This window comes from Pomacea canaliculata, linkage group LG8 (assembly GCF_003073045.1).
Source record: "Pomacea canaliculata isolate SZHN2017 linkage group LG8, ASM307304v1, whole genome shotgun sequence".
Lineage (NCBI taxonomy): Eukaryota > Metazoa > Mollusca > Gastropoda > Architaenioglossa > Ampullariidae > Pomacea > Pomacea canaliculata.
Genome location: NC_037597.1, coordinates 7,180,330 through 7,684,551, shown reverse-complemented (window position 1 = coordinate 7,684,551; position 504,222 = coordinate 7,180,330). Strand labels below are relative to the sequence as shown.

Below are 504,222 nucleotides of genomic sequence, written 5' to 3'. Positions count from 1 at the left end.
TGAAAATTTGCCAGTATCTGTACTTGGAAGTTACAAACAATTCAGTACACATAAAAACGTTCATTGATGAGGCTGCTGAGATATCTATAGGAATTTTATTATGCGTCTGAGGTCTTCGATTCACGACAGTCGGGTAGCCTGCAAGGGAAATCGGGTGGACAGCTGGGTGGTCAGGAACGTACAGTCCTAGTGTAGGTGGCGCCAGTGTTTCTATGGGCTACGTTCTGACTGCGTGTGACTCGAAGTTAAACTCGTCAGAAAAACGTTCAAAACGTTCCTTCTCGGATAGTTCTCTTTTCGGGGAATGGCGAAAACGTGGGATCACACTCACCAATTAATTCTGTTTTTGCTTGGAATGTTACAGATTTAAATAGAGTAATTACAAGGCTGTCAGTATGATTCTTTACAAAGCGGACACAAACATACCTTAGTGAACTGATTATCTGTCGCATTTAGTCTTCCGATCCATATAGGACACATAGGTGTAACAAACATGCTTGTACATTTATTGTGCAGATTTCGTGACTGGACAGGAATTGGGTTAAGTTGTGGTTAGCTGGAGAAGATATTGTTTATATTTTGACGAGTGCTTGTTTATTTTCGTTTAAAAACAGAACACGTTTTTATGTTTCTCACATTTAATCTGCAAGTAAACTTCATCCAGCTTGAAGTTTCGGCTAGAAAACATTTTTTTCTCACTTTAAAGCTGCAATAAAATTTTATCCTAACAAACATCGTTTTAAGACGAAAATATATTCTTTATATTTTCCCAATGAAGGGAAGGGCATCTTTGGTTAACAAAGCTCTGGCATCCACCATACAAATTTTTACTCGCTTCACTGGTCATCCGCAGCATGGGATAGGAATCCTAGGACGTCAAGTGGGGGAGTTGGGGAGACAAGGGTGAGATGGGTTGGGGTGGGGGACTTCCCAAGGCTGGTTCCTGCGCACCTGTGGACCTGTTCGGGACAGTCTGGGAAGAGAGGGTCAGCGAGACACAGTGGGTCGGGGCCGGCTGGGTGGATGGGAAGATGGGAAGAGTTCGCGCGCACGCCCAGCACGTGCAACGGTCACAGCCGCTCGCACTGCGCTTGACGGTGAACTATGATGCTTCGACGGAATGGCAACATAGGAACTCAGCAGAAGAACTCCGGCGTAGCTAAGAACTTTGAACAGCGTGAAACTGATAAATTGCTCCGATACTTTGCAATTTCTTCTTTTTCATCATCATCGTCATCGTCGTCGTTGTCGTGTTTTGCTATTGAGTTATCAGTATAAACGCTTGGAGATGGAACTATAGTGAAAGATTGGAAATGTTCAATATATTTCTGAATGGTAGAGTAACATAGGAATTATTTACGACGTTATGACTGCATTGATGTTTGCAAATATGTATATTATTATAGATTATAGATTATATATTTATTTATATTGTCACAAAAGCGACAAGTTTACCTGAGATGCTTTCACATTTCTTAAACTGAGTGCTAGGAGACCAGAGTGAAATTCGTACATGTGTACCTTAATACAGCTTAATACAGCCAAATACAGTTGTTCCGAAAAGCTCGATAATAATCTTCTGTTGCTGTATTCCCCAAATTCCTGCTACAACCCTCTGACACATCCACAGTCCAACCTCTCAGCTAACATTCTAATCTTTACGCTTTTTCCAGATCCTCCTTTCGTCCTTCCTTCCAATTTTACTGCTTTCCTTCCATTTGTCTACCAATTTTTGTTAACGCATGTTCAGTTTTCACTCTTGTAATCTGTCCTCGCTGGGCAAGTTCCTGTAGATATGTCCTCAGCCATCCCTCCATAGTTCTATACGCTCCCTTTCGAGGCTGCACTGCATAAACATTCGGATATCTTTTGTTTTTCAACACATACAATTATCCATGGGATCCGTTTGCTCATGGAGCTTGTTGACACTTATTTACGCACAAGAGACACGATCCCTCTCATAGACAGCCCCTCCACTACTCATACGCATACCAGCGCTCGCGCCTGCGCAGTCTGTGGGTGATTAAAATCCTCCAGGGTATTGAGAAGAACAAATTGAAGGAATGTTTTCAAGAAATGTGATTAATAATTAATTAGTCCTTCGCTTCATTAGGCGTCCACGGAAGGAGAAAGGCGGTGATGGGTCCCCGGCTCGACCTGCGGCATGAAACGCCGTCTGTCGCCGACAGGCCGTGGTATGGGCGAGTGGGAGGGTGGGGGATGATGTGGGCGGTAGGGGGGAGGAGGTCGGGACAGTGAATTAAGCGATGTTTGATGATAGCTGTAAGTCGCAGCATGCATCCTCATCCCCAGACGTCGAATTAGGTGTTGTTGGAAAATCCTCCTGCTCTTCTGAACCCTCAGTGTTATGAGACGACACTTATGCAGCACGTTTTATTGCACTGAATTTTTTGTATTTTGAAATATTGTTGCTTTATTTCAAAAGCATATAAGGCTATTTACAGATATATGTCTTTAGGTTTGCCATTTAATTTGTCTTTTAATGAATATTCTGAAAACGGTTGTATGATACTTGGAATGTTTTGTGTTAAAACTTATTCTTGTCTTATATAAACACATATCAAGTAGATCTAGGGGCATATTTACTTCGACAGTAGAGAGAAGACGCCAGCAAGGACGAAGCAGCACTTGTGGTGGTTGTGCCTGTATGTGGCTCTTGTTCACAGACCCAGCTCCTTACCGTGAAGTAGCCCTCGTGTAAGCTCACCACTCTCCCAGCTACCACCAGCTGCTTATCGGAAGTATTGCCCTCTGTCATGTCCCAGTCGGCCAAAGACTAAGAAACTAAGAATCAGTTTGGACGGCTTGTGTGTCCCTGTTAATGTCCAGCTAGATGTCTTGTTAGTGTAGATGCACTGTTTGGGTGTTTCGATACCCTGCTGGGCAGATGCCACGTCTTGAGTGTCTCGATATCCAGTTTGTTTAGGTGCCATGTGTGCGTGTCTTGATACCCCTGTTTGTGCAAATGTCGTGTTTGAGTGTCTCGACGCCCTGTTTGTCGACGTGAACGTTCTCCGTCGTTGGTAATTACGTCGATCGCTTGTGCAGAGCGGACAGTGAGGACGAACAACAGAGCTCCTGGGTCTCGTTAGTTGTTTTGTGTGTGTGTAGAGGTTCTATAAATTCACTTGTGATAATCGTAGTTGAGGAAAAGCTAGTTTGGGCGTTTACTTATCCTTTGTGCTTTTTGAGACGCGAATATATATATATTTTTTCAATCTATGTGATTGTGTCCGCATGGGATGTGTCTGTGTGCGTGAGAAAGAATGTGAGGAAAGAGGAAGAAAAGGAGGAAACAGACGATAAAAGAAAAAGAAAAGGAAAGAAGGGAGGTCAAAAGAGAGTGGATGGGTGTATGTAGGGATAACAGAGTTCCAATACATTGCTTCACGATGGAGTCTAGACGGTACAAATGGCGTGCAGTGTTTTGTGCGGGTCCCTGCAGGCCCCAGTTGACGCAAGCTTGTGTCAACAGAAGGAAACTCTTAGACCCCGTGACGACTGTTTAATTATTCAAGAACATTCATCCTGGACAAGATATAGCTTCTCTCTTGCTATCGACTGCGCATGCGGACTGTTCAAAAATGTATTTGTTTTGTTCGCTGGCGCACTTTTCGTCGCTTGAAGAGACCAACCTGCTAGACGCGCCTGCTCGAATCTTTAATTTAAACAGGAAATTCATCGTTGTTCTTGTCCATCTAGCGGAAAGCACCGCAAAGAATGAATCGAGTGAAATTTTCATAATATCCGTTCACTCCATAAACATTTATTGGGAGGAAGTCTGGGAGTACAAGGCACAGACTAGTCGTCTGGTCGAGAGGAAGAACGGGCCCGGAGTTCAGGTCTTGCGGGCTGCAGGAGCGAAGGCTGCCAGTTGTCTGCTCATTCATTCGTTAATAACTGGTTCTTCTAATCCTGTTTCCTTGTCTGAATGTTTGGGTGCGAGTTTGTCCGTCCATCTGCTTGTTTGTCTGTCTGCTTTTTGTTTGTTGAGTGGGCGGATATAAAGGAAAAGCCAGGGACGACATTCAACGTTTTTCTCCTTTTGTTTTTTGTTAGGGTTTTTTGGGGAGAAAAAAAAAGAGACTAACTGGATGAGAAAGGAGGGTGGTGTTTTCAACGAGTATATAGGAGGTACAGTAGGAAGACTGAAGAAATATGAACAGACAAGTAGCCCTTACACTGCTAGTTACAAGCAATCGCCCCATTAGATTTTCTCCAAACTCTATTCTCGTATTCGTTTTCTGCCACATATGCATTGCTCAAGGAAAAACTAAAGCTGTCTACGTCCCTCTCCCCTACACCCTGCCACCACTACCACCCTTTTATCTCATTCGAGGTCGTCATGTGATTGGGTTTGCTGACACTGTAAACAAAAGTCTGACAGGCAAAACACAGATGCTTTCGTCTGTGTTATTAGAATATCGAAGCACTCTCTGTCGCTGATATTAAAAATAGTATTTAAAAACTGATTCTACAATAACAACATTGTTATTTGTACACGTCCTTTTCATGAGATCTTACTGCGCGACTGCGATCGCTAACGGTCCCACGGGTGGGTAACGGAAGCCTGGGAGTGCCCGTCCTACCCGGAACACAGCAATCCCCTGCCTGTCTGCACGAAAACAGATGAAAGCCCGCAGGTCCATGTTGTTACTAGTACGTTCACCTGTCTGACGCTTTAGAAGGCCATTTCATACATGATTTTAAACATAGGATTTTTATATCGTTGCTTTTTGTGGTACGGAGGGTGTACTGGGGCCTTTTCTTCTAGCTTCCCCTTTTTTGACTTATGGTTCTAAAAATGTTTTGCTATGAGTTTCTTTTCTTTTCTTTTTTTTTTTTTCTTTTCTTAATCTTATTCTCGTTCTTGTTGCTTGGCCTCCTTTCCGTACTGCTTTACTCAAGTGATCGTGTCCGATGGCTGTTGTGTTGTTTTCAACAATCTGGCTTTTGTCGTTACTGTTGTTGCTTTTTCTGATGCTTCTACTGCCGCTGACAATGATGACCTTTTCTTTCTCCTCATGTTTTTTCCTCGTTAGCAACAAAGCTAGATTCTTCCACACTCCAGGCCAGTCTCTAGTTGACTTCCCCGTTTCCTATAACATCGTATGTCTCATTAATAACAAACTTAATTAAGACTTTGTGTGAGTTTGGGTTTTTTTTTCTAAAACTTGAGTTGAGGTATTAATTGTGTCAAACGTGTTGTTGCTAATTTTGCCAAAACAAAAACTGCTTGTCAGAAAATAGATCACAGTGACTTTTGAATCATGCATATTCAATCAATTTATTTATTTTATGTGAAGGGGAGAAGAGGAGGTATGTGGCCCACATGTTGTACCACGTGTTTGTGATGTTTCTAACACTCTTTGATTTACCCTATGGATCTGCCATCCTGGTTTGCGAACCTCAAGCGTGAGACGATAAAATACTTTATTTATCCCAGATGGCAATTAGTAGCAGCTGAATAGGAAAGCAAGAGCTAGAACCACACAACACAACAACAACAATGGACAATGCCATAACACACTCGTACCCACTGCACCAGACAGACCTGCATACAATCATGATTGAGACTCGCATATTATCTATATTCATTCGCACACACCAGCGTTTACAAGTCGCACGGTCGAAACAACGAAGAACAACACAAATCTGTTGGTCCTGCATGCGACCGAATTTGATGGAACACTCCCGACAGGACATGCCTCTCATCACGCAGAATCGCAGATACTTTCGAAAATGTTTTCCGGTTATACAGAGTATGAAGGTGAGTCTGGCCCGTCCCTCTAACTTTAGAGCACGTGTATATATAACGCAGTTCAATCTGCTCTTGCCCTTGGCTGGTATATTAAAAGAAAGAAAAAAAAAAAACAGATGAACGAGAAGGACATCACATTCTCTATATGAAATTTATGACTTTATATTATATGACAGTAGGCTTCCGAGCACTCTGGTTTCCTCCCCTTCCCTCTCTTGTAGTGTGAAATCACCTCTCGGTTGAAGCACTTTCCCGACAAAGCAAACAAGCAACCAGCCAGACAGTCCCATCAAAACGCCGCCCAGCTAAAATAGTCCTACGCTAGGCAGTGGGGATCGAACTTTGAACTCGAATCACTTGGAGGGGGAGAGTTGGGTGGAGGAGGGAAAGCGGGAAGAAGATGGAATCGAAGACGCCGATGTTTGCAAGCTTTTACGTCTTTGCGTGTGAACATCGAATTCCTGCCCCTGTAACGGAATTAAACCAATTTGTTTGTGAATTTGCATGTGGGGTTGTTCCCTCTTTCGTGTTGACTCGGCAGAATTAAAAATTAACGTCATCGAGCCGGGTCCAACCTCTTATGAACCTCAGCGACAAGAGGCAACCCTGTCATAACATGCCGGGTGACAAGTAAGAGGTGAACGAGGCGAGGGGTGGAGGGCTGCAGGGGGAAGTAGGGGAGGAGAAAGAGGTACAGAGGAGACGACCTTTGCCGACCAATTGCCTGAGATCGATGACCGGGCAGTCCACCAGTGGTGGGTCGGGTACTCCGTTTCACGTTTCAAGTTTCGTCTTTGTTGCCTGTTCCCTCCATCCTCCATCACTCGACCCCTGCTTTCATTTCCCACCCCTGGGGTTTTTTGTTTTTTTTTTCCTCTGATGCCAGTTTTTTTCCCGCTTGGACTTGGGACATATACAACATCTAGACGTTTTCACATTGATTAGGGCGGTCCGGTGGCGTAACGGTTAACGTCCTGTCACCAATACAGTGTAGGTTCGCTGTCCTGGGTTCAGCTCTCGTCTCGGGCATGTTGTTCTTTCTCTGCAAGTGGACATTTGTTTACAGGGCTGGCTGCCTTGCCATGATATAGCCTTCGTTGCTGGTTCGGTGTAAAACACCAATTCCCCCTTCCCATTGATTTATTCTTTCAATACTCCTATGCTCACACTGAGGACAAATCCGATCATATGCTGTAGTTTCCGGCTGGACTGTTGTTAACAGTTTTGTGGACGTTTATTTGTTTTTCTTGCTGATTGTTATTATCGAGGCTTCTTTTTGTTCTGCCAGTTCTTCCTTTTTTTTTTTTCTTCTTTTTTTTGGTCACACTTTATATGTGCGAGCTGGTTGATTTATTATATAACAAACTCCTTCCACCTGGGGATAATTTCGCATCAGGAGAATATATGAATGGAGAAGAGGTGAAGTAGGCTGGGGGGAAAGAAACCGGAGTACCCTGAACTCCCCCTACCTCACACTAACGTTTTTATGATTTGAGTTCATCGGTGACAAGCGCTGGCAGGCCACCCCCTAGGTGCATGCGTCATCTCCCACTTACATGTATCTACTACCTCCGTCTTAACATACCCTTCTTGCCTCCTCCTCTCCCCCACCCCCACTCATTATCTCACCCATTCTTTCATTCATCTTCTTTTTCTCCCCCTTACACTCCTTCCTGCCTCGGGCTCGCAGCTCAGTCTCATCACATACATCGAAGCCTGAAAGTCTTAAAAGCTAATGCGTGAATAACATCAGTTTCTGACAAGAAAAGTTGCCTGCAAATTACACAGAAATCTGACCGCAAAAGTATCTTAATCCCCTCGATTTTTCCCTCTGAAAGCAAGCCAGCCATCCCCCCTCCGACACAAAAGAAACGAGTAGAAGCAAATAAGAGCCTCAGAACCGACTTAGGCTGATGTGTTTTCTGCAGCCAGGAACAGTTCCCAGCTGCTTTGTGGAAAACAATGTGTTTATCGCCAAAGAGGCATTTTCCTCCATGCTTCTATCGAGATGCAGAACTGGGACTTGGGTAAAGGGGCTCGAAAATGTCTGAAGACTGGAAGATTCTGCTAATGATGAATTGTGTCTTGGCATTAAGCTGCTCTCCGAAGACTCTTGGAGGAATCTGGTGTCAGCGGGAAAGGTCTCTGCACAAGATGGATGCGAACTTATCCCCTCCATATAAAGATCCCCAGGCGAAATAGATCGTAATATCCGGCTAACGGCTTTCCCAACATGCTAAGATTAAGAAATAAATAAACCTCTTAAAACGTTCGATATACAGCATTACTTCCACGTGGACAATAAGGCATAAGGCAAAATAAAGTTATGTATTTATTGATTACAATTAATATCCGTTTTTAATTGTTGGGGGGTGGGGGGTCATGTTGTTGCAAGTGTATATTAACATTCCTTGCGTCGGTGTGTGTGGAGGAGGAGGGGATGATGGGAGTCATGCTTGCTTTCACAATGTCACATTCATTGTGTAGGTCTGAAGAGGGGAATTACGTTTTCAAAGCGGTTACATATGAAGTGAATACCTTCTATATAATTCATTTAAGTCTGTTGGTAAATTATTCACTGGCCAAGCATATATTTCATTTTCACACACACACATTTTCAATCCTTCTGTCACTCTCTTTGTCTGTCCATCTGTGTCTCAGTCTGTACGTCACCACCTCCTCATAGTACAGCTTCTGCTCACAGCATCACCTCATCACCTTTCTACACGACCTGAGAGATACACTCATCCCCATGTATTTCACCGGCTCCAAGTAGCGGAACAGGAATTTCCCGCCAGTGAGAACCGAGCAAGCTGTGCACACACTTCCATCTTTTGTCGTCTTGTTTGTAGCGGTTTCTGGAGGGCGGATCCGCGCAGAGATATCGGACAAATCGACTTCCTGTCCAGGAGTCTAGAAACAAAAGCAGCAGCCCCCTGCGCGCGTGCGCCTGCACGTATGTCTGGCGGGTGGCCTGGTCGCTGTGTTTTGACACGAGCCACCCTGGCTTTGTTGGCGGACAAGAACTCCCTCAAGAGAAAGGCTCAGCAGCGTTTTGAAGCTTGAAGCTCCTTGTTTCTTCTGTTGTTTGTCGCTAAACATCTGATATGCAGCAGTCTGGGATCATTGGAGAATTAATACAGTTTCTCAAGGGGATAGCGATAACTGTTGGAAGGTCGTCAGCCCTTATCTTTCTTTCCTCCTCTTCTTTTCTTTTACCCTCGGCTCTGTTTGTGTGTGTGTGTGAGAGAGAAGCAGACAGGCAGTCACATTAAAGGAGATGCAAAACGAAATAATAAAAAAAAATCCAGCATCGTATTTCGGTGTTAAGAGCGAAGAAGACAGAGGAGAGAGAGGGAGAAAAATCAATCATAAACTATAAACAACACACATTCCTTACAACTACTAAATAAAACATGGTTACTTAAACAGATCTTTGAGATTCAGGTATTTAAACGGCTTTTGAAAAATCATAGTGCATGCTTTTTATAAATGCTATAAGCAGTTAATTGCTACTTATAGTGAGGGATTTAAACTAGTCAGCTTTTTAATCCGTTCCGACATCCCAGTGCGAGTATAGAAATACCCATTGGAGGAATAAGGGTTATAAAATAAAAAAAATGATGTCCCAGGATCACATGTTAAGGTCAGATGGAGTCACTAACGCGCTAGAGACAGAAGCACACAGTACTCTCTAACCAGGGGTGGGAAACCTTTTCCTCATTAAAGCACCATTTTAATAGTTATGTCATTCTCGGGCCACAAACTTATTTACCTAAAATTAGTCTGCCCTGTTTGGTCAAGCTGTAATTTCTCTGTGTGTTGACACTTTTGTAACGTGTGCAGTCCCACTCTGCCTGGTACTGCTGTCCTGTGAATCCCCACAATCCACCTTTGTGTAGCTATGTGGGCGAGAAATATGTTCTGCTCCTATGAAAAGCATAGCGAAATAATACGTCCTGATGGATAAATACATGGCATTTACAAACTGTCGAAACAGACATTCTTTACATGCAGAAATAAATTTATAAACCAAACGAATTTTTACCAGCCAAAGCTCATTCTTTGAAAATCCATGATAGGATTAATTTCTACACTTGTAGGCCTGAACTGTATACTAAGGTGCACAGCAATGCTGGCATTTTTATTATTATTGTTGTTGTTGTTATTGTTGTTGTTGTTGTGTGAGCCGACGAGGTCGAAGAACGCTGCACGCCTTCTGGAAGTGGTCTACCATCGGCTTGAGGTCATATCCGTGCATAATTTTCCAAAATCGTCCAAACTTGGCCGCGGACAGCTGACGAGAAGCATGCGCGTCTGCCCGTCATGTACTCATAGGTAGGAAAGCTAAAAGATTTACTGAAATCTGCGGTTGCCCTGACAGTCCGGATCAAATGGCGGACCTCGAGCCGGTCGTTTCTCACCCCTGCTCTAGACTGACGACAGCGCGGATCCACTTGCTGGACAGACGATGTCACAGAATTACACTCTAGAGACAGACGATGTCACAGAATTACACCTAGAGAATGACGATGTCTCAGAATTACACTCTAGAGACAAACGATGTCACAGAATTACACTCTAGAGAATGACGATGTCACAGAATTACACTCTAGAAACAGACGGAGTCACAGAATTACACCTAGAGACAGACGATGTCACAGAATTACACTCTAGAGACAGACGCTGTCACAGAATTACACTCTAGAGACAGACGATGTCACAGAATTACACTCTAGAGACAGACGATGTCACAGAATTACACTCTAGAGACAGACGATGTCACAGAATTACACTCTAGAGACAGACGATGTCACAGAATTACACTCTAGAGACAGACGATGTCACAGAATTACATCCTAGAGACAGACGATGTCACAGAATTACACTCTAGAGACAGACGATGTCAAAGAATTACACTCTGGAGCAGGGTGGGCTTTTATTATTTCCCAAGGGGATCTGCATGACAGAAATTGGGGATGGTACTTTTAGAGGTGGACTAATATAGTTTAACTCAGTTTCGACTTACGTACTGTTATATAGTATATATATACTGGCGGGCGGGCCGCCTGCAGAGACAGACGATGTCTCAGAATTACACTATAGAGACAGACGATGTCCCAGAATTACACCCTAGAGACAGACGATGTCCCAGAATTACATTCTAGAGACAGAAGGAGTCACAGAATTACACCCTAGATAGAGGATGTCGCTGAATTACACAAGACAGGGCCGCCATCACATGTTCACAGGAGCTTCACAGCTACATGATAATTTGCGATCAACGCTTGGGCTGATACAGCAGCAGCGAAACAGTAGGATTCCGCTAGGTACAGCGCAGATACCATCCCTCCCGCTTCCTCCTCTTTTTCTTCTCCTACCTCATCCAGCGGACGAGCAAAATTAAAAAAAAAAAAAAGAAAAGGGACGACCACAAGTTTAATCAAGCGATGCAGCCTGTTCCAGCTCCCCGATCAATCGTGGACACATCTTGGCCACAGCGGACGCAATCAGGCAAGGAGTTATTGCGGCATTTGATGCAGTGGTATCAATTAAACACGACCGACCGACCGCGCCTAGCGCCATATTTTGGCAGTTGTTCGACATTTAGACTTCTCATCGCTTGTTTTTGTGGAGAGGAGTTAGGGATTGCAGGACGAGATTGCGAAAAGAGATGTTCCTGTTGTCCCCTGGTTTAGTTTTGAAGTTTAGTTTACAAGCTTCTGTGATTCGTAGGAGTTTGTGGAGCGTTTGAAGAACTCGCAGGACCGCTGTACATTTCTTCTTCGTGAAGAGTTTTCTGACAGGTTTCCTGATCACATTATTGAAATTCATCATGTCTTGTCAGAACTAGAAATTACTGTCAATATTTTGTTGCCTGTAATATTCCATCAAAAAAAATAACCCAACAACTTTTACCTCTTTGATCCGTTCTAATACTGGACCTGTGATGTGCAAAGGAGAATTTGCAGCCTGGATCGCAGCTTCTTGCTACATATTTGGTTGGTTTATTTAGTAGGAAAATGCTTCCACCTTGCGGCGATTTCGCACTATGAGGGAAGAGGGAGGGGAGGAAACAGGAGTACGCATAGAAAAACCCCGAGGTCCAGCCCTGTGGACAGGTGTCACATAGTATCCCGAGAGAGATCTGAACCTTGAACTGCATTGCAGTAGTGACAAGCTGTCATGTTAAAAAAAAAAGACTCACGAGTTAAAAAATATGTGTAGCTAAATAAGTGTTTAAATACTGAGCTATTAATGGTTAGTGTATGCGTTGAAAATATCAGTATTTTAACTAATTTCTTCCTATCCCTAAATTAACATCATTGCCTAACCTCAGCAGAAGTTTTGGGTTTTTCTCCAACATATAAACTGCACAGTTACAGCCAGCAGAGAAAAGTGACTATAAGGCTCAAACAAAGTGTTTTTATCGCTTAGGAGGTTTGTTAGAGAGGATTAACTTGAAATATAGAGCGACTATACACTTGCTCACAGCATAAACTGCCATGAACAGTTTTCAAGCAAAAACTTTTTGGTGATCCTGATAGAAGACAGTACCCTGGTGTGAGACAGGTGTATTGTGATTTTTGTGTAGAACATAGCTGTCAGCAGCGACAAAGCATTTCTGCACACGACAGAAGCTTCACATCAGAATTTTCAGCCAGTGAATACATCCGGCGAAGGAAGACATCATGGAAGAAGGAGACAAAAGTGCGAGGGACCGTTTGGAAGATTCTGGAGCTTCGAGGGATAGAGAGCAATATCCAGGAAAAGGAGATTGGCAGAAAATATGATTAGTTCCGTTGGCCAAGAACAAATCTGGGGCCAGATCTTCATCAAGCTAAATGCCTTAATTTCATTTTTTGATATCACGACTTCGCAGCTTTTCATCCTAGGACCGGCGGCAAGGGCCCGCGAGCAAGGGCGCGCCTAACACGCCCGGATGCCAACGGGAGCAGGGAGGGAAAATATTGGACTTGATGACACGCCAGGTCTGTGCAAACGGTGCGGCGATTAGATTGCCCAGCGCCTGGCTCCGCACCCTGATCACGTGCACGGTTCGGATGGCGTCGCTTCCATAGGGGCGTCTCTACACCACGGTCCTACCGGACATTCCTGCAAGACAACCGTACAGGACAGTCCTAAAGAACCCTATGAACCTGCACACGAGCTCCGTTGATGGCATTTTGCTCCTTCTTTTTCTTCTGCGTATCCATTGTCACCCAATCATACTGCCAGGTCGGTTGAAGCTATAAACTCCTTTGTCACTTTCAGATTTTAATCTTCATCTATGCTTGCAGAAAGATTCTGTTAGTATATTATTTTGAGCTATGTCGGGATACGACCCTGTTACCGATTCAATTCTGATAAACTCTTTGTCTGAAAGGGGGGCAATGTCCAAGACAATATAACCCATACAATTCTGAATTTCTTCCCACTTATTCCTTGGGTCCTAATAGGCAGCTTTCTCACACGTTTCTTTTTCTGCGCGAACATCAAGCCAGCAAGGGATGCCGGGCTAATCTCCATGGAAATGACAAGCGAGATAGTCCATCGTTCGCGAAGTTGTGCTGCTGTCATCTTCAATTGGACGACACGCAGCGCAAAACAGTTCTGTCGTCGGAGGAAGAACATGGGATGTCACAAATACTCTAACACTCTGTCCTTCTCCTCCGCACGCCTCCACAACCCACCCACCTTCCGACCCACAGAGGGACAGCGATGCCGCGATTACGGGTTGTGGAATTGGCCCGTTTCGGTTCCTGGAGGTAACCTAATCCTATCTGACACGCCTCATCTTTCTCTTGCCGCCTGTCATCCCAGGTTGCCCTCCTTCAAATCATGAGCGCCAGTTGCAGGCGCGGTTACACCTTATTATTGTTTTGCGCTGACAGTGAGCAAGACTCATGTTTTACTTGTCCGGCATGCTCCTGGGTTTTAATCACGTCTGATAAGGTTTTATAACAGCATTTCTGACCAGTTTTGACTGGATGTCACTAAATCTTTGAAGATCATTACTGTGATTAAAATGTTGAAGGAAACCTTACAGCACTGTACTTTGCTTTCTCCTTAAAATTTGGTATCAGTTCTGTCTCAATCTTTCTCTCTCTCTCTTTTCTAAACTACTGAGGAACTGTGTCTCACCCAAGGATTAAAGGAAAAAGCCAGTTAAATGATAAGTTGAACTTAAATGGTAAATACGGATGTTTTGAATCATGCCCAAGTGCAATAAAGGAAAGATAGTTAAAATCGCGTCTAAAACACAAGGCTGGGGCGGTTATATTTATTTATATATGAGTAGACACGTGTTGTTGAGTGACGCCACTGAACTGTCGCGCGCGAGAGCTGTCAGTCTCGAGAGTGGGGCTCATCAAGACGATGGCACCTGAATTTGGAGATCGTGCACTGATGATGACAGGAGCACAGTGATGAAAAGCTGAGCGAACTTGGCAATACTGGCGTGACAGAGGATAATAATACGAACAGTAACATAGCGTTTCACCGACTCAAATGTACGCCTCACTATCACAATCACTGAAGAAATTGTTGGACCAACCATATCTGTCTGTTAAAATAGAAAAATGTCTTTTTGAAAAACTAATCAACCACCTTCAGCTGCACTAGCGTTGAGACCGGATGTATTGGCAACAAGCGTTTCGCAGCGAACTTCCCTTTCCCCTGTCGACCTAATGGATGTGAAAGGGGGGAAAATCGGTCAAATTAGCAACTAAGGCTACATCATGGCAAGGCACCCTGCCCTGTAAACAGATGCCCCATGGAAAGACCTAATGGGTACCTGACCTTGTAGCTTGTAGGGGGCTTGGGAATGTAAAGCAGCGAGGGAGGGGTGTGAGATGGGCACCCTTCTCACAAAAAAAAGCTGGCGCCAAAATAAGTGGGGTCTCTAACACCAACAGACCTTAAAAGGGTTAGCGGACGACGTTTACATTCTATATCTCTTAATCAAGGTCCCGTTGGTCAGCCGGCAAAACTGCTAATAGTGTCGCAGCATCGCTCATCACGTTTCTTGACACGTGGGTCCGCAGCAAAGCTGTTGACGCTACCCCAGCATCGCCCGACATTTTTCTTGCCCCATGGGTCTGCCTACATCACGGATTAGAATCAGTTTTCTTTCGCAAAATAGTACGCAAACATATTGTCCCTCATGAACCAGCCTGAAGCTGTGTTTTCGACACGATTGTAAGTAAGCGATAGTTTTTCAACACGAAACTTTGGTTGGACAGGATCAGCATCAGTAACTATTAAGGCCCGCTTACCCTTTGACTTTCTTTTCCCTTTAAACATATTTTACGAGTTCCTATAAGCTTCTGGGAACTTTTCATAATCCTGCACCATTCATGTATTATTTTATTGAGAAAATGAGAAGTCATTTACTTCACCCCCTTCCCTAAGAACAACAATGCCATGTTGATGTCTTCACGAGTATTCACAGACCTAAGGCAGTTGAGCCATCTTTTCCCAGCCCGTCTGGTCCAGGGAACAAAGTCCGTCCTATCGGCCTTCGTGTCAACTCCGTTATTAGCAACGCTCCAAGTCTGATGACGGGTCAGCGGCCATCATAAACTAGACGCAGGCGCCCCGAACGTCGTTGCCATGGAAACCGAGACATTTTATACACCTCCTTGTCAATTTCTCTCGCTATCGTGAACCAATAAACATGCTGGTTACATGGCTCGGAACAGATAGCCAATTAAAATTAGTCGTTGTGTGGGCTTAGGACGATCGGTGGGCAATCGCGTCGCTAGAGTGAAGCTTCTCATCCCTTATATTGTCTGTCCACTGTCGTGTTCAGGCTACTATCTTCATATTTCACTGTGTGTCTGTGTGTGTGCGTGCATGCGCGCGCTCGTACTTGTGTGTATGTTTTGGAGACTGCGTGTGTGTGTGTGTGTGGAGGCGGGGGAAATAACGTTGCTTGGGCTGCATGTGAAAAAAAGAGAGTGTGTGTATATATATATATGGAGGGGGGACGTTTGTAAACAAGTGCACTTACTTTTTATATATGTGCGTTTGTGAGTGTGTATGTGGGGGAAGGGGTGGATATGTTTATATATATATGCACATGTGTTATAGTTGTTTGTGTGAGAGAGAAAGATTGTAGAAGCGGAATATATGTGCAAAAAAACTCGGAGGTCGTGTCTCTTGAAATGCTTTTTTAAAATATTTTTAAAAGATCGCACGATACTTCCGCAGTTCATTCTAAGTGCGCGTATAATGGATACGTGTGTGTGTGTGTACTCGTGCACTCACGCGCATGTTTTCTCTTCCCGTCGTCTCCAAAAGCCGTATATCAGCTTCGTCCCCGCGGCCTGCTAAACACGCGCATTAGCCCATCATTGACAGGATAAAGAAGTGCTAGGAAGCTACTTTATGTTCTGTAGCGCTGGCGTCTTTAAATCCGATTACGTTCGTAAGACAGCTCGGGAAGCCTTGTTTAAGTACACCATGAGCGCGGAACTTGGACAGAAGCCGAAGAAGCTTGAAAAAGCGAGACCTGGTTGCCATTCTTTGAAGGGCACTCGTGGTGTAGTCAAAAGCTCTACGGATGGCTGCGAAGGGGGAAAGCAGAGAAGAACGGAAGGGAGGAGAATAAAGCTAGGACGCCTGTCGTATGTTATGACATTCTAACGACAGGGTGCATAAGTTGTAATGTTTGAAAACATCATGGCAAAAAAGTTTATTTCTGTTTTGTCTTTACGAACCTTTGAGCATAGCAGCTCTCGCATGGGTTTCGGAAAGCGACCATGGGCTCAATTCCCGCCACAACACGAAGTAGGCTGCTGAATGAACACCTGTTCACTAGCGAGTGGTAAACCGCATTGGTTGCAGCCTTCGGTGATATCGGAAGTCAGAATTTAGGCTCCAATCCACAATTTTATGTTGGAGTCCACCAGTGTGTTTTCTTTTGCGAGAAACATTAACCTTATTATTTATCCTTTGTTTCTGTTGTTTTTTTTGTTATTAGTTTGTTATTGACCACCATGGAGTGAACGAAAGCTGCACATCATTATAGTAACGAGTTTAAGATGTGAAGTCCTTCAACGACTAAGGCCTGTCGACAATGAGATTTGTATCGAATTTGAAGACTGATGTCTGTCTGCAATGAAAGTATACGCGATGAAGGTTCTCACGATCTGAAGACCTGAAGGGCTCTTCACTGAGACTGTACATGAGTGTTCATGTCTTATCTATTGTCGTGGATCACTTGTTGCATGCCACAGAAACTCTTATAAGAGTCAACGGTCATAAGTTTCTATTCCCACCCTAATCACATACGGAAGCTGGCCTTAATACTCGGAGACGACGGGTGCAACAACACCAGCAGCCTGCAGATGGCGCTGTTCCAAGCCCAAGGTCCCTCGCTGCAGCCGTGTCGGAGAGGCTGATAAGGGAGGGTGTTCCTGGACACCAATGTTTCCCAACCCGTTCGCAAGGGCTGACTCAAGACAAGGTCAAACAAACGGGTGTATCACAAACTTGCTGACCGCCTCCTTGTCCACGAGGCTTAAACGCGCAGAATCGATCCGGGACACGGCGGCATCTTCAAAAAGCTGGTGGTGGACACTTCTAGCACTCAACGTCGGCCATTTTTAGGAAGGAGGGCACCGAGTTTGTTTTCAGAGTCAGATGTCAGGTTTCAGCTTTGGTGAACATGAAAGGTCATTTTATTTTCTTTGTCTTTGCTCGGTCTTCCTTTTTAAGCTTTCCTACATTTTTGTTCAGCATTCAGCCGGTTAACTGGTTGATCTGTTGGAGTGACAGGTTGGCTGGATATTTTCTGTATCTGAATAATTCATTCTGTCTGTCTCTCTCTCTCTTTACGTTAGATAAAAGCGGATTTATGTGAAACGGCAAGAAGTATTAAAAGGAGAAATTAGGTGTACACAATACTGGTATCTAATATGAACAACAAATGCTTTTCCAGAAGCTAAACAAAACAAAGTATTAGGTGTAGTTTAACTCTTTGGCAACTAACAAAACAGTAGCATGCAATACTGGTGGAGGCGAAGAATAGATAAAGAAAATTAGGATTTTATTTTCTCTGAATCAAACCTGCTGCCGACGGAATATATTTCCTTTCAACCTTTCATTGACACTGCACGTGTCAGGCGTAATAACATTTACCGACAAAACATGTTATTAATCACATTTGTTCATTTCAACTGCACACCTGTGATGTGCAGCAGTTACTACTTTTATTTATTTAGAAAGTGAACACCATTTAGGAAAGTAAGAGAAAAACATAGGAAACATTCATTGCACGGTGCCCAACGCCCAGACGCAAAAGGAACTGTTCAAACGGTTATTTTTTTTTTCAGGGAAAAAACCAGAGCAGACTGCTGTTCTCTGGGGTGCAGGCAGCTGTGAGCTAATCGCACGGACATAAAATATGCGCTCGCACGTTCATGGCCACAGAAACCTTTAAATATTAACGCTAGCATCTGCGAACTGCAGCTCAAATCAGCTAGTATTTTGAAATAATTAATGAAGTGGATATTCTGAGGGGTCTGGTAAAGGGGAGGGTATGCTTACGTGTTGGCTGTGTTTCACATGTTGGAATGTACGTTTGTGTGTGTGAACGCACTTTTGTGTGTATGTTTGTCTATTTTATTTGAGTGACTGCACGCGCTTGTGTTTGTGTCTATGTTGCTCGTGTTTTTTCGCACATGTGTTCTTGAATCCATGTGTGTGTGTGCGTGTTAGTGTCAGATGTATACACGTTTGCTCGTAACTCTGTGAATGTTCGCAAGTGCGTGCGTGCGCGGGCGCGTTCGTTCCCAAGCTATCTGTGTGTGCGCGTTGTTACTAATTTAGCTTCCATGCTCAAACATTAAGTCCATCCACACAGTTTTGAATGTGTGTGCGTGTGTGAAAGAGAGAGTGATGTTTATCGCGATGAGAGTATCGTTGTTTCCATGGCAACTTTACAATTGAAGTTATCTGATCCTCTGTTGTATCTGCCCTGATGTCATCATACGACACCATAAGCTGTCATCCCTGCTTGATTTACCATAGTGACTCACGACTCTTTTGGACACTGAATTATATCAAATAAAAGTTTAAAACAGACTTGCATAATACGGCAGCCTTCTTGCCAGCTGGATTACTGGTTAACTGAACACTCAATCATATTTGGAAAGAATCTGTCAAACTGCCTAACTGTCCTCTGTTGTACTGCTAAACCTGTTGTCCTCTGTACTTCAGAAGGAAAGAAAGAAAGATAAAAAGGAAGAAAGAAAGAAAGAAAGAAACAAACAAACAAACAAATAAATAAATAAAAAAAGAAAGAAACAAACAAAAAAAAAAACAAAGAAAAATAATAAATGAAGAAAGATAGAAGAAAATATCAGTATTCTTCTGGCTGTTTAACGTCTTTCGATTCAATGCGTTATCTCCAGACGGCATTTTTCTTAAGCGTTTTCTTGCGGTTTCTTCTCTAAATCTGAAGGACGCACAGCCTGATATTATGTTCCAAGGAAAAGAGCATTTCATGACAATGGGTGCCGCACATTGATTTCTTAACTTTCTCTCCCTCGCAGGCCCGGCGGCGAATTTAACGAGCTCGCGGGCGCGGCTCCTGGAAGTGCCATGGCGGTAACTAGATTCCATCGCAGGCAGTCAGCTGGGACGGTGCGCGACGCCAGAACCAATCAGTGCGTACTCGATCGTGTGGGTCCTTTGAGATTTGCCAACGGAAGGATACAGCTGCGACGGAAGTGATGGGGCTGGCTGTTTTGAGAATGTCTGTTCATTGCTCTAATCTGGAAACTAGCGCCATTTGGCAGATGAGTGCCGTCCTAAACACTTCGGCGCTTGACAGCGTGCATGGCAACGGCCGTCGACGAGCATGATAGAATGATAGATGCGAAGAAGTGATTGATTGATTGATTACCCTTCTCGTGATGTTCATTTTTATTTACACCAATCAGTTTTTATTACAGTATAAGTGTGTGGGGTTTTTTTTTCTCTCTCTCTCTCTCTGTTCGTGTTTAAAGAGATAGGAAGGGAAGGTGAACACCTACTGGCGGAGACACTTTTTATTTCCTGCACGACATCCAAGAACGGTGACGCCATCTGCTTCACGCAACCATTCCGCTGACGGAGAGGAAGCCGGAAGTCGGGGGCTGTGCATGTGTGCTTGTTTACTTGCTGGCGTGCACGCTAACGATTGACTCAAAGTTCGTACAAAAGTCTGGAAACCGGAGATGAAGCCAACACAACGCCACCACTCTTTTTCCTCCTGTTTGCCTTGAAGATGTCAAAGATGTCCCACTGACAATGACGTTCGCTAATGAAGCGAATGTCCTTTCCAGGTTCATGCTGAAAGGGGAGGAAAAAAATCTCCTGATGTCGCTTGCGTTTCTTCGGCCTCCAGCAGACTCAACATGGAAGAGGAGGAGGAAATAGGCTCCATCGACCCACCATGTCTGGACTCTAATTAGCTGTGTGCATCGCAGACATAATCTCCTGACGAAAGATTGAACATTTTTTCTCAGTGTCCTTCATTTTTAATGACGTTGGCGCTGTGGACCAATTTACAGATGAGATAGACAGGTGTGCCAGTCTTTGACAGGCCTTGTTTATAGTTCTTTTAGACAACTCTGAAAGAAAACATAATTCAAACAGCATCTCACTACAATATCGGTACAAGGTTTAGACAAGAAACACAAGAATGCTGAACTGCGTGACCACATTAGCCTGATGGTCAGGTAGCCACATCTAGAAAAAAAAACTCGACAAAAACAAAAACTAAACGGGAAAGACAAGGCTAAGCTGCACGAAGACAGGGAAAAGCAATTATCGAGTGTGATTTGAAGGACATTATTTATGCATGGACAGAACAAAATCACTTTCCACGTCCCGGTGCGTATAATCGGGCCTATTTGTTGAGCAGATTGAAAGCTTCCCTCCCCTGTTTTCGGCCTTCCTCTGCACAGATAATTCGGTCTTAAGGAAGTGGAAAAGCTTTTTACAAGGAGACAAATCCTCCTCAATACCGCAGGCTTTAACTTGTTATATTTCCTTATACTCGTCGGTTCGTTTACATAATGTTGTTTTAATAGTCCAGCTCCAACGCTACCAGGTTGTCAACAGAATGGCGACGTGAGAATGGGAGATAACTCAGACTTTAGGTTCCAGAACACGAAAGTGACAGAATAGCTGTGGGTTTTAATGGTCTAAAAACATTGAACGAATTCGATTGGAGGAGAGAGAGAAAGAAGAAGCAATGGTTAGAGGGGAAGGTTGAGGAGGAAGAGTAGACAATTTATATGGCATTCAACAACACTGTGCCATTACTGTTCGTGTAACGTGTAATAAGGTCATTCAGGAAAATGGAATTCAAGCGGCGCAAGATGCGGATGACATTTCAGTAGTTTAGTCCTATGAAAATTTCCTATGAATATACATGACTGATCTGAGGATTATTTGTACTATGCGGGTAATTTTGCAGAATGGGTGTGAGGGGGAGGAAACCGGAACACCTGAAGAAAACCCAGACTCCCAGCCCTGTCAATAAGTGTCACATGCAGAGAGGGTCCCGAGTCGAGATATGAACCCAGAGCCACTCTCTGAAGTGGTGACAAGCGAAGTGTTTGAACCACTTCACTACCGGCGCCTCCAACTCGGTGACTGCGGCAGTAGAGCTTTATTACAGTTGACTGCGCGCCTGTCGATCAATGCGCATGTCCAGCTTTCAGGAACTAATATCGCAAATAATCTGTCTCGTCGCTCAGCAAGCGGCCACAGCAAGACACAAGGCACGTGATTGAAATCGACACTGGCTGGCCCTCCACCCCATAGTCGCAAAACTTCGCGGAGCAGGCAGGCGACAGGAAGTGCGTCACCGCAGCTACAGCGACTGAGCACGTGATCGGCGCACGCACCGCCGGATGAGAGGTACGGAGAGGTTGAAGCAGATGACGGGAGTGCGATCACACGTCATCCAAAATCTTCCACACCCTACCCTTCCGCCTCTCACCCACCCGCCCGCCATGATCGTGTCGTTGCTAGCGACTTCCGGCTTACAAGCTTACGTGTCTCGTCAGTCTTCTGTAGTGGACGTTGCGAAGACTAGTTCTCTCAGTCGTGAGCTTCTATCACGTAGCTTGTGTTTAAAGACTTGACCTTACGTGGTTCTGAAGTATTAATGGTCTAGTGGGGAAGCAGTCTTTATTAATGACTGTGTATAGTTCAGTGCAAGTTACAATTTTCCAGAATATGTTCTCGAGTTACATGCTTACATGCAAAATTGTGTCCATCAAAAAAAAACCCCTCAAAATATCACTTTTCTACACAGATATGCCTCTTTAGCATATCGTCCCACCCTTCCTATTGGCTGGAGTCATCCCAATGTATTTGCATGCATATGCAATGCTGACGTGTAGTGTTGAATCGTGAGTTAGACTGCCTGTGGGATGAACAGCCTGTCCCTATTAATGTTGCTATTTCTGTCTTATAATAATGTGGCGTCTTTGTGAAGGACGCTGGGAGATCACTTTTGTTGACAAAGATGTAATTATGCTGTTTGTGCAATGTGCCTCATTATGCTGCTGTCAACTTTTTCACCTCTTTGTTGTTGTTTTACTTTACTTCGTGTTGACTGCTTTGTAATAGTCGTGTTGGAGATCTTCCTTTTGAGGGCTTGAGGCAGCACTCACAGCAGTGATCGGATGCAAATCTGCATATAACGAAGCAAATTATTGTCGATTGAGAGCGAATCGACAGCACTTGAAACGGCCGAAACGTTTTCTCTCTGTCTCTGGATGAAACAACCATCCATCAAGCCTTCTGTGAAGACTGTCTCCGTCGCCTCTTTGTCTGCTGACTGTAGCTGGAGGTGCTGAATGGTTGAAGACAGGAGGGACGAAGCATGGACGCTAGTTTGAGTGGTCTACAAAAGGCTCGCACTTGTTTGAAGGACGGTGTGTAGGGATTTTCTTAAACGGACCTGCCAAAATACAGCAATCACCTGGTTTCAGGGTTTCTTTTAAACGTATGAATGTGACAAACCAAGCGAAAATAGCAACGTTTCCATTTTGAGGAATAAGAGAAATTGGCCGACTCAAAGTACGAAACAAACATGCTGGATGTAAGCGAAATTGTGAACTTGTCTTTCTGCCTCTCACCTTACGACACCTTACCCAACAGCTCCCCTTCCCTCGTCGACACAGCATGACGGGAACAGGCAGTCGGTCACGTGACAGAGGAACATGGTTGAGGGAGGCGGCCACATACTCTTGGTTTCCTGTTCTCGCTCCTGATGAGCACTATTCACTTGTCAGCAACATCGAGTTTCCATTCACCAATATTTCTCCATTGTGTTCGTCAGTCTGTTATTAATTTACTTACAGGTTATCACAAACAAGAAACATCCAACGAAATAAGGGAAGCGCTATTTTTTATTTTGGAGAGGGAGGGATGTTTGGTTTTCCCCAAAATACGCAAACCCTGGGCTCTCGTCCTCGTCCGCCTCTATTATTGTCTTGTATGCTTTGACACAAGTTTATGGTAACACCAAATAGCCCTCGCGAACATCCAATCTAAATAAAAAGTGTGGCAATGTAAGTCTGAGAATCAGAGCGCGGCCTTCAGCCAGTAAAAGTTTCTTCACCTGCCAAATCCTGTTCTCACCAAAATAGCTCTGGTGCTTGTGGTGGTCGGGTTGGGGGAGTTCGGGAACAGGTGGTGCCCCGCGTACGGGCTGCGTAGCATCACACCCAGGAGCAGTCGTCCGCAGGGGGAGGGAGGTGGCTGCCCCTCCTGCTGACTTTTCAAGGTCACCGTACAATTCTAGCCGCGTGGTACAACAGCTTGCGCCGGGTGTCTGTGTAGGAACCCCGGGAGGAGGAGAGTCCGGGGGTGGGTTACCCAGCAGCGCGCGCTCAGCTTTCGCACCTGCGCGAGCCCCAAGGACGCTATCAGGGCCCGAACGGTAGCATTATAGAAAGGATTCCTCCCTTTCAATCCACCCCCTCTTTCTCTTCTCTCTCACCCCCACGCGACGCAGCACGTGTGCACAGGTGTTGCACCCGTGCGATGAAGAGGCGTGTGGTCACAGCTTGTGGGCCGATTTATGAGGTAAATGCACGGCACAAAATGCTTTAAGTTCCAAACGGACCTGCTGCAGTAAATTGTTGTTTATGCGCAGAGAGATGGCGATGTAGAATAAGATGACCCGGAAGTGTTAGCTAGCGCCACCTTTATGGAGCACAGGTGTTTGCCATGATGATACCTGGACGATGACGCGTAAGTCTGCTGTCAGGTGAATTCATCCTCGCGCTATCAGCACGAGGCTGTAGCGGCACGCCGCGCGGCAGTCTGCTGTTTCCAGCTTCGCCGCAGTCGCCACCACCAACCATGTGAACCACTGGACTCTATGGACTCTATGGACTCGGACGTGTAATACTAGTGCGTGCACAGACGGCGCGCCATGTTTGTGTTATGATCCTACCTCTATCTCTTGAAATTTTATTGAAACTTAATGTTGACATATCAGTAAGGGATCAGAGTTCTTTAAGATCATGTATTTTGCTTTGATTTTTAATGTTATGTGTTGCTGCGGGTAAATTTAGCCTGTTCACTTTGGCCAGTCGTATGACGATTGTAAAGATGAGAAAAAACACACAGCAATGTGTTTTTTTTTTAGATAATCTTTTTATGATTGAGGGTGGATAGGAGCATTTGTAAAACGCCTTAAGCTTGCTCATCAGGGCTAGGACATAGCGGCATCTAAGTGTACTTAATTACTGTTGCTTAATTAGTAATAAACGGGTATTTCGGTAGCCAAGCTCACAAACATTTGAACAAGACCCACAATGGCATTGACTGGTGTGGGGAATGATGTTCCTCCGACATGTACACCATCAGTCCTGACAAGCCACCCTGCTGATCAGACCTCCTGTCGCCCTAATGATGACGGCGGATGACAACCCATGGCTGTGTCGTGACCAGTCGTCGTCGAGGACGAATTAATCGCCCCATCGACGTTGAGGAGGTGTGTGTGGTGTGTGGGGGGAAGGGAGGAGTAAGCTGATGTGACAGTGAATGCCTGGTCCGCGCGTGCGCCTGATTTCTCATCTTTTGCCGCCGAGAGCTGGACGCGCCGTCCGTGCGACATGGCGGAGGTGATCGCAGGCCCGCCGCCTTGTTTGTTGACCGAGCGCCACCAGCGGGTCTCCGCAAACACCATGCACGTGCGGCCCGACTCTCAGGTGACGTCGGCGCGTGCACGGCTCGTGCAGGGCACGGACACTTGGAAAGGGCGACTATCTTTGACAAGAAAAGAATAATAGGGAAGAGCTTAAGCGTCTGTCTATAAGAGTATGGCATTATTCTCTGGAGGGGGGAGAAGAGGGAAGGGGAAGACAAGTGGAGATATGGACATGAGTTCTCTTTTGAGATGGGGGCGTGGCCTGGCGGCTGCTGTGATGTCACGTGGTTAGGGCTCCTGGGGATAGTCCGCGGGGTCAGCTCTGTTACCATGCCGCGTGCCATTGTGGTGGCGGTTGAAGATCGTCCCTGTCTGTACTGTGCTTTGAAGCCATGTGTATAATAACGCATTGTACTTATAATGATGATGAAAGGTTCATGGACCCTCTGGAAAGAGTTGCTATGATCCTCCGCACTCCAGTCTAGTGGTAAAGGCAATCTTTACCATGACCTTTACGTGAGATAGGCTGAGTCAACACCTCAACTTCTCAGTTATTCTGAAATATTCACATAAGTTTTTGTTTAATTTCCAAGTTATTTAATAGTGCAGAATGTATAATGTTGACTTCATTTTTATCACAAGACTTTGGCTATAGCAAGGACCGAGTGTAGTTTCAGATGTAAGGTAGAGAGTGAGTGAGAGAGAGAGAACTGCTTCTAACACGTGTTCTGACTAAAGAGGAAGACGCAGCAGCAACAGAGCATCATATGTATACATGTTCCCTGGTGCATTTTGCTTTATTTCTACCCTGCGTTTCTACCCTGATCATGTTCTCTTTATTGACTGATCTTTTTTCACTTAGAAAACACATCGAACATTTAGCTTCAGGAACAAATTGATGAGCTTGTCACACGGAGGTGTCTCCAGTTTGACATGATTGAGGTGGAAGGCTGTTTGTCTGTTCGCTTTCGAATTTGTTTTATTCAGCAACGCGAACTTCGTGTTCTGAATGTGTGTAGGAAACCGAAGTGTTTTGTAATAACAACACTCGAATAATTGTTTAGAATGTAGCGCCCATCATGCAAAGAAGGTAGTGGAAGTAACTGTCATGCTGAAAACACCGAGCTGAAGCTTTTCATTGTGCCACAACAGCTAATGTATTACATTGTCATAATAACTGAAGTACTGTATTACATCACAACTAAAAACTATTGAGTGATAATAACAAAAAAAACATTGCACAGGTACAATAATTGAAGGACTGCACCCAATCACAATAAGAAAAGTACTGCATTGTGTCATGATAACAAAATCACTGTATGGTGTCACTGGTGTCATAATAACAAAAGTACCGCACTATGTCACAATAGCAAAAGAGTAGTGCATTCTGTCACACCCACAAAAGGGAATCAGTAAAGAGTACAATTAGTGGGAAGTGCCGACACGCCTGCTGAGATCAGTGACTCATAACAAGTGGCCCATTCTCTTCAAGTTGTCTTCCCGTTTAATCTAATCACGCCTTCAGTCTGCTTCGTGCTCCCTCGGTCGTCCCTCCCTCAGGGAGCGCTCTGGAAACCCTGCAAGGTCCCGCTCTCCCCTGGTCGCCGGTCGGAAAAACGTGTCAAGACCAGCTTCCCCGCTTCTGTTGGCGAGACTCCCCGAGGGTGATTATCGCCTCTCTTGTTAATCAGTGGGCAGGCAAATGACACTCGTTAGAGCCAATTTGCGCCACCAGTTTTTTTGTTCTTGCCTGGGGTTGTGCTTTCGAGACTCTCTGCTAGTCTTGGCACTGCGATAGGTCTACTCCCTCTCCCCCCGACCGCACCACAGCCCTTTCCCCTCCTAGTCCGCTGTTTCAATAATTCAAAGACTGCATTGCGGATTGCATTTTTTTTTTTTTTTCTGTGGCTTTGAACGTAAGAATAGTGCCATGTTTTCTCTGAACGTTTCTGCGGTAGTTGTTGTAGCTAGCCATGGTGACTGCTGTGCAGGTTGTAGCAGTAACAGACTAAATCATAAAAACAACAACAACAACAACAACAACAACAACAACAACAACAATAAAAATGTTTATTTATAGAGCGCCATGTCTTGCCAACAGTGGCAGAGTCGCGCTTACATACATGATGTCGCACGAGAACTCATCAGTAGACATCAGATGCATCTTATCAATTCATTCATCATCATTCAACCACCCTTTCTGTTTCTCTCTCCCTCTTCCTCTCTCTCTCCCCCCCTCTCTCTCTCTCTCCCCTCTCTCTCTCTCACACGAAGGTGAAGGAAACCGAAATAACCGAATAAAATCACCGGCGGTCAGCCCTATAAACAAGTGTCACATTCAGAGGTATGTCGGAGCCGAGATTGGAACTCACGACATCTGATTCTCACTGTCATGATGATGCTTCATCACTATTAACAATGGTTTGCCATTCATTATAGAGATGTTTCCCTGGAAAATATCAATTTTTAAATTGCTTATTCTTCCATTACTATTCAAACATTTAAAAATTGGCTTGGTTTGAATTTCTAAGCTGCAGGATGCACGAACCTCCAAAAATTCTTGATAAAAACAAAAAGAGAAACTTGCCAGAGCATTAAATATTTTTGTCACAGTTTGAAGTAGGACAGAGTTTAGGTAACCGATCATACTTTTTAAAATATATGTTTTAAAACATTTGCCTCGCTAGTTTGCTCAGTTTCAACGTCCTCCTGCCGACCATCCACATTGTTCCAAAATTTTCCTTTTTTATGCGATATTCCATGTGATGATAGAAATATTTTTGTAAGTCTAAGCGCTAAAATATCGGATACAACCACTGTTTGTTCACTTCTCTTTCCTCTGACCTCCCTCCCGCTAATTTTTTAAATGCTGGGTTGGTAAAGAAAATCGAAGTCTGGGTGGTTTGGTGAAAGTGGTGAAGGCTCTGTATGGGACACCTGTTCATAGGACTGGTCGTCGGGGCTTTCTTCCGGTGCCTAAGGATGATGACCGTCAACTTCGCTCTTTTGACATCTTGTTCAGTTAACGAGCCACCATGCGCGTCGCCGATGGCGTTTATAAGGTCAAGGTGGGCATAAGGGAGGACACACGTGACTCTTGGCTGTGGCTTTAGTGAAGATACAGACTGAGAACACAGTATGCATTGGTAATCACAACAATAAGTGTTTTACAAAATTAATACTGGAAGGGAAGTGTACAAAGCATCATCTTTCCTTACTAACGCTTGGTCTTAAATGCTGTCTAAAGCTCCTTTCACATTCTGCGACATATTCGGTTGGAAGCTGCGATCAACAACCAGAAAGTTTTGACAACATTAAATCTTATTTTATTGTCGTAGATGATTAAAAGAACAACTTTTCTTTTTTAACTACGTCGTTCTTTTAAGTTAAACCGTCCAAGTGTGGCTTTAAACTGGTCTAGTCTGGCGCACATCACCTATCTCAGATTGCAATCCTCCTTCGCGATAGCTATCCTGCATGAGATAGTTATCCTGTTTTTTGAGATTTCCGTCGTGCATACGAAAACACACATAAAGAAAAAGCGGACGCGTCCCTCCCGATCCCCCGGCCACCTCAATTAACACGTTTTGACTCCCGCCTCTCGTCCAAAGACCCCCATCTCGTGTCTCGCGGGGAGAGATAAGACTGGCCAAGGAGGACATGCCAGCGAGCCGGCACAGCAGCTGAAGCAGCGTGAAATCAGATGCGAAACTGTCCTGATTGCCATCATGGAGTCAAAGGTCAAGCTCGTCGTACGGAAAGTACGAGATTTTGTATCACGAAGGGATAAATAATAATAAATGCAAAATTCGTAAAGCGCATGCTCACACTCCTAAGGAGCATGCTCTTTGAACTTAAGAACAAGAACATGACATGGACAGCATACAAGGGACAAAAAAACAAACAAAATATGAACTATTAAAGAATAAACAGCATTACTAATGAATATGGAAAGGGAGAGAGTTCCATTGTTTCGCTGCACAATAACTAAAACTCCTGTGGCCATATGTTGTTTTTGTGACAGGAAAAGTAAGAAAACGATCATCAGACGAGGAGCGGAGTTCTCTTGCTTGGACGTAAGGGAAGAACAGTTCACAGAAATAATCAGGGCAGATGCCATGATACATGTAGAGAGTATTGTTATTAGCCGTAATCGATACGTATCGGGATTTGAGCGGGCTCCAACACTAATGTGTGACAATTTAAAACGTTTTCAGTTACATAGTGAAACGTTTAAAAACTGTACAGATGTAAGCGACAGCTGCGATTAAAGCTCAGTACGAAAGAGTGTTGACACTGTACGACTAAAAAAAAAATAATAATGATAATAAAGCACTTTGGCCACAGATTTTCTAGCTTAGCCGCGAACTCAATATGCTTAAACAAATAACAACTCGAGAAGCAAATCAGTAGGGCAGTTGCAAACTACAAAAATTAATAGCGAGAGCAAAGGAGAAGGAGGGGAAGATAACAGGAAAAGGAGGTACAAGCAGCTAGTGGAGTTTTGCTCATGTAACGCGCTGTCTGTGTCATCATGGACGTGTATTGATGGACTGATGTCTGTATGCCGAGACTCAATCTTGTCCTCTTGCGAAGTGATCCGCTATTAGTCTCGGCGAGCCGTAATAAAGAATGTGAATAAACCGGATGCTATGTCGTCTAATGCCTCGTTTTAGTAGTTAATCCGAAATGTGAATAAACCGGAAGCTATGTCGTCTCATGCCTCGTTTTAGCAGTTAACTGGAAAAATCGTCTGCCAACAGTCCAGGGATATTAATTAGTTCGTGGTGTCGTCAAGCACAGCTCGTGACCTTTCACGCCAAGTGCACGTATTCAAGAGATTTAGACACGTGATTTCCGTCGGACCGCCTGCTTTAACAAGTAAGGAAGCGATATGTTGCCAGCTAATCTCCCCAGGAGCAAAAGTTACCATTGCCGACTGGTTGGTGCCGTATTACATACTTAACTGGAAAAAAACAGACATTATTTGTTTATTTTTTGGTTGTTGTTGGTTTTTTTATTGCACAATTTTCCCACTAATTGTTATGTATAAATTATAATTAAAGTTTATTTTTGATCTGTCCAGTCTGCTTCGCTATCATTTTTTGTGATTATCCTAACAACAAATGCGCTAGAAGTTTCAAACAGCCACCGATTATCTGCCCATCGCGCCATCTTGTCTTCTACTCCCGATTCCTGTATTCCCCCCTACCCCTCCAACCTTCCTTCTGCCTGCATTCCAAGGCCCTTGCCTTCGTCCGTCTCCCCTCCCCCCTCAACCCCCACACAAAGATTGTAAAAAATGGTAGGGGGCTGAGAGTAGGGGTGTCGAGAACTAATCTCGTTGAGGAGCGTCTGTGGACAGTGGAAAATGAAAAGGCGGCGCCGTTTGGAAACCATTGACCCCCGCGACGGGCACTGGTCATCTATTATTCATGGCAGTGATAAGATGCAGCACCTCTGCGCTGCGTCAAATTAGAGTGGGCTTAACGTGGGTGTCTGACGGCTGAAAAGACCTAATGATGCCTTAAATCTCATTTACCGGACTAATTGTTGCAGCTCGAAACAGCACCAGCCACGCTTTTGTGGCTTCTTTCCAGCCAGACTTCTTTCGTACTACTGCACTGAGTACAGTTCACTTGTCATCCAGCAGCTGCAGCCAAGCAGTTTAGCCAGTAGAGACGAGTAATTAAAGGCGCAGTACTCCGACAGTGGTGACGTCGCCGGTCAGTAACAGTAATCACACATTAGATAGTAACAGTAACTAGGGAGTCACGTGGTAATCACACTGCTGCACAGTAACATTGATTAGACAGAGAAACCAGACCGTGACAGTCGCATGGTAGCCAGACAGTCGCACATGTAGCAACCAGACCGTGACACAATAGCCAGCAGTCTCGCAGGACACGGGAGGAAAATGTTCTGTAGAAACAGAGGTAACTGGAGTGCACTGCTGGGTACTGTCACCGAGTTAAAGGGTTTTGTGAAGTTCTTTCCACATTATTTTTTCATGCCACTCGTCCTGGCTCAAATGGTCTTCTTTTGTGCACCCCCTGAATTAGTCAAACCCTGCCTACAGCAGGGTGGTTGCACCGTTGACGCCAACTTCCATTCCTTCTCCCCACCTCCCCACAGCTGCCAATGGCATAGCCAAGTGTTTGAACTGAGGTGATTCTCCCTGAAGCTGGGTACGTGAAATTTTAAAGTTACGTAAATAGCGTTCAGCTGCCGACATTGTGATATCCATGGCAACCCACTGCTGGATGGAAGAAGCTGGTAGCATTGTTGTTTGTGACTGTAACAAAGCTTGACCGCTTCAGTTATAACGACCATCCCATGTCATAGATTTTACCAGTCTAGCAGATGTTACGTAATGATATTACTATTTTGTTTTCACTTGAAAAGGTCGTGCCCTAACTTTACTTTTGTTAGGTCGTGAAAGACCTCCCTTTTCTTGGTGTCAGGTTTTGTATAACATAAACAACTGTGAAACAAAATGAAAAGAATATTTTGATTCTAGAAAGAAATATAAAAAAATTGAATTAAGCAAAAGAAAAGTTAATATAAACATAGTATCATAGAAAATCTTCATGCTCCTAAAAATTATGCGAATTATTTTAGGCCACTATTAAGTCTTTAACATCAGATCGTTCTTTGAAAAACAGTAAAGCAAAGAAATGTTGGTATTAACATTTTCAGCAGGTCTTTAATGACTTCAGTGATAGCAACATTAGTGTTACTGAGAATGATAACTTAGATAATAATACAATTGGGGTCAGATTTTAGGAGGGCGGTGCCCATCTCCTCTATCTCGCTACCTTACTTTCCCTTTAGACCTTTATGGGAGTCAGGTACCCAGCTAAGACGACTGGGGAAGGTTACTGCGCAACTCGGGAATCGAACCAACTTGTATCCGGATTTATACGCCAGAGCTCTAACCACTCGGGTATCCGCTTTCCTACATATGTTTGACTAATGAGGTTATGCACGCTAGAAAACTTATGGAAAAAGGTAATCATGTAAATTATTTAATAATTTACTGATTCGATTTTACCTTAAGGTGCTAAGTAGACAGTGCTGCACCCCAACAAACAAACAAACAAACAAACAAACAAAACAAATAACAAAAAAAATTTGTTTACTGTGATGACATGGAAAGAACAGTAAGAAAAAGGACATCGTGGAGCATGTAGAGTCTTGGCTGTAAGTAGGATTGTGCGCAAAGAAGTCAAGATGTTCAACAAAACCTGCTGTCCCATACAGGAATTTTTAAATATCACCCCACATTTCCCAGACACAACGCCCGATGATGTTCACAAAAAAGGCAAATTTAATTAAAATGATTATAGTTCAAGAGTATGGCCACATGGCTTCTCCTTCAAGTTTTTCGGTATGGATTTATTCCTTTGCGATTGCGATCATTACGTTTTTTGTTTTGTTTGTTTTTGTTTGGTTTTTAAAAAAAAAATCTGAGCCATTGAGGTGTGTGTGTGGAAGGTTGGTAAAGCTTTTCTCGATTCCTCTTCAACCTGAAAGGTGTGATGCCATGAAATGAGGTGCACACTTGGTGGAGAATATTTCGACATTGATGGTTTTAGTGTCAAGACCTTTCGCATTCAGTTGTCTTAGAAGCTCTGAGGGCAATTTCATCATCCCCTTGTTCACACCCACTTCATTAACTATAAAAGCATTGATAACTTTTCGTAATTTAACAAAATGAAAGACATCTGTGTTTACGTCTCAAACCAACAGCACAGAAAGTAACGGCCACTAAAGAAGTGGTTTTAATAAACATTAACAAATGCAGAATGGGGCTCAGCAAGAGCCTCTGCTCTCTACGACATTTGTCGCTAAAGATTAGATACAGAAAACTCAAGTGCATGCGCCAAACAACTTTATCTCTGTGATGTGTAAATAAACATGCCTCTTGCTGCAGATCCTTAAACCATTCATTTCAGCAATAATACGAAATGCGAAAGATGTAATTTGTATATACCTGTAGATACTAGTCGATTCAAAGCTACAGACAACCTTTTAAAAAATCTAAACGGTTTTCTACCTTTCGTCATGCCTAAAGATGAAATCGCGAGGGTTATTGACGTGTCTCTGTCAAGGATTTCAGATACAATTACCAACTATGTCCATCTGACTAGTCCTTCACCTGTGGACTTTGTGCTCTCGGCGATAGCAGTAATAAAATATTCAAAGTAAAATTCAATGAGGACCTATGACTTATGTGAATCTGTTATAGTATAAAGAGTTATACTTATTTTAATTTTTTCATAACTTTCCTTCATATTATCCCATTTTAAGTGTTGCGTGTCCATCACTTTTGTGCCATTTCTGTTGCGATTTTTTGCCAAATTTCCATCTTTTATGCAACGTGTGGAGTTTCTCTAAAGGAGTCGAGCAGCAGTAGAAGTTGCTTCATGCGGCCTGATTACCTGTTTAACACAATTTTCGAAGCATTTCAAAGAGGAGGCGTAAATACAATAAACTCTACTTAGTTTGGAGGTTGACATGATTCAGGTTATTTCTGACTTGTCAAGCTTTGTAAGGTGGAAGCCGTATAAAGCTTATGTCGTAAATCCAGTCCCGCATCATCAGCACGTGAGGTTTAAAATTGCTCTTCTTTTCTCATTCAAAAATACTGTAGCTAACATCCAAGTAACTTTCACTAAATTATAAGGAAAATGTTGGTGGGAAAAATGTTATTAATTTCAAGTAGTATAAAGATTAAATAATAATATGTAAACGGTAAAAAAAAAAAAAAACAACAAAAAAAAAACAACATATGAAGATCTATCACGTAGCTAATTGCACTGGACAGCACCGCGAGCTAGCAGTATAAACGTCCTTCGCGCTCGTCGGATAATATAAGGGAAACAATTCAAAACCTGTATTAGGGAAGGTTGCAAGAGTTTTTTCCCATTTCAGCCCGGCTTATAGTAGATAAGGTGGCAAAATGGACTGTAAGTCAACAATTTTGTATAACCTACAGAAAATAGCTGTGTACAGTGTGAAACATTTAAATTATGGACACCTTGATACATAACTCTAAACATTCAACCAAATGCATTCACGACAGGAGTATTACTTTCTAAACTCATCTAAGTCTTTCTCTAAAACATGGACCTTTTCAGTGACCATTCTGATTTTTAAAATATAATCAACATCGTCTAAAGCGAACTTAAATCTTTGAGATCAATTTTTTTTAAATCAACTTTTGTACATAACAAAATGCGTTTCAATTTAAGTTCTGGGTACGAAATACAAAACCGAAACACCGCAAAAATTTTACGAGAATGGTCGCAGACACGTGCATTTTTTGACCATTTTCGTCATAAAACAGTTTTGACCTTTTATTTCAGGTTTTTACCAGCTGTCACTTACACGTAAACATTTCTATATTCTGTGATGTTCGCGAAAACGCGGCCAATACATTTTAGTACCTTGTATATTTTCTGTGACTAGTTTCAAAATAATTGCTTTTTACTTGCCAAGATAGTAGATGTGGTTTTCGGTGAACATGAAGCCAACATTTGCACAAGGTTTAAAGTCAAGCCTCAGTCCAGTGCGCTGATATCCTGACAGTCCCTTGAAAATACAGCAACGCACTGCAACCGAAGGTGACACAGAGATTTCATACAAGCGAGATGCCTCAGACAGATTAAGAGATCTGCTTCAGGCATGAGAAAAATTTACTAACCTCGATATGAAGGTATTCGTGATATCAGAGTCCGGGCCTGAGGAGTGAGAATACAGAAGTTGTGTTGGTTAATGCTGTTCTCGTTAATGGGTGGACAAGAGCATGAAGAATGTCTTCACGATGACGCAATCCATAACGAGTAGAATGACTTGATGCCTCAACGATCACAAACTGTAACACATACAAACATATGCACGCACACACAGACAGGAGAAAAAGCATTCATAAGTAGGAAGAGAAAAAGTTCGCATGGAGAAAAGAAAAGGCTGCATTGATTTGTCCATCAGTTGTTTTCTTAGCAAAATACATAGAAGGAACAAAAGCCAGTTTCTAAGCTCTTTGTCTTTGCATGCCACGAAAAAAAAAAACTTTGAAAAACATCCGCGAAAAAGAAGCGAGAAAAAAGCGCGAAATAAAGATCTACCCTGTGCACTAGATTTGTTTGTTTGTTTTGTTTTTTTATAAAGTCATGTAGATAAACAAAGTCATGATATTTCCAAAACAAGAGACGTTGGCTGCGGAAGGAATGTCACGTGATCCGGTCGCCGACACCCACCACCCCTCCCCCTCACCACTCTGTTCCACCCGGGTTCTGTAGGTTCTGGCAGCGTGCCCAGATTTGTCACAGTCACCAGCCATTTCGTTGTTGATAACTAAAGCTCCCCCCACTCACCCTGGTCAGGTCGGGTACAAGAAGGTTGGAGCAGTCGAGTGTTACTCTGTATGTGTGTGTGAGACGGGGTGGTGGGGGAATACCGTGGTAGCAGGTAAGCAAAATCGGCCCTGATCAGGGTGAAGGGTGGCAGGTCGCCTGCCAGACGATCGGGTGCCTAGCCTCCAGCGTGTAAGAAGCGATCAATCGAAGGCACCCGAGGTAGCTCGCGTCGCGCTGTGTTGGCAAGCCGAGGCAGAAACCTAGCAGACACAGTAAACGAACTTTCATAGTTCACAGCACCACAGTTCAAGTACGGGGAGTACGAGATTTCACAGCCGCTTCTTTGTCTCCTCCCAGGTAGGAAAACAGTGGCTTTAAAAAAAAGTAATTGTTGAACTATGGTCTTATTGATTTAAGCCAAACATGCAGGTGTTCATTATTCAGTGACTACTTAAACATACCCGTAGAATATGACAGCTTGCATTACGGGTACAACCCGATCGATAAGCTATGGCACTAGTTATCGATTATGTTCACTATAGTTCACGAATGCGCGTGCACACACACACACACACACATGGATCAGTTATATAGCAATGTAAGAGGTATTTTTCGTGTTATTTCTGCTAGGCAGTAATACTGGAACTATTTCCGTTGTTGACCTTACCAGTGTCTTGACTTACACGATATGATACTTATCTTTCGGTTTATTTGTTGGACTTTTTTTTTCCAGAGGCGAAAACAAAATAGTTCTGATGTCAGTGACATTGTCATCTGTACTGTCATTGTCGTTAGCCATAATTCACTTAAATAAATACTGCCACTTCACCGTGAGAAGAATGGTCTTCATATGACACTTATCAGGTCATGACAGCGCAACTCATAAACATCGATCATATTGATCACCTGCTAGGAGCCTTTTTTTAAAAAAAATGTTATTGAAGGTGAAATTCCCCACGTGTTAGTTCTAGCCTTCAGCTTTTAAAATAAACTTCTTGAAAACAATTGACACCGACTGGGCTTTAAAAAAAAAACTTCTTTGTATTAGGTGATTTACAATAATGCAGCCCCCACAGATCCGTGTAAACACTTTCTTTTTAATTCCGCGCTACCACGCCTGTGTTTAAACAGCACTCAGGCAGTGAGTGTGCTACAAGAACCAAATGTCTTGAAAGCCGAGGGCTTTGACTGTGATAGGTTGTCCCGCAACACGTGGCACCCATTGGCTATCGAGAACTGAGACCGTACTTTAGCGATGCCACAACCTTGTATTTACACTCAAATAATATTCACGTATAAACGTACATATTTTTTCCAGACTAACCACTCGCCACAACATACATGTAATAACAGAGAATCGCACATGTTCTAGGCGCGTTTTCAGCAACATTATTTCATTCCTTTCAGTGTTGTTCCTAGTGAAAACAGAAACGGAAAGGCAGGTGCTGGTCAGTTATAGATAAGTGATATTTTACACTGACCTACGTTATCAACATATCCCGAAATATTGCTTTAGTTTCATCTAAACTCACGAGCGATCCTACTTAACATGCCACCGTTCTCTAACGACAGGCGGTTAGTAACCAAAGCCTCCTGTGTTGCAAATGACCCTAAAGCACACATAAATTTGATCCAGGGTAATCCTCAGTAACCACCCGGATATAAAGCTTCTGTTATAAATTATAAACCAAGCTGATGACAAACCGCCTTTAATGTTAAGGCGCATAATAGTTAATAAGAAGACATGATACAATATCTAATAACAAGCATAGCTTATTTTGTTTCTTTCATCTTTCCATAATTTTCTCAAACTTTGTAAAAACCAAGGACTATGCTACTTAACCATACATCCATTTTTAAATAATCCAAAAAGTCTGAATAAAGTGCATGTGAACGTTGAATTTAAGAAAGTCTTTTACTTGGGATAGAAACAGCTACGCCAATTTAAGATATTACTAAACGTTTTGGAGATTCATTTTTTTATTATTTACCCTGTCTTTCCATCGTCCACATACGACTTTTATTATATTGATAATTGTACAAGCTAATAATCCAGCAAATCATGTTTGATTTCTATCAAGTGCCAAACTAAACAAAAGCAAACAAAATCCTCCCAAAAGATAAACACATCTTCGCCATAGTATAAGTGTTTTATATTATTTATTGTTTTTTTAATCTACTGGAAAAGTGCACCTTTGCCAATAACAGACATGTCATGAAACGACGACACACGGCGCGAGATAATACGAGAATGAGCGCTCCGCACGTCGACACAGAACAGGAATTGAACTCCCGCTGAGGGCAGTGTCTCCAAACCTTGCTAAACATCGCAAAGCTTAATCCAGCGGTCGCTGATCCAGTGATTCGAGCTCCGAACCCTTTCTCTCTTTCATGCTATTCATGCTGTGCATTCGCACTGTACCTGCCACTTCATGGAGCTGCCATTGATTTCTCGTTGACGTTGTGAGGTCTGCCGCCATGTGGCCGGCTGCTCGAAGGGTTAGACCGACGTAGTTAAGTCGACGTACGACAATGCAAGCTACTCGTGCGCTGCGGGGAAATCTGATGCTCGTGCTGCGATGGTCGTAACGCTTTAATGACGGGATAGAAAAATCCCGCAGATATCTTTCATGTCAAATCACCCTAAACCTCATCATGAAAGAAATAAAAAAAAAAAGCAGAATAAGAAGTTTATGGAAGTTTATTTTCATTGTTTATTTTAATTGTATTTTATTAAGCTTTTTTTTTTTGCCAAAATGCAAATTTATAACTACAGTACAAAATGTGTACAGAAAAATCATCTAATGTATCTGCCATAATAATCATCATTTCCTATGTTTTATATAATAATCATTATCTCATATAGCTGACATAACGATCATTATGATTATTATTGCGCCGGACACAGCCGCCCACTCACGCGCCGATCGAGACGACCATTCCGTGCGAAGACCAAAACAAAAACGAAATAATCGGCACGAAAAACACATTTATTATCACAACACAGATACAGCATGGAAACAAATAAGACGGCGAAAGAAAATAAAATACACCCCACACCCCACACCCCACACCCCACACGGATCAGAACACTACAGACACTGAAGGACAAACTGCACCTTCAGACTCATGGTTGGCCTTAATTGCTCGGAAAAGCAAGAAAAATGTCTGACACGCGACATCTCATGGATCTGACATAATAATCATCATCACATGGTACTGACATAGTGATCATTTTTTCGTGGTTTTTGATATAGTAATTGTTATCTCATGTGTCTGACATAATTATGGAATGGACCTGACATAATGATCATTATTTCATGTGTCTGATATTATCTCATGGGCATACATGATATCTCATATTTCTGACATTATATTATCTAGTGGGTTTGACTCGTATCTCATGTTTACGACAAATAGTATCTCGTGGGTCTGACATAACGGTCATTATCTCATGGGTCTGACACTTCAGTCGTGTTGTATTACCAAAGAAAGTGGATTTTCTTACGGACGGTCGCTTTCCTTGGCCTACAAAAGACATCAGCTTACACCTCATACACGTACCAGCCTGCACAAGGACTCATTATGTATTCTGCTATGTAACCTTTCTATTGGACTAATGTCAACAAAAGCCGGATAGACGAAAATCTTTTCTTCCGAGGTTATTTATTACTGGCAGGGCATGGGAAATGACCAGGTAGCTTTCTGGCCTAGTTCTGTGCTCCTTGGCGCAACCTCAAAGACCAAGGGACTGACGAAGCTGTTGTTGGCTGATTAAGACTGAAATACTTATGTTTCATGTTTCACTGCCTAATGCTATCCACTCAGGTAGCGAACAGCACCGACCACAGACCTCTCTCCCTCACCCCTTCTCACACAAACACACATTTCTCTTGGTAGTACTGACTTTAACAGCAGTGAACTTTCTTTAACGCTGTCATCAGTCATTATTATGCATTTAATTTTACATCCTTTTTTTTTTTTTGACAGGTATTTCTCATCAAGCCAGAGCTTTAGGGTACGTTCCAAAAAACAAAAAAAATTCAGAGACAACTTGGAATTAAAAAAGTCAAGTTTAAGGGAAAATTCTTGACTGAGTAGAAAAAGGACCCAAGTAACTATAGGGTCTCCAGCCAATGAGCCACGATGAAGTCAAGGCAGCGAAGACACTGCCTGATGCTGTTGGACGAGTGACGTCATACTGCCTGATGTGTAACCGTCGACATCACAAGGAGAGGAGGAGACCGCGCCCAGTGATATAACATGCCGATCAGGCCCCCACCAAGCCGCTAGAATGTAGTCTGCAATTAAAGCGGCGCCTGGATATCCAAGTCAGGGTGTATCGTGTTCACCTTGACCATGACCCGCCCACCCTCATTTACTTACGACTGCTACAACCCAGGATGAAGTGTTGGCACTCGTTAAGCTGTTTGTGTGACTTTTAAGTCAAGCTGTGTCACTTCTCGCACTACTGTTTCTGTTTCTCTACGCCGAAGCCATTTTTAAGCTTCTGCTAATTTTCCTGTTAGGTCGATCATTAATGAAAGCAAATTTACAATCGCCGGAAGTTTACCCAACATTTAGCCGCAAGGTAAAAAAATAAACATTGAACTGTGGGAGCAAAATCTGACAAGAAGGGTAGGGGGTGGGAAAGAAAGGTCGTTCTTGATTGGCCGACAAAAACAGACGACGCGGGCGAACCATGACGTCGAACGCCACTGCCGCCATCTTGGCGGAGCACGGAAGTGACGTGGAGCGCGCAGTGTTGGTGCTGACAGCGCTGGGCACGTGCGGCAGCCTGATGCTCCTCTTCACGCGCCTCCGGGTCAAGTACGTCATCCCGGAGTCGTGGCGTCTGACGCTGGCCCTTCACGACACTTCCGTCCTGCTGCTGGCGCTTGGTCTGGCCTTCTTCCTGGCCTACCTGGCTTCGGCCATCTCCGGGCTGTGCTCCGCCGCCGGCTTCTTCTTCCTCTTTGGGCTGATGGACTCGGCCGCCATGTTGTCCCTCGTGGCGGTGGCCTTGCTTTTCCTGCAGAATCCTGGCAAGCCTGGGCAGCTCTCGAGCTTCCGCAAATCATGGATCCTCGTCTTCGTGCTGCCCGAGAAGGTGGTGCTGTTCGTGCTCGTCCTCATGCCGACCACGCCCATTGACTACTTCGAGGCTGCTTCCGACGTTCCTGTCGCCTGCTTTCCTGTCCGCCAGGACGGCGAAAAAGGCGCCGCCTACGGTGCCATCTTGTTCTTCATCCTGTGGGTGCTCCTGGTGCTGGGCCTGGTCCTCAGCGGCCTGTGCGCCTTCCACCTGTGGAAGAGCAACAACAGCCGCATCCACGCCAGCTCGCCCAACCTCTGGCAGATCGAGAAGATCGGTCAAGGCCGCGCCATGCAGAAGATGTTGCTGATGGAGCAGCTGTTGTTGCTGATGGTGTGTTTTGTCGTCACGGTGGTGGTGTACACCCAGAAGGGCCACACCGTGCCACCGCAGTGGGTCGTCGTCGTGTCGCTGACGGTGCTCCCAGTGGTCCACGTTGGAGTGGGCGGCGTGCAGGTGGTTTTGTGGACCAGCCTGTGCTGCTGTCGGAGGAAAGAGACGGCAAAGGAACCGCACCAGAAACTAAAGAAGCTGGAACTCATCAGAGTGGAGGTCAGTACACCTTTCTTTCCTTTACTTCACCTGGATTAGTGTGTTCTATTGTATGCTTTAAAGAGAGAATGTGTGTGGCTATTCGGGTGTGTAAGTGTTTGTTCGTATGAGTATCGTGCGTGCGTTCGTGTGCACACACGTGTTCGCCAGCCATACATAAAAACTCTACAGCCGCCTGGTGTTACTGGATCCATACTATGTTTGTTGTGTATGGCGGTCTCCTGGAGCTGATGTCTTAGAGTTCCTGTAACCTTCTAATTGTCTCACCTGGTGATGACCTGTTCGAGCACGTGGGTAGCTGTACGAACATGTAACTACAGCCACAATTTCACGCCTGTAGCACTTTATGGCCTTATCACCGAACAACTGTGCGCTGGGAACCTTCGCAAGAATCAACAGGCGAGAGTCGAGACGCATACCTTCATTTTATCCGCCAAAGAGCGGGTCAGCAGGTCAACCTGGCGCACTCTTTCATGTCTGGCAGCATGCATGCTGGTCTCACTGGGTCGACAATTGTAGGCGGCCACCCCTACCCGATCACTAGTTATCGTCTCTACCAGTTTTTGGTCAGCTCTTTCGGGTGTGCAGCTATTTTTAGCTTCAGGTATCTCCCACCCTCTCCCGTGCCCAGTCTGATATACGAGATGCTTTATAATGTCACGTGCCTTTTCCTTTCCAATTGTTTCCTCTCATTGTCCCACCAATCTGCCGATCTTGTGCTGAGAGTCTGTGCACACTTTCTATAAATCTCCCACTGACGGTTGTTTGCCCATGTCTGACCCTCTCTTTGAACGCTTTCGAGGTTCGAGATCCAAGATAAATAGATATCGCAGTTTGTCTTTTATCTTCGGGAATCACAATACAAACCGGACGTGTTGAAACAGACATGTACTCCATACAGCTCAACACTCATCACAACCCAAGGCACACACCCACATACAAGCATACGCGCGCACACACACACTTGCGTATACCATGTGCGTAATTTTTTTCCTCCTCCTCCTCCTCCTTAAAAAGGAGAGAAAAAGAGAGCATAACTAAACATACATTCTAAAGATATATTATTTCTCCCACAATCACTTCCCCGTATTGTTAAAAAGAGGGAGGGAGACAGGAAGACCAGCTACATTACGGTCGCATTACAGGCTAATGAGGTGATCTCTCTTAATGACAGTCGTCGGGGGGAGACATGATGAGACGCAGCAGTGGCGAAGGCAGGACAGTAGGGCCTATCCTGCACTCCGTTTAGTAGGTCTCCCATCTGGAATTCTGTCCACTCCTCAGTATTGTTTAGCCATCACTTCTTCTGCTTACCCCGTCACGTTCTCTTTCTACCCATCCCTGGATGACTGTCAGGTAGTGTGTCTCGGCGAGTGACATAACCGAACCAATAAGGCGACAGAGCCGGCTTTTAGAGAAGGAGGTGCCTGTCTTCTCTTCCTCTCTGCCTTATATTTGACAAGCCTCGAAAGAGTCAGGTACCATCGGTCAGATGGGTCAGCTGTTTGCAGGGCGTTGTCACACGAATAACGGGAAGACCAGTATGCAATACTCATTAGTGTCCTATAATCTTTAGTGTCTCTGCTCTGATCACGAGGCTGTCCGCTCCCTGGGTATCGAGTACGTACACTTCCTGATGCTGTAGTAATGAAGCGAGAGTGTCCTTTCCCCAGGGCAAAATAGGGAACTCAAGGAAAAGCATCTTTATGACTTAATCACCAACAAAGTTTCAATAAAACGATGTCCAGACCCTGCGGGCACTACTTCATGTTTCTTTACCCCAAGGTACATTTGCCATCACTTTATAAGTAGGATCCAGGGATAAAGCATAATTGCGGGGTTTGGACATCGCATTATAATTTTGGAAACAAGATACTTTTCCTTGACTTCCCAATGCTGCCCCAGGGCAAAGGCTTACCCTTGTTTCATAGCTACCGTATACTACCATAGTCCATTTGATATGAATGACAACCTTCAAAACAAATCCCTCGCTAAAACTGTTGTTGCCACATACTCTGACAAAAGAGACATCATAAAGGGTTTAGACAGCAATCCTCTGTCCTCTGTAGGAGATGTTAATTACTGAACCACCACCCAATCCCTCCCCCTCCCACCCCGTCATTGTCTTTCCAGTTCCAACAGCAATGGCGTGTCTAATGTTTCGCCGAAAGCATTATAAACTTCTCATTCTTTAAACCACTGGGGAATCCGACCAGCTACATGCCGTGGGTTTACCAAAGGCTCAATACCCCGGCGTTGACAACAAGACGGGAGCAGGTCATATCGAATGTCTAATGCACCTCTCGGTTCCACCCACACCCTGTCTACCATCTCCTGTCTAGTCAAGCCAGGTATTTAACATACCTGAGTCAACCTGGGTCACGTGGGGCACTGGCTCGACGCGCTTCCCCCTCCCCAACTCTTTCGTTTTTTATCGCCTGCCTGATCAATGTCGACACAAACAGAAAAAAAAGTAAATAATAAACCTGCAAAGTTAGTTTTAGCAGATGACAGAACCACACTAAAGTTTGAGCGTCGCACCGACAAAACCCAGGTCAGCCATTAAATGATCTTGACGGAAGATAAAACCGTACAACACGTGGGCAGGACAGTTCGTGGGGGGTAGAAGGTGGTGGGTGGCAAGCTGCGTACACAGACCATCGCAGGTTTTGTTAGCTGGTGGCTTGTCAATCTGTCAAAATTACTTCTTAGTCAGTTCAGTACCATCTACCTGTTGTCGGGGTTCATGGACTCACAGGTTTCTAGAATATTCTTGAGCTCGTCTTTATACTTGTTTAGGTGAAAAATATTCTTTGCTGTTCCATCACCACCGACAAAAATTTTGTTCATTTGTAAACTCAGAGAAAAAAAAGCGCTGCTGTTGTCAAGATTTCTTTGAGGGCGTTTCTTTTCTGCAAGCTAATATATATTAAATGGCATTGACACCGGTAGACTCATAATGTGTGTGTGTGTTGGCATTGCGGTCTACAGCTAGTTGTGGAAAACATGTTTTATAACACCCAGTGGGAACTGCCTCAAGGTTCATTAGGCACCCACGGTGTGCACTGTAAACCACACAAAGAACCCCTTCCACCCTTCCTCTCTTTTTTCTGAAGGTGTAACAATACAAACAATGCGGTGATTTCTCGGAGAAGGCGAGAAGATTGACTATCGGTGAAGTATTCTATGCAGTTTTTTTTTATCCGGGCTGGTTTTGTCCCTTTGCAAGAGGAGGTGGCCAGAGAACGGAGGAAGCAGAGCATGTTGACAGTGATGCACGCCACAAAACAGCACGCAATCAAACACAGATATATACTACTCGCGTTCAGGAGTCACGCAGACAAACACGTGAGCACACAAGCAAGTTACACGAGTGCACGCAACGGCTAAGCTCTTCTCACCAATACGAGGTGGTGTGGCTCGGTTTTCTTGGGTTCGAATCCCATCTCAGGCACACTTTTTATTTATTTATTTTTTAATAGTGTACACTGATTTTATGTGATACAGCTTTGAGTGTAAAAATACCACAAGAACCCCTACCCCGACTCACACTTTAAAAATAAGAAACGTCTTGAACCTCAGTTGTCCTCGTCTCTCAGGGACCCGGCAAGCTGCGGCTGCGCGCCATGTGGTCGGCGGGCGGGAAGGGGTCGAGCCGGCGGGGGCTGGTGAAGGTGTACGGCCCCAACCACCTCAAGGGCTGGGCCCAGGAAATCGTGGTGCTTGGGATGTTGCGCAAGAGTCAGAATGCCAGTCTGCTGCAGTGCCTGTGGACCAGCAACGTCAACCCTTACTTCGAGGCCATGACGACGCTCAGCGGGCAGATAATCACCAGCGATGCCCGGTGAGTAGCCTCCCTTGCAGGGAGACATGATGTAGTTCACTTGAGCCTTTATTTTATGCGTTTGTCTCATAGGTATGTAGACAAAATATATTTAGCTTCAGGGTTAAAAATCCTCAAAAATATCACTTTAATCCATTTTTAATCATTTATGGAATGATACATAATAATTTTTGCATTGGTTTAACATTTAATACAATTACTTATTTATTTATCTCAACCGATTCCAAAGTGTGTTTTATTTGATGTCATACAGTTCTTAGTTTGTAATTTTCTTATTTCAAGCAGCTCTGATAAGTTTGTATCCAAAAAGGTGACTCCCATATTGTTTTTTTTAAATTCTTTATTAAAAAATACAAAGCTGTATTTCTTTCGGACCAAACAGCGATGAATATGGAAATATCTGCGATATTTGTTTAAACTCGCTTTCTAGCTCCCTCTCAACTCGCGATTTAATACCGATACAATAGAGATTTTGTTTGTACACCTACGTGTACTAAATACAAACCGCCAACTGTGTTGTGACCGCACTTAATGTAGTAAGGCTATCTCTTCCCATGCTGTTGAGAAAGCCGCCAGTGCAGGTGTGAAACATGCCGTTTCTTGCAAGACAAAAATTACCTTGAATAAAATTCCCATAAAATCGAAGCTGATTACCCATGCAAGCAACCTCTGCTTTTCTGGCCCAGATTACAGAAGAATAAAAACATTGTTACAATCTGCTGCAGAAATAAACTCTGTTTGCACGGCACTGACGATCAAGAAAGTCCGGTGAATGGCTTGTATATGGTCCCTGTGTTTATAACCAACGAAAGCCTGCGAATATTGTCCAAATATCTTGAAGTATGTGCTGTTGCTGTATTGCTGTCCTGATCTCACTAAACATCAAAAGGAACTCTTAGATTTTATGCTCGTTATATCGCCTGCTATTTTTTTTTTAATTGGGAAAAAAAATCATGACGGGGAACACGAAAAACACATTTGATTGGCGATGTCATAGAGTTGTAATCACCAAGCAAGTTCATTTCTGCGACTGGCTTTTATGCTTTCCACGCTCTACAGCAGTCAATCAGTCACATGCCCTGAATTCAATTCAGGGTGGTGGGCACTGAACATAGTGTTTGCTGTGTTTAGTTGCTGAAGGAGGCGTGCGGATATAACATGGAAAGCTCTAGCGTGTGCTACTTTTTCCTTGAGTGTAAAAATTTAGTTTTCCTTCTACCAGGTTCATTTCTGCTCTGTCGCAGACGGCTGTGTTCAAGGCCACTTTCATCCAGTGATGCTGTCCGTGAGATACGACTGGTTACAATTGAAAGGGAACTAACGCACGTTACAGCTGATAGAGCATTCAAACCACGTGACACACCCTGATCACACCTCACTAACTTGTTTGGGTGGGCGGGTGGGTGGGTTGGTTGGTTGGTTGGTTGGTTGGTTGGTTGGTTGGTTGGTTGGTTTGTTTGGTGGATGGGTGGGTGGGATGAGTCCTGTATCATCCGCTCCCCACACCTAGTGGCCAACACCAAAAGCTTGTATTATAATAGGTATGTCGATAATATGACTGTCAACACACAATAGGCGACATTCTCAGTTCGATCTCGTTACAGGTCTACGATTTCAGAAAACATGTCTCGGCCTGTCAAGTCTGCTGTCGCCTTTGCTTTGGTGTCCAAAATGTCATCCAGGAGTGCCTAGCGGTATTTTAATTTAAAACAAGTCCAAACAAATGGGCCTTACAATCTTCGACCGCAAGACAGATATATTGACATCCCGGACCGAAAAGGCCTGCTGAGATTTAAAGTTGTTTGTCTCTACCATCCCCACCAAACGATGATTGTTTGCCACAGAACTCGCATGCCATAAGTATTTTGTGTGTTGTGATACGCGTCCTTCGAATCCTTCTACACACGTGCGGCCTCTGTCTCGCCAAGACTTGTTATTCTGAAACTTCGTAAAAATGAATTTTTTTTTAATTCATTATTTTAATGTCACTTTAACCAGTCCAAGGAACACTCAGGAAGCATGCAAGTACTTAGGTACTTACATACAAGGTACTTACAAGCGCGTATTTATTCCAGAAACTTCGGTTCTCCGCCGCTATATCAATCCACATGGCAGTAATGGGAGCGAAAGTATCGGATTACAAGAGCGTAGATACTTGTTTGCCCAACCATAATAATAAATCAGATACCTCGCTTACCACAGACATAACGGCCTGGCACGTTCAAACCCCGTGGATTGAAGGCTGTGAATGCAAATTAATAATTTCAAATACTCACGACCGACTGCTCTTTGCTGCGACACTTTCTCTGCGCTGTGTCAGCCCAGCTTTTCATAAATCTCACGCTGCTTGTCTTCAAATGTGTTAAATGTTTGAAGAGAATGTAGACATTTATTTTCTCAAGATCAAAACCTGGTGTTTATTCGCAGTTTATGTGGTACGTGGCAAACACGACACTTGAGTGCAACGGGATCGTCTGCGATGTCCGATAAATCAAGTGTCACTGTCGCCATTAGTATCCTCACAGAGTGAACTTATGTCTACGCATCCTTCACCTTTACTGCTGTACACATGCTGCAGACTAAATATAGAGAGCATAAATATTCCCCCTGTTGTAGGGTGGGGTTGGGGAAACTATTTGGCTGCATGCCTAGCATGTGGTGTCATCTTTTGAATAATTAAATCTTTTTCACTTTATCGGCATCTTTATCTTGCTTCGTGATGTGGGTGGAACTCAGGATGTTGCTCACTGTCTCTCCTCTCAGACTTATTTGCCTGGAGCTAACCAGCAGCGGCACTCTCCACGACTTCCTGCAGACGCTGGAGGTCCCATTGCCGGAGCCGTGCACGCGCACCATTCTGCACGACCTGGCGGAGGGGCTGGCCTGTCTGCACCAACAGAGCATTCTTCACCGCAACCTCACTTCCGCCGCCGTCTACCTCAAGGGCTCCGTGCAGGTGAGTCCTTCTTTCATCTTCAACCTTTCTTCTCCCTAAGCTCGCAATGTGTCAGAAAAAAAAGTGGAAAAAAAACACATCACAGTTTTCTGGATTTTGTCCGCTCAATGTTCGTTCTTGTTCACCACCCGGATGTCACCCAGTGTCAATGCATTGTGCATGTTCTTTTCCAATCCTCTTTTCTTTTTTCAGAGGCTCGTTCTGCGTGCGTCTCTAGGGGATTTTGAGGAAGCCCAGATATATGGATCGCTTCAGAATGGAGGCATCACCACTACTGTCAGCAAGAAACAGTTCTTCTTCCGGATATTCGGGCCTACGCCCTCGTTGCCTTGGAGATCCTGGGGCACGTCTGCCAGCACAGACAGAAGGAAAAACAGCCACATCGCCTGGTTGCTTCCCTTCCGGACGAAAAGGCTTCAGGCTGGGAAGGCAGTAAAAGCGGTTCGGAGTGCGGTCACGTGGAAGGAATTGCCGCGCGCAGCGGTTCGTTCTTCCATCATCCAATTCTGTGCCCCCGGAGCTCCCGACGACTTCAAAGAACGAAGCACACGAGCTGTCGCTAACTCCACGTTAGTGATGGTGGGAAGTGCCAAGACAGACGACGACGACGCGCGTCTCGTTTCCAAATCTCGCGCGCATAGACGAGACAAGCAGAGTCAGGGCTGGGGAGAGATGCACGGTTCTCGCTCTCCGAACGTCCCACCCTACGACGGTGACCTTGGGCAGGCCACGTTCTCACCGGAAGACAGTGCGAAACTTCCGGAAATCACGCACGTGAAGGAAGCGTACCACTTCGAGTTTCCTAACCAATCCGTGTTCCACTCACGCGGGGCGTCAGAAAACGATTATGAAGAGATTCAGAACATCGAGGAGAAGTTAGAGCGAGGGGCCCTGTACTACGCCATCGCCAGGAAGCGAGAACCGGCCCGGACTGGCGGTTACGTCGTCACTCGCTCGCCCAGCGGCCGGGAATCTTCCTGCCCGCCAGCAACAACAACGGCAACCACAACCACAGCAGGAGTAGCCTGGTTACCAGCGACTCTGGCTACGTCGGCACAACCTCCAGCACCTCCTCTCAACAACACCACGCGACCGCGGGGCCACACGACGAGATCGATGACTTGTCGGAATTTTCGTCAGCGCCCAAGGCAGCTCATCGCACTACCTCTGCCAACACCATCAGCTCCTTCGGCGATGACATACTTGAAGTGCTACCAGGCATGGCTGACGACGACGACGACCTTAGAAGAGGCGACCGCACGCGTCGTGAGATAATTCGCGAACGGGGTGAAGCCAGGATAGAGCAGATCCTCGACAGCTACCAGGAGAGAGTGCGGAGAGGAGGGCTGGATGGAGGTGGTAAGGACTGGCCAAAACTGAAGTTTTCACGCATCATGAATGGGCAGACGGCCAGCGCCGGGAACCCTCGCACACAACGAACCATGACTACGCCCACTACCACGTCAACGTCACCACGCTATCAGCAGCAGGCGACTGTCAGTCCTCGGCCCAAAACAGCGGTGACACCAGGGGTCAAACGTATCGACAAAGTGCGGCCTTTGAGCGCATCGTCCCTGACTCCTGCTTCGTGGAACGCGAGGAACTCTTTCCGGAAGAAGAAGGCACGGACCGAGCTTTCCCGTGCTCTGTCCAAGAGCAGGACCTTTGCCAAGCCGAGCAAGGACAGGGGCGAAAGGCGGGGGGAGGGAGCCAAGCAGGTTGAGAGAAAGTACGCTTCGCATAACTCGGCTTATGTACACGATGAGGTCAGAGACCTCGTGACCATAGAGGATGCTGCAGGCGCTGCAAATTCTGCCCAAACTCGTCACAACTGAACGCAACACATCTAATGGCGAGCATTCAGGGCAAAGTCGGCAGCCCTCGAAGACCGAAGAAAATGTTTCCAGCCCTCAGGAGAGTTTTAATCGGGAACTCGAAGCTCGAGAGCAGGAACAACCGTCCTTCGCAACCCCTGCGACACCACCCGCAGGTTAAACATGTGAGGGCAGAACGGGTCGAGCTTCAGCAGCGACGACAGTTTCAGCAGCTACTGTCAGGTAAGTGGGAACAGCCGAGACGTGTCCTTGACTAGCGGCGAGCTCACGTCAGCCTCTTCTCAGGCAGGCTCTCCTGTGCACCGCGGCCACGACAGCAACGGTGGGCCGCCCGGTGATCGCAACGAGGACATGAACGGGAGCGTGACGGCACATACACAGGAAGTGATTCTGGTACCCGGCATGAAGTTCGTGGACAGTGGCTTTGACGAGGACAGTGTGTCCGTGGCGAGCGACGAGGACGAAGAGGAGCCTCTAGCCGATGACCTTTCTGCGGAGGCCTGCACATGCTCCTGCGGGTCAGAGGTCACGACGGGCTCAGACGCCTGCACCTGCACGTGTTCTCGCTGCCGCGGCAGCACTCGGGGTAGCCACCCGCCCTGGAGCGAGACGCAGTCCTCGGGTTCGTGGAGCAACAGTAACTCTTTCTCCTCCTACGACGTGCAGATGCACCGCCGCAAGCTGTCTTCAAGACGCACGTGCCACGAGGAGCACGTGCTGGGTCCAGATGAACAATACCCGGCAGACGCCAAGTCCCAAACCCACTCACAGACAACAGTCCCACCTGCGCACAGTCGTCACCATCATTATCAACACCACCACCACCATCACCACTTCCACCATCACACTCACCACAACAGTAACAACGACACACACAGTCAGTCCGGCAGTGGGTGCAGTAAAGGTAGCAGTATCAGCAGCAGTGCCGCGTTGCGACGGTACCGGGAACTTACCCGGAAGGGCGTGCCTTTGCGAGTGTCGGTGGTGGATGAAGGGGCCAGTAAAGTTGGCGGTGGTCGTCAGGGCAAGCCTCCGTCTGCTTGTTGCGAGCAGCGCGAGGCAGGATCCGAGAAGGGGGAGGAAGATGGAGGTCGCGTCCTCGGACGCCAGTTTGTACCAGGACCTAGAATCGCAGGGCTTCTTCGACAGCACCGACTCCGCTTCCAGCAAGAACAGCCCCACACACTCCCGCACCCTACGAAGGCACCCAAGGATGCACGAAGCGACGAGCGCCAAGAGACTGGAAGTCGTGCAGGGGGTCACGTTCCTTACACCCGGTACTCCGATCTGCCTTCGCTTCCTTTGTTGGAAGACATCATCCGTGAGATACCCGACGAGACTTCTTGCAGCGGCGACGAAAGCAAAACTTTTATAAGCCGTCCGGCCTCGGACTTGTGCCTCAAGATCCTGCGGGGCTCCACTGAAGACGCTTTAGCTGGAGAGCCTCGGGTGCATGAAACGGAACTCGTCATCGACAAACTCTTTTCCAGAGCACAACCCCTCGGCGCGAAAGGCACAGACATTTTCGTCCATCCTATATTAGGATTGGACGAGAATGCCCTCAGGGAGCTTGCGGCGTCTGCTTCCGAGGTCCAGATTTCCGACGAAGGGCCAGAGAAGGACTTGCACTTAGCTTTGCTTCAGGGCACGGATCTGCGGCACGTGCGTTACGCCAAGGCCCTGGCGGAGAAGGTGGACTTGCTGACAGTGCACGATCTGTTTCCGGCAGACCCAAGAACATTCGATACGTTGAGGTGGCGGCTGCAGCACACTGGTGGTTTCGGCAGCATCGGACTGAAGGTGAGGAATTAGGTTAGAAAAGAGGCGAGCAACGAAGGAAATTTTTAAGATATGTCTATAGTGATGGAGCAGCATGAAATGGGAAAATTGTCGTTTGTCGAAAGTGTGTAGAGAGTTTTAGAGTCACCTTTACTATTCCGAGGTAAGAATTCTGCCGTGTGCTCGGGTTGGAAGGGTGTGTGGTGTGTAGAAGAGAGATATCTCCTAGTGATGTCAGTTTTCATGTCTATGACAGTCACTTCCATTTGCCTGTTTGTTGCTTATACTGCCCTCTCGTTTGTTTTTTTACAGCTTTTAGATATTGCACGTGCGTGCTGGGTGCAAGAGTCCCCACCAACGACAGCCGATATCGTTGATCAGCTGACTGATCATGTGACAGAAACTGAACTGTAGGTCCACGGACGTGTATAGGTGGACTGCTGTCTGTCTGCCGAGACCAACGTTTAGCCTCTTTCGAAGTTCTCTGCTGTTAGTCTCAGCGAGCCTGAAACAATGTGACTAAACCGGAAGCTTTGTACACACCTGGACAAAATCGTCTGTCAGCAGGCCAGTAATGCAAGTTCGTGGTAGGTCTGTGCGTGGATAGCGCTGTTGAGCGGCTATGTGTGTGTCGACTGTTGAGGTGTAAATTATAGAGAACATACAGTCCGCCAATCCAAAACTTCGACAGCTGGAATACTGTTTAACAAGGATCCAGAAAAGGTTTGCCAACCAACATTGCCATGATGCAACTTTCTCTTGTTGTAAATTTTTGCCTAGTTTTGCTTGTCCAAACAGTGTTAGTGCTGTGTGCATGATGTCTGTACTCAAAATGTTCAAAGGGTGACCTGTAGAGCAAATAGGGAACTCACAGTAGTACGACTGACTAGACTTCACTGTCCTGCGAGACTCCTCGTTTTCGCCTTTTATTTATATTTATAATTACCAATGCAGCATGAGTGATCAGTTCAAGTTATATTTATATACTCATATTCTGTTATAAAAATATAATCCATTTAACTTTACCTCGGCTAGGTCAGTTAATTATTCCATTTATGATGAACGTACCCTTTGTGAGTGTCTGTGTGCGCGGCCTACATTCAATCACATCATTTGGTGCACAAAAAATTCATTGGTTGGCCTTGTAAAGCTAAAGCTGCAATGAACATCTAATGTTAATCTTTGAACATTTTCCCTTTCCTTCCCAAGCATTGAAATGAATATCTGCTAGTTTGTACCAGCTCTCTTCTTTGCACCAGTTGTATAACCCAGCATTGTAAATAATGAGACTGTGATACAAGTTAAATTGCTTTTTCCATGTGTCCATTTTTCATGTACCTCAGCTTTTAAATTTCAAACCTTCCATCACAATTCCCCAGGCCTGACGAGAGGGGGGTCTGGTGACTGTCAATTGGTCAGTGGATTTTTTTCTTTTTTCTTTTATTAGTTGAGTTTGAGTGTAGATGAGACTCGAATTGTAAACATACATATAACTGGGAAAATAATTTACGATTACAAGTACAAGAGAGGTCGTCAAAGCTCATGAAACATTTGGTTTACTATTAAGTGCAGAGCCTTCTCTAACACCACTACTTTTTTTTAGGCCAGTTGTGAAAGAGAATTGTTTGACATGAACCGAAGGAAACAAATATTTGTCTTGTTAGTATGATTTGTCATTTTTATCAAAGATGTGTTTAGAATATATAAATAATTTTTTAATTGATGTTGGGAAATGCATGTTTGGACTTGATATATGTATCATCATGTGCATGCACACATGCAGATTGCTATTGGAAGCTTCTGGATGAGGCCCTTACAAAAAAGAAGTATTTCTGATTTAATTTCAGTATCAGCATTCATCCACTTAATTTGTACTTTAAAAAAAAAAGGCTATCTTTTTTATTCTCATTGAATTTTATTTTTACTATTTGAAACCATGGAATCAGTTTAACAAAAATGACACTTACTTTCCCCTCCAACTGAAGTCATATTTGAGATTCTCTAATGATATAAAAGTGATGGTGCATATGTATGCACACACAAAGGTATTTTCACACTATGCGGCTTGTAGTTCTCCTGCAAATGACTCTACAACTTCATCAGTAAAAATTACATGCCTTCAATGACATGTGACATCAAATCTCTATTGGAGGTTTTAGACATTCTGGATAAAATGTTTGTATTAATCTAAATCCATTTTTTTTTTTAATTAAGTGAAGGACGGAGAAACTGGATATAACAAGAATTTAAGTCAAGAATGTTTCTTACAATCAAGGTAAAAAATCACTCCAGCAAAGTAATGAGAGCAACTCCAGCAAAATATAAACAACATTTTTACAAGCAAATACTGTATCTGAAAGTTAAGCAAATAAAAACAGCTTTAAGAAGTTTTTCCTCCCTATCAAATGAACTTTTAGGAAAGCAAATGATTTTACAGTGAAGTAAGGATCAAGTAGGAACAGTGAAAGTAGTTGGAAAGAGTGCAAGGGACTCTGCAACAGAGTGTACACAAAATAGAAAGTAGTATAAAACAAAAATTAAATCAATTAAAACACTTAACAGCTGTCCTATTATTTTATCTGCAAAAACCATGATTTGAGAGAAAATGTTCATGCATCAAAACAAACTACAGTAAAAATGAGCAAAACAATAACACAATAACAATAAATTATCAACCAGGTCCCTACATACAAAATATTTTGATTAAATAGTGCTAATGCATTGAAATCTTGTGACAGCTTAGCACCATAATATCTTGTAAAAGCATGCAGCAGAAAAACAAATTCAGATACTGCAAACAAAAAGATTTTATCAACAACCAATGAAATTAAATAACCAGAGCAAAACATCAAAATGTTTCCTTCTTTCTGCATCAAAATTTAAATAAAAACTTTACCAGAAAACTATCTTCAAGCAAGTTTCTTCAAAATCATTTAACTAAAACTGGCATGCACACAACCATACTGCTAAACAAATGATGGAATCAAAGCACTACAAAGATGACAACATGCATAATTTAACTTCGTTAAGAAAACCTTTAGACTAGTTATTTAGATCTTGCTTACTGCTCAAGCAGCATGTGATCTATTAAGGCATTTTCAATATGAAACATTATCCCTCTCACAACACTTGCACATGATGCTAGTTTAACAAAAACTTCAAGATATTGTGGGAAACAGCCACAATTACTAACACATGACTGCCAATGATGAGATTGTCAAAAACAAGGCCTGTATGTGGGTAAAAGTGAAATATAGACAAGTAGAATCTCTTTTTGGCATAGTACTTGGACCCTGTCACCAGAGGTCTCTTCAAACCCCAAAAGCAAAGCATCTTGTGCTATGGCTACTCATCAGATGTCAAGCAAAGATTGATTAAAAAACAAGCAGTGTTAGCATAATTGTAATGAAGGCCTACCCTTCCTGGGCCACCTCCCTGCAATCTCTCCATTGCATGATGAAGGAAGCTGCTGTCAGGCTTGCTTCAGTCAGCAGCATAGGGCACAAGAGACATTTAATCATTGCAGAATGCAACTGATTAGATACACACCAAGAATCAGTCACAAAGAGAAGATCTATAATAATCTGCTCAATCATCATGGATTGCAGCCAGATACTGACAAGGGAAAAAGTGACTTGTTAACACTAGCTCTATCAACTAGAGCTGTCATGCAACTTTTAATTATCCAGAAATAACTCCAAAATCAGTCCAGGTGCTGTTAATACCATAACTAGTAAAACTTAAAAACTTCAGTAATGCTATGACTTGACCATAAACATAAATTATTATTCTTCTGAAACACAGAAATTCCATGTTCGTTGCTATTCTCTGTAGACAGAGGACATGGATGTATTTGCTAAATTAAGGGTAGGTGGCTTTTGCTTCCCACAATAGCTGTTTAATGCTGGCCAAAGTTAGACATAAATTATACATATTCGAAGAATACTACTTCAGTGATCAATAGTCAAAGAAACTTTTGAAATATGAGACACATCTAAAATGTAAAAGATTAATCACATCTCAACAACAAAAATATGGCAAAAACACTATAGTTATGAGCAGTCACCCTCATTAGAATCATCAAACATGTCTCAGTAATGCAGGCTCATACCTACCCACTTTAGGATATTTCCTGAGTGCTGCATTATATCTGCGAGGAGTCCCTCACACTTATACATTTTTACCAAGAACATTTACTATTCTTTTATGAGATTGAGATTCTTTTGCTTGTCTTCTTTACTACAAAAATCTTTTCTTGTATACTGCACTGCTTCTGCTCTAGAAAAAGGAGAATATGCACATACCCAAATGCATCATAAAACAATAAAATTGATTAAAAAACAAAAAATCAATCTTTTTTCCCCAACACTATCTTCAGTCTTTAATACAGTTAGCAATAAGAAGTTGCACTATCTCATGCATTAATTGTTTACCAAATAAACTAAGATCTCCTGAGACAAACGAAAATTAATGAAGTAAACATGATTCTCAAATTTTGCTTTTTTTATTTTTTTTTTAACAAAGTACTTTCATACACCTTTTTAAACATGCATACATTTAAGAGATCATAAAGCATCCCAACACTGACTGAAAAATAAGTGCAACCGAAAAAGTGATGCATAAAAAATAGTTTAAAAAACTGACTGAGAAAATTTCTACATTTTTTGTTTTATTTTTACACTAATATCACATCCATAAATTATTCAGTGAAGATAACTTTGATAAGAGATCATTTCACTCTTTATAAAATTTTATAAATGCTGTTGAACAACATGATACTTGTATCCTTAAGTTATAAATGGTAATAAACAGTTCTAAAACCTAATTTACGCTACTATGGTTGATGTGCTTTGGGATCTATTGCATCCATTGTCACAGTCATTTAAAATGATACGGAAATCATGCATATATATTATTGTGAAGGTGACTGCTTGCCTCAAATAAAGACGGATGATGTTAAAGCAGCATGAACACTATCAAAATGAAACTGTTGGAAAAGAAACTTTCCACCAAGGATAGACCAATCACAGTATGGACAGAGCATGTCTAGTGGCTCTTCAATATGATTTTTTTTTAAAATTCCCATAATGATATAGAAGTTTACATTGGTTCATCTGTTTCTAATTGCAAGATTCTTGTATGCATCCCTATTTTTATCTCTATTTCATGTCATCATACTAAAGCAGCAGCTGTCCAGAGCCAAGAGACAAATCCTTCAGCAGTACCCACAAATGCTACATCCTGAGGACAGTCACTCATCCCAAGTCCTCACTGCGTGTCTATGCGGTCTGCCTCTGGCACATCTTGTTGTGACTCTGGTCGTGCGTACATGTCCATATTCATCAAACGAGGTGACGGCAGCTCAAGGTTGTTGCTGCTGCTACTGGCATGACTGCTAGTACTGGAGTGGCGATGGTGCGTGTGAAGCAGTTCAGCCATCGCCCCTGCACCTCCAGCTGTTTGAGCCCCAGCACCCATCATTCCTAGCCCGTTTCCCCCTCCTGTGCAGCGCTGCAGGGACTGCTCCTCATGACAGAACATAGGAAGAGGGGTTCCCAAGCTGGCACGATCAGCTGCAGAAGTGGAGCGGTTGAGGCCGGGACTGTGGAGTGGTCCTGATGTAATGCTGCCGCTGACTCCAGAGCTGGATGCGCTGGACACACTCTGCAGGAGGTTTCCTGTTGAGCTGTCTGCTGGACACTCAAAATGTACACAATGGAATACCTGGAGACACAATACAGACACTACAGAAAACAACCTATAAATATCAAAATAAGGTTATAACTGTATACATTCTCAATTTTTTTAATATTAAAACAGCTAATAAAAATAACACTCATAACCTCATTTGCAGTGTTGTGTGTTCCAACAATCCTGATAAATATTACTGGTCTTGGTTCAAATGTCAGTGTTTGCCAGGATCTGCAAGTTAAAAAAAAAAGGAAACTCAAAATCTGACTTGAAATGCAGTGTTTGGAGACTGTTCAAAACTGTAAAGAAAAGGAGAAGACAGTGACAAGAAAATTCACTCACGCAGGATATCAAGCCCTGAAGTTCATTTAGTGTTATAAACATTCCACAAAAATTACACAGAAACAAAAATAGTTTAATTGGCACCTTATAGCCGCTCTAATAAAAATAAAACACTTATCAAATTATATAAAAAAATTAGCACCACTCCAACAAGACTGGCAAGCAAACTGACATACTTGCAAGCTTCTTTACTACGGTCTGCAACACGATGCCACTTTTGTTGGTCGGTGGACACTTCCACAAAGTAACTGTAGCTGCGGTCATCACAGTCCCATAAGAGCAGTCTGTACAAAAAGTGATGTTTTTACCTCAAACCTAAGCTTAAATGACACAGCTGTTCTTACTGTACTGTTAATACTGTGTACGAATGAGCTAATGATCTTGCAGCTGCATAGAATCTGGAGCCCAAAGATGTTATAAAAGCAAGTATCAAAATCTGCAATCTTTTCACAAAGAAGAACTATAAATACAAGATTGTTCCTTCTCTAATAAGAATGTTTTACTATTTCAAAAAAAATTTAACTTGAAGAAAAAAGCACAGAGTACAAGTACACAGTTAACAATAGTTTGAGTACCCACCTCATGCTGGAAACCATGTATGGCTGTGCAAGCTGTACAGCAATGGCACCACTACCCAGCTGATGGCATGTGTACCCTGAGTCCCAGTCATAATGGCGAGTTTCCCCATTTATCAGTGCATTGCGACTGCGACTCACTCCTTCTGTCACACAGGCACTGTGCTTGATTGAGGCCACATTTGTAGATGGTACTTTAGAGAAGGAAACGATTGAAGAAAATGCCTTCAATATGCCTTGTATTGAGTATTATTTAACAATCAAAAAAAGGAGGGTAATTAAACAAAAGCTAAAAGCTAACATCCGTGAAAGTTAAAATCTGATCAATTGATATCTATTAAACAGGTTTATTAAGCTGCTTTTGGTACAAGAACTTATATAATGCACATACCAATGAGACCCTGATCAAGCTGGAAAGGTTTATTTGTGTAAAATGCCTCCAAAGACACCAGATGGAATACACGGTTTACTGTATTATGTGTGCCCACTACTCTGATATATCTGAAAAAAATAAAATGCTTTAAAAAGTTTCAAATGACATGGAGAAAGTTCATCTGTCAGAAAGCATACGATAAAATATTATTTACAAATGTGAGTGGCTACACAACAGAACAAAGAAAGATTATACTGGATGCACACAAATCAACGAAAAGAGATTGCAAATTTCCAAATATATGTGCCCTCCACCACCCATGCACATAAACACACAAGTCCATGCACACACACGAGCAAGAAACCAAGCCCCTCACCTCTATCCAAACCCATCCCAACACCCCCAAAAAGTGAGATTATTTGTCTAAGGAGAAAACCATGTGTCATGAAAAGATAATTGTTCAAACTACCTGACAACTCTAGGAGGAAAATGAAGCTTCTGCCATGATCGACAAAGATATATTGTGTGATCAATAATTCGATCATAATCTTTGTCATCCATTGACACCTCAATATAATAAGAGTACGACCTGAAAAAAATAGAACGGAAAAAAACCGAATCAATAATAAACGGAATAATTACATAAGACACATTCTCGGTGTGAGAGATAAGCATGATCAATTTAAAGCTTTCAAAATTACACAAGCCAAAATTTTACCGCTATTTGTTTCTTTAAATTTAGTTAAATATAAGGCTCACCGCATATCTTTGTCCCACAAAAGCAATTTGATAGTATTTATGATGTATGGGTGGCCTAGCTTGACTGCTATACCCTGGCCATTGTTATCATCAATAGGGTGACGAGTGAAGCCTCGATCAAGGTCATAGTTCTGAATATCTCCATCCAAGAGAGCTGCTTTCATCTCTCCTCTGATGACTTGAGCTCCATGCCGAGTAGTGGCAATGTTTTCTTCAGGTACTAGTCCACAACAAACAGAATTTATTAGTATAGTTCTATCCGATTATCTGTTATAACAGAGCGAAAAAAACAAAATGTAGAATGAAAAGACATCCTAAAGACCATTTCTCACAAAAGACTAAAATTTCATTCATTTTGTAGAAATTCTCCTTTATTAACAGAATAGCACTTACTGTTTATGCAAGGATAGTTAAATTTTCATACTTAACTCTTTTATTCCTGTCTTAAATAAATATTTTTTATGACATTTATTCAACAAATGTGAGTAGTTTTGCTATCTTGTACAAATTAATGTAATCTTCTGCAAAACTTTTTAACTTTTTATTTATTAATTTTTGATGTGGTGGCAAAGGCTATTTCACACCATTCTAGTATTATCTGACCTCGGGTTATGTAAAGCTATGCCATGTTTGATACTTAAGGAAGCAGTAGGCTCAAAGGTTATATAAAACTGTTCAGTCTGCAATAGTTTCAAAATATTCAATGATGTATTCCACTTGTACATCATTTTTAACTATTCATTTATATATCACTAATTTCATGATGGAAACGAGACATTTCGGCTCTATGCTCCACTTGGGGTAAACAGGACCAAGAAGATGAATAATACAAATGTAAAATCTGCTGTAATGTGTTACAAGGAGGAGGTCAATTAACTGCATAGTATGCATCCTTTAGAAGGATTTATTTTAAAGGACAGTGCTAAAGGACATGCATTCTTGCTGTTACAGAGCATTTGGAGAGGAGTGGGGATGAACAGGGCATGGAACTGTATACTGTAAATGAACTGCCTTTAATCAGGTGATAGAGATTGTTTTGTTTTTTTAGCATTGGTTAAAATTAGGCCAGGGCATTGTAACTGAATTTGCAAATCCACCCACTATAGAACATCAATTTCTGGCCGAAGGTAAGACAAATCTGTTCCAAAATATTTCGTTCATAGACACACACACACACACACAAAAACATACAAATCTAACTGTACTAACAGTACTACAGGTGTGACACTTATCAGTCAAAATTTCAATTTATTTTCCTGCTAGAAAATGTCTTAGTCATTTCAACTCTTATACACACCCCTGTAAAACACAAGATCTTACTCTATAAGAAGTATAGATAATCTCTCTTGTAAAGACAATATTCTATCAAGTTCTGATTGATTCTTGCAATGGTGTATTCCACACAGATATGTATAGTAAATTACTTACATAGAAAGCCTCTATACTTCAGGTCCATGTCTCTGCTTTCAAGCTGGAGCTTGATAGCATCCAGAATGGCATCCGATGAAACCAATCCAGTGTTTCGGACATCATTCAACAAGTCTTCCATAGACATTAGAGGAAGACGTACAACATCCAAAATGGGTGTGGGGTCTATTCCTTGATTTGCTTTTGCCCATTCACAAACAGCCCGGAAAATGTCTATTTCTGCTGCACAAAATGAATCTCTTGCCAGCAAGTCACGGACAGAATTCTGAAACAAAGAAGAAATGAAATCATGAAAAAAGGATGATGAAAAACAAGCTGCAGCAAATTGCCATGTCTGTTATGTACATTTATTTATAGCTTTCTTTAAAAGACTTGTGGCACCTGACATAGAATCAGTAAGGCTACATGAATGATGACGTAAACAAAGTGCCAAAGCCAAGATCAGAGATAAGATATGGAGCTGATCTAATACTTAGTAGAAACCCCCAACTATATTTAGTCATGCAAAATAAAAACACTACAGCTACTCACCAAAGAAAGTGACAAAAAAGGTTCAAAAGTAAGGATTTCACTGGCATGTCTGTCCATGAAGTCTTTGCAGAAATTACAGAGCGAAGTCAGGGAGTACATGTTAGCTAAATCATAGATACAGCACACATTCTGCAAGCGAAGAATTGCTTTCAGGTAGTCAGAGATGGCTGTCTCCAACTCAACAAAGACAAATCTGTGTGAAAGGCCCAGTATGTCCAGAAGATTCTCTTCCTGTAAATAATCAAGAAAGTCGGACATAAACAACAGACATCGCTAATGTCACACCATGTTGCACTGCTACCAAGCTATTTTTAATGTGGATGATCTACAGATGGTTTCACTAGCATGTTTTGTCATTTGTTAAACAATAACTGTGTACAATACGTAACAAAGAAACCCACAAACATGCACATCGTTTACAAGTCCTACTAAACTACAAGACTCAATAAATCATTCTGTAAAATGAACAGATTTTCAGAGCAAAGATAATACCTTCATTTCTAGCAAATTCATGCGTCCTGTGTACATGTATTTTAGAAGGGCACCAAAGGCTTGGGCAGGTGTATCAGGCAGTTCTACTTCAGTTGTTCCTGGCTGAGACTCTTTCATTCCTCCATAAAGCAGTGCTCTATAAAAGTCAACAGAAAACAACACTCATTTTCATCGCATAAAAATAAATAAAAGGTGAAAGTCAACTTAACTTGAAACTGTTCTCCTCACCCGATCCCCTCCATTAAGGAAGCTATAATGTGGTAATGTTTTAACACAAATTAAGCAAAACACAAGATGACGTGAATTGCTGGGGACTAAAGAGGTGTGGACAGGAATTGGTATTGTTATGTATCTAGCTTTTTATCTGTGCTTTATGAAATGCTGTGCCCTGAATAGCCTTCCTTCCTCCACCTCCTGCCTTAATTGAAAAAAAAGGGAAATGTGGAGAGTAAATAAACCCAAGAAAACATAGAATATATTTTTCTGTTTAATGCTTGTAAATATGGCCTCACCTGAAATATTCAGATCTTGCAGCAAGAATCACTTTGTGGCTCTTGAAACATGTGTTCTCCACAATCAATGTAATGTCTGCATAGTCTTCACTTTCTACCAGCTCCCCAAAGTCATCAGACAGTGAGCTAATATGGTCTACAATGCCAACTTGAGCTGGTGAGCGCAGATGGTGATGGTCACACATCTTTATTTTGTTATTGCCTGTTTGGATCCAGTCTTTACCTAAATAATCTTTCACGTTTTAAATAATCTTTTATACCCCTTCACCTTTCAATACAGCCTCTAGATGTTTGTATAAGAGTATCCTCACTCAGTATCTGAAAAATGAAATAGTCTGATGATTGTCTATGAAAATTTTATGCGATAATTAGAAAGCAGAAAATTATTTTAGGAAAAAAGAATGAAAAATAAAATTTTTTATCCTGCAGCATACCTCAATTTTATCATCATTCATTCATCACATGAAATTAAAAACCCTGCCAAAATAAATACTGACATTTCACATTCATTAGAAAAACAGCTCCAACCAATTAAAACCTCAACAACTTTAATAACTGTTGTTTTAAGGATGTACACAAAAGACTGAACATTTCTGCTATATTTTAATTCTATCTTCTGGTCAAGCACAATACTCTGGTTGGCACTCAGTATTTTTAGGCGTTAGGGGCACAGGACCCATTAAATGTCAAAAAACTGCAAATAACTCTAAGCTATCCCTTAACTCTTGATGTTGTTGACCATATTACAATACAAAAAAAGTTAATACATATTATGTATGATACACAGTATACTGCAACTGCATTTTTCATAAATTTAAAATTATGCCATCTGCTATTTCTTTTTTAGCAAGTTACAAAACTTCAAACAAAAATCTCATTTAATGATGGCAAACCCATGCATAGTCAAAGCTGTGAATGTGAAATTCCCAAATACTAAGGGATGACAAAATGTGGTTTTTTTTCTGTGCAGAAATAATAACCAAAGTTTTTACAACAATTGTAATTAAAACACTGAATGTGTGCAATTATTTGCATGCTGAAGTGGCAACAAAATGGTGCAAAATATGACCCTGAAACTCTTTCAGTTGCTTCTTAGACTCTAGTATTTCTCAAAATTATTCCAAATTCAACACTACTATTATGAATACTATTACGATGACCAAACACTTCTTAAAATATGTGCTGCACTACAGTCTTACCACTGGCAACTGATTCTGCTAGCGCATCTCTATTCCTCAAGAACATTTACCTCGCTTTTTCCAAGAAACCCAACATTTGTTTATATTGTTGCGGTTGATTAGTTCTACTTTTCTGATTCAGTCTAATCTCATTGAGATTATCAGTTACGCTTTCGGAAGCAGCTACATCTCGGCAATATCAAATTTCAAATCTAATTTTTATTTGAGAGATGCTGTAATTAATAGCAACGCCTTGATCATTAATTACTATCATCCGGACGATAAATTGTAACAAAAAATAATATCTGAACTGAAGACTCTTTCAAAATGCCTCATCCTAGCAAAGACAAAATGTCTTGGACGCTCTTGAAAAAGTGCTAACTTTATATGCAAATACATTTTTAAAACACGAAAGAAAAAAAAAGTGAGAAATATTCTTATTTATAAAAATGGAAGCAGCAGACAACTTTACCGACTCAATCTAGACGCCATGTTGTTGCGGTGCTGCCGATGACCCCCTCACATAATTTAAAATGACATTTTCCTTCAGAATATCAAATAACAAAATGGCAAGTATCTTAATAAAACTGAACAAAATGAAAAAGTTTTTAATTTTTATTTTGGATGATTCATTTCTGGCTAAAGAGTTGGCTGCAGCTCATCCGGGGAACAATGGTTGCATATTGTTGGATGCAGTCGTGGATTTGACTCAGCCGTGTTGCACCCAAATCTTCAACCTGGTTTTTCGGTGTTGCCCTAAGAAAAAGACTTTCGGATCTGTCAAAGTCTCCCCACCCCGAATCTCTATCTCTCTCTAAATATATCTATCCACCAGCTACCTAGTATATTTCTTTTTAGCATTTCCTACCTACCCTCTCTCTCTCACACACACACACTTTGGGAGAGGAATTATGTAAAGAGGCTATAATTATATATATACTTATAAGCGGTAAGTTTTTACCCGGTTGTCATATACACAACCTCGGCAAATGTGGATGCATTTTTTTCAACGGTGTGAACAACTAAAGAAAGCTGTGTTAGTGATCTTTGCAGAGCGGTGACGATGGATATATAAAATAGTTTCTAAAACTGTTATTAGAGAAGAAAAAAATTATTACTTTTTTTTTAATCGCACCTTTGCCATTTAGATACGTTGGAAGCCATGCAAATATTAAAACATGTGCTGATGAAACCGATAATCTGGCTTAAACAGTTTTGTCTGATTTAAAAAAAAATTAATTTTTAAAACTTATCATATAAAGTTAAATGTGTTTTTATCTAAAAAGATTAATTAAGGGCTTTAAAGTGTGTAAAATAAGAAATACAGTGATACCTCGGTTCTCGAACATAATTCGTTCCGGGAGGACGGTCGAGAACCAAATTGTTCGAGAACCGAAGCAATGAAACCCAAAGGAAATAATGGAAACTGGATTAATTCGTTCCAAGCCCCAGAAAATGCCTATTTACTGGCCTAATTTGTATATAATATGTAGAAAAACATGAGTCTCAACAAGAAATAAGAAATAAAAGTGTATTTATTAAAACAAAAACAAAAAAAAAAAAAAAAAAAAATGAACAGTACAGTACAGTAAATTGTGTTTCATTTACTGTACCTGTACCAAACTTTATGGCAGGAGGGAATGAATGTGGAGGGAGGAGGGAAGGGGGATGGTTATTGTCACTGATGACGCAAGCAAGGCGCGCTGGGCCGAATGAACGCCATTCGGCTCATCTCGGACGTTCGGATGTTCGAGTTCCAAATATTTGTTCGAATTCCAAGACAAAATTTTCTCGAATTTCCTGGTCGAATACCGATTTGGTCGAAAGTCAAGGCGTTCGAAAACCGAGGTATCACTGTATGTTGTTCAAGTGGTCCCTGGGCCAGCCTGTTACCCTACCCGAGGTAGCGGCTACCCGCAGGTATTCTCACTCTGCAATATCCGGCACTAAGCGGGGTTAGCACCACCTACAAGGGGTTGGCCTACGTATAGGCTGGGACCAAACCTTTTCAGTGGATAATTGATGGCCCTGTCATACCTGATGGGTATGAGGCCCTGTCATGTACATAGATCATGTGGCAAGAATGAGATAACTGATGAGTCGTGGCCCTGCTACGTAGATATAGATCATGTGGTAAGAATGATATCATGTTTGATCAGATGAAAGAGAGGCCAATAGAATTTTCGGACCTTACATTCTAGAAAAAAGCAATTCTAGGTAAACCGTTGATTTGCATTGTGTTATATTTTACACATATTTTAAAAGGAGGTATGTTTAACGATTACTCAAAATAATTACATTAAAAGACGAAATATACATGATTAAATTTAATTTCATCGATCTCCCTAACCACCTTTAAGACAAACTGTAAAAGGGCTCAGAATAATGTCGCTCGGATTATCTTTCGTATGCGAAAATCGGAACCATGCTTCACTAGTTGCCGGTCTGAACTCACACTGATTACATGATCGTCACACCATTGCCCCAGCAAACCTGTCTGACCTCTCATCACCAGAGTGGGTCTCGTCAGTAGTTCCTTGCCGAGAAGAACATCCCAAGCTCGAGGGGATCATCGAGGGGGCACGTATTGAAGGGTTGGAGACCATCAGGAGGAGCTGAGAGGCATCCCAAAAGAATCGTTCCAGCAAAACTTACAAGCATGGATGGAAAAGTGCATTATGCCCGAGCGGGGTTACTTTGAATGGGAAACCATGTAACTGGTTGTTTGAAATTAAAATAAATTGTTTGTGTCACCTGTTCCGTTACTTTTCAGACACACCTCGTATTTCATCCGTTACAACATTGTGCAAATTCACCACATCATTTATTCTATCAATTCAAAAACTCTTTTCCCATATCAGGCAGTGTAATTAGTTTTTATAAAGTAAAATTGGATCTATCCTTTCCCTCAAAAATATTATTCTGTCTTTATTTTTTATTTTGTATTCCCACCTCACCTCACCGCACCATCGCTCGAGGCATTGCTGTCGGCAATATCTTTTTTTCGTTGGGAGGCAGGCTGCTACAACTGTGTTCTGGTTGGTGGGTATGGCGCCTATAAATTACTGACACTCCTCGTGCTGTCTTCACTCTGGCCGTCAGAGGAACTTCAAAGCAGTTGTGGGCAGTGAGGTAGCTCCGTGTCTGTCTCTGTGTGCGTGTGTGGCTCCACCCGACAGTTTTGCTCACATTTCCAGCAGACGAGCATCTTTATTCTTCTCAACTGCGAGCTTTTCTCTTCTCCACGGCTAGACATGGCTGCAATGGCCCTTGTCTTGCAGGCCCTGTCAGTCAGGTATGGACATTTATCTTTTTCATCGCTACAGTAAATGTTGACATCATCGCAATTATCATCATATTTATAAAAGTGTTGCCTCTATTGTTTGCACTCTTTGTTGTCTGTATACTTGTTTATTTACTGACTTGTCTTTTAGGAACAATTGTGAAAAATTTATATACTTTATACCATGCCTTTAATATCATAATCAGTCTGCCAACCGATTACTTGTATTAATCATATTAGAATATACTTAATAATGATTTAATCCGAAACAGACCTACCTAAATATATAAGTACAGCTGTGTAAATGTTTTAGTTTTTATAATTGTACATTTTCCATTCTTCGAGTGTTAATGAACTTTTTATGTTCATCGACTCATAATATCTAATTCATATAATTATTTGTTCCTGTTAAGAAATAGATGTATAAGAGGCTGTGCATTTGTCAAAGAAAATAACTTGGGTGAAACTTAAAGTTTGCATTGCTGATATTCTCATTGCCAAGTTTTTATTTTTGTCGCGAAAACTGCCGACGACACGCGTCGTTGGCTCTGGACATGTCTTTGTCCGTGTACACATTAATAACTGCACGTGCATACATAATTCAGACATGTAATGCCTCACTTCAGAACAACTCTGTGGAGACAGACTCCGAGAGTTTTCATCTTGATGTAAGTTATTTGCTGCGTCATCAATTACACATTGAGTTCCCTCTATTCCAAGGCTGACACATGACACAAGTAGGTGTTGTTCATACTTTGAGCTCTCGTTATTTCCACTAAAAGTTTGAAGCATTACTACTTTTAAATTTTGTAAATCTCTGAGAGAGAGAGAGAGGGGAGAGAGAGAGAGACGTGACACCTGAAACAGGTAAGCAGGTAGACACAGGTAGACACATGCATAGCAAAGAAAGACAAGACAAGAAGATTGAGAATGCCCGGAAGGAGGAGGGCTGAGAGAGACAAACAGTCGAGGGTTTGTAAAAGTGGGGGAAAGGTGAAAAACATGATGTCCGTGGTTATTTTTAAACATTCTACATACAAGGAACGACTATTTTGGGGTTCCTTTAACACAAACATGCCTAGACCACAATAAACAAAAAGGGCGGGATTAACTTGCGATGCATCGTCAACAACCAATCAGCGCCTTGCATTCAAATCCCCACGTCAAGTCACGTCACGTCACGCTCGATGACGTCACAGCGAGACTTTTTTTTGTGCAATGTATAATTTATTTTGTTTTTATTTGTTTTCATACCTGTCCTGAACAGACGTTCTCGTCGTTTGGCCTAATTACTTCTTTCGTCTCGATCCCCCGACAACTCTAACTTTTAATGTTTATAACTTTTCGCTTCGTATTTGCATTGAGGTTATTTTTCCAAAAAGAATATTTTAGTAACTGCTTATTTATATATTAAACACGCTACACACATTGCACCTGTCCCACACTACAAAACTATTCTTTGTTTAGTCAGCACTGTGTTAGACCTAGCGATCCAGATCCTTTAGTAAAGAAAAAGAAAGTTGTTTAAGATTTGATATTCATAAAATGTTGTGAAGCAACTAACTGAATAGTAAAATAAAAAATAGGAAATTTCATAGCTGTTTAAAAGACGACTGCTATTCAAAACATAAAAAGCATAATTAAATAGTGTAAACAGTCCACGTGATCATGGTAATCACGTGAAAGTGTTCCTATTAAATGAAAGTAATTTTGTTTAGGGAATCGAAGATGGTAAATAATTTGACGTCAGTGTGTGTGTGTGTGTGTTTGTGTGTGTGTGTGTGTGTGGTGGGGTGGGGGGGAAGGTGCGGGGGTGTCTAAGACCTTTTAGGTCAAAGGTCACATCGCATCAGACATTTTGTAATAAACCGACGATGAATCCTTACTTCTAAAAATTCAGTGACATACTTTGATACACACATAACACTGCAGCAGGGATAAATATGACGATAATACACTGCAACAATACAATGCAAAACATCTTTATTAATCCTTTTCAGGAAATTATTATTTATCTGCCATCTTCGTCATATCCTCGTTATCGCCATATCATCATCGTCATCATCGTATTATCATCGTTCATCGATAACACCTAAAAACTTTAATAATTTTAAGAGATGGCTGAAAAACCCTTAGCGTCATGTGGATGTAAGTCCCTGCACATGATTATTCGCCGCTGCTGAACCTTTTTCTTTTTTTTTTTCTTTTTTTTTTTTTTGCTTTTGAGAACAAGACGGGAATGAATGAGAATACTTGTATTATATTTCAACCGGCGACCATTTTCCTGTAAAATAAAAGCCGACATTTGCGGCTAGCGTGCGGAATATCCCCAGGGAAACAAAGGAATGACAGGTGGAGGTTGGGAGGCATAAGGGGGAGGGGTAGAAAGGGCAATGCTAGCTGTCTTTCCATTTCCCTTGACCTTGGTTTTTCTGTGATTAAATATTGTTGGTTTTTGAGAGCAGATTTGTTTTTAAAATTAATTTATGTCATAACTCTCGTGTTGTAGTTTTTAAGTTTGCACATTTTGAAACTTGTTAGGAATATTTACAAGAAAAAAAAGGAGTGACCTCGCCAGATGATAATATAAAGCTCTTTGCAAGCTTTCTAATTAACAGAATGTTACTCTTGTGAAAATAACAAATGAGGTGTTCCCTTTATGTTGTTAGGGAATTTTTTTATGCTTCCATAACATCCCGTGACAGTTAGGGGTGACAACTAGAGGGTTAAACATAGCCGCTTTAATTTGCCTAACGACAAACTGAATCTCTTCTTTGTGTAAACAGTGCATACCAACACAGTTATAGTGATTGAATTTCATTTTACCGTTTAAGAACATCTTCCAAGGATGTCCAACAAAATTCTTGGAATAAAGGGTCACCAAAGTTTAAAAAAAAACTGTCATCAGACGTCCATGACATTTGTAAATGTTATGACATGACATTTGTAAATGTTGTGCTTGAACCTTGCAGCTGGGATTCAACATTGAAGACTAGTCCTTTCAGGAAGAACTACAAGGCCTTGCTTCGAGCCATTAATTTGTAACTTCGCTTACGGAGACTTGGCTTAAAATAAAACAGACAAAATGTATGTGAATGTCACCAACCTGAATGCGAAATCTTGTTGTAACTTCTTCCAGCGCAGGAGAATGCAAAACGGGAGGAGACGGACGAGAAAGGGGGATGAATGTATTTGTCTGTTTCTCCTGTGACAACAATAACTGTCACTCTCATCTCCCCAATGAAAAGGCCCTACATTAAGTGGGAAACAATTTCTGTAAAGTTTTCTTCAAAGTCCCTGTTGTTCTCATTGTCACCTCTCATCATATACATTACGGTTGGTGAGGCTCGACAAAAAAATTGGGCAAAGCTTCCGCCAGCGGATCTGTGTTTCTGCTTTTCTGTGCGGATATGTGTCTGTAGCTGGGGGCTCAAGAAAATCTTTCTTTCTCTCTCTTTTTGTCAGTCTTTGTTCTAGCTTGCATTCGTTCTTTCCTTCTCTTGTTCGAGGATATTTTTTTTTTTTCTTTGTTACTTTTTTCCTTCATTCGTTCGTTAGTTCATTCATTTTTTTTTTTTTTTTTTTTTTTTTTTTTTTTGTTTTGTTTTGTTTTGTTTTACTTCTTCGTTCATTACACCTTTCATTTCGCCCTCTGTTCCGATTAATTATAGGTTAGTTTCATCCAGTACTTGCGACATAATCTTGGAATGAAAATCTGATTTTTGTAAATAGAGAAACTGAGCGATGCTATACGCTTGTTTGTTGATAAATGTCGGGTTTTTTTTTTCTAAAGAAGGTAAAAGATTAAACTGTGTTATTATTTAAAAAGTGCCAGGAGTGAATAGAGAGGGTTTAACATTATTAAACTTTTCTTCGTCTTCATATTATGTTAATACAAGTTATAAATGCTTCTCCGGAAAATATATCTGAATAAGATACGAGTACTGATAATGATGAAATCATTGGTCTTTCCTTCATAATTTTTGTTTTCGAGAATCGCGTTCATTCGACTGTAAGTTAGAAGTTACTCTTTCTGAATTTAGAAAAAAATTAAGTCGTCATCAAGGAAGCAAGTCCAAGGATGTTATTTTGGACGGATGTTAATAATTTACAAGTATGTCAGCTGTACTGTTGAGTCTGTAAATACACGCATTTCGTACCCAGGATCGTGACAGCATCCTACACGCCTTGTTGACAAATCAGGGTTAGGTTGTTTTTATAAGGACTTCCCTGTAGAATGGGACTTTAGTGCTGCCATCAACATCCACATTGTGTTGGACTGGAGGGAACTCTAAGTGACATTGTTTGGGATCACAGTCTTTATCTCTCTCTCTCCCTACCCACACACACGTAGACACGCACACACTCATGCACATCTTTCTCGCTCTGATTTTGTTTGTGTGTGTGTAACTTTGTTTCTCTTTGTGCTTGTATGAAATACCTTCTTATCTGGTAGGTCAGTTGTAGAACCTACCTGCAACATTACTCTTCCATTTACCTTTCCTTAGCTGCCTTCGTCGTCCTCTTGGGGTTGGTTTCATGTAAGGTCTTTAATAGGACTTGATGTTAAGCCCGAGTTTTATTATTTATCTTCCAAAAATCTTGACAAAATGTGGTTTGAACAGTCGACTTGCCACAAAAGATCGACGACTTAAGAGGATTTTTTTTTTTTTTTTTTGAGACCTTACATATTCATACAATACATACGGAGATTTGTGGATTCATGGCTGTTTACATGAGTGCTGCTTCGGTGGGCTTCTTTCTTTTTTTTTTTTTTTCCCCTTCTTTCTTTCAAATGTTTAACAACGATGCTGGTAGCATTGTTAAGTGTGGCGCGTCTTATACCACAATCTCTAACTTTTTGTACTCGAACATCGAAACAAACAATTTTGCGACATACTATACACTTCAAGTAGAATAAACTATAAAACACTAAATATAGACATGTCCATATGTAACATATGTAATACCAAAGTATAAACTCAGTATAAACACATAAACTTCGCATAGTTAAGTATAAACACGTGCAGTTAGGTATCGACACGTGCAACACGTGTAGCAGTTAAAATAAACGTGTAGCTAGTTAAGTATAAGCAGGTGCAGGTAAGTCTAACCATGTGTAGTTAGGTTAAACTCGTGTAATTAAGTATAGAGACAATCAAAGTGCGTAGTAGAAAGTCTAAACACGTGCAGTTAAGTATAAACACATGCAGATAAGTACAACCTCTGTAGTTAAGTATAAACACGTTCAACAGGTGGTTAAGTGTAAACACGTGTAGTTTCTACACCAGTCAACACTCTCGCGTGCTGACGATCGAAACAGAAGAAAAACGTTTCGAGCGTGAGAGATACGTGGACGTAAATTGAGGATGACAAGAAGGACAAGAAGGATGAATGTATCAATGTCATCATCCTGGGATAAATAAAGACCTGTAACCCATTCATGTTTGTGATTTATAGTAGCCTCTGACACCGTGCTTTTTGCATCTGATAGCTTTAACTGACATTAACGGTGGCTTTAAATACTTCATCACATTCGAGAGGATGGAGAGAGAGACAGACAGAGAATTTTTTTTTATTATTTATTCATTGGCTATGAAAAAATTCATGACAGACCTTGAATTTAGTGAAGAAACTTTTGCAAAGTTAAGCAACTTTATTATTGGTGTCCATTTTCTCATTATTGTCAATAATTTTCACACACACACACACACACACACGGAAACATCGAATTTCGCGTCCGATTTTTTCTTCTTGAAACACATGCCATTTTCATTCGTTCATTGTTTCGTTCGTTTCTGTATTCCACTTATGTATTCCCGCTGAATATAAAAGCTTTGCGGGTATCAAACAATATAAACACAGTAAATAAAAGTAAAAATAAAATGACAACATGACGTGGTGCTGCTGCAGGTTGCCTCCTCCTCCGCCTCTAATTGGACCTCTCATCCGTAACGACTTCCTCGCACGAGCCACGATATACGCGCAGAGTCGAGTCAACGCCCCGGAATCCATGATCATTGTTGACAGTATGTTGTTTACTTACGTTTTTGTTCTTTTTGTTCATAGTTTGTTGGTTATTTTTGCTCCCCTTTTTCTTCCCCCGTGCTTCTTTGCCCCTTTCACTGTCTTTGATTTTCTTCGTCGGTCGGTCGGTTGTTTGGTTTTTCCAGACCTAATGATCCTCTCCTTCAGCGACTCTTTCTCCCCTCTCAAAAAAAAAAAAAAAAATATATATATCAGATACCTTTGTGTTGACGGCGGGAAAGTGAGAAAGAAAGTAAACGTAAGCTGCAATTGAACCACCTGCCTTAGTGAGGGGGTCTTGGCAGGAAACACAAGAGGGCATTGGAGGCTTACTAACCTGTCTTTCTTGCTTTTTGCAGACTACGTGTATGCAGGCAATAGAGACGGCACCATCGTCGAGATTGAGCCTGGCACACAGCAGTCCCGCCTGATACACCCGAGTCCCGCCATTCTTCGAGCCTGCGGTTCGAGAGTTTGTCCTTTCATATGAACCACTCAGCCAATGCCATTAATTAACCTGGTCATCGACATAGATGTAGATGATGTAGAGGTAGTCGATGGCTGGGCTACATATAGCTTCACACACTCGCGCACACACACGACCCACACACACACACTCTCTCACACACACACGACCCACACACACACACTCTCTCACACACACACCACACACACACTCTCTCACACACACACTCTCTCTCTCTCACACACACACACACTCTCACACACGCACACACCGTTAGCGAGACACAAGTACGACAGAGACAGATGTAAACGCTTGATGTCAAAGGTCAGCGCACGAGAAAGACTGCCGCTGAAGCTTACATACAAACACCATAGTGACGACAATCAAGTCGTTAGTCTGCCTCCAGCAGACGAATATAACAGTGGCGTAGGAACCAGGGGGGCAGCGGGGGCAGCCGCCCCCCCCAAGGAAAATACAGGGGGGGCAGGAATATCCTTTTGCCCCCCCCCAATATTTGAGACGTAATTCCTCACAAAGAGCAGAGAACCAAAGAAAGGTAGGGGAACGTAGAGAGGAGACGGTCATCACCGTCACAAAAGCGGGCCCTGAGGCAAGTGGAGGCTCTAGCACCTCTGACGATCAGATCGGGGACAGTCCGTTGGTATTGTTTGCCATGCTAATTGCAGGCTGTGTTGAAGCCTGAGCGAAGAAAGCAGCCGGACAGTACATCGGTACATCGAGTGTGGTCTCCCTCCTCCCTGCCCCATAATGCGACGCCTTTTCTTTGGCGGTTTTCGTTTGACCAACATAAAACATCCCCCACCCACTCGCTGTCACCCTAAAATTCTCTGCTATCGCTTACAACCGAAGGGGCCGCACTGGCCATCGGGAACACAGAAAGCCAGTAACGAATTAGTTGCATACCAATACCCCAGTGAGTCTTGCCAATCAGACAGGAACATTTACACTTTGTGAAAAGCTAGCGAAGCATGAGGAAGGCAAAGACTCTGAGTCCCTATATTGGTAGTTTTCTTTAGAGACAGAGAGACTGGTATTATTGCTATCTACGACTCAGGGGAAGTGCATAAGTAACATTTCTAAAACTACACAAGGGCACTCTTTTATCATCAACGACTGTGGCTGGTACTCAACATAAGTTATCTGTGTTATACTGTTTGGTTTGTATATATGTGTCCGTGTTTTGGTAGATGGCCATAGAACGTGTCGCATCGCTGGCTCAGCACCGTCGGGTAGCGAGGAAGGGGTGGCCCTGAGGCCATTCCCACCCTAGTTTCGTCCCCTGGCCACGGTGGTCTGGCCAGTTTATGGCCCTTAATTATACGGTAGCCTTGCGTCCCTTCCTCTCTGGTCTCTTTGGTTCTCTTTGGGGTGGATGGAGCTATTTTCCCACGGTGTGCGGACACCGAGTTCAGGTATGGGGCTGTGCCTCTTTGTAACGTGTATTATCTCGCGGACGCTGGGCCCTGTGGGTAGGGAAAGGTTCTGGAGGTTTCTTGAAGCCTATAGAAACCTGCCACACAGGTATATGTGGACTGGGAAGACGGCGGGGCGGAGAGACCTGTGCCCGTCTCTGGGAGTAGTCGGGGGTTTGCCACGTGCTGTGTGTACTGTCGCTGGAACTGGCGTGGTGTCTAGAAGAGGGTTCCAGCAACCAGCGTATTTTCCCCGCGTTTGTTTTGAGATAGAACAACGCGTGTCACGAGCCGTTGGGTGAGTAGGCTTAATTAATCTTTACCTTTGTTTTTCCACCCGATGGCCATTACCCTGCCCAGTATGCAGACGTGTACGGTGTGTGACCGAGTGTGACTGCGCGGCCTGTGCATGCGCGCATGTGTGCATAGGTGTGTGCGCGCTGGTGTATATGTGCAGAGCTGGAATGTTGATCGTTGCTGTCACGGGGGTTTGGTGTTTTCTTTTTTAGGTATAATGTTTGGTAGCCGGGGAGTCATTCTTTAATTTGTTTTTTTCTTATTTAATGCTGCTTTGCCTTTTAACAATAAAGCAGCGTGTTGTGATGCTACCACTGTGTACGTACGTGCGTGCAGTACCCCCCCCCCCTCATCCTTTTTTACGTAATGCGCGATTGCGAACGCCGTTCACTGTCAGCAGGGAGTTTGCCCCCCCAACGCCGAACATCTTCCTACGCCACTGTATAAGGCTACTAGGCTGTTGTTTTTGTTTCTTCTGTCCTGTATCTTCACCGTCTACCACCGCTAGTTACTGAAGATGCTGACAAATGTATTTGCTGAATGTGTTGTGTAGGTTGGCCCAACTCTCCGGTAGGAACCTGCGGAAGACCCTTAGGGATGAGAAGGACACGTGACGACCACCTTCTCGTCGCTGACCCCTACCGGGGCATTTTGAAAGTGAGACCTCCAAACCGGCGCACCTGGGTTCAACGAGGATTTTTTGACGGTAAGAAAAAAAAAAATGGAACTGGAGGCAGCGGTGAGAAAAAACAAAGAGAAACGCTGTGACGGTTTACTCCACCTGTTGACAGTATCATCAGAAACAGTTGCAGTGTCATTAGTAACAATAACAGTCGTAGTATACTACTGCGCAGTATTGTTTACGTGTCTCTTGAGAATCGGCCGACATGCCAGAGTGACAGGCATCCTACTTGCCTCTGAAGTGATCACGTGACCGCATTCACAAACAAACAATTCTTCTGCAGACATTCCTGAGCTATCATATTTCACAATGTTTATTGCGGAAAGCGTGACATCAACTTGTTGTTTTCCAGGTAATTATCGGGTTCTGGTGTCCAACAACACCCTCGTCAACGGGAAGCCTCTAGGCTACCTGAATGACGTCGTGCAGTCACAAAATGGCGTCGTCTTCTTCACGTCCTCGTCCTCCAGGTGGAGAGACCCCAACGACTTCATGAACATCACCTTGGAAGGAGAGACCAGCGGAAGGTAGGTACACGGGACCGAGAGAAGAGCAAAATTATGGTATACGCCTGACAGAAGCATGATAGATTACAACTCCAAATCGCCTGGAATATAAGTCTTAACCCTTCTGAACCACACAGCTCGTAAATACCAGACGCACAATCAAGAGGATCTCCCTTGACAACCTGGGAGTGTGGGCCTTGACAATTTTATGGTAATAAGTCATCTAGAATAAAAGCTGAGCAGAATTAATTATACAGTGTAGTGGATGAGGCTGACTCTGAGAAAATTTGTTTGTTCGCTTTACCCATTGTCTGTTGTATACCGAATCGACAAAGTTTATGTACCTCACCTGAGAATATTTTGATGTCATGTGAGCGTTTTTGCAGCATTGACACTAAATCATCACAAGAAAGGTGAAGGACAGGGAAGGTGTTGTAAATTATATTTTGTTGTGTACAAATGTGTGCGAATTACTCGTATAGATATGTTGCTATCTCTTTGTGATTGACAAGATGGCGAGCATAGTAATTTAAACACAAGGCTGCTCGAGGATAGTGCGACAAACATATCATTTGGTAAATATCAACAACAACATTTTTTTTTTTACTTGCAGAGTCCTTGTCTACGATCCAAACAAAGGCTACCCGCAAGAGCTGGTGACCAACCTTCACTTTCCCAACGGCGTAGAACTGTCGCCCAACGAGGATTTTCTGCTGATAGCCGAGGGTGGTCGAAGTAGGATTCACAGGTATGACGTCTGGACATCTGGACATCAGGTGTTAATGTCCTTGTATAGTATGTCAACGGTCCGTTAATAATATTCACGGTCTGCACGGCGCTTTGAGGATTTTAATGTTATATTTGTAAGATCCCTTTCTCTCTCTTTCTCTTCCTCCACTCTCTCCCTCTTTTCACACACACACACAAATAATAAAAAAAATCATTTAAACATAGCGTTTGCATTGTTACCTGACTTGCATATCCTTGGTTTAATATATATATATCTTCTCCGAAGGAGACAACTGATCTTAATGTTAATGGTGTACTGTAAATATAATTCCCCGTAAATAAATGTTTGGGGACGAGCAGATGAGCACAGATAGTATTAATTAACGACGTGGAATGCGACATAACAGAAGTAGTCTTCGATGCAGCGTTAAGAACTGTCTCTGCCGTCATCCGGAACCTGCATGAAGCTAACCCTTCACATCGCAGTTGGTGACTGATGACTTCCTCTACCGCCAGACCGGCGACGTTAGGTTGCGAACAAATGATAAACGGCTATTTTCATCGCAAAGGGCAGTTACAACTGGGAAAAAAGTGTACGCAGTTAACAAAATAAATACTCAGTCACAAGACGAGCAGGAGGTGGACGTGACTGCAGACAGAGGTCGCTTACTAATGGTATGTTTGCTTTGCTCAGGGCCTGGATCGGCCGCAACTCGCCCAGGCGTGGAACAATAGATGTGTTCGCCGAGAATCTTCCTGGCTTCGTGGACAACATTCGCAGAACAAACAGAGGGACTTACTGGGTGGCATTTTCTCGTGCACGACATGCCAACCTGCCGTCTGTCCTTGATACCTACGGTACCCAGCCAGCTATTCGCGAGCATATCATGCAGGTCGAGTTATTTAATGAACAGCTGTTTGAAAAAAAACCAAATATATTTATATTACAAACAAGTGCACACACACATAAAATGTACACATACGTTAATACAGTTCCAATCATTATCTTGGTAAGTCCAAACGATCTGTTTCCTTTTTTTTTTTTTTTTTTCCCGCCCTCCAGGTACTTGGCCATCTATAAAAATTTTCACCCTTTCCGTCCGAACCATATGTGTGTGTTATAACTATTCTCGCTTACTTTCACCACTTTCCCAAAAGAGCTCCAGGTCCATAATACCTCATGAAGTGTTAATTAAGTTGGTGTTTCCAGAAGTCATTGTTAATTAGATGAGTAGTTCCTACGTCTGAGTTCATATATTTATGTTTATGTTAATAAACTCTGTAATTCTCAAGTTACCGTTGCAGATGCCTCGAGAAGATGTGATGATGCAGTCTCCTAAATTTGGCATCATCGTAGAACTAGATGCCAATGGAAAAATTATCAGAAGTCTTCAAGATCCAAGTGGTCACGTTTACAGGTCAGTTCCTTCTCTTACTTTACTTGTTCCTCCCTCCCTATCTGCTCATCACACACACAGAGCGAGAGAGAGCACAGCGCAGTACAGTGAGACAAAAATCCATATACCCACAATCACACATTTATGCGATTATATAGAATAATGTTATTAAATACGCCTATCAAATACATTTGCACGTGTACCCATTAATAGCACTGTCAAAGAGTACAACCCGCTAGCTAACCTATGTTCAAAGTTCTAGTGGGAAACAATATTTGTTTGTAAATGACTGGGTTGAGCTGCGTACAAATAGCATTTTAAACTCATGACATAATCTGAGTGAATAACATCCTTCCTTTGAGGAGACAGGACTACAAACACTGTCATGCGCAGAGAGATGTCGATTCTGTCACCTTACAAATACTATATCGAGTGATAGAATGTCATTGTTAGATGGAGTGCTAGGATATATATATAATTGGAACTACTCTGCTGTAAATTTCTAATAATATAGTAGTAGTAGAAGTAGTAGAAGTAGTAGTAGTAGTAATATTGAACAACTGTAATTCAGATTGCAGATGTTCCTTTCCCCACAAGTCCAGTCATAGAACGTATCTACTAGGTAGAAGTCTTTTCTTTTGGTGGGGGAGGGTTGGGCAGGCTGCTCATTGCATTGCCCTGCAGAATACCTATTGAAAAACCAAAGTTCACAAGCCGTCTGTATGTTTTACAGTTTTCTGTGAAGGTTTTGTGTTTTGTTTTTGTTGTGTATGAAGAAAACGGGATTGAGGGTGGGGTGCTCTTTCCTCAATCTTCAGTATTCTGTGCAAAGTTCAGCCTAGTCAATTGAAATAATAGGTTCATCCTTCTAGAAGTTTAAAACAAAAACATGAAAATAAACACGTGAGCTGCTAGTATTCTTTCTTCCTTTCATCCTGTTTACACGCTCGTTATCAACATACCTTATAGTGGCGTCAGCGAGGTGAACGAAGTCAACAACGTCCTGTATCTGGGTTCCTTCGAGAAGAACTTCATCGGTCGTATCGACCTCAGCACCTTGCCGCAACTTCCGCTCCAACCCGCCGGCACTGGCACGTCTCCAGGCTCAGGCTCCACGTCTGGAACAGGAGGGACTGCCCCCGGAACAGGCGCAGGAACAAGTAAGGCATATTCTGATTCCAGTTGTCAAGTACTGTCTTCAGAATTTTATCAACATCATTGTAAATAAACGCTCTGGTGTCTGGTGTCTGTCTTATTAGTGTGCAACAAACCTAATTTGTTTCACATATAACATCCTCAAACTGGTTAAAGACGATGAGAATAAAATTAATAAGGGTAAAAGTAAAAGCTTTTCTTGGAGCCAGTTTTGTGTAAGGGGGATGTCCATCTCCTCGATGCCCCACCTTCTCCAAACTGTCTGTGGAGTCAGGTACCCTTTCCTGACAGCTAGAAAGCTCTCTACGCCACACGGGTATCGAACCTGAGCATCTTCGGGTCGGACACCAGTTCTTGAACGATATTTTCACTTTTACCTTGTTCATTGTTATGTTTTCCATTATTCATAGCTTATTATTATCTTTTTCGTTATCTTGTACTTCCCATGTTTTTAAACTTCTTTTTCTCACTAGTTCTCTGCTGGCTACTACATTTCCAATAGACCTTAGCTCCGATCTATTTTCCCTGTTAGCTAAATCCCTCAGTATTTTGATTTGCATTTATCTGTACATAAAATCCGTAATATAACAACAGCAAACAAAAATAGTAAGACGTGTATCATCATCATCGTCGTCGTCATCTTTTTTCTTCTTGAACCACCAGTAAACGGGAAACAAGTACAAAAGTTCAAGTCACTTTTTTTGTATCTTTTCCACTGCAGGTCCGACGCAGGCTACTCCAATGACCCAGCTGCTGGACACGGTGCGCCAGAACGTTGCCAGTCTGGACGCGGAGAGGCTGCGCACCATGGTGCTGCAGCTGGTCAGCAAGCTGGTGGAGACGGTCTTACAGCGCCGGAAGGAGGCGCAGGAGATGGCCATCCTCATGGCTCGCATACGACAGATGCAGGACCAGATCACATTGCTGCGGCAGCAACTGGTCACCACCGCGCCGCCCATCTTCGACATGACCTCCAGCGCGATCGACACCACGACGGCGACAGTAACAATAGAGACGACGACGAGTATTGTGGATGTCGTCACACCGACGATCCAACAGCTAAACGACACTACTGCTGCCCCTACAACAACCATAATCGCAACCACAACCTCTGCCGCTAATATTGCACCATCACAAACTGACCCCGTGCAGCCGGATGCGGGGGCTAACTCTGGCCCCACCGGAAACATTGAGGGCGGGGGTGGACCCGCGGCAACGACACCAACGCCCACCAACGCCGCACCCTTTCCAACAGCTCGAGCAAAATGAACTAGTGCCAGCTTCACCATGTAGATTAGCTCAGGTGTGGTCTTAGAGCCATATTCGTCATGCGTAGCAGACAAATCCGAGAAATATCTCGGAAAAGGGTATTTGGAATAATAGAATTTAAAACAAAAAGGAAATACATAATAAAGCCGTTGCTGACCGTTTTCAAGACTGAACCGAGTGCAAACTTATCTTCAGATTAGTAGGTTTCATTCATTATAAGGTCCTAATTCCTAAGATCTGAAGGGAAAACTCTTCTTTGGCTAATGTTTTCAGACTAATATGGAAACATTCAGCATATAGATAGAATAAAAGCATTTCGGAATCTTTGTATTTATTTTTTGTGTAGTCGCTGAATAGTGTAATGGTACAAAGTACATATCCTCCAAAAGAGTAAGCCAGTTACATAACTCATCGCGAAGTGGCAACTTAACTGTATTCAAACCCCTCCAGAAATCAGTCCTGAAAATTATAAATGGTTAGAAAAGATGTCATTTCGGTGAAATTATTGCTATTTATCCATACAAATATTTTCCCTCTTACAGCTGATTACAATATCAATATAAGAAGTATTTCTTATTTCTGGACTTTTTTATCGGAGGTTTTTTTTTTCTTCTTCCTATTTCTTCAGTCTTTTTCTAATGTCTGTATCCATCCCAGGGATTAAAATGTGATAGAGGTGTTTGTAAACCACTTGCATGACCCAAACAAGTGTCTGTACATAGCATTTGATAGTTGTAACTCTTACCTTCAATTTTTCAATTTATCCCTAAACATACAGTCCGATTTTTATTTCCTTGTGACACTGTTACTTATTGTTTGGCTAGTTGGCTTCCTATGTGTGGATAAAATGCTTTTCTGTTGAACATTTGCATTGTAACTTTATAAATAAACGTTGAATTGTGAGGTAATTCGTGAAACAGTGTCAAACAAGGTTTTTAAAAAATAAATTGTTTTCTGCTTTTCAACATTCCCAAATGATCTGCAAATCGGTTATTTCGATTTGACAAATAATTCGACTATTTACAAAGGTTGGGGGTAGTGTTATATGGAGAAATAAAATTATACAGATATGTGTACTCATTTCTCGTTTGAGCAAAGTGTGTGTCTTTGCAAGCACTGCGATGTGTTTAGAAGCCACGTGTGCACAACCACGCCATCACCTTATAGTGTCCTTTTCTTTATAATAATGTACAGCTGACCTGCAGAAGAAAAACATGCACATCCACATGGACACAAAATGTATCTGCTTGCTAGTGCACAGGTACATACACGCATGCACACAGTACACATGTAGATGGACACGTGTGTCCACACACACACACACACGCGTGCGTATAGGAACGCATAGTGGTGTCGAAAGCAAGGGCGGTGGCAAACTTCTGTCTCAGCAAGTGTCCGTCTCGTGACAGACCGCGTGCACGTAGTACTTTGACGTGACGCACAGCAAACCGTGACGGGGACATGCAAAGACCTGGATGTGCCGCGACTCGCAAAGTTTGGCGTCAACTTTTGAGCGACTGGTGAGGTCACGCGTGCTGGTACTCGCCAGGCCAGGCCCATCTCCACCCCAGACCGAATTATGCGACCTGTCTAAACCCTCGTCCATCACAGTGATGCATGAGACAACCGGTGAAGGAGGGGCGCTCCTGTAGCGCGTTTTGGTAAAACACTCCCTTGTCAGCGCTCTAGCGAGGATCATAGAGGTCCTGGATTCAGATCTTGTCTCAGGGTTGAGGGGGCGGTGCCGGATGGAGGTGAGGTAGGTTAATAGCACAATGGGTTTTACACCTGTTCTGCTACAGGGCTTGCCGCCGGGAGTTTTCTACTATCATGTTAGAAGACTTCGATTTTGTCCCTATAATTTATCATCCCTCCACACCCCTCTCATATAGAAAATCCAGTCACACCATGCAGGCAGCGAGAGGATGTTGCGTTGAGAATACTTTTCAAACATGAAAAAAGCAATACATGTATAGTTATCCCTCAAATATTACCAAGAGTAAGACTACTTAATTCACATCTGCGTTTACACCCACTTTAAGTGTATGATACAAACGCTCGTGCACACGTACCCACCACACCACTGATTCTGACTGTTCGTATGTTTGAGCAATGATTAATAAGCTATACTACTGACTCCCGGTGGTTCGAATGTGACATCAGAGCCAGGGGCAGTAACTGTGACGAGCCCAGCTGCAGACAGTCGATCGCTTTTCTCCCTTGAGCAAAATGGAGTTTGAGGTTAGACGACGGCGGGGAGATGGGGATGCTACTTTACTGGATCGTATAAGAGAAGACGAGAGGGACGAAGAACTCGCTTCTCGTGCATCTCAAGGGTTTGTTCATATACACTGCGCACTCATTTCCAATTGAGATTGTTTGCTATAGCGCTAGGTGGTTGGTTGTTTTTCTTCCTCACTCTCTTTTTGAGAGGGCGGGTATATATTCCTCACGGTTTCTCTCTTATCTGCTTGCGGCGCGGTGTATGTTGTAGTTTTGTTAGTACTGCTGCTGCAAATAGTTCTAATAGACAGATTGGGGTTATAAGCTTAATGATCTGTAAGCACGACAACCCACTGTACCAATATATACACTTTCGTATCTCATACTTCACAATCGTGTTGCAACGGCGTAGTAGGTTGTTGCTACACGAATTGCGGGCTTCATTTCTTACTAAGAGACAAAAAACCCTGTTCGAGCACCCTCCATGGGCAGCCACATCGAGAGAATTTTTTTTTTAATCTGAGACGAGATCAGAGCCCATGAAACTTGATTCTTTTTCATCAAATCCGGTAACATCTACAACTGTTCTGCCGTTCTTAAGAACATTTAGTTTTAAAACATTTGAAAATGTGCATCAGGATGTGCTTAATAAATGTGTTTGAAATGGTCATTTACATTGTAACAAAACTTTTCAGACATGCCTTTCAAGAGCTTATGGAAAAAAATGTTATTGGAAATGACTTTTTAAAAAAATAGAGGTTAAGTTCTTTGCTAATGGCAGGCACAAATTAATAGATTATTAACAAAAGGATTCCATTAAATTAAAAACAATGTCTTTTCATCATTAAACTTTCTGTTTTGATACACTATCATCTTTCATTTCCCAGATGGAGTACCTTTTTCATAGCATTCATTGTGGCTGTGACTTTACTGGGAATTCTAGTAGCATTTTTACCATCACCAATTGAGCCTATAGCTTTCAGGTGAGTCTAGGCTGTATGGGGGAAAAACTCTACAGAATATAAATGAGGGTAAAAAGCCTCAATGAATGATAGAGTGCTGTAAGTTTTGTTGGAAACATGGGGAAGACTAGATGCCAAAAAGATTGCAAGGATTTCAGAAAGATAGTTTAACGGTCAGGGGTTACCCAGAGATTTTTCTTCCAAAAAAGCCTGTTTCTACTATCTGGCTTAGGTTTTTCATTGGTTTTGTTTTAGCAAAAAAAAAAACGTTAAAAAATTATGGGATTGGATGGGACAAACTGATGTAAGTTTTTTCTGTGGTTTTTATCAGTGGGGTTTTTTTTTTCAATGCTATAAAACAGTGGTTCTCAAAGTGTGGTCCGCGGGCATAAGTCAGGTGGTTCGCGGCTGACAGTCGTCATATGTCAGCGAAGTGATGTTTAAAGTGATGCATTCCTCGCATTAACATTTTAATTACAAAGAACGAGGTACGTAGTTTTATGTCAACTTATTACTATACTACAGTCACAAAAGGACATTTAGTTTTGAATGGTAATGAAACAAATGCGGCAATTTAAATTTGAAATTCATAGTACAGAGTGATTTTTAGGCCTTGGTGGTCCGCCATATTTTTTACTTAAGGAAAGTGGTCCGCAGTCCGAAATACTTTGAGAACCACTGCTATAAAATATGAGAAGGTGTCGTCACAAATTACACATGTCTGTGATTGCCCATTTCAGATAGCTATTTTCTGTCTTTTAAAATATGGCTGTATTGACATTCAAGCAGTTTTTCGAGAACTGACAAAACAACTTAGGAAATGTGGCCTGAATTTAAAATCAGTGCTTAATTCCTTTGCCAATCAAATTGGAATTTTCAATCTGTGTAGTCTTCCGGAACCACCAGAGTGGACAGGGCCACTTACACCAAATGATAAGCTGACACATGCAGAACACATCTATGAGAATAAGGTGAAAGGACCAGAGTCAATTGTATACAATGAAGGTATGTGTATATACCTGAGTTCTGTTTTAGCATGCTGCAACCAGGGCATATACCATTTAATATTGTCCACTCTTGTGTCAACAGGGAGAAGCAAAGGTTGCATGACAATGATCATAGTCAAAGCCTGCATGTTAATTGTTTCCTCAAGCATTATGAAATATGCTCTTGACATCCTCAGTGTTCACAAAATGTATATACCAGTTTTAAGTGCAGTGTTCTGAAGCTCATTAAATCTGTATTTTACTGCTCATTGCCTTTATTTTTGTGTGAAAGAAAAGCACCTGCTTCCCAGCATGTTTTCAGAGAGAGCCTAAAACTTCTAATTACAGGTTGACAGTGGCTTATTTCCCCTGTTGACACATTCAGTCTTATCAAGAATGTTTTGGTTTTGTGAGATTAATCTGTCATTAACTGCTCTACTATGACATTCCCATTAGGTTATATTTATACTGGAACATCTGATGGTCGTGTGGTCAGCATCTTCTCTGGGGAGGTCAGAACACTTGCCCGACTAGGCACAGGGGAAAACTGTGGTATGTGGTAATGATGTTTGTATAAGAGACTAAGCATGTCCTTTAGGAATATCTATCATCAACTTTAGAGTGAGACTAAACCCATTCTGCAAAAGTGCAGCATATTTTGATCATATTTGGTCGTTGATAAAGAATGCTGTAAAATAACATGGCTTTGTGACTTAATGGTCATTTCATTGAACTTTGTTTTGTGACCCGACACCTCTACCATAACTTTTATGCATGCTAAGCTTTCTAATAAAATTATAACAAATCTCTCTATAAATGTCAATCCCTATCTGAAAGTTATCCTTAATGATGGTCCTTCCTGACTGAATAATGAAAACTTTCATTTATCTTCTTAATTATTATTTTTTCAATGCTGCTGGATACATAAACTGTGAGTGTACAGTGGAACCTCAGATTATGAGGTTGTTCCTGGAACGTACTCATAATCCAGATCACTTGTATATCGGAGCAAATTTTCCCGTAACAAATAATTGGAACACAGACAATTCATTCTCAACCCAAAAATATTTATACATCTTCTATGCCTCACAACACTAGATGCCACTTCTCTTCTTAAAGTTATCAAACCATTCCCTGCTTGCCTTAAAACTTATGAGGTCGGTGTACAAGACACACTTCTTTGCCTTCTCGAAGATTGCATTGTTGGTCACAGTATCACCTGCTAGATGCTTTTCTTTATCCACAAGAGAAGGAAATTTTCTTCTTCTAGAATACGTGGCCATTGCTTTGATACTCTTGTGACTCTTTTTGCAGCATCTAGCCTCTTTATTCTTTCTTCTTCACTATTGTGCAAATCATTGACTTTATACCATTTCATGATAACGGACACTCGCATACCTCGTTCGTGCTTTTCTGTCATTTCCTCCTTAACTTCCATCATAATACCCTCCTAATTCTTACTGGTTTCATTTTCAGCCTTTTTCTTGATGGGGCCCATTGTTTCAGTACAGACACATGTGGTTACAGAACACTCTAATGATCTAATGTTGACTGGGCTAGTGAGGCATGCCAACTGAAATCCAGCATGAGAGAATTACCCACAATCCCGCAGCAAGAGGAAGGTAGAGGGGTGAGGAAGAGGGGCTCACATGATGCTTGTATTAAGAAATCTTGCTTGTTTACCGAGTTACAATTTTTTAACAATTTTGCAATTTAGGAAATACTTCAAATGCAAGTCTTTATTATTATGTTTTTATATGTTAAAGGTAGCTTTGATGATGAGCCCATCTGTGGACGCCCCCTTGGGATGCGGATGGATAATGAAGGATACCTTGTGGTAGCAGATGCATACTTGGGAATATTTAAAATCAATGTAGCGACTGGTGGGCACAGTTCATATTTGGATTACTTACTATCTGAATAAGACAAAATTATATTTTGTGCCCTATATTTTCTTGTTCGCTTAGAATAACTAAATTCAGAAAGTGCAAAACAATTATTTGATGAAATCTTTCAAAACAATAGCATATGGCTTGTTTGTGGTTTAGATATCAGTGGTGAGATTTTTATAAATATCAGGAAAGACTGAAAACTTCGTGCTCCTGAAAACTCAAGAACTTAAATGTATTGTTATAGGCAGTGTCCACAAGCTGTTGTCTGCTGAAACACCACTTGCAGGCAAGGTCGCTAAATTTTTTAATGATGTAGAAATTGGTGAAGATGGACTGATATACTTCACTGACTCAAGCACACGCTGGGACCGTCGACACAATCGGTATCTTATTTTGGAAGGGGACATGACAGGCAGGTCTGCATAGTCTAGGAATGTATGTGCATGTTGAAGTTGGCATTGTTTTAAAACAAAAACACTAAAGCTTAAAAGGAAATAGTAAATAACATAAAAAAATTAAAGAAGATTTTGCTCAAAAAGGAGGTACTGTGCATTGTCACAATATAAAATACATATTAGTGCCATTTGCATGATAGACAGTTGTCATCATAATAATATTAAACATGAGGCTGTCGCTTGGCATTTTCTATATCCACTTTTTTTATCATACTCCATAAACTTTACTTTTTTGACACTGTGGGCAGGTAATTCTTACTTCCTTTCTTAGGTTGCTGTCATTTGATCCTGCAACAGGGTCTGTTCAAGAACTAGTGACTGGCCTTGCTTTTGCGAACGGGATTCAGTTATCACCTGACAAATCACACATCCTCATTGCAGAAACCACAAAAACGAGAATACTTCGGTGAGGTGACGTTCATAGCTGCTCCCAAAACCATGCATTTTTGACTAAATTTTTAATAAGATGAAAAGACTTAAATTGCTTAGCTGTACCTTTATGATCTTCTTGCTCTCTAGATGTCATATTACCAGACAGTATTGCTTACGATAATGCCTTAAAAATATTGGAGCCTTTTTTTGTGTGCAAAATAAATGGCGCTAAATGCATCAACAAATTCAAGAGCTCAGATTATGTGCTTCATGTGTTTTTAAGTATGTTTTTGTTTATAAAGCACTTTTTTTTCTAAAACACAGCTGGCAAACGCTATCTTTGACTTCTTTGTATACTTCTTTCACTCTATGTTCAGCACGATGACTTATCTTTGTTCTTTGATTTCATGAAAGGTTTAAAATCTTAGCCCTTTCTTTTAATTTCTTCTGCCAGGTACCACATTAAAGGTCCAAAAAAGGGGACAGTGGATGTGTTTTCTGACAATCTGCCTGGCATGCCAGATAATATAAGAAAGTCGGGTCGAGGAACATATTGGATTGGTCTTGCAAGTATTAGGCGAGCACACAAGTTTTCATTGCTTGACTGGGCTGCACCACGTCCTTGGGTCAGATCTCTTATTACTAAGGTAAGAAAGGACTGTAGAAGAAAGGATTAGCATAAAAAGAGAAAAATGTAAATGCTGGTTTTATGATAATTAAGTTTTATTTGGGTGAGCAGACTTTGTGCTTGTACTCAGTTCATTGTTCAGATAAAATTACACTTAATAACAACATCTAGCACATATTACAGATCTTCCATTCTCAAAAATGATCACCAGCCATTTGATAAAGGGTTTCCACCTTCCTGTGCCTTTGAGCAAACAAGCAAAATGATGATAATAAATTAAGGCCACTTTAAAACTGCTTTGCATAACAGTTTTGCAGTCATGCTGTTAAAGCAGAGGAAAATATTAAAAAGCTGTCTATTAAGGGTGTGTGAAGTAGTTGAGTGGAGACATACAAATCTGATGATCAGTAGGCAGTTTGATTGGTGTTGCTGTCACCTGTAATCAGCTGAAAGAATGTTATTGCTGTTCTCATAGACAGAGACTTTAGGGCCAGCTAATGCACAGGAGGGACAGCAGACATCCTTGTATTATTATGATTAAATGTTGAGATTTACTTGTAAATGGAATTTACAGCCATAGCAATTGCTTAAATTCAAATGAGACCACAAACATAAGGCATATAAATGAGTCCTGCTTATGACAGATATGCTTATAAGAATGCCTCGATTCAGATAGTTTAGAAAATATTGGGGACAAGCTTTAGATGTCCCCAGCTGTGTGTAAAGAAATACAGTTCACAGGCGAAAATTTTTTAAACTTCTGCTTCATAAACCTGAATGATTATAAATTAATGGATGGATTTTTATTTAAAAACATTTCTCGTTCTTGTGGCAGTTCCTTTCACAGAATTTGATGATGTCTCTGCTACCTAAGTATGGGCTGCTTCTGGAAGTGGACAAGGAAGGCAGGATAATTAAATCATTTCATGATCCTACAGGCGAAACTGTACCAAGTGTCAGTGAAGCTGAAGAACATAATGGTGTATTATACCTAGGATCGTACTACCTACCTTTCCTAAGCAGATTCTACCTGTATAAGTGATATAAAAGATAAGACTGGCAATTTTATCACGGATCTGTTCTTGGATTTTACAAATATTCATAGTGCATTGAAAAAGCTTCTGCAGTTCATTTTTCCTGTACAATTTTCTGTTTCTAGAGAGGATGTGGGAACTGTGAATCATTTTCTTGGACTTGACATCTGGATTTCAGTTCATGTTCTCATCATGAGGATTACTTTCTGAAAGCTAAAAGCTGCAGAATTTATTCCAGGATGAAATTTCCATTGTGCTACCTCTTGGTTTTTTAAGCTGATTGCTAAGTATGACTGTATTATCTGAAGTATATTTAGGTAGGGAGGAGGGGTATTAAAGGGTAATGACTGGAGTGTGAAGTTATGGACAATCACATTATTTGCAAATTTGATTGAATCATACTTGATACATGCCTGTGTTCTTGCTGTTTTAGAAATCTGTTGAAAGTGCAGGAAATGCACTTTTCAGCACATAAGTTCGGTTCCGTTCGTCTGATGACTTCATTCCTTGGGTTATTTTGAACAAGTTGTGAGCAAATGAATGAAATGTATCATCGATGAACTCTTGGGAGCCATACAGCATGATTAGATTTATAGAGCCTGAGTTTGGTGAAAATGCTAATGCTTTTGCTGTCCCAAATCCTATTAAGTCTGGCCATTGTTGCTGCTGTAATTCTTTGATGAACATCCTCTACACAGCTACCGTCATTGGTAATGGTCGTGTCCAAGTACTTAAATGACTGCACCTCCTCCAGCTGTACGCAGTTCAACCAGTTCTCTGCCTTTGCTCATTTCCAATGGTGCACCATAACTTTGTTCTTTCTTGTGCTGATCTCCATCCCATATGTGTCTGGAGAAGAGCAAGGTTATGGTACACATAACAGTGTATATAAGTAATGGTGTACAAATATCTTACCATTATTACATGTACTTGTAAAAATATATTCAAATTTCAAGTTTCTTTTGCAGATAATAGTTTACTGGCCCACCGCATACCTAGAATTTTGAGAAGAGAACTTGGCCCACACTTGTTCTAGATGAAGTATATTACATGGTCTGATCGAAAGTTCATATTTGTTCAAACGCGAACTGCTTACCTGAAATAAATACAACAAAAATTCTGGAATTAAAGGGTAGCTCTTCTGATGTTTTCACATAATTATTTTTCTGTTTTCTTGGAATCAGGTTGAAAGAGCATAGCTCCTACATCTGTTGTCATGTTTAAAACAACAAAAAAGCCTCATGCAGGATGAAATTTATCTTTAAAAAGATAAACGCTGGGAACAAATGAAATACAATTTTTTACAAGAAAAAAAAAATTCAAATAGTACCAATCTGCCATTTTTATAATACATTGTTTTACTTCCAAATAAAAGTTGGATGCTTAATTGATAGAAGCGGGGAAAAAATTCCTGGCAATTTAATCCTTTAAGGATACTGTGGTTGCTTTTATTCCACTTTCTTCCATGGTAAGAGCTTTCTAGTAACTCAACCCTAGGAAGTCAAGAAAAATGCTCAGCGTGAAAAGTACTGTAGTTTCTTCACGACTGCTCTCACCATTAAAGCAGCCCAAGCATTTCATCCATGTACTAAACAGATATACTACATATTTCTTCATGTATTGAATATCGGTTTATTACCATCTGCTGCTAATCATGTGTTGCTGTGCAGGTTGTCAGAAATTGTATTCTGGTTGCTCAAATGTAGTGGAAGCTCAAACTTTAAATAGAACATAAATCCACAAGTATTTTTTAATAATCACATGAAGAAAGGTGTAAACTTCCACAGTTTTTAAAATGCAAACATCTTCCCCCATTCACTTACCTCATCTGTACCCAAAAAGCCCAGACACAACAAAAAAAAACACCTAGATGTGTACAAGTTTATTTTCTTTGTGACATATATAAACTGACTGTACAAATGATGATTTTTTAATGTTAAGAAGTTGATACTATACAAAAAAATCACATCAACTGTAGGCTGTTCCTGTTCAACAAGGAAAGTAATGTACGACAGGCTACACAAACACATCTAGCACACCAACACTGCCAATTCACCCAACATTCAACTTTATGGGGAAAAATGGGGGGGTGGGGAGGATGATGCCTACACACCAATCATAAATGCAGAGCAGGAAAATAGTAGAGGCAGGAACTAGGGAAAAGTCTTACAATATCATACACAATTTATACATGTCTGCTATTATTCCCATATTCAGATATGACCAAATAAATACAGTAATGCATTTTACACTGCTAACATAATCATTGCACAGTCTTAGTTAAAAGGTTTAAAGATTACACTGAAGTACAAGGCTTATGCAGTTCTGAGGAGCCACAGGATTCCCTTTTCTTCAGACATGTTCACAGAATCAGAACAGAGGCTTTGCCAAAGCCAAATCAGATAGACTATAGCAATAACAAACAAACAAAAAAAATAAATAAAAAACAGAACAAAAAAACCTTGGAGAAGCTCTTTCTGCAAGCATCTTGATGTTTGCAGTCACTCTTTATCCTGCAGAAAGCTTCTAAACTCTATCTCTATTAGCATCTTCTCTTTCAGAATATTCTGGGTGGGATGGTTATTAAAGGTTATGCATAAATTTTAGCACAAAATGTAGTAGGTTTGATTCTCACTTTCAGTTTTTAGCAGGCAGTGACATGATCATCTAGCATGACTTCTGAGGTGCAAGGTCACTACCAATGTGGCTAAACATAGACAATAAATGGAAATGTGCTTTGGAAGCTTCAAAACCAAATGTACCTATGTAGAAAAATGAGTTAAATAACAACACAAAAAGCTAAGTGCAGTGGAAGGTTGGTTAAGCTTCCCTAAGAAGTTAGCTGTTGTTGCTCCATCACCACTAACCTTGACACACATCTTGAACAGTAGGTTAACACTAATAATCATAATATTAACTCGCTACACTGGCAATGTCACTGGATGCCCATGGCCTCAAGCAAAAGTTTTCGTCTTAAAAAAAAGTTTTGTGTGTCTTGCAAGCAACACCATCAATTGGAAGTATGTTTACACACACACACAAACACAATTTGCCAGGACAAAATCTGAATACATCCCAAAATCAAATGTATCACTACATATCTTTCAATCTAACCTTAATGACATCATTTTAAATGAATAAAACAAAAGGAAAAAAAGCAACTGAGTAAATCCACTGTAAGAACCCAGTCTACAAAAAGTGAAAAAGATACCAACTGCCCTTCATGTTTTTAAAGGTCCACCAAAGACGTCAAGGTTGCAAATAGCTAAATTCAGTATATAACTTCAACAGGGAAACATTATAAAGAATCTTTAAAAGTTTCACTGTTTCAAAATAGCTTGATACATTAGTATGTGTACACAAATATATGAACAAACGCTTTAATGTGGTTTTAAAACATGACAATGCTTCTTACAAACCCCTGAAAGGCTCCAGTAAAAGTTTACGCTGTTTTTAATGTACACATATACCATTTTTCAAAAGTCCCCCAATTTTTCTTCTGCAAAGAATTCCAAAGTGAACAGTACCAGACTCTCTGAGAATGTGCACTGAGAACTGATTAAACACAGGGCCACTCAGGCCTAGCTTTTTCAACTTTACTAAATTTGCCAATAATGTGGTCTGACACTACTTGTAAATAGGTCATTAGTTAGAAGGTTGTTGGATGTGCTTTGACAAGTACTGGCTGCAGTTTACTATCTTGTTCTTTAACGTACCAAGCATATTCAATCCAGAAGGTTAATGGCTAGTGTCCGACATCCTACTACCCACACATCTTCATAAATTCATCAGTCAGGATCTAGTAACTGTGAAAGCCAGGTATTGTCTGTCACACATTTCCACCCCTGTTCCCTGTAGCCCTGATGGTCCCTGTCATGTCATGTGCCTTGCAGCTGAATCCTCCCACCGAACAATCCAATGTCATCAAATTACATGCATGAGATTGGAACTAAAGCTGGCTGGATGATATCCTTCATGTAAATAAACTGCAAAAGCTGTATCAATGTAGAATGAAACAATGTCTCTTTCTCTCTATATATGTATGAAACCTCAAAAATTGAACTTAATCAAGCACAAAATTGTAGGTAAACTTGCCATAACACTATGTAATCAATAATAAACAGCATATATTTTCACAATCAAAACCATTATTACTGGAAAAAACCTAAAATTGACATGAGATGCCTTCTGCATATTTCAAGAAAATGTAAATCTATTATGTCTCCTAAAATTATACTTGATTCTATTGCTTCTATCAAAAATATTTAACTGCTCTATATTATTTGATAAACTAGTAAAAGGATTAATTTTACGGTCAGTTCACCCAAGCCAGTGAGCCTAAGACAGAAAAAAATGTATCCAATATTAACTCATAAATAAAAATCTAAATGTAAGTATAAATAAGAGATAGGAGTCATCTGAACAACCTCAAGTAGGTCTTTTGATATATTCCTCCATACAGGTAATTGCCCTTTATAAATTCAATTATTATTCAATCATGTCCTCCTCAGAATTTTAAAATGTTTTCACCTATATTACTTATGTAAGGCACTACCTCAAACATCCTGAGCTGTTAGCAGAAGTCCATCTTTCATTAAAAAAAAAAAATCTGTTTAATGGAAGTTGATTGTGGCACTAGCTAGTGCATGGGGTATCATCGACAAGCAACAAATAATCCCAGAAATAATTTTACACAGCGTGCCAGCGTATCACTTTCTGGATCAGGGTGTCACAATAAAAATCTTGGGAGGGTGCAGGTGCAAGGAGTGTCGATTACTACAATGCTATAAGTAATCCATTTAAATAGGTGCTTAAGAGGCATATGTTGAGAAAAAAGCAACTTCATTCTACTCCCCATCAATCTGAGCTGTTGTAAGCAAATTTTCTAGGCTTCTTATCTACATTTATTGAATGTAAATGTACTGTTTTTGCACATCAGTGTTCTGCATCCCATTCCACCATTTACAATTACAAAATCTAGTCTTCTTAAATGTGGATGCTATAGACAAAGGCATCCATTAACATTTAAGACAATCATGACATATAAAGTGAAGCAAACAAAACTGTTCATGTAGCTCAAACTCTAATGATCAATGAAGCATACACCACACCAATTTTGCACTGCAGATTTAGAAACATACTTTATGCCGCTTTGTTTACCAAGCTTAGAAAATCACAATTTTACAGTGGCTTTTTCAAAAACCCTGGTACAAGATCAGCTAGCACCCCTGAAAAAGAAATGCTAAGCCGATGAAAATCAAGTAATTTTTCTATTTCACTTGTGAAGATTACAATAGCAGATGCAGTATAAGAAACAAAAAGCAATAAAATAAAATGTTGGGCAGGTTGAAGAAAGAAGTTACTTTTTTTTGATATTCATGTCTTTTGTTCAAGGAGACTATTTTAAAAAAGGGGAGCTGAGTTGTCAGTATATACATGCATTTTGAAGCATATGAGGTTTTTTTTGGCAACTGATAAACATTATACAAATGGGATTTATCAACATGCAAAAGGAAATCCAAGTGCACTACACAATCATATGCACCAACACAAATTTGTGTTTACCTAAGATCTTGGAATGTGCATTTTGTACTACTGTGTTCCTTTTATGTTTTCACTGCTACTTGCACAGGACTACAATCCTTCTGCTTTAACCATCTTTTCTATGACAAAAATCTATGGAACTGTTTCCAACCCTTTACATTCCTCACATGAATCACAAAAGGATTAGGTACGGTGGATAATGACTTTTGAGGTCATTGGTGGTGGAAAGATGAAGTTATTCTTTAAACCAGCATTAGCCTTTGTTTACTGCCTTCCCCACCCTATATAACATCTCATGCTTACTTGCTCCGACAAGCACATACGCACATATGCACCCAGACATGCATGTTCACATATTCAGAGCCTATCCTCAAATCTGCTCATTATCTCTTATTAATATATTATTATATATTTGAAATGTTATACAACACAGCCATATGCAATAGAGCAAAGTTCCAGCCACACAGGCAGCTTTTGGCACGGTGTGCAACAGAAGCACCTTAGTTCAATATGTGACAACTACAAATGACCACCAACTTTTGACATTATTCCTATATTAACTTGGCATACAAGGTCTCAATATGGCCCTACCCCTAAATGATAAATTTAGAGGACTGAATCCCAGTAGGCTCCTGATGCAATAAAGCACATTAAATATGACCAAGGAACAAGATACATGCAAGTCCTAGTATAAAATCTAAAGCACACATTTTTTTGAGCCCTTTATAAACACATGCCAAACCATCCTGTTTGATTCATTTATTTGGTTAAAAATATGAAAAACAGACAAACATGAATCTCAGCCTAATTTGTAACCCATGCCCTGCTCTAAGTTTTGAAACAGTGCAAGGCGCACACAGATTGGCAAACCTGACAATGGCATGCTAGTATGTATAGCTCTGTAAACACTACAAGCAGTCATGGCTTTAGCATTTTTTTCATACTTCTGTGATTACCCAATATAGTGATACTGTACAAATGTATAAAAACCAAGACAAAGGGAGAAGGGGTAGGGCCTGAGAGAACATGGAGTATATGGTATATACAATGAGATGGCTTGCATTACTGAAGTATGTGACTGTCTGGATTACCTTACCTCTAAGGAGTCAGGGAAAAAACTAATCAACTTGCAGAAAATAAATGAGACTGGATTGAACCGATTGCTCATGGATCAAATTCAATCATAACCTGTTCTCCACTTACCACATATGGAGGCCACAGTCATAATTATATAGAACCTGTTTAAACAGCAAGTTTACCAATACAACAGTCTGTGCAATGAATAGCACACAATGTGGAGATGGCGGCATATTTGTGCTGGGTGAACACTGCTAATATTTAGCAAGTCTCAATACTTCCTCAAGAGAAGGGATGACAAAGTGGATAATGTGAATAATTTTTTTTAAATAATGCTGCTACCTATATGATTAAACTTCACTTGTTTCCACTTATGTTCGGATACCCTTAGCCACCCCCATTCATTCATTCACCAACATACACAAATACATCTGCAAGACCAGGTACATCAACTGCATTCTGTAAATGCAGCTTTCGACAGCAACAGTCTACAGTATAACACAGGCAAAGAAAAATAACCGTTTTGAAAACAGCCATACTGTTTTGTGCTAAAGTACAGATACTGGTTTGACATAACCACTGCACTGAAAAACTAAATTCTGTCAATCTTGTGTGACTTCTTTCACTCTCTCCCTAAAATCTTTATAAATATATACAAAGTGCTAAGAATCAATGATAGCAAATGGGACCAACATAAGATAATAAACCTGTTATATTTTACATAATGTTTGATAAGAAACCTCATTTCCAAAATTAAATGCAAATAGGCTTAGAAATTACCATTACTTTGAACTGCAGATCTCAAAGTACCAGAAATAAAATCAACATTAAAAGTCACCAGGAGTAGTGTATGCTTAGATTTTGGACACATTACCTGCAATGTAATATCAATGTCATCAACAAGAAACCTGTCTTTATCAATGGAAAATGATTTGTCTCCCCCACCCCCAACTACTTATTTCAGACATTATAACATAAAAGGCTTTCACTTTTGCCTGGTTCTATAAATTAGTTTCCTGATATGATTTTTAACATGACACTGAATTTTAACAAACTTCACAAGTCATCTGCTGACAGGATGGGCAAGCCACGACTTTGAACATCAAAACCATCAACCAATCTGTGTTCCGAGTTTCAAAGCTGGATCATCAAATGTAAATATTTCAGACATAAACAGCAGGACTGAGACAGTGTGAATAGACTTAGTATCTACATCACATTACAATGGTCTAGCTCAAGAGAACAAAAACAAGAAGCTGCAAAGATCTCCAGGAATTTCTTCCATTTACCAATTGCCTTTCATGGTAAGAGAACCATGACAACTTCTAGTTACGTCTAGCCTATAACTTGATAGCTGGTTAGGCTGGTAAGATCAAATGCTGATCAATCATCAACATTTCACATCAAGTGACTGATAGTTCAATCCTTCACATTGTGAGGACTTCTGATAAGACAAAAATGAAAACATGTTTGAGGAAGGCCATTCTTATCTGAGCAAATTGTTGGAAAAGTCAAACCTATAAAGTGGCCAGAAGTCCTATTATATTAGCAAATCTATTGGAAAACAAGTCTGGATGCTACATGTTGATAAAAATTCCAGTGTTCCAAACATTAACCTCAAAACCATTGGTTTCCTCTGAACCTTCACACAAAGTTAAATGTTCCACATAATTTTCCTGGTTAAGAGCCTTTAATCCCTTAGCCTACTGATTTTGCCAGTCCTAGTTCTTCCATGACCACTCTGACTGTCCAATACTTTACAACTGCTTATCTAACATGATTATCTCTATGCACAGTAAAAATCTGTCTAAATTCTTGGTACATTTCTGGTAAAATGCAACTTCAGGAGCATTTACTGCAGAAAACAATGGATTTGCTTATTTAACAGTTTTCATGTTGTCAATATTCAAACTCTTACATTATTTAAGGGTTTATATGTATTGTAATGCACCTAACATTTAATGAGCAGCTGCATGTGATTCACCCAAATATTAGAGCAATATGTGACAGCATTAACTAACACCACAAGCATCAATATTTATTTTTAGTACAGCAATACACAGTACACATGACATGAGCTCATGCTCATAGCTTCCATTCTCAGTGTTGTGAACAGATGAGGTGGGACTAAAATAACTTAAGACTGCCTTCATTTTCTATTTCAGTGCAATAGTCATGCCACTCCAGTATCAGTTAAATATTTCTAGACAACTACTTTCAGATTATTCCACCAAGGTCAGGACTTGATATTCTGTCATATCTGTATATGGTTTCAGGACATCATGAAAATATTCTAACACACCGTGATGTCACTAGTTTCTGTAAACAGTACATAGTCCTGCTCAAGATTTTACCATAGAAACCCAGTAGTTCAACATATATACAGTAAAAGAAACATCAGCCATACTTAAGTTTACAAATTAAAATGTCCACATGCACACTCAACATACAAAATCTACGTTGCTTTGTTCGCTGATCTTCTAAGAAGCATCTCTGATGTTGCAAATGTGAGGCAGGACCCTTGGGTTTGTTTTTTTTTCTGTAAATTCAATTTTATGTAAGCTATGAACTGAGTGAGAAAACTGGGATGTACTGGGTTGAAAGTCACCTACTAAACCAGGGAATTAGACAGCAAATCACAGATTCCAGCACTTTCAACATTCCAAGGCAACAGGACAAAGAAACCTGTCATCCTTTTGATACTATCCACCAATGGCTGCTCTGAACTACACCTAAAAATTTGTTAAAACTCAAACAAGTAGCTTTCCCTCCCTGTCACACACACAGATTTGCTGCAATGGGATTGATCTACAATTGTTTCAAACAAGCAAAACCCAAAACAAGAACCACAAGCTTCACAGCACCTCAGGTTCACAGAGCTTATCATTGAAAAGTGTCATATCCTAACAATATGAATGGATGAAAAGAATTGGGACCCCCATGCCTAGTCTCATGAAGGTTTGTCAAGCCCTTCAGCTATAGGTTTATTCCCATCACTGCAGGCAAAGGCCTCAAACAGGAATGATTCTACATTTGCCGAAGATCAACTCTCTCTCCCTTCTCCATGCACTACATCTGCACAAATACTTTTAAAGGACGAACACAAAGGTCATGACTCCCTGGCAAAATATCAGTGAGTAGATACCATGGAGAGAATAGTGCCAGGCCACAACCAGGAAGGGTGTGCCATGGTTATTAATGTTATCATCTTTTCAATAATGCTCTCCTCTCAGATTATGGTCTTCACTGGTGTGCCTAGAAGCAGTCTACAAAATCACAGCCAAACCTGATATGACCAAATGTAATGTGGTTGTGTGGTTGTGCTGGTGAAGTACTGGCAGTTCCTCCATTCCGTTGCCTGTAACAAGCGATGATCTTGTTATTTCTTTACCCTCACCCCTAAGCCAAGAGAACACTTCATGACATGTGGTGGTTACTGGTGAACATATCAACACTCCAATGCCCCGTGTAAGCATTAAAGTCCTGATGAACAGGTGAATCTTGTGTCGTCACTGCTCAAATGGTTACTGCTGGAACAGGGCAAATGCCAGTTATCAACAATTGGATGCATTTTCTGAATAGTCTGTAACATGCTGACGGTCATCACCAATGCTGTCACGGTTAGATGCTGGTGGGGTGCTGCTGGCATTGGAGCCCAGGGAAAGGCGCCAGTTGGGAGGGTCAGGACTGTCCTGTATAGACCAAAACAGAGTATTTACACATCAGCAAGGGCAAAAATTTCACTATTATATAATTTTAAAAACTGTTAAAACCTTTGGGGCAAGTCTTTATTTTTGTTTAAGTTGTATTTGTTGAGATATCTTACCATCATTAATAAAACATTATTTGTTCCCTTCTACTAAAGGTCATATAATGCAAAGTATTTTGTACATTTCTGAAAATCATGCCCAACATTATGAACCTGCCTCGTGTGCATTACAAAAGACAAATCCTATTTTGAATATTTTTCCTTCAAACTCATCATCATCATGGACTCGACACTTGTTTCTTCTCTCAATACTGATCATTATTCAGTAAAGAAACATGCTTTGTTTCCTGAAAATGCCTCAAGCCTTTTATGTACTGCAATCAATGTGTCGCTGAAAAGACTGCATGCCAAAAGCTGAATTATGCAAGCCTAAATACAATGGCAAGCCTTTTGACTCAAGCAAATATACAAGTGTGTGTTTGCACATGTAGATAATTGTATATAGTACACAGGCACAGACTGAGGGCCTGCAGCAGCCAAATGGAACAGCAGCAAGCCTGTCCTGAGCCATCTATCCCTAGCCATACTTAACACAGACATGACTCAAATTAGCATCCTGCACCAAACACAACACAAAAAAAAACCCATAGAAAATACCACTAAAACACAATTAGCAAACAGCTCTAAGACTTCTAAACAAGCTTAACTAAGAAATAACTCATGATTTTTCAAATTGCTTGCAAAATGAATCTGCCTTCAGACACAAAAAAATTTTGAGAAATATAGCTTTATGATAAGACAGTTCTAACAACAAAATGACAACACCTATCAAGTAAAACATGATGGTCTATATTAGGTGACAAAGTTCATCATCTTAGTATTAGTGCTGTACAAAAATATTTAAATACCAAAATAAAGCAATTTCAGACACTGATGCAGTATTGTTTCAACCAGATCTCCTATTCCAACAAATGTGATAAAACTTGCTGCAGATAATGAAAATATTATCAAAGTATTATTTTGATGAATCTGATTTCACTTTTAAGACACTCTCAATATTTGTTTGTTGCAAATTAGAAGAAGTGATGGAATTAGTGAAGAAAATGATTAGGGAAATCAAATAGCAAAAAAGTGTAATGTTGCAGAAGTGATGGCAAAACATTCCACACTGGTCCCTTTAAAGGACTGTGAATGTATGACCTACATCTGAATCCTTTTCTTTTCTTTCTATAGCAATGACCTTATACCCCACATAATGATTACATGCAAGAATTAGCTCTCTGAATTTCAACTGGCTATCTGCAGGTGTGGGATCTGGGAAAATAAAGCACAGTGCAAATACACACATGAACACTTAACAATACCGATCCATCATTACAAAGGCAAACAGCCGTGCAGCTGGCATGGGGTGGCAAACAAAAAGGGGTATAATTGTGAAAGACCGACTTACATGCAAAAAACCAAAAAAAAAAAAAAAAAAAATTACACAACACACGGAGAAAAAGACCAAGAGTTATTCATTTTTTTAAAAAAAAAAGTAGGGTCGACCAGTACCCTAGCTATCTTTTAGATCCATCAAAATTTGGTAGGGACCATGAGCTGCCGCTAGAATTGTACGCTCCTTGCGAGGAACTAACAATCTGTGGATGGAATAATACATCTTGTTGATAACACAGATCTTCATCTCTGAAGCACACCTAGCTTACATTAAGAACAATGTGTTAGTGATAATAATGGCATATAGTTAACCATCCGAATAATTTATTATTTAAAAAAATAACTTATCCAGCACATGTGAACTTTATCTTAGTACATTATCTTACTGAACTACTGAAAATAGAAACACATAACAGACCAAAAAAAGAATTTCTCAAGCAGTCAAAAAATATTGGAAATCTCATTGGTAACCACAGGTGGTCAACAACCAAAATCATAGTATCTTTCCTTGATCTATTGATAAATAATACACCAAAGCTATTAATGAAAAAAAAAAAAATTAACGGCAAAAACATCAATGAAATTTCTATTTGCAAATACATATTGATGTGACTGTAAGACTTCTAAAATGCAGCTGAAAAACGTTAATTCAACATGAAAACAAAAATGAAAAAACAAAATGAGAGAACTGTTGTCTACGTATTCTGTCATGATACCCTCAAACATGTTGTCCCTTTGAGGTCTTTACAACCTACCTCAAATATCTGAGAAGACATGTCCTTTTCATAGCTGTCTTGTTGTCTGTCAAAATTAGCTCCACCTCCAGGTTGCACAGACCCTGATGGAAGAGATCTTGCCATTCCACGGCCCATTCCTGGACGAGAAGCACCTTCCCCACGACTGCTAGCGTTACCTTAAGAGGAACAGACATTTATTATTTCACAATGTAAATTCATGAACATTAGGGAAAGGGCAATGCCAGGGTAATGAAGTCAACAAAAACATGCCTAATATTTTTTTCTTTGTAAGCTGCTTCAGTGTCTCTAGCAATGTGTAGAAAAAAAACTTTAAATCTCTGTTTGCTGCTTTCAACAAGGTTTGTCACGTAGATAAAAGAACTGTAGGGGCAGCAAATGTAATACTTCTAGGGTCTGGTCGAAAGATAAAATCTCAGAAACATATCTGGACACAACCTTACTATCTAACATAATAATTTCCATCCAATGGCGTGGCAATAATTGACAGAAACTGCAACTTTATCTCCTCTTTACTGCTGTTGATTATCTCCGTTCACTGGCTAACAGCATGAGCAATTACTTCGCTATAGTTGGCATGGTGGTATCTAAACTCAAAGGTATGCAGGTCTGATACTTGCAAAAAAGTTGTCCTTGTCAACCTAGCTGTTGAGAACGAGTACTTCACTTCACTTCACAGAGAGTTTGGGAAAAATAAAGCAGTGACAGGGAGAAGAGATGGGTACTGCCCTGAATCCCCCATCCCCACACCAAAAAAAGTGGTCTCTAAAACCTCCCTCCCCAAACGACAATAACAAAACAAAAATTTAGCGGATGATCTTTACCTTTTCTCTTTTCTTTTTAAGCTATATCTCTACTTTCCATTAAGGTATTCCTAGCACCCATTCACCACTAAAATTCATTGGCATGTTTAAAACAATGTAAGAAGACATTCAGATTTTGGAAACAACACCCAACAACAATTGGTTGCACAGCAGTAGGTTCCAAAAATTAATAAGAGAAATGAGTGACCCCTTAAGAGCTCTAGGTATTACCTTAATCACTCCATGATCTTATCAAATACAAGAATTTTCCATAATCTATATTTTATAAAAAGTATTTAAAATGTTATATCTTTTCACCGGTGCAATTTTAGTTCTACTTTCATAAAAAAAATCTTAAATATTTAATATTTTGGTGGTGTTTTAAAAACTAGTTATGTCAGTTGTTCATCCTGTACATTCCCACTTGTATGATGAAAATAGTAATCCCATATCTCAAAAACAATGGTCTAATTATTTTACCATTAAAGTGTGAGCTAGTAGGTCGGGCTCCTCCTCCACCACCTCCACGCATGTGTGTTTCATGTATGGACCGCAGCTGAGGCTGGAACATACTCTTCACTCTGTCTGTCTGACCTCCTTCCGTCTAAAAATAAATGCATCAAAAGCAATTCTAACAATGCCAAACTGACAGCTAAAAGATGAAAAATGACCAGAGCCCATAAGGATTTACCAACAAATCATCTCAGATTGTCTTGATCTATTTACACATGCACACATGTATGCAAGCTTTGATGTGCACATGCACACACAAACATAGTGAGGAAGGTAAGCAAAAAAAGATTCCCCCCACCAAAAGAGGAAAGTCTAGGATCCTGGTGCAAATCACCAATGGAGGAGTCACAATGACAACACCATCTTTAAAGTCTATGCATGTGCCAGCAAAACATTATTAATGACTTGACAAACATGAACAAAGGCAATGGCTACATTAATTTTTCAATTAGCCTTTATTATTGCACCGATCTTTTACTATTTCTACAAAGCAGAAATGCAATCTTAACTGGGTCTCACATACCTTTGGCAGGTCAATGAGGACCTGCATACCTTGGTCAGGTCCCATGTGGGCAATGTGACTGAAATTTGATGGTGCAGAGATGATGCGGGATCGTCGGTCACTCCTGAACATATTATGTCAATAAAAAGAAAAAGCTAAAACTATCAATAAAATATAGCTGTGAAATCTATCACAATCAATGACAGCAAAGACACTTGAAATAACTGCTACATATTTTCCACAAATAGAATGTTTGGCAATGTGTGAATGTGCACTTCTAACAGCAATATTAGAATGCTAAATACAAATAATAAGCCTTAACAGTGCTATTAGTCTTTTATAAAATTCATGTAGATTATTGTTTTAATACAATCAAGCATCTATAAACAGACACAGGAATACTGCATCTAGGACCATAAAATATGATGTCACAAAAATGTTAATGTGCCCCTTATGACCAGAATACTAAACACCATTATCAATACCACACAAGCCAAAGCACTACTCTGTCAGGCAGCTTTTAAGCTTGGAAATAATTTTTCTCTAATGACATTCCACTTAATGCAAAATGCACAAGTCTTTTACAACTGATAAATCAATGGAAGCACATCATGCAACCCCTTTCTTCCTATGAATAATATTGGAAAAAATATGTCTAAGTGCAACACAAGAAATCAAGTCAATGGCAAATAAACAGTAGAAACATTTACAAATACGCTGTCCAATTATTCTATGTCAAAATTTTGCATAATGCAAAGCAAATTGTTAGTTGTTTTTTTTTTAAGAAATAATCTGTGTAGATATATGCATGCAAACATGCAATTTCACATACACACAAATGAACAAGCTCACATACAGCCCTTCCAGATTGTCATCTCCCTTTTCTCTAAACTTAAAAAGTATTCTTTAAGTCTGCAAATGGGAACTTCCTATTTTGTTTTACATCTTATTTTTTTCTCTTGAGAAATGCTATAAGATATTTCTGCTACATTTCTGGCTTTTTCAGGTAACACCCTTATTCAATGATCTAACCATCTTAATGATAAACTGAGAAGTAAACGCTCACTTTGAAACATATTCTGTGTGAAAGCTAGATGCTTGCATGTTAGGGTGTTCTTAATAATTTACAAAAACTGTGATAAGGAGTGGAACAGGGAAAAAAACAATGGTTTTCTTGACACAATGACAATATTGCATAAGCACCTTTCTTCCCTTTATTACTACTATGTGTATATACTATCATGTAACTGTTATTCTTTTTAAAAGATAAGTTCGATCAATGCAAAAAAGCAGATATCACAGAGTTTTAGCCGAAAAATGTTTGGAAGGAGCTGCATCCTTAAAAACTGCATGAAAGCATATGGTAAAAATTTTAATACTCATAGGAAATTTAGGAGAACATAATGATACTACATTTTGTGTAGCCCAATGTAAAATGCGTTTTGGAAATTGGCTTTGCCTAGCTTCTTTTGGTTTTATGTATAAAGTCTTGCATCAGGATCAACTTAAGATGATTTCTGCAATGTTAAACTAAGAAATATTCTCCTACTTTTGATAGTTTATATAGTTTATGTTTTATGATTTCTTTTCTAAAATAGTCATAATCGCAGCTTCTGTGCAAAAAAAAAAATAATAATAAAAAACACATACACGAGCTCAACAAGGTGAACATAAAAAAGACAATCGGCATTTTTTTCAGGGAGACAGGAGGGTGATGCTGCTGGCGGTTGTGTTATAATTATCTGGTACAAAGTACACCATGACACCTCCAACACATTTTTTTTTAATAGCCCATGCACAGACATGGAAAAGAAATCCACAAAACACCTACATATAAACAAACAAAGCCAACTACCTAAAGGCTCTTGCTATACACTTGCACACTGCTCTTTTAATAATTTATAAAGTACTTCAAGTTAAAAATTATTAGGATTAACACTGGTAAACTCTAAACTATCCTGGAATCATAAAAGTAGGTGGGAACAGGCTATAAAAACTTAATTCTACTTGAATACTAAGTTGTTCATTAAAAGTATGAGCCTGATCAATTCTTCATAAAAGAACTTTAGTGCATCAGCCAGCAAGAGACTCTAGGATATAGCAGACCACCACTGAGAAAGCTGCAGGCTGTATCAAAGCAAACGACTGCATCAGAGGGAGAATGGTAAAACAAAAATCGCTAAAAGCACTACATCAAATAGGCCTTACGCTGGGCCAGGGGCCATAGTGATGGGTATTTGATCAGGCCCAACATGGGCCACATGGCTGAATGTTAATGGTCCTGAAATATCTCCCTTCCGTCTTTCTGGCCTGGGCAACATAACAGTCCATTCAACACAGACATTCTCAACACAAACATGACATACAACTGAAAACAGCTGCCTACAGAACAGTCAAGTTACACTGGTATATACATTTCTTTCTACAGAGAAACAGAAAATTTGCTTGTGAATTACATTCACTTGTGACTGTGTGTGTGTGTGCTTGTTATAATGTCCACTCATACACGGCTGAAGCAAAACATTATGAGAAAGGATTATCCACAATGCAACAAAGAAGAGTGCAAAAGAAAGTTTTGTTGAAAAGCAACATTCAAGAAATAAGAAACCTACCTATTAAAAAAGCATGGTAAGATGTAACTAATGACCCACCAAGACCCCCACCTCTCCCCCTCACGCTCCTAAAGCAAAGCGCAATATTCCATTTTGATTTATGACTTGTGAGGAAAATGCAAAGAAACTGTTCAAAAAATAGTTATACCGACAGCTTAACATTGGGATCAGTTCATAATACTGATAATAATGCCAAAAATCCTAAAATTCAGGCAATATGTATTTCTCTGCTCAGCAACTTGTGAAACATTGTTATTTCTTTAAGTCTATCGCTCATTATTATGTTTGGGTGAATAATTTTAAATAAAGACTAACAAAGAAACCGCATGCTGAAAGCGCGATTTACTGAAAAAACTGTTCAACTATGGATGCAATAAAGAATACAAAGTATTGCATTCCACTAAGTATTCTACAAAAGGTTAGACTAGTTCATCCTGTTAAAAAAAATTCAAAAACAGTCATTTCAGGTGAGAAAGAAATTGCAAGGCAATAAAATTATCCTCCACTCACACTTTGCTGGAGCGTTCTTCTTCTCGACTCTTAAAAGAAAATCTTCTTTTGTTGCGACTGCTTCTAGATTTAAAAAGCTCAGCTACTGACAGCCTGTCGTCTTCTGCAAGAAACAAAGCAATGTACATAAGAGCACACACAGCGCAGTAAACACAGTGTTGTACTAGTCCTCTACTTGCACCTCCAACAGAGGTTGCATCACAACCAAATGTGATTATTTTAATCTACCATGTGATGACATCAAACTAATACACAAATACACATCTCTTTATTCTACCTCATTTTACAAAAAAAAACCAAACCAACAAAACCTGAGTACAAAGCACAAGTTTTACGAATGAAATCTATATCTGATAATCAATCCAACACACTAGGTCACACTAGAAATCAATCCAATCAATGACAAAAGGACAAAACAGTTGCAGCACTAAACTCTGATTCACAAAGTCTCTAGCTGTAGAGACAATTATATAGTTTCTCTGTTGTCTTGAGAGAACCCTTGAGAAAGATCATACCACTGTAGTTATTTTTTAAGAAGATGATATGCTGGGAATCAAAAGTGTTGAGCAGACAGAGGGATCCATCCCTACACAGAGGCCTTGTCTGAAATTTAAAAAAAAAAGTGAAATCATTTTCAAAACAATAAGTACTCACATATCATATAAATTTAAAAAAAAAGTACTGCAACACTAGATCTCCAAAACATCTATGCAAAGTTTGAGCTGTTTGTGTGATGCCTGCAAGACCTGAAAGATCTATAATAGAATAAAAAAAACACAGCATATTACCTTTTTCAAACACATGGTTTGTACCCATTCTGCTGTGTTCACATTGAAAACAAAGACTGAGTTTTCAGCATAGCAGACCAGATATGGGGGATAGTAACCTGCAAAATCAGCAAATTTATTATTTTTTAAAAGTCTAATAATAAATATAAATAACTAACTAAAACAGTTAGAGGTTTTTTCTTTTTACAATAGTAATCATATTAAGATGGTGACATGAGGTACATGAAACAACTGAAAGTTTGATCCAGCTTTAATTTCCATTTGTAACGTGGTCTACATCTGGCACAGAAATTTCACCAAAAAAATTTATATACTCACTGACAGCCTCTGGTGATGATGGCCACATAATCTCCTGAGATCTACTTCGCTCTCCAGAACTTTTTACATACACACCACATGCTAAAATCCAAGATGAGAAACTTATTAAAGCCATTACAAACTTTCACAATATAAACACTTTCTATACATCAAGCATCCATTGTGCACATTATTTCAAGATACTTTCACATATCTTGGTCATCATTTTGTTACTATTAGTTCCACACTTAAGGGTAGACACCGGTCGAAAAAAAAGTTTTTTGTTTCACGGGATAGCGCGGATTTTTTTTTACCAGCTGTTTAGCCTTTGGAATGAAGTTTCAAAAATTGTTTTACTGCACTCGTCGCGCGATTCGGTTGCCATGGAAACAATCCAAAATGGCGCCCAAACAAACATTTTTAAAAAAGCTTATAACTTTGCCAATTTTGTGAAGTAGACTCAAAATTCTGTTTGAAATATTTACCTAAAAGTAAGATCTACAAACGTAGGAGGGGGATTTTGCAGAAATCGGCTAGTTTTTTTTTTTATGAATTTTTTGTTAAAACACTGTGTAAATTTTAAGAAATTTTTGATTTAAAACGTTTATGTATAACTACCAAAATACTAAATATTTCTTGAAAAAGCTCTCCTACAAATGTTTAAATTTATATTGAAGAAAAGCTCAACCAAATTGCAGATCTATATCTCTTCACAAAAGAAGGAGTTGCTTTTTGAAGTAAACAGTCTCTAACCCAAAAACAAGAAACTGAGAAATCGCGGAAAGAAAAACTGAAAGCTTAGAACTTCTAAAACTACTCAATATTTTTTTAAAAGCTCGGCTCATAGAATTGTTTAATATATGAATACAAGAAAACTTCAAGCCCAATTTTAGGCCTGTATCACATGCCAATATAAAGTTATAAGCTTTGAACTAAAACAAGCTTACTTAAAAAACAAGAACTGAAGCAGGGTCGAAGGAAAACAAAAGTGAAAGCTTAGTAACTACTAAACCACTAAATATTTTTTTAAAAGCTCTCACTGAAATGTTTATATATGTATGTAGAGAAACTTCATTCAAATTTTAGGCCATGTATCACGATGTCAATATAAAGTTATAGGGATTTTAAGTAACTAAGCTGTAACAAAAAACACATGAATGGAAAAAAGCGCGACAGCAGAAATATCAAGCTTAGTAACTTTGTTTATCTAAGCCTTTCATGTAATTTACCTGCTGAATGAAAAATATAACCATCTTTCAATGTGTTACTACATATAACTTTAACATTACTAATAAAATTAATTATTTGATTCACTTTAGAAAAGTCAACATGGTTGTGTTGGCTGTACCCAACTGCTGACCAGGCTTTCAGAGAAGTACACAGTAATAAAAAAATGTGTTTGCAAAGCATTGAGCAACACAGTTATAGGTTTAGTTAGTTATATAGAAGTTCAGTTCCACTAGCTTCATGGTTTTTGCCATCTTTGGTCTTTTGCTATCTAACATTTAGTGATGCGCTGATGTTAATAATATATTGCTTCCAATTTTTGCGAGCATCTACTGAAGGTAGCAGCATTAGTAGGGGAAACACTCTCATCTTTCTTAGCCTTCAGTGTTGCAGGGTGATGGATGAACATCAATTAAAGAAATTATTTCAAAAGCTTATAGGGGAGTATAACCAATTCTTGCAGCCCTATGCTCCACTGGGGGGCAAATAGGAATAAGAATAACCTATTCATGAAATCTAGAGATACATCACTGGTGCACCAGAATTTAAGCAGCTGCTCATGTTCTGTCTCTGTATGCTAGGATTATTTTATGAGATTACCTCTGTAGTCACATGGATTTAAAGATGGTTTTGATTTTTGTGGCTAGGGGGTATCTTATTTTCTGTCAAAGATTTCTGGGAAAAGCACTATAGCTGTCTGGCCTTTTAGGGGGCTGACATGATGTGCTCTCTAGACATTGAATGGCTTCAAACTTGACTAGATAGCAGTTTCATTGTTTGTTAGGAATGCTATACATAATTGTCTTCACATTCTGTTTGTTACATTTGGTTGGGAGTAAGACCATCCAACCCCCACCCAACCTTTGTTTTCTGGTGCAAATGATGTAAGCTCTGTTTTCCCTACATTCCTGACAAAGTACATAAATAAGCTAGCATTGCAAGTTGACTCAAATGTGTAAATGTTCGCATCTAGTCCTGATTACTACGAGATTTGCAGCAGAAATGAAAACTTCGCTTTATTTTCAGCTCGCTTACCACATGTACTGATGCTGATTTCGACAGCCGAATTCGTTTCACTAAGTTAGCTTTAGCTGCTACGACGGTCTAATAGAATGTCCACGTGGTTTTTATTTTTTGCACGTGGTATTGTGAGAAGAAATGAGCGTTCTGACAGGCACAGTGAAATTTAATATCAACGTAATGTCTAGAAAAGAAAATATCCCACAGAATAGCTTTGACTGCTGTCCGCCATTTGGCCATTTGTTTATACATCCGGAGGCCATGACAGTTGCCTTGTGGGATACCGAGCACAGCCGAAGCGTGTTCGTGTGCCTATGACCCCGTCTTAGGTCGGCATTAGTGAATTCTGATTGGCTATATGCAAAGTATGTTACGCATGCGTCCATATAAGGAAGTTTCCGACCCTTTGTGTCGTCTAGAAAAGAGCTTGTATCATAGCTTGGGCCTTCTAAGGGTTTTGACTCAGCCTTTGTTTGAAAATTCATGTCCTGACCTTTCGACCCGATATACGATGTGAAACAGTTGCCACGTGGCGAGTGTGTTTGCTATGTCTCAAACATTCTCTATTTCGCTAATTCTGCGCTCGGGAAAAGTAAATAGGATAGAAGTAGATGTTTTCATTGACAAAATAGACATATTTCTAGATTATTCTATGAAAAACCACTTGGCGAGTGAATAGAACAAAATATGAACTTTGACAGTATGAAGTAATCTGAAAATGGCCAAAATGAAAAATTTTTGACAATTTTTCGACCGGTGTCTGGCCTTAAACAATCCAGAGCAGGTATTCTCAAATCTATAACAAGCACAAAGACAGGCACAATCACCTGAGAACAGAAGAAGAAACTCATCCGTTGAAAGTTCAATGGCCATCAGTGCATCTACTTGGTTCTGGACCAAAAACTTCAAACTTACATCATCAGTGTTAATGAGAACTGCAACAAAGATAACATTTTAAACAAAACCTGTGATGATTCATAACAGAAGTTTTTAATATACAGTAATTCTAACGAAACCAAGCATATCCCTGTTTGTGGTATGAAGAACAAGTAATGCAAACCCATAAACAAGAAAATCATCCAACTTACACATGGGTGCTGCATCACCCTGCACACTATAAAGTGCAAAACATGAAGGATAGCCAACACACAAGCGATCACTCATTATCTCCACACACTGAACTTGCCCAGGCACCTGGATGTCCTTCATCTGCAGATACAACCATGATCACAATCAATAAAAAGAATGCTATCTTATGTCAGACTCCTTGTTTCATTTATCATATAAATATTTGCCTCTGCGTTTAGGGGATGATTTGCGACCAGACACCAAACAGCTGCAAGTGCAAGCTAAGATACCTCCATTTACCAATCAAATGAAACATCAGATGGCTAAAACAATTGGGGGAGGGAGAGGAGGGTAAGAGAAGCACTCTTCTACTAGTACAAAAGCCTTGCCTTCAATTCAATGCACTTTTTTTTAATGTTCTCTTTGATTGGTGCAGTGCACTTTTAGTTTTATTTTCTTCCTCTGGTAGAACAAACACCCTCCCTTGCTGTAAATACAGGTAAGGTCATTACTGTAAATAAAAGTAGCAACTTACCTTTCTGTACCTTTGACGTGTTTTGAGAACTTCATAGACCTGAACAGTACGTTTGATGGCTACACACAAGCAGGTTATGATTGTGCTACCCCCAGCAACACCAACCACACTACTTCCTGCATGCTTGACTGCACCAAGACACATGGTGCTGCACCCTTTGCTCTCACTGATTTTGATAAGCTCTGGCTCAGAACTCTCAAGAGCAGAGACATGTAGCATTTTAATGAACCTTTGTTTTGCTGAAAAGATATAAAAAAAAACCACATATATACATATATAATCAACATTTCATTCTTAGGATTTGATGTGCTGATCAAGTCAATTCGACCCACCCAAACCATACTAATCACCTTAATGAACCATATCCCAATGAGTACAACAATATACATCATAACCTTTAAACCTTCTAGAAATGTTCTTTGTATCTGACAATGTCTGCCCATGAAGTGATCACAATTTTTTAACAGCCTTTTTTCCCTTAAATTGCACAAATTTACTATAACATGATAGCAAACATTACAAATACTAAGTAACATAAAGGCTACTGCTATCCATGGGACAACTCAAACCACTTCCAAAGAAAAGCAATCCATAGGATAATATGGTGTAGCATGTTTTATTATTTGGCTCATGCAGACAACTCACTGGTTTCCCTTACCCATCCTTAGTGTACCTCAAAATAAAAAACATTCTAAACATGCATTCTGAAAATATAGTGATACTCACTGCTAATAAAAACAAGCAGTTGTTGATCTAGTGACAGCTCTAGTTGATACACTGGCTTTCGCTCGCTTCGATCACCAATACGAATTAGTTCTGTGCAATCAAAATTAATGTTTAATCAAGCCACTACACAAAGACACTAATGTCATTATGCAGAAACACAATCCAACAGTGCTATCATAAAGTTCTGCCTATGTGTTCATGTATGTGTTCTTATTCAATGCAAACAATGGAGTTCTTGTGTAATACACAAAGGACCTTTATCTTCATTGCAGATTTCCTGGTCAAAATCTTGGGCATGTACATTTATTCCTGGGGGTGGAGGGGGAGATCCCAAACAAAATTAATGCAAAGCTATCATTTCCCAGATTTTTATTGTAAAAAATTATGTCAATCTAGTCTTATCAAACTTTAACTTTACTGGAGTCAAAATAAATAAAGAATTGCACCTTGTCTTTTAAGGAAATGCTTTGAAAACAAACATCAATATTTTCTTTTACTTTCCAACTCAGCCATTTCAATAGCACACATCATCTCGTTTCAAGAACAAGAAATCAGGCAACTTACGGTCTTTGCTCAGATCTACCACAAACAGACCATCTTCACTTCCCAGCACTATTTTGGTAGAATCTGTAATAAAGATAATCAAAAAGCTGTCAATAAAGATAACGCATTCCATGTTTTTCATGCAATTGTATCTCTTGCCTAATAGTATCCATAAATGGACAGATCAAAGAGACTGAAACAAAAATTATGGTCTATCGTCCTCCTCTGGCAGTCACATACTATCACCACCACCACCATACATCTTTAGGTCGTTTACTTTTAAAAACTATCCCTTAGTGCAACACTAGTATGGTCTAGGTAAAGATGCTACATACACAAGACATCTTCAATTCTAGTTGAGTTAGACATGTTGTCTTTTTTTTTTTCAATCAAAGAGCGTCATCTTAAAAAGAACACTTGGGTTTACAAGAGCATGAGATGTTTTTACTGTTTTAATTTACTTCAACAGGCTCTCACATAAAGACTGCAGAAGAAGTGATTAAACTTATGCAAAACATACCAAGAATCACTGCAGCATGAGTACTTTTCACCAGAGCAAGAGAATTATCACACACTTCTTGTGCAATATATGTCTGGAGATTTAAAAAAAAAGCAAACAATAACAAAACAGGTCAGGCTTAAGTATTAGTAAATTCTAAAAAGCTGAACAGGATAGTGTCTCACCAAAAAATCAAAATAAGCAGCTTAGATCTAGAACTCATAGAACAGATCAAGAATGTCCATATCCATACATTGTATACAATGATAAGTTCAGGAGTGGGGTGAATCCATAAATATGTGTCTGCATATTTACTTGGCCTCAAAGTATCTAAGCTTTAGCTAACCCAAGTGCAACTTTGTTTTGCCTTCTTTTATTTGAACTGGGTTTTAGTTTATTACAGGCTTTGTAATCAGGTAAGTAGTGTGCTCAGCAATGAGCAGGTATCTGCTTTAAATTACAACCTGAAAGGTTCGCGTTTTTTTCATATATTAACAGATACCTCTGATGTGTTTCAGAATAGAGAAACCTTGGGCTCGAACACGGTATAGTTTTATTTCTGCAGTTTCCTTAAGTTCTAGAAAGCTGCTACTTATGCACAATAAATGCAGACTTTCAGCGTCCAAATAATCCAAAATGTCACTCATTCTCTATTTGGTGTTGATTTCTGGCAATGCTGTGATTGGTGTACTAACATGACATAGTACACTGGTCGTGGTGATCATTGATCACAGGTGCAAAATCACATCCTTTGTTACCAGATAATTAATGGATAAGTTTTAGAGGTCGAAATTTACAGGTTAGTTTTACATGGCTTAGATCTACTGACATCTGAATTAAGTTTGTCTTTAAGGCCTGGTTTGGACCTCTGACAAGGATGACTCCCCATTTCCATCCAGAAATAATGATTTATAACGGAAGGCAAAGGCAGTGGAGAGAAGGAGCTGAGCCACGCTCTTCGCATAATAAACAAATTTATGTTCATTACCCCTGCCTTTTCAGCTTATTCAAGCTACTAAAACTTGACGTCTCATCAAACAACTTCACTCTATTTCTAAAATACTAGCCTTTAAACCTCACAATTTTAAGGTGTATTTTGAAAAGAGGTCAACAACTCATTTCCTATGACAACAGAAGGCAAGGTTTGCCGCAGCAGCTATACCTAATTAGCATAAGCTCTAAGCACTTAAACTGGCTGTGCTCTTTGATGGCTTTAAAAAGTTAGAATAAGTCAATAAACCTCTGCTTTAAAAATAAAACTATAAAAAACCATGGCACATTTTTTGGTGACAAGTAAGGATCACACTATACTCTATCCTAAGCAAACAGAAAAAACAGAATTACAGGTTTGCTTGAGGGAGATTTCACTAGTAATATTTTGTGAAGCTCTTTCAGGAGGTGCAGCCACCTGTCCTTCTCTTTTTCATTGTCTGCCAGAAGCAATATTTGGTGCTGTGTACCAGGAGGATTCATTTCGGATGCTGTCACCTAAAAACAGTCGACATCAACATCAATCTTTTGACACAGAATAAATTGCTTATAGATTTATTTTTTATTTTTATTTTTTGTAACACGAACTTTCGAATGTTTTTTCCAAGTCTTCTATGGAATTTTCATAGTACAGTGGTTTGAGAATGCCATTTCCTATTGATATTATCTCAACTAAAATTCAATTTGTGAAACAGCTAGTAAACAGCCAAATCATTTTTTGGTTTCTTTGTGTGTCCAAAGCTTAAGCAACACTGCTTTCATCATGTGATGTTATGCAGAATTTTATCTTATGATCAATGTTATATTCTTTTGACAATGCAACCAAATAAGTTTTATTAACAAAATAACTCACCCTAAATATACATGGTATATCTTTCTTGTTAGCATGAATGACATCACTTGGAGATACTGACGAAACAGAGAAGTCTTCATCCCTAAAAGCATAAAATAAATTAAAAAATTGTAGCGTTTACGTTTTCCATGATGTAAACTTCTAAAGTATTGTCTGAGTAATTCACACAAAAAAGACATTAATGGAATCAAAAAAGAGAGGACTCAAAAAACAATAAATGTTTACTTTCTGTCAGTTACATTTACTGTAGATGATTCCAATAATAAATGGAGAGTGAGAGTGATGCATGAGATGTGAAAGTATTTTTAAGGTACAGATGCTTTCCTCTATTACACTGGTTAGAACATGTGCAGCTGCTAGTGGATGGAGAGATGGCTTCTGTTAAAAGCTTACTAGCATTAATGGTGTGGCCATGAAAGGTAAAATCCGAACAATGGCATATGCCAACAGATGTTTTAGCTAGAACTGGAAAATATGACTTTCCAGTCTGGAAGTCAAAAATTTAGTAGGATTCAGCAACTGATAGATTCCTGCCAACTTTGTGTATAGATAATATCTGACCCCAAACTACTCAGAAATGACCTTCGACAAATTTCATCTGAAGGGCATGCTGGGGAGAGGTGCAGGGCTGGGTGGGCAGAAGGGGTGAGAATAAAAAAAATGAGAGCTCACCTCATGTCAATCACCTGTTGGATGTATTGACTAGGGTAATTTTTGTTTTCAGGAACTTCAAACAAATACAACTTGAAATCACAGATGTACATATACTCCCGGACCCAGCCTTTCTTGATTCCTCCCTGTCTTGGCACCTAGAAATAAAGGACACACACTAGTAAAACTACAGATATTTGTCTCTGCTGCATTGTCAATAAATGAATGAATCTACCAAATACTGTCCATGGCAATGTTGATCAACATCACTGTTCGTAAAAGTGAGCCAACCGATGTCCATAGCTCAAGAGAACACATGCGTTAGGGCTTCCATGTATACACACACAAAATGATCAACACATATTTAAAAAGCTATTAATGTCATGTTTACATAAATGGATTCTGAAGATTTTAACAATTATTTTTATCCCATGCTATCAACAAACATTTACTAAAGCCAGACATCAAATGACAACATGTACAAAAGTCTTTAATGCATATATTTAAACAAGAAACACAAGCTTACTCTGACAAATCCTTCAATCACACCCTTGGTCATGTCACTACCAATAGGCCTTTTAGCTGCAAAACAAACAGAAACACCTTGCAACATCAGTAAAACTATAAAACAATAACAATTACAAAGATAATAAAAGCATGACACTTGATCTTGAAAACAAATTAATAATAATAATAGGATTTGTACAGCACATTTCCCAACACGGAGGCAAGCTCAATGTGCTTCACAAGAGACCAGGAGCAGTAAAGAACAAGGCCGTGTGATATAGCTGTCATAATCGAGTACAAACAAGCACAACATATATAAAAAAGGGGGTGGTGGGGAATTTAGTGTTTTACACCAACGCCTAAGGCTATACCATGGCAAGGCAGCCAGCTCTGTAAATAGATGCTAAATGCAGAGAAAGAACAGAGTACCCATAATGCCAGCTGAACCCAGGACAGCCAACCCTCACTGTATTGGTGACAGGTGCACTGGACTGCCCTACATAAATGAACATGCACCAGTTAGCAATACAAGTACATGAAAGAATACAGAGACAGGAACGTGAAGGAGAAAGGACAACAGGATGGACTTAGTTATAGTAGGTATTTCCAAAAGTGATCTATTTTAAGTCCAGATTGGAAGGTATGTACCGACAGGCCATTCCAAATATTGAGGCCAGAGGAGGAGAAAGAGCAACCCTCAAACATCTCCAGTCTGATACGTGAAACAGAGAGAAATCTAGCATGGGCCAGTGAACTGACCTGCGAGGCTGGTATGGTAACACAAGCTCAGATTGGGGCAAAGGCTATGAACAACACGCGCAAACATGGCGATCTTGAACTGGATGCAAAGCTGAAATGCAGCCAACAGTGATCACACTGACAAAGATGTTTTGTAGCACTTGCTTGATTCATCTTTTGAACAGAGAAGCGGGACATGAATGGTTTACATCGGAAAAGTTTAGGTGAAGAAGGCTCATAATCCTGTTACTCTAAAATCCAAAACAAGTTGGCAAAGCAACAAAGAAGCCATTAATGGATGAAAGTGTTGACTGGAGGAAACAACGTAGCACAAGCAAAATGTAGCACAGTTTGAACTCTTAGAAGTACATGTTGCTAAGGAAAAACCTGTGGGATTCTTGCAAAAACTTTGAGCCTGCTTTTATCAAAATGGCTGCTACATTACTTGCACAGTTCTAACCTGCATAGCTTGCTTAAGTTTGGGACGAGGAGGACTATTTTGGTATGAAAAGAAAAATCAAAAACCTGTAAAATGTTTCATACAAATCTGAAAAATCTCATATTTTCCATTTTGTGGTTGTGGGTCACACAGAAAAGGGAATGCTTACAGAGATCTGGAGGAGCTGGACAAGACTGTGGAACTTTCTCCATACAGGTCACATGACAGGAACAGCCACAATCTGAAAGTTTCAACAAACAATTATTACTGATAAAATAAAATAAATATATAACAATAAAAATGCTCTTTGGAAAGTTTTTCACATACAGTAAAAAGCTGCTTATTTCAGCTTTAGAAATAAAAAGTGTTCCTCCTAGTAGGTGCCACATTAGACTTTCTAAAACCCAGAAAAGGCCATGAAACAAACTGTCACTTATAATTTACTGATTAACCCTGCTATCACCTCTTTATATGTAATCTGATTAATTTTTTTCTTCCTAGAGTTGCTTACAATGAAAATTCCTGATGTTTATTCCTAAATACACATACTCACGTTCACATTGGACTCCCTGTCGTTGGAGACCAACCAGCAAGAAATTGCAGACGGTGCACTGAAATGGAGACGTGAAACTCTTGATAATGAAGTTATGTGATCTAGCTGATGCCTGTGGAGAATGAGGGGAATGTGGAGGCAAATGCCTCACAGGGCTGGGACTAGCACTGCCCCAAGGTTTTTCATACACAGGTTCTTGTGCTCCAGTGAAGGAAGGATGAAAGTCTCTTGTTTCTGGAGCATCTCCTCTGAGATCTGTGCGTGAGTCTGTATGGGAGTCAGTCCTAGAAGTAGTGTCTTCACTGTCTTCTTCCCTTTCACTGTCATTGGACAACTGCTAGAAAACAACAAACAGGAAAATCTATCAGTAACTGCTGGCAATCTGCTGCATTAATTTTTTTTAAGTCTTCCTCTTTCTGTAGACGGTGATGTTTGCTGGCATGTATCTCAAAAAAAAAAAAAAATACAAAAAAAAAAAAAAAGAGTGGTATTCACTCAAATCTGGGTAAATATTATCTTAACTGACATTTACCAAATTGAAAACCAAATTCTGCACTCCCTTAGTTTTAGTAAAATATCTATAATATTTACAAAACAAACAGCTTAAAACAGAGATGACCTACTCTGACAAAAATTATAGGTCAAGTGTCTTCTTTTTCATAATATTCAACTTTATAGTCATAATCAAAAAAGAAATTGAGAGGGGAAAAGGTCACAGCAAATTGTGCTAATTTATGAAAATTGTTGGATATGCACAAGGTCACAAGCCACACAAGTATATCAGCATAATAAACTTTCTAGCGATTTAAATGTATTTCTTGATTTAACAGCACTATAAAATTTGTATAAACTAGAATCATACCCTATGTATGTACCCATCACTGCAAATGTCACAGTACACCAGTATTAACAAAAATATAGGAAACAATCACTGTGCTAAACACTGATGGAACAATATTTATTCATCACCAAACAGAATTAAAATACTGTCTTACTATTTTCTCTAGACTTACCTCTGGAAGTATTGAAAACCTTTCATTGAAGTACTTCAGTAAAGATGGCTCTCCATAATGCCGACTAACTGTTGAAAATGAACAGATTTTTACTATTATGGTCTTACAGTTACGCATCTTCAATATCACAATCAAGTTTACATGTATATATTAAGATCATACAGACTATTTAGAAACTCTTATTGAAGAGTGTTTTTTATTTGGGGGGGAAGGGGTGAGAAGAAAATTTTTTGCAATGCTGATTCAAGCTAATGATAGATGGCATTGGGTCGCATATATCACAAGAAAATATCACTGCTTAAAAGTTTTCTTCACTGCATGAAAACAAACAGCTGATTTCTAATTTAGCTCATAAATATCATTTACTTTACACCATTTGTTGTCAACATACATTCATCCTGCTTGGCCTGATCCTGAAGTTTGTTGCACTTTTCCCTTAGCTCTTCATTTTCTGTCCTCAATTTTTCAATGATAGCTTCTTTTTCTGAAAGCTTACTGAAAACAATTGAAAAGAATATATGAACAGCCAATGTTACTTTGAGAGGAGATTTATTTACAGGAAAACTAAACTACAATTGTAAAAGGATAAAGTCTTATTGTTCTCCCAGCATGCAATTCAGTCCACCAAAGAAAACTGTCAACGACCTGAAGCAAACTGTGTGGAACAAATCACACAATGAAGACAGTGATGGTTAATAGTAAATCAAAATCTCACGTCTGTGACCATACTGCGTTACTGTAAGGATGTTTTTTGTTTGCCTGTGTTGTGCTAGATGGACATATGTGGCAGTTTATCCCCATCCTAGGCATTTCACATGCTTATAACATGCAGCTATTGATCAATGATCTTGTTTTGGAGTGGTGTAGATAATCTATAATCTATTGCTTGCCATAACACTACCCAACTGTCCCCCAAGTGATTATCCCCCATCTCATTTACATCCAAACCTCTTCTTAACAGTAAGAGTATGGGTATCTGATCACCAGCCTTCATGTTCACTAACTGGTAAAAGAAACACCTTCTCCTTATAGCTAAACCATGAAAACAAATTATTTTCATAGCCAAAACAATAAACCACTTTCATGACAGTGATAATGGCAATGGCATTATGACAGGTTATTTTTGACACTTTGATTTTTAAAAAAGTCTTTAAACATGAAAAAAAGAAACTTACGACTCTGCTGCAACACACTCTTGTTTGACCTTGGACAGCTCATTAGTGACATGCTGCTTGGCCTGTATCTCGCTCTGTAAGCTTGATTGTAGAGTCAACAGCTCCATCTTGTCCAGCCTCTGAGACCGTCTATTCCTCCATCGTGGCCGAGTCTGGAATATAAATAAAAACAATCCATCTACCAAATTTTGTCAGCATATTATTCTGCTAAGACGCAACCCATGTAGCAATAAACTGCACTTTACAGTTTGCAAGCTTTGTGCAAGGGGTCTTGATGCAAGAATTGCTAGGACAGGCTATTGTTCTATTCCACATAAAGGCTTGTTTTGCATGATCTAGATTTCACTGGCTTTAGCCTATCAGAACGCTGGAATAGTGCAGGCTTTCTTTTACCTCAATTTACCCAAAATGGCATTATTCAACTGTTATCTTAGGAGTCTTTGGATGATATTTCTTGCAAAAGACATACACTGACACCTTGTTCTTTTCTTTTTCTGCATCTTCTTGTTCCTATTCACCCCCCGTGGAGCACAGGGCCACAACTACACCACATCATCGGATACAGTTCTGGGTGTCCCTCTCCAGCTGGAACCATGTCATGTCAGTTGTCTCTGCCTCGCTGTGGACTGATCTCCTTCATGTCTGTCTGGGTCTCCCAACCCTGCGCCTCCCCTGTGGGTTCCAGCCTAGAGATTATTTTGTTAAATTGTTGGCCGGCTTTCATAAGGTGTGACTGAACCAGCCCCACTTCCGCTTCTTGATGTCTTGGCTGGCAGGTTTTTGGTTGATTTTCTGCCACAGGTCTGCATTGGAGATCTCGGGACATCTGATGTTGAGGATGTGTTGACAAATGTCTGAATCTTGTTGGTGATGGTGTTTATCACACATCATGTCTCAGATCCATATAAAGGGAATGACTTTATATTTGTGTTGAAGATGCGGACCTCAGTGTGTAGAGATAATGCCTTGAAGTTCCAGACAGGTCGCAGGATGTGGAATGCAAGCCTGGCTTTATTTATTAGGCTTATACATCTTCATCTGCACCTCCATCTTTGCTGACTATGCTGCCATGTAGTTGGAGTGGGGCTTCTTGCTTGTTGTTGACCCGCATTACTTCAGTCTTCTTGATGTTGACTGTCAGGCCAGTCATCGCTGCTTCTTCTGACAGCTGAGTGAGCTTTGTCTTTGTGCCTGTTGCTGCTTGTGGGACAGCAGGCTGATGTCATCTGCAAAGTCAAGGTCCTCAAGTTGCCTGGCAAAGGTCCTCTGAACGCCTGTGTTGCTGATAGAGGTTGCTTTTCTCATGATCCAGTCTATGACGATCAGGAAGATTGTTGGTGAGAGCATACAACCTTGCCTCACTCCAGTCCTCACTGCGAAGGGGTCAGTCAGCTTCCTGTTGTGGATCACCTGGCATTTCAAAATTCTCGATCCTATTCATCCCCAAGGGCTCCGCATCTGTTTGGGTGCCTTTCGCACCACTCCTGTACAAAGTTTGTATGCAGAAGCTGGTGAGCCCCCACTTTCTCTCTGTCGTCTGAAACTCATGCTATCCTATGTCTGTCGTTTAAAAGCTCACCCTGCGTACCAAATTTGGTGGAATGTTAGTGAGGGCAGACAATTTTCCTGTTGCTGTTCAAGCACATAAAGCACACCTACCCCTGGCTCCTCTCCAGGTACACCGATCACTTTCAAGTTCTCCAGCTCCTCGGTCATCTTTGTAGCTAATGCCTGAAGGTAACCACGGGCATCCTTTTCATCACTGACCCTGTAAGATATTACTTTGCTTTAAATTAACACACAAGGGTTTTAATTAGGTATCTCAAACTGAGGCTTATCAATGGTAAGTCTATGGGAGCCATAACCTAGATTTTGGTCCAACTTCACACACTTATGCTATGGCTGAATTTTGTCAATAAAATAAAACTGTATAAAACAGATTATTTTTATCTTTTATTATATTTTTGTTCACATTATAATGAAAGGCAGGTTACTTATTAATCACCGAATGGTCCTTTTCATAGTCATAGTCTTGGTAATATTGGCAAAAAATGTCATGATATGAATGCAAAAAGGTTTTGTGCAGGTGTGCACTTCAGACATATAATAAAACCACAAGAAAAAATAGCGCAACTTCATTTTTGTCTGCAAACAGAAGGTTTTTCTCTGCCAAAAAATATCAGATTTTAAACTAACTGAATGGATTTACAAAGAAATAGTAAACAGAAGCCAAGAGCTGAAATTTTTTTATCCAATATATATTTACCACAAGCAATTTGTCAGTTTGGAAATATTTTAAAAGCCCCCAAACTTGAAGAACATTGAAAAGAATTATTTTAAGAGCACCCAAACTTTCACTTCTGTTCAATTTTAGTGCCATAAAAATACCATGATAATTGGGATTATTAGCAAATGCTTAATCTCTTTGAGAAGATGGTGGGTGCATGTCTCACTTAACATGAACATTATCAATTTGTAAATATTTTTGAAAATATATGTAAAAATATAGTTCAAAGAGCCTTGATAATTTTTAGTGAAAAATTTACATTTTGCTGAATGAGTTTTTTGTGTGTTTAGGTTTTTCTTTTTTCGTTTTGGTTAGGAAAATGAGGTCAAATAACCCATCTATTGTGATGAGAGCTGTGAAAAACTGTCCTCAACAGCATTGGACTTAAAAACATAAACTGTGCGTTAATCTTTTAAAGATATGAAAACAAGAGTCTAACTTGAAAGTTTATTGACTTCATTGTAAAGTTTGATCTCTTTTATTAATAGACTGGTAGTCATTATCTGACAGAGAAAACTTTAAAAAAAAAAAATTTTTGATGGTGTGCAAGTTTGTGCACACTGTTCAATAACTCTTCAATAACTTTCACCGTCCTCTTTCCTCTAGTACTAAAACCATGCATGCAGAACAATTACAAGTTATTGAAATCTGCCTTATGTTGTCTTCTTAAAAATAGGTTGATGTTTAAATGCAATGGAAGCTTGCAAAGATGAACATTTTGTATTCTGTTTCCCCTTTGTTTAGCATAATTTCTGAATGCCAGGCGTGGCTGGAGAAATGTGGCTAAATTCTTTTATACAGAGATCCTGCCATGTTGAATATTTAACGCAACAAGCATTTCAGCTATAATGCACTGAAATTTGACGAATATACAAATTTGAAAATGTTCAAGGAAAATTGCATTGAAAGTTAATTTTTTAAAAATTATAGCTTCATTTCTAATTAATTTAGACACTTCATTATGTGTCATTCAAAAATAGAGATCTTTAACACATAAATTTTAGTATGGGTTACCAAACCTTACATAACTGTTCTGGCAGGGTATTTATAAACATATACATAATAATAATTAGCGCCTGTTCATGCTACTCTAATTTGTAGTACGTACATAAAAGAACATAAACACAGATGAACACATTAATTACACAAACACAAACACTGCATGAAAAAATATTTAAAAAGGAGTAAGTTTCTGGCAAATATGTAGCAGTTCATTCCAGGAAAGAGGACCAGAGTCAGAAAAATTACATTTAATTAATATATATGTATAGGAGAACTCAAATTGTAATAATAAGGATAAAAAGTGAAAAACAAAAAGAACAAAAAGAAAAATATTTACAAATAACATGGCAATTAAAATGAAATTACCATTTGATAATCTCAGAAATCTGCGCTTCCCACTGTGCCACTGATTCTCGCTTGTCATATATATCTCTGATTTCTTCCTCCATTTGGGTTCTTTCTCTCATGAGACTGTCAATACGATCTTGTTGCTGCAAAACAATTTTTTACACTTTTAATGATGGTAGCAAAGTATTCCGGACACTGGGGGCAAAGAAAGAAAAAGGGTTAAATATTCTGTCTGATCTAGAGGTTGGCACATGTTGGAGGTCTGCATGAGCAAATCAGAGATACATAATGGGCTGATAACATGTTAATAACTATTAACAGTGCTATTCTTAAACTTCTGTATGCAGATGACATGCCCCTGGTGGCCTGCCTCAAAGACGAGCAGTCCCTGTCACAGTACCTGGACTGCGAGGGGAAACTAGAGGACTGGTTTGACCGCAGCTTCCTAGAGCCGAATGTTGAGAAAACAGAGGAGACGGCCTTTGGGAAAGCACATGATGGAAGAGATGCCAGTACTCCTCTCTTCCGACCAATCCAAATCAAAGGACAGCAGGTACAGAGGGCTGCCAGTTTTAAGTACCTTGGTACAGTGATTGACAGAAGCGATCACGTGAACCAAGTGTCCAAAAGGCCCAACAAAGACTACCTTTTGAGAAAACTCTGCAGCTTCAATGTCAGCTCTGGGGTACTGGAGACTGTTTACAGGTCTCTTGTTGAGAGCATCCTGACATTTAACATTGCTGTTTAAAGGTCACCTCCTTGTCAAAGACAAGGCATGGCTGGCCAGAGTCATCCACCAGGCAAATAAAATGACTGGTACAACACAGCTGCCACTTTCTGACTTGTGTCTTCATGCAGTCAGAAAGATGGTACATATATCATCCTTTCAGACCAAAAAAAGTGAGGCAAACTTGTAGGTAATGCAGGCATGGAGAGACAGACAACCAGTGCAACTCTTAAACAGCGATCATATGTGGTGCAGTGAAGGAATCAATGTTTCCTAATCTGCTAGACTACATGAAATACTGTTTATTGTAATAACACAGTAAAGAAAAGACAACAGATTTTACAAGTATTTAACAAGCACAACAATAATAAAAAACATTATGACTTCCAAAACATTTCTGCAAACATATTATGCTTACCGATTGGTTCTCTTGCTGGAGTTTATTATTATCCTCTTTCAAATCTCTAAGCCGTCGCCCAGATGCGTCAACTTTTGCCTGCAGCTGTGACACCTGATCACGGAGCTCCTGGGCAGCTGACTGCTCTGCCAGTTGCAACCGCACACGTTCTATCTCTGCAGTAGCATCAGCAACTTTCCTTCCACCTCCTGCAATTGAAACTTCAGCTCTCCGATCTCTTGTGAATGTTTTGAAATAAGGCGATCAGTCTCGAAGTCCTTCTTCTCAAGTTCTGCCTTCAACCTAAAATTTTAAGAAAACTCAGTTAAATTTCATTACTACATCAAAAAACTTCCCCGTAAGAGTTTTTATCTCTTTTTTTTTTTTTTTTTGCTTTTTCTTTGAGACTTATATAATTGTGCAGTTTTATATTAAGTAGGTAAAAGAGCATCACCAGTCCATCACAGAATCTTAACTTTCCTCCTTTCCAGGGTTAATAGCTTGGTAACCTTCATGTGCTATGTTGTTGAAGGAAAGTCACTGAAAACAACCCTCCTTTGTTAACTAACCTGTTTACTTCTTGAGTGAGTTCAAGTTTGGCTGTTGTGCCTGACCGACCCATATCCAGCTTGGATTTGAGTTCTTCAGCATACTGCTCTGCTCGTTCTCTCAGTCGCTTTTCTTTTGCAACCTCTGACCCCACTTCATCCAGCTGATTTTGTAGCTAAACAAGCAACAGATGAGTGTCTCATAAGAAATCTTTTTAAAAAAAACAAATGTACTGAATTAAGCAAAATGATAATCATAGGCAAGCACTATTATAATGTATTTCACCTCTTCCCAGCATGCTCAATGTGGATAACTAAATGAGCAACATGAGAAACAAATACAACAGCACTGTTATCAATTACAAAAACAAAGAGAGCAAGAAAGACGATGGGAGGACTACATAAAAAAAAAAAACACTGGATTTTTGTTTTAGCAAATATTTGTAAAACTTAAGAAACATATAACAAGAAACAAATGCTGCAAATTTTCTCATTACTTAAGTGTGTTTGAAAAAAAAATGTGTCAATGCATGTTTCTACAAACTCAAGATTTTCATAGGGTGTGTGAAAAGACACTTGCCTCAGTCACAGTTTTATCTGCTTTTCTCTTTTCTGCTTTGAGAGAGTCAAGTTTGCGCCGACTATCTTCTATTTCATCATCCTTATTCCTGTTCTCTCTTGTCAGTTCTTTTACCTTTGACTGGCTCTTCAGAAGCCTGTTTTGGGAAATAAAACATGATAAATAATCTATTAACCAACTACAGTTACATTTAAATAGCAGTTTATGCCCAGCACAAAAGCCAGGCTCAAAGTACTTTTTGTACAGGCACAGAAGCTCACACCTTTCTGGAAGGCATCAAGTGCACTTTCATGTGAAAATGAACAAACACACTGAGTACAACACACATACAGGATGGAAGAAACCAGAGGACCAAGAAAGAACCTTCAACAGTCTGGCCTGTAAATAGGTGTCAAATCCCTGTAATGTGTCTTTGTTCCATCTCATCTTGTTTGGCTGGATATATACTACTGCTATTCATATCGCCATTGTAGGTTTTTGGTAGTGTTTTCTGAATAGTGTACACGACTGAATGACTGTACCTAGTACCAGCCTTAAAAAATGATGATGACTGAAGGAAAAAGGTAAAATTAATAATAATAATATGTTGATTTATATAGCTCTTTTCCCCACCATTAAAGGTGGGCTAAAAGCGCTCTACTAAAAAGAAAATACACTGTTAAAGGCATACTCAAAGTGCTCTACTAAAAAAGAACACAAACATAATAATAATGGATACTGGTCTCAATAACAGTTGTAGAATCAAATTCAAAGCACAGAGAAAATGGAACACTCACATATCATTAGCTTCTGTGTACTGTTCCATGGTTACTTTCTGTTTATTGATTGCTTCCTTCAGATCACGGGCTTGATTTTTATATTTGTCCCGCCAGTCTTGTAGTTCCTATAAAACATAATCTTTTTTCTTATGTCCTCACTGATCATGTTTATAATACCACCAATAAATCAATTCAATAAATGGAAACTCTGTAAAATACTTTTAAGGATTAAACAATTTCCAAGAGCATTTCTAACCTTTTCGAAAGCTTGTTTCTCTTCATCACCCATACGCAGCTTTCTCTCCAGCTCTTGTTTTTGTTCAGTCACTTTCTTCAGCTCATGCTCCAGAGTACTAACTTCTGATTGAGACTCTACAATAACCAATATTCATAGCTTGTATCACATTCTTTTGGCTTCCACCACATCCATTCATTCACAAACTGTGCCAGCCACCAATGACGTGCAACAAAAACTGAATTATAAAAGGTAAAAACAGGCATAATTATATATAGTACCCTATGTTGCCTCTTATCTCCATGGTTTCTATATGCTTTATAAGATGGCAAAATGTCTTCCATCCAAAAGAACTAAACCATTAAATGTTTACAAAGGATATGTGACACTTATCTTTTTTTCCCTGCAGTTTGGATACTTCAACTAAGTTTAAATATTCATATGCACATTAATTAGACAGAAATATATTCAATACTCCCATCAATATCAAAAGGCTCACCTGCTACTACTCTGTGCAAAACAGCAACCTCCTCCTTCAGCTGCCGGAGATCTGATACATCATCTCCTGAAACTGAAGGCTGGGTGATCTTTGCTGAAGATTCCTGGAGTTTCCTGTTCAAGTCACGATTTTCTCTCTCCAAAAACTTTATCTTTTTCTCAAGTTTTTCTGTGGATAGGTTGTCAATTTTATCATTGTCGAAGTCTTCTGATATGTCTAACAAACACTCTGCATCTGACAGTTTGCTGTTAAAAAAAAAAAAAACAGAAAGGGATTGCTGAAGCAATTAACTGAATGAGGACAATTCAATGATGACCATTCAAAATAAGAATGAACCACCTGATATTCTAAATGAGTTAACACACTATATGCTGCAATGTCTTTCGTGGCCATTGAATATTAATAATTCAAGATTTGCTACTTTTATGAAATGCAGCAAGAATATTTTTGGACTTTCAATTATAATTCTGATTTTCAAATAAAATTTTATGCACGCCTAATCGATTATAAATTTTGAATAAGGAGACACATGTAACGATGTTTTTAAAAAAACCTCTGAAAATAGGTAGCAAGACTGTAAATGATAATACCAGTTTTTTGTAAATGTGAATCCAATGAATGGCAGATGATGACCCTTGAACGCTGAATGGGATGTTGGAGGAACAGTATCCTGTAAACATAACAACAAATAGTGGATTCAAATGATATTCCTGGAAGACTGATGAAAGACAGCTGGACAATAATGCAAATTTTTTTTAAAATCCATTTAACTCAATCGACACAATTTGTTCCACATGGAACTCCTGACCACCTAGAGGATGAAAATGTGCACTTTTCAACATAGTACTTCATGACTGCCTGGTCACATTGAAGAGATAGTGGAATGATCAGGACCTCATACTAATATGTCTTTTAGGCGTGTGCGGACGTTTTGCCGACGGACGTTTCGGAGCCGGACGTTTTGCCGACCGGCGTTTCGCCACCGGATGTTTCGCCGCATTATGTCAGAGAGAGAGAGCTTACTTACTTCTCAAAGAATGAAAGTAACTACTAGATTACACAATAATTCTTTATTTCAAACAAATTTTACACACAGACTTCACAGACAGTTCACTTTGTCACAGATTATGCGCAACTGCTTTGAGAAAAAACATTGATACAATGGCGAGAGAAATGTGTGAGCTAACGGTTCACATGAGGAGGGATAGTGAGAGAGAGTTCACTGATACATTGATACAATGGCGAGAGAAATGTGTGAGCTAAGGGGCGTCACACACTTGACTTCAGCTACAGGTCCCGCCTGAAATGCCGAAATGAAGTGCCCCGCGCCCAAACGTCTGGCGGCGAAACGCCGGTCGGCAAAACGTCCGGCGGCGAAATGTCCGGTCGGCAAAACGTCCGGCTCCGAAACGTCTGGCGGCGAAAAGTCCGTGTACCCTTTTAGGATCACATTTTACACTGCAGAGCTGTCTTTCCACAATTGTGGATAATAATTCTGCTGGATGATCCAAGTATTAAATACTGTCATGTCACATCTCAATGGCTTTTTAAACATTACTTTAGATACTTCTTCTTCAAATTATTATGTTAGAGAAATGTGTCTCTGCATTCAACTAGAGGAATCTTCCTGACCATGACCCTGTTGTGGTTTCTGTAACAACTGGTGTTTTACATGAATGGGTTGTTAACCCAAAGCAAAACCCCCAACCTGGAGGAAACTTTATATAACTTTTAAGGATTTTGAAAAGGCATTAGACAGTGTAGACAGGGATGTCATCTGGAGGCTGCTGAACCACTATGGTATTCCACCTAAGCTCATAAACATTATCCAAAGGTAGTACAAAGACTCATCCTGCCAAGTTATCCACAACAGCAAACTCACTAAACCTTTTGTAATGAAGACTGGTATAAGACAGGGTTGCATATTATTGTGGACAATTTAACTGATGGTTAGAGACTGGATCATGCGTAAGACAACTCAAGACAACCCAACACCAGTATCCTGTTGACCTTCGCCAAACAGCTAGAGGATCTGGACTTTGCAGATAACATTAGCCTTCCTATCTTATCGGCAACAGCATACACACACACAAAAAATGAACAGGCTATCAGAGGAAGCGGAGAAGACTGGCTTCAAAGTCAACAGACAGAAGACAGAAGTGATGAGAATAAACAACAACCAGGAACTCCCGATCCAACTTCAAGGAGAGAACATCCTGGAAACAGACTGCTTCACATATTTTGATAGCACCATCAACAGGATGGTGAAGGGGACGACAATATCAAAAGCCACATCAACAAGGTCAGCCTACCCCTCCATCCAGAACTCCCGAGCAATATCCCTCTGCAGCAAGACCCTAATCTTCAATACCAATGTGAAGGCAGTCCTACCATACAATTCTCAAATCTGGAGAGTGACGAACTGCATCAACAACAAAATGGTCCAGACCTTTCTCAACCGCCTATGATGTCTGGGCATTAGATGGCCCAAAATGATCTTTAATATCTCCAAAAACCAACTAAAATACCAAAAGCTAAGATACCAAGAAGCACGAACCAGCTGACACCAGGCAGGACACAACGATAAAGTCTCCAAAGTTCTTTGAAAAAAAAACCTACAAAACCAGATAGGCAAATTTAAAAATGATTATATTGAGATGAAGTCCCATTACAATAAACCATCTATTACATCACAAATTTTATCCAGACAGAAGTTTTGATTATCTTTTGTCTATAACAGACATGCATTAAATGAAAGTCTGTCACTCACAGTATGCTTTACTTCAGCATCATCAACATCAAAATTAGATGTATCTGTAGCTCCTGTAACTTCTGGCTTATACGGGGCATTCACTGAAACATAACTTTGGTATTAGATTTATTTTTACACAGTTTTTGCCTGCAGTTTTAGTTAAAATATGACACTATGTAAATATGCTTGTTCCTTTTTGTCAAGCAAGATGAAAACACTTTATCTTATACATCTTTGACCCAGTTTCATTCATTATGTTTAAAAAATGCAAGTTACATGTAATTAAAGCAAAAAAAAATGGAAATTGAAAAAAGTGCTGCTAGCCTGTTTCAGGAAATTAAGTATTTTTATAGTATTTTTTAATGTCCAAGAACATATTAGATCTTGTTTTATTTTTGATAGGTGTTTACACTTGTAGATGCCTTTTCCAAAGCTCACAATCAGGTAAGATAACTGGCCATTAAAAATTTTTAGTTTTCTAAAAATTGGCTGATATGGCTGAAACTTAGGAGTCATGCTCTATCAATGCATTAAACTAATATACCACTATTATGATTAGGTTTCAAGAAAATACAAAAAGGCTTATTTTTATATAAACTGCACCTTAAAAGTTTCAGAACAGGAGACAGATGCACACCCAGAAAGGAAAACATAGTGCTGATGCTTCAACACAGTCATGTAACATTACGATGAACTTTGTGTCATATTTAATATCTGCATGCACACAAAAAGTGTTATTTCAGTGATTTGGGTGGTTATTTGTAGTTTTCTTTTGGTGGGATTGATTTTTTTAATTTGAAGAATTGGAAAAAATCCTTGACTGCTGACTGTAGTTCAAAAACAAATATAAAATGTTCCAAATGCAGTTCTACATAGCATGTACTAAATGATGGATGGGAACAGCCTTTCTTGGGACTGGTTTAGGACAGAAAGTTAAAGGCAATAACCTGAAACAAATTCTTAAGAAACAATCTTAAGGCTATAAACTACACAAATACAATATGATCTCAAATAAAACACAAAATAAATATCGCCAATTAAAATTTTTAAAAAAAGGTGTGTATGTGTATGTTTGAAGTGGGGAGGGGGATGGGAGTAGGTGGAAATCTCATGTTCTATACCTAAAAACTTATGGATGTTGCTGCAACCCAAGTTAACACTGAACCCAAGTTAACACTGTTACATTAAAATCACCATAATAAAATTTGGAAACATTACATTTTTTTAATAATCGCAGCGATTTTATTTTCCTACTCTTATTCTGTAAAAAAACACTCTTGCCTTAATGCATTAGCTCAGAGCCATAATTTATTGCGAAAGGAAAAAGAAAGAAACCCTTACTGTCTCTTATGTTGTCCCAATCAATTCCAGCAAACCATGGATGACTCTTGAAACTGTCCAGACCATTTCTGCCTAATCTTTTTTCAGCACTACATATCAATCTTTGCATGAGATCTTTTGCCTCTGGTGAAACATCATCAACATCAGTAGGAAACTCAAAACGAGTCTGTAAAAATAAAAATTGGGGAAGTGAAAAGAAACATGAGTAAATTTTGGAAAGTCTGCAAGCATCTTCCACTAAAGATTGCTATCTCAGCAAAATAGACGTCTCTTTGAGAATTACAGTAAAGAAAGTTACCAACTGATATTTGCAAGTGTCTGAATACTACAGAGAACATACAGATTTTTCTGTAACCCTCGTGCCTGCTGTACATGCTAACTGTCACAGTGAAATAGATTCTGTAATATAACATTATTAGTAGCTTTACTCATGTGCAGATTTGAATCATGTGGATTTTCTTATCTAGGCTGTTTGGATTTTGTGTGATTTGTATCAGGTGTACCTATTGCTACTTTATGACAATGGGAGATGACCTCACATTCAAAGTTTTTCTTAAATATAGATTAGACTTAATGCAATGCCTTCTATGCAGAAATTCTGAATGAGGGAATAAAATCCTTTTCGGTGAAATGACCTGCATAATGAAAGTCTGAATGAGACAGTAAAATTAGGTGAACTGATCTTCATATTAACTTATGCTACATTCCACACTGTGTAAGCTTACAACCCCTTAGACAAGATGAGACTTGCCTTGAAAGCAAAGAAAAATACTGTGTCGAATAGTCTACACCTTATTCTTCAGATTTAGTTGATGAAAATAATGAAAATTTGGCAGAAATTGTGTGTAAGCAGCATATAAATAATGGAAGGAAATCTTTTTTAAAATATCACTGGAAATATGATGGACAGTAAAGACAGTTATTTTGCTTATTTTGCACATTCCTTTTGCGTCCTTTTCTTTCCTTTTGTTGTTTTTTTTTTTGGGGGGGGGTGTCAATTAAGTAATTAAGGGTATTTTCGTGCATTCCAAAGTAAGGTTTATATCATACTAGGATTGCAAAAGAGTTAAGGCAATTAAAACTGGTTATGGGTATTCACCTTTATACCAGCTATGCAATTTTAGCAAGGACAGCGTTCGGCTACAATTTTGAATGTCCCTTTGCCTTATTGGCTTGAGGGCACTAACTCTTTTTCTTTTGTTCCTTGTAATGCCTTTGGGTTTTAGTCGAGTCTGGTGTCTGCTGACTACTGTTAATCTGTGCCCTTCATTGTATTTTTCCTGCCACTGTTCTGGACTGTTTCCTAAGCCTGTGCCATATTTCTGTTTTCTTCATCATCTAACAGGTCTCAAACGCCATATCTACATCATTTCGGCTCCTGGATTTCCGTTTGCTGATTTAAATCATCGGTACCCTGCATACGTAACGATTTCTGCTCTACATACTGTCTACTTTCCTTGTAACATTCTTTCCGATGCTTTAGATTCTGGATCTAAGCAAGTCAACAAATATGGACTTGATTCTCTGATCTCATCTACAATCCTGCCTCCTGCTTCATCTATTTTCTTCACAGCCACTGTGTTGATGTGACCTCTGCGACAATAATATGTGCACCAACAATGAACAACTTTTTGTTATTGGTGCCACCAACTCCACTACTACTCTTCTATTGATACAACAACTACAAATCACAGTTGCAGCTGGTAGTATAACTGAGCTATAGTGAATGCATCTATGCTGACAGCATTCATCTTAAAAACAATGAACTTGTTTTGAGACCATTATTATTCTATGTGTTTATATTTTAAGCATCTTGAGTCTGGAAAAAGGCGCTACACAAATGTGCTATTTATTATTTTTCAATGTTTTTTTTCAAAAGTTTAATTAAATGGAAAATAATTACATACAAAACTGGCCAACAACCAATTAAAAATCTTTTAGTTCCACTTTGCTTCAGTAATATTTCAATAATAATTTATCACGGCTTCACAGATGAAATATTTCTTTCTTGTGTTCAATGAATTAAATGTCTTTTGGGCAATTCATCTTGGTCTGCGCCTGTTTAGGCAATCAAAAAGTTTGTTTTAAATCAAAAGCTGATCAACCAAGTAACTTTTCTTTTAAAAACTAAAAGTTTTTTTTTCATTTTAGTAAGAAGACTTCATCTATCCCTGTCTTCTGGGCCGACAGTAATAAATTTAAAAGCGTGTGGTAAAACACGTTATTTGTTTACAAAGCATTTACAAAATTTTTATATCAAATTTACCTTAAAATATAAGCAAAGAGTTTAGCATCTTCAAAAACTTTGATAACACAACATATGAAGGTTCTAGGCACTTTCCAAAGAGTTTTCTTCTGCGAACCTGTTGGAACTCTGTAATTTCAATGCAGATTCAGACACTTTGGAAGTGTGCTTCACACTCATCATTTCTTCAAAAATACTACGAAAGTACTTGCAACAAGGTCCTATGCAGTACAATTTCATGATTGTAGCTTTAGGAACACAAAATAAATAAAATGAAATAAAAAATAAAAAACAAAAAAATCCCAGTCTACAATCATCTTATTATAGACCTGGATGTATGAAAAAGAGCATAAAAAAATGTCATGATTATCATCCTCTATCACATTATTTCGTTTGACAAAGTGTTGTACAGAACCTTAACTTACTTGATGGTTCATGATCTTTCCATATGTCTCTACCAATGACTCTGCATAAAATGGGGTTTCGCCATATAACATTTCAAACATGCATACACCCAGTGACCACCAGTCACATTCTGGTCCGTATCTACCATGACCATCCTCCATGGCCTGTCAGATATATAAAAACTGTTTAAACACACTAAGCTGAACCAAAAGCAAATAAAACTAAGTTGAAAGAAACATTTTTAGACCTTTTACATCTAAACAGGATAACTCTGTTCTGAAAATACTGTCACAGTATTATATTAATAGAAATGCTATGCAAGGAACTAAACATTTTTCAAACTTTAAATTAATTAGAAACACATACCATGCTATCTGCTTTAAAAATGTAAACAAATGAGTTCATTTACTTTAAGTACCATTTTCTTTTCACTATAAAAACATACTTTGAAATTGATGTTTTTGAAGCCTCATTCCTTACCCTAAGAATCTCAGGAGAAATATAGTCAGGTGTTCCCACAGCAACAGAAGATTGCACCTGCACATAAAAAAATTACTTATTACTCTTTGTACATAGTTTCCCTGCATAAAATCTGTGCAAAAAAAAAAAATAAAAAGTGGTTGTGAGATTAACACACTATGAGGTACGGCTACTAAAATCATGAGAATGGGCTTCTGTGGATCAAATTATATCATGCAGACCTGAACTAGAGAAGAGAGGAGGAACGTTGAGCTTGGACAAGCATGCATAAGTCCTTTCAAATTTCAATATTACACACTGTGTAAAGTTGACATGCTTTCCTTATGTACCAGAAAAAAAAATGATTGGTTTAAAAATGACGCAACACATCAAGTTGAATTGTTAGCGAACTTCAGCAAACACTTTTTTTTTTGCATCTTTTTAAATGCTAACTGCATATGATGACCCTTAGCCTTACCAGCTTGAGGGGACTAGCTCTCCAGATTTCTTCGGATTTTGTTATTTTTCTAAGTTAATTTTGATTTTGGTGTCCACTGTTTGACCTGTTGTGATCCTAGTGATGTGTTGGACTGTGTTTCTCGATTGTGACATTTTGGCTTCAGCTGATCCGTTGACTAACAGTTCTTTCTTCTATGATGTCATTTTCACCTCTGTCAAGGATGGAAACCAGATGGGGCCTCTTCCCTAGAGCTATCCTCTTTACACAAAATCTTCTTCACCTTGTTGGACAACCCAAGAAAGAATTGTGCACTGCCATGAAGAAAATGGAGTTCTTTATCAGTCTGCAACGGTGTGATCTGGACTTCCTGCAGCTGCCTTCCAAAGAACTTCATCACAGCAGACAGTTTTCTTTGGGCATCTCTTGGATACCGGTAAGATTTTTTTTTCCAGAACACTGATTATAATATCCACCAGCCTCATGATGTCTTCTGTTGCCAATGGACTGAAACCATGTGACAAAGTTCCCTTAGCAGTGGCAACTGCCTGTACCAAAAATTACCGCCCACCCCTGCTGGTTCCATTAACATGAAAGTCATGAAAATCACCATGGTTCAAAACTTCAAGCACATGCATTAGACACATGTTCCTGGTCACAAAAGCGCAGCAAGGATCTCTGAAGGAAAGTCCTTTTCAGGCACTTGGGCTTTCATTTCTTGCCTCAGTACAGCTTGGATTACTGTTGTGTGCTGGTACTTCACACTGTCCAACCAATGAAATGATGCATACTTTCACATCCTGTATGAAATACCCAATCTTAAGCTTGTCTCCTGGCAGTTCCACAAATGACTTGTGGACCATATCTGTGAATGCTTGATTGGTGCAACCTTACTTTCTTAAGCATCAGTTTCCTTGCTCTGACAGATGGAGTTGCTTCACCTGGCTGGTGGCTTCACGCAGTGGCATCACACAATCCAGAGGAATGTACTTCAGAAACTGCCACTTTCTTCTTCAAACTTAGTTCAAGCCTTTCTGAGCACTTGTAACAGTTTAATGCCTTTATTTCTATTATTCTTGACTTGGTTTGTTGAAGATGCATTCATTTCTACCACAGTTTTTTTTCTGTTTCTGTTGCACTTCAAGTTGCCCTTCACTAACTTTATCCTGCAAACACTGAATGAGAGCAGACATTCTTTAATGAACTAATAAGCATTTCACTTTCTTCTTGAGTACTGTACAGTTGTTTCTCTGCTTCTTGAAGTTTTCTTTTCAAGCAGGCAACTGTTTTCTTTGCAGCAGCAAGTGCAAAATGCTCAGCTACTGCAGCAGGGATGAATGGTGCTGCAACTTTCTTGGAGGTCAACTCTCTTCAAGAAACAGATCCATTTTCTTCACACCATTCTTGTAATGTAAATTCTTATGCAGAGCATGGTGCCTATCCATAATCTGACAAGGACTGCCAGACAAATCAGAAACATCAGCTTCCAAGATTCTGAAGTACAATTCTGGTTCTTTTATTCTTTGAGAAATTCACATAATTTGCATCTTAGTGCTGTAATATGCTGCTTGCTATTTGTTTATACGGTGGAACCTCTATTATCTAGTCTTCAATTAACCATGCATTTGGTTGTCTGGGATCGCCTTGAAAAACAAAATGCCAGACATCACAAGACTGCCAAGATTTCCAACTTATAGGAATGTACACTACCTTTGTTACAGCTTAAGTTTTCTTTCTTGAGCAGGAAGCGGATTCAAATTTTAGTGACATCCTAACACTTTGCAAACTCTGTACGTCAATAAAATTGGAATACTGTAAAAACACAAAGTAGCATCTCCTGTCTGATTTCTTTGAAAGAGAACTTCATAAACAATGCAAGAAAGGTAAGAATTTCTTTGTAAACTATATATTCTAGCATTTGCTGGATAATTGATGTTCCACTGTATATGCATTTGTGCAAGAAAGAACAAATTTTTTTTTTTGCAGTGCACACAGCTATAGATTAGTGTTTGCTTTAAATGTCATCATCTACTTTTGCATGTTTGAACTTGTAAAGTGCTTTCAGCCACCTTTGATGGTAGGTAAAATGATTTATGAATAACCATTATTATTATGAATACCATAAATTTTGGACCATAAGTCGTGACTTTTTTCCCCAGCTTTAAAACCTACAGTAAGCCGTGTTTACTGCAATGCAGATTGTTTGTGGATTTTTCAATGAGCTCCATGTTACAGTCTTAGTTGTTAATGTTGTACAGTGCTAACTGTTCACATTTTAAAATCAAAACCGCATCCAAGTGAAGCATTCTGAACCACACACACTTATGACAAAAACGAGACAAAGTGCTTATGATGCAGTTTTCAAGCTGTATATATATATGCTGCTTATAAACCAGTGCAGCTTATTTGTGAAAAAAAAAAAGATTAAAAAAAAAATTATCTTCTATACATGTGCGCTCCATAAATAAAAATTTACAGTATTACTATTCTTGTATGTAAATGACTTTGAGCCTGGCTTTGGTCCCAGGCTAAGGCACTATATAAAAGTGCTGTATTAAAATAATTATTTAAATGTTTTTTCAAGACCACATCATGCACCTAAATTCACTAGAAATTACAAAACAGAACAAGTTCAGACTGGATTCAGGTAAAAATTATTTACTTTTTAAAATAATAAACTCATTAGGTGAATATGGATGGATTGTAACAATTACTTTGAATTCTAGTCGGGTTAATATGTTTAAAAGAATAAAATTAATCTCTCTCTTGTGAAAGACAAACTGAAAACATTTAACTGCAAATATGCAGAACTGTGTAAAATGCCATGATATACACACACATGTTCACAACCACACTTCTGCAGACATTAATCATCAAAGAGGGACAAACAGCTTCCCTACCGTCCCATCTGGCATAAGCTTGAGGCAGGATCCAAAATCAGCTAAGACTATGTGACCACTTCTGTCCAGCAGCACATTGTCCGGTTTGATATCACGATGAACATAGTTGAGGCGATGAAGCGAACTGATTGCAAGTACCATCTCAGCAATATAGAATTTAGCCATATCCTCAGGAAGTCGGTCCTCGAACTTGCTTAGCAGTGTCAGCAGGTCACCACCACAATAATAGTCCATCACAAGATACTGTAACAGCCACAAAAACTTGGTCATTGACAATCAGCTCCTGGTCCCACATCATTTTTTCTTAACAAAAACTTCTTTTGAAAGTTTAAAATGAATCAAGTTTTGTGCAGTTTTTTTTAATTCACCAAACTCTTCATACTGGAAAACTGGCTTGCCAGAGAGGTCTAAAGCCAGCAATACCCTATGTGGTAATACAAAAGAAAAAGTGAAAGCAAGTGGGTATATGTGCTTGAACATCACACAAATCCTTAGCTTTTGTCCAATCCCAACAAAAATTTCAAAAGCATTTCTTTTGCCTACTGGAAGGCTGCAGACTATGTTTGTTCACACATCGTTATTTCCAGAGCAATTTAATTTTAATGATTATATAATTAATGACCAATTATACAGTATTATCAGTGGCCCCAAGAAAGCTAGAGACATGTTTCATCAAAAACAGTACTCACACAAGTGCATCACATTATTGGAACAAGTGTTTCACAGTTTTAATACAGTGACACCATGCATATAAACTGGTGAACTAAATGAGCTTGACAATCAAAGTAGTAGATCCAAAGTTGATAAAATCACAGTGTGAATAATCTGCTAGAAAGATCAATCTCATAAGACTATTTGTGCTAAGAATCTCCAGGCAACTCCATGTATCCTCGCCAACCACATGCTCAAAGATGCTACATAATTATTCCTGAGGTTACCTGAGGATAATAGATTTTTCATTTAAAAAATGATGATCTTTAGCCTTCTTGTATATATCAAGAGAAAACAAGAGTAGTTCTAAAGTTTGAAGTTTGAAATCAAATGAAATGTACCTGTGCAATGAAAAACGCTTTGAGGCATATTATTTGGTTACTAAGTTTAATTCTGATGATAAATTACTGATAACATAACAGTAATGATGGCACATGATTAACATTTTGAACTTGTACAGAAATTTAGAACAATGCAGTAATTAAATCAGGTGTCCTTTTTAGACTTCAACTCAACAGAATTTTTTTTTAAAGCTTGAAACTTAAAAAGTTTTTAAAAATAATTAAAACTTAAGGTATAATATAGAATTCATGTTGACACAGACAGAAAATGTTAATATCAGTGTTTCAAGTCTTAATCGGCACATAACAATGCACTAGTTAAATCATTAAGCTGTTACATAAGATCTCTTAGGATGCTACTCTTTTTTTGTCACACAAACTCACCAAATAAGTATCATCCTGAAATGCATAATGCAGGTTGGTAATCCACCGCCTGTCTCCATGTACCAGTACATCTCTTTCCTCTTTGAAACAAGCGGTCTGAAGCACAAAGCATTAACTTTTACATATCAAATACAATACAATGAAACTAAAGGATCTCTTTAAGTTCTGCTATTTCCATTACATAAAACTCAAAATTAAACAAATACATTAGGAGCCCTCAAATATTTACAATGGTACTTTTTATAGATTTTCTGGTCACCACAAATGGCAAAACTCACCTCTGCTCTTTTCAGCATCTCCCATTTATTCAGAATCTTCATTGCATACACATTATCTGTTGATTTCTCCTTGACAACTGCCACCTTTGATGACGCAAAATTATGATGAATACATGCACATCAAACACACAGTCTAGGTAAATTACATCAACTTCTGCACACATTTACATATACTGTGCTGTAAAAAACATTCAATTACTTGCACAAGCACAAAAAAATTAGTAAATAAAAGTTAACTAAAAATTAAAGAAACAGTTTATAAAACTGTTAAAAATAAACTTGGGACTAAATAATTCTACATAATTTAAATTAAGTTTTTGTTAATGCTCACCTCTCCAAAAGCACCTCTGCCAATGACTTTGAGTGTCTCAAAGTCATCTCTCTGCAACCTCAAGTGCTTGACGCTATTTGCTACAGGTCTTGCTGGAAAGGGCAATTATGGATTATGCTTTTTAAAACCAGCTTGAAACTTAAATATGACATGCGAATAACTCACAACAACAGTGACAACCAAACATGAAAAGGTTCATAAAAAATAAAACAATAATGCCTTTTTTTAAACCTTCATACTAACAAAGTGGAAAGAAAAAAAATTGTACAATGCAACATCAGAGCTCAGAGTCCTAAAATCTCATATGCCATATCTACACTTTTAGATTATAGTAATTTATCTGAGATGTCAAATCAAACATTACTAGCGAATAACATTCACACAACTTATATAAACCTATACTAATCTGCCATGTTGGACATTTTGCCCGATAGTAACTGGAATTGCAATCCACTGCAAACCAATATTCTATGACTGTGTGTGTGCTGAGGGCTATATATCTATATCTTAAAAAAGATTGTTACAGGAAACCTCTATAGGCAATAATAGGAAAACTGGTCTCTAAAGTAATAAATAACAAAAAATTCACCACATTTTACTCAACATATAGAACCAGGTCAAAAGTATGCTTAAAACCTGGCAGTGTGCTGTAGTTTCATGCATTTAACTCTATACAGAACATAGAATTATAAAGAAGCCTACAAATGTTAGCAGCTCATACCAAAATGCTTATGCATATTACAAACTACAAAACACTTAAACAGATCACTAAAACAAAGAGAACAGAACAAAAACAATAAACCTCTGTATAAGCTCCTATGAAATTAAGACCAAAAAGAACTGATCTCTTATCTGGCTAGTTTCAAAATGGATTATGTGAATAAATGAAAAGAAAATCAAGAGAAAACCCTGTTAAATTATCATTGTAATAAATGCTTACCTGGTTACTTAAGGAAAAGCGAGTGAGAGAGAATGTGAGCGTGCGCGAGTGCATGCCAATCACATGCCCCTCCCCCGCCAACAACAAAACACTGTCCAGGATAGTTAAAACTCGAGTGTCGTCTACAAAAACAATTTTCAAACTAGCTGTAAGTTTCTGTCTGTAACCTGTCTACACAATTATGTTTAAAAGGAATATTATTATGTGAATGTGCGTGCTATCCATTTCACTAATAATTAAAATGAGTCATACTGCTTGCTATGCCACTTCCGTTTTCTGATCGAGATGCAGTCAACGTGATGGAAAACTTACCAAACTCGACATATTCCGAGATGTTTTTCTCTCTCCTCAGCGTAGAGCTGCTGCACTCATCATATAAAACAAGGAAAACGTCCAAAAGTGTTTCGACGCTGAGAGCGAGACCATTGCTCTTTTTAACTCCGTTCAGGAACAGCTGTTCTAGTTTCTTTAGCCTTTCCTCAACCGACATGGTCATTCCACAGAATGATTATTTTATGCCACTTCTGCAAATATAGTGATGTCCATCACATTTTATGCTTATTAGAACTGTGTTGCAAATGATATTTTCTGCTTGCACGTAGCTACCTGAAATGTTACCATTACGCTAACCTGCAAGTCAACAGTCACATCCTCGAACAAACATCTAACACCTTCAAAGAAATCATGCCTATCACTTCCTCTCTCCTAATGTGTCACTGCATTTACCACGATCACGCAGCACTGAGGTAAACCACACACGTGAAATAGTTACCCGTGTTTTGATTTTTTAAAACGCATGTTTGCGGTGGAGCTGAATATGCGATGGGCCGATCATAGTACTAGAAACAAGGTTAGTTATATCTTCTGCAGTTTCCATCAATACTATCAGCCACAAACATGGCGACTCGGTGGTCTCAGGAATTGTGGGAATTCAGCTACGCAGACGATAGGCATGACGTCATCCTACATTATGCTAATCGGTGGAACGGAATGTCCTTTGAGAGAATGCCGTCGAGCCCAGGTTCTTTGGACACTCATTATTTATTATTATAGCATATTATTACTCTGTAATGAAAATTTCAATCAAATGTTATATGAAGTGTTAATGATTGCACCGTGCACTCAGTTATGTTTGGCCTTCTTGTACACAGACGCGGTGCAGCAAAGTCTTTCATGCGATATGGCAGACGCAATGATAAACCTCCGGAATGAGTCACTCGAGCCGCGAGTTCTTCGTTTCACCCACCGATCAAAACCTGAAGAGATCGGACTTTGCCACGTTCTTAACACGTCCCACATGATTCTAAAGATAAAAATCCTGCACTGCCAAAAATTAAGTGACCGACGTTTATCAGCAATAACGATAACTTATATATGCAGCATGCAGCGGGTACGTCTCTCACCCCAGCTAACACTTTGCAAACCTCAATTACATTAACGATTTCCCACAATTTAATATTACTCCTGTTGAGGTATAACCACCTAAAATACTTTTTAAAAGCGTAAAGCTCGATCTTGGAGTTTCTATTGTGAAAGGCAGATGCATTAATTATTGTATCATACGTAGCATCTGGCACAACCCATAACAATTAAATGAATCAAAACTATAGTTTCAGCTAGTCGAGGCCTACTCGTCGACCATCACTTAGGTGCATGAATATATATATACGTTAACAACCGTAATATAGTGGTAATAAACGGTGTGAGCATAAATTTCCATCAAACAATTCACAGTCGGATGCCAGCCAAGAACCTGAATGCGGTTAATAGAAAGTAATCATAATGAGATAAATATTGGGGGGGGGGGGACATTCTGTCGCCAATCTCGAGTTACCTGTTACCCGAAGTATCCGATTTCCCAGCGACATTGCATGTATATGAGCCACATTTTTAAAGCTGTCATTTAAGGAATTTTAAGCCATCAATGATCATGCAGTAGGGGCTAAAAAAGAAATCTACAACTGCGATAACAGCTATATGATCGAAGTACTGGAAATACTCGGACAGATTAATCATTATAACGGTTGTATCCACCACCCTATATTCCCCTCTTGATCCATTTAAATAGTAACTGCAATTTACCATCACATTAATTAGCCCTTGATCTAATGAAAGGAAAAAGAAACACGTACTCCTTTACTACAAAGCAAAGACATTAATCAAAGAAGACAGAGGTTTTGTGGCACTCTTAATTACTTGAAAACCTTAAATGTGATTCAAATGACTATAAAGTTTATCTTATTCTGAATATTGGATAATTTCTTGTGGCTGTGACAACCGGGTGAGTCATTCTTCAGTAAGTTTTGTTTCTTGTTAATTTATTTATTTATTTATTATTTTTTTGTCGTTTAACACTGAAAACAGCATATATTGTGATGTTACCACCGTGTATGGGCGCTTGTGTGCATGGCTGCACTCACGCACCTTCTCCTTTTTTACATAATGCACCAGTGCGAACGTCGTTCTCTGTCAGCATGGAGTTTGCACCTACACACACAAAGCCGATCGAGCATCTTCCTACACCGCTGACATATCTGCGAAGGTTTCAAGAATTTCCGAGCAATTTATGGTGGTAGCGTACATTGTGGCGATGGGGATCAGTAATAGTGGTGTGGTAGCTGCAGGGTCAAAATTATCACGATTATGAACAGTATACACCTCGATCCCTTGCCATCCGGAAGCTCTCTTAAAGCTCTCAAATTTTGAGTGCAGTGAAAACAAACACGAACTGCGCAGCTTAATTAATACAAAAGACACATATTCGGCTAAAGAAAACCTTTTTATACAGCTGTCATTTTGGCTGTTGACGAAGTATATGGAACACTAATCAGAACGAGAAAAAAAGGAAGTTTAACGAGGAGTCGTCAACTGTGGAACGGAAGAGGTGCGTTCTCAGAGACCATTTGAAGGGCCCTGGAGAATATACGTGACGAAATGAGGAAGCCAGATTGTCAAGTTGCAGTGCCCATTTTGCCAGGGAGAAGTCTGACACTGAAGGTTCCTGTTACATTTATGGATTATGTTTGTTGGGCAGTAGATGTGTACTCATCCTCAGAGAGATGGACATCCAGGGGCAGCTTTTCAACGGAGTCCGTAGGATGACTGTTTCAATAGTGAAGCAAAGGCTGTGCTTTTAATGACCACGGTGTTTTGATGGTTCATCGACGGAAGTTTATCAACTCGAGTAAACATTTCAAGTGAGCGTATCTTACGCTCGATGCCCACTCATGCCAGTACAAATGTCAAGTTGTACACTTGTCTAGCGCGGTGAACCAGTATTCTATGTTGCTCAATTTATCCCTGAAGAGAAAATATAACGAATTCGGAAAATGACAGGTTTATAGACGGATAGTTTGATTAGTTCACATTTTTCTGTGTTTTCAGTACAGTGAGGGCAAGTTGTTTTCATAACTCACTATAGCGTAAGATTTCGATGTTGCCACTGCATAGTAGATGCCAGCGAAAGACGATGACTACCACTCGACAGAATGAGCACTACACAAACGTGACAAAAAATAAGAAGAAAATGCGTTCTTGATATATGGCACGCGACTTCTCAGATGCGCCATGGGCCTATTTATAGTCAATGTTTGTGTGTGTGTGTGCAGTCTTTCTTGACATACCAACAGCAAAAATCTCACAACGGAAAAAAAATTTCTTGGCAGAAATCCACAAAGCTTACTATATGAACTGTTACCTTTTATAATAATAATGTAATGATCGAGGAAAATATAAGAAGCAGTGATCTTGAACTAGTCTGCCAATTTATCAGGAAAGCGAGTCTTTCATCCTGAAAAGATTTCGACCTCTGTAGGGTTGGAGCGGCGGGGGGCGGGGGCGGGTGGGGAGTGAACGTAATGGGAGTTTAGGGTTTAAAAAAAGAGAGTAGAAATAGGAAGTATAGAAAGAAACGAGCAGGTAATGTCAGACATTGCGATCCTAAAAATTTGCTTCTGACACTGCCTTTCTCTTTTGAATAATAGTGATCATAGGGGAGCTCGATCTTCCTAACTTTGTTCGCCGGTGTGACGAACACTTTCTTGTTTTGAAAGACTAAGAAAATGATTTTCGACTTTTGGACGAACAGGCCTGAGGCAGTCATCAGTATTAACCATGATGTTGCAATCGAGGTCGATTCTTACAAATATTTAGGTACTATATCTTTGATAACAAGCTTAAATGGGACATCAGCACTGACATGATCTTCCGTAAGAGCCAACAACGTCTGTACCTCCTACGGAAACTCAGATCTTTCTGTTATCTCTGTCATCCTCACTCTGTTCTAGTAGTCCTTCATTGAAAGTCTCGGATCATCACTTTTTTTTTTTTTCATCTCTTTGTTCCACAGCCTCTCCCTAGGGAACAGGAACAGTCTTGTCTCCCTTGTTGAATATCTGCTCTAAGATCACCGGAACCAGGCAGAGGGACTTGGCAGCCTTTTGTCATCAGCAAATCCTCAGGAAGGCATCCATCATCCTCTGTATTCCTATATGTGTTAGCGTATGAGTTTTCACTCTTGCTGTCTGGCTGTAGGTACGCGATGCCTGTACGCAGAACCGATCGTCACCGCAACTCATTCATTCCGCGTACTATTCACTTAATCTACTCTGCTGGCCATGATCTTGTACCCTGAGGTGGCCTGGGTCATCAACTGCATCTGCTGTTGTTGGGAACGTGTGTTGGGGAAGGGGAGAGATAGAAGTGTGCGGGTGTGAGACACTATTTCAACATGTTCATTTATATTATATCTTTTATATCATGTAAGCGCGCACCGCAACTGATCAATCCACTGACAAAAAATTATAATCTGATGAAACGCCGTATAAAGGGCTGGAACGCAATTTTTTCTAATAATTGGTTAAAGCACAGTTCAAGATATTATATACTCTTCTTTCAGCCTAGAGAAACAGAAAGAGGTGAATCCTATTAGCTGAGGCCTTCACAATGTATATAAAAGGTAAAGGTCGTGTAGGGGGAGGATGGGGGGTAAATTGATATTTTACGCCTACATCCTGTAAGCAGATACTATATACTGTAGTATAGAACAGTTTGCCCTAGGCGAGATCTGAACCGCAGTGGGGAATGAGGTGTTACAGGCCTCAGTTTTCTCGGGCAGCTTTATGCGGGGATAGTCCTCATGTACTCGCCATCACTGTCTTACCCTCTCCAATACTCGAAGGAGTCAGGTCCCCATTCCCGAGAGCTGGGTCACCTGGGGTATGTTTCTTGCACCACACCGAGTGGAGGGCCGGTTCGATACCGGTGTTCTAACCACTCGGAGGTCCTCTTCTCTGATGTAAGTGTATCTATCCCCTATTCTGATATCTATGTTGATCAGTGCATGGTGATGTTTGTCGGGGTCTGTTTCAAGAACGTACATGGGCTACTGAGGGACACCTCACTATTTCTTTAAGGCTAGCGTCAACTTTGCTTGCAACATTTTGTGTGGTCATGTTCCAGGTTTTTGCGATTTTCTTTGTGTCCATAAAGTATAAAATATACAATTAGACCTCTGATCTCCACCTTCAAAGCATATACAGAGTGCACGCAGGACCTGTATATACTAGTGCACTGTGTTGATGACATCTCACGAGAAAAGATGCTGAGAATCGGAGAGTCGACCCTTCATGAAAAAATCAAAATAAGTTGCTAGCACCAACATTACTGATGGTGACTTATGCTCCACCACACTTCCTGCCTAGCTCATTTTGTCACTATATGACAGTCGATCGTTTCCCTTGATTTCCTATATTAAGTTTCGGAAATGTCCGGCATCGATCAGTCTCTAGGGAGTAAGATAAGATCTAGTGGTGTGCACATTTTTTTCTTATGACCGTATTACATTCAGTGCAAGATACTGCTTCTCCATATCTGGGTGAATAGCTACAGTCTCTTCTCGAGACACGCCTTGCATGCAAAGATCTCGGTTTCGTGGCATCACGTTGTTCTACATATTCGCCTAATTAAGACATGGATACAACTCTTTCACTGGCTATACAGCCTACACAACGTATTTATGCACGACCCTCACCTTAATGTTTCATGACATCTTTCTACCCCTGGTGATGTTTATAGGCGTGCATCTCGATAACGTTAAGGTGTGTATGGGGAGGGTTTATCACAATAAGGCAATCAGCCCTGTAAGCAGATATCACATACAGAAGAAAAGAACAGCGTGTCCGAGACGAGAGCTGAATCCAGGACAGCCAACCTTCACTGTATTGGTGACAGGCGCTAACCGTTGCATCAATAGGCTGCCCAGGTTAACTGCAGAATTAAGTTCACTGCACCACATGGCATCGAACCGGATAGTCTTTGTGCTTCCGGCTTTAGACGCCAGAGTGTTCCAAACACTACAAATCTAATGAATAGATGCCCCGATCAACCTGGTAGTTAATTATTTTTGTTGTTTTGTTTTGGTTTGGAGATAACATTCTTAAACAAGACTTCTTTGATTTTTGCTTTTACATTCAAGACAAAATTAGTAGCAGAGAAAACTGAAAGTGACAATAATTATTTTATGTTATTTTTAATTTAGTTAAAATATATTAGAACATTAATAGGATATTAATATGATAGAATAGGATAGAAGACTTCTCAAATATAAACTCTGTGATGAAATCATGGCCAAGGAAACAAACAATATGAACACTACAAATATCTGGCTGGAATGTACACATCCAGTAATACACAAGGAATATCATGCCTTACTAGAGTTTTAAAAAAAGACTCAGAAAGAACACACTGTTTTACTTAAAGCAGGGCTTCTGCTAAGGCTAAATTCTTTGGGGTCCCAGGGACCCCTTCTTCAGATTTTTAAGGGGTCCCTGTTCTTTGCCCAAATTTGAATGGGACCCCATTGACAAAAATTGAAGGGGTCCTCCGAACTTTTAATGCGTACTGTACGCAATTTTTTGCGTAAGCAGAAGCCCTGGACTTAATCTCAAGATCTCTTCCCATTTATATCTCATGATCTAATCCCTTGTCTGATCATATTCTAAGAATCAGACCTTACAGAAGTTGTGAAGATATTAAAACTGATAGTACACAAAACTGGTTTTATTTTTATCAAAGACCACAAAGGGCACTCAGTTAAACAAACCAAAAACTTGGTGGCATGGGAAACTGAAAGCTTAATACAGTCATGTCAAAAATCAAACTCCTGACAGACATACAGTGAAGAACTGGTATGCATTTGAAAGTATGTCCACATTCAGGAAGTTTACCTGAGCACAAAACAGTAGGACCAGATAAACACACACACACAAAATGAATGCTAATTTTAAAACTGTGCATTATCAATTGTCTTAGATGGCATCTGAAAAACTCTCATAACAGTGGAAGAAAAAGTGGTGTATCCTGCATATATGAGTGAAGACTTCAGTGTTTTATAGAATCAATCTTTGTGCTAGCTATCTTACATAATCTGTTTCTCTTTCATCTTTTGATAAATGCTAAGTTCAACATCTAAAAGTCACTAATCCCATAAAGATCAGGCCATAAGTTGGTGACCAGAAAACACATAATGCATACATGCATAGCTTTAGGTTTGTTGCAGACATCCAGTTGTTATGCAAAGAGCTCATGTGAAAACACATGCTGATCCTCCCATCAAAACAAGAGCAGGTGACTTGCCCATGTCCTGTCTAGGCAAATCACATAATTCCTCTTTTTTTGAGTTATTCTTCTTTTAGGAAACAGTAGATGGAGGAATCAGAAGAGCATTTATTCATTATTACCTGAGAAACGAAGAAAAAAACTAAGTATCAGATAAATATACAAGAAATAAAAACTGAATGAAGAAGAATAAGAAACCATTAAAAAAAAATTTTTTGCATTTTAAATTAAGAAAACAAAAGTTAATAAATATGGAAATACCCTACTCACTTCAGCAGCATAACAGTGACAAGATAATATAATTAGGCTGAGAAATACCAAAAAATCTAAAAATCTGTGTGGCTTATTGTATGTTCTTAAAGGTACTTGACTGAAATGAAAATGATAAACCATGAATGCATATTGTTTAAGCATATAAACTAAATATTTACTGTATTTATTATGTGCAGTTCATCAGCTCCTAGGATACATCTGCAGAACACAATTTATAAGAGTGCCCATGTAGCGTTCCCAAACAGTCTGAAGATGAGAAACTCTGTAAAAAGAAGATATATTTATATACACACACCCATACATATAAAATGAGGATAAATAATCTCACTATAGGATTATAGCTATTGATATCCTTAACAATATCCTGAAAAAATGCTGATGGTCAAACTTTTGTGAACAATTGTTTAGACTTTGTGTTCATTATCATAAAAATGTAATAAAAGATACTTTGAACAGTCCCTTTTGCGCTGGAGCAGAATGTAGAATAGTCATTTAAATAAAAAACCTGCATGTTTTATAAGAGAAAACAGAGTTTAATTGCTTCATTATGATTGCTATAATTTTGGCACACAGCTTAATGTTTTACTTAACATCTACTTGAACTGAAAATAAACCCATAATTTAACATGAACATGATTTATTCTTAAAATCAAAAGGTGGCATGTAGTGGCCAAAAGGCTTGCTAATTTTCAACTCATTTCTCCCTTTCCCCTAAATTTGTTCTCTTCTTGTAGATAATTTTTTTTCAAATTTGTCATGTCTCTATTCATTTCTCGATATTTTTTACCTAAGGAAACAATCCATTTGCAGTGCTGTATCTTTGTAGGCAGTCAAAACCATTTGCAAGTCTGAGAAACTCCACTGATTTTGCAGACATGGCTCAATTAACTGAAAAAATGCCAATTAAAAAAATCTTTTTAAATCCAAGCTTTATGCATATAAATCATGTTTTCTTTATGTTTACTTTGCAAAATACTTTCTACTTTGCTCTTACATTTAACTGTCACTTCTCAGGAAACATTATCTGGTTTCTAAGCAGTTTACTAAAACTTGACTTCTAGAAAAAGCTATCAGACTCTTCAGCAGTATTTTCACATATTTAAAAAAAATTGGCCATAAATGTTTGTGCATAAATTATGTGTATTCATTTCAGTTGTGGCCCTATGCTCCACTGGGGGTGATTATGAACAAGAAGAATGTATATTCATTGAGCAATTATTAGTAATATTATTACTATCTTTCTTAAATGCTCATGGAATACTATCTTGAATCAATTAAAACCGTCTTCTTGTCTGAAAATTTTTCTTCTGAAGCAAAAAGACATTTTAATGTGAAGATTTTACATTTACCTTTTCATACAGGTCAATGAATATATCCCGTGACTCTCGACTGTGATTTAATCCATTTGCTATGCCAATGATTGTTTTGGACAAAGTCTAAAACAAGAACCATTTCATTAGATGAGATCCATCCAATTTCAATAAATTTTACAAAAGAAAAACTGGTGATGCTATAGTTTATACATAACATCATTACATTTTGAAGCATTGAAACAAAACCTTAAGACAACTCACTGTCTGCTTGGTTATTCTGCTTCAGAAAGGAGAAGTTACCTTTCAAAAACAATAGCTACTTTTGTGGTTTATGCTCTCTTACACCAAAGCATGAAGTATGAAACTCTGTCAGTTATAACTTTACAACAGACACTACTACAAGTCGATGACAGAAGTGCCTTTAACTTTAAGCTGTGTCAAAATAATGTATACTTCATGTCCATGTTCACTATTCACAGTGAAGGGCCAGAACCACTCAACTCTAAAATTGCTGTCAATGTGCATATAAACTCTCTCAGGTAAGCCTTGGGCTGCCTTGAGCATGAGGGCACGATGCTCCTCCAAGCAATCTTTTTCTATTAGCACTTTGAGTTCACGAAGCAGCTGCAAGAAGTTGCGATCTAGATCAACATCCATGTCTTCATGGTTTGTGCACACTGTAAAACCCAGGAAACAAAAAGCTATTCAGATCGAATGAGTGGAAGTGAAATATCACTAACTGCCTCTCACATGTGCAAATGTGCTTGCCACTATATCTAATCACATTGAAAATATGCGTAACCAAACATTGCTGCAGCCCACAACAATGATGCACAGTCTGTGTAAGCATTTTAGATGGTTTTCACATGTTAGCTAGTTTTGTCTATTTCACCTTGCTGGCAAGTTAAGCAGCACCAAGGACTTCTCAGATGTTCCCCTGGTATGTTTCAGGATGTTCCTCAAGTATGGTAGTATAAAACATTCAAAATCTTTTCCAGACAATGTATGCTCAAATTAAGATGTAAGACATAACAAATTTTCCAAACATAAAACTGTTAAACATTACGCAACTTACAAATGGAGTATTAGCAACATTTCAAGAGTATCAGATATTCAGAAAAATTACCAACAGAACTGTAAGACCAGTTGGTAATCATGTGAGTAGCACAGGCAACAAAGTCCCTGAAGTGAAGGTAGTTTAATTTTTTCTTTCCTGTTTCAAATCTGTTGTTTGCAATAAATACCACAGCTGCATAGTCTCTGAAAAGAAAGCCTTGCATGTTTACATGATTAACAAGCAAAACGTTAGAAAAACTAGCAGAGTTATTTAAAAGTGCAAATCTGATTTCCTACATGCTTGCCCATTCTGAACATTTCAAAACTGCATGAACTTAAGAGTAAATTTACATTACACCAAAAACTTATGCATGTACATTTTTTCTGGCAGCTTAAAACATACAGAATTTTTAAATGCCATCCAATATCAAAGCACTAGCTGCCTCCAAATTAGTCTAAATGACTGTTGACAGAATTTTGTTGCTTAACTTTAAGAGTTAAATGTTTGCACTTGTCCCTATGCATGAACATTTTTTTTCTCCCTCAAATATTGTAGCACAAAGCAATGCTGTCACTGACACAAATAGAAATGGTTTGAAGTAAGCCTTTTCTGATACTAAACATTTGTGTATTGTGTTGGGTGGGTAATTAGTGAAGGAAAGAGCATAAGACAGCAACAGAAAGACATAGGAGAAAGTATTTCACAGTCTTTGCCGTATGTAATTACCAAAGCTATACTCCATTTATTATCAGTATAAAGCTTACCGTGCCAATGCCTCTGGCATTCTGAAGTGAGTGCAAATATTGTCCACAAGATACCCTTTCAGTTCTTCAACAGTCTTGAATACTCGCTTCACATTGTCAAACTTATGAACAGAAAAGAATTACAAAATGAACACAAGCAAATACAACTAGTAAAAAAAGAAAGACATCAACAGTTTATCATTCAATGAATTTAATTATTACTCTCTTCTTACTTGCCTGTCTTCTACAGCTTCTCAAAGGAATGCATGTGAGTTCACTAATATCATCAAGATCTTTCCGACTTCGAGATGTTAGCTTTCTGCCCAAAACCTCTCTGATCACAGATGCATCAAAACTATAATACCTGAAAATGATCCATGCAAGAAAAGTTGAATAACAATTCCAAAAACAGGATAATCTTAGTATAAAAAAAATGTTACTGTAGGGTAAAATTCCCTCAAAAGTCAATGTCTATAAACAGTAAAATTATTATCTTACATTTAAATATCAGAAACCTTAACTATTATCAGTTTTGAAGATTTGTGATTAGCACATATTCCCAATATTGAGTGTAGCCATAACAGCTGCAAAAATACGGATAATGTAAGCTATATTAATAATTGGTAATGATTATTCTATTGGAAATAAGACATATACATTTTTGTACTTCCATTAAAAATATTAATTGTCTTTGAAGCTATTAAGAAAACAAATTTAGATACATAACCATGGTAAAGCTGTGATATATACAAACTACTAAGAAAATTTAGATCCAGAACACATAATATTAGGTAATAAGGTGAGCACTCCATATTTTACATACTAGATTGGTTTGCTGTAAAATACCAACTGCTTACAAGTTTGACATTTGCAAATTCACATCAAGCATGCTTATGGACAAACCAGAGCTCTTGGGTAAAACATGCCAAACTTGTTGGACTATATCATTCACTTTAATCAATATTTAAAAAAAAAAAATGCAATATGCAAATGTATCCTAGCTTTTCAATCAGCATTGCTTGTGTGGCTTCATCAATTTGGTACACTTGTTGGTTCTGCAGTCTTGGTGGTGATTTCAGCATATTTTCAAGGCCATTGAAGAGGTGAAAGTGATCTTGTACATCACTAAGCAGATCCTCTAAAGTTGCCTGAAATGGCTGCAATGACTCCTGTTTTTGAAGAATACCAGCAGCTTCATTGGCTGTAAACAGGTGCAAATATTTCAATAAAGTTAAGTGATAAAACAAGCAACCACAAGTAGCAAGTATTAAAAAAATATGTATTTAGATAAATGTGCAGTGGTCTTTGTCAAGTGAATAACAATTCCAGCTGTCCCCACTATAGACTCTTGCCATTTTGCCACATCTAACAACAATAAATTTCATAACAATTTGGAGCATCATATCATTTCATGTGTACATTTTGCCTACTGTATAAAAAGAAAAGAAAAGAAAAACCGACGATGCTGGAACGGTGGTTTGCATGAACCTTTTAAAAGGAGCTATCAAAATTGCATCCCCAAATTTGAATCAAACCAAAACAAACCACAAAATCTGTTCTACAACGAAACAAGAAATGTATCATAGGTACATACACAGATATTTACAGAACTAGAAATCACAATCCTTTAATACAGTGTCTATTTCGAGATTCACTGACTCAATTTCATCAGTCTTTCGAGGAGACCGTGAAACCAAACTGTCGAAATCTTAAATCAGTGACTCGAAATTTGCTTTTAAAAATGCTTTCAAACTCGTCGATCGAGACTGCTCACATCAATAACTTCAGTAAACCAGTGACAGAACCTATAGGTCTACGTATGATAATCATGTTATAGACCAGTTAAATCTTACTACGTGAAATCTTACCAGAATATCCTTTCAACCATAATTCATATATTTCTGGGTCTATCGTTGTGTGGTTTCCAACGAAAACTTCGACTTCGTTCATTTTTTTGCCTAGGATTCGCAATACAAACTATTGTTAACTATAAACTTGAAAAAGCTACGGGCTAAATCATTCAGATGCGTGTAGAAACAAAATCACTACTTGAACAAGTAATTTGATTGTGTTGAAAATACATGGAACTGAAAATAATTGTCTTAATGCCGTGAACTAAGTAAAGCAACTTCTTGCAACATTTTCAAGAAAGATAATCCAACAATGTCTTAGTCACTGGGTTGTTGCCTTCACGTTCTTGTTACTCCCCTTTTTCACTTCAACTTCTGGGAAATAAAGTAATGAATAAAGTTTTCACCATTCTTCATTACAATTGTAATATTTTCACACTATAATCTTCAAAGTTTTAGATACGCGTTTTTGCTCATGGAATTAAATTGATTTTAATCGTAATTAAGTAGCAAGGTGGCTCTAACAATTTGAAACGCAATAACCCTTAGCTTTCTAAACGCCAAGAGCAAGCACTCGGCTGAGAAAGACATTTTATTGCTCGGGTTATTGTCTGGCATCTCCACCCTGCCTTAGGGTCAGAGTTGCAATAAGGGACAACTGACCGCTTGTAAAAGCCAGCACCGTGTACTCACTCCTATCTTCCCTCGCACGGACGAAACCATTTTTACAACAGTCCACAGGAAGTTCCGCCTCTAGAGAGTGCTCCCCCATGCGAAAGACGCCATCATTTACAGTGTGGCAGCCATGGCAGGTACATCGTCAAGACGAGTTATGCAAGAGGATCTTCGTGCAGTGGAGTTTGAAACTAGTGAAGATGTGGACGTTACGCCAACATTTGATAATATGGGACTTCGAGAAGAACTTCTTGCGTGGAATCTACGCATATGGTGGGTGTTATATTAATTATTTTTTTTTAGCGCGATTTGCATGCACATGTTCTGCGACTTAATTAACTGAAGTCGCTGGCGAAACATTCAGGGTTAGGTTTTGTGCAACCAAGGAGACTGGTCTTTTAATAGTACGACATTGTTTTTACTTTTATATTAATTTTATGCTTTCGCTTATATAGATAATCCAAACTATTTCTTTTTTTCAGGTTTTGAAAAACCCTCTGCAATCCAACAAAGAGCCATCAAACAAATAGTAAAAGGGAGAGATGTCATTGCACAGTATGTTGAATTTTTATTTTCGTTTGTTACTTATGAGAGGCATCTTCGTGGATAAAATAATTCTTGTTTTCATTGTCTGGTTTTATGTGGACATTAATGAAGTAGTTTAAGCATATTTATTTACTTTTTTGCTTGTAGCTTTGTAAATGGATCTTCAGGCGTTTGATTTAACTCGTTGATTTCAGGGCCCAGTCTGGTACAGGTAAAACTGCTACATTTGCTATATCAGTCCTTCAGTGCCTTGACATCCAGGTTCGAGAAACACAAGCTTTAGTCCTTTCCCCAACACGTGAGCTGGCTGTCCAAATCCAAAAGGTGAACAAAAACATATTCATTTTTACTATTGATGTAAGTGTGCATTTTAAAAAAGATGAGAGAGTGATTATGGAAATATGTATGGCTTGCTTATATTAATTATTGTTATTTGACATTAACAACAGAAATCAGTATTATTTACATCATTACTGTAGATGACACAAATGGGTTGACGCCACAGAGTCTATTTAGTCTGATAGTCTTGCGTAACATTTGGAGGGATGACTCAGATTTTGATATGGGGGTTAATGAGACCCAACAACCTAGCGAGAATCAATGACTCCTCTTGGTCTGTGCATGCGCATAATTTAACAGATCATGCAATTTTTTAACTGATCATGTCCTGTAAGGTTTGATGTCCAGGGACTATAAAAGAAGCCTACATACACTTTGCTCATTACAAAATGTTGTTTCAACGTTCTCTTTGAAGACACGTGCAAACAGATCTGAATAGGTGCTATCTTTGTTTGATACCACTGTGTGTACACGTGAAATCTAAATACATTAATCCCTCGTTTATCACGGGAGATGTGTTCCAGAACCACCCATGATAACAGAAAATCTGCGAAATAGAAAAGAGACGCTGGTTCTCGTTTCAGAGTAAATACATGCACTGTTTAGTGTAATTCATATTAATTTTATTTATAATATCTCTTTATTGTTAGAATTGATATTAGTAATATTTTTTAATACACTTTCGGCTTTTTTTCCCCCATCTAAAAATTCATAAAATATTTTTTCCACTGATCAAATTTCCCTGAAAATCTGCGAAGAAAAGTAGATCCATGGATCACTTTTCCCATTAATTTCTTATAAAAACCCACCAACGGTGAGGCGCAAAGTGGCGTGGATAACTGTAAAGATAACATGACAAAGAAAAACACATACAATTCACGCTTTATTATGAACAGGTTTCAACAAATAATGCACAAATATCTGCTAATCCATTCAGCAGCATCACAACACCCAGTGTCTGCATGTGGACAGACTATAAGAAGACATTGGATCGTGCGCAGACTTCAAGAAGGATTTAAGATAAAAATGTGACAAGACCATCTATTATAAATTGTGCTTTGGTTAAAATTAGGTCCTTGCCTTGTCAAGTCTTGCAGAATTTGAAATTCTAGTTTTACTTTAGGACATTGATTAAGTTCAGCATTGACCTATGCTTTCCTCCCCCACCCCCATATTTATTCCAGTCATTACTTGTCTAATAAAGGTTGAGGTGGATGCAAGATGTGTAGGGATATTAAAGAGATTGTGTTTCGTATCAAGTGAAATATTTTTATGATAATGTTAACAGGTTTTGCTTGCTTTGGGAGATTACATGAATGTACAGTGCCATGCTTGCATCGGAGGTACTAACATTGGGGAAGATATTCGCAAACTTGATTATGGGCAACATATTGTGTCAGGAACCCCTGGACGTGTCTTTGGTAAGTGGATTCTTTTTTATGGTATGTAATGTATTTTGATCATTTACAAAGCATCAGAGATTTTATGTCTAGTGGTAGATTTATGAATACAAGGTTTGCCAAAGGAAAGAGACAAATGCTAGTCTGTAGACCAGGGGTGTCAAACACACAGCCTGCGGGCCATATCCGACCCATCATCAAATTTTACCTGGCCCGCAAAAGAATTTTAGTTTATCATTTTGAATGGCCCGGTGACAAGAAGTGCCAACAACAGATAAGTTATCCTCGAACCCAGAAAGCAATGTGATGATTGTAGAAAACGTGTTTTCTACTTTTAGTGAAGTTTGTATAGACCACCAACAATATGCTATCATTGACCACCACTTCTGAAAGGATGTTCAAGATGGGGGCCCATAAATCGGACCTGGGACACGGGACACGCTAGCCTGAGCATGGCATTGGGTCAAAGATATTGAGTACCTGTTAACTTCCTTTAATCTGCCCGAGATCAAAAGGTGACTAGGGACACCCCACTTAGGAAGAGGCAAATCATCCTCGGACTAATAGAAACCGTGAACTTATATCCCTGGACTGCTGGCAGACGATTTTTTCCAGTTAACTGATAAAACGAGGCAAGAAAGCTTCTGGTTCATTCACATTTCAGATTAACTACTAAAATCCACGAAAGCTTCCAGTTTAGTCTCATTCTTTGTTTAGGATCACTGAGACTAACAGCGGAGAACTTCGCAAAAGGCTTAGAATTGGTCTTGGCAGAACGACAGCTATCCACCTATACACTTTCTAAATCTGCAGGCTGACGAGTGGAAGTCTGTCTCGAGGAGATGTAAAGTTGTGGGAAGCAAACTTGTGTTAAGTTGGTGGGGGTGCTTCCCAAAGGACAGTGGATTATATACACACACACGAATACAAACTGGAATTATATATGGGAACTGTGCACGGTACATGTGGTCTGTGAATTATACACGCAGACTGTGGATGATAAGTGTGAACTGTGGAATATTGACTGTCGAGTTCCTGTGGCACTTTAGTGTCATCAAGTCTTTCAAAGCCAATGGGAGGCTGAATTAGTGTTTACTGATATCAGCGGTAAACCAGTGTGTCTTCTTTGTGGATATAATCTGAGATAGCACTATGAGACTAAACATCAAGACAAGCTGAAAAGTCTGAATGCAGAACAAAAGCTAAAGAAAGTAGATCACAGCAGACATTTTTCCCTTTAGCAATATCACAAAGTGAAGCTGCTGTGAGAGCAATCAACCTAGCCATTTAATGAGGGAGAGTTTGTGAAGAGTTGCATTAAGTCTTGTGTCCAAACAGAAAGCAAATGTTTACAAATGTAAGCCTCAGCAGAAACACAGTTGCTGATCAGATTCGTGAGATAGCCACTGATGTGAAAACGCAGCTGATCGTAAAATGCAAAGAATTTGTTGCATACTCTCTTGCAGTCGATGAAAGTACTGACACAGCACAACTCACCATCTTCATCCATTTAGTTTTCTACTGTTCAATAAAAAGTTATTGGACTTAAATAACGTTTGGCCCACAACCTTGGTGTGAGATTTGCCGCCGCCCCCCCCCCCCCCCTCTCCCCGTGTAATTGAGTTTGACAACCCTGCTGTAGACAATATTGCATCATTATGTAAATCAATAGGTCATTTCTGGTTGCCCTGCGATGTTTGTAGGGTTGCATTAGAACATTACCAGTTGCCTTTAATCTCGGTTTATAATTTTTTAATTAATTATAATTTTTATAATTTTAAATATTTCAATCTCTGCTTTTTTTTTAAAGACATGATAAGACGCAGAAATTTGAGGACAAGGGCGATCAAAATGTTGATTCTTGATGAAGCAGATGAAATGCTCAATAAAGGTATGCATATCTTTCCTCTGTTATTTTTCTGTTAAATGTTTGATTTTTTTTTTTTTTTTTTTTTAATTTAACAGTAGGTTAGAAACTTGGAACTTTGTTAGTGTCATGCAATGAGGAAGAATAATTTGCCATGAACAATCTGTGTATGCAGAAATATACGCTATTCTGAGCTGACACTTGGGTACAAAGATAATTGAGATAGCTATGATGCAATGTGCATTTATTTTGAATGTCTTTTACAAAGTATTTAGTTTAACAGTTTTGGAGTATTTGTCTTCCTGGAAGCTAAGGTGTATAATGTATGTTTTTACTATCATTTGTTATGTGACGACCTAAAATCTAACAAAGTAATCTAATTAAAGAGGAGAAAAATCTTTGTTTATAATTTTTATAATAGCTGTGTTTTGATTTTGTCAGATTTATAAAAAATTTATGGAGTATTCCTATCTGAATACTTTGTTGCTTGCTTATTCTCACCTGTCACTTTGTTTATTTACCTTTTAAAAATAGGTTTCAAGGAGCAGATCTATGATGTTTATCGCTACCTTCCCCCAGCAACACAGGTCATGTTAATCTCAGCCACATTACCACATGAAATATTGGAAATGACAAACAAGTTTATGACAGATCCCATACGAATCTTGGTCAAACGGTAGGATTTGTATTTTGTTTTATTGCAACATTTAAACTCTCTCATACATTGATGCAGGTTTATGTATATTGTGCATTTGCACGTAATTTGAAAACCATTGCTGGCTATGGGGATTATTATTCTTAGGTTGTGGAAGAACTTGTGCAGTCTAAATGTAGCAAATAGACACTTCTGTTGTATGCATAGTTGCCATAAATTGTACACTTTTTTCCCTAGAATGATAAGTTATCCAGTGTTGTAGATGCAGTGCCATGCTATGAGGAGAAATACTGCCATGAAAACAGCTGTGTGTGCACAAATATACGCTATTCTGAGCTGGCACAAAATTATTAAGCTGTTCACAAGAAGTGTGTGGACTGCATTTATGCATCCGCATTCTTGGGTTCAAAGAGCTTTCTTGCACTTTTGTTTTAAGTAGGTATGCACCTAGGTATACCACCCTGTGAAAATTTTTACTGTAGGTCTGAAATCTTCAGATCTGAAAGGCTTTTAATAGAATCAGAAAATTGCCACTGTGAAGTCCATCATTAATAGTCATAATGTACAACCTGACATCCTGAGTGAGCTAGCCCTTGATTTATATATTTACACATACACTATAACTTTTTAAAACCATAGACTTTAAGTGCTTGTTTAATTTATGGTTTTTAACAAAAGAGTAGTTTGCTTGGGTTGTTTGTAAGTAGAAGTACAAATGAGCAAATGTGGTAAACTGTGTTGGTCTGTAGGGTTATGGTTATGTTCAAGTTGTTTGACACTTAAAATTTTTCTCATATTCCTAGTTGTTGGCTCTTTCCCTTACATTAAGCACTGCCCAATCATTTATTTAGTAATGCTACTCAAGCAATGATGACTAATTTCAGACATGAAAATGAAGTGTGTGCAAGTATACGCTATTCAGAGCTTGATTTTATGATTTGTTAATTTCTTGATTAATGAAAAATGTGTTGGTCTGTAGCTGAAAAGTGGTGTTATCTTCAGGTTATTTGACACTTAAAAGTTTTCTCATATTCCTAGATGTTGGCTCTTTCCCTTACATTAAGCACTGCCCAATCATTTATTTAGTAATGCTACTCAAGCAATGATGACAAACTTCAGACATGAAAATGAAGTGTGTGCAAGTATACGCTATTCAGAGCTTGATTTTATGATTTGTTTATTTCTTGATTATTGAAAAATGTGTCGGTCTGTAGCTGATACGTGGTGTTATCTCATATTCCTAGATGTTGGCTCTTTCCCTTACATTAAGCACTGCCCAATCATTTATTTAGTAATGCTACTCAAGCAATGATGACAAACTTCAGACATGAAAATGAAGTGTGTGCAAGTATACGCTATTCAGAGCTTGATTTTATGATTTGTTAATTTCTTGATTAATGAAAAATGTGTCGGTCTGTAGCTGATACGTGGTGTTATCTCATATTCCTAGATGTTGGCTCTTTCCCTTACATTAAGCACTGCCCAATCATTTATTTAGTAATGCTACTCAAGCAATGATGACAGATTTCAAGCATGAAAATGAAGTGTGTGCAAGTATACGCTATTCAGAGCTTGATTATATGATTTGTTTATTTCTTGATTAATGAGAAATGTGTTGGTCTGTAGCTGTTAAGTGGTGTTATCTTCAGGTTGTTTGACACTTAACTCAAGCAATAATGACAAACCCAGAGCTTGATTTTAAAGTTTGTATGACTAAAAACATTTCTGGTACTGATGAATTGTGTCATCTTGCAGTGACGAATTGACATTGGAGGGAATCAAGCAGTTCTTTGTGGCAGTTGAGCGTGAAGAGTGGAAGTTTGACACTCTGTGTGACCTCTATGATACCTTAACCATCACACAAGCTGTAATATTCTGCAACACCAAAAGAAAAGTAAGTAATAATATAAGATCATTAGATCATTTTTGTTTGCTTCATGTGGATACTTTTAGCAAATAATTTGCTCACTGCTATTGAATGTGCTAGATCATGCTTAATGTTTTATTTTCACAGGTTGATTGGCTTACAGAAAAGATGAGGGAGGCGAACTTTACAGTATCATCCATGCATGGGGACATGCCACAAAAAGAGCGTGATGCCATCATGAAAGTGTTTAGAGCTGGTGACAGGTACAGAAAGATTATATTTAAATCCTATAACTTACAGTAAAAGGGATTCACCACATTAAACTTTTGTCTGATATGGAGCTTGTTGGAGAGGATGTCAATTTTTTGCAGGGACATTTATTGCATTTTTTTTTTACACATTGTTTTGAATGCTTTTTTTTTTTTAACAGTCGTGTACTCATTACCACTGATGTTTGGGCTCGGGGTATTGATGTGCAGCAAGTATCATTGGTCATCAACTATGACTTGCCTAACAACCGTGAGTTGTACATCCACAGGTAAAAATGATTTATTTTTTTTTTTTTTTAAGTCTAGGATGCCACTTCCTTTTGTCAACAAATTTTCATAGACACAACTATATGTGCACATTGTGCCATCGATATTTTTTTTATTTCTGTTGTCATTCTTGTTTTATTATCCAATCTGACATTGTTTCAGAATCGGTCGTTCAGGTCGTTTTGGCAGAAAGGGTGTTGCCATAAACTTTGTGAAGAATGATGACATCAGAATTCTTCGTGATATTGAGCAGTACTACTCAACACAAATAGATGAAATGCCAATGAATGGTATGACAGCATTTTCTATTTATCATTGACAAATCAAGTAATTGAGATTAGTCTCAAGTTTGTTGATTTACACATCTAGTGATATTGGGGGGCTATGCTCATCTGCTGGTATCTGAGTTTTTTTTTTTATTTTATTGCAGTTGCTGATCTGATCTGAAAACTCAAATTCAACCTGTTGGATTTAAGACGTTGCACTGGAATGGGCTTCTGTGCTGTTTGGAACATCATTTCCTGTTTGTATAATGCAGCTGGTGAATGCATGACTTAGCTAAATATGCTGATAGCCCATGACTTTAAAATGATTGTGACATGGACTACTCTTCACCTGGGGTTCCTTCAAGTTTGGCTGTTTACCGTGGTTGGAAATTCCTATGGATTTCTCACAAAAATCCAAAATTGGTACTGTTGAATTAACAGGGCTTCAATATTTTACCATGTTGAAAAATTCCTTGTTCTTACTATTGATGGTGTAAAGCCCTTATGTCCTAATATGTGTAGCTGTAGTTTAAAACAGTCGTCAAAGATGATGGTGCATAGGTTTAATGTTTGTCTAGAATTATTTGCTACCTGAAGTGATTGTCATTATAATAATCTGTTATGTCTCCTTTTAAAAACTAGCAGCCTTAACATGTAAGCTTTCTTTAGGTGGGACCCCTACTCCAATGAGAAAAATGTTTGGTTTAAATTTTAACAGTTTTATACCAAAGGGTGTTAAAATACCATATTTGTAGCACATGGGAAAGTTTTTGAGTACCTACAATGAAAATTTTGATTTTAATCGTTTTTCATTAAAAACATACACGCATTTCAAAAACGCATACACACATACAATACAAACTTTGGGTTTTTTTTTAATAAACTAGAGACAGTGATCTAAAGGATATCATAAGAACTTTCTGTTATCTCAAGAGATCTAGGAGATATAACCAGTCAAACATGGTACCCACCTGTAGACTCGGCAATTGGATTTTTTCTTCAGATTTCAGCCAAATTAATGTTCCTACCAGAATATCCTTTGGTTATCTTTAGTTTATACATTTCTAAATAAAACTGAAAAGTTTTAATGTAGCACAAACCTATCTTAGTACAGCATTTTGTATTTAAACAAATAGTTCATGCTTGATCAGTAGGTGAGATACTTATTCAAAGGGTGGAAGTGAGCACTGACATTGACCATAGGCAGCAAACTTGTGAAGGATATGACTGTGCAATTTGTGTGAATGTGATGACAGAAATACTTAAAATATTCAGTTCATTATGCACTGTCTTTGAGAATGTTACGGTTAAACTAGGATTATTACATAGGGATGACTGCCAAATGTATTTTTGAAAAAAATTCAAATTAAAGTCATTGCTTTTGATGTTGGTCATTAAGTTTTTGAATGATGCCTGTAAGCTTTTCATGTTACTTATTCAATACGGACAATTGAGGCAAATACACATTATATGTTAATGGCTGTAAATAACACAATTGACAACAAACATTACACCTGAAAGAAAAGACACTTCTCTTTTGCATGTTTTTATAACTAAAAAAATATAAAAAGAGCATTTGCTTAATTCAGATACAGTGCATTCACCTGCTTTACAATTGGAAAATTGTTACTTATTAACTTTATACAGCCACACTGTGTCAACACCTGTTCCATAAATAGCTAATGGTTCCATGATGGCAATGGAAAACGACAGGCAATCACATGGCATGAAGGAGAGGATTCAGCCTTAAGTTTGTCTTGAAACTGCTGCATCTGAAGAAGACAAACAGACAAAACTGAAAGAGGAGGGAAAGTGAGAGAGCAAGAGGAATAAAGGTGCCACTAAACTTACCATGTAAATTTTTTTATGATGATTAGAATATTCATCTTGTCTTCATCGTTCACCCTATCCCCCAATAAAAACTGAATCATGGACACCAAGAAAAGATTACTATATATATATGGAGAAATGTTCTTTCAAGAGGAAAGCACAAAGTATTTATCACCATCTGTTCCACGCCAAATATGACAATGTTGTCAAATGAGGACAGCTCCATCTGCAACACATAAAAATAAATTATTAAAATATGGCACTGCATGATATGAACTGGAAGGATTTGGTTCTGTTTTCAGCAAAAATCAAAATAAAACGCACCTTCCACAGATCTTTTCGAATGAAAGTTGATGAATGACTTAGTCCTTGTCTCCACGCTGAAAGGCGTGAATACAGAATCAGCCAAATGTTCAGTTCCACACCATAAGCTCTGAATCCTCGTTTTGCTGCTTCAAGAGTCTGTCAAAATGTAAAACAGACAACATGAGGAAGACAAATTATATTAACAGAGTATGACGAGCAGCAGCGGATCCACACTTTGTCCAACCCCTAATAAATCTGGCAGATATATTCATTTTGATTATGACTTGTTCATGTTTAGTAGATGCACCTTGATTCTGAGCATGCTTATTTTCTCCATGTTACCAGTAAAAATGTAGAAAACATATTTTCTATTTTAGGTCAAGTTTTGATAGAGTTTAGACCACCAACAGTGCACTGGTCAATTTACTACCACTCCTGTTAATGACCTGAAACGATGGTCAAGGCGGAGCCCATAAATCTAACCCATAACACAGGATGGAAAGTTTGATATCAAAGAGTGACCAGGGACAGTCCACATGCAGGGAGAGGTAACAGCCTAGAACAAATAGAAACTCGATACTTTTCTAAATCTGCATCCTGGCAATCAGAGGTCCGTATGGAGGATACCTTAAGTTGTGAGAAGCAAACTTGTGTAGATCAAGTTGGTGGAAGTATAGCTTATATGATTTATGTCTTCCTTTTGCTTAATTATATCTTATTTTTATATTTACATTTACCTATCTACTTTACTGATTGTGTGAATGCACAGGTGTGCTGTAACGAAGTGGTTGAGTGTTGTAATTCAGTGCAGTTGAATACTGGTCAGACTAAGAATCCATTGCGCGACAGAAAAACCAACATTTACAATTAAAAAACCACCCAAAAAATTGTGATAAATCTTGAACATACAAAGCAAGCCTAGATAACATTGTATTTTCAGACAAGACCATATGGCACCAATAACAGAAAGGAGGTGATGGGGGGGGGGGGGGAGATGGGGCAAACAAGTGAAGGAGAGTTAGCTGTGTAGCAGACATCACTCAAAAATTTGCCGAAAATGACCTAGAGCAGTGGTTCTCAAAGTGTGGTCCGCGGACATAGGCCAGGTGGTCCGCGGCTGACAGTCGTCATATGTCAGCAAAGTGATGTTTAAAGTGATGCATTCCTCGCATTAACATTTTAATGACAAATTATGAGGTACGTAGTTGTATGTCAACTTATTACTATACTACTGTCACAGAAGTACATTTAGTTTTGAATTGTAATGAAACAAATGCGGCAATTTAAATTTGAAATTCATAGTACAGAGTAATTTTTAGGCCTTGGTGGTCCGCCATATTTTTTATTTAAGTAAAGTGGTCCGCAGTCCGAAATACTTTGAAAACCACTGACCTAGAGTATCAAGAGCAAAAAAAATCATCATTTTGCTAAAGGAATGCTGCACATATAAAATAGCACTCAAAAATAAATTAACAATTCAAAAGCTGACAATAAAATTACAACTGTAAGAATCAGCAGCAGAAATCAGTGTGCACCTTAGCTAGTGGCACAAAAACTCTTATACTGCCACATGTAGATGTGTTAGCTAGTGCTGATAAGCTATTAGCTATTCATTCAGCTTGGTCGGCTGCTTATAGTAGAATTATGTTTGTACAATCCAAATCATGACTAAAACTTCTAATTATTCTAACATACATATAATTTTAATGCACACACCAGAAAATTACTAACATTGAGTTAATTTGTCACTGCTTGCTTATATTTTGAGAAAGTACCATTTTCAACTTTTTACACAAATTTTCTTTTAAAATGGTGATTTGAAGACATTTTGAGCCTGATTCTCTTCAAGTTTAACTCTTAACTTGTTAAAATGTCTGCAGTACCACATAATTGTGTAAATGTTTTCTCGTCTCACTGTTAAGAACTTGTCTGCAGACTTTCTCGTTGATAAGTAAAAATAACACATTTAGTATGAGATTATAAATATTTCGTGGTAAACAATATTCCTGAGACGCACAACCGATACGTACAATTCTTCCATCCCCGCTTCCAATATCAATAAAGGTTCCTGTTCGTCCTGCTAATGCTGAAAAAACGTTTTCCACCTGTGCTGGTGTTGCTGGCACAAATGGCAGACATATTCGACGGAGGGCCGGCAAAATAAAAGGTGCAGTCAGTGCATAAATACCGAAAAAGAACACACCAGAAACTCCGAGAATCAGGACGCCAGTATTTGTTAGTTTTGACCTTCTTGGGTTCCAGAAATACTACTAGCTTTTTCCACTTCTTGACAGAACTCGCATTTTTCTGACATATTTACTTCCCCTGAGGCCATAAGTACAATTTACAACATCGTTCAACATGAAATATTTAAAATATTTAATAGTTAAAAGCAACTCTCCATTAACTGTTAATCGTGTGCGTATTTTCGAGATTACTGAACAAATCGACAGATTGTCATGGCCAAGGGCGCAGCCATATTTGAATTAAGGGAAGCTACTAACAAGGATCGCATTTGCTTTTAGGTGGTTATCCTTCTCTGCTTTGTGGAACGAAGGGATATTTGGCTGGTTCTTTAATGGGTGCTACAACGGACGTGTAATACAAGTTCGTGATGCTACCGCTACAATCATAATTATTACTTTTGTTGTATTTTTTAAGCTTAGACACTGAAGTGACAGAGAAATGTGGGTTTATCATTTATCACGACCTTATTTGGTGTACTTGTACACAGAATAAAAAGTATAGTCGATTCAATGCCTGATCATCTGTTGCTAGTTTGACGCTTGAAAACACCTCTAAATTAAGGTGACCAGAGGTTTCGGGGGCCAAAGCGGGACACGTGCCGATGATGGTGTCGCCACCGTCAAAGAACGCCGAAAAAAGTGATTTTTAAAGACAACCGGGACATCTGATGGACTTGCCAGAAAGCAAGAAAGCGGGACATTGGGCGTCCCGCCCGATGAGCAGGCGGGACACGAGGTCAAAAGCGGGACTGTCCCGCCTAAAGCGGGACGTCTGGTCACCTTATCTAAATTTAATTAAAATTTAATGGAAAACAGCATTTAGTTACACTGCTGGAAAACAAACTGCATTTAATTTTTTCAGGGATGTTTTTGTCGGCATTTTGACTTGCTTACTGACTCAGCATATGCAGTTTAATATAATTGTTGGTGTACCTAATACACACCCCACTATCTGTGATTTCAAGTCTGTGCATGAATGTCTAATACAAGTTCGTTGTGCTTACACAACCACCTCTGTGGTGTCTTGGCGGAAATGATCCGTTTTATTGTTTCGTTTCTATGCTCATATTCTGACCAGATCGAATCTGTGGCTGCAGCCACGGATCGAGCCACCTGCTGGTAGGCAACTATATATTATATGTGCCCTAACACGATAGGGTCCGCCTCACCCAAGTCTCCTCTACATCAAGGACGAATTCCTTCGGGGAGCAGATACTAAAGACCCTTGATCCTATCCAGAACACATTCAAGACCCAACAACAGTATTTAGCAACCTGGCGCTTTGTTCTGTACTAACATTATGCTGGGGAACATCAACCAAAAAGTCAGCGCAGTGGACTATGTCCCCCTTCTACCCTCAATATCCCTATTATAACGGCCAAATTCCCTCAAGCCTACGGCAGTCGACCATCGACCTAAGTCTACCCATCAGCCACAAGGAAATCAGGAAGACAGTGCTAAAAATCAATGTCTATTACCCAATGTGTACTCTCCCATCCGGTTCGCATCATATACTGAGTATACAGGTGGCGAACCGGGCCCGGTGCACCTGCAAGCAAATTGGAATTGACAAATTGGCTGCCTTCAAAGGAAAGGCTTTAGCTTAAAGTTTTATTGTGAGCGAATTCAAACAGCTTCAATTCACTTTACACAATAAATTCGGCAAGTGAAGGCCATTATGTACACATTTGTTGTCCATTCCATTATCACAAGGTTTTTGTTCTGTAGTCACCAGCTGGCGTGGGGTTAGGATAGGGAGGAAAGTTAATGCCATTGGGAAGTGGTGGAACTCGGACAACCTTAACCAAAGAAGCTGACACCTTAAGTCTATGGCATTCAGATTGTGATAAATCTGTTCATTCAAGCTTCCAGTCACACTGGCGAAAATATTATCAAATGTCTTTGACTGCATTCTGCATGCTTTTCTTGTCCCGCATATATAGGGTCTTGTACTTGTAACTATATTCTAGCTGCACATAGATTTTCGTCGTTTCATCTGTGAAAATAAAAACAGCGCGAAAACATCAAAATATATTATCATTTATGTAGAGTTGGTATTGTGATATTTATTGCTATAATCAACCTTGCAACAATGATGATGATGAAATATATCTCATTTACCCCAAATGCCAATTAATAAACCTGGAATAGGGGATATAGAGAGATAGAGATAGCCTTCTTTATTTGCTTTGATGAAGCTTCAAAAGTAAGGTGACCAGACGTTTCGGGGGCGAAAGCGGGACACGTGCCGATGATGGTGTCGTCACCGTCAAAGAACGCCGAAAAAAGTGATTTTTAAAGACAACCGGGACATTTGATGGACTTGCCAGAAAGCCAGAAAGCGGGACATTGGGCGTCTCGCCCGATGAGCAGGCGGGACACGAGGTCAAAAGCGGGACGTCTGGTCACCTTATTCAAAAGTCACATTAGCACCAAAGATAAACACTCAAATTTTCTGTAAATTCGCTGATGCTCGTGACCTGCCGGGCAGTGAGCTGGCAAGTTGCCAGATCCGTTTCGCTTCAGGCAGCGTGGTTCAATCAAGGATATTGCAGTGGTCGACGCGTTGACGGTTGTCCTCAAAAATAGCAGTTCGTCGACGTCACAGGTCGCCTACTTCCTGTAATGGTAGGCTTTCCCGAAGCTAAAAATAGATTGCAAGTGGAAAATCCAATCGTTGCGTTGGCACGAACAACTTTGGTTCGTGCACGGAGGTGTGATACAAGTTCGTGGTTCGTGGTGTCGGCTTTATTTGTACAGTGGGCCAAACGACGAAACGGTCTTGCTATCTTTCAAGGCAGCCGCGCTGACTGAATGGGCTTTCCGCTTGATGGTAAGTTCAGCTTTTCTTTCGCACATTTTCACTGGTTCGATCTCGATCTGTATGACCTGTTATGTTTTTGATAGGAAAATATTCTCATGATAGGGTCTTATCACGATTCAATGAGAGCAAGAAACCACGTACTAGTGTTACTGAGACTATAAGATCTTTCACGTATAGCATATATAGCTTCAATATTGTCATCGAGTATTTTTCTGTTGAATTAATTATAGCTGAATCTCTTAAACTATAATTATATATATAGTTGGATCTTTAAGCCACGTGGTATCACAATTATCTTTTCTTGATGGGAAATAATGTTTGAAAAGTTAAATGTCCCATGCAGTGGTAGCAGTGACATGTGAGTGGTCCACCGTGTTTAGAGCGTCGATCGATTTCATGGGCATGGGACTCGGTATATAATTCTTGAAACAAACTTTTTTAGTCATCATCCTTTTTCTCCTGAAACGAAGAAACCAAAACGAACCGAATCCAGTGGTTTATTGTTAGTAACTCACAAAACGAGTCTATACTGAACATCTACCTATGGTCAGCAAATCTTAGTTTTGAACAGCAAATTAACCTGTTAGCTTTACACTGCAGATCGAGCGCTCACTGAGTATAGGTGAGTATAAAATAAAATTAACATCAATTACAACGCAACAGGACTCGATCGTCTCCTCTACCACTTTGTACACACATTTCCCAACAAGCCATGAACAAATTATGGCTGTGCCGTACATGCCGACCTAATTAGGGGAGATTAATTTTTGTTTAAATCGATTGTGAGAATGCATCGTCAGGTTTTGTGTGGGGTTGACATAATAACATATTGTTTTTATTACGCATTTTATTTGCAATATGGCATTTACTAGGGACGTAAATCAAAAGCGCCAAGACCTATACCCAGCCACTCCATGCAGTCTCCTATTGCACACTTTCCCATCCACCACCACGTACTGAGAGTCCCTGACGCAACAATTAAATTGACTCTTTTAGGTGTTATTTAGAAAACATGCATTAGCATTACAGACATTTTGAAATAAGCATTTAAGAAGAATTTTAAAAATTGCATCCTGGTGACTGCAGCAGTTGGACACATGATATACACTGATGATGCCCACATCAAATCAACATAACGGAAATTTGCTCGATCTAGAGTGCCTGTTGGTTGGTGAGTGGGTAATCGGGTTGGAAACGGAATTATGGTTCGGTGGCCGTAAACCGTCTCAATGATAGTCTGTTGTATTATCTGTTGTATCAAGTTTAACAAGAATGTATAAAATAACCTGTTCATTCCGTGTGCTAACCTATATTGTTCCTTCAGAACAATAGTTTACCGTACTTCTTTTGATGTATGAGATTTCTTCGTGGTATTTAATTACTGACCAGCATGAACTGCATGGTTATCGGATATTCCCTTCCTACCCCTGGCTACCCAAAACCATGCGCACGTTAGCACGAATTTACAGCTCAATGTTGAAGCTGATTTTCCCTATCATCCTTCTTCCGAACATCGGCGCTTTCATCTCACATAAGTTTTCTTTGGTGATCTTTATAACGCAGTTCACCTTTCCGAATAAATTTATCAAAATGAAGTGCAGCTAGACATCTCTAAGCCCGAAATGTCCTTGTAAGCGTCTCCGGAAATGGGTGTATCCTATCGCGGAGAGGATCGTGGCGTGTTGTGATTGCAAAACTGGGCCACTAGCGAGCAATATGGCGACAGTGTTGTGCTAGCAGCACTCTGTCAGAGGCAGCAAACGTCAGGATCTTTTACTGTTTGATGTTTCAGACATGGCAACTCCAAAAATGAGAGCGAGAGGCAAGACGATAGCTTCGAAACATGGCAGTAAGTTAAACCAGATCAGTCTTTACCCTATACACCGAACCTCATTCGGGAAAATGCCAAGTCCGGTCTCTTAGTTTCCCGTTTAGCTGAAACAGTTTGGGCAGTTTTAGTTTTTAAGATAATTAGTAACATGTATTTTCTTTTATTCATCAATACTAGATTGTGCGAAACACATAAAGAATCGTTATTGCCTATATTTGTTTTATAACGTCGTCAATAACGTATTTTCGGTAACTAGGAAATTCCCGTAGATTCTAAATATAGAATATGAGCTCATAGGACTTTTACGGAGAACGCTGCGAAGATCGCCTAGCAGTGGAAGAAGGAAGACGTGAAAACCCAGAACGAAACAGTAGAAAGCCCAGCAGAGAAAAAAGAAACCATCCGATTGTTTGAATTCTGCCCCAAAGCAAGCATCATTATTAATGTTTATCCTGTGAATCTCCACGTACATTAATTACATTCATATAACAAAACTGTTAGAAAGAAGATATGATGAACTCAGTACATTCTCGCATTAAGTTTGATTATACTAAGACATATACAAAATGATGATAGAACGTTAAGCCTTTCATCTCACCAATGTAAGGTTACATTTCAGACATTTTGTGCATGATGAGGAACCAAAACTTTCAATATAATATTGTAATAAAAAAAATCCCGCAGTACCGTACGTAGGGCTGTGAGTCACACACAAACAATACTCGCAGAAAAGCTTATTTCCTTCCTTTTCACAAAGCAGTTTGCTTGAATATATAACATGAAATGATAGATACAAGTGTAATGCATTGACTTGTCACATTGTATAGTTAAAATCTCTGCTTGTTTTGAATCTTGAAACCTGGAATCTGAATAGTAATTTAATGTTTCAGAATTGACCAGCTATGATGCTAATCACAAGCCATCCATCCAAATCATCAAATGCATTGGATTTCAGAAGTTTCGATACTGTGGAGAGGACAGACCAGGCAAAAAATATCAGGAAAAAGACTTTTTGCAACTGTCGGTATGTTCAGAAACATTTGTAGACCATATATGTTACAATGGCGTGGTTTTACGCTGATCGAGACCTGTAACTTTTAAGCATTTTCATGTTATTCTTGCTCAGCTTAAAGAAGGACCAACTTAATTTCTGTAGTAGACAAAAAAAAAAAAAAAAAACCCAACCCACAATGTTGCCTACAAAACTTATGGTACACATCTTTATGGCTTTTTTTTTTTTTTGGTGTGTGGATAAATGATATTACATTTGCTTCTATGTCACATTTGCTTTAATTGTGGGTTTATCTTGTATATACAAACTGAAATGTATTTATCTTTGATGTTTTTTGGCAAGTTATGTTAAATTTACAATTCATAGAGAGTGATGCCAAATTAGCATCTGCTCCGGGTGTTTAAGTTATATTACAGTGACTAAACACGATATGAACTTCATTTTAGCTTAATCATGACAAGTGATTTCTCTTGTGTGAATGTGTGCATGATTTGTTTCATTCTGTCTTTAACAGCTTCATAACTTGAGCGGCAAGAATGTTACCATCCAGATTCTGTGCTTTGACGCAGACAATCCAGAGAACATTCATCCAAATGGATTGGTTGGACGGGATTGTAATCATGGTATCTATCGAAAAACCATACCTGTCAGCAAGGCTACTCAGATTATAAGGTGTTTGTGTGTGAATGAGCATGATTTTTTAAAATTGAAAATTGCAATAATCTTTTATTCATTTTGTTTGAAATTTTACAGTTATTGTTGCCTTGTTAATACAGCAATGTGCAGATTAATATATGGAGCTGTTTTTATTAATACAGTCAAAAGAAGAATAAAAAGTAGCTAAATGTTCTATAATACAAAACAGATCTTTTGAAAAAAATAGCACAAATAGAAAAATGAGGGAACATTTAACAGGCTTACTCTAATTCTTATGTTTTATTTGCAGCTGACACTAGAAGCCTTTCAGTTATATGTCAGATGGAAAAAATTATGGTGCATTTTATTCTAGTACTCTACTCTTTACTCAGGTTGCCACTATTTACTCTAGTGCATTCAGCTTATTACACTTCTGCCTGGCAGGAACTGTTGGAAATTTAAAAAAAAAACGTCTATAGCACCCAGGCCAATAGTGTTAGTGAAAGTCTTGAAGTGAAAGTGATCGAGAAAAGTGTTTTATTGGTGGCTGGAAAACAAGAAAGTTTATGATGTACCAGGCTTATTTTAAATTTGTTTTTTATCAAAAAATGTTATGTTTTCAAAACTAAGGTAGAATCTTAATGAATTTAGTTCAAAGAAACTGAAACAATATGTGCAGGGAATAGCATTGTGTGTCTCTTTTCAGAATCCCATATTTGCGGACTGAGCGAATTCGTACCAAGAAAAATGAATCTGACAACCTGAAAAAAACATTGTTAGAGAGAGCATTACAACTTCCAAGTCCATTCAAAGGTAAGTAAATGTAGTCTGTATATTGGTTAAAAAAAAAAATCACTGAAACTTTTGGAAGATACAATTTACATTTGCTTAAAACAAAATAACCAATTTAGTGTATGTTGATATTAGTCTGAACAGAATAAGCACATTACATTATCTCATGTATTTTTGTAACGCACAGAAAAGACAGCTCGGAAGACTATTCACAGCTATAGCACCCATCTTGATTGCAGAAACAGTCTTGGCAATTAAATATAATATATCCATGGCCTTGGCAAAGAGAATTGTGGCTAAAAGACAGTCCTTGGACACCTGCTGTTTCTTAATATGGCTGCATCAAGAAATATGTACTGAGACTGACAAATGTGGTTTCTTCTTGGCATTTATTATGTTTCTGTTAATCACAAGAATGCTTGTTAATGATTGATATCTGCTGAATTTTTTCCCCTCTAGGTTTTATTTTACATTGGAGTACATTTACATTTTACACATGCCACAAAATCTGTGATCAGTGATCATTTTTTTTCAGAAAAGTTTACAAAGCAGTGTGAAGGCAATTTAAAGTTTGACACTACAAAAGTCTGTTTTGGTGTCATTGCCACTCTTGAAGGTGTAAAGATGGACCCTCTTTTTGTTGTCAGCAATGTTGTTCAAAATGCCAGTAAGTGTGGGTCATTTTCATAGGCTTTCATGCTGATAGCTTGGCACTATTTCTCTTTTATTTATTATGTAGAAGCTTATAGATTTGCTTTAAACTCTTGACTGAACCTAGATTTTAGCAGAAGTATCATGTCTTTTGTTGCAATTACTGTTGAAAAAAAAGTTATTACTTTTAAACTCTGTTTTGCAAATGTAATTGTTTCCTTTTCTTTTTAAATAGTGTATTTCAGTCCCAAAATTTATTGACATGCATTTTACTGTTCCCTGTTCTTCTTGTTCTTCTTGTTCCTAATCGCCCCCAGTGGAGCATAGGGGCACAAACTGTTCCTTATTACTATTATTTAAAAAATTGGTATTTGGCTGTTTTGACAGGTGAAAAGACTAAACTGGAAATAAAGAAACTGAGTGTAAAATCTGTGAATGCTCAAGAAGGGGGAGAAATAGATATTTTTACAATTGAAGATGGTCCTCCTATTATGGATGGTGAGTATTAAAGTGCCATGTTTCATTTTGTGTTCCTTTTTATGTTATTGAAAACTGTTGAAATTTGCCTTTTACATACAGACGAAGGCACATATATGCAGGCAACCAAACTAGCATCAACCACTATTCTCATTCTGTTCTACAAAACAAGTCTCTTAATTTACCACCCATGTGAAGCAGGACTGAAAGACAATGGAAAAAATGGAACTAATTAATATCCATACATTTAAATATCAGGTGAACAAATTTTATTTTAAGAAAGATTTGTTAGTAATTTTACCTTTGCTTAAATTACAGGCAAATGTTCAGTAAAAGTGATAGTTCATCAACATGGCTGGGAGTCTGAGGAAACAAAACCAAAGAGAGAACAGATCATGTATAAGGTAATGAATACCAAAGAGAGAATAGATCATATATAAATAATGAATACCAAATTTTTTTTTTAAAAGTGAAAAAAAAAGGTAAAAGTAAATGTTGTCCTTTAACTTTTTGGCAGCTATGGATCAAGATAATGTATGCTGCATTTTTGGGTTGAGTGGGACACAGCATTTTTGTAAAGGCAGTACCCATCTTCCCTCCCTTCCCTGGTTGATTCTTGGAAAAACAGTTATCACAGACTGTCCTTGACAAGTCACTAATCACTATGCATGCTGTCACTATTATAGTGTAATGTTGTTGCAAACATATTCATATTAATTATAAGACATATCTTTGTTTACTTTGATGCACAGAATTGAACAGGCTTCACAATTCAGAATTATAATTCTGTAAGTACATTTTTTTCATGCAGCGTGTGGTAACCTACCATGTACCACCATTTAAGCCGAACCCATCAACTACTTCCCCTATCAATGCAGAGCTAAAGCTCTCATGTCTTCAGAGTGGGCAGTCTTGCACATTTTCATTCATGTATGGTATGTAAGGAGTTGTTCAGTTATCTTCCAAAACATTTAGTTTCCTTTTTCTCTTTAATCTTTTTTTAAAAAATGAAATGTACTCAAATTTTAAAACCTTTGAGAAGAGAAACTTGACACTTATACCACTTCTTTTTGCATTCAGATATTTGAGCATAAATTAGTGATTTTTGTTTCAAAGAGCAGTTACAGCTGTTGAAGCTTTTTCAGTGGTTCATTCAGTTTTATGGTCATTAGTGATTAAAAGGAATGGTACTTTGTTCACATACCCCATGTTAAAAGTGTTTTAACAGCAGGCGTTGTGGCAGCAGTTGCTCAATTGACAAGTAATAAATATAAATACCCTATAAATTGTTTTTAGCAATTATATATTTGTCAGTAAGATATTTATAAACAGTTTTCACTTATTTCAGAACCTTCTGTCAGTCAGAGAGATTCTGACATGCTATGGAGCAAACCTCCACGAAAACGACCCTATATTGTTGATGGTATGTAATAATGTCCTGACATTGTAATAAAACCAACTGATACAATACATCTTCTTGTTTGAGTAAAGTTCTAAAATTAGCTGGAATTTGGTATCTATTAAAGAAGTTATCTGCAATTTGCAACAGCATGTAAAATCTGTTGAATCCTCACAGAAGAACCATCACCATTTTTGCAATAATATTTCTTTTGTTAAAAATGTTTCATTTTATTAAATAATAATGTTTTTTTTTCTTGTACCAGCAGATGATGACATTCAAAGGCTTAATGGTGCTGACAACATAAAACTGCGTGTAAAAGAAAAGCTTCAGAGCAGGCAGTCACAAGGTAGAGTGGTTGCAGACATTCTTCATGTATTCATTCAAGTTTATATGCATTCATTGGTCAATTCTCTTTTCATTACTTATTAATTGCTCTATTATTTAGCAGCATAAAGGTAGCTTGTTGAAATTTCTAGCAGTGATATTTATTTTCTTTTTTGACTATGAAGAAACATACTGCTTATGGGACAAATGTTAGAGTTTAATGGAGTGTTTTTTCATTTAATTAAAGCAAATGAATTTATTTTCCTAATAATTTAATCTGAGATCTTCTAATGCCATTTTCTTTGTTACGTTTTTAGAGATATTAATATGAGTACAGAAAATTTTGGATTTAATTAGTTGTAGTTTTATTTACATTTATAAGATTTTTTTGATTTTTTGTTGTTGGGCAAAGCAGATATTGACCAAATGCATGACCTGCATCAGCGAGACACAAGAAGTGTACCAGGTACCAAAGGTGTCATTCCTGTCACTGTCAGCCAAGTTTTGACTAAAGAACACATTCAAACAGTTTCTGGTTCAAAAGAAAACCAGCCTCAGCTCCAGAATGACATAATTTGGGCTACTGATGCAATTACTGGAGAACTTGTATACCTTCGCACCACTACTGGTGGATCAGTTGAGAATGTTGTTGTATATGTTGAGGAAGGGGAGAAGAACATTGAGGGTGTTGGCAGTTTGGTGGGGTTGCCTGGTGTACCAGAGCTTTCTGCTCCTAAAGCAGTGGCAGTTCCAGATTCAGAGTGGAGCACTTCAGTTAGTCAGTCGTCTGGTACACTGAGAACACTGGCACCACTTAACACAGCCAGGTCAGTAATGGATGTTCGTATGCATGAGTCTAGCCCAGGAGTGGCATCCAAGGCAAGACGAAAGTCCATTTTGTCTCCCTGGCTGGTCGGTGAACCAGAAGTATCTCCGCTCATGCATGGTGATGTTGCCTTGAATCCACTGCCTGACAGACATCCAGCAGGAAATTTTGTTGTGCCTTCCACAGTAGCTGCCGCCCTCAAGCAAGAAAGTGTAGAGTTTGGCACCTTGTCAGGTGGAGTTCGCAATATTGATCCAGTAAATTCAGTGATACTCATCAGCAATGAGACAGTTCCAGATGTGGGCAACAGCCTGCCATCTCTCCCACTTAGCAGTTTTCTGACAAGTGGTGGTTTGGAAAGCAATCTCAAAGGCATGAAATTTGATGATTCTGGAACTTTGCTGAGCTCAAGTGTCTTTGAAATGGTGGAGCCATATCTAAATAAATAAAGGAATGAAACATGTTGCATTTATATTTGCAAAGACAAAAACTGAAGCAAAACCTGATAGCTTTGTTAGAAACATGCAGAGATGAGCCATGATTACACTCCCACCATTGGGTTCAGTAAGTGGCTGGTAACTCTCATCATTTTAAAGCAGGTTTCTACTGTAATTCAGGAGATATTTAGTATGCCTTTCCTTTTTAAAGAGTTTGGAAAACAGTTTTTAAGACTTGTCACACAAATAACAAAAGCATGAAAGTCTGGATTTGCTTAGTTAGCATGTGGCACATTTATCATGACTGGATGCTGACAATGACAGGCAAGTATCATTTTTCACAGTATCGACATGAAGTAATACATCAGGATTGATTTAAGTTGGCTTGGGTTCAGATCTTATTTCAAGAACACTTTTCTTTCTATGTACATAGGACCTGTTTACAGGACCAGCTGCTTTGCTTTGACAGAGCCTTAGTTGCTGGCTTAGCATGAAACAACAATAAGCCAAAAATGTGAGGTGTGCAGATATGGTCATTGGTAAACATCCCATTAATGTATATATTCCTATGTTACTTTTTTTTTCAACACAGTGCCATATCCTTGTCTGTCATGCACAAAGCATGTTAAAGCCCCTTTTGAGTATTATATTATGAAATATGGGACAGTGATTGAAGAATATAAAAAGCTTTTTATTGACTGCAGTAGCATTCCACCACTTGGCCATTATCAGAATGCCTCATCGTAAATATGAGAAGGCGAAAACATCCTACCGAACATGAAAAAATTCCATAATTTCACAAAATGTTATTAGATGTGCATAATAAAAGAAAGCAGCATTTCACTGAAGCTGTTTTCAAAAACTTTTAAATCTTCATCAATGGATGTAGTTGGTTCAGAAATTCAAAGATTCATGTACTAACGTATCTAACTATCACAGAAATTATGTGCCCTATGAAAGCAATCAAAAGTGGTTGAAATCTTCCTGTTAAGATGTGATGTATAGGTAATGTGTTTGTTAGAAAAAAATGACAGGAGGGTTTGAGAAAAATAAGGTATACAATATTAAACTCAGATTTAACAGGCAATGTTTTCTTTTTCTTCATGGAGCATCTTGGTGTAGAGTATCCTTTTTACCTTCATTTGATTGAGGCAGCTGTATCATTTACTAAAAGATAAAATTTGTCAGTGTTCTTAGTCTTTACACTGAATCAAAAACTTACTAATAATGTTCACTAAACCACGACAGATAGTGAGCTGTGGTCACTGTTCACTGTGGTGGACTGGTGGAGCTAGTTTGTTAACCATGCTTATAAAATCGTGGCAGCATTCTTGATTTAACCATCCACATTTTCACAGCTTTTAGGCTTGAGTGTTTGTTGTGTGCTTTCTTTTAACTTTATGAAATTGTTTACACCAATATGTGTACAGTATTGGTGACACAAATGTATATTTTAAAGATACAAATTTGGGGAAGACATGTTTAGGATAATTAATTGAATATAAGGAAGTTAGTGAACAGTTTATTTCACTGCCAACAGAAGTAATCTATGTCAACTGAAAAGCCAGCATCTTGTAGGCACATATGTTTTTAAATCATTTTTGGAAATGCGGACTTATTATTCAGACACAGGATAATGCTTATAAATTGGGGAGGGGGGAGGGAAGAAATCTTACAACTAATCTGTTTATTGACTCAGTTATAGGTGAACAGCATGAAACTTTCAGCGTATTGTTTTTTCCCAACTTATCTCCTCTGTTTCCGCATCTGCATATAGTGCAAACATGTGTTTGCACGGACATTTGGGACTTGACAATTCTTGTATTTTTTTATGTTGCGTGCATTCAGACTCATGAAATAAGTTACATGTAGTTACATGTAGGGGTGCAAGTGTATGTAGACTTGTGTGAGTGTATGTATGCTGATGATAATCTTGAATTGTATATAATTTTATAAAACCCATGGACTCAGAACATACTGAGATGGACCTGATAAGGAAGAAAAGATGTTTAAAATTTTCATTAGCTTCCTGTACCCTTAATTTTCATTTTATCATAAATTCTTTACATTAAAATTAGAAAACTAATAATAAAAAAGAATAAGTACCCTTTTAAATTTGTTTGTTCTTTGTCAGTAGCATTTTAAAATACTTTTCTGGTATTGGTGGTTCTCATTTATGTTCAGAGCTATGATAGATTTTATGAAATCGATCTATTTTCCTATATTTTTATCAATTTTCAGTGTTCAATAAATGGTTGGCGCCGGGGAATAAATGGTTCACTCTAAATCTCAATGGTCACCCAAACTTTGGTGTTCACCCTGGTTCTGCTGGCCACAGCTTCTAGCTCATCTATTCTTGGATCTAGCGCTTTTGTGTGTCTGTGTGTTTGTTTTTGTTTAAACCTTAGCGCACAGCTTTCTAGCACTCAGCACGTGACCAAGGATATTGGATTCAATGTCATATTTATGTTTTTTTTTTTTTGCTTTTGCCGCCATGTGTCGGATCTGATAAGAACTTACCTCACAATCGAAGCAACTAAAACCATTTAGTGAGAGACTCGTTCTAAGGATTAAAAAGCATGACAATGCCACATCGCTACCGACGACACTGGACTGGCTGCCCGTGCATGCACGGAATGAGTACTAAGTCTTGATCCGTCACTTTTTTCTCTAAACTCCGACATTCTGAAAGTCTAAAGACCTCGCTAAACAAATTCGCTCTTCCTTTGACTTTCCCATCCCAAAGATAGATACTACTTGCTTTGGAGAGTGGGGCCTTTCCCTACACTGTCCAAAAACTGTGGAATTCACTTCCCTACGCAGTAATCTCTTTCACGATGATTCTAGTCAAAATTTCCAAAGAGTACTGAAGATTGTAATTATTTTAGAAATATTTTCGCAAGCTTATATAGAAAATATATTTTAAAAAAAATCACGGCACAAGTGCACACAGTTTTTTCCTTCTTCTGTCTAGAGTTTTCATTGTTGGTGTTTCAATTGACTTCTTCGTGGATGCGTACGTGTGGATTAGTTGTGCAGACCTACCAATTCTACCGGACGAGGTCGAAAGAGCGGTATGCAGTCTGAGGGAAGGAAGGAACCTTGACAACATCCCAGCTGAGCTGCTCAAGCAGAGTGGGGATGAGGTAACAATTAAAGAGCTTCACTGGTCTGTGTTAAAGAGTCTGAGAACGTACAGAATGGGCACAGTCAGAAGCTATACCCTTCAAAAGAAAGGAAACCGAAAACAGTGTCAAACTACAGAACCATAAACCAAAGCAAAGTCATGCTGAAAGTAATCCAGAAACGCATTAACATCACTGCCGAGGAACTGCCAGCAGGCCAGGCTGGCTGCAGAGGACAGTTGAGCAGATCTTCAGCTGGTACATCCTGATAGCACAGACCTACATGAAGGTCCGTGCCTGATAGACATCTTCAACATCAGCGGGACCTCAATCACAACTTCTTCGATTTAAAAGAAGCTTTTGACAGAGTCTGGCAGTCATGTGAAAATTCAACATAGGGTCTTGTCAAAATCAAACCGTATAAGAGCTCAATGAGCGCAATACTGCTGGAAAGTCAAATAGAAGTTTTCTTTCACACGACCATTACACTTCCAAAGCCGATATGCACCCTACGCTTTGCAGATGACATCGGTCTGATAGCAGACAAGATCTTACCAACAGACTGACAGTTCGGACCTATATGGATTGGAAATCATCACTGATTAGAAAAATGTCACAATCATGGGCAACGTCAAAGCAGGCTCGAAGAGGTACATAAAACTTGAAGTACTTGAGAGCCACGCTAAAGATGGTAGTTCCATAACAGATATCCGCAGCAGGATCATGACAGCAGCGGCGGCAATGGGTAGGCTGGACAATGTCGATCGGGAGCAGTCACAATATCGGGTTTATTACAAAGTATAATGTGTCCAAATCCCTCTTGGTGCCATCCTGCTTTACGAAGGTGAAAAGTGAACTCTGCTTACAATAATTAAAGGAGAACCCATGCAGGAATTCGAGAACAATTAATTAGGAGGATGGTCTTGATCTCGTACAGAGAACATCAAATCAATGACTTTGACACATTCGTAGGACACAGTCAAGTGGCGTAAACTGGACTGGTTCGGCCACGTGACTCGGCATGACACTGTCGAAGAATGTCCTTCAAGGTCCCTAGGTGATCGAATGCACAGCGGCCAGAGGAAGAAATTATGGTTTACGAACGTGAAGAAGTGGACTGTTGTCTGCGATTTTCTGCAGTAAGCCTTAAAAGCTCCAAAGTCTTATTTTATGGCTGCATAATGGCAAACCCGCGAATAATCAATTAAAACCGCTAAAGTGAAGCACGCAAATGCTGTCTGTGTGTAGTGTGTGTGTGTGCGCGCGCGCTCGTTAGCATTGAATATTTTATAATTATTTACTTTCACCCAGTTTTCAATTTATCTTTTTTTTGTAAAAAGTGGTAAGCCTGGTATTGGCTGGGGTATTGCTCTCAGTAAATGACATATGATGATGACGATGATAATGATAATGATGAATGTTATATTCACAGGACATAAAATGATCTGAAACTCGATTTTATATTTGCAAAGCTGTTGATAAGAAATTTTATTTTGAGTGTTTTATTTTAATTGCAAGTTACCAATGGACATCGATCTTTTCGCAGGCAGCTTCATCCACTCCGGTGTTCTTCCTTGACGGCTCGGATCTCTGACCACTACAGTATATAAACCCAAACACGCCCAATTAATGCACTATGCTGCATTTGCGTAAATTAAGCTAAGCAAGGAATGTACGTATTTTTTTTATCACTCAAACACAGGTATCCACGTGCCACATTACTTCAAACAACGCCTATTTTTCATTTGATAGTAGTGGCGGCTGACCTACGATATATCATATGATTTGTGTTGACGAAAATCGTTTTGGTTTTTTCACATAAAACGAGCCAAAAAAAAAGTCAAAAGGAAATGACTGGTAAACTGTGTTTGGTGATCGAATCGACTGAAGCCAGTGGCCGAATCTATTTGATCAGGGTACGTTGTGTGGTCAATCGTGTGTGGTCGAATCGACCGAAGCCTACGGGTTTTAGTCGTGATCGGCTCGTCCGTGGTCGAATCAACTTTGGGCTATGGTCGAATCGACTCGTGCCGTAGACGGAACCTTATCTGATGACGTCATAATACAGCTTCCGTGTATCCCAGTGATCACTGCCAGAACATGGCGGAATGCAGAGATTATGCAGCGCAAAGGACCTGGGCCCGGCAAAGGCTCTGGCAGGAAAAGAGACGGGAAGAGTAAATCTCCACCCATTCGAAACTACCGGAGTTTTCATGGACGAAATATCAGAATATTTGCAGGGCCATTGTTATTTATTTTTGCTCTATTGCGTACGATTGCCTATCAACTGTGGCTAGCACTAGTTCTCATTGGATGCAGAAGCAGACGAGCTTTAACTCAAGAATCAGCTGCAAAATCAGATGAAGAGGCACCTTGTCTGTCAGCCGCGATGGCATCAAATGACAAAAGCAGGGCAGGGGTCGGTCCAGGAGAGCCAGCTCTTGCTTCCCAGAAGCATCACCATAGAAAAGCTTTCGAGCATATCTCCCGCGCACTGAAAATCGATGAAGAAGATTCAGGTTTGTTTACACTTGTTCACGGATTTTCTGAAGTGCTAAGAAACTCATTTTCAGAGTTGTATATGGGATTTCCCATTCACAGCACGCAAACTAATTAGGTTTTATCTATAAATAAAGCAGAGTGTGGCAATTTGTGTTGTTCTGGTAGAGGATTATACAAATCCTCACCAAACTTGTCAGGAATATTCCTTTCATCTACGGGAAGGTCGTAGATCATGTTTGGTTGGTGTCTCTTGATTCTGAATTGATTTATTTTATGTGTGCTAGTAAGATGTTACTAGAGGTCCCTATGAAGAAAAAAAAATTACTGTGTAGAACCAGGTACCACATATTTCATCTACACAACATATTTTGACATCATGGTAATTTGAGACAGTACTGATGAGAGAAGATAATGGTCTACCATTTTCCCTCTTTGATCTGCTCTGTGAAAATGTGCACAGTCATTTAAGCAACCCCTCATTTTGCATACACATGCTTTCTTCCTCTCTCTTTTTGGCATATCACATACACATAGTATATGGTCATGCAGGCACACATACACCAGAGACTTACCCAATTCCTCATTCTTTACTTTAATAGTTTCTCATTTGGAACACTGTCAAACTGTTTATCTCATGACAGCACTACATATATGTTTAATTTAAACAAATTACAAATTTTGTAAAATTAATTGGAACATTAGTTGTTGTCTGGCATGTGATGGAATTACAAAAAGTTGCATATATATTTGCAGCTCGAAAGGATGTAGCTGTGGATATGTACAAAAAAGGTATCCTGGAACTTGAGAAAGGAATTGCAGTTGATGTCAGTGGAGAAGGTAAAGCTATAAGCATGGCCAATTTTTCTCAAAGTATGATTTGGGTTTATCTCTTCATAAAAGTTATTCAGAGTAGTTATAACTTGGAGTAGTTTTTGTTAAAAACCTTCAGGACAGCATAAGAATTTCTTTGACAGTGTTGTGCAACACAAAAGTAAATTAAACATTCTTACCTTCATTTAAGTGCTATTTTGTGAATTGTGATGTTGCACTTGCAGTTTTTGAATACACAGTGCTTCTTGCTTTTCCCATGACAGACGAGAATGGTGAATTTTAAGTAAATTGTGATTATTTTGATTTAGCATTTTGACCAAAGCCACATACATCTGCCATCATTTTAGCTCAAAGTTTGTAAACTCATTTTAAAAACAACTTTGAGTGCTTAGACAATGACTCCAGATGACATAGCATAGTCTGCTATATGATATAAGACATTGCAGGGATCCAAAGATCTTTTCTATCAATGGTGATTCAGCAAGCTGTCTCTGCTCTTAGCTTTTGATGGGTTGGACAATTCTGCAGGAAGTGGACGGCTTGGGGTTGTGCCGCAGGAGAACTCCAGGGACTCTCCAGTGTGTCTTCGAGATACCCTTCGTGTTTCACAACAGCACAGCCAGTGGTCTTAGCCTTTGCTTCTGCATTTTTGTCATATTTTTGATGAGTTGGACAGTCCTGCAGGAAGTGGGCCACAGTTGTTGGGGTTGTACTGCAGGAAAGCTCTGGGGACTCTCCAGTGTGAGTCTTGGAGACTGTTACACCACATGTTCCATGCACATGCATTCACAACACAATGAAAACATCATTTTTCTCCTGCCCAGTGTGAAAACAACCTATTTTTAACAAAAGGAGAATTTGTAAGTTTTCAACACAAAGCAATGAAATTTAATACAGGTATGACACAATTTACAAAATATCTTCAAAGGTCAAAGGCTCTTCACCTCTAGTCATCAAGGTATAAATTGTTCATGACAGCAAAACAACAATAACCAAGACCATTGGTCTAGGTATCAGTCTTCTACAATAGTCCATTCAGTGGCTGGGATAGACCTTTCCTCTCCATCTATTTTTATCACTTAAAGTGGAAATGTTCTTAGTTTGCCCAGTTTTCCATAGATTGGCGGAGTCTCTTGCTGGAAATAAAGGCTTTACTGTTGGTTCAGGTGTTAGTCGGAGTCCTGCTGATGAAACTTCTCATGGTGAGTTGGCACGACTGCCCCAAGGTGGCAGTCCTGTATTTTGTCTGCAATTCAGTGCATCTTTACTGGGTCCGGCAGCAGCATGGTGTTAGCCTCACATATTATGCCTTGCAATGACTGCTTCAAGGCAGTAGTGTGGTGTTACCCTCATGTGTTCTTCCGTGCAAATATAGCTTTAGTTGCTGGCATGGTGTAGAACACAATCAACCAATCAACATGTCACTTAGCGCTGATGCATTGTGCTCTGCTTTGCACCTGTAGCAGGCCTTGCAAATCTGACTTTGGTGTGTACCAGAATGGGCATTCTCCTAGACATATTGATTTTTACAGATCTGGCAAGCCTCATCTACTTGACTAGTTTACCATTATTGATGCCTTTATTTGCCTTCACAGCCATTGGGAAAAGGGGGTCCTTTCTGATCAGCTGTTTGGATCAGCTAGAGTTTTTATGCTCTTGTTTGCCTGATGATTCTATCATAGGACACTAGGGGTATTTTGTAGAGATAACAGTGCTGCTGGGTATTTTGCCCCTTCCTGTTAGGATCACCACTAGTTGGTCTGCGATGGCTTATTTGTCCAGCCCAACACAGCTAATTGCCAATATCTGGAGGTTGGCCTCCTATCTGCCACCTAGACATGTGCTGGGTTTGTTAAAAAGACTAGCATCCTTCCTCTACTCAGTGGCTGAGAATTCAAGTTTTTGTGATTTTAAAATTTTACTTGAAACTGACAAATTTTTAGATTGTAAATTTATATTGACTATTGGTGAAATTTCCCCTTTTTCTCTACAGATGCTTTGATCAAATTATGAAAGGGACAAAACATCCACATATGCTTTAGTTCTCTTTCACGTGATGATTAAGTGTCTTTTAATCAGTACTTTCTCTTGATAGCTAAATCAATCAGTTGTACACTTGTCTGTTCCTGGCAGTTTCATAAAACGTCGTTTATGTCCTTATTATGTATGTAAGCATTCATAAGCATATGCAAAAGAATAGATGAAAAACATTATGGTTTATAAGAATCTGTATAAGTTTTGAACACTGTTTACAAAATATATGAAACCTTTGCATTTTAATGTTCTGCATCTGCAGGAAAGTTGATTGCAACCTGTAAGATAGTATTGGTGTTAGGTGTCAAATATAAATAGTTTAAATAATAAAATTCTGTTGATGATTTGCAGTTTTCACAGTTACAGCTCATTCCACATCTAAATGCATCTGTGAAAGACATACTATGCATCCTTTAATGTTTGAGTTGATATTAATGCAGCATAAGCACACAGTTCAACTAAATGCAGCTTAAATTTTGATTTGGAGAGCATGCTGCACTGTAAGTGATGGGCAAAGTAAGTTAGGCTACTTTTTTTGTTATAAATGTTTTGTTCATTTGTTATTAATCTGTTTTTCTTTCTAGGAGAGACATTTGAGAGAGCTCGAAGACTTCGTGAGAAGATGATAACAAATCTGGCAATGGCAAAAGACAGGCTGGAAGTCTTAGGTACTTGCTTCTAGATCCTTTTTCTGTTTTTAAATCTGTTTTATGGGTGTTGTAACTCTTGAAGTGTAGAGCAGCTATTCCACCTTCTTTCACGTTTTATTAAAACTGAAAAAAAAACCAAGAGAACAGAATGAATCTTCAGACAGTAATTAGTCTTGAACATTTGTTTTTTTAATTTTAAATAAGCACTTTTTCAGTTGCTTCTTTACATATTGTAGAATCCATATTTTTATTTGTGTGATTATTTTTCAGATAAAATTTTGTATGTGATGCTTTTTTGTTTGATGTGATACACTATGTCTGTTTGGTGTTGTGTTTACCCCAACCTTGCAGAAAAACTTCTGCTAGAAATGAAATTGGATAAACAGAAAAAAGAAGAAATGGATGAGAAATGGACTTTTAGAAATCCTAATCCTGCTGGTGCCACTCCTAAAATTACAGGGCAACAGAGGAATAGACCTGAGTCAGCAGGTACTTGTGACTTATGCAAGATACCTCAAAGTAATAGATGTTACAGCGATACGTTATGTTTTTTCTTTCATATCAGTCGTATTTGTGTGGCTGAAATATGCAAGTGGCAGATATCAGATGATTATGTGAGTACCATGGCTTACTTTCACTTGATATTATGCTTGTTTTGAAGTTTCTCTTGTTTATTTTTGTTGTTTCTGTTGCTATGTTATCAAACTCTCAGGTTATGTTGCATGCTTTATAATGATTTTATTTTTAGGGTCTTTCTGTGTTTTTTTATGTGAATGCTGGCCACATTGATTTTGTCTTGTTAGTTTTGAAATACATAACCTTTAAAACTAAAATTAAAAGTTTACTGATAGATTTTTCTGCTTTATGCAATTCTTTGTTGTGAAGTGACCTATAGGTCATAATCATATGTTTTGATTCCTGTATTTACTATGGTAAACAAATTATCACATGCATACCTGGATTCTCCTCTGTGTATCAGCTAACAGTGTTCACATTTGACACCCTTAAAGCAAGATTGGTACTATGAGGAACTTGTACAGATTGTATTTTTAAGTAAGCCTGATGCTATTGCTGTACTAGATCCTGTCCAGCCTGGAAAAATGAAGAACATGGATTAGAACTTTAGATAGAAATAGACTTTTGTTTTAAATATGCATCTAGAGTCTAGGATGAGGGATTGTGGCCTGTGTGCGAAAATTCAACATGGAAGTGGGCTTCAAATCATCGAGGAAATGTACAAAAGCTCATTTTTGTGACCTTTTTGGATAATTATATCTTTTGTTGCATGTCTATAAAGACTTATTTAATTATGCAGAATATATCAAAATAGTCAATTTCTAAGACTGTTGTGAAAAAGTTTATTTTTCTTTATTCACTTAACATTTCACCTTATAAAGCAACAGTTTAGGAAGATAAAACTACTTATGAAAGGAAATCAGTAATGAGTTTGCAACTCGAAATATATGCTTCGTTTCAGGCTCTAGTTGACAGTGAATATGATATAGAGTGTGCTAACCTTACAGGTCTAATTTTGAATAGAAATGCAAATTACAGCATATCACTAGCAGTGTTGTGAATATTTAACTTGTCTTCCATTTGCCATTTTTTTTCTTTTGTGCAGTGTCAAGCAAACCTATGAAGCTGTCTCGGCAAGCTATGACAGTTCATAAGAGTAATACACTTCCACGTAACTCTGCAAACAGGGAGAGAACACGTTCCTCATCCACATTATCTCCTTTGACACAGCGGAAACCCACTCATACTAGACAGTCTTCACAGCCAGAGGTTGTGATTATTTCCCATTCTTTGTATTGTGTTATTATGGTGATGCTTTGTGTACTGAAAGAATTGATGTTCATTTCTTACAATCCACTTTTAATTATTTTTTCAATTATATTTAGAGTGTTTAATATGCAAATATGTTTATGTAACTTTTTAATTTTTTAATTTTTTTATACATATAAATTTATTTAATACTCCAGAATGTTTTACAAAATATATCATAATATTTTCATGTTTAGTAGGATTGGACTTAGGTTTGTACATGAATGCTTTAGACTTTTTTCTTCAATATTGTTGTATTTTATTGTTTGTGTTTGGGGTAGATAGTTCTGAGATTGGGGGTGGGGCTTTCATCCAAACAATAAAATATAAATCAATATTATAAATAGTGGACTTACATAAATGGCCTTTGATCTGATCTATCGTAAACCAGTCTGTTCTAAAATCCTAAAATTTGTTAGTAGGCTAAAGCCCTGAAGTTAATAACTGCTTACCTTTTACAGGCACTTAAGAACAATGATGGAAAGAGAGATATAACTTCAGCCAAGTTGAAAAATGTTGATAAGAAACTGGCTGACCTCATTTTGAGTGAAGTAGTAGACCAAGGACCATGTGTTTCTTTCAAGGATATTGGTTAGTAAGAGGCATTTTGGTTATTTTATATGATAGTTTTAGGCTCATTTCTCTGTGTTAGTTTTTTCTTTAATGTGAGAGGGAGGATGATAAGTAATAAAGGGATGAGAATCATGGCTTCTCATTATTCAAGATTCAAGAACATTTTTCAGTGATTCTGTTCTGTTTCTGAATGCCATAGTAACAGCAACAGTCCGAGTAAAAGCAAGACTCACTAATATTAAGTGTGCAAATGATGTTCAGTTATTAAAAGTTACAGGAAGAATCGTTCATTGATATATAGTGTGCAAACAATGTTCAGCTGTCAGAACAACTTATCATCTATCTAGCATGCAAACTACGTTTAGCTGCAAAAGAAGTATGGCATAACAAATACACACAATTGCTGAAAATTTTGGTCTGATTTGCAGGTGGACAGGAAATGGCCAAACAAGCCTTAGAGGAAATTGTCATTTTACCTTCACTCAGACCAGAGGTACAGTTTTCTATACATACATTTGGTGCACTATTTGTCTTATATGGGTAGAAACTGAAGTAAGCTGATTCTAATTTTTTAAAATTTATAAGACCACATCAGATTTAGAATGATTGTCCATTTAAGGCATGTTTGTTTGTCTGCAGGTGTTGTCCTGCAACTACCATATTCATGATTTAAATAAAAACATTTTATTCAGACATAGGGGAATAGTTTAAAAGCATTTTGGAAACATTCCCAAGCTTCACAGTTTATGACCATTATATACTGACCTTCACCAGTGGGAATTACTGAAAAACAGCTCTCAGATATGCTAAGGAGTGAGAACTGAATCAAATTCAGTATTTTGCTGGTTTATTTTAAGTGACCTCTACATTCTCATTCAGCCATTATTTGGGAAGATGGAGGAGAAAATCTGTGTGCTGGCTGCATCCTGGGAACCTGATAATCATAAGGAATAAGTCAATGTGTCAGTGACAAATGCTGGATCAAAATCCAGAAAACAGATGGAATCTGTTTTTGAATCCTGACTTTACTGAAAATTGAAATTCATGATTTGTTCCTGAAATTTAGGAAAACATTAGTTGTGCTTGATCTTTGTATGTTTAACAGCTTTCACCATCACAATTCCATCTATATGTTTTTGTGTAATTAATACCAAGAAGAAATACAACATATAGTTACTAATAAGTTGTGACATTAATTCTAGGCTACAGGCAATATTTTTGCCTTGAGATCAGACATAGGCATATTCTCCATGCTCATGTGTATCCACAAAATGTCTATGATCTGTTATCTTGCATTTAGTACTTGATCTACTTGAGGCTTCAGATAACAGATCAAGAGAGCTTGTGAGTCATCTGTCAGTGTGCATTTGTGGATATTAAATGGAGGGCTTAGAAATTTATTTTCGATATACAGATTGTTTTGATTAAAAAATTTGATTTGGTGACCAGAGAAGGGATAAATGAAATTGTGAATTTCTGATTGAAAGACCTGTGTTTAATGATGTAGCTTTTCACGGGTCTGAGAGCACCTGCTCGAGGTTTGCTGCTGTTTGGACCGCCAGGAAATGGCAAGACATTACTGGTGAGTATAGCTCATAAAGTTCTCAATTCATGCATTGGAGGTAGACAGTTTGTACTGATGTTAAAGCTTATTAAAGACCTGTGATGTTAAAGCTTATTAAAGACCTGTTTTGATGTAATATCTTTGACAGTGACCTAGGTATTGTATCCTGTTGGTTAGTATTCTTAACTTTTAGTCAAAGGGTCACTGATTCAAGGCTTTCCTGGGCCCACGACTAGAAGACTATCCTGCCAATCCGCAGATGACTACCCCATGTATAAGAGAAGGAAAGAGAAGAGGGTTGGATTCTTCCTTCACATTCCATAACCCAGACACAGTGAACCATGCTTAGTATTAGTCAATTTACAAACTGTATTCACAAATGTAGCTATAAATAGTAATTGAAATTCATGTCTTCCTTGAGCACCCTATATAATTACATCTGAACTTGTGTTTGTATTGCTTCAGGCCAAGGCTGTTGCAAGTGAATCGAAATCGGTGTTTTTCAACATTAGTGCTTCCAGCTTGACTTCAAAATGGGTAACTGCCATTAAAAATAGCACTAGTTTGCCTAGTACCTGCCAAAGTCACAAGATGATCATCAAAATTTGCATGTGTCCTAAAGATAAAACTTTAGATAAACTCACTATGTGCAGAGCATTTTTGCATATGGAGGGCACAAAACAGTCTCCTCTCTCTTTTTGCAACAGGTGGGAGAAGGGGAGAAATTGGTACGCACACTTTTCACTGCTGCTCGTCAACTACAACCAGCAATCATTTTTATAGGTATTGTCAACATTTGTGAACATTTTTGCTATATATTCAAGGGCAAATAGAGAAAAAGTCATAAAGCATATGAAACTCGTATCTTCTGCAACAGAAGCTTGTACGTTTAATTGAGAATTATATTTAAAAGTTAATGCAAGTCTTTACATGAAATTCTAAATATGTTTTTGTCTGCATAAATGAATAATGAAATGGTTTTGCAGATGAAATTGACTCTCTGCTCTGTGAACGTCGGGAGGGAGAAAATGATGCAAGTCGTCGTCTAAAAACAGAATTTTTGGTGCAGTTTGATGGGGTAGGTCTTGTTATTGTTTTACTTGGCTTACTTTGAGGTCAGTTAAATCTTTCATTTGAACCTCAGCCACACCAGCCTTTTAGCAAGCACTATCATAACCTTGGAAAATTAAAAAAATTTGAAATACCCACAAGACCTCCAAAATCTGATTTGGTGCTTAATTTGGCATTTGTAACAAATCATTTTCCAAGTTGCATCTCTGGCAAGCTGGTTTTATAAGTCTAGAAGGTTAGGGTTTGTTACTTTTGTGTAAATAAAAGTGTATTTTCACAGTTTTTTGCATTAAACATTTTCCCAGGTTTCATCTAGCCCAGAGGACCGCATTCTGGTCATGGGAGCAACTAATCGACCTCAGGAGTTGGATGATGCAGTTTTGAGGTCTGGATACTTGGCTAAATCAGAGAAAACTGAAGTTATGGAGTAAAGTTTAGCTTTGTTTTAAAGAGGATGAAAAGGAGTGAAATTATTTTAAAGAGATTATGTGATATGTATTACATGTATGTGAAGCCTATGACTCAATATGTAATACAAAATTTTCATAATAGAAGGTAAACAAATTTTTGTGGGTCCCTCTTTTTCCAGGATTAGTGTACCACATGACAGAAAATAGTTTTAATATTAGAGAAAATGTTCATCTGAAATCTTTATGATGAATGATATATTTCACATTTTAAGAAATGCTCTCTAAACAATTGTTATGAACTATATTGTTTGTATTTTAGGTTTGTAGGCATAGGTGTTTAAGGAAAATGTATTGCGCTAACCACACTGTGTTGAGTCCTGGGTACTATAAGATTGAATCCTGAATGCCCTGTATTTATACAACATAGAGCTAACCTGTAGATCAATCTTTTTATTCTTGCAGACGATTTCCCAAGAGGATTTATGTTGCAATGCCTGACCACAAAACACGTGTATCTATGCTGAATCACTTGCTGACCCAACAGGGTTGTCATTTTTCAGAACGTGAGCTTGCCCACTTAGCCACGTATGTATTTTCCTGTATTTATTCTACACTCCTCCTGTCCTCTCACCTCTGCACTTTTTTTCCCCTTTACGTCTTTGATGATAATACTTAAGAAACATTTAATGAGATTCTATACCAAGCCATAGACAGTAAAATTTATTTTTCAAATGAACTCTGCAAATACAAAACTGGATTAAAACATTTTTATTGCAAAAAATATTTGTGGTTTGGGTTTTTTGGAGTTTGTTTCATTCATTCAGACTTTCATCTTTAGAAATTCATTTAAGTTTGACAAACAAGTATTCATAAAATCCCCCAAGGTTGAGACAAAGCTTTATATTTCCTGACTGCTTAATATTTGCTTGTCAATTTTCATCATTTCAGACTGACAGAAGGATATTCTGGCAGTGACCTAACTGCGCTTGCTAAAGATGCAGCGCTTGGGCCAATCAGAGGTTAGTTCCAAAATTTGGTTGGCATTTAGTCAGGGATTGGGGAGGGGAGGTAGTCGGGAGAAAGTAATGTAAGTCGTGTTTTTTAAAAGAACTGAAAGATATAGATATACAGGTAGTCCTCGGGTTACGACGGTCTCGAGTTACGTCGTTTCATGGTATTCCGACTTACGAGGTTTAGCGAAAGTAGACTCATCTGATAACAGTGCATCAAAGAAAAGGAAGGCCATCACCATGGAGGTGAAAGTGGATATCATAAGGCAATCTGAGAAGGGGGAAACAGCAACAGAAATTGGCAGGTCATTAGGACTTAGTCGTTCGACCAGGCCCGTTCTTAGCCCCCGCGGGGCCCGAGGCAAAGGGCATGTGCGGGGCCCTCACGCCACGATCACACGGTTTTAGTTGGGATCTAAAGTCACTTCTTTCCTCAGGGATATCTCGTCTTTTATCATTGACAGCATGCTGCATACACATTACAACATAAGCCTACGATTAATTTATTTGTAACGTTCGTCAATAGGTTACAATCAAAAGCGCGGGGCCCTAGGCAGATGCCTCGTCCGCCTGCCCCTAAGCACGGCCCTGCGTTCGACTGTCGCTACGATTATCAAGGATAAAGATCGCATCCTTGAACATGTGAAGGATCTGCTCCTATGAAAGCGACAGTGATAACAAAGCGTACTGTACTGTACAATATTTTACTGTACTTATGTTTATTGATAATTATGTAGGGTACTGTGTTAGGATAGGTGTTTGGATAGGCTAAGTGTTTGCAGTACTGTACTGTTATTATGGTACAGTACTGTATGAACGTATGATCCGACTTACGTCGAAATTCGGTTTACGACGACGCGTTAAGAACGGATCCCCATCGTAAGTCGAGGACTACCTGTATATAAAATAGGTTAATCTCTTTTTTGTGTCTAGTTTATGCTTAGGCATGCGTGCACTCATTTATCCGTACACTACTATTTTACATGAAGATTTTCATTTATGAATTTATCATTGTTGTGAAGACTTTCTTTACCAGTTAGTGCATGGATGATATTTGGTGCCTAAACCTTTTTTCACATTTTGTTCCAGAACTTAGTGTCAGTGAAGTGAAAGTCATGGATGCAAATAAGGTCAGTTTATTTTTAGCTGATTGCTTTTATATATTCCAGTCAAAAGTTGGTTCCTTATCACAGAAGGTGGAAAAAGAGAGTTTGATATCCCCTTTATCTCTTATTTCAGGCATGATGATCCATTTACACTTCACTGACTTAAAGGTTCTTCTTAAAATATATTTTAGGGGCAGAACATTGGAGAATAAGCAGGCTTGATACCTGAAAAAATTCTATAAATTCTGTTTCAATTAGTAAAAATAAAATAGTTGTATTTCAAGTATAAACGTTTGTGCAGAGTTGGAAAGTTTCATAACATATAGAATAACCATAACATAAGTAAAGTAAGAAAATAAAGTATACAATTGAAAAAAAACTGTTTTGAGTTACTGAGCATTTTTTTTTTTTTTAGAAACAACCATGTCTTTGTTCTGTATATGTAAAATGTTACGTGCAGTGTCAGCAGCCATTTGACTAGGTTTGCAAAACATTTTCATATAAGAAACAACTGAGATAGTCATTCTAGATGAAAATGTAATGCAATCTGAGATTGTGCTTTGAAAATGTAAAAATTGTCAGATTAAAAACAGCCTTTTTTTTTTTTTTTTTTTTTTTTAAATAAAATTTCACCTTTAATCAGAAAGTGACAGTATGAAAAATGTATTGATTATAAAGGTCAGATGCTGATCTCTTATGAAATGAAATATGCATTCAATTGAAAGATGAAGGCAGCAAATGAATCTTTAGTTTCAGGTTTAATTGTATATTAAACCAGATAAAAGAAAGATGAAGATGTACTCAAATATGATATGTATTTTAACAGGTTCGAGAGATTCAAATGTCTGATTTTCTGGACTCTGTAAAGAGAATTCGTCGGAGTGTGCCCTTGGAAACGCTTGGTCGATACGAAGACTGGAACAGGGAGTATGGTGATATCACTGTATGATCACAGTATTTGGCTATTAGCAAAGCCCTCCAAAATGAACAGTCTTCTTTGAGTGGTCTGAGTATAATGATCTGACTGTGCAATATTTTATTGTGTAACTTTAAGTAATACTTTCTTTCATTTTATAAGCATCTTTGAAGATAGCTATAACTAGTCTTAAAAAAAATAAAGTTTATTCAAGATGTGACACAGCATTTGCTGCTAGTGGTAACAATTGAGCATAGAAACTTCAATCTATATTACAATAGTGCTAGAAAAGGTGATAATTGTTATAGAGGCTACAGCAAACTTTGTGAAAATCGATTAATATATGTAGCTTGCTAAGCACACCAATGCTCATACTGTCTTGAACTTGCATTTTGCTTATAGTTCTTTTCAAAGGTTGTGCATGAACTGCAGGTATTAGCACAAACTTCTTCTTTTGTGCATTGGTAGAACAGTGCTGCTTTTGGGGCTCAGCAAGATGACATACAGTTGTACAGCAGTACATGCATGCCAAGCAAGATGTGCGAACAATAAGCCAAACACATGTAAACATACACACGACTGTAGAAGATTTTGCTGTGCATGCTGTCTCACCTTATCTTGCCTTACATGGTCCTGTACTGTACATCAATATATGAGCATCTAGTGATAGAAGATAAGCACTTTAAGAAAAACGAAGGCCCCTGAAAAATAAACAAGGGAACAATTGTGTTACTGGAATGGCATATGATGCCAAGAGCCTTATTTACCGGGTCTAATATTAACCAGTGCAGAAAAACTAAAATATCTCCATATCACTTAGCGATTAACATTTTTATTAATGGCACATAGCTCCACAATTGACTTCCCCATGTTCAGTTTACTGACCTCCATTTTGCTCTGTTCCTTAATACCTCTTTTCAAACACTTTAGCATGCCACCTGAGTACATTTGTACCTGAACAATCAAGGCAGCAGGCTGAGTGCCAAGTCAGGATTACATCAAAATACAATGTACACAACAAATAAAGTGTACAAAATCTGCTACTTTTTTGTGGAAAGTAAATTTTTTGCCTTTATAGAGCTTGTTAGCATTCCATTAACTTTTTTCCATGTGAAGTGAGACTTTTTAAATGAAAAACCTGAATGCTTCTGTTGCCCCAGTATAGGGAGATAAGGTACACAAGACTTAGTGATAAATGGATGATAATGAGGTTTGTTTGTGTAACTCATTTGACAAGCATCAGTCAGTTTTGAAAGTGAAGCCCCACCTCTTGTGAATATTCATAAGTTGCATAATATCATACTGTACATTCTAAAATCAATGACTGTTTTGCAAACCCCAGTAGATGATGGAAAAATAGCTGCAAAATGGTTTCCTAAAGTCAAACTTGTTGAGAGTTCTCTGACATTTTCAAAAAATTACAAAGTTGCCCCATGCACTGCTGTTCAAGAACTAAATGACAAACTGTGGCTTGAGGGAAAATAAACGGGTTTGAAATGTATTATAAAAAGTGGATATGTTGCCCCAAATAATGTGATTATGTTTAGAGAATAAACTTCCAAATGGTGTTAAGAAAATTCATTCACATTCTCTCATTAAAATTTATCAGACTTTCCAATCTCCACTTGGCTTCATAATGCATACATTTATATATCCTTTTTATTTTTGTGCTGCACTGCATTCCGCTTTTTCTTAAATTCTTCTATTTAAGCAGTTATTTTATTAAGTTATTCTCCTTTTATGCAGGTAGTTTGTCAAAGAATGTACTTTTTTAAAAATTGGGTTCTTTGAATCTGTTTTCATGTGTTTTAACAACTACAGGCATTTGATTATAGCATTTGGCATTTTGTAGTTTATCACATTTCTACTACATCACCACAGTTAGAGGAATAGCAAAATGCCTCCGCACTTACACAATTTTGAAATAAGGCATGATGCTCTTCAAAATAAACATCTTTTTTACAAACAACCCATTTCAATAACATTAACTGTTGTCCAGAAGCTAGTTGTATCATATGTCTAATATTTAAAACTATTCTACAGATGCAAATTATATTCACTTATAAAACACTGCCAGAAATGTTGCATTGTATAGCTTTCGCTGAAATGATTTATTTAGCTTCTAAGTGCAAAAACACATTCATTTCCCATGTTTTGAAATGAAATAGCTGGAGATGTCAGAGAAGCTAATGAGTGAATTGTGAGCATCATTCCAAGGACACGATTAGTTTTTTTGTTTAAAGATGACAATGTTTTTCTTAGATAGTAGTGTAAGATTCATCTTGATTTCATTTTCAGTACAGAGTGCCTCACTATGATGTTACTGGAGAAAATGATTTCCACATCTTCTCCATTTATTTCTCTCTTAATGCATTCCGTTTAGCTATGACGTGAGCCTTCAAGAATGTGGCTTACGAAAACTGCATATCATAAATTTTTGTATGTGTTCAGAAATGACAGTAGGACTTCGTTGAATGAAGACAATTTTGTTTGAATTATGCTTGCTTGTCTGTTCAGATGTAAGCATACTGTTAACATATTACATTATTATTATTTTTTGTCAACAATTTCTATTTTCTTTTTGTTCATGGTAATGTTTGTAGGTATTTTCTGTTCAATACAGTTGTGAAACGTAAATGCATTTTGCCTATTGTATTCACCTGGGAATGATGGTCTCATTAGGTTGGAAACTTCATGATGGAGCTGTTGTGTAGTATTACTGTTGTTAAAGCATTAACATATTGGTACACCATACCATACAAAGGCAGACCATGAGTTTGAATGTGAATGTTTTTGTGGTTAATTGAAACACTTTAAGAAATACAGTAAGCATTAGGCAATGAATTGGAGCAATGAATTATAAAATCAAAGTTATAATTTGTGACTTTCTCATAAAAGAGAAATACCAAAGTAATTGAAAGTCATAATTATTTTCAAGTTTAAAGAGTTACATGTTGTGCTATGGCAGATGTGTTTTAACTCACAATATCATTCAGATTATGGAGTGATCTAGCTGTTGTAGATTCTGGGAAATTTTGTTGTAGAAGAAAGTTAAATATTACTACAATCTGTTTGCTTACTTTTCTTCTATGTCTCTTGTGAATGTGTGTAGCATATTTACTTCCTAAAGCCCAGTCACTTTACTCCTTTGTAAAGAGATTTTTACTAGTTTATTATTTGTGCATATAAGCACAGATATGTAAGTGTCACTATGTGATCGTTCTTATATTTTCAGCATTTATTTTGCATACATGATTATTGTAGATTAATGTGCTGGTCATTATTATGTTGTCTCCTTGTCTTAATACCTTTTCTTCATCTATAAAATTGATATACAACTGTTTGACATAATTTGAGAACATTTTTTGTGTAAGTAGTGTTGAGCTTAAGATTTTGAAAAGTCAAATGTTTCCCTTATTTTTCATTGATTTGGCAAAGTTTTAGATTTTGGTTACCTGAAATACTTGAACTATTTAAATTAATTGCAAAAATCTGTAAGTTACTAAAAAAATATTTTTATTTTGCTTTAGTTTGAGGGTGGGGAATGGCTGAAGGAGGCATGTGTATGATGAAAAACTTTTTAGCCAGTAAAATATAAGGACATCAGATAATCTGTAACTTACCGTAGACCACCTGACTTGTGTTTGCCCTGCAAACAATGATGATACATATATTGATAAGGAAAAAAATTAGCATTCATTGTAATCGAAGTGGAAGTCCAGAATGTCATATTTTTTAAGTATGGATAAGATAATTCTGCCATTGGGAAAACAGTTTTTCTCAAATTAATGTTTCACACCCAAGAACAAAAAATTAAGAAATGAAAGGGCATGCCATGAGCAACATCTGTAAACGAAGTGGACAGGTGGATGGGAGTTCGCTGGGGAAGGAGGTTGGTAGGTCATATGCCCCCCTTTTATAGAAAAAGCAAAATTCAGGCTTACATCTGAGATAGCCAGGATGTCTCATAGCAGCAGGTCAGACAGTTAAAGAAAACACAAAGAGGGATGAATCTAGAAAGGAACAATACAGGCACAATGCAGAGTGCATTAATCAATTTAATGAAGTTTAACATTTTGATGAGGGTAATTACAATTATCTAGATTAGTAAAGGAACAGATAATACAATGTCAAAAGATTCACAAACATAACAGGAGAGGAGGAAACCTGTCATACATCATCTGCACAGCAGCAACAATTTCAGAGTGAATTTTAGAAATGGGTTAGTTAGGCAAAGAAGAGTGGAATGAGATGGGAGCAAAACTTAATAGGCTGGAAAATTTACCTTCATATTCCAAGTTAAAGACTCCTGGTAAAGGATGGTACTAAAGAAAGAAAATGCCATTTCAGTAATAGGAAGAATCTGTCAATCTGATCAATCTACGTATTCAATTTCTTTCAGATTATCTAATGATGTCACCCATCTGATATCATTTTGCAGCTGTATTGGTTAAGTGCAGGGTGCCTGTATATGTTCTGAAGTTCATGATCATTGATTCAATTTTGCTGTCGGTATGTGTTTTCTAATTCTGAGTTCTGTATGTTTTAATAATAGTAATAATAAATTTGATTTGTATTGCGCTTTTCCCCACCATCAAAGCACTGCAGAAAAAGAGAACACACAGCTGGTCTCAAAAGCAAAGAGTTGATTGTGAGCCCTGTTAGTGTAGCTACTTATCTTGAAAATAGTAGTACGAATGCCATTAGCATATATGAAGTCCACAGCCCTGTTGAACCATTGTTGCACGAACTTCTATACACGTCTGCGGTTGTAGCTGACAGTACAGTCACAGATTATAGAGGTCAAAAGTGACACCTTGGAGAATGAAGCCCTGTCTTGGAAGTTTGCTCTAGGTTCACAGATGCTCTAGACACAAGAATTAGGAACTATGTACTTGGTCACAGAAACATGTATGCTGTACACTTTACAGGCATCCACAGCCCCAAGGTTGTAAGCAGCATGACCTGAATAATTCTTAATATTTATGCTTACTTTCTTTCCATCAACACTGGCATTTCCTGTGAAGTTGAACTTCACAAAGCAAGGATCGGTGTAAGCAATGTCTTGAATTTCCAATTTTTTCCCTGAGCAATTTTGAATTTGTGGATGTCTGACCTTTGCTGATCAGATTTTCTTCTTTTTAAGCTGGACTATTACAAGGTCGGTTTTTGTTTTAGTCTCTTATAGACTCTCATAGACTAGTTTTACTGTCAAAGTGCTGCATCATGTCAATCGAAGAAAAGTACAGCTTCATAAACCTGTCAAACTTGAGGAAACCTGTCAGATTCACCTTTTTTTTTTTTTTTTTTTTTTAGAACGGTCCACTTTATGGCTAACACGTTGTCTGTGAAGAGTTTACTGATGAGGTCATGTGTTTTTATGAGTTGATCCTTTTAATTTCATTGATATTATCAGCCATCGTCTTACACAGCATTGAAAAATGCCTCCAAACAGCCATCAGGCAATTTCATGATCTATACTACTTCTTAAAGCAAATTTGATGCACAGCATAGCTGTTCATGTAAAATATTAAGTCATTTAACGAAATTCTTTCTTAAATGCATGCAACATTCTTGATGGGCATTGAACCATTTGACAGAAGAAAGTAGTTTGTGTAAATACTTATTGTTAATGGACGTGCTGTTTATCTTCAGCATATAATTCTCCACACAAATGCTTTTGCAGTTATCTTGATGCCTTTAACAGACATAACAGCAGCATTCAGGTGACAATTGGACAAGATGAAGACCAGAGTTGTTTTGTTTTTTTTTATAAAAAAAAAAGACTTTTGTTACTTTTGTCAGTACAACCATTCAGTATATAATGAGCATGCATTAAAAGTTCCCAAATGGCTTACATTATCATAAAAGTGTCACATGCTTGGACTGTACAAAGTACACTATTCAGAACCTATGTCTTTAGACTTGCTTTAGCAAGGCAGGGTATTATAGAAGGTTTTTTAAGATGTCGTGGAATTTGATCATTTTTGAATCTACATTTCATTTTGTAGCTTCAGACTTTAACAGCTGTTAACAGTTATAGGTGTATTTTCATATCCTTCAAAAGTTGCACATTTGATGTTTTAAGATGTAACTGTTTTCTGTTAGATCAAATTTTGTTCACTGTAAATACTCATTTCATAAATTGCTCTATGGCCTTCTTGAAAGAATTCAACCTTACTCTGTCCGATCTCTCAGGATCTCACGGATGTATACTGAGTGGTGGGTAAATTTCAAGCTTTATCACTCAGCGAATTGTGGCAGACAAGATGCCTTTACACAAATCAAAATTCAAATTATAATGGTTGGAAAAGGATGCATAACTGTAAACCTGTATGGGAATATCGCAGGTTTATTGTGACTCGGCTAATAAAGATCTAAAGTATATTGGTTACAAAAATTAGGTTTGAATGTGGTTAATTTATCATTCAGAATCAGAATAACAATCTCACTTGATAGCATATGGAAATATTTGCTTTATATTTGATCTGCTGCAGATGAAAGCTTGGCAGCTTACTAAATTTTTGTTTGTCTTGTGAAAATTATAGACTTTCAAGTTCATTGCTCAGTTCTTGCACAGATATAAGCTTGCATCAATAAAGTGCTTGTGTGCCAGCGAAAATGTAATAATTTGTACCATTTATGCAATCAGGAATCTTTTTCATGCCAAAGCCAGTGCAAACGTCTGCTGTATTTAACTGTATTGGCACACGACACATATAGTAGTATAGAAGTATCAGGACTAATCTCTAGAGGCAAAAGCCAGTTGTGAGCAAAATGGCGATCTGTGAAGCCTCAGTGTGGAACAGCCGCAGTTATTGCAAAAGATTTCATTTCATTAATTTTCATATTGATTTGATGATGTGTCCAACAAGCTTGATTTTTTTTTGTCACAAAAACAATTGGTTACAATAAATCAAAAGTATGATTCAAAATGAACAGATGTATCATTGGTTGGCAGTTGTGTAGAATTAGAAAGTGTCTGGATGAGCAATAGAATTGTGCAATTTTATTTTTGGTAGAAGTAAGCATCGCTCTGTTAAATCAATAAAAAGAAACATGCGCCCACACACACACACAAACCCACAGCCTGCTTTCAATGTACTTAGTTTATTAATTACAGTTAAAATCTCATGATAATATTTGCCGTAAAACGCCTGCTGCCTGAAGAGTAGAAAAGTTGGACCTGGATTTTATGTCTGTACAGGTACCGATTTCTTAGCGATTGTTTAGTCTCTACGTCAAAGCCACATTTGTCTTCTTGATTTGATGAATAAAAGTGTATTCTAGCTGCAAGTTATAGTTAAGAAAACAGTAACTCACAATTACCACCCTGAAGTGGATAAGATCTACCCCTCCCGTACTGTAATAATTCCAAGCAAACAAAAACCGAAGTATCATTATATTTTACGTTAACCCAGATTGTAAATTCAGCAGTATCAAATGAAGTGGGCCTGGAAATTAGAAAAGTGTATGATAGAAATTGTTAAGATCCCATTCATCATGCTTCAAATGATATGTCTCAATGAAACTTACAAAGTTATATTTGTCACAAAAACTAAATGACAACAAATGTTTTATATACAGTGAAGTTTTTCTGCTTAAAGATAAGGGATGTAGAAAATCACACCATCATCATCATTGCAGCACCAGCCAAACACAAACGTTCAATCGCGCGCGCACACACACACACACACAAACATGCCTATATAAAATCAGTTTCATACGTCACTTGAAACTTTTGAGTTTTCATCAAAAGAGACATCCTACAGCAGGTCTTCTTTCCTTCTAAACTTTAAAACCCGTTTTTACCAAAAACTTCTTTCTCGTTTCTCGCACATAACTTGTTACTAAGCCAATTGTTCCAAAATGTCACACAACTTGTTATCAAGCCATGGCCATGGAAGCCCATTAGGTCCAAAATGGTTTGCATTGGTTAAAGCTTAGAGTGTTCTTGATTTATGTCTTGAACAAACGGCTGGCTTTTCTCTTTCTGTGTTTCTTCATGTTCAGGGTCTTCTGCTGGTGGGTCATCTGATGGAAGCTTATTGGAGAGGAACCGGAATAGTCTATGAACAGAACAGTGCAAAAGAAAAAGTGATTCAGTAGGCTAGGTGAATGACATTGTAAGTTAAACACGATTAATGTTACTTCCGTTTAACGCAGCAATATCCAACACCACAAATCTGAAAACTCCTGAATATTTTTTTCAACTGGATTTTATAATCAAACAAAAACTTTCAAGGAGTGAATTTATTAAGACCGGAAAGAGACTGAACGGCTCAACATACGCCAAAGGTAAAGTTTATCCTACGTTTTGAAATATTTACATAAAGTGCAAAACAAGGCCATTGCAGTAAAATGATGACTGCCGTCAGCTTCAGAACTCGCATGATGACCATAACAATAGAACAATATGCTTTGCGTTCATTCACTACTTAAGAATTCAGGTTTATTAATTGGGTAACTAGTGATAAAAGCTAAAACAACTAGCACTAGGAAGAATTAATTAATTGGGTAACTAGTGATAAAAGTAAAACAACTAGCACTACGAAGAATAAATTGGGTAACTAGTGATAAAAAGTAAAACAACTAGTACCAGGATGAAAAAACAAGAAAACTCACAGAAGAAGGAGCATACTGATGATACAAAATCCCCCTACAAGCAGGAAGACAGCGCCAGAGAATGTTTTCAGTGTCCGCGTGTAGATGGCGTTGTACATAGTTGAGGACGTCAGATGACAGATGGTGTCCATGACGGCCATACTTGAAAAGACGGCGCCTGTAAAACGACCAACATTAGTGAGTTACATTAGAAGTGTTTCAGGACATCCCTACCATGCAATCTCCGAAGTCACATTATTAGGCACAAGCATCACAAGCAGATGAGATCCGCAGAAATATTCAGCTGCTATTTCACAGACTCCGACCACTTTTATCCCTTAATTGTGCCGCCATAATTTCCACATCACCATTCTCCCCACTGCCTTCTCGAGATGTAAAATTCCTAAGGTGTTTTCCCGTGAAACAACACAGTGAAGTGTTAGACAAATGATTTTTAAACGATGAGCTGCGTTTATAATTTTCGGCTACCCGGTTCTACGATGTGTTGTCTAGAGTGTAGACAAACATTGATTTCAAAGAGTTCTGACACGAGTGATGCCGAAAAAGTGAAAATTTAAAACATTTGACGGCATTTGAGCAAACGTACAACAAATTCAAAGCACAGATAACTTCTGTTGCATAAATGTTGCTCTCTCCTAAGCTCTCCGTTACCTCGGACGCACGCACACACAAATAAAAGTACACACGACCCAAGCATGCGCACTCCTGAACAAACTGAAAAAACATTTACGTTAGATGCACCCAGAATCAAAGACATGCCTCACCCTGTTTGTTAGATGGAGCCAGATTGGACATGAGTAGCTTTATGATGGGATAGGAACACATGAAAGCAATTCCCAAGATAGGCACTGCGCATGAATGAACAAAACAGAAAAAATGTCATAAAAACTCATGATAAAAAATAATTTATCACTTTCTGTATCAGACGGGTATCTCAGACGGAGAATTTCTAAAATCGTTAAGGGGAAATCGTTACAATTGAATCTTTCATTTTTCAGGAAGAAGATATTTTTATCGCTAAAAATATTGGCAATAATCTTTTTTAAATCATCGCTAATTTTTAAAGACATTGACATTAGTCTTTTAAAGACAGTGGCAAATAGTGATAACGCCACTTCATGTTGCTACTGATTCTTTCATCGCTTGTTGAACTTTTTCTGCTGCTTGGCAGACTTACCCAAGTACATCATCCAGTCAGTCGTAGCGAAAGCTTCCAGAAAGAACGACGCTGCTGCGGACGCCATGGCGATAAGACCAACAGTCACGTGACTGACGTAGTTCTGGATCACCTGTGTGCACACAGAATCCCAGGGGATTGCCATGGTAACGTCTATTTTTGATTTTTGTTGAGAGTTAGTCATTCCAATCTGTTTCTTGCAAATATGATTTTCTTCTAAGAAATCCCTGTTCTATATTTTTAATTGTTTGCATCCTCCTCCTTCTGTCCGTTTATACAAAATAAATATAAACATTTGAAAGTAGAGTTCGACATGGCTGTAACTACCATGCAAAAGCCGGTTCTACACTGTCCAACTCACGGGAATGATAGTTAGGAGGCCAAAAACTGGTTTGACCATCTACAGTCAAGATTTCAATTAATATCGAGGAACTGTAGCGAAAAACTGCGTCTGCACAGAAGATTTAACTGAGCTTCGACGAGACGAAATCACCTTTAGGTTGGCCTGGTTTCTCGCCAGTAGTGTTTCACTCAATTTTGTCGTACGGACTATTTCTGTAACTGCGATTTTTGCAACTTGAACACCTTTCTCACAAAAATTAGTTTTTAGATAATTATATTAAGCGCAGTATCTCACCCCCTCCATCCAGCTACAGAAAGCTTACAGGATTTCCTCTACCTGCATTTTGACCTATGTTGAGATACACCTGTGAAGAACAAACGTGTTCACTTACTTTCAATATCACAATTCCACCGACGACAGTGACGACCTGGCGAATTCCTCCATACACACCGATTTTTAAAGAATGCCAGCAGAGCGGAGCATTCAGCATGTATAAGGTTTCCACCATCATTCGGCCCATTTGACAGAAGGAGACGAAGACGGAGGCCATAAGCAAGCACCAGAACACAGACTTCCGCAGCAACGACCCCTCCAGGATGTAAAAGCCGAACACCTGACAGAATACCATCAGTTATTGCTTAACACACTTCTTAATACCATTTATTGTCATTAAAATAATATGACATAATGCCATTAAATATCACCAAAACATATTAACCTTCCTCTTCCTCACTTTATTATTACATTTTATTATTATTTATTGAACTCTTTCAATGTTTCCAATAGTGCCACTAACACTTTTATATGTTAAGTTATATGTATTTAAGAAAATACTAAGACTTACTGAAAAATTACCCTTTTTAGTACAGTTCAAATAAAAGTTAAAAAATTTTTGTACTTCTTTTATTTTGATATTTCTTGAACGCATGAATGCAGAGTATTTCGTAATAATATTAGCTTATATATGTATAGAGCTGATCCTTTTTATACTTTTGAATGGGTAAGATTGTTATACTTCTTCATCCAACGATTAACTTATTCCCTCACCTTGCGCAGGTGAACAAGAGGGTTGAGGATAACTTTCTCAGGTCGTTGGAGAGTCTCTGGCATGAAGAAGAACACAAGGAGTGTCGCAAAGAAGATTAAGGATACACACAGGATTGCTGGGCCGACATATCCCACAGTCTGGATGAGGGCCCCAGTGGTCACCTACAATATCATACATTACGTATATTTCTCCTTTCAACCACAAAAACTTGATTTACTGCCTGAAGAGTATAAGGACAGCAAAGATTGTTTGCTATTTATTTTTAAAGATCGACAAGTAAAATCGAGTAGAAGAGTATAGATACAGAAACTATTCAGTCTATTTCCGGCTTCGTCCACGATGTCAGATGCAAGCAAAGTAATGCATGAATTAATTGTTTTAACTGGGACAAATAGATTACCCTACCTTCCGCGCTCTTCCCTAACCCCTGTCCTTGGATAGGAGATTTTGACATGTAAAATGATTTGATTGATGCTAGACGGACTATTCATTGTAAATGGTTGACAGCTTATTTTCTACTCTTTAGTTTCGTATATGAGAGGGGTATTAGCAGTTCCCTTTCCGTTTTCTTGCCGCAGCTTTGGCATTCTCGCTTGATTTTTCTTTCTTTTTTTTCACATAAATGTGCTCTTAGTTCACCAGTCATCCTCACCTGCGCCAACGCCCCGGCAATGGCCAAGGTAGCTTCTAGAAAAGCGAAGGACATGGCCCGTTCTTTCATTGTGCCCGTGACATCAGAAGTAGCAGCTACGATTCCCAGCTGAAGGCCGTAGACAGAACCAAACAGTCCTTCCGAACAGGTAACCCAGGAAAAGGACGTTCAAATCTAGCTCTAGGCTGACAACTATCAGAAAAATCGTTGTTTTCGCAAGGCATCCACACAAGGCCATCATGAGGAGAATGCTGAAAAAAGATAGTAGAGTATTGTAATTTAATCGTCCAGAGTTACGAAGTAACGCCCCCTCTTGCACATAATCCAGTTAATGACCATTAGGAAGATTAATCTTCAATTGTCAGTGATAATATTCAGCCCTGTCTTACGCCAGTCTTCATTACGAAAGGTTTAGTAAGTTTTCCATCGTGGATAATTTAGCAGAACGAGTCTTCGTACAACCCATGGATAATGTTTATGAGCTTAGACGGAATACCGTAGTGGATCCATACGGCGTCCCTGTCTTCACCGTCAAAGGCCTTCGCAAGGTCCACAAAAGTTATATAAAGGGAGGACTGCCACTCAATAACATGCTCGATGATAATACGGAGGGTGGCAATGTGGTCAGTGCATGACATATCCTGGCGAAACCCTGCTTGTTCTGGTCTCAGTCTCTTGTATAGTGCCTTCTTCATTGTCTCTAGTATTACCCTTGTCAGGACTTTGCTGGGAATGGACAGCAGCATGATTCCAAGCCAATTGATTCCTAGCCAAGCCAAATGTTGTTGTGTCTCCTTTCTTTGGTAACTTGACCAGGTGGCCTAGTTTCCAATCTTCCAAATGCTTTTGAGTGTTGACCCGTGTTCTTCCACTGCTTCTTCTGTCACCGTCATTTGTTAAATATCCCTTGATACAGTTTCCGTAGATGAGATTTCGAAACTGCATGTCAACGCTGTCGACTGACTTTACTGATGGTAAGTGTGTTTTGTGTCATTTTGCGTGTCGAGGCTATCGACTTCACTGATGGTGTGCTCTGAATATTTGTGTGTTTCGCTGTGCTTCTGTATAGCTTGGTAAAAGGGAAAATGTGCTCTAAAATAATAACAACAATAATAATAAACAAAATTGAGTTTTTGTTTCCCAACTCTAACTGCATTACCGTATGTTTGTGTTGCGTTGTCTCTTGCTCTCTCATACCCTCAAGGAGGAGCAGAAAGGGAATGTGTCTGTGTGTGCGAGAGAAAGAGAGAGAGAAGAGAAGAAGAGAAAGAGAAGGAGAGACTGAGAGAATGATAGAAGAAAAGTAGGGAAAAAACTCACCGGCGTCCTACGTAATCAGAGTAGGAACCTATGAACAAGCAAATGAAGAGAGTAGGGATGTTGGTCGTGTAGTCTAGGTAGACAGAAAAGTTGGATGCTTCCGCCTGCGCGCGTCTTCTTGCTTCAGAGCTTGTGCTGTTGTCGCCAGTGTTGCCATGTGAGCAGAAAGACTGCAAACGAACGTTTTGTTAAACTTCTGTCTGATTGGCTACATGTTTCTATGTTTCTGTTTGCATCTCCCCTCTTCCTCAAAACGTTTCTACAAACACAAAGTAGTCCAGAGATATGGACCGTCATAGTGTGGTCGTCGGACAAGTGTACGCACCACCACGACTACAGTCAAGAAACATTGAGGGTCCTCTGCACCTCAAGAGATTATTGAAAGTAGCATCTCAGCTCTAACATAATGTATAATTGTGTTCGGTAACTTGTGCGCTTGATAAGGACAAACATTGTTGACTCCATTCTGTTACTTGTATTAACATCAGGAACGAGTGACGGGGCGTCCCGACGACAAGCTAATAGTTTAATGATATGAATGATTTTCCTGTAAATATCTTCAGCCGCGATGATAATTAATTAACAAATGAAATTTGATCCACTTAATTGCATTGTTTATTAGGAAGGTAAGAGTAGAGTTTTGGGGTTCAAAGGATAATCTCCGTAAGTCAGTAATTGCTACTGTTGAGGGTCTAAACTGGTGGCGTAGTGGCTATAGCACCTGTGACAACGACACCGAGAATCAGTTGTCCTGGGTTCGGATCTCGGCTTCGATACTCCTTTGACAACCCCCACATCCCCCTTCAGTTGTAAGGATGGAGGGGAAGGGGTCATTTATATTTCACCATGAAATGGTCACACGATTACAGCACGATCTCCCATTTCACGCGCCTCTCCCCAAGGTCTGCTACACATAAGAAAAACAAGACGGGTTTGTTGTCTCAGGCTAGCATTAACTGTGTTTTTGAATATAGAGTTTGAGAAGAAAGTTTTTCTCACGGCCACTAATTTTCTCTCACCCCCTGGACACAAGCACACCCGCACGCACGCACGCACGCACGCACGCACGCACGCACGCACGCACGCACGCACGTGTACATCCACAAAAGCATGAAAAACGGTTGTGTTACCGAGCTTTGTGTTCCATTGCTGGCATTGAAGTGGTTTTTAGAAATGCGATGATATAAGTACTGTGACGACGTGGAGCCCAAGGAATAAGCCACACAGATGTAGCACAGAAGCGTTGTGAATGCCACCCCCAGCAGGCGCCTTTTAAGCGGGTGGACAGGTTTTTCACTTTCCTCGCTGACTGAAGACTTCTCGGCGTCATCATGCTCCTTAGTCTTGACCAAGACAGTCGGCCTGTCATCAGGTCCTTCTAGCGTGACCGCGTGGTCATATGACAACATCTCGTGATCAGCAAAGCCATTTCTCTTCTGAAGACTGCCGTAGGTCACCGGAGAGTATTGCTTTTGTTGCTAGAATCGGAATGGTTGCTAAGAGAATCCATCCCTATCAGAAAAAAAATATCGATATAGGAATGCAAATAGCTGCCACCAATACACAATAGGCACAACAGCAATTTTTAAAACATGACTTTTACGTTTCTCGGTATCAGCTAACACTGTTCAATAATAAATTTGTTAACTATTATTATTAATAATAATACAAAAACGTGTGATTTATATAACACACAATCACGTTCACGAAGGAGCATGCTCTCAGCTCCTAAGACAAGTTGGAGACATGGACAGAATAATAAGAAATGAAGGAGCAAACAACTATGCAGACAAGTAATAAAGAACAAATATAGAAGATACAAAGATGAATCAGGGAACATAAGAATGAAGAGTGCTATAAAGTTGTAGAGGAAGACAAGCAGGCGTACTAGTCAATTGACTATAATCACAACTATTGACAAAAAATGTTGATTGGTATAAGGAGCAACGGAAAGGGACGCCCAGAACCGGGTCTGATGGCGTGGTGTAGTTGGGGCCCTATGCTTAACTGGGGGTGATTAGGAACAAGAAGAAAAAGTTTAAGTTTATAAATTATCTCTTAAGGTTCCCTGCATTATACATGTATTTCACACATGCTTTTATACTACCTTCGCTACTCTGTATTCAAGTTCTCAAAAATATTGATTAAAATGTTGAATAGTATGCTTGATCTTTTGTACTCATCGTGTTACAATTATACATTAACACAATTCAATTCTACACAATATTTATTTTTATATGTATTTGTTACTCTTATTGTCCCCCGCCGTGCATTCTTTAACCTGTGATTCGGTAGCTAAATGTGTTGGATGTCAGCATGTTCTACAGTGTTTTGATGTCACCTTCTTTATTATCGATGGTCAGCTCAGAGAAAGCGACTTCCTTTGATTGTGATGTTGTGCGATACAAAGGTATTACCACTACTACTAATAAATTATGGATAACTACCCCATTTACGATATACCATGCTGCTGGGAGCTCTGGATGTGACATTCAAAAAATGTTCAGTGCAAAACATGTAGACTTACAGCACCATACAGAAGAATCAATCAGTTGTATGTGTCGAGTAATTTGAACAGGATCGAGAGTTGGATTAAGATCTTCTAGTCTCTAAAGACCTTTTAAAACGATAATTATCCCTCTCCGCACTTTATTGGATGGATCCATTAGGACATGCGAAAATACCCACGCTGACAAGAAATTTCCAAGATATTTTTAAGCATTAACTATTTCCAGATGGGAAAGAATGGTGGCGAAAAATGGCCACAGTTACAAACAGAACCGGCAGGCGGCTTAGCATTCAAATCTTGGGGCCACAAAAATAAGATTGTTCTGTGCTGAAGCATCCCTACATGTGTTGCCTCCAAGTCAAGTGAACACCTGTGCGTGTATGTGACATTCTCTCACGACAGTGAGACAGTGTGCTATACCTGTATTCTACATCTGTATTCATATACATCTGTATAGGTGGAAATTATTATACATCTGTATAATTTCGAAGATAGTTGAGTTAACGAGGGCCTGCAAGGAGAGCTTTTTAAATTACTCTACATTTGTATTGGTATCCGATAAGACGACATGGATTTTAATTAGCCTAACATAACGAAAGTAGTAAAATGATTTTTTGTATTCATTTATAGTTTATTTGCTTATGATTTTTTTTAAAGGACCCAGTCTCCGACTTCTTAGTAACTGTAACAAAAGCTAACGTTCTGAAAAAAAAGTCGTTTTTCCTCACCTTTTCCTGTCGCTTGATCACCTGAAAGCTGCCTTCCCTTACTGACTTGAAAGTCTTACAGCCAAGGCCGAGCACCTCGACAGCAAATTCAGTGGTAAATTGTTGTTGTTGTCGAAGTAGCTTTGAATGGTGGAGCGTGTTTTAAACGCGCTGGCAGAAATGACACATCTTGATCGAACCTTTCCAGTTAATATAGCCTACGTCGGAAAGATTGAAAAGCCTCGTGATCGACAGTTTGGGTGCAACAGATTCTGACCCCTACAGCAAGCTCAATTTCTCGCCCAGCCAGTGTCGTCTGCTCGCCATACTGCAAACCAACCAATCAACGGACATGAGAAAGCTGCGCGCGGCGTGCGGTGACGTCACAAAACAGTTTGTGTTATGTTTTTTGCGGTGACCTCAGAGCGTTGTGAGTACAACCACCTGATTGCGAAATCGCGATGACTGGTGCACCCATGCACAATCACGAAGGGCGCTTTGTTGATGTACCCATAACCGGTGATTTCATTGGCTTGAGGTATATTTTGCTAATTACATATTGTTTGTATGGTCACCGGTCATTTCGCCCCACAGAAAAAGTCAACTCGTCCCAGGTATGTCCATTTCGTCCCAAGACCGAAAAGTCAAATCGTTCCAAGCCCAAGAGACGAATCGATCACCGATGAAACAAATAGCTATTAACATCAAATATTACTAAGAGAGCCATACGTTGTTTGAACAATTTATACACACATATATATAGCTCAGCGACCCATTTCAAACAGAGCAATGCTAATAAATTAAGTTTAGCCACCATTTTACTAAACAAAAAATGGCCTCTTGGCAACATGCGAATGCAGAGAACGTATCTTACAATGGCAAATCAATGTGATTTTTATCTTTAAACTTTCTTTTAAATTCAAAAGATTTTGTCATAATTTGATTTTGAACTTGTATTTTGACTTATTATTATCATCTGCAGAGACTTCGCTGATCGGGTATTCATAATGTAAGATACGAAATGATGCATATATATGAGATCTTAAAACGCTAATCCCATATCACTCAGCATACAACGAAAGACAAAAATCTTAAATGTTCCGTCTGATGACTACGACATCATCTTTAAACTCACCCCATTCAGTGGTTTTCTTTTTTAAATAATGCAAAAATTGTCAGGCTTCCCCCCGCTTCCTCCAAAAAAAAAAAAAAAAAAAAAAACACAAAAAAACAAACCCAAAAAACAAACATTATTTCTATGAGATCCCGCATAGCCTGTCATTGGAATAATAATAATTAAAAAAAATCCCGCCGAAATATACGAAAGCTGGACAATGTTAACCATAGACGTGTATTTATAGTTCGTGATGTTGACAGCCAAGTGGGACAGGCTGGCATATCGGTACCATGCGAACCCATGTGTAGCGGTACGCACCCTTGCGCTGGGCGGCCTTGGCAAAGGCAAGCCGGATAGCCTAGGAGCAAAGAGATGATGATAATGATCACTGATAGACAAAGTTGTGAACTCTGCCATTAGGATGAGGATAAAATGAATTAATCCTGTAAGTGCTGTTTTCAAATATCTCCAGTACACTTCATTACCATTTACATCGCTACCCGAGGCACTGTTGGACGCACCATGCAAGGAAATACTGAATGACCAGAATTCTATATATTCGTGGAGAGAAAAAAAGTTCTAAGGAAGGAGTTGATAAAGGAGTCAGTGAATCAAGAAGGCTGGAGGTTGTCAACAGAGCTTCAGGTAGGGTCAACAACTCGCTGGGGTTATTTTATTTTTAATCGTTTTAACACTTGTCTTGTAAATAAAAAAATATTTTCTGCTATAAAATAGATTAAGCGTTCACGTGGAAAAACAAACGAACGCAGCATACCCTTCGTTGGCATGAGGCATGAAAATTGGATGTGCACTCCTTATGATGCAACAAAAGGTCAATATCTAATTTTGTACCGATGTAAGCATCATGGGAGAAAACTTGCGGCAGTCCCGACCTCGTGAAAGTAGTTCAGGAGGTAAATAAGCATTTTGGGGTCAGGACATTTCAGTATGTAGTTCTTTTGCCTCCTATAAATAATGTCTTTCGTAAGGTGTTCAAAACTCAACTCTTTAAGAGCTAAACTGTCAGTTCCCCAGAGTTTAAGAAGTTAACAATACGTGTTATATTTACGATTGCTGCGATAAGCTCTTGTCTCCTAAATGTTCTCAGTATCTGGGGACTTGATTTATGTGAGAATCAGCTAATACAAGGCCGACCACTTGACCGAGTTTTAATAAGCTTGGTAAACGTGGCTATCTCTCAGCGAAAGAATGTTTGAGGTCGTATATTAGCTAATTATGGCCTTTATATGTTACACTGGTCCATACAAGAGTATAATCAGATTATCATGCAATTGTTGTTAGGATATGTAGATTTGCTGTTTGATACTGTTCTGCCCATGTAATTATTTTTTCCTGATGACTTACTCTTTGAACTTATAGTTCTAGTAACATACATTTTATCTTTACATTTGTTGTTGTCAGTTTAGCCTTGTGGTGTTTGCTGAAATATAACACCCCAAAAATCAGACAAAGAGGCGACGGGAAAAAAAACACACAATCAGGAACACTTTGCTGAGGAGGTAAAAATTTATTAATCAAATAGCATGGAAAAAGTATCCAGCAATATGCTTGATATTTTTACAATTATTACACAAAATCATCTCCATAGTCCACTCCAGTCGGCTTATAGAAAAGGCTCGGTACTGAATCTGCACTTCTATAAGTTCTGAATGATCTGCTCCTCAGTGATGACGATGACAAAGTGTTATCTCTGGCATTGTTAGACTTGTCAGCTGCATTTGAGACTGTGGTTCTGTAAACGACAAGTATAGTTTGCTATTGTTCAAGAATGAAAGAATGTCAGGACGGTTGCGAAAGTGCTGGGCTCTCACTGAGGTTCTGGTATGGTGTTTATTTTGCTCACTTAAAAAAGTGATAGCACGACAGCTTTTCAACATTACTCCATCTGCACATCTTTTTTCATTTTCTACGACTTGGAGATGAGTGACTAAAATTTTTGCAGCTGAGGCTGGCAAAAATTTTTAACAATCATCTACTCATCTTTTATTCATATCTGCCTCACTCTTGTCTTTCTGCGGTTTTGATTCCAATAGGCATACACATTGTTCCGAAATTCTTAAGACAGCTTGGATAGCAAGTCTTTGTTTATGCTCAAGGCTGCAGGATCCTGTTTCTTTATGAGTCTTGATAGTTGTTTTCATTGTATATTGCCATTTCTCTACGCAACAATAAAATCAGAATACTATTCCATACTAGTGATGTGTCTAGTGACTGTACATGTAGTACATAATATTTATTCGGTTGCTTTTATTGCTGTTTCTGAAATTGCTGCATGTGTGTCACACCTTTTAAAAAACTGTTTATCAACAATTTTTTTATCAACAAAAATGCACCTTGGCTAGTCTGGACTTGCCGTCTTTACGCAATACATGGAGATAATAACTTCCTCCAGAAGGGGTTATGACCTTCACTTGCATATCACGTGATACGCAGTTTGAAAGAGCTCAATAGCCAGCGGCAATCACTGACAACGTGATTCATGGTATATAAAGGAGTCTAGGGTACATGCAGGTCTGGGGCAAAAGTTGAACTCTTTTGTCGGGTGCTAGGCTGCGTTGAGTGCTAGACGAAAGACGAGTGCGGAGGCTCGGCCTACCTTCGCCATCCACCCACACCACCCCAGTTTCCCCGCCAAAATGTAAAGCAATTATAACATTCATCAAATTTTGTGTTTTGGTCATCAAATTGAAGATTAAAATTTATTCTTTCCGATATAGTCAAGCTCTCAAGTCATGCTCAGTGGAAATTGCGACCAACCAAAGCCATGTTTCTTGTAGCATTGCTTGACATCAAATAATATTTTAGTTTCCACTGACTACAAAAACTGGCAGTCAATAAAATTTGGAGTTACACTGTAAAAGTGGTAATTTATCGAATAATTTATGTTGAACAACGAAGATTAGAACTTCTTTTGGGATTTATTTTAGGCTTGAGAAGCTTTCTTCTGTTGCGTATGCGTTCGGAAATCAAACCACGACAATACTTACTGGTATGATGTAAGCCTAAATAAGTTATTTAAATTCTCATTTGAGAAAAGATAGCTAAGCATTAATATATCATTATTTCAATATTTGTTGATTAATGGATATGTAATTGATAAGAGTAATAATTTCCTTAATATTTTATGGTGTGAGAAATTTATTTTTTTATCGCAGATTAATAGTAATGTGTGGTTGAACCCAAGGTGTAAATGATTGAACAGCGCAACCGTTTCACTTTGTTTGAAAGGCTGTCTCAATAATCTTAATGACACTAGAGACAAGAAGGGGGAAACCAACAACAGACTTTATGCATCTGTAATTTACTTGATCAGAAGAAATTATGTATACAATATCCTAACATCATTCTTCGCTTAAACAAACAACACTTCTCTCAGTGCGATCGCCTTGGCAGCTGCCTAATGATAGAGCTAAATCCGGGTACATGAACTTGGAGCGTCCTTGAGCTGTTCAGTACCCAAATACTGCCATGCGCTGGGCGTTCTAGTTCGTGGGGAGCTACTCCTCTCCATGAGCAGTGTCAAGCCCTCCCTGGTGTTTACAGAAGGTCTATCCTATGTTGACTTGCTCGCATCTCGCTTACACTGCATGGAACTAGGATGCCTGCACACATTGTCAAGCTTTGGGCAAAATGATTTACATGTGCAACACAAATTAGTGGGCTTGGTGCAATAGCAATATTTTGTGCATTATCTATGACAGGTGCTTGGGCATTACTTTGAAGTGGGGAGGAGGGCGCCGAGGAGTAGATTGAAGTTTTACGAGTCTTAACATCATCATTAGAACAACTGTCTGGACGATCAGTAAGCACAGGTGTGCGTCCTTAGTGGACGGTGATTGTTATCTGTCTGCCTTCAAATAAATAAATAATAAATAAATAAATAAATAAATAAATTGTTGTTTAGTCATACTTTTGAGGTTCGATTTGCTGTTGTCCACCTTCGCACAGTCATCATTAACAGCAGTCGATCTCTTCGGTGTGCTCACACATGAGATGAAATTCGTCAGGTGTTCCTTCTCCTTCTATGCACAGTTTGGAATTCTCTGCCCCTTTGTTTCCAAACTGTGCCTACTCACTGATTTTAAGAAATATCTTTCATGATCAAACGCTCTTTGGTTTTTTTCTCGGTTCTTCTTCTTCGTTAATTCACTTCGTTAATGTTTGCCACGGTGTTATCTGCGTGCTGCAGCTTGGGTGTCTTTGTTGTATTTTTGATTGTAGGTTTGTTTGTTTGTTCCCACGAACTCGTTGAACTTCTGCAAATGACTAATAAATAAACTGATTAATAAAAATAAATCCACATTATAAAGTTATAAATAATACGTGCATTCACTCAATATCGTCAGAAAAGTACAAAAAATAATTAATTAAATATTGACATATTTGACTGTGAGCGTGAGAGTTGCATGTAAGAGTCACTTCAATTGAGTCATCCATGCAACATACATCAAACAGTTGACAGTAATACACTTTACTCGAGTAAAGAGATGAAATGTGCATTGCATTTCTCAAGTACTAGCACAAAGGAAGGGTTGTTTGTGAATGTGTTGGAGACGGTTATGGAGTTTTCGCATTTAAATGAAAAGGGGTGGACTAACTTTATAAGGTCCATAGATTAGGTTAGAAAAAAGTTATTCTTCAAATCAAGGAGTTCAAGCCAGTCTTCCCAGCTGCAAATACACTAAAACCGTCTGTTTGTGTGAAAGATTTTCATTCGATGGCAATTGACATTTCTGGTTGAGTAAATTCTGCAGTACTTTGCAGCGGCTAAACATTGCTGTCCTCGTTTTGATAAAGCAAATGCGGGTTCTCTTGCTTCAAAAGCCAGCCGTCTCTTCTTCCTCTTTTGAAAAGCTGTTGGAGATGACATCAAACGAAAATCTCAATTTTTTTCCTAAGGTAAACAGTTTTGCCTGGCTCATACAATCCTTTGGTAGGTAGACACTTAAGCAAGGATCAGGTTATGCCAGAGTCTGAAGTCGACTGTCTTTCCCATGATGTACTCCCCAGTAACAGCCATTGGGTTCAAGAGCTCGGGTCTATCATTTTACATTCTTCCTTCTCCTCCCCATGCCACCCTTCTGTCTAATTATGAGTGTGTATTTATACATAAGTGTAGTGCATATGCTATATAACAAAGCAGGAGGCTTTCCACATAACTTTTTCAAGACCGTGTATACTTGTACGTTTCGTGCAGTCGTAAAGTTTTGTCAACAAATAGAAGAGTTTGATGTGTGATTTCCAGTAACTGTTTTCCTTTGCATTAAACTCATTTAAGATTTTACTTGTTTTAGTGAATGTGGGATGTAAATAGAAGAAATAAGCACAAAGTGTAGATTTGTGACAGATATGATTACATACATGGACGTGCTTGGGTGTTTAAAATGTTCCTTCAGTCGACATACATCAAGAACGTACATCTCTAGAAGCATTGAAATCTTCATACTATGAAATAGTAGTAGAAAACATCAGTGTTCCCTAATACTGCTGGGAGTGACAAAAAACTTAAATAACTGTCACTCGTATTCTCTCCATCTTTCGTTTTTGTTCTTACGCGCTAAGAGCTTTGTTCCTTAGGAGTGTGGATATGCGCTTCACAAATTTTGCCTTATTATTTTGTTATTGTTTTCTTATTATTTATAATAAGAATAACAACTCTCTCTCTTTATATATATATATACGCCTCTGACGCTGCCACTCTGAAGTCGTCTTTAAAAAAACAACACAAAGCAAAAGTAAGAGTTCAGAAAGCTTAGTGGTCTTGCTACTTTTCAGGAAATGATCTTGCCATCAGCCAATGAGCAATGTCGACATCTAAAGACCTTTCTTAACATGGACAAACATTTGACATGGTTTGGGCATTTTTTATATATTTATAAATCTAAAGAACTGTTTCAGGCACAGTAGTGCCAGACTTTGACGCCTGTGAATGCTGGAGAGCAAACCTGTTAGGAACATGACTTCTATCACTAGACATTGTAGGGGAGGCGATCAAAGAGGCTTTGCACAGGTTGCGTCCCTTAATTCTCTTTCTCCGTCAGCTGCCGAAAACTGACAGCAGCAGCGGAACGTACTATAAGCCGTTGGGATTTTTTTTTAACCGAAGTGCCTGTTGGTGCAGCAAATATCTGCCATGAGGGGTCTACTATCAACACATTAGATATTTCTAACATTAATCTTAACCAACACCCTCGATCACTCTCACTTCCTAACATTACCTAACCCGGTTTCGAACTGCATGCCATGGCGTCCACAAGCATCTATGTTATTGCGTCTTCAGCACGCCAAAACAGAAAGTTGTTGCAAATCCTACCCCTCCCAATAGGAAACAATCAGGGTATCATTTATAATGTCAGCTTTTTGCGTCTTGATAATGCATGTAAACATTCCAAAAGAAAAAAAATCGATGTCCGTCACATTTTTAAGGGATTTCAAACTGACAAAAAGGTTCCAAAGCTGTTACTTTTAACTCAGTCACACGAAGCAGATAATCTCGGCATGACTTAAAGACTTAGGTGTGATATGTGTTACAGAAGTTTCAATTAACGACGCACCGCAAATAGGACAGTGATTCCAAAAAATGCTAAAGCTGATGTAAGCAAATCGTTTTAAATGATAAGGGTGTTTATGTACAGCACATAATACTTGATAATAAGAATGAGCAATTATGCCAATGGAAGTTCAATCTGTGATGTTCACGTAACGGCAAAATCACTAACGACGCATTTCTCATCAAGCATCTTTGTTGATAGGTGAAAGCATAAGTAGTTATTTGATTTTTAAAATTTTTTAATACTCATATGTAGATGTTTAAGAAATACTTCCATAAAATATTTCTTACTGTAGTGGCAGACCAGAATAAGGGAAGGATCACGATAGATGGCAGTGTGAAACGAAAACTGCAAGTCATTCAGAACATTTAAATGAGCAAATGGCATTAAACGTCTCCCTCCCATTTGAATGTCACCAAGTCTTCAATAATCACATCAGAAGTTGTCGTTCCTACTGCTGGATGGGTATAGAAGGCTCTTTTCATCACAGGCAGGGGGAGCTTTAAGTTGATCTCTGAACTCTCGCGCGCTGACGACTTTGAACACCCTGTTACAAAAGTATTGCAACGAGTCCAAACTGAGTTGGAGATCGTGAATGTTGAGAACCCATTTGTACCGTGAAACTTAGTTTAGTTTACTTTCAGTCCCACATCTTGAGCTGGTGTTTATCTCGACTTTGTAACCCCATAACCTAATGAACGTTCAGCTGATAACCTCTAACCGGCATAGTGCAAGATAAACTATTTTTACAACTGCAAATAAAGCAGGAAAATTGCAGCTAATCAAAGTGGGCTACAATATACTAAACCATTCACGGCTTAGAAAATAAAAATAAATAAATAAAATGAACGCCTTACAAAAGTTACACTATTGAAAACTAAGTGTTATCTGTCTACGTTTCGATTAATTCCGGTTGGCTGAACTTATTCTGCCTTATTCATAGTGGGAGAAATAATTCCGCATACAGCAACACGTGTGGCCTCAGGGGCAGATAACAGGGTCCATGACAGACGCGCGCGTTACGATGCACAGCACAAGACAGGGAGATAATGCTGAATGCAATTATTCAAATAATTAAATAAGCAAACAAAATGGATACAAAATCAGCATCAACTAATCAAATGCATGATGAAGATGACTATGAAAGCTTGTTAATTATTTTAAAAAGAAAACTGAAAATCACTGGTGTTTTTCTATCTCACATCTATATATATTTGTCCTTGACCTTTTTCTTTCATTCGCTATTCAAAATTTTAATATCTCGAGGAGGAATCTCGATCCAAGGTGTTTAAGGTGTGGAATATGAAAAGCAACTCACAACAGCAGACCCATATTGACGATGCAGAAAGCGGCCATGAGCAGAAAGACTGCTCCAGGGAAGGTGCCCAGTGAAGAGATATACAAACTGTTGAATATGGCCGTTGACGTCAGATAACAAATACTGGTTACAGCAGCCATGCTTGAAAAGAGGGCACCTGCGAAATGTCCTAACAGCATTAGATAAAAGAGAAAGAAAGAAAAGCAGTTCAGTTTCCGGTAGTTAGACTAGATTGGTGTAGGAAGAACTGGTACCTCTTATGATTCACATTGTGTAGAGACCATTTAGTCCTATTCTACATTTCTATACATGTGGATTATGTATATTTAGAGATGTATAAATCTAAACAGAACAAACTTTACAGAACGGAGTAATTTTTCACTGTTGACATAAGCTACGCACGTGTTTGTCTCTTGCAGGAAGCCGATGGATACACATAGTTTATTTTCATTGCTGATAACAGAATGTAACTTTAAATCTGAAAAGACTAAAAGTTCTTAACAAGATTGAAGATTAGCATATACGTTTTTTCTTACATTAGCGATAAAGGCAAATTAAAGCCAAACCAAAGAGGGGATGTTACTATTAATCGCATTAACCCTAAATGCAGCACCACGCATGTGAACATAATACCCGCTGACCTTGTCTGTCGGCAGTCGTCATACTGGACATCAGTGTCTTGATAACAGGTGTGGTACACATGTAGGCAAGGCCCAGGACAGGAGCTGCAGACATCCAGAAAGGGTCGGCTGGTTTCAACATTGTGAGTGATTCTAGTCAGTCAGTCCAGTCAGTCCAGTCAGTCCAGTCAGTCCAGTCAGTCCAGTCCAGACCAGGTCAGTCAGTCAGTCAGTCAGTCAGTCAGTCAGTCAGTCAGTCAGTCAGTCAGTCAGTCAACGTATGTATCCAAATACTAGGTGCAGTCATGGACACTTACTGAGGTACATCATCCAGTCAGCAGATGCAAAGGCTTCCAGAGCAAAGGCAGCTGCTCCGGAAAACATGGCGAGGATCCCAATCGTCACGTGACTTGTGTAGCGCTGGAGAACCTGTGTGAACGCGCAGCTTATGCACTCGTCTGGATTATTTACAAATGGGTTATTTGAAAATGTAACTAAATGTGTGGCTTTTCTACAAATTGGCCTAAGTAAAAACTGATTCGACTGACTTTTAAAAATTCACCATGGCAAAAACGGTACGGTTAGTCTTTGTTGTAAATTTACCGATGCAAGTCCTGTTTTACTTGCTTATTACCAAATCAAAATCCCATTGACTAGCTTATTTACTAACATACCAAGGCAAAAACTGTTCTTTTCATCAGAGAATTGTAAATATTCTTGCTTTACGTGTATTTATTGATAAGAAAACCGCTTGATATGAAATCTGTGCCACATGATTAACTGACTAAAGAGGTTAGCAAGAACAAAGAATCTTATAAGCAGATTAGTATATGCGTGAACCAGAACACTCACTTTCAGGGTAACAATGCTAGTAATGACGATGGAAAACTGGCGCACGCCTGTAAACACGCCGAGTTTTACCGAATCCCAGCAAAGTGGGGCATTCAGCATGTATAATATTTCAATCATAACTTGTCCGGATTGGCAGAAGGATAGCAAAGCGGAGACCAACAGGCCGCACCAGAAGAGACCTTTATGAACCGAAGACCCCTCCAGAATGTAGAATCCAAAAACCTGCCACCGTTATAGTTTGTACTTTACAACTCATCAAAATGAAGAGCGATATAAATGGGTGTAATTTCTATTATTATTGAAGCTACTGACTTCTGTTACTGCTGCATACAACAACAATAATAATAAAAACAGCACTAACAAAAATGAGCATATATCGTAAAATGAACGTGAGCAGTGACATTCACGTGCTCTTGTTAGTCATGGGTGATGATCGGCTTAGGTAAACCCACCTTGCGTAGGTGAACCAGAGGGTTGAGGGTCACCTGGACGGGCCGTTTGAGGGTCTCGGGCATGACACAGAAGATGATGACACAGGCGATGGCGCTGACGACGCAGCACAGGATCGCCGGACCAATGAAGCCGACCGATCTGATAAGAAAGCCGACAGATATCTGCAACAAGACAATCACTGTTTTCAGCGAACTTGGATAGAACTGTAAGTTGAAACGAAAGAAGAAAGAAAAAGATGGTGGATGGAAGAGGGGTGGGATAGTGAGGTAGGGAGGGGAAGCAAGTCACATTGGTGTTGGCGCCACCGAAACTATCTCCCCTTCACGAGAAGCAGTGGTGTCAGGTCCCCTCTTTCTTTCATCAGCTTTCAACAGGCCTTCTTTTTTATGTTTTAAAAACTATTACTTATAGGAGAACCTCTCACCTGTGAGAGAGCTCCGGAGATCGCAATAGAACCTTCCAGAACAACACTTGTCAAGGCAAACTCTGTCATGGTGATGGTGACGTCAGCCATGGCTGCTTGGATACCCGTCAGCAGGCCGAAAACGGTTCCACACAGTCCATCCAACAGGTTAGCCAGGTACAGATAATTCAAGTTTATATTCAGCCAGACGATTAGCAGGTTCGTCAGTGCTTTTAGGAAACTCCCAGACAACGACATCAGCACGAGAAAGCTGAAACAATGAAACTAATTAAATTACAAGTAACCATGGGTACTGAAGAAAAGTTGGAGCGTTTGTGAACCCCTTTACAGACAGTCATCGCCACACAGGCACACGTGTCTGCTTTTGGACCATTATTTAGGATCAGAGCAGAGTTATCTCGTTATTTTCATCTCAACATTCTTTTATTTCATCTTTCAATCATGCTCTCTGTCTTGTACCACTTTCAAGTCAATACATTTTTAGGGTTGTTTGTTCCATTTCACAACACTAGCTGTAAGTGCATGTTTCAATGTAAACGAATCTGCAAATAATCATACATGTCTAACCGTTTGCATAGTAGACCTTTATCCAGCTTTGAGGTCATCATTATTATGTGTGCTGAACTTAGCATAAACTTCAAAAGGAAGTCCATGTTTTAAATCCAGAACCAAATCTTTTCAAAATACAGCTCTACCTAAAAAATAATTAAAATTAAAAAATAAGAGCATGATGATGATGATGATGATGTCTATTTGTAATGCGCAGGTATCCATTCAGAAGAATGCTCATTGCGCAGCAAAAAAAAAATAAATAAATAAAAATAAAAAAATAAAAAAAGAAGAAAAAGATAAAGTGAACAAATATATAATACAAAATATATGAGAAAGATCATAAAAACACATTCAAATTAATCCCAAAACACACATACAAATTTGCATGCATAAAACCACATACACAGTCATACACACGGTATTAGTTTAAAGGTTAGAATGGTTAGTCTTTAGTAAAGATACAAACACATTTCATTTTGTCTTCCTTTAATGATATTCTCTTCTATCAAATGATGTTGTCCTCTATTGTCACGGATCTGGGTCTTCTCAGAACTTGTGCAACATCAATTAAAGAAAGATTCTAAAAAAAAATAGTCCCTAAAATAGGTACAGGTGCATAAGCATACAATCATAAATAGATAGAGAACACAAAAAATAGAAAAGCTAATAAAAAGAAATGCATCCCACCTCTCATTCCTTCCCTGTGTCACATCAATTAAAAATAGACTCTGAAAACTAGCCCCCAAAATAGGTACAGGTGCATAAGAACACAATCATAACTACATGCAGAACACAAAAAGCATGCAAAAATAGAAAAGGTAACAACAGGCAAAAGTCTCTTAGTGCTTATTTGTGTAAGGGAGAAGAAATCCAATAGAAGAAATGTTATTATTTTGTAAAGAAATTAATTTACTTTTACATCCTAAGTAAATGACTGACAAAAATAAGCAAGTCAAAATGCGGCGAACAGATCTGTTTAATTTTCGAGGATAAATAAACCTCAAAACTGGTTTAGGGGTGACATCATTCAACCTACAAAATAAGAACCCTCTTCATTTCCTTAACTTCAGTCAAAGCTTCCAAATAAAGTTCAAATATGTTGGGGTGTGGAACTCTCCAGTATAGGAGAGTAAGTTTCTTCTGCTTTTCTAATGGCAGGTGAGAATGGCGATGTTTGAAGGTTTGTATCTTGAAAATTAAGATACCAACATTCTATTGGTATGCATAAAAAAATGTGTTGAATCTGAAACATACCGCCGCCCAAGGTAGTCGGAATAAGAGCCCATGAAGAGACAAAGGAAGAGAGCAGGGATGAAGGTGGTGAAGACCAAGAAGATTGACATTTGAGAGGTGTCGGCCTGGATGCGGTCTCTCTTGTCGGCCATTGTGTCGTTGACGTCGTCGGGAGAACATGAGATCTACACGTAGCCATGTCTGGTTTTAATACTTTACTTCAATGCAGTTTCTTTTGTAGCATTACCCAACATATTAGGAACCAATATTTATCTCTTACCTCCCTCGATGTATATTTTTTAAATGTAACTTTGTTTGAAAAAATGAATCGTCATTATCATTCCGTGTACAATTCAAAAGTATAAAAATATGAACTTGAGTAAATATTTATATTTAGAAATACAGTGGTACCTCGACATACGAGTGCCCTGACATACGAGTGTTTTGAGATACGAGCCGCCGAGCGAGCGATATTTTGCTTCGAGATGAGAGCAAGATTTGAGATACGAGGAATCGCACACTACACCGCTGCACACGACCCCAACATGTGGGGCGGATATTAGGGTCGTGTGCAGCGTCTAACAGTTTCTCACACCTCAGACTAGACCTCAGTCTGTGTGCTTGTTTCCTCGTTTCGAAGCATTTTGATAAGTTGGGTTCGCGTTTTTGCTTTTTGTACATTACAAAACATTATCCCATTTATTTTTATAACCATGGGTCCGAAGAAGAAGATGATTCTATTGAATTAAAGCGCGAAATCGTAGAAAAACATGAGCAAGGTGTGCGAGTAATTGACTTGGCGAGGATGTACGGGTGTAGCACATCAATGATATGTTCTGAGCTTAAACAGGAGTTGATAAAGGGTACAACGCCAGCTAGGGCCGTTACAATAATTTCTAAGCTCCGGACTTCTCTCCATGAAAAGATGGAGAAACTATTGACTGTGTGGGTGACAGAGAAGCAGCTTCAAGGTGGAACCTTAACACAAAGCATCATGTGTGAGAAGGCACGAGCGATTTACGGGGATTTGCTGAAGCAGATCCCACACACTTCACAAACGAAGAATTTAATATGTTTTTATAGAATATGTATTTGTTATTCATAAATAAATGTTTCTTCTTGTAAATACACTTTTCCTTATTCAAAAACACTTAACAAAAACAACTGAGGTGTGTTTTGGGAGCTGGAACGGATTCATTTCAATGAATTTCAATGGGGAAAATTGCTTTGAGATACGAGCAATTTGACATACGAGCAAGGTTACGGAACGAATTAAACTCGTATGTCGAGGTACCACTGTGTATATATATATATAGGTAGATGGGGAGACAACTTACCGTTGTTCTCGTGTCGTTAGTAACATTATAGTAGTCGTGAGCGATACGCTGGTATACATACTGTGACCTTAAAGAAAGTGTGGCCTCGAATTCAAACACATAACACAGAAGAGCAGTAAATGCTGTAACTATCCAGCGTGTTTTGTGTTTCTGGACTTCTCTTTTATCAGCTTTGTCATCGCTCTGCTCATCGCCCTGCGATGTCTTGTAATCCTCATCTGCCTGGTACCGCTTTTCCTTGTCGGTCACGGCAGGTACCCGAACTGATTCCGTCTCCATGGAAATCTTTCTGATATCTAAAGATGTTATAGAGCGTCTGCGCAGTCAGTCATCTGCCAGCCTCCTGGTTCGAAGTGCTTGACTGCTTGGTGTTTTAAGCCGATCCAGCAAAGAAGAGTATATTATGAAGAAGGTTCTCACCCTGAATAAAGCATGAACAGAGAAGAAGTAAAAAAACTTGTCTAATTGCTTAAAGATATAGCCATAAAAGATAAACAAATAAACAACAACAACAAAAATTAACAAAACAACAAAAACAAAATAAAAACCAAACGAACGAACGAGCAAAAATCAAGAGCTATTTTTCGTCGTATGATTTTGCATATCATATAAACTTTTGAAAAACACATGAAATGGCCGTCGAATAAGGAGGCAAACGCTAAACAAGAATCTCCGGATTTCACCATTATTCTCAGAATGCTGAGGGGCAATCTTGTGAACTCTTTCTTCCGACATTATCGTGCAAACCTAGTTTTGCTCGCCACTGAAACTAATTTTTACAGGTTGGAGTCGGTGAGATTTGTATTATTTACTATCTTTCGCACATAGTTTTGATCTTTGCAGCATTATCTTTTGTGCCATTTTGTTATTTGTTACAGTTCTCATGTCAACCGACCGATTTTTGTTCTGAGGATATAGAAGGATGGTATACATCAAATGTTGAAGAAAATATATTATACTATAACAAGGCATGCCGGCTATAAAGTCTCAAAGTCCTGTTTTGGTCAAAGCACTAACGTAGAAATAACTTTTGTAATAAAGAATAAAGAATTAAATCATCAATGGAACACTCCATGACATCCAAGGTTCATACAATAAGCGATAGTTTAGTACGTTGGTAAGTTGGTTAGTGATGGTCAATATTCAATTTTCACATGTAGAAAGAAGAATAGAAATTACTCGACGTATTAGTGTATTGATTAAAGTGGACAGACAAATGTTAATTTAAAAATATTATTGCTCTACATTTAAAAATTAAGTTTTAAATGTCTTTGTGTTATCTATCTAGAGTGCCAAGCAAACTGGGATAATTTTTATCATGGTTGTGATCTCAGTTATTGAAGTCATGGTCTTACCTTCATGTAGTGTTGATGTTACAAGTCTTAGGAGTAGAAAGATGGCTGGAGTTCTGAGGAACTCTTACGTTCAATGGCTTATATTCGGCCTCGTCACAGTCGATCAGACAGCAAACAGCTTACCCCGAACTAGCTTTTGCTGTCGCGACTACACATGTCCACAGTCCGAATGAAAAAAAAAAATCATACAGTATTTTTAAAATTCAGGATGACCGAAGGGTTGACAAGCTGTTACATTTAATGCGGGAAACCTTTTCATGACCCACAGTAAAGCTCAGTAGGCGAATGTTTGTGGGCGGGTGTGATGCACTTCTGAGAGTTGTACTTATGGTGCGTGTGTATGTAATCTGAATGGCAGAGTTGTCTAGAAATGCTTAGTTAACTAGAAACTATTTATTTCCAAGTCAAGGAATTTAGTAGATCTTAACATTTGTTTTTTTCCAGATTGTGTTTACTCGACGTTTTTAAGAAATATCTTTCATGGTCAAACGCTCTTCAGTTTCTTCTCACTTTTTCTTCTTCATTCTTCATTCATTCACTTCGTCCCGAGTGTCGTCTGCGTGCTGCCGCTTGTGTGTCTTTCCTGTATCATGAACTAATAACCCTGGACTGCTTGCAGACGATTTCTTTCACTCAACTGCTAGAACGAGGCTTCAGACGCCAACGCTTCCGGTTAAGCCTACCGTGTTTTAGCGAATAACTTCAATGGCTAAGTCAGAAACGTCTGCAAGAGTATAAACAATAACGACACACAAAAGGTGGTTTATACTGCTGCAAGGTAGAATGCAGCTGTGCAACTATCTGATCTTTCGGTGTAAGTTTTTTTTTTTTTTTTGCATCCGTGGGCAGGTATATCGACAGAGCAAGAAGACAAGAGGCGACCGGCTGGTCAGAGTTTCGTCTGTATCTGTCACGCACGTGCACAGTTGCCTGGTGCCAACGTCTTGCAGTTGCAAGAAAAACTGACTCACCATACTCATCATACTCAGATATACGGATCACCATAATAAAATGATCACGAGGACAGATGGTACTGTGATTGCGAGAGAGCTAAAACTGCACACAGCAAGATGTTCGAACATTGTTCAGATATCCGGGTATGTATAATACGCTTTTAATACCACAACCGTAAGGACAAAACCTCACGGATACATTAAAGAGCGCGCTTTGAACAGACACAGTGGAGTCTGAAAACCTCAGTTTCCCATAGAAATTTAATAATACTGGAATTTAAGAGGGCAGTAAAGAGTTTCCTGCCACCGAATCTGCACCAGAAGTAGTCGTTCCTACGGTCTGGAATGCTTTTTTGGTAGAACCATAGTCAGCGCCTGTAGAGACAAGGTGACCTCTGACCTCTCGCATGCTGATGACTTGGAACACCCTGTGACAAAGTGTTGCAACGAGTCGTGAGCTGGAGGTCCTAGATAATAAGCCTCTATATCCGTGCATCAAACATAGGTCTCATTACTTAAACTACAATGTCTTGAGCTGGAACATGTACTTATATCGAGCCTATAACCAATTTATACTCATGTCAACAACTTTGATTCTGAAAAACAAAAGGAGATCGTGGAAGTCAAAATTTAAAGGATTAAAAAAAAATTGAAGTTACTAGCCGATCACGTAGATGAAATTGAAACTGAAAAGTTTTGAGATAAAACTTTTAAAATGTTATATTTTGTATTTCTTTGTATGTTCACATCTAAACATAATTGTAGTCTCGTCTTTGACCTCTTATTTGGTTCGTTGTTCACAGTCTTGATTGCTACCACAGCTACTAAGTCACTTCACGCCTGAAGTCTAAGAAATGAACTCACAAGAGCAGCGCCACACAGATGATGCTGAGAGCGGCCAGGAGTAGAAAAACAGCTCCAGGAAAGGTGCTCAGTGTAGAGGTGTAGAGAGTATTGTGGATGGCTGTTGACGACATGCGACTCACAATCTCTACAGCAGCCATGCTTGAAAAGATGGCTCCTGTGAAGCAAAGGTCAGCAACTGACAGACGGACAGACTGTGGATGCCCGGTAATTTCACCACATTTACATTTTAATGCATTCGTCTGTCTTCTCAGACATGCGTAGATATTTAACTGTTGCACGACCAGCATTTTAGTTCTATTCTACATTTCTACACATGTGTTTTTATGCAAATTTAGTGTTTTGTCAATCCAAACAGAACAACATTTACAAAAAATTTTAGACATAAGCTTTGTGTGTGTTTGTCTCATTGCAGGAGGTCGACGGACAGGCATAATTTATTTTCATTTGTGATAATAGAATTTGTCTGGGACTCGCGAGTAAGATGGAGGAAGGACTTTACAATTGAGGACTAACGAAGACACCATTTTACGTTAGCATATTAGCGTGTGAGAAGGGATGTTACTCTTAATGCTAAAGTAGCATGATGCACGCGCTCGCATGTAATTATTCACATCTGACCTTGTCTGTCGGAGGTGTTATTTGGGACATCAGCGTCTTGACGACAGGTCTGGCAGACGAGGAAAACACGCCAAGGGCAGGAGCTGTAGACATCGAGAAAACGGTCAGTTGCATTTTTCGTTGCGTGAATAATTTAATAGAACACGGGTATTTTCTTTTGCACGTACTTTTGACAGTTTAACGACAGCAATTCAGCGGAAATATGTCATGGTATTGAAAAATAGGTAGTCGATGTTCCAACAGATGACACCCAAATGACAGTCGCCAGATTTTAACTACGCATTGAAAGAAGTCACGAAGGAGAATATTAAAAGCAGTAAAAGAGAGCGGGTATCCTTAAAACATGGCAAACGGAGGAAAGAAGTAACACAAAGAGTACTTGACATGGGATTTTTTTCTAAACCTCAATGCTCTTTTAAGGTGACCACAAAATAAAATATATTGAATCTTTTGTGTATGTTCTTATTTATGCATGGATACATAAGGAACTTGAGCAATGTGATGCTCGTAGACTTACTGAGGTACATCATCCAGTCAGCAGATGCAAAGGCTTCCAGAGCAAAGGAGGCTGCTTCGGAAAGCATGGCGAGGTTCCCAATCGTCACGTGACTTGCACAACGCTGGAGAACCTGTGTGAACGCGCAGTTCAGGCATCTGTCAAACTGTGTGTGGATTGTTTACAAATGTGCCTGGACAAACAAGATCTATGTGCGTATATACAACCTTTCGCAGTCAAAACAGGTTCGACTAGCTTATTTTCAAATATTTTATAACAGAACTACTTTGGTTACACTTTCATAGAAACTTGTAAGACTGGCTTCTATACAAATTTACCAAGACCAGAACTATTTTATTTCGCTATAGAAGTATAACATGTCTCTGAATATGGCCTACGCGTTTCTAGGTTTTATTATATTAAAGAAAGAAAACTACTTGATTTGGAATTTGTCCATTTGACTAAAATTCTAACTAGAAAAGGTTAGGAAGATCAAGGGAGATTGTGAGCAGAATATAAATGTATGAACCAGTAGGTCACTTACTTTCATGGTAACAATACCGGTCACGACGATGAAGAAATTTCGTGTTCCCAAAAAGATGCCAATTTTTACGGAATCCCAGCAAAGTGGGGCATTGAGCACGTATAGTATTTCTATTGCTTCCAATTTGCAGAATGAGAGTAAAATGTAGATAAAAAGGCCGCACCAAAACAGACATTTTCTGAGCCATAGACCCTTCCAGAATGTACAAGCCAAAAACCTGCCATCGTAACATTTTTAGTTAATAACTTATTTCAACGAAGAGCGATCTAAATGGAAGCAATTTATACTACAATGTAATCTACAGACATTCATTACAACGACCTACAATAACAGTAGCATCATCATCAACAACCACAAAGATGAGAAGGTGGAGGGGAAAAAGAGGAGAAAAAGAACTATGACGACGACATCAAGAACGACGACTGCGATGACAAGGAGAGTCCTGGCCATCGATGTTATATCCTTCCTTCATTAACTAATTAACAGGGTTAAATAGCTTTGTCGACGACATCAGCGACAGCGAAATGCGATGTTCTGTGTTTACGGCACGTCGTTCACCTTAGTCGGGAAAACTCACCTTGCGCAGGTGAACCAGAGGGTTGAGGGGCGTCTGGGCGGGACGTTGGAGGGTCTCGGGCATCAAGAAGAAGACGAGGATACAGGCGATGACGCTGACGGCACAGCACAGGATCGCCGGGACGACAAAGCCGACAGACGTGATGAGAAAGCCGACGGATATCTACAAGACGTCAATCTTTCTTTTCAACGACACGAAATCGATGAGATCGCTTATTACTAGAACAATTTTATGCCTTTATTTGTGTGTGTGTGTGTGCGCGCGCGCGCGCGCGTGAGTTTGTTAGTATGTGTTTGTGTGCGTGCGTTATCATTTAAAACTTGTCCATATGTTGTTGTTTTGGTGACAGAAACTTGTGACATTCCTCACAATGAGCTGTTGATTTTTTCGTTTCGATTTCCCAACCCATGTCATTACGTACAGGATTCTTCTCACCTGCGAGGAAACTCCGGAGATCGCGAAAGAACCTCTCAGAAAAGCAAATATCAGAGCCCGTTCTTTGATGTCGACCGTAGTGTCAGACGTGGCTGCATGCAGTCCCATCTCCAGGCCGTTGAATGAGCCAAACAGTCCGTCCAGCAGGTAGGCCAGGTACAGGTAATGCAAGTTTATATTCAGACATACTACTACCAGAAACACCAGAGCTTTTAAACAATTCCCAGACATCGATAGCAGCACAAGAATTCTGAAAAAAAAGAGTCTAATTTTTTAAATGAATATTTGTAGCAACCATCTGTGATGAAAAGGTTATAATGACAAGAAAGATGGAAGTATCAGTGAGAGTTTTTTGGACAGTCATCGCCACGCAGACACGAGTGTCTGTTAGTGGATATTTATTAACGACCAGAACAAGGTTACGTCGTCGTTTTCATCTCAACTTTCTTTCATTTCACGATTTTAACCAATCTCCTTGTCCTGTCTTATACCGTTTTAAAGTCAATGCATTTTACTATTACCAAATACCGTTTAACAAATATATAAGTATATATATATAGATACCAGTGGTAGGTACTCATGGTTCTTGTAACATCGTGTTTACATCAGTTTAAACGAATTGGCTTATATAAATGCAAGCATTCATCATCCATCTGTCCACTAGAGCTTTGTTATATGAATATCTGTGGTTCCTACTGAGTTAAATCTACAACACTAAATAATTTACATCAGGAGTAAACGGCTGAGAGAAATCACCCCTTGGTAAGATAATAGTAGTGAAAACCTTTATAATAGCTAAGATAGTTCACCTGTTGACTCTCTTACCTGGGGGAGATGCTAACCGTGAACGACGTTCCCATTCTTGCCTCCTCAGTATCTTTTTTTTTTGAGGGGCGGCTGCATCCATTGTTCTTAAGCCACTGTGTGAGTGCGTGCGTGCGCGCGTGCGCGCGCCAAAATGTGCATATGTTTAAGAGAGAATAGCTTTAGAACTGAACATACCGCCGCCCAAGGTAGTCGGAGTAGGAACCCATGAAGAAGCTAAGGAAGAGAGTAGGAATGAAGGTTGCGTAGCCCAAGAGAAATATCAGTCTAGAGGTGTCGGCCACGATGCGGTTTTTCGTGTCGGCCATTGTGTCGTTGACGTTGTCGTGAGAACATAGGACCTGAATGTTGGCATGCTTTGTTACTACTGCTTCAAGGCTTCGTAGCGTTACCTCTCCCTGTCTCCCCACCCCGCTGTATTGTATGTCGTAAACGTATTCTATAATTAAAAAAAAAGGAGATGGTATTGTAATGTTTTGTGTTCGCGTTTTCTGTAAACAATAAGCCATGCCGACGACGACAATGACTGTTTAGCGGAAGATCTCAGCATGTGGTCAGACTTTTCACGCTTGATATCATCAAGCTGTGCATAACGAATACAAAAATAGAAGTTGATGTGGGGAGACATTTTAAGTTTTAGTACTCTCTCTCAACACACACAAAAAAACACAGGCTCGCATTCACACACTAACTCCCTACACACCTTAACCATTTAGAACTTTGGTCAGTGTGAATTAAGAGACGAAAAATAAGCACGCATACTAATGTGTCTAGGCTACAGAGAGAGAGAGAGAGAGTGGGGGAATAACTTACCGTTGTTTTTGTGTTGTCAGTAACATTATAGTAGTCATAAACAATACGCTGGTATAAATACTGTGACATCACGCTCCCTATGGCCTTTGACACAAACGTGTAACACCCAAAAGCAGTGAATGCTGTAACTATCAAACGTGTTTTGTGTTTCTGGACTTCTTTTGTATCTGCTTTGTCATCGCTCTGCACATCTCCCTGAGATGCCTTGTAATTCTCATCTGCCTGGTACAGCTTTTCTTCCTTGTCGGTCACGGCAGGTACCCGAACTGATTCCGTCTCCATGGACTTTGTAAAATTTTTCTGATATCTGAAGATGTTATAGAGCGTCTACGCAGTCAGTCATCTGCCAGTCTCTATGTTCGAAGTGCTTGACTGCTTGGTGTTTTAAGCTGATCCAGCAAAGAAGAGTATATAATGGACAAGGTTCTCACCCTGAATAAAGCACGAACAGAAGAGAAGAGAAGTAAAAAAAAAAAAATAGAACAAATAAAACTTGTCTAAAACGTCAGGAAAGAGAAACAAACAAAACACAACAACACAAAATAAAAAGCAACCAACCAAACGAAGGAATGAACTAGCCAGCGAGCGAAAATCAGAGCTATTCGTATGAGTTTGTGTATCATATCATTTTTTTTAAACACATGAAATGGCCGTCGAATAAGGAGGCAAACGTTAAACAAGAATCTCAGGATTAAACCATTATTCTGAGACTGATGAAGTGCAATCTTGTGAACTTTTTCTTTCTTCCTTCCTTATCTTGCAAACCATTTTTTCTCGCGACTGAAACTAATTTTTACAGGTCAAAGTCGGTGCGATTTGTGACGAGTATTAAAGTAAAAATATTATTTCTCTACATTTAAAAATTAATTTTAAAATATCTTTGTGTTATCCATCCAGAGTGCCAAGCAACGTGGGATTTTTTTTTATTATGGTTGTGATATCAGTTATTGAAGTCATGATCTTACCTTCATGTAGTGTTGATGTTACAAGCCTTAGGAGTAGAAAGATGGCTGGAGTTCTGACAAACTCTGACACTGAATGACTTATATTCGACCTCGTCACAGTCGATCAGACACCAACAGCTTAACCCGAACAAGCTTTTTTTGTCGAGACTAAACATGTATACAGTAGTACAGTATTACTAAATTCCCAAGCTGTTACATTTATGCGGGCAATCTTTTCATGACCCACAGAGTACAGTAGGCGAATGTTTGCGGGCATCTAAACGCAGATAAGTAATTCTCTTAACATTTTTTTGTAGTTCACAGTGTCAATCTTAGTTCTGGAAATAAAGCTGGCAGTCATCTGTAGAGCGTCCACAACTTCGTGCAGCTTGACAAAAGTCTGACTTCCGCCATCAGTTCGTAGAGGAGCCCATGGTCCTGTAGGATGTACCGCATCTATATCTGTCACGCACGTGCACAGTTGCCTGGTGCCAACGTCTTGTGGTTGCAAGAAAAACTGACTCACCATACGCAGATATACGGATCAACATAATAAAATGATCACGAGGACAGATGGTACTGTAATTGTAAGAAAACCAAAACTGCACACAACAAGATATTCCGAACATTGCGCAGACCTCCGGGTATGTATAATACGCTTTTCATACCACAACCGTAAGGACACAACCTCTCGGGTACATTAAAGAGCGCGCGCTTGGAACAGAGACAGTGGAGTCTGAAAACCTCAGTTTTCAATAAAAATTTAATAAATACTGGAATTTAAGTGGTCAATTAAGAATTTTCTGCTATCGAGTCTTCAAAATCTGCGCCAGACGTCGTCGTTCCTACGGTCTGGAAGTGAGCTTGTCACGAAGAAGGCTGACTTTAAAATAAAGAAAAGAAAGGATTTGCATACAAAACCCTTGTAACACATTATACTCTATAAAATGTTCCACCCTACTCGATCTCATCTTAAAATAAGTTGTCTTTAATACATTCTGTTAAACCCAACAGCAACTATATCATATATATATATCTGAGTCACATAGTCTGGATGTGGATGATCACCCAATAAATTTATGCTCGCATTTTATCTGGTATTTTAACATTTTTAATTGACATTTCACAGTTTGTATGTAATCGTATATTACATATAAGTTTTATTTATGCAGATGTCTTACCTATGGAGCTCATTGATTGGATACGTGTCAGAAACTATATATAAGCCCTGCAAACAGATGTCATACGCAAAGAAAGAACACCGTGCCCGACACGAGAGTTGAACCCAGGTCAGACTACTAGCCCAGATTTGAGCCCATTATAAATAAATACGCCGTACGTGTTCGCGCTAATGGCACGTCGGTCGTCGCGGTTGGTGCATCGTGTTGATAAGGGGGCGCTAGTACGAGCACTATCTGGAATTGCCTTTGTGGATAAATGAAATTGTATTAACCTCACATAACATCCACTGAAAACACTGACTAGTCCAGTGCCTCATGGTACGCCATAAGGGCTATTTGCATATCACGTGATATGCAGGTGCGCTTTCCCCGCTCCACATCTAATCCCATGTATTTTACAGTGTTTATATTCCTTTTTCGGTCTTTTCTTCGAAACGAATAATCAGTGCAGGTAGTGGAAAGGTACTTGTCTGCTGAACGTTTGGATAAATAAAATACAAGTACAGTTTTGTTAACGAAATTTCCGGGTGTCGAAGAAACAATAATCTATGGCTCGTGCACTGCGACTTGGCTACATTCGTGCGACTCTGTTACTTGTTTGTGTTTGAGACATCCCAGGATTTCGCATGACGTCATAAGATCCGCCATCTTACTGGAAGCAGTTGTGCGTATTTGCGTGAACCGTGTCTTTATTCTTTGCCAGAATTTGTAAGTGCATTAACGTTTTATAGTTTCATTAAAGTAAATTAATCACAATATAAACTTTACACTAATACAATTTTGAGCACTGTAACAATGTAGTTACTTTGAAGTAGTAACTCTTGGTATAGTGACTCAGGTCACGGAATGTAATCTACAATTCTACACTTTCAGTCCTTGCGGTAGAACTAACGTACGCCCGTGAACTGATTTGACTCATTAACATGAAGTGCATTAACTGTTCTTATTGATGTATTGCCATATTTTAACTATTCAGTTAGCGCATACTTAGGTCTCAAAGGTTAGGTTTGTTTAAAAGAAAAACTTGCTTCGTAAATGTGCTGGATAGCATGACGAATCACTGAGCATGACCATTCGATGAAGATAAGAATATCATCATGAATGATCCATCCTTAACCCTGATTGCCAAATGAATATTTATATTACTGTGTGTTTTTAATATTTTCAGACTATAATGTCTTTCCCTCCACGTCCACCTTACGGAATGCCGGGTATGATGCCTCAGGGATATACATTTGCACCAATGGGTAAGTGATGAAAGTAATAGGGTGGTTGAATATTGAGAGAGAAAAAATAATTGCTAGGCGAAACCGCGGTTCAGGAGAAGCAAGTAAGAGTCGGATTATATATCAGCAGTTATATTGATGCAGATAGATTATACACTACGTGTGTGCAGTATTTGTAGCATACACATTGTTCCATTCCAGCTTAGATATAAAAATTAATAATGATTTGTTTTTTTTAGCATATTTAGCATATAGCGTTGCGTCAAGTTTATGTTTGCAAAAGATTCATAAGCGTTAACACTGCCATGAGTGATAAAACCAAAAAAGTTCTTTTTTCAGGGGTAGATCATATTCAAGACAGTCATTTTAATAAAGCACTCCCCATCTAAATAATTATGAAAGTCCTTTCCAAAGAAATACCTGAAAATATTTTGTTAAGAAGCATGACCTGCTTTGGCAGTAGTAGGTGGAGGGAAGATGATGGTGCAAGTAAAGTTTATCATATAAATTTTATTAGCTATTTAGATTCATAAAATGGTTTTCACTGCTTACTCATTCTGGACTGCAGGATGGCTGTTTGCCACACTTGCTGATTTTGAGTATTTGCCTCAGTTTGATGTGAGCAAGAAAATACAAATAGTATTTATATTATATGACTAATAGTAATTTAGAAAAAAGCTTTTAAAATATAAGTTCTTTGTGAATTATATATCTATGAGATTTTCTGGGTAAGTTGATTCCAGTGAGTTGATAAATGCTTGGGAAGTAGTGGACTGAAGTAGTTTACCAGACAATTTAAAACAAAATTCTTGTAACTCAATAATAATCTATCCTTTTGGAAACCCTACTATGGTATGTCTCATTGTAAACAATATCTATTGACTAGAACAGGGTTGAAGAATCTTAGAAACTTTGTTATTGTGATGACCAGTTTAAAAAAAACAGCTTAAAGCTGTAGTGTGCCTTTATTAAAATTAACATTGAATACTAAACTTTTTACTTTTAGTGTTGCTTCTACCATTTCAGAAAATCTTTAGTACCCATTTGCATGTTGGATATCCGTACTTTGTGTTTCAGGTATGAACATGATGCCCATGCCTATGATGTCAGCTCCGGTGAGCATTAGTTACTATGAACGACTTAACCTACAGTTCTAGTTAGCATTTTACAATTACCCTGTATCTAAAAGTTTGATTTTTTTATTTTCATGTGCTTAGACAAAAGCATGGCTTTAACCTTCATAAGATATAGAAATTTCCTACTGCTGTCATTTTGTGTGTAGTTTATCATTAAGAAGAATATTTTATTGGTAACATAGTTAGGAAAAATAAAAAACCTTTTGTTGATGTCAGATTGGCATTTGTGCATTTTTTAATTAGCTACATTTAAGTTGCCGATAGCATTTCAACACTGATGGGTTGATTGTTTGTTAATAGATGATGCGACCTATGGGTTTGGCACCAACAGTAATGCCTACTCATCAGAAACAGGTGAAAAAGCTCATTCCTCAAGACATTCCAAAGGTAATATCATTAGATTTGTTAATCAGCATAGTTGTGAAGAACGAGGATGATGTTTATAAATGGCCCCGAATTTGAGGTTATTTTAGTGGCTAATATTTTTTAAAACATTTTATTTGAAGATTTTTGCAGTTAACTGAAGCAATTTTTTTATTTTTGTAACGATTTTATAGCATACTTCAAAAATTTCCAAAAGATAAAGGCCATAACATATTTTGAAATGAATAATTTTGAAGTTACAACTACATATGGATAGTTTTGTCAAATAATATCAGTAAGAGAATGTGCATGATCCTCTCCATTATTTGCAATTTATTTGAGCACATATAGTTCATAAACCACATCAGCTTAGGAGTTGAGCAAGAAGCTGTAACAGGCTTTATAATTTTAATAGGAGCTAAGGAGAAGTGCAAATTGACATGATAAACCGCCAGAAAAAATACTAGTATTTCTTTCAAGTTATAGTTTGATGTCCATTTATTCCTGTTGACTGGAACCAACACCACTACCACACCAAAAAAAAAAATTTTTTATCAGTGCATGGGGATTTTGCAAACTGTTGAACAGCATGGAAGTATCATATCACACTTGATTCCTAACTAACTTGTTGATTAAACAAAATTACTTTTTTCGTCTTATTGAATGATCTTGATGTATCACAGGACAAGAACGAGGAGAAGCCACCTGTGACCACAGTGTTTGTAGGCAACATTAGTGAGCGAGCTCCAGATATGATGATTAAACAGATGTTGCAGGTGATTATCTTTTAGTATGTTCAAAGCAGCAGACCTTTTCACACTATAGCAATGATGTACAATACTTATGTTGTATGTGTAGTGAGTTTTTTGTCCCAAGAGTAAATCCTTAGCTTAGAAATCCTCTAGAAGATTTTTTGATTTTTGACAGCCATTCAACCATATTTAAAAGAGCAGTTGCATGTAGCTGTAGCTAGTTTGGTTGGAGTGTGCTGTAAATTGTCATATATTGCATTTTTTGGTTTAATTTGGTTTTATCATGTGTGCTGTTCTCTATGTAAAGTAGGTAAGAGTTAAGTCTTGGCTATAAGAATTTCAGAAGCATTTTCACATTGTATAGTTTATCATGACTAGATGGAGGAGGTAGTTGGAGAGGAGTTAAGATCCCATTTATTTCCAATTAAAGAATGATCATGAGTATTTAAACATAATATATTTGTATGAATATAATTATACAAATTTGGTATTCTTGAATAGTGTATATACATGCATTTTTTTAAAATATAAATTATTTTATTCAGCGCTGTGGCAATGTCCTCAGTTGGAAGAGAGTTCAGGGAGCATCTGGAAAATTGCAAGGTAACTATGCTAAATGAGTTTTTATATTTATTTCTCAAGTGAACAAATCAAAAGCTATTATACTAAGTCATAAAGCAATTCATTTATTGCTGCAGTTCAACATTATTTATTATATCCCATTGGTTAGTTATATGGGAGTATTCTAAGTTACAAAAATAAGGCAGAACAAGAAGCAGCTACAGATAAGGATAAAGCAAGTGGTGCATTAGGAATAAAAAAGTGCAATCTTACATCTAGACTATTCTTAAGGCATCCTGTAATATACACTTACCTTGCATATGCACGATGTATTACAACACAATGCTCGACGAACCCCCTTCAGATGAGGATGAAGAAATTTATAGGTGAATAGAATCAAAGAGGCACAAATTCTGAGAAAGTCGCAAAGAAGATGGCAGAGAAGACCGTTATGTTTGCCCTTGGCGATTTTTTCCAGTTGGGCATTTTTAGAGCAACTGCTTTTCTCTTATATGTGATGTCTTTTTTTCCTGCTCCAAGTGACGTGTAACAAATGACATACACAAGATGCCATTTGTACTCGAAACAATACAAGACCTACCACAACTCACTACCCATCCCACAACATCATGCACTCAGTTCCTTGTCTGCATGTGACACCTGTTTACAGGCCCAGCTGCTTTTTTTTTTTTTGTAGCCTTAGTTGCTGGCTGGTCTAAAACACTGCTTATAAATATGTGCATTAATGGGATTTTTTTTTCTCCATTTCCAAGCTTTTGGTTTTTGTGAGTACGAGTGTCCAGAGGCAACCCTGCGATGTATACGTCTTCTGAATGAGTGGCAGATTGCAGACAAGAGGCTCGTGGTAAGTAAATTCAGAATAAGGTTGCATTTTATTAAGTGAGTATTCAGATCAGATGTTGCATTTAGGCTCTTCCATTTTACAGGACACTATGAAACCCTCGTATCTCTTGCTTATGAGATTCTGTCATAAGGACCTGTTGAAATGGCTGTTCTGTTTTAATGAATCTTGATGCTATATATTGACCCAGAGTGGACAGAAATAATAGGTTTTGTGCATTGAAGATTTGCAAAATTTGAACTCAGGTGATGTGGAACACTTGACCATTTCCCCCCCCCCCCCTTTTTTTTTTTTTTTTTCTTTGGCTAAGTAATGTACATCTAGCAGCTGGTGTAATTTTCATGAATTGCTCTGAACAGTTGTTTCTTGCATTTGAATGTGTTCTTTGGTTTTAGGTTAAAGTTGATGCAAAAACCAAAACTTTATTGGATGAATACCGCAAAAAGAAGAAAACAAAGGAAGATGGCACACACTTCAGGCACTAGCTCTCTGGAAAAGGACCAAAATAAAGAGAAGGATACTGACAAGGACAAGGAAACAGTTGATGCAAAAGAAAATGGAGAGAAGGGTGACAAGTCTGAGAAGGAAGAAGGGGAAGAAAGTGGAGCTGAAGGTGCAGAGGAGCTAGATGAGAACAGCAAACGAGAAGATCGAGTGGCCCAGGCTGGTCTGGAAGCAATCATGCGCGAATATGCCTTTGAACTAGCAAAAGAACCACCTGCATCTAAAAATGGTAAATTTCTTGTAGTCTAAAGCACATGTCTGTTGTCTTGTGGTAATGGGATAAGCCTACAATATGCACTATTCTTAAAGGCTTGTGGAGGAGAGGGAAATGAAGTATCCAAGGAGAAATTTAGTACAAATAATGTAACAGTGCATGTATTATGTACATTTATCCAGCATTTGATGAGAAGATCGTGAGACAAAATTGCATCAAGAGACAGCATAATGTTAGGTTTATGATTCATGGCAGAAATATCTATTACATCAACTACTGTTTGCAGGGGAGGAAAGAAGTAATTAGTTCTTTTGGGAATTAGCTTTGCAAAGTTTATTTGTCCTTACTTTTTTAAAATCTTGGTGATTAATGTTTCATTTTTATTAAAAGTTTTAGCTTGATTGCTTACTTTTACTTCTTTTTATGAATGAAATTCATTAACTTATTGTTGGTTCTGTTGAAATTATAATTAAATTTGTTTAGCAGGAGACAAAGAGGGGAAAACCACTGTTAAGAAAAAAGATGACAGAGAACCAAAGGATATTGTAAGTTCCTTGTTATATTACCTTATCTGGGAGATCACAATTGTTTGTTATGCCAGCATTCAGTGGAGCATGATTATTACTATTCTAAAAATAAAATTAAATATTCTGAAAAAAATTTATCAGATCCATTATTATGTCTTTGTTTTGTTTGTTTTTAGTAAAGCGCTTTGATTCCACCTTTAATTGTGGGGAAAAAAACTGCTATATAAATAAACTTATTATGATTCAATAAAATACCTTTGCCTGATGTACATAATAAATCATTTTATTGGATCTGGGTTACAGTTTAAAGTTATATTGCCTGTAGAGGTAGATAATACCATAAAAACTGGTGATGACTTGCAAAGAAAAGACAGATACATCTGTTTTATTCTGCTTGTATTTTTTTTTTTTGTTTTTTGCCCTTCGCACCTCCAGGTGCATAGGCCATCGACGACAGTTTACTGTTGTCGATGTTTTTAGTAGCAAGGATTTGTTTTTACGCCACGCCAACCGGCCGGGCTTGGGACCGTCCTTGGCGGAGAGCAGCAGCCCTTAAACAGATGCCCACGTGCAGAGAAAGAACGCGTGCCCGAGACGAGAAATACTTCACTGTATTGGTGATAACAGCGCTAACCGTTTTATTCTGCTTGTATAGTGTTTGTTAATTTTAAAATTTTGTCCTAGAAAGATGGTAAGCAAATCTAACAAATGGCATGGAGATTAAAGTGTAATTTTTGTTGACAGGGCTTTGAAGACATGGATTTAGAGGAAGAGAAGCGTGACATTATCAACAGAGAAATTCGCATGTTTCGAGATCTACACAAGGTGAGGCTATGAGTAATGTTATGTTCAGTATTTAGTAGCTTTTAAAAAAAAATGTTAGAGGCTTTTCAGACTGTTGTTGATTTTTGCAGAGACAAGTGGAACAACCATTATATCTGTCCCGAGATGATTACAGCATTGCGATGGCTTTTTAAAAAATTATATATATAAATGAAGACATTTTTGTGGTGTCCAGTTTGACATTTTAAATCAAAACCAAACTCGCAAGAATAAGACATTTTTGCTGCAGATGTTTTTCCTTTTTAAACAACAGTTATTACTACTGCGAGAATCAAAGGAGCACAACATTTTAGTCATTGATAAAGTTAGTTTTCCTTGAGTCTTTTGTTTGCATGATTACACAAAAAGTCTTTGATAAAAAAGAATTTTAAAACGAAGTTATGTTTCTTTGCTCTTCGTAGCTTTAAAAGCACTTAAGGTTTTTTTTTTTTACCTCCTTTTTATTCTGTCCTCAGTGCAAAAATATTAAGATGTATATTGAAACATAAAAGATTTTTAAAAGAGTGACATCGGATATGTGAGCAACGTAAACACAACAGTTAAAATTTCTTTGAGCTATGCTTCTGTTTCAGACTTTTTCTTTTAATTCATGTAGAAATTTTTTTCTTAAAATTTCTTAAGAAGCCTCATCATAATGAGAAATGAATTTGTTTAACAAATTTATCTTTTTCTTTAAAAGACCCTTAAAATTTACATTGAGGTACAACTTAAGCTGTAATCAAAGCCTTCAAACTTAAGTAATATAACAGCTTTCTTAAAGGGAGTGTTTTTGTTTTTCTTCTTGGTTAAAAGCAGAATTTTGTACATACTTGTCTCTGACATGAAATTAATAGGTTTCATTTCGTTGCTTGTAAAATTACTAGATGCCTCTAAGTGCAAGTGACCTGTGCATCATGAAATCAAGTTAAATAAATGCTCTTCCTGGGTAAGTGTTTGATAAATCACTGTATATTCAATATTGCTCACTTTGAATTCTTCATTACAACAGAGAGCTAATGGTGAGTACTAATATGTCCATAAAATGAGACAACCTGGATGAAAAAATACGGCTTTGTTATGCAGTATGCAAAAGGAAGTAAATTACAGCATATTAGCAGCATTGTGATTCTTATTTGATCAGTGGCACAAACTATTTGCTTTATTGACTGGGAAGTGAATTGCAGAAGGTAACCAAAACCTTCAGAATGGTGGGTATCCTAAATTCTGTTATTTGTAGGCATTTGCATAGACATTTAAGAAGACCACTATGACTGGTGAAGATTAGGTGTTTAGGTAATTTATTACATTTAAAGCAAGAAGAAAAAAGAAGCCAAGAAATAAACAGGTTAGTGCCTCTACAATTACTTTTGCTGCTCTTTAGTCCATGTTACAGATTGTGTTTCCAGAGGTGGGTGCCTTGACTTTTGGATATAGGTGTCTGATGTGATTGTATTGGCTTTCTTGTATTTTCTTTTAATTCTTGCTTGAATAGCATTGCACAGCTACCTTCAGATGTTAAATTGCCTTGCAGGCTAATATTTTACTTTGAAATGAGCCGGAAATGGCGAAATTGCTTAGTACCTTTACTTCAGTCTACAAATGCATTTTTCGGTGAGTCTTGTGCAGTGTTGACATAACCATCCCCTCCGTCCTGTCCTCTCTGTCACCTTTTGCCATGCAAATTTAAGAATTGTGATGAGCACAGATCTACAGTTTTACTTAGATTTCTACCACAATGTCCAGTTTACTGCTACCAGCTCAAGCTCCCTTTTCTTAGTCACTGCAGTACTCCAGCACAGCATGGTAAGAGCATTAGGGAGCCAGCATTTTCAGCATCAAGGGCAAACACAATTTTGGGTGATATTTTAGATAGGGAAAAGATTAGCTTGTTCTAGTGTTTGACGTGGAATGATGAATTCCATATACATGTATATTAAAGCAAATAGGACAGATATTAGCAGTATGTGTGTTGATTTGCACGTACCCTCAGCATAAGAATCTAATGTAAACATGATTTGCATATTCTACACTTCCCTAAGCCTTTGATATATTTGAAGCATGTGAAGACTTCAGTTGATGAACAGGTGCTGCTACTTTTTTTTTTTTTTTGTGAAGGAAGGTTTTGTTTGCTTTTTTACAGAAATTTTTGTCTGTGTTCCCCACCTCTTTCCGGGGGAAATCCCTTTCTAAAGTGTTGTGTTATTTGGAGCCATTGTTGATCATTGATAACATGAAGCACTTCACTGTGGATGTTGATCTTATGTGCACAGCAGTGAAGGAAATGATGATGCTAGTGTAGAGAGGGTGGGTGGGGTCCAGGAGAGCATAACTTTGCTTTTGTGTCATAAGCAGCGACCTGTATCGAGGAAAATGTCATTCGATTACGTAGAGCCAAAATGGAGGAACATCTAATGGCGGACGCCAACCACCAGGCATGGAGGCGGGGAGGACCTGTGGTGATGTACACCAATGTGTAGACTCGGCTTTGGTTTTGTGGTTAAGATTGATGCCAAAGGTCATGCCCAAGAATGACTTTCAGTCTTTGCTATTTGTATCTCAGTCAAAGCTTTTCATGATTAACTTTCTTAGGATAAACATATTGTTTGCAAATTCAAATCTAGGAACATTGAAAAGTTTATGAATTCTGTGGTAAATTGGTATGCAAACTCTTTAACCAGCAGCCAAATCTTATGTCTGTAGAGATGATTATGTGGCGCTTTTCTCTTTTTAAATTAAATCTAAAAATTAAAATACATCTTGCAGAAATACTGTGCTTGAGCAGCTGTTGTCAGTTTCTTTTCTTTGCCAACAAGTAGTAGGATTCGAAACACTTTGGGTGTTTGTACCTGCAAGGGATTTTTGAATACATTAGCACGGAGGCAGGGTGCCTTTGTCCTCGCTCTCAGGAAGTCTCATCTTTATTGCTTGCTTGTGTTAAATTGTTAAAATATTGTACAAGCATCCAGCTAAAACACAACCAAGCAGTTCAGCTGGCGTTAATGGACTCAAAAGATTATATCCTGAGAACAAAAATTCTTGCTCATTATGAGATTAGCATATTGACAGTCAGTGTGAAAAAATTTGGTATTGTTATTGAAATAAAAAATATTAAATGAATGAGCATGCTGTCATCACTTAAGTAGGAGGTAGAATACAAAGAGAGCAGAAATATTTATGCATACAGGTAATAAAAGACAAACATAGAAGACAAAGAGTAATCAGAACAACCAATAAGGATGGAGAGTGTCGTAAATCTGAAGGGAAAGATGAGCATGCAAACTTATTAATTGACTATAGTCACAACTATTGACAGCTTTGTCGACTGATATAAGGAGTAATGCTCATGTGCTAATTAATATTGCTTATTAGACTGTTTTTGATTAACACAAATATTAAAATTATGCACGGTCATTTTGGAATGCATTATTTATGTAAATTTGACTTGTGCCTTGCAGTGATTAAGGAGCAAAGTCCTTACCACAATTGTAAATGTTGACAGCATGTGAATAATGAGTCTTAATTATTAAGAGATAATAGGGAGTGGTACAAAAGAGCTTTATGGATACTTTTACTGGTTTAATGTGCTGCCATTTTTTTATTATTAAAAGTTGTGATTGGATGATTGTTAGTGTGTGTTAGTATACAAGGTTACCTACACTAACAGCATGTGCAGATGTGTGGGCATGTTATAGGCAGATATCAGTTATTTTGTTTTAATAGCACATGTAACAGTCCAGCGTTTATTGGTTTTCTTTAATGCTATTAATGTTGCAAGCTTGGCTGTGGAAGGGTTAAGCATTCTCTTTTTCCCAGTTTAGTAATCTTTGCTAATGATCTGATATGTTTTTGATTTAGAGCTTTGGCTGAGAGACATAGCAATGGGTAAATAAATCATAACAAGATATTCCAACTGTCTCTATGTATATTTCTTGTAGCTCAACTAAAAATAAATTGGTTGCAGTTAAATTTTCGTTATTATAGAAGAAAGCCATGTAGGCTGACTTGTGCAGTCCTGAATTCCCCCAGATATGTCAGTTGGAATAATCTTGTAGATGGCTGTGTATTATTGCATAAACTGAAATTTTGTAAAAGATTTTACTAAAAGTTTGTTCCCTTTTCTTTTTTATTGTTTAAAGGATGATGAAGAAGAAGACAAAGAAAAGGAAAGACGAGAACGAGATATGCGCATGGAAGAAGTTAGGCGTAGACGAGACCGGGAAAAAGAAAGGGAAAAGGAAAGAGAGAGGGAGAGGGAACGTGAAAGAGAGCGGGAACGGGAACGAGAGCGAGAGGAAAGAGAGCGTAAAAGAGAATTAGAACGAGAACGTGAGAGGACGCGCTCTCGCTCTAGGTCCAGTTCACGTGGTCGCTCAAGAAGACGCCAGAGGTCACCTTCAAGAGAGAGATCGAGGGATAGTTCTCGAGACAAGTTAGTTTTCTTTCTTCCTGTTTGCTGGAAACATTAACTTTTGGAGTGTTCTTTTTTAATAATTTATATCAATATATTCACTTAAGAGCTTTGTGAACATGACTTTTATTAGAAATTTATTTAGGATATACCCAATTAAATGTATATTTTTATTTTTAGTAAGCAAATCACCTTCTACTGAAAATAAGTTCCCTTTGTGACAGTCACTCTGTAGGCACAATGCAAGTATAGATATATGTTGTTTGAAGCATGTAAACCAGACAGCAAGAGATGTGTATGTTGTTTTGGGTACTTGTGTGGTTTCCAGTTAACGTGTTGAAATAAGTCTGAAGCAAAATGTATTATTTTATGTAAATGTTTCTAGAAGGAAAGAACGAGAAATTGAGGAGGAAGAGGAAGCCTATGAACGACGAAAACTTGAAAAAAAGCTGAGAGAGAAGGAGGCTGCTTACCAGGAGGTTGGAAGCTTGATATGCGTAGCAATAAAGGGAAATGTACACTATGTCTCACCCCGTTATGAATCTAGAAATGCATGATTGTGGAGTTGTTGGGAGTGATTGGGTGTCAGGTAAGAAATTGTCATTAATCTGAAAGTGATTACAACAAAGTAAATGCAAAAAAAAAAAAAAAAAAAAAAAAACTTGTTTTGTATCTAGATAATCTAACATGAAATACATAAATTTTAATGGAAAAGAATTGTCCCCACAGAACAGCAGCAATAAATATTTAAGGTATATCCACCATTGTAATGTATAGTAACAAGTTTTTTTTATTATTTCAGCGCCTAAAGAACTGGGAACAGCGTGAACGGAAAAAGGCCAGAGAATATGAAAAGGAAAAGGAGAGGGAGGAAGAGCGAAAAGCTGAAGAGGTAAGGAGCAGTCTTAGTCTTTGTCAAAAGTTAAGGTCAGGTGCAGCTCAAGAAAATAGATTTGGAGTGACTTGGTCTAATTTGAGATAATGTCAGATTTTGATATGCATAACGTTAGCGTGGGTTTTTATTACAAAGTATGCGTTTTAATGTTAAATTTATTTTTCACACCTATCCTTAACTACTTTCTGTCACTGATACCAAAAATTTATTTTCTTTAACCTTGGTTACGCACGCTGATTGTGCTAAGCCTGATGTGTTGTCTACTGTTGGAATAGGCATTCTCTCCCCTAACTCCACTACACAAGTGAAAGGCCTATGTTAGAAATAGTTTCAAAGCCACTTTCAGCATTTTACTGGGTCACCCTTTTCTGAATTGTTCATGGCTATTGGCTTGCAATTTAAAACAATGTGATCCGTTTGGTTTTTTAACCCTAACAGGGAGCACTTCCGTCATCAAAATGGCTTACATTTGTTGATACATTCCAACTCAGTTGTGATTGACGCATAATTTGTTGTATATCTTTTGATTTATGAATGAAAAGAATAAATCTTGGAGTGAGAAACATTTTCAGAAGTTGTAAAATCGAAATGTATTGACCATTCAAAGAATTAAAACAACTACTGGGAAATACCATGTTCCGAAAAAATGTTGGAATATTTGAGATAAGACTATTTATCCCAATTTAGGGCAGCTCGATATTAAAAGATAAAACAGTACCACAATATATCGTTATTTGCCAAACGGACTTATGCATTTATGGTTCAGAAAACTGCATTCATTCGTACACAGTAATATTGAGAAGTTGCACGATCGAAACAACAAAGGACAGCTTTAATCTGCTGGTCCTGCATGCAGGTACACAGAATTGGCAGCCCAATAACAGGTGGAAAAATTCTCCCAACAAGACATTAAAAATTATAAATTGATAGTCTCTTGTGTTGCATCATTCTGCGCCTTCCTTTATTATTACCTCAGATGGATGAATGTTGCAGTCACGAGAGGCAAGGCGCTTGAAGGAATTCCTAGAAGACTATGATGACTTGCGAGATGACCCAAAGTTTTACAAGTAAGAGCGCAACAATTTCTACTATTGAATCCCGTAATTTGACCAGTTGTAATTAACAAACCTGAATGATCTAGTTTTCTTAAACTTTTCATAGAACAGGTTTTTACTCTTTTTTAGGAATGTTCTTATAAAGACTTGTTGGTACTGATGCTGCTGATTATACTGAAAGTTGTTACAGATCATCATAGTTATGGAAAAGTGATTACTTTAAGACAGAAATATTTGATCTGAAGTGATTTAAAATTTTGAACAAATATGAATTGGAAGTGGATGAAAGTTTTTTTTTAATTATCTAAAGAAGGGCTGAACACGATAACTTTTGTTGTCAATGACATTTTTTAAAAAATCTAAAATCAAACCCCCCACTGGCATTTAGTGTTGTTTGACGGTGACTATTTTCGATCATCAGGGGCAGCCCGCTATTACGACGCCAGAAAGAAAGAGAGAAAGAAAAAGAAGCAGATGCCCGTGACAGACAAAGAGAAAAAGAGGAACTGGAAGAAATTAAAAGAAAGTTGCTTGACCAGGGACATCCTGACCCAGAAGCAGAACTTGCCCGGGTAACTGTTCTTTATACATTGTGAATGTTGAGCATTGTTACATTGTAGGTTGAGAAGTGAACGGTGGAAGGAAAAAAAGGAGTGAAAAAATCTGTTAGAACTTTCATATTACATCATGGCAAAGTAAGGCTTAACTGAGAGGAGGCTACCAATCTGATTTCATAAACCACTAGAAATTCAGTTGCAAATAATCACAATTCAGCACAAATGATCAGTCACAAGCAATATCTTTTTAAAGAAAATCTTTTAACTTCTTTTAAGGTGGGAAAAAAATGTGAATGGTCGTTTTAGTTACACCACATCTTTATACATTTTCACAAAATGTTGTATACAGTTTGGGCAGTTCGCTTACAAGTGAAAGGGGAATATGTTTTGTTTAGAGGTCACTCTGTTATTGTCTGCTATTGAGTGCAAAATATGCATGAACACTTTTCAAAATAAACTGGGGCATTGGGGGGGCTTGCAGACCTTCTTTCTTAAAAAGCAAGAAATCATTGGTTTACATTGCACTTAAGTATTCACATGTGTTAATGACAATAACATATTCTTGAATTTTGTTAATGATACTAATTTCAGCTGTTTAAGGTGTATGGTGATGAAGTGATGCCAATGAGTCCTAGAAACTAGTCATATAAATTCACATGCATGCTTACACTCTACAGATTGAGAGAGAGCGGGAAGAACATCTCAGGCCAAGGTTACAGCTAGTTGAGGTGGCTGAACGTGCTTCATCTGAAGTTTCTGATCGAGCTCAGGTGAAGGAGGAGTCTGAAGATGAGAAGCCAGTCAAGCCCAAACTGACTCCAAGCACTTTGCGTGAAACTCGGCCAATAGATTCTGCTCCTAAGACTTTTTCAGAAACCAACACGCCAGTCACAGATGATGATGCATCACGATTAAGTGCTCCAGGTCACTTTATGGAAGAGGATTCATCATCACAGTCAGCTTTTGCGCCTTCTCTAAAAGAAGAACCTATGAAATTGGGTTTTGGCTCCCTTAAACTGGGTAAGCAACGCTGCGCACTGACTGCTTTTATAATTGAGGTTTAATATTTATGATTTCAGACGACCCCACTTATTGAGATTGGCATTAATGTTAAGGAGATTTTGCATTCAGCAGGAAGAGTACTTTTAACATGAAGTCTGCTTATCACATTGCAAAGAGTGAGCAAATCTGTGGTGCGCATTAATGAGCAGTTAAGAAAGGAACAAAATGAGAAAAAGTTTTCTTCTGTGCTGTTCACTCATGAATCGTTATATTAATGAAGTTTAATTTAAATTGGCAACAAGCAAAGAAAGGAGAAGTAACGACTGCTGACCCACAAACATTCAAAACTACAGCCAGTTAACCACTTTGCTGGTAATCTTTTGTAGTAAACTTGTGCTGAGAGATGGTGTAGGATTTGTAGGTGTTTGCATTTCCAGATTCATATTCTGTGTCTTAATTTCAAGAATAAATGTGCTTTTCACAGGGGTAGGGGTAGCAAGTTTGGATAAAGCCATTTTAAAGGACCACACAAGTGCAACATTTTTTCTTTATATTTGGTTTTTTCTTTATGTTTAGGTTCTCTTTAGGTTAAATTCATTTCAAAATTATAATTCCCAACATACGAGTACGTAATTATTACTTAATTTTCAAGATATAACACATCAGCACTCTTACCTGCCAAGACAAAGACTGACGATGTGTTTGATCATCAGCCTCCAGATGACGTCCCTGTCTACACTAGTTTAAGAGAAAAGCATTATTATTTCTCATGCCTCTTTGTCATAAAATACCTCCGGGATGTGTTTTTGTGATACTTTACCCTCTATTTCCAGTGAATTTTGCTGAGCACTTGTGTTCTTTAATAAAATTTGAAAAAATTATTGAAGCTATGTTATTTGATACATTATCTAAATCCAAGAGCAGAGGTAGTGATCTATTGTTAAGTATATTACAGCATGTATGTATATATTGGCAAAAAAATTATTCGTTTTGCTGTTATAGGTGCAGTGAGCAGCCCAAGTGAAAGTGGAAGCATTGGTCATACGCCAGCCCCCTCAAGTGGTAGCGGTATGTCCTTAGGAGCAGCACCGATCGTTATGGGTGGGGCAAATGCCAAACGCAAGAAGTTGACAGTTGGAGATGTTTTCAACCAAGATGATGATGAACAGCCATCAGAAGGAAAACGTCGTAAACTTATTCCTCTGGACTATGACGATGACAAAGCTGGTGTAGGGGAAGAAAAGAAGCCAACGACAGCAGAAGAGAAACGCCAGCGCATCAAGGGCTTGATTGAGAGTATACCTACAGCCAAGGAAGAGTTGTTCAACTTTCCACTAGATTGGAGCATTGTGGACCAGGTCTGATTGTCTTATGCATCTTTCATTCTTGACATTTCATAAACTCCAAACACTTCACAGCACTACTTTACCAGTTCAACCCCCCTTTTTGTCAGATTACTACACCTTGGCTCAGAACTTATCTGGCATGAAAGATGTGAGGAAGAGTCAGGTTATTAGAGGTGCGATATACCAGACATGCTTATGAGTAAAAGGAAAAGCTGTTTTAATCTTTCTTCAGGCTCTGATGGACAAACGCATCAAGCCTTGGGTGACAAAAAAGATTGTTGAATACATTGGAGAGGAAGAGCCGACATTGACGGACTTCATTTGCCAGAAGGTTGTTGCTCATAGTTCCCCTCAGAGTATACAGAATGATGTGGCAATGGTAAGTCTACAAACATTTCCTCTGTGCGAATATAATAGCTAACTCCACTGAAATCGCTGCATTTTATATGTGCTTTTAGCACCAAAGTTTTAAAACACATCCTCCCACCTATGCTATTCTAATTAACATTTTTTAAAAACTGTGATCTGCAAGAAATTCTTTGTAAACCTAAAAGAAATAATGTATGCAAAAGAAGCAGCGGTAGGGTCCATCATGAAGAACAAATTAAAAGAATTCCCAATTTTATTTAAAATATGCATATTAATCAAAACAAACAGTTGATTTAAAGCTTAAAATTTTTAAGTGTGATCAAATACAACAAAACACCCAATTGTAAAATATTAAATTGGTATGTTAACAACAAAAGTATATACATGATCATGATGAAAATGCTTTGTTAAATTCTGATCAGAACAGATATGTACATTTTTTTCAAATTTTAAGCAAAAATAGGTTTTGGATTTTTCATCAAAATCAGATGAGCATAATTATAGATTAAAAATTCATGTATCACTTTTTGGTGAAATTATGTTGATATTTGATTGTAGTGTACCTGACAGTTGACACTTTTAAAAATCTCACTCAAATGACTGTCCAGTTTTTACTGGTAGTAGACAGCACGATGCAGGCCAGATTGTGCTGCAATAAGTTGTTGTAGTCATGCTTCCTGGTAAAAAGATTTTATCACTCATGAATTTTTCCCTCCACAGGTGCTGGATGAGGAAGCAGAAGTATTTGTTGTCAAAATGTGGAGACTTTTAGTTTATGAGACTGAAGCCAAAAAGCTTGGACTGGTGAAATAATAGTTTCCGAGGAAAACAGACTGAAAGTGTGAAAGGATGTATGTTTTTATTCTTGTTGAATAAAGAAGTTAACAAAACATGACTTGTCTGTTATCCAACGCATGCTTCGAGTCCAGCTCTATATCAGAAGTCCCAGCTTAAATCTTATCACTTCAGTCAGTTTACAGAATGGATTCAGACTTGAGTAGGGGCTCTAGAGATGAGTCGGATAATGCACGATGAACAGGGGAGTCTTCTCTGAGTGCTGGAACAGGGTGGTTGAGAAGTTTTATGCCTTTCCCACCGCAAAGAGGAGGTATTTGCACAAGAGGTGGATGTTGTAACATTGTGGCTGTATCCTGAAAAGAAGAAAAAAAAAGGTTTTTATAGATTTCCCACCACCCCATTTTTCTATTCCTCCCCTATTTTTTCAAATTTATAAGAAAATAAAAAGCCACTGCCCAAGGAGACATCAAGTGAAAAACTTCCCACGTTTCACTTTAAAAATGATGGCTACCTTATATGAGCCAAACAAGTCACAGGTTGCACCCATTAAAATTCAGTAGGATCTCATCATATATATTTCACAAGGGACGTGGGGAAAGAGGCCTTGTGATTGTAATTGAGTACAAACAAGCACAACATACACTGCTTAGCAATACAAGAACATGAAGAAATGCAGAGATGGGAGTGTGGAAGAGAAATGACAACAAGATGGACTTTTAGTCCAGTTTGGAAGGCATGTGTAGACGGGAAGCAGGCCATTCCAAATACTGGGGGCTGGAGAAGGAGAAAAAGCAAGACATCTCAAGTCTAAAACGTAGAATAGGGAGAAATTTGGCATGGGCCAAACAAACTGACCTGCAGGGCTGTGATGGCAACAAAAGCTCAGGCCATGAACAACACAATAGCACGGCAAGCTTGAATTAAATTCGATGCAAGCCCTAACTGGCAGCTAGTGGAGATCGCAAACGAGCCTTTTGATTCTGCTTATGGAATGCAATGCAAGCAGCATTGTTCTGAGCTTGTCAAGCAGATCTATGAACAGAGAGTAGTCCAGTCTGGACAACACAAATGCCGACAAGCTGCTTGGTGGAGACAATAGAGATGTCCGATGCAGCTAATCCTGCGCAGTTTGAGAAAGGTGGATTTGCAAACTGAGTTTACATGATTCTCGAATACAATGTGTTGAAAAGAACTCGGAAATTTCTGACAGACTGGGAGAAAGTGAGTGACGGAGACAGATGTTTAAGTGTGTGTGCAGAAGATATCTGGATGACTTCAGTTTTCTCCCCATCGAGCTTTGTCCGCCAATATCCAGTGTTTTCTGAGTACTGGTGAACAGGCTGTGGAATTGGCAACCTGGGCCAGGAGCTATCATCGGCATACATGTGTTTCTGCAATCCAAAGAGGCAGATCACAGGGCCAAGTGGCTGGATATAGTAAACAAAAGAGGACTGAACCCTGAGGTATTCCATGAAGCACAGCAGCAGGTTCTGATGCGGAGGCATGCACACTAACAGACTGGGTAGGATCAGGCAAGTAGGAGTGAAACCAACGTAGAAGAAAGTTATAGGACAGCAAAAATCATCAAAAGATGCAGTATACTTAGTATGATGAAGAGCCCGACTTGAAATTTACCTGAGAAATAGTGTTTAGTGTTTGAAGAATGTAGTCAAAGTCTGGCCGTTCTTCAGCTCTGTGCATCCAACAGGACAGCATCAGTTCATACCTGTAATGACCCAGCACTCTTCTAATGGTACACTCAACCCGACTACTTCAGGATGCAAGCATTTGAGGCTAAAATTTTCTTAGAATTCAAAAACTAACATTTCCTGTGAAATTGAGAATATTATAAAAATATTTCTGTAATATAAATGATTTTGTATTAAAAGCAGAGAATTGAATTCAAACATCACTTGCCTTATTCAGTATTTTATCTGTTTATAGTGCAGTTCAATATTCGCATTAGCAACTTAAGTCACGCTACATGCTAATTTTTTCTTATCAAAGGTAAAAAAATTGACCAGATGCATAATTTTAGCTGATAAAGGGAGAAAATTCATGACACATTAATCCCTTAAGGTACATTTGTTGCTTCCCTTTTACTTTGACGTATTTTTTCCCCAATGAAGTTCTGCCACAGACCAACTTTTTAGTCCGTCAGTAATCATGATGCACAGCTTCAAATAGATTAGCAACTGATAAGGATGAAGTTGCTATAGGCAGTGGGTAAAGCAAATGGTTTTCAACATGAGCATTGCAGGTTTGGTTCCCAACTGATATTTTTACTGTGATATACACAATTTGGTTTTAACTTTTTTTTTTTTTTATGATGAGAGTATGCATTTGAACATAATAAATGTGCATAGACAGCATTGGGATGTAGGTTTTCTCTTGGCAGAATGATTGAATGTAATCAGCTACTACTTTGGGTTGTTTGCTCATGCATAGAATGGGCTATTGGCAGAACCTCATGGAAAAAATATTGTCACATGGTGTAACCATGCTGCTCATATACATGCTTAAGAGCTGTAAACCACTCCATGTGCTAGCAATGTGAATGCAATATTAACACTTATCCTTCCCTCCCACCTCGATGAAAAAATACTACTCAACAGTGGTTGTGGGCAGCTATGTGGTGCAACCAGACGACCACCAATGTGCAGGAAGTTCATTACTTCTGTGTTGTTCAGACCCGGGTAAGGCATGCAACCCATTGAAAATATTTCCCAGAGAACCACTCCATAAGACCTGCAAGTGAATATAGTGTATGTGTAAAAGCTGTAAGAGGAAAATTTTAACAGTTGAAATAGCCTATCATAAAAATTTATGTTTGTGTCTCCTCTGGCATTTATGTTTTCAGCTGCTTTTTGATTAAATGTTGACGCAGCTGGAAGCTCTATAGCTGTGTGGTTAGCACACTTGACACAACTGCAAGATTGTCAGTGACTGAAACTCCCAGAAACAAAATGGAATCTGATTTAACATAAATTACTAAATATGATCAGGAAACTATAGGGAGGTTATTGTCTCATACATTATAACATTTTTTCTTCATTTAAATTTCTTACCAAACATCAGTTTTTGTAGTAAAAATGCCTTCAGTGAATGCCTCGGGAGGCATCCATTTAATGGGTAGAAATGCTCTCCCCTCTTTTCTGTAGTAGTCTGACCTAAAAACAAAAACCAAACAAACCCTGATGCATGTGAGTTATCCCCAGAGACATCATGGCTTTAAGAACAATATTTTGTTTCCTCCATAAATTTCTACATCCTAGTTACTAAAAAGTCAGAGAGAGAGAGAAACCTCTCTGGAATAGTAGGGGTGGGAAATGGAGCTTTGAACTGAGAGATCACATAGCTTGCTCATCTTATGCTAAAGACCAGTTCTCATCTACTTCAGGATCATCTATAATGTAGCATTTTCAGAGTTAGCAATTGTAAAATTGAGTGAGATATCAACTCGTGAATCCTTCTGCCTGTGGTTAAACCAGCTTGTAGAAATAAGACACGCTCAGTTTTACAATTTAAAGGCGAGGTGTCACTGGAAGAGTACAGGTATCAACTGAAGGATATACCAAGGGCTATTTTTACTAGACCAGTTTTCCTTAAATTACTTTTTTTTTTAATGGACTGCTTGGAAACATACCTGTACACATCCCTGGACATACCAAAGTCAGCAAGTTTTGCCACTCTCTCTGGTCCCTTAGTTGTCAATAGGCAGTTACGTGCGGCAATATCTCTATTTAGAAAAAATAACCAATCGTCATAATACATGAAGGTTATAATTGGATAATGCAGGCTGTTAACAACTATTATCATTTGTATCAACAAGATAAAAAGTTATGAACCATGAAATGACACTTTAAATAATTTTCAATAGAATTTAAAGCATTAATGCATTACCTGTGAATAAAATGATTTTTCTCCAGATAACTGCAGCCAGCTGCAATATCTCTGGCCAGATCAACTAGATCATTAATAATGAGGTTGGATGGCTTATTCTGAAATCAAAAACAAAACTTGTTGACTGATGTTGTGTTTGAGTTTGCTTTCCCATGGACATAAAATAAGTTAACATCCCAAAAATGTTATTTTGTAGTCCCCAAACTAATCCACGAGAAAAGCTTCTTCAACTTCACCTCTGATGGGCGTGATTCTTGCAAAAATGACTTGAGATTTCCACCAGCCAGCAGCTCTAGAACAATGTACCTGGGATGGTCATCAAAACACACACCCAGGAGTCTGACAATATTGGGGTGGTTGAATTTTCTGAAAATGTTAAGAAACCTTGGTGAAGTGAGGTAGCTTCAATTGTTTATGTCAAGGGAGTCAAATGCAATTGTTAAAATGAATTCTTTCGTCAATTTGATTATTTTAATCTTTCTGTTGTGTAAACAAAAATAGTCAAAACTGACAAAACTTCTCTGCATGAAACATATTGGTCATTCTGCCAAAAATGTCCCAGAATATTTGCTTGCAGCACAGTGTGCACAAGTAATCAGCAAGGGCCATGCAGTGCACTCCCCACCTTGTAGACACAATCTATTTATGCAAATATTTCTGTTGAAGTTATTTTAACAACAGATTTGTTTGGTCTGTTTGAATGAAGTGGCACTAACCATTGTGCCACGAGACCACCAGTATAAGCCAAGGAGGATAAGCATCATCATACCTGATAATGTAGGCCTCCATAAAGAAGTCCAGTTCAGTCTGCTCATTACACAATGGTGGAAGAGTCTGTAAAATATGCAAGCACTCTGGTTAAAGGATTTTAATCAGAATATGATGTTAAAATGACAGGTCAGCTTATCTTGTTACTGTTACACAATGTGCAAGAGCAAGGGGTCACAATTTACTCCTAGACTTTTATCAGCCTCAAGTGGCTGATAATTCTCCTTCTGGATCATTACCTGAATAGCATGATTTTTCATTTCAAATTTGTATTTGGCAATCAGACACCTAAACTTTTCCCCAGAAGCATTACATGTGATTTTATGTTACTTATGCTCTTAGGACATTTCATCTTAAGGTATCATTGCTAAATGTAGAAGCATAAAATTTTGACTATTTTTATTTGAGATTATAAAATGTGTTCAAAGCTTGGATAGGAAAAATAAAGTTACACATTTAACAAGAAAACCTTCTGCTGACTGTACAGAAGAAATTAATGTATTCACTTGCCACACATCATACCTTCACTGCCACAGCAACTTCTCGTTCAGTCCCAGACATTCCAGAAAGAAATCCTTTGTATACCTCTCCAAATGCCCCCTGGCCCAGTTGCCTGTTATCATACAGAAATTATGAGATTTCTCCTAAGTGTCCAATCCTATTAAAGCTCCACCTTTCACACACAGACTACAATTATAAGGTGGACACCAAACATTATCAATGGTAATCAAATATTTTACATCAGAGTTGAATATTAAGCTGTCAATGTTAACCAGACATACAGGTAAAATACCTGGCTATTAAAGGCTTTTGTGAGAATCTTTTGGTTTCAAGACGCATCCTACCCTCTCTAGAGGTGCCCATCACTGCTGGGTGAGCAGATGAAGATTTTTTTTGAAGTCACTGGTCTAAATGCCAACTGGCTATAAAGTCTCCATTGTGAATATGCTAACACAGAAAACATTCATACTCTGAAAGCCTGAGGTTGTCTCTAGGGATTTCTGGCAACTTTTGGTCAGTAATTTTGCCAGCAGTCAAGTCATACAGTGGATTGGCTTCGATAACTCTGGCCGGCAGAGTAGTCAATGGTTCAGATGACAGAGACTTGGAGTAAATGCGCAAACATTGCATGATGCAAATGCGCACATGAAGCAATCTTCCATTCATTGATCCATATCTCAAAGTATCTAGGAAAAAGACAAGAGACATATACAGTGGTAAACAGCAAGCATGAGTTTAAGCTTCTGACAAAGTATAAACACACCCGATTTTGTTGTCTTTTGAACTGTAATACAACTTGAATTCAATGGACAAATCTTTCAATTTTCACCTTTTGTTGTGTGCTGCATGACAGAGTAAATACAGTCTAACCAAGACAATACAGGTGGAAGTATCTCAGATTTTGCAAGAAACAACTGCACCATCAGAATAAGGTCAACTTGATCACCTGTATGTTATTGCCAGACTGGAGAATTATGACTAGATTTGCTAAGTCTGCCGACAAAACCACAGTCAAGGTATAAAGCATACGTACAGACGACAAACAAAGCGAAGGCGATAAGGGCTACAATCGGAATCAGTGACATTGCCATCACAATTGCAAATCCCACAGGAGCATCTTTGGGTGCAGGGGTCACATCTGAAAATAGGGATTAAAAATAAATGTTCAGAGCACTTTTCAATACCATAGCTGGGCATTTATTCTATGTTTATAAGGTGCTGTCAGTTACCATGATTAAATAATTTAGTTTTGTTATCAGGACAAAGTTTCTAACTTGGTACAGAAATTATCAAACAAAAGAGGTGCTTACATCACATTTCAGAACTGAAGAATAAAATTGTCATCATTGTCAATAGCAGCATCTACTGAACAAGACTAACTGATCAACTTAAAAACAAAAATGGAGCAGCATGAAATTCATGTTATAAAGACAAACAGATACTTGAAAATTTACAGCAGGATTTTTTTTTTCTTGAAGTGCATCAACAGTCAATGACAAATTTCTAGATCACTTTTAAAACCGCCTTCCATGAAGGTTTTCCTTCACTACTACAACCCTTGCTGTCATAAATGTATCTTAATTGATACCTAATGGGCGACTGATGACTTCACATGGGGAACCATCATTGGCCAGTGAAAGGTCTGATTTACACAGACATTGTACAGGGTCTGTCAGAGCAGCATGGGGCCACATGCACAGGTAATCACATTGGCATCCTTCATCCACCAAATGTAATTCCAGAAATCCATGCTCTGATTGTTCCGCTGATGATAAAAGTTACCAAATGAGAATGATTTTGCCATGGTCACATTTTAACATTTATATATAATTTTAGACTTAATTCAAATATCTTAACCAGGCCATGTAGAATGCAACGTTACACATCATAATCAAACAGAAAATTGTCATTTAACAAACCAAAGAAACTCGAGATACATGGTAATATGAATTACATTTTTGAGCAACAATTGAACAGTTGAGAAAACAAATTTGTTCTTTTATATATATATTTTCAGACCTAATTTTTAAAAAAAGAAAGGAAAATTATCTAAACAGCCTTCTATCTAAGAAAAAGAATGGATCACAAATGCAAAAAATAAATTAAAAATTAAATTGGATAAAATAATACATGCAGATACAATCCACCCCAAAACGGATGAATGAAAACTATAATCCATGAAGAAGAATTACTTTGGAAGCTCTTCATAATCGTATACAAAACTTAGATATTTTTATCTACATCATGAGGACTTTGAAGGTTTTTTTTTTCACCTACGGTGGTCACTTCGACTTGACAGCAGCAACACTGAGGGGCTGACGTAGAAACTGCCCATCTTCCCCTGAGTCTGGTTTTGTGCTGAAGAAGGCCATCCTGAAAATTAACGCTACAAATAAAAGGGAAGAATTTCTACTGCTCCTCTTATTTTAGAATACAGATAACTGAAGGAAGATGATGGAGGACTGAAAATGCCAAAGTTGACTGGGCTGCAGGTGCAAAACCATTTTCATGGGAGAATACTCTTGCTGGCATCAATAACATTATTTGTTGTTTGTTGTCTCCCTTAACCAGTAACTGATTAGGCATTAACAAATCAGGCGATGAAATGGACCGGCTGTTACGTTTGTTCATAATGGTTCTCTTTTAAGCATGCACTTATAAACATTAAGTATGTCCTCGTTTACGTGTCATGTAATAATTTCAGCATGACATCTTCCCGAAATGATTGCAAACGCTACCCGGTTACACAAACATTTCAAAGCCAGACACACCACTGAAAAGGAGGCTAGACCGCTCGCACTCACATTGTAGAGCTAGAATTTAGACGAGAAAATTCTTACTGGCAACTTCCACCATAGACACCAGAAAGAAGAAGGATAAGGATGTGACAGTCTGGCTGCAGTATTGTATTACCTGCATGTCCACCGCCGTACCCGCCATATTCGCCGCATGCCCCGATGCCGCCGCCAAATCCACCCATGGCCACGGTGATGTTAGTCCACGGACAGGTTCTACCCGAGAACGATCTGCCCGTCACGTTTATCCACTCTTGGGGGTAGTTTCGGGTAGGTGTATGGGAGTGGTTTTCTGCTGGCGAAGCGAATGAAGTTTTGAGATCCTGTCAATGTCTTACAATACTTACTGGCGGTTTGCCACTATAACCTTATCTTATACCTTCAATTCTTTGAATTTGAACATTTGTCGATTTTCTGCAGCCAACCGACCAAAGAAACAAGCAAAGCGAAGTCCCTTTTTAAAAAAGAAAATCAAGAGCGAGCACGCACGCTTCCCCAATCCCTCAAAAGGCCCAATTAACCAACCGACACACCTAACCCCAGCCAGCCCTCCTACCACAGGTCGAAGCTCTCAATATATGATATAAAATTATAATAAACATATATAAATGCTTTGTGCTTTAAAATTTATTCCAGTTATAAGAGAATGTTGAGCGGTTTGAGAACAGGATCAAAAATACATACGTTCTGATGGGACGAAAAGAGAGAAAGGGTTGCCAGCTCCACCACCCGCCATCAGAAGTAATTCAGTTCATCTCCCTTCATCTGAAACACAGAACTTTGATAATTGATATCCATCCGGATAGGAGAACATCAAAACACCTCGACTTTCGCGCTTAAGGATGTTTATTCCGAGACATTGAATCGTGTTTCACGTGGTCATAAACAAGGCAACCAAAACAGAGTAGTGAGCTGATTTCAGGCTGAGCTTCTAACATGGAGATCAAACATTAATGACCCCCCCCCCCCGTTGCGCAATCAAATGTGCGAAATCCATGCATAGCAACGTGTCCAAGTGATTTCTTCACGTAGTCATAAAACGCGTTCACGCACCACCACCAGAGAAGTGGCGACATCTATTGTTCCGAAATAGCACAAATGGATGCAATCCCAAACGTGAACGCAGGTACAAATATTTATAAATAAAAAAAATGTAAGCCTAGTATCACAGCATTCACATATAATAGTGCATCCAGTGAGTACACTACAGTAGAGCTGTGCACGGACGTGTACAGGTGGACTGCTGTTTGTCTGCCGAGACCAACGCTTTAGACTCTTGTGGAGTTCTCTACTGTTAGTCTCGGCGAGCCTTCACAACGACTGACTAAACTGGAAGCTTTGTACACACCAGCCTCGTTTTAGTGAACTGGAAAAAAAGTCGTCTGCCAGCAGGCCAGTAATACAAGTCCGTGAGCTGTGCTAATTAAATAACAGCAGACGAGAGCACATTTAAGAGTTTCAAACAGATATTAATAGTAAAGCCAAACCCTATTAATTCAGTTTTTAAAAAGTCAAGCAATTAAGACAGGGGTAAGGTTAGTATGTAGTAATGTGCGTATCTAACCCTGCCGACGTATCATATAAAAAATGCGCCTTTAAACTCCTTCAAACTGATATGGTGTACATGAGAAGCAAGGCACTTGTCTGGCAGAACTTGAGTCACGTGGCCAGTAGAAGTGCGCAGGACATGTGTACTCGTCCGGGTTTTCCCCGTTAGCGGAAACAGACGCCAGCTTTATACATTCACCAGTAATCATCAGGGTACCAGAGCCAGAAACCACAGGACGACCTGCCGTTAGGTCTCAGCAGGGACGCAAAAACAGCTTGAAATAAAACATTCGTAGCGTATACAATAACATCAAAACAAGTCAAAAATAAATGTGTACCAGGTAAACAAATGTGGCACCACCCCCTCCTCCACCACTTTTGGGGAAAGTTTCACTGGAATTGTTGTCGGCATGCACCCGGCACACCTCTAGCTGCTGTCTGGCCTTTGTCGCCTGCACAACAAGAGAAGGATTTTGAACAAACTCCCAATCTTATAAATGGACAGCTATTCCATAAATATTAATGTATGAACTGATCTCTGATTCGTGCTTAGGGGAGCTTCTGACAGGGAGCAACTGACTTGCATCTCCTATGCAGTTCATCATAATAGGTAGTATGTAGCGAGTAGTTTGTAGTAGTGACTAGTGTGTAGTGTATGTCACCAGAGATTTGCATGACTCAAGTCAGTGTGATGCAGGCAGGTCGTTTCTTGCTGGCGCATGCAAAATAAATGATTTTTTTTCCCACTCTCGATTAAACATCCAGATTATTTTTCATCACGTTTTCCAGTAAAATATTTGCTGAAAAACAGTCATCAGTCTAGCCAAAGTTCGTGGTATCGGGCACCACAGGTCGTTTCAGGCTATATATAGACCAGCACGGCGCAGTATTATGACAAAGTGTTACAGACATACAGACGCGAAGCACAATAGAATCCATACATGCCCATAGCTATATTGCATCCCTTGGACAGACTTCATGTCTGTGAGAAAATCAGCTTAGTAATCAGAGCCGTGTTCATGAAGAGAGGGTAAAGTCGTCTTCCTACGCAAATAATTGACCAGGGTCCTTTTTTCTGTAGTTATAAAAGGCGTCTTCAGTCCGCGGATATTGCTTTACACTTGGAATTTCAGTTGTATCAGCAGCAAAGATGTCCTGAGGTAAAGTAACATAAATCAACATCCCAGGGGTCTTGACAATGCCTGGTAACCACAGAAACATTTGCCCACAGCTAATCGACTTATCATTCCTTCTTGAATACTACCCCAGAGGATCTGCTATTGGCGATTACATAGAAACGATTTTTATCTTTTCTTCGAAGGCAGGCTCAAACGATATTGAAAAAATGGCTTCCTTAAAAATGTGTTTGTTAATGTTGTCAAAGTTACCATCATGATCATTGTAATGAAAGCTAATCTGTCCGATAAAACTTACATAACAGCTATCGTGTCCAGCCTGTCCCACGACGACCATGATCTGGTCTCCCTCGTTGAAGTCCACCTGACCTTCGATGTAAACGGGGCTCCTCAGTAGAGTGTTGATGGGGCTCCCACCCGCGCCACCCCGCGCCCCGACAGCCTTGACCCTGACAAAGGAACAGGAGCCACACATCAGCCTGTAGGTAAATCTGGGATAGTCTTCATCAGTAGGTATAGCCATCAAGTCAATACACAGCTAGTAGCAATGACTGGTCAAACTCTTTCTCCATCCCTAGGTTGGAGAAGTGTGCCTGTCAGTACATGTGTCCATACATTAAAGTGCTCATAAATTTCAATGTACGAAAAGGCACTCCGGGTATTTAACAAATGGAAAATAACACTCGTGCAACCCGTCAAATATCTACATTTGTAAATCTCTCTCTCTCTCTCACACACAAGGCTCATTATTCATTCTACCTCATCCTAACTCACACATTTCACAGACTTCATCCCTTTCATCTTTCTTCATACAGTTTTCTCTTTTCGAAGCAAACAACCTGTAAGTGGAGGTGAGGGGGACCGTCCAGAGCTGCGCCCCTTGCCACGAGCCGTCTTGTATCACGTGGACTGTGCGGTTGGGCCCGTAGGCAGTCCGGCACATCTCCTGTGTGGGTCCCGTGGGCCCAGCAGCACCGCAAGACTCAAAAACATCTGAAATGTAGACAGGAAAAAGGTCACAGACTCCACGCATGCGCCGTGCGTAAAACTGCATTGAAGACTTCTTCATTTTTAAACCAAATACACTTAATGTCGTCTAAGAATTTTTTAGAACTGCACCGACAGACCGCTTCATCCTTCCACCTAATACACTTAATGTCGTCTTGGACGTTTCTAGAACTGGGTGAAAAGTCGAGATTCCGTCGAGACGGGCAGGAGATGCGGACGAGAAGTTTGCCAATCCGTCTTCTCCCACGCCATGTTCGTTGCTGGCAGTACATCTCTGGTACACTCTTTACCACTGACATCTCCAACGGTCTGAAGACTTAAATCACGTGATCTAGCAAGTGCCAACGCTGACTTGTGAGAGAGAAATAGAGAAGCCACTTCGCTTTCATTTGCTTATGACCTGTAGCTGATTTTCCGTACTTCAAACACATTCTCGTTCTAAAGACAAATTTCTTCCAGCTCATCTGGCTTATGTAAATTCCATTTGAAAGCAAAATCTATACGTAACTCTGACTACGAACTTGTATTACTGAACTGCTTGCAGACAATTTTTTTCCTCTGGTTTTTAACTACTCGATCGAGGCTGGTGTGTACTAAGCTTCCGGTTTAGCCACATTGTCTAGGCTCGCCGAGACCAGCAGAGGAGAACTTCCCAAAAGGCTAAGCGCTGGTCTCGGCAGACAGACAGCAGTCCACCTATACACTTCCGTGGTTCGACAGATGCTCCACACATCTGCTACTGAAAATGTTACTCCACAGCCGGATGTGGCTGTGATCAGCATGTCTCCTTGAGCTGGAGCCAGACGGTCGTCTGCCTATGACCAACCCCAAAGCAGATGGAGACATAAGGAGGCAGCACCCTGGGGGCAGTCTGAGGAAGCTGTGAGACTGGCTTGAGGAGGCAGCTTGCCGTATTTTTGTTCGTTTTGTTTTTATTTTTGGAGGATTATTTTATTTATTATTTTATTTTTGGAATCATGGAGATTTCAGTGCCGTTGTATTGACCTGCACTTCATGATGGTGTTGTCATGAGCTGAACTGTTAACATGTCCATGTTCTTTTGTTTTTCGTCTACGGCTTTCAGTTTTCTCTTAACCATCTACCTGCTGCCATAACGGTTTCTTCATTTGCGCAAGTTGTCCTGCGACAGACTAATCATCGCCAGTCACGTGCTTCAATATTTTAATGCAGTTTATCTCTACTTTTCTCTACGCGGATGCCAGAAATCATTTGACTACATTCCCGCCCCTCATCCCCAATCCCCCGCCTTTCCCCTCTTCCTCCACCCATCTTCTAAATCAGGTCACGATAATTCTTTGATCGACTTCCTTCGCACCTCCACCGTCAAGTCGAAAAAAGTCCGACAAAAAATTAATTCCCGGAAGATTCTAAGCATAACTCATTGAGCTCACGCTTATAGATGTTATTATTATTTAATAATAATCGCCAGCCTGGCCCCACGGTCTTCAAGAGAGCAGTCAAGCAGTCTCAAGGACCGATTCCCCGCGGAAGCTTTTCTTTCCTCCATTTTTTGTGGACAATGCTGCCAGAAGATGGGAGCTGCACACACAGACAAACAGACACAGACACTTCTGCACGTCCACGTGTTTGTGCATGTTCATCCCTCGACTCTGTGTCTCGTCCGCCCTGACTACTTGTCCGCCCACCCGCCCTTCTGTGTGCTGGGGTGGGGAAGATCAACGGTCTGTGACAGGCCTGTCAAGGGAGGGCTCGTGTTTATTCACCAAACGGTCGTAGGTTAATTTCCGAGTGTGGGGATACACACTGTAACCCGATGAACGGTGGGACATCCATTTCTCCCTTCAAGGTTCAAGTCTTACATTTATGAGTCAGTTCTTCGAACACACGCAGCCTATAATCCATAGACGGAGTGTAATCAGAATGGCAAATGGATATAGTCGACAGATGGAGTGTAAATCAAAGATTTTCTCACCCCAGATTAACTGAGCCGAAATTTTAACGAGGTGTATTCAAGAATGAACGATGGTGGACACGACCAAAGGATTCAGATGGTCGCGTCTTCTGTTGGTCTTTGCCCAGCCGGAAAATAATAATTCTAACATCATGCTTCTAAACTTTCTATTCCTGCTAAACCGACATTAAATAAAAACCCAGTAAAGAACCAGTTCGTAAATAACTGAAATCAGCAAACAAATATAAATAAATAAACATTACTTAGTATCGTTAAAATTCCAAGAAATGTTAAATGCAAAATCGTTGGCTATGACCGAAACCTCTGATCAAATTCGTGTACAAAATGTAGTGGATTGAAACAACAACCAGTGTCCACCACTACACATGACGTTTGAAAACGACAATAAAATCTGTTTGAAATTAACTATATCATTATGCTGATTAGTCCATGAAAAGATCCAATTACAGAATAATGAAATGTTGGCACAGGCTGCAGGAAGACCTTTTGGACACTGTTTTGGCTGTTGTCCTCATCTCTTCTGACAGAACATGTCAATTAACTTGAGATGTGTGTGGGCACAAGGACAGGCAACTCTCTTCTTTTATATATGTATGTTTTCATGAAAGATTACAATATTAAATCCATCAATAATAATAATAAAATCCTGAAAAATAATGACTGAATGATAGATGTTTTTTTTATTTTTTTATTTTTGGCCAGAGGGGAGCAAATCACAGTCCAGAGACAATAAAAAGGAATTTAACAAGCGATTGAAAAAAGTTTGCGAATCAGACCTTTGGTCAAACAAGATGATGTTAGGGTGATGTTGGTCAGAGACACACTTGTATGGTCGTTGCCGTGCTCCCGTTGAACGTAGAACTGAAGCACGTAGCTGGAAACAGAGGCAGTCAGTGAAAGTGAAAATACACAACACACACGCATACACGGACATTCACACATGGCAAACACACGCACAGAATTCTAGACAAGATGCTAGAAGGGTTAGAGAGAAATAAATCCACAAAGAGAAAATAATGAGTTGTGTTTGTGACATAAGAGATGAGATGAGGCAAGTCGCGCGTGCCAATGCGTTTTCACGCTCGTGCATGCTTGTTTTTGTATTCATAAATATGTCTGTGTGTGCGTGCACGCGTGTGCATAATATTTCTTGTCTGTAATTCCTACCCAAAAATGCCCATACATTTCACAAAGTGGGTTAATTCCACAAATGATCATGCAATCGCTTGCTGGTGCCTACAGGCTGCCCATAAAACACATGCATGTATAAAATACACATTGATGAGACTAAACCACTCATCACAAGACATCCATCATTTACTCACTCTTTCCCTCCGACAGAGTTATGGGGATTTGTTTTTGATAGTATTATTTACTCCTGTTAGTTTAAGTTTTGAATAATCAAAAACTTAATTTCGAAGTTTTGTTCTCGTTCACCCTCGACAAGGTTACTGATTCTTTCATGCCTTCATTTTTCTCCACTTTACGAAGGTGGGACAGGGTTAAAGGTAGTCCCCATCTCCCCATGTTGTTCCGCTAACCTTTAAGGATATCACAACATTATGCAAGCAAAACCTGTTTGGGTTTTGTTGTTGTTTGTTTTTCCCAGCACTCTACCATTCTCGCTATTTCTTGGCGAAGCATATAAACAAACATTATGATTATTACTGTCATCGCTGCTGCACTGACAATTGTGGTTGTTGTTATTCAACAGGCTGGTCACAGGTATGATTCTAGAAAATGTTGTTGGCAATAAGGTATCGAAGATATCATGGAAAGATCTGCTGTTGTCATGGTGATTATCGTCAACATACCTGCTCGAGCTTCCCGTGAGGAGGCTGACAGAAGCCCTCTGCCAGGAGCAAGGAGAATCGGAAATGACGTCAGGGGAAGTCCACAGAAGCTGCGGCTTTTTGTCGGCCAGTTTCACCTGCTCCAGGTACAGACGGCTGGATCCCAAGATGCAGTAGAAGAATCTGACCTAACGACACAGCACACAGTTCATATTTCCGTGCAAAAGTCGATTGTGATAATTTCGCAAGCACTGAATGGACCTTAACGGGCGACATCCTCGAACCGAGTACGTTGGGACTGAATTTTCATGACATTCACGTGAAAAAAAAAATAAAATCCGTGTTCTCATACCTTACATTCTCCAGCTGGAGCATGGTAAGACGGGAAGCCTACACTTCGTAGAAAATCCGACTTGTACAGTGCACGTGCGCTCCTGAGTAGCTCGATGTATGCGAAATCACCTGCCAAAAATAAAGACTGGTTAGCGCATGTCAGGTAGTCACGGGACCCTCACATTTTTCGTACAACCGAACACGCGAGCAAGAGCTGGGGCCACGAGCACGACGGAACGCTAGGCAGTAGGTAGAGTCTTCAGTATGTTGGCTAAAACACTCGTTAAATGTCGGCGTCATGCACCTGGCCTAGGAAGTCTGCCCTCACACCAGTTGTCTTCATTTCAGTCAATGAATCAAGATGTCTCATTGACATTGAGTTTATTTGTCTTTTTATTGTTTCAGATTTAACCCTCTAAACAGATGCGTTAAAGTTTAACGAGATTTTAAAAAAAAAAATTCAATTTTTTTAACGGTTACATATGAAAACTAATCTTTGGTTCGCCTGAATATCGACGCGTCTACGGATTGGTTGGATATAAAGATAAAGAAAAAAAATAGAATAAAGAAAAAAATAAATAAAAAAATGAAAAGGAGAGAAACAGAAAAATAGAAATAAAGAAAAAAAGTGACAGATGGAGCTGTGAAAGATAGGGAAAGAGGGAAGATGAAAGTAAGGACGAGACAACTGGAGTGATTGATAAATCTCAGGCTAGGAGCAAGCAGACAGACCGTGCCCTCACCTGCAGTAAAAGGGTCAGGTAGATATGGTTTATTGGAGCTGTTTCTGTGAAGCACGTTCCACCCGGAGTCCTCTTTCACAAGCGGGGTGGAGGTTGTTGTATACCAGAAACACTTGCCTGCCTGGAAGTCGCAGTTGGAGAAATCTACTCGTCCTCCTTCAGGAACTAATTCTGGAAACATGGCCAGTGTCACACCAGTCAGAAATAAGTGATTCCTTCGAATGTTGAAACTCGGTCAGTGTCATGTCACACAAGTCCGTCCGCACTTATCCACAAGAGAATGAGAATCAGATGCGAGCTGTAGACTCCGCCACCTTCTTCTACTTCACCCTATTCTGAACTAGACCAGGAGCCATATCACAAAATATCATTGCATAACAAACTCATAAATTATTGTTTTCATAACCTAGAGTTGTTATTTTAGAACTTTATTTATAAGCGATGCACAGCACGTGGAGCAGTTACTCAGCAACAAATCCAGTAACGGTATGACCAATGCTACGAACAGACACCACCCTGATGTGAAATAATCCACCCCACCTCGACTCAGGACCTAATACCTCGTTCTCTTCGCCATAAGCCACCAAATGTCTGTCCTCTGCCATTTTAAGCTCTGCAAGTCAGACTGACCCTCGCCAAAACTGACAGAGAAAGTCTTTGGCACCAACTGTGAACACACTTGAACGTGAGCCAGATGGAGGCTAGGTGATGATTAGTCCCCTCCTTCCAACCTTGCACAGCTTCACGACTGTGTGAAGGGAGGTAATTATTACAGGAGTTGGGTTAGCTCCCGTCACCAAACAAATTGGGTGTCGGAGGGCTGGGGCTGGGTGAGGTTTCCAGCGAGGAAACTAATGACGAGGAGACGGCAGCGTGGACAAGAAAGGCAAAGGACGTTAATGAGCGTTTCGCATTTCAACACTGCCAGCGTGCGAGGGCCAAGAAACTACAACAAAAATCCTCAAGAGCCAAAGGAGATAACCAGTAGATATTTTTAAAATTTGGCCGTTGAGTTTTGTAGCGGTCGTCAATATTCACTCGAGGGAGAAAGACTTCTTCTGGTTTGTTTAACGAGTCAGCGGACATCATGCTTGCCTGTCTCTTCTCATGCTGTCCCCAGCTCAGGACTTCTTGTTCTCACTTCTGAGCATGCCTGAACGTATTATCGTGAACAGCTTTCATTTCAACCATGTGCACGTTCTATTTGAGAAAGAAAGGAAGAAAGAAAGAAAGAGACAAAAATAAAGGCTTTTGTAGAAAGAAACAAAAATACTCAACAAAAATAGACTGAAAGCACAACCCTAAGACAAAAAGCTTAACAACAACAACAAAAATTCAAGTAAATCAGATGGTAAAGAACTAATCCAACACTATGCTGCCACGAAAAGTGTTTCGTCAATACGAAAATAAAAAGTAACAGTTAAGAAAGGTTAGTGAGCTTGTGAAGTCAGGTGATAACACCATTCATCTCAACACCAGCCTGAGACAGACAATCAAACTTTTCTGTAGGAAGTCTGGCACCCATTTCACACCTAGGTCGACTGGGAAAGTTCTCTGCGCCACGCAGGTATCGAACCAGCGCCCTCGCTAGTCTAACCACTCGGCTTCATGTTTCCCTTTCAGTCAATACTGGACTAAATCTTCCACGCAGACATAAATTATCAGGGAGGAAAAAAAAAACACATTTTGAAACGAGAAAAAAAAATATTGTATCTGATAATCACACAGACCACAGCCATTATTCGACCTGACTGCTCGGTGTGAATGCAGCATTAGTGCCACCAAGCTCACCATCAACATCTCTACACGCTCTCTGTAATTTGAGGACGAGCAGAAGCTACCTCGGGATGGTGTTTCTCGCGGCCCTGATAAGGACTGATCGTCCAGGGATGCTAGCGACTGTCAAAGCGAAGGGCGGCGGATCGATGCCCGGTGGATGTTGCCTGCACGTGACAAGTTGCTGCCATTACGAGGTAATTGCCACTACGACTACGGACGACCCATCACCTAACGAGGGCTAACCACTTTGATAGGCGCACGTGTAATCACCGACTCGTTCGGCGCCCATCGGTAAACTGTTGTCATCCCAATCAAAGTGGCATGCGGACTGAATTCTCAAGGAGAATCACGATTGCTTTTTTTATTGGCAGGTGGGCTCTGGGGAAAAATGGTTGTCAGAGGTTCAATTTTGTTTGTTCTGCTTTTTGGATTTGGTTTCTTAAAAAAAATCAAATCAAATTACACTCTGTGAGACCTTTAAACCTTGCAGTTGGTATTAGATTGGGATTGTTTAGGTCAGGAGATTTATAGTTCTGATAGGAATGGTTGGATAACCCAATATTCTTATCACAGGGACAGGCACTGCAGGGACACTGATATATTGTAAGGGAGGAGAAACCTGATGACTGAGGTCTCGGTGTTTATACAGAAGCCTCCCATCACATCAGCCCACTATGAATACATCCCTGAATACATTCCATACTGCTTTTATGACAAGTTTTAAAATATCTATCCTGTACAGAAAGACCTCGGCCGTGTGTTTCAGGTGAGATCATCCTGGTTACAATGACATCCCAGCAAAACACAGAATAGTTAACACCAACGGACAGGTGGAAATCTCTGGACACAATCAACAGATCGTAATTTACAATGTGTATTACAAGGACAACCAGAAATTGTCGCTGTAGACAATGGAAGTGTCAAAAGAAGAATTGCATTTTCATTGGAGACTAGTTCTCATTCCCAAAGCGAGGCTGATCTATGAGAAGAGGAAGCAGAGGACTGAAGCTGAAAATCCGTTACAACTGCTCAGCAGACTAGACTTACACCCCGATGTTCTTCTCACACAGATGTTAAGTCCCACCAGTCCTGATTTACAATTTGACAAACAGTTTGATAGTTAGAGCAAAAAGAACTGTGCTTGACCAGTTGGCAGAAGTGACCACAAATCAGTGAAGACCACCATGAATCCGTCATCAACCAGGAGAATGTAAACTATTCAGATGGGGTTGGACATAAACAAATCGCCTGAAAAGATAACAATGGAGGGGATGGAGTCACGACCCACAGAAGGAACGAAAAGGTAAACTAAATGAGAATGGGATCCTGAAAGGCCAGACATACAGAAAATATTCACAGCAAAGTCATTCAGTCCTGGAAGCTGTCTCAAACCCAGGAACGAGAAACTGAACAACCTGCAACAATCCTCTGAAAAAACAGTCTTAAAGTGGATTATTCCCTGTTATTGCAGTACCCATGGCAATGAGATGGCTGAAAGATTGGCAAACCGAGGCTGATACTCCCCTACCGAGATCAGATTTACCTAGGCCGAGACAATGTTTAAAGCCAAACAACAGAGGACATGGCTCAAACAGCATCCAAGACCCACTTTGCAGGCTGGAGATGATGAGAGAATAGATGAGCGCCATGAGACTGAGGACTAGTCACTCCAGCCTCACACAAGGCATGTCCACCAAGTTCCACATTACAGACCACCACTTTGTCCCTCATATAATGTCCCTGAAGACAGAGACTCCCCTGCAGGACTGTCCACCCCACCATCACCTAAAAGCAGAAACATGTTCTTAAAGAAAAAGAATTTTGTATCCCTCTGGTGTCTGTGGCTTATAGCAAAGTTTGTCAAGGTCTTTTAAGTTTTTGTCTGAGCATCTAAATAATAATAAGAAGAAGTCTGTGAAGTGTCATGAAGCCGCAATCAGCTTGTCAACCTTCAGGAAACTTTCGTCATCGCCGTCGTCTGGAATTTCGCCCAACGTGTCGACAGCAGACTAATGGTGTAAGCAGCATCGATGACAAAGCTTGCTTTGACAAGACCTTAAATAACCCATTATAAGTTTTAAACTGATTACAAAGTGACAGGACTGGGGTGCTTTAGAAGAGAGACAAGTCAAAAATACTTTAATGAGCAAAATTTATGGCAGTTTCCGTCTACAGAGACGATGAAAGTATTAAGCACATCAAGAAAGAAAGAAAGAAAGAAAGAGAGAAATGTGAATTGATTGGTTGAGGAGATGACAAAAGGAAATAGGGACAAGGTGATACAATTACAAAAAAAAAAAAAAAAAAAAAAAAAAAAAAAAAAAAAGAAAAAAGAAAAAAATACAAAAAAAGAAAAATACCGAGGAAAAAAACAAAGTGCTAACCGAGCGAGGAAGTCGCATGAGAATTGAATAATAAATCAGTGAAAGGAAAGTTCATGGCATTTCAATGTATCCTGTCCAAACCCACAAGGAAGAAGCATATTCTCTTGTGATGCTAATGTCGGCTTACACATAAGAGATGCTAAGACTCTGCATTGTCTTCTCTTTGTCCCTCTGGAGGAGAAGGAAAACAACTGCAGCCTCGTTGTGAGATGAGTAGGTTTGGTGATGACAAAGTGCTCTTCGCGCCTCGGGGGCAACAACAAGCGCTTTTATGACCATGTGGTGCACCTGTAGTGCTTTTAAAAAGTAGTCTGCATTGTAAATCATTAACAGATAAGCTGAAATGAAAAAGAAATAAAAGCAAATACTGGAAATAAACCTGGTGACATCATGAACCGACATCCAATCTCCCAATAATGACAGAGAGAAAAACAAAGAGAGGACACAGCTGCTGTTCACGCTGCACTTCAGAGCTAATTTAGTTAATTAACAAGCTGTAAAGCTGTTGCAGATAGTTTAACACAAAAACAAAAAACAAAACAAAAACAAAAACAAGCAAAACTGATATGTTCTGTCTTTTGTAACTTTGATTTTTCATCAGTTGTGTGTCACATGGTCTAAGCCCCTTACTTCCATCACCCCAACCCTCAAGAGATTGAGAGAGAGTTTGTGCGTGCATGGGTCTGTGTGTATGTGTCTGCTTGTGTGTGTGAGAGAGAGATACAGAGAGAGAGAGGAAGAAGGAGGATTTGACACATTTCAGTAGTGGTTCCCACGAGAAGACCATAAACATGGAACATCACATTTACTTATCATTAGTGACGCAGCATCCTGTCAACTAATCAATGGGGACCTAATAATCCTGAGAACTACGAGTATTAGCAGACTCATTAGCTTCCGCTCTCGACAAGAAAAAAGCAACACAAGAGAATCACTACGTCTTAACGAAAGTCGCTCGTCACGTCAATACCACGTAACACGTCACGCACGACACGTGACACATCCAACAGCTTTCATGGATGCATTTGTCTCTCGTAAGTCACTTCAATACCTTGAGAGTGACAGAAGACAAGCCATGGACACACACACGGACCTGATCACAATAAAATCTTGTCACGTGAACTACTACGTCCCTGGAAAATGGAAAAAAAATATATTATCTACTGGCTAGACTAACCGTTGTCGAGACTAACATCCTCAATAAACGGAGGACAGCTGTCAGACAAGTTACACCGATAGCCGCGCTTCGTCAACGACGCCCTTGGACACGAGTTATCGCCACAATTTATTATCTGCCCATGTCCGCGTACTCTCATAAATCTTTTACCATCTGTCCTCAACCGGATGTGACAGCGACCATCACGTGATACTATTGCAGGCTTGGCTGTGTATGATGGGGGATAAGGACGTGGTGGTCCGTAAACAAGATCGGCCATCAGTCACATGACCTGACTGGTGAGGAGACCTCTGACAGGAAATAACATTAGTGAAAGTAGAGCCTGTCTAAGCTGGATAATGATAGGCTACAAAGTAATTTTGCTCGTGCTGTGACGAGCTCACACCCGATACATCCACACCCACGCTTGAAGACATCATTCAACGCCTGTCTTGGACTTGTCCAACTACAGAACTCCTCCGTGTAGAGCAGGGGGGTGCATGAAGAGTACGGGGGTCATTAAGGCAGGAAATGACGTCTTCAATGTTTAAACATATTCTGGGAGGACGAGATGGCCAGCCACCATGCAGAGCAGTCATCAGGCGGTGTATTAGCTGTTATTGTTTACCGCCAGCACGCAGTCTAAACAAAGCATCGAAGTCTGCACGTGCAGGTCTGGATTTTTAACAAATGTCCATGAAATTGGGAATAGCATGTGGGTGTCTCGGTTTCTACTAGATGCTCCTAATCAAAGTCAAAGCGACTTCAAATTTATTTTTAAACATTTTTTTTCCTCAGTAAACGCATGATCTCTGGAATCAAACGAGCGAAGAAATTCTTTCTCTCAGGGTCTGTGTGCTCCGACAAGACTCCTACTCCAGTCAGTGGGGAATTCCACCATCTTGTATATCTTTTTTTTTTTTGGAGGGGGGCAAGCGACCTCCTTTTTTTCAAGAAACTGAAAGTGTCTTTTATCCATGGTTACTATCTATTTCAGTGAACGAATAAATAAATGAGCCGAGCTGATGATGTTAAACACCTTCATGCGTCTTTGTCTGAACAATTAGTCACGTGCTCACCTTAATCAAGACTAACAACATCGTTCACTTCGTTTTCAACCTGATCAACCTGCTTCTTGTTCCTAGAGTTCTCTTTCTCTAGCCATCACTTTCATCGCCTTTATTATCATCATCACTGATTCTAAGACAGATGGCTGGCAGATCAGACCACGTGACTGATCCGCAAAACACGTGGTCTGGGATGTTTCTGCTCCTGCACGTCTGTCTGAGGTTATCAACCATCCCAAAGTGTCAGACATTGTTATGTAGTGCACTTCAACTGTTCTTTGTTGCCATGCACAAGAAATTCATCTTTTATTTAAGCGGATACGGTTGCCACATACAATGTCCGGGCCTGCATTAGGGATTGAATTATTTTGCTGATAACTGATATATTGCATATCCCAGCATGAGAGACTAGCACCCGCCTGAATAAAGTTAGAAGTAATGACTTCAAATGCCTGGGTTAGGGTTAAAAAACGAACACAAAAGCAGCACAGCAAGAGGACGGTTATGGAAGTGGCGGGGCATGAAGCTGCACGTGAGGAAAAAATACACAAATAAACAAAAAAACACGCTAATAAATTCTGCTTTGGAACTGCATGGTGGAATGCATGGATTCCCAGAGGTGTTATTATCAATGTCGATTGTGATCAAGTCCTGGTGGATGCAACAAATGTCCAGGGAACAAGAGTGGGGGAGAATGGCAACAGGAAGCGGTGGGGTGGGGAGGGTGAGTGCAGTTTGCAGACAGACGGACGAAGGATCACAATCACAGCTTCCTTCAGCACGTGTAACGACGTGTACGATTGGTTAACGACAAACAACGGGCGCCCTCTAGTGAGATTTGCAAAATGTGCCTTAAAAGCCCTTTTTACTAACAGGACAAGAAAAACGTGGGCCTGCACCTCCTGAGACTAAGATAACTAAAAATATTTTTGTAAAGATGAAGGTGGACATAGCAGCAGACTGGCAAACACACGGACGGAGGACTCAAGTAGGGGAGGTGAGAGACAGGCTCGCAAACACATTTACGCCGAGTGAGACAAGCAGACAGACGGCGGATGTAGTCGGACGGACGGTGTAACGGACAGACTTACCACAGACGTCGTCCTCCTCGTCCTGACCACACCAACAGTCGGGCTGCAGGTCGCACAGTCTGTCGCGGTCTATGCAATGGGATGTGTCCGGGCATTGGTACTGGTCATCGTTACACACCTTCTCCTGTGGATCTGAAATAAATACCAGCGAATGTGAATATCATCCCACAAACCTTCGTGCTCAACCAAAAAAAAAAAAAAAAATTAAAAAACATCAGATGGACAAGAGAAGGACATGGCGACACCACTGCCCTACTTCCTACAAAATGGCAAATAACAATAAAAATGTATAATTAGGTAAAAAGAGAAGAATGAGAGCAGGCACTCGGAAGAATAAATTACAAGAACATGGAGCCATGCTTTATGCTGTAGAGTACATCTGACAGTAATCTTCCACTAAGTCTGTCGTTCAGAATTCGGACATGTGCCAATTAATTTGCTTTCTTTATTTCAGAGCTTGCTAAAGCCTCACCACCGTGTATTAATGTGCCTTGGGTTTTTCCACGTGTGAGTAGTAATGTCTGCTGGTGCCAGAATGAGAAATGATTGTTGTTGTTGTTTTTGGTGGTGGTGGTGGTAGTAGTAGTGGTGCTTAAAAGCAGGGCCACACAAGAAGTAAAAGCACAGCTCGGAAAAAATCCAAGATTCGATCCTATTACTACTGATGGATGAACCCTGGGTGGCTCTGCTTCAGCAACTAGAATCCGCCAGACTGGTGCTGGTAATGTGATGCTGTCTCAATACTTGGAATTCCCGGTCACTGGATTTTCTTGTCATAAACATGTTTTTTGTTGATGCTTTAAACTGTTTTAGTTCTTCGGTTTGAAGACGCCCACCGGTCTGAGATGTGAGATGGCGATGATCATTAAAAGAAAATGATTTCAGTTTATTTTTACTGTCCAGCCAACGAGGTTTAGCAAGGTAATAAAAATTGCTCCTGGACTTGACAGACCAGACAACATGTGAACAAACACACGACTGCACACACCCACCAAACCATGCAAAAGTTTTGCTCTCTCAAGAGTTCTCACGAAACTCCAGGTTCAAGCCCTCATGATGACCGATCTACTCTGAAAGTGAAAACAAAAAACAAAAACAAAAAACAGTGAAGCAAAATGGAGCCACATGGTTTCAAGATAGATTAAGGGCAGATGTTTCTCCTTTTCGACAGTTCCCGACAGAAATGAAAATTGCCGATGCCCGAGCAAGAGAAGTTGTAGAGACTTAAGTGAGTAACCCAAGACCAGACTTTACTCATCGGGTTACACAGCCCCGGGGTCTGGAGGGTCGAGTCGATGGCTAAATCTTGAGATGTGTGTTGTAAGGAGTCGGCCGACCGGCCAGCAGGCATCTGGCTGTCCCATCACAGTACTGAGCCCCGGGGTGAAGACTGTAAAGACTACTTTCTGCACCAGACGATGCCGATAGAAGGAAGGAAGGATAACAGACAAACAACTTGCACGATTGTCGGAAAGCAGACGAAAAAATTAAATGTCTCAGATGAGCGGTAGACATTTACACACAGACTAGTATGATCTGAGAATATGCTATTTTCTCTGAAAAAAAACTTAAAAAATAAGAGCAGAAGCTAAATTGTATTTTTTTCACTCCGAAAGTAGCAAAATCGTTCAAAGTTTTCCTACGAAAAAAAAAAACATGAAAGAGAGAGAGAAGCCTCCTTGTTCCTTGTCCAGTTTTCTCCCTCAATTTAGCAGCACGAACTTGAATTACTGGACTGCTGGCAGACGATTTTTTTTCCAGTTAACTACTAAAATGAGGCAGGAGACTACAAAGCTTCCGGTTTATTCACATTTCAGATTAACTACTAAAGAAGAAAGCTAATAATGGATGATATATCTTCACATTTAGTTAGCAGTGTTATTCTGGATCTTTTGAAGTCTGTCAAGAAGATACCGGGAATGCCAGCTAAAAGAGAATTACAGTTGTCCATCCTTGACAGCACAAAGGCACAGAGAGTAGAGTTTTAGTTGCATCAGTGGGGATATGATAACGAATGATACAAACTTCACACACACACATTTCTGTACATATATATATATACATTCCCCATAAGCCCCATAAAAGTTGTAATTTCGTGAGCTAGTGTTTGACTGACCGATTGCACACTTCTCCATCACGATGTTGTCCAGGGCAACCAGCGAGCCGCTTTCACCGACGTTAGCAACAAAGTTGAGAACAAAGGCCGAGTGGACTTCTTCCAGGTGAACGGTGTAAGGAACCCACCTGCAACCACCACAAACAGCATAAACAGGTGAACTTAATTAACCGAGAGAAACCTCAGAGTAATCAAACCCACCCCAGGCCACTCCACCATACAAACCCACTGTTCCTAACAGCAAAATTTTTTTCCCAAGTTTAAAATAATAATATTAATAATAATAGTGGAATTTTTTTAAGCACCTGTCCCCGCCCTCAGAGCTGGCTCAAAGTATTTTACAAAAGGTACAGTAAATAATAAAATATTGGCCATTCAGAAATATATGGAGTTGATTAATAAAATCACAGTTTCCAGACTTCGTGGAAGATATCATCTTCGGGACAAACAATTTACTCAGTAACCTCGCAGTAAAGCAGATTTTTTCTGAGGTTCATTTCGCCTTCAAGTTGACGATGGTAACCCTGGCTTGACCTTTGCTTCTGTCCATATATGGCAATGAACACCCACACCATGCTGATTCAGCTCATCGATAACTGATGTGATACCATTGTTATGTCAATAACAACTATATTCAGTGAACATGTGTTGTCCACACAAAACGAAAATCGACTCAGAACAGGGGACTAGTCATGTGGAAAGAGAGATTGGCTGTCGTACATGTGTTGTTGTACACGGTTTGGGGATGCGAACAAGAGAAGGACAAATATGCACGGAGACGAATAGATAAAGAGAAAGAAAGAGACAGAGATATATTGGTTTGTCTGCAAATTCGTGTTTGTGATAGAAAAGGAAGAGTATGAGAACGACAGATAAGAGATTGATATTGTGAGAGAGAGAAGAGAAAAACTGAGCTAAACAAACATGGAATGAAAGCGGAATGAGAGAGAACCACAGATACAAGAAAAAAAGCAGATATGTTTTGGGCCACATTATTCAAAAACTCATTCAGCCAGTCCTCGACCACCAGCCCCCATTCTACCTCCTGAGATATGTGAATAATTTACAGCCATTTCTCGCCCTCCACACTCCCGGGCGTCAACAACAATCGCTCTTCGTCCTGCGGTCCTCACTATTGTCTGTTGCTCTGTTGTCACAGTAATTTTCTTTCAGCCATCAACCCTGCTTAAAGCTCGCTCTGGAATTCTCTAAGTGTCCTTATGGTATCTGGTTATGATTGTGTCACTATCGGCATCCCCCATATTCTGTGATTTTTTTCCGTTTAGCATCTTTGATACTTTTTCCATCGATCGCTGAATCGTCCATCTCCTCCATCCCGAAAAAAAATTGTTTGCAGGAGACTGCTTGCATAAGGACGTGCGAAGTCTCTTCTCATCCCTCACTCACAGAAGAAAGATGGTCAGTGATGTATAAATAAAGTGTGTGGCATCTGGATTTACTGGTAATTGTTGCGAGTAGTACCAAGAGGTTTTTTTCAAGCTGATATGAAGTCTTTGACTTGCATGCCTTCAATATAATACTCATGGTTGTGGTCTTCCTGATAATTTTTTTAGGCTTGTTTGTTTATTTATTTTTTTTTTTGTGTTTTGTTTTGTTGTTGTTGTTTGTTTGTTTGTTTGTTTTGTTTTGCTCCATTTGATCTCAGGAACTGACAGCTTGTACCTTCAAGAAGATTTTGCAGAAGAATCCACAAATAGACTGCCGTTGACAATATGAATGATTTCAAGATATGGCGAATAAAGCTCAAAATTCTTCGCATCCCAATTTAAAGCGTCTAACTTCTTTAGAACTCTAATTGTCTGGATTTTCTTCCTCCTGACAAAATATGTGAGGACAGAAAGGTGAGGAAAGAACATCTAGCCAGCCTTGCATCCCAGGGACCTAATCCTTCATATTCTGGGCACATCAAACTAAGTCTTTCACCCGGCATCATCTCATTGTAACCGCCGATAATCCACTCAACATCTGCGCATCACTTTTAAAAATCGTTTCCCTTGCACTATGCGTACTACAGGGCGAAAACAAAATAAACAAAAACCCGAAAAAAACTCAGAAAAGAAGGAAGTGTTGCTGACATAAAGCCAAGGGTTAGCCTTGGATGTTCCACCCGAACGTGATTGTCATTCTAACAAATATAGTTTGTATCCCCGTGTCTGGAGGAAATAAGTTCTAAGAATTATTGCAGTTTCGTGAAACCATGGAAAATACAGAACACTATATACACTATATATTATATATAGCAGCAAGTAGCAGGAATAAAATGTGCGTGGCAACACGAGTACAGGTGATTTTTTTTTTCTTCCAATTTTGGGGCTGCGGTAAACCGCGGATAAATAAATGATGGATAAGGGGGCACAACTGTACATTACAGTCGACAACCCTTGCAGCCAAACTTAGACATCAACCACTTCCACTGTTGTCTAGCAACACTAAAGGATCTCGATGAAAGGAAGGAAAAGGATGGGTGTGAGAACTTCTTTCTCAAACGTGCATTTAGGGCCTTGACGCCACCGGAAACCAAGGCGGTTCTCTCCCTTGTGTTTTGCGAATCCGTAATCTCGCTGTTTTCTGTGGCTTTCCGCGAGGGGAAACCGTGCAGACTAATTTCGAGTTTCACCCATTTGCTCGCCTCGGAGCCTTAAAAACTGTTCTGGAAGTGTAGTCCTTGAAAAGATTATTTAGATGCCTGGAGATTTTTGAATTTCTCCAAGGATGAAGTGCAGGCCCACAGAGAGGGTGATGCTCCTTTGGAAAAGTCGGTTTTTCTTCCTCTCGCTACTTGAAATGTTGGGACGGGAGATATGATGGGGCTCACTCCCTATCCTCGTCTACTGCACTTCAATCAAGTATGTGCACCTTCCCAGACACCTTGACTGTCTGGAAGTTTCCACATTAACAACTACGGATGAGGACTGTTTCGACTATCTTCATCTGAAATGCTGATGGGAGCGTCCAGAGGGCTCATAGAATATTCTAGTCACACATTTCCAAAACAACATGATTTGTTCTAGATATCGGTTTTGTTTCTGGTTTTTCAGTTTCTCCTTAATCAAAACAGAAGCAGAACACTTGACAGTCTCTTGTTCTCAGACGACCATGTTGATTTGTTCAGTTATTCGACTCAGGTGGTCGGTCGAGTTTTTCCAGCTGGTGTTACGGGTGATATCATCAACTGCTTCATCTTGATCACGCCGATGATGCTGTTGCCCACGACCGGTAAGGAACGGATGGCAATTGTTTTCTTTGGAGAAATATTACGGTAGCTGTGAATGTTCAAAGGACGAAGCCCTCTGCAAAGTGCTGACGAGTGATCAGAAATCTTCAGCTTTAAAGTTGGTGCCTACCACTTCACTACAAACTTCTTGTATGAGAACACACCACGATGAAATCGTCTAGTCTGGTGCGCCGGGAGCGATGGAGCAAGGAGAGAGGATCGGTAACCATGTTGGAGCACGTGGTGTAGTAGGCAGAAGAAATTCCAGCAAAACAAACTTTGAAAAGATCCTTCTTTCATGGGAAAATAATCCAAAAACATTCCAGAGTAATTGTTGTTTCACAAGTAAACAAAATTCAGAGAGAAGAATTGGTCAATCACAGAGAAACACAAGTTGTAGAGCTTCAAGCACGAGGCGGTAACTACAGGGGGAAACCTAAAGGTGGAAAATTTTGAAAAGCAGATGGAGTAAGAGACGGAAAGAAAAAAAAAAAGATTCATAGCAGAATATATGAAGATAAAATTTACATATCATACAATCTTAGCCGCTATCAATTGCGCATCATTGACTTCATCCTGGAACACACACATGGACCTTTAAACAAATAAATAATAATTCTTCATGCCCACTTTCTTGTGTTCTGTCAGATAATAAACAATATTCAAGCCCACTTTCTTATCTGTTGTCAGACGGCAACAATACTCCCATCAAGTAGAGTTGAGAACCCTGTCGGTTCCCTGCTTCCAAATTCCAGTCAGGTCTCCGAACATGGATCAAGTATTTTGATGAGGTCTGCCATTTGACAGTTTTTGCTGGCTCGCGTCTCCAAAAGGAACAATGTCTGGGGATTGGCCAGAGGTCAAACATGGCTACTAACAATATTTCACTTCCATCAGTTTACAATTTCGTCGAGCTTTCACAATAACCAGTGAAGGGACAAAGCTTGGCTTTCCTTTCCTCTCTCTCTCACAGTATACTCCCCCCGTCCCCAGTCTTTGTCATGTACCCGAGTGACAAACTGTTAATATAAGATGGCCTGAGCTGATCTGGTTGACATAAACGATTTCTTTCTGTCAGCTCAAGAGGGTGGAAGAGGTCTCTGAAGGACTCCATCTGAGGGTCAAAGAGTTTTGGCAACGGAGGTGCTGATACAATCTTGAACTGATTTATCGTCCGGTGTCACTACCGACCGACTCCATGTTGCTTTGCTTGACCTAAAGACCTGGTGACGGATAGGTTATTTTATTTACTAGGAATGTCGGAGCAGTGGTCATCGGAGATGAAAGGAGTAGAGAGCTATCCACCCAAAGTCCTGCGTCCAAAGTTAGAAACGTCTGTAGTCCAAAAATGAGAAAGACCTTTGGTCCAAAATGAGAAGTTCTATGGTCTAAAATGTGTGCTTTGCTTTAAAAAGGTAGCATAATTCTTCCCTGTACCACCCTCTACTCCAGTTCTATCCATCAATCTCAAAGTCTGTATTATTGTCATCATTCGCACCTCGAGCAACCGACAAAAAGACTTTGAGATCAACATGCGCCTTTTCTCGCCATCAATGAATTCATTCCCCTTGCAGGGAAACTACGAGTATTTTTTCTGTTTCGACTAAAATTTATTTCAGAGGTTCACAATAGAATTCTGTTGATATTCTTGCGAAGAAAGATGCAGTTTATTTTCAGGCTGCGTTAATTTGAAGAGGGTAAAAAAATAATTCTATGCTTGGCCAAATTAATGATTTCATATTTTTAGACTTTTATTATCATGAATTACAATAAAATTTTTACTGTTCTAAAGGCAGTAAAGGGACTCCTCCATCTAGCTCAGTATTTAGGTTCATAATGAAGGCTTTCGTGCACCAAAGCACATTCTAATCCTGTTCTTTCTTCTTTGATATCTCCTCAGACTTATGACAGAGCACAGAGCCGGTATAAATGTTACATTTCTAATCTTTGTTCTTTGATACATCGACAGAATTTCAGGTTGTTCACAACAACTTAATTCTCAATCCTCCTATTTGGAAAAAATGTCGACTTCTGTAAAATAAAAATTTCAATACACATTTTTATAAACATCCCATAATTCAGCAGCAAACCACTGTTTGTTTGAGCTGTCATGTATTTCGGGTGGACGCACTTCTGTATTGGATGCTGTGTTTTCAAGCTTATATTGTAATTATTAAATACTTTTCCCCCACATTACTGTTGTCGTGTATCAGTTCGGGAAGGGTTGGAAACGATGATGTATCTCCCTTTCAAACAAAATACTCAGAACAGACAGTAAATTTGAACAATCTGCAAACAAGGAACTGAGCCGGAACTGGTTATGACCACATGGCTTCTGCTTTCTCGCACCTAATCATGTAAAGGTTCGACTCCTATAAATAAAACCACAATTTTTACTTGGATTTTCGCCATGATGCAAACACTACGAGCTTAATGTGTGTGTGTGTGAGAGAGAGAGAGAGATGAAAGGGGAATTACATCAAAAATGAGGTTGAAGGAATTGGGCTTGTCATCAATCCACTCCACCCGCCCCCGGCTCATCTCAGTGCGCCAGAGGACTGTGGGCAAATAGAAGCCTGGAAATGGCGGGGTGGCCGCATCGGCGGGGTGATCAGGTTTGAAGACTACGACTTTCAAAGAATTAAAAAAAGATCGGGTCAGGATAGATTGCTACTTCGCACGAATCCGCTGCCAGAAATCTCTCCAAGTCACCTAATTTTTTTTTCTTGGGAGCATCACCAAGCTGCAATTAGACTTAGCAAGAAGTTCGCTCAGATGTGCTCTGTTCTTAACTTGAGACATCCATTTATTCTTCTTTTTTTTTTTTTAAATTCAACCGTGCCGTGTCAACAGCTACTGTCCGCCAGACCGTCTGCTGCCGATTGTGTGCGCCGGAAGTGCGTGCGGTGATGTACAAATAGATGTCGAGAGTGACGAGTACCCAGCCGCAGGCAGCAGCTGTTCCAGCTGTTCCAGCTGTTCAAACTCACCCCGACATCTGGCGGAGGCGGGAGTCAGAGGCGCGTGAGGTTGCGCAGGAATTGCACGGTTGTGCGAGTGACGTATGAAGCAGGTCTTGCGTGAAGAAATGAAGATATCCATGAATCCATAACGATTTGCTGAGCAGCTGGGCCCAACCGCCACGTATGAGGATTTCCGGCAACAGCCGAGACCCTCCTTGTACGAGGCTGACTCCAGTGTTTTCACTGGTTACCTTTACAGGTGGGGAATAACTGAACACTTAAATATGGAGATCGACTGAACACTCTTAAATATGGAGATTAGAAAACATGTCACGTTCACATCCTGCATCTCGTCTCTTGAATATTTATCAACTTAAAAAAAATCCTTATTAAATCTGATTCTTGAGCCAGCATTTCTTGTTAACCTCCTCCTCCTCCTCCTCCTCCTCATCATCATCATCCGCTGTTGTTTGGGAACAGCAGGAACAGCACTCACCCCGAAGTCGAGCCGTTGACTGAGTCTTGAACCAAATGGCCTCCCATAGTTTCCAAGCCGCACGCGGAGCAGAAGGTCGTCAGGACCGTCTGCAGCGAGCTGTTCTGCATCAACAGGTCAAAGTGCACGGTACAGTTCCGACCCGCTGCCTGGCACGGACTCATGAGGACGCGGATGGCTCCATCGTCTCGTGAGTGCTCGGCCACCACGTACTTGCCTGTCCCTGGAAACAGAAAATACTTCAGACACACGACGAGACACTTTCGAGTATACAGACAAAAGAATAATATACTTTCTAATAAGTTACCAAAGGCAGAGGCAATCTCAGAAACTACATTTTACAAATGGCGCTCAAAGATAGAAGAAAAAAGAAGCAAACGATATTCAGAAACACCGCTCAGAAGATAGTTTTTGTGGAATAAAAGTTGCAGACCCTGTCAGTCGATAAAAGCAGTAAATATTAGAATAAGTAGAGAAAACAAAACAGAATACATACATCAGAATGCAGACACACATCGGAATATATACACTCTTCAATTTGGAGGTGAAAACATCGGAATATACATCGGAATATATAGACACAAAACACACATTCTGAAGAAAATATAGACATTGCCAAGTTTTATTCAAAATAATAAAAAAAATCGACCTCCCAGCAGGAGCTATGGTGTAATTCTGGTTCAAATAAAATATTAACTCCCCAGAATCACTGGATGAGCTGGAAAAAAAATTAGAGTCCTTTTCACCCTAGAATTCAAATGTTACAGGCAAGATGCACGACCAACCCCCATTACCGCTTCTACGTGGCTTCCTGAAGTCTGTACATCTGACAAACAAATTTAAAAACAAACAAAACAAACAAAGTTTGTCATTTTATGATGTTCATCCGCCCTGATAATAATCAGTAGGCTCAGCCTATGGTCACACACTCACACATTCACACCATAGCATCCAATGTGATCTTTAATATTTGTCCGGCTGGTTGGCTGGCTGGCTGGACGCACGGGTGTATGTAAAAGCATTGTTTACCAGAGGAAGAGGTAAATACACGTGTTGGGGTCAAAGATCACAGGAAGGAGGAGGAAGTGGAAAAGCTTTAGTCAGGTCGCCGTTGCCATTCAAAGCCAGGAGCGGTTGGCATAGCAACTCTCTTAAACTTTGACCACCTAGAAAATCATCTCAATTTTCCGCCATCAGGAGGGAAGGATCGAAACTTCTCGAGATATTATCCATAATTTAGGAGCTGGTAGACACATTCCTTTGAATTCGCATTCTTTTCTCTCTCTCTCTTCACCACTTGACATGCTTCCACTCATCGCTCACTCCCTTCAAAATTCTTCGACTGGACGCCGATCACGTGAACACGACTCAACTGCCTTAACTGAACACAAAACACAAATGATTGGTGTGTGTTTGGTAAATTGTTAATACCAGAAACTAGTTATATTCTTATATTAGACAATACTTGTCAGTTCAGGAGACACTTAAGTCAACAGGCACACCCAATAAACTCCACCAAGAATATTTTATACTCTCATTTCTGAACCACAGCCACGATTTTCCAGGAAAGAAATAAAAGGAATCGCTAGGAAGTCTTCGAAACAAATTACACCGAAAACATTTCATCCACACAGTTGTTTATCCCGGAAATATTTGTTTTCTTTCCGGTGCCCTGACCGCGAAGATCAGTGGGAAGGAGGGACACGAAGGAATACTTGGAAAAGAAAACCACTGACCGGAAGCTGTGAAGCGAAGAGACAAGCTGCATTAATGAACAGTTAGGTGGAATAACACATCCCCCTGGACCAACGAAAGTTTTGTTGTTGCTGTTTTTTTAAATTACAGAAGCTGCCAAGCTGATTGATGGCACAGAATGGAAAAAAGACTTTACCTAGGAGAGGAAAAATTCCTGAGACTGGCATCAAAGGTGGCTTCTTAGTCTTGACAAACAAGCGTGGTGTGGTGTGTGGAGGTGGGAGGCAGACCCACGCTTCTCTCGATCTGAGGTCACCGTGAAGAAGTAATGATGACCCTGACACAAGAAGACGACTGGCACGTGCTCACAGGAGTCCAGACAGTCCTTCCAGTCCTTGGCGCCACTGTTACAAACCTCAGGCAGTTTCTCAGTCTCTCGTTGTCTTGACATCCATGACCTTTATCTCTAACCAAAATCTCCATCTCAGGCTCTTAACCTTTTTTTTTTTTTTTGCTCGTTTCGGCGAAGATTAAAGATAAGCTCAGTTCTTTTCATCCTGTCCAGACGGTTGAGATTGTGGAGCTGCTTCAGATGCGCAAGGCGACAGGTCCAGATGGTATTTGAAAAAAAAAACATTTAAGCTCTTTGTGGATTCAGTGTCAATCCCTGCTGCTTGGATATTGTCGATCATTGACCCAGTTCAAAGATGAAATCGCATTTAATTTTCTCTAATAGGATTTAACTTACTTTTTAAATACTATTTTTGCATTTGTGTATTTTCCACGTCTTCCATCGAGGACAACCTTAACTGGGGATCTGGTCTGTGTGTGTGTGTTAAAATGTGGTTTGGCTTGTCAGCGAGCGTGTATTAGTGTGTAGTATGTGTGAATGGGAGAAAACGTGAGCACGTGCTAGTAATGGTCAAGAGAGGTTGGTAATGAGTGAACGACAGTTTAGGATTACTGTCAAAACCGTTGAAAACTGCATGCAGGACCAACAGATTGTCCTTCCTTGTTTTGACCGTGCGACTTCTGAGTGTTATTGTATGCAAATGAATGTAGTTCCTATGTAAGCCTAAACCATGAATGTATGACAATCGATTTGGTGCAGCGGGATGTGAATATATTGTGTGTGGTATTGTTGTTTTTTGTGCATCAGGTTTACTATTGTCCCTAGTAGCACCGATCTTACTTTACGGATGTACAACATGGACTCTATTCTATGGAAATGAGAATCCAGTCATTCGAGAAAAAGTGCCCGAGGAGGCTGTTCCGGATCTCGTACAGAGAACACGAAATAATGACTTTGTACAAAACAAGATGGCCATACTCGTAGGATCCCAGGAACCTCTACTTTCAACAGTCAGGCGATGTAAGATGGTCGTTGACCACGTGACCCGACACGACATGCACCTCCTGTCAAGGGACGACTGACTCACTGACATGGAAACTGCAAATAGTTATCGGTCTTATTTTCAAAAAACGAAAAAAAAATGTACAAAATACTTAGATGGATTCTTCTTCCCCAGCCAACTCCTTCCATCTGAACCTGCCTCGTAGCTGGCAGATGCCGATAACCGGATTTAGTGCCAGCAGCCACTTGTCCATCACTGCAACAGCTTCCCCCGTCTTGCAGTCAGTAGACAGGGAAATCTCACAGACATTGTCGGAGTCTTTTAATGAGAATCTGTTCAAGAGGGTCACAGGCATTAACCCGGGGCTGCTTTGTCGATGGACTGGCGATGAAGGTGAGCCCCGCGTGCGACTGCGAGCTTTAGTGAGGAGCCTACTTGCCTGCATCAAGTGGTCGGCAGCTCGACTTGGGTGTGATGGAAGTAATCTCAGGACAGGAACTGGACGAATGCCTGCCCTGCCTGCGACCTGTTTGACATTTGCGTTGAGGCAAAGGGTCACCGGACTGCTTGTCTCTATCATTAAAAGCCAGACGTGCAATCAAAGTACCCACGGACACGCGCACGGACGCGCACGGACACGCGCACGCGCGTGCATACACACAATACGCGCTCGTTAGATTGGGGCAGGATTTGGGAAAATAGAGAAAAACAAAGATAAGCTTTTAAACACAGCTTTTCCCTAAAGAAATTAAATTTTATGTTTGTATATATATATATATCCACATATGTATGGAATATATATTAATAGTCCGGTCGGCAGGAGGTTAGGCCCAGAACTAACCCCAGTACAATCTTTTCTTGCTGAAACATATACATTAAATATTTTCTTCACATCTTTGAAAATTATGTCATAGATCTTCCGTAGAAACGAAATAATTTTAATTTGAAAAAACTGTATTTTTTCAAATAATTTTTTTACATTCTGAACACCACTTGCATGATATTCTACCCTCAGAATACTGCTCACTGTTGAATTATAAACCTAGTAATTACATGTTCTTTCACGAGCTGAGCGCAAAAAATAACAGAATCAACGGTTGCCAGTTAAAAAATATTGAAAGATTATCAAGAAAAAGATGAAGTCAAGCAACAAATACACTGTTCAACGCAAAACAAATAAATCAACTCCACCAAAAGGTAGATGTGAGCCCATCGTGTGAGCCCATCATCACATCAAGATAACAGGCTTTGAAGTCGCCATTCATGGACAGAAATCGATGTTTGCATGCAGACGACAAGTAAAAATATGAAAATAATATGATAAAAAAAGAGAAAGGAGCATATTTCCAAGTCTTCTTATTCTGTTTTTATATCTCATCTTGTATTTTATTTTCTATTTTTCCTGACATGCAAGGACAAGTTCCCAAAGATAAAATGACAGTTTAGTTACTTTAATATGTTATAGCTTACTTTTGAAATACTATTTCTGCATTTGTATGGTATGAAGGTCTTCATCAAGAGCAACCATCACTGGAGAATAAAATTTCTTCTCTTGCCTGTGCATATGTGCGTATGTGTGTGCGAGCGCGCGCGTGAATGAGAGAGGCACACAAGAATAATTTATTCCGGCAAGGCACTAAACTGATTTTCATTGCGGATTTTCCTGCAGGTAAAAATGAGAATTTTTTTCCTGCCTTTTGATGAGGTTGAATATTAAATTGAATTGCGTGGGCAAGATTGTCAACAACACTGGCGCACCTGAAACTGTAAATATTTTACCTGCTATTGTGCATCCGGCACCGTTATATTTCCTGTCACCTACAGCCTTTACTCGTCGACCTTTATCTCAGATGCTCTATCTGCTTGCGGCCCTATGCTCCTCAAAGGATCAACAAGGAATAAACTAAACTAAACAAAACTAAACTCTATCTGCTTCACGTGAAACTTTTCCGTTTTCTTTGACGACACCTTCAACCGTTACCCTAGGAGACTCATCTTCCCCACCCGCCTTCCTTCCTTCCTTCCTTTTATCAGTCCTATCACTAAAACTGTTTGGAGTATATATGTACCGGGTGGGGACATGGGTGGAGGTAGTAGGAGGCAGGGTGTGGAGACAGAAACAACAGCCTCCAGGACGATGTCATGCATTCTGGATCCACGTCCACCGCTGTAGGGCGCCCTCTATGTTCGTGTCTGCTTGTCGGAAGTACAGCAGCCAGACAGGCAGCTGTAGACAGCCAGCAAAAGCTGGAATTCGTTTCATCCACTAGGACACCCATCTCACTAATTCATTTCTGGAATGTACCGAGGTGTAATTGCCCGGAAACTGCGGTGCTGGACAAGAAATCCTAAATGTCGAGAAGACGAACACTTTCGCCCTTTGCCTGAAGATGGTATCTTACTCCTGCTGCCCCCTTGCGACAAAGATTGACAGTGAACGGAACAAAAATTACGAAATTAACTATGAACAATCCTTTTTTGTCAAAGCAACAGAATGTGGTTGGTAGTTTCTGAACTATGTACCAGATGGATTTAATGCATCAAGACTCGTGCGGATTTTTCATCATCGCCGCTTACCTTTTTTGTGGCAGCTGGGATTGGTCCAAAACTACTCTCAGAGAGAGGAAGAAAACGAAAAAAAAAAAAATTGAGGACACTTTTTCTGCCATTGATCTTGTCTTTATGACATTGGACAGATGCAAGGTAAAGCAGCATATAAACACCGAATATTGCAATGGACAGTAGATGGCCATGGTGTATCTTTGAATAAATTTATTGCCTGGTGCGATGACAATTTCTTAGAATTTATTATAAAACCGAAGAGACTGCTTTTGATTGCCATCGGAATTCTTCCACAAGTGTCATCCACGATGAGGAGGTGGATATTGTCCCTATTTTTATATATCTTTACATCATCTTCGACAGGAGACTTTTCTGGAATCCCAACACTCAAACCGTTTAAAAAGGCTCAGCAGCGCCTCTTCCTTTTGTGGGCGATGAGTGATGTCCCTTTGCCTAACTAGCTAGAAGGTGACTGATCATTTCTATTCGACTTTTTTCGTCGATCTGCGATACCCTTTGTGTCCACTGTTTGAGTTGTCCCTCTGCTACGCCCCTGGCCATCTTCTGGATCATTCTTCTCTGCCTGCGCCATGTAACTTTTTTGTGGACCACTTCAAATGGTTGACTAGCGGTCTTAACTGCCACATCTGCGCCATCTTGCTTCTTTTGGAACTATGTATCAGCAGAATATATTTAACTCTCTAACAACTTTTCTGCATTTCCACCATGGATTTTCACGACTCCTAATGCCACTGTTATGCTACTCATCATTATCAAAGTCTGTGCCTCCTAAAAATTTCTTCATCTCTTCTATAAATCCCACAGATATAGTGTGCTGTTCTCGTTCTCTGTTGTTGTATCTGATAAACAGTTTATAAGTGAAGGACAAGAACAGCTTACATCGGGTTGTGTCCACCTGCTCCACAGTCATTGGGACCAGAGGGCTCTTCAATGTCCGGGACTTCTGAATGTTACTGAGTGCAATTGAATGCAGCTCATTAGTACGACTGAACCCTGAATGTCTGAGTCTTTTTGCGGATATGACTCTTGTGTGTGCTTGTATTTTGAGATACTACTAATTACCCTCTGGGATAAATAAAATCTTATTCTTAAAAAAAGTGTCTGCCCACGCCTCCGTACAATATCACATTTGAAGACTGGATGGATACTCAGATATTTTATAGCAAATGTGTGATGTAGAGGGTTACTTTTTGGATAGTCGCCAAATTTTAACAGTGTCGGCATTGGGGTTTTTTAAACATAAGAATCAAATATAAAATGAGAGAAGGAAAAGTGGAGAGAGAGAAAAAAAATAGAGAGAAAGAGAACGAAAAGATGTAACGATCGAAACGTGAAGAATCTCATCGCGACAATTTTGTCAACGATTTCATCGTTCACCATCGCAAAAGTCTATGATGGTGGATGCTACAGAAACAGAGACACTGGTGAAGTAGCAGGCGGATGTCTACAAAGGTCAAGGACAGTCATAAAGTCAGGTCGTCATGGCGCGTCCGTCGGGTCAACAAAAACTTTAATGGGTTTCTGTCAACATGTCAGCACCATCTGTAAAACAAAACAAAACAAAACAAAAATACTGACAGGACATGTAACCCACAAACACTCTCAATGACTTCTTAATTCTCGTCAAGACCTCGCGAGATATTGTTTACAGGGGAAAAAAACAAATAGAATATTTTAATCTTTATTCGCAGGTTTGGGAGAGCTTGTGTCTCAGACTTTAAGTTCCTGCCGTGAAAGCTGTCTACCGACTTTTTTTGAATGTTTATAGTCTTTGAAGGGATTGACTGGTTATTATTGTTCTATTGATGGTTACCAAGCAAGGCGTTTAATTTTACAGGCAAAGGAACTCCATCTTAACAAACAAACAAGGAGACAAACAAATAAGAAAAAAAAAAAAGTCAAGAAACACGCTAACACCCTGTTATTGACACGGAGAAAGAGAAGACAATGATGCCTTCCCTCTAGCATCTCCATCATCGAATATCTGTTTTGTTCGTTGTGCGCATCGCAGGGTTTCTAAGAATAAATATAAATCAATTAGTCTTTGAGCTGATACAGAGTTGAGAAGACAAACGAAGGTTGAAAAACACAAGTAAATGTCAATCAATGGTGGGAATGTCACCGCCGACTGCGTGAAACGTGTCCACCCTTGCTGGTAATTACATCGATACCCACTGCTTAGGACGAGGCCGCAGGGTGGGACATGGACCACCCCGCCATCTGACTTCTTGGACACACGATGAGCTTCATGCGATTTTCCGCCATCCTTGGAGAGAAAGGAGACACCCCTACAGCGGCGCTAGAGTAAACAGTGGAGGAGAAGGAAGAGGAGGAGGAGAAGGATGAGGAGGATGCCGAATGAAGAAGGGATCGATAAAGATGGATACAACGGCGCTAGAGTAAACAATGGAGGAGGAAGAGGAGGAGGAGGAGAAGGATAAGGAGGAATCGAAGAAGGGATCGATAAAATTGATACAAGGAGAGGGAGGAGAAGAGAGGAGAAGGAGGAGGAGTCGAGAATAGGGGAGAGAGAGGAGGAGAGGAGGAGGAGAACGAAAAGGAGGAGAAGGAGGAGGAAGAGGAGGAGGAGGCCGAAATCGAAGAAGGGAATCGATAAAGATTGGTTTACTTTCTAAATCAGAGAAAAGGCGATTGTCGACCGCCGATAATTACGCCAGAGAAAAGACTTCATCAGCGCCATCCACGACAACAAAGATGGGGACAACTTTTTTAAAAGACAAAATAAAAAACTCACACAGAGATGAATCAAGATTATGAAAAGTCTTGCTCAAGCCTGCACTTCCTGTGACTTCTATAACAAAATCCTTGAAGTGGCTAAATCAGTGAACAATACACTGACCCCTAAACCGTAAATACACTCCCTGTCAAGGGAACATGTATTCAGCCTTTTTCTTTCTTATAAAACGGAAAAAGTAAACATCGCGGGAAACAGTTTGTTTTTTGTTTTTCCAATTTAAAAAAAAGTTTAAAGGGGAACACAGGTGGTGTTGTGGATAAATTCAACAAGCGTCTTTAATCTTGTTTACTCGTGGGAGGTCGGTGGGGTGGGCCAGTACCGCCAGCAAGCCCGGTGTAGTGACATCGCAGATTGAAGATGGGGCCGGAGTGTTGTTTGTGCCACTACCTCCAGTTTTGTGCACGCATGCGCAGTAGAAGGACGTTTCGGTCAACGGACACGAAGATCCTGTTACATTACAATGGAGCGGAGACCGAACACCTAGTGACATGCAGCTGTCGTGTGGTAGTGCAAGGTGTTACACACACGTTGGTGGTGGCGCTGATGTAGATAAACCTACTGCCATGCCCATCATATAAAATAGTGCAAACATACAGTTGTGTACAGCAGATGATGATGATGCTATCACAGGGTCGTCTAATTAGATATTTCAGGAAAACAAGTTGTCAGTCCAGACAGGCGCTAAAGGTTACGTCACCGGACCGCCCACGGAGAGACAGAGGCAGGACATTGTAAACACTGGGTCTGGAGAAGAATGAGCGACGGATAAACTTTTTCCAGTCTGATACGTCGGACAGAAGAGAACACACACCGACACACACACTGTCAGACAGGACTGAGGCAAGGCAATGAAAAATAAAGTTTGTTTACAGTACACTGTGACGTTCGCTCGATGAACAAGATCGCCGAGCGATGACTGAGAACTTATCACCATCGTAAATTAAAGTTCACTTATCCGCGGTCCTCGACACAAGGTCCCATTCGAACACCCAGGGTCACGATTCATTCCTCGCCCACACCCTTCTCAACTCCAATCATTATCCCCGATAACAGATTTCAAACGAAACCACACACCCCACCACCTCACCCCACCCCAAACGAATGCATCCCCCCCTTCCTCCAAACGGAAACCCATGATTATTAACGCAACAGCTGTCAATACAAACACTCTGATTGGATGAAGGTCCAGTCGCTGTATCACTTGTCACGACCTTTCTCTCGGCAGATGTTTCGGTGACACCCGGCGTTTCCTCCATCGAGTATTTGTTTACTCAGCTGCCACTACGTCACAGGCCTGCTGGGTGGCAGGATATCGGGGTACACACGTTTTATGACGAGATCAGGAGTTAGACGAGTCAGGTGTCAAGTGTCCTCACCAGACGACAGGGAAACATGAGGTCTGAGACTGGCTTCTGAACATGGATCGTCTGACAGGTGAAGACAAGAGCGGCGATAAAAGACTTCCGGTCGAGGTCTTGTTACTCGTTGTTACTGGACTAAAATTGGTTTCACGGGATTATTAACATTGAAGACGGGTGGGTGGAGAATGAGGGTGTCAGAAATCAGAAGTAAATTCAACGGACTGCGCCTGTCCTGTAGGGGGACAATATTTTGGGAAGACTTTCATTTGGAAAGGATAGTAGTGACCTTCTTAATTAACGTGTGACCGAGTCTGTCAAAGTTTTGATGTAACCCTCATTTACACTCGTTTTGATGTAATCCTCATTTAAAATAGTTGCCCACCCCGCTTATGTTAGTCTATATTTGTCAGGTTTAGAAAGACATTTAAGGGGATCGGGGAAGGGGGATAATGTTTTCGTCTTCCCATTTCTTTTTTTATTACTTTGGTCATTTAAAGGACAATCATTGATTCAAAGATCATCCGTCATCCTCGTCATCGTCGTGTCGATTTAGCAACACTTGAAACATCTTTGTTGAACATCTTCTGTTCGCCACACAACCCATTGATGTTGAACTCTACTCATGTAGTTCCTCGCGTGACGAGCTCCAATCATTCTCCTCCTACCTGAGATACGTTTGAGCGAACATGACAGCCCACAGAGAGGGCAGGTGTGCACCAACGAGGTAACGAAGAACAGGTGGCACCCGAGGGCCAGGTGCTGCAAGCAGGTCAGGGGCGTAGGAAGATGCTCAGGCTTTGGGTGTGAGGGTGTAGTGGGGTGGGGGAACTTCATGCTGAAAGTGAACAACTTTTACGTTCTTTCTCCTAGGTATCTCTTGAAGGAATGACTGCCCCCCTTGTTTCCCCCTTTCCCCGGTTCTTACGTCACTGGAGGTGAAAGGTTAACACCAAGCATTCAGCTAAGCTGCTCGCACTGTGCACTCACTTTGCACGAGTTTTTTTTTAGCAGCGCGCTCCGTTTTCCTCCTTCTCACCACCACCCTCACCCCATCCACATATTCGGTGACAAGGACACCCGGCAGAGTGGTAAGGACACCCGGTAGAGTGGTAAGGACACCCGGTAGAGGGGTTAAACCCCTCGCTTGTCACCAGTGTAATGAGAGTCTCAGGGTTCAGATCTTGTCTCGGGACACTGTCTGTGACACCTGTTGGCAGAGATGAGCGTCGGGGTTTTCTCCTGTTTCTCCCCTTCTCTCCCCATTTCATTGTGAAATAACATCAGGTGGAAGCACTTTCCTAGTAAGTAAATCGCAAAATCGACCTGATGACAAGGTTGCATGTTTCACTGAAGTTAAAAGTCCTCACGAATTCCCCCAGTCCAGACTTCGTGACCAAACGACAAACAAGATTAATGCGCCCTGCTGCGTCTATTGACCCCTTAACGGCGCATACTTAATAAAGTCCTCGGGTGGGTTCAGTGGGGCACAGCAATGCGGTTATGTTGATGGTGTGATGGGTAAACAGCGCGTGGGGACTGCGAGGCTGGCCGTTAAACACTTCAAACACCGCGAGCTTGACTAAATATATAGAGATATATGAAATTGATCTTGAATAAATTTTGCCGATAAATAAAAGTCCAAGCAGATAAGACAGAGAAAAAAAATCTCCTGCGATAGAAGACAATACATGTAATATTCACGAGCTGATAATAAAAGCAGTAAGGGAGAAACAAAAAAGGATAGAGAGTGACAGAGGGGAAAGATAATTTTCAGAATCAAAGTGTGTGTGTGTGTAGCTCGTGTGTGTGTGTATATGTGTGTGTATATGTGTGTGTATGTAGCTTATATATGTGTGTGAGTGTGTGCGTGTGTGTTACAGACAGACAGGCAGGCAGACAGGCAGACAGAATGATAAGACAGACAAATAATTTTCAGAATCAAACTCTGTGTGTGTGTAGCTTATATGCGTGTGTGTTACAGACAGACAGGCAGACAGACAGAATGAGAAAGAAGACGGAGGGAGAGAACATGAGATGGAGCAATTGGTTAAAGAAAGAATACACACTTGTAAAGAAAGATTCATGAATGAAGACCGGTGATGCCTCGAGTGCGTGTATCGTGGAGAAGAAAGACACACATACACACACACAAGCTAAATACACACACAAAGTACACATATACAAGGTACACTCACTCACAAGCCACATACACACACAAGGTACACACACACACGCTACACACACACAAGGTACACACACACAGGCCACATACACACGCATCAGTGAGACCGCCACACACACACCCCGCCTCCATTCATCCTTGTCTGCTTGTTTGTCAACACGTGGGTACTTAACTGAGCAAAGCAGCAAAGAACATAAAAACTGGTAATTGTTTACTTTACCTCCAGCTTTGCTATGCAACAAATTATCCGACGATCTGACCACGAACGGGAACTCATGAGATGAAGTGAACATATACGGCGACTTGCTGAAGGTCTCGGCGAACCCTTGGGCCAACGCTCGCCAGCCAAGCAGACCAACGCACACCACACACACCACGGGCGCACGCCAGCAACCGCCACGGAGCATGGCGCGGGTGTGATGGAGACTGGAGTGTGTGATGGAGCGGTGGAACCCGGTGGACAACTCTTCTTGAACCACCCCCTCAACGTCACTGCCGAGAGAACTCCAGCGCGCGCACACCTCGTGAGACGATCCCCACTGGATCACTTGCTTTTTCTCTCATTCATAAATAACAGCGGCGAGCAGATTACACAAGATGTGCGCGCATATCCTGGTTACACTACAAACCGGATGTTTGGAATAAATCCTTCACGAAGTTTCCACGAACGGACTGCAGCGGGTGTGCTTAATCACAAAGAACTATTTTTAGCTCTCCCCCTCTCTCTCTTGGTCCTTGGTGTTGTCTTTCTAGTTTACTTGAACTCACCGTGGATCTCTCTCTCTAGGGTTACTCAGCAGTCCCCAAATCCTAAACTCGGGCTTTTAATGTCAAATCCGTTAAAGTTCACCTCCAACAGAATTTTTTTTAAAATCACAGCTAACTTCCACTTCTTCTTTCGAACTTGGTACAGAGTCGAAACTTGGTCGGTAATTTATGGGTGGACTTGATTATTCTTTTAATAGCTTCTTACTCACCGACCCAGTGAAATAAAAACAACAGCTTTTGCTCATCATGGAGGTGCAATATCCGGGTGTTTTATGACCCTTGCAAGGGCATTGCGCTGTAATGAGGTTAAAAAAAAAATAATTGTCACTACACGAGTTAATAAATCTGGGTGCAAATTGAGAAAGTCGCACTCACATTGCCCTCGCACATTCACAACTTATCGATGATGTCTTTAAAATTCTCTGCACGACTTCTGGCACGCGGTGCGGACTTGTAGCCCTCGGGGACACCCGCTCAAAGCCTCGACAATGCAGTGGACATCTTCTTTCATCTGAATCTGACAAACAGCCAGACAGCTGACGGGGGTGAGGGTGTTCGTGTGTTGGAGGCAAGTAGGGGTGAAACCCAAGATCCGACCTCCTCTGTGGTATTTTCCGAGTGTTGGCGGCCCGAGTCTGGTCGTGAAAAACCTACATCTCGGTGTCAGACAACGACAAGGACTGACGATGTGTACAACTGTGCTGCCACGAGCAGTCTATGTATATTGAATGTGGTGGGGACAGGTTGATATAGTGTTTTTCTTGCACATGATATAGGTAGCGTAGATACTGGATATTCGATATCTTATCACTTGGTGTTCATCAAGCCGTGAAACCTGTTGGCGCCATCTTGCTGTGTTTCTCCTCTCTGACGTGAATGTTCTGCCTGACTGACTCCACTCCTTGTCCTGATAATTACCGGCATTAATGCTTCTATTCAACAGGTAAGTATTTAGTCATGTACATCATTCCAAAAGGCGATAAAAACATTGCCGTCAAGCCATCTCAGGTATTACACACCCGAAAATGAGCACGAAGGGGTGTAGACCATGATAGAAAGACTAGCTGGAAGGAGGGGTGTAGAGAAGGACCACGATAGACAGAGTAGCTGTCAGTGATAGACTTCAAGTAAAGTCTTGTAACTGATGCACTCAGGCAACATTTCCAATAAAAGAAGTGCAAGATGGACGGGTATGTGTGCTGTGGAAATGTTAAACTCTTCGAAGAGGATAAAACGCGACCTCATGACAACCAGCTGTAAGTGTGGTGCAGTTGTCTAGACAGTTCAATGAGTTGATGGTGGTAGAGACATCTTCAGTTAGAAAGTTTTTATTATGGAATTAACCCTTGTCCGCTCAAGGTAGAACATTTGCAGACGTTGGTAATATGCTGCCATGCCATGGGCTTCATTTCATCTATCAACAGAATCAAACGCCGATAATAACGAATGCTGTCCACAATCGACAATATAAAGGCTCGAACCTATATAACAATCTACCAAATGTAGAGAAATCGTAGAGCTATCAACCATCCTACTTTTGATAATGCAAGTATAACCTGCTGAACTCATCCTGGGTGGGACTTAATGAAGTAAAGGTCCACAGACAATAAATAATGCTAATAAAGAAAAAAACACAACTGTTACCTATAGATTGACAAAGCAAAAACAATAAACAACGTCTGACGTAGATAGCACTCCTGTACAAAACATTGTATGAGTCACTAACACAGGGGGGTCTTCACAAAACAGGTAATTTTACCAGGTGCAAACAGTGACTACAGGTAAAAAAAATAAAGTCCCAGACACAGCACCTGTTGTCGCAGTCCAGACAAGCCTGCACGTGATTGAAATTCGATCATGTATCAAGGCAAGTCTCTTATTGATTAAAAAAAAAATAAAAAGGATTGGTGAGTGCCGATGGCGGGGTTAGCAGTCGCCAGATGGTAGGACGTGCCAGGTGCATTCTTATAAACGTCAAGAACGTGTCAGCGACCTTTGCCCTCCTGCAGTGACTCAAAACATTTCATCTCAGAGTTTAACCTTGATGCAAACAATAGGAAGATCGGGTTTCAAAAAACGTGGACGGAATTCATAGATATCTAACTCTTGAGCTTGTCGAATCTCAATATAATTGTTACAAGAGTGAAAGCAAGAAATGAATGACAAGATTACTCCTGACAAGTACAAAAAATGAATAAATTTTAAAAATGTAAACCTTCCATGACAATCGTGACCTGTGTCACAGCAGATTACTGCATGCAAACAGAATCTCCTCGGTACCGAGGTCCAAAGTTGTGACGTGCACTCGTCAACAGTTCTCGACCCCTGAGTGACGTTGCTACCTTGAGTGACGAGGCTTGAAAGATGTCACGCGCCCTCAAGCGAAACCAGTGAAGCTGAACGGCGCGTGTGCTTCATGCAGTTCGTGTCCTGCCTCGAGGCTTGTTACCGAGGTCTGACATCTAGAACGTGAGCGTCACACGTGGAACGTCTCGCACCACTAACCCCTGTAGGTCACGAACCTCTGGTCCGCGAATAACTCGTCCGCCTCTCTCGGATCACCGATCGAAACAATGTGAAAATCTTCAGTATTTCCTTTTACAAATTTTTCGTCGTCGTCATCGTCATCGTTGCCGTCGTTCTCGAACTCATTGTCTATTTTTTTAAGCTGCATAATCTGGGCGTCGGTCACCGATTTTTGCGTATTTTCGTTCTTTTGCTTTTTTGTTTTTTTTTTGGTTTTTTCCTTTGTGAATTCGTGTTGTTGACTTTAAGTTCTTCTAGAAAGTACTTTCGCAATATCAAGTTCTTATACTGTCCGTGAGTCCTTTGGTCACACCCAGCTCCTCGCCCTGACTAATGACAGTTTGGCGTGATTCATTCCATTCCATTCATCCTGCTTTTATTTTCATTTTGTCTCAAAACAGGTTGGGAAAGACATGGGGAGCTCAACTACGAATGTTGAATTACATGAATTAGACGTTGATTAATGGCATGATAATATCGATCACACCCACACCAAAAAAAACAACCCCAAAACAAATAAACAAAAAACAGTAGCATCACAGACATTCAGTACGATAAAGATCACAAAATAACCAGGCAGCAGACGACAGCTGCTGTCAGTGTTTGAATGTGAGTGAATCCGAGGTGAAGCACTTCAACATCTCTTTTAATTTTACTTGAAGTGTGTACGTGGAGATTGTATTATCGACAAGAAATCATTCTTCGGCTTCTAGTTATCCGGGACATTTTTCAATGTTTCATCTTTCCAACTGTGATCACGTGAAATAGGTAAAGTAAAACTGTATTATCTAAACAAATTACAACTGCGCTCGTACTATTCTGTTCTCTGTATGTGGCACTGTGACAGGTTGCTTTGTAGTCTCACTTGCTGGTTGCTTAATACCACTTTACCCCAGGGTTAGTAAGCAGCAGAATTATGCAAAATTTCCCCTGGATAAGTAATCTCAGCCAAGCCTCTTGGGATGGTAGACACTGTCTATGAACTAGTGCAGGTGTGTGGTATCTCACTCCCAGACACAGTCCGGGACGAGTTAATAAAGCAGAACATGCTGCTCGGTTTTGTTGTTGTTAATGTTTGTTTGTTTGTTTTTCTTTTGAACAGGGTTCCATCGTGTTTGTCCTCCATGACTCTGACCAAGTCAGCCTGCTCGTACTCACTGGCGCTCGAGAGTGTCCTGATGACTGTTGGTCTGCTGCTGAAAGGACAAATTCCGAGACTCACATCGCCGAGTTATTAATAGCTTTATTCGTTGGTCTTGTTTGTGAGTCATGCTCAACATTCGGATGAAGCGCGAGGCACAGACAATATTTACATGGTCCTGCCGCCCCCGTCAACCGTTTGCCTTGCTAGAGTCTTACTTGCTGGCTCAGCGGAAAATACCAATTAACCCTCCTCTCTCTCTCCATCCTTCCTCCCTTCCTCCCACCCTGTCGACCGCGGTCAGCAGTTCTCTGGCGCCAGGGATGCCCGCTGCTGTGACGTAGGAGTGAAATAACGAAGGTCAGGCAGCGGAATCGTCGACCCCAGCACTTGTCAGGTCAGCTCGTAATCGAACCTTTCTTCGACCTGAAGCAAACGAATCAGCAGCTGGCTCCATCAACTTTTTTTAGCCTGATTGTTCGTTCAGGTTTTTGTGTCGCTTTACTCTTTCAAATTATGTTTATTCTTCCCCAGCTGCTGCCTTTTTTATGGTTGGTAAAATCAGGTAAGTGTTTTACTTAACCCTCGATCTGTTTTCCTTGTTTAATTTTATTATTTGTTTTATTTCTTGATTTTTGCTATTCCTTTATTTTTATCATTCCTTTACTTCATTGTGCTATTATTTCTTTTTTTTAAGAAATGAACCAACGTCCATAGCGCTTCTGATGATCTTTCCTTCTCAAAAATTCTCCTGAACACACTTGAACGGAACATTGGAAATGAACAACGAAGTGTTCCTCTCTTTTTACATTAACTCACGTCGCCCTCTCCATCAATCGATGAAGTTATTAAATATGCTCTTTCTAATCGGTCCTCTGGGGGAGAAGATGCCCCTTCCAGCTGCGACATCAGCATCATTTTTTTTTCTTGTTTTGGAATGGCGAGCTTTTTGGTCTGTCGTTCCACTTTGTCCTTGCGATCAACTTGTCAAATATTCTAGAACCCAATCATTTAACTAGTGACCGGGTTTTTTTTAAATATGGCGCAAGACTTCGTGGATTTGAGCAGATTTTTTTAACCGGACAAACTGCCGATGCATCAAACTTCCAACTATCGCCCAAGGTCCCATGTTTTAACCAGTTTCTTGTGATCCCATGCTTTTATTTGTGGGACAAAGAGGTTGGGAAGCATAGTCATAGGAGTCGCTTCTTGAAAGCCATCACGAGGGATGAAGATCGCTGCCTATGGCAAGTCTTACGAAGGTTGGTCCATTTTTTTTTTTTGGTCCATTTGTATGGGAAGACTCAAGGATGTAACCATAGATATCGCATGCTCAGCACTCATCTGTGTGTGTAGATACTCATGGACCATCCCACATGTAGTTTTGACATAAACTGGATTTTTGGCAAGATTTGTGGTGATAGGATCCAGTTTGGCGTGGTAGCCTGCTTTACTACTTCTTTCTATCCCATTTATTTTCCCGAATATCTAGTTGTGGAAAAAAAATCAAACACGAAGAAAATTCAGTTTTTAAAAAAATTGAAGGAAGGCAAGTTTTGTGTGTATGCGTTTGTTTTTTGTCCATGTCTGAAACATCATATGTCGAATTTTGTTTTTACTTTAGATAGATATAAATACATCAATTAAAAGAAGAGATAAGTTAGTGTTTGCAAAAATAGCAGTGGATGATCAAAATAATCTTGGTGATGTTTAGTTTTGCTTTTTTATTTGAATAATTTTCTTTCTTGTACTATGCTCAAGCGGCCTGCGACAAGAGATGCCTTGGAAGATTTGAATCCCTTGTGAAGCCGTGTATCGTCAGCAAACATGCAAGAATCACATTAAATATCTAGAACTAAATAGCTGTAATTAAATAGCTATAACTCGGCTATATGTGCCCATTCAATTACATCCCACACATTAACAAAACTTGTCATCACTTGATTTTGAGTGTGCGCAGGACTCATATGGACGAAATCTTTGACTAAGTTTGACAAAGTTTATGAAGGATTTCCCTCAGCTTTTAATGTCACCAGTTAGTCTGAAGTCTGCCAATCGCTTTCTAGTGTACAGTCATACAAAATTAATAACTTTAGACACAAACCAATGACTATAGACACATTGTACGACTTCCACCAGCCACTTCGTCGACACATTAGGTTGGAACCTGCAAAACACTTGTGAGACGAAGACACTTGTGGAGCATCTGGAGGGGCTTGTTGACAAGACGAGGCCAGAGGGACTACTTGAGTTTCATTTTATTTAATCTGTGCTTCTATTATTATGTTATCCTGAGATCACATTTAATGGCAAGTGGATTTTAGCCCTATTTCGTTCTGCGCTAAGGAGGAGCCACAATATGCATAACAAGCTTCCTCAGGATGGCCATGTCTAGACATCCTGCTGGTGGCGGAGAGAAATCGAAACAATAAGCTGATTCTTGTGTCTCTTGTTTCCTATAACGTCCTGCCCACATACCCACCTACCACCAACCTATCTACCCAACTACCACCTACCCATCTACCCGCCTACCTCCTATCCACCTACCACCTACCACCTACCCACCTACCACCTACCCACCTACCCATCTACCTATCTACCCACCGACCCACCGACCACCAACCCGCTACCTCCTACCCACCTACCACCTACCATCTACCCACCTACCCACCTTCCCACTCTCTTCTCGTTCTGTGTGCCTACGCATGCTCGGTGAACAAGGAAAAGGTTAAGTGTCTCTGCCAGCCATTCCTGGGAATCACTCCCAGGAGCCCTCACCCAGCCCGGCTTCATTTGTTAACTTTTTTCTCCAGTATAATCGCCCACTTAAGATTTTAAAAAAACACGAGATAATTAATCTTGAATTCTGCTTCCTGTTACATCACAGCCTTCCAAAAGGCCGAGCAAAACAAACACAAAAGAACAATCTAAACTGGAAAAAAAAAAATCCAGTTACCGTTACCGAAACTTTAATTTTTTTTTTTCATCTTTCACCCTGTTTTTGAAAGGCTTGAGAATGTCAAGAAATCTCTAGAGCAATATTTTCTCAAGAGAGGATAAATGTGTGGGGGAAAAAACATGACAGCTAAACTGTCGCCTTGATTTTTGTTTAAACACATGATAACTTATTGCTGCAAGCTGTACATGGACATAGAGCCTGGCGAGCAAAACCTTATCCACCTGAATCGTTGAACTCATCTTTAAAGAACAGTAAGAACATCTTCATTTTAAAATTGAAAAAGGGTAAGAGGAGAAAAACAAAACGTGACGAGGGAGCTTCATTTTAAATTAAGAAGCACCAAACATTTTTTTTTTCGCGAAGCTCAAACGAGTTACTTCAGATCCATCCGGTAATTGTTTCAAGTCAGAGGCCAGGTCACATTTTCTATCAATTAGCTAACAGGAAAATGTGTGTTCACGCCCCCTTTACTCAAACCACCTGTCCTCCCTCTCCCCTCCTACCTCTCTTGTCGCTTTTAAAAAAAATAGTCCATGTCCTTGACATAATTTTGAACACTGAGAAGTACATTCACGGAGACAATTGAAAGACAAGAAGTTATTCCTTTAGTGTGGATGCATTGTTGGTCTCACCTAACCCTTCCCTTTCTCCACAACCTCTCTCCTGCATGCATGTGTGATTTCTCAGAACAATTTAAGAATTTATTTACCATGAATTCCTTCTGGCTTTGAATAAATATTTTTAATCAACTCGGTTGCTAGGACACCAATCCTGAGGTCGCTACCTAAAGCTAGGTCCATCTTCATTGGAAGTTAGCCACATAATGAAGCAGACTGAAAAAGAAAATGGATTAGCATGATAATGAAGGAACAAAAGAAAAGAACAGAATGAAAATTAGCTGCGTGTAGCTAATAAAAGGGACAAAACGAGAGAATGATTATACATACTTGATATGGGATTGTAACTAATTAATGCCGCTACAAGATTTCGAAAAGAAAACAGAAAAGTGAATCTTTAGACGAGATTCCAAAAATAGCACCACCCGACCACCTACACCCACACACACACACAATCAAACTTATAATTAATGAAATATACTTCAACATACAAACCAACATAATGCAGTGAAAAATCTTTCAAACAAAAGATGAATTTTTGTCATATCTCATTCTGTCCATCTCTTTCTCTCCATCTGTGTCGCATGAGACTGGATTACCAATTCACTAGCAACACCATGCACACATCTTCAAAACTGAAATTGTTAGCAACCGTCGCTCGCAAGCTACAGTCAATTCAGAAGAGGAGACAAGACGAGAAAACAAACTCTTCACACGATGGACCGGTCAAGTCTGCAGACACAACAAAATAGAATTTGCAAATATCTTCTGGGTGAAAGGGTGCAGGAAGACGAACTGATTAATCTTCTGTTTAAAGATGGCGGCGTTTTGAGATGCAACAAAGATCCCAAAATGGCTTCCTCTGAAATAATTTTCACATCAATTTCTTCTTCCGCAATGTTCTTGACAACGAATAATCCGACCTGCGTGAAATCATTCTGTCTGTGCGAATCTTGCTGTCCACGTGACAAGGTCTTGCTGTTGTCTTCGTGTCCAGTCCTGGACGCTGATGAGCTGTTTGCACGGACTGCTCGGATGTTGCCCGGTGCTGGGTCTGGATGTGTCTGGATGGTCACAGAAGACCTGTCTTCTTCCCAAAGCAAAAAAACTGATCAAACTGCCACACTTTGCGAGCCGATGCTGTCCGGGTTCAGCTTCCCGAGAGAGGAGGCGCTGATTCAAAAAGTGACAGGCAATTTTTTCACTTCACACCCACCAGTCGAGGCTTACTTCTTGTCAAACATCCGCCTCTTTATTGTGATGTTGTTGACTTTGTTTAACATCGCCGAGGTACACGACGGGATGTACTACTCGCACCTGATTATGTGTAGTCGAGAAACGCAGCTGTGTGAAGCTGGTGTGTGGAGCTGCTGTTAGACCTTGTGGATAGTTCTCTAAGGGTTAATAAGTTTTAAAAATTCCGGAAAAGGTAAAAAAAAAAATCAAAACCTGCAAGTGTCTCGTGTGCATGAGTTCAAGAAGATGAAGGACTTGCAAAATACTCAGCTACACTTTGATGCTGTAAAGAGATTTGTAACTTGTCATTAACAAGTTCACTGTTGCTTCCTTCTCTTAAGAGATCATTGTTAAAACCTCTTCTTTTGATCAGGAATTTGTCGCCCTCGTGATGAAGTTTTATTACGAGTTCAAAGAATACCCTTTAGTTTCCCACGACTTAAATAGCTGTTATTTTCCAAACTAAGAGAAGAAATTGGCAATTCAAATTTATGAAATTTCTTGTCGTGTTGAAGTATTGACAGAAATGCATTTTGAGAGCGCGGATCAGGAAGCAAGTCAGGGACATTTTTTCTAAACCCTGCCTTACTTTGAAAACAAAAAACAAAGAAAGAAAAAAAGAGGGTTAACCATATACAATAAAAACCAAATAAAACTCTCCACCCACCTTCTCTCTCTCACACACACGCATCTCTCTTTTTTTCTACCTCTGTCTCTCTCACATACATGCTGAGATTTTTATGCAGATAATGATAAATGGAGAGTGGAATATTATCGGAGCCAAAAGTTTAAAAAGGTCCCAAGAGGCTCTTTGTAATATTTTAGAGGTTATCGTCAGCGTTTTGATTTTCTTGCTAGTGGCAACATTGTATTAATTTTATTGGAGGCAGAAGTAATAAAACCTGCATTTTTAAGTATATTCAATCAAACAAGACAAAGCAATATCTTAAAAAGAGAGGGTTGAATTTAAAATTCCAAAACTTCACAATTTTTTTAACCCTCGGTCATATAAAAATGATAAATTTATAACCTTCATCTCCTTTTTTTAAATCACAATATTTCTACTTGTTTTATCTCGTCCATTGCTTCGATTGCTCTCTGTTTGTTTTTACAGCAATAATACTAACACCAAACTTCAACTCGATCTCTGGTGACTGTAAGCACTTCCTGTTATCGCAACATTGAGAGAAGGACATCCCTGTGGAGGTGCTGCCAGATAATTGAGAGGACACAAGCCTCCCCCAGGCTCACAACGGACGATTATGTAACATGGCGGCCTCGCAATCGTCAGTCCGTGGACAGTGCTTTAGGTCTCGTGTGTTGAGATCTTCTTTCATAATATTTACATTGTGTGAAATGGTGTCTGGTCATGTGAATATACTTTGAACATCACACACGACCGATGGAAGAGAATGGCTTTGTCGTCTCATAGTCTCCCTTGACATGTACCCTGCTTTGGCTCAGTTTTCCCCGCAATTTTATCTCAGACTACCGTCAATAAAAAGTCTCAAACTACTGTCATGCATCAAACAATCTCAAAAGTTGTCATGAAAATGCCTCGAAACTCCAGTCGCAAAAGTAAAGTCTTCAAAGAGTTTAAACCCAAGAATGATCTCTTGCGAAACTCTCTAGAACTGGAAGAATAGGAGAGAGGATCCAAAGTCCAAGAAGAAGACATCACAGAGGAGCTGAGGAGTAAACATATAGAAAAGAAAAATGTTAAAGTAACGGGAAGGAAGGAAGGTAGTGGAAGAATGGAGCGGGAGATCACATAGAGTTTCATCTTTTATCGGTGAATCATAGTAAATGGCCTCTGGGAGAAATAAAATCTTATCATATCTTATGTTCAGCAAGATGTCAGAACAAAAATCGTGAACAACTCTGGAGCCCCTGTTGACAATAATGTTTAAAAACCTCCATCGCAGGGGTTATTATCTCTCCACCGTGTAGCAAAACAGCATCATCCTGCAAACACGCAAGATTCGGCCAAGCTTTGGCCAGTGTTTTTAGCTTGGCTCAAGCTTGGTCTAAGCTTGGCCGAATCTTGCGTGTTTGCCGGGATGTAGTTTTTGACACGTGGCTATTTGTAATTTAACATCTTCTACTATGGAACAACACGTACAGCTTCTAGCACTTTCATATTTTAATTTTTTCGACAGGCCACCAGAGACATATCAAACACCGATGCCTTTCTTTTGGTCACGTGATGCACGTGAGCTCGTCTAAAGCTTGTTATTATTGCTGAAATGTTTACGGCATCGTTTTTCGAAAAAAAAACAACAACCAAACAAACAAAAATGTGTAGAGCACTGCCTGAAAGATCAGAGAACAGCTTTCTGTTCACATCCAGCTTCCGTGAAGGTCGGTTTCCTAACATCCATCGCAGCGGAGGTTCTGGTTGCGAGGAGGAGGAGGAGGAGCAGGAGGAGGAGGGTGAAGGTGGATTTGCAGCATCTGTAGCAACAGTTGTCAAGGATGAGCGAGAACTGAAGGTAACCAGCAATGTGATATGCGCGTGTCCTTCGCGTGCTATCTCTCAACAAAAGCGGGGCCCGTGGCTTTTTGACTGACAGCCATTGGAGCATGGCGGCATCAGATCCTGGCATCCGGGTCCAATGTCGACAGATGCTGTCCCGCCGAGCTCCAACAAAAAGTTTGCCCGTAGATTATTTTACCTCTTGTTAGTGCTTTATAAATGCTGCTGTTCCGATGTAGTTCCTTCTTTGAAAACTTTGTTGTTGTGATTTTGCAGCCCATCCCCGTGATTCCTGAATCACTTGTAAAATACCTTTCCAGGTAAAATAGTGATGGGACGGGGGGAAGGGAGCTGAGTATTTGTCAACTTGCGTCTCTATGGATGCCATCAGGAATCAACAGTCAGAAGCACGTTCACCGTGATAATCAGGAAACATTCTGAAGGGGGAAGGGAAATTGGTATTTCACACCGAGCCAGCAACTAAGGCAAGCAGCCAGCCTGTAAATAGATGCCACACAAAAGGAAGAATAACGTGTCCGAGACGAGATCCGAACCCAGGACAGCTAAATCTCACTGTATTGGTGACAGGCGCTAGCACTTTTGCTCCATGGGGGAGGGAATGAAAACAGTGAAGAAAGAAGACAGTTTGGGAGTAAACCTTAAAAGCTTGTCGCAAATGAAGAATTCTCCAGAGAAAGAGGGCGGAGATTATTGATGCGTCTAGGAAGAACAACTTTAAATGTTTTCGAGGTGATGTGTCTTAGTTTAAAAGATTCCTCTCTGGATTTTTCTTTTCTTGTTGCCTACCTCAACTACTTTATAAAACTGGCAACGACACGCAAACTGTGATGCAGTCTGTCGCCATCACTGACATGTCTGATGGCAATGCTAACTTTCCGCGATGTCATGTCGTGCCATCAGGTCCCACCAATCCCCATTCTAACCTAAAAGGATAGTTTTAGGGGTCCGGGCGGCATCTAATCCCTGTCACATCAATTGTCTCTTTAAATCCTCGTCGGAAAAATAATTCTACTTCCGATGAAAAGTTGTGTCAAAGGGGGAGATAATGCGACGTCGTCTGAGGCACACTGGGACCGTTCACTGTTCACATTAACTGCTCACATCCGGGGTTGAAGATACCAGTGTCTGGACGATGGTACAAGTTGCGAGCACTTCGCGAAGTTACCTAAACCTCAACTTTGTTTGCTAAATAACAACCGGAAGTAGGGGTGGGAATCGAAATGACTACACAATAAACAATCAGAAATGCAAAAGAGTAAGTGCGCGTTTGTATTCGTGTTTGTGTGTGTGTGCATGCGCGCGATGATATTGTACATCTCGAAAAACAAGCCAAATACAGAGCAAATGAAGGTGTAAGAAAAAGATGGATTTCTATTCTCACACACACACTTTTTTGTAATTACGAGGGGGCAAAACAAGATGTACAATGGGTTACGAAATTCCAGAACAACTTAAATATATATCTATGTATATCTTTCAATCTGAAGGTGCTCTGCCAAATGCTTCCTTTCGTCTAGACGCCCGGAACACCGGTGATCCAAACATTCGCCATTGTTGAGATATAAGGACCTAATGCCCACCGCCAAGCATGCGCAGTAGCTTAATTCCGGCTACATTACAGCAACGAGCTCGACGAAAACAACAAGAACTGACTTAAAGGGAAAAGCAAGTCCAATACTTACCTGAACTTAAATGATGGACACAGACCTTGTCAATCATGTCCTACAAAATTTATGGCTTACAAAACGATCTTTTAATTACAGTGTAAAACACAGCTTCGGACCGAACTCATAAAGCCGCAATATCTGCGGATTGTCTCGGATAACAAACTGACTAATCAGTGAGGTAGGTGGAGCCACTGGACACAAGTAAGTGTCGGGCGATGCTTGAGTAGTGTCTGCAATTTTTTTTCCAACTGGCCAGTGAGACCTTGATGTATAGCTTTCAATCTCTAAAAACACAGAGAGCTTGCACTCCATTAAGAGGAGTAGCTGAAGATAAATGTAAAGCGACTTGTCTTGCTTGCCTCCCTTGCTTTGAAAAACGCACGAGGCTTCATTGGTGTGCGAGGATGTACACCGATTCTATTGCCAATTCAACCTAACTCAACCCAAGTCACGCCGAACGAAGTTCATTCAGTTCTGCAATGGCATTCTTTTTTTTTCTGCACACAGAGGTCGTTGGTCCGACAACGAATTTACCATTTGCGTTGCTTTTCCCTTTAAAGAATAATGAGAAGTGGAGAGTATTGGGCAACGGTCTTACCATAACACCGCACGAGCAGGTCGGAAGAGGCGGTAATCGAATTTGAATGAGGAAGAAATGCAAACCACTATCGTTTCTTTTCGCTTCCTCCCTCTCTTTATCTTCCTCCCTTTGTCTAGAAAGTGCAAGTGGGTGTGAGTGGACTGGCATCGCGCTGATTGGCTTGTTTACAACAACGAGCAGAACACGACCCTGGCGCCAGCTACGTCTACTACGTATTTAACGGTCTATTACCGTATTTTTCTCTCCTTTTCTTTCTTCTTTTTTGACAAGAAAAGGTTGAAGGTTGTAATTGGATTATTTTTTTTTACAATTTTTTATACAGGGCATGTTTGTAGAAGCTTTGTCCTGTATGGATGCTGGATTAAAGTGGTTAAATGGTGGAAATGAAGAGAACTGAGTCTGAAGCACATCTAAACGACGAAGAAACAATCAGAGGAAATAAGAGAATGTGTAATCACTCACAGCAACACATCCGTGTTTACATTATTGTGTTGTTTACTTCAAACGTCCCCTTATTACTTTAATCCCTCGTTTATACTGTCGTACGTTTACAACTGCCATTGTAACACCGATGCTAACGTACTCCAGACTGAGGTCGAGAGAGCTGTAGGTTCCACCGAAGAATCAAAGCGGGTGGGGAAGATGGGAAGTGGGTGGAGTGGTGGGGATCTCCCATGGAAGTAGCAGACGAGGGCGCCATCGTCAGCTAGGAGTACAGCGACGACCAACAACGAGGTCCCGATGCGAAGTTGATTTCTATTATCGCCAGAGACGCGCCGCCGACCGGGTATCGATCAGAGGTCGAACAATTCACCCAGAATCCTTTGCGAACTTGGTTTTCGCTTGGCTGGGGCCTGATAGGACCCTGGCCTTGCTTAGTTTAGGGGGCGACAGGACTCACTCAGCCGAGCAGACGACTAGTGATCGCTGGAGGGAAACAAATCCTGAGCGGGGAATGAGTTAGGAGGGGAGGGGGAAAGACGATGATGCTGTAACCCACTTGCAACAAGAGTTCGTCTGCTCAGCCTTCTGAAACGTGACCCAACAGATCAGATGCAGACGAAGTTTGACCTTCTGAACCAGCAGGATTCTCCCCCTGACCTCTCTTCATCCTGCTTTCTCTCTTTTATTTTATTTATTTTTTTTTTTTGCTCTTTATCTGCAACCAAAGACTTTCTTGATCATTATATCATCTTCGCTTCTACCTCTCTCTCTCTTCCGTCCTTTCCTTTTTTTTTTTTTTTTTTTTTTTTTGTCTGCTTCTCTTCTCTTTGTCAATCTTATTATTTGAGGTTTACTATTTTACTTGCTGATTAAAGTTTACCAGAGTTTGGATGCTAGTGCACAAAACGCTCTCAAATTGTTTTTGTAACTTCCGGTTGTATTCTCAAGTAATAACCATAAGAGCTTTGATATAAGCAGGCTATCGCTGCGAAAAAAAACCAATGAAACCAAATCATCTCAGATGTTACAAATACCATGCTCCACCGCACATTTTCTTTAAGCTCTCTAATCTCTAAACACCGACAGTTTTTCATCTGCAGCCGCCTGTCAGGCTTCATTTTCTCCTCCCAAAAGACAGTTAAAAAAAATGTATAAAAGAGATAACCAGATCCCTACGGTTACATTAAAGCTGATGTTATTCGAGAGAAGAGAAACTTCAGAAATAAAATGTCATATAGAATAGTTATAATAATAAAAGTGATTAATACAGCGTGTAATCATGCTCACGAAGGAGCTCTCAGCTCTTAAGACAAGTGCAGAAGGCATGGGCAGAATACGAAGGATGGAAGAAAAAACATATATGCAGACAAGTAATAAAAGACAAACAAGAAGACACAAAGAGGAATCAAGAAACAAACAGTGAGGATGGAGTGTCATAAATGTGCAGAAGAAGACGAGCAGGTGGACTAGTCAACAGACAATAATTACAAGTATTGACAGCTTTGTTGATATGTATCAGGAGTAATGTTGTTAATACATAATACTCGGTTATAGGTGCTCATTCAGTTACATCCACACATTAACAAAGAATGTTGTGTGTGTGGGAGGATGATGATGATGAATGATGATGATGGATGATGATGATGATGATGATGATGATGATGATGAGGAGGAGGAGGAGGAGGAGGAGGAGGCCATATCCCAGCCCTATCAGCAAGCTCATAGCGCTGTACAAAGAGATTCATGATAAGTAAGTCAATGGCATGACAGGCGGTTATTTTGAAGATGACCTCCAATATTCCGGTCAAGGTATCGCTATGTCCACAGTTCAAATCTACAGACCCGACAATTATTTGTCAAAAGCAGAATAAATCGGTCAATAACCAAGAAAACGTGGCTAAAATTGTCAGGAAATTGCTGGTATGCACAGGATCCCATGTCGCCACAGGGAGAATCTGTGTTAAAAGGTTAAAACACATTGCTGTTTAGCGAAGATGTAAAGTCCATCGTTGTGAGGACAAACTAAGAAACTCTCATGGTGTTAGTTCAAGAAGACTGCCCAAAAAGTTAAAATCAGGAGTTGAAAAACAAAAGACTAAAGGCAAGTAAACAATCCAACACAAAGCCAAATTGCCATCAAAACATGTACATCGGTGCAATGGCGCTGGATACACAAGAAGTTCTTGAAGTAAAAGCTACAGAAACATTGTCTTTGAGTGTACTCACACAATCGTGATACATCTGTACAAAGTCGTCCAGATACGAATTCTCTAAACTCCTTGCTCATCGTATAAGGTTTCTTTCTTGTAGTGTAACGGGTGCTGATAAAACAGGCATTGAGATATGCGTTTCTTTAATTGCATTCGAGGAAGAGGACATTTTTTAAACAAAAGCAGACGAAACGCATAATAGAAAAAAAACCAAACAAAATCAAATGCAAAATCACGTGAAGCAAAGCACAAAAAGTACAAAATACGAGTCTCTAGGGGGATCGTGCTTCTGACAGTGGGTGTCAGCGGATGTCCAGCATATACTGTTGCCCAGGAGCGTGTCCACAGCGGACAGACCTCGTGGCGAAGACGTGGACAACCCTGACGTGTCTCTGTGTGCCATCGCACGCGCCTGCTGAATGCCACCCGCAAATCTTCGCAAGCACCGAGCAGGCCCGACCTGAAAAGAACTGGTGTAGCGAGATTAATGATGTTCAGCACAAGACGAGAGTGAATGAGATGGCGGTAAAGAAAGAGGGAACGACCCACAGAGCAAGTGAAAGAGGGGGTTTGGATCTGGCTTTAGTCGTAGTGGACAAGAGAGACCAGGGTTAGGGTTCTTCAGTTTCTTTGTCTGTATTTCTTCCTCTGCCTCTCGCTTCTTCAAAATGCGGAATGAGGCGGATTAAATGGATGCAAGCCGTCAACCCATGAAGATGGACGGGAGAGAGAACATGCACACAGAACTGAACTCCGTTGTATTGCTCGGTCAATGACCTGTTGAAATAGATGCGATAACACGTACCGATTCGTCACCTTTAGAGAAAGAATAATCAAGTACAAATTAAAAAATTTCCTAAATATATAACAGATGCAGTAATATAAGTGGTAATAACAGAAAAAACAGAAATGAAATAAGTCAAATCCAACAATCAGGACAGTGTACATATCCAAAACTTCCTCTCTCTCTATCTCTCTCTCTTACCCCTTCCTCAGGGATAAAAAAAAAAAGAATAAAGTTTGCAAACTTTGAATGTCAGTGGTTGTCTAAGCGCTTCATTTGGTCCGTCGTGATTTTCCGATTTCGTTCTTCGGAAATCTAATGGCTTCAATCCAAGATGTGCCAAAATGATGAGAAAATGGCATTTTCCCAGCAATACAACACCGCAAGCTCAGAATAATTATAATCCCCTGAGAACGAACTGTCGTTTGATTGTTGTATTTGATTTCAGCTTTTAGGGGGCGAGAATTTTTGCACGCGTGACTATCGTGCTAGTATTGCCATGTCAAGATGGCGGACGATCCTGAGGAGGAGATGAGTGAGGAACTAAAGAACAGAGAGGAGTTGGGGGTCCTCTGCTTGTCATTAGTGGAGGCTGTTTGGAAAGTGCGATCCATTTTAGGAATGTCATACGAAGATCCTCCCATCCAACAGTACAATTATGTTTCAAAAATTCATAATAGAAAGTAGTTGTAACTATAGTAATCATGGCTTTATTTATAAAGCAAGAAAATAGCTTGTAATATAAACTTTGCGAACTCCAGACAAAACTGTCTCCTTCAGAAACCATTGTCTGAAGTGAATGTGGTTGCTGATGATGTTACCGTTGGCTGATTCCTTCCTCGAAGCTCACAGTTGCTATTCGCCATATTGTTGTTGTTCACATGCTCAGAAAGTCTTCGGTGAGTACATCGTCGATGAGAAAGGACTCGCAGAAATAAACACATTTGTGATTAAAAAAAAAAAACTAGATGAAATCTCTGCATGCACTGTCAGAATATCGAAGTCCTACAACGGAGAATTTTTTTTACAAGAAAATCTGCTAGGCCCATCTCATTTGCAATGTACAGACAATGGGGACTGATTTATCAGGTAAGCTAAGACTAGACACGGTGAACCATTCACCCTCACTTCCCCACTAACCTCTAAACTTTGCGACTCTGCAATTTATCTTTCATATTCAAAAGCAGACCACGACCAGCACGTGCTATGCGTGAAAATGCTCCATCTCGCGACCCACCCACGTCATCGCCACCTTCGTCGCTACAGCCACACCAACGCCAACGTCAGGGCAAACAACCAGCTTCCAGACAGTGTCGTTGCCATGGCAATAGGTGAAGGTCCCAGCGGTCGAGCCCAAATGCTTCTGTTTTTCATCGTCAACACCCGCTGTCCGATCTGCTGAAAGTCCAGCTTACGTTGGCAATGAACTCCTCCGCCTAATGCCTTGTCAAATATGAAGAAAAATTCGCAAAGCTTTTAGGAAATTACACTTATGCTCGAAATAACCTACCCTGCGCGAAGCAGTGATGACAAATAAGTTTCAAAGGAGCTAGTATTAAACAAAAATTAAAGAAAAAAAATTTGAACATTTAAAAAAATATATTAAATTGTTTTTTCTGGTCTCTGTCGTGTTCGTTCGCTCGTTGGGATCCTCAAACAGAAAAAAAGCCGTTATAAACGCGTGGGAGTGTGATCGCACGAAGGCGTTCTGAAAACTTTCTAATAATTTTGATTAAATAAAACCAGAGGAGGTGATCACGAAAATGGTGAGGCCAGACATGTATTTGGGGATCCGCGCTGATTCAGCTTTTGCGCGCGACTGACGGTTGCTGGGTCCAAACATGTCAGGACATCAGTACTATACACACTTATCTCCTCTTACATGCAACTGTAGGTGCGTACATCAGTGATGAGTAGCGTTGTAAGCTCTTTACTGAGAGGATTTTGTCAGTTGTACATCTATGGGCTCATATAAAGTCAACAATACAATACAAAATGTAGGAGATGGTAAGCAGCTTGTTTAGACGGGTGCCCGGGAGTAAGGCAGACAGCGAGGCGAGAAATTTGTATATTCCATGTCCTTATAGGTTTTCTCGCAATTTTCGGGTCTTCCTACACCTCTTCAATCGCTTCTGGGTGAAGGACGACCACGTATCCATTAATAACGAGTAGAGAGAACTTGATAAAATGGAAAGGGATGACTAACTGATGCAAAAGAGAATAAAGTTGTATGCATAAAGCTAGTGTACTACAAACATTTTTACTGTATTTTTGACATATATCTTTCTGAAGATTTTATTCTGGTTGAATATTTTCAGAAGTTTATTTTTACCTTTGTTTTGTTCGGTTTTTTTCGGATATTTTTGGATAACTTTTATCGTCAATTCCTCTCATGTTTCCATTTGGAGGGAAAACGAAAATAGTGACATAGAGACATCTCTTCTCTTCCTTGATATTTTGTGATTGCTACGTTTATCCTCAATCGGGGTAAACTACTAGGATACTTGGCCTGGCCTGAGCCTAAGAGCCTAGATGAAAGACATACTTCAAATATTCTGTCTTTTTATACAGTTCAGACTTACTTGATTCATGAGAAGTAGATGTTTTGTGGACAAAGAGAGAAAAGTTTTTTTCAGTTCCTGTGGATATTCTACACTAGGCTCTGGACATCTGTTGTTATTTCACTCCATACGACTACATAATTATTGTGTGTCCTGTGTCATTCGCTGTTTCCACTTCTGCCGCATCATTCTGGTTCCGGTTGTGTGCGGGGTTGACTGACCTTCCTGACCTCGGTGCTTCATCTTCTCTTCAGTGCTTCAAGTTCGTGTCATTGTCTTTTATTTCTCCGTGTTACTATTCTTCAATTATCTATACCTCGGTACGTTTTTCAATTGATCTCGACTCTACATCACCGATGTTTTCTCATATCTCTTTGGAGGGTCACAGCCGCCTTTCAGTCCTTCATCTTGTTTGACTCGCTTGTACATTTTGGCAGCGGAGTGCGAGTACCATACACCAATGCCATCAACTCGCGCGTGCCTCGGTACTATACACCAGGCACCAACCATGGCACACCAACCCATCTCTGTGCAAGACCCTGAACGACATTAACATTCATCATCGCCGCAGTACATCGAGATGTAAACAAACCCACAAAGTCCGACGCCACAGACCGCGACTTCAACATCGTCTTACTGTTTATGACAAAGATCTGTTGACACAGTCGGAAAGATACTGTGTATCGCCTTGTCGTCCTCTTCATCACCCCAATATGCTTCTGATCATACCTCAGATGCTAAAGCTCTGCATTAATCGACTCTAAACGGTTAAAAAAGCTCTTCTCCATCCTCTCTGCAACACCTCCGTATCGCACTTTTGAACGCCCGGTGTGCCTCATCCAACCAGCAAGCACAGAAGAGAACGGAGATCGTACAGTTCATCAGTGACAATGATCTGGAGATTATGCTGTTGACAGAAACGTGGTGATGAATGTGTCTGTTGATCTGACCCCAGTTAACTACAGTATACGGTCATTTCCCCGTGCCAGTCTCAGAGGACGAATTGCTGTGATCTTAATACCATCACCATTGTGAGTCCCCTTGCGTTTGGCACTGATCTCCCTTTTGTACACTCGTCATTTATTATGTTCATGCAAGACTTTCATTATCAGATAGTCTTGGTCATGTTTGTTTGTTTACTCACAGTAAGGGCAGGTCACTCTCGCTCACATCAAACCTTACTAGCCTCATAAGCCGCGGGAGGCGACGTGTCTGTCCCGTCATGTACTCACACGTGTTCTGTCTATCCCATAATGGGCGTTCCTTGCTTGTCCCTCAAAAATTGTCTTATTATTTTATTCACTTGATGTTATATGAAAAAATGCTTTTAATCTACTGAAATGCTCGATTTCCTTCGCGTGCCGGATGACAGGATTTTGCGGGCCACCGCTCCCCTCCCCGGTGTAATACAAGATCTCTCTCTCGCAGAAACACAATAAAAGCGAAATGTGTGAAACATAATATGTTTCTGTGATCATAGGTGTTACAATTTCTACAATTTCAGTTTGTCCAATAGTACTCGTATTACGTGTTTAGTTTATGCCGCAGGGGTTTGTTGACAAAGGGAGGGATGTCATCTCACGCTAAGCGGAATAAATCGATGACAGGAAAATATGTGCGTGCCTGAACTAGTCCATGCTTCCATATGGGTGCACGATAGAGACATCTAAAATTCAGTCCGCCCTTTTTTCGTATTCATCTTAAACCTTCAATCCTATTACGACGGATGAAAACCTCGGGTTCACACAGCTTAGAGGAACATGGCAAAGGGGAAAAAAAGGATCTCCAGAACTGCACGCGCTGGCAACTGAAGACCACTCGATAAACCGAGCTTGAAGATGAACGCAGTACTGAATAATCTGCAAGCATAAGACCCAGGCACGTCCATGCTATCGTGTCTATGGTTCCAGCAAAGGCGAGTATTCAGGCGAAAACGGTTCTGTCTGTGAGAGGTCACCAATGACGCCAAGAAAGCGCTACAGATCATTATCGTTCACTTGCGGCAGCCATCTTGTGATCCATTTGCAAATCGATCCGTTTAATGGCGAAGGTGAAGTGAGGATCGCCCCGCGAAATAAAACATTTTTCTGGAACTTGGGATGCTGTATAGAAGTAGTAGAACCCTCTGCTAATCCATCTGAGGTGGTTCAGTTTAAGCACGAGTTCATTAAGAGGCACAAAGAAGATGAAGTAATTGGTCTGACAGCCCAGAAAAAAAAGAATGCAGTATATCGTCTGAATATGCTGGCGATGTCAAAGGAAGTATAGCAAATATAATAACTGAAATCTTACTGGGGGGAAAAAAACAGAAAGAGAAGCGAAAATGCGGTTTGAAGGACGAGTTTCTCCTTCTGCACGCAGAAGTCAATACCACCTGCCGTTAAAATGAGCTTTGATTTTATTTTTTGGGAGGGAAGGGGCAATCAGTTTTTGTTAACCTGGAACGTTACAGATAACATACAAGAGTGTGCTATTTAAAAAAAAAAGTTTCTTACTGTGCTTCTGCAAGTTACAAATTATTGTTATTGGCTATTTATTTTTTTGGTGCGACACTTCCCAATTTGGTCGATTTCGGGCTTTGGCTGTAACATTTTACATGTTTTCACGAATTGTCTCTACGAAACCTATTGATCCATAAAAAATAGAAAAATTGTTTAAAACTTTTTGTCATTCAATTTAATAACTAGAAATATGTTACAATTTTGAAAAGAAATATGCCGGAAGTAAACCTTGAAAAATAGGGGCTGATGGTTGAATACACAGACTTTTATGATCTGATGAGAGGAGGTAAATCAGAAAAGCGGTGACTGGTTGATGGGAAACAACCCATGGGTTGTTACGTTCATACCTCCCTTGTAATAGCTTCCCCTGTGAAGTATAACACTATCTCTATATATATAATTATATACGTTTCTGTGTTCTTTGTAAATTTTGCAGTAGGGTCTTTATATTAAATCCCTTTGAAATGATTACATATTTTTACTTTATCTGCTAATCATCCTGTAAAGGACTAATGAAGAGTTTAGGCCAGTAAAGCGAGTGCGAGAAATAACATTGGAAATCACAGAAATCATTTTAACAAATAGACGAATGTGTTGAGAACTGAAGTGCGTTAATGATCACACTTTGACCTCCATTGTCCCTCAGTCTGCTGTTTCACAATAATTTTGCTAATTGGTGACATAAAACTAATCGTAAGATAGTTGTTAACGATTTTAGATTATCTTTCTAGGAAATGTTTCGGTCAGACAGAGATCGGAGTGTGCGACAGACCATTCTCCTGTTCTCGATCTTACATCGCGGTGTGAGGGCCCTGGAAAGTTCTAATGAATGCAAAGTTTTGTATTATGCAATAACTATTTTAAGAACACACACTAGCAGCTATATGCAGTCATGTCATTAAATTAATTAGGGGTGTCTACGCTCTCTTAAAAATGAATCGTGTTTTCGTGCTATTTCCGGAAGCTTGTACAGTTTGCATCACGAACTTATATCCATGCTTGGCATCCAGTCTTTTCTCTCTCTCCTTCTCCTCTATGTAATGTGCATGAGGCTTTTAAAACACACTCAGGATATAGGCTGCTGGTGTACCCGAGGAGGTGAATGGGGCTTAGCCTTAAGTGATTTTTTTTTCTCTTTTTTAGTATAGATGGTCTGAGGAAGGAACACTAAATCATTACAGATGTCTGAGGAAGGAATAATACAGATGGTGATATAGTGCTTTAGGTCTGCAGAGTCCTATTGTCAAACCTGGTGGAATAGTAAAGAGAGGTAATAGGGCTAGAGGAAGACGTGTATTCAGTGGTATCATGGTCTCCTCCACACTAGATGCGAAATGGTATCAGAAGGCAGCTAGACATTTAGTTTAGACGAATGCTCGTGCATTGGGACATAGAAATATCTGGGGTTATCTGCCACCGGGGTAGCAAAGTACTGCTCACACACTTCTTGAAATGGTCCCTCTGCCAAAATGTAACGTGTTCTTGTTTTCATAATTTTTTTATTCTACCTAGGTTATTTTGATGGACATTTAATTTATGAAAAGCAAATGTGTCATAGGTAGAGGGGGACCCGTTGCAGGCTTAACATGCTTATGTTCCCCTCGCAAAATGTTGCAGTTTTCGTGCAGTATGTTATGACCCTAGCAGTTCAAGGTGATGGGTGCCAGGAAAAAGAGAAAGATGGACTTCGAAAATAAACAGCGACCGGAAACACAATTTTTTTTCACCCAGTGAAGCCTGGCTATACTTTTGAGACATTGAAGGGATATATTACTCAAGTTGACAATGTAATTCCCCCAGTATTTGTTGCATTGTGTATATACATATACTGACAAAAGCCACCTCTATATATATGAAGTGGGTTGTCGGAAATACCCGTTGTATTGTTTTTAAGCTCCTGTTCTAGTTTCACTAATATGTAGAGATTTGATCTCCACCGCCGACATGACAGGTCTCTGTCACTGGGGAGTTCTCCTATAGTAAAGAGTTCGACTTCTTTGACACTTTTTAATTAGTTTCCTTAAAGGGATTCTAAAGGCAAAATAAAACTGCTTAGAATCGCGTAAAGAGTAGGATAAATTTGAATCTCGTCTATTTATATGTGTGTTCATGTGCAAAACGTTGAAGATTTTGAGTAGAATGTTGTGTTTAATAAGAGAAATTACACGGGACTCTTTTTTTTTTGCTTCCACGAAGTCTCGTTCTCCGTCACGTGACCTTATGACGTGTGGTTTCCATAGTGACAACCATGCCTCGAGAACGTGCTGCACCCGACTGCCACGAAAAGATGGGAAAAGATTCAAAATTTTCTTTTCATCAGTTTCCGACAGACAGAGCCTTACAAGCCTTACACACAGAGTGCGTCATACGAATAAACAGACGTCAAATCTTCGCAATGATACAGACACTTCCTGTCAGAGACTGACGTCACAATAAGACTCTGACATCACAAGGAGACTCCTCTGCTTGACCATCTCGGGAAGCTATCGCGGTTACTCGGCGGAAGGACACAAGGGTCGATTTCACTGGATTTTTTCAATTTTTATGAACATCGGCAACCGAAATAGTGCTAATAAGTGGTAATTAAGTGAGAAACAAATCATTTATTCTTCCTGTATTGCTCTCGTGCTCTGTAATTGTAACTAAATATATTTTTGAAACGTTTGACCGTCGCCAGAGCCTTATCACAAGCCTTTAGAATCCCTTAACTGACCACTCATGTGAGCACAGCTCTAAAGTGTGCAAGTGGTTGTGCAAATCCTAGCTGTGTGCACTTTTCCTGACACGTGCTGTCTATATGACATTATTAAAGGAAATGTAGATATTGATAGTCAACTTCTAAGTATATTAATATATCTTAGAAATTTGTGTTTCCAGAGCAGATGCCAAGAGTCATCTATACCTCCAACCACCACCATCATCAACACACACTCACGCACACAAACATAAACGCGCGAGCGCAAGGTTGCACAAGCGGAGATCACCTGTTCGTGTTCTCTTGTGATCCATTATGCAACAATCTTGCATGAACCTTCTCAAATCCATTTTCACATTGAAAATGTGAGAATGCTTCTTTCCTGCTCTCAAATTTATGTCCACTTCTAGGGACGGAACGGTAATGCACACATTCGTGACACCCAGACTTCAGGGGAGCAGAAACTTCTGTGACAGCTGTAATTTTATTCGGAAACTAGGGTTAAAACGAGAAAATGTCAACAGCTAATTTTTTTCTGTTGTTGAGTGATAATGAAATATTTTCCTCTTTCGAAACAGTTTATCTTATCAACAGCGTAATTTCCTTCCTGGTCTTTCTACTTCCTTTTTGGTCGACGTGGGAAGTCTAAGGCTGTAGTTTGGTATTCCTTTGTGCACAGCACACCTAGCTTCTACTAGAAGTGAGTTTTTTTATTACAATATTATATAATAGATTGCTATATGCTAACATTTTTATTTTCTTTACAATTCAACATTTAACTTATTTTTAACCTTGACAAGCAGATTTTTTTTCTTCTTTTTTGAGCGTTGCATAATATCAATATATTCATAAACGAAAATTATTTTACATGATATAATTTATACTTTGACATCATTGTCGTTTTGCTTATGTGGGGACAAAGCTATACTAAAGTGACGTGAGGCTTGAGGGAAGCTACAGTTTATACCCGATAAAGACTGTTTACACCTACTTAAAATCAACTTTCGCGTAAAAAAGTAGATCCCTACGCGCCAGTCGTTGAAGCTCGGATGCAAGCACCCTGGGTAACCTGTACCCGCGATTTTGTGACCTTTGATCTTGAAGCTCAATCACTCGTCCTTCAAGCGAGAGCACCCTCTGTGTGTGTGGCTGACAGAATTTCGCTGCAAAGTCGAGATAAAATTAATTATCTAGACACAAGGTCCTAAATAAAGACGATACAACGATTTTTTCCAGCGACATTCAGAGAGAACAATGAGCAATGGGTGAAGGAATAGGAAAATAAGAAGAATGCCAGCAAGAAGCTTTAAAATAGTTGTTCCTGTGTTTAAAACTATTTTAATTAATGGAGAGGAGAATTGATCTGTGACCATAGTTATTTTCCTGTCACATTCCTTGTCAGGACAACGTTCACTCTTGCGTGACATGCTTTGAATAGATGATAGACTATGCACGTGTCTTTGTGTGTAATGTAAACCATTTGATGTGTAGTACACACAGGGGACGCCCCTCGGACATAATACACTCAACAGAATCATTAATAAAGTTTCATGTTGCAGCACAGAAAACACTTTACAAGGAAGTTTCGCTTTTATTTATTTTGGGAACAAAGACATTGTGGAAAATACATCAGTGGGTAACGGATATGACGCTGCACAGGCAAGGAAAGTTTGAGGAGTATTTTTAAGATTGTGGGTTAATGTCTTCGCCACAAAACTTATCTTTGTACAGTGATGTATAATCTATTGTAGGATATAAGAAAATTTAAACTGTCTGAAAAGTATAGCTGTCATTTTTAAAGTCAGATTCTACGATAGTCGAGAGATTACATTCACATTTCTCATGGCAGCCAAATTTATATATTTTATATACTATAGTTTATGTAAATATATATACAATAAACATAAAATAATCTTGTTCCTGAGAAATGTACACTACCAAACATAGCCTTCCCGAAAATGAAACGAATATTACTGTGACATCTTGTGAGAATCGGACAAACGATGGGATTAGAAGTCAACCACCTCCTCCTCCACACACACAAAGACCACGTTGTCACACATGCCTTGTGTGTAAGTGTGTGGTTTATACCTTCATTGTGTCATGTCCACAGAATATTGCCAGAAAAGGAAGAGCTTAATTAAGTTTACTGAAAATGATTAAAGCTGCAAGCACCATGGAGCTCAAAGACCAGTTCAGTGACACTTGGCTTGAATCTGGTTACCTAAAGAAACAATCAGACTTCTTTGGTGACATTTATTCTACTTTTCCTAAATAAGCCCATCACACACAGATTGTGGTTTGTGGCAGCAACTACCAGTCTCAATCAGTTTAGAGGCATTTAACTGCATTATGCATATTTAACTCAACCCTGAACGAATAGGAACTTGAGTAAGTGGCGATGAAACCAAAGTAATCCGTATCTTTGGTCAAAAGTTTGAGGCCTCTAGGTTTGAGACTTTGTCAAAAGAAAGAACACGATCAAATTATCCCTTTCTTCATGCATTCCTGGACCTTTTATTTCTTTATTATCTTTAAGTCAGACATTTGTCTTACTCAGTCACTATTCTTGAAAGATTTCCGGCTGATCTTTGTTTCAGCAATGACTTCAAAAGAACGCCTTCCTCTGCTGTTTCAATCCAACCCCGGTAAAGAAAAAAGGATCGCATGGAAGAACCTATCGATATCAAACCTCTTGATTTTTATGTTCACAATAGCGGATTCTATGCACAACCTTTGTGTACAACAATATGTATATACCAGGATCACCACGGACTTAGTCGGTGAAAATGAAACTCGTCGTCATGAGTAAGTTTGTTCTTTTAATTTTTTTAAATAACTTCTAGGAAACTAGTTAACTATACCCTCGACTTAAAAATACAATTATAAATATTTAATAATAAAATATATAAATTGTACTATATGGATCGAGACGATGGTTGCACACATTCCGTGGCTACATCTGTCATTTTTCCACAACATGAGCTGATTACTAATTTTAGATTGGAAGTAAAAGTTGTATACCTTTGCCAAATTAAAAGCTACCCCTTGCTTATTCGCAGTCGTTTTCTTCAATCTGTAGGCACCCGTGTCGCGAGAACAAAAGCCTGGAGCATCCCCTGCTTCAAGAAGCTCAATCTCAGGCCGCACTGAAGATGCTACAGTTCACGCTGGCGTCGTCACTGCCCGCCGTCGTCGTCAACCTCTTGATCGGCACCTACAGCGACTACCTGGGCCGGCGCATGCTTTTCATCGCTCCTATTATCGGCCTGCTGTGCCGATGCGCCGGTGAGACGCTGGTGGTGAAGCTCACGCTCAGCCTCGACTGGATGTTCCCTGGCATCGTGGTGTACGCCCTGTGCGGCAACTACTTCTCGCTGTTGATGGCTGTCAACGCCTACAACGCCGACAACACGCCAGCCAGCAAGAACCGCACCTCGAGCTTGGTGCTGACTAGCATGGTCGCCAGCATGGGCATCCTGGTGGGCGAACTGAGCAGCGGCTACTTCATCGAAGCTGCTGGCTATTTCTATCCTTTCTTAACGGTCACTTTGATCTTCTTAGGGTCCCTCGTGTTTGTGGTGCTGTTACTGAAGGAGTCGTGTCCCAGGACATGCAGCAGCTTCCGGGACCTGCCTTCATTGAAGGATGGTATTCGTCACGTGTTCGGCTTCTATTTCCTCAGATCCCTGCCTGTCGAGCCGAGCAACGGGGTTTCTCCGACAGAGGCATCCAGAGACAGACGATTGGAGTTTTGTCTGGGAATGTGTGCTTTCATTTTGTACATCACCCCCTACGACTCGGCTTCCATCATCACCACCCTGTACGTGATGAACACGCCATTTTGCTGGGAGCCCAGCAGGATCGGCACCTTTGGAGCTGTCAAGGATGTGGGCACTAAGATAATCTGCTTGATGGTCTTCATCTGCATGAGCCGGGTGGTGCGAGAAGACGTGCTGGGGCTGGCGGGAATGTTGTCCATGATGGCGGGTCTTATCGTAATGGCATTCGCTAATGAAGAATGGATGCTGTATGTTGGTAAGCATAACAAACACACAACAACTAATTAGGGAAAATATCCCGCCATAAACCGATACGTGCAGATGAAATTTTACCAGCTTAGATAACTGTAATTAATTACATTGTTACTTTCTGTGTCTGCAGCACCCACGATGGCCATGTTCTCTTCTCTTGGAATGAGTGTAATCAAATCCCTTATGTCTCAAAGAGCTCCAGCGGATAGACAAGGTGCACAAGTCTTCTACTACTACTATTAATAATGATGATATTATCATCATCATCATCATCATCATCATCATCATCATCATCATCATCATCATCGCCATCATCATTAATCATCATCATCACACCTAATCATCATCATCATCATCATCATCATCATCATTATCGCCATAATCATTAATCATCAATCATCATCACACCTAATCATCATCATCATCACACCATCATTTATTATTATCTTCCCATGGATGTGCAGGTGCGCTGTTTGCAAGCCAGGCCATCACCGAGCCTCTGTGCCTGGCTGTCGGGGGAGCTATCTTCAACGCCGTCTACTCCGCCACAGTTCGACACTACAAAGGCCTTACCTTTGTTGCCATGGCTGTAACCGTTGCCTTTGCAATTATCTTCATGGGGTCAGTCTTCAAAACGAAGCTTCTGGTCTCCTTGCTATTATATACAGTTGCTGGCACTGGCAGACGATAATGCTAATCTTGATACGACTTCTCGAATAATTTGTTAAATGCAGAAGATAACGTTTACCAGATGTCATGGTATCCTTCATAATTTCTATCGAAAACCATATACAACAACGGATGTTTACTTTTGCTGAATAGACAAATTACTGAGGTAATTTTTGTTTATTCTTAACTTAGCCAGAAAGTGAGAAGGGGGTGGAGATACAAAAAGGGACCGCACGCTTATGATTAAATATTTAAATAACGCATAAATAATCCACGAGCTTTACTCCTTATACCAGTCAACATAGTTGTCAACAGAAAGTATTAAATATGATAATTTTCTTGTCGTATGCTGCAATGTATAATCATATTTTAGGTTGTGTGCTATGTGCTGTTTTTTATAAGTTTGCTTAGTCATGGAAGTAGAGTTTGCTTTTTCTTAGGAGAAGAGTTTGCTTCTCATGCTTTTAACGTCTTTCGTCGTTTTCGTGTAATTGACAGGATGTACATGTTGGTGATGGAGAGGAACAAACGACTCCCCCAACTCGATCTGGTAGATGCCTACGTCCACTGCACACCCATCAACGACTAACTTAACCACCTACCTAGCTAGACACATTACCATTTTCAGATAAAAATCTTTTCAAGATTCCCTTTATCATGTTCTATGAGTACAAGTGAATATATTTGAACTACACTTGTAAGGGCGATGCAATGTTTGTGTTGTGAGAGAGAGAAAGAAAGAAAAGAAAATGTATATATTGTTGGGTACTTATCTCTATGTGAGATTAGGCAGCGTTTACATCATACTCATAGTTTCTAAAAGTGTTTTATCACTCTACGTTGTTCCTTTATACCAGGGGTGAGGAACCCTTTTTCTGTCAAGGGCCATTTTGATATTTATAACATCATTCGCAGGCCATACAAAATTATACCTCAGAAATTAGCCTGCTATATTTGGTCAAGCATTTAAATAACTCCCCCTAAAATGATAACTTGTGCGATTCGTCCAACATCACACTGGTTTATCTCAAAATGTACATTATTGTTATTATTATTATTATTATTATTATTATTATTATTATTATTATTATTATTATTATTATTATTATTATTATTATTATTATTATTATTATTATTATTATTGCACAACTGTGAATAAAAAAAAAAACGCACAAAGACAGATTTTGTCTCCTCTAAGAACTTTATAATCCTAAATGTATGTTATACAGACTCCAAACACTTTTTCACAATGTGTTTGCTTATTTTATTGAGAAGAAAATAGATTGTCACTAACTTCAAGCTCGTGGTAAATTCCAGTTTTTATACGATCTGTAGTACCGAGCTTTGATTCTGTACAGCTGTATTAAAAGAAACTAAATACACAAGGATAAAGAAACATGAAAAGCATCACAGACGCAGTGACGAATGATATATAGGGTAACGCCCCACTACATGGAGAATGTATTACAGAGTCTGACCTTGGCAGCATAGTCAACAAAGATGGAGGTACAGATGAAGGTGTAAAAAGCCGAATAAATAAAGCCAGGCTTGCATTCCACACCCTACGACCTATCTGGAACTGCAAAGCACACCAAGATCCGCATCTTTAATACAAATGTAAAGTCAGTCCTTCTTTATGGATCTGAGACATGGTGTGTGACAACTGCCATCACCAACAAGATGCAGACATTCGTCAACAGATGTCTGCGCCGCATCCTCAACATCAGATGGCCCGAGAAGATCTCCAATACAGACCTGTGGGAGAGAACCAACCAAAATCCTGCCATCAAAAGCAGAAGTGGGGCTGGATCGGTCACACCTTACGAAAGTCAGTCGACAATTTAACAAGACAAGCTTTGGGCTGGAACCCACAGGGGAGGCGCAAAGTTGGGAGACCCAGACAGACGTGGAGGAGATCAGTCCACAGCGAGGCGGAGACAGCTGGCATGACATGGTCCCAACTGGAAAGGGACGCCCAGAACCGGGTCCGATGGCGGGTTGTGGTTGCGGCCCTATGCTCTACTGGGGGCGAATAGGAACAAGAAAAAGAATATACGGTAACAGTAAATCCATACAATCGACAAGCAGAAATGAGGGAATAGAACCAAGCTCACGTGATCTGGGGCTGCTACTCAGACACATTTTTTTAACAATCCGAATCCTCCCTGAACCCTCAGACCACGATGGATGCTCATGCTTAGACAATACAAACGCTTACACCATGTGGTCGTCCTGTTGGGAGGACTTCTGCTTTAAAATATACATTGAAATTGCGATATACTTTTTGTGGCTGTACTTCAACAGTATTTCAATGATATAAAAAAGTAATATGTCAATAACCCCTACTTGGTCTGGTCTGGTTTAATGAACCCGCAATTATGTCGAAGACGTCCCTGTCCTTCGGTTTCTTGGAAGTCGATGCCGCGGTGGCCTGATTTACGAAGGTAAAGAAGTGAATTGGTCGTCGTGCACTTTGGTATTGCAGGACCTGCTTGCCATCGGCCAAGATCTCAATAATAATAATAATAAATGGAACAGTCAAGGGACGATCGAATGAATAAATAAAGTAAAGCGTTCAAATGATCGAGACCTTTATATATTAATTTATTGCGGCAGGTCAGCTTATAACGGGTGATCACCTATATATAGCTTAAGAGTCACAATTTTATAAAACGTTTTTAACTAAATGCATTTAAGCTCTAAAAGTGTTTAATTTAGAAACGTGCCGTGCAGCTCAGCCAGGGAATGGATGATGATGAATATAAATCGTGGTGTCAACTCAAAGTGTTATCTGATTTCTGGCTCCACCTCGATCGATCTGTATAGATCCCTTCCCGACAAAAAAAAAACAAACAAAAAAAAACAAAACAAAAAAAAAACCGGTTTATGACGAGACTGTACAAAAAAATATGAGTCTGTAGAGAAGATATTATATGACTTCGACCAAATGAAATTGTATTTTTGCTGCGGGTAGTTGAACCAGTTGCAGTGATTCTTTAGTAAGATATTTCTCTTGATCGACGTTGGTCCGTATACGGATTTAAATTCATCGTATCTAATCAGTTGATCGCGAAATTTTGCAGATCTACAAGTTCGTGTATATAGACTTACGTTATTAAGTCGAACAATCGGATTGTAAAATATATAATGCCATGTGATGTAAATAAAACTGCAATAAAGAAGACAATAAAAGTAAAACTCGCTTCGTTGTCACCATTGCAGGGAGAAACTCAGGGTTCAGATCTCGCCTCATCACACTCTTTATAAGTGATACCTATCCACAGGACTGGACATCGGGGGCTTTTTGTTTGGTACTCCACTCCTCCCTCCCCCTCAATAACGCGAAATCACCTCAACGATGAAGCACTTTCCTACTAAATAAGCCGACCAAACAATACATAATAGCGTCTCCCTTAGTAAACATCATGGTCGCCAAATAATGAGCGAGTGTTAACACGGACTAATATCCCACGTCCGTAGTGTTAACGACTGTGAGTGATCGTTTGTTTCAACAAAGAGTAAAGAAAAACTTGGAACTTCATTTTAGAAGTTTCAGTATTGACAAACAGTGCTAAAGAATGAACTATTTAAATTACACCGATTAAGAAACTATCATGGCTCATTGTGGAGTAGGAAGCCTTCGACAATGGTGTGGAGTTGCTGTTCTCGTAATTTCATGTTGCTGTAGTTTCAGTGAAGGAATTTTTGAAAGTAAGACTTGTTCTCGTTTAGCATTCTTATCTACATACTACCGTAGTGGTGTACAGTAGATTTGATGTAGAGTATGCCGTAATATCAATTAATCATAGCACTTTGTGGAAGATAATAACATTCATTTGTATAATGTGAGCATAATTTAGTTAATTCGTGTTATTAAGCAATACAGCTTATGTATTTGGATACTAATCGATTTTCAAATTATTTGTAATGTTTAAATTTTATTGTACTTCCCAATTTCAGTGACTCTTCATCACGTTCACAAATATGAGAATGACGATTAAGCAAATATAACAGATTTGTTAAAGTTATGATGATTTCCTTTTTTTTTTTTTTTGGTTTAAATAATTTTTTAAAATGTACATATTTACTACATGTTTGTAAATTCCATGTATGAAGGTGATGCCGTAATGTGGTTGGTAGAACTGCTGCCTTTTTTTCAGTCTCTTGTGTGCTAGCATCATCAAAACTAAAGGAAAAAATCATAATTTGTAATACATCTTCACATTAGCTGCATTTATGTGCTACCCAATAGTTCTTCTTCTTAGAGAAAATGCAGAGATGCCCTGGTCTTTACTGTGGACGGCTCCCAGACAGCGATACATGTGGTGTAAGATTTATTATTATATTTGAGACTGTTACTGTCATTGGAGTATTTCAGCAAGCTAATTTTAGAAATAAATATATTCATTTTATTAATCTTTGGCTGATGGTATGATTTAAATAAGCTATAAATCTTAACATTATTCGTCTGCAGCCATAATTTCTGTGCATCTTGTAGTCTAACAGTTTTCTAGTGATAAATGGCCAACTGGGTATTTCCCACACATACTGATGCTTTTCAGCAAATTGACCATTGAGAAAATAGCTTTTCAAATTATCTGGAGTGACATTTGCTGAAAAATTTGAAAAAGTAATTATGAAGTCATAGTATTAATTTTAGTCTTGAGTAATAACTATATCATATTACACTGAAGTTCATGTACATAACTTTTGTTTACTTATAAAGATTAAAGAAAAGCTATCCAAAATAATAAAAAACATATCTTAAGCTAACTTTTTTGTGTCTGTATCATGATATTGAAGAAATTTCTACTTTATATAATGTACTAATACCATATCATTTAAATCAACAGGCATGTCCCAGAGGGTATCGGCCAGACAACTTTTCTACCTGTGTCAAATGTGATGATCGTCTGACCTTTTATGATGCCCTTTACCTTGGATTTATGGCTCTTCTTTCTTTAGTTCTACACTGGGTTTTCATTGACTATCAAACTAGAGCAAAAAGGTAACAGTTTATTGTTTTTTTTATAAAAGCATGTCTCAAGAAAAAAGTGTAAACATTTGATTTTATTTGGGATGTATCTTGCAGATGCATTTGTTTCTTTATTAAATTCAGGTACGTTAAACACATTTTATTCTCTAATTAGCAAACATTGCATATTTTTGTCTGAAAAAGGTTATTATTACTTTTGAAAGTGAAGACAGATGATAAAACATGTATTTACATTTCAAGACATGACATATGGACATACAAATGTTCATGGGAGACTTAAATCGTCAGCATCTTAACCTGTGACCAAACCAACCAACCAAGACAATTTGACCACAACTCATCCTAAAAAATACTTGACCACTGCCAAAACCAAATTAGTCACCCCAAGAAAGTATAGAATTGGTCAGGCCCTGGTACTTGATTCTATTTTTTCTTTAGAATTAGTCCCAAAGATTTATCCAATCTTTTTTTTGTTTTTGCATTTGTCTTCTCAGGTCTGTCATCTTGCTGCACTTCTCTGCTTTGGTGGAGAGTGGACTGGCAGCACTTGTGACTCTGGTGCTCTCAGAGCCCGTCGGATCACTAGAGGTCCGATCGTGTGAGGTGCAGCACTTGTCAGACTGGTACACAATGTTTTACAATCCCAGCCCCAACTACACCCATGTGCTCCACTGCACGCAGGAGATTGTTTATCCTTTGTGAGTACTGAAGTTTGACAAAAAAATGAAAATCATTTGTAGACATAAATTTGTAAAGGTGAGCCTACCTATGGATAACATCTGCTAAAATGATCATCTGAAATTCACTTTACGCAGACATTACTGTATGGAGGGGGGGGGGGGATTTGGTGTTTTACGCCGTGTCAGCAACTGAGGCTATATCACGGCAAGGCAGCCAGCCCTGTAAACAGATGCCACGTGCAGAGAAAGAACAGCGTGCCCGAGATGAGAAATGAACTCTGGGCAGCCAACCTTCACTGTATTGATGACAGGCGCTAACAGCGCTAACCGTTGCGCCACCGGGCCACTACTGTATGGAAGAAAATGTATAAAATAAATAAGTTTGTGAAAGCAAGCCTATGTACTTGTAGACATGGTCATTTTCATATATGCTTTATTTCTTTTTTGAAGCTCAGTTGGGCAATGTAATGTTTTGAATGCTGTTTGTGATCATAAATAAATCCTACATTTGCATGGAATTAACACTAACTGTATAACACAAAGACATTTTTAATGATCTGTTTTTCCTTCTGTGTTGTATAGGTACACTATGGTGATGATGTATTATGCCTTCTCGCTTGTGTTTCTACTACTGCTGCGCCCAGCTGTCATCAGAAAGTTTGTAGAGAATCGTGGCTCAAAGTCTGTTTATGCTGCTCTGTATTTCCTGCCAATTCTTGTTATTACTCAAGCCATCTTTGGTGGTCTTTTGTGTAAGGACTTTTTCAATTCTCTACAATTTGTGTATGTGTATGCGTGTTGTTAATGACATATGAAGTAGGTAGGCATTAGTCAAGAGAATGCATTGTGAAAAAATAAGAGGTCTAATTAATGATAAAATAATAATTTATAAAGCACGTGATCACACATATGAACCTCTTTCTTTAAAGATTTTGTGACAAAGTTTGATGGAGAGGAGGAAATATTTTTAGAGAGCAAGGTTTGTTTTAAATTGCACTTTTCACTTTGTCATAGAACAATCCCCATCTTGTGTGCAATCAGAAAGCTTATGAATGGTGTTGGAGACATTAACATAAAGACAGAAGAAGTCTACTACAAATAAATGTTTTCCTTTGCAGACTACTCATTTGCATACATCATTTTGGTTGTATCAGTGGTGTCAAGTGCAGTGCATTTTGCATCCATGGGTGAAAGTGTAAGCAAATTTTACTTTCTTTGCTGTCTTAAGTCTACCATTCTTTTAATAACTTTATTTTGCAAAATATGGCTTAACAAATTTTAGAAAAGAGAATATCTAAAATATTTAAATATGAAATAGTAATTTTGGGGTGGGGATGGTAGGGTGGGTGCAAGCTTGTGTATGTGAAGAAGTGTGATAACTTTGCATTTTTATGACGCCATGATCAGGGAAAATAATTCTGGAAGTGTTGCTCTTTCTGAATTTTTAACTTAAATTTTTCCAAAACAGTATTTTCAAAAGGCATGCATTGTATTTTAGTTGGCTTTTCTCTCAAAACCATATTCATTGTACCCTTGACAAATGACCAGTTTTGTTAGTCTCAATGGGCAATTCTTATGTTCAGTTACCAAAAGTTATACAAAAGGAAACAGTACTAGTGCTAGTTATTCAGTAAAAGTAGTGGAGAATAATGATCAATTACCTTCAGATTTTTCTTTTAAGAATTGAGTAAAGATGATTTAGTTATATTTCAGAGGAATTAAAATGGCTTTTACTTTCAGTCAATGAAGCCCCTGCTGAAGATTTGTATGACTAGTCCCCGTCACCTGATGATACTCATTGGCCATTGGCTGTTGCATGCCTATGGCATCATTGCTCTAACCAGGATGGAAAACCCAAGCTTCCATGCTCCGCTTATTGCACTTGTTCCTTTTCCAGGAATCTTCTACATTTTGACAGTCGCATTCACTGACCCAGATAACCTTGAAACTGTTTGACCCTGTTCAGTGTGTGCTCTACTTCTGAGAGTTTTAACTCAGAATGATCTCATTGTTGTATACATTGTAGGTTTCCTGAGAATTTTAACAGGATATTTAAATATGAGCATAAGAGTACCTCACACTGGTTATGCCAAAAAAAAAAAGGTTTCATTATTTTAAAGAAATAATGAAAGCATTGTATATTTCACTGTATATATACCTTCTTTAGTAATCCTAGTTATGTCAGTGTTGCTTTTTTTAAATTTGCTTTTTTGAGTGAATGAGATGGGTTGGCCAATAAAACTGCATTTTAAAAAACTAGATTAGCTTTCACTTTGTGGGGGGAAAAAAGTGAAGTTTTAATGTGATATAGAGTAACAATACATAAAACTTGGATACATGCATGATGACCATGTTATTGGCTCATTGCAATGGGTTATGATTTTTGTTTTGGATCCTTTGGGATAATGTGTCTGTGCATGTGCCCATGTATGGATGTGTACACTTATGTCCATGTATTTGTTCCAAGCAAAACGTTAAGTCATATTTTCATCTTGCCCAGTATAGGAGGATCAAGGGCTGCAAAGGGGGACATTCCAATCCCTGATTCTCCCTCAGTTCAGGATGGAAAAAGATTAGTATGCTACTAGAGCAGGGGTGGGCAAAGTTTTCTTTTTGTATGCCAGTCTCAAAATTCTAAGCTATGCGGTCGGCCCGTTAAATACCAAAAGGCTACATCAGGTGACTACACAACAAACCTAGTGATAATGGAATGGACAACAAATGAGCACATGATGGCGTTCACTTACCAAATTTATTGTGCAAAGTGAATTTGCTCACAATAACACTTTAAAACAAACCCTTCTTTTGAAGGCGGCCACCCCCAATGCTCTATATCGGACATGTCAGCTGTATTAGTTATCTCTGTACTTTGTTTTAGAATGTTATGGACTGCCGATTTCTAATGCTGTTGTACTTGATAAATTAAATTTCATTCAAATTAATCTAGACTGAATAAAAATATAACAAGTGCACTTCACATTTTGGCAGAGGGGCCAGTCCAAGGGCATCTGCGGGCCGTAGTTTGCCCACCCCTGTACTAGAGCCTATTGTGTACTACTTGATCCTTGAAGCTGATTGGATGAGCTTTTAAGTGTAAAGGGACAAAAAAAAAAGTCTTGGGCTGCAAGAAATTTAGTGCAGAAAGATCAAACAGTAATAGCAGTACTAGAGCATGCATGAAAGGAAAGGGCTGGACATGGGGTCACCTAGAGCAGGCTTCAGCCGATCGACATCTGGTTAAGGCCTTATGTGCAACCGATGCAAGAAGAGGATTAGATATAGAGTATGCAGCAGTACTGTATGTTAACATGGACCAAACATCAATTCTACCAAACAAAAGTAATTTGAATATTATATATGCACAGAATAATAACACAATAATCATACCCTATGGAAAATAACATAGGGCAGTGATGATATTCATTGCTTTCTTAGGGAGCAGCCATCTTCCATATGTCGACTAAGTTTGGGTGAAACAGACCCTAGATCAGCAACCTGCATTAAACCTATGTTACTAAAAAAGAACATTCGATTGTTTGATGGATTGCTTAGTTTGAAAATTCTGTTTAGGTATAGCTGTTAAAACTCATACATTTTTAAATTTGACAAAATGCACCTTTTTAGATATCATTTGCCTTTTTTTAATTAACATATTTAATCTTCAATTGTTTCAAAAACATACCCAGACACCCAATATATGTTATTACATATTCCTATTTTATGCAACTGAGGGGAAAAAACCCACTGATGAACTTTAAATATGGAGACGAATATACGCGCATTGATACCTCTATAGCTCACAACATTTTTAACTTTAAAAGTGCACAGGACTCAAGACTCTGGTTTAAAATCATGGCTGAATCTTTTTGTCACACAGCTGTGAGGTAATGAAAATTTGAAATGGATACAGATTAACAGAGCAGTGTTAAGCGCACTGATCTGTATTATGGTAGGAAATCGTAAGTCTTGCTGATATTGGAATCTTACAAATTTTAGGAAAGCGTTAACATTATGAAATAAACACTTTAAACAAATGCCTGGAGAATACTTGTTAGTGTCCATGCAAACATGCTTACTAACCATTAACCTATTGCTAGCAAGATTATGATATCTAAGTATTACACAACATAATTATAAGAAAGCTTCACAAAGCAGTAAATATAAAATACATGTCCAAAATTTGGAAAAAATTTTATTTTTTTTTATTTTTGCAAGGGAAAATCAGCAATAATATATATAGTTTAAAAAAACACATTTGCTTGACATGTAAAGGGTAAACAATGATTCTTGAATGGGGAGAGGGACAAGAAATAAAAAAAATGGGAGGTGCAATATAGGGGTAAGATTTGTATTGAAACATGAGCCACTTACAGTGTCAAATGTACATGCATGCACTGACTCGCAATACAGGTCACACATCCAGACCACATTCAAAGTCGTTGCAAAAATATACATGAATTAAGTAAGTACAAATTCTCCGATTGAACCATTTCCCAGATTAACAAAAGAACTCAGACTCACAAATTGACAACTTTCGAGTCTATGCTTGAACTTGAAAGGTAAAATGATACACAGACTAAACAATGGTGTCAACAATATATAATCTGCAGAAACACCCAAATGGAAGAAAATTATATTGAAAAGGTAAGGAACAAGAGTGTGCTTAAAGGTTTTTATTTCAGGCTGTTTGATGACAGAGGGATCAATGCAATTAAGAACTGTGCTGCAGCATTATATCAACATTCATGATAAATACATACAATAGTATTTAGTATATGGGAAATAGTGTAAATTACAGATTAAATTAAAACAGTGAAGGACGTATAATGCTTGTGAATGACGGAACCAAAGAGCAGCGCCAAACCTTTAGTCTACAACACAAATGAGATTTAGTAGATCCATGTTGAAGATGCAAAAATGCTTTAAAATGGGAAGATATTTAAATTCTTATTAACAACATTCCACAGATTAAAAATTTTCTAGCTAAAATTTGTAAAACGTGAAAATGTAGCAGGTATAAAAAAGGGAACACTTCAACTCTGGGGTTAGTTTTGCATACATAATGAAAACGAAGGATGGAGAGGGGCTAGATTGATACAGATGTGCTTGGAGTATTTAAGAACAAATTAGTCAAAGCAGACTGATGAAACCTTTCCTGTGGTCAGTTAGCAATTCATATACTTTCTATGGGGCTTTTTCCAAAGTAATCTAAAATACCAACATACTGTCCTAACCAAGTTACCCACAAAACTTGGTGTTTTTTAAAAGCAGGGTGGGTGGAGGTGTGATCTAAATTTAAGCAATAACAATACCAATGCAAAACATGAAAAAAGTTAATATTGGACTTGATGTAGATAAACAGAATTAATAAAATGTGCCTTTTTGATTGACTACATAAATACTTCTAGCTAGAATCTCATTTACAGATCTCAAGCATTTCCTTTTTATATATATATAAAAAGCCAACCTCCATATACTAATTAATGACTCCAACAAAAATGTGAATCACAATTTTAGGTGTTGCTTAGGTCTTCTCCACACCATGACAGAAGAAATGTTTCTTGCAACAACACTGATGCTGATGAGAAGATGCACACATAACAAGAAAAATAAATTGGTTTTTATAAAAGAATATTTAACATCTTGTCCAGTTATGTAATCACATTATTTTGACATGACAGGTGTAGTCCTTTCTTGAATCAGTGTGTCCCAGAAACAGGAATTTGGTTTGCACAACATGTAAGCATGAGTCATCTTTGTGGTGCATCCTTCAATGACTGAAAATGATCCTTTCATTGTCTGCACATATAGGCCAGTTGATCACTGTTTATTGTGTGATCACATGTGGCGCATGTTCCCAACAGATGTTTAAAATTCAAACTGTCTTAATAACATTACTGCACTAAAACATTACAATTTTGTAGGCAGATGAATACTAAGATATGGTTATGAAAATGCATCTCAAAGACTTCTGACCTTGGCAAATAATTTTTAAGCTGCTGCAACAATAAATGTAAATAATGCAATAACAACTTGCCTTACTATCACTGCTGGGAATTATAGCATACCTGTTAACATTCTTATACAATAAAGACAAAATGATAACACTACTCTGTAAGACTAATTTATGACACCCTGCCTCCAGAAGCACAATTAAAGTATGTAATAACTATGCCAATTAATATCATTGTGGCAATTATTCTTAAATCATCAAGAACAGATGTCACTTTCCTGTAATTTGTAAAGAATGAGCTGTACAATGTAGCAAAAGGCTCAGTTAGTTAGGATGTGTTTTTTTTTTTTTTAACTGATGTGGCCATAACTTGGAAAATAAAAATAAGCGGTTTTTTTTGAAAAATCATTTCACACCTTACTTTAAGGACTATCATAGCAGTTTACAAAAGAGCAAAAACCATAATATACATGGAAAGATAAACATTCCTTTCGAAATAATAACTCACAGGGAAAATAAAAACTGACATTATATGACACTAAAACTGAGATGACTGAAATGCATTCTTATCAACACTTGACAACCACTATGTCTATCCAGATGTTTTCCCCAACAACCAGTTCAGGTGGACTATCATAGCAGGTTATTGGCTGATACAAGTCAAGGGATGAATGAATGAAATTTATTAAGCAAGGGAGCAACATCTTGTATTAAGAGAGTGTTGTTAATACAAGATGTTGCTCCATTGCTTGATAAATTTCTGGACAACACACAGGAACTGAAGAGATGTATTTAAAGAGAAGCTACGATCAAAAGCGTCCCATGCTCTACTGTTCACTTGGTGGTTCACTGTGTTCAGCATATCAATAACATTAAACACTGGCCACATTGTAAATGCAGCAATGGCTAACAATGGCTCCAGAAAATGTTTTGTCCTTTGTATCACATGCTACAGCTGCTGAAGAGTACAAAAGTTGTTCATTTTCAGCTGTTTTGCACATGAGCTTTATTCTCAAGTTCTCCATAATGATGTCAATCACAGACAGAAAACAGTGAAAAATGCTATGGCACAGAAACAAAGACTTTTGCTTTTGTTACTATACCTGAATATGATCATAAAAATAATAAAAAGAAATACCAATTATTAAACAGTAAATGAAACAAATCCCTATTCTAATAAATGAATCTTGTTCCTAAAGTTCACTTTTCTGTAATATGCAAACAATTATGCTGGATCATTGAAATACCATGGTTTTCTTAAATATTTATCTTATGAGGAGGTAACCAGTCTTGTGCACTTTATCAGTCATTAAAATAATCAATTCATTTAACTAATGACTAATCATTATCATGGGGGGCATTTGACAATATTACCACCAGCTTTTGCTTTTTCTCTCCATTCTCTACCATTGACCAGCAGGTCCCAGTCCACTTAAGTCTTAAAGACATATCAATTAAAAAAATACTTTACACAAAGCAAGAAAGCAAATTAGATAAACAGCTACAAATGCAACTCAAAGCAATATGTTGGGTAAACCAAAATGAAGCAATAAAAAATAAAGAAAAAGATGCTGTAAAAGTCTGTGAAGGTGGAATGATAGCAGCATTGGATAATACAAGTTTAAAAGATGTTTGTGAAAATATTTGTCAGATTCTTCTGTTGAAACTACTATGACCATCTGCTGGCGAATGCAAGCATTACTTTTGAAAGTTTCTACCACTGCAATTATTTCTGCTTGATATAAATTCTATTATAATCTATTATGTCTAGTTTTAATTCTAAAGAATAATATATCTTGTCAAATTTTTAGAAAGTATATTTTTTGTTAACAATGTACTTATCAAAACAGGATTAAATGTATCTATCCTACATGACACCAACAAATAATTGCTTAACTTGCTAGTTTTTCTGCTATGGTTTTTTAAAAAAAATTATTTGCACTAACACGATGCATTTTCCTCCACGATAAAGATCTTCTCTAAAGAACTGGTGTATAACATTAAATAAAAAAAAAAACAATAAAATCAGAAATATTTATGGTTAAGTTTTCAATATAGTCTCTCTGGCTTCTTTCCTAAATGAGCATAAATCCACAACCACATTTGATAATCTTCTGCTGTGACTAAATGCCCATTCTGCAGAGAGACATGTTACTGTTCAGACAGCAATTACAGTGTGATTATGCATGTATGCACAAAAACTGCATATAAATTTGTTGATGTCGCAGAAAACAATGATCAATGATACACTCACAATGTTTCAAAATTATTAATTCACTTGTGCATGCACACAAACACACACACCACCTTATCAAACTGAGCATTGCCAAAAATTATCATAAGATGATAAACTTTTAGATTATTACTGAAGGAAAGAGACTTTCCCTTTTTCCTATCTTTAAATTTCATGCAGATTAAAACACAAATTAAAAAAGATTTACAAAAATATTATCCTGTACTTCCACTGACCTGAAATTTAAGTGGACATTTTGGCATCAGCAGCGCTACTTCAGTTAACACAATGAGCTATCTTCCTGCTGGGTTATATTTAGCTATTTTACAACCTTACTGCCCATCCATCATCAGACAAGTATAATACTATCTTTTAAGCCAAAGACTGCACATCTACTGTCAGATTATGTCATAACTTTTACAAAAAGAGGGAGGAAAAACTGAGCATTACAACTAAGAAAGTCAACTGTTCAGTCATGTCTCTTCTCATCCTAGTTTCTTCTACCAAACCAGCAATAACATTCCATGAAATGGGTTTTGAAATTTGTATGAGAATGACAGAGATGAGGGGCATACTTCAACAGAGTGGACGAAAAAGAAAAACAGAGGTTGACTATAAGAACTATACATAAATGCCATACACCAGCTGAAAAAAAAAGTAAATGTCCTTCTCCGCAAGGCAACTAGGAATGGAAGCAGCTGTTGAAAAACAGACCTGTCATTTAAATGCACTCTCGTGTCTTATCTAACACTTTTGAGTGCAAGCATGAAATTTAAGCAGGACTGAAACTCTCTTGTATTCTCTCTGTTGGACCTTGGAAAAAGGGGACTAAACAAGATTTTCATAATATGCCCAGCAGCGAGCAACACACACACACAAAAAAACCACAATAAAATGTCATCTAATATGCTGAGTTGTCTGAAACCTAATTACAAACTGAATCATTATGATCAGATGTTTAAGTTATTAACTAACAAAGCAGGTGATTATCACTTTAACATGTTTAAGATTGTATGATCGCTTACAAGGTTATGGACATCAGCTGCTCTTTTTTTTAACTGGTTGTCAATCACCACGACAGCTTTTAAACAACAAAATTATGCATCTATATAAATTATGCAACATCTAGCATTTGAAAATGGGAAGCCCACCCACTTGATCCCAGAAAGCAGAATGTGAAGTGTTGCACAAGCTGAAGTCGAGTCATCTCTATAGTGTACAAGCTATTTCTACCACAATTTCTGTAGGCAATAAAAGTAACCTATGCAGTAAATCGTGCATCACTTTGCTCAGCTGAACTGGGATCTGAACAAAAAACTTAAATTCTTTACATAACAATACTAATCCAACTCTCGTAAAATAATAGAACAATTTTTCTGAGCTTGTAATCATGCAATGCAATGCATTGTTTTGTATTTTTTTAATTGAGTTAATGCTTCAAACACAGAGGCTTTGTATATCACGCTATTCAATAAAGTACTAAAACAAAAAAGAAGTGGTTAAAAAAAAAAATTTTGGCAAACTGATTACGCCAAGAATAACAGTATTCAACAAAGACAATGCTCGTATGATAACTATACAAAAATTTATAAATGACTATATCCGCTGGCATCCTGGAAATTGTATATATATATAATATAAAGAATCATCCTGTTTATTGATACTGCTAGCATTATTGCTAATGCTTTAGATGTGGAATATACATATATGCAGCATTTTATAAACAGAAATATCTGTAAGGAGAATTAACTTTTTTCAGCATTTCTCAAGCTGCACCACGTGTTTATATATAAAACTTGTTTTTTTGGAATAAAATAAGAGAATTAAAATTTCAAAAACCCATGCTAAATTATTTCACCCAATATAAACTGACTCTTCCTTTATTTTCTACCAAATGTTATCAACAAGCCACTGAACGTACCAGTGACACACATCCCTTTTCCTGGAAAAGAACACAAGTACATGTGCTGAGGTATGTGTGCAAATGCATTGGTGTTTAAAACTTGTGCACACATATGCAGGCATGTGTGAGTCTGCATCTTTTGTGTTTATTCCTTATATCTCAGAAACATTCCAAACTGATCTTCAGCTAAAAACAAGCTAAAACAAGTAACAACCAACCAGTGGTAACTAAAAGCAACATTAAAGACCTCACAAAGCTCAAAATCCAAAGCAAACAACAACAGCCCTTCAAGCACCAGTACAGACAAATTGCTGCGTGCATTATTTCTTATTAAATGCCAAATCTCAGATCTCTATGCAGTGCAAACATGGGGTGATCAACATCTGATAACATACTGCAACATGCAACCTTTCAACTATGACCCCAGTACAATCAAAAATGCAGCAGATAATGTATGCTAAATCTGCAGCTAAGCCAGATTCTAGATGTAATAACCCATACAGACACTTCACTCTTGATATTGTGGCCAATCTGCACTCTGTCTCAAAAAAGTAAAATCCTTAAACTGTGCACGCTGCCAAGGGTTCACTGCTAGTACTGCAATGCGTCCACCGGGAACGTCTTTGGATCGTCAACCCTTGCATGAAATATACCACAGGCCAGCCTCTTTGCTACAATGTTCACAATCAATGCTCATATAGACAAGCTTATGTACCACTTAAATGTAATTAAGTACTGACATGGTCAATTTCACTGCATACTAGTTGAAGCAGTGAAAGGGAATCTTCTCTCATGTCAAACTGTTATTTTGCTAATTAACTACGTTTATTTCAGCTACTGGCCATAAATCTTTTTTGATATATTTGCTAAAACTGCAAAGATATCAAAAATATCAAAGAAAATGATTCACACAAAAGGCAACAGATCTCTGGAGACTTAAAATTAACTCCTTTTTTTTTTCCTCTTGGTTTTACAAAGGACCAGATGCTGCCTCCATGTACTATCATATACTATCAGAACTGCTGCTTCTTCATCTGATGGCAATCTCCTAAACACTAGAATCTAAAGAGGCTGGCCTGAAGGCAGGTCCAAGATGAAGCCGTTAATTTCACTTGTCGAGGACAGAAGCAGTCATAACCATGTCTCTGTGTTCAAACAATTGCCGTTTTTTAATCAAGAAGTCTTTCAGAAGCTTGATGTCAGTGTTCAAATGGAAGTTGCCAATCACATGGAGTCCAGCTAAAGAGGTGCGTGCATTCTGTGCTGAGGCAAATGACTGCCGATACTGAACAGGAGCATCTGAAGATTTGCTTGCAATAACAAAGATGTGGAGGAAAAGGTGTCATGTAACAGTAGTAAAAATGAAAGCTGTGAACACAGTTGGAACCTATACATCCACCACCATTTTCTTATGAACATCCATTGTACCTACAACCTGCAACAAAAGCAGAAATAGATGGTAATGGTGGCTTGAACTGGAGTACAATAATTTCCAACTGTGACCTTCGTCTTTGCCTGCATGAGTATGAACTCACCATGTAGGTGCACATATGTGTTGTCTTGTGTCATGTAAAGTGCAGTAAACTGATTTTATCCTATCTAAGTAATATAAAGTTAACTGATAGAAAATAAAGCTTACAAATTAAGCTAAAGCATCTCTCTAAGCTTTGAAGATAATTTCTCATTGCCTATTGCTGACTGAACTTGTGAATGCCACAAAAGAATTTAAGAAATTTGTATAATCTAACATCTACAATGATCTGGCACAAATGGAAAACCAAAGCTCAAATTAAAACAAGAATACTAGGAAACATGATTATACAACTTACTGCACAAAATTCCTCAAATGATATTTTCCCATCACCATCAGCGTCTGCGTGAATGATGGTTTTATCGACAATCTGCTGCAGTTGGGTGTCTTTAAGGTTGTTACCCACCATCATTTTCAAAACTTGGAACAGCTCTCCATTGGAAATGTACCCATCCTTATCCATGTCGTAAATCTTGAATGCAACTGTTGAGCACAAAGTGAACATTATCTGAACTCTGCATAAATTTGATGTTCATTCAATTTCTGTGTGAAAATAATACCATCCAGCTGCCCTGTTAAGCACACAACAGTAAATGTCAAACAGAAAACCAAACAAGTCTGTTTCATTTCTTTATATATTGTGCATTGTATGGCAGTAGGGTACTTACATCTCAACTTCGATTCTTTGTCACCTTTTACACTGAACTGTGAAATTCCTTCAATGAATTCTGTTTAAAAAAAAAATAATAATTAGCACTTGAGACAACTGTAACAAAATGTTATTCAAACACACCATAATCATAGCCAGCTCTTTCCTTTCCATGAAATTAATTTCACAAGATAAACAAGATTTAAAATGGATATACAAGAGAGAGAGAGAGAGAGAAAAGTGATTTCAGAATCTAGAAGTGTTCAAGGATGCCATGTGAAACAATCAAAACCAGGTTTTTACTGATAGTATCATGGCATCTAAGTGACAGTTTGCTGATTCCATAACCTTTATTTCTTTAATTAGTAAAGACAGTCTGGCCAAGTTCCTAATCATCACCTTAAAATTACTAATCAGAGTATCATGTTAAGAAAAAAGGAAATGCGTGAAAAGGTTCCACCTTTAAAATCTACTTCTCCATTGCCATCTGTGTCAAATATGTCTATGACCCTCTGAACGAGAGGGTTCTGTTGTAGCTCCGGTAAAGACATAAACTCATCTATGCTTAAGGATCCAGAATTGTCCAGATCCAATTTGCGAAATCTTTTTCCAAGGCGCTTGATTTCATCAACATCAACTGCAAACAAATGCAACAAAACACTGCAAACACTAGCAATAACCATACCATCATTGTGCTACAAAATCATCAAAGTAAAATATATAGTCTAAAACAATTTCTTTGTTCAGAAACATCTGTTCCAGCAACCTTGACAATTGAAAATTTCATGAACAGTACAATTTTCATACATTCTAAAGATAGATATATTGAATGACAAAACCTGAAGTTTTATGATTCATAGGCCTGACATAATAAATGCTAAATTTGTAAAGCACATACTCACACTCCTCAGGAGTATGCTCTTAGTGCTTAAGAACAAGAACGAAATATGGACAGCTGTCATGGATCTAGTCAGAGTGCTAGGACTGGGCGCGTGTGTAGATGAAAGCGTGCAAATGATGGACGTTCTCTAAATAGAACGTGATGACATATAGTGACGTCTAGAAATAGTGAGGCAAGCGGGAGAGAGGTTGAAAGGGATATGGAAGCAGAAGGACGTTAGAGGATTTTTAGAAGAAGGACGCTGGAGAAAATAGAGAGAAGAGGGACGTTACGTGAGCGAGTGGAAGAAGAAGAAAGTTAGAGAGCGATTTGCCAAGACAATGCGATATCAGAGATCGAATGTACTAATGTGAACGGAGAAACGACTGCCAAACAGTGAGTTTATACGTTGTACTTTGTGGGTGCGGAAATTGGAGAAAAACCATTGTGTTGAGAATAGTTAGGATCTATATTTTAATTTTTGATCAGTAACAGACTCGCACACGCGAATCATTCTTCAATTGGAACGAAAAAACACGCAATTGTCCGACCCGCTGGTGAGTTGGAGAGAGCGAAAAACAAGAGGCACCGGCGGTGTCGTGACAACAGCATAAGAGGGACAGGAAAACAAAGAAATAACATACGAGCTATAAAAGAATAAACAACTGTACTAAACAAAGAATAAAATTAAATACAAAAAACACAAAGAGAAACCAAATTACAAGAACAAGAGCTGAGAGTAACATGATATTGCAAAAGGACTAGCATTATGAGAAAGGGTGTTAGGAGTAATATTTACGGAAAAGGTCCATTTCAGTACGTATTTAAAGGATTAAAATGATGACATACGAGACTAAGACCAGAACAAGCAGGGTTTCACCAGGATAGGTCATGCACTGACCACATTGCCACCCTCTGTATCATCGCTGAGCAGTCTACTGAGTGTCAGTCCTTCCTCTATATAACTTTTGAGGACTTCGAGAAGGCATTCGACAGTGTAGACAAGGACGTCATCTGGATAATCCACTATGGCATTTCACCTAAGCTGATAAATATCATTCAAAGGTTGTACGAAGACACGTCCTACCAAGTTATTCGCAACAGCAAACTCACTAAAACTTTTGTAGTGAGGACCAGCGTAAGACAGGGTTGCATATTATCACCAACAATCTTCCTGGTGGTCATAGACTGGATTATGCGCAAGACAACCCAAGACAACACCACTGGTATCCAGTGGACCTTCACTAAACAGGTAGAACACCTGGACTTTGCAGATGACATAAGTCTCCTATCTCATCGGCAACAACATGCACACACCAAACTGAGTAAGCTAGTAGAGGAAGCAGAGAAGACTGACTTAAAGGTCAACAGAAAGAAGACCGAAGTAATGAGAATCAACAACAAGCAGGAACTCCAAATCCAACTTCAAGGAGAGAACATCATAGAAACAGACTGCTTCAAGTATCTGGGAAACAAGGGCGGTGCAACGGATGATGACATCAAAAGCCGCATCAACAGCCTACGCCCTATCTGGAACCCCCGAGCATGATCCTTCCACAGTAAGACCAGCATCTTCAACACCAATGTGAACGCAGTCCTACTGTATGGTTCTGAAACCTGGAGAGTGACAAAAGCCATCAACAACAAGCTCCAGACCTTTACAAACTGATGCCTACACCATATTCTAGGATAAGATGGCCTGAAAATATCTCCAACAGCAGCCTGTGGAAAAGAACCAACCCGAATGCCATTTGCCAAGATATCAAAAAATGCAAATGGGGCTGGATAGGAAACCGGCACAAACCAACTGACACCATTGCCAAGCAGACACTTGACTGGAACCCTCAGGGGAAAAGGAGAGTTGTGAGGCCATACAGACTTGGAAAAGAACAGTAGAAAGTGAGGCAAAGGACATCGGAACGACATGGGCCCAACTGAAGGTGGCTGCCCAAAATCAGGTCCGCTGGAGCAACAAGGAGTAAACTAAACTAAAAACTAAAATGATGACATAATGAGGATGTATAGATCCAAAAAAAAATTTTAAAAAAATTTCAGTTCAGTTTAGAGATAATGTCCCTCTGGGGTCTGCAAATGTAGCCCTAAAACTAAAATAGAAACACTATGCCCAACTTACAGTCACTCTGCCAGAACAGATCATAAATACAGATGTCCACAGAAAAGAAGCAAATCAAGAAGAAAAAGAATAAAATCAAGAACATTTTTGTGAAACAGGTCATCTAAGATAATCAGTGTGAAGTTATATCTATAGCGCCATATGGGCAAGCTCATAGTGCTTTACAAAATGAAAAAAAAAATCACGCACACAATGCAAACATGTTTTCTATAGAGAGCCATGTGGGAGAAAATTATTGCAGCCAAAGTTGCTCAAATCATCAGAAAAACTGTAATTCAGGCAGAAAATGCTTATATCCACACTATAATTCAAGTCATAAAAGTGATCTAATTGATAGAAGTCTGGATATTTTTGTGTTGCTTACATCATTGCCTGCATAATGCCTCTTTGAAAACTGTTAGTAAAGAAGCAGTGTAAATCAACTAATATGGTAATTTCAAAATGTTTAACTGTTTGTCATCCTTCGTGAGTTGCAAATCCAAATCTATATAATGCCAAAACACTGCTGTAATAGATCAGTATACTTAGGTTAAGTCATGGAGTTAGCTCTAAACCACATCTATATCACTCCAGCTAAACTAACTAGACTATTAAAGTATTTTAAAGTTTGATAAGTTGGGATTCAAACACTAGCTTCCGCCTATACTGGCTATCTGCCACTGAAAACAATGCTGTTTCCCTGCCAAGCTTTTGTGGCTATGGGCCCACGAAAGTTATATGGCTTAAAGCCAATGCTTACTAACACCTTGTAGTATAGACTAGATTGTACTAGCACTACCAAAAATTAGGATTACTGCTAGATGACCAACATTTATCTTCACTTTTACCATCTACAACTGAAAAAAATGTGGCAAATGTAGTCCCATGACCTTTTGGCTCTTGGGAAAAGGTTCTAAGGAAGACACTTATTTCAGGGCCAGGGTTGGTATTTTTTAGGCAAAAGCTTTGCCCATCTTCACACTCTTCATACCTTCCTTTTACCACACTCAAAATGGTTGGGCTCAACTGTACCACAAGGGTGTCAGGCTGGCTAGAGTGCATGCTCTGTCGTTGGATGCAATCACTCTAACCACTGGGTTATCCTCTACCCACACTACAATGAAACCCTCCAAAATTACCAGTCACATGCTCGACTGAGCACCCTGATTCTATATATGATGTGCATCACGTGCATCACATTTTTTAAATATAAAATGTAAATGTTTGTCTCCCCTCTTTCTCAAACCTTTTTAAACAAAAATGTGTTGAAACTCTTTCATGGAAGGATAAATTGCCACATTCCACAGAGACTGTGATGCACAAGACAATTAAGCAGACATGATTATTTTGATGTAACATGAACATGTGCCTTGGAGAAAAATGAAACAGATATAACTAAACCAGCATTTGTAAATAACTGCTTCTTGGAAAGTTCTTGCCCCATTCCTTTTCAACTCTTTGTCTAGTTTAACTGAAGACTTTCTCACAAAGAAGTACACCAGGCATTAGTTTCTGGAGACCACATATCAAACTGATAAAGAGTTTTCTGTCATGTGATTCATACAACATATATAACTACTAAGACCCAAGAATTTGTATATGCACAAGGTAAATACAATGACTGGCTGATTTCATATTTTAGCAATTCGTCTCATCCACATCAACATTTCTTGGATTTTTTCCTCCTTTTTTTTTTCTTTTTAGCAGGCATTTTGGGGTGGAAAAGAAGTTAAAGGCAAATGTTAGTGAAACCAACCGATCAGAAAGATTGTTATAAAACAACAAATCTAAAACTTTGCTAATCTCAAGATAAATGTCCCACAAAATTTTCCACTTTTCTTCCAGAGCTATCCTGAAGGGTTTGTGCATTACAAAACAAAACCAAAAAAAACACAATATTACAACTAGCATTTTTCCATTTCATGGCCAAAAGAAAATCCCAAGCGTTTACAAATTGTCACTGTTTTTAGCCAATAGCAACTGTACTTACATGTGGAGCATAGCTCCATAGGCAGACTGTTCTCATTTCCCTGTAAAAGAACACATTCTGTTTAATGTCTTATCCCAGATTACTTACATAATACCAGTAAGAAAATGAAAACCAGGCTAAAACATTGAAAATGCTTCAACAAACCAAAACAAAAAGGGACAGTATATAAACATAGTTGAATGTTTCCCCAAATCCCTATTACTGCTGTGGAGGAGTGATAGAGTTGTGTGTGCATAGACGAAATCTTGTTAGGCAACAGACGCTAACATTGGCAGCATGATATTGCTATCGTTCACATGCAAAAATGAAGGTGCAAACAATTACTTATTAGCATAGAAAGGATAATGCAATAAAGAATGGAAAATCTCAGTTCCAAGAGATGTAACGATAGAAGTACAAAATTTATAATTTTGAAGGTAAATATTGAATTTGTACAATTGCATAAGACAACAATACCATGTAATGAGTCACAACTGCAAATGTACTCCATCAAGAGCCAACAAGCCTGTGAGATTACTGCTCTTTCCCTTTTCAAAACAACCAGATGTAGTACCTTTGAAGATGAATCATATCGAACCCGTGTTTCTACGAGCAGTCCAGCACCAACAGCCAACACTATTACAGTGCACTGAGTGTAATGATATATGATAAAAGAAACAAATTCTATGATTTCTGTGCCACAATTTCTAAACCCACACCCAGAAAATGTTTGAAGAAATGAAACTAATGCATTTCAGGCATAAACTGAAAATCCATGAAACTATGTGACAAGACTGCCTCTGTTTTCTTTGCCTAAAACATATTACTTTTACAGTTTGATTTTCTTAAAAGCATGTTACACTATATCCACTGGATGCACACATACGCATGTTATATGATATTGTTATATTGATATTTGCATATCAATTTATTATAGCTTTCATGTACAATTATCATGCATGTACTAGGGTTTTCTGAAAAGTACACGTTATCCTAGATTCACTGGATGTATGTACTGTTACCCTGATATATTAACATATCAATCTATTATTACATGTACTATTATCGTGCATGAACTGATTCCTGCCTAACCTTTGAATTGGTAGCATCTGAACAGAACATGTATGTAACGGATAAGTATTTAGTAGAGGGGGTTAGGAGGGAAGATCGACAACCGTGGTTGATCTGATTTAGCGTAGTGGGCTGGAAGTTGTTTGCCCTTGAGCAAATGACGTAAACTGGGACGTCAAAATAAGGTGACGTAAAAGATTGAGGAAAATAACGTTAGAGAAAAAACGGAAAGCAGAGAGCAGACGGCGGAACCGAAGTGAGAGCTGGTGGATTTTTCTCGGGACTTTCTCGCAACTGCTGCGACAGCGGAAAAAGTATTACGGAAAGTAATACCGTGGGTAAACTACAGGTGGATGTACTTCACAGGTCGTGAGTCACTGTAGTCCGTGTTCGCACCGTGGGGGAGCTCTGTGGCTTGGGCATCCCGCAGTACCGTTTCTTGGCGGGGTCAAGAAACCAAACACTGGTATCAGCGAGAAAAGAACAGAAAAACTTGGTGCAAGACTGGGGCACCGACTTCCATCTGTCGCCTGGAAGGGACAGTTCTTCACAGCCTGAGAGTAAGCGCCGGTGGAGGAAAGGTTTCCTCCCGGCCTTCAGCGAATCTAACATCATCCGGCCAAACACCTAGGAGGCGGCCGCATGCGCAAGACCGAGACGTTCCGCTTGTAAACTGTGGGTACTGTGAAAACCATTTATTTTCAATAATAAATAGACTTCGTGGAAAGAAGATCAGTGGGACTAATTGGATTAGAGGACTTGGGAGGGTCTCAAAGACTTTATAATAAGAGGTTGACGTTTCATCGGGAGCGAACATTGGGTTCTTCATCAGTGACAATAATTTATGAGAGTCGATTTTATTGTTACCTTTAATACTATGTGGGATGAATGATAACATATTGGTAATACATCTTGTGTGGCGAATGAAGGAGTGAATCTATCAGTGTGGATATTTTGCCTTTGTTTCATTTGACATTGTATTTGAATTGAATAATTATTTGTGCCTCTAAGAAGGTACGCCCACCCTCAAGCGATCAGGATATTTTGGTTTGTGGAAAGAATGCGCATGTCTGCGGACGGTCCGTGACAATGTACTATTATTTTAGCACATACTATAAACTCAAGTTCACTATCTCCTCCAGCCTGTTCCTTGTCACTCAAGTCACACAAACCAAAATGGTAAAACATTTCTCTAATGAAAGATGATCAAAACATTTAAGTGTACATATCTTGACTCAAGACCACATAAAATCAAAGATGGTGGTTAGCAAAAAAAAAACTTTACTTAAGGATGCATCCAGCTATGTTCATTACCAACTTCCTTTTAATTCTCTGATAAAAAGGAAACTAGCCTTTATCCTTTTTCATATGTAACCTGATCAGAGGGAACAATATTATCCTATTAAAAAAAGACAGGGCTCATTAACAGAGATGACATAAAATAAAATGAACAAGCCACAATCGAGCCTGCAGCATCAAGATTAGCTATTTCATGCCTACAACAAACTGGCAATACTAGAAATAAGTAGGAAACTAACACAGAGCTCATCTAGAGAAAATCCCATGGTGGATACTGCACTTAAAAAGAAGTATATCTCCATGCAGGTTGTATCATTAGTTATATATAACCTGCATTAAGATATTGCACTTCTTTATAATAATAGTATTAAATTCTGGGCCCTTCCTTGTGCAAGCAGTATCATGAACATAAGAGAGCATAAAATTCATCAGCTCTCATAATAAATCACAAAGAACTCTTCAGACAACAGCATACACAATCCATTAATCTAATCTAAACTATTAAATTTGCTGACTTTTTAAATCACACTATGCCTGGTAGTGATGATAGGAACATTTCTGAAAATGCTTTTTTAACCAGGTACACATTTATATTTTTTTCCAAAAATGATATATAAATTATTTATGTTCCCATTAAATATAAGATACCATACTCAAATAACTTCTACACTTCATAGAGGAAAGTAATACACGGCTGCTTCATGCAATCTCAAAAGTCATAACATAATAACACCCCAAATGAAATCATGATGTACAACTAAAAAATCTTAAACATCTCACATCATTTAACCCTCAGTACCTGCCAATTATCTTCCATTAATAAATAAGATAATTATACAGAGGTTACAATATATATATGTATTGTAAAGCACAATGCATAACTGTACACAGACAGCACTAAATCTTGATTCAAATATTAAAACAGCCTATGATGCATATTCTGTTTGTCATCGATTATACAGTCAATATCAAAGTTTACTGTGAACTTATACTGGGAAGCCCACCACCCCAAGAATTTTTTTTCTGCAAAGCGATCATCCAACTACCTGCTTACGACAGTGCATTTCATAAAGTTGTATGCCAAAACAGACTTATCGTCACTGAAAATTCTACAAAATAACAATGCAAAAAATGTTATGACATAAAAAAAAGCAGTTTATCTAGATTGGGATTGCTGCAGAAATTGATTTTTATGAGTCTGGATAAACTCCAATGTCGTAGCACAGGTTGTATGAAGTAATACTACCTCATCAGAGACGCAAAATTAAATAGGTGACATTTCCTTATTCATTTGTGTTTATTTGCGAAGAAAGATGTAAACCATTAAAGATTAAATATACACCTTTGGCTCTGCAAAGCATGTTTGCTTTTGTAATGATTTTCTTGCCAGATAGCCTTATGTCGCTACTAGTTAGGTTCTCGACTACTGATAAACTGTTTCCAATTAGCAAAACTGGAATCTTAAACCACGCCCGCACACACCTTGACTGCAAAAGAGCACTTTACCTAGAATGTCATAATAAGGAAAAGCCAGTAAAAAAACCTACCATATTCGATAATTTTGTACTATAGTACGAAATACACAGCTCTCTCCGTCAGGGGAAATGTCATCCGGGCACTAAGCGGTAAATGTGTACATGCGCATAGCGACAGACGGAACAACAACGTCACTTCCTTTTTAGAACTGCCGACATGGCGACAGGGGTAAGAATGTGAGACTCCTGGCACAAAATCTTTTCTCATCCTTTTTATGATCCACCGTGCCATATTTTATGATTATCAAGCTTTCTTGCGGACTTAAAGTTTTCTTTGTTTGATTGCATAATGATCGTATTTTTTTTCAGACACTTTACACTTACCCAAAGAACTTCAGGGCATATAAGGCCCTCATAGCTGCCCGGTACAGTGGAACAGATGTGAAAGTTGATCCTGACTTCAAATTTGGAGAGACAAATGCATCTGCAAACTTTATCGCAAAATTCCCACTAGGCAAGGTAATAATCTATATTCACATTGAATGCAGTCAATATATTTGCAATTATGTTAAAGACTCCGATGCTGTGTTGCAGAGAATCTGTAATTGTAAAATAATAAAAACAAGTGCATTTCATTAGTTTAATCAAAAGCATCACTCATTTTTAATGTAGCAACAAAGCACAATTTCTGTCACTTTCAGCAGTATGTAACTAAAATTATCAAGGCGCTAAAATCTGTATTCTTTCCCCCCTCTAGGTGCCGGCTTTTGAATCTAGCAGTGGAATTACTCTTTTTGAGAGCAATGCAATTGCCCATTTCGGTAAGTAAGGAGACAATACTGTTCTAAAAAGAAAAAATCCATGCTTAAAAAGAACCTGTAATCCTTGTTTGCAGAGTAGGTAATAACATAACTCAGTTTGTGGCTTTTGATGGGATTGCTTTTTTTGTGAGCTTGAGTCTAATCTGCAGCAGCCTTTACCTATGCCTTTTCATAAGTAATAATAACATGATTGAAAGAATTGCTTAACAGTGTGAGAAACTGGTTCAAAACGTCTCCAACTTAAACATGGGGATGCTCTTAAATTCCTTTTTTTTTGTTAAACTTAAGATCAAAGAACAAAATAAACCAGAATTCACTCCATCTCGAATACTATGTTGTGTATCCAAAATGAGGCATTTTAACATTTCCTGTCATTGTTGATTGTGTATGACAAAATAAATATAGTAAGCCCTCTTTTATCACGGGAGATGCTTTCAAGAACCACCCGTAATAACTGAAAATCCATGAAATAGAAAAGGTATATTTATGTATTTACACATTATATTAAGGCTTTATAAACCCTCCCCCTTACTTTTGAGCGGTCTGGTGGCGCAACGGTTAGCGCCTGTCACCAATACAGTGAAGGTTGGCTGCCCAGAGTTCATTTCTTGTCTCGGGCACGCTGTTCTTTCTCTGCACGTGGCATCTGTTTACAGGGCTGGCTGCTTGCCGTAATATAGCCTCAGTTGCTGACACGGCGTAAAACAACAATTCCCTCCCCCTTACTTTTACGCTACATAAACCTTTCTCATTTCGTGAATAACCATTCCCACACTGTTGTGCGCATGTACTGTACCTTTACTATAAAGAAAAGAACAAACGCATAGTATGTACTGTAGAGTAATGCACTACCTGTAATAGAATGAAAAAGTACACAATGCAGCACTCTCTGGTTGGTCACTTCTCTAGCAACCAACCAAATGTGTGTTTACAATTGTGAGTAGGCGTGTAGCTTCTCAGGCAAGCGATGCTGCTTCTTGTTTAAGAGTAAATACATGCACTGTTTACTGTAATTTATATTAATTTTATTATTTAAAATATTTCTTAATTAGAATTAATATCAGTAATATATTTATATACTTTGGGCTTTTTATCACCTAAAAATTTATAAGCTATATATATTTTCCACTGATCAAATTTTGCAGAAAATCAGCAAAGAAGCATAGATCCGCGAATCATTTTTCCATTTAATTTCTTATAAAAGCCCAAGAATTAGTGAAGCTGTGAAAGGTGAGGCACGAAGTGGCGAGGTATTACTGAAGTGTCAAGTACACATACATATGTTCCAGAAATGCTTGTCAGACTTAAATGCAAGTTTAGGCCTTATAGCTGCAAAATGAGCTGTCATGATGTAGCCTTATTTTCAAGAGTAATTTAAAGATTTGGGCAGTGAGAAAACTGTTTTTGGTTAATGCTATGTTAGCCACTTGTCTAGGTGGGGAAGGGGTCCTGCAAACCAGGTGGTTCATATGTGAAGAGCACTTCCTGTCTATTGTGTTTCAGTTGGAAACACTCAGCTTCAGGGAGCTACACCTGAGGCTGCGGCACTGGTGCAGCAGTGGATAAGTTTTGCTGACAATGAAATTTTACCCGCAGCCTGCACTTGGGTTTTTCCTTGCCTTGGCATCACGCAGTTTAACAAACAGGTATTTTTTTCTAATTTTAGGTTTGGTTTTCCATCTTATGCTAGTCAAAATAAAATCCTATTTCTTTGCAGGAATAAGTCATTCATCAAGCCTGATGTTGGGTAGCAATTCTTTTTGGTAAGATCTACAGTACTTGCAAAAAAATGCTGGAAAACTTATGCGTGGTTTTCTGATGTGTGATAGATTTTGGTGTCTTTGTGCAACAGCTCTGACATGTTAATGTTTCAGGACACAGAGAAGGCAAAAGGACAGATCACCAAAGCATTGACTGTGCTGAATGATTACTTACTGACTCGCACATACCTTGTGGGAGAAAATGTGACTCAAGCTGACATCAGCCTGGCTTGTAATCTACTGGCTCTATATGAAAATGTAAGTCTGAGCAAGATTTATATTTAAGTCAACATTTAAAATCTAATGAGTTCACTATGTGGTATGCTTCGTGTTCAGTAAACGTGTTGTGTTGCTATTCCAGAGATCCTGTGGGTTCACATGTTATATATATATAGGTGTGTGTGTCATTTGCAGGTGCTGGATCCTGAATTTCGCAAACCTTTCCAGAACGTCAACAGATGGTTTTGTACAATAATCAACCAGCCTAATGTCAAGGCTGTTATTGGCGAGTTGACCCTCTGCACCAAAATGGCACAGTTTGATTGTGAGTGATAGAAAATGGTGCTGTTCTTCTTTTTGAGAAATATCAGACCATGTGGGTTAAACATTAAATATTTGACCTTTCTATGTGCAAAATGCTTCCTTGAATATCTTGATGTCGGCATTGTAACCTTTTGTAATAGCTAAAAAGTATGCGGAACTACATGGAGCTCAAGGTGGACAAAAGAAGGAAAAGAAAGAAAAGCAGGAGAAGCCAACTAAAGAAAAACAAGAGAAACCAGCAAAGGAAAAACAGACACCCAAGAAAAAGGAAGCCGAACCTCCACAGGTATGGTGACCTTATGATGTTTCAGTCTTGTGTGTACAAATGCTTTGATGTGCGTAAAGTCTGCATAAAACAGTCACAAATTATGCATTTGCCTGAGCAATCTTCCTGGTCTTTAACATCACGCCTACACCCACAACACAAGGACATTTGACAGAAAATTATTACCGTGATGAAGTGATTGTACATTTCCAAGTTATGGCTGTTGCAAATCTATTAAGCATGCTAGAGGTGAAAGGGCACTTTAACATTTCATCTTTACACAAGATATTTCTTAGCCAGTTTTTTTCATGATTTTGTTGATTGCAAAGTTACTCTGGTGTTGAGATCAATGGTATGCTTGTGCAGGCAGATGAAGATGAAGAGGCAAAGCCTAAAGAGTCTAAAGACCCTTTTGCAGCTTACCCTAAAGGGTGAGTATTTTTGAAGGTGGTAAATTAACCTGCCTGAAAGAGTTTTTCACTCGTTCCACACAGGCAAAAAGCAAAGCAATTGAAACGTAGTGGTGGGATGGAGTACAACATATTCCAGTATTTACTCCTGTTAACCTACAATAAAAATAACATTTAAGTCACATGATTTTCATGAAATATTGTCACGGACCAGTCCATGTTTTTCAGAATATTTAACCCTTTTGCGACTCGGGGACTAAAAGTGTTTGTTGAATGTATGGCACAATTGATGAAAACGTTTGATAAGAAAGGACAGAAAGTGTTTGTTGAAGTGTTTTGGTGGGAATGAGTTGTGGAAATTAGCTCAGGCCCCGGGATGCAGAAGGAGGAAGGAGCCACTTGGTGTCACCGTGGAGTACCTCCCCAGTTTTTGCTTTATTTTTCTAAATTGATATGAAATTGGGTTGCGACGCAGAAATTAAATGCCCGATTAACTGTTTTAGCTTCCTACGGGGAATAATTCATAGAACAGTTCCTAAAGGTGCCAGGTGTTTTTTTTTCTTTATTTTTTTTTTTTTTTTTTTTTTTTTTTTCTCATTTATTCATCTACACACATCGCAGTGTATTGTGTGACACTACCCTGTTTCATTATGGTATGTGAAAATGGCAGTGGTTGTGAGAAAGTTTGATTCTGTGGAAACAAAAGAGTTAATAGGATAGGTCTCTTTAGTAGGGTCCTCTTCCATAAGGCATGTGCACTGCTGCCATGCATGCATATGTAAGAAAAAGAGGAATAATAATGGGCAGCTGGATGTGTTCATGATTGCTTAAGCACTAATAAAGCTGTTCTACATACCTGATAAAAATCTCTTTGCCATATAAATATGACTGCATTTTTCTTCTTGATGATGTCAACAGGCAAGATGTTATTATGTGAATGAAAATATGTATCTGTTAAAGGACCTTTGACATGGATGAATTTAAGCGTGTATATTCCAATGAGGACACACTGACTGTGGCAATTCCATATTTCTGGGACAAATTTGACAAGGAAAACTATTCTATTTGGTACTGTGAATACCAGGAAGATCTTTCAAAGTTCATCACTTTCATGTCGTGCAACTTAGTCAGTGGTGAGTGTTGAGCATTTTCTCAGTCTGCAAGTTGCTTTATTCGTGGGTTTTTTGTTTTGTTTTTTGTTTGTTTGTTTGTTTGTTTTTTAGTAAATGTAAGGGGAAGACTGTAATTTAAGGTGTCTTCATGTCTGTTTTTATCTTATTCAGGCATGTTCCAGCGTCTGGAAAAACTCAACAAGAATGCTTTTGCAAGCATGTGTATATTTGGTGAGAACCATCAGAATCAGATTGCAGGCCTATGGATTTGGAGAACTCAGGAACTTGTCTTTACCGTAAGCATTCTCACAATAGTATTTCGGTTACATTGTGTCTACTGACAGTGCCCCAGATAGAGCATTTTCCTGCATATGACTTATGTGCCCTCCAAGTCTTACACTACCATGTTTTATTTTCCTTACTGGGTGGTGCTAGTTCCTGAGGGAAGAGAAAAAGGCAATCCGAGTCCCCATCCAACATTTTTTGTGCATGGGGTTTACAGTTGCCTTACATTTTTATAGAGGCAGTTTTATTAAGTGGTTATTCAGTACAATGATGCTACCCTTGCAAGTCTTGCAATTTTTCAAATATATTTGCTACTGTGACTTTTGTAAAACCTTTTTAAATCAGCTTTACAGTCAGTCATATGCACACACACACACACCAGAAAACATAGATAAGGTTATGGAATTATTTAGTACTCACATTTTGTTTGAAAAAGAGGTTGTGTAGAAAAAAGGTTATAAAATTCTGTTGAGTATAATAGTGTAGATGAATGATTGTGATTATTATCACCTCCAGTATCTCCAAAGTAACACTTTTCTTTCATAAATAATTTTCATCTGGATGAACACTATGATGAATGAGGGATCTGAGTTTATTTGAAGAAACTTATCACTCGCCGTACTGATATGTTCATCTTTTCCAATAGTCTTATTTTTTAATAGTACATCACACACGCACACCAGAGAACATAGATAAGAGAATGGACCTATTTAGTACTAACATTTCGGCAGGGAAAAAAGTATAACCAAGGTTATTAGATTCTGTTGAATGTTAAATAAGTGATTGGGATCACTATGACATCAGTCATCTTTAAAGTGGATGAACACTATGATGAATGAGGGATCTGAATTTATTTGAAGAAACTTATCACTCGCCGTACTGATGTGTTCATCTTTTCCCATGGTCTTGCTTTTGAATAGTACAGTACAGCACGCACACACACACACATATATCAGAGAACATAGAGAATGGACTTGTTTAGTACTAACATTTCGGCATGAAAAAAAATGATTGGGTCATTATGACTTCAATCATCTCCAAAGTGACACTTTAAAGTGGATGAACACTATGATGAATGAGGGATCTGAATTTATTTGAAGAAACTTATCACTCGCCGTACTGATGTGTTCATCTTTTCCGATGGTCTTGCTTTTGAATAGTACAACACGCACGCACACAAACATATCAGAGAACATAGATAAGAGAATGGACCTATTTAGTACTAACATTTCGGCAGGGAAAAAGGTATAACCAAGGTTGTTAGATTCTGTTGAATGTTAAATAAGTGATTGGGATCACTATGACATCAGTCATCTTTAAAGTGGATGAACACTATGATGAATGAGGGATCTGAGTTTATTTGAAGAAACTTATCACTCGCCGTACTGAAGTGTTCATCATTTCTGGTGGTTTTTCGTGATTATTTTAATAGTGCAGTCCCCCTCTTTATCTTGCCAATTAGCATGTTTTTCTACTTCTCTTTCATGATTTTGCATTTGACTTTATAGGTTTCTAAAAAAATTTATTTGAAGAAACTTATCACTCGCTGTACTGGTGTGTTCATCTTTTCCGATGGTCTTGCTTTTGAATAGTACAGTACAGCACGCACGCACGCACACATATCAGAGAACATAGATAAGAGAATGGACTTGTTTAGTACTAGCATTTCGGCAGGAAAAAAATGATTGGGATCATTATGACATCAATCATCTCCAAAGTGACACTTTAAAGTGGATGAACACTATGATGAATGAGGGATCTGAATTTATTTGAAGAAACTTATCACTCGCCGTACTGATGTGTTCATCTTTTCCGATGGTCTTGCTTTTGAATAGTACAACACGCACGCACACAAACATATCAGAGAACAGATAAGAGAATGGACCTATTTAGTACTAACATTTCGGCAGGGAAAAAAAGAAAACCAAGGTTATTAGATTCTGTTGAATGTTAAATAAGTGATTGGGATCACTATGACATCAGTCATCTTTAAAGTGGATGAACAGTATGATGAATGAGGGATCTGAGTTTATTTGAAGAAACTTATCACTCGCCGTACTGATGTGTTCATCTTTTCTGGTGGTTTTTCGTGATTATTTTAATAGTGCAGTCCCCCTCTTTATCTTGCCAACTAGCATGTTTTTCTACTTCTCTTTCATGATTTCGCATTTGACTTTATAGGTTTCGAAAAAAAATATTGGGAACTCTATGATAATTGATGATTTTGAATGCGTTTGAAGCACTTGCTGTTCTGATGTGTTTATCTTTGTTTGATAGAAAACCTTTTGTCATTTTCCCACCCCTCTAATGCATAAATATATTGCATGAAAGTAAGGTGTAGCTGTACATTTTGCATCAAAGTTCAAGCAGCAGAAAGTTAAGGTTTTTATTGTGTATTTACAATTTTGGATTCTGTACTGTACCTTTTAAAGAAGGGTCAGATAATAAAATTTGACATATCTAATGTGGCATTTTTTTTAAATAAATAATTTACTAATTTTATTATACTTAGGTTTTTTGGGGTGAACACAATGATGACTGAGGGAGCTGAATACCTTTGATGAAAATTATCACTCGCCGTACTGATGTGTTCACCCTTTCTAGGTGAGGTTCCTCCACCTAGTGCTTGTAAAGAAACACTTAGGAGATTGGTCTTTTCTGTTGCAGCTTAACCCTGATTGGCAAGTGGATTACGAGTCATACTCCTGGAAGAAACTAGATCCTGATGCTCCTGAGACCAAAGAAATGGTCAAAGAGTTCTTCCTTTGGGAGGGGAACTTTGGTGGGAAAAAGTTCAACCAGGGTAAAGTCTTTAAGTGAACATTTCCACTGAGCAGCCCTAACCATGGCAAAAAACCTTATGTGATACAGTTCCAAGGATTTTCTGCACTGTCAAGTTCTCCTGATCAGTTAATGACTGCTGCTTGTGAAGGCTTGACAACGCAAATAAAGTGTCCAAGAGTTTGACTTGCATTTGCTGTCTGGTGTTTATTTACATCTGAGGGGTGACTCTTGGAGCTGATAGTTAATGAAGGGATCGTTTACACCCAGCCTTGGTGGCTTAATCTGCTGATTAAACTTAACCTATGGTGGTACCTTTAAAGTAAAAGGTACTAAAACGTGGTTCACCTCTCAGGTGGTCTGTGTTTTGATAATGCCTACCTACTAAGGACAGAGAAGAATGTTTTTGGCAATTATGGGGTAGCGTTTACCTTTTTTTTTTTTTTCCCAAAGGACTGGAAGCTGCATGGAGTGAGAATTTACACCATTGTTTCTCTATATAGTCCCAGTGGCTATATTAAATAAATCACTCAAATTCAAGTTGCAAGTTATGTGGCTTGCATAAAATGAAGTTGGCCACAACATCACTGTTCCCACTAGAAGCAGTATCAGTCATGGGGTACCCACCACCCCCAAGGCTCAGAACCTGGCTCCATTCTGTTTATTTTGTACACCTATTTTTATCATGAATCCGGTCTCATCACGTTTCTCATCTGTCCTATTCTGATGTCACGCAGCTGTGCTGCTCTACCCCACCAAATCTCACTGTACTCTAAATGCCACTGAAGCCTGTATTTGAAAAAGTAAATGGCACAAAACAAACTTAACGAAGATAAAACTGGCATCCTCCTACGCGAGAAGAAATTTTTTATCTCTCGTCTGTCCACCTAAGTACATCAAGGTCAGCGACATCACCATAACATCCGTCCAAAATCTTGTATTCATCATTACTGCAGACGTGTCCTACAGTTTTCAATCTGCCTTTCACATTTCAGCTGTCTGTCTATGATGAGCTACGTAAATTAAAAAACATTCGCCAGATTCTCTATGCACAGAATGCCACCACTCGTGAGCGTTGGTTATATCCAGGTTTGATTTTTGTCTCTCTGCTTGCCCCGCATAAGCTCCTCATCAACTGCAGAACTCTGCTGCACATCTGGTTGCTTCAAGCTCAGAAACGGGACCTCATCATTCCTCTTTGATCTTTACTGCCTACCCATCCGCTCTCGCACTCAGTGAAAACTGCTGTTTTAATTGCTTTGCAGGCTCTTGCCCTATTTCTCTAAACTTCACTCTTCGTCAGATGACCGTCCATTCTCTATCCCTGTCACCACAACAACCAAATTATGGCCACTGGATGTTTAGTTTTTGTGCTGCAAAACATTGAAACTCTTCCCTTCCATATCTGCCATCTACCCACCAACTAATCCTTTAAACGTGCACTAAAAACACTCCTTACACCAGTCAACATAGTTGTCAATATTTGTGAATATGGTCACTTGACTACTCCACCTGCTCATCTTCCTATGCAGATTTATGACACTCTCCATCCTTTTTCCTTGATTCATCTTTGTATCTTCTGCTTGTCTGCATTATTGTTTCTCCTTCCATCCTTTATATTCTGTCCATGTCTCCGACTTAAGAGCTTGCTCTTTCATCAGCATAATTATATGCTATATAAATCATGTTTATTATCATGTAATCATGAAAATGGTCTGCAACATTATCTGGGAAAAAGCATCAGAGTCACTAGCGTAGCTATCATTTGCTTGCAACTCCTTTATTTCTCAAGTCAGTTTGCTGCAGTGTGATATGAAAATGATCACACATCTGTTAGGCACCAAACTCCACCATGGAGAAGTGAACACCTGTTATTTTACTAAATTTAACCCCCAGTATGGCAGAGTGAAATAGCTTAATTGGAAACACGTGTATTTATGAAAGCATACGAAAACTATATAATTAAAAAATTCAAACACTTCATCAATCACTAAATTTACACATCTACTACGATGTAATCTGTAAGCTCTTGAAAGATTCAGCAACAGTACATACACCCAGAACACACTGGGCTGGGTTTTTGTTTGCTTGATATGGAAGGCATTAATGTCTCAAAACATGAATTAACAAAATGTATAGTATCTAAAGAAATCTGCACAAAGAAACAAAAAAGGTTAAATGTGTAAGTAAAGGATATGTAAGGAAGCAATCCCCTTTTCAAAGGAGTGACTGTGAATATATTTGAGAGTGTTAGTGTTTACAATGTCCGTCAACGACAAATACTTATTTTTTTTGGAGAGGGGGGATGTTTTAAAAAAGGAATCTATCAGCCTTGCATGAACCTAGGGTTACTTAAAAATTGCAACAAAAACAACGCATTGACAGCTAACAAAATATAAGCTTTCTAAAGTCTGAATTCACAGATGGGGAGATACAAACATAAGAAATTAAAACGAACAACTAAGAAACATGGAAGAATTCACAGCAGGTCACTGAATTTTTCTTTAAACATCGCAGCAGCAAGACACTTGCAGATATCTGCATTCATTCACAGATCCACATTTTGGTCCATCTAGTAGTCATTGGGTTAAAACCAAATCATTATAGCTGCACCCATCCTTGGTAGTAAAATGAAATTGTTCTGACCTTAAGACCTGTGAGTTAACTGGGAATTGCATTTTCAGGAGAGAAACTATCAACTGCATGGTATATTAGCAAAATTGTATTTTTCAAACCTGCCAAAATGTTTATTTTCTTTGGAAGATGTTTTTGTTCATTAAAGTAGATAAATCTGAAATGTTTTTCTAAATAAAGCTGAAAGCTATTAGAAGCTCAGATGTGAATAACACTTATTTTTCATTAATATTCCATGTATAACAATATTCATTCACCAACTGATCCCTGAAATATGGCTATAAGCTGGCTTTTCACATGCTGATTACTACTGTGTGACATGTTCTTGCAAATTTCTAAGAAATCTTAATACTTTAAGCTATATTGCAAAGATTTACAAGAAATTACTTCAACTTTGTGTTAAACATTGTAAATGTTACTTAAAGAACAGGTGATGTGATATATCAGTTTTATGGTGGTGTAAATTAAAGTATTTCCAGACACATTCAAAACATAGACCCATCTCCTTTCAAACCACTTGTCTTGTTCTATCACACCAAAATAAGTGCACATCTATTTCATAAATATTATTTCCAAATACTGTTTGTATTTTTAAAATTTATGTTTGCATGGGTTGTCTGATGATGATTTTCTCTGCTGTTTAACAACTATTTTCCATGATTTGTTTTTATCCCCTATTTTTCTTCTTGTTGAGGATGTAAAATGAAACAAAAAAATGCTGAGACCCCATGCACGCACAAAAACATTCTGTGGACACATGCTACACAGAAAATGGAAAAGACCATTAACAGAAACTAATCTTTTAGATAGAGTATAAATCTGTCCATTTAATGAACCACAAGTGTCAAAAAATAAGGTCAGATTCTAATACTTGTATTTCTGAGTGGATGTAATAGTCAAAATGAATGTTATTATTGAAAAAAGGATAGTCATACAAATAAACTGTACTGATGGCAGAGGGAAAAAATCTAAATGAATGCTTTTACTGAATCCAATACCCTTTCAAAAACGCCCAACAACAATAAAAAACTTGTTGACTTTCAAATGCAATGGAAGTCACAACTGAAAAACTTGTAACTATTCTTTAATCCTCTTAAAACCTTGTGAGAAAGGCTCCTACATAAACACATCTGTTTTCAGCCATAAAATAGTTTCTGACATGTGAATAAAGGTACACAAATGCAAAGTAACGCTGGCAAAGCTTCCAAAATGTATTACTTCTGTTTGATGAATGATACAATGACATTTAAAACACGGTTACACAAAATGAAAAATAGTGTATTTCTATCTCCAAAACAACAGTCATTCTATTTAAAATTTGAAAATGCAATGGTTGTTGGACACCAGAAAATGCAGGATTTTTTTAAGTTCATCACCTGCAATTACAAAATGCAGCTTTCAAGAACTGCAAATTTCACACATGCAGACGTATCTGCTGAGGAAGGCAAAGGACAAGCCCTTTGGGTGCCTTGACCTTCTTGCTGGGCAAATATGATTCATGACAGGAATGAGCTCAGTCCACATCTTGTGAATTTTTTTAAACCATGAAAAGAAAAGCCAATGAAGAAAAATGTACTTAATAAACTGAACTATTTTAATTACACATTTTTTTAAAAAATTACATTGGCTCGAGTGTCTTGTACAAATGTAAAGCCTGTTGTTAAGCCCGTGAAGAATGAGCTGCCATCTTGGTGCATTGTCTTTGTCATGAAACTTACTATGAATGCCATCAATATTTCAACCTTTTGTGAATTTGTTCTCCCTCACCCTGGTTTCTTAAAGGGAAGCAGTTGCTCATTATAATGCTTGTTTTATAAAAAAAAATTCAGGGCAATATATACATATAGATAAAGAGAGGGAGAGATATATTGTACTGTTGGGATTCTTTAAAAAGTCTGCAAAATTGTATTATATGATCACAATCTATATAGCTGCTAATGAACAGCTTCTAGATGCTTTTACATACCATGTGATGTACTGAGTTTTTATAGCTAGTGAATATTATTAAGCATGTGCTGCTTGTATATGAAATAGGATGTAAAAATAATTTCTGAAAATTTTGAACAGGTATTATTGTGATCACCTTTATTTCAATTTTTTTTTTAATTCTTTTAAAATACCTAGGTGATTTTGAATGTCAAGCTCATATTCAAAATTAGTTAAAATGTACACATTTTTTTTTAATTGTCTCTTTAGCATAACTTCAATGATGTTGATTTCTGTTTGTTGTAGCTCGTGTATGCCCATTTAAAAAAGAGGCCATTTTCTCATCATGTGCATGTATAATCTCAGCCATCTCTAATGTGGGATGTTCCAACAAGAGCTGACAGCAAATAAACGCATAACTAGTTGTGATAGTCAAGAATTAACAATAAAAATCAGTTTTGTTTTGGTATACGTTGTGAATTTTATACATGTTCAAAATTTTTTCAAAAGGGTAATATAAAGATTTTTTACTATATTTTTCTCTCATGCATTAATACATGAAAGGGATGTAATTTTTTTATGACCTGAGTCATTTCTATCTTTACATAACACCGAAAAATGAGCCAACAGAAAAAAGGACATTAAACACACACAAAAAAAAACCCTTGAAATTTGCAAACTAAGGCATCCATAACATAATACATAGAAGGTTAAGATAATAATCATTCTTCCCACCCACTCTTCTGTTTTAAAGAAACAATTTAAACAAACTAAAAACTGGACCAGAAATAAAGAAAAAAGGGAAATATGAAAGAAAAATGTCTTTTAAATGATTTCAAGCCACCAAGACCAGAGAATAAAGGTCTTGAACCCTGAAGCCTGAAAACATGACAACCAAAATTGAAAAGAAAAAGTGTTTTAGATGTGTCAATCCTTCATAACACACTGCTCCCCAGCATCTGGAAATGTTCACTGACATGACAGATAACATTCACAAGATAATCCTCTTCAAAGGTCCCATCAAACTAAACATGACTGAAGATTAATGGTCACATCAGCGTAAACATGACAAAAAACAAAACAAAAAGTGATGACATTGCCAGCTCTCAGCCATCGAACATGACAAGATAGCGAAGACAGATCTGAGATGGGTCATGGATGACATACTCGTTGTAAGGCATTTGTGGGGGCTTGGCATAGTTCATGTGTTTCAACTGTCCTAATGGAATGGTGGCACCTGGTAACAGACAGTAAACAGGATCAACAAACTGAGTAAAACAAGTTGAGACAGAAAAAAAAAACCTAAAATGAGATTATCCATTTGTAAGCAAAACTTTAATTTTAAAACTCTTTGAACAATCACTAACTCTTCAATATCTTTAGAAACACAGATGTAAGAGTAAGAAATAGCCATTTTACCATATGGAAGGGCAACATCAAAGTCTGAGTCAGGTGCAGACTTGCCCAGAATCTTAAGGCTGTTGACATCTTGGTCCAGATGGTCCTCTTCATCATGGGAAATATCTTCCATTACATTTCCCAAAGCCACCTGCCAATAAGTAAATATTTATTTAAAAAGTTATAAACTGAAAACAAATGAACTGCTTTATGCGCCATTGGTTAAACCACACTGCATGCTTTTAGTGCTTCATCACAAATTTGCAAAGACTTTTCACAATTTTTTTTTTCAAAATAAGAAAGTGGTCTGAAGTTGCTGTTTAAGGTTAACGGAACCTATTAACTTGTAGCTCTGCAAACTCACCTCACATAAGAAAGCCACTTTGACACATGCTGTAGGATTGTAACAGTAGCTACGGCTTTTTTTGAAGCAATCAGCAAAGTAAATGCCCTAAGAAAAAAAAAAATCAAGCCAACAAATCATTCTCCTAATCAATGAAAGTTTGAAAACATTTTGTCATCTGGTATATACACTGATGACTCATACATAAGATCATGTACCTTTTTCACTATGATAATTTTCAGCAAATGTTCCTATATTCCTCATTTGCTTCTTCCCGCAAACTTCGAATAACTAGTGTTTCTCAACATCAGCTCCAAATTCTGCTACTCTTTTCACATGCCCTTGGGCAATGACTTACCCCTGCCTCATGAATATGACCTCAGACATTCAACTCTGAAAGTAATACCTTTCAACGTTTGCTTACATCTACCAAAACTGTGCTGAAAACATGTCATGCACATGCAATTACAAATAGCTTATTTTTAGGAACAACCTTTCTTCAAACAAGCTATAGTCAAAAGAACATACATTCTACTAAATTACGAAAATTAAATTTGCCCCTGTTGTCAGTTAGACCCAATGAAAACAGACCAATGTATTAAAAAACTCATGCAATAATGTTAACAATAACTTAAACTAAAGAGAACATGGTTGGACGGTTGATTGTGTTTTACGCTGTGCCAGCAGCTAAGGCTACATCGTGGCAAAAGCTAAAGAGAACAAATTTACAAAGAAAGCCACAATATTTTTTTTAAAAAAACAACAGACGGCTGTTTACTTCTGCTGGATAAAGTTACTACTTTAAAAAAAGACCTATTGCATTTATCAATCAAAGCAATTCATGGGGAGTTGAGTTTAGCACAAATCCTAGGTTTTAAAATGGCCCAATTTTCCAACTCCTGCAAGATGTCAACTCCATGCACAAGATTGGCCGCAAGGGGGAGAGGAATGACTGACCTCTCCAAAAAGATGACCTGTGATAGGCACATCAGCAGGTGCCACTAGAAGCCCCCGAGCCAGGATTGAGATGACATTTGCCATTGAGGTGCCATGCCACAGCAGGTAGTGATTGTCAAGGCGACGAGTTGCCATAGTGTCAGCTTCACCAGGGCGTGACACTTTGTAGATGGCATTCACTCTGCACCCATGACCTAGCAAGAATAACAGTTTTAATTTCAACAAACAGACCTTGTGACAACGGAGGGTAATGCATCACACCACATCAAGTAGACACAATAGCACACAACTTACTCTTGTCACAAGACCACATAAAACCAGATTAAAGTAATATTGAAATCTATTTCTAATAGAATATTGTTTTATATATTTTGCTTGTATACAGCGTGTATAATTTTTCCCCCCTTTAATTCATGCTTCATGGCCAAACTTTGAAAACTACAGCTCTCTGTTCCAGTTAATTATATCGTTCTCTCAAATTCACAAGAAAAGCAATAAATAAAAATAAAGTAAAACATTTCTTGGGAAGTATAACATTTAAATAATACATAACAAAATGCTATTCAAAATGGTGTGTGAATTATTGTTGTCTATTTTGTTGGTTTGTGACAACTATGTGTAATGAGGACTGAAGGTAATTTCTCTAAAAATATAAATGATAAAAGTTAATATTTGAAACCCATTCCTAATAAAGATTAACACTCACCAGAAGCATTGATATATGTGAGAATATACTGTGTCTCAGTTTCACTCTCATTCAAGGGCTGTATCTTGCAGCCAATACTACGATAAATGTAGTCCAATGGGTTCATCTCTGAAATCACAAGTGAGTTACATTCACCCTATTTAACTTGTACACACACACACAATGACAATATACTTAACTCCTTTTGCAATATTGTCTGCCACATTAACCATCATGTAATGACTCCATCTTACACTTTTTATATTACCTTTATCCCTTTATCCATTCCTTTACATTCCATTCTTGTACTTCATCTTTATATTGTTCAGTGTGCCTATGCATATCTTACCATCCATTGTCTGTGATCTAATGTTCATTTATCATTACTGGTCTGCTCACAGTGTCATCAATGTAGGTCATGATGCTGCAAAAATTGAATTTGTCACATGCAAGCATGCAGCTCTACCCACAAGAGAATGAATTGCTGGTAGCATCTGACATAATATTAAAAAATACCTGTATAACAGCTGCCAATTCTCACCTTTCAACCTGTACTGAGAACCCAGGAGAATTTTGCTGGCCACCTCCATGTCCATGAGATCAGCAACCAATCGCATGTGCTCTTTTAACACAGACAGGTCTCTGATTGGACGTATCACGTCATATTCAAAACCACCCACGGGTACCAAGTGGTAAAACTCATTAGTCAGTGAAGCAATCTGAAAGAGTTGGTTTTGTACAGTAGACAATAGGTTGTTTTACTCTGCTTAACTTTTTCCTAGCATTTCACATCATCAGATGCATATTTCTTCTCAACCAATGCCTGTTTCACACACTGTAATGTGAATTGGATAGTGTCACAAAACACTTTGTGGAATGTGTAAATAAATCAATAAATAAGAAACTGTTTGGACCTTTAGGAACTGTTCTACTATAAATTACTTTCCTTATGGAGCTAAAAAAAAAAATAGTCAACCAATCAGGTATTTTGCTATATTTGAAAGTAGCTAATGAGTCAGGTGATGTGTCAGGAGCCATGTGGGACAGAGTTGCTGGTTTCTCAATTTAATGTGGATTTGTACCCCAACAACCGAAAATGACAATGTAATAAGTAATATATCTGAATATTAATGTATATTCTATATTTCATTGTTTGGCACTTTATATTTGTTTATATTATATAATTAAAGAAATTCTGCCTCATGATGGGCTTTCAATTCCATATAGTTACCATCTTGAATTTAGTACAAGAAAACAAAAACTATATTTCTTAAAAATCACCTCACTTAAATTTTAAAAATGGTCTTTAAAAATGTATGTTACCGATGATTGTCTTTATCGTAGATTAATAGGTATGAATATTGAAAAACATACATTGTAGTTTGTGCAACTGTTCAAAATACTTAACTGCGTCGATTTTATCTCCATTGAACGAGAACAGCTGGAATAACACAATGATCATAATGTTGGTTTATACTTGTACAGAACTGTAAATAGATGCACTGAGGCTTTGACTAAGAAATGATCCCAAAATAAAACTTCTTATACCTTCTCACAGTTTTGTTGGTATTCCTCCAATGATACAGTTGACAGGTTTTTTTGCTGTTTGTTGACAGTAACTATCAGCTCCCTGAAACACAGGAGATTTGACTGTAACTGTTTCTACAACAAATGTAGTAACATGCTCTTGTTCAACGATCAGTGAGCTGCAGCTTGAACTTCAAGCACTCATTTATTCTTTCAGGACACAAAATTCAGCAACACCCCACATAAGTGTAAGAACACCAGAGTGTAAGCTTTTTACACTAACCACCAACATAAAAAAGTTACTGATCAAAAAGAAAGGAAAAGAAGGCCTTCTACAAGGTTAGAAACAAATCATACAAACATTTCTTCTATTTTGCATCCCAACTAGGAAGGGCGGACATAACATTCTGCTGACATATCACACCATCCAATGTTATAACATGTACACATTTCAACATCCTGTCAAGCATGGAAGAAAACACACACAGTAAACACAATCATTAAATGCATGAAAGATGTTAAAGCAATATGGGAAAGCACTTACTCTAGTTGTTGCAAAATTTTGTGAGCTGCAATGAGTACATCACGCTGAATGTGACCAAAAGGCATAATGTCTTCATCCAGTCCCTTAGCTTTGGCTGATGCATGCAGCATGGAGACATTGGTCTGACATAACAAGAACACAGGTAGTTAGTGTTGTAAAATCTGCTTTAAGTACGAGCTTCCTCTAGCTAAGGAAATGTAAATTTCCTCTGTCCTGATTATTTATCCACAGCATCTTAAGTATGTCTGTATCTAGAGGTGTATGCTTGTAAGTTCGCCCTAACCCTATCCAGATGTGAAGTGTTACACAAGCGTACATACTTATTGACATAAAGATAGTTTATGACCTGGATTTCTTAAAAGGTACCCCAACAATTTCTGATTAAGAAAAAAGGCTCCCTCTTACCAGTTCCTGCAGTAAGTCTTGTACAGCTGCTGAAAGCTTTGAAGGTGTGTCTGCAGTAAATGTGAAATCTACTTCTTTCAATTTTCTTCGGGGTTCCTCTTTAGGCAATAGCCTGTACTTCTTGGGATGATTCACAAATCTGGCATTAGGAAAAAAAAAACTGTCAACCATGGTCAGTTTAAACTAGTAGCCCACTTAATTATGTGGAATATAAGTGCTGAGTACCTTTCACTCACTTGCCCTTGGCTTCCCACCAGATAAAAACATCATTCACAAATATGTGTTCTTTTAGGTACTTACTTGCTGATGTTGTTCCAGTCATTCCCTGTTTTTTGTCTAAAGATTTTACAAAACTCTTTTACAGCATCCTCAGGTTTGCCAAAAGCTGTGTGCTGCCACTGACCCCGATCTCCAATGCGACCCCACCGTGTGAACAGAACATAGAGGTCCTTTCCCTTCTGCCAGATGATCTGAAACAAGAAGGAAAAAAGATAATTGCTATCCTTTCAATAAACCACAAAAAATAATCAGCTTTTCTACTGCAAATCATCTTCAATGTTTACAGATACAGTCAAATCTCTCTACTATGCCACCGCTACTATGCCACTCTCGGTATTATGCCACTTTTGCTCGGTCCCGACTATAAATTCAATGCAAAAAAATTTTACCATGCCACCCCCGACTCTCGCTACTATGCCACTTTTGTGTGATTGCTAAAAGACACAAGTTGTGAAATTTCGCGCAGTGCTCGATTATTACATGTATATGATAGTGTGGGACATCGCAGTTAGGTGGGATGGAACATTGCACGCACACAGGGAGGGTGGAGGCTGGCGATGGGGGTAGTCGCTGGCCGGGTGACAGCCCCGTGACACAGGGAGATCGGGAGGGGGTCGACTAGCGACAGGATGCAGGTGCGCGGATGTGGTTGGGAGGGGTGTAGGATGAAGAGGTGAGGGGGAGAATGAGAGGAGACAGCTAGCGAAGCCGACGATTCTTGAGAGCTTTGGACTGACGGGTAACTTGAGCAAATAAAGCCGTTTTTACGAACCCTCGCTACTATGCCACTCTCGCTACTATGCCACTTTTGCTCGGTCCCGGTAGGTGGCATAGTAGCGAGATTTGACTGTACTAGCAACTAAACTTTGCAATCTATTTATATACCTTTCCGTACAGTACAGCAATTAGCCCCTGATGCACCAGCCCAGCCTGCATAAGCTTTCAGATTTTGAAGGGCCCCGATCGGGGGGACGGGTGAAAGTAAGGGCTACGGGCTATCCCGCTCCTAACTGACCGAACGCCCATAGGGCGTAGCCGTTACGCGCTGACAGTGACCCGTATGTCGGACTTTTCACTCCGCCCTCTGACCTCGCTCCCGCATTTGCTGACCAGCTGTCGGACTCCACACTCGCCGCCCGATGGGCTTCTACCTGCAACAACCGCTTTGGTCATCGCACTCTCGGTGAGTTTGTGAATTAAGTGTAAAGTGTACCCTAAAATTCTGTAAAATATTATAACATGAATTATTCATACCAGTTGAAACTGTCTGTACAGTATCAGGATTTCTGGTATTAGTTTAATTTAATTTGTATAGTTCAGCCCGAATCGTCGATTTGTTGCGTGCTACTTCCGCTTTGTGCCATGTGCTCGCTGTAGGAAGATGCCGCATGGCTAACACAAGGTATTTTATGTATAAATTCTCGAAGCAAAATATTAGTGTTTCAAACAATCCTTATAATTAATTGACCCTATAATAGTTCTTAGCAATTTACCTTCTATTGAAATTTGAACACTCGATCGTGTATTGAAAGATTATTGTAATCGTTTTTTTTTGTTTGTTTGTTTGTTTGTTTTTTTTTTAATGCAGACTTGGTTATTTCACTTTCTAGGAAATGCTGAAGATCGGGGATCGTGCTTAGTCAAAGCATTGTAATAATGCCGACTACAAAACAGTCAACAGATAACTCCACAGCGTGGCTGAAGATGAGCCAAGCTGAATGTATAGTGTGCGTATAAACCGTTCCATGTTGTAAAATAGGACTACACATTTCTTAATCATTGAGAACAGCAAACAGTATTCCTGACAGAGTGAAATACATTAGTGTTTCAGTTTGGTAAAATGTGTTATATATACTTTTTTTTCTTTCATATAAGTAGTCCAGTTTTATAATATTTGCATACTTTTACAATGAATGCTTAAAGTGTGTTCTATTGTGTTTGCATTCTGCAATTATAATATGTAAAATAACATTGTTGTAAAGCTGTTGTACATTATTGCAAACATGAAGACTGACCACAGTTACAGTTTAGTTAAACACAATGTAAACACAAACAAACCAATTACCTCATTAGCTTAAAATTTCATCTATTTGAAACTTTAGTGATAACTTCAAGTAATCTTTGGGCAATGTAGGATATATATTAGAAAAAGAGACAACACAGGCTGCAGATTGTTTCTGCATAAATGTGCACACACGTGATAAGATAACAGTAATTAGAGGTTTTTCATGAAGAGTTGTGACAATGCGATAAATTAACATGTTGTGTAGGATGCTTTACTTTATTTGTGTAGGATATTCAAGATCCTGGAAGGGTTGTAAGAAAATCAACTGACATGGTATATGACGAGACTGGTTATTCCCAATCTGGAATGAGTGGAATTATAAAAGAAGAACTAAAATATTTCATCACTCTGCATATGAAACAGGATTATTGCTGTACCAGTAAGTGTTTTGAAGTGGCTTCTTAAATTGCTACTTTTTTATTATGTGTCCTTAAGTACTTTATTTTGTAAGGAGAGAGATTCTTGCAGTGAGTCTGACTGGGTTTAGCTATAAGTCAGTCTCACAAGATAAATGCTCCACTTTCATTTAAGTGTCCTGTCACTTGATAGCTTGTCAAAATTTTAATTTTTCCATTTTTAATGTTCCTGTTCAAGTAGATTGAAAACTTTACATATAGATATGTAAGAGAGAGAGAGAGAGATAGCATATCTAACCATACACTGAAAACTACTGACATTTCATCAATACATGAAAGATGTTGCTACTCATAACGAGATAATTGTTACTACAGAGCAGGCTCTTTTGGTCAAAATGCTTCTTTGAAGAAATAGTGGGGCAGGCAGGTAGAAATTGTGGTGCTAGTTATGTAGGGCAAAGGTTGGGATACTGAGAGCATACTTGATTGTTTTTGTTTTGTTTTTGCAAGTCAATATGTTTCCTGTTTGGGTTGCATATGACCCTGAAGTAGACTGTAGTTTCATGTACAAATGTATTACAATGAAACATTTGTATTTGACTTTTAACCATCACAATTTCCCTTTGTGCACAGCAGCAGCCTGGGGATATTATATCTGCCACTGCTTACAAATAGTTTGGAAGTAACTGGCAAGAATGGAGGAACAAGTCCAAGGACAAAGCCATCTGATGGTCAGTGCAATAAGAAATCAAAGAAAATAACCATGCATGTGTTTAATTTATCAATGTAAGCATGGCTTTATCATTCATGATTTGTTTATGAAGAAAGTTAACCCTGCCTATTACCCTGTTCTGGGTAATCTCTGCATGTTGTACACCTGTTTACAAGTGCAACTGCTTTGATGTGATATGGTTCTAGTGATTCTACCTCTTATTAGTTTTCCACAAATAGTAATCAACACTAGAAGCAAGCCTACATGAATCTATTTACATAAGTGGTGTTGGCCATCAACTTCCTGTTGCCTCCTAGCTGCTTTAAAGCTCATAAATAGTAAGAAACAGAAATACGTTTTACTTCAACTGAATGGCACATCGGTAAGAAGTGAATAAATTGAAATGCCTTGTTTTTGCTTATCATTAAAGGACTAATATTTGATTGCAGATGGGTCATGCTGTTGAGGAGCACAGAGAAATGTTTCGAAGCTTGCTCCACATATGAATCAAGTTACGAAATGTAGGTGAACAAGGAATGACTCCAGCAGCAATCCCATGTTTCAGGTGAGAAATTTGATAGGCTGGAAGAGGAATCTGTGTGTAGAGAATTTAGGGGGGAAAGTGGCTGTTGTGAAATCTAATTAAAGCTTTTTTCGCAACAACTAGCCTGAAGACTTTGAAGACTCAAATTCTTTGTTGTAAATAAATGTTAAAACCATGTTTAGTTTTGGCTTGTATATAATAAATTTCTTCTCTCCTTTTTGTGTTGAATATAGTACATTGTTTTGAAGATTGTAAGGATTTTTGTTTTTTTTTGTCAGGTATTCCTGACAACTATCCTGAAGACTTTAAAGACTCAAATTCTTTGTTGTAAATAAATGTTAAAACCATGTATATTTTTTGCTTGCTTGTATATGATATGTTTTGAAGATTGTAATGATTTTTTTCTTTTTTTTTCTTTTGGTCAGGTATTCGCGACAACTAGCCTGAAGACTGTAAAGACTCAAATTCTTGGTTGTAAATAATGTTAAAACCATGTATATTTTTTGCTTGTATATGTATATGATAAGTTGTTTTTGAAGGTTGTAATGACTTTTTTCTTTTTTTGGAGGTGGGGGTCAGGCATTTGTGACAAATTCTTTGTTGTAAATAAATATTCAATCCTTGTTTATCTTTTGCTTGTATATGATAAATTGTTTTGAAGATTGTAATGATTTTTTTTTTCTTTTTTGGGGGGTCAGGTATTCGCAACAATTAGCCTGAAGTTTTTGAAGACTCAGATTCTTTGTTGTAATAAATATTAAAACCCTTTATTTTTTTTTGCTTGTATATGTATATGATAAATTGCAATGAATATTTTTTGGTCAGGCATTTGTGAAAAATTCTTTGTTGTAAAGTAATATGAAAACCTTGTGTATCTGCTTGCATTTAATAAATTGTTGAATCATGTCTATTTTTTGTCTGCTGGTATTTACCAAGTGCTTTGAAGGGCTGAAAGGTGTTTTTTAGAATGGGGCTTTGGAGGGCTGAGAGGGGCTTTGAAGGGCTATGAGGTGTTTTTAGGGTGGGGCTATGGAGGGTTGAGGGACTATGGAAGGGCTGCGAGGTGTTTTTAGGTTGGGGCTTTGGAGGGCTGAGGGACTATGGAAGGGCTGCGAGGTGTTTTTAGGGTGGGGCTATGGAGGGCTGAGGGACTATTGAAGGGCTGCGAGGTGTTTTTAGGGTGGGGCTATGGAGGGCTGAGGGACTATGGAAGGGCTGCGAGGTGTTTTTAGGGTGGGGCTATGGAGGGCTGAGGGACTATGGAAGGGCTGCGAGGTGTTTTTAGGGTGGGGCTATGGAGGGCTGAGGGACTATTGAAGGGCTGCGAGGTGTTTTAGGGTGGGGCTATGGAGGGCTGAGGGACTATGGAAGGGCTGCGAGGTGTTTTTAGGTGGGGCTTTGGAGGGCTGAGGGACTATGGAAGGGCTGCGAGGTGTTTTAGGGTGGGGCTTTGGAGGGCTGAGGGAGTTATTTCTCCCAAGCCCGCAAGGGGCCGATGCACTTTAGGCTCCCATAATACGGCGGGCTGGGAGTGTAACTTCCCTTAACGGCCCCATTTCTCAGCCCGAAACGGGCCCGTTCGGGGCCGATGAACTCTTGCAGGCTGGGAGCTCATTTAAGATGTTTATATTCTGCACTAGCTGTGTGAAGCATGATAAAACCATTCACTCTTTATCACAGTTTCCAGTCAATAACATACCTGATTATAAATATCCCAACATGTAACTCCATACATACTCAATATCTACATATAAACTATTATAAAAAAAAGCATACAGTACAAAGCAGCAGAATGTAATGTCCACTAAAACAAAACATAACTATACCTGCATCTTGTAAAAGTTGTACATTCCAAATGGCCCGCTGGACACTTCCACCTTTGAGAGGGTTACATCATATATCAGGTCTTTGACTTGATCATGGTACACTTCACTGGGATGTCAACAAAAATAAATGACAATTAAAAATTAAAACAATAAAAAAATTTAAGAGTAATGCACTATTACATATCCAAAATGAAGCAATCTACAGACAGTAACAATTACTTTGTACTCCATTTTTACCAGGTGTAACTGTCCAAACTTTTCTTCCATTTGTAGCACCAAAGTTTGATAATTCTATAATTTGTTAGGTGGAAAAATATGGAATTAACAAATAGGTGTTAAAAGCACCTGTTTCTTTTAAACAATAATAGATACAGCAACTGATGCTTTCTATTTAAATCTACTTTGTAACTGCAAAACTTACCCTGTTTTTGCCAAATCACAATTCTTATCTGGGGTAGGTCGGGTGTTAACAAATTCTGCCTCCATAGCTGCTTCTTCTAAACTTGCAGACATGCTGTCTGCATCCTCCAGATAATTTACTTTTCGGCCATCACCAAGGATGCCATCACTGACATCAAATGGACTGTACGTAGGTTTATCCTGTAAGGAGTTAATCTAAATGATTAAGAATTAGTTAAAGAAGCACAAATTTTCTGCCCATTAACAGGAGCCGATATTAAAAACAGTAAATTCACTCCGTTATTAAAACGAGCACCGAAAGTACTCATATTACTGACAGAATGCACATGGCAAGACTAAAGAGAAAAGACAAGCTTACCAAAAAGAAGAAAACAACAGTTCCAATCTTCAAAATAAAATAATAATAAAAAAAAAAGCAAACCCTTAATAGACTGAAAAGTATGTGTCTAACTCAGGTACTTTGGCTGCAGTAAACAGGAAAGTACAAGTAAACATACAACTAAATTAGAAACTAAACACAATCTAAATCTGTAGTACTCTCTCTCACACACAAAGCAACAAAGCGTTAAAAAAAAAAAAAAAAGAAAGAGAGAATGCTTTTATGTTCTTGGCAAGAATCCTATTGTTGCTTGAACCATAACAATTGTACTTTTGGACCATAAGCTAAGGACTGCTCAAAACATTAAATGATTTTGCAACATGAGGGATGTTCCACTTCCACCTGGACTTTAGTATTTCACACGCTTTCAGTGAGTGCAGACCATATGGACTCGACAAAGTGATTCTTCATAATTTTTTCCCCTCCTAGTTTTCCCAGGATGGAGAGGAGAAGCAAGTTAATGCACTCTCCCCAGAGTGATCGACCACATCACATTGGAGTTTCTTGGTTTTGAAACCTCCTCCCTACTTACCCAACCTTGCCCCATGTGATTTTTTTAAACTACCCCTGCGTGGAGTTAACTTCAAAAAAAATCAAGAGGACCTCATAGCTGTAGTGAGGGAGCAGCTGAAATTGATGCCAAAATCTGCATTTTTTGGAGTGTCTTCAAAAATAGATCCACAGAATGTGTCACAAATGGTGACGACTGTGTTGAAAAAGTTTTCAAAAAGTTAAAGAATAAGAGAAACATGTTTGAAAAATTCTTCAGGTTTGTTTTATTGCCAAGTCCAGTGGAAGTGGAACATCATCCCTCATATCTATGGATATTTCAACACTTAAGTCTTTCATCCTAATGCTTGTAAATTCAAACCTAAATCAACAATATGCAATACATGAGATCACTTTCCAACCTGTTCTTCTACTGGGCGCCCTACAATCTCTTGGATAATCTTTGCAATCTTTGGCGCTCCTCGCAGCAAAGCCCACTCTAAGGGAGGCAAACCTAGAGAAGCAATCTCACATTAGTTTATAAATCAAGCAGGAAGAAAATTATTAAAGAAGCAAATTCCTGCATCTATTTTCTTCTCAAAAAGACAATTTTGGCAAGGACATTAAAAAAAAAAAAACTCCAGAGACAAACAAAATGTAAAATGTAGATGGAAAACGATTATGTTTCTCCCACAAAATGCAGGGTTAAACACTTCTCTATCTAAAGCAGAACAGTACCCAATTACCTATCAAAATTTCTGAAGTCAGTGTTTCAAACTGGGAGAAAAAATTTTACAGTTTGCAATTTTCCGAAATCATAAAAAATTCATTCATACCTGCATGATCTCTCTTGGTTATATTAGCACCAGCCTTAGCCAAAACAAAAACCATCTCAGGATTGTCGTAGGTTCCATAGTCCAGAGAGCAGACAGCATGGTGAATGGTGGTCAGACCTTGAGTGTCTGTGAGGTCCAAGTCAACAGGGCTTGTTTTCTCCACAGTATGGTATTTTTCTACCAATATAAATATTAAGGAAAAGGTCAGCTCTACCTTTTCTGGAATAAATTAGAAACTATACTATTTCAAGTTGAGATTAGAGAATTTCTTCAGCATAAGAGAATAGGAATAGAACTGAAGCTGTACACATATCAAACATAACACAGTCACCACTACCTGGGGATAACGTTGAAAAGAAATGGACAGACATTAGCTAACTGCTCAACAACCTGCAATACAAATTTAAGGTGAAGGGAAGAGAAGAGTGGGGCAAGGCAGCTGCAACAATAAACAATACAAAAAAGATGTACAAATCTTTTGTAGATGACATTAAGAGTGACTCCATGCATACCTACCTGTCACACAACTTCCACTGCGAGTGAGAGACAGCTGCTTTGAGCCAAGACGTGGCAAGATCTTCTCTGCTGGTGTAGGAAGAAAATCCACCTCTTCATCATCATCTACAATGTCTGTATCACGGTCACTGTCCCCTTCACCCTCATCGTCCACAAGATCGTCATCGTCAATGCCATTTACTTCTCCGATGTTCTCGTCTTCCTCTGCCACTTCCTCTGCCTCTTCACTTTCAATGCATACATCCACAGCATCATCTTCTTCCTCCTCAATTTCTCCCTCATCTTCATCAACAGATGGGTCTTTCTGCATCTCTTCTGCCATCTTATCTGGTCTGATTGTAAACACATGACGTGAGAGACGCTTCTCAAGAACTGGCTTTGCACTGGTTCCTAAGATCTTTGCTGGCTTCTCCAGAATGTCTTTGTTGTAGTCATAGTTCAGCAGCAACTTCACAAGAGTGAGATCATTCTGGAAAAGAAAAATAACTTAATATTCATATTTTACACTCGCTGAAAAAGCAAGTTTTGAACAAAAACTAAGACTGAGATGCTGGTAATTCACCCTTTCAACTGAATGACTATTAAACTTTAGGGCATCACCATCAATTTTCTTAACATTTTAAATAAGTTTGTCAATTATATGTAATTAAAAAAAAAATAAAACTGTTTAACACTAAAATACCCAGGATAATTTACAAAGTTAGTAACAGGGATGAAACTCTCTCCCTCATGTGATATGCCACAAGCAGACAAGTCATTCAAACATGCACAAACCCATTTGTTTAAGAAACACCATAATATTTAACCTCCACACTTGATGCAACCAGTATGTATACAGTGCTCCTTTGGTCTAGCTTGTTAGACTGTTCTAGTAGTTAATATTTATGAGGTTCAAAAAGAATTGTAACTCAGTTTGACAGACAGAATGATTGGTGTTGTCGATACAAAAGCCTATAAACCACTAATACCATAGTAACCCCTGGGATTTAAGTATGCATCATCCTCATCAACACCACCTTTCCATTGGAATCCATCTTAAGTTTGAGTCTGACTTTTGTTCCATATCTGTAGCTTTCTTTGTGTTCATTTGCTTTAAAAAATGTACTGCTTATATTGCTCATGTAACTGATTAACGTTCATAGTGCCTAAAAATGCATTACCCAGCGGTGTAATAAAATGCTACATAAGTGTACATTTATTATTATTAATTGTACACAACTGCTGGCAGATACAAGACTGATGCCACAGCTTTAAGTAAAGCAAAATCAGGCATACATCTCTGGCTGTAGAGGAACCAAAAAAGAAAAAAAAAAAGAAAAAAAAAAAAACAATCACTCAAATTATATATAGCTTATTCTTTTTGGCTGACACCTCTAATGAACTTATTCTTCCCTTGTTAATTTCTACAGAATGTTAGACAATTTTTGAACTGGTGGATTGACCACACACCTGAATGTCTGTTCTCCTCCCTCTACCAGTGTAAGACGGGACAAGAAAAGTGACTGCCTAAGTTCCAAAGCCTGACATTTTCAGTTTTAAGCACTAAAGAGCCAGAATCTAGCACCAAACAAGAGAATTTTCATCCCAAAAAAACGTAAAGTTACCAAAAAAGAAGTGATAACTTGGAGTCCACCATTTTGCTGCTTAATTTCTTACTTGGGAAGGTGGGAAGGTGGGAAGGTGTGTGTGGGAGGAAGACCAGGGACAAAATTTAATGTTCATGAGGACTATTTGTTGAAAAAAAAGCTGGAGCTTTCCATAAAAGCAAAAATATAAAAAGAATGCGCCAAAAGAATGAAGACGATTGGTCTTGTATTGACTATCTTTTCCCCTCTACTGCAATGTAGGCCTCACCATTTTCACCGCATGCATGAGTGGAGTCAGTCCCATGCTGTCTTTGAAGTTGGGATCTGCTCCCTTCTGAAGTAAGTATCGTGCAAGGCCAAAGTTGTAATTGCGTATGGCAAGCATAAGCGGAGACACTCTCTCAGACCCCTTTGTAGTGAAGTAGTCTGGGCATGGTGAGGCCAAGCAAGCCCCAAAAAGTAGGATGTCAGCCAGAGGTCGGTCAAGGGTGACATTCAGGGTCAGACCTTTTTCTAAGAGGAGGTCCAACCAAGCCCTGGTCAACAGGGACAAAATATTATCAGTTCCTATGCTTTGTAAATTAAGGCCGAGTAAATAATGATATTATTCTTTATAAAGAATGAAAATTTTTTTTACAGATCTGTTGACCAGCAAAAGGCAAGTCATAGTAATTAACCTAAACGCAGCAAAACAATTCAGAAATATGCTTTTATTAAAAGCTATTAACATGACAAAACATGAAAAATATTATTCTGAGTTCCTTGTGTTCTATTACACACACACATGTCCACACGCATACATGTGGATGTCAACATTTTAAATGGAAACCTGATGCCCTTTAACCTTATACCCAAGTGTGAAATATGCATTATCTATGGTTTGGTAACTGTATGAAACGTAGTACAATAATGGCTACCCCAATCTGAAGATACTGAAGTGACTGGAAGGAGGAGTAGGGGGTTGACAGGAGATCTAGAGACCTTAATTATGCCCAGTAATTAATAATTAGTAACTAGGCCTAATGTATGAAGCAAGTTGATTGAAATCCCAGTCTTGAAATACCAGGGCTTTGAAATCTGATGTTAAAGAATATAAGAGAATTTCAGAATTTCAAGTCAGAATATGAAGCCCAGGGCAACCTATGCTACCTACTTTTGCCAGGGGATATCCTAGCTACAGCTTTTATCCGATGATAACATAATGTAAACAACGAAGATGAAAATTTTGTCTGTGTTAGCACAGTAAGTAACAATGAGAGGTTGATCAAAAACTGTTAAATACATTTATTTGGGTAGAAGTTGAAGAGGTTGTTTTTCTTTATTTCCAGCACCAAGAAGGCAAAGAAATATTACATTTAAAATTGTACAGGACTGTTTTACTTTTAAAGCTTTTGTAATTCTGTAAAGGATGTTTGTGAGGTTGGTTATTAAAAAAAAAAGAGTGTGCGCGCGCATATATACAAGCATGCACTTGTAGGTAGGCTTAATTCGCAAATTTAAGTCTATGGAGCAGAATCACTTAAATACAACTGTGCATGCCATCAACAGCACAGAACATGTGGACATCAAATCTATTTTCATTTTGCATTTTGCTGTTTAGGCAATGCAGCATTACCCAAAAGTCTAGACTTTTGCATCATTAACTTGCCTGAAACCAGAATGTCTCTGATCCACTTTAAGTCGTAGTATTTTGAAATGTTTTTATTGCCTACAAATAATTAAGTTAACAAAGCTGTAACTGGGAGCATTGGTTCAATAATAAGCAGTGAGCTTATATAGTGTGGTACTAAAGCCAAGCTCATATTATTTTATGGAAAAAACCACCCAAAATATTTATAAAATAAATGTCAAAATGCCTTGATGCTACCAGTGAGTCTAGATGCCAGGATCTGCCTGAGTACTTTATGTTATGCTGCTTTATTCTGTTTTTTGTCAGACCTAGGATTATATGTAAACTGGATATTCTGGTAACATACTTGCTTCAGACATTAGACCCATGATGTTTAAAATAAGCCTTTTTCGGGATAAGCCTTTCTCAGTAAGCCAAAACTTACATTGCTTTGCTTGATGCACTGGACACCCACTCATAGTCCCACATGACTGCAGATACAAGATCTCTTCCCATTTTGTCTTTCAGCTTAACATCAAAGTTCTTGCTGTTCTCTGGAAAGGTGATTAGAGGTTGGCAAGTGACTGCATGCCAGGAACAATAACATTTTACTTTAAAAAAAAAACAACCCACAATATGTTAAATATTAAATGTAAATATATATAATTTAAAGTCTGTATTTACAGCTTGATGCAAAAGCAAAAGCATAAAATTTGAGGAAAATTATTACCAATAAGGAAGCGAGCAAGTGAAACAGGCTGGTGCTGAATAGCACAGTAATGAACAGGGGTACAGCCCTGATTGTCTACTGTGTTGACAGGCACTCCTTTCTCCAGCAATGCTTGAGCAACCTACAGGCACAATGAACCACAAAATAAAGAAACTTCCTCTGTTGTCACATGTTCACATCTAATCACTAGTAAGCTCGGTACAGTCCACCACAGGTAGGGTAGCTTTACCCGACTGATCAGTTACACCAACATGTAATGCAAAAGTTCTTCGGATGAAAATTCTTTCCTTGTTTACATTAACAGTAATTCTTCTCCCCCTAAAATTGAAATATTTATAGAAAAGGGACTAACAGAAAAAACATTATAGAAACTGAATTTAAATTAAATGATTTAGCAAAATCATTTTATTCTTAACAACTATACCAATATGACTTCTGTTTTCATGTTGTCTTACATTCTGAATGGGTAGGTGGCTATTGGATCGGGTAGGTGGGACGGGTGGGAGGGAGGGAGAGAAGAAAGAGCATATAAATGTATTTGCTGTTGTAAACACAAACAACCAGGTCACCTTGAGCTGTAGATCCTCATAAGCCCCGGCACGTGTTTTCCAAGCCAGGATATGAAAGAGGGTTTGATTCTCTTTGTTCTTTCCTTGCAGACAACTTGAATTTGGCGCTCGATGTATCAAGCGCAGAGCAACATTGTATTTGTTTACGTTGAGAGCTGCCTGTTAAATTCCATTCACTTTTATAAGATTTACAAACATTTCAACAACAAGTGTAAACATAAAGCCTCAATGTAAGACTGAATGAACAATGACAAGTTCCTAGTTAAAACAGGTGTCAAAAAAAAATCTTTATAACAGACATACACATATGCATACTGATGAAAGTGTTTGTAGGTAGCTGAAATCATCAATAGTTATTATTTAGGGATACTGGGTTGATACTGATAATAAATAATGTAATTTCTATAGCCTCTTTCCCCATCACTGAAGCACTTTGCAAAAACAAGATACAGTCATAATCACTTCTAGGGGCACAAGGTTGTCCAAATCTGGAAAACAGGAGTCATAGTATAAGTATCTAATAATTAAACATCTGAAGCAGCCTTCCCCCATTCAATGGTGAGCTAATGAAATTACCTCAACAGAGGAGAATCCAATGCCTGTTTTGTCTAGAAGAAGGTAGGCAACGCCTTGTAAATCATTGTAAAGGGCTCCCTGCAACATCACAGTTTTTACTTTTTTAAACATATCAACCTGACATAGACAATTCTCTGTTAATGGCCCAGTGATAACTTCTTCATTGCTGTGTGAATCTTCATTACAAAACATGGGTTGCAACAATAACAGTAACGCATAGCAATAAAGTTAAAGGCAAATATAACACTGCAACAAAAAAATAAAAAAAAATAAAAAAAGGAATATAGCAATCTTTGATAAATTAGAAACTGCCTCAGTAAATTCATACACAGACCAGGACAGTTTGTCCGAATCCTTCAATCTTATAGTCTTACAAGCAGCATATAATACATAGATGGAAACAAAATGATTTACCTGGAAAATTGAGTAAGCTTCTCTCTTTCGTTCTGTCTCTTTTTTCTGCTGCTGCTGCAGTGGTCGCCATTTAAGAACAGTCTTTTCTTTCTTTTCTACTGACTGTGTTTTTTCCTGCACTTTGACAGGACTTTCTTTTTGCCGCTCAACGACAGGATCATAAAGCACTATTTCGTGGTTTACATTTGCTTCTTGCTGCAGAAGTACAATGGCACAACTGAAAACAAACAATGCACATGATACTTTGACATGCTCCTTTGTAAAGTATTACACAATTACTAAAGTGAGGTCTAACATCATTAAGCAATCTCATGCTATCAGAATTTGTGACTTAAAAATAAACCAATCTTACTCAAGTGTACAAACCCATAGTTTTGGATAAAATGAATGATGTGGGCATTCTGATTGCCAAATACGTGGATGTCATCATTGTGTGGACAAGATGTGCAGCTAGAAGGCAACTTTGCATCAGCTAGGTCATGCGTTGATTCAAAATTTAACTGCATTATATTATCTAATGATTTTAATAAGGGTATTTCATCAATTATTCAGACAGTGCATACGCAGTATATGATGGTCGGTGGTCAAAGAAGTAGCTGAAGGATCAGCCATTCAGCTGCTTTTACGGAGACACATGAGTGTAAAGAGAAAGACTGTAAAAGATTACTGCTGTGTTATAGACTGCCACAACAGTAAATAAAAAAGGCAGGAGAAAAATTAATAAAAACTCGAGATGATATGAAGAGAGAACTTCATGCCGACAGCAAACTCAACAGTATGCAGCCAACATTTTGCATTAGGATTTTCACACAAATGACCTGTGTTTAATCAGCTAAATACCACTATTACATAAAACTGTATTATAAAACTGAGAGCACACAAATGTCATTGCGACAACAAAAACAACTGCCTACGGTGTCCACTTGAACTTCTTTGCCAGACTTGGAGACTGGTAATGTAAAAGATGCATGCTGCAGAATCGGTCATTGATTCCGAAATAACAGCAGGCAGAGGAAACAAGATATACATTAATAAATGTATTAATAATAAATATCCATAAGCTGTCACTCAAGTAATGTTGTTTTGGTACAGGAACGAATCGTTGGAGAAACACACCCCCCCCCCCAAAGCAACTGATAGATGAAACAAAATCAGACCACATATTAAAATCAGAGTGCTTACCTGTCTTTCTTGTTTTTTATTGCAAACGACAGAGGAGTGTTGCCACAAAGGTCTTTGCGATTGATCTGTGCCTGACGCTGTAAGACAGCAAGCAAGAGTCAATGTCTTTCAGACTTTTTAGAACTTTTATAACTATGTTTAACAATGTTGAGAACTTTCCTTGCTGAGAAGCAACAAGAAGAAAGTAAACTATGGTGCAAGGCTTTGTCTCAATAACTGGGAGCTGAAAGAATACAAACTTACTTTTATCAGATGAGTGCAACAGATAGTAGCCCCCTGTGCAGCAGCAAGATGCAGTGGTGTCATCCCTAAGCTGTTTGGTTCATCTACCATTTTATCATTCATTGCAGATGTCAGAAGGCTGCATAACTCTATAGGATCTCCAGACGTACTGAAAAGTAAATTTCTTTCCCTTAATAACCAAACAATAAAGAATGCATAAGATTCATCTCAAAGCTGAATCCTTCAACATGCTATGCCAGACATATAAGATTTTCTTGAGTCTTCCTAAGACATCCAGCTCAGTATCATGATTCTTGGCAATTATCACAGAAGCAGCAAACAGGTCATCCTTAATACACCTCAGTCATCTGATAATCTCTGCCACAGCAAAGGCAACTTAATTTTATTTAAAACTTCACTTACTTGTCAAAAACTTTGTGCAGTGGCATATTGCCATTCTCCGTCTTGGCAAAAACGTCGGCTTTGTGAGACAGAAGGAACTCCTCTATGGTGGTACTGGTGTTTGCACCACCAGCATTGCTGGCCACAGCAACATGAAGAGGTGTAGTGCCATCTTTGCTTCTGGCATTTACACCAACTCCTTTTTGAATCAGGGTCTTCAGCAGTTCTATTATTTCCGATTCTGAACCTAGATTAAAAATAAATGAAGTACAACTATTAAGAATTCTTGTTAACAAACTATTCCTTAGTCAGTAAAAATAATTTTTACAACTATAAATCCAAGTGTATTTATCTTTAAAGCAAAGCCTGTATACCCAAAAAATATTATGTGAACTGCTTTTGCCTTTTTCAATTTGTGAACAAAACTTTTACAAAAGTCATACTGAACTGAATAGGCAACATGAAAACTGTGAGAAATTAAAAAGTAAATGTTTCAGTACCTCTGTTCAAGACAAGATAGTGCAACAGAGAAAACTTGTTGCTCTCGTCTACCCTGCTTGCATCTGCACCTTTGTTGAGAAGGAGTCTAACAAGAGCCAAGTCTTTTATGCTGGAGAGAGAGACAGAATCCTTGAAAACTGAATTATAAGCCCACACATACAAACCTAAGAAACCTATGTACAAACCTATGAGTCAGAAAAGTTCACATCTTTTGTGGGACTCAAAGACTTCTGTTACAGCCACACGATTGGTGTACAAGTTTCAGGAGGGGACAATTTAAAATCCCTTCCTGCCATAGCTGTACCACAAATGGTGGGGTTGGGTGAAGGGTTGTCTTGTATACATGAGGTGAAGCTCACACATTATTTTTCAAAATATCTCTGCTACAATGGGCACAAAAATACTTACATAGCTGCATAGATGACTGGTGTGACCTTTCTTTCGGTGTAGGAAAAACTGACATTAGGATTTGCTCCTTTCTCTAACTGCAAACAAGGGACACCCTTTTTAAAGCCTTTTAATTCCTTCAGAAAATGACCATGACACTGTCACCCATACAACCATCAAATTTTGTAAAATAATACAACAATGAGCAATAAATAAAAGGTACGAAAATCAATAATTGTAATAAAAGTTATTGTTTGCAAAAATTATTCTTGTGCTGCCAGCAGCACATACTATATGGCATATTGTGAGTGTATTAAGCACTAACAGCTAACAAATTCTAAAAGGTGAGTATTAACTGGCTCTAAGGTCACACACAAACTCCAATCATATTTGCAATAGAGGACAAATTCTCAAAAATTCAATAACTGGTATATCAGCTCAAGAGGTTAACAGCACACATTTTTTGAAATAACTCTCTTTAAGAATAATCTTTCTGATTTATTTCTTACTTTACAATCAAACTTTTTAAAAAATCTTAGAATAAGAACATCACTTACAAGGAGCTGGACTTTGTCAATGTCTCTGTTACAGACAGCAATGGTAAGTGGTGTGTCAGAGTTCATGTCACACAGTTCAAGGTTGGGGGAAAACTCCAACAACAGCTGAAGGCCAGGACTATTTATCTCTTTCGCTCCCACTTTAGCGGCACTTCTGTCTTTGTGTCAACTAGGAGATGAACAGCTGATGCCTTTCCTGTGCAAATCCACAGAACATAAATGCTACGTGTGTTTATCACATATATGAAAATGAAATTGCAAATCTTTTTTCTTGAGAACACTAAGAGTGGTTTCCAGCAATTTTGAAAATCACTTTTGCATTTGAAGGAAAAACAAAAAAAACAAAAAAAAACAAACCAAAGCAATTTGATTCAGCTGAATTTTTATAACACAAATTTCTGAAGATTCTACAGATTTGCAGCAATCCTGTAGAATGCTGAAAAAGGAGAATGAACTAAAACTCTTGAATCAAACTTACCCAACAACAATATCAAATAATAGACAAACATTATATCTTTTATTGCTACAAAAATATATTTCTTTACTTCACCACCCAGAAACACCCAAAAAAAAAAAAAAAAAAAAACAGGTTCTGTCATGAACAGAAATTCATGCAGGTGCCACAGTCTACCCCAGCACTGCACATGACACCCACCTTCAGATGTATACTGTGGTATTTTTGCATCAGGAATGTTTTTAGCTTGGACAGTAGCATTGACATCTGAGCCGGCAACTTCAATTAGCGCACGGATGAACTGGCGACCATTCTCTTGCTGCTGTTCCACCTGAGCAGGCTTTAGGTTGCGTGGTACCTGGTACATGCGGTAAACCTGGCATGCCCGCAACAGTGGCGTGAAGCCCAAAAAGTCTGTCTCTGCTGCCATCTTCTTCAGTGATTCCTGAAGGTTTGGCCGGCACTTTCCTGCTTTAGTACAGCTATCAGCATCACCACCTCCACTACTGAGTCCCTCCACTTCCATCTTTTCCTCTTTGATGCTGTCATCAGCCTGGTCCCCACTCACTGGCCCTGCCTGTAAGTGTCAGCAGCCCATTTCAACAAGGCCTAAGAGTTTGAGTACAAATCCCCTATCAATTTATTCAAACACAAAGTGTTAAGCATAAGAAAGTCATTAATGAGTTAACTGTAAAAAAGCACTGGAAAAAACTCAAACTGGTGATTCATTTTGTGAAACACTAACACATCCAGGCTTTAGAATACAGGTTGGGATATAAAAAACTGCACTTAAAATACAAGAGACTCAAAAAAGAAGAATTCCACTCTTTTCTGCTCCATCAAGCCGATAAAGGACACAAGGTAACATAAGTGATCACCTTGCCAGCCAGAATATGTAGAAGATGTGACATAGGTGTGGTAACGCACTGCTCTGCCATAATATGCAGGATATTCTTTTCTTCTTCATTCTTGTCCAGACGGTACCTGACTGCCCTTGTCCACCAGCAGCTGCACTAGTTTGTAGTTAACCTTAAAATGCATGACAGAATAAGGTATTAGTGCCATATTGAGACAAAATGGCACTCCTAGACCAGCCTTCAGTTTACATAGAAATAAAGAGAAACCAATTAACCTTGATCATTGACACATTGCTTAGAAATGAGGCATTTACAACATTCATCTCTACAGAAAATAATCTAGTGTTGGGGAGGCAGCTGTAATAGTGATGACATTTATACAGCAAAATACATACATGAACAATATTTGGGTTGAATCTAAGAGGGCGGTTGCAGAAGGGAAGGTCTTAATGAGGAGATTTTACACAAAATTCTAGCAAAGTATAGAAGATCAAATGAAGAAAAAAAAAAACTAATTTACCATCTCCAATGCAAGGGAAACAGGTGTTTTGCCATTGACAGCAGGAAGTGAAACATCGCAGCCAGCTTCAATCAGTGTCCTTGCAATTTTCACACTTGTGTCCATGGCTTCTTCACAGATCTCTGGTGACTGAAAGTAAAACACAACCCTTAACTTCCTTTCCTTCATCAAAATATTTTTTAAAAAGTCAACCCCTCATATATGCTTTAACTACCTTAAAGATTTGTCCCAATTCTGAAGATTTTCCAAGACACTTTTTTTTAAAAACAAGTACAAGACAAAATTGAGGGTCTTAATCTATGTACTCAGGGTAGTTTTAAGTACCAGTATATTCATGATCCTCTTACTATTTACTCTGCAAGAGAAGCAATGATACATTTCAATAGAAGAAACAGTTTATACTAATTCAGGCCTTGTAATGCTCCTGGGAAAAAAAAAAAAGGAAATTATGTCAGCAAGGGTCAGAAATCGATAAACTGATGTCACTGATTAACATATTCTGCCTTCTGCCATCATTATTGCATTATCAGTTTATCATGTTCTGTCCTTTGCGTGATTGTATAGCCCGCTTCACTGTGAAGATGCTATAACCCTAACCCTGAAGTGTACACCTGGAGAGAGGGGCCTCATGTCCTCCCCACCCTCAAACCCAATTCACTTGTCAACTACCAGTGCCTTCTGTTAATTAGCCTTTGACTTTATCTGGTGAGGGGAGGGGGGTATGAAACACCACTGCTTGGGTGTATAACATTTGCATATCATGCTCATTACATCTTCTTGACTTTCTTTCTCAAGTGGAAAATATAATTTGGGCAGAATTTTTTCTCCAAGGGCGAAGAATTACAAACCCTGCTAATTCCATATGAAAACATCAAAAGTAAAAATAAAGAAGCTCTTTGCTTACCCATTGGTTCCCTTTCAATTTTATGTTGTTTGCACAAAGATGATGAAGCTGCAACAAACATTAACATACAATAATTTAATGGTGAAATTTATCTTCCTCAAAGAATTACTTTATTGCTCAATGGCCCAGAGGAAAGGAGTGTCAAATAACTGAACATATTCAGACTTGCTTGGATGACCAGCCTTTCACAGAAAATGGTGCTACCTACAAAACCAGTACTCTTGCATCAGTGTGTTCAGTCAAAGAACAAAGATCTGCATGTGTAAATGAATTTCACCTTTCTGTTCGCTGCTTTGAATAATAAAGTGTCATCCTGTCAGCCTCCATAAATTCAAATTCAATAATTCACCCTTTTGTAAACTTTAAAAAAAGTATTTCCCATATTTTTTCCAAATTGAGGTAAAAGGGCCTGCATGTTGCATATTTTTACCCTGTGGCCTGTGTCTTATGGTGTATCGTAAGCCACTTGCTCTGCATCTTCACTGCATTATTCATTAATAAACAAGTATGCACAAATATGTGAATCATCCCAGTCTCACGATCTTGCAAATTAGTAAATAATCAGATAATGTCTAAACTATATGACTTTCAATACTCTCCTTTTTAAATAAATATTTTGAGCTTACAGCATTGAATCCATTGATATCTGTAATTTTAGGGTCAGCACCCTTCTCCTTGACTAGGTAGTCAACTTCTTTCTCTAAACCTGGTTGTAAGCGACTGGAAGCAGCAATACTGACGAGTGTCATCCCTGTGCAAAGAATAAAGCACTAAATACTTATTCTTCATTATATATACTTGTGTATCTTGGCAAAAATAAACATCAGCATCTTTAAATTTATGACCAGACAGTAACCTGCTAATACTTCAATAGTAAAATAAAAATAAAATTTTTGCTGTAAATTCTCTTCCTTCCAGACTTACCAGAGATGACATGACCATAAGAAATAATAGGCTCTCTAACCAATGAAAGCTGATTTGCACATGCAAACATATACTGATCAGGTAAGTATTGCCCTCTTTTTTCCAACCATCACTTGACCCAACCCACACAAAAAAAATAAAAATAAATAAAAAAAGGGAAGATCAGGAAAGAATTAAAATAATGTCATATGATAAGCCCCCAACTGTTCAAAACAATGTAGTAGATGAGAAAGCACAGTTACTGGTACTGCCAAATGAAGATGGTGAATGAACTGCCATCTTAAAGAATCGATATGGTGAGGACTACCACCCTCAACACTATATCAGACTGGGCATAGGCATGACAACACAGCACCCCTTATAACATACCAAACTGGATCATGAACATGCCAGCTACTATTATTATGTCTGTGTGTTTTTATTTTTGTAAAGAACTTTAAGCCAGCCTTTGATGGCAGGGGAAAGTGCTATATAAATAAAATTATTAGGAGTCACATGGCTGGTGTGAAGTATACATTGCTTTCTGCGTAAATATAGGACACAAGTCATCAGATGATTAGACTCCACAGCTGGACCATTCATTGTCTATCATAATATCCTGAATATTCTAACATCTTCTGTAGGAACATTCTGAATATTCTAACATCTTCTGGGCAACGAAGTGATACTAGAATCATGCCATCAAAGCATTATTTTATTTCTTAGAAAAATGACAAGTCTTTCTGAATCTTCTTTATTTTCTGTTTAAAAAAATTCATGCTAAGGCTTCATAGCTTACACTACTAAAGTCAGTGACAGCAGGTGGCACAAAAGCTAACTGAAACTAGCAACAGGAAAGTGTTAAAATTCATTAGCTGGGCACAGCACATGGGTAGAGAGCAAAACAAAGTTGACTGAGCAGCAAAGTCAACTTCAATGGCTAGAGTGCAAATGCCGCTTATTGTAATCTGTCAAAGTTAAAGAAGAGCAACTTAAAATTCATCCAAGATCGTTAAGGCATTCTCTAATGTCTTTTCTGCTGCAGCATTTCTCTTCATTTGAACACATGGCATTACATAAAGATGAATATCTAGTCTCATAACATTTTATCAACTACCTTCATCATTTCTGAAGTTGATGTCCGTCTTTGGCAGACTCAGCAGGAAGTCCACAATGCCAGTGTGCCCTTTGAGAAATGCTATTGCCAAGGGAGTGGTCTGAAAAAAGAGCAAAAAAAAAAAGAAATTAATAATTTATAAACAATGATTTCCTTCAAATCGTTAAAGGTAATGGTCATCCCCTAACCTTTTCAGGTTGTCCCCCTTCCCTCAAATCCTTTCATCCAAATCATTACTTCATTGCACTAACTCTTTGAGATAATATGTCAACAACTATCAGTCCCACGCCACACAAGTATCTGTGCCATATTCTGCACCTTCCACTCATTTTCCACATTGGGAGCAGCTCCGCCATCTTTGATCAAAAGACGAAGGCAGTGGTACCAGCCATAGGCAGCAGCATAATGAACCAGAGAATTGCCAGAAGAGTCCACATGGTTGGGATCAGCCCCCAGGTATAGCAGGTAACTAGCCACATTAGCATTGCCATTTATCACTGCATGGGTCAAGGCTGTACGCTTGAGCTTATCTGCAATGAGCAATGATGAACCTAAAGCAACAGAAACACTAGAGAAACCACTAACTTCCATTTATTGCTAATATTTCAATGCTCTTAAGTTAGGGCTTGACTGTGGAAGCAGAAAGTTCCTGGTTTGAGGCTGTGGGTAAAAATGGGTACCTGATACACGAGGAAGGCAAAGGAAGCAGAACGGCTGAGTTAGGCTCCACCTTCAACATGCTGTACCCTAGATATGCTGAACCATAAGTTCACTCTACTCAGACTACTAGGGTCAGGAATATTTTTTACTTCCTTTGTTAAACCTACTTCTGATGTCAGTTTAAAAGACTTTAACAACCTAAAAATATAAGTAATTTCCATTGAACAAATGATTATTCTAATTAGGCAAACAAAAAAATGGGCTCAGCATAAAATTTGTGTTTATATTTTCTCCTCACTTGTTTATCAATTAAAAAACCCAGTAAATTTTATAACTGTTATTTCATGCAAAGACCTATTAAAAAATTAATTGCTAGAGCTGTTATCTAAATAAAATATGTCCATTATTTTGTGAAATACTAATACCCAGATTTTCCAGACTGGAATAAGCAAACACTGAGACATGTAAATACTTCAATAACATGAAATGGTGATTATATTGTTAGGCTGCACCTCCCCAAACCAGATACTGCTTCTTAGCGGACTGGTGATGATGGTGGTGATGATTAAATGTTTAAAAGGGGCTTCTAAAAGCTGTGCAAACAACACAGCAAAGTTCATAAACTTCTTGCATAAACATTACGGATTGGATGGGAGAAAGGATCAGAAAACAATGAAATAAACAACTAAAATAAAATATTTGACACACACTTCAAAATCTCAATATAAGGAGCCATCAACAAAAATTGACAATTAGGACAAACCTGTGAGTTCAACCTTAGACCCACTCTGCACCAGGAGTCGGGCCATGTCCAGAAACCCTTGTTGTGCAGCTAGCATGAGAGGTGTAACCTTTTTCTTAGATGCTGACAGTGGCTTGTTGACGTTAACATTGTTTTTCAGCAGGACACGCAGAACATCCTGTGAAAGCAATATGTCAAATATGTGTTTACTTCGCCAGACTTTGCTCAAACTCAATATTACAATTTAAAAAAAAACTATTGTTAATGTACTCATAATCAAATCTAAAACCTAATTTTCAAATGGTTTACTGTAAATAAAGGCTCTGCAGTCACAAGATAAACTGATAAAATTACACTTTATGACAAACTGGACATCAAGTAGATGAAAGTAACACAACAAAAGATTTGGCCAAGATAATGATTTGCCTCTAGTGTTAGCAGGCAATGTTATTAATACATTGCTGATTTTTCTTAGTAATAATCAAACTCTTTACCCTTTCTGCTGGAAACCTGTGCATCATATTTTTCTTAACTCACCATATGGCCATTCATGACAGCCAGATGAATAGGACAGAGGGATGAGCGGTTAGGGCGGTCAACTCCACCCACGCCCCACTTTATGACAGAGGGATCCGATTTATCTACTTTGAAACAAAAGCCATCAGGTAACATTAGTTAAGCCATTAAACTTCTGAATCCATTACATAGACTTTACCAGATGACATGGTCATCTAGCAAATCTTTGTCACAAAGTAAGTTAATTCTTGGTAGCTATAACATTTGTTTCTGCTTAATTTAACCCTTTGAATTAAGCAAGCTAACAGCCAGTCTGCCAGAGAACTAAATGGACCCAAAAGGCTGATTTATGGCCTGGCTAGCTACCAGCATGCTAACCAGTGCAATACTACTCCTTATGTCAGAGATTGCTGTACCATCTCACTCCAAAAAACAGAATGATTTAGTTTTGTTGTGCTCACAAATAAACAATAGCTCACAAGAATTTTGCAATGATGTGTTAATGCTGTCATGACAGAATATGAAACTACAGTTCGTATGTAAAGTGAGCCCAACTGACGGAATGAGTGAATTTAAAATAGTACATGCCATATATCACAGCTCGTCATTACTTCATGTTCTTACCTGCATTTTGTGCATATTTGAGGAGGACTGACACATTATGTGCTCGACCTGCATCACATGCTCTGTGTAAAGGCAAATTACCCATTGAATCAGCTTCATATGGATTGGCTCCCCTGAAATTATAATAACAAAAATTTTAAATACACAAAAATTAATAACCTCTTGTCATACATGCAGCCAAGGCTCAAACAATAGCCATTTTCTGAGAGTTGGTGTGAAAAAAGAATTAATCATCAAAATACTATTTTAACAAAAGCACATCTAAACCTTAAGTATTTTTTATATGTATTAATATTTTGGGTTGTTTTGACGATGCACCCTAAAACCACTATTTCCTCTTGATGCCTCTCACTTAAAATATTCCATGTTATTTATGTCTGCAATTTTCTGGATCACGAATGAAAATGTCTTATAAAAAAACATGTAAATGTTCCTGTGTAACTTTTATGAAGTACATGACTGTTGTTTCTATAATGTTATAAGAGTACCTCAATCTACAATGCCAATGAAATGAGCCAATGGAGGAGGGCAGGAAAAAACATCTCTGAGACAAACTTTTAACGAAGGATATCCAGTTTTGAGTGGTTAAAATGGTCTTTGCTAAACTTAGTTGGTCTATTAACTCTGTATCAAGCTCAGGATCGACACAATTTGCTGCTGTAGGTTTTAAAAGACACTGATAAACATATAAATATTAAGCCATCAATATGCAGATCTCAACAATTTACCTGCCAAGTACCACCTGTTATTTTAGCCTCAATGGCTATGGCACATCTTTCTACAAATCCCAGCCATTATATACAACCTGATTTTCTCTCTCCTCCACTCCCTTACTTTTGCAACAGAAATTCCAGTGGTCCTGTGCCTTCACAGACAGCTGCATAGTGTATCAGACGCTTGTGTGAGCGGTCCATCAGAGTGATATCTGGCTCTATAGTCAGCAGGGCTTTCAGATACTTCACATTTGGGTTGATTGCCGCACAGTGAAGAGGAGTTATCTGCTCAAAGAATGAGTCGTGCAGTTATGTTTAACTTCCACCAGTACAAGAAAATTAAAATATGAAGATATAAAACAAAAAAAAAATATTGTTTTCCTTCAGATAGTATGTAGTTAATATTTCCTATAACTCATCAGTAACATGTCCTTGATTGTTGAAATCACATAGTTATACATGAAATCCCATATTTCCATGTAAAAAAATTTCCATAAATAAAAGGATCAAAAACCATGATTAAGAGTTAAAAGTTACATCATTTTTAATGCTATATTTTCAGAGTTACTTATTATTGTTGTTTAAATGTTGATATTCAGTGACCATAAAAGGCATTACAACACGATGTCATTGCACTGAAGTGTTTAAATAAGTTTGTTTTACTTCAATGAAGGAAATAGAGATGGTAAATAAAATAGAAAATATTCTGATGGTTAAATCCCCTTTGGACAGCATTACTGAATAGAACAACAAATCTAATAACTATTCTAGGAAAACTTACGCCTCTGTTGTCAAATGGCTTTTTGCGTACAGATGCAGCAAGGATATGATCTCGAAGGTCTTCTTTTGTGAATCGAAGGACCTGGACAAAACAGTTCAATTTGATCTACTCTGTAAGCAGATATTTTGGTGAAGCCAGAAGAAAGAGAATAAAATAGCATCCTTAGGATTCATGCATGTTTTCAGGAATGGGGATATATCATGGATGGCACGTATGGGACTTGGTGGAAAATTCCAATGAAAATCAAAGACAATCTCTTTGGTCTTACTTTTGTTTTTTTGTTCATGACTGAGTGATTTGAATTTGGGTGATGCCCAGTTTTTGCTTATTGGATTTCCTCCTGTTTTACACTGAACCCTTACAAACCCCGTTATATAGCGAGGCCAGGTTTAACATTTTTGTGGATGTTTACATACACTATGCGAGATTATTCTTGGTGAGGTACAGATTTTCTTGATTTTGTTAATTGTTCTTTAATGATCTTTTTCAGGAAGGAGACAAAAGTGTTCACTTGATTCACAATGGCTTTCAAATAAAAATTAAGAAAATTCTCAGATATCGTTGTGTAAACAAAAAAGTTTTCGATTTAGAAGATGATAGCTTTCTGAAACATATATTTTTATTATTATATTACAGTATGAAGAAGAATAGCAGTAAAATTAAAGTACTTTTTCCGCCAAATGCAACAACAAAATTTCAATAACTATTTTAAAAAATCTTCCAACCTCCTCATGTAAGTAGTTATACCCATAGCCACCCAGGCGAACAGCCTCCGCTACAAGTCTAGCTGCTATCTGCCTGTGACCATTCTGAAGAGCAATATAAATGTTATTGATAAACTGGTCCACCTGAAACACAAAACAAAAAGCAAACTTTTAAGTTCTGATGGGTACAGTTTTTCACATAGCAGCTTTTACAAATTGACCCTCTACTTACTCTTGCCTACATCCAGAGACAATAGGATTTAATGCTACTGTTAAAAATGTTAATTCAGAGACCAGAGGTAATATCATTAACCTGTTCATGTAACAATAATAATCCTAGAACTTATATATATAGTACTGTTCCCAACCAAAGGCTTACAGAAAATTATAAAACCTACCAACACTTTAAAAAAAAAAAAAAAAAAAAAACAAACTTGTGCACCAACCACACTCTAATGAAAAACAATTATCATAGGCAAGCCTTACAAAGGTTCAATAAGAATGAAAAGCACAAGACTGCACGTCTCAACTTTTAATAAGTTGGGGGGTAAAATAGCAGAAAAGACTACTATCATCTAACATCATGGAATCTCACCACAGAATCTCTGCTCTCAGAAGTGGCACTGCTGAAGAGATTGATAAGGAAGTCAAGCAAGTCGGGTGAAATACCCTTTACCAGTGCATTCTGGATGTAACTGTCAATTTCACTGCGTGGCTCAGCAATGTCCTAGGTTATTGAAAACATTAAAATAAAATTTAATAACTTAATTTAAAATCACAAAGAACATGGCTTAAAAAGAATACAGCACTTATAACAAAGATCACAAGAAAAGAAAACAAATGCCTATTTAAAAAAAATTTTGTTCAAGTATGGCTATTCCTATAAAAATTCAAAATAATTAATCATGTGCATCTAAGCCAAAGAGCAACATTTATCATTTAATAATCATAATAATAAAGTACTTTTAATGCATTTTCCTGCCTAGCAGTGAGATTAATGCCTTGTAACAAAAGAGTATCGTAACAATTACAGCGGTACTGTTTGAAAAATAGAAAAACAAAGAAAGGGATGGGGAAAAGGGAGTAAAAGGCTATAAGGCTCACCTTCGCAAAAGCACTGTTGCCTTCTTTACCTCCTCTGCTCATACTTAAAGATCGGATGTGCTCCACACCCAGAAAAACAGGATTGTACCTAAAAATTCCAAGTTTTTGCATATTGCCATTTTCAGATGGTCTTGCCTCTGATATGATCTCACTCCCATCTTTCAAACAATGAACTAAGTAAAATAAAAACTGGACAGAAAATAAACAACAAAGAAATAATTATAAAAACAACAGAGAAAAAGACAAGAAAAATTTTACTTACATCCCAGTGCTAGTTTCTTTCAGCAGAGTTACTGGTGGTCCTTTCTGAACACGCTTATTATCAAATGAGAAAATGTCAGATACCAGTAGTTCAATCATTTCTTTTGACTCTTTTCCTATAGCAAAATCTAGGGGATTCTTGCTAACATCTGGTGATCGCTGCAAATCCAGCTACAAAAAAAGAACAAATTTCTACTGTCAAACTCTCAATTCCCATCTGCTCTAACTGCAGGGACATTCAATTTTCAGATTAGGCAGTCAGATAGAAAAAAATTAAGCAGAGAGATATTTTACCCACTGCTTTTTCACCATCCCTGAAATGGCCATACATTTGTACTACACAACCATATCAGCATGTTCTTTCAGTATTATAAGGAACACCCATTTACTCATGTCCATCAGAAATTAGAAGAGAGAGAAATACTACAGGATCCATGTTACTCTGAATGATACAAATTTTCCCCTGACATTTCCCGAATTGTTTTACAGCAAACACCAATAAAGCATGGCCACATTTAAAATTTTTACTACATCTAGCATAAATACATGTATCAAAAACAATGTCCAAGTTGGACAAAACTGTTTTGCACCATTAATTTTAAAAATAAAATCCAAATCACAAAAGTTTGTCCACAACGTCATTAGATGTTTAGTTCAGAAAGATCACATCAGTTTGGAAAAAGGAAGAAAACATGGTCTGATTGAACGTCTTTGGTCTGTATGATACATGTACAAAGTTATTATTGTAACAATCCCTTATTGACAAGACACATTTTCAAACACATGACTATGGCAGATTTTTAGATGGTGGCTTTAAAATAGTTATAGTTATATGTTTAAACTAACATTAAGACAGTTAATGCCACTTTGACCAAACTGCTTGTTAAGGGGCTATTATTGAAAACAATATATATATACAATTTATGTATACGTCCTATGAAGGGCAGAAGGGGACATACAGCATACATATTCAATGTTGTTAATATAACTATATATATATACAAACTAACCCTATAAACTTTGTCACTTATAATCAGTTCTTTCAGGAGATCAACATCACCATTGGCAACAGCACTGAAGGCAAGGCGACTCTGAACAGTAACAGATATGAATGGTCCAGGGTCCCTAGAAATAAAGAAAGAGTCTCATGAGCCTTGGAGGTTTTTTAAAACATTCTCTTGCACACGCTTACACTTGATACTTGAAGTATAAAGTGGTTAAAAGATCTTACAAAGACACATGTACATATATGCATACAACACTTGTATAAAAAATGTTAGCAAATACACCATTACTCAGATAGAAATGACAGTTCTGATGTAATTATTTCACTTACTTTCCATCAAAGAAAGGATCTTTCTCCAATATTTTGATCTTCGGATTTGGCTTGAGGTTCCCATCTGGTCCTTTTCCCCTTTCCCCTTTAGGTTTCTTTCCCTTCTCTCTGACTTTGAGTTTTTTCTCTTTCTCTAGAATACAAATTAGCATTCACCTGAGATGCAAAAAGTGCAATAACAAGCTCTATAAGTATTAGTAACAGCACAACGTGTCAAAATGTTAACACTATATAACATACTTACAAAATAACTGACCATCTAGGGGAAACATTTTGATCACACTAACAACAACTTGTTATGACCACAGGAGGCTGAGGAACATAAAGAAATGTGACCATGCAACTGACAAGTTCAGTCTATAAAAAAAATAACCTATGTAGTACATTGTGAATTAAAATACATTATCAGAATAGATAAAAAAGCAATAAGCATCTATGCCATAGTCTAGATGTGATCTTTCACCAGTACAACTGGTATGGTGTGTGTGTGCGCATGTCATTTAAGTAAGTACATGTTTTAAGGAGTAGAATAACAAACCAGCAATTTAAGTATGGGCTAAAGCATTATATTATAATGCATGCATGAAGTACAGTGTCAAATGACTATTTCAAAATTAACTTAGACAATGCCTTCAATTAAAATTTTCAAATAAATTCTAAACCAAGTACAATCTAGCATCAAAGACATACACAAAAGCATGTCAGGAATGCAATACTTTTTTTTCAATCTGAAAAAAAATAAAAAAATCACAGAATACAATGCTAGCATGCAGGGAATATATACAGCTACTTGAGATGATTCTGAAAGACACCCACCCATGCATGTGTACAATAATTATACGCTACATTTCCAAAACACACAAAGCAATGTGGTCATAAAAAATTAAGCTCAAGCTGGCCTGGTGATTGCTCTGAAATCTGCCAAGAGTGAAAGGATAGTAAATAATGAATATTCCACATCAGTTGATTCTATGTTAAATTCTGGCAAATCAGGAAATGACTTGATTATCTGGAGAAAATATTAAATAAGATGCTGGCATGTTTTGCCAGGAAACCACGCATTAATTAAGTAAAAGAACACAAAGAATATAGCATTAACTTAAGATTTTTAGGATAAAAAAATTTAACAAGAAAGCAAGATGTCTACAAACACACACACATCCTCGTCAATCAACCACAGCATTTTAATTAAATCAATGGTATATATATATCTCAAGATCTAAACAACAAATAAAGAGGTAGTACATGCAGGAAGCAAACACCTATATAACAAAATAACAAGCATAATCCACAAAGAAGCACAGCTTGTCAGAATTAAAAGAAACAGCTTGCTCCTCTACTTTCAATAACACTGCACCACTTCTCCCTCCTTTCATCAAAGAAGGGAAAGCAAGCAGAATGTCTAAAACAGACAACCACTGTTACCTTTATCCTTTGCAAGTGAGGATGCTTTAGTTCTGGGTCCTGAAAGGAATAAGTGTCTTTAAAACTTGTCTTAAGTGTTCCCTCAGATAGGCAGCAACAAAAACTGGCACACTGATGATACTGCAAAATTCAGAAACTATTTAGCCTTTGAGTATCCCTTCCTCCCTCCCTGTTAAAAAAAAAAAAATTAAAAAATTAAAGACTCTTGATATCCTGCACGGCAAGAAAACATCAAGAATACTATTCTGTAGATGCTGCAGACTTCTTCTCATCCCTATATGCAATTAAAGGGGGGCAGTATTTTCCAGTCACATTGGCTCAAAATACGAAATGTACGACAACATCTGGATTCTGTTAGACCATTACCTGCACGTTTCTTTGGTGAAGACTCTTTGGAACCTGATGTCTTCAGTTTTTTGGTAGGTGGTGTGCCAATATCCTCCAAGTTAGCACCTGAAGATACATTCAACAGCCTTATCTTATCACCAACACAATCGCTTATTTCGTATAGCAGTTAACTTTCTTATAAGAAACAAGTTTTTCCAAAAATCCTGTCTTCATTGAAATGAGTTATTTTTTTCCAAAAACAATGTCTTATTGGAAGCAATGAGGTACATGCTCACATCAAGAAAACTTCCTATCTACAAGACTTTTACTGTCACAACCTACAAAGACAGTTATGTCATGAAAAGTACAAATGCATCAACATTCTATGCAATGCAAACATTACAAAACCCTTTCTGCTCTGCATCCTCTTTCAATATCCATTACCATACCCAGGAATTAATGCATATATACCACAGTATAGGAAAATGTTTATATCTATCCTTTTGATAAATCTGTCATGTATTACAAAGCATAGCATTATCACTAGTGTTTAAAACATTTTTAAAGACAATAAGTAGATGTATCTATAACATCAACTCTTTCTCATTAATTCATTTATACTACTGAAAAATCAATAACCTCATCCTATTCATCTAAAAACAGACATTAATGATTAAAGAAAATATATTTCTTAACATTCCTAAACAGTCCTGGTATTCTTAGTCTATTAATATCACTTAGCGAAACTTAAGTGATTCTAAACTACTACTTTACAGTTTAATTCCTACTGCAAAGTTCTGATAAAAATGACAACCCCCCCACCCAAAATCAGCAACTTGTCAATTCAACGCCTCTTTTTTTTTTTAAAGCCATCTTCCTACTTACATTTTGTCTTTTGACAACTTAAGTATCAGCACAAACATAACTGTAAGGTAAATTCCCAAGCAAGATCTGCATTAATGGTTCAATGGCTTATATCATGCACTTTGGAATACTGCAGCAGAAAATAATCTGAACCACAAGCAGCATTTAACTCTAATGCCACCAAATATATTCCATTTAAACAGTTGTCACTCACCGTCTTGTACTTTCTCATTTTCCAAAAGGTCTTCTTCCATAAGATCCCCTGACTCAAACTGCAAAGTTCTGTTCAATAATTTCTCCACACGTAACTTCTCTGATGCTGGGAGTCGATATGTCTCACGAGCAACACGCTCCATTCTGACATCAGTCAATACACATTCTATGTCGGTGAAGTCAATGTAGTCAAACTTGTACACATCAGCTGCTTGATCCTGAGACAACCACTGAATACGGAATCGTCGCGATCCTATCCTCACATTTTGCAGTGTGCGGCACAGGTAAAAAGGAGCCTGCAGAAAAAGACAATAATCTGGAGAAAAATTCAAGTAACCCTGCTACTTGTGCATAAGATTGATTATAAGATATCTCTGTGTACAGAAATCTTGAAATCGGAAAATGCAACTTTTTAGTCGAACATGTATAATAATAATTTCTACAGCACCTTTTTCCACCATTAAGGCGAACTCAAAATGTTTTACACAAAGAACACCGCACATACATAATAAATGCTAACAGCATACAGTTGTCAATTCTGAGATCAATAAGGAAGTATGAGGAACTGTCCCACGGTGGTGAAGTAAGCGAGCATAGGTTTTGTCCCATTGATCTTATCTAGCAGCATCTGAGTAATAGGCATGTCTAAAAAGGGCGCTTGTCCATTGGCCAGCTTGTAGAAAATAAATTAATCATATAACCCTGTACAAGTACTAGTTTACCAATAAAGTATGAAGAATAGCCTAGGCATTGGCAATCACTTTTACAATAATAGTGTTCAGTTTTAAAAATTAATGCATTAATGGTAGTTTATAAATCCTTCTCTTTGCATCATACTGTACGCTGACCAAATTGTCAACCCTAACCTTAATCTGAAATAAAAAGCATTTTAATTTATTTACACAAAACATTTATGCTGTAACAAAATGTGCTATATACCCACACATCTGACTGTATAAATACTAAATATAATCCTACCCTCCGCTCCCCTCACAGCTAGATACACATTTTTCTTGTATGCTATTGCAACATCTTCTTTTGCAGAGGTCGGTGTTCCACCTCTCCCTTTTGTTCCTTCCTGCTCTTCAAGAGGAGACTGGAATCGTTGAACAGGGATTCGCTGACGTTTCAGTGGTGTTCGGGGCTCCATGTTGTATACAACACGTTTTCTCTGTCATAAAAGAGGATGAATGGATATAAAGTGGAGCAATTCTTTTGGGTCAGTGTTCTACAAAATTTATTTTAGAACATTAGCGGCTGACTATAAATAATGTAAGCCAGCAAACAAGTGTGGAACCTAATTCACCAAGTCTTCAAGACCTGATGGCACTTAGAAAAAGTCCCCGCAGTGATATCGCAGCAGACAGCAAAAATGTTAGTATGCCTTCAGCATAAAATTCTCAATATGCAGCATGTTATATCCTGTCACATACACTTTCATTACTTTATTATATTAATATGTATTTTTAATGTAACTGCACTATTTCCATCTGTTTAAATTTAAGGACTTAGTACCATTAACGTCCTTGATATTAAACCTGACTGGATCAGAATTTTAGGTAAACTGATTCACCTAAACTGTACAAAGGCTTAGAATTTATGGAAAAGTGCTTAATGCTTAATCAGTTAATGGGGTTTAGGTTATCCCGAGTGCTACATAGTTAACAATTTCTATATAAAATTCTAAGGCTAAGTAATGCTTAGAAAATAATCATTTCTAACGTAAAATTCCAAACCTAAGTAATGTTAAAAGCTATTTTACATAAAATTCTGAGCCTGAGTAACGCTCAAAACCAACTATGTTAATAAGCTACACTAAAAGACCAAAATCAAATTTTTATTGGCTAACACAAATTATAAAAACATGTCCCAGAAATATCTTGTGGAATTTTCTATACCAGACAAACCTAATATAAAAAAAAAAATTCTAGAATGTCTTTTTCTGACATATAGTCCATGAAAAAATGTTAGTATGCTACAAGGTAAAAATGTATACATATTCCAAAACAAATACACTAGCATGTGAAAAACAAAGATAACACAAAGCTACACTCACCCTTTTTTCTAGACCTTTAATTTGTTAAAAAAAATATTTTAAAAATCAATAAAACTTTAAAAGAATGTTTAATTGGAGGTGACCTAAAATGAAAAATTTCATTAAAATGCTTCTAGACTCTTGCATATATAACACACTTTTGCCATTGAAAAATACTTAACTACTTATGTATTATTTACATACAACTTACCTTTCCACTAGCACTTCCCTCCCCTGTCTTTTCACTGTCTGGCTCAGACTCCTCTGACTTTTCTTTCTCTTTATCCATTTTTTGGCACAGTCAGGTTCTTGTCCTAAAGCTGAATTTCAGCCTCGTCTAATCCTAAAGTATCTGCAGAATTTACATTTATTTCAAAGCATAATAACAAAGTGAATTTAAAAAAAAAAATTTAATTGCAGTTAAGACAATAAACTACACAAACTGTTACGGGCACACACATTTAGAACCTTTATAAAAATGTCTTACAATGAATCAAAGCAACAGTCCCTATCCTAAAGCATCAACATACTTCATTGTAATTTCTAACACAGCACATACTGCAATACTATGTTTTATTGGTGTCACCAGCTTAACTATCTGAAATTTCAGTAAAAGAACTTGTAAACAAAAACTGCAACTTGCTGTGCAAATCAACTCTAATTTTAAACCAAATGAAATTAATGTTATACCTGAATTCTATTGATATAAAGGCAATATACTTGGAGGTTATCAAATTACTTCAGAAATGTGAATTCACTTTTAACTTCATGTATCTTTATACATAGTTTACAGTTCCACAAATTTATACATACGGAACATCTCCGAAATATGTAATTACAATAAGTACAATTTTAATGATAATAATTTTTAAAAAATGACAGAAACCGATTTTTGGAAACAGAACGGGGAAACAACAAAAAAAAAAAATCACAAAAATATATTATCTGAAGAACGCAAAAGCTGAATCCGTTGTGCACCCGTCGAATGCATTTTCTTATTAACAATCACTGTTTGATGCAAGATATGAATTTGGAAAATAAGCACTTACTATTATCACTTTATGCTTCAACTAGTATTATCAGAGCCACAATTTCACAGGATGACACTAGAGTTGATTTGTCCGACTTTCACCATGCGATTAAATCTGCACTTTTCAGAAAGTTTTTTTCATTTCTTTTCCTGAACGTAACGCTATACTATGCAAATCGCACATATTTACAGTGAACTCACACTGTTACACTTGTTTCAATCTCAAATTGTTTAAATGACAATGTCAGACGATCGCTTCTGCAAGACGAGCGTCACCAACTTAAAGAAAATACGCGCCAATGCAGCTAGACCAGAGTCATAAACGATAGTAATCTTACAATTTGGTAAGAATGCGTGCAAAAAGAAGTAAAATAATATGCATACTAGTGATTGCTGTCCTGTTCTAAACGAAGCTGCTTCAAAATTTTGCGGACGACATTAAGCGTACAACAGATCGGTCGATAAATGCGTTTCCTCCAACGCCGGCTACAGTAACACATGGGACGCCATTTTGTAAGCTCTTCTCTCATTCCAGTCTCACATCCGGATATTCTTTAAAAAAAGCCTAACGGGTAATTGAAAATTAGATGCTTTTTCATAGAAATGCATCACTATATTGTTTATTTTATTTCTATGTTACTTCACTATACTATGAAAAATTAAAATATCTACTTAAATATGAAGTATCATATTGTACGCAGCGTTCGGAGCGGTTAAAGGTGCTTTAACAGAACAGCCTAAACAAGATCACATGACCTGGCTCTGCGTAAAATTTCCGAGAGTACAGTACATGTATATGTTTACTTCTGTATTCAAAAATATTGTATTGAGAGAGTGGGAGAAAAACGGATTGGCGACAGCTGGGAAAGAATACAAAAAAAAAATACAGATTGCAGAAATGATTTATCTCGTTTTATTTAACAAAACCAGGAAGGGGGCGGTTACGCGCGCTTACGTTCTATGCATGGTGTGAAACAAGGATGCTTAGCACTGTACGTCACTAACGTGTTTTTGTTTGTTTCCTGCATCGTATACTGAAAATAAAGGTATTGCTTTTACGTTTAGTGGCATGTGCATTACATGTACTATTATGCATATATGTATGAATGTATGCTTATTTAATGTGTATATGACGCACATTTGAAGGTCTTTAATTATATATATACTGCCTATATATATATTTCTCCGAACCTCCTTTCCCTTACATCTTAACCAGAAAACTTCGGTTTTGTCTGATTAGCGCGCTGTCTATACCCTTGTCATCAAAACATTAATGTACGATCACATATAGCTTTTTAGCTATGATGCAGCAGTATATGGGACTAACTTAATTTCCCTTTCTGTCACATATATATATATACACCTATATCCACCTCTGAATCTTTTAAACGTGCATGAAAACACTTCGTTTCCGTGAGCACTACTCTTAAACACAGTCCACTGCTACTAAACCCTTCTCTCTCTCTCTCCATTTATTGATTAGTCCGCCCTGCCAATATCCCTTTGTTGATTACTTTTTAACTAACTCTTTTCCGTTACCATTATCTCTGTGATTGTCTTAATAATTCATTGTCTCCCATCTTTCTGTTCATTCGTGTTCTTCATACTGACCTAGTTTTTGTGTCAAGTGATTGTGGCTATGTAAATTGTACATTTAGTATTATTTCTTCTTCTTTCTGTCAGCATATACTGTCCACCACTAAGCACAGATCTGTCTCGAGACTGCGCTGCTGCAGGTTACAAATAATAAATATTTCTGGCCCTTAATCGTGAAAATCTGTCGTGACTGCTTGATTTCAGTGCAGTCTGACTGTTGATCACAGCACTCTCCTTCATTCCCTCAGACGCCACTATGTACAGTATCTCTGGAACTGTTCTACACTGGTTTCAAAAATATTTGACTCACGTTAATTATTATATAAATCCTGTTTCATCTAACCCATCTGTTCTTTCATTTTGAGTTCCACAGTTATTTGTTCCTGGACCAGTCCGAGATATGTTCTTGGACCAGACTTTTTCGCATGTACACCAAACCACACTGTTCTCTTCTTAACAGTGCCCTTTAATTCCAAACAGTCCTTTGCTCCTATCTGCTGCTTGATCCATACTTATTTGCTCGCTGTCTATTCTCCATCGAGACATCGCCCACCCACCCCCTCGGAGACCGCACTATCCTATGCCTGCCAAAAGTTCTCACCAAAAGATCTGGCGAGTGATCCTTTTTTTATATTGGACTCAGACCATGGAACTCGCTGGTATTCTCAAAGTTTCAAGAGGGCGTTAAAGATTGACTTTCTCGGAAATGCCTCTTACAGTAGCTCCATTCTTCCGAAAGTCCTGTGTACCCACCCACCCCCTCTCTCTCCCCCTTCCCGTTCTGGGTTCTGAGTATTACCTAGGCAAATTTCACCATTTGTGTTATCCTCTCGAAATCCGGTAGACAGAATCTTTTCGCTATGGAAAGCCCGTATGTTGTGGCTGGTGCTTATAAGCTGCTTGGAAAAATGTTTAAATGTTATAGCTGCAAAAACGTGATTTCTAATCCAATTATATCAAGCTTAACTAGCAGGTAAACCAGAGATTAAGGATTAGTAACGATTATTAGTTAAGAGACTGGGGATGCGTGAAGCCAAATGCAGATAAATTATATCACATGGCTTTTTATAGACCATAGACACACGAACTTTGCTTCAAAACCATGACATCAGTAGTATTAACCAACAAATCAATTATCCAGCATACACGTTTGAGTGTTTTGTGATTTCATGTTAATAAAGAAATATAGGGAAATCCAAAAATTAAATGATATTATGAGTCTGTTAACGATACATTTAGCCTTTCTGAAACGGTAAAAAAAAGTTGCAAAACCACAAGTTAATTGTCGCTTTCAGACTTCTAAAATGCTGGTAAAAGCTCAGTTACCTGGATGAGACAAGTCGGATATTATAAACATTACTTTTTTGTTGACTAGGTAAGGTATATCTCGAAGAAATCAAAGATCTCTGTCAATAATTTCGCAAAAGTATATATATATATTTGTATTGCCGAACCAGCAATAGGGAATTGGATACTTGCAACCTCAGGAAACCACACTGGAAGAGAATATCTGGGACACCAGGTCAGCCACCAAGTCAGTCAGTCGATCCTTGACCAACACCTGTCGTTGGGGGGAGCACATGGAAAAGTAGCAACTGATCAAGCCCGCCACTCTTTGCCCCATCGTTTGAGAACCGCGGTCGTACAGGATCACATGGGCAAAGAAGATTCGAAATCTCATACAAGGATAAATTACAGGGCTTCTGCTTACGCAAAAAATTGCGTACAGCACGCATTAAAAGTTCGGAGGACCCTTTCAATTTTCGTCAATGGGGTCCGCTTCAAATTTGGGCGAAGAACAGGGACCCCTTAAAAATCTGAAGAAGGGGTCCCTGGGACCCCAAAAAATTGAGCCTTAGCAGAAGCCCTGTGATAAATCAATCCGCTTAACGTATACAAGAGCATTTATAAGTCTTTGTTATCATTTCTTAAATTTTTTTAACAACATCTGTAAACATACTGGGAGAAGGCATGTACACTGTATCTTAAAAACACGCATTGAATATGATATATTGTAGTGGAAAATATCCAAAATTCGTCATTCACTATATAAAGCATCGGATCAGGTCGGTTTAAACTGGAGAATAACAAAATTTTTGAGTTTCTAACCTTAACCCCGATAGCATATGAACATACTTTTTATAAACGTTTACAAAGGGTACTCGACCACTGTAAACGTATATATATATGTTTAAATGCTATCTGGGAACCTTTACCGGTCATTGCATGGAGAATATTTTATATTTTATAATGTCACAGGTCGTATTGTAGTCTTGGGGCGTATATAGACACTTATTATTACGCCATGTCTTGGGATGGGGTAGTTTTCTTTGCTAGTTACAGGTATATGATAACATCTGCATGAACTTAGTAAAACTTATTCCCGCGATATGACATGTTCTAGAATATAAATTATAAAACAAGCTTTCCTCACAATGTGTTGAACGCAAAAGGATGTGATATTCCTCTGCTTGACAGCATCTACACTTCTTAGAACGATATATATATACCTTGTATTAGTACCATATTTTACATATGTAGTTTGCTGTTTTCGTGGAAAAATTACAAAGTCACACTGAAAATGAGCAAGTTGTTGGAGGTGGGGATTTAATAATTTAAAAGGCGCCTTGATCGCTCCTCGTATCTTGATTAGGTTACTGATTATCGTTCTTGCCTAAATCGTCTCCCTTATTCGAAACGTCGCGCGAAGCAGAGCGAGTACGCAAACTTATTCAGTTATTGGTTTCAGTTTTTCCCCACTTCTCTTGTGGTAGCTACATCGTCAGCTTGAAAGTTCATTGTGCAACCTACATATGGCATGCAAACGTTTGCAAAGAGTAGATATCAGAAATGATCTTCGAGATCGACTTCTTTCTCAAGACATAAAATCCTGTGGGGTGAGCAGACGACCTTTTGCTTACTGGTCGCATGATCGCATTCACTGTTATTGTTAGGCGAATGCTACCCGGTCTGACATTTAAAATTAATTATACATACTATTGCAGGGGAGTATATGCTCAAAATATTAAGCTTTTGATATTTTATTTCACTTTCAGGTCCTTGTTGCTTTCATTTTTAAATGGCATCATATATGTTATTTTCAATTTTTAGCATCGACAGATAAAATTTATCATCGTCGTAGTTGGTTACAATTGGTCGTTGCTCAAGAACAGCTTTTGTGTGGAAGTCAAAAAGCTTTTTATTTCAGGATGTGTTATGCATGTCATCACTGGAGCTAATGAAGGTGACTGGATGCTGTGGATTAACAGTTAAAGAGATTATCCAAAAATGCAGCACTTCAGCTGCGCCAGCACCAGTTATTGTAAGTGAAAATGATTTTTCTTTAAATGGGGAAAGAGATATAATCGTATAATTGCTCTTCTGGATTAATAAAGTTGTATTATACTGTAAATGAAAAATCTAATGAGACAGATTGGGAGGGGAAGGGATTGGTGTTCTACACCAAGTCAGCAACAAAAGCTTTTTGTTTTTGCTTGTTTTCAAAGATAGAGTACCTAAAAACAATTGAAACATTGGGAAGAAGGCAATAAGTTCCATGTTCAATACCAGACTATGGTGTAGTTGTAAGCCATTGCTTTATCTGATTTTATGCTGAAAGGGTATTAGTCTTATAATGGCACAAAGGTTTTTAAACCTTAGCACATCGAGCTTCACAGAGCTGCTTGGATATCAGGCAGGCTGGCAGTCACTTCCCTCACATTTTCCAAAGAAACACCAAATTAATGTATAGCCTCAGCTGTCTCATTGCATCAATGACCATGTAGAAGCATCCATGTATGTTCCAGTTATGAAGGTTTTGACCTCTCTGTGCATGGTGGTGCTTGTTAAAAAACTCTAGGGAATGGCAAGGGAAAAGTGCACTACTGGAGTCAAACCATCAATAATCATGCTAAGAGAAGGAACTTCTATCATCATGTTGACTGTCTTCACATTATATCAATGCAGTAAGGTTAAAGAATTCATCCATGATCTGATACATGTGGGATATTGTGGGACTAGCAGAGGTCAGATGGCCAGGCTTTGGAGAGACAGCAGCTGGCAAAGGCTACAAGCTCTGATTTAGTAGGGAGGAAGCCAAACATGAACATGGCATCATCTTCCTTGTACAGAAGAAAGTGGTAAGAAAAGTTGCCCCTTGCACATTCATCTCTGACAGGCAGATCTCCTTTCACATTTTTTCTGCCAGGCCTCACAATGTCACCATTTTTCAAGTTTACACTCTGTGACAGCAGCTATGACCATGCTGAGCAGGATCTGGCATGGTAATAACTTAAAACTTGCCACCCACTGCAGGCTGTACAGTCCCTCCTATTCCCCCATCTTGCTGTACTGTTACCAGATGTTTCTGTTCATTGATACTGAAATACCAATCCAAGCAATCGAGACCAAGTGCCATTCTGCAAGGAACACAAGACCAACAATTTTGTATGAAGCATGATCACACCCTCGTAGGACACCAAGAAATCCTTCTGGCAACAATGAAGGGGTGAAAGTTAGTTTTGTTTGGCTATGTCGCCCGGCATGACAGGTATTGCTAAAACCGTTACCCAGTACTCCACAGAAGAAGGTCAATATTAAGATGGACCAGAGGAAGAACTGGATGGAAGGAACATGAAGGAGTGGACTGGTCATTCCATGCAGGACCTTCTCGACACCGCTCAAGGTGGACCCAAGTGACACACCTTGTCAGCTGCTGCATCCAGCCAGTTACCCCAATGACTGGTTAGTTGATGGAGGTAGAGGAGATATCCCCTGACAACCAGTACTGGCAGGCCATGGGATGGATGATGACAATTGGAAAAAATTATCTTAACTACAGCCATCTGACAACATCACATTTTCTTAGAGTTTCAAGTATTTTGGATCAGTGATATACCTATGTTATTCACTCAAATTTAATTTGGTTCTGTTTCATTTTTTTTCTGAAAGGCCCTTGACATGTTAAAAAGGAGAAAACAAGTAAAAGGATTTTTATCAACTTCCTTTCCAGACCTTGACCATGTACTTCATGGAGGATTTCCATCTGGAACCATCACTGAGGTGAAGATAATGGAGGCTTATGTTTACAAATGACTATGGAGTTATAGGTTGCCCAAAATGATTTACTTAGAAGTTGCAGTGTATGTCTATAGGTATGGGTAGGTTTTAAATAAGGAAATAGGTTAGAATGTTCTAACTGCATCTTTGTACAGTAGTAATAATAGTAATGAAGACTACTTATAGAGCACCGTTCCCTAATTTCAAGAAAAAAAGCACTTACTATGATAACAAAAACAGCATAAAAAAAATTCTACATTATCTAAACAGCAAGTACATACTGTTAGTGAAATGCACAGCAGAACAAATGTGTCTTAAATGCTGATTATTACAATGCATGTCTCAGCTGAAGGGGAGGGAAATTCCAGACAGTCGATGAGGGCAAACACACTCCCACAAGAATCTGCGTAGTTTAATTATATTTATACTGTCGGTTAATTAATTGTAATCTCTATATTTTAATATTTAATTTACAGATTGCAGGACCTTCAGGATGTGGTAAAACACAATTTTGTTTGACACTTGCTGTGCTTGCCACGTTGCCAGTCAGCAATGGCGGCTGTGGAGGAACTGTTTTGTTTATTGACACAGAAGGAGCCTTTAGTGCAGAGAGGTAATGCCTGATTTCATGCACACGCTCTTTTGTAATTAGTCAATTGCGCATCCTCTCTTTTACCTGTCTGTGACAGCATCATTTAACAGTAATTGTTGGTTTTTTTAAATGCTCATTCATTTTATAATGTCTTCTTACTAGTGTGCTCACTGTCATAATGTCCACAGGTTAACATATATAATCAGGATTCATTTGCTGTAGCCAGCCTTAAATTATGTACATTCATGATGTCTATGGTTTGAATTTTAGGTCTCTAGCCGCAGGGTTTAAAGCTATGGAAAAAAGTCTCAGCTTGTAGTCCAAAATTTAAGTAAATAGGATTTACATTTTTTTGGTCAAGGGATAATATTTTTTATCAGTTTTTATGCTTATAGCCCTGCAAAACTAGTGGGGTAGTAGTGGGCCCCACTATGCACCCAAGCTGGGAAACTACTTAATGATGACATAATGAAGTTGATGACATGCAAACCATTTCTAGAAAATTATGTTACACTTCTGGATAAAAAAAGGACTTTAATGTTTCCTTAGGCTTGTGGAAATTGCACGGTGTCGTTTGCCTGAACTCTTTAAGGATGATGACAGCTTACACCAGCTGGTCAGTAATGTCTACATAGACCTGATCCAGACTTGTAAAAACCTTATGAACAGGTGTGAATGACCTTTTGTTAAATTTACTCTGTTGCTTCATATTGTAAAGTCTCTTTAGTAATACATGTAACCTGTTCACCACTCGACTTCTCAGATCATCCGAAAGTGTTAATTGATAGTATAATTATATTTACTATATATTATTTCAGATTTGTGACATTGATAGTTTTAAAATGTCTACCATAATCCTTCACATTTTTAATACAAACAAACTGTATACATTTTCATGGCTGACTGACCTTTTCGTCACTTCCTTCACAACGTTTTATAATATCACAAACTCTCCCCTCCTCCACTCTCTTGTGAGTTTGGCACGTGTGCGTGCATGCACACAATGGGTGGATGGAAGCAAGAGAAAGCATATGTACATTGAAATTCTTTCAATACACCACACATTCAATACATCATACCATATTTTCATACACACCTTGAGGCCAAAGTGTAGCTGGAAGCTAATAAAGATTTGGATCAAACTGTACTGCGTTGATGAGTATAGGCTATTTATTGTTTATACGCCATGTATATAAAATATATGTATAATCTCATAGTAAAGCACCTTTTGTGGGCAGGCTGAAAAATCTGGAAGAGGACTTGATCAGCAAGAATGTGCGGCTGCTAATTGTAGATTCTGTGGCATCACTTGTCCGTAAAGAATTTGGCTCACTTCAGGATGGCATGATGCGACGTACAGACTTTCTAACTGCAGAAGCAGGACTGCTCAAACACATAGCTGAGACTTTCTCAATACCAGTAAGATGTTTTTTAAATCATTTTCTTTTACTTGTTTCTATTTTTCAGTGGGTGGTGGTGATAGTGGGGTATAGTAGTGTTATATGGTATCCCAAGGGTGGAACCAATCTCATGAAAATAATCATCAATGGGTGAGCCATTCATGGAGATCTATGTTGTATTTGCTGTATGGAACTGATAGAAAGTCAAACTAAAAATATACAAAGTTTAACATCAGCTTACCCTGAGCAGTCATGAACATTGCATCAGGCATTAAAGATTGTGTTTCGTGTATTTTCACATCTGTATCTGGAAGTGACAAAGGAAATTTTCTATGTATGCAAAGTATGATTATGGCCAGCAGCTTATGGAGAGGAAGTGACGGGCATTTTGCTACTGTATTATATAAAAGGTAAAAAGTTTGACATATATATATATATGTATACTGAGCAAACCTAAATTTTAATTTTATTTCATATAGATCGCTGCATGGAACAGTTTAAAAAGAAAAATTGTCAAACGAATTATAGTCTGGTCAGAACAAGAGGGTATAGTAATTTTGATATTTGAAAAACAAAACATCTATTGGAGTTTTTTTTTAAAAGACTTTTTTATTCGGTTGTACAGTCACAGAGTTATCTGAGATATTTCATCCACACTTGTGCTCATATTTTCTTTTATCTAAAACTGCTCCTAATACCCTCCAACACAAGCTTTTTACACAAGGGTTGGGGTTAGGGACAAGAGACATTTTTTTTCAATAATATGAGAGTAAAACAGCATTCATTATAATTTTTTCTCAAGCTGTCACTCTTGGTGCAAGACAGGAACAGGCACTGCAGTCAAACATGTTTGAAAATGACAAATCTTAAACACAGGCCCGTTCCTAGTTCCTGCGGGGCCTAAGGCGCAGGGTATGGCTTTCGACGCCACAATTGCCATGTGGCACACACCCATACGGTTTCAATCAAAATCATTAGGCCCCCAATGACTATTAAAAGCACGGGGCAGATGCCTTGTCTGCCTGTCCCTAAGCATGGCCCTGCTTACACAACATACTTAAACAATTAGTATGTGGTTTTTTCACATATCTCTCTTCCCCCCTTTCTGACATGGATGCTAACTCAAGCACAGAAATCACAGCAGGTGCCTTGGATACCTTAATTTGACCGCTGCAATGAACCCCGAGACAGATGCCGCACTAGACCCAACTTAACCAACCATAAAACCACACACACATTCTTGCTAAATGCATAACCATAACAATGTACCTAGTATCAAGAAATTTTAAGAGTAATCAAAGTCATTGGTATATATATATACTGTATAAAATTCAGTATTTATATTTAGATGACAAGTTGGTTACATGGAAGTTATTGCTGTGTAATCGGTACCCCCTCCCTCCACGGTCCCAAGTTGAATCAAAGCACTTTATCCGTGGACAAAGGGATGCAATCCATAACAACCATGATAATGAAAAGAAAAAGTTCTTTCCCCTCGAAGAGAAGCCGTTGGATAGTCTAGGGGAGATAATCAGTAGGCTTCTCTTTCCTAAAATTACAGCAGCATAGAGTTTTGGGGGGAATAGGTCGATCCCAAAGAAAAGGTACTTTTTATATATATATAGAGAGAAGGGCATACTCATGTAGGCGATTTCACACAATTCTAGTTTACGTGTATTATTATTATTATTATTGATTTACACATATATTTCGTTTTTGTACTTAAACTTGATTTCTTTACTATTAGCTGCACAGAACCAGTGCACATGACTAGCGCGCACCTTAGTAAAGGGCTTTGAGCTCACCCTTCATGGTGGGGAAAAGGGCTATACAAATAAACTCATTATTATTATCATCATCTAATTATCGTTACTATTGCGGCAAACTTGCCATTATAAACAGTGCACTTTTAAAATTTATTAATGTATTTTTTAAGAGTATATTTATATACACGCCTTGCGGTGCTTAGGAAGAAAAACAGCAACAAAGGCTAGAATACTATAGTGGAATCGATTAAGGAAAGTTTGCTATTGTTTTAATATAAATTTTGCATGTTATTTCCGAGCAAAATATGTTTTGAATTTTTCATTTAAAAATGATCTGAGATCTGGAATTTTGTCCGAGAAATCATTTCTTAATTTATACTGTTAATTTGAAATCTGGACTTTTTTCCCCCTTAGGTTTCGCAGAGCTTAGAATCACTACACTACTATACTACATCTGTATTGGAGCAAAGTAATTCTAAGAATTCTTATATTTTTCGGACTACCGATTTAAAGTAGTGAACATCGTTCACACGCCTTTCACTTCGTATGTGCTTTAACGGTCGATTATCTCTCACTTTAAAAAAAAATGTTTTGGATTAAGTCATCATGAGATACTTAACAATCTCACTAATTTACAAGACGGTTTTTATATGAAGAAAGTGTCACGATAATTTAAAGACCTCCAGTAGCCGTTGTCTCAGCCTATTGCGAGCAGTGAGTGATTTCAGATATATATATCCTCTTATTATAACAGAGCACCATCAGCGTACATCCAGGTATTCTGTGAATCGTTCTGCTTGTTATAGCCAAGCACAGTGATGTGCTGGAGTCCCCAAGGTTATTTTCGAAGGCCATGAGAGTTACCAGTTACCAACAATCTCTGACGCAGTTTCTTGCTATTATATTTTCATCTTGGTATCGATTAGCCCCTCACGACTACACCAATCTTGGGATAAGGATGAAGCATTTCATTTTGTGATTATGCAATTCTTTGGAGATTTACTTGCATGTGTCAGTGTCTTTAGAACAAGCATAAGAGGATAAAAAATAGACTCTAGATGTTTATGGTAGAGGCTGTGTAACGTGTTTCCCACAAAATATAATAATAATAAAGGGAACATATAACATGCAACATTACGACCTAGATAGATCGCACTCTGCGCAGGCCAATAATGATAAATGCAAGATAACAGCCAGTGGACAGTGAGGTACGTAAAGACACTGAACAATACAAAGATAAGGTACAAGAGTAGAACGTAAAGCAATGGATGAAGGTATTAAAGACCATTTCCATATCTCTTTTCGAGTTACTACGCAAGTTCACCTAACAGAACTGTCCTCGACTAGCAAGCCTTATACGGAGTTACCTCCCTTATACTGTCTCGCAGACGAGAACATTCATAGAATTTCGATTAGTGGTAGCCATGCTGAAGAAAAGATAAGTACATATCCTCAGTTACCTATCTTTATCCATCCTCTGTCACGCTTTGTTATGTGTATTCTGCATGCTGTGGCTTAAATGTTTAATTGTATGCTTGTGTGTTGAACTGTCTTTTCATTTGTAATCCTGAGAACACAGAGCTTTGAGCCCACATAGGGAAAAGTATACTATTAATTTTTATAAGTAATAATGATGATAATAATAAATTGCATGAAAATCATCGAGACGTTAATCACCATGATTGCACTCCGTTAGACTTCCGGCTTAAAGTATCCATTTCTCTTGTGTAGATGATGTTAATAATAATTAGATGATTCATATCGCGCTTTTCCAAAGATTTGCTCATAGCGCTTTAAATAAATCATACATTGACTAAATCATCAGCAACCATGCACCCATAATCGCGTATAACAGACAAGTTCACTTTTACAGCATACACTCATACACAAAGTAAATTACAGACACCCGTTATGCACACTCTTGGTTAGGACAGGGTCACAGTGAGGCCGCTATTCTGAAAAAGCGTCTTGTCTTAATGTCGCCATCGCTTTATGTTTACAAATTAGAACCAGGTTTTCATACTAAGGTCAGCCAAGACCCATTTTTTTAACATTTACGAAAGCATCTTTACTAATTAATCAGCTTGAGATTTCTATTATCTATGTGGTTATGCATTTGCTTTACGTGTCCGGCCGTCAACGTTTTATGGCACTTTCCAGTTGAGGAAGTACGTCAAGAAGTATTTGTTATTTTTACTGCAACAACGTGAAACCGTATACGACATTTTTCTGTTCTGCAACTAGGCATGTTCCTATTTATCCCCCACAAAAAACATTTTTCTAGTTAATAAGTTTTCTTGAAACTTTTTGGCTGTCGACATTTTAGCGTTGTGAAAATCCTTCAGAAATTCCTCAAAGTTCGAGTTTCATGCTAGGAGTGCTCAGCTAAAAGCTCGGCTTTCGGCAGACTAATTACGTTCAGCAGACTGAAAACAAGTTGTTGCTCCAACACTAATCATATTACGTAGTAGCAGAGATTTCTTGTTATTTTGGAATTTGCTTCCTCGCCTTTAAGTCAGTCGAAATCGATGACTTTAAAACAGAGCAAAGTATACTTTTTTTCGTTGTTGTGGTGGTGGGTAAATACTGTCTTTTAGTTTGTTTTCCTGTGCAGCAGAACTGTACGTGGTGATACAGGGTTGTGAGAGTGGGGTTAAGGGAGTCGGTAGGTGAGTAAGAAAAGTATCGCTAATGATACTATTGCTTCGGTTCCCGGTATCATGTTGCAGACGGTTACAATTTGCGTAGGTCTCCCAAAAAAACCCGAAACCTGAATGCTTTACGTTTTTAGGGAATGGTCATTCATCAAAGATCGCCGTACTGAATACTTTCTTTCATTGCTTCTTGCTCTCTTTGTTTCTTACGCCGACACAAGGCAATTTTGTCAAGAGCATGAACATGGTAAACATTTTAACATTTTTGCGCCACTTATTATTACAATAATATTTCAGGGTACTGGAAGAGAGAAGACAGAGATGAACTGCTATGTTGTGTATGATCTTACGCATGAGTGCTGTTTTGTTCAGTGCATGCTATTGAAAATAACAGCATTATATCTTTGTCAAGTGTCGGGTGAAAAGTGGAGGGAAGGAGGGGAGATTTGGGAGAGTGAAGGCTGGGAAGCAGTGGGCGTGAGACAGTATGAGGGAAGAACATGTGAAGTCTTCAAAAGAAACCTTACCTTAATGACTTTAATTATTATCATCCATTTATATGTCTAGCCAGTGCACCTAAAGGCCTTCGAAGGCATCTGTTATTGATGGCATTTCTGACAGGGGCGATAACATTAACATGTTGCTGGAAAGCCGTCCGCAATTATTGCACAGGCAATATTTTTTGAAGACTCAAAAACAAGAGGAAACCTAAATAAGAACGTGAAATAAAACAATATATATATACTTTTTAAAACTCTCTTCCTCGTGGATGGCAGCAGATTGAAAGAACAGGCTCGTAGGTTTTGTTGGCAGTTTGCTTGTATTTTTGTTGTCATAAGAATCAGCGCAGACACGTAGATACCCACAGGCGGCGGATGTGCTGGCATGCAGGTCGGTTGCATCACTGTTGGTGGGGAATGCCTTCACGTACATCGGCCACGTCAGACGCTTGACGGATGGTTCAGCTGGCGTCAGATATGCCGAACATTGCAATGAAAACTCTGCCCTCCGACAGGAGAAGAACGACATCTTCACGGCCTGTACTCCCACTTACGTGTGAACTAAGCCCAACCAGGCCAGGCGACCTCCCACGCCGCCGTGCAGCCAAGCCAAGTTGGGGGCTGTAAGCGCATCGCGTTCTTCTGATTTCTCCCCTTCGGGTCGGATTCTTTGTGAGGAACGGGCATCTATTGTTGTCACGGCATGAAATAATTGGCACCAGCCAACCCCCGTCCCAAACCCCGAGCTTCTCGTCCTCGATGATGAAGTCGATAGTCTGTCTCATTGTGCAGCCGTTTTCATACTTATCGTTTCGTGTGTGTGTGTTTTAAAGAGGCACCTACAGGTGCCTAACAGTCTTGGTGATGCCCCCTGGTCTGACTAAACCGCCTTTACATTCTTTCGTTTTTCTCTGCTGTTTGTTTATTTTATATCATGGAGTATAAGGCAAACAACGAATGCGATTCTCGACTAGGCACACAGAACAGTTATACTTAATCTGAAAAAGAACCGCAATAAAAACACTGTTTAAGCTGTGAAAAACACATCGCCATAGTGAAGACGACGAGAAAATGTTGTCCATGCATGCTTTACGGCACACAAGAGCCCGTTGGAGAAACTTTGTGATCGGTTTAAAGCATACCAGCTGTTCTCTCCTTCTCCCTCCCGCAAGAAACTGCAGTATAAAGAACTCAGAAATGTTGGTGAAAGGATTTTTTAAAATAAATTAGAGCCACTTCTATAAGATTGAAAAAGGGCAGCATTGCAGTTTTTAAAAAATCTTGATGCTTTCTCAATTATTTTGATCTCTCTGATATTTATGAAGATCACTAAATATTTTATGTTTTGTGACTGAAGAATCGGGTCTAAGTCTTTAATCATTTGTTAAAAAAAAAAAGTAAACACTTTCCATGTTGACTGTGTCTTTTCCTGTCTTGATTTTAATAAGGTCTATTAAATCTCTGGGAAAAGCATACATTATTATTGCTTATATTTGCGTCAACTGACCACATCAACAATTTACGAACGTTTGAAACGAGCCATCAGAAAAGTCCTTTAAAGCTGTACAGAGAATTTCTTCTCATTGTGTGAGAGAAGTTTGAAGATTTTGACTGACAATATAAAAGACTGGGATAGACCATATCCGTGTCTGATAGTGTGGAACAAAAATTGTTTGTTAAAAAAAAAGTCAGCTATATTTTAGCTCAAGGAAGGATTTCTTTGTCCTCGCAATTTAAAAAAAAGCTGCAGGCTGCTGGGTGGACAGGTGCTAACATAATAGGTAAGCGTGCGCGAGTGGTAAAGACGACGATATGTCAGGTTTCTTGGGCACGCGTATGCTCTTTCTGGATCCACCCGTTAATTTGCTTTCCAAACACCCGCACAATCTACCTTCGCTCAGCTCGCTGCTAATGACGGCAGGTTAGGTTTCCAAGGCTCATCAAGGGAGATCAATGAGGCGGAGAGGAGGACGGAGTTGCTGGTACTGACGCTTGCATTTCTACTGGCTGAGAGCCCACTGCCGGGATATTCTGCATCGTTTACTCGGTACGGTAAAGTCTGGCAACATCTGGGAATGAAGAGAGCAGTTTGGAAAAGTACAGGCGCATTCACTCGCGCTCAAAAACAGTTCAACCAGAAGGGTCTTCCAGATCGAGACCGGAGATCACTCCATCCTCTCGCTACCACGTTCTTTTGATCAGACAGGCAACTTATCTTTTCTCATGCTTTGATTAAACCTCGATTTAGCCCTCGTATGTTGGTGCGATTAGTTCATCGTGTACAAGCTAGCAAGCGATTCCATCTTTTACAGCGGCCATATAACTCTATTGCTTTGTAGCCACAAAGGAGCTGGCAGGGTCGTTTTTGGTTTTTCACAACCACCAAACGTTTCTGCTATGTTTTTGCCTTCAGTTATGATGCACCCTTATTCGTAGTTCGTCAATTAAAAAGGGGCTCGATTACTGACAAGGAAAAAAAAAAAAAAGAAAAGGAATTACAGAAATTACCCTGAGCGTAAACACGATAGAAGAAGACATGACGAAAGATATAAATAGAACTGAAGGGGGACGACTCGAGTCAGCGATCAGGTTAAACGCGGTGCCCCCTCCTCCCCTCACCTCCCGGCTTGCTCTCAGCGCTGTGTTTATATCCCAGGCCCGCAATTACCTGGGCGGCGACTCGCACAGTTTGAGCGCTGGATAAAATCATTAGACCGCGGTTAGGCAGCTTCTCGTTTTATTCCCATGTCGGCCCAGGTCCGGGACCATGTTGAGCTCATCATCCCGGTGCGAAGTCTGCTCTTGCGACGCTCTGGCTTTCTCATTAATCCTTCTTTCTCCAGCTATTGCGCTTGTGTCCTGACACTGGAAAGTGCTTGTTTCCTTCGAGGACTCTCGCCACTAGGTGGTCTCCTCTCGCTCATCCTCTGCTCTGTGACCTCCTGGTGCGGCTTCTGTGCCCTTCATCTTTGTCTGCCTCTTCGTTCTGTCACCCTATGTACCACCACCACCCTTCACCCCTTCTCTTCTCTTCTAAGCCTACAAACTCTCCTTACAGTCGCATGCGTGAATGCCCGCGAGTGTGTTCCGCCTTCCTTACATGAATGTGTTATAGCTTTTTTTTATGTTTTTTGTTTTTTAAGAAACCTTAGAGTTTATTGTTGACAAGTAAGCAAATTCGTCTTGGCAGCGGTTGAGATAATAAATCAGTCACCCAGCATACCGAGATATCAGATAATCGCACCGAGCGAAACAAAACCCTGCGTGTGTGTATGAGAGTCCGTACGTGTGGCATATGATGTGTGTGTGTGTGAGAGAGAGAACATGTGAGTCAGTGAGTGTGTGTGTTCCTGCTCAAGCAATATCAGGCAGCTTTCAGCCGCCAGTCCGCGGCACACCTGGAATACATCAGATCGTGAAAACTTGTCTGCTTCCCACTGCCGACCCACCGCTCAGCTATTTCCCCCACTAACCCTCCCCGTTCTCCCGTGGCCTCTAAAGCAACAGGTCACCTGTCGGGCAAACTCCCCCACTTTATCACCTACCTGCAGAGAGAGACACGTGTGTATACGATATCTTGATACGTGCCTAACACGACCAGGTCGGGGTTTCTGTTTTTCTTTTGATGCCTGAACCCACTTTTTTGCTGTAGATTGATTGCAAGGTTTGCATGCTGATGTGGATCGCTGCTGGCAGGTCGGAATTAACACAGCGGTCTATCTGGGCTGCCCGAGAGAAAGAAGTCATTGTTATGTTATCATTTTTTATTTTTAGTGCCAGCAGTTATGAACCAAGCCCAGTTGTTCCTGAATAACACACACATATCTATGCACGTGCCTGCGTATGTGATAGACTAGTTTTACAGTTGTTTTCAAAACAGTTTGTGCATGTGTGTGAGAGAGAATTGTCATTGAAAAGATTTTTCGCCCTTACCTGTTGCCACCACCCTACTAATCACAGGAGCGAATTGCACTGAAAGTGATAAGAATCGAAGGGAAGGGAGGGTTGTTTATGGAGAAAGTTCTGTGTCTTGATGCGTGCACTGACATGAGGGACAAGCACGCCGGCACTAATGACTCCAGTGAAGAATATGACGGTTTTAAAAAAGAAAACAAACAAACAAAATGCTGTGCAAATTTATGGATCGCCACACCAGGCTTAGAGCAAAACAGGAGGCGAGATGAATCGTTAATATGATAACCGAGATAACGCCTGTCGTTTGTATCCGTGTAAAACATTTTGTGCAGCGTCACGTTCTGAGAGCGTGCGAATGAGACGAACCTTGCCCGAGACCTCTGACGTCACGTGAGACAGCCGAGGTGAATGAAGTGCTAGAAAAGCTGAAGTTTTAATTATCAACAGCTGCAGGTATTTTCTGTGGATAAATCTTTTCTCCTTACTCCCTCAGATATCCATAGCAGACTTTACTTTTATTTTTTTTTTTAAGATGGTGATCTACGATTCTCCTCGTGGGGATGGGAATGAGGTTTGAATTACCAAAAAAGTGCAGTAAACATATGGTACTGTGTTTGGGCCATTCCTATTTTTCTCGGCCTTAGCTCTTTGTTAATTCTACTTCTTATAAGGTATCACGAGGTGGTGGTGGATCTAGTCATTCTAGTGTTTTACGCCGAGCTAGCAAGTAAGACTATATCACGGCAAGGCACCTACCCTGTAAACAAATGTCATATGCAGGAAACGAATAGCGCGTCCGAAACCAGGGCTGAAGCCAGGACAGCTATCCTTCATTGTATTGGTGACAAGCGCTAACTGTTCCTCCACCGGGCTCCCCTATGACGAACAGAATACAACCCTTGGTTTGATATTTGGCTTAAAAAACGCTTCAAGAAAACAGAAACTACAGCGACGAGCATAGTTAACGAAGATCTGTTGTCCATTGTTGTGGGTGATGATAGTTACCTTTTTTTTTTCGGGGGAGAGGAGGTTAGGAAGGCACATCAACGTGTGAAAGGACAGCACTTTAGGTTGTATGAAAAAAGTGCCTCATACCTGGAAGCTGTACTGATGTGCATGAGGTATCCGACACTGCCAGCAGAAGAGCTATTTGAAAGTGATGAAGTTAAGCAAAGAAAGAGGGATTAAAACGGAATAGGGGCTGATAAACACTAGTAAACGCTACACACACACGCACGTGCTTACATACCTAACAGCAGATAAAAATCTAGAACTGGTGACATCCTGATGACAGATATTTCAGCCTTCAGGCTTGTTTGAGAATTAGCCCTTCAAATAAGGTGTCATAGTCTGACCTGCCGATAGTCACGGCGAAGAAGACAGGTACGTGAAAAGCTGCTAGAAAACAACCTGTCAGTTTGACATGTGCCTTAGTCAAGGCCTGTGAGGTCTAAAGGTCATTTTGGAGTTGTCTGTCCGTTCAAGAAAAAAAAAATCCCCCAAAGTATCACTGAGGTATCGCTAGTGTCAGGACGGCACACAGGTAAAAGACAGGAAAAATACGCTAATCTTGTCCATACCACCCCTTCCTTTCAAGGGGCTGCAAGTGTCTGTGTAGTCTAGCACGTGTCTGTCAGACGATGGCACAGCGCGGCCGTCCAGTCTCCAAGGACAGACAGAAGTCTATGCATGCAGCGGTCTGCAGAATGTAAGAGTAGAAACACATGACGAGAAGCGACCTCTACAGGCAATTAAGAGATGCTCACCTCCGCCGACCCCGCACCTGCAGTTGATAGGTACTGAATTTGTCGTTGATGTCAAGGGAGCAAAGTATAGTCTTCACCCGGAGCAAGCTGTTCGCCCGAGCAGTGAAAGCTGCTGTAAATGGATTGACTGGAGCAGCCATGTAGACAGCGTGACGCATCACTTGATGCCCGGATGCTAGTACCTTGCGCTACTCCCATAGGTTCACAGACATCCAGGTTAGAAGGCGCAAATTTCGGAAAACTGCAACGACAATTTTCGCACCTGCCATCCCACCACCCACATAAAGTTCTAACATTAAGTGATCGAAACGAACAGGTTGCATGTACAGTGGAACCTCGGTTAGCGAACGCCTCGGATTGCGAATATTTCGGTTAACGAACAAAAATTTCGTTAAAAGTTTGTCTCGGATAGCGAACAAAATTTCGGATAACGAACAGCCACGTGAACCACACGTGACCGACCAGCATGTCATCATTAGCGCTCGAGACACAGTTACGATCAGTCGTTCCTTATCTATGTGCATTCTTCTTATTTAGTGATTTTTGTTCTTTATTTTAATAAGATAATCCTCAATCATGGCTCCAAAGAAGATTAAGAGCAATTAATAGTAGTGAGGTAATAACAAGGAAGCGGACAACAAATGAATGTAAAAGAAAATGATTTCAAAGTATGAAGGTGGAATGTGTCTGTCGGATATGTGATGTCGTATTACCGAAGAATTTTACAAAAAAGTCAGAAGGAACAGACACTGGACAAGATTTTTTCCTTTAACCTCAAAGCTACAGAAAAGGGAAGTCACCCCGATTTTATAATGTCACGTGTGCTCATGGAGGGGGAATCAGTAATTCCACCCCTTCCTCCCCACAACTCCATCCACCTTCGCCGTCAAAACAAGTTTTCTGATTTTTAAATGCTTTTGTTTATGTTTTTATGTTTATTTAACTCCATTTATATTGCATTCTAACTGTTGTCATTAAAACAAATACCTATATAGCCTGTAACTTTCAAATATTAGCGAGTCAACAGGGGCTGGGAACCAATTAAATCTATTTCCTCTATTTCTTATGGAAAACATTGTTTCGGATAACGAACATTTCGGATAACGAACAGCTTTCCAGAACGGATTAAGTTCGTTAACCGAGGTTCCACTGTATATGTATCATGGCTGGACTATCTCGGAGCTGAATACTTCTCGTTGATTTTCTTCCTGTACGCTGGTTCCACAGATTGTAAATGGACATCTGCGTGGATGGTGCACAGTAGAAGGGAAAGCATCATGAAAGAAGCAGTATGTAATATTTACCTGCTGAGCCGAACTTCTAATCAAAACTTTTATGGAAGCTTATCTGAATGTATTAAAAACCCCTTGCCATAGTGACACTTTGTTTCACTTAAACTGTATGGGACGGGGTGGCTGTGTTATTATCAGCTGTTGCTGCATTGCACCGCATGGGAACGAGCCACTTTGGGAGGGAAAGTATTTTTTTTTTGTTTTGAATAGTGATAAAGGAGGCCGCAGCACGTGCATGTGCAGTGGGGAAAGGCAGCGTTAGTAAGTTCCTGTAAGTCTTCTCCGCGATAACATCTCACCCGTGAACGGTTTTGCTGACTGGCGAAGGCCGGGTGGGGCTCGGTTACCGCTAACTGGGGTGATGCAGTGTCATCCACCAGGGGTGGATTTCATGTTCAGCGCTTAACTTACCTCCGAATAAAACCCGCAGGCCCTATTAGCTACTCGCTGGTAAGGCCAGCGCGTCCCGCGCATTTCGTGTTTCCGACTTTACCCGACAATAGCTAACTGGCGATGCAAATTTAGAACTGCGACCTACATTCTTTGTTCCGGGGGATTCCCTATTTGTGCGCATGTCCAGAAGACGTTAATATGTCTTCCGGGAAAAACAAACAGGCGTGCTCACAGATTTACTATACAACTCTGTGGATGTGCTCTTTTCGCGGAACAAACTTTGTCAGCCTACTTTTTTTATAATAATGGAGCCGACGTCTTCCAAACGCCAGCGAGGAGCAAACTGATCCAGCAGGGAAGTACGGGCATTATTAGAGGTTTGTTCTATTATTATTATTCAACATCAGTTTTTAAACTTCGGTAATTGTGATTCAGTGATGTAAAAACTACTTTTTACTGATTTTATTTTAAAATATTTGGTATAAACTTAATTTCATTACAGTACTTATATTTAACTATTATTTGTATCTATTATTTTCTCTTTTTTCTATGCCATAGATAACAATATTAATATTTTAAAGCTTCGATTTCACCATTAATTATGAAGTGGTAGTGTCACAGTCATTGCTGCTCTGTGTGTTGGGGTGAGAGTGGGTGGGTCGATGAGGCAAAATAAACATTTCTTTAATTCTTTTTAGCTCTTTTCGGTTACATTTTGTTTTAAAACAATACTGCATAGACATTGAACTTTTTTTCAGTTTAAGAGAGAGGTTTTTGAGATAACTCTAGTCAGCAGCTGCCCAGGTATGGCTTATTAAGAATTAACAATGAATTCAGTTTGATACCAAATGATTTTTTCACCTTAATATACCTCCACCCCACAGGTCTCTTTGAATTAAAAGGTTCATGGTGTAGTTTTTGTCTTTTCTTTAGGAAAGAGGGGAAGATGACTAGGGGTAGTACTATATGAAAATACATCATTCTACCACCCAAAAAAAAATCACTGGCATGATCTGAAAGTGAATTTCATGTCTAAATGTCAGTAAATCTAATGCAAGTGTTAATAACATACAGTTGACTCATACAGCTGGTTGAATGATAGACAGTTTACAGTGCATGGCTATATCACATAAGTTGATTCAGTGAATTTATCATAAGAACAATATTTATGTTTTGCACACAAATAAAATGTACTTGTGCTCATAAAGCCATAAATTAAATTGAAAAGCAAAGGTACATAGACAATCATGAATATTTTCCTGTGCAAAAATCACTTCTTCATCACTATTGTGCATGACTGTCATAAAAGAATATTGCTATGCTTTCACTACATTAAATATTTATGCTTGTGGTTTGATGACACATTGAAAAAAAATAATGTTGTCCTTCTCAGGAGATCCGTCATAGTGTTATGTACTATGCATCACATTACCCATGGCATGTTCCCTGTATATCTGTTTTGCACACTTTGCCATTACTATACATGAAACAATTTGGATGTTTGTTACAGATTTGCCTTCATATGCACCTGTTCCTGATGCTGGCCTAACAAAGGAAGTGTTCTCTAGTGTAGATGTCTATGATACAAATAGTTTAAGATGTACTCTCAATATATATTCTGAGAAAATAAGAGTCAAGCAGAATTTAAGTTCAGGTCAGCTTTATGCTATACCTAACGCTGTTTGCAGAAATGACAAGTACTGTTAATAGTTTGTAATCTCAGCAGTCCTGTCCAACCTTAAATGAATTTTCAGTAGGATGCATGTGTGGAAGTGTAATGTATCTTAAGAGTGATGTACAATCTAAGATTGCATATTTTTGTGGTGCACAACTTGTGAACCAAATTGAAACTTGCACTGGTTTTTCATTGTTGTTGTTTTGGGATGAGCAGACATTTAGAGTTGCATGCTGGAATTAATAAAGTTGATCATTCATTTTCATTGTATTTTCTGCCTGTTCCTTAACCGAGAATGTCTAATGCTGATATACTTTACTCTTCTTCAGAATTTTGCTTCAAAGTGAGTGGAAGCCTCAAACATTTATTCCAAAGAGTTGCACATGTAAAATATTGTTCAAGAAGAATATAAGATTTTAATAGCCAAGTGACAGCATTAAGAACATGTCTTAGTGATGACCGCTACTCTTGACAAACACTTGCAGAGGCCACCACATGCACTACTGTCTGCAAGCCTATGTCGAAATTTTCCCTTGTAATAATTTCATAAAGGAAACCTCATACATTTTTTGAAATGTCCTGTCCAAGAAGAACTGCATCTTTCATTTATTAAAGTTAAAAAGCATTTGCTACTTTCTAAAGAGATCTGTATGAGTGAACAGCTACTAAGTTTCATAAGAATGAAAATTTAACTATTTCTACAGTCACATAGTTCTGATATTGTGAACTCTACAGAAAGTATAAAATTATGATATATTCACAAGAAAAATCTACTTATAAACTGGATACTAGCAGCTTGACCTGTTGTAACACATGTTGGGCCTACATCTAAACTGTTGACTATGTCTATTGTTGATGTTCTAACTTCGTTATCAAAATAGTTCTGAAATGTATAAAATTATGGTTTAACATATTTACAAGAAAAGTCTATAAACAGATTGGTTCCTGACAGCTTGGCCTGCTGCAACATGGGCTCTTTCTGTGGGAGCATCATGTTCTGAAACAGTGTCATTGATTTTATTGTAGTGATTTTTCATTATGTAAATCATTGTTATGTCCAACATCATTATTGTCGCCATCATTGTCTGGCTCTCCCCGATTGAGAACACAGTCACTTCACATGCCTGATCTGGTTCCATCTTCAAACCCTAGAGACAATCCCATCTCTTTTTAGCTATGCCTGAAATACAAACATCATCACCATCTGTAGAAATTTATACTGACTGCTCGAATGTACTGCTATGCCACAATGCAATAACTACATTCACTGTGATTTAAATGAACTACTAGCTGAACATATTATTGGCATTGTCATTTACAAATAGTATACACAGTACATGTAAACAGGTTTCAATCAAACCAGTATTATTTCCATATAAAACTATTCAATGTATACACATGCTGGGAAAAATATTTAAATGTGTTCAAGTCTGACTTTACTATACATAGATACAGTTAATGTGACCAACATGAACATTTGGTGAAAACTTTGATGCAAACTCACATACCAGTTGCATGTACAGCTATGTGCTGTGTTGTATTTCCTTTCCTGCAAGGGTGCAGGATGCTGAAATGGTGTCAACAATCACTCTCCTATCATGCAGCTACTGTCACCTAGCATGACCCGGTCCAATAGTCTACAGTTGCTTCCAAAGGCTGCAGACACCCTGGATGCCACTTTGCAAGCACGTTGATAAACATTAACCTGTTCAAATATATATAAATAGCAATATTAAGCTTCGGGTATATGGATTATCGATGCATCAGCCGATGACATTTTGAAATTGTTTGACATGAGCCACACTAAATATAAAACAAAACATGTTTATTAATTGTGATGATAAGAAAGTTTTGGTTAATGGTATGAGAGTGTTTTTTTAATTCCTAATATCTTGGGATTGTGTAGTAGCAGTCTATTTTCTGCTTTTACAAAAATGTTTAACAGATATTAAAGTGATTAGATGTTATCTGCAAAATTTTCGAAGAGAGAACATTTTAGTCTATGGGGAAAATATTAAATGCTTGTATTTATCCTGATTTGGCATTGGAGAAGAGTCTATACTGCAACAATTTATGGTACTTCGAAAGGTTTAGTCATATGTGAATAAAAAAGGCAACTATATTGATTACAAAGTATTACCTGAACATTCAGTGAATGAAAATATTTTCCATTCACGTACTGGTGCTCATTATTTTCGCCGCCTGAATGTGGATATGCGTCCGTCGATGTATCCAACAACACTCGGAAAAACCACCGCTGGCACAGAACTTTCCCTTCTCTCTGCCTCTCGCTAGTCGGGAAAGACGATCCATCGTCGAGCATGTCGTAGTAGCGTTTGGTCACTCTCCTCACGATGTGACATTTCTCTTCGGAAACTCCGACCAAATCGCCGCACACACACATTCACACACACGTAAAAATGATCCCGTTGCGAAGTGCAAAGCATACTCGTCTGCTTGAGGGAACATTGTTCCCTCGATTCGACATTTCCAATTCATCTTCTACCTCATAGGCAATAGACATTTTATCAACTCCACGAAATTCAAATTTCGTGTACACTTCTACATCATTGTAAAGATATAATTGTCCCTAAATATTCTGTTTCGACAAGATTTCGCCTGTTTAGCGAGAGCACAGCTACTACAGTCGCCATTTTTCTGTGCTAATAGCCGCGTAAAGGCGGGTCCCCCCTGACCATAACTTACCACGCGATAAGGCCGACTTATTCGCTAATAATTTCGACGTGGGAGCCACTTTTTGCGCTTAAGGGCTGATAAGCTAGTTATTCGCTGGTAAGTGGGATAAAGGCGCAACATGAAATCCAGCCCAGCACAGCAGGTCTTCTGTATTAGCAGAGCTTACAGATTCCTGCGTGAAGCCCGCTCGTAATTCAAAAAGCTCTATAAGGTGCTTGCTGAAGACAGATTACCACTGTGCGGGGTGCTTTTTGTTATTATAATTAGAGTGGAGTGAGATGTGGTAGAAAGTTCTTTTACATGGAAATATTCGTGTATTGGTATCATTTTCACGAAAGGGCTGAAGGCAATGCCTTGGTACAGAAGGTTATTAGAGACTCTAATGTTTGAAATATTAAACATAATATCTATATGTGTGTCTAAGAGAGAGACAGCTATTACTTGGATTGATTAAAGCTTATACATGTATCGTTAATTATAGTAATGAATCTAATGATGAGAACGATGTCGTTTTAAGATGTACCAGAGACCTGTTGACAACATGATCTGTTCTGTATTGTTATCTTGATGGTAGCTACTTCTTTGCTTTTATGACAACGCCAAGCTTTTTTTACTTTGTATCATCGAATATGTCCGCTTTTTTCTAAATACGAGCTCTTTTATTCTCTTGGAGTTCCTTCTAGAGGTGGGTGTAATCTGTCTTATAGCATTTCAAACTGAAGGGATGTTCTCAGGAGATGTAAGCGGAGAAGCTGTATGTAGTGGATGACGACTGCCATGTAGCCTGGCATTCACTCGCTCGCTGCACTTATGTCCATCTTGCAGAGCTGATGTGCAACAATTACAAGAATCCGCCAGCACACTTTGAATAGCAAAGGTAACATCATTACTCATAAAAAAGAATACGAATTATCTAATATGGCATGGAGGTAAATGGTTATCCGCTGTCACCTCAATACTATCATTCAACAACCGCTCGCGGTTTGAATAAAGGGATGAAAAGTGATTGTCTGCTGGGAATCCAGACACTGCGCCTGGCTAGCGCTCGTAGAAGAAATTCACACAGGTCTGGTACAGATACGAGGAAGATGCTTTGTCAGGGTAAATGTTTGAGGGCAAAAAGCACGAGGATCTGTAAAGGGACTGTTTATCGGCTAATTGTGCCAGAGTTTATTTTTCCCACACAAGCCAGTTCGTGCAATTCAACTTTAATGCTAAACGCTAGCGTTAGTTTTCAGCTGAAAACAGAATAATAGCAAACGAAAGAAAGGAGGGAAAGAAGTGGGAGAGAACTAAAAAAAAACAAAAACAAAAACAAAAATAACTGAATATGATATTTTTCGGGGTATGTTAATACATATTTTACTGGGGAGAGTGTGTGGGAGCGTATAACAAAAGGTTTAGCGGAATAGTGTTGTTGGCGTCTGATGCGACGTTTTTCATGATAAAAAATTGTATTCCTACCAGTCGAACATTACTTGAATCACCTGTAAAAAGTGTATGTGTGTGTGTGTGCGGGGGCAGGAAGGTTAAGGGAAAGGAGATTATTCACCAGCCCACCGTTAGACATACAAGTCAGTGTATTTGTTTTTAATTCATTCGCAGGTGTTCTGCAACTATGTTTAGAGTTATTAAGTAAACCTAACTGTGTAGGCGAAAGTTAAAAAAAAAATCTCGTCCAAACATCGTTGAAGTTAACAAGTTCTTTGTGCAGTTCCTACAAGCATCAGGATCGTTCACTTTGCTTTGTTTTCCTTCGGATTCTTGTTCGCATGGGTTGATCGTACCCGATCATAGTGGTCATAGTAATTGTGCAGATCCGTTGTTGGTGGTGGCAGTATTGTCACATAGTACAGATGAATCTGCATTCAAATATGTCGACGCATGGCTGACTACATGGGCAGTCACAAGCTCGATTGCCATCACATGGTGGGATGGGGTGTTGGTCACTTCCACTGTCGTTGTGCATGGGCACGTGGCTGAAATAAAATCTTATCTTCCGTTGTTTGCTCGCCAGTCTGATGCTTGCATGAGCACTTCACTTGATTTCTGGCAGGTCTCGACATTATACCACGATCTCTGGGGTCCTGGTGGAATCGGTCACACCCTGTCTGTGCAAGACACGCTATTGACGTAAGCTAATGTTTGTAGCAGGATCCTACAGCTGGAGGGCAAAGGTCACCGAGAAAACTTCCCCAGCCACTCCGATGAAGAGATCAACGTGCCGTACCGTTATTTGCCTGGCGGCCAGTCTGTACTTCTTTAAAATAAAAGCGATCCGCCATGTTTACCCTTCTCTCCGTTTTTTTGTAATTTATCTGCTGATGAAGGCGTATGACAGCAGCCCATCGATGCACCCTTCCTAGCGGCACTCCAGCATGGCTGTTGTTTTAGAAGTGGAAAGATGCAGCACGCGGCTACGTGATAGAGCATTCTGTTCTTGTCACGGCGCATAATACATTTTCGTTTAGGCTTTCCGTTGCCGGGCATGCGCGCTTCGATGATCCCCCGGACGTGATGGAGGGGAGGGAAGGCGCCATTGTGCGCCTACGAGAGTTGCATTACTTACTGCATTAAGATAACGCCAGCTCGGCGCTTATCTCCTCCTTCTGTCTCGAGGCTTGCAGGGTGTCACCAGTCTAGAATAATTCCATAATGAAACGGCGGTAAAACTGCCGACAGGGCAAGGTTTTTTTGAGATGAGAACATAATAAGATTGTCAGTGGCTGAACAAAAATTTACTTTTTTGACACACTTAATAAAACCCAGCTGTGTAGAATTCGCTGCGGGATCGCATTAACGAACTTTCTACTCAATCCCAAGTCTATAACTGGAAAATTGTTGCAGCTTCTTATGTTACTATAAAGTATATCACGGCTGTTATGATATAGTAAATGTAACTGTATAGTAAATATTTGCACGGTTTATAGCCCCACGAAGAGCTTCAGCAATTAAACAGTTACAGATAAGATGAAGAAACAGATAAGTAGAAACAGTTTTAAGTAGATTTTTTTGTGCTTTTTAAACATTCATTCTCCAGTGTGAGCAAAATCTTTATATGTCATCTTTGGTGTGAGTGAGCTGGTGACGGAGTAAATACAAATATTTGCGTGTGTGTACACTGGTGTTGGAAAAATGCTGATAATTATAAAGATTTAATTAGTTAACGTCAAAGCTACAGCCATGCATAAATGTTTAAAAACTGTCGTTCTTCAACCAGCAGCTGACATTATGCCAAAACAGATGTAGAAGAGAGAGTAAGATGATAGCCAGGCAGTTCAGTCCTTCTCATTTGCTCAGCCCTCCAAGAGGGAAGAGGAAGAGTGACAGAAAGAGAGACAAAATGATTCCATTTCCATTACAGAAACTTCTAGGCTTTAAGAGTGACGCAGAATCCTCCCATTACATACACTAACGTTACTTGTTCTCTGAGAATCTGAAGGGAGGAAAAAAAACTGGCTTATTTTTTAAGCTCCAGATGTTGACAGCAGGCGTAACCAGATATTTACATCACACTGTTATCTCAAGCGTTCATATCGGCAGCTTGAAAGATAATTCTTGCCGTTTGTGTTTACCGCATTTTAGGTCTAATGATGTTTATCTACCGGCCCAGTCTGTGATTTATTAAATCCTCAAAACCTGACATTTGAAAGTGGCATTTAACTGCGTCTTGGGTGTGATTAAATAGGATCGGAAGATATTTTTTCGAGGCGGATGTGTAAATACTGAAATACGCATACGTTGATAGCATCGCTCAACCCAGGTCACGGCACTCGGTTTCTTCTGTCTTTACATTTCGCGGCCTCGCAGATCAGTGAGAAAAAACTTTGTCACTTTGTTTCGGATTTTAGAAAAGGGAGATGCCCTCAAGAAATGCGTCTTTTTTCAATAGAGCTGAACCACGCGATTGTGCCGAAGAACAAACACATCTGGGTCACATTCTGCCTCCACACTCCATCAGAGCAGGATTGAATTACAGGTGTGCAGCTGGAAGTCTCACTAATAAAACGGTGAATGTGGACTTTGTCTGTTTGTTGTTTTAATTCCTCATCTTGGACCCAAAGGTTCACTTACTGCAGTGGGTAAATTTGCACGTGCAGCTGTTTGGTTTGCGTTTCGCGATGTCTTCCGTCAACGGATGTGGTGTTGCCTTTCACTTTCCTCTTTAAGACGCATGGTCTGGCTGCGTGGGAGAAGTGGATTTTTATTCCCTTTGCATGTGCGCATCGCTTGCAGTTTTTCCTGAAACAAACGTAAAGCGTTTAACTTAATTATGCATCTTAAAATAGTTCAGTATAGAGATTCTTTTGTGTTTCATGAAAGTGTATACAGAGATTAAACACCATCGTTAAATCCACAAGTTGGATTTGTAGAAATGGTCTTCAGTCTTGTTGGAAAATCAACTTGATATGTGGTATTCTTACTTATTAATATTCAAAACAAATTCAGGAGACAATAAATAAAATGAATTTCCTGTTCAACAAGTTCAATCAGCTTTCATCCAGGCGCTACTTAAGATTCTTTATCTGAGTTATTCTGATTATTGAGCAGTACGTTCTGCCTTGCCTCTACCTTCTACCTCGCCATTCAGTTGTCTTCATAAGCACCTCGTCTCGAAGGCTTCAGTATTAAATACAGGATCAATAGCGAAGTCTCAAAGCAGATTTGCCTTAATTGCTTTTTATTTTCTCGTCTGCAGGTAGTCGTGACGAACCAGATCACAACCCGTTTCGGAATTACGCATGCTCAATCTTCAGACAGCAGCAGTTACGATAAATTGGAGTCAGGTACCCAAAAGCTCTTTAAAAAAAGCTTATAGAAATGTAGACATAAGATGTTGTGAGTCATTCCGGCTGCATGCTGTGCCTCAACAGAAGGTGCCTAAGAGATCTTCTATTACAGTATAAAATCAATGTAAAAATAAGTTCTCAAACGTGCTCTTTTTATGAGAGGTATTAATGGAAATGTCTGGAGCTTCAGCAAAACGGCGATGCACTTATCGCGAAAGAGGCAGCAGGTGTCAGTTCCTCGTAGGAAAACAAGATTATGCAATTTGTGATGGCAGCAATAACCTTTCTCTAAACCCCCTGCTTCCTGGTTAATGTACGCGTTGTGCGCATTGACAGTTGTCACGGATGTCACATAGCACAAGCAGATGGTGAAGTGATGACATTTGCTCACAGGCGACGGTAAGAAGACGCTAGGCAGCTCTGTGGAGATGGACGGGGAGGATACCTACATGACTGCAGCGCTAGGGAATACCTGGAGTCACTGCGTCAACACCCGACTTATCTTGCAGTTCCTACCCGAGCGGAGAAGACAGGTCTCACTTTGTTATTGAAATATGGCTAAAAATGTAGATGATAGGAATAACTTGTTATTTTTAGCTCCTAACCCGAGTACGAAACGATATTTTCAGCCAATAAGTTTGTGTTTGGTACTAGTCTTTGACTTTCACCATAGACAAAAAACATTACTCTTGCAAAATTTGGACAAGTGATGTGAATTTGTATCGAGAAAAATACCACCACCACCACTACCACTCTGCTGCATTTATAAAATACTCTAATTTTGTTTCAGATGTTAGTCGCGAAATCGCCTGTTGCACCTTTCACCTGTTTTGACATCATCATCAAAGATGAAGGTGTTCTTCAAGACGGTAAGCATCTATCTCCTTCCAGAATAGGGTATGAACTGTGATGTGCTCTGTTGGCTTCTTCATACATCTTTTGAAGAACATCCCTTACAAACTCTATTTGACATTAACTTATGATGCATCTTTTCTCGCCTTCATTTTGGTTACTTAATTTTTTCTGCTTTTGTGCGTAAATAGCTTAACGAATGACACCATAAAAATTAAAAAAAATGGAAGCTTTGGCGACCCTGCTTAAAACGACATTTTCACAAAGAAATGAATTTTTTTTCGGAGGGATAGGACAAGGAAAATAGTTACAAGCACCTAAAAGGTTTCTGTGATTTAATCATAGAGCAAACGTTGTACATACTTGATACAGTACTTTATATTTTTTTTCTCACATGGAGACGTCGCAGACATACCACTTCTTTTTTTGTGCTGTTGCAATACACTTGACCACACCGAGGGAAAACAGAACAAATAGCATCATGCAAGAGTGGAGGCTCGCGCTGTGTCACAACAAGCTGAACGCCAAACCAAAACCGCACGCATGAAGCAAGTTCAGCATAAGGAAATGTAATTAAAATGTCAGCATCAGTGCAAAAGACCCCTCCCAAGGGAAACAACTTAGGGCAATAACCCCCTAATGCCGGCGCGCCATCTGGGTTTTGTCGTGAATAACATACAATTAGCGAAGACTGTTTTTGTATGGCTTCATCCTTCTCGCCTGTCTGCGCCGTCAAACTAAACAATACTTCCTTTTCGCGGCTTGCTGTCGAGGAGCCCCTGTGAACAATGCCTGCAGTGACAGCGAGCACAGGGCATCGTGACCTCCGGAGTCAGTCGAGGAATTGGTTTAGAACTGCTTTTGGCTTTACTGGCGTATAGGTCGTTGATCTTCTTGAGTACATAGTGCACACGCCTTCTCATCTTCCGCGTGTGTTTTTTTAAATGTCTGCATCTTTAGTTTGGGCGTAAGCATCCGTCCTTTGATCTCGTACATCAGTGGGTTGCGTGGCAGGAAGATGAACAAGTAGGAACTGCCAAGACTGCATTTATCCCTAGATTAACTTCCCTTAGGCTTTCTTCACAGCTTTCTATAGCTTTTAATTTTTTTATAAACTGCTTATCCTGTTTTTATTATTTCTTGTTTCTTTATCACCATAATACTCAGCAGGATATTCAGATTTGTGTCATTTTTAATAGCAATCTCGATTTATTAGTTGCTTTAACTAAAGAGAACATTAATAAAGTACTAAAGGAAAATCAGCATGGTGCCCTCAGGAGAAACGTCGAAATCCTTCTCGCTCTGGTGGGACGTGGTTTTCCTTATTATTTTTTCTTTCTTCATTTTCATTTTCCGAGTTCGTCCTTATTGCATTAGCCACCACCACCGCCCGTCTGCGGCATTAGCTAGCTCTGATGTCGAGTTCCATGTTGTTGCACGCCTTGACCAGGTCGGAAAGGGAGCTTACTCATGTGACATCTATCCTTCCCAACCCTACTGCCTTCCCATAGCATGAGAACTTAAGTCCTTCGACGCACAGACGCAGCGGCCGGATGGATGCCATCAACAACTGTGGTCTCCACTTCCCCTTCACCTCTAGAAGGCGTGCCTCGGACCCGCCTTTATTTATTGGTTGCTCTTGTTACGTCACCTCTGTGGTGCTTACAGTCTTGTGAAATCAGCTGAGCTGCGCCCGCAACACCACTTGTGTTTAGCAACAGATCGCTTTTTACAACAGACCCTTCATTGTTCAAGCAGTAGATTACATGGAATTCTTGTGTCAGTGAAACCGAGTTTAAAATAGAAACAGGTAATTTTCTAATCTAAATAGGGAATTCGTTTGTTTTGGTGTTTGTATTTGGAAGTCAGTCAGTCAAAGCAAATAATATTGTATGTTTAACGCATGCTGAAAACGAGTAGTCTGTGGGATGGGGTTGGAGGAGGAACAGCGAGAAATCGGCACCCTACTCATATTTTCATGTATGCCTCCAATGATTGCCTCAAACTATGTATCTTTTACAACCATAAATTTCACCAAAGAAAGTTAATGTTGATCTGATGAAAGTAAACTCATGTTATGTCGCAATACATGTATCATCAGTTAAGACAGAAAGGTCACCAAATCTTTCGCACACGCAATCACGCCTACTCATTTGTCTATCCTATGCACTGATCTGGCACTTTCATAAACCACTCACATGATTTACTGTTAGTTGCTGGAGATAAGCTGAAGGTGCTGACATTCTACTTTGCTGCAATAAGTACATCAGTGTTTGTATTAAAGTTGATTTATTGAAGAATTTTTGGGATGCTATACTACTCATACAAAACCGTAAACAAATGTTGTGTGCCAGGCATTTTTTCGCACAAAGACTCAAAGTTGGACACCCTGCAGCACCACTACCTCCCGCCGCCCCCCCCCCCCTAAAAAAAAAAAAAAAAAAAAAACTGGCACATACACCGATTTCGGCTATCATTGCATCTTGGACATTACGGGTTTTTTTCTTTTTTTCTTTTACTATTCGTAGTTTCCTATCTCAAAAGTGGAGAATGGTTTCCTTTTTGGGGACGGCTGCTGTTTAGAACTGGGAGCTTTCTGGCTCACACGTGCATGTTGGTGAACAGAGCAGTTTTGTGTGTATCTTGTTTGGCGCGAGATTAAGTGTGCACATCTGTGCACATACAAATATGGCGGGGCCCATTTTAAGCTTATCTGGAAAAGAAATATTTCTTTGGAAGCCTTCAACTTTGTTATTTTATTCTTAGTCTTGATTGTGCAACCGATTGGGCTTGCCCTGATTTAACCGCGACACTATAGTATAGAGTGCAGTAGCTATGACATCCAACATCAGATGCTTGGTACCGGACTGGACAGCTTTCAAGAGACTTAAAGAAGAAAAAAAATTCCTAAAATTATTGACTAAGAAGGCAGCATGTGGATTGTATTGGTTTGATCACTAGAAAATTCTTTAAATTTTTGTCCTTCGGTTGGTTCTTTCTCTCAGTTCTCCTCTCCCGTTAATTTTTTGTTTTTTTGGTTTTTTGTTTTTGTTTTGAGTTGCTAAGACGTTATATGTTCCTGTGACGGTATGTTTCAAAGAACACTACAACTAGTAACACTGAATGCTCTTCATTGATGCGAACTAAATAACAAAGACAGACATCTATTCACAGGCAGACTGTAACACGATAGGTTCAAAGCATCTCTATACCAAGCTCTGCAATGGTGGCTTGACAGGCAGGCCATGTGGCACAACACTGATTTCGAAAAGAATGTCATATTCAGAACTGACATCGAGAGGCGTGAGACGCTAACAAAGCTGTCTCCCTCCATAAGTCAGCCTGATAACGAGAATGCGAGATTGAGAGTTTACAAGACTACGACAGTAGTCACGTGGCCTATTGCTGAGTCTCTCTGTTGCTGAACCCTATGCCAAGAAAAAAGAAAATTCTCTTGCCACCCATTACTCTCAAACGGACGGTGTGGCCTCTTCAACACAATACGAACGACTGATATGCTCCTTGTAACAGACGCATTCATCAGTTCACAGACACATTCTTCGGAATCCCCAAATGTAACAGACAGCCGAGATCAGAAAAATTAGGAAATGCTGGACTCGGCATAGAGTGAATGCCAGTTTGTAACTGAGACATTCGCGGGAGTAAATTTAAAGGTTAGATTTCTTCTTTATTGTCCTTTACGCACTATCTAGAAACAGCCTTCATTTTCAAGGGAATTTCTACAAGGGCCTTCGCAGACGGTCAGATTTTTGAAGCTACCACATCCGTAAAACTTTGTTTACGTTATTTTTTCTTATACAGATCTCTCTCTCTCTCACACACAACTACAACAACAACAACGACGACGTTTAGACTCAAATGTGTCTTTACACAAAACTCTTGCAACATTTAGAAATCACCGCACCTGAAGTATGAATGGTGAAGTAGCACTATTGAAGTACGGTACTAGAATACTGCTGTCAAGTCAGTAGTGAGGGAAAACTAAATGCAAGAGTCGATAACTGGCTGCATGACGGCGTGACAGAATTACAGGAGTTTTCTGCCACCATTACCTGGGTTCATGTCAACTGTTTATGACGATGCTGGTTGTTAAACCAACCTTTATCATCGGCAGCGACTTGACCTGACCGTAAAGCCGACACGGTTGCCTTGTCAATCCTCGCAATATGTACAACGTGCAGAAAATCATGAGCATCATTTGGAAACCATCTCTCTCTCCCCTCACCATCGCACACACACACTAAAAAAGTTGTAGATTGTGCATTAAAAAACGGAGGAGAAACAGTTTTGAGGGAAGTCGTCTCGAGTGTCAGGCTTGTGTACGCTGTTGCCTCCCCTTTCGTAGCGAGTGAACAAAGGGCGCATTATTGGGAGAAGGGCACAGAAAATGGGAGCAGAGTGCGAGAGGTAAACTCTAACCGCAGGAAAAGAATCTACTGTGACGGAGTATATCACAATGACAGAACGGGTTCGACCGAGTTCACCAGTATCTGTGACTGCATCAGCATTGTGTCTATTGTGTCTTCTGGGAGAGTTACAGATCACACAGCCAACAGTTTCCTTTTTTTTTTTTTCTTATATCGGCTTCAGCCTCAACTGGCATGTCGGTTTTAATGTGTTGTTTTTCTTGCCTTTTTCTCTTTTTTTTTTCTAGTCATGTAAGCAAGCAAGGTTTCTAACCATTGTCTTGCCTCTTGAGTATTTCTTTAACTTTGAATCACTTTCCAACTTTCTTCCTTCGTCTCTTTTTATCTCTCTCTATCCATCATACACCACCTTACCAAATACCAATAGGGAAGTGTGTATGTCAGTATGTGTGTACGTACGCGCGTGTGAAGGAGACAAAGGAAGAGCTGACTAATACGCTAAGCACAGACATAAGCTGTGTTTAGCCTCTCTTATCTCTTAGTTATCTCAACGCGCACCTCAGCCTCTAGAACAGGACCGCTGATTGCGCATCACCTGAGCAAACAACACTTGTGTTTATTTCTGCCTGATTCGTGGCCAGAAGGCCAAGTCGAATAACTGACCAGCGGTCAGAAAACATCGGCATCCGTTGTTCCACTAAGCCTAGCCCTGACCTTCCTTAGGCATACAAGCAATATCCGATGGAACAGCTCATCGAAAACTTGACCTTTACTAACAGTCGTCTGGCTGTGCAGCTACTGCAGAAACATAGCCCAGAGAAAATGAGAAAACCTGTCCAAGCATTCCTTTTTCCGGTTGTGCACGTGGCGCGGGTTCTGCTAGTGTTCGGGTAGTGTGCAGACTAAGCGTTGAAGCTTCGCTGCTAGGCAGGCCTGCAGCAATATAGTCAAAAGAAAACAGGGAAACCTGCCTCAGCATCCCCCATGTTTCCGGCTTTACATGTGGCGCTGTTCTATTTGTGTTTTGTCGGGGTGCAGATTAAGACTTCATTCCTTCGCTTTCTAGAAGCATTTCTGTCACACTTCGCTGTATGGATTATAGCATTGAGCTGGTTACAGTAACACTAATATTAAGAAATAATACCGAATGTTCTTTAAAATAACGGCAACAGCGTAACAATGTCGCGAATCAGCAGTAGTCTGACCTTTAATCATTCCCGTCTGCGAACATTCAGGAAATGAAAATTGCATTCACTGCTGGACAGCAGGACCATTGCTCCAACCCCAGATTGGAAGCTGGCTTCCGGAAGAAGCCTCTAGTATTTGTCTTCGCGAACACCCGAAGAGACAGAACGTGTTTTGCACGTCGAACGCATCTCGCAGGAGATGGTTAAGCAGAATTGAAGATACTAATCAGGGTATAGTGTAGGTCAGTGAAGATACCTGATCCGGGTACACTTGCTGAAGATCTGACTTTCGAGTTGTAGCGCTCGCAGTTTGTTGTCCTCAAATGTAAACCAGCGCGTGCTGACGATGACAAGTGTTCTGTCCACCCAGGGAACGCATAACACCGTTTGTTTACCTGCACGTCTCTCTGTACAGAAGACCTGCCCTGGTCCGCCTGTTGTGACATTTATAAACTTTTTGTGGGGAAGATTGAATAGTTTTATTGTGTGCTTGAATTTCCCTTTTTCCTTTTATTGACATCATTTCTTTATATTTTCCAGGTTTTTTTAAAGACATTAGAAAATTTGCTGGATATTGACCTTTTTTTATTAGCAGTTAGACAAAGTAATATCTACCATCAGCATAAGCTCGTTTGACAACGGGTTACAGCGACCTTCACAGAAATGCAGCGTGCATAACGCAGAGCAGTCCTGCTGGGTTTTGATGATCTGCTGATGCAGATATTTTCACTGCCTACCCGCTAATGTACCGTATTGCGCACATTGCTTTCTGGGGGGATGCAAATAGGTTCTTCACTTTCGCCAGATTAAGTTGACTGCACATCATCAAACCTCCGTAACGACTTCTGCTCACGCTTTGACTAGAAACGTTATACATCTTTCACATCCTGCACAGCATCGTCACCCACTGACAGACTGCCTACAAGAATCAGCTGATCGGAAGGGGGACGCAAATCTACCATCTTGAAAGGCGTGGGAACACCACTAGCGACATTTGTAGGAAACACAATCTTTCCTTCATTTTTTTTTTTCTGCCGTGCGAGAAGGCGTGCTGCCTGATTCATTTTTCTTACTGCCCTCTTTTCGCCTTCCACACGCACAAACATTTGCCTTATTTTTCACAAGCTTTCACTCATGTGTTCCTCTGGCACAGAGCTCACGGAATCTGCATCTTTTATGTACTTTCTATGCTCTCCCAAAATATTTGGTCTTTCATCACTCTAGTTTTTTTTTTCTTAAACTACAAAGACATCCTTCTTGCTTATGGAAGATAATGATCTAGATGTATCTGCCCTTCTCTCATTGTTTTTCTGCGGTTGGTAACTGCGAGGCAGAAGCTACTTGTCAGTCATAAATGATTTATTATCGAAGTCCTGCTCGTCTCTGAACGGAGCAAGATGGCGAAGCACCAAGTCTGAACCAACGCCTTGTCATTGAAATATGGAAGCAAGCTGCGTTGCCAGAGAGGCGCTGATACAATCTTCATCCAAAGACCCGAGGATAAAAGGAATTTACGAAACAAAGATCACAAGTTTATCATTAAACTGTTACACGGAGACTTCCTGCCTTTCGTTTAGCTAGTTTTTGTCACGGCTAGTGTCTTGTTGATTTACATGTACAGCTGCTTGGGGTAGGAGAGTAGCGACCCCTCTCACCCACGTCCCCCTATCTCCCCTCCCTAGCTTGTTCTGTCGAGGTGTATATTTTGTTTTGAATAAAAGAAACCGCCAAGTCAGCCCGTAGTTTCGGATGTCAAGCGAACTCTGAAACCGCAGCTAAGAGCTGGAACTCTGGAAGCAGTTCGCCAGTCTCCCAATGAAGCGTCGATGATGACGATGATGAGTCACGATGGCTGACGAAAGCAGCAATAAATGGGGTGGTAAAAAAAGTGCCGAGGGTTCTGCTGAGACATGCGTGGAGCCTTTTTGACAAGAACAGGTCTTCGAGAATTTGTTACAAACGAAAAAAATAAAGACAAAAGACTGGAAGTACCCAAAGCACCTGTTGGTAAAAATTGCCGGCGGTCGCCTTTCGTTAAAAGCAGTGATCATTTCTTGCCGTCGGCAGCAGATTTACAGGGTTTTGTCAGTCGAGCCGTCATGGGCTTGGTAAAGTGATTACATCTGTTAATGAGTTTTCTTCTCTCTTCTTGACTACAACAGTGCAGCACTCTTTCTCTCTTTGTGAGTGGATGGGTGGATGGGTGCATGTGTTATCAGGGCTGGGTCGTTGAATGTCGTTGTTGGTCATTAAAATGTCTTGCTTAACCAAAATGCATTTATGTACATTTATGCAAGAGCAGGCCACTTCTCCGCCCGTTGTTGATTGTTTAGCACTGACGACCGTGTTCTGGTTAGTGACGATAAAAAAAAAATAATAATATCCAATTAACTTCCAAAACAGAAACAACACTTAACCTCAAGAAATACATCTTCTTACGTTGACTGTCATTTGCTGTCTGTCCTTTGTGTGTGTGTGTTTGCACGCGTGTGCACGCTTCTTATTATGGCAGGGATTTTGCATGTGCTTCTGTATGCACGCGTGTGTACGCGCGCGCATGTGTTTAAAAGCAATAAATGATGTCTTTTTAAATTATTGTTACGGTCAGATGTGGTGAACACTTATCTTCGGGCACACACACACAAAAAAGTGAGGCAAGCTGACTTGTAGATCAATCTTTAGTTGTCCATGCTGAGGTTTGGCGACAAAGAGAAGTAACCAGTCGGAAAGATTCCAGTCTGCAATCCCTGACAGCCCCCATTTGTTCATGCCACTCTCGTCACGAGCGCGTGTAACGGTGCTAATTGAAAGTATTGCAGACAAGCCAAGCACATCATGTATGTCTGTCTGTTTCAGTGCAAGGCCAAGGCCACTACGTGGGCACAGACCCCAGCAAGCAAGAAATCAAGTGTCGAAGAGGAATAGCTGTACAGACATCTCAGTGGTGATCGAGCTGTGAGTGCGTGTGTGTGTGTGAGCAAGTGAAAGGCAGGAATGAAATGACTATTGTGTGTTTTGCAAACAAACGCTGTTTACTTCTCTCGGTGGAGTTATAGGGCTGTAGAACACTTGCTGCAGAACAAACATTGGGGAGAGTAAACAGGTTTTGTCTCACTTCCTGCACTGTTTGATGTAAATAGGCACTGCAATAAAAGTTTTATGATTTACCTGCGTATGGAAGAAAACAGGAATCGGGCGTGGTGTTGCAGCACGGTTTTATTGCGGCCAGTGAATGGAGAGAACAGGATGCGAATCCTGTCTATGTGTCTATTTGTATGTTGCTATTGCTTTTTCTTGAATGTTGGGCGCGCGCGCACACACACACACACAGACATCATTCATTAGACACGCTCACACACGTTTGTGAGGAGAAATCCCTGCGATCTTCGCTTGAAACAGTTATTTTGAGAATAGCACTGACTGTTTGCTTGTGGTGATAGCCATCATAGACTGCGAGTTCGTAGAGGAGAGGAAAATAAACAGCGGAAGAACATAAATACGCACTCACGCCTTACAGTCCCCAGTCTGTTCAAAAGTGTTGCAAGGAAAAAGACTTTGCGGGACTATTAACAGAACCTGCCCATTCTCTTAAAGGCAGGGCCACTGGGAGACAGATAGTTGTGGACGACCCTCCATCTCATCATCCAACTCCAACTAATTGTAATTCACATTCCATCTTGCACATCTTGTTTCTCCACAAATATGTAGACATGTTTCCAAAAGTACAGAAAATTGACTGAATTTGCTTAAAATTTGACAAATATTCACAAACGAGATCAGGATCAACACACGCACACACTATAATCGCGCGTCCGCTTGTGTTGGTACGTGTGCTTGTAAGTACGCGCGTTTTATGTTTTGGCCTTAAAACGATTCCCCTCTCCCCCCACCTACCCAACCTCGCCTACATACGTGTGGTCTTTGCAGGTGACAAAATCCACGTCATCAATTACACAAAAGATAAGGAAAGGAGTTACAGGTGTTCTTCCCCACGTGTAGGTGGCTACACGTGCGCACTTTATCGGCTCCCGCGCATCCACGCCTTTTGTTTATGTAACCCCCAGAAGTCAAGATGCGCGCATGCGTGGAGGCCGCTATCTTGTTGCTGCTTTGTCTTTTTCCATCTCTGCCCACGGGACCGGTCTTTGAAGTGAAGGCAAACTCTTTATTGTCTCAATAAACAATGGCACAGCCTCCCACCCCGCCCAGAGGTTTTTGCCTGTTCTCATTAACTACGAAACGGCCTCTCACCTTATGCTTTCTCCTGTGCTAATCTTACGCCCGAGGCGATAGAAAAGAGCTCGGTTTTTAAGGAGAAAAGGGCGTGGATGTGGACCAGATAGCTGTGGGATTTTTCTTGCCGACGTATTTTTGTGTCGAAGGGTTTCACCTCTTATCCCCCTCCACCTCGCTTTCCATTCCTAACTCTCATAATTACACAGGACTTTGGATGCTGTGATGCACATCTGACTTCACTCAAGGTTTTTTTTTTGTGTGTGTATGGGGGTAAATCTGTGGATGCTTTGTCAGAATTACTTACATCCCTATTCCCCCTACCCCCTCAGCCCATCCCACCAACCCACTTCCCCTTTGCATCCCTCCTAACATTTATCACGGAAGCAAAGAAATTTGCCAACGACTGTAATAGCATGACAAAAAGGCGAGGAGTTGGTTGGAGGGTGGGAATGGGGTAGGGGGAGGTTAGGATGACAGCGAACCGGCAATGATGAGTTTGTTGTGAATACCCCCGCACAGAGTCCGATTTCAAGCTCGGGGTGCTGGGTTCCCATGGGCAAGTCAAATCATGTGTGAAATTAGAACTGAAAGTGCTGGCCGCCTTCCGCAGGCCTGATGTTTACACTATGCTTATCTCGCCTTCCCATCGCGACCTTCTACCTTAAAAATCAATTAAACTGCACTCGCCGCTGCCTGGCTCCGCCTGAATGCCTATCTGTCGGCAGCAGAAAGCGGCACGGCCCTAGATAACAAGTGTGGATTGCAGGCTAACTGTTCTACAAGGCCTGCTCCCTGTCGCTTGTGTTGTTGTAAAAGTGAAGGAATGTGCACAGCTGTTGCGCCCCCTTTGATTACTTACTGAAGGATGTACCGCGCATTATCGGGAGGAGGGGGGAGGATGCTGAGTGTGGGCTCGTTGTTAGGCAGAAGTAGGTGGGAAGAAGACCTGTGCACTGTTTGTGTGGCTCAGCTGTCTCCGAACACTGTCTAGCTGTCAGTTCTTCCTCTCTGGACTGATCGTTTCCACCAGCCACAAGGCTCGTGAGATGACTTCAGCGGTATTTTTCGTATTTCATAAAGCCTTCAGATCAAAGAATTTTCCAAATAATGTCTTTTTTTTTGTGTTACATTTCTGTTGGGTTTTTTTTTTATGTGAATGGAGAACTGGCCCCAAGAGGAGTATGCAGTTCCTAATTTGAAACCCAAAAGTGTTGTGCCGTGCTGACACCGGTGAGAACGTGTTTCACATTAGTCACGTGATCATCTTCTCGCTCGTCTTTCCCCCGCCCTCCTCCTCAGACTTCATCATTTGTTACCCGTTACAGATTGTAATCATGCAGACGCATGGACGTGGCACGAACTAAACACAGACACGTGACTCTCCCATTAAGGTTAAGTCACACTGTGACATTTGTGATATTTCAACATTTGTCAGTCTTGACGAACTTTTCACACCCTAAGCTGCGTTCATTGGTTTTTTAGGGGTTTTTTTGGGGTGAGGGGGAGTGAGGGGAAAGGGCTTCCACCTAGAGGTGATTTTGCTTTATGAGGAGGGAAAAAAACAAAAACCAGGAGTACCGGGACTTGCGAACAGGTGTCACACACAGTGAGTGGCCCGAGACAAGATCTGAATCCGATCCATTCCAGGGCCTCCCACTAAGCTGTGAGCGCGCTGACAATACTGCACATGTGCACTTCAAGCGCATAGTCGAACCGGGTCACTAGGCTGCAGTAGTATGAACAATAAGAAAATTGCAGACAAGCAGTCATGCGCCAAGGGTAGTCGGAACGCCGGGGGTGGGGTTGGGGGGAGGGGCTGCATGCATGCGATTGTGCTTCTGATGGCGCTCAGACCAAAACAAGCAAAGGGAGGCGGAACGTTTACAGTGGCAGTGATAAGCAGCTTCCACCACTGTAAGTGATGATCAGTGCCAACATAATGATTACTTTGGTTTATTAGTCAGTTTTATGTGTTTGTAACACTGTGTCGGAACTTCACATATAATTACAATATAATATAGTGAGACATATTCATGAAAAGTGAGGTTGTAACTAGAGTACACAGTTACAGATATTTAGGTATGATTATCAACGATACACTCACCTAGAAAGCTCATGTTGACATGATTGTCAAAAAAAAAAAAAAAAAAATGCAGAGCCGCCTTCACTGTTTGAGTTAATGCCCGCCATGAACTCCTGCAATTATCCTACACTTCAGTAATATCACTAATATGAAGCATCGTGACCTTTGACTTAGTGTGCTTTGGTAGAGCATAGCCAAACAGGAAAGGGACAAGCTGAACAAAAACACCTAAAACAGCGGGAGGGGTGATTGGGAAGGGGCAGAATTAATTAGAGACAGGTATAACACAAGCTTGTGTATAACAACATACGCATAGATAGAAGTGGAAGTCTTAGAGTTCCCCGAGCCAGAACCTAACGATATCTGCACGGAGGCAATCCACATATGCAACCCAAATCATGGCTAAGACAGGTCATTGAGTGAAAGGTTGTCATACAGCCGGCAACCGTCCCCGTTTGTTGCTTTTTTGGTTTTTTTTAAAGATGTTTTGTATTGAATTGTATTTATCTTTAGCTTACGAACAGATGGATACAGTTTAATGAAAGCGGTTAAGTACTTAATTAATATGATCAACTTTAAAAAAATAAAACATACCCTTTCATTTTGAAGTCTTTTTTTTTAAAAAAAAAAAAAGTCTTTGCCTGCTGCTGATGATACCACACCCATCAAAGACTTCACTTTAAGCGTACAGAGATAAGGCTTTCTTTTTCTTCGACTCATTGGCTATGATAATGAAAATGACAACAAACCACGTTTCCCTATGCCTACCCTTTATCTGATATTCTTTGAAAGATGAGTTAAAAGAGTTAGTGTTTTTATTTCTTGCGGAAAGACAAACACTGATAAAAACACACACAAACACATGATTTACGTGTGGTAGTATGCAGACAAAGAAAAAAGTAAACAGGACAAGCTGAAATACCGCTTCTTCGTCTCGCTTGCCGCTATCTTTAAAAGAGGCGAACTTTACAAGGTTACCGATAAACTGGGGCTTTTGTAGCTCTTTTACAATTCCTGGCGGGAGAAGCGCTTTCTTCCAAACGAAATCCGCGCGGCTGCCAAAAGCGTGGGGTCTTTCATCCTCAAATTCACTTTCTTTTCGAGTGCTTGGCGAGGACAGTTGGCTCATCTGAGGAATGCCAGAGTCTTGGGAACTGCCTGGCCTATCGTCAGCGCCCCGCGGTTTTATGATGGAATGGATTTCAGCCTGTCTGACAGCTTGTGGGAAAGCAAGCGTGTAGTGTACTTCCGCGCTTTTGTCCTACTTCCTTTTATGAGGTCGTATACCTCGCTTCTTGTCCGGGTGTTTTGACTGTCCAAGGTAGGACTTGCGCATAAAATCTTTGCATGTTTCTGTTTGAACTTAGTGCGTCGATTATTTGTATCTTCGAGATAACCGTACAAAGTAGTTGCACTCGCTGTTTAATCCCCCCCCCCCCCCATCCGTTATAAATAAATTAACTCCTTTATTTCAATATTTTGAGGGCTTATTCTCATCAGAAAGCTAATATGACGGATTAACTTAAAGTTTGAATTACTGCAAGAGTTCATGGGCAGGGTCCTCATCGCTTGCCCCGACCCCTCCTCCTTCCGTTGATGTCGTGTCTTAATTAGAGAATAATTCTGCTCTGCATACTGCAGGCTCCTCACGCCATGTTGTTAATAGCTATAAGGTTTTATTTCATTTGTACTTGCACGACCGTACCGCATGCTTGGCACACCTGAGAGCTGCACCGAGAGCAAGCTTTCTTCTGCGCAAGCGCACGAGGAGTGATAATGTTGATGATGGAGGGTACGGGGAGGAGGCTCCCGAACAGTTTTAGCAGCTAATTTACACACAATGTCGACGATGCCACGCGTGGAGCCTGTAGTATGATGGCCTGGAGGCATCATAATTGATGCTCTAGTTTCCAAACAGTCCCGTGCCGCTCGTCTGAGGAGTGCGCCCTCTTTCCCACGGCACGTGTAACGCGAGAAGCATGCACCTCAGGTGGGTTAAAAGCTCGAGCAGGAGCGTGCGAAGAATGAGTGGCGGGTGGCGTCACGGCGTGTGCAGCGCGTGGAACGAAACACGCACGCTCAGAAACGGAAAAGACGAAAACTGCACAGCACGGACATGTGGGCTCACGTGCACACGCACGGGGATAAGAAAGAAGGAGAGAACAAAGAGGTGGGAAGAACTGCCAACAGAACTTTCTCTGAAATGACATACCTAATGGTGATGTATCAGGTCGGTAATAAAAGTTAAAGGACCGTAGTCTCTTTGATAAAGTAGTCCGGTTAAGTGTATGATTTAGTTCCAAGTTCAAGAACTCACGCGCACACACGCGGAGTAGAGGATGTATCACAAACGCATATGTTAAGTGTAGTTTCCGTTTGCTGTACTTGTCCATTGGAGGTGGATTTTCTTTTTATCACGATAAGGTATAAACTGGTTTGTTGACTTTTTTTTAAGAAGCCGTTTTTTTTAAAGCTGGTTTTGAACAGCTATCTTTATTTCTGGTAGTACCGCAAAATGAAAAACTCGCGTTTCCATGTCTTGCTTGTAAGGTGTGGTTATTACGGTAATTAAATTCCTGAATTTTAGTTCGCGTAAAAACCCAATGCACACTAACGCACACTAACACACAAACACACAGTTATCACGAGTGCCACAGAGTGAAGACGGCACGCTAGATAACTCTTGGACTACCACACCCTGTTCCTGAACACATCCTCCGCTCATCTCCTGGCAGCTGAAACCTGTGTGATTGGATTTGTCAGCACCATCATCTTCAGAAAACACCGGTCGCACACAACCATTTCGTTGTCCCACATGGTAAGGGGGCTGGCGGGTGGGGAAGAGAGAGAGAAGGGTGGCCTGGAGCTGTAATTGGTAATTGACAGGTACCAGCCTCCCTCCTATACCTGCTCGTACTTGGGAGATGGGAGTAGTTGCTGTAGGACCTTTGCCATAGGAGTGCTAGTAGTGTTTGACTTCAAGGATGGCAAGTGGGAGGGACACGAAAAGTAAGGATTCGTGCGAAACGAACTAAAATAGTCGACAGGTTTTTTTTTTTAATTTTATTGCAGGCTTGGTCGTCAAGCGGTCACAAAATTGTACAAGATGAAACAAAAGATGTAGGTTGCCACAAACAAATAAACGTAAGAAGTCTTGGTTTTATGCGCTGGATGATAATTAAATTTTTTCAGGCGGAAATCTTTTGTTGACGAAACAAATTAATAATGTTATTATTCTTGTTCTTTCTTCTGCTGTGCAATTAAATCGTCTTACTGGAGGAGGATGCGAAACTGGCAGTAAAACGGATGTTGTGTTCTGTACTCCCAGGGTCAGGTGTGGCGGTCCACCCATGTCAGCCACAGGTAAAGGCGACTGAGGGCAACAACAGAGATTTGATTGCGGAGAACGTGACACAAACACATCACTGAAAGCCTCCAGGGTGACTGAGTCCATGTCAGATTTCCACGACCTGCACCAAGCAGATACAGTTATGATGACCTGCTATCGTACAAACTGTCTTGAAGAAGATTTCTCAGCACTCAAGGAGAGTGATAAAAGACGAGCTACATTTCTTCTCCGTCCTCTCTGGGTAAAAAAAAGGGAGGGAGAAATATTCTCCCCCTCTAAAAGAAAAGCAAGTGCCATCCTCATCTCCTCCATGTAGAGTGTCCTCTTTCCAGCCCCTTGCATCGCCTTTTGTCGATGGCCATCACTCGATGACGTGCCCTGCCTCCCCGCCGAGTACAACTTGTGTTTCACGTGGCGGCGGTAAGTGAAGCTTTTTGGGTTGTCCAACCACGTCTGTCTGCGGGAGGATTTATCGGTAACGGCTCCGGGCTTGAGATAGCAATCTAGTGTCATCGCCGGTGATACGGATGATAAACTACCTGTTTAAACTGCTACCCCGTGCCTCGGGAGCTGTTACACTCATACTGAAAACAGCAGCCTTCAGCTGTCATGGAGAGGTAAGGAGTGGGGAAACAGGGGAGAGAAGGCAGTGGAGAAGAAAATTGTAAACGAAGGGGAATAATTAAAGGATTTGAGGAATAGGGTGGGAGCCCTCGTAAAGTAGAAACCTAGACCAAAAAAGAAGTAAAAAGTAAACTTCTGCGAAGAAAGAATGTAGGATGCGTTAACGTAAATCTTTTTTTTGTTCATCTTAACTTGCAATAAAAGTTAAGTAAATTCAATATCTGCAAAAAATGTTACTTTTTAAAATTGTTCCTTAGAAAATAAAGGAAGACAGCGCTCAGAAAAAATCAGTCACATATTTTTACTAATACCAAGTAACAATTACAAAAAGAATGACATACTCTCAGGGTTATTTTCCATTGCCCTACCCCTGTTCAGGAAAAAGAAATGTAGATTTATCAGTGTAATGATCGGTCAGTGCTGTTAGAAGACGATTCTTACAAGAAAGGATCGATTGAAGAGCTTGGAGGTCGTAGACTGCAGGTTATTAAATAGAGTAAAGGAGGGGCTAGCAGAAAAAAAGAAATCGTTAAAGACAAAGATGGTCTCAAGAACAAACGTCGCTCCGAACATTAAAAAAAGGAGCCAATTAAATGGAACGGCCACACGGTATGTGGGAAAGAGAATTAGGTTTTAAAAAAATGTTCACAAAACCTGAAAACATCATCATAGTGAGAATGGGAAAAATCTGTACATGATTTAAAGCAAAAGACAGCGCAAGTGACATTGGAGTTTCTTTTGATGGATCTTAGCTCAGCAGGGAGTACGTAGTGAAGATGGCATCCTAAGAGCATTTTATTTTGCGGCCGTGAGAATCTAGGACTTGCAGACATAGTGCTGAATGATGTAGTTGTAAAAGAAATTTAAAAGCCGGGTGGCTGTCGTACCGAGACCAAAACGCTGAGACCTTTGCAATTGCCTCTCTCTCCCCACCCCCCAATACCACCATCAATACAGCCTTCACTATGTAAACAGAACAAAACACACACAGAAGGATCCTGATATGTACAAAATCATCAAGATCGGTAGTGGGTAGACTTATTTTATCTGATTTACTTAATTAATATTGAGAAAGATGGTGATTTTTTTTTTTCTCGATTATCTTGATGATGCTAATATGTTGATCGCCAACAGTAAGAAAATCAGTAAGACACTTTCCACTAAAAAATTATTGAGTGACAAATATCAGTTTCACGAGTGAACCATACCTTCAGTCAAGTTATTATATTTGGGGGCAAAATCCACAACTTTAGATATTATTTTATGTTTATGCTTTAATGCAGTGGGTGTGGTCTGGGTAATCTGTTGAGTACCTACGCATTAACTCTGGACTGGATGACTTGATCCCCTACCCCGTACCATCAGCCCTTCACGCAACCCCAGAAGAAGGAAGCATTTTCCCAAAAGCCGTATATTAGTGACAGTCCCTATTTTCCAGCCTTCCCATCAGTTGTCTAATTCACCGCAAGCTTGGAAGCAGCCGGCAGGGCAATCACTTTTGAAAAGGAGAGTTGAGGTGGAATGAGTATCGTCTCCCTAGGGGAAGCCCTTGATACCATCTTGACTCAGACGTGTTTACATCTGGAAGTTGCAGTGATAGAGTCAGAAGCTGAATTGAATGGGACCGCAGACAGCCAACTTACAGGCCAGTACACGCAGTGTAATTGCCAAGAGACCCTTAGCTCGACGAAGCGTTTGTGGAGCTAAGCTTGCTTGGACATGCTTAAGAAGTTCTAAAGAAATTTTAGCACCGACTTGTACAAACAATTTTGATGCACGAGGTTTGAAAGAGAGAGAAGGCGGGGTGAGAGAGAAGGTTGGTGGCACAAAAGATCGCCAGACGAAAAACGTTTGCGTTGTGAAGAGGTTGGGGGATTAAACGTTGGCGGGAGCGGGGAGGCTGCGAGGAGAAAGAACTGCTTTGAAAATATGGAACTGTAAACGTGGATAAGGATACATAAAAATCTAGGAGCGGCAAGCTGAGATACACAAGCGTGCAGTGCAGAGCATGAAGGTAAATGGGGACCAGATGGGGGGAAGAAGGTCGGGAGATAAGCTGAGGTTTTGCGGAACAGTTGAAAGAACGACAACCTCACGTCTGGACAGCGTCTTCAGAGCAGCAGGGGCATGGGCCAGTAATTAAACCAACTTAGTGGGAGACGGTCTTATCTGATGCAGGGATCAACTACAAGAAAGTTCCATAATTATACTTAAAATAAGAGAGGATGAACATTAAAGATTGTATATATTATTATGATTACCTTAATGGAAATGTTAAATTTTGTTTAATGAGCTTCATATCGCTTTTACTGATTGATAATTATACTAAGTTGGTATATTAAGTCGTAACCACAGACGCAATAAAGTAACAAAATGTATATATATAAACCTGTATGATCCATAAAACATTTTAGCTCACACCTCTGAAAAATATTACTAACAAAACACCTTTAAAACCTTAGATGTTGTTCTTACGCTCAGTATGATCAATATTGATAAGAAAAATGAGCAAATAAAACAAGGTCATCATGATTTAAAACAAAAGTGTTTCGTGAGGATTTTATTTTCGCATCCTTAGATTGATCACAAAGAGCGATATCAGGCGTTAAAAAACAACAACAAACAAAAACTTTTTATTGCTCCCATGGTAAGGGCAATCATCTGGCGCTATACGAGCTGATGGCAGAGGGGTAGCAGACTGTCTGTACGTGTGAAAGATCTTGCTGAACTACATCAGTGGTCTGGTTCACGTTTTGGGTGAGATGTCTGGACCGTAATATTCACAAGGTAATGGTGTGCATGCCCACTCCACTTCGTTTTACTGATGCTTTATGTCATTCAGTGTGTGGTGGCAGGGGGAGAGAATATAAAAGATTACTTCCCACGTGAGCTGTGTCGCTAAACCTGCTGGGTCCATTATGTGTAATACCTTTTAAACCTCTTAAAGGAGAACATTAAAAATGTCGCGAAGATAAAGACAAAAAGATGAAAAAAAACATTAAGAGGGCTTGTGAGTTTAACAAAAGGGTTTTTTAATTTTCAATAGGTGGCCCACTCGAACATGTTTTTTAACAGAAAACGTTTTCCAGCTTTGACAATGTTTTAACTTAAAGATAATGTCCTCTACTTCACTGGTAAGGACTTTGTGGCCAAAATGCATTTGAAAGAAACTGCTGTGGCTTGTCTCCTTCTCCCCTTAGTTTAACAGATTTCTCATAAAACTCATGATGATGGAAGGGATGCGATAGTAATCGGGAGCTGGAGAGTATATGTTTTCTCTCTTTTCTTACCTCCAAAACATTTCACAGATTAAGGAAAAACTCAAACACTCTTGTCTTAAGTTGAGTGCATTATGGGTCTTCGAATTCAGACATTATTCCTGGAATCGCATGAAAGTCGTTCACAATAGGGGGTTGAGACTGACGTCCGCTTCATCCACAAGCCTGAATACACATTAACATAGTTGTAACACAAATAAAAAGATGCTGTGCAGCCTGCCATCCAGCCAGCCAGCGTCACAGTGGCTCAGGGAGTCAGGTGCCCCGTGTGCTGCGCAGTATGGCCGTCTATTATTTATAAGTCAGGGGAAAGCGCGCGAAACTATCTAATTACAAGCCGCACGTGCGGTCAATTTTGTTTAATAGTCCTTTTATTCCCCAAATACTTGCCTTTCTGCGGCGCAGCCATCTTCTTATCACTCTCCCACGCCCCTCTATACTCTTCTGGGTTTTTTCCCCAGACTCCCCTACCCTCCTTTTTCTCTTTTACGTACTCGGCGAGTCATTTATTTCTCTTCTCTCTTTGTTCGCCACAAATTTCTCTGTGCTTACCCTAAGCCCTCCACCCTCTGGTCCACGCTCTGTGCTCTGACTCCTCGCATTTTTATCGTGTCGAGTGAGACAATTTACCATTCCCAGTTCTGACACTGCATAGTTTCCACCTGTAACCTCTGACCCCAGAACCAGGAAACGACTTGCAGGTTAAGTATATTCGCGTGGCATTATGCCGATGGTCTTTCTGTTGCGCGGATATTCTTAATTAGCCACAGCATTATTGGCTCTTGGGTCAGTCCATTCTCTCCGAGATACTGCGGTAATCTCACACACGCACGCACTGTCGTGCTTGTCTCTTTGTTCGCCGAATTGAGAGATACTGCATGAAAGGACATGGCATTCCCAGGAGCCTGCTTGTGCCCTTGGTGGAGACCAGAAAATACAGCAACTTAGAGGCGCAGACATAAGGGCAATTGTGCTTCAGTTTCCAAACATTTTAAACTCCTTCAGTCTCCCATGACTCTCAGAACAGTCTGTTGGGTGCTTCAATTTATTATTAATTATTATTGCTTGTTATTTCCGTTTTATCTCCTTCTTCGGGTGCAGTAAACGTATGTTGATGATCTCTGCAGCCATACGACTGAGTGAACGAGAGAGTCTGGATGAGCGGAGGGTATATCAGTCTCCATTTGATATTATTTACATCACCTTTGTCCCTCCTCCCCCTACACACACTCTCCCTGACAAACACAAATACCACGTGACTTTCACAGATGTTTAATCTGTTCTAGTTAAATGTTGGTCGCATCCACGTCATGAAAAAAATCCTGTATACTCCAAAGCTTGGGAAACATGTCTTCACTGGTTAGATACTTTATTTCAGAGAGAAGCAAATTGCAATGTGCTGTGGAGCTTTTTCGCAGTCGCTTCCCTTACACCGCCGTGAGTGAGCTTCTGGCCTGAGTAATGCCCCCTGACAGCCACTGCGCTGAGTCACCATGGAAGACCACTAAAAGAAGCAAACTGCGAAGAAAAGAGATATAAGGAGGAAGCAAATATTAAATAAGGGACTGAAAAAATACTGAACTCTTTGGTTTTTTAAAAAAATGAAAGGCGCAGGCTGAGTGTTTAGACTGCGCGCTGATGTCATAACGAGGGCGGAGGGATGGGTTGGGAGAAAAAAAAGAAAAGTGAGTTTTAGGGCGAAAGTCACCAAAAAAAAAAAAAAAAGAACTCAGAAATGACATACGGATGATAGAGGAAATAAACAAGAAATTTAATGGAGTCGCAAGTATGCATCTCTCTCATTCACACACGCACGCGCGCATACATAAAAAGTCATGTGCAATCGATAAGCTTTTTTCCCCCCGAACTTGATCTTGAGTTTTCACGAAGGTCGGTCAAGGACTGTGGCCATTTTAAGTGATTGCATACGTGGGCCATTCAGCCAAGTGCTTCTCTTATCGTTAACATTAATGGATGCAGTGAATGCACAGTAATGAACAAGCTGAAATCAACAGCTTGTGATCAAGCGCAGCTGCTAAACATGTGGAGGAATAATTAAACAAACAAAAAATTAGCAAACTTATCATCTTCGTTCCTCTCATCCATGAATCATTAAATCATTGGCGGGCGTTAATTTAAAGGCTAATCCGAGGGCAAAGTAATTATAAATAAGTTCATTAAAATATATCAATTCTCAATATCTAGGTTAAAAGCGTTTTCTCTTATGAGATAGAAAGCTTTGAACCATCTTCTGGGTTTTTGAAAAAAGTCAGGGCCTTATTTTAAGTGACATCACAAATATGCACGCGCTTCATTAGCATAACCCTTAAAGCTCTTGCATTGGCTTTGGCCTTTAGTGAAGTCCAAATTACAGATTTCGGTCAAATCAGGTGCATTTCTAAAAATATTCTTTACATACTTTTGTCAAAAACTAAAAACTAATACTTTGTATGTGTTTTCATCTCATTTCTATTTTTGTGTGTGACTCGAGTAAGCCTTTAAATGCGAGCAGCCTGCAGGCCACTTTGCACGAGAGCCAACCGCAATCATTAGTCAGTCGCACGTGTTTCATCGCTGCCCTTGAAATTATCTGTCAGACCAAGAGCCGGGCAAAGGGAACACGTTGCAAGACCTGCATTGTTCTTACGCCTGCCCTCGCATGCCTCGCCCTTGTTAAAGGGAGAACTGCCCTCATAAACCTTGTCGCCATCGGCCTATCTTTCCATAAAAATGGAGCAGAAGATTGTCGTGTTTAAGAAGTAAACATTGAAATAAAAATTGTAAGTGGATATCTTTATCAAGATTAAAGGTGTATATTTAGTTGCCTGATTTTGTTTTTGTTTGTAACACACAAAATGACTAGCGGCAGAACTCTTGGTTGAAGATAAGATACTTTTATTATACCAATAAAGACATTGACAGATTCGTTTTGAGGTTCCTTAGACAAGAACATCTTTAAAGATCCGCTGCTTTATCCCTTGGCTTCTTGGTCAGATGTTGAGCATAGTGTCTTCGTCGCAAAGAGCTCCAGTGACTAGTGTTGAACCTTAGCCAGGAACCGTTCTCCATCTTGAGCATTGGTTGTCACGGTCACACCCATCCCCTCACCCCCCTTTGCCCTGTGGGTGACCTGGCGTGATGGTGCCAGCAGCGAGCTTTTGTTGCTACTGTATAGTCATGCTGAGAATCTCACGGTCCTAGTGACTGTCACTTTCCTGTCGCGACCTCTTCGTCAAATATTCCATACAGCTGTCACTGGAGCGTGACTAAACCAGGGGTCAAAGGTCTCCCTCCCTCTCCCACCTCCAGCTACCGTGCATGCTTGAGAGCGTCTGTAGTAGGGATTTGCGGTGGTGTATTTTCAACCACAGTGGAGTTTGTTCCTACAAAGTGCCTTTTCTTTGAGGGCAGACTGGACACAGATACAGTGTGACACTCTAGCCAAGTGACATGAAGCGAACATGAGTTCTGTTCATGGACGTGGATAGGATATTCGTGATTCTGTTATATGGCCGCTTCTTTCTGAGCGCGTGTACGTTTGGGTTGTATCCCGTCTTGTAGAATTTTTAATATTCATGGCTAGCTTTACTCACCCACTGTCTGTGTTTTCGTTCGTTCATTCCTTACCTTTAATTATTTTTTTCACAGAGTAAAACGTAAATAAAGAGTAGAATGTATCTCGCACGCACACATATACAGACATAAATAAAGTACTGTGGATGCACTATTTCGTTGTGTGTATACCTTCCTATCTACTTTCAGTCAGACACATATAGAGACGTTTCCTCGACTTAGTTCTCACGTGATCCATACTGCTTCTGTCATTCGTTATTTCAAAGGCGAAGCTATATTTGTTTCTTCAACACCAAGGATTAGTTAAGTTATTTTCTACAGAAAAGTGGGAGAAACAAGATGCACCCGAAGTACCGATGCCACGTTAGACTAGTCTGCTATGTATTTATCTATGTACGCTTGTACGCTGGTGTGACGGACACTTTGTTGTCTTGAATGCCTCAAAGGAAGTGATCTTTGACTTTCCGATAAACAAACCTAAGGTAGTCATCAGTCCTGTCCATGATGCATCGAGATAGTCCACATAAATATTTAGGTACTATTCTTCGATAGTCATCTTAAAAGGGACATCAGCACTCACATGATCCTCCCTAAGAGCCAACAACGTCTGTACCTCCCACGGAAACTCAGATCTTTCTCTGTCATCTCTGTCATCCTCACTTGGTTCTATCAGTCGTTCATTGAAAGTCTCATCACTTTTTCATCTCTTGGTTCCACAGCCTCTCCCTAGGGAACAGGAACAGTCTTGTCTCCCTTGTTAATATCTGTTCTAAGATCACCGGAACCAGGCAGAGGGACTTGGCAGCCTTTTGTCATCAGCAAATCCTCAGAAAGGCATCCATCATCCTCTGTATTTCTGATCATGTGTTGGCATGTGAGTTTTCACTCTTGATGTCTGGATGTAGTACCATGCCTGTCTACAGAACCAATCGTCACCGTTAACTCATTTATTCCACGTGACATTCACTTGACCAACTCTACTGGCCGTCATCTTGTACTACCCTGAGGTCACCAACTTTATCTCACTGTTCTTGGGAATATATATATATGTGAGAGAGAGAAAGAGATTATTTCAACATGTCTATATATGTACTTATCTGTATATTGCTATCATATGAACACCTACATGTAATTGCCCTTGGATTAGTAAAGTTGTACGTATCTATCCCTCGTGGACATGTATATCGTGAGACGTTTCGTCACATAGATAAAAGGTTAATGTCGTCCCTATATCAATTTTTCTTCGTAGTTCCTTATTCATTTCACTGCAATCACCTTGTGGACAAACTCTTTATGGCGGAAGCCTACACTCTAATGGCCTATAAAGACCACTTCAAACAGTGTTCGTCTTACATTCTGTCGATCTATTTGCACTCAAACCACAAAGTCGGGCTCTAGCAAGGGACCCCACCCGCATGGCCATCTATAATTCTATATCGTACTCTTAATGGAACTCAAAAGCAATGTAAAACCAGTCGACCGGACAGATCACAGCAAGTCAGGTGATTGAACTGCAGTCAGATGGTGAGAAATTATCTCCATCAGTGAGTGCTCAGTGGAACTGTGATCCTGGTGATGCAGACAGTTATAGTAGGGTTCACTGTCCTTAGTCAGGAGGTCAGCTGACTTGTTCTCGCTCTGCTTGTCCTTGTGTGTGTATGTGCGCGCGCGCGCAAGCATTCATGCGCAGTAAATTAGAGCCTAAAATATACCTTATTTAGGAACTTGTTTTTGATAGAGTAACAGCCCATAATTACTGTATGTTTGTAAGTAAAATATCATAGTGGCAACTGAAAAGGCGCATTTGTATTTACATGTGGAAGTTGTCGCGGTGTCCACCACACGGCAGTAAGTGTTTGACCAGAGGCCTGTTTCTGATCAGGACTGGGGTGTATGCACTCCCGTTACCTTGTAGTAGCTCAGACAACGACATGGCCTATCTCCAACAGCATCGGAAGCCAACCTCTTTGCCGAAGGCTATAGCCATCGCGGGCATGGTGCAGGGCACGATCAAAGGCTTCTTAAGTGCTCGCCAGCTTGTCCTCAAGCTCCATTGCGAAGTTTAGTCACCTTGACTTCAGCTTTGGGCCGTCTTGTTTTCTCTATCGATAGTAAAATTCCGCCGCCAGTTGTAATTTTAAGGAGGAATTTTTGTATGGCATGTTCGATCCCCTAAAGGTGAAAAAAAGATGTTGGGGAAGGGGAGAGAGGTGAATTGTAGATGTCCTGTATGAGATGATGAAAGTACACAGTACGACGGAAATAACTAGTAGTTACAAAGTAATTTGTCACAGAAGTTAGCAATTAATTTTTATGTGCTTGACATTGTCATTAGTTAATTTTCTGTTCGGAAAAGTCTTTCCACGAAATAAAGCAACAATTATAAAGACACTATCTCCAGTAGGGTGGAAAGTGTTCATCAAGCTGAGGTGACGGTGTAGCAATATGAATCGTTGAGCCATATGAATCGTTGAAGCGAGGCATTCGAAGAGAATGTACTGAACCTAACAAGAAATGAATATATAGTGGACTATTTTTGCCCTGCGCGAGTAAAGAGTAAAATACAGCTGCTTGAAGATCGCATGTATAGTCACGAAATATATTAAAAGTAATATAGACTATAGAGCATACATTAGAGAACATTAAATGTACGTGCACACATTACAGAATATTACATCTAGGAACATACATTACAGAACAATACATCTGAGTGCTTACATTGCAGAACGATATTTCTAAGAAGACTAACCAATACAAAAAAGCCTCCCTGCATTAGAAAAGGGATGAATATAATCTGAGGTCGCACTTCCTACCTGACTGGTAAAGATGTAATTGTAAAGTTTAGGTATCAGCCATTACTGATTTCTAAGTAGTTTCAAACCGGCTGCCTCATACAACTTATTAGTTATAATTCCCCTTCAACCCAGAGGATTCATGGCTGTGTCCCTGACGCTCCGACCTTGACACTAATGCCCCTGTCGGTGCCCTCCCACCAAGTTTGTTTGCTGGTACCGTGTCACTTCTGCAAGACGTATTAGCGTCACGAACTGGACCGGCGAGTACAATGCCCGGGACTCCTGCGGCATCGGTAATGAAAAACGAAGGACAGGTTTATGGATGCCGAGGGCACGGAGACGGAAAACGTTCTCAAGCGAGCGGGCGCCGCGGGAGGGCGCTGCTGTAGTGATGGCTATCTCCGTGTTAAGGATCGCTTTCCAGAACTGACTCCAGCTTTCTTTCTTAGTCTCATAAACACGTACGAAGTGCCCCCTAGCGGCAGCTCCGAGGGCTCAGGGACTATTTTCTTAGGAGTTTTTTTTTTAATATTTCCCGTTGCCCATTACTAAAGCCAACATACCGTGTTGATGGCCTCGCTAGACGAGAGTCTTCAGAGGACATTTGGGTTCCATCCGTCTTCAGGATCGTTCGCGGGTTGACGAATATCTCATTATGTCGAGTTGTCGCTCTAAACTTGCCAGCATCAAAGGGACTAAGGGACTATTGTAGCCACCAGAGAGCTGCGGCTGGCTCCTGTCCGGGTAATTTGACCACTTTAGGTCTGTAACTTCAGGTTTCGAGTTTCCATCTTTGTTTTCCCCTCCGCCCTCCTCCCACCCACAACGTGAGTTTTTGTATGGCATGAAGGAAGGCAGACAGCTACCAATCACAGACGAGTGGGCATTATCTGTGCGATCTAGCGATCTCGTGACGACAGTGGCAAGTACAGAACAGGTCGAAAGTGCACGTAGTGAACCTGTGGAACCACGTCACAACTCCCACAGTAGCACACGTGGTCTCTGACGTCACCACCTCGCTCCGAACAGAATTGCATCAGGGTCTGTGGCGTCTCTATCTTCTATTTGCGAATCTCGTGTCTCTAGAATAAAACATAGTTAAAACGAAGTACATTCCTCACCATATATATATATAAACCCTTACATATATATATATAAACCGCGTTCACACACACCCTCGCGCGATCAAAAGATCAAGGTCGTTGGTCTCATTGACTTCCTTCTTGGACGAGCAGGTTAGACTTGCCGGAAGTTAGGAGTGTAAGTGTGAATGCCCGTCACTATCAACCATAACAAAGCCATGGTTGTTGAACATCAGCCTACGTGACATTTGTCAGTCGGTCTCCTGTAGTTGAGTTAGTTCGAAAGCATCTGAGTCAGTGGAAGACAAGAGTGGTGGTTGTGGTGGTGGTGGTGGTGGTGAGTGGTGGAAGGTGTTAAGTATATTCGAAATGAATGTGGTAAATTTTAGACATTTTGTAACAATCATTTATATTTTCAAAGTAAGAGGGGAAGATTTTCAAGGGATAATATCATTCCTGCAGAGTCCACCATCCCTTAGACTGGCTTAGAGGGAATGTCTTGAATCCTCTAGTTTATTCTTGACCCCCACCAGCATAACTCACAGCACCCGTCCACCCACGACTGTAACACGGCCTACCCCATTGTGTGCTGACGTCACAGCAGTCAACTGTGACAGACACTTATATACGCATCGTATAAAAGCAGTTTCTTACCCAAGCGACACATTGACCTCTACCAACCGAAATGCTTTAGACCAATTTATGTTCATTTTATATTAGGACTATCCGATATAACAACACGTAAGCTACAGTACAGTACAGAAATGAGGTGTCCTCACAAGATGTGGCATGTCCTCTGTGGAAATTAGAAGTAGAGGACGAAGCACATATGATCGTCTTCTGAAAAACTTATACCAACGGATTAGAGGTCAAGTCCCAGTCCTGCAAGGTGTGTTACTGTAGATTGTATAAGCTCACAACAATGTTGTGTAGATGATTATACTTATGACCTTCCATGTACGGACCAGAGATGAACACATTCCCATTATCTTTCATGTACAAGTTTTAAGTATCGATGACTGGCCCTTGATGTGAATCCAATGGTGGAATCAATAAAATGATCAATGGTCTCTCTGACACACAGAGGAGAACTGATGTAGTTTTGAATATATTGCAGTGTAACGTTGCGAACCCTGACGAAATTTTATATAGGTTGTATACAGGGTTTAGGAGAGTTATATATATATTTGGAGCTGGGGGTGTTGTGTTAATCAATTCATATTTAAAAAAATTTGTATCTGCTTTGATGACTTTGTAGAATCAGATGCGTCGACCTTCTCATCTTGTTTTCGCCTAATCCTTCTAACAGTCGTCGTTACTTCGATCTTTGCTGTCGTGTATCCGCGCTCTCATGCGGAACACCACTCAGGTATTTATTTATACACTTGTTTTCTCTACCACACACCCAGATTAACCGCGGTCTCTTTTACCTGCCGAGTTCACCTGACCTTTAGGCAGGCTTTCGGTGTCGAAGGCGAATGTCATCAAACATTCATCACGGCAGGCCTGATTGCTAGGGTGTGTATACTACAAGGACTTGGGTGTATATACTGTATATGTCTAGTAAGTAAATGTTTTGACTGCTGCCACTCCACAGACTCAAAGTACAATGACAAAAGGGTTAACACACGCACATACAGAGTAAGTCATGTGTATATGAGAAGTACCTAAGGTAAACAACTGCTATATCAGTATTTTCGTGTCACCAGTTGATGTAAAGGACACTCAATAAACAAACAAAACTCAAAACACTCGGCACGGTTGGTGGCGCCGCGGTTCGTATGTCGGCTCCGACTTACTTCTTTCTCTGAATGGGCACCTGTTTACAGAGCTGACAGCCGTTTCCTCCACCGGGTGTGTGAGAGAGTGACAGAGAAAAGTTATTATTTGAATGTTGGTAGGCTAGGGCGCTCTATAAACATTTTTTATTGTTCTTATTATATGGTGGGTCTGAAGGACAGTTTTACCGATTCACAGACGCATACAGACAAAACGAAATGAAAAAGTGGAAAACGGTGGTTGGGTGGATGATAAAGCATTTAAAGCACTTCTTTGCTTTTCTTTCAGGAAAGGGAAAAGAAAATAATGTAGGTTATCTCAACGTGATTTATCATTACTAATTGAGCAATCTTTCAAACAATCCTGTTCACGAACCTGTAACGTCTTAAAAATAACATCTACTTAAGATAAGTCAGCATCAGATTCCTGTGTGGTTTGACCGACGAGAGAAAAAAAAAAGTTATCTGTCGTTACGCTAGAAACGTGACAGCGTCAAGTTACTTCCCTTTATCACAAACACGTTAAGTTGAGCGGAACCTGTAATTATTGTGTCACGTGATCTGTACCAACAACGACGTCATCTCGTTTTACCGGTTAGGGGGGAATCCTCTGACGACCCCGCCACAGTCGATCGTTCCCCCAACTTTCTTTTCTTTCGCAAAGTTTGTATCTTGGCACCCGTGCTGACACTTATACCCGGTCTACTGACTGTGACCCCGCGGGTTTCATGGAGCAGCCGGGTGACAAGGATTTATAGGAGGCAGTCACGGATGGCAACTCCAAAGCATGGAGTGTGCATGCAAATTATTTTGCATCCGCGACCCGGATTTAGTTTTTTGTCGCAGCCTTTTTTATTGGAAGTGTTTCTCTCCCCGGAAAAGTTTCTTATGTTGTTTTCATGAATTAATGTCTTTAAAAAAGTGTTTGCGTCAACATTCCCCGACATCACTCACAATAATTATACACCTTTTGTCAAAGGTAAGTGCGTTCCAAGTCGATGCTTCTTATCGTGTGTCTCGTAAGTGCCTGCTAGTCCCCTCCCCTTCTCCCCCATGAAAACTTTCTGTCCAATGGCACGACACTCATTGGACTTGCGGGCACATGCAAATGTCTCATGCATCATTTGCAAGTGAAGTGAAGCCATTGAGAAGAACGAAGACCGCGATACATATCAACAATGTACAGCTGCTTTGAAATGTTGTAAACCGCCTTACGTCACCAGGTACAACAAAGACACGGCTGTTGAGAGCCGCTCCCCTTCAGGTGACAAAAGTGGTGTGGGTGCATTATTCATTATCTTACTTCCTATTTATTCACAAGGTATAGATTCTCGATCATTGTAGAACAGGGATGGGGAACTTCCGCCCCTCTCCCCCTCAAAGGTCATTTTGATAGTTATAACATCCTTAGCAGGACATACAGAATAATTTTGAAAGGACTGGTTAGTTCCTTCCAAAATACTGATGTCCCCAAATCTGAACGAAGCATAAGATAAGAATCCTCTTTAGCATATCGTCGAAGCCTCTCTACTACCCTTAAAAATAATTTCTAAAAATCTTATATTTATGTTTTATAGTAATATTAGTGACCCTACCATGTTTGGCTTTGAACCTTTGCGAACAGCACGCGACCAACCGCAAGTTTTCGTGCATTAAAATGTCGTGTGTACAATGTCTGTCAGTTCTTGAATCGTTCTTGGCTTCTCGGCTCGCATGTCTGGATGTTTCTTTTGTGTTACATAATTAATGCGATGTAGATTCAACTGCCAACATTCCCAGGCGGCGGGACAAAAGGAAGGACACGTGACCTGTTTGTGCCGCTATTTATCCAATTGAAAACACAATGTGGGAGATACCCAGGAGATGTTTTTCTCAGATACTGTGAGGACCCTACGTGTATCGCGGTGTTGAGGAGTGCCCCGAGATACCTTGTTGACCTGTGGAAGAAGGCGGGTGGCACATGGCAAGGTCTTCTCTCGCCTCTCTCTCATTGTCTCTGAGATGATATCGCGAGGCTGCCTTATGGTCTGAGGAGTTTACAGACAAACTAATGGCTGATTAACACTGTGAGACTTCGCGAACAATGTGGGCATTGAAGACCAGGAACTTGTCCAGGTGTGGAGCTACACTACTCATCGTTTTGCTTCCACCCACCAACCTCCCCCTACCCCTAACAAACAAGCAACTGATGAATAGGTCTCATGTTCCCAAATAAATTTTAATCTCTCTCTTTCATGTCGACCGATTCGCGGCTGGATGTAACAGTAGCCCTGTTGTTGTTTTTGTGTATACGGTCTCTCTCTCACACACAGCTCGGCATGTAGAAATGCCGGCCTCTGTCATGAAAGCCAGGACGAATGCTTTAGACAGGTGGAACTACTTTGGAAGCAGGACGAAGTCAGAAAGAGTCCTTTGCAGTGAACCGTTATTGTTGTCTGTATCTGTAGCCAGGTGTAGCTAGTCGCACCAGGTGCGGTCAGTTATTGGGAGTAGCAGACACGTGATCCCAGATACCTACAGGAGCAGACCGATAAGAGAGGAAAGCAGGGTCACAGAATGGAGCATTCTTGTTATTTCTCGTAATTTTATTTTGTTTTATTTCGGGGAGTTTAGTTGTCGTTCTACTCTAATACCTGTCTTCTCCATTCTCGATCAAAACAAGAAGCTGACTGTAAGAGTGTAATAATTTTACAGTTGAAAAAACAACCAAGACAAAAACACCATAAATATTCTTGTCATATAAGTCTGAATGAAGTCACACGATAAGGACATTTTACTGCGTCGGTCTGTCCTTCTGCCCCAACCTCTCTCTCTCCCACACACACACACGCACAGACTTTCACCTATCTTTATTTTGTTGTATTTTCAATGTGAATTCTGGGCTTCACTTCTGTTTGCTTATTGTTGGGATTACGATGCTCTGATTCCAGTCCTTGGAGACTTTTGTTTGGACCTGCCAATCTCAACATCACTAAAACACGCAAACCAACGAGGCATGCGAACACACATACATAAACTTATTGTTCAGAGATGTTGTACAAATCACCTTTGAAGTCCCACAAACAGGAAACACTTTGGAGCCTTTGGGGGGTGGGGAAACCAGGTGTATTTGTGCTCAGGTAGCATAACCTGCGAAATAAACTCGGGTATGATGGATCTTTTGTCTTGGCCTGTGTGGAATATTATCTGGAAGATAGTGTAAGCAAGAGCTTCAAATTACTCGAGATTATTTCCCTCTCTCTGTCTGTGGGAAGTAAGCAGTGAAGACATCACAGTCCCACAAAGCACCGGCTCGAACGCTGAGTGTTTAATCAAACAAGCAGAAGTGCTCTTTTCCTGTGGGGGGCAGATTAGAACCATTGATCATCGGAGGTTTGTGTAAGAAGCTGTATGTTAGGCCACACAGCTCCAGATGGGGTGTAACGTGAGGTCGTCAGTAAGATACATTTTGACGATGGAGAGAATTGCATGTGTAGTTTCACTGCGTACATTATTAATTTTCTCTTAACAGAAAAACAAAATTACAAGAACTGCTAGTGAACAACTAAAATAAAACCTTCCTCCTACCTCCGAAAGGATAGCTCTTTGAAGATGGTCAATATGGATTTTTGTAAATTGAACAATCAAAGTAAGATGCAATTTGCTTTTTAATTTGTAAACAAGTCTCAAAACTCTCTCTTTCATACGCAGTGTCTTTAGTGACACTCATCTTTCAAAAATTGTATTGCCATGTACACTGTCCGCAAGCTCATTTATAAGGAAAAGATCATTTTCAAAAGATATCCTGGTTAATACTCTAAAATGACGAAAACCATCCGTTGTTGTGAATGAACTCTTCAGTTCGGACAAAACATCTACATAATTGTCTTCGCCGTTATCATCAATGACATCTGCAGATGTCAGTTGCGTCCCATGTCCAATTTGCTCTGTCTTCTAAGAATATATCCATTTTGTTCGAGCAAGACTTCTTTCGTTGATAAACCGTTGATAGGAGATGCAAGCAGCACTCGATGCGTTATGTGTATCGTCGCACACAAAGTTGCCTTAGGTGTATCGTTGCACCGGAATCCTTTCCGCGCTCTGGGAACGCCGGTGTCGGAATCTCGCGTGGCTCTCGCGAGAGAAGAATGTCATTTCCTGCCACTTGATCCTGCTCTGACTCACACAGGCTATCTCCTGTAAACCTGCCCGCGACACACAACTGCCGCAAGAAGAAAGGACCGAGAACCCAACGACTGGACGTCAAGAGTCGAGGCCATCTCCACGAAGTCCATCAGTCGGACAGGTCGTGCTGGTAGTCATGACAACTCTTCCTTCACTCGGCACTTTCCCCCCTTAGCCTTTTCAGCTCTGTTGTTCTTTGTGTGTTTTTAAAATGTCAGGTGCGAAATGACACGCACGTGTAATCTGGTGGAGCGAGCGCTGTTTTCCTCCCGCTGGAGGCAGCTCGGATAAAAAGTCCCGTTCTTCCTGGGCTACCTGATGTTATTTAATATTCGTCTGGCTGTGATTAGACAATAAGCCACACTAAGACCAGCAGATTTACGGCTGGCAAAGACATTAATTTTCGTGCCTCGAGGTGTTCAAATCGCACGAGGAAAAAACCGCTGCAACTTGTGTGACGAGCGACTTTGGGTGATTAACCCTCTTGCTGCCAATTTTCCTTTGACAGAGGAAAGAAGAATAAAAAGGAAAAAAGAGCGCTGCCGACTTAGCGTCGCCAAATTTGAATCAGATAATTGTCAGCCTTCATGCTCCTTTATTTACGACCAGAAAAAAAAACCTGAGTTGTGCCTTTAGGCGGGTTGTCTTGATACGGATTACACGACATTGGTGGATCCGATTTTTATATTTCCGTCCTTATGAAATCTATCGAATAGATTGTATTTCTTAAATTCTTGGTTCAAAGTGAAAAGAAAGATATTCCTGTATCACTCTTGACAGAAATGTTAAAGTCATTTCCCACACCCCGCCACCACCACCACACACACCTTCCCTCCAGTCCGGGTGGCGAGCAGGTTATTCTGTACAGAACTGGTTAGGAAACCTGTCCACCCTGACAGACATATGTCATGAGAATGTTTTTTACTGACTTTATTGCTTGGAAACAACCGAAGCACTTCAAAATTCAAATCTCTGCTGCGTTTTTTTGCTTTGGTTTACGAATCCAACCTGCACTCGAAGATTGTCATTAGGTTTACGACGGTTTGTAATAATATCAAGTGGACAAGAGAAAAGTAAAGATCGTTTTTTGATGGCTTACTATTAAATGGGAACAAGTAATTCAATGATTGTAACTATGCAGTCTCTTGAAGATAATTAAAGTCGAGACAGTTGTGAAAAAAGAAAGTTGGGATATTTTTTCGATGGTTTACATATGAAAGTTATGTTTGTAACTATTCAGTCTCGGTTAGATAATCATCACATGGACAAGACGAAAGCAGTTTTTGATAGTTTATCATTAGAATGAAAAGATAAAGCTCTCCAGTAAATCACCGGGGATTGTTTTTTGATTGTGTGTTATTAGATTGCGGGACAATGCTGACGCTGCGCAGTATCAAGTAGGGGAGATAACCCAAGCGTTTCATGGAGACAATGATATGCTGAAAACTACCGGCCTGGAAAGGCCGTGTGACAGTGGTGGCCATAAAACTAACAGGAAGATATAGGACCTGTGTGGCTATCTCTTATCTCTTTTTATGCACTGTATTTTTGTTCTCTTTGACATATCCAGTTGCCAGTTGTAGCCTGAAACACACAGAATGAGAGAAAGAAAGAGATGTGTATCTTTTATTGCTTCAAGCACATTAGCTAGCGCAAGGGTGCGAGAACCAACACAAATCTGGTTATGTACTCAAATCTATACAAGTGATTCATTCATAATTTACCTTTATTCTGATACTCATACATGTACACATATAATTATACAGCAAAGACATACTAGAAAATATTATAAGGCTGCACACCCACTTCCACACCCCTAGAATACCTTTCACCTCTCTCTCACCACCACAACCCCTATATCCACCCGGATCCTTCATTCAATCTCTGTCTTCCGTGTAAAAACATCTACCATTACATCATCACACACCAACATCCTTCAACCAGATATTTTCTCTTGGTCAGTTACCATAGCAACGTATTGTCCAACACGTTTTTCCAGCATCAAGAATAAAAAATCTCCAAATTGTATACTTACCGACTCATTGATGCTGGAATATAATTGAGAACATAAGGTCCCTCCTTTAATATTTTACAATATTTATCTCTCAGATTTGTATAAACAGGACATGTACATAACACACGTACTTCATCCTCTGTCATACCTTGGCTCTTGGCAGGAGGGACAATTTCGAGCTGTTGGAGATTGTGCCAAACGGTTCCTGTGACTATTTATCTCTCATACTCCTGTTCTAACGCGTGCGTTCTTATGTTATTCTTGTTGAAGATATTTGAATACTTTTCTCGTTCTATAAAACTTTTACAACTACTATACATGTCAGAGTGTGAGAGATTCTAAAGACCAGCACACCATTCCTGACAATAAATCTGTGATTTCTGTCAGTGTATTGCTGCATTTGGCATAGGATGTAACAATTTTCATTGTGTCAAAGACTTTGATGAGCTGAAACTAAACAGACCTTTTTCACTACACTGTGGAGAGTGAAGTCGGTATTTGTGGATGACTGGGAGATCGCTCGTTTTTCCGTTGGTGACCTCGACAGTCCAGCGCAACCTGTCCGCAGACAGCAGCGACTTGAAGGAAACGAAGTCTCGTCTATGTCTTCAGTTGATAATTAAACACAGGGTTGACAATCTGCCGATGGTCTGTCGATGTGAGACCAGATGATAACCACGAGGGCTCCACAGTGTCTTGGGGATTTTGAGTCACAATTAGTGATTCGTTCATCGTTAAGATAATCAAGTTTATTGTCGGTGAAAGCTTCTTTTTGCGTTGCCATGAGTCCTGATGAATAATGACTGTCATTGCCAGACGAGCAGTCAACAACATATAATCCACCCAAAAGTGTAATTAGAAACTTCTGTCAAACTTTAGTCATCTACAGAAACAGCTTTCAAACACCTCCTTGTCCTCGCAACCAAACCTCTGAAACTTCTAGCAGCACTACTACACAAAGACTTACAACCGACTACGCCATCTTGGGCCGCCGTTTACTCTAAAAAAAGATTTCTAAAAATTTAAGGCCAGACACCGGTCGAAAAATTGTCAAAAATTTTTCATTTTGGCCATTTTCAGATTACTTCATACTGTCAAAGTTCATATTTTGTTCTATTCACTCGCCAAGTGGTTTTTCATAGAATAATCTAGAAATATGTCTATTTTGTCAATGAAAACATCTACTTCTATCCTATTTACTTTTCCCGAGCGCAGAATTAGCGAGAATAGAGAATGTTTGAGACATAGCAACACACCTCGCCACGTGGGCAACTGTGTCACATCGTAATATCGGTCGAAAGGTCAGGACATGAATTTTCAAACAAAGGCTGAGTCAAAACCCTTAGAAGGCCCAAGCTATGATACAAGCTCTTTTCTAGACGACACAAAGGGTCGGAAACTTCCTATATGGACGCATGCGTAACATACTTTGCATATAGCCAATCAGAATTCACTAATGCCGACCTAGACGGGGTCATAGGGCACACGAACACGCTTCGTCTGTGCTCGGGTATCCCACAAGGCAACTGTCATGGCCTCGGATGTATAAACAAATGGCCAAATGGCGACAGCAAGTCAAAGCTAGTTCTGGGATATTTTTCTTTTCTAAGACATTAACGTTAATATTAAATGTTCATTGTGCCTGTCAGACGCTCATTTCTTCTCACAATACAACGTGCAAAAAATAAAAAACCACGTGGACATTCTTAGACCGTCGTAGCAGCTAAAAAAAAGTAACTTAGTGAACCGAATTCGGCTGTCGAAAACACCATCAGTCATGTGGTAAGCGAGCTGAAAATAAAGCGAAGTTTTCATTTCTGCTGCAAATCTCGGTAGTAATCAGGACTAGATGCGAACATTTACACATTTTGAGTCAACTTGCAATGCTAGTTATTTATGTACTTTGTCAGGAATGTAGGGAACAGAGCTTACATCATTTGCACAGAAAACAAAGGTTGGGTGGGGGTTGGATGGTCTTACTCCAACCAAATGTAACAAACAGAATGTGAAGACAATTATGTATAGCATTCCTAACAAACAATGAAAACTGCTATCTAGTCAAGTTTGAAGCCATTCAGTGTCTAGAGAGCACATCATTGTCAGCCCCCTAAAAGGCCAGACAGCTATAGTGCTTTTCCCAGAAATCTTTGACAGAAATAAGATACCCCCTAGCCACAAAAATCAACCATCTTTAATCCATGTGACTGCAGAGGTAATTCATAAAATAATCCTAGCATACAGAGGAACAGAACATGAGCAGCTGCTCAAATTATGGTGCAGTCAGTGATGTATCTCTAGATTTCATGAATAGGTTATTCTTATTCCTATTTGCCCCCAGTGGAGCATAGGGCTGCAAGAATTGGTTATACTCCCCTATAAGCTTTTGAAATAATTTCTTTAATTGATGTTCATCCCATCATGCTGCAACTGAAGGCTAAGAAAGATGAGAGTGTTTCCTACTAATGCTGCTACTTCAGTAGATGCTCGCAAAAATTGGAAGCAATATATGTAACATCGCGCATCACTAAATATTAGATAGCAAAAGACCAAAGATGGCAAAAACCATGAAGCTAGTGGACACTGAACTTTTATATAACTAACTAAACCTATAACTGTGTTTGCTCATGTTTGCAACACCATTGTTTTTTATTACTGTGTACATCTCTGAAGCCTGCATGGTCAGCAGTTGGTACACAACACAACCATGTTTGACTTTTCTAAAAGTGAATAAAATATTAATTTTATTAGTAATGTTAAAGTTATATGTAGTAACACATTGAAAGATGGTTATATTTTTCATTCAGCAGGTAAATTACATGAAAGGCTTAGAGAAAACAAAGTTACTAATCTTGATATTTCTGCTCGCGCTTTTTCCATTCATTGTTTTTGTTACAGTTTGTTTACTTAAAATCCCTATAACTTTATATTGACATGTGATACAGGCCTAAAATTTGAATGAAGTTTTCTACATACATATATAAACATTTCAGTGAGAGCTTTTTAAAAAATATTTAGTGGTTTAGTAGTTACTAAGCTTTCACTTTGTTTTCCTTCGCCTTTTCAGTTTCTTGTTTTAGTAAGCTTGTTTAGTTCTAAAGCTTATAACTTTATATTGGCATGTGATACAGGCCTAAAATTGGGTTGAAGTTTTCTTTATTCATATTTAAACAATTCTATGAGAGCTTTTAAAAAAATATTGAGTAGTTTAGAAGTTACTAAGCTTTAAGTTTTTCTTTCCGCAATTTCTCAGTTTCTTGTTTTGGTTAGAGACTGTTTACTTCAAAAGCTTACTCCTTCTTTGTGACAAGAGATATAGATCTGCAATTTGGTTGAGCTTTTCTTCATATAAATTTAAACATTTGTAGGAGAGCTTTTCAAGAAATATTTAGTATTTTGGTAGTTATACCGTTTTAAATCAAAATTTCTTAAAATTTAACACAGTGTTTTACAAAAAAATTCATAAAAAAAAAACTAAGCCGATTTTGCAAAATCCCCCTCCTACGTTTGTAGATCTTACTTTTAGGTAACTATTTCAAACAGAATTTTGAGTCTACTCACAAAATTGGCAAAGTTATAAGCTTTTTAAAATGTTTGTTTGGGCGCCATTTTGGATTGTTTCCATGGCAACCGATCGCGCGACGAGTGCAGTAAAACAATTTTTTGAAACTTCATTCAAAGGCTAAACAGCTGGTAAAAAAAAATCCGCGCTATCCCGTGAAACAAAAAACTTTTTTTTTCGACCGGTGTCTACCCTTAATTCCGTGTCCCAAATAACAAGAAGGAAGTGTACGTAGGTTGAAGTTTCCTGGGTTGAAAGGAAGGGGTAGTAAACACATAAAGGTCCACCGTAGCAGACAATTGTTGGCGAAGGGGAGGGAAAGGCAGGGAGGTGTTTGTAAATTGTTTCTGTAGAGGACAGGCGCCAAAGAAAGTTTCAAATAAAGCTTTGACCGTACAAATCGTAAAGTTTGGGGGAATCCTTATGTTCCAGGAATTGACATGACCGAATGGTTTTGTTTCAATTCGTCTTATTAACCCTTTGTGCGCGAAGTTTTAATGAGTAGCTGTATACCGGATGAAGACGGACAGACGATCCGTTCATTGTAACTGCCTGCCTACGGCTAGACGGAAACGAAACCACAGAACGAGCTGACGAGGAAGGAAGCTGACATATTATTAGTCATCTACCATCTTAGTGTAAGCAACTTCACATTAAAGACCTTTCAGTAAAGCCCAGAATAGAAAAGTCAGCAGTGATGACACATCCTGCTTATTATTAAATGCTAAAATTTGCTCAGGGACAATGTTTCTTAGGAAGAGAGAGAGAGAGAAAATGTAGAGCTATCTTACTGAGTTATTCATGTTTCATCCTCGTTTTCTTTCTTCCCATTCCTCTTGTGTCCCGTCATGCTCATTATTTTTCCACCCATCTCTCCTCCTGTCTTTTTGTGTGTTGCCAGATACTAGCCTTTCTTTTATTTCTCGCTGTGCTGTAGGGCTCTGTCCTCACCTTTCTGATTTTTCATCTCACATTTGCACTTCCATCTCTCTCTCACACACACTCACACACACGCTAGCAGTGGGTGAACGAGCAGGAAAAAAAAGTAAAGAGAAAAAGCACCTAGAGTGAGTATAACTCACTGCCAAGTTCGTCCTAACTCTTCTTTGAAACAGGACGGTTATACCTACAGCATGACACAGACTAGTGCACTTCAGTGTGCCCAGAATTCCTCCATTTCCCCTTTTATTTTTCATCACCGCACACGCAGACACACACGCGCGCGCGCACACACACACATAGTCCGGTGTCTAGGATATAATCATACACACACCCAGTTCAAATAGTCAGGTGTTATATTCCGTCGTTTCCTCAGTGTAATTAACAATCAAACGAACTGTGGATCTTTGGAAATACTTGGAAAACAGCAAAATAAGGTTTTGGAATTTGGAGGCAAAAGACTGCATAAACCCTGATATGAATACGCATGGAGAAGGACGCCCTGTGTGATTCTACATTGAGGTGTATGAGAACAAGAATTTGTATGCGAGTTTTTCAAACCCCTCGAGCTGAGCCGAAGAGAAAAGAAACTGAATGCTGTTTTATTCACCATACTTTGCCAGTCCCCTCTTCTCCCCGCCCGCCTTCAGCAATAAGTTTGCGGGTTTTTTTCTGAACCGGATCCTTCTCCATTGAGGAAACTCCAGCAAAAAGCGAGGGTATGAAACGCAAAGGCATAAATTACTGCAACCTGAAAAAATTCCCATTATCTCTTGCCAATCTTGGCAACTTCAGTCAGGTTGTTGACGTCACCGACACTCAACGGTTTTCAAACTGACTGACCTTTAAATGTTTGCGCTGTAATGCAAGATGAAAAAGAAAGATGTCTCACTAGACACTGCTTCAGTTCAAACGAGCCCCTTTCGGTTTCAAGTTATGTTTGCTAAAAGGCCTTGCCATGAAAAAGAATTTCGTGAGGAGGAATATGGGTGTGTAGGTTTGTGTGCGCGCCTGTGCAAGGTAGCTTGTTTAAATCTCCGGCTCGTGGGCGTGTTTCTTTTCTACAAGTTTCGTTTTTTAATGTTAGTTTTGTTTGTGCAAACGCGAAATTTCAAAGCATGCTAAAGTTTGTTAAGTGGTTCCCCCTCTCTCTCTTACCACCTTTGCCCCACAAGCAAACACACACACATACATATTCATACATGCTCAGTGACCGTTGATCTTTCTTGCTTGTGGCATAAAGAGTTAAGGGAGTATACAGGGTTGTAGGATATATACTGGCACCTTATTACTTTTCCTACCTTCCTGATATCACCGAGTGGAACAGAGGGCCATCATCAACGAACTACATTTTAAAATGTAATATATTTCAAATACTTTTATCAAATTATTTTGTTTCCTTCTTTCTTTCACGCACAGTCAACTTCATAATGCATTTTCCGTATCCCAAACATTATTTGTCCTGCACACATAGTAATGCCAGGATCACCCCAGGTCTTGAGCAGGTGCCTGCCGGGAATATTCATTGCACAGGAAGGTTACCATTTAGGTATTGTTGAAAGGATCCATTCACCCGTCCGAGGTTTGCTTCTGTACACTTTTGAAGACCTGCATAGTTATTACAACCTACTGGAAGATTGTCGTGGACTTTCACACCCACACGCAGACTCGTCCTGAGTGCAGGGTTTTGTGTGACGGGACGGACCGAGCCCCAGACCTTGCTATTCATGTTCGTGTGAGAGCTTTTAGCAGACAATAGAGAGCTCGATCTGAGTAGGTGTAATAGAGTGATGGAATGTGTGTCACTCCACATGGACGTCTGTGACTAGTTGGCTGGTTCTCCGGATGGTAGGTTGGCCAAGCAGGAACGTTCCACAATGTGGAGAAAAGGTATTGAAGGGGAAGGAAACTAGACCAGCCGAGAAAAAAAAAGCAAAACCAAACAAATAAACCTGTAACAGCCGCCTCGCAAACAGGTGCCACATCCACACCCAAGGGACGAGGTCTTGGATACCTGGACGTTGTGTAATGGGTTCTTGGCCACCCAGCTCCAGACCGCGACTGTTGTCAAGCCGTGGACTGGTGGGTGTGGTGGTAGTGGTGGGTGTGGTGACAAGACTTCTAGAGACATCGTCAGGGTTCAACGCAAGGTCAGGCTGTTATCATTCATCACGATGTATCAATGATGAGAGGTTATTTCCCTTTGACTATCCGCCTGGCGGACGTGAGGACTGCACGGACCTCGTAACATCAACAGTGGAGAGCACAGCACGAAGTGTAGAGGGTTTCAACAGCACGAAAAACTTTAATGGCAGATGTACTACACACACACACAAAGACAATCACAAAGACAATCGAGTAAAGACTCCACTTGAAATGACAATAGAGTACAATCAGTATCAAAAGTGGATTATACATGTTTACATTACTAGGAAAGACTTCCTTGAAGGCTAGTCATATTTTAAAATATCACTCGAAACTGAAACTGTGTTCGCAAATAAGACTTTCAGGTTGCTGTTTGCTGTGTGTGGGATACCCGGACCTGAAGATAATTTACAGCTCTGGTGCCGTAAAAACACAAATAGTTGGCTACTGTAAAGAAAACAACGGCCGCAGAGCCTATCCCACCCTTTGAAAGCTTTTGAAAATAAAAGCTTGTCATTACACTCTTTGTGTTTGGCTTGTTGAGAGGTGGAGCATTTCAATAATCACAACCACCTCCGTGTTTGTCCTGGATGAAAACAATGCCTGGTGTGTGGCTATGCCAATGAAATGCACACACGCGTGTGACAAGCATTGTGTGTGTGTAAGAGAATGAGACAGGACCCAACCCTATCAAGCAGAGAAAGACTAATTATGGTAATACTGACAGGAAGGAATGTCAGCGTAAGGATTAGGGATGAGTGTCTACACCACTTCTCTCACCTTCCCTCTGTCAGCCTCCATATTTAGCCAACAGTCTTGACTAATACAATTATATGTTCTTGTGTAAGTTGATGATGCTAATTATGTTATATTTGTACAATATAACGGTCCTATGCCACGCTTGTATAATGTAATACAAATATAATATATAATAATCTCCATCCCCGCCTCTCACCATACTGTCGGATTTCCTCAAAATTATCACTAGTTCTGTATAATACACCCCGTTAGGTCGCCACACAACAGTCTTACCCTCCATTCAAGATAATGAAATAACGATGAATGTACTAATAATCTATACGATATATAATTATCATTTATACACACACACCAAACACCAGATTCTTACAAAAAGACCGAAGTACTGTTTTATGTGGAAGGTGAACAGGCGCGGTAGAAACCTGATGTAATGGGCGATAGAAATACGCAAAATGTTCTGGCTGTGGTTGTTTTTTTTTTAAATGACGACGCAAAAACTGTTCTGGTTCATGTTTATCCACCAGCAACTCTCGAGTTCAGCGGTTTGCGGTGAACCGGAACAGATTCATCGGCCCTCGGCTCTAATCGCCTCCTTTAAGTTGGTGCCAGGGCCCCGCAAGAAAGAGGAGAAACACATCTGACTACTTAATCGCTGTCCCAAGGCGGGTATTGAAAGACGCTGGAGTTTATTTGTGGATCCAGTAGCGCCTTGTTTCCTCCTCTTGTCTTCCTCCCCTTGTCTGCGCATGCGCCTTCTGTTTTCTTCCTGTCTTTCCGCGTGCACTGGATAAGCCTGTCCGTTGATCATTTTCTTTAGCCATTACTGTGAGCGGAGAGCATACTTGCATACACACAGTTTCTCTCTGTCATATGACAAAAATACAGGCTTATCATTGCTTTTGTTAAATCAGTGAGACTACAGCTCAGTATCCTTTCTACCGAAAAGGTGAGGAAAGAATAGTTGATTGCGTTTTTTTTTAAGTAAAAGATATTTGTCAGACTATTTTTCTTTTCAGCTTCATTCGACACCTTCAGAGGAAGCACGGGACTACTATAGCCTTAATTTATGACTTGCGAAGTTCAACCGTCTAGAACGTGGCAATGAGAAAAGTCATCGTGCTTGAAAGAGAGCTGAGAGATAAACTGCTAAAAAAAAAAAAAAAAAAAAACAACAAAAAGTAAATAAAAAATAGCCATGAAAAGATTAATTGATGTCGTTCTCCGCCCTGTTCCCAAATGTAAGGTGAGTGGCAAAGCTCGGTAGGCTCGAGGTACCGGAATAGAAGGCGTTCGGCTTGAGGTCGGTTCGTTCGTGACTGGGACTATACAAGTCCCTCCAGATAGCCATCAGCCCTACCCCATTCCTTGTCCACCCACTTGTCCATACCAGGGTGTGTAGTCTACCGCAAAAGTGCACGAAAAGGTTTGGGTTCCGCCTTCTGTGTGTAGACTGCGGGTCACAAGGAACTGCTTTCATTTCATCATTCCTACAACCAGTAGGTTCAAGGGCCAAGCATTTTTATTGTTTTTGTTTGAACAAGATGATTGTCAGATCTGAGTAATGATATAAAATCACTGCTGCTTTGTATTCTACGTCAATACGTGCCAAGCAGCACAAGTCATTGTAAATACCCCGACGAAAATCGCACAGAGCATTCATTGGTTCTCGCCATTGACACTTTTCAAAGATCCGTTTCTCTCAGTCTCTCGGGAGGGCATGAAAGCCGATAAAGGGAGAGGCTGAAATTAAAAGATGACAGCACGAAGCACGGGTAGTCACCCCCCTGGCACCCCTTCAAAGATACCCTCGGCCAGGCAGTCTCGGCCCTTCAAAACGCGGGGAGGCAACCGCAAACAAGCGGAAGGAAGCGAGGCATGGTAGGGAGATAAGTAGGCATATCAGAAAACTGACATCACTGCGTCAACAACGTTCGCAGGCGGGTGGAGGGGAGGATGGAAGCTTTGAGGGGGGTGAGTGGGGATGATGGAAGCGGCGACGGGCATGCCGGAACGTTCGGGGCTTTGTGGGTGGATGGATGGGAGCAGTGGAGGAGGTCGGCGGAGATGCCGCTGTACTGTTGCACGCGGCGCCAAGTTCCCACGACTGCATGGCATCGACAGCAGACTGAAACAACAAGCGAGGTGCCGACGGAAATCCAAGTGTAATGGCAAACCGGAAGTGAGTCACGAGACCAGGTAGAGGCATCGCGCGTCTCTTGTCTCCCGAGGCTACCCACCCGCGGGACAAGGGGCGGGTGCAGAGGGCGTTTTCCTCGTGGTGGTGATGATGGAGGTTTTTGTTTTGTTGTTTGGGGGTTGTGGTTTGGGGGAGTGCGTTAGTGCGTAGTGGTTTGTCAAGCCAACCGCCAAGTACTGGACGGAAAACACGTGTTAGTCAGTCGGCCTGCGTGTACTCGCGTCAGTGCATTTATGCAACTGTCTTCAGATGCGTGTGTGAGTGCGATACAGTATTTGTGCTCGAGTGTTGAATCCCCTTCCTCCACAGCGCAGTTGTTATTTATCAAGCTTTTATTTAGATGCGTTGTCTTTTTTTTAAATTTATACATTGATCCATTGGGATCGACTTTAGCTTGCGTCTGTATCCGGTGAGTATTGGGATAAACATCTTGGAGAGGAACTCCGGTAGTGGCTATAATAGGCTTAACTTTGTGATATTTTAAGAGGCAACTCTTAAACTCTGGTGTCGAGCTTAAGATCGCAAGAAATGTGATTACACAGGCTGCTGCCTAATCCTTCTTCTCGTGTAGCGTCCGTATGAGCACCATCGTGTTTTCCCACCTACACGACCCCCATAACTGGTCGCCCAAACTGTACAAAAAGTTAAGGTTTGTTAAAATAGGATAGTGGCTGTAATTTTCATTTATTGGACTGTGCAACTGGGAGAGGTCAGTCAGAAAGCAACGAGTATTTTTGGTGGTAATTCATTCATCCCACTAACAAGCTCTTCCCAGGTCTTTCATTTTGATGAAATTGTATCTACATCCTCGCACAATCCCCAGACTGATAACATTAATAGGCTTTGAGCAACCTCAATAAATAAAAAAAAAAACACAGCAAATCCTTTACTTGGTTGGCTGCAGATATATTCGTAGTCTTCTTTCTTGTGGCTTTGACCAAGGGTTATACTCATACTTTGTCCACCATTTAAAAAATCTATGTCTCACCTGTTAAACTATTTTGAGATGAAAACATACTATTTTTACGTGATATGGTTTGATTCTGTTGGACGAAAGCAGGGCTCTGCAAACGGGGTTGTTTTAAGTGCCTAGTGAAACCTCGAGGAATGTGCCCAGCAAATGTCAAGAACAAACGTATGTGCGGCAGCTTTTCTCTTAAAAGACTAACCCCTCGTGCTACATGGCGATGCAGAATTGAAAATAAGCGTACAGGTGAGCAGAGTAGTTGTCAAACACAATTTTCACTTAAAAACAATGTGCAAACGAATACTATTTTAAAAGATATATTTGACAATAGTTACACGCACACAAAAACAGAGCAGGAAAAGCCTCCCTTACACTTCTCCTCTCCCCATCATTGTTGCAGACACTTGAATGTGTATGTGTGTAAAAACACACTATAGCTTACAACATCACACAGCACGGAGAAACAAAGAGGAAAAATCTACGAGTGAATGTCGACACTATTATTCAGCCGCCATAGGAATCGAACCGATAGACTAGCGGCCCCTAGCATAGGGTCTAACGGACTGCCCTGCATATCAGGCCAGGTGGGACTAACGATCATAAATACATAAACCTGCACTGGCCAACCCATCAGAGGACATCGTGCATGTAAAGACGACATTAAGGAGTGCGAGGTAGGGGGGTTGGACGAACAGGTATGTGGTCTACCCTCCACCCCACCCACACCCTGGCCTAGCAACTGCCGAAGTCCATCCGACAGCCGACTGATTGCAGAACGTGACCAGTGGTCCGAGGTGTTGTGTCCGTTCAGCCTACGAGAGCAAACAGTTTGTGTGTCACAGAGTGCGACTCTACAATATTTAGTTCCGGTGTCACGATCTCAACATTCACCCCTCACAGTGCGCACGCGCAGGAGTCAGTTCCGCCATGTGACAGGTCTCTTTTGTAAAGACAACGTTTCTCCTCGAATATAAGTGAATGATCGTGTCAAGGAATCATATTATTATATTGAAGATATAAACTGTCTTATCATATCAGCGGATGATCGACTTAGCGGATCACATCGTAAAATTCAAGACATAAAATTTCTGAGCCTAGGAGGGAATCCTCGTCTTACAACGGATGACATCGTTACATTGTAGACAGATACTGTCTTACACTAACATTTGAGCGAATTCTCAAGATATTTATCATCTTGCCGTATATCAAGATAGCGATTTGAACCTTGTCTGCGCAAGCGTATTTCTTGCCGGTCGGCGCATGCGCATCGAGTTGGTCGAATGGCTATCTCGGGAGACGGTTTAAATCGTGACACCACTCCAGTCCCTTCCTTGAGCCTCCTGGTGGACCACGTGCTCATTAATCTGCCCAGTCCAGTGCACGAGATTTTATCCAGCAATAAATATTGAAGCAGGTTTTCAAAGCGTTTTTCTGGATGTTTCCCATGCCACACAGACTATACCTAGGCTGAAGGTGCGGACACACGAGAAGCCAAAAGCGGCTTTGCAAGCTTGGCTTTCGAAGCGGCGCTTTTCCGAGCCCGCTAGAGGGCTGCTTGATAAGCCGGCTTTTGGAGGGCCGCTGTTTCGGTCTTAAATTGTTTGTGCCTATATTTAGGCCGTCTTGAATCCCATAGCTCGCTATGAGAGTTAATTAATTCGATCAAATGAACGTCTGGTCCTCGCTGAGGCTCGCCAGAGGCCCTGTTGCTTTCACAGCCATGTGGAAACGCGTGGAAAAGTAGAACAGGTTCTAAAGCGCGAAGCAGGCCGCAAGCTAAAGCCAAGCAGGCTTGCGAAGCCGCTTTGGGGATAGCTTGCAGTGCTGGTCACACGGCAAGCAGGAAAAGCAGGGTTGCTTCGGAAAAGTTTCGCGCTTTTTGCTTCTCGTGTGCCCGCCGCTTGATGAACTTTGACCCAGACTTCACAGGAGCAATCGCTATATATTACCAGCACAGGCACATACCAAAATACATATACCCGTCTCTAAAGGTTAATAAAAGTTCTGATACAAAAGAAAAAACGAAAATATTGTAAGGTTGTGGTTGATGTATGTGATGGAACGAGCTTGAGAGGTCGGTGCTCGGAGTGTCAAAGACGAGCTTTATTACTTCCGGGTGTCAAAGGCGAGCCTGTAATTGTTATTATATACTTTTTAAGAGTTGTTAATTATCTATCATCACCGGAAACGCAAGAGTGACGTGTCGACAAAAGAGATGTAACCCTGCACCACAAATCTCTGTGCAAACGGCGTGCATGATCCTTTCACTGACGTCAACTGCTTCATTCATTCCTTCATTCACGGATCCAATTTCCACTGCATTTTATTTTCGACAGCTATCGTTTCCACATCTGACACCTGTCGGCCAGTTTGTCTTGCAGCCATTTCTTTTCGCAACACATCGCTCCAGCCCTCACTTCTCTGCAACTGCGTAGTTACACACACACGCGCGGGGGTCGCTCCACCCTCATTGAGGCTCGTGCAGACAGAACTAAAAGCAGTGAAAAGATTGAATGAAAAGGAGTCAGGAAGGGGGCAAGAGGGTGGGAGACAGCCAACGCTCCTGTAATGATATGAACTACGGACTAAGTCCCCAAGGTAAGCGCGCTCCCACAGGTATCAATGTTGAAGCAAGCACCTGTATGCAAATCAGCAACAGAATCTCGTTCACGCCACGAGAGCCGTTGGGGGTGGGGTGGGGTGGGGGATGGTGTGGAAGAGTGCGAGAATGAGTAAAGTGAGGGTGCCTTACAAGCACGTCGCCCCGTTAGTACCCGGGTTACACAGCCACAGGAATGCGGCAGACGAGGACAACAACATGACAACCCAGCAGCAGGCCGAGCTGCTCGATGTGTTGCGCAATCGAATCTCATTATTATTATTGTAAAAAATGTAAATCTCTGAGTATTGTGGAGAGCTGACATTTTTATTTATGAACTTGCGACATTATTTTAGCTGTGCCTTTCTTTGCGTGTGTGTCAGTGTGTTCGTGTGACTTCCTTAGCATCTGTTGAGGGAGAGAGTGTGTGTGAGGGCAAAGGTCGTGCACACAGAACGAATACACACAAGTTCCTGACTGCACGCGACACCTCGTCCACGCCTTCCTTCCAAGCGATCATCTGCAAGGAACGTCCTTTGGAGCGGTCAGCGGTGTGAGTCAACAAGGTTCCCCCTCCAACCACCACCACTACCACCACCACCACCATCATCACTCACCACCACACCCTCATGCACGCAGTCTCTGCGTATGTTCATCGGCACGTAAATGGCCGCCACCCCGCCCCGCGTGACACCGGGACCTTCGGAAGGCCGTGGCACCTGACTGCCGCATCGGGGGGAACATCGTCAGGATTTACAACGTCGGCCTCTGTCGTGGCGCTTTCTTAACGACCCGCTTACAGCGCGACCCAGGCCTTGACCCCGCTAATAATGGTCCGTCCCCCGACTTTTATCGGAGCCGCCAGCAGTTATTTACGGCAGCTTCTCTCTCCTTGGGCTCAAGCACGCGCGTGAGTTTGTGTGTGAGTGTGAGCAGGCAAGCACACAGGTGCACGTCCAGAAGGACTAATTGTATTCGCGAACCACTGCACTTGGCTGTTGCTTTGATGCAGAAAGAAGTCGGTCAGCGAACTTACAACCCACCCCGCCACCCCCACCCCGAAAAACAACAACAAAACAACACCCTCCTCCTTACTCAGGTTTATGCCGAGGGCGATCAGTAACGTCTACTCCCCAGTTTTTAAACAGTATTTCCTCAGCCGCAATTTCCATAACACCTGCTGGTGTGTCATCTACCGTGAAACAATATTAATTCCCGTTCTTGCTTTTATTTTTTCTTGTTTGGTGAGGTGTGTATAATTATGTGGAAGAGGGACGTTGTGTTTGTATGTTCGGGACCACTCGCTTTCTTGGCGGGATCCACCCGTGGTATAATTAACTTTTCTTCTCTTGTTCTTTGAGCTCACTGGGCTTTACCGCCTGCATGGTATTGTGGTTTGGACTTCTTTGGTGTTGGAGACGAGAGGCTAGTCCACAATGGCATTGTACAGCCCTTGTACCGTTTACAATTGTTGAACTGCATTTACGACGATCATAAAGTTTGGGGTGCAATGTAATTTATTTTTCTGTCAGAGATTATCGCTCCGCAGCTGTACCTGTCATAAACATTGTCATACATAACTTGCTCTTGTCATTCTTGACTGGCAATATTCTCACTCTCTCATTTCCTGTAACACACACACTGATTTATTTCAATACAGACTCCTGAAGTAGGGGAGAGTTCAAACACAACCTATCATTACATCAGACTTCTCTGTCTTTTCTCCTATTGTCCGTGTATCTATGTCGACTTTGATGTCAACTACTCTTCTGTGCTGTTTGTCTGTGCCGGGTATCATGTTCTGAATTCTTCTTCTGCTTCACACCGTTTCGACCTATGGACCACTCGTCCGCTTACAGTCTGCGTATCCTTCGTCCAGGCCATCTTGTCTCAAGTTTCTGGGTTTATGCGATAGTCTTCATATCAGTGCAAATTTCACTTTTAACTGTCTAGGGTTTAAGTAATCTGCACTTTTCCTCATCTCAGGACCACTCACCTTCCTGCTTTTTCCACTGATTTCCACATCCGACCTGTGCGTGTAAACAATGTCCACTTGATGAGGACTTTGTTTTGTTCCATCCTGCTTCCTGCTTGGTTTTCGATTCTTCTTGTTTACACAGACTGATAATCAATCATGTATTCTGCTCTAAACTCTTTTCCTCCAGAATTTCATCAATAAAACATTCAAACCAATGGTACAAACTAACATTTTGTTTGGGAAATTAACTGTTATTGTAAGGATCATTTCATCATATTTAATAAAGATGTCCACCTTAGTCCGAATGTGTTGTTGTTGTGTGTACGTGTCCCCACAATAACCGTCTGTAGACAATAAGTGTATGATCTGATGTTATGAGATCAGCATTCTGTCTGATTGTCTGTGTTTTCACGACAGTGCCTAAATATTTATTTCACGCCAACATGCTGACTTTATTTGGTCTTATATACAGGATATACACAAGGCAAACAGACAAACCGAGAAGCGAATCACCCATTAAACATTCCCTTTTTTTTTTCTCTAGTAAAAAACAAATGCTAAAAACTAAGCGAGAGAAAAGGAGTTTCCATGCGACAGTCCTGTACATAATGTCCTCTATTCACCACCGAGTATTTCTCAGAGAACAAAGACAACTTTGTCTTACTTGCGGTCTGCTGCTTACCAGCAAAATTACTCTAATCAGATAAGCTTTACATTGAGTAAACACATTAGCACCTGACAGATGTGTCTCTTGGAAACAAAACCTTGATGGTAAAGCCCCTGAAATTTGCAAGTAGAATTGCAAATACCTTTCGGAGACTTAAGGAGAAAAAAAAACGCACAAATGAAATAAAAGCCTTGTCTGTGGCGCTGGCATTCATTCAAACATTCGGGGTTGTGTTCAGTGTCCTTGGTGCTGCCTCGTAAACAAATCGATAGAAGTCAACAAAACTGATTAGTTTACTGGGATTTGAAGAAGTTGCCTCTCTGTTTGTCTGTCCGTCCGTTTATGTCAATTCTGACTTTAGAGGAAGAAAACCCGGCTACAAATTCTCGTTTGTGTATTCAATGACTAATTTTAATAAGAGGGCATGAAAGGTTCTTACAGTCACTTCTCGGACTAGTCAACATTTTGTCAATATTTGTTCGGTTTGGAGTTTTCCTAATCAACTGATATGCTGCCTCAATTGTGCATGGCAAGTAGCAGCAAATAAACAACGGAAAAATTATCACTAGATATTGCACTAAAAAAGCAATTTGTATTCATGTTACATCAGATAATGTAATTTACACAGAGCCTGATGACTGCGCAATACAGTTAAGAATGGACAGAAAGATTCCGAGAGAATAAAGACGAATAAAATCGATGTAAGCCGTGCACCGTACAAAAAGTTGTTTTCTCATAATTATCTCATGCTTGTCTCCCTTTATCTGTATTTGCTCCTCCTCATTTTTTTTTTCTTTTCGCTCGCGCACGTGCGGGCACTCACACACACCACAAACACGTGCGCATTTGAGTTGAAAAAGAAAAAAGTTCAGTATCGAAGATACAGAGAAAATCAATTTAGCTTCAGCCTCCTGCTTGTGTTTTACACTTCTCCCCCCAAACCTCCCACTTAACAGTCGGAGTGAACGATAACAATAGTTCTACGAGTTTTAATGTCCGTGTGTTTACCTCTTGTAGCCAGTTGAATCCCCGGGCCTGTATCGCACTCTCCTGTCGGGTGTCGGTGTCGCACATGCACAGGAGATAGGTTTCCTCCATAATTACTTCAAGCAGGAGAAGGTGTGGATGCCTGGCTGTTTGTGCATGATGTTGAGGGTGAGAAGGTGAAGGACGGATGGAGGGAATGTACACGACAAGGAGCATTGTAAACAGCTGAAGTCAGTCTGCCTCCAACCTGCTTTTGTGTTGGTTTACAGTAAACCTCCAGCCTCGTGTACTCAACGAAACCATTACCCCTCTACACTCTCCCTACCCCTTCCCAAAACCTTAAAAAAAACCCAAGAAACCAGACCCCTACACACACACCAAATGTGTCCCAATGCAGTTTACACATTCTTAGGTTGTTTTGGCATTAATAATAACAATAATAATGAGCAGAATTTTTATAGCGCATTCTCCCTTTAAGGCAGGTGCAATCCGCTTAACTACACTCCTCCCCAAAAAACTCAAAGGAAAACAAATAACTTTTAAAAGTGAAGAGTAAGCTACACAAAGAAAGCTTCAAAATGAATATAACATACATACACAAACCACTACATATCAACAGATATACAGATAGTGACTGGCAGAACACTAACAGACACAAGTGATCAGTTGTATTTATCCCCCTAACTCTCCGTGTCCAGTTTCAAACATCAGTCAACCTCTTTGCATTTGTAATTTTATGTATGTGCACACACACACACGCCTACATTTATTACATGTAGGTGCATGTATGCAGAACTCAACCCGCTGACTATAAAAATCTGTCATATTGTTTCATGTTTCCTGCTTAAGAGAAAAACAACCGTTTTTTTAATGCTTCCTTCTCTCGCAACTGATAAACAACAAGGGGAGAGAACTAAGGCTTAAAAGAGTTGTCGCGCAAAGAATGCCATCATTCCATTATTTCATATTCTGTTTAAAAAGAAAACCTAGAAAATAAAACCTTGCCAGCCTGGCTGGCTGGCTGAATGGCTGTTCTCGTGTATGAGCGCGTTTATTATTTGCTTCCTAAATGGACGTGGAGCGGGGCTTTGTTTCTTGTAGAGATTTTCTATTAAAAGAAGTTAGTTTATAAGGGGGACAGTGTATATACCACAGGAACATCACGTGTCTCGAGATAATCAAGTTGAGGTCTTTAATGTCTGGAATTCAAAGGGACATAAGCCAGGATGTTTATGTTTACTGGGCAACCTTCCTTCTTCCGGTTGAATAGCTTCAAATATTTAAAAAAATTTACTTTAAAGACTTTTTTCTCTTTTTTTTTCATTATGTCATGCTATTTATTTTGCAGCATAATAACGGAGAACGAAATGTTTAGCTCTGTTTCCTTCTGGTCTTCCTCGCAAGCACTACCAAGGGAAATAACTTTAAATTAATGGTATCTTGCATGTCTCGCAAAAAAAAGAAAAAAGAAAAAAGGCCATGTTGATGTCTAAGGCTCAAAAGCTTCAAAAATAGACCGCTTAATCAAGTCCAAGCAAACATTCTGCTGTGCAAGGTTTCAGGAAAATTTTGCGACAAGAGTCAATACAACAAATGGTTTCTGGAGGTCCACAACATGAGGCTAGCGGGGTTGAGAAGGGGGGAGACTGAGTCAGGGGGAAGAGAAGGGGGAGAGTGAGTTCAGGGGAAAGAGAAGGGGGGAGACTGAGTTCAGGGGGAAGAGAAGGGGGGAGAGTGAGTTCAGGAGGAAGAGAAGGGGGAGACTGAGTTCTGGCATGCAACGTATTGCTTGAAGCCTTTAATAAACTTATGCATCATCATCGTGATTATCAAAACATGTTTGGGAGGCAAGGGATTGTTTCAGGGGATAATGTTCTGCATTGCGGTTAACTACAGTCCAAATTACTTAACTTCATCCTACTCACTTCTGTCTTCTCTCTGTGTGTGTTCTGGTAGTTTCCTTTGGGCATTCGCTCCATTATTGTTGTGTCGGAGGGTCATGGGCGCTGGGAACTGCGGAGCAGGACATGACTAACCCTATTAGTGCGATCAGGTTCGGTCAATCGGAGATATTTCTTTCCTGATGACATTTTCCAGCGGCTGCATGAGTGATCAGTCGTCTACTGTTTCGGTTTTAAACGAAATGTTTGGCATTGTTTGTAATGCACTAGGAAGTGTTTGGGACTTTTTGCCAAACTCAATGCGACAACAGATGATCAATTTTTAAACAGTTATTTTCTTTTGCGTGTTATCTTTTCGTTCATCTGTACATTTTGTAAATGTTCAACCAGTAATATGCTTTCACAGTGAATGGCAAAACCCCAAACACACTTTGTCCAATGCTTTATTCGTAAAGAAACAACTATGTGCGGATCAGTTGCATTATAGACAGTAATCTTATGCATGGGAATATTTCAATTCCTTGTTTGAAATACTCAGCTCTTTTATCCTTGACTGGTCTGGGTTATGATTCTCGAAAGTTATGGTAAACAGTTCATCTAATATACAAAGAATGTTGGAATTTTAAAGACCGCGAGAACTTGTTTATAAACACTGTTGTGTAGGTGCTCACTGAGTCTCAAGGAAAGCATTCTCGACAATCACTCTCGTCAAAATAACAAAAACATCACCAATGCCACTTAACTGTTAATAATTTCTTTCCCTTTAAATCCCTCAACTTTTTTATAAATCTGTGGACTTCCACTCTAACTATTCCAACAACCAAAAAAAAAAAATTGTAATTCCAGCAGAGCCAGAGATGAGTTATGGTTCGCGAGGCAGACGGCGCTGATGTTGGCAGGAGCTGGCAGCTTGTCCACTTGCATCATCAGAGTTGGCGGAGCTCTGTTCTCCAGCGCCTCCCGCAGTGCCAGAGCCATTTAGGTCCCTAAGTGCTCGTCTTCCTGTCAGGTACCTGGTTTTCTTCACACTTTTCACTCTCGTGTTTGGATCTGAAGGTTAGAAAGTTGGGGCGGAGCCCTGGGCGGCACCGAGACATTACTCATGGTGGGTGGCTACTGTACTTCACTCCAGGTCATGCCATCGGCAATCAGTCTTCATTTGTTGTCTTCCTAGAGCGTCCTTCTCCCTGTTCTTAGAACCACTGTCTTGCTTTTCATTTGTCAGCCAGATTCTAGTTCTGTCCTACAAAGCTGTCTAGTACGAAAACATGGCTTTTTGTCTTAATTATGATTAATCTCTGGTTTCTCATGTCTTAGAAGCTGAGAAGATTCTCCCGACTTTCGTCCGGTCATGAAGTGAGTTTTGTCTTCTTGACCCATTTTATAAACTAGAGAAGCCACATTTCCTCTAAATAATTTGTAGTAATGGGCTGCCAAACACAATTTTTACACCACGGTCTGTGTCTAGTTGATAAATATTTTGGAATGATGTGACTAAGATTACAGAATTATGTACACACCAAGAGGTTCTTTGTTTCTTCACACTTCAGTTTTGCCATCTGCAAACTGTCCACAAACATACACAGGGTAGGAGAAAAGGAAAGAAAGAGAGAAAGAGAAAGGAATGAATACCTGAGTTCCCGCGTGAATCCACGTGTAAAACGTGTGCTCGTGCTGAATATGGAGCATGCATGCCGATGGAATGTTGACACCTGTCGGCGGGGTCACCGTGGGAAACTCAGCTTCCCTGCAGGTTTCCCAAGGACTGGTTTTTGGGAATCCCTGGAGCAGGCTGATTAACTCGTCATAATAACATCCATATTGTCAGGATGGGTTAGAGGAGGGCATTATAGTCAGGCAGGTCTGCGCCCACGCCCTGAATACCTGAGTGAGGAGGGCTTGTACAGGACACAAAGAAACCATGGAAGAGCACACACCTGCGGATAAGGTGAATGGTGGCTTCGTCTGGTACACCAGGTGGACATCCAAAGACATGGTCGATGATAAACCCTTCTCATCGCTTTCCTGCACGCTGAATTCGATTTCAAAGACTGATTTGTGTCTTTGTTTACAATTCTGTATAAATAAGAACATAATTGCTAAATTTATATTTTCAATTTATTCATTGAGCATTTTTGACTAAATAAACTAATTTTGAGGGCCATCGAGTCCTGGTGAGTCATCTCCCTTATCAGATATCACGAGTCTCATGGCACCTTGTCTCGGTCTCTCTAGACGGCCTCGGCGAGACATTTTAATGCAGGCAGGTAGAAACACTGGTGTCAGCGCAGACACGGTGGTAATGAAGCAGACAGGTGAAGAGGAAGACTGATGGAAGTTGGACAGACTGCTGAGGCAGAGACACCGATAAACCGACAGAAAGAAACAGTTTCTGTCAGATCTCATCCCGGACTGACAGGTCGACAGCAGCAAGGAGATAAAGGGTCGTTGTGGTGGCGATGATGATGGTGATGGTCTTGCAGATTGTCTGCTTCCTTGGATGATTTTCAATTATTTTGTGGAGTGAAAACCTTTCGAAGATTGCAAAATATTCTTGGAAGTTAAAGAAACTCAATGTAGCATCTGGCACACCTGGTCGCCATTTCATCTCATTTAGTTTTCACAACAAATCCCGGTCACTAGAGATTACATTCATACACAGACTAAAAATAGCGAGAAAAGTAAAGATGAAGAGCGGGTCTGTGAACCATCTGGACTACACAGTACCTCTCGCCACACTCATCACTCACCCTTCACCTCAAGTGATAACGGATGAATCTTATACAAAGTGATGACATTTTAGTTCCAGATTAGCTCTGTAGAACAGACTCGGTATTCATGCGCTTGGAGTTAGTGCCAGAAATGGGATATAAATTGCTCCCCAAGAGAAAAAAAAAGGGCGAGAGGAGAGCGAGATGGGTGAAGGATGAGGGTGGGAAGAGGCGATGGAGTGAAGGAGGAGAGGACTTGTTGGACAGAGAGCGGGATTCTCACTGTAAAGACCGAACACAAGTCCATTGCATTTGAAAGGAGAGAGAGACACACACACACGTGAGAAGCTTTGTGAAGAAGTAAAGTTTAGGAAAATAATAACAGCTGCACCACGAGCTCACACCAGCGCCACCACTTGGCGAAGCTAATCTTCCGATCTCGCGAGTTACCGAACCTGAGTTTTACTGCGCATGTCTACAGCGGGAAAGCGAGGAAATGGAAGAGATAATGAAGGAAGGAGAGAGAAAGAGAAAGAAAGAGAGAAGTGGGGGTAAGGATAGGAAGAGAGTTTCGAAAGAGTACACGTGCGCATATCTTCTTTTTTTTCTCTCTCTCTCTCTCACAGAGCGATGTTAAAAGCTCGGCGGATTATATTTCCGAACAATCTGACTGCCTGAACCAACAATTTATGGAATTGTTCCACTCCGACATGTCCACAACTGTGCAGCAAATGGTTGGCATTTGCTGACGGAAAATGTGGCACTTCCCCTTCATCTCTCCTCCGCTCTCTCCATCTCCTCATAAATCAGGCCGGGGGCTAGAATTGTGCAGACTTTGGTAATGTAGGAATCCCACGAATTTCCTGTGTCACCAGGCTAGTTTAAAACAAGAAAGACAGGATCGTGATTAGAAATTAGTTCTTTTTCAAAAAAAAAAAAAGAAGAGAAAATGAATATCTATGCCTCAGGGAATGAATGAGTTACACGCACGCACACATCCAATAGATACATACACCAGTCTGCAAGAAAAAATGAGTGTTGACAAGTTGATAGGATCACAACAAGCCTGGAACCGGGCAGAGTGTGTTGAGGATGATGACCTGGTAGAGAGAAGAAATACTGAGGTTGAGGTGAAGGTTGTGAGGACGAAAAGGACGATAGATGAAGAAATATAGATGTGGCTTAGTTACCTGCACTTGACTGCTGAAGAACTTTTCAACCAGTTCTCTTTCTTTTTATATTTCCCTGGCAACATGCTGCTCACATTTGGGGAGAACCGAAGCCCTGACATTTGCTTCTTTCTTTCCTCCCATCTCCCCCAGCTCCCCTGAAACCACTCGGAGCTTTTTTGTGTTGATGTGGAAAGTACTTTGGACTGGCATATTGCCTGTCATCTGTGTTTCTGCTCTCAGCACTACAGTATACACAGCAAAGGGAAAAATAAGAAATAAGATCGCATACGTTCCTAAAAATAAGCAAAGCTTAGTTAATTCTGTTGTTTTCCTCAAAGAGAGCACTCCATGTTGTCTTCGTCTCGCACTGTTGTGTTCCACTGAATTATTTCTTACTCCAGCGACCATACTTCCCTTCTCCATGTTTACTCCTGTCTTTTGTCAAAAGTACTATTGAGCCTCTCGCTAAACCAACAATAGTGGTCAGCAAGCTTGAATTCAAGAAACAGTTTTATTCGTGGTCATCCTGTGAGGCAGGCGTTTGTGTTTACATAAAGACTACAAACTGAAAAATAAAATCCTTTTTAAAATTCAACCGAGAAAAAAATGTGCAGCTGTGCATACTTTATCGCCAAATCTTATCAACTTCTTGAAAATCAGTAATTCCTTACTGAGTGATTTTTTTTTTTTTCATTCAGCAAAAGTGAACTGCCTTGACCCTAATGTGTTTACTCTCGACTTCTGTTCCTCCGCTGATTCTCATCTCACTGTGCTTTTTTCTTCCACATACTCCCTCCTTCCTGCCTCTTTTTTCACCCCCTCACATCCTCTGTCTAACCCATTCTTCAACAGCCTCCTTCCTGTCCCTTCTCCCACCCCTTCACCCACCCGCCCGCCCCTCCACACACCCTGTGTCTAACCGAAACATGTTTTTAAGATAGAAATACACAAAGTGATAAATGCGACCCACTTATTTTCCAGAATCAGTAAACACTGTACTGCTTAAACAACATGGCTACACAAGCTTTAGCTCCATTGAGTTTTGCAGGCCTCTATTATCACTTCTACAAATAGTTTCTTTGTCCTCCATTGTCGTGGGATGAATGTTGCTGAGAAGTCCATTGTACAGTCGGGCTAATCAAAATGTTTGCCGGCCTGTAGAGGCCAGACACAGAATTCAAGCGTGCGCGTGTGTGTGTGTGTTACAGTGACAGTGGTATATTCTTCCTCTCTGTGGGTTGTTGAGAATATTTTTTAATTTTTAATGTTAGCCGTCCTTCGTTTCCCGTCTTTGATTTCTTTCTGGACCGGCGTTCTTCCGAAAGAAAGACAAAAACAACAGCAAGAAAACAACAAACAAACAAAAACAAACAAACTAGCAAACAAACAAAAGCAAAACAAAAAAAAACAACAAAAAACAACAACAACAACAAACAAAAAAAAGACAACAAATGAATAAAACAAAGAAGGAATAAATGAATCAATGAAATAAAGAAATAACAGATAAATGAAATAATATAGGAATTAAGTATTTAATAAAAAATAATGAAGAAATGAAACAAAGCAGAAATAAGAGAATGACTAAATGAATAAAAGCAAGATTTAAAGAAAGAGTGAATGAATGAACGAAAAAAAGTATAAAAAGGTAGAGAGAAAGAATAACGGAAGAATTAGAAATGCATTCTTGAAAAATGTAAATGCTGATGACTACTGCGTATATATATATTTTCAATCACCCATCTAAATCTCAAACCAGCGGCTGTGTGATGATAACAACACTTCCACTGCTTATTTCCACCAATGTTTATTCTCACCGCGGCTTATTCCCACCACTGCTGCTGCTGCTTATGATTGATAAATATGTCAGCTTAAATCTGCCTTAACCACCATCCAGCACCCAACCATTTTTCTGTTTGAATGTTGCGCATCAGCTGTGGTGTCAATAACAAAGCCCCACCTGACACTACACATCCCTTCCTTCTCTCAATCACTGATGATTGATTAATGTGTCAGCTTAAATCTTGCCTGAAGCACTTGCACCACGCGGCTAATTTTGTTTAAATATTGCGCATCAACTGGGGGAGTCAATAATGAAACACCATCTTCCACTAAACATGCTTTCTGTCCACAGATGTTGGCTCCCACGTGACCCGGTGTTTGCGGCCCTTCACTCCCCGACAACTTTTCCTTCGGTATGTTTCTGTTTGTCTTGGATGCCTGCATTTGTGACGGGTGGTCGCCAGGTCTGTTGACTTTGGCCTGGACTGGTGCAACAGCGCACACTAGCGACACCTATACTGTCCGGTTGAGACCATCTGCGCGAGTGATGCAGGATGCAGGGTGCAGCAACTGCAGGCGGGTTGAAAGGTCAAACAGCCTGTGAGGTGAGACACCAACTGCGCAGCTGCAAGCAGTAGCAGACATAAATGCCAGTGAAAAGGATTCTTGTCATCAAGGAAGGTTCACCAGAGCTAGTGAGACTTGCGGCTGTTTCCCACCAGAAACTGTTGGCCGAATACGTGGCAGGGTCAAAGTTCAGTTCCAACGGCCTCCTCGCTCTCCCTCCCCTAATCATAATCGCTTTTCTCTCTGTCTGAGAGCACTCTCTAGGGATAACTACCAGGACGAAGGCGTGTATCTGTGGGTCTGTGAGCAGCATACTTGCTGTCCACATGCATCTGCCAGCGAGATGACAAACGTTCTGGACTTGGGTTCAAATCTTGTCTCCCGGGCAAAACTTTTTGATCACAGTTCTTGCCGTCAGGAATTTTCTGTTTTTTCAGTTTTTCTATCCTTTTTCACTTATTCTACCCCATTTCATCCAAGAATTGTCCTCTGATCTAAAAAGCCAACCAACAACACAGATGTGTGTGTGAGAGAGAGAAAGAATCAATAACCATTTGTTGCCCTCCAGAATCATTATGTCTAATTTGTCTTAGATGATCCTCCGGGTATGTTTTTTGTTTTGTTTTGTTTTTGGCAATACTCTTGCTTACCGATCACTCAAACAAAAACAATAACTCTCGCGAAATGTTACTGATGTTCTTTGTCTTCTGGTTGACACAAATGACATTCTTCACTCACATTTTGCAAAAATGAGCTTGCGGGGGGGTAGGGAATGAGGAACAGCTTGAGAGATCATGCAGTAGATGCAATCAAAAAAAGAAAAGTTTCGGTATCTTATTTTTAAGCCTCACAATATAATCCTTTCACATCCTCGGTATTGACAAAAATAGATAAAAGAAAAGAGACTGTATTCCTTCGCCTGCCTTCCCTGGAGACGAGGACCACAGTGTTGTCGAGTGTCGCCAAAGATTTCGCGCCCGAGTAAACACCCGCTTCCCCACCCGGCCTACTCTACCCTGCCCCGCCGCCCCATGAGTTGGAAAAATGCCTTTTGCTGCTTCATTAACTTCTGGTGTACTTAACTGGCCTTGCATATACATGCCTATGATCTCTGCTATTTCGTTTACTTTTTTCTGAGAGTCTTGGGGCATGTGATTGGTGTGGGTGATGGTGGGAGGGTAGGTGGGGGATTTTGTGTAACTCTATCTTGGGGTATGCAGGACTTGTCATCCATGCCTTTTGTGACCGTTGAAAGTTTGACTTCTTATATTTACAGCCTCAGCCAGCAAATGAGTCTGAGAAAGAGAAGAAAAAAGGTTTTTCTCCTTACAAAGGACAGAATGCGGAATGGCTGCGACAGATGCGGCGATCGCCCTGAGTTTTACAGACAAACTCAGTGGAGGCTGGGAAGAGAAGAGACTTCGACAGTCAATGTTTACAAAATCCTTTTAGTGAATTAAGTGAACTTTCTCTCAGGAGATGAAAACCTAAAGAGAAAGCCGCACACGCAGGTCGGTGTGTGACTCTGACCTATGCCAGAGGATCTCATTAGTTCCGAGACCACCTCGCAGACCTCTCTGTACTCCCAACAGTCCACCTGACACATACTCAATTGTCCAAAAACATCGTCCTTGGTGTACATTACCCTGTCAGTGCCAAATATTTACAGTTGACAATGACCGACGTGCGCGCGCACACACACTCAGGCTGAATAACATCCCGGTCAAAGGTCATGGGCGTTGTCTGGCGGTATCACTAGCTCCAGATTATCTTTGCTGTTGGTTCGTGTTTACTTTCCGTGTCCTTGTAAAAGAAGACTAACACTCGTGCCCGGGTATTTGGTGAACGAAGCTGCGCACGGAATCTTTTTTTTTTTTTTTTGCTAGTTACAGATACCCGTCTTGAATTGGTTCCATGAAAATATTCATGGTTTGTCTGTCAACCAGTCTGTCCCAAGAGAGATAAACATGACATATCTGATATTTCCTAAAGAAAATAGGTTTTAGTAAGTTACTAAACTTTGGAGAAGTGGAGGATGATGTTAAAATAGATGAAACACACCGTCTGTTGGAGGTTTACTTTGATGATTGTCTTCTTTCCCTGTAACACACTTACTGTACATGCTAAGATACATATTTATTTATCTCACCATTGCAATCTGTCTCACATTATCCACACCAGAACTGACAGACCTCACATCTCTCAACTTGAAAGTGTTTAATGGACAAAGGAGTAAAAACCACAAAAAACAAAGTTGTTTTTGTGGAAGGGAGCCAAGAGATATCTGTGTGAGAGGGAAGGGCCGACAGTGGGATTTCTCAGCTCCATTTTGTTCCACTCCATGTTGACACACGGACGCCGTGTTTGCAGACTTTTTTATATTATTTTTAAAGCCTGCGGGCAGAGTTGACAGGGAGGGTCACTGGGGGGACCATGTTGTCGCCAATGTACCAAGGTTCGTTTGCATGTTGGTTACAGGCCATGTTACACCGTGTTACAGCCTCGACTGATACCAGCTGGAACTTTCCCTTTGTTGATTGAAAAGTTAGAATTCATACTAATCAATATTTCTATTCAGACAATTAATATATTGTGTGGGATATATTGACGGGTACTTGTAATTTGTTACTATTTTTAGAAAATTATGGGTTTAAAAAGTGAAATTTTCAGCAGCACAGCAAATGTTTTGATGGCTTGCTTACTGCCTAATTTACTACCTGTCTGTTCGTATGTCTGTCTGTCTGTCTGTCTGTCTGTCTGTCTGTCTGTCACGTGCATCTCTTGTTCTATATACACGAAAATCTTTTACATACACATTCACTGGAGAGTGTGTGTGTAAGAGAAATAGAGAAAGAGAAAATCGAAAGCTACAATTTTATTTTGTGTATTTGTTTATTTGTTTTGTGATCCACTTTCAGATTGTCACACATAGACACACTCACTGACAATCAGACCACAAACTGAAAAACAACCTTTTTATAAATCTTCTTCACCACGCAAGATGGATATCAACAAAGGAATTTTTGTTCTCATAAAATGATAATCAATTCATGGGAGAACAACATGATAAAAATCGCTAATGAAAAGAGTTGAGTGAGGTGCACTTGGTGCCACGGTACGAACTCTAACTGACTGGGGGGAGGGGTCGGGGGTCGGGGGATGGTTGGTGACGACGACAGCTGACTGAACCTGATGTAAAGAGGAGATAAAGACTTCTTTGTGAATACCCCCGGGGTTTCTACTCGTATAACACAGGCGCAGTTGCTGGCGTTCACTGCTTATTGATTGTCATCGTGTGAAAATGTCTACTTTACTACTGTAGCTGCGACTTTCATTTGTAAACAAAGCCACCCGCCTAGGATTGAAAAACAGTCTATTTATAGCATCAGTCTGTTGCCTTGTAACGAGGTTTTTATTTTGTTTATTTATTTTTTATATATTTTTTTTTTTTATTTTATGTTTATCTAGTTTTTATTGTTTTATTTATTTTATTTTTGTATGATTTTATTTTGATTGTTTTTTTTGTTTGTTTTTTTGTTTTGTTTTGTTTTGTTTTTTGTCAAATGAAGAATTTTCCTGTGGACAAGAACTGAACCCAAACTAGTGAGGAGGGAATTAATACAACTTCAGCTCGCCACTGTCCGCCACAAGTGTAAATGGCGAGGGTGGCGACATAAAGAAAGTATATGATCCATAACGGAGAAGGGAACTTTGACAGAAACTCTGGTAAGGGACAGGGTTGACAAGAGAATGAATAAAGACTTTTTTTTTTGGTACTTTTCACAAGACGGAGTTAGGCTCAGAAGTGAAAGTGGATGTCCAACACCAGTCCTGACAATGACCCTCGCAAAGGTGGCGGCAAATCCCGGCTAAAGAAGGCGCGAGCGATGAAGGTTAACCCTACACTTCACTAACAAACATGCACTCCCGCCACAGTTCATGGCCACAGTTTTTTTTTTTTTCACATCGACCGTTTGGTACTGGCTTGCTGTTGGCGCTGATGGTTGATCCTGGTGTCCTACGTCATCTCAACATTTTTTGCTGGTCATTGTAAACGGTGAAACACCAAACGCTTTTGAGAAGTCAGGGCTAGAGGTCGGTGGGTGTGATGGTGGTGGTGGTGGTGGTGGTGGATGATCAGATGCTATTGGGGCTCAGTGCTGGAGGTTTTAGATACATTAAAAAAAAAAATACTACGTGGGTTATAATTTTTCAAAAGCTTCTGGAAAATCGAAACATGAAGTTGTTAATGATGATGATAAATAACAACAACGGGCACCAGAAGGTGAAACGAAAAAGACGCAAAATGACAGTCACCTAACTGTATAGATACACAAACACTCCTAACAGACCTCTCCTCTCGGACACAATAGGTGTGTGGGGTGGGGAGAGAGAGAGAAGGGGATGTGGGATGTGGAAGGGGGATCACCACCAAGAAGGGATACAAAGATCGATTGTTGAATGATTCACTGCTCGACAATGATTAAAAAAAAAATTGTTTTCGACTTGAAGCTGGGACCGGACAGGTCTGTTTTATGCTGGCTTCATTGACGAGAGAGGACGCAGAAGAGCCACTTACAAACGCTGTTTACTTAAAAGATAACGTTGATAAATAAGGGAGAGGCAATCGATTAGCAGTTTCTTCTCAGGTAAATACGTCTGGTGACTGGAGCGGCGACCGGAGGAGATCGATGCGCCGCTGCTGTCAACGTGTAAATGTCTGAAGCGCCGAGCGCTTTGTCCGCGCGACGTCATCAGAGTATAAACAAGCCAACGGTCGACACAGACCTTGAAAGTGTCATCAGCTGTTGGGAGTTCTCTCCCCTCGGGCGTCAGTGGGTTAATAAAACATTAGCCATGCGATGTCGAAAGGCAGGGGCTCAAGAGGTTGTTACAGAAGCGAGAGACAGAAAACATTTTCTACGCCGGTAATCAACGGGTCGTCCGCCCCGTGAAAATAATTCTCTCTGAAACTCTCCCTCTGTCTCTCCCTCCCTCTCTGTCTCCCTCCCTCTCTCTGTCTCTCCTCTCTCTGTCTCCCTCCCTCTCTCACTTGTTTACGCCGCGTTTCTGATCAATGAAGGTAATAAACTATATCAAAGTCCCAGAGCAATGAAGAGAACAATGTTCTTCTATCTCTGCCCCTTGGTATTTAAAAAATAATTTACCAGTCTACGGAGAATGCCAGAAAAATTCATCAGAAAGGAAAACGATAAAAAAAGAAGCGAGCGATAAAAATAGATTTTAAAGACCAGATGATGGTTCGCATGCTAAGGGTGGTGGGGTAGGGGTAGGAGGGAGTGCGGGGGAGCTGTGATAACACTAATGGTTAGACTTGATTATCAGCGCGTGGTAAACTGCAGTCTTTGACGGTTGTAGCAACGGGCTAATGCTGTGGGAGACACTCCTCCCCCTCCTGCTATGACGACCGCGGCGTGTGTGTGTGGGGGCTGGTGGGTGGGTGGGAGATGTCTGTGTGGTTATATCTGTATATGTGTAAATAAGTGTAGATGCATTAGTGCGTGTGTGTGTGTTTAGAGAGTGTGTGGAGTGGAGCTGTGTCATATGCACGTGTATCTCTAAATGTGTGTGCGTGTGTCTGTAAGCCATGTGTGAGTACTTAGCCTCATGATGTGAAAGGTTGT

At 39.5% G+C, this 504,222-nt stretch overlaps 21 protein-coding genes and 4 long non-coding RNA genes across 49 annotated transcripts; 14 read left to right on the top strand and 11 right to left on the bottom strand.

The window, feature by feature from the left end:
• The first annotated feature begins 35,339 nt into the window (after positions 1-35,339).
• On the top strand, positions 35,340-52,771 carry LOC112570346. Its single transcript, XM_025248744.1, is given in 9 exon segments — positions 35,340-35,677; positions 39,311-40,967; positions 44,567-44,811; positions 47,575-47,815; positions 47,960-48,062; positions 48,065-48,325; positions 48,623-49,596; positions 49,777-51,402; positions 51,694-52,771. Coding segments are annotated over 8 exon segments (4,497 nt in total). The 5' UTR covers positions 35,340-35,677; positions 39,311-40,022; the 3' UTR covers positions 51,796-52,771.
• A 505-nt stretch (positions 52,772-53,276) lies between these two features.
• LOC112570490 (BTB/POZ domain-containing protein 9-like) lies at positions 53,277-63,861 on the bottom strand. 2 transcript variants are annotated; one of them, XM_025248923.1, is made up of 12 exons: positions 63,735-63,861; positions 62,085-62,402; positions 61,573-61,708; positions 61,081-61,311; positions 60,550-60,814; positions 59,122-59,341; positions 58,832-58,951; positions 58,381-58,490; positions 57,994-58,183; positions 57,591-57,698; positions 57,225-57,303; positions 53,277-57,105 (listed from the first exon to the last, which is right to left on the bottom strand). In XM_025248923.1, exons 2-12 carry the CDS (start codon positions 62,267-62,269, stop codon positions 56,650-56,652), a joined length of 2,100 nt encoding a protein of 699 aa, XP_025104708.1. In that variant the 5' UTR covers positions 62,270-62,402; positions 63,735-63,861; the 3' UTR covers positions 53,277-56,649. The 2 variants fall into 2 exon arrangements, with proteins under 2 accessions (XP_025104708.1, XP_025104709.1); XM_025248924.1 differs by having other exon boundaries at positions 63,739-63,762.
• Positions 63,862-66,332: 2,471 nt separating this feature from the next.
• LOC112570887 (adipocyte plasma membrane-associated protein-like) lies at positions 66,333-81,582 on the top strand. Its single transcript, XM_025249588.1, has 10 exons — positions 66,333-66,557; positions 72,459-72,574; positions 72,932-73,036; positions 75,322-75,474; positions 75,803-75,977; positions 76,570-76,704; positions 77,380-77,578; positions 77,991-78,103; positions 79,052-79,242; positions 79,959-81,582. Exons 1-10 carry the CDS (start codon positions 66,517-66,519, stop codon positions 80,504-80,506), a joined length of 1,776 nt encoding a protein of 591 aa, XP_025105373.1. The 5' UTR covers positions 66,333-66,516; the 3' UTR covers positions 80,507-81,582.
• A 1,111-nt stretch (positions 81,583-82,693) lies between these two features.
• On the top strand, positions 82,694-90,216 carry LOC112571251 (adipocyte plasma membrane-associated protein-like). 2 transcript variants are annotated; one of them, XM_025250126.1, is made up of 9 exons: positions 82,694-82,842; positions 83,617-83,712; positions 84,581-84,696; positions 85,134-85,229; positions 86,444-86,560; positions 86,814-86,985; positions 87,296-87,430; positions 87,851-88,043; positions 88,860-90,216. In XM_025250126.1, the coding sequence occupies exons 1-9, from the start codon at positions 82,736-82,738 to the stop codon at positions 89,064-89,066; spliced, it is 1,239 nt and encodes a 412-aa protein (XP_025105911.1). In that variant the 5' UTR covers positions 82,694-82,735; the 3' UTR covers positions 89,067-90,216. The 2 variants fall into 2 exon arrangements, with proteins under 2 accessions (XP_025105911.1, XP_025105912.1); XM_025250127.1 differs by lacking the exon at positions 83,617-83,712 and having other exon boundaries at positions 82,701-82,842.
• Positions 90,217-90,925: 709 nt separating this feature from the next.
• LOC112571250 (serine/threonine-protein kinase MRCK alpha-like) lies at positions 90,926-141,998 on the bottom strand. Its single transcript, XM_025250125.1, is given in 44 exon segments — positions 90,926-99,371; positions 101,581-101,738; positions 102,864-102,987; positions 103,420-103,522; positions 105,607-105,708; positions 106,521-106,623; positions 107,036-107,123; positions 107,309-107,406; positions 107,627-107,707; positions 110,680-110,787; positions 110,941-111,061; positions 111,456-111,694; positions 112,182-112,271; positions 112,746-112,808; positions 113,245-113,317; positions 114,568-114,711; positions 115,067-115,148; positions 115,739-115,875; positions 116,244-116,299; positions 117,571-117,642; positions 117,955-118,291; positions 118,968-119,035; positions 119,359-119,462; positions 120,143-120,294; positions 121,802-121,910; positions 123,798-123,922; positions 124,925-125,097; positions 125,100-125,206; positions 125,473-125,627; positions 126,032-126,167; positions 126,808-126,914; positions 127,046-127,161; positions 127,524-127,768; positions 128,114-128,193; positions 130,294-130,376; positions 131,617-131,782; positions 134,287-134,430; positions 134,747-134,803; positions 138,083-138,325; positions 139,519-139,614; positions 139,797-139,880; positions 140,128-140,219; positions 141,380-141,591; positions 141,840-141,998. Coding segments are annotated over 43 exon segments (5,343 nt in total). The 5' UTR covers positions 141,564-141,591; positions 141,840-141,998; the 3' UTR covers positions 90,926-99,233.
• Positions 141,999-147,583: 5,585 nt separating this feature from the next.
• Positions 147,584-154,724, bottom strand: LOC112570198 (acidic fibroblast growth factor intracellular-binding protein-like). Of its 5 annotated transcripts, none has more exons than XM_025248513.1 (11): positions 154,584-154,724; positions 153,939-154,028; positions 153,073-153,271; positions 152,308-152,434; positions 152,092-152,192; positions 151,397-151,530; positions 150,772-150,947; positions 150,307-150,393; positions 149,745-149,845; positions 149,116-149,219; positions 147,584-148,806 (listed from the first exon to the last, which is right to left on the bottom strand). In XM_025248513.1, the coding sequence occupies exons 1-10, from the start codon at positions 154,690-154,692 to the stop codon at positions 149,138-149,140; spliced, it is 1,206 nt and encodes a 401-aa protein (XP_025104298.1). In that variant the 5' UTR covers positions 154,693-154,724; the 3' UTR covers positions 147,584-148,806; positions 149,116-149,137. The 5 variants fall into 5 exon arrangements, with proteins under 5 accessions (XP_025104298.1, XP_025104299.1, XP_025104300.1 ...); XM_025248514.1 differs by having other exon boundaries at positions 151,406-151,530; XM_025248515.1 differs by having other exon boundaries at positions 154,614-154,698.
• LOC112570197 (eukaryotic initiation factor 4A-III-like) lies at positions 154,688-163,456 on the top strand. The gene is given in 12 exon segments (XM_025248512.1): positions 154,688-154,845; positions 154,847-154,868; positions 155,078-155,150; positions 155,336-155,465; positions 156,769-156,901; positions 158,691-158,771; positions 159,282-159,423; positions 161,158-161,296; positions 161,417-161,532; positions 161,700-161,807; positions 161,968-162,095; positions 162,236-163,456. Coding segments are annotated over 12 exon segments (1,209 nt in total). The 5' UTR covers positions 154,688-154,725; the 3' UTR covers positions 162,253-163,456.
• A 148-nt stretch (positions 163,457-163,604) lies between these two features.
• LOC112570345 (protein FAM173B-like) lies at positions 163,605-167,950 on the bottom strand. The gene is given in 7 exon segments (XM_025248743.1): positions 163,605-163,765; positions 163,768-163,843; positions 164,077-164,127; positions 164,226-164,363; positions 166,238-166,474; positions 167,623-167,684; positions 167,932-167,950. Coding segments are annotated over 7 exon segments (651 nt in total). The 3' UTR covers positions 163,605-163,697.
• A 1,023-nt stretch (positions 167,951-168,973) lies between these two features.
• On the top strand, positions 168,974-178,749 carry LOC112570589. 3 transcript variants are annotated; one of them, XM_025249105.1, is made up of 12 exons: positions 168,985-169,286; positions 171,070-171,126; positions 171,999-172,132; positions 172,635-172,792; positions 173,463-173,569; positions 174,084-174,215; positions 174,587-174,697; positions 174,995-175,080; positions 175,488-175,611; positions 176,025-176,099; positions 176,341-176,424; positions 176,818-178,749. In XM_025249105.1, exons 1-12 carry the CDS (start codon positions 169,268-169,270, stop codon positions 177,675-177,677), a joined length of 1,947 nt encoding a protein of 648 aa, XP_025104890.1. In that variant the 5' UTR covers positions 168,985-169,267; the 3' UTR covers positions 177,678-178,749. The 3 variants fall into 3 exon arrangements, with proteins under 3 accessions (XP_025104893.1, XP_025104890.1, XP_025104892.1); XM_025249107.1 differs by having other exon boundaries at positions 168,998-169,286; positions 176,344-176,424; XM_025249108.1 differs by lacking the exon at positions 171,070-171,126 and having other exon boundaries at positions 168,974-169,286.
• Positions 178,750-182,676: 3,927 nt separating this feature from the next.
• Positions 182,677-202,216, top strand: LOC112570266 (spastin-like). 2 transcript variants are annotated; one of them, XM_025248646.1, is made up of 16 exons: positions 182,682-183,309; positions 184,046-184,129; positions 186,742-186,825; positions 187,159-187,296; positions 188,429-188,592; positions 189,093-189,222; positions 189,633-189,697; positions 190,712-190,786; positions 191,234-191,305; positions 191,476-191,551; positions 191,755-191,846; positions 192,145-192,224; positions 192,712-192,834; positions 193,198-193,268; positions 194,349-194,389; positions 195,192-202,216. In XM_025248646.1, exons 1-16 carry the CDS (start codon positions 182,802-182,804, stop codon positions 195,312-195,314), a joined length of 1,926 nt encoding a protein of 641 aa, XP_025104431.1. In that variant the 5' UTR covers positions 182,682-182,801; the 3' UTR covers positions 195,315-202,216. The 2 variants fall into 2 exon arrangements, with proteins under 2 accessions (XP_025104432.1, XP_025104431.1); XM_025248647.1 differs by lacking the exon at positions 187,159-187,296 and having other exon boundaries at positions 182,677-183,309.
• Positions 201,059-212,004, bottom strand: LOC112570267 (proton-coupled folate transporter-like). Its single transcript, XM_025248648.1, has 10 exons — positions 211,684-212,004; positions 209,577-209,958; positions 208,447-208,616; positions 207,127-207,377; positions 206,474-206,635; positions 205,818-206,039; positions 205,084-205,195; positions 204,671-204,754; positions 203,907-204,063; positions 201,059-203,350 (listed from the first exon to the last, which is right to left on the bottom strand). Exons 4-10 carry the CDS (start codon positions 207,193-207,195, stop codon positions 203,218-203,220), a joined length of 939 nt encoding a protein of 312 aa, XP_025104433.1. The 5' UTR covers positions 207,196-207,377; positions 208,447-208,616; positions 209,577-209,958; positions 211,684-212,004; the 3' UTR covers positions 201,059-203,217.
• On the top strand, positions 203,329-206,585 carry LOC112570268. The gene is made up of 3 exons (XR_003100617.1): positions 203,329-203,407; positions 205,078-205,229; positions 206,483-206,585. It is a non-coding gene; the product is annotated as an uncharacterized LOC112570268 (long non-coding RNA).
• A 7,594-nt stretch (positions 212,005-219,598) lies between the features above and the next one.
• LOC112571351 (proton-coupled folate transporter-like) lies at positions 219,599-227,584 on the bottom strand. Of its 2 annotated transcripts, XM_025250300.1 has the most exons (10): positions 227,496-227,584; positions 226,141-226,561; positions 224,825-224,988; positions 223,019-223,268; positions 222,594-222,755; positions 222,142-222,363; positions 221,607-221,718; positions 221,311-221,394; positions 220,670-220,826; positions 219,599-219,898 (listed from the first exon to the last, which is right to left on the bottom strand). In XM_025250300.1, the coding sequence occupies exons 2-10, from the start codon at positions 226,417-226,419 to the stop codon at positions 219,787-219,789; spliced, it is 1,542 nt and encodes a 513-aa protein (XP_025106085.1). In that variant the 5' UTR covers positions 226,420-226,561; positions 227,496-227,584; the 3' UTR covers positions 219,599-219,786. The 2 variants fall into 2 exon arrangements, with proteins under 2 accessions (XP_025106085.1, XP_025106086.1); XM_025250301.1 differs by lacking the exon at positions 219,599-219,898 and having other exon boundaries at positions 220,676-220,826; positions 221,303-221,394.
• A 5,279-nt stretch (positions 227,585-232,863) lies between these two features.
• On the bottom strand, positions 232,864-234,629 carry LOC112571021. The gene is made up of 3 exons (XM_025249800.1): positions 234,589-234,629; positions 233,624-234,055; positions 232,864-233,151 (listed from the first exon to the last, which is right to left on the bottom strand). Exons 2-3 carry the CDS (start codon positions 233,903-233,905, stop codon positions 232,972-232,974), a joined length of 462 nt encoding a protein of 153 aa, XP_025105585.1. The 5' UTR covers positions 233,906-234,055; positions 234,589-234,629; the 3' UTR covers positions 232,864-232,971.
• Positions 234,630-236,214: 1,585 nt separating this feature from the next.
• On the top strand, positions 236,215-253,237 carry LOC112569872 (RNA-binding protein 25-like). Of its 2 annotated transcripts, XM_025247910.1 has the most exons (20): positions 236,215-236,456; positions 236,917-236,995; positions 238,052-238,089; positions 238,411-238,497; positions 239,157-239,249; positions 239,771-239,828; positions 240,560-240,651; positions 241,044-241,096; positions 241,140-241,381; positions 241,850-241,911; positions 242,638-242,718; positions 246,852-247,144; positions 247,509-247,602; positions 247,926-248,015; positions 249,012-249,085; positions 249,495-249,645; positions 250,308-250,650; positions 251,635-251,990; positions 252,211-252,357; positions 253,068-253,237. In XM_025247910.1, the coding sequence occupies exons 2-20, from the start codon at positions 236,923-236,925 to the stop codon at positions 253,158-253,160; spliced, it is 2,520 nt and encodes an 839-aa protein (XP_025103695.1). In that variant the 5' UTR covers positions 236,215-236,456; positions 236,917-236,922; the 3' UTR covers positions 253,161-253,237. The 2 variants fall into 2 exon arrangements, with proteins under 2 accessions (XP_025103695.1, XP_025103694.1); XM_025247909.1 differs by lacking the exons at positions 236,215-236,456; positions 236,917-236,995; positions 238,052-238,089; positions 238,411-238,497 and having other exon boundaries at positions 239,166-239,249; positions 241,044-241,381; positions 241,853-241,911.
• Positions 253,238-253,284: 47 nt separating this feature from the next.
• LOC112569873 (ALK tyrosine kinase receptor-like) lies at positions 253,285-299,257 on the bottom strand. 4 transcript variants are annotated; one of them, XM_025247911.1, is made up of 16 exons: positions 262,999-263,112; positions 261,797-261,877; positions 261,231-261,407; positions 260,595-260,690; positions 259,906-260,082; positions 259,351-259,455; positions 258,787-259,003; positions 258,339-258,429; positions 257,818-257,882; positions 257,285-257,414; positions 257,049-257,146; positions 256,792-256,884; positions 256,214-256,315; positions 255,759-255,893; positions 254,781-254,871; positions 253,285-253,498 (listed from the first exon to the last, which is right to left on the bottom strand). In XM_025247911.1, the coding sequence occupies exons 2-16, from the start codon at positions 261,846-261,848 to the stop codon at positions 253,322-253,324; spliced, it is 1,806 nt and encodes a 601-aa protein (XP_025103696.1). In that variant the 5' UTR covers positions 261,849-261,877; positions 262,999-263,112; the 3' UTR covers positions 253,285-253,321. The 4 variants fall into 4 exon arrangements, 2 of the variants coding, with proteins under 2 accessions (XP_025103696.1, XP_025103698.1); XM_025247913.1 differs by having other exon boundaries at positions 261,231-261,404; XR_003100544.1 differs by lacking the exons at positions 253,285-253,498; positions 254,781-254,871; positions 255,759-255,893; ... (8 more) ...; positions 259,906-260,082; positions 260,595-260,690 and adding exons at positions 264,095-264,245; positions 264,636-264,789; positions 267,535-267,632; ... (5 more) ...; positions 285,915-286,137; positions 298,069-299,257 and having other exon boundaries at positions 261,266-261,407.
• Positions 299,258-323,596: 24,339 nt separating this feature from the next.
• LOC112571343 (solute carrier family 46 member 3-like) lies at positions 323,597-328,823 on the top strand. Of its 2 annotated transcripts, none has more exons than XM_025250272.1 (6): positions 323,597-323,755; positions 325,656-325,863; positions 326,138-327,093; positions 327,220-327,303; positions 327,554-327,710; positions 328,257-328,823. In XM_025250272.1, exons 2-6 carry the CDS (start codon positions 325,658-325,660, stop codon positions 328,345-328,347), a joined length of 1,494 nt encoding a protein of 497 aa, XP_025106057.1. In that variant the 5' UTR covers positions 323,597-323,755; positions 325,656-325,657; the 3' UTR covers positions 328,348-328,823. The 2 variants fall into 2 exon arrangements, with proteins under 2 accessions (XP_025106057.1, XP_025106059.1); XM_025250274.1 differs by lacking the exon at positions 323,597-323,755 and adding an exon at positions 324,696-324,746.
• A 2,334-nt stretch (positions 328,824-331,157) lies between these two features.
• Positions 331,158-335,690, top strand: LOC112570555 (JNK1/MAPK8-associated membrane protein-like). Its single transcript, XM_025249066.1, has 7 exons — positions 331,158-331,469; positions 332,024-332,085; positions 332,612-332,766; positions 333,249-333,452; positions 334,017-334,186; positions 334,553-334,629; positions 335,175-335,690. Exons 1-7 carry the CDS (start codon positions 331,373-331,375, stop codon positions 335,388-335,390), a joined length of 981 nt encoding a protein of 326 aa, XP_025104851.1. The 5' UTR covers positions 331,158-331,372; the 3' UTR covers positions 335,391-335,690.
• Positions 335,691-338,092: 2,402 nt separating this feature from the next.
• On the bottom strand, positions 338,093-354,671 carry LOC112570556 (calcineurin subunit B type 1). Its single transcript, XM_025249067.1, has 6 exons — positions 354,583-354,671; positions 350,687-350,726; positions 346,164-346,340; positions 345,723-345,782; positions 345,353-345,537; positions 338,093-344,958 (listed from the first exon to the last, which is right to left on the bottom strand). The coding sequence occupies exons 1-6, from the start codon at positions 354,583-354,585 to the stop codon at positions 344,911-344,913; spliced, it is 513 nt and encodes a 170-aa protein (XP_025104852.1). The 5' UTR covers positions 354,586-354,671; the 3' UTR covers positions 338,093-344,910.
• LOC112570554 (elongation factor 1-gamma-like) lies at positions 354,648-362,679 on the top strand. Its single transcript, XM_025249065.1, has 11 exons — positions 354,648-354,739; positions 354,880-355,029; positions 355,268-355,331; positions 356,835-356,977; positions 357,206-357,349; positions 357,506-357,635; positions 357,775-357,920; positions 358,266-358,330; positions 359,270-359,442; positions 359,593-359,717; positions 362,374-362,679. The coding sequence occupies exons 1-11, from the start codon at positions 354,728-354,730 to the stop codon at positions 362,524-362,526; spliced, it is 1,305 nt and encodes a 434-aa protein (XP_025104850.1). The 5' UTR covers positions 354,648-354,727; the 3' UTR covers positions 362,527-362,679.
• A 3,237-nt stretch (positions 362,680-365,916) lies between these two features.
• On the bottom strand, positions 365,917-408,694 carry LOC112570344 (tankyrase-like protein). The gene is given in 52 exon segments (XM_025248742.1): positions 365,917-368,284; positions 368,467-368,596; positions 368,810-368,896; positions 369,746-369,939; positions 370,452-370,559; positions 370,972-371,149; positions 371,979-372,060; positions 372,502-372,623; positions 372,907-373,045; positions 373,207-373,376; positions 378,689-378,794; positions 379,110-379,288; positions 380,399-380,490; positions 380,813-380,989; positions 381,329-381,797; positions 383,183-383,450; positions 384,969-385,077; positions 385,254-385,374; positions 385,823-385,981; positions 386,399-386,476; positions 386,813-387,029; positions 387,995-388,071; positions 388,238-388,385; positions 388,640-388,865; positions 389,119-389,228; positions 389,528-389,604; positions 390,064-390,227; positions 390,719-391,094; positions 391,396-391,491; positions 391,493-391,546; positions 391,895-392,023; positions 392,799-392,846; positions 393,425-393,549; positions 394,819-394,918; positions 395,137-395,348; positions 396,242-396,398; positions 396,758-396,864; positions 397,361-397,473; positions 398,195-398,358; positions 398,855-398,935; positions 399,580-399,702; positions 400,154-400,285; positions 400,663-400,750; positions 400,925-401,094; positions 401,934-402,048; positions 402,260-402,392; positions 403,685-403,723; positions 404,051-404,137; positions 405,090-405,384; positions 406,067-406,259; positions 407,335-407,475; positions 408,538-408,694. Coding segments are annotated over 49 exon segments (6,909 nt in total). The 5' UTR covers positions 405,232-405,384; positions 406,067-406,259; positions 407,335-407,475; positions 408,538-408,694; the 3' UTR covers positions 365,917-368,153.
• On the top strand, positions 373,958-377,349 carry LOC112570557. 4 transcript variants are annotated; one of them, XR_003100647.1, is made up of 6 exons: positions 373,970-374,587; positions 374,796-374,912; positions 375,479-375,629; positions 376,240-376,337; positions 376,768-376,883; positions 377,288-377,349. It is a non-coding gene; the product is annotated as an uncharacterized LOC112570557 (long non-coding RNA). The 4 variants fall into 4 exon arrangements; XR_003100649.1 differs by lacking the exon at positions 377,288-377,349 and having other exon boundaries at positions 373,958-374,587; positions 376,243-376,337; positions 376,768-377,038; XR_003100648.1 differs by lacking the exon at positions 377,288-377,349 and having other exon boundaries at positions 373,966-374,368; positions 376,768-377,038.
• Positions 408,695-412,342: 3,648 nt separating the features above from the next.
• LOC112570605 (DNA repair protein RAD51 homolog 2-like) lies at positions 412,343-457,405 on the top strand. Of its 7 annotated transcripts, XR_003100659.1 has the most exons (12): positions 412,352-412,646; positions 412,958-413,071; positions 414,700-414,810; positions 415,284-415,420; positions 415,949-416,068; positions 416,638-416,818; positions 438,157-438,244; positions 438,641-438,780; positions 439,038-439,116; positions 447,531-447,629; positions 450,063-450,140; positions 454,322-454,432. XR_003100659.1 is itself a non-coding variant. In XM_025249135.1 (11 exons), the coding sequence occupies exons 1-10, from the start codon at positions 412,563-412,565 to the stop codon at positions 447,620-447,622; spliced, it is 1,146 nt and encodes a 381-aa protein (XP_025104920.1). In that variant the 5' UTR covers positions 412,352-412,562; the 3' UTR covers positions 447,623-447,629; positions 454,322-454,421. The 7 variants fall into 7 exon arrangements, 6 of the variants coding, with proteins under 6 accessions (XP_025104917.1, XP_025104922.1, XP_025104920.1 ...); XM_025249135.1 differs by lacking the exon at positions 450,063-450,140 and having other exon boundaries at positions 454,322-454,421; XM_025249134.1 differs by lacking the exon at positions 454,322-454,432 and having other exon boundaries at positions 450,063-450,383.
• On the top strand, positions 428,484-430,924 carry LOC112570608. The gene is made up of 3 exons (XR_003100661.1): positions 428,484-429,462; positions 429,844-429,889; positions 430,596-430,924. It is a non-coding gene; the product is annotated as an uncharacterized LOC112570608 (long non-coding RNA).
• Positions 431,109-432,982, bottom strand: LOC112570607. Its single transcript, XR_003100660.1, has 3 exons — positions 432,901-432,982; positions 432,269-432,465; positions 431,109-431,940 (listed from the first exon to the last, which is right to left on the bottom strand). It is a non-coding gene; the product is annotated as an uncharacterized LOC112570607 (long non-coding RNA).
• Positions 457,406-504,222: the final 46,817 nt, after the last annotated feature.

Bases quoted from the DNA above. Each gene is read 5' to 3' on its own strand.
- LOC112570554 (XM_025249065.1), top strand. The intron at 355,030-355,267 runs GTAATAATCTAT...TCCCCCCTCTAG, and splicing joins CAAAATTCCCACTAGGCAAG to GTGCCGGCTTTTGAATCTAG. The intron at 359,718-362,373 runs GTAAGCATTCTC...TTTCTGTTGCAG, and splicing joins CTCAGGAACTTGTCTTTACC to CTTAACCCTGATTGGCAAGT.
- LOC112569872 (XM_025247910.1), top strand. From the start codon at position 236,923: ATGTCTTTCCCTCCACGTCCACCTTACGGAATGCCGGGTATGATGCCT. The intron at 239,829-240,559 runs GTAACTATGCTA...TCCATTTCCAAG, and splicing joins AGCATCTGGAAAATTGCAAG to CTTTTGGTTTTTGTGAGTAC. The intron at 251,991-252,210 runs GTCTGATTGTCT...ATCTTTCTTCAG, and splicing joins ATTGGAGCATTGTGGACCAG to GCTCTGATGGACAAACGCAT.
- LOC112570490 (XM_025248923.1), bottom strand. From the start codon at position 62,269: ATGTGTGACCATCACCATCTGCGCTCACCAGCTCAAGTTGGCATTGTA. The intron at 58,491-58,831 runs GTAGTTTGAACA...TATTTTTTTCAG, and splicing joins TTTCCTCCTAGAGTTGTCAG to ATATATCAGAGTAGTGGGCA. The intron at 57,699-57,993 runs GTGGGTACTCAA...CTTTTTGTACAG, and splicing joins TACATGGTTTCCAGCATGAG to ACTGCTCTTATGGGACTGTG.
- LOC112570887 (XM_025249588.1), top strand. From the start codon at position 66,517: ATGGCTGCAATGGCCCTTGTCTTGCAGGCCCTGTCAGTCAG. The intron at 77,579-77,990 runs GTCGAGTTATTT...TTACCGTTGCAG, and splicing joins TTCGCGAGCATATCATGCAG to ATGCCTCGAGAAGATGTGAT. The intron at 78,104-79,051 runs GTCAGTTCCTTC...CATACCTTATAG, and splicing joins CCAAGTGGTCACGTTTACAG to TGGCGTCAGCGAGGTGAACG.
- LOC112570605 (XM_025249132.1), top strand. From the start codon at position 412,563: ATGGCATGCAAACGTTTGCAAAGAGTAGATATCAGAAATGATCTTCGA. The intron at 415,421-415,948 runs GTAATGCCTGAT...ATGTTTCCTTAG, and splicing joins GGAGCCTTTAGTGCAGAGAG to GCTTGTGGAAATTGCACGGT. The intron at 416,069-416,637 runs GTGTGAATGACC...TTTTGTGGGCAG, and splicing joins TGTAAAAACCTTATGAACAG to GCTGAAAAATCTGGAAGAGG.
- LOC112571021 (XM_025249800.1), bottom strand. From the start codon at position 233,905: ATGGAGACGGAATCAGTTCGGGTACCTGCCGTGACCGACAAGGAAGAA. The intron at 233,152-233,623 runs GTAAGTTATTCC...GCCAACATTCAG, and splicing joins CTGACAACACAAAAACAACG to GTCCTATGTTCTCACGACAA.
- LOC112570198 (XM_025248513.1), bottom strand. From the start codon at position 154,692: ATGGGGGAGCACTCTCTAGAGGCGGAACTTCCTGTGGACTGTTGTAAA. The intron at 152,435-153,072 runs GCTAGGATACAT...GATCATTTTCAG, and splicing joins CAAGCAATGCTGATTGAAAA to GTATTATAGTTTTGATGCAT. The intron at 150,948-151,396 runs GTAATTTTTCTG...TGGGTTTTACAG, and splicing joins CTGGTCTTACAGTTCTGTTG to TGTGCACAAACCATGAAGAC.
- LOC112571251 (XM_025250126.1), top strand. From the start codon at position 82,736: ATGGAGTTTGAGGTTAGACGACGGCGGGGAGATGGGGATGCTACTTTA. The intron at 86,561-86,813 runs GTGGGCACAGTT...GTATTGTTATAG, and splicing joins TAAAATCAATGTAGCGACTG to GCAGTGTCCACAAGCTGTTG. The intron at 88,044-88,859 runs GTAAGAAAGGAC...TTCTTGTGGCAG, and splicing joins TCAGATCTCTTATTACTAAG to TTCCTTTCACAGAATTTGAT.
- LOC112570555 (XM_025249066.1), top strand. From the start codon at position 331,373: ATGGCTCATTGTGGAGTAGGAAGCCTTCGACAATGGTGTGGAGTTGCT. The intron at 334,187-334,552 runs GTAAGGACTTTT...TTTCCTTTGCAG, and splicing joins CATCTTTGGTGGTCTTTTGT to ACTACTCATTTGCATACATC. The intron at 334,630-335,174 runs GTAAGCAAATTT...TTTTACTTTCAG, and splicing joins TTGCATCCATGGGTGAAAGT to TCAATGAAGCCCCTGCTGAA.
- LOC112571343 (XM_025250272.1), top strand. From the start codon at position 325,658: ATGACTTCAAAAGAACGCCTTCCTCTGCTGTTTCAATCCAACCCCGGT. The intron at 327,304-327,553 runs GTGCACAAGTCT...ATGGATGTGCAG, and splicing joins AGCTCCAGCGGATAGACAAG to GTGCGCTGTTTGCAAGCCAG. The intron at 327,711-328,256 runs GTCAGTCTTCAA...TGTAATTGACAG, and splicing joins TTTGCAATTATCTTCATGGG to GATGTACATGTTGGTGATGG.
- LOC112570266 (XM_025248646.1), top strand. From the start codon at position 182,802: ATGGTCGAATCGACTCGTGCCGTAGACGGAACCTTATCTGATGACGTC. The intron at 192,835-193,197 runs GTATGTATTTTC...TCATCATTTCAG, and splicing joins GAGCTTGCCCACTTAGCCAC to ACTGACAGAAGGATATTCTG. The intron at 194,390-195,191 runs GTCAGTTTATTT...GTATTTTAACAG, and splicing joins AAGTCATGGATGCAAATAAG to GTTCGAGAGATTCAAATGTC.
- LOC112569873 (XM_025247911.1), bottom strand. From the start codon at position 261,848: ATGGCGGGTGGTGGAGCTGGCAACCCTTTCTCTCTTTTCGTCCCATCA. The intron at 256,885-257,048 runs GTAATGCATTAA...TTTTCTAAATAG, and splicing joins AAAAATCATTTTATTCACAG to AGATATTGCCGCACGTAACT. The intron at 254,872-255,758 runs GTTGAGTAGTAT...GGGTCATTACAG, and splicing joins CATAGCTGCCCACAACCACT to GTATGAACTGATGCTGTCCT.
- LOC112571351 (XM_025250300.1), bottom strand. From the start codon at position 226,419: ATGGAGACGGAATCAGTTCGGGTACCTGCCGTGACCGACAAGGAAAAG. The intron at 221,395-221,606 runs GTAAGTGTCCAT...GGATGTCTGCAG, and splicing joins TGACTGGATGATGTACCTCA to CTCCTGTCCTGGGCCTTGCC. The intron at 219,899-220,669 runs GTGAGTTGCTTT...CTTTTGTAACAG, and splicing joins GTCAATATGGGTCTGCTGTT to GGTGTTCAAAGTCGTCAGCG.
- LOC112570267 (XM_025248648.1), bottom strand. From the start codon at position 207,195: ATGAAAGAACGGGCCATGTCCTTCGCTTTTCTAGAAGCTACCTTGGCC. The intron at 206,040-206,473 runs GTGAGGGAATAA...GTATTCTGTCAG, and splicing joins CTCTTGTTCACCTGCGCAAG to GTGTTCGGCTTTTACATCCT. The intron at 204,064-204,670 runs GTGAGGCATGTC...GTCGTTTTACAG, and splicing joins GGCTCCATCTAACAAACAGG to GCGCCGTCTTTTCAAGTATG.
- LOC112570589 (XM_025249105.1), top strand. The intron at 171,127-171,998 runs GTAAGTTAAACC...TTAATGTTTCAG, and splicing joins GATAGCTTCGAAACATGGCA to AATTGACCAGCTATGATGCT. The intron at 173,570-174,083 runs GTAAGTAAATGT...ATTTTTTTTCAG, and splicing joins ACTTCCAAGTCCATTCAAAG to AAAAGTTTACAAAGCAGTGT.
- LOC112570556 (XM_025249067.1), bottom strand. The intron at 346,341-350,686 runs GTAAGTACAGTT...ATTTGTTTGCAG, and splicing joins TATGGAGCTATGCTCCACAT to TTGATGTTGATGAAATCAAG. The intron at 344,959-345,352 runs GTAAGTTGTATA...CTTTTGTTGCAG, and splicing joins CATTTGAGGAATTTTGTGCA to GTTGTAGGTACAATGGATGT.